General features: G+C 41.6%; 2 protein-coding genes, 1 non-coding gene and 1 pseudogene across 4 annotated transcripts in view; 1 reads left to right on the top strand and 3 right to left on the bottom strand.

Moving 5' to 3' along the window:
* Immp2l (inner mitochondrial membrane peptidase subunit 2) overlaps window positions 1-18,992 on the bottom strand; it is a 911,968-nt gene extending 892,976 nt beyond the window's left edge. Inside the window, exon 1 of one of the 2 annotated variants that reach the window (XM_032907674.1) lies at window positions 18,699-18,992. The gene's annotated coding sequence lies outside the window, so the exon portion shown is untranslated. The remainder of the gene's footprint in view (window positions 1-18,698) is intronic. The other variant, XM_032907673.1, reaches the window with a different exon arrangement.
* Window positions 18,993-116,468: 97,476 nt separating this feature from the next.
* Window positions 116,469-116,587, top strand: LOC116906304. Its single transcript, XR_004388593.1, has one exon. It is a non-coding gene; the product is annotated as a 5S ribosomal RNA (ribosomal RNA).
* A 14,416-nt stretch (window positions 116,588-131,003) lies between these two features.
* Window positions 131,004-131,533, bottom strand: LOC116906066 (annotated as a pseudogene).
* A 46,101-nt stretch (window positions 131,534-177,634) lies between these two features.
* Window positions 177,635-565,496, bottom strand: Dock4 (dedicator of cytokinesis 4). Its single transcript, XM_032907671.1, has 52 exons — window positions 565,176-565,496; window positions 389,252-389,335; window positions 386,716-386,756; window positions 384,542-384,597; window positions 379,275-379,371; window positions 374,319-374,467; window positions 369,562-369,646; window positions 360,836-360,987; window positions 343,982-344,063; window positions 343,203-343,263; window positions 338,962-339,094; window positions 335,263-335,351; window positions 320,479-320,604; window positions 311,677-311,801; window positions 310,172-310,334; window positions 304,356-304,462; window positions 293,975-294,131; window positions 289,778-289,875; window positions 289,600-289,683; window positions 289,339-289,439; window positions 287,730-287,811; window positions 286,207-286,377; window positions 282,291-282,483; window positions 274,848-274,975; window positions 272,750-272,884; window positions 264,875-264,973; window positions 255,715-255,809; window positions 247,026-247,101; window positions 245,382-245,482; window positions 244,962-245,020; window positions 237,270-237,418; window positions 235,510-235,595; window positions 230,452-230,547; window positions 229,609-229,669; window positions 225,662-225,755; window positions 218,091-218,239; window positions 214,975-215,061; window positions 213,157-213,261; window positions 208,468-208,609; window positions 207,076-207,242; window positions 204,292-204,378; window positions 196,051-196,227; window positions 195,241-195,324; window positions 192,538-192,657; window positions 192,094-192,215; window positions 191,643-191,763; window positions 190,436-190,517; window positions 190,164-190,273; window positions 188,199-188,271; window positions 186,310-186,423; window positions 183,564-183,625; window positions 177,635-180,334 (listed from the first exon to the last, which is right to left on the bottom strand). The coding sequence occupies exons 1-52, from the start codon at window positions 565,210-565,212 to the stop codon at window positions 179,870-179,872; spliced, it is 5,919 nt and encodes a 1,972-aa protein (XP_032763562.1). The 5' UTR covers window positions 565,213-565,496; the 3' UTR covers window positions 177,635-179,869.
* Window positions 565,497-576,716: the final 11,220 nt, after the last annotated feature.

Below are 576,716 nucleotides of genomic sequence, written 5' to 3'. Positions count from 1 at the left end.
TTGTTGTTGAATTACAGAAATGTTTTTGTATTGTTTTGGGCAGGGTCTCGCTCTCACCCTGCTTGGCTGGGAAATCACTGTGTAAACCAGATTGACTTTGGATTTTTATATGTTCTGCATACTGATCTTATCAGATAAATAAGCCTGAGTTCTTTTATAATTTTTTTCTAGACCCTAATTTTCTCAGAGGTGGCTATAATATGCAGTACAGATATGAATTGAATGTCTCTCTCTTTTTTTTTTAGGTTTTGAAAAATACTACGCTGTGGTTCTGAGCTTGCCTCTCAAGGACAATGATGTTGAAAGCATGGTCACCGAGTGTGTGGGATAGCTGCGTGTCTGTGCAAGCATGGGAGCCTGAAATCAGATTCCACGAAGAAGGAAGTTGATGCAGTTAGTAACCACCACTGGGGGTCAGAGGCAGGGGCATACCAGCTTTGTGTCAGTCCTGGCAAAAAGGAGAACCACCAGCTCAGAAAACATGTGTTTAAAAAAAAAAAAAAAAAAAAAAGACAGAGGAAGACACATGAAGTCAACCTCTGTCCTCCACAAGCACGCACATTAGAAAGCACTCTCGCACCATACAAACCCACATTATTTTAAACAAAGGGTCACAAGATATGGTGCTATTCAGGAAAACTGCAACCTTTATAAGGTAGGACCCACCTGAAGGCAGTAAGTCACTGTAGGCATGCTTTCATTGGGGATCTGGGTCCCTCAACCACATTTTGCTCTGCAGGCTGGTTGATTGGCCAATCTGTTAGCTGGTTAGAAAGATCCTATTATGTAGCTGTGATTGTCCTGGAACTTTCTATGTAGGCCAGACTAGCCTTAAACTCATAGATCCAACTACCTCTGCCTCTGCCTCTGTCTCTCTGCCTCTCTCTCTGCCTTTCTGCCTCTCTGCCTCTCTGCCTCTCTCCCTCTCTGCCTCTCTGTCTCTCTGCCCCTCTGCCCCTCTGCCCCTCTGCCCCTCTGCCCCTCTGCCCCTCTGCCCCTCTGCCCCTGCCTCTCTTTCTCTCTGCCTCTGCCAGGTAAGTGCCCTTCTCTACCATGTTCCCATTTCCATGGCATTCTGCCTCATCATAGTCCAAAAGGAATCAGTCAGAACTACAAAACTCTAACTCTGAGTCCTGCTTTTCATCATTTTAGTGTTTCCCAAGTACTCTGCTAGTGAAGAAACACTGAGACAGAGATAAATTTGAGAATAGCCCAAATGAGACGCACAGTGGAAAAGTGGTATTTCATCCCATCCCTCTTCTCTAGGTACCATGTTCTTGGTACCACCGGTATTTGCCGTGTTCTTAAAATCCCCTTAAGAATCCTGGATATAGGGGTTGGGGATTTAGCTCAGTGGTAGAGCATTTGCCTAGCAAGCGCAAGGCCCTGGGTTGGTCCCCAGCTCCGAAAAAAAAAAAAAGAATCCTGGATATAGTGGCACATGCCTTTAATTCTAGCACTCAGGGCAGAGGCAGATGGATCTCTGAGTTCAAGGCCAATCTATCTACAGAACAAGTTTCAGGACAGTAAGTGCTGCACAGAGAAAGTCTGTCTTGAAAAACCAAAAGAAAAAAGAAAAGAAAGAAAGAGAAGTATCTTAGGCATTGACAAGAAAGTGCTTCTTATATTCTTCTATAAAATAGTAACCTGGTATCCATTGTGTACATAATCTTTTTGACTTAATATCTTAAATACTATTCTGTTTTGGTATATTAACAGGCTTCATTTACTACATATGCCACTATACCTGCTATAATTTATGACCAACTTTATTAAAGATAGAGACCTGTTTCCAATTGATACCAAGGCTAACAGGACAGGAAAGATGGCTCAGAAGTTAAGCACACTGGCTGCGCTTGCAGAGGACCCAGATTTGGTTCCCAGCACCCACATGGTAGCTCACAACCGTCTTCAAGTTGCAAGTCTAGCTCCAAAGGATTTGCTGTCCTCATCTGGCTGCACTAGCACTGCATGATGTAGTGCATAGAAATGTGTGTGTGTGTGTGTGTGTGTGTGTGTCTGTGTGTGTGTGTGTATGCAAAACACCCATACATATAAAAATACTTAAAAAGAATATCCTTAAATATATATTATTTCACATAAGTAGATTTTTAGGATATAGTCTAGAACAAAAACCAAGTACTCTGTGTATTTTGTTAACTCTTTCAACATAGATTCCCAGGCCCCATTAGCAACGATGGCATAGCCTACATCCCTATACCCTTGATAAAATACTGCTGTGTCTGTATAAATTCGCTGTCAAAAAGTAGTCTTACTGACACTGTATTTTCAAATCCTCTTATTATGAGCTGTTCGTATTTGCCACGCCTTGTGCCATTTCCTACATCATCATTGGGCCTTTCTCCTAATGACCGGTTACTCTCATACGGTTATGAAATACACACAGACACACACCCGTTTTTCAATTCAGCATCTTTACACAGTTAAGCTGCAATTTCCTTCTCAGGTCTCTGACCACCCATCACTTTCTAACTCAATCACCATAATGAAAATAATCGCTCTGCTCATAATTTAGTTTCCTGAATAGTACACCTTTCGTCACCCACTCTGTGTCCCACCGGATGATCCGCACTTTTCAGATCAATCTTCCTAATGTAACCATTGGCCCCATGGGTTTCTAGTCAAAAATTCTCCCTAAGTCCTTCAATTACCCCTTCCCTAGGGCTTATAATCTCCAAAGGCTACATTATTTATCAAGAACTGGGGCTAACACTTCCATTTTCTTTATTTCTCAAAACTTCTGCCACACACTGAAAGCTTACTCATAGATCTTAACACTGAGGAAGAAAGGCACTCCCCTGGGTCTTTGTTCCAACAACGTGATTTTGGATGTTCTTTGTGTTTTCAAAAGTTAACTCAAGTGTGCTGTCTTCCCCATCACTCAAGATCCTCTTTTATTCAATACCACCTAGTGAGGCCACACTATTTTAAAAAGCTATAATAATATTAAGTAAATGTGATGGGTTTTATGCTACAGGAGCATATAGCAAGGAAAACTGAGAGTATTGATCAAGTACTGATCAAGTTCTGATCAAGATTTTTGAAAACGAAACAAAGACCAAAGTAAGAAGATTGCGTTGCCTTTAAGTCTGGCTCAAGTGGACAGTGTAGATACTGAAGTGAAAAGAGAAAAGGCCAGAGGTGACGAAAGGGAGGAGAGAGAGGTCATGTAGCCAGGCTGGGTTTTATGTAAGTGAAGGACAACTGGAAGCAATAGAACCATTTCAAGCAAGCGAGGGAGCTGGTCAGAAGGAACCTCACAAGAATCCCTGACCACAGTCTTGAGTTTAAAACACATACAAATGTCCAGTTTTACTCAAATACCAAATCTACTCTTGCCTATCCAGTGGATCATTTTAAACCACTAAAGGTTTAGGGTAGAAAGACTAGAAAGGTAGAAAGGTAGAAGTAAGTAATGGGGTTACTTCTTTGTCTGAAGGCATGAAATAATTGTTTCCATTCAACTTTTTTTTCTTTTTTACTTTTATTCATTTTATGTGGAGTGTTTTAGCTGCCTGTATGTCTAGTTACCACCACACGCAGTGCTCATAGAGGCCAGAAAATGACACTGGGTACCATGGACTAGAGTTATAGATGGCTATGACCAACGTGTGGATACAGAGATTTGAGCTCAGGTCCTCTGGAAGAACAGCTAGTCTTCTAACTTCTTAACTGCCAAGTCACTTCTCAAGCCCTCCATTCAACCTTCAACAGCCTTTATCAACTTAAAAGATAAGACTATTAACAATACAAAACCATAGCTGACTCTGATAAAAGTCAAGATGAGCCAGAGGCAGAAGCAGAAGGGTCTGTAGGAATCTGAGGTCAGCCTGGTTTGCACAGGAAGTACTTGACCAGCCAGGGCTACCCAGTCTTTAAAATAATAATAATAATAATAATAATAATAATAATAATAATAATAATAATAATAATCTATAAGTCTTCAACTGGTACCATTCACTCAACAATTTTACTTCGACTTCCCCATTTTGTATAAAAGTCAAATTCCCTTTATACATCTGTTAGTCCTGGTATTAAACATTCTTGAAAATTTCTTAAAATATTAGCATCACTGATTTTCTTCAAATTTAGCCAGGGAACCCAGCTCCTAGAAGAGAATATTATTTCTTTCAGCTCTTAGCTCCTTTTTCTATGGTGACTTTCTCAGCTGCTACAAAGAAAATTTTTATCAAATAAATGTGTCCAAAATGTGAAAATTTGTTCATCTATGTGCTTCCCTAGACACTCATCAAATCCTCTTTTCCCCATTCTCAGCATGACAGCAGGTAACACCTCTATGAATTGTCTGCAGTCTTTCCTATTTGCTGGTGACAATTTCTTTTTGGATCGCCAATGTCTACCATACGGGTTAGTGATTGAATATTCTGATATCTTTTGCATAGGATGTTCCATTGTTTTATCTTTGAACCTAGGATGTATTTTGAAAGTAATGGGGGGAAAAAAACCTTCAAATTACTAGACATCCACAAGCTGACATTCAATATAATGAAAATGCCAATGGGGCTGACAAGAGATGGTATTTACACACTTATCTGAAACGGTTGTGCATTTTCAGACTGTAAAGCATAAAGTTTTGTCTAACTTAATACATTTTTGTCACTGACCAGTCTGTGGATTTTAAAGCAGGGGAACATTTTGATTGAAACTATTACTGTGTTTACTGTATTTCTTGCCTGGGGAATTCAACTACACAAGGTTATTTTTATTACCTTCCCCAGAATCTCTCTACCTGCCTCGACTTTGCCCTGGAGATTTCAACTACACAGAGACTGGTCATAAGGACTTTAGAACCCAGCCTTTTCCTTCCAGAAACAGAAAATGATGTGTCTTTGAGTCCATACAGAATACAGCAACATAATTCATGTTCTTGAAAAGAAAGCAAACATCTCAAGCTGACAAGTAGGTAATAAATAGGATTAGCAGCACAGCACACAGGCAAAACCTCCCAAAGCCTCTCACAGGAAGACTCAAGCAGGCTCAAGCAGGGAGACACACCCAGGAATGAATGCATCCTTATTTCTCTCAGATATTGCTAAAGAGCTGTCTTTTCTGCTTTTTAAAATCAGTTATCTATGAAACTAAAGATTTGAATTTATGTTATGTATATGATCGTTTTGTCTACGTATATGCCTGCACACCAGAAATGGGAACCAGATCCCATGGGGCTACAGATAGAGATGATTGAGAGCCACCATGCGGGTGCTGGGAATGAACCTAGGACCTCTGGAAGACCAGCAAATGCTCCTAACCACTGAGCCACCTCTCCAGCCCTAATTCTTCATATTTCAACTTAAACACCACACAAAGAGTTCCAGAGGTTCGTTAACATAACCTCTGATGTGTGTGTTGGCTCCATGTTCCCAAAGGGAAAGTGAAGCTGAGACAGACACAGTCCCTTGATCATGTATGTACCGATGCTGGCGGAGAGCCTGAGGGTGTTTTATGACCCAGTCTACATTCTGCATCTTCAAATGATGATGGTGATAAAGCAACAACAAAAATATATTTAATGCCCATTTTTAGTTTTATTATAAAAATTTTATTTAAAGAATGTTTACAGTGTTAACATCACACAGTCACTTATATTGAGATCTCAAATATCTACTGTATTGTGGAGATCACAGGACAGGAGCAGCAGTCATATTAAGAGCAAAAGATATGGGCCAGAAAGATGATTCGGTGAGGAAAGGCACTTTCTGGAACCAGATGACCTCAGTTTGGACTGTAGGAGCTACACAGTAAAAGGGGAAAGTGGATTCCTGTAAACTGTCCTTTGACGCGAGTACTGTTTACATACAAAGTGTGAGAGAATAGCAAAACCTGGTAAAATAAGAATGCAAAACCTCTGAGGGACCCAACAATCAGTTAATACACAATGAGGTTCCCTCCTCCAACAGGAGCAAAAGAGGTTTTATATAAACTTTGGCCAGGGGGCTGGAGAGATGGCTCGGTGGTTGAGAGCACTGACTGCTCTTCCAGAGGTCCTGAGTTCAATTCCCAGGAACCACATGGTGGCTCACAACCATCTGTAATGAGATCCGATGCCCTCTTCTGGTGTGTCTGAAGACAGTGACAGTGTGCTCACATATATAAAGAAAATAAATAAATCTTTAAAATAAATAAAAAATAAACTTCAGCCAGTTACAATTTAAGTGGTTAAGATAGGTAATGCATATGTACACATAGGTGCACACACTTACTTGTGTACAAACAAAATGAATGCTTAAAAAGATTTAAATTGTAAGGTGCTTCGAATCTCCCTTAATGACAATACTAACTTATTTAACAAAACTAAATAATCATTCATTATTTGAATTTGACAGTAATAAAGTCCTTATTAAAGCAACCATTAAATATGTTCCTTAAAAAAATCAATATATTCTATAAATCAATATATCCTATCTGTTGCACAGAACAAGCTAAAAGGTAAAGAGAACAGGCTGACCACTGTGGGAGTCCAACTCTTCTGGAAAATGAAGACTCTCAAAGGAACAGAAGTTCCCAAGACTGAGTGGGAGAGAAGAAATGAAGAGACGGAACATGGGCATTTTAGAGCACATGGTACAATCATGAGAAATGGCGCATTTGTATAAACCCACATAATACACCCCACCGAGAGACTTCCTTAGGCAATGAAGCCTGGGTGAAACTAAAGTATCAAATTAGGTTCCTAACGGCCCGGCCGGCACACAGTCCTCTGGTGGGGCTCACTGACAGTGCAGGAGGCTGGGCATATGGAAGGGAAGGAAAATACAGGAAAACTGTGCACCTCCTGTTAATTCGTCTGTGAACCTTAGCCATCCACCCTAACCTACAGGGGAACTCCTTTGCATACGCCCAGTGCTCCCTGCCATGTCTACTGTGGCCTCTCTAGCCTGCCTATCCTCCAAAGACAGGGAGGAAGCTGGGTACTGAGATGTCAAAGACAGTCAGTTATGGCAAAGGACAAAAAGGATTCCTAGAGTAGGAAAGCAGGAAAATCTGTCAGAGTAAGGCAAAGAAAGAAAAGATATTTGTGTCAAAATGTCACTACAAAGACCCACTTCAGAAAAAAATGTGGGAGGAAATTACAAAGATTACGTTTCTATGATTTATCACATAGAAGAAAGTTGAACACTTTTCTCTTCTGGGTATTCTTAGTTGAAGAAGTCAATGTTAGCACAGGATTTCTGAGATTCTCAAACTCACACAGGTCTGACACTTGAGAGTACGTGGGTTTGCTGAGGAGGCCGGACTAATAGGTCTAAACCTCTGAGTGGTTTGAGGAGTAAAAGGCTCCACTGTCAAATCAGGGACCTCTGAAAGACAGACATGATGATGAATCTGGCAGAAGCCACCGCCACCATCTGAGCAAAATACTCCCCACTCTATCTGAAATGTCAGTGGAGTCTCGGAGAGCAGCGGTCTACACATGTTCACTGAGTATTGCTTGAGCATAAATAAAGTCCAAAGCATTGGATTAAACATGCTGGAGGAACACACTAGAAGAGAGTAAGACACTGCCCCTTCCTTATGGAGTTTCCGGTCTCTGAGGCTGAGATAATGGCTTGGGTGGTAGGATGTTTGCCTAGCATGTTCAAGGCCTGAATCCCCGGCACCACATGAGCCCAACAATAGAGAACTGGTGGCAGGAGGATTAAAAGCAGACTCAAGGCCACCTAAGCTACATAACACCTTGTCTTTGCAATTGGTTTCTGAGAAGTCTCCAAATAAATACAATATAAGAAAAAGAAAGAAAATGCCAAAAAAGAGGCAAAAAAAAAAATACCAAGAGTTTTCAGAGAGACAAACACTATAGGATAAAATTTAAGATAAAACTTTGGTGACTACTAGGTCCTGGCTACCACCAATGTTGTTAGTTCTGGTTTTCTCCAATTCAATATATCACTTTTAGAATAAGAGATAAGAAACCCTTTATTAAAACCTTTTATTCTAACTTATCATTGAGGGGAAGGATCTCTTATAAAAATAATATATAAGATAAGGATAGAATATAGGAGGAGGAGGAGCAGGGGAGGAATAAGAGCAAGAAGAGGGAGAAGAAGGGGAAGGGGAGGAAGTCTAAACAAAGGAGTTGTAAACGTAATATGACACAAACCAAAATAATTTCACTTCCATTCAACCCACAATTTATTGGTCAAAGGCAAAAGTATCACTTATGCCACACTCACATGCTGTTTCAGTGATTTACAAAGGACTCTCACATACATTCTTACTTCAGTGCAATCCTATGCCAGGTTGGGGCTGTTCAAAGTCTCATACAGTCAAACCCCACAAGATGATATTCCGACAAGCCTTGCCTCATTCCCATATGTAGTTTCTCTTTCATGTGGAAGCACAGCTGGTCTATGAGGCCAACAGAATATCTAAAAATGATGAATCAGTCATAAAAACCACTCCCCTTTCCATGGTACTATATTGGTTCTGTAGGAAGATGGATCCCATGGTATGACGACAGCCCCATGGCATTTGCCAACATTAACTTGCCAGCCATATGTGCAGGTTGTCTTGGAAATGACGTAGGCTCAGCCATGCTCCAATAATTTTAGCTCCAGCTGTCATCTGAGAGCAATACCATGAGACAATGAGAGAGACTTAGAGCAACTATGACAAAAATATGACTACTCTTTCCAGCCATTAAGTTTCTGATAATTTCCTCCCTACTTGCAAGCTTTAATAGGGTCAGACAGTGCCATGCAGGCTGCTAGTAGAGAAAATTTATCAATGGCCTTTTCCAACAATGAACACTATGAACTACAGTGCCAACTACCAGCAAGACGTGCCCACTGGTGTAACCGTGGCACAACTGCAAAGGGAGTAAACCAACCATTCTCGCACTAGCTTTAAAACCCAGTCTACAAGTGAGATTACATGCCTGATCCTATAAACCTGGTCAAAAACCCAAGGCTGGGGAGGGAAACTCATTATAGTTGCTTAGTGAAGTTGGCATGACACCAAACTACATTCTAAAAACTTACAGCTCTACCATAAACAAATGCTTCTCTCACCCGGGTGCTACCCTCATCCTTAACTAGAGAAGCATCTCTTTTCCAGTATAAATGTGGTTAAAATTAGTAAATCAAGATATAAATGTGAAGAAGGGACCTACGCGGAAGAAAAGGGGATAGGAGTGAGGGCCAGACAAGGGCGGTGGAAGGCAACAGAATATACTATACACACGTATAAAATTGACAAAGGTCAAAGTCTAAGAAAAAATAATAGTTTAGTGTGGTGAATGCTCAGTATGGAACAGGCAAATGAAAAGGGCAAATTCACCATTAATGCCTACTTGAAAGCCAGCAGTGCTGGCTAGATTTATATCAACTCTACACAGACTACAGTCATCTGAGAGGAGGAAACCTCAATTAAGAAAATGACTCTATAAAATAGGGCTGCGGGCCAGCCAGTGGGCTACTTGTGAGCCAGCACTTCCTTAGTGACTGATGAGGGAAGGCCCAGCCCATGGTGAGTGGTGCCTTCTCTAGGCTGGTGGTTCTATAAGAAAGCAGGCTGAGAAACTCATATGCACCATCCCTCCAGAGCCTCTGCACCAGCTCCTGCCTCCAGAGCCTCTGCACCAGCTCCTGCCTCCAGAGCCTCTGCACCAGCTCCTGCCTCCAGAGCCTCTGCACCAGCTCCTGCCTCCAGAGCCTCTGCATCAGCTCCTGCCTCCAGGTTCTTGCCATGTTTTATTTTTTGTCTTGATTTCCTTCAATGATGAACAGTGCTGTGGAAGGGTAAGCCAAATAAACCTTTTCATCCCCAAGTTTCTTTCCTTGTGATGTTTCATCATAGCAATAAGACTTAGTAAGCGCTTATTAAAGCAGTCTTCTTAAAATGGTCTCAATGAGCAAATTATGAAGTTCAAATAACACAAGACAGAAAATTCTGATTACCACGGTTCAGTTGTTAGAATGTGTATATTAAAAATTGTTAACAAAGCTCATTTTAGTAAATAAATAATATTGCATCTAAAAATGAAAAAGAAAACTAAAGCATCTCAATTTTACATATGCCATGGCTCAGGAAACCCAACCTCCTATCATGGAGGAACAAGCAGAGAAGAAGCAGGTGGAGGAAGAGAAGAGGAGGAGAAGGGGAGGAAGAGAAAAACATGAGAAAGGGAGGAGTAGAAAGACAGAGGGTGGAGGAGGAAATGGGGGGAATAAGAGGAAAAAGAAAGAAAGAAAAAGAAGAAGGAGGAGAAAGAAGAGGAGGAGGAGGAACAACAAAGAGAAGAATCAGGTGTTCTCTGAAAACCAGGGAAGGAGTAGGCAAACATACTCAAGTTAGTTGCCATTCAGAAAAAAAAAACAAAAACATGATGTCCAGGATGCATACAATTGAACTTTCACATTATCCTTTTTCTGGACTCCTTCCCCTCACCATAAACACTGACTCTTTCTCTTAAAAATTGAAAAAAAAAAATGGTTCTCATTCTTGAGAACACATAAGAGCCCATGCAGAACTCTCAGTGCAGCCAGCCAGCATCTTTACATGATGGAGGTTTCTTCCTTTGGTTGGATACCCTGAGGAGGGACTGCTGGGTTCACCCTGGTTCTATTTTTAATTTATTTAGAACATCATGCTGTTTCAAGAATCACTGTACATGTTCCCTCTTTCCCATCATGGCCAATGCTGCCTCTTAGCTACGCAGCCATCCTAATGTAAGTGAACACATGGACACAACCTAAGCACTTGCTGACATGGAAATGTATAAAGAAAGTGCGATACAATATACAGTGAGATATTATATTATTCAGTGTGTTTCAGAAGGGAGGGACAGAGTGTGGTAGTGAGCAGAATACATCTATACCCCAGCAATCATGAAGCTGAGGCAAAAGGGTCATGAGTTTATGCTGAGGCTACATGGCAAGACCCTATCTCCAGAGAGAGAGAGAGAGAGAGAGAGAGAGAGCGCAAACCTTCCTGTCATTTGCCATAATATGGTAGAATCTGGGTTAAATAAAATAAGCCAGAAATAGAAAAAAGTGGTCCATAATACATGATCTCATTTACATGTGTAATCTTATAAAAACACAGAAAAAGAACAATGTTAACAGAGGAGCAGGATATAAAGGGGGAGATGTAGGTCAGAGAATAAAAAGTAGCAGATAACTAATATAAACAAATCTAGACATCCATTGTTCACCTGAGGACTGAAGTTTAGAACTGTATTCCTCTGGGAAAGGTTTTTGCTCAGTGGGTAAGTTTTAAGAGGTCTCTTGACCTCCTGGTCCACTCCTCTTTAGCATCCTTGCCTCTTTATTGGCTTGACCCTTAGTTTCAATACTGCCTACTGCTTATTATACTCAACTACTTTTCCTTCTATAACTATTTATGTCCTCTGAACACTTTTATCTTTTCCTATGCATTCAATATCACTTTCCATATGGCAGGAACTCAAAAAGCCTCCTCTGGCCTCCTCTGTCTGTGATATTCCAGGACCCTATGTATAAGTTACCTTCTAATCACCTTCAGCAGTGATGTGCTCATATGTCCTTTAACCAATGCATTCTAAAAGTGCATCTCCTCATTCACTGCAGGCAGACCTCTATGAGTTCAAGGCCAACCTCATTTACATAGTGAGCTCCAGAACAGCCAGAACTAATAGTGAGGCTCCTTCAAAAAAAAAAAAAGTATGTGCGTGTTGGGAAGTGGGGCAGGGAGATCCCAATAAAACCACTCATAAAAGAGGCTAGTAAAAACATCTCTCTTTCTGTGACTCTCACTCACCACCACCCCCCAAAAAGGATTCTCATTAAGGTATGTCCTTGGACTGAGCAAAAGACTGTCTCCTTCCCTATCAGCTCACCTCTGTTGAGGTTCTCCATATCCTTTCTCAGCACTCCTCCCCACCCTCGCTCCCCCAACATCAAATCCCATGGGAAGCTCCTCCTACTGGAGCTGCATATCCTGGCTATGAATTAGCATGGATGTAAGCAAGGAGAGGAATCTCGCTTCTTTCGGTCAAGACCTGGAAGAAAAATGAAGCCACTAGTAATACCATCCATTTCCTGGCAGTCGCTATGCTACCTTCCAATCACTGAATCTCACAGCATCTGTGAGAAATTATCCCATACAGATGAGGAACTGTACCCCAGGTCACACAGCCCACTCTCAAATCTAAAAGGACAGGCCTCCAACATTTGTCAATGCCCCTCAATGTCAACGTGGAAGAGGTGTTTTAAGTCATGCTGGATGGATTATCAGAATATAATCTTCTCCAAAATACTACTGTGTGTGTCAGTTAGACCAGCTTTTAAAATGTGAGTCACAACCCCAGAGTTACATTAAAACAAAAAATAAAAAACAACAACAACAACAACAACAACAACAACAACAACAAATCTGGGAAGGGCATAACATCAAGGGACAGGACAGCTCATACAAACACCAAAACAAAGACAAAACAAACAAACAAACAAAAAAACCTTAGCAGCAGTATAAAGGTTTCTGAGTGTCCAATGACCAAAAGTTAATTCAAAATATGATGCAAAACAAATAGAAGGTGTTTCTTGCAGAGCTCACTAATCTGGTGTCAGGAGACTTCATTTTGCACTGGACGTGGGGTCACACCATGCAACACAGAGTGCTACCTAAAACACCAGAACTCACCTTGGAGACTGCTAGAAGTTACAAGCCACAGTGTTTGTCCTGTACATGCAAAGTTTTCTGCTCTTATAGAAAACTTTTTAATTTTTGGATTTTGGTTTTTGAGAGAGGTTTCCTCTTCGTAGCTCTGGCCCTCATAGCCCTGGCCTTCCTGGAACTTGGCTCTGCAAACCAGGTGCACTCAGAGAGAGCTCTGCCTCCTGAGTGCTAGAATTAAAGGTGTGTGCCACCACTGCTAGGCCATAATAGTATAGTTCAGGAAAACAAAAACTTTAATATTTTCCCATCATCATCCCTCATAACTACCAACCAGTGGCTCCATCATTATACTATGTTAAACAGCAAATTTTTTGTTTTGTTTTTCAAGACAGGGATTCTCTGTGTAGCCCTGGTTGTCCTGTAACTTGCTATGTAGACCAGTCTGGCCTCAAGATCTGCCTGCCTTTGCCTTCTGAGTGCTGGAATTAAAGGCGTGCACTACCATGCCCAGCTCTAGAATGGTTGCTTTTAAAAATTGTTGTTTGAATCTTTAGTCATCAGGGAAATGCAAGCCAAAACAACACTGAGATTCCATCTCACACCAGTTAGAATGGCTAAGATCAAAAACTCCGGCAACAGCAGATGCTGGCGAGGATATGGAGAAAGAGGAACACTCCTCTATTGTTGGTGGGATTGCAGACTGGTACAACCATTCTGGAAATCAGTCTGGAGGTTCCTCAGAAAATTGGACATTGAACTGCCTGAGGATCCAGCTATACCTCTCTTGGGCATATACACAAAAGATGCCCCAACATATAAAAAAGACACGTGCTCCACTATGTTCATCGCAGCCTTATTTATAATAACCAGAAGCTGGAAAGAACCCAGATGCCCTTCAACAGAGGAATGGATACAGAAAATGTGGTACATCTACACAATGGAATACTACTCAGCTATCAAAAACAATGACTTTCTGAAATTCATAGGTAAATGGTTGGAACTGGAAAATATCATCCTTTGTGAGGTAACCCAATCACAGAAAAACACACATGGTATGCACTCATTGATAAGTGGATAGTAGCCCAAATGCTTGAATTACCCTAGATGCATAGAACACATGAAACTTAAGAAGGATGACCAAAATGCAGATGCTTCACTCCTTCTTTAAAAGGGGAACAAGAATACCCTTGGCAGGGAATAGGGAGGCAAAGATTAAAACAGAGGCAGAAGGAACACCCTGCCCCACATGTGGCCCATACATATACAGTCACCAAACTAGATAAGATGGATGAAGCAAAGAAGTGCAGGCTGACAGGAAACGGATGTTTATCTTTCCTGAGAGACACAGCCAGAATATGGCAAATACATAGGCAAATGCCAGAACGGGACCCCCATTGTAGGAATCAGAGAAAGGACTGAAAGAGCTGAAGGGGCTTGAGACCCCATATGAACAACAATGCCAACCAACCAGAGCTTCCAGGGACTAAGCCACTACCCATGGACTGACCCTGGGCTCCAAATTCATAGGTAGCAATGAATAGCCGAGTAGGGGCACCAGTGGAAGGGGAAGCCCTTGGCCCTGCCAAGGCTGGACCTCTAGTGAAGGAGAATGTTGGGGGGAGGGCGATAATGGGGGGGGAGGATTGGGAGGGGAACACCCATATAGAAAGGGGGGAGGGGTTAGGGGGATGTTGGTCTGGAAACTAGGAAAGGGAATAACATTTGAAATGTAAATAAGGGGGCTGGGGATTTAGCTCAGTGGTAGAGCGCTTACCTTGGAAGCGCAAGGCCCTGGGTTCGGTCCCCAGCTCCAAAAAAAAAAAAAAAAAAAAAAAAAATGTAAATAAGAAATACCCAATTTAATAAAGATGGAGGAAAAAAATTGTTGTTTGAGTTCCTGGCATGAATTACTCCAAAGTACATAAAACAAAATTCTGGCTTGGAGTTGGAATAGAATTTCCAACAATTTCTGAGATGTTCCTAAGCATATTCCTGCCATTTTTTTTACTACATATTTATATGAAGCAGCATTTTTGGCACTGATGATTATAAAATCAGAATATGGATCCACTATGGGAAGTGCTGAAGACACTAGTGCTTCCAGTCTCCAGGGAAGACTTAATTCTGTATGCAAATAAATGAGAACATCTATTTCATTACCATGCAAATTCTCTTCTGTAATAAATGGTGAAGGCATTCATATACCAAACAACTATTTTTAAATGAATTACCTTATGATTTATTATAAGTACATGTTTGATTTACATACCTACTTTACACACCCTATATGCCAAGGTTTTTTTTTTTTAATGTGTTAGACAAAAGGGAATAAATGGGGAAACTTAATCTCTAAGCACCCACATCATCTCTAACAGTATATGATGGGTTTAAAAAGCTTTGGTACTTTCAACTGGAAAACCAAATGCTACTTGTTATTCTTTTTCTGTAAATTAAGCTGTTAACACGTAAGCAGACTTAAAAGTGGACTTTTTTAACTTGGAGGCAGATTTTCTGAGTTTGAGGCCAGCCTAGTGTACAGAGCAAGTTGGGGGGGAGGGGGGAAAGTTCCAAGACAGGGCTATACAGAAAAACTTGTCTCAAAGAAAGAAAGAAGGAAGGGAGGGAGAAAGGAAGGAAGGAAGAAAAAAATGTACTTTTAAGAACATAGTAAGTTCCTTTTTTAAGTTAAAAAAAAAGTCAAATTTAGACCAGGTAGCTTAGAACTCAAAATTAGCCTGTCTCTGCCTCCGCTGTGCTTGGGATTACAGGAATTAACCAGGACATTCAGCTCAATGGGTTCTAAAGTGAGGTTTTTCTTCCTTTAAAAATGTTTTTCTTCTACAAAAACTTAGTGTAAAAACTCACCAAGAATAGGAAGTACTTCCCCTTATTAACTTGTAAAAACAGTGACACTGGAAGACACCGGTGGGGAAATGTGCTTCCGTGACCAGGTGCTGTCATTTGAATAAAACATCACACTGGGCCGGGTATACCGGAGCTCATAACAGAAATGCCACAGACTGCAGCAGCACAGCTCATATGCCTCTATCTACTGACAAAGTGTACTCCTTAGCAAAGCGAAACCAGATGTCTGCTGTGAAGTCAAGTGTCTGTGCACTTGTCTTTCTCAGCTCCAAATGAAGTATTACATACGCTAAATACACAGCTTAGCTATATATCAGACCCACGACTTAGCAAAATCATGACAGTTTGGACATGAGGCATCAGCATTTTTATTATAATGCTTCTAAACCGAAGATGTTTCTGAAAAAGAAATCCTAACCTCAAGCACTCAGCTAAATGTGGTAGCCTGTCTGTCTCACTTTGTGAGTGGTGTCAGATAGAAACCTTTTCTCTTGTTTTTCAAGCTGACAGGACACTCTTTAGACAGACCTGTGTGGAATGTTCTGATATAGGAAAATCAAGCCACACCAGGTGTGAATCCTTGTTTCAGAAATTCTGGGGTCAAATATAGCAAGGCTATTCGATGTGAAAATACATAAATCAGGGAGACTTAGTGCTTATGGGAAAATGGGTCCTAGGCTGCTTGGAACTTTCCATAAGGAAGATCTGCAAATGATGGCTGGAGCTGGAGAGAGGTGGCTTAGCAGTTAAGAGCACTGGCTGTTCTTCCTGAGGAAGAGCTGGGTTCAGTTCCCAGCTAACAACTGTCTGGAATTCCAGTTCCAGGAGATCCAAAACCCACATAAAGACATGCAGGCAAAACATCAATGCACACAAAATAAAATACAGTTTAAAAGGAAATAAAGAAAATAATGGGCAATCAGATAGGGAAACAGGACAGCGAGTCCACAAAGGCACTGCTTGGTCCAGTCTTCTCTTTTCCTTGTTCTATTTAGATAGCATCAAATCAAACAGCATGAATACTGTACTTGGTCTCAAGGGTCAGAGCTAATAAAATTAAAAACTAGGATTCAAAGCTGCAACTAAGAGTGCAGAAACAATGGCACACCTCTATCATCCCAGCACTTAGGAGGCTGAAGCAGGAAGATTTCCAATTCAAGACCCTCCTCTGTTACATAGTCTGATAGGCAAGGCTGAGCTGAGGCTCTGTGGTACTGCAGTTGCTGAGGGCCTGGGTTTATCCTCCAGCACCTCAGAAACACAATAGACTATAAAGGGGATGACATCTGATACATGAGGATTTTAGGAGAAGCTAGAAAAGGAACAAGGTTACAATTTTACCAAGTAATGTAACATATATATATATATATATATATATATATATATATATATATATATACATGTGTATGTTACATTGTATAAGTCTCATACAGATAAGCAAATACCTCAGCTGTATGCCTAATTAAAATGGAGCTGTGGATCTCATGTCTTAAAGGTAAATATCAAAATTTTACAAATTTGTGAGGTGCACGTTCTTACTTTCACACTCTTGTAAGTGCTAATCCTAAGTAACTTTGTTTTGATCTTAGCCTATTCTCATGTCAGTAGAGAAATGGGGTTTTAAACATACAGAACCCCATGGTAGGTCAGCTTCAGGATTTACTCCACCCTTAGCCGCCTTCCTGTTTTCTCAAATTAAGCATTCTTACAGAACTCAAAAACTTTCTCTCGTCTAGTTACTGTGCCCAAACTATGTATCTATTGCATTGGAAAATGACTACAACGCTATACATTATGGAAAACTGCTTGGTCTGGTCTTCTTTTTTAGGTCCTCGATGTTCTATTTAGATAGCAAACCAAACAGCATGAATACTGTACTTGGTCCCAAGTGGCAGAGCTAGATGCCCAAGTTCATGTCTGACTCTACCAGAGAAGTGGAATGATAGCACTGCCCTCACACAGCACTACTGATCTTCAAGCCACGAAAACAGCAGCAGATGGAAATTCTCCAGCACTTACATCTAATTACTCAAAACTTCCACAGAAACCTGTGAAAAACCCATTCCCAAAGCGGGCCATCTCCAATAGTCTCATTCTCCACATACTGTTTTGTTTGTTTTGTTTATGGGATTTTTTTTTTTGTATGTGTTTCTTCTTTTGTTTTTTGAGACAGGCCCTCATTTGTAGTCCTGGCTGGCCTAGAACTCCCTACATAGACCAGGCTGGCCTTGAAGTAACAGAGACCCACCCGTCCCTGTAGGGACTGAAGGCAGGAGCCATCACCACCAGATCTCCGGATCCCATTTTTTCCAGTATTCATTCAGCACACGATGAGAGGACATCAGAGACAGCGTCCCTCATTAGTAAACAACCATGTCTTAGTTTTTCATAATATGCGAACATCCACCTCTTAACAAGGAAGTCGGGTACATAAGTGGCATGTGCCAGGATGGGCACGGAGGGTAAGTGCAGCTTTCCCGTGGAAGTAAGCAAGCATGTGGTTTACTCTTCTTGCCTATAGCTAACTTGGATTGTAACTAAAAGTTAGCGGTGATAAATGTAAAGCCGGAGGGTTTCCAACCCGAAAGGAGCCGTGTTTCCTATCACCAGACACTGACTAGGAGAAAGGCAAGTCTCAGGGAAGAACCAATGAAAAGAGATGATACTTGAAATCACAGCCAACTTCCCGGGACTTCAACTTTTCAGAGAAGCACCTCAATGCTTGAGATAGGACCTCCCCCAATTGCTCTGTAATTCTGAAAGATCTAAAAAGAACTGAAAGTATGTGAAATTGCCTGTATGTGGCCCCATGTGCTTTTTGCCCACTGTTGGCAGATTTTAAAATGTCAAGATCCCTGGAGGGATACCTGCCAAGCAAAGCCAAGATTACGTAGAGCCCTACTGTTCAGAATTACTGAATGCTACCTAGGTAGACAAGGAACCAGAGAGGAACCATAGCATCAATGTGACAGGTTAAAGAGGTTCTGAAATGAATTTTCTGTCAGGTGACTAAAAAGCTGTTATACTTCCAGTCGACTCTTTGGACTTCTGAAACCTGAAGAAAGACTTGAGCTTGGGACAAGTGACCTTTGAAGGTGGGTATCCAGTTCCTGATAAAAAGTGGAATTTGGACCCAAGTTGCCTAGGGCAGTTTCCCCACTGGCTCCTGGCTCCTTCCGCCCCTGAGCGATACTTACTTACCCTTTCTCCCGCTCTTCCTCGGTGAGAAGGGGTAAGTGGTAATATTGTACCCTCGCCCAATTTGGCCAAAATCCTAAAAGTAAAAATGACAGAGACAGGTCCTTTAAAATCCCGTGGCTCCAGCCTGAGCAACTCCCAACAGCTGCCCACCACTCCAGGAGCAGCGTTCCCTCCCGGCCGCTCTGTGGGTATCCCTAGGCGGGGAGAAGAGGTCGGCTACTCGCCCGATCGGGGTTCGGGTTCCCTAACAGGAGGACGAACTGAGAGGACAGCCGCGCGGCCTCGCCGGAACACGCGCACGCACGCATGCTCGCTACCGTCGCGCAGATAGCGGCCGAGCGGCTCCCCACCTCCCAGCAACGCCCACTTGACTGAGGACAAGCCAGAGATAAGAAACCCTGCCCGGTACACAGAGGGTCTGCCTAAGCCCACCCGTGGGCCATGCCGCCCGGACCCGCCGCCCCATTCCCCGCGCACCCGCTGCGAAGTTCAACCCAGGGGAAGTCCCCGCGGCAAGCCCCGCCCTCCGCGGCGGCATGCCGCGCCCTCTTCGCCGCTCGCCCCGCCCTCCACCGCCACTCCCCCATACCCGACCCACAGCTTGGCCGCAGCGGGAGACTCCGCCTCCTACGGAAGTCCCGCCCCCGAAATGCGGCTCAAGGTCGATCTGCGGCCAGAAATAGGATCACATCTGATCAGGGGGCGATACTGAGCCGCCTGGCAGTTACAAGTTTTAAAAGCTTTAGGTCTAACTAAGCCTTAGGTCGAATCCCGGCATGGCTAAGAGGGCAAGGAAAAGCAGCAAGTCACCGGAAACTATCAGGAACCTACACGGGACCTCTCCTTGTATTGTTCTGTGGCTTTGTTTTGTTTTGTTTGCACACAGGAAACTTCCATTTTGCTCCCTCTAGCAAGCCCAAAGAAGAAAGCAGAACAGTTTTTTTGCTTCAGAGAAACTAGGGTTGGATTTTTTATACTTAAGCTTTTGCCCTTTAATTGTACAAAATCTTAACTGTGTTATTACAACCTAGAAAAACAGTGTAACTAATGGAAAACTAAAGAGACAACAAAAATCAATTCGCTTTTTCTACCCCTCCCCAATTGTATCTTTATCTTTTCTTGCTTTATCCTTCTAGATAATGCGGAACTATCTTTCTCAAGTTTAAGTAGTGTATAATGTTCTGACACTCAGCATTCAAAATTAATTCTAGAGATGCAAGAATGTAAGAGACTTAAATGGTCCAAGCCGTGATTGCACGTGTCTTTAGTCATTCCAGCACTGCTAAGGCAGAGGCAGATGGATCTCTAAGTTTGAAGTCAGCCACCCAGCCTGATCTACAGAGCTAGTTCCAGGATAGCCAGGGCTACATAGAGAAACTCTGTCTCAAAAAAAGGGGAAGGTGGCAGAAGTTGGGAAGGGGAGACTAACAGCTGATAGTTGTGAAAGTCTGCCAAAGAAAACAAGATTGCTATAATGTATAGGATGTAGGTACAGTTATTCTTATCAGTAGCTGAAATAGTTACTGTAAGGTAAGTTTGATGGGGCCAGTGCTTCATGACTTAATTCCAAGAGCATATCTTTGAGGCCACTTCTGATGACAGAGACTGTTTACAAATTGGATTGGGTCCTAATAGTGCAGAGACTTCAAGCTGTCCAGTGAAGAACTGACAGTATGGGGTAGAATGAACATAGATAAACATCAAAGACGGGATGAGAGTAGTATTGTGCAGGAAGGTAAATAAACTTACAGAAAGAGTTGCTAAGGGGACCTGACATTGTACTAAGATTTACCAAAGATATTTAAGAAGCCAAAGTAACCCAAAAAGCTTTTACCCCTTTTCACCCCAAACTGTTAGGCATTCTAGAAGTGGCAAAACTCTGAAGTGAGAGCAAAAGGGACTTAAGAACAGTGATTCTATTCTATTTGATACTATACTTATGACATAGTATATATACTTTAAACCCACAGATGCCTAACAACAACCAGTGAGCTTTGGGTGATAACAATGTGACAACTAAGTTCATCAATTGTAACCTGTACTCTATTAAAATATTCTCCTGACATAAATGTAGCTTTGGAGCCTTACAGCTTTGGTCTACTACCCTAGGCCTACATACGAAAGTTTCTAGCATCCATACAACCTATTCTAGGCCTAGAATGTTTTCAGCTTCTGAGATTTACTTCAGAATAAGCTCACCATTTCTAGTTCTTTCTGAGCTCTGGCTGGCCGATTCAACTCAGCTCTTCTGGCTAAACTATTCTCAATGCAAAATGACTCAATCTGGTTTCTCTTTGTTTCTCCTGAATGAATTACTCTACTTGGCCTCGTACTAACTTGGCAATCTGTTCTAACCTTCTGGTTCCTTCTCATTCTCTGGCTCCTTCTGTTTTGTGTCTAGCTTGTTCGCTCTCTGTGACCTGTCTCTGTACAACTGTCCAACTAAAACTGCCTTCTTCCTCTTTGCCCTGCTCTCTTACATAGCTTCCCTTTCCTCTCTTTTCTCATGAGAATTTGGCATATCCTGTTGTGTCAAATCTTTCTCTGATTTGTCACTTTGTTTCCCACTCAACTAAACATGGGTGCTTCTTTCTACAAACTAACTGTACCTTCGTTATTCGGAATTAAAAGTATATACTAAGAGTATATCTCTGTTGCAGCCAGAAGGACTAACGTGTGTGCTAAGGGCTGAAAACAACTAGAAATAGGATTTTTCAGTAAATAGCACAATCTTGGGATTCACAATGTAATAAAGTCTCCTGCCATAGTACTCTGTCTCAGGATATTAATAGGCAGGTTATATATGGACAGAGGAGTATGTAAGTGTCCTGGAATATATGGGTATCCTGAGATATGTGGAAATTCTGTCCATTCTGTTCAATTTTGCTCGCCACCTAAAACTGCTCTTTAAAAGTAAAATTATATTATTAAAAAGAAGTTAAAATAAAGGGTCTGAATGCTGTTTGTTCTTCAAGGTCATATGAAGCTCAAATATTTGGCATCAATGGCATCAGAGGACCCGTATCATATATTCCTAACTTAGATACACATTAACATTATGGTTACAAATAATATTAATATCCAAAGTTAACTTGAAGTAATTAGGCTTACAAATTCTATGGATCATTTCCTAGCCCACAAATAAAAGTAGGGTAAAAGTAGTTTCATCTGCTCATGTATAGTGGGTAACCACAAAGCTAGAAGAATGAGGATCTGAGCTCAGGAAATGCGGAAATAGAGATGGCTCCTGAGACTCACAGTTTGTAAATGTAAATGTTGCTTTTATTTCCTCAGATGAAGGGATGGAATGAGAGCCACTCCCAAGCTTTATGGCTTGGGCTAAGGCCTGAGTGTTTCTAACTATCCCTAGTCCTAGACCTGGAAGCTTCTAGCTGCCATGCAATCTAATCTTCTGCAAGTCTGGACCTCGAAGGCCTCAGCTTCGAGCATCCATCTGCTAATCTAGGCCTAGAATGTTTCAGCCTCCAAGACTTACTGCTAAGTAAACTCACTCTTTCTAGCTCTTCCTGAACTCTTGCTGGCTGGTTCTGGCTAGCCCCTCTCCAATCTGACTGATTCAAATTGGCAACTCTTGGCTTCTGACTGGATTGTACTGCTCTGAAAGACTGCATGTGAACTCCACGAACTGAACTACTCTGAACTCAACTGCTCTCCTCTGAACTGACCTCAATTGCACCCAAATGAACTCCACTGCACTAAACTGGACTGACCTAAACCAAGCTGAACTTAACTCTCTCCCCTGCAGCTCTTAAGTAACCTCTCTTTTCTGTTTGTTCTTGTGAGAGCTGGACATATCCTACCTGTGACTCATTCTGTCAAATCTTTCTGTTTCGTCACTTTGTCTCAATGAGAGATCATTGTTTGGGATTAATGGTATGTACTAAAGATGTAACTCTATTTCAGACAGAGGGATTACAGGTATGTGGCATGTCTGAATTCCAGCTGGATCATATCTGTGGATTTGAGTCCTTGCCAGAGAAGCCATGGTGCTGGATTAAAATCCCTCCACCATTGTCTGTGTGCCAGGAGGTGTTAGGGCTAGAGTTCACCTCATGCTGTGTCCTGCTGGTCTTAGTAGGTCAGAACAGAGAATGAAGTTAATACCTACATGGTACAGCAGAGAAGACCTGATTAAACTCAAAAAGGCTCAAGGATGGATTTTTAAAAATACGAGAGAGAGAGAGAGAGAGAGAGAGAGAGAGAGAGAGAGAGAGAGAGAGAATATGAATATCAACCTGTAGGATTAAGTGCATCACAAAGAGAGAATTTTAAAATCTGAAAAGTTGAGTGGGGAGCATGGTGGTGCACACTTTTAATCCCAGTATTCAGGAGGCAGAGGCAGGCAGATCTCTGTGAGTTCAAGGTTACCTGGTCTACAGAGAGAGTTCTGGGACAGCCAGGACTACAAAGAGAAACACAGTCTGGGGTTGAGTGGAGAGCTGAAAAGTTCCTTCCAAGATGAACTCAAGGAGGAAAGTTGAGATCAAATCATTGAAATAATTTTTTTCCCAGAGAGAACTGCCCCCAAATGCGTTGGGTAAGAAGCTTTATCGAAGACAAGACAAATATCATTAACTAATGAAAATTCACTTTGTGCACATGAAGAACGAAAAGTCAGAACTAAGTGAAACAAGGAGAAAACCCTTCTGCATGGCAGACACTGCAATAGGAATAACCAGAGAGGGGTTAAAAACAATTAATGCTATAATCAAATCTGAGACACATAAGTTTTTAAACATAATGGCAGAGCCTGGAAATGACAGTCAACTTCTATGGGCTTTGAAGGGCTAGGTTTATGTCTGTCTGCCTCGAGAATGCAAATAGTACACAAGGTTATAAACAAATCAAAGCGGAACAGAAGGCAGCACATTCCTAGAACTGGAGTTAGATTTCTGAGATCCCTGATCCATGATCAAACACCCTAGGACAAGGAATAATTAATTACCCACAGCTTAGGAGAAGCGCATATTACCTTGAACTGGATACAGTTTTTAAAAAAACCACATTAGACACTATTTCCCATTCATCAGCTTTCCTGTTTGTGTATGAAACATCAGTACTCCAATGTGGAATAGCCGGTGGAAAAGGTCACTAATAAAAATGAGGTTGCTCCGGAGCAGAGATGCTCAGCCTCTCTAATACTGTGGCCCTTTGAAACAGCCTCTCGGGTAACCTCCAACCATAAAATTATTCCTGTTGCTACTGTTGTGAATTGTAATGTAAATATCTGTGTTACCCAATGGTCTTAGGCCAGCCCTGTGAAAGGGTCATTTAACTCCCACAAAGGGATTGCTACCCACAGCTTAAGAACTACTGTACTAGAGGATGAAGAAAGGAAAGCAGCAGCTAAAAACGTTGAAAACAATTGGGTAGGATTACTTACAATTGTGTGTTAATTACTCTTATTTCTTCAATCAAGCACCTAGCAAAAGCTTGGTTTTTAGGGAGTGTTCATTTTCACTCACAGTGATAGGGACTAATTCACCAAGAAGGACGGGACATACAGAAGCAGGGGCATGAAGCAAATGGTCACATTGTGTCCCTAGCCTACGGAATGACACCAGCTATGTTCAAGGTGGTTCTTTTCAGTTAAGCCACTCTGGAAACAACATTGTAAACACACCCCAAAGTATGTCTTTCTAGTGACACTATAATCCTATCAAATCGACAACAGATTAAAGATTTGGAATTTATGACTTGTTGGGGTTCAGAAGTTGCCCCACAAACCACACAAACATCAGTCTCTGTCAGTTTACTGAGCATTCACCTCAGGACTGATTGACCAGGGCTGCAAAACTGATTGCATCAAGGAGTAGGAAATCCTTCAGAATTTTTAAGCCTGAGATCCACAAATATCTCTGCCAAGTTATTCTACCAGTCAGAATTTAGGGATAGAGGACTTCCTCAGGAACATGTCTTTGTTGTACACTTGTCCTTGTTGTACACTTGTCCTGTTCCTACTGTTTGGGATATTCAGTTGAGACTGGGGATTTGCCTTGTCTAACATTCATGTCTTAACTTGCCAACCAAGATGCCAGTTATCCACGTGTAAGACACTTTCTGTCAAGTAAGCTGTCAGTTCCCAGGGAGGTCTTGGGAACTTAAAACTTTACCTACTCAAAATGGAAAACCCCTACTCAAAATGGAAATCTTATTACAAATACTTTTTTATATTGGTACGGGTGTCTCTCATGTGTCGGGAGTCCAGGGCAACTTATAAAGGCTAAACCTACAAAAGGTCATTCGTAGTTGCAGCAAGTGCTGCTGGTCAGTTGCTTTGGGTCCAAGCTTATTGTGGCTAACTATACAAAGCAGGTTTTTTTAAAGCAGTATTTCTTTATTTTATGGATAGGAATACACTGTAGCTCTTAGACACATTAGATGAGGGCATTGAATCCCATTACGGGTGGCTGTGAGCCACCATGCTCGTTGCTGAGATTTGAACTCAGGACCTCTGAAAGAGCAGTCAGTGCTCTTAACCACTGAGCCACCCCTCCAGCCCTATACAAAGCAGTTCATTCTAAATGACCTCTATTGTGATTGGTTTCCAAGATCACAAAAGCCCAGAACATAACAGAATATGCAATCAACTGGGGCATGAGAAAACTCCCTTGTAACAGCATATGAGAACATCTCCTTGTAACATTAGAAACAACATAAAATGGCTGGCTAGACAGGCAGCAGTTCTCCAGGCCTCAGCATGAATGATAACAATATGGCAGAGACCATCAAAGGACATAGAAGAAAATGAACACAGAGTATGCTGCAAAACAATATCAAAGGAAAGTAACACCCGCCCTCTCCACGGCTTATATCTGCTTTACTGCTAAGGGGTAGATATGTTTAAATCAGTTTTCTTTGTACCCATATCTGTAGTATATGAACTATTTGAGGAATATGGAAGCAAGAAGAGCAATCGCATTGAACGGTATAATCACTAAATATTCATCATAGACCACTTCCATGATATGATACCTGAGGACTTGGATTACCTCCCCTTGTCTGTTGTCCATAAGATTCTTCACCAACAAAAGCTGCTTAGGTTGCTAGGAAGAAGCTTCCATGAAACTCAGGGCATGATCAATGAGATTGCTAATGAGATATCCTATGTTAATTTTTGGAAAGAACTTGACACCAACATCCAGTTTGCTGTGAATAAAGACCACATATCTTGCTGAACTTAAGCTCTAATCTCCTAATCACTCAAGCTAGCATTAGTAATCTATCCCAAAATGAAGAAAGAATGATAGAAAAACAAGAACATCTCATTTGTGGTCCAGTCTAGCAGAGAAGAAGTCAATTCTATCTTGTGGAGGATTCTGTAAAGGGCTTTGAAGTCATTTGCCTCACAAAATCCACAGATTCATATTGCATGCAGGCTTTTTCTGAGTTTGATATGAAAGGTTCTACACTGTTGCCAAAGAAGGAGTGACGTGTGGTAACACTGAGAAAGCCATGGAAGGCCATGAAGCAACAGCTCGGCCTCTGCTCAACTTGATGAAAGATAAGGCCCTTCAATTAGGAACAAGACTGGAATGTCTGTGAGGTGTCCCTGTGACTGTGGCCCGCCAACATGGATTGTCTAGCCACATGGGCAGAACACGAACACAAAATATTACAAACAGGCCAGGACCTCTCTGCAGATTTATTCCAGCCAGAGACAGCATTTGAAATTAATTTGACACACACTCACTGACCAGAGACATGCTTCTACAAATTAAGAAAAAGGGAAATGAGATAACAGCCTTGCATTGTGCTGGAGTTTTGTTTAAAATAGCAATGATTCAGCCACAATGTCTTCTGCCACACACAATATCTGCTGCAAATGGGGATAGGACAGAAGGAACGATTCACCTTAAACACTGATCCTGAAACACAACTGAAATAAGAATCAGGAGACACTGAAGACACAGCAAAAGACACGAATAACCATGAAGAGATGATGAGCCACTAAACACACACACACACACTCTCTCTCTCTCTCTCTCTCACACACACACACACACACACACACACACACACACACACACACACACCACACAAACAACAAAGAGAACTACAGCAGGAAAGAATGAGTTGTGAATTACGCGCTCAGCTTGGCCCTCTGTGGAGAGCAGGTGTGAAATTTTTAAGTCATCTCTTTTCAGGGAGACTTGTTTTGGATTTTTACCAACTGAGCCTCCTTCACCCTGCGTTATAAAACATTGGGATTCAGAAGACAAGGCAGTTTTGTAGTTGAAAATGTTTAATATATACCAAACATGTAAACTTGTACTATTTGACTGACTATATATAAAGCCTTTTGAATTCTAAAAAATTTTGAAAAACTAAACCCCCAGAACACAATAAATTTGTATATGTATATATATGCATAGATATATGTACACATGCATATGCAATCCCATCTATACACATTGGCCATTGGTAAACAAATAGTGTAAAATATAGAATAACTATTTTCAAACATTTTAGTCTCAAAAATCATTATATATATATGTGTGTGTGTGTTATATTATTATAATATATCCTATGTTAATTTTTAACATAGGAACATAGGATTAATATATTATATATACATATATACACATATATGTAAAATATATGTACATACAATATGTAATACACTCTGATAGCCCACCTCTTTATTGACCTCTTCTTATACTTGCTAGGACTTGTTTTGTTTAATGTCTCACAAAGTTTAACTGCAGCCACTTATAAAACCCTAAGTTTGCAACTGACCATCATAGACTGGTAGACCAAGCAGCAGCTATTCAATTGAACGCTGATCATCTCTGACTTTTACAATCTGTTTCTTGCCAATAGATCGGTGATGAGTGTCCCTTCACCTTTCATAGCTGACGGTTAGGGATGCCCAAGTTATAGGGACCCACAGCCAGTAGGCACAAGTACTACAAGTTCATGATGTGATATGATATGATTATATGATATGATCCATGACATGCTTTGAAGATGACATTTTGCAATCTTTCTCCCTCCTTTTCTGAGATGTTCCCTAAGCCTTAAGTGTGTGATGTATGTTTGCTTAGTCCTCAACTGCTGTTTATTCTTTGCTTCTTGTATAGCCATGAGTCTCTATATTCACCTTCATTCACTGCAAGGAGAGGCCTCCTGGCTTAAAGCCTTCATCTTTGAATATAAACATAGATATTCAGAAGTTGATTTGATGGTTTATCAGTTTAACTAAGCAGTCTAAGGTTACTGTATAGGGCCCAAAATCTCTTCAGTTGCAATTTTGTGCTAGATTTACAGCATTAGATATTGTTGTTGTTGTTGTTATTGTTGCTGTTGTTGTATGATATTGTTATTGTAGAATGTCCCTGAATCCAACAGGGAACAAATTGGTTGCCCGGTAATAGCCATGCCTTTCTGTCAGATTACATTGTAGCCAGTAGGGAGGAATTTTCCTGCTCAGTTTCCAGACTTCTCTGATATCTTGGGAAGACATCTATATCACACACACACACACACACACACACACACACACACACACACACACACATATATATATATATATATATATATATATATATATATATATATTGTGAGGGAGGGTAAAGGAATCAGTGGTCTTATCTCTTCTTACTCCTAGCTACTCAGACCTCTATCGAGGAGAAATTTTTCCAAATACCATTTTGCATTTCATTTTTTAATTGTCTTGCATTCACACACAAGAGTTTGCTAACATCTGAGGTTATAGTCCGTAATCAAGTCCAAGGTACAACATGAACTTCCAGGCTAATGTCAAATCACAGTTCTAAAAGTTTCTCAGAGTTTTGATTGTAACAGTTCTGAGGAAACTGTTATGCTGGTATGAACTAGTAAGAAAACACTTAAGAGTTTTCTAATATTTTTAAGATTTGGGAATTTCTAATATGAATTATACCATTTGAAAAAAAGAAGTATTGGTATGTAGATAGTAAACTAATTTTAGATATGACCAGTGGTGTGCATTTCCATAAATAATATAACAGTGAATTTAAAAATAAAATCAGAAATTAGAGCTTTGTTTGTTACACAAATTTATGTTTCTAATGTTACTCTGGGAAAAATAGATCAGTAAGATTTAATATTAGTATAAATAACATCTTGTAAGTCAACCATTCAGATTTCTTTTTAAAGCTAGTTTCAAATGATAGAAGCCAGGGCTGGGAAAAAGAATGTCTCATTTCAAGTCTGACACAAGGTGCAAGGGATAACATGTGTCACAAACAAGGACTCTGTTCACAAGAACAAGTAAGTGTAAAGAACACAGAAACTTAACATCCTTTGGCCAAAGGTATAATTTAAACATCAATTTAAAAAAAGTAAATGGCTGGGTGTTGGTGGTGCATACCTCTAGTCCCGGGGGCAGAGGCAGACAGATCTCTGTGAGCTTGAGCTCTGCCTGGTCTACAGAGTGAGTTCCAGACAGCCAGGGCAGGGCTGTTGCACAGAGGAGAGGGCCAGATATCAAAAAAAAAAAAAAAAAAAAAAAAAAAAAAAAAAAAGGTTATTTGAAGCCAAATATAGAAAAACTCATTTCTCTTTTCTTTTGGTTTGTTTGTTTGTTTGTTTGTTGTGAGACAGCATTTCTCTGGGTAGGCCTGGCTGTCCCAGAACTCACTCCGCAGCAGGCTGGCCTTGAACTCACAGAGATCTGCCTGCCTTTGCTTCCCAAGTGCTGGGTTTAAAGGCGTGCACCACCACCTCTTGGCTCTAAAATTCATTTCTTAATGATGCTCCAAAGAAGAAAGGCAGAAATGGATGGAGGGGAAGAAAGAGGGTGACAAGGGTGAGAAGGAGGGAAAGAGGAAGCGGCACTGAACCCACACATAATACAAGCTTTGGTTTCAGCAAAAGAGCTACGACTTATACTGGCTTGCCTTTCTGCATTAACCTGAATGTCTGGAAACCAAATAGTTGTTCAGGAAAAGTTGTTCTTATAACGAATATGAAAGAAATAATACAACTGGGATGCTGTCATTCACCAATCCTGTATGTAAAGTGAAAACAATTTAGGAAAACATCATGCAAGTGTAAAACTATTAGGTGAATGGTTGATGGGGGTGGGGGTTATAATTGCAATCAAACTGTCACAGTCTAAGAGCTGAGTCAGGTGGGTTTCCAGGCATTGTCTTTCCTGACCTAACGCTATATGAAGTATCCCGAACACCTGTAAAGTATTCTTGCCAAAACGAAAGGGAAAAGAAAGCAGAATCTAATTAAGACATAGCTGACTGCCCACACCGGGCTTCCAGGAGACAACGAAGGTAGAGAACTAAGTGGAATAGCATTTCACAAGGAAAGTGAAGCCAGCTACAACACTGTGCACTACCAGAGGAGCGAGCTCCTCAGAGGCAGTGGGAGTTCCTAAGGTGAACCTGACTCATACATCACGACTTACAAAGACGTGGGCAGCAACCACGGATATTTGGCTACGATAGCACTAGACAGTACCCCAGAATCATTGCCATTCCATTATTTTTAGAGAGAAATTCTGAACTATGTTTAGGTTGAAGGACATATTCTCTTGTATTTACTTAAAATGCTTCAAGTGGGAGGAAAAGGAATGAGAAGAAAAGGGAATGAGTATATGGCATGGATGTGACAATGCAAAATTATGATGAGGGAGTTCTTTGCCCTTCTCCCTATATTTTGTATGTTTGGAAAAAAATGTCTGGTTTAGCCCACATTTCCTAGAAAATAGTGCCTGAGACAGGAGTAAAGACAGCTAAAAGTTTATTGCAGGGAGAGTGGGCTAATCTTAGGCAACAACAATGTTGGGGGTAGAAATAAGAAGAGAGACACAACGTATCCTGCCTTCTTTCCTCGGCTCACTTGTCGATATTTGCTTCATAAAGGCAACCATATGAAGAAAAATACCGGGAGCCACACAGTGGGAAGAGAGAGTCTCCCAGAGTGAGTGAAATTTATTAATTCTTGCCTCATCATGTTTTAGTGTACTTTCTTAGTTTTTGATATTATATATAATTATACCATGTCCTCCTTCCCTCCAAGCCCTCCTATGTATGCCCACTTGCTCCCTTTCAAATTCATGGTCTCCTTTTCTTTAATTGGCCAGAGGAAGGGGTTGTGATGGTGGTGATGGTGGTAGTGGTGGTGGTGGTGGTGGCAGCGGTGTGTGTGTGCATCCTGTTCAGACCATCTACTCTTACATGTACCATTTGGTAGTGAATAACCTGTCAGTATGTTCTTCACTTAAGATTATTTCTCTCACTCTCAGTTCTTCTTTGGTGTGTATCATATTTTACTCAATCAGTGACTTACAGACTTAGTGAAGATATCTATTCATTTATTCTTTTAATCTTCTTTGACTAGAATAATCACTCTGTTTGATCATGATCCCTCTAGGATAATTTATTTACAATATCTTTATTTGTATAATATCACATACAATAAATATACATACTTAGCAGATCAATTTAAAAGTATAAATCATAGACATGGGATAAAGCTCAGGTATGTTGTTTGCCTATCACGCATAAAGTTCTAGGTTTGAGGCTCAGCACTGCATATGTGGGCATGGTGTCTCGTGTCTGTAATTCAGCACTTAGGAACTGGAGGTAGGAGGATCAAAAGTTTTAAGGTGAGTTACAGTCAACAAAAGATTGACTCAAAATTTAAAAATTAAGAAAAAAGAGGAGGGGTTGGGATTTAGCTCAGTGGTAGAGCGCTTGCCTAGCGAGCGAAGGCCCTGGGTTGGTCCCCAGCTCCGGAAAAAAAACCAAAAAAAAAAAAAAAAAAAAAGAAAAAAAGAGGGAGAAAGAAAATGATTAAGTTCATTCAGGCTACAATAATTTATAGTTAATAAAGATCACAGCCCACAAATGACTACAGAAACTAATTGCAAAAGAATCACTTGTCTGTGGTACTTTGCACATCTCCACATAGGCTCTGTGTGCAATGCATGGCCACTGACAAGCATTTGTAGGAAGGCCTTTGATCTTCCTAGATCAGGAGATCATGAGAGTGTTAGAAAGAACAGTTTCAAGGCCATTTCTTATTCACCTTCCTCTATGTCAAGGCAGTGATCAGAAAGATCCCCATCACCTCCTGTGTTTCCCTTCAGACTTTTCAAGGAACAACTGCAGGTAAAGACACTGAGATGTAGCATGCCATTGACTCCTTAGCAACAAAGTATCCTGCTGACCTGGTAGCAAGCATCTGGCCCTTTGGTTTCAGTATCACCTTGTGGGAAGGACACCAGAACTGACACCCTTGGCTGCTACAGCTTTGGCTACAGGACAAAATAATGTATGTGCTGGATCTCAGACCTGGCAGCTCATTATCCTTTATGGGCTCATCCATCAGCCTTGTCTTACCTTAGAAATTCTAGGCAGGAAGTTCTGGCTTTGTTTCATCCTATGTTATCTTCACTTTGTTGTGCCCTATGCACAGCCTGCAGTATAGATAGTCAGTATACAGTACACAAACTCCTCAAAAGATATGAAAGACTTACATTCACAGTTTAGAAATACAAATTCTATAGATTAACTTTAGATGACAATCCAGAAAGACCCTTTTCCACTGTCTTTCCTTCAAAATGATGATAGATTCTCAAACCTGGTCAAAGCTAGACATAGTGTTACAGGCCTACAAGCTCAGGGCTTATGGGGTCAGAGGGTTTAGATATGGTATTACAGGCCTACAAGCTCAGGGCTTATGGGGTCAGAGGGTTAGGGCAGGAAGACCACATGATCCCAATCAGATTGGGCTACAATGGCAAGACTCTACCCATTTCTACAAAATAAATCAGGCCAGGATTCGAGACTCAAACTTGGGTGAGAAAGGGAAAGGCAAGATGTTATGAGGTTGTGGGGATGTGCTCAGTGTACAAAATATATTTGTATGAAAATTTCCTTATGTAACACAATGCTATGTACAAGGAATATACAAACTGAAGATTAATAATAAAATATAAAAACAGTCAGAACTCCTAAAAGAGAAAGACCAACCAAAAGTTCTTTCGTTTGGGCAATGAGGGAGGTAGGAGATTGGAGGAAGAAAAGTCCAAAAGCCACACACATACATATATATTCTACACCAGGCTACCATAGCCCCAACACAAGGAATTTTAGCAAGGTGCCTTATTTATACTCATGATTAGACATTATCCACACTGACTTCCAAACATTTGGAAACTGCTAGAATAAGACTCATCAAAGAGCAAGCATTATGGCTATACTATCACTCAGGGAATGACCTCCTCCTCCTCCTCCTCCTCCTCCTCCTCCTCCTCCTCCTCCTCCTCCTCCTCCTCCTCCTCCTCCTGTTCTACCTTTTGATGCATGGCATGATTAATGTTATTGCATAACTTTGCCTTTCATAGTTGGTCTATTGAGACAGGAATTCTTTAGTGTTTCATAGCATTATATAATACAGTAGCAAAGAGCATAGAGATAGCTCAGCAGTTAAAAGTACTGACTGCTTATCCAGAGGTCCTGAGTTCAATTCCCAGCAAGAACATGGTGGCTCACAACCATCTGTAATGGGATCCAATGCCCTTTAGTGGTGTTTCTGAAGACAGTGACGGTGTACTCACATTCATAAAGCAAATAAATAAATCTTTAGAAAAAAAAAAAGATAGTAAAGAGCAAACCATGAATGGAAGCAACTTGTGCCACCACAGTGCTTCTAAGATTGAAGTAATGCCAGAGGTGGAGGGAGGGAGGAGAGTGAGGAAAACAACTGTTTCACACCATTTTGTTGCAGCAATATTAGGTTGAAGTTCAGATCTCAGATCTCTGCTGAGCCTCCTGTTGGGAGCAATGCCTTTAAAACCCTCCATTATTGATGTTAATATTATAGTTAGAGTTAAGTATGGCTGGGTTCATGGAAAATCCCCAGCCAGCTGCAGAAGGCTAATACAAATCTGGTGGTCAGGATGCCTAATGATATGACAAACTTGTGACCTTTCCAAGAAATACAAATATGGTGGTCAGGTTGCCTAATGATATGACAAACTTGTGACCTTTCTGACACTCTGTTGACATCAGCCAATTGCCTGTCCACAGGAGCAGTGTCCTTGGCCTGCGTAAATGTTTCCCATTTCCCCTTCCCTCTGTTACCCCTGCTATGGTATAAATTCAGCCTTGGGAAAAAATAAATTTTGTTGCCTTGATCAGACTCTTGCCTTGGCATCCTTCTTCATGTCTCTTGTCCCCCATTCTGTTCTAGGTACCCTCTGGACCCTCGTTGACTGTTCTGCAGGACAGGACAGCCTCCTTGATATCAGGGGAAAGAGGTAAAGTGACACCCTGGAGGCCACCTTGTCTTGATCTACACTTTCTCATTGTGTCTCATTGATGCCCACCCAGTAGGCATAGAGGACCAAGAACCTAGTGAGTCCTGCCAACCTAGGTGAACAGAGCTGACTAGACTTTAGTGGGTTGTCTACAGTGGCTAAACTTGTCAACTTGACACAGTTGGGAAGCGAAAACCTAGACTGAGAACTTGTCTCCATCAGTTTGATCCGTCAGCATGTCTTAGGGGCATGGTCTAGATCTATGAATTCTGCAGAAGGGTGTGGCTCACTGTAGACGATGCCACCTCTGTAAACGTGGTCCTGAGTTATATAAAAAGGCAAGGTGAGCAAACCGTGGAGAGCAAGCCAGTAAGCACGATCCTCTTTGTCTCTACTGCCTTGGATCTTGCCTTGATTTCCTTCAGTGGTAGATTGTAACCCAGGACATAAAATGAACCCTTTCATCTCTGAGTTGCTTTCAGTCACGGTGACTATCACATCAACAGAGAAATAACCTGGGACAATATCTTTGTTGATGTTTGGTGGGGATGGAGACTCAGCTCCTGCTGGGCTCCACTGACCCTGGCCACATTAAGAAGAGAGTGAATAAGAATGGCCCCATCAGGCTCATCTATTTCGATGCTCAGTCACCAGGGAGTGGCTCTACTTGAAAGGATTAGAAAGATTATTGTGCTCTTGTGGAGGAAGTGTGTTACTGGGGGCGGGCTTTGACGTTTCAAAAGCCAGAGTCTCTTTCCTGGCCTATGGATCAGGATCTAGCTCTCAGCTCCATTACCTTCCTGCATGCCAACTTGTATCCCACAAAGATGATAATAGAATAACCCTCCGAAACTGTAAGCAAGACCCTACTTAAATGCTTTCTTTCATAAGAGTCGCTTTGGTCATGGCGTCTCTCCACAGCAAGAGAACAGTGACTAAGACAGGAATTGAAGAACACGGTGGGGATTAGTACTTTGACCCAGCAAGAACTAAATTAGCTACTCCCTGGTGAGTCAAGACTACTCTGTGGGGGAATCAGAGTGTCTCCCACCATCCATGTTGAAACTGGGAGAGTTACAGGTCATTGAAAAGCACATTGCCAAATGCATTTAGCATTGTATAATTATATTTACAGAATAAAACTTCTGAAATAATTAGTACAACCCTAGGCATCAAAAAATTATTCACCACTTACTATTATTATAGTCTCTCGTCATTGCTTAAAAACAAGTAACTGTCATTTAAAAAGAAAATGACTTGAGAATTTCTATACTTTTTTACCTTAAATCTAAACATAACTTTCAGACATTTAAACACACTTTAAAAATGTGAAAGATAGAGATAATTTATCTAATAATCCCTTATCAACAGAGCCTTAAAACAACTGTTAGTAAAGATAAATATTGTCAACCTGACAGGATTTAGAGTCATCTAGGAAACACACCTCTGGACATTGGTTAATTGAGGTGAGGATACCTACCCTGACTCTGGGTCTGGAGATAAACATAAGGAATGAGTTGAGCACCCAAATCCATCTGTCTCAATTTCCTGACTGGGACAGAAAGATTGCAAGAGCTGGAAAATGGGGAGGAGAGCTGTGAAATGCTGAAGCACATGTGGTCGAACCAATGTAATCTTATCCCCGGCTCGTTTACAAATAAATGAGACAGGTTATCAGATTATGGTTATTTTATTTGGCTTTGACAATTACTGGGAGGGAGGGGTAAACCCCTAATCTACTTTTCTAACTGCTGGCCTGGCTACCTCCCCAGCTGTGTTCCCCAAGTACTTACTAGCTATTTCGCCTGGCCATTTGCTCATGGTACCTCTCCTCTCATGGCACCTTCTCCTCTCCTCTCATTCTTCCTCTCCTCATATGATCTCTGTGTTACTTTTTGGTATGTACTTAAAATGGCATTGGTGGATCAGGTAGTTATTCCTATGTTTAATACTTTGAGTGTCTGTTATATTATTTTACATTGGTTCATGTTGGCCCAATTCCTCTACATCCTTCCTACATCAAGTTCTTATTTTTCTTTTAAAAATACTAATAGCCCTCCTGTTGGATATAAAGTGTTATCTGTTGTCGTTTGGATTTACATTTTTCTAATAATGGGTAAGGTTGGTCACCTTTCATTTGCTTATTATTAGCCCTGGTATATCACTTACATTGATCTTTTGTACATACAAGCTCAGAAAAAATATTTTTCTTTAGAATTTAGCAAACATCCGGTCATACAAAATGTCATTAATTACATAATTCACTCTTAAATACAATTTTTGGCAGATGAATGAGAAATTCCCCATTTCCCATTTGATCTTATGTATATTAATTAATGGGCTTCTTTGACAAATCTGACAAAGAAGAATCTAAAAAAAAGTTAATGATATTTTTCTGGATTACTCTTTTTGTTAGAGAGTCTGATATAATGGAATCTAAGTTCTATTTCAGGACCTGGGTGGACACATGACACTCCGACGTGTCTCAAAGATTAGAACAGTCCATACTATTGTCTCCTTCCTTAAGTGTCATTGCAGCTGGGTTTTATCGTGCTCCTGGCTAACAAACTACCCTTTGGGAAAGCTGGCTTGCCTGAAGGCATGCTAAGGAGATGAGAAGAACATTTATTCCCTTAATGATATTAAATGACATTATGCACTTACACATCCCAGAAATCCCTCACTCCATGAAGTCCTTTACAGATCTTTGCCCACTTTCCTGAGTTTTAATCAAAAATGTGTAAGATTTCCTTTTTCTTCTTCCTTCCTTTCTTTCTTCCTTCCTTCTTTTCTTTCTTTCTTTCTTTCTTTCTTTCTTTCTTTCTTTCTTTCTTTCCTTCTTTCTTTCCTTCTTTCTTTCTTTCTTGACGAAAAGCCTGAGATGCTCTTCCTTGCACTCTGGAGTTCCTTCCCACTCCTCTGAGGCTGCCCCACTTTCTATAGCTGCCTGCTGACTAACTCTAAAAGATAAGTCCTTCTCTCCCTCAGGTACCTCCTCCCAGAAACTGCTGAGGTTTTCAGCTTGCCTCCCAGTCAATTTTCTCTCAAGCGCTAATGAACTCTTCATGTCAGTTTCCTCTCAAGTGCTTATGACCTTTTCTTAGAACTTCCATCAGAGTCCCCTGTAACTTTAATTTTTTACAAACCTCGTTTTTAATGACGGTTCTTAAATGCTCTAACCTCCCTTTTAGCCCACCACCCACCAGAGGTAGGGGCAACTCCCACCTGTCTCGACTGGAAATCGACAGTTCAGTTCACAGGTGGGCAGTGGCAGCTTGATCCACGGATACACCAGCAGTCCAGTTCAGTAGAGTCAGGATAGCAAATATGAATCGGCAACAGTGGCGCTACTTAGCAGAGACAGCTAGGCCTCGGCCTCAGTTCCAGGCAGCAGGAAGGACTCAGATAGACACCAGGTTCTTGGCTGTGCCTCTTTCAGAGAAGCGAAGATCAGCTAAACCTGAGCTGCACAAGTGTTGCACAGCTGGCTCTGTAAGCAAGCCTAGCTCAGCTCCTGGGACTGTCTGTTGAGTCACTTTATATTCTCCTCAAGCATCACAAGTTCTCCAAGAGTCTTGCCTCAGCATGTGCATCTGTCTCAGCTGTCACCACTCTGCCAATCGGAAACTGCAGACACCACCAGAAGGTTTTTAGTGCAGTGTTCTCTGTGGAGTTCTAACAAATGCAGCTCAGCTATTCAATGTAAGGCAGACTAACACATGCATGCTGTTAGCAAAGGATCCTTCATCACGTGTCCTTTCACATGCTTGCTTTACCAGAACATCCTTTCACCTGTGTCCACTCCAGCTAAATATTCCTTCACAAGTTTGCCCCAGCAAAAAGCATCCACCCAACTTTCCAAAGAAACCAGAAGTTTTCCACTACAGTTTCTTTTTAATATTTCTTTCTTTCTTTCTTTTTTTTTTTTTTTTTTTTTTTTTGAGGGGGGGGGGTTGGGTGCCTTCTTGACCCCTGCCTCAAGACAGAGTTTCTCTGTGTAGCCCTGGCTGTTCAGGAACTCACTCTGTAGATCAGGCCTACTTCAAAGTCAGAGATTTTCACAAAAGTGCTGTGCAACTCTGTGTTTGTGTCTACAGGGTCAGCATATGCTGAGTTGCTGAGCTCAGAAAAGCCCAGTTTCTTCCTCTGCAAATCTAAGGTAGTGATTGCATCTGCTATGAAATCTACTGACAGGGATGGAGAGATGGCTCAGTGGTTAAGAGGTCCAAAGTTCAATTTCCAGCAGCCACATGGTGGCTCACAACCATCTGTAAGGGAATCTGGTGTGTCTGAACTGCAGTGTAGCCATGTACATAAAATAAATAAATAAATCTTAAGAAAAAGAAATCTAGCGATAGTATCTGCCTTATAGTTTTTGTAGAAATCAATTAAATGTTTTTATATACTTTTAGCAAAGCCTGGGATATAGTAAATCTTTAGCAACTTAAAGACACCATTATTATGATACTTGTTGTTCAGTGACAATGAAGACACATATAGCAGAATCACTCCAGCACAGTCCAGCTTATATCTGTCAAGCCCCAGCTAAAGAACAGACTTGTAATATTTGGGAAAAATAAATATTTGTCTTGAACCACTGAGTTTTGGAGTGGTTTGTTCTATAGCAGCAGTAGCTAGTCAATAGATCAAGGGTCCTCTCAGTTCTAACATTCTTTAATTCCACAATGTATAGTGAACCTGTTGCTTCTCTTGTTTGGAAGCAAGAATACATGCTCTTCATGACCATGAAATAGAGAGCAAAACATATCCATTCTCATCACTGCTGCTTGTCTGAGAGCTCATTTACCATAGAGATGCTGCCCTAGGAAACCAAGCATGATTATTGATCATCATTCTCATTACTTTAATAGTTCTTTTACAGTTCACAGGCTGTTTCAGAAAGATAGATACTGCCCTGCTTATTACCCGAAGAAAGAAAACAATATAGACTACATGGAGAGTGCACAATGAGTTTTCAATTAACTTAAAAAGAACAGCTTTGTGTTTTCTAAGTCACCGAGACATGTATTCTTAAGAATTTAAATATTAATCCCTAATGCTTTGTTCCAGGCAATGATAATGGTAAAGAAAAAACTTCATGGAATTATAGTTGTCTCATTTATTTCTTCAAGAGTCTAGGAGCCTTCGGTCTATTGAAAATCTCCTTTCATTTTGGTTGCTCATACCTTAGCATTGTCTTGGTGTATCATATCCTATTTACTTTGCAGTTTCTTTGTGGGGGAAAAGGGTACTAGGGTGGGAACCCAGAGCCAATCACATGCTAAGCTAGTGCTTTATGGTGAGAAAAATGCCCAGTCAACTCTGATTCTTTTATTTATTTACTTTCTTAGGGTGTGTGTGTGTGTGTGTGTGTGTGTGTGTGTGTGTGTGTGTGTGTGATGATGCCACGTGTATGTGGGGACCCATGAACGAAAGAAGCTGGAGCTGGAACTACAGGTAATTGTAAATTGCCTGATGTGGATGCTGACAACCAGATTTGGATTCCCTACAAGACCAGCAGCTGAGCCATCTCTCCATTTCCTACTTAGACTTTTTGAATCTAAGTTATGTAGGAGTAAAATTTAAATATCTCCTGTTTATCTAGGACTGATGATCCATTATTATTTAGCTTTAGTTTATGTTTTTTTTAATCTCAAAGATTATCTCCTCTATAGAAATAGAACAATAAAAAAGTCTAAACCTCAAATTACTGAATTTTATTTTATGAAGATTCGTAATCAACATATTCTAAATTATTAAATTAGCTATGGGTTTTATTATTAGTTTCTGGTGGTTTGAATGAAAATAGCCTCCACAGGTCCAGAGGGAGTGGCACTATTAGGAGATGTAACCTTATTGGAAGACATAAGTCACTGTGGAGACAGGCTTTGAGGTCACATATGCTCAGGATAGGCCTAGTGGGGCCTACTCTTCTGCTGCCTACAGATCAAGATGAAGAACTCTCAGGGCTAGAGAGATGTCTCAGAGGTTGAGAGAACCGATTACTCTTCCAAAGGTCCTACTTTGACTCCCAGCAACCACATGGTGGCTCACAACCATCTATAATGGGATCTGATGCCCTCTTCTGGTGTGTCTGAAGACAGCTACAGTGTGCTCATGTACATAAAATAAATAAATACTGCTTAAAAAAAAAAAGTGAGGAACTGACAGCTCCTTCCCTAGCACCATCTGTGCATATGCTCCACCATGTTTCTTGCCATGAAGATATGAACTAAACCTCTGAAACTGTAAGCCACCCCCAGTTAAATGTTTTCCTTTGTAAGAATTGTCATAGTCGTGGTGTCTCTTCACACGAAGAATAGAATTGAGTAATTGACTATTATCTAAGGTCACGTAATTCAATTTTACTTCCTCTTTTTCTATATCGTCTTTTAAGCTTAATAGAACAGCAACTTATTAAGATTATAAAGGGGGTTGGGGATTTAGCTCAGTGGTAGAGCGCTTGCCTAGGAAGCGCAAGGCCCTGGGTTCGGCCCCCAGCTCCGAAAAAAAGAAAAAAAAAAAAAGATTATAAAGTACTCATATAGCTCTTATTATTCATAACTTTAGGCTTCCTCATAATTCACATCTTGGCATGCTGGTACATTCCGTTAATTCCATCACTTTGGAGGCAAGAACAGGAGGATCTCTGTAAGTTCAAGGCCAACCTGGTCAACATAGTGAGTTCTAGGACAGCCAGAGCTACACCGCGAGACACTATTTCAAAAAAAATTTTAAAGATAGAATAAATAATTGATCTACAAGTTAAATTTAATCCTAGAGACAACATAATAAACCAACAAGGGTAAAATACACAGCCTAATACTTATTATATAATATACCAATATGCTAATTATGCTAGTTAGAATAAGATACAAGTAGTTGTGACACAAAACACCTAGGGAACGTGCCCTGTATCAGTACAAACACAGTACTTGAGATGTATGATGCCATGCTCTTTTTATTTGTTGGGGTAAACTGGTGGGACCAGAGCTACACATGTATCTAACTAAGTGAAGCTGATGGGAGTGCAGGATCCTAATAGGAAACTAAAAGGACTCTAGTATATTTAAGAAAAAACCAACTAAGAAGTCTAAAGCATTGATTTGGACAATCATAAACTGTTTTTTAACCCTTTTTTAATAGTTTTTATTCTTTGAAAGTTTCATATATTTATTTAACATGTGTTTATATCTGTCTACCACTACCTTCCTCATTCCTAGTCCCTCTAGTGGTTGCACCAAACTTTATGTCCTTTTAAAAAATATTATTAATAAACTCTAAGACCAACCATAGAGGCATGAATAGCCTATCAGCACCAGTTATCCTTAAAGGAGAACAACTCTTCATCCTTCTGCAGACATCGACTGCCAGTAGTCTCTTCATTGACATCTTGTCCTTCGTCTCACCTGGAATTTTGACTGGATTGATCTTGGGCAGGTTTTGTGGATATAACCACAGCTACTGTAGGCCAAATGCAGGACATGGTATGGTTTCCATATGAAGTGCCACGCACAAGTGCCTGCGTTAACTTGGTGGTTCTCCACATGGCCGTGCTAGTTTGATATTGATGGAGGTGAGGTCTGGCTGGAAGAAATAAACCACTGGGGTTATGCCTTTGAAGGTTATACTATACAGCTGTAGTCACCCCTTTCTTATGTTCTTCCTCCTCCTCTTGCTCCTCTCCTGTCTGCTTCTGAAGTCATGAGGTTTTGCTCTACCACAGGCCGTCAATCAATGTAACCAAGGACCACAAACCGCAATACCTGAAACCATGACTTAAATCCTTTCTTCTTGTTTGTACCAATAATATTTTTATTATAATTTGGAGGTGGGGGATGAACACAGAACCAATTACCCCCCCCCAAAGTATTTTTGAGCTGAAGGAATTTGAGGGGAAAAACAGAGGAGAAATGTATCCCTACTTTCCTCCAACCTATCTACGTCAACACACTTAGAAAAGAGGTTCAGTTGGCACATTACGTAAGACACTCACGTGAAAGTGTTCTCCCTATATCTGAAGGAAAGAAACCAAAGACACAGTGTCAAGAAGTCTGAACAATGCCAAGTCTTGATATGCTTTCCTTTCTCTCCTGTCAGTAGACCCATCTACCTCCTTCCATTGCTCTGTGTCTATCTGCATCGTGATCAAATCTAGCTTAAAATCCCACAAATTTAACTTGCATCTTTGGAGTCTTCATTTTCTCCTGAAGGTTCTCATGTCACCTAAAACAGACACTGGGGTTTGTTATTGTTGTTGTTTGGTTTGGTTTGGTTTGGTTTTGGGTTTTTTTGTTTTTGTTTTGTTTTGTTTTGTTTTTTGAGAGTAACCGAGTCTGTACTTGCAGTGAGCTTAACTGAGGGTTCTAAGGTCCTCCTGGACAATCAACAACCACCAATACAACCCTAACATAATGGTTTCCATTTTTTTTTTTTTTTTGTCTCATGTCCAAGAAGAAATAGACAACATGGAAAAGAAATAAGCAGAGTGAACACAGATTTGTTGAGGAAAAGTAAGAAAACAACTTCCTAGAATAAAACATCTCTAGGGGAGGAAGACCACCATGATATCCTGACCAGGTTGGCTTTTGTGGATCTCGTGGAGGGAACTGAACAGAGGCTGAGGTAGTGTTTATTGGAGTTAGTTGATATTTTTTGTTACCTCTTCTACTTTATCATTCTCACTCATATGAGGAAATGGAGAAATAATAATCACTCTCATTCATATTACAATAGAATATTGTAATATTCCTCCAAATATGAGTGTTTATGATCAATTGATCGATGTATGCAAAGACTAGCAAACTCAGCTTTGTCTTCCCAGACGGTTAGAGCCTGAGACAGCTGCCTGTAGAGACTTCCTACTAAGATGATCTAACCCCTCCCATGCTGCTCTTAAAAAACACACCGTGGGGCCGGTTGGTTGTAAAGCTCACAGAGTACCACCTGGACTCTGCTTCACTGTGCATTATCTCTATCTGTCCTTTTTCATTCCTCCCGCCAAGCCATGAGGGTCGCATAGGCTACTTGGCAAGCTCATGATTGTAAAAGTAGGGGATTTTCTTTGTCCCTTCTCGATCTGAATAATGACACAGAGACCTTTATGTTTATGTAAAGCTTCAGGCACTATTCTAAGAAGACAGTGCTGTCCTGGACCACTTCCCAGCCACATGGCCTGTTACCTGACACTTTACTCTCCCCTGGCACCTCCTTCATTTGTATCCTGACACTCCTCTGGTCCCCCACCTGAGAAACTCTCCCTCCCTCTGGCCTGGCCTCGGAAGTCCTGCCTTTTCCTCTTCTGCCAGGCTATAGGCTATTCATCCCTTTATTTTAACCAGTCAGAAGGTGATGGAGTGTTGGACCTTTCTACTAAGGTTGTAGTCTGTCATGTTCAGACAGCTTTCCTGAGCTTGGTACAAAAGGACCAACTCCCTTTTCTTAGCATGGCCTCCTCTTCTCTAGGGAGCCCAACCTCCACATCTTCTACCTGAGGAATGTCACATAGTCCTTGGCACAATTACAGGTTCAACTTCCTCTCCAGAGAAGAACATACTCAGCAAACATCTGGGATTCCTGAAATGCCTTTCTATGCCAATGAGGCATTGCTAAGTACTTTAAGCTCCAGCCAATGACTTACATTCAACCTGAAAACTCCTTTCCACTCAGCAAGGTTCATACACAGTCCTTGCTCACCCCAAAAAAAGTGTATGCACACAAGCTGTTTCTCTGCATATCTAAAAGAGCTGTAACACTAAAATCCTCAGAGAATGCCTTCTCCCCCCACCCCCCACCAGCATTCACTGCTGAACTAAGATCCTGCTGCCCCAGCTGTTCTGGGCTCCACTTCATCCTTCCAGCCCATTGTACAGCGGTACCTGGACACTCTGAGGGGCAAGCAGAGCTGGAACTACAGTGGAACACAACGTTTTACCAAATGCCCAGACAGGAGATGCTTTATAATAATGACATACCAAAGTCCGGACTGCAACTGATCTCTGGGTGCAGAAATCAGCATTTGAATACAGAGCACAGAAGTATCCCCCAACATGTGATCCACATTGTGTCCTATCCTTATCTGCTCTGTCAGTATTATTGATAAGGCGTAGAAAACTGGGAGCTAACACCAAGATGTTGCAAGGTGTGTGTGTGTGTGTGTGTGTGTGTGTGTGTGTGTGTGTGTGTGTGTGTGTGTGTGTGTGTGTGTATTTTTACCACTGGGTCAAACTTACAATCTCAAGAGTAGCAGAATAATGAGACACTGACTAAAAGTAGTGGGGACTTTTTATAGTCAAGTTCAAGCTTGAGGCACATAGCAAGTGATTTCAAAAGTAGGATTTTTTTACAGTTAGTAATTTAGTCAGCTATCAACCAATTCTTATAACATACTATGACATAATTGAAACAATTTAAGACATGTAAATCACAAAGTTATAGAGGAAAAAACCCTCAGAGACAAAATAAAAAAACAAAAAACAAAAACAAGCAAACAAAAAGAAGTTGACCTTTAGCTTGGGACAGGAGTAGAGAAAAACATCATAGGGAACAATTTGTTTAATTAGGAAAAGGAAGAAAAAAATGGAGTCAGCCAACCCTTAATACCATGTGTGTGCTTTCTGCTCACTGCGCTGTTACTGTTTTCCTTTACTATGCAGCCCTGGTTGCACTGGTCCTCACTATGCAGTTCAACTGGCCTAGAATTCCTGAGATTTTTGCTTTAGTATCAGGAGACATAGTACTGACGTTATTAATCTTGTTAATCTGTCTTTTGTTATAAGAGCTTCAGCTGTGAACCTAATGTTCATCCCACAGATTTGAGGAGAAAAATTACTGACCTAAATCATCATGGCCAAATTAATTAAGGCAAGCAATTAATTAGAGCAAGATTTTCCTTTTCTTTGTACATGGGCTGCCTGTCCCTAAAGGCAGGGTTTAAGAGATCAGCATTGGACATGGGTGATATAACGTTTTCATAGCTCAGGAGTAGGGGGTTTCAAAATGGGGGGTTTGGTAGGCAAATAGGTAGGGTTACAGAGGTTGGTCATAAGACATGGTTGCTAGGTAGTCATAAGAACACCTGGTATTAATAACCTTTGGAAAAAAAAGCCAAAACCACTGTTTCCTAAAGCAGCCAGTCCAGAACCATTTGTAATTAAGGCTACAGGTAGGACATAGATTATTCCTTAAGAAACAGATTTAGTCATAAACAGGAATTAATCTAGTTTGTCTTTACTATAAGATAACTTTCAAGCCTAAGATAAAGGTAGGCTGGTTTATTGCTAGTGTATATAAGGGGAAAAATGTATTTTACATGTAATGGCCAAAAAGTAGAAACAACTCCTGTGTATATCAACACAAAGGAATAAACAAAATGTGGTGCGTGTGTGTGTGTCTAGTGAGAACGTTATTAATGAGAGTGGACATGTAGTACCAGGAAGCATTCCTGAACCTCGAAAGATCAACCAGGAGCCCATCTGATACAATCACAAAAGGCTCTTTATTCACAGGCTCCAACTTGGGGCCTATCTCACCGCCAACCCACAGGACAGTTCCAGTGGAAAAAGGCCCTGAACGCTCATTGGAACAAGGTTTCATAGAAAATGGCAAGCAAGGGGTGAGTGTTTCTAGCTTGGCAAGCATCAAACTGGGGGTGGGGTTGGGGGTGGGGCTACTGTGTCCTTTAACATAACTGACTGGTGCTGGGAGCCAAACCATAAACTTAACTTCTGTTCTCCTCCTGAGTGCTGATTGTTAGGCAGGGGCGGGCTTGTAACTTGGGGGCACAGATCTGTTGGGGGATTGACCTAGAGACTGGTGCTAGATGCTAGATTTGTTGGGGTAACCTGGAAACTGGAGCTAGGTACCACCCTGTTAGTTTACTTGAATTCAGACTTAGGTCAGGTTCTCCAAGATGGTTGAATTAGGGAAAAGCTGAAAGAAGCTGAGGAGGAGGGCAACCTTATAGGAAGACCAGCAGCCTCAATTAACCCGAACCCCTGAGATCTCTCAGACACTGAGAGGCAGCACACAGCAGCTGAGACGAGGCCCCCACCACATAAACAGAGGACGGCCATGTCTGGACTCAGTCAGAGAAGATGCATCTAACCCTAGAGAGACTTGGGGCCCCAAGGAGAGGGGAGGTCTTGGTGGAAGGGGTAATTGAGTACAGGGTAAGGAGGTGTGGGATTTGGAACAATCAGGGGTCAGACATGAAGAGGGATAAAGTCTGGACTGTAAAAAAAAAAAAAAAATTAAAGAATAAAACGACAATAACAACAACAGCAACAGCAACAACAACCACCCTTGAAGTTCTTCTGGGTGTGGTGGCACATGCCTTTAATTCCAGAACTGGGGAAACAGAGGCAGGTGGTCTCTGAGTTCCAGGCTGGCCAAGACTACATAGTGAGATTGTGTCTCCAAAAAAAAAAAAAAAAAAAAAAAGTCAAAACAGGTTTTAGCTTGGGATAGGGTGATATCTTGGTACTTACGAATACTTGCTCGGACAGAGGACCTACATTCCTGACCTACATTTATATATATAAAATAAATAAATTAGAAAAAAGTCATAGAATTCTGACATACGCTACCAAATGAAAGAACCTTTGAAAACAGCATGCTAGACAGAATAAGGCAGAAAAAGCGTTACCATTCTGTGTTTCCACTTATACATGATACTCCAAAGCACTAAGTTCATAGAGACCAACAACAAAAAGGCTTCAAGGGGAGTTACTGCTAGACGCAGTGTTTTTGTTTTGGTAATAAAAAGTTCTAAAAGTGGACAAAAGAATATTGTATAACTATACAATTATGTTGGTTGTCTCTAAGTTTCACAACTATACAACTTAAAATGGCAAGTTTTTGCCATGTATATTTTACTACAATTTTTAAAAATCTCATTAGTTGGGAGTCAAATAGAATGTGAGTTTTTTTTCCCCAGATATAGATACTTCAAATTGGCTTTCATTATAAAATTCTCTCGCCCAGCAGCCGGCACTCGGAGGCAGAGGCAGATGGATCTCTGTGAGTTCGAAGTCAGCCTAGTCTACAGATCTAGTTCCAGGACAGCCAGGACTACAGAGAGAAACACTATCTGGAAAAAAACAAAATATACTTATTTTGTCATTAAATAAATGACAAAGTTCTCTCATCAGATCAATTAATTAATTAAACTTTTGAAAGTTTCCCTACTGAATTCAAATGCAGGCATAGCAGAAAATTCAAAACAATACTGCAACTTTCCCCAAACCCTTCATTTACTTTTTCCTAAAGTGAAATAAAAAGAAAGTGGTTTATTTTTTCTATGGTTTTATCTTTTATTGGGAAGAAGTTGTTAATAGGTGTGCGGGAGGTGGGGGTAGGTGTTGGGGGGGTGAGGTAATTTTTCCCTCATTATAAATAAATTCATGTTTTATCTTTGAACAAAGTTAAATGGACTTTTTTTTTTTAAACTATGGGACTTTTCATAGTCTTTAATATGCTAATGTACATACTGAATCTCCACGACAGGATTTAGTAAGCGACATTCCTACGCTTATTTGATCAGGAATTCTTTGTTCTTTTGGAGCCCAATTAATTAACATCTGCCTTTGTACTGTGCCCACAGAAGTTGTGTTGCAGACCTACAAGCTAGGTAGGGGATTCTCTTTATAGAGGCTAAGCATACTATGCAAGCAGTAATTAAGGCTTATTTTATCACAAACTGTTCTAAACTATGCACATGACTTCTAAAACATTTTTACATTTTAAAATAATGTAAATTAAGCAAATAAGGACAAAAGAAGCAATTTCAAAAGTATTTTTTTTACTTTCCATTTGCAGTTCTTTATCTTCTTAGATAACACTTAATATTCTGTAACAAAACGCTTATTAGTGGGGATCATGCAGCAAAATGCGATGTTGACATAATGTTGAAACATCCCTTTGTAGATCCTGAGAGATCCACCTGCCTCTGCCTTCTGAGATCCCAGAAATTAAAGGCCTGTGCCACCATTGACTGGATCAATTGAATTCAATCAATATTTTTTTTTTTTGAGGCTGATTCTTTTTCGCCTCGTATTAGTCAGGGTTCTCTAGAGTCACAGAACTTATGGAATGATTGTGTGTGTGTGTGTGTGTGTGTGTGTGTGTGTGTGTGTGTGTGCATCTATATGGAATTTATTGAAATGCCTTACAGGCTGTAGTCCAGCTAATCCAACAGTGGCCAGCTGTGAATGGAAAAAATCTAAATCTAGTAGTTGCTCTGTCCCATGAGGTTGGGCGTCTCTTCTATATTAGCTAGAATCCTAAAGGAGTGACTCCACTGGATGTGCTGGCAAAGTGAGTAAAATCGGGCAAAACCCAAATGAACCCTTCCTTCTTCCATTGTCCTTATATAGTCCTCCAGCAGGAGGTATGGCCCAGATTAAAGGCATCCTGCAAGATCCTGGTCAAAGGCAAGTTGTCTTCCTGCCTCCCAGGTGCGCCCTCCATTTGTGAATTGTAGTTCACTCCAGATATAGTCAAGTTGATCAAGTTGATAACTGAGGTTAAACATCACACACACACACACACACACACACACACGTTTAGAGAGAGAGTCTTATTGTGGGTGACCCAAACTTCAGGGTTCAACTTACTCTCCTCCCTTAGACTGCCTTCAGGCTGAGACTGCAGTGTCATTTCACTAGTCCTACATTTGAAGCTGTGTGTGTGTGTGTGTGTGTGTGTGTGTGTGTGTGTGTCTGTGTGTGTCTGTGTGTTTAATGTGTATGAGCATTTTGCCTGTATGGAATGCATATCTGTGTACCACATGTGTGCCTGGTACCTGTAGAAGACAGAAGAAGGTGTCATAACTTCTAGAACTGTAGATACAGATGATTTTGAGGGAATACATGAGTGCTGGGAATTGAATTTGGGCCAGGCCTTCTGGACTAGAAGCCAGTGCTCTTAACCATTAAGCCATGTTCCCAACCATATTGTATAATTCTAAATACATCTCATTTCCCCCAATATTGGACCTTCAACAATATATTTCTGTATTTTTTACACATTCTCTTTTAGTATCCCTTCTTCAGAATTATATACAAGAATGCAGATTAAAGCTAAAGATATACCAGCTTAGTGTCCAGCTCATAATTTCAATATTGGCATTAGTTTTGTTTTCATTAGCAGTACAATACTCATAAGTATAAATTACCAAGAATAAAATGCATTATACTATTTGAATATCCTATATACATACATATGGATATATTTCAGGCAGCCTTCTCTCTCTCTCTTTTTTTTTTTTTTAATTTGAAAATTCAAAATTATGCCTCCTGGGTACTTATTGGAAGTGGTAACATAGAGTTAAGCTTCTTGGTGTTAAACAGGACTGCCACACACATTTTCAGACTGACCAGAGAGGCTGAGACAGAAAAGCACAGAGGAGGAATACACAGAGGTGTAGTTGATGAGAACAGGGGATCAGACCTATTCCACCAGGTTAGTTAGTGATAGGCATCTTGGTTCTGATCCAAAAACAAGTCATTATCGGAAAATGCCAGAAGTTAGTTTTACCCCTGCTCTGATTTCTTGTTATCTGTCTTCTCCTTTTACTCAACACAAATAAGGCTCACTGTCTAGAAGTTACCAAAACAGAGAAGCCCCTGGGCACTTCATGGATGGGTTTAGTGGGGCAGCCAGATCATCTCCCGTATTGTAATGCAGTTTTTCTTTAAGTCCTCAGTGGCAAACCGAGCACCCATTTTCCAGAACCTGCCTTTCCTTCTGTTTTTCTCTCATCTAAAATCCTACAGTTAAAATGTTTTGTAAACTTATGCTCCCATAAGTGGCCATACTTGCCCAGTCTTATCTAAAGTCTGCTGTCTATTAAATTCATTTTTCAAGATTTTGAGCCAAGGGACACAATACTAGCTTCAGGTAGCTGTGGCCCTTGATTTGCCCAGCACCTTAGCTGTGCAAAACATATGTATCCAAGTCTAGGACGCTCCACCATGGCCAAGGACTCTCTTTTCTCCCATTTCATAATTCTGTAGTACAAAGTATAGAATACATGAGGGACATAAAAGTAAATGAGACTAGAAAAAAATAGATTGAGGTCAGCTCATTAGTACTAACAAGTTTAGACTTTATTCTCTAAGTAATTGGGAACCGAGGAAAGTTGTTGAGCAGAGGGCATGAACTGTGTTTCAGAACAATTACTCTGGTGGATCCGTAGGGAATAGATGGGCTAGAATGAAGCAGGGAGGCTAATTAGAATGTCTTAATTGTCTAGTGAGAAATGACAGATACTTGATTGAACAAAAAAAGAGGCCATAAATAGGAAATGCATTTCAAAACAGGAAAAGGTAACTGTGCTTGGTGAGTAGATCGATTCGTGAAGCATTTGGATGCCTAAAGGAGGATTTCTGCTGAATGGGCCTGAACCTTGGATGCACAGGGCTCAAATCCATTTAAAAAGCTTAGCGTTATCAGTGGCAACATTTGTATGTGCTCTTGGTTTTTCTTCTTACTGGTGAGTAACCTCAGAGCCTACTGTAGGTACAATTGCCCAGAATTGGGCCACAGGGCAGTCTTTTGTTGCAGTAGAGACCAATAAAGAGGGCAAGGGACATGTCTCTGAGACAGTTGAGCATAGGAGAACATTTAGGACCCTGAGAATCTACTTGTATTGGGTTATACACAGCTCCCTTTTATAATAATGCAGAGGAACACATTTTCCTGCAGGTATGATGCACGCCTTATCAAATAATGTACCTAGCAACTCCCTGAAACATCTGCCTGCTCCACATACTGTACTCCCAACTCTTAGAAATTGTGTCATTTTTCCACCCCTGGTAACAATAAAATGTAGACAGTTTCTATTCAAGTATATCCCCAATGTATCTGGGTATGAAGAATACGAAGGGTGATCGGGCCTAAACTGGTTTTAGGCGTAGTAGGGCAAAAGTGTATCCTCAAGTAAACTTTTACCTATATGATGATGCAGAACTGGGTATGCATATGATTAAAATCAAATGCATTATGGGAAAGGATATGCACAGTAGAAAATGATTATATGGGATAATCTACCCATTAAAATAGAAAACTTCCCATGCTAGACTTCCAACTCCCCTTTCTCTTCAGCCCCAAACAAGGAAGCCCCAAACAATTTGGAAACCCTTGAGTATTCCCACTCCTGTGGCTCACTGACAACCTTAACAGTGTGTCTCTCTCTGATTTGTACTATCACTTTCTCCAAATAAAGTTACCTTGCTACCTTTGCAAATCTGTGTGAGTCCTTACACTCAGTTCTTTGGATTTAGCAAATAAGAACCTAGAGTCATCCAGCCCAGACTCTGATAACTACTACTACTTCCACTATCTTAGACTCACCATGGCCCACAACTAGGGAAGCTATCCAAATTGTCCTTCTGGAAAACAATTATTATCAAGAAATACATAGAACTTGCCATTCAGTGGATAATTAATAAGAGCTTGCCACCATAATGACTGCAATGGATTGAATGGTGTTCTTGCATGGTCTCCTGTCTGCTAAATAAGGAAGAAGTGAAGTAAACAAATTACTTGTTAACTATTGAGAGGAGCTCAGATGGATTTCATATAATCAACTTCTTTATTAATGCTAGCCACTCAGAGCTGGGGAAAGCGGAATGCAAGATCCAAGGGCAACTCACAAATTAAAGGAAGTTTTATATTTAAATAGAGCTGTAAGTGAAGAGTCTTTGAGCTTAGGGAGAGGTCTCTAAATTTAGAAGGGAAGCTTCTCTGAGCAATATTAGGGGAGTGAGTAGATAAGATATAGGGCCTTAAAGTACAAAGCTAATCCTATTGTCCCACCACAGCATGTGGTTGCTCCATGCTCCAAAAATTAAGCAGCTTAGGGAAAGTACTATGTAAGCTACAAGGTGTGGCTGATTCCTTCTAGAGGAGCAGCCTCTGATCTAAAATTAGATATCCAGAATCTTAGAAACAGGGTCCAGACTGGGGCCATGACTCAATGAGTTAAGTGCTTATGAAAGATAGAGTTTTAAATTAGCTCAAAACTCAGCAACAGGATCTGACTCAGGAAGACAGATTGTTAAAAATGCAGGAGAACTGGTTCAGAGACACTGACCCTCCCGCTTATCACTGGACTGAGTAAATGAGTGATGGGTTTTGTTCTGCCCGTGTGATGTTTGTTCAAGTCCCCTTTGTGCCCTCCAGCCATTGTGTCCTGCAGAAAGTATTCCAGGAAACCGGCCCCACAAGCCTAACCAGATGTGTTTCAGATGCAGACGCCTCATCAACTCTGACAAACATTTACCATAAAGGACAATCGAGATCTGTTTCGTGAGAATGAGAGCTTGACCTTTCCCCTCATTTAAACCCCAGAGTCTTAAGAACAATTCTGTGACTTTGAGAGTTTCCCCTTGTGACATTTTTGGTATTTCCTTTTGACATCCCCCTATCTCCTGGAGCTTGTCACTTCTTCCTTTAAAAAGCCCTTCCCCCAGCCACTCGGGGTCGACACCTCTGTCTCCTGCGTGGGATAGGTGTCGGCCCGGAGATCTCCGTAATAGATCTCCATAATAGATCTCTGTAATAAACCTCACCTTTGCTTATTACATCCAAAATGGTCTCTCTGTGTCTGGGGTCTGTGACTTCCCGAGACTTGAGTAAGGGTCTCTCTTCGGGGATCTTTCACTTACTGCATAGGAATGGGGACTTGAGTTTGAATTTCCGACACACAGGTAAAAGCTGGCACAGTGAAACACATTTATAACCAAAGCATTGTAGGGAAGGAAGGCAGAGACAGAATGACCCTAGGGATTTGCTAGAGAGCAAATTCAGATAAAATTATGAGCTTCAAGTTCAAGTTTGTTTTCTAAAAAAAACAAAAATAAAAACATAGGTTGAGAATAATGAAAAGAAGGCATCCACCATTGACCTCTGGCCTCACATGTGCATGCACACACAGGCAAATGCTCCTACATACTTGTGCATACCCTCTAACCCCAGACACCCCCCCCCCAATAAAACTGTGTCCATCAGTACCTTGGTGGAAAAACTGAGGTCAACAACAAATTGGAAATATTTAAGGGAGATGAAAAAAATGTCTCTGACACATGTATTTCTAACTGCATTTTGATGGACAATGTGCTGTGGTAAAAACATATTTGCTGACATCCTAAAAACAAACAAATTTCCATCTGCATGGGTGTGCATTTTTTGTTATTTTTTGTGCTGGTAGTTTAACCTCGAGCCCTGTGCATGCTACACACACTCTACCTTAGAGTTATACTCTCTAGCCTTACTAATGCTTTTGGCAAGGAACATTTGATAGCCATATAGTTTTAGCTTGTTTCATTGGTAAGTAGTGTCCCTTTTGAAATGGAGCAAATGGATCGAGTTCATGTAGAAAGGGAAACAGTCTGTGATGATAAATAAGAATTAGGATTGTTATCAGAGTTATTAAGGGTGGGCCCTGTCATCTTCAACAAGCTGGGTTCTTAATTCTTAATTAATTATCACCATTCTTAATAAGCCAATTAAACGAACCAGCTATACTGAAGAGCAAATGTATTCAATGTGACCAGAGTGGACTAAAAGAGGGAACAAAGAGTTCTAGCAACCCTTCCAACTCCATGTTCAGTGTCCTAACCTGAGTAATGTGAAAAAGAAGCTGAAGGACATGAATACTTAAGCAGTGAACAGTTAACATAGCTGAATGCTTTCCACCTGTATTGTCTACCTCCAGTCTCTCCTGCATGGTGGACTGTGCCTTGTGAAAACCCTTCCTGACTGAGAGGCAAGGTCTCCCTCCCCTGGCTAGTACCAAGCACCAGCTTTTGTCCTTATCTCAGCATGAGATTCTTAAGGGGAATTCTAATTCTTGAGGTGTCTTGTTTTGACAATCCAGATAGTCAGAGTGAAGGACCCAAGCATGTCTTTTGTCTTCCTAATCCCTTCCAGACATACAGGCTACATGATGAGGTCATACTGCATCTTACAAGGGTCAAACATGAACAAACCCAGAACTAGTTAAAATGATAAGGTTATATTTTATTGTTATAAACTTTGCAATTAGAAAAATGACCCAGCATGAACTTAACCCCATTTCATTTTAAAGAGAAAGTAGAGAAACCAGAAAGCTGGGGGACTGAAGCATGAAATAGAATTGGATTGGGTCAATAGATCAGTGGTAGGGTGCTTGCCTAACACACAGAAGATGGGAGGGATGGGGCAGAAGTAGAGACACAAAGAAGAAGGAAGGAAAGAGAAAAAGTAGAAGTAGAGAATAGGTTTGTGGGATTGATTCAGAGTTCACAAGAAACCCATCTGAGCTTGCTACCTGGCTCTAGTCAGAATTATCCTAATCTTCCGCAGAGACTGGGCTATTTGGGCTCTATTCTCAGGTGTTAGCAGAAACAAACAGGATATTACTTTAACAGTGGTTCACTCTCAAGACAGTAAGAGACTGACTAAAGTCTTCACTGGGATGAGAAAGAGGATGGAGGAGAAGGAAGAGGGACAATCGCCATCTGGTGTCTCTATAGACCAAGCCTGAAGTCTGATTGAAGTCAATTCACCAGGGTTGGCAGTGGGAACATTCTTTACCCTGTGACCCATGTCACTGACTCATCATTTCTTTTACTTGCACCCCTCACCCCACTTTGCTGATGTGACAGGAGAAAGAAATTAACATATGAAGAAAAGCAGCTGGCAGAAGGAGACTGGAGACCTCTGCCACCAGAGGTGCATGCCCTCGACCCCCCCCCCCCACCTCTCCCACACAATAGCTTTTGAGAGTCAGTTTTATCCCAGTTCTTTAACTCATTAGCATTCTTGGGAATGTCTTTCTTTTATTTAATAAACTACCTGTATTTCTATCACAATCCCTATGTCCCTGGTCCCATTCTTGATTCTTCTCATATCCAAGAGGAAGTTACAGAGCTACACAGAGGGGCAAAATAGACTCTGAAGAGATAGGCATTCTAGGTTTTCCTCCAATGTCTCTTTCCATTTGATTACGCATTTGTCTGGTCACATTTCTATATATATTTTCAACAAGCCAGGACATTAAACCAGTTTTCCCTGGGCCTTTATGTCTTCATGTGTTAAGGCTGTTGTATACATCTATTATGCTTCTATCTTGCTAACCTGTCACTCCTTATGGGGGTTGTCAGCTACAGTCCTCTTAATGGGTGAGCAAAACTATTACACCTTCCCATGGTATTGACCCCATGGGTTCGATGTGTTGACTATGAGACATGGGATTGGAGATGCCAAGCAAAAAAGAGGATAAAGAATTTAGAACTGAGAAATGGGAAGAGGAATAAAGACATTGAAGGGAGTGAAAACAGATTTCATCAATAACTAGAAACAGGGTACAATTATAGGTTTAGTTAACACATTTGTTTCCTTTACAAAACCCCAGTTCTATGCCCATGTGGAAACAAAAGAAGAAAAGTTAACATCATTGAGGGCTGGTGATTTTAGTCTATGAGGGCCAATGAATACCCAGAGACCAAGTTTGAAAAGAGTCATTAGCAGCACTTTGATTTCCCATTTGCCTCAGTAGCAAATTTAGTAACACTTTCTAAACTGCACTGTGGATTACTGTCTATTAGTGCTTTGTTTTTAATAAGAAAGCCATAAGCACTAAGTACAGTGTAGTTGTTTTCTTGGTGCTTCTAATATGATTTGTTCATATTGGTCTCATATTTGTCCCACTACGTTGTCATTAGCATTTGGTCTCCCCCTCCAAATTGTGAGCCTCTTAGTGGAATTTTCATATAACCTCCTAGCATGACCGTCAGCAGTTAATACATTTATATAATAGCTATCTGATGAATTACATCAACAGTAGTGGTTAAGAGCACATGCTCTACTGCTAGGCTGCCTTGGAGAAATCCCAGTTTTACTTTTTATGAGTTTTGTGACCATAAGCAAATTGGTGAATTCGTCTGTGACTGTGACTCTGTTCCATTATCATAATGTAGAATAATAAGTCTCTTGTCTTAGTCAAGCCAGGATAATATTATATGGTTGGCTATGACAACAAACATATTTCTCGTCGCTCTGGAGACTGGAAAATCTAAGGTAAAGACGGCAGCGGAGTCAGTGTTATTCAATTTATGCTAATCAGCCCCCTTCTTACCACATCTTTACCTGCAGGGATTTAGTCCTTCTGGTACCTTCTGTCATAAAGGCACTAATCTCACTCATGTGGGCTCCACCCTCATTACACACCCACATTCTAGTTATCCCAGTATGCAGGAGGCAGAAGCAGGCGTATCTTCACCAGTTCAAGGTCTGCTTGGTCATAGTGAGTTCCAGGACAGCCAGAACTAAAAAGAAACTGTGTCTCAAAAAAAAAAAAATTGTTTATAGGCAAAGAAATCTTATAAGAGCAAGAGCTTTGCCCACTGAGTTCTCCTCCCGCCCATGCTTTACACAGACCTATACACCATAGAGACTAGTAACAGTTTATTAAAGGGGTAAAGCGATGTGTGATCAATTTTACCTGTGTAAAATCCAGCTGAAGTCTTTCTCATGCTCCTACCAATGAAATTTCTGGTTCAGAGTTAAAGAAAGCTAAAGTGTAGTAACAATAGATTTTCAGGCCAACCTGGGAAAGAATGGCTGACTCCCTGGCATTCCTGGGGTTAAATACTGAGCATAATCTAAAGCCTCTGCTCGGGTCTCTGTTTCTACACTGTCCGAGGGAGCAATTCCAGTTGCACACTTTCTGTTCTGACTTTGATTTCCTATACTACCTGGTCTCCAGGGCAATTACAATACAAGAATAACTAATAGCGATATCTCTCTAGAGAAAGATGGACCCACTCACTGGAATAAGGTTAAAGGTGATTTCAGATTAATTTTTCTAGCGTGCGGTGTGTAGAGCTGAGGACTCAGTGTTGTAGACTTGACTGCTTTGGAATCCATCTCCTCATTGGGATGCAAGGATTTATGGAGCTTCGTAGCATTAAGTTTCAAACTAGGGCTGGAAAGATGGCCCAGTGCTTAAAAATGAGCACTGCTCTCACAGAGGAACTGAGTTTGATTCCTGGCATGCTCCTGCAGACACCTCAAAACTTCCTGCAACTCTACTTAACCCGATGGGCCTATAACACTTTCTGGATCCCTTGGGCACATGCGCCTACACATATGCACATAATGAAGATAAATCTTCTGAAAAAGCTTCAAAACCTCTCTGTGTTCAGCATAAACAACAGCATGTCCATGCTTTTGTTCCACGATCCTTCCAGGCATTTGCCCAGAAAGGACAGAATCCCAGGAGATGTATGTAAACATTTTAGTCATTTCTAAGTTGCTATCTTCGATGACAGTTTGTGGTGCTGCAGTCAGAAAGGATAGGATCACTTTTCTATTTCGTTAAGGTCACCAAGGACAGACACGATCAGGACATACTGTATTTGTCAGCAATGGTGAGGTGGCAATGACAAATCTGCCCTAGACTCAGCTCATTTTACTGAAGAATGTGTGTCCCCTTCTGACATTTATCAAAAGAAATTCAATTTCATAAAAAGAAGGATGTCAAATAATAGTCCATTGCTTACACTCATTCTGCTACCGTTAAAAGGGCCGATGAAGGGAAAACAGAGGAAAAGGAAGATGGAAGAGATTGTTATTCCAGCAGGAAACAAGGTGTATGGTCAGAATAATATAAAGAGACTTGAATACATTCATGATTAAATCACCTGGTTTTTGAGAGTCGCTTGAGTGGTCTGTCCTTTGGAATACACGTTTCCATGGTCTTCCGATGCAAGGAGTGACAGAGTGAGCTTTCTGTTGTCATTTGGCTGTACTTTTACTGTATCACAGAGGGAAGTTAATGGAACCTGGCCAAACCCCAAAGCACCAGGAACAATGACATGTACCCTGCGGGCCAGCAATCAATACATCTTATAGCGATGATGAGATTTTTTCTCTGGCAGAAAAGGGCATTCTGGATCAGAAAGAGTAAGCAAAGAAAACCAAAGTCATAAAAGAAGCATTAGAAGAACAGAAATCAGATAAAAGCAGAGAGGGACTTCTTAAAAGGGCTAAGGAAGAAGCTGACAAAGTGCTGTGGCAAGTGATGGTGTTTGACCAGACTGCATAAAAACATGGGATTAAGGAACATATTAACTCTCTCTCAGGGAGAGGGTTTCTGCAGGACATAAGCAATTAGGCTGCTATCTAGGAAAGATAGGAAACCTGATTAATATATCCAGAAAGAATGTCGGGAAGATAGGTTGAACACTAGGAGGTGAGACACCAACTGCTATGTAAATTGACTTTTCCCAGAATGCTGGATAGTTTCAATCAAGAGCTGAAATATGCTTTAATTTTTCTCACATGAAGTTCTCCAACATCCTCCGTTGAGGAAAGCTGGAAAAGTTACCCAACCTATAGCATGAAACGTGTTCTGCTTCTTTGTGGAAAGTCTTCAAGTATCCAGAGTGTGACTGATCGGCAGCTTGTGAGACTGAAATCAGAGTCCAGGAATTACCAACTCTAGTATTGGCATTTGACGTTACTCAATCCTATAGTCTACAATTCAAAGCCAGCTCATTCAAAAGTAGGCAGAATCTGCTAAAAGGCAGATTATTTTTTATGTAATAGACCACCACTCTCACCACCACCACCAAATTAGCTTAAAAAAATATCCAAAGCATTTCCCCACAAGGACTTACTGCGCTGAATTCAAAGACAAGAAGTCGGGAATCCAACAAAAGCCTCATCATTAAATTCAACGCCCAAACTTCTGCTTACACTGAGCTTTTCAACTTCAGGGTCCTGAAAAGTCATGCAGACTGTTCAGACCTTTGTGGTATCCAGGTCGCGATCTTGGACTTGCTTCAAGTTGGGCTCAAAAAACTGTGTAGTGGTTTTATTCTCGGATGGTGAGATGAAGAGCATCTTTCATTCACCAAGTAAACGAAACATTCCCATTCACAGGTGGGATCTTCCTGCCTCTTGAGAGATGCTAAGAATTGCTCTTATCAGCTGTCTGGATGGCATTTTTGAGTCATCTTCGCAAGAATCAGTCAAGGTTGGAAAATTTGCATTAGGCTGGCTGGAAACATTTGCATAAATTCTTTTGAGTACAGTATCTGGAATAAATAATAAGAGAGAAGGAAACGAAATAGACCGATATCCAAGTTGAGCCTTACATTCCATTAACTCTCACGAGCGCTTAACTCCACTGCTAAGCCTCAAAGCAGTTGTAGACACAGTGTAGACCAATGGGCTTGTGGGCAGGCCGTTAACATTTTCTTTATAAGCAATATCAGCCTCCAGCCTACAGGTCACACTTGGCTGGCCCTGATTTACAACATCTACCCCATTCTTTTCTTTTTATCCATACCATTCCAGAGCCTCAGCAAAGCTGGGCTGAGGGCCAGCATCTGAAGACTGCAGGGAACTCCAGAATCAGACAGAAGTCTATGCTAAGTGTCCCAGTGGTAGTCTTGCCTCGAACAGTCCGTTCCCCACTCAGTGGCTTGAGTGAGCTTTCTCAGTTAGAGATTTGATCAAGACATTCTCCCGATTAAAATGTTTCACTAAATCCTAAAAGCCCAGCCTCTGTAGCTTGCAACAACGGGTGCATCTATGCTTGACCCAGTTTTCCTCATCTTTTTTTATTTTTAAGTTTGTACAAAGTAATGGGTTTCGTGTGACAATTCAACTACACATTTGACCTACTTTGGTCTTATTTGTCCAATCAGCACCCCACCACCCCTAATCCTCCTTTTCCCTGTGACGCCACACACTACCCCCCTTTTTAAAGATTTTTAGATATGAGAGAAAATATATGACTTTTTCCCCCTGTAATGACATGACTTCATTGCACTTCTCAGGGAACTTCCATACTGACTTCCGCAGTGGTAAGCTAATTAACACTCCCACGGGTGCTGTATCCCCCAGCCCCATCTCTTACCATCATGTCTCACAGTGTATGACCCAACCACAGGGAGGACTTGAAATTTCCAAATGCTCATCCCCTCACCTTTCAATCCATCTGCTTGCTGCTCTGTGCCTGAAATACTCCTTAGCATCCATGTCCTTGCTAGCAAACAAGGGGCGAAGTTGGGTGCTTTGTGTGACTTCATTTCCCACAGCAAGACTTCAAGGCACTTCCTGAATATTTGCTTTCTCCCTGTTATCCATATTGCTTAAGGTAAATAGAAAATTCTTAAAAGTTGAAACTGCATTTTTTGTAAAGCATATTGCACGGCAAGTTGAAAATAAACAATCCATGTTGCAATAAATATTACTTGGGATTTCTACCCCTACCTTTGACAGCTTAATTTCCAAATAAAAGACACAACCCTTTATATTTACTGTAATCCTTACAGCACTAGAGCTGTGCAGATATCAGCTCTTTTTGCTATTTTTGCCTGCTTCCCTGTCAATAACCCTGAGATATCACTTGCCACATTCCCCCTGGGCTGCTCCTCCTCCAACATGCCAGCATTCATGGCTGTGTGCTCACGATCCACCTAACCCCTAGTGCCTAACCTCTAGTGCCTTTTTCTTTCTTCCTCTTTTCTCTCCTCTTGGTCTCTTCCTTAGACCCCAGCCTGGAAACCAAAGTCCCACCTACCTCTCTTCTGCTCAACTACAGGCTGTAGGCATCTTTATTCAACCAATAGTTTTCAGTTACGTACAAGTTTTATACAACGAAAGTTGATATATGGTGAGAATTCACTCATATTGCGGCAACTATAACTTGGAATACAGACTTTAGCACTGCAATACACAGAAACAAAACAAAACTCAACAAATCCATGTGTGGTGGTTGTTAAGTGAATCAATTAGACAATGAATTAATGAATCAAAATGACCTTTAGTCCCTTCCACTATATCTTATAATTGCCCCTTAACTAGAGACTTTTTTTTCTTTTTTTTTCTTTTTCCTTTTCTTTTCTTTCTTTCTTTGTTTCTTTTCTTTCTTTTTTTTTTTGCTCTTTTTTCTTTTCTCTTTTCCCCTCCTTCCTCCCTCCCCATCCTTTTTAAAAATATAATTTAAGGGTAAGAAGCATGGCCTCAGTGGTTAAGAGCACTCGCTGCTCTCACAGAGAACAGGGTTCAGTTCCCAGAACCCACATGGCAGCTCACAACCACAGTCACTCTAGTTCCCGGGACTCTGATACTATCTTCTGTTGACAACTAAGCATATACAGGGTATACACATACACATGCAGAGAAAAAAACAGTCATACACATAAAAATAAAAAATAAATATTTAAAAAACCAAATATATACATACTGTACTTCTTCACTGTTTGACGGCTTTATGCATTTATATAATGAATTTTAGTTGTTTTTGTCTCCATAACCTTCTCTTATTCTCTTTCTCTTCAGAAAGAACTCTTCTTTTCAATAAGTATTCCCTCTACTTTCTTGTCTTCTTTTTGTGTGTGGTCCACTGAGGTTAATTAGAGTTTCTTGCCTGAGCAGAGTAGGGGGTAATTTACTGGAGCAAGGGCAACTTATTGGTGGCTATCCCACTGAAGAAAATCATACCTTTCCACCTAAGGATTGTTAATTGACAATAGCTCGCCAGGAAGGGGAGTGGTAGTCATGGGCTTCTCTGAGTCTGTGATGCAAAGTTGACAGGGAGCGGGGTGTTTGGGGTTTTTCTGTTTGTGACAGGATCTCTCTACATAGCTTACATGCATCCATACACATCACACACAGATAGATAAAAAAATGAAATAAAAAAATCTTACCAAGAACCAGGTTCAAGCTGGTCATGGTGGAACCCGCCCTTAATTCCAGAACTCAGGAAGTAAAGAGGATTCTCATTTCAAGACTAGCCTATACTAGTTAGTGAGACCTATCTAAAAATAATATCAATTATCAAGATCACATAATTTAGTTAAAACTTTAGCAAATGAGAAATATTTAGTAGTATTGGAATTTAGACTCTTTGGCTGTCGATTTTTAAGTTTAAGTTATGAGGAAGCCTATTGATATTCCATGAAATATTGTCTCTAAAGGGATGCATGGCATAATAAAGAACACATTTAGATACAATAAGGTTCTGAATGAGGCAATTATTTTATTTCATTTCAAATTATTCATTTTTATTTTATGTTCATTGGTGTTCTGTCTGTATGTGTGTCAGTATCAAGGTGTCAGAACTCCTGGAGTTCAGACAACGGTGAGCTGTAGGTATCTGTTGGGAATTGAATCTGGGTCTTCTGGAAAAGCATCCAGTGCTCTTAACTGCTAAGCAATCTCTTCAGCCCCAATCATTTTAAAAATAAAATAAAACTTTGAGCTGGTATGAAATTGATTTAATTGACAGGTATTTATTATCTAGACAGTATAATACTACCCCAAGATACAGAAATGCTGATTTCAGATTTTTTTTTATTGAGAAATTTTATGTATATGAGTGTTTTGCTCACATGAATGTATGTGCACTGTGTGCATTGAAATCGATGGAGCTGGAATTACACACGTGGGTACTTGGAACTAAACCCAGGTCCTCCACAAGAACGAGTGCCTGCCCTTAACCCCTGAGGCTCCCTCTGGCCTCTCTGATTACTAATCTTCATCCTCCATCAGATTCTCAAGCTCTCGCTTTTTTCTGAGGCTCTTTGGGTCTGTAATGAATAGGCTCACTTCTGCCTCTTTGAGAAGTGACTGTGAATGACGTGGCAGCTGAGGAAAGCTGTATTGTGTATACTTACCAGTTCTGGTACACTGCAAAATGCCGATGAGTGACAGGGCACAATTATGCACACTGCCATTTTCCCTGGGAAATGCAAGTTAGTTTGGCTAAAAGTTATGATGAATATGGTGTTTATACTATATTTAGGTAGCATAGTTTCAGATAAATACAGCTGTGTCTTTCTTTTTTTTCCTCTTTCTTTCTTTCTTTCTTTCTTTTTTTTTTTAGGAAAATTGGAAATAATTTTGGTCTCCAAATCCCTTTGTGCTCTTCAAGGTTACTAAGCCCTAAAACACTAAAACTACCATTGAGATTTCCCAGAGGGCTCATGTAGAGTTACAAAGAGTTTGTCTTTCGTTTTGTGAAAAGAAAGGTCCTAGAAATGAGTCTGTTGGATATGCTATTTTTGTTTGCCAAGATGGAGAGACAGAGTTGTCAAATCAGAAAAGATGCCATCTCATCTTCTCTAGGCGGGATGTGTTTGAGAAACTGGAATCTCTCTGCACAAAGTCCTCCCTTGCCCATGACTTGCTCCTAGTGAGCTAGTACAGCTCTGCTCTGGCTGATTCCAGACAATAGCAGCTTGACCTCAGTTGGGAGTTCAATCATTTTGTATCATTTATTGAGATATAATTTATATGCCATGCTGTGAAAACTTAGCCATTTAAGGCATACGATTCATGGGTCTTTTTTCTTAATTAAAAATTAGCATCAATTATTCTATTTGTATGAGTGCTCGCCTGCATATATGTATGTGTACCAATTGCATGCTAAGCATATGTGGTGGTCGGAAGAAAGAATTGGCTCTCCTGGGACTGGAGTGGGTGCTAGGAAGCAAACCTCTGCTAGAACAAGTGTTCCATTGAGCTGTCTTGCTGGCCCCCAAGTACATATAATAGAAAATCCACACTGCTAGTCAGCTGTCATTGCTACTGATTTGGGAACACATTATCTGAAAATGAAATCCTGTATCCATTAGCCATCATTCAGGCTAGATTTGCCAACCTTGAACATTTCCTATAAATGGGATGTTGTCATCTGTTATCTTTAGTTTCTGACTTCTCTTCCTAAGCATATACCGTTTTGTGATTCCTTGTTGTACTATATATCAGCACTTCATTATTTCTTATTGACAATTATTACTTGGTTGTATGCATTCATTTCTCTATCAGCTATAAACATTTATTTTTGTTTTCACTCTTTTTTAGCTATTATGGATACTGTGTGATACAAATTTATTTACAAGCTTCTATGAGGATTTTTATTTCTCTTAGGTATATCTCCAGAAATAAAATTGCAGTGTTATATGGTAAACTTCTGCTTGGCGTTTTCATGGCGACTACATTTAATGGCAGATTATTTACCAAAGTGGCTGCACTGTTTTGCATTTTTATCATCAGAGTGTGATTCTTTCAATTGCTCCCTGCTTTAGCATAAACTGTCCTAATTAATGATGTCAAATATTTTTCAGTGTGTCTATTGACTGTGCATATTTTTAGATAACCTTCTATCAAACTTGTCGACAACTGTGTAACTGAGTTATATGTCATCGTTATCATTGAATTGTAAGATTTTGTATATTCTAATACAAGTGTCTAGTCAAATAGAGAAATTACAAATATTTTTCCTACTCTGTATTTTATTGTGTGTTTTTTTGTCACATCAGCATACTATGTCAGAAACACAGATGAACACTTCATGTCTTTCTACAAGGTTAGAATTTATTGAAAATGAACTCACAAGGAATAGTGGTTTTGTTGTCAGAATTTCTTTACCAAGTAATTCTACTTTCCTTGATCATCCCAGCCAATGTAAACGTAGTTTTTTTCCCAACCATACTTACTATTACTAATACTCAAATCACACAGTACACATCAAAAGTCCACCTGTCTAAACATGTATATGTGTAGGCCGTAGAATGGCTGCCAAGGGTTTCGGAGGTCCAGCTATGATGAAGATGTTCCAGAGACTTGAAAGACAGAAACGTCAGGGATTAAAACAGTCTCTGGGGAAAGAAGACAGTAAGCGCAAGTCGGAAGTTGGCTGGAAACCTGCAGCTACTGCTGTAGAGTTAGGCTGCAGAGACAAGAGTCGAACTGGAGGAGCAAGGTGTGGTGGAGGCCAGAGCAGCAAATGAACAGCAGGCAGACTCATAGTAGATCCGGATGGACAGACAGGCAGATGCATGGTTGGCAAATGAAATAGGTTGTGTCAACAGCAGGCACCGAGCTGAGCTGAAGGTCCTGACCTAGTTAGAAAATCTTAGCTTCTCAATTCCTTGATATACAAACCAAGTGGTCAGATGACAAGTTGGTGGGGCTCACCATCATAGTGGTAACTGTCCTCCTCCTTATGTGGTCCAGATGAGAGAGATTCCTCTTTCCTCAGTCTGGTGTATCTGGTAAGTTCTGCAGCCATATTTTCCTAATTTGATTTTAATACATTCAATTTACTTTGATAAGTTTATAGAGTGGCCAACTTTCTACTTTTAGAGCTAAGTCATTTATCAATCTGCCCTTTATTTATCAGGAGGCCCTTCATTTGTCTCCCCAAATAGAGTCATCCTCCATCTTCAAAATAGAGTCTTTCAGAGCAAAGCATAGACAGAAAGACAACTGTTTTATACAATATGGAGTACTTACAGTGAGGGCAAAGCCTGATATCTATCAACCATGTGTCTGTCTATCTAATTATCTATCTCTCCATCTATCTCTCTACCTCTCTATCATCTATGTGTCATCTATCCATCTTTCTTATTTATTTATTTATTTATTTATTTATTCATTCATTTATTTATTTATCAGCGGGATCTCCTGGCTCAGGCTGGCCTCAAACTGGATAAGGAGCCAATGCTCCTTTTCAATCTCAGAGCCTCCTCCCTCCACTTTCCCAATGCTGGCACTGCAGACAAACAGCACCAGGCTTTTTGTTTTGTTTTATTTCATTTTTTAAAAACAAATACAACATTTTTCCTTCCCTTCTTTCCTCCCTCTTCCTCTCCCAGTCTGTCTCCCTCTCCCTCCCCCTCCTCTCTCTTTTGACAGGGTTTCTCTGTGTAATAGCCTTGGCTGTCCTGGAACTCAGTCTGTAGACCAAGCTGGCCTCAAACTCACAGAGATCTGCCTGCCTCTGCCTCCTGAGTGTTGGAATTAAAGATGTGAGCCACCATGTTCAGCCTCATTTTCTAAAAAAACAAACAAACAAAAAAAACCCCTTTAATCCTTTCTATTCTGGATTCTAAAGCCAGAGCCACATGGCCAAAGCTGCCAAGTTCTGCTGCTTGCTGGAGCTGGAACATGGCCCCCTTGTTCTACTACATTTTCACCAGCTTTCTGTTTTCCAACGCCTTCACTGATGAAGGTTGGCTGTCCTGGAACTTGCTCTGTAGATTGACCTTGAACTGAGCCGTCTTAATGGCTCTGTCTCCTGAATGTTGGGGTCAAAGGGATGTACCACCACACCTGGACTTAAGCTCTTCTTCACCTAGAACTTGCTCTGTCCCAGGCTGGCCTTGAACTCAAGTCGCCTTCAGATTTGCTTGACTTTGTCTCCTGGGATTAAAGGTATGCTTGGGCCAGAGTTTTCATGGCCACTATTCCTCAAGATCTGGATCAAAAGCCTGTGTCCTCCATTTCTGGATTGTAGTTCATTCCAGATTATAAGTCCAAGTAAAAGCAATAACCAGATAATAAAAATGCCTGATTTAATGATTCCTTCTTCAATGGCAAATGCATAAACAATAAGCTTAGCTGGGTAGGATCTTGCCCCAAAGTCATTACTCCCTGGCTTTTATCTCTTCAAATACAGGATTTAGCTCCATTGTACTTCCTGGTGCCCTTTTATTACAACTTAAACCATACACTTTGCATTTTTAATTTCTATACTTGCTGCTTTTCATTAAAACCCTCTTCATAAGGGTGAACTTTAGTAACCACACAACAGAATTTATACAAGGCTCTTTTAAGATTTCTTTTGTTGAAGCAATTAATCTAAATCTCTCCACCTTAGCCTCAGGCAGACTCTTTGAATCATGGCAAAAAGCAACCACGTTCTTCGCCAAAACATCACAGAAGCAGTCTCTAGGACCATATACTGAAGTTCTTCTCCACTGAATCCTCTTAGGCCAGGAGTACACAATTCAAATCACCCACCAATGCCCTCCATATTCCTACTAGGACGGCCCATTAAGCCCCACTTAAAGCACCCCACTGCTTTCCAAAGTACCAAAATCCACATTCCTCCAAACAAAAGCATGGTCAGGCCTGTCACAGCAATGCTCCGGTCCCTGGTTCTAACTTCTGTCATAGTTAGGGTTTTATTGCTGCGACACCATGACCAAGACAACTCTTCTAAAGGACAACATTTAATTGGGGCTAACTTACAGGTTCAGAGGTCCAGACCATTATCATCAAGGCAGGAAGCATGACGATGTCTAGGCAGGCATGGTGCAGGAGGAGCTGAGAGTTCTACATCTTGATCTGAAGGCAGCTAGGGAAAAACTGATTCTTCCTCCTTGGGCAGAGCTTTAAAGTCCACTCCCACAATGACATACTTCCTCCAACAAGGCCACACCTCCTAATAACACCACTCCCTATGGGTCAAGCATATTTTAAACCACCACATTATTATTATCATTTGTGTGTGTGTGTGTGTGTGTGTGTGTGTGTGTGTGTGTGTGTGTGGTGGGAGGAGAGGGTCAGAAGGTAATTACCTGGAGCTGTACTCACAGACAGTTGGGAGCTACCTGATGGGGGTGGTCCTGGGAAGCAAACTTCATCTGGTCCTTTGCAAGGGCAGTATGTGCTCTTCTTAACTACTGAGACATCTCCCCAGCCCCTTGCTTTCATTTTCTTGATAGAGTCTTATGAAACACATTATGACAAAGAGTAGATTATCTTAATGTTTTGTTACTTGTGTTTTGAGCATCATATCCAAGGCCTAACTCAATCTCACAAAGACTTCTTATATTTTTTATGAGGTTTGTTAACTTTTGTATTTCATTTCATTCTTTCATTTATTTTTTTACTAGTTTTTTAAAAATATGGTCTGAGGAAGGAGTCCAACTTTATTCTTTTACATGTAGTTCTATAGTTGTTATATTTGATAATAATGCTTTTTATCAAGTATGACCATGCCCTTGTAAGACTTTAAATTTCATTCAACTAATGCTTATAAAATCCTATTGGGTAAACTGGCCTGCTACCTGGCTTATAGGATTTCTGGACCTCCAAATTAGTGTAGAAGGTTATTTCCTAAAAGCTCAAGAGTTTTTGAATATTTAGGGGACCTAGAAAAGAAAAATATTACCTATATTTTTGGGAATTTGGAGGTGATAATGGTAATAAACTCCTTTTTTGCCTGTCTATGCTTGGGATAACAAATTACTGACTTCAAAGACCCATTTTAGTATAAGAAGGCTTCCAGCAATTCAGATTTCACATATATTACATGGAAAATGAATATTCTTGCTGCACCTTTGTAAATAATCATGTTAAATCTGCTAATACTAATTCTATTCGATGATCATGAATAATCTTGATTATATAAAAGGGAAAGACTTAAGAATTACAGAGAAAATGTGTTTAAATGGACAGTTACACACTGCTTATAGATCTCTGTCTGCATTACAGGATTCCAGTGTTTTAACATTTCACAACTACAAGGACAGTTAGACATGCACATCCTGTTTCATCTGATTAATTTCAATTTAGTTTCCTTCTTACTTATGCAAAAGAAACATTTTTGCATTCTATTAAAAATTCCATTCCTAGGGTGAGAAGATGGCTCAGAAGTTAATAGTGCTTGCTGTTCTTGCAGGGAATTCAGCTTTTAGCACTTATGTGGGTCAGTTTATAACTGCCTGTAACTCTAGTTCCAAGCATCTGATGCTGTCTTCTGGCCTCTATGGGCATACACACTTATAAGTGGAATGAACACACACACACACACACACACACACACACACACACACACACACACACACAAAGAACAAAAACAAATCCCTTAAAAAATAAGTTCATTCCTTTATACAAATCTTACATTTTGAATTTTCTTCTAAATATAAAGTATGCTGAAAACTAAACTTGTTTTTCCTTTTTCCTGTCTAAAGAAAAGTCATGATTTCTCCCTCCACTAAACATTATCTTTTAACAATGGATACGAAATCAGATAAGAAAGGACTTGAAAATGCACAGGTTTTAGATGTGCTTCATTTGACAATTTAAAACTCCAAAACAAAGAGGTTGACTTGTCTAAAGTGGCAGGTGCAAGAAATAAAACTAAACTAAACTAAACTAAAATAATATTACAACAAGACAGAACTTAAATGTCCAGAAGTATCAACTGAAGGCTTCATCATTGCTGGGTGCAGATCTCTACATTTAAAAAACACACAAACAAGAGTGACTTTTTCTTGTCTGTCCAGCACAAGCCAGAAGGCAGACACAACCCTGCTTGGCTTAAGAACTCATTAACTCTGCACTTTTTCTTTTAGAAATTCAATGGTCGAGTTGCGATTTGTGATGAGGAAGCTTCAGAAAGTTTATTTACAGAATTTCTATAGCAGAAAGCATTATAATATCCTGAATTTACCAAATGTACAGGATTTTTAAAAGAAGATAGCATATATAAATGATTCATTAAAAAATACAACAAAGTATATTTATACATACTTATAAAAGCACACATACCTATCTATATAATCACTCTACATAGTACAAAGTTGTGCGTGTGCATGTAGGTTTATGTAGAGAGGTAAGGATGTAGAAGTCTTCTACTTCAGACTTTTATCCTTCATTTTAATGCTAATTTTGTAACATACATGCTCATAAGATTAATCTAATATTTCTAACATCTAACATCTTTCAGCAATTGTATTAGATCACCATATTATATGGATGAACTTTTGTTTTCAATGTACAAAGGCAGCTGTTAATAGACAGGAAATGTACAACTATAGGAATGGTTCTGATGCAAAACAGTATCTCATTTTGACCTACACAGAATGGGGTGTTTTTTAATTCATTAACTTCTGAAAATATTTTCTATGAATTTTCTATGGAGGGATGGTTCAGTGGTTAAGAACACTGGCAGGCTTACAGGATTCCAGAATTTGATTTATAACTTACACCTGGCAGCTAGCAACTGTCTGTAACTCCAGTTTCAGAGGACCTGATAGCCTCTTCTGGCTTCTGTGGGTATTGCATATATATATATGGTACAGACAAACATACAGGGCAAAACACCCATACATAAGATAAAATAAAAATTTTTTAAAGATTTTTTTATGGGATGGACAATATTCAAACAAGAATCTAACACACACACACACACACACACACACACACACACACACACGGAATGCCAATTATGTGATTTGTCTAACTAGATAGCTAAGGGATGCCTTTGAATAAATACCAATGAGTCTGTGGATGTATAGTGATAAATTATTTTCTCTTCTGTTTTAACCTTTATTTAATGCCATTGCAATATACCAATAGAATACTATCTAAAAAGGAATCAAGAAAACAATCTCATATACAACGGTTATAAAATACAGTAATTGTGAATAAATATAAAGAAAGAAGTGAAAGACCCCTGAGATTAATATTATAAAACCTTGAGGAAAGACATTGAAGACACAGAAATATTTTCTGAGACAGAATCTTAGGTTTGTATCGTCCAGTTGGCCTCAGGATTCTGGGCTCAGGTCATACTCCTGTCTTAGCCTTCCACTAATCAATTCATCTTTCTTTAGAAGTGACTAGAGACCTTCTGATTAAATATCTGTTCAACAGCTACTGGATAGTGAATTAATGCTAAACATATTAGTGCACAGTATATAAACAATAGCTTATGTCATATGTCTTAGGTCACAGTACTAACGCTGTGAAGAGACCATGGCCAAGGCAACTCTCATAAAAGGAAGCATTAATTGGGGGCTTGCTTACAGTTTCAGAGTTCAGTCCATTATCATTCTGTGAGTGAGCATGGCTACAGGAATGGCAGAAAAAGTGCTCAAAAACTAGATGAGAACTCCAATCTAATGCACAGGCAGAGAGCCTGGTGTGGATTTTTTGAAACCTCAAAACCTACCCTCCAGTGACAGACTTCAACAAAGCCACACTTGGTAATCCTTCTAATCCTGCCAAACAGTTCACTCCCTGAGGACTGAGCACTCAAATACAGGAGACTGAGGGACAATTCTTATTCAAACCACCACAAATTTTAAGCGAATATAACTCAAATAGAATTAATAATTCAAATGCAACTTGTGTAGTTTATCCATTAATATATTTGTCATGGAGTTCACTCATTTCAAATGACATACACCTCCATTTTTAAAACAGAATAATTTGAAGCAGAGCTTTCGGTAGATGAACAAGGTAATGTTTTTAGAATTTAGACCTCAATCTACACTACTCCTGGCTTAGTACACTAAAATTATTTCTGTCAGTCAGGCTTCCAAGCTGCCCAGTGAGGTAGGTAATGACTACCCTGGTCTAATGAGGGTTAATCTATAGCACCAAGAAAATGACTGACTTTAGCTTATTCAGGGAGTCCAAGGCAGTGTGCAGACTCATATCTTAGAGGACATTCCCACGAAACTTTAGGACTTAAAACCTATACTCTGGAGACTTTTTTGTATTCAAAAATAATCCTACAAAAACAGAGTATGTAAATACATTTACAAACCCACCTTAGCCTGTCTAGGCCGCTATGGCTAAACTACCATAAGCTGCAATGGAAAAAGATGTGCATTCCCATCTATTCTCCTGATCCCTGGGTGTCAGATGGTGACTTCTGTGGCCTCTACTCTTATAGCAATAAGAGAAAGGGAATTATTTTTAAATTCCTTTAAGATTAAAAAAATTATGTGTGTGTGGGGGTGTAGGGTATGTGCATGTGTTGGGTATATGTGGAACACAGAGGCCTCAGCCCTGGAGCTGGAGGTCCCCAGTGTTGGCTCAGGGAACAGAACTTGGGTCTTTGGCAAGCTGAGCCATCTCTCCATCCCGGGGTCTGTTTTATGAGAGTGTGAGTCTCATTTCTGTGGGGTTCCACCCTCATGACCTACCTACACAAAGTCCCACTGCTAACACCCTCACATTTGGAGTTGGGATTCCAACATAAACATTTTGAAGCAGACCCAAAGCCTAACATAACAAAATCTCTCATTGAAATTATGCACATAGACTAGATAACATAACGATTGCTGACAGTTTCAAATTTATTTGCTGTTTAAGATATATAATTTCCAATAGTTTTCTATTAACCCTAAAGCTAAAGCGTGTGGAAGTGGTGTACTATGGATCAAAACAAAACCAAACCAAAAAGTGAAACCAAACAAAATGCAGAGGCTGTTCAAACCTCCCACAGCAGGGGTGGTCCGCTTTGTTTTGTGTGGTCTAACCGCTTAGGGTTAGGCCCTGCACGTAAACTCAACCTGTGGCTCTAAGTCAGAGACAGAACATTGGAACAGGTCCCTAAAGACTATTGGAGATTTTATCTCCCTGGATGTCCAACAAATATTTATCTGCCTAGAGAATCACTGGTTCCGGTACCTTTGAGGCTATAATGCTAATAGATAACCCTTTCTAAACGAATAATTCCTGAGAACTTATTTTCCCATTTACTGGGATGATCACAACATCTAAATAGTTAAATGCTACCTCTGCTGACATCCTACTTGTCTGCTCCCCTCCCTTGTAGAGAAACTGATTTCTGAATAATTTCCCTTGTACGTGCATTTTAAAGGTGTGTAATTAACCGGTAACGGGTTGTTAGGGAGCCGATGAGGTGTGAACCAGCCTCTAATTTGTTTTCTTTATTTACAACTCGCCTTGCACTTGAAGATGACAGGGAGGTGTTTTTCATTCCCTGCTTCCTTCGCCAGATTAAAAAGTGATTCGTGAAGCCATTTTTAATCCCTCAAATTCCATTAAAAAGGAATATCCAGGGGAGTCTTAATCAAGACATAACAGGCTCTAAAGTTTGATCCCACACCAGCACTCCTACTGTGGCCCCATTTCAACTGTTTGCTCAGTGTTTGACCACAATTAATTGAACTCAGCCCCAACACTGACCTACAACTTCTGAAATAACCTCCTTGCTGGTACCAGCTTTGTTATGAGTGTTTGCAGCTAATATACTTTATGGCTTTAGAATATATCATACAACCCAAAGGCATAATTTATATAAAAATTATTATGATTGTATTGCCAGTAAAATTGTGTGCCTTGCCTTCTTTTTAATAAATTTATAAAAAAAGTCAGTTTGAGAAAAATTAAAACAGTCATAATTGAATGAGAATTGCTAACACTGACCCCCCTGCTCCCCAAAACCCCAAAACCAACAATGCCAGAATTCTGAACCTGTAGCTGAAGCATACATGGCTAAATGTAGATTCCATATAAAACCAGGAGGGGAATTTGGGAACCAGGGAGCGTATTGAGTTATTGAATGAATTTGAAATGACAAATGAAAATAGAAATTATCCCTGCATTTAAAAAAAACCTATCACTACAAGTTAAGCTACAGAATACATAAAAAGTGCTGTGTATAGAACATCCCACAATCCTACGATACACTAAGCTACCATGCATCAGTATTAGTCGCATTCGATGTCTAACTTATCAAAGCCCCACATCAATGCATCTATCTCCAACAATGTAGGAACTGGGATTTTTATTTTTTAGGTGTCTGTGGGCTTTGCCTGAGTATATATGCATATGTACCAGGTGTGACTGGTACTCTCAGGAATCAAAAGAGGGCATTAGATGCCCTGGAACTGAAGCTACAGGTGGTTGTGAGCTTCCAAAGAACTTCTGGAAATTGAACCCGGTCCTCAGAGAGAGCAGTGAGTCCTCATAACTGCACAGCCATCTCTCCTCCCCAAGGATACTATTTTGGATGTGGATACATTTTTCTCTATGAATATTTTGTGGGACACTATTTCTGGGAACATAAACAAACATTTACTCAGCCCAGATAGGGAACCAATGAGTCCAAAGTAATGATACTATCAAAGTCTATCTTGGTGAACCCATAGGTTTATTGAGATTATTTATAGGATTATGGGTAAGGTATTATCCACAGGAGCAGAAATGTCTCAGGAAGCTGAATCACTAAGAGTTCTTGCCAGCATGGGTAATGGCTCATAAAATCTGCTATCCTGAACCTCACTGTATGATTTGCAGGCAACTCAATAGGTTTGAGCATTTTTGAGGCAACTGGTTGGGCTTCCCTTGGTCTGGGCCTCCTCTAGGCAGCTCAGCTTCTGTGAGAATATCTCTTAGCAGTCCTTATTGCTTGCTTATATAAGCTTGGGGAGGGAGAAGCCTAGTACATTTGGTCAGTTTTAGGGAGTTCCTGAAACTTTTGAGTTGCTTACTTTCCGAGTCTTAAGAGTCTCTCTTTAATACATCCAGAGTCTTAAGGAGCTTCCTTGAAAAACTGAATGCCTCATCTACATTTAGAACATCTTGAGTCTTAATGAGATTCCTCAGAGATGGAATATTTTATCTCAAAGGAAATTGCTACCCAACAGAGCATCAGAGCTAGAAATTGTGGTCATTTTTGTTTGATAATAATACCAGTGCTTATTGAGTTCTTTACACAAGCCATGAATTGTTTTAGGTGCTTTATTTTGTTAACTTGGGGAATTTCCACAGTGAGTTTTTGAATAGTATTATTGGGCTTCTTATTTTATAGACAAAGCCAGTAATGCTTAGCTTCACAGTTAAAACCAACTTACTCAAAGTTACCCTTTGCTGGGGAAGCTAAAAGCAAAATTGCCTGCTAGCTATGAAACCTCTGGACCAGCAAGGAGGAAAAGAGAAGAGATTTATTATTGAATAACTGCTAAACCAGAATGTGACCCACTGTAAACAACCTACCAAGCATTGCAAAGACATAAAGAAATTTCATCCTTTTATAAAAGCCAAGCTAATACAGCACATTATGTGCATGTTTTCAAGATAAACAATGCTAGTCTTCAAGTGAAAGGACTTAATAGTAATACGTGTCCCATGTAGGGTTCATCCTAAATGCATATGGTAATACAGTGTTAGCTTACTAGCTCTATTCAAGGATGCAAAGCTTCTCATCTTTATAAAAGGTAGTTCTGGATCTCAGTGCAAGATGCTGACCAAAGCTGTGTCCATACCTTTCCACAGAAACTTCAAGATAGAGTTCCTGTTTCAGGGAGATGGCTCTCAGGCACCTAGAGGTGCATTTTGTGGGCCTTGAAGCCCACAAAAGTTTATCTAGTTTCTGAAAGGGTTTATATACACTTCAAAGAAAGGAGAAACTACTTATCAGAAAAGCTTTCTAAGGAAAAGCCTAGAGAGAACTTTCTTATTTTAAAAGAGAAGATTAGATAAAATGGCCTTCTTATTTTTATTCTAATTTATGTCTTTTTTAAAAAATTGGTTTTCTGAATTGAACAGTGGGATCAAATACTAACCAGGTGCTTTACCACTAGACACCTGAGCTTTTTCCTTGGTTTTGTTAATTTTGTTAAGATAAAACATACCAACTAATGCTTCAAGGAAATAAAGAAACTCTTTATTTTCAGCCAAATGTGGGTGGTCTAAGAGATTTCAACCCTTGGGACACCAATTTAAGGTACTCTGAATTATTACTGAAGTCTCACTATGCAAGTCACTATGTGGACTTTCATAGTTACAGAACATGCTATTTTCATGTAACTGTGTGAGTGTGTATGTGCCTGTGTGTGTCTATGTGTGTATGTGTTACAGAACATGTTACAGGAAAATCATGACTTACTGGGTTTAACAAGTACCCTGGTGGGGTGGAACAGGGAAATCCCTTCTATAGGTTTCAGAGATTATAGGTTTCACAGCACTCTTAGCTGTGGAGTTGATGGAGACTGGAGCTGCCATTACAGAATTGTATCTAAAATCATTAGGATGTTAACTGAGATATATAGACTGGTAGTAAATGATTACTGACATGCACTGAAGATTAGGACTAGAGAGGAGACACAGAGGTTAAGAGCATTTGTTGCTCTTCCAGGGAACTTGAGTTCCCAAATCAGGTGACTCACACTTGCCTGTCACTCCAGCCCAGCTCCAGGGGAGTCAGTGCGCATACATCTGGTACACACACACACACACACACACACACACGCTCACTCACTCTCACAAACACACACACACACACACACACCATTTTAAAAGTTATGGAAACAATAACATAAAAAATTATTTGGAATGGTGAATCTGACCATTTTGACTAACACATGCACAATTTTAATATATCTAATGGTCCTTGAACTAGGTGTTTAGAATCTAAATCGACAACTGAGAACAATGCAAACATTTGTGACCCTTTAATACAGATGATTCTTTTCAATAAAAATGCAAATAAATTCTATCTGATAGAATAAAACTTGATTTTTACCTTTTAGAAAGATGGTTCTAAAATATTAGATAGTATTTGCTTATTTAATATTAACTGCTGTACATCTATTAAGTTTTTTCCACCATTTCTGGTAACATTTATGCTGTTCATTTTTCTTTCAACTTGTTTTAATGTCTTATTTGTACCTTAATAATTAATGAATGTATTAGAGGGATTAATTCACCCATTTCATTTTATATTTGCCAAACGTCACAAATAGACCTTTTAGCCAGTATCTAGGCACTGTAACTGGACTTTTTACCAGCACCCTAGTTTCCAAATAACAACCCAGAGACATAGTTACTTATTTTAAAATGCCTAGGTCATAGTCCTGGCTTGTTTCCTGACTAGCTTGTAACTTATATTACCCACTTTTTCTATTGTATGTGTGCCACATGACTAGCTATCTCTCCTGAGTTTCTTAGGTCCATCACCTCAGAGTCAGGGACCAACCTTCCTGCCTCTCTCTAACTCCCAGAATTCCAATCTCTCTGCCTGATGTCCCAGCTAATTGGCTATTCAACTCGCTCTTGACAGGTGAATGGTTTTACACAGTGCACAAGAGATTATCCCTACAAAGCACCTATAGTGGCCGACTTCTACACCTAAGAGAAAAGCCACGCCCCTTTGAGAGACAATTAGTATGCGGTCCAATTGTTTTGTTATTGCTTATGTTTTCGCTTCAGGGAGTCTTGTGGGAAACAAGCTAAATCTACCAAGTAAGTCACCCTGACATTCTTCTTAGGCTTCATGAGTACTTTTCTCACTATCATGCTGAAGACTCTGCTGCGGGCAATCAGCCTCCACTATTTTCCTTGACATGTGACCATGAACTCAAACTGAGCATGCTCAAGAATGAATCTACTGCTATGTGAGAGTTACAAGTCTTCCTTGAAATGGATATTTATAAAAGTCCCTACTAAAAGCTTCTTCCTTTTTTTGCTTGAAACTCTATTTTAAGAACTATGTGTTTTCTTTAGTTGCTCAAAATAATAAACCTCTCCTCACTCATCCCCTGGTTTTGTACTCATCAAGAGGTGAAGTCATTGCATTAAGTCACATGACGTTTTTGGAAACCCTAGTTTAGGAAGTGTGCTGTAAACTATAACATCAACTATTCAGGCAAGGGCTCTCCTGCTTTGACAATAATACAAAAGCATGCCTGTGAGAATGTTTCCGTTCTCCTCCTGTATCTAGTTGTCACATGAAATAATTATTTAGTCCTTCAAACTAAATAATCCAAACATCTGATTCAATGAATTTTTCTTAAACTCATTTTAAACTTAGGGAAACTTCAAATTTAACAAGGTTTAAAGAGGAGAAATAAAAATGAAATACCAAACTATACTTAAAAAGTCATAAAGTAACACAGAGAAAGGGTTTTAGATTTGCATGAATCCTAGCCAAATTTTTAGGCAACTTTGAAAAAATATTACTTTATCTCAGTCACAGCCCCTACTCCTTCTTCTTACTCTGGGGTGAGAACTGGGTTGCTCTCCACTGATTGTGTGACCTTCTCTCCACCTACCTCATTCTGCTATTCTAACTTCTAACTGTATTTTGCGGGTCACACTGCATTTCAAGACAAAATTGGAAAGAATACAGATAGCCCAGACCTACTCCAACACTTCTAATCCATTGATATTTGAAAGCAAAGTAGTCCCCATTTGTTGGTTAATGTAGCCTGGTAAATTCTGTTCTTTTCTAGAAAACATTTGGATGTTTGGCTGTTATAAAATATTGTAACACTTCACTTGGATCACAATAATGTTCAGAAATGGAAGGGACAAAGTAAGATAAAATATGTAATTATTTTAGTTTCTGAGGGGACTAAAAGCAGGGAGTCAGTGACCAGGGACAATGGAAACTCTCGAATCTTATATCCTTTTTATTTTTTTTGATGACACAAATTGACAATCCTTCTTGTCCTATCAGAAAAGAAGGTATTGGTCTTCCACCTACATCTTTAAAGTCATTAGCAGTTGCAACCCTGTAAACACATTCCACTTCCTAATCTCCCCACCGTGTGACTGGCATATGACCTTCCACCAATGGTTCTCGATTGGTAAAGGTAAATTTAAGGGAAAATCTGTCCCATTGCATATGGCCCATAGCTTGAAGTCAGTAATACAGACTAACCTAAGACATGGTTACATAACTTGTCATAATTACAATAATGACCACAAAATACATGGCTAATCAAATGATCTGTCTTCCTCTTCCTCAACAACTCTGAGTCCACAGAAGCAATGAGCCAACTATCCCTAATCCAGCCCTCCCTCTCCAGGTCCTCTGTGCTACACCACTGTGTGAATACTACTGCTTTCTCAAACTCCTTCTCTTCCAAATAAAATGTGCTTGTATATCCATCTATAAATTCTTTTATTAACCAAGAACATGGATCGAAGGGCCTGAACTCCTCAATAGACTTCCCTTGGGATACCTTTGAATTACTTTTATATAGATACTGACCTTATTATAAACAACACAGTTATTTCTTATGGCTCACAGAAAGTTTTGCCCTTCCACTGAGGCCTTATGTGGCAGAAGGGACAAGGGATCCTCTTGGGCATCTTTTATAAAGGTAGTAAACGTCATTCTTCAGGGTTTGTCCTCAGGAGCTCATCTTTCAGAGTCCCTGTCTCCTGATTCAATCACCTTGAAGGCAATGGGGCTGAGGACGAGGGGGCAAACATTAAATTCACAGCAATTGTCAGCTACTTTTGATGAACAATGAACATTGTAGGACTAACATAGAAAAAAACAATGAGCAAATATTTTAAAATATTCGATTAGTTAGCAGTGCTTAACTTTAGCAGCAAAGTTTTAACTTTGAAAGCAGAGATTGGAAGGTTGAATACTTTATTAATTAAATACTGATCTGAAATCACAGGTTGGGGATGTAGGTCACTGGTGGAGCGCTTGCCTAAGGTATGCATAATACTGAGTTTGATCCCCAGCCTCCCCACCCCCAAAAAACAATTTAATATAACCACTCAGCTTAAAGCCCTCCCTTCACGTCGTTTCTTGGCATGCTCTGTGTGTGAAGACATTTTTAATTGAATTAGCCTATCTTTAGAGTTTCATTTTTAACCCATTGGCGATTATTTGAGATGACACATCAGGAGGAGAGCAACAGACCAAGCAATAGAAATGACATCACCCCACTGACCTACTCCCTATCTCCTCCTAGGAAAGACTGAAATTGGCTAAGCACAGCTGTGTGTGACGGCACACACTTTTTTTTTTCTCTCAGTATAACATTTTTATTGATTCCCTGGGGATTTCACAGAATTCACCCCGATCACACTCACTTCCCAGACCTTCCATGTCCACCTCCACTCTTGTGACCTCCCCCCCAAAAAAAGTAAAAATAAAATAAGAATTAAAAAAAAACATCCAATTTGTATTATCTATATACTCATTGGAGCATGGTCAAACTCTAAGCGGGCTGACCCTTAAATGGAACTGAGTCTTTCCCCTCCAGTGCTTCTGTCAGAAGCCATGAATTGTGGAGAATTGCACCTCAGCATCCTGATCACTTTTTAAGGGTGGTTTCCTGACTAGGCTACTACCTTTGGGGGGGTGGGGAGGTAGGAGTTGTCATAGAAACCTTCCATGTCCCTCATTCTCAACTGTGAATCTGGAGTCATTGTTATTACACAGTCAGTTATTACACTGTTTCACAGTCAGTAAGAGCAGGGATCACAGACACCCACTGTGTTTCTGGCAACAGTACAGATCAGAAACACCAACTCCCCCGCCCCCACCCACTCCTTCACCCCTGCCCTACATCCGCTTCCCTCACCCCTGGCTTCAGTAGGACCACAAACCCAGACAAAGCTCTTGAAGGTACGCCGGACCATGGACACTAACACGGGTTCAGGCTGCAGCACAGACCAAGGACATTCACAGAGCCCTCAGTGGCACAGGGCCATGGATATCCAACAGATCTTGGGAGCAGTAGGACCACAGACCGACACATGGCTGTTGGTGGCATGGTGGATCCAGATATCACCATGGCCTCAAGTGGCAGTAAGGCCCACTGACATCAACATGGCTTCAGGGGGCAGAAGAGACTGTGGGCATTCCTGTGGCTTCAGTGGTGACACAAGACATCAACGCAGACAAGGCTGGGATAGGAACACGGACCAAGATATGGGTGACATGCACTTTTAATCCCAACATTCTGGAGACCGAGGAAGGCGAAACTTGAGTTTGAGTTCAGCCTGGTCATCAGAGCTAGCTAGTCCCAGAACTGCCTGGGCTATACAGGGAACTTTTGTCTCTGGCTGTGGCCTGGACACACCCAAATGTAAGTTTCTTAAGCAACGAAGTGCTTAAGTTGTTCTTCAGGAATAGCCTTGAGGATCCACTGACGGAGTGTTTGAAACTGGATCTTCAAGAATGACTGTGTGTCATGGATAGACCCAGGGCTCCAGCTGCATGTGTAGCAGAGGATGGCCTTGTTGGGCACCAATGGGAGAAGTCCTTGGTCCTGCCAAGGCTGGACCTTCCAGTGTAGGGGAATATCAGGGCGGGGAGGCAGAGGGGTGGGTGTTTGGGGGGGAGGAACACCCTCATAGAAGAAGGGGGTGGGGGGATAGGATGGGGGGTTATGGGCAGGAAACCTGGAAAGGGGATAACATTTGAAATGTAAATAAAAAATATCCAATTAAAAAAAAAATAAGCGTGTGCAAAAGCAGACAGTTTGCCCTACCAACCTTTTATTTAGCAAGCTCAAACTCCTCCCTGACATGTTGTCATTTCCGTCTGTACCCCAAAGAAACAAACACCACTCATGAAAAGGCAGGATGTGATTAATTCTATGTCTGCAAATAACCCTACCCCTTCCACTTCCCCACGCATAGGCACATCCTGCCTTCTCCCTTACATTTCCCTGGTGCCAGAGACTGTCTCAAGCTTTTATTCCATCCTGTCTTCCTGATGGCTGGCCTATTAAAAAGAGCATGCCCTTCTTGTAAAAACGCAGTGAGTGCCGTTGAACCGGCGATGGTGTGCATTGGATAGTTAAGTTCTGGCTCAGCATCAGCATGCAAGAGACTAGGGAAAGGCTGCAGGCTAGACCTTCCCAATGCACACCTCTGCAGAAGAATAGCAACAAATAATCCCTACCATTATTTCAGCACCATTTCTGTGGCATCTTGACTGTGAATTAAGGAAATTAATTTTTTTCCTCTCTAAGGAAATCTATAGCCAATGGGGGTATTCATATATCTAGGTTTGCTTGACAAATAGGCATTAGAGTTTTATTTTCTTCCTTCCCTCATCTCCAACCCCATCTCTAGTCTGAAGATTGCTAAACATGCACCTCACTACTGCAGCTCCAACCTGTCTCTTACTAAGTGGTAAGAGTGTTTTAAAAGGCTTCGAGAGGTGGCCTCATTCCTAGCTTTGAAAACAATCTTATTTTCAAAAGATGGTCTTGTTTTAAGCAATTTGGAATCTCTTTGGACACAAGAAAATCCATTAGTTAATTAACAAAATTACCCCCATTGATTTCATGAAGCTACAAGGCTTAGTTTCCACTGCCATGTTAGTCCTTAGGCACATAGAACCGTTACAATGTTCATTTTGCTCATTAATTTTCCAGAGGAACAAAGGATAGAATCCCACTGTACTGCCCATCTGCCCCATTCCCAAAGAGAAATACCTTATGTTGTGCATGACTCTGTGTGTGTATGTGTGTGTGTGTGTGTGTGTGTGTGTGTGTGTGTGTGTGTGTATGTTGGTGGTGATTATTAAAACTCATGTCTCTTCAATATAATGCATTTTACTGGGAAAGGAATCCCACTTTTAAGAGTCTTTAGCGCTGCAAAGGTGTCTCACTTAGTATAATGGTCAGCACACAAGCATGAAAACCTGAGAACTCATTCGAAAAGATGGGAAGTTGGGTGTGTTAATGTGCACTTGTGATCTCAGTGCTGTGGAGACAAAGAAAGTAAGATCGCTGGGCTTGTAGGCGCGACAGCCCGAGCTGCAGACCAGCAGAAATCCTGTGTCGAAATCAAGTTGACTAGTTCTTGAGGAACACTCAAGGAAGTTGTCCTTGTTTTCAACATGTATGAACATATGCATGCATTTCAAAGCCATACAGTCACACATACAGCCAAACACGTGTGCTTAAAACCAAATAAACATGCACAGAGGCACGCAGATACACAGCGACTCACTCTCTCTCTCTCTCTCTCTCTCTCTCTCTCTCTCTCTTGTTCGCTCTCTCTCTCTCTCTGTCTGTCACACACCCACACACACACCCACACCACCACACACACACACACTAAAGAATCTGTGCGTGTTAGTGATTTTCTCACTGTACTTTTAATGCCATTTAATTTATTTCTTCCAACAAAGTTTTCTTTTCTGATTTTACTCTTTCAGTAAAACTTTTATATCCTTGTGGCTCTCTGATATGGTCCTTACATGTATTCTTAAAAACTCTGTCCTGGGTCTGTGAGGAATTTTCAAAGACTGGACCACCAGGATAACAATCGTGTGGCCTAAGGCACAGCAAAGGACAAGAACCCATCTCAGCTCAGCACATGGAGTGCTGTGGTAGATATGCTGAGAGCATTTATGGTGTGTTTAAAGTCTGAAAAATATTTTATCAAACCAGCCACCTGCTTTCCCCCAAATGCCAGAGAAGAAAGAAAGAGGAAAGATGAAGGCATTAGAAATATGACGGTGTGCTGGGCTCTTGTCATTTATCTCAGGCAGCTGAATACCAACTTCAATTCATCTTCTCCCAGGAAGGAGTGTTTGTAAATTGCATCAAAATGACTCTGGACTATCAGGAAGTCTGGTTTCCCTGGACTGCCGGCAGCAGCTAGCACAGCTCTCATTTGTAATGTCATGTTGCTTTCTTATCATTTAATATGTCAGCCAAAGGGGGAATGACGAGAAACCTGGGCTGTCAGCAAGATGTGATCACATCTCCCGTCCAATGAAGGATTCTGTAAAGGAAGATGATTAATTAGGAGTAAGGGGCGTGCCTTTGTCACCAAGAGCTCTTCCTAGGGTTTGGTCAGCTTCTGCTCTGTGCTGATTTTTGCTTTTGTGGATTTTTTTTATATTTCTTGGGGCTCTTTTGTTTTGTTTTAGTTTTTGTTTCTTCTTTTGTTTTGAGAGAGAAAGAACATGAAGTTGGGACTGGGTCAGGAGGTGAGGAGGATCTAGAAAGAGTCAGAGGATGAGATAGAAGTTTCAAAATATGTCCTATGAAAAAATTTGATCAAAAATTTCTCTTAGGGTTTCTTCAAGTTAATAAACACCCTACCATCCCAGTTATATATACAGGTTCAGGTTTTAAGCTTTATTTTATGTGTATGAGTGAGTGCTATGCCTGCAGGTATGTCTGTGTACCACATGCATACCCCTGACTCCCATGAAAGCCAGGAGACGGGGTTGGATTTCCTAGAACAGAAGTTATGGATGGTTGTGAAGTACCATGTAGGTGCTGGAAATCAAGCTTGGGTCCTCTGCAAGAGCAGCCAGTGCTCTTCACCACTGAGCCATCTCTCCATTTTCGAGTTTAAAATGTTTAAATAAATAAGTTCAGGACATAGTTCAGTGGTAGAATGCTTGCCTAACATGTGTGTGAGATTTTAGATTTGATTCTCCAATGTATTTGTGTATGCGAGTGGACATGTGTGTGTGTGTGTGTGTGTGTGTATGTGTGTGTCTGTGACAGAGAGAGACAGAGAGAGAGAGAGACAGAGACAGAGACACAGAGAGAGAGTTATTTATTTTTTAGACAATTGCCCATTGCTGGCTTATTTTTTCTTCTTTCTTTTTCTCTTTTGGAATGATCAAAGATGTCTTTATAGTGTTTTCCATGACTTCATTTTAAATATACAGAATAAGAAATGGTATACTCATTTGTGAGACACCAACCAGAGTTTCCTTATAGTGTCTCAATATTTAAAGATCAATTTCCCCAGAGGGTGTGCTGCTGAAATGCATCATACAATGGCCTTTTTGAGGGTAGGAAAAGAAGGCATATTAAATTGTTCCATGATAGACATGTAAGACTGCATATATATATATATATATATATATATATATATATCTTATATACATTGGGTGATGTGAGCTTTGAGTCGGTTCTCTACTGAGACCCCTTGATTGAGATTCATGCCTCCATGGTGACTGATGTAAAAGCAAGAGGAGTTTTATTATTCCAGCACTTTGGGGTCACCCTCTTCAAGAGGAAGAAGATCCTGAGCAGACTCTAACAGGGAGTTATATACCTTTGATAAGGGTATATATTCAAACAATTGGGGCAAAATTTGAACAATGGTAACCAGGCAGGGTACTATGTACTACTGGTGGAGGGAGGCAACCTTCAAACTGACTCAGTGTACTGTTTGGTACTTTCCAAGGGAGAGTCTTTCCTGGAAGGAGAGGTTCTTGTACGTGGAGGTGTGTGGTGGAATTTTTCCACTGGCCTTAGATTTACCCCAACTCTGGCTCTTTCAGTGACTTAGAAAAAAACCATCGTTTGTGACAAACCTGAAAAGCCTGACATATTTAACTTCACAAGGTTCTGTGTGGCTGCAGTTCTCCAGTTGGACCATGTGGCCCCGTGAACGTATCAGAAGGCCAGTTTTTGTTAAGTTTGCAGCAAAACATCATATCCACCCGAAAGAATACAATGTGGATTGAACTGAGGGTGGAGACCTTACCTTAACAAATAAAGCACAAGTATGTCAGTGTAAAATACAGACTAAACTGCTTTCAGGAAGAATGATTTAAAAATCAGTACAGGTTGGAAACGGGGCTCTTCCTTCCTGGTTAGAGCCCTTCCGATGTAAAGCAGGAGTCTACCGTGTTAACTTCTGCAGATAAAAACTCTCTGCTTATTTAGTTTTCTCCTCTGAGTCCAAGCGCTGCTGGATTCATTTTGTTTCTTAAGACAGAATGTCACCTTGTAGCCTTGGCTGTCCTAGATCTTGTTATGCAGATCCGGCTGGCCTTGAACTCACAGAGATCCTCCTGCTCCTGTCTCCTGAGAGTTGAGTTCAAAGTCATCCACCACTACACACAGACATTTGCATCATCTTTTTAAATAGGCTTTTCCGGGACCCTAGATCAGAGGTTAGTGACATTTCCAATAATACATGGGGAACTCTTGGGGCTAGAAATGTAGAATTCATTCAAGAAACCACTCACAGGTAACCAGACCATCCTATCTGAGTTCAGCCAAAGCCTGCTTGTACGAAGCCAATAGACTGCGCTTTTGAGAAGGGTGTGGCTTTTTTTCTCCTAAGACCATCTGCCCCATCAAGTTACTCCATTAAAAAAAAGGGGGGAGGGATCTCAGCTAATGTTCCCATGAACAGTACTTCAGAAGCAAAGGGAAGTTTTGTGTCAGGCTGCAGTCATATGATTACAGGTTTAGGTTTAGTGGGACTAAAGAGGTGGAATTAAGGGGCTCCAGGAAGGAAGAGTAGGTGCCACTTTCAATTAATTAAGTAGGCTGGGTGTCATGACAGAGTTGAGCAACTGTGAGGTGTACTCACAGCCGAAAAAGAAACTTTTAGGTAGGGAGTTGAGGGGATCTGTGATAACACATGTGTTTAGAATGACACCACTGTTTTCCGGACTAGCCACCTAGCTCAACAAGAGAGCCAGGGATAGCTAGGAACAGCTCCCCTGTCAAGCGCTTCGTCTGAGAAGCGTGAAGCTGACCCTCATCCCTTCCACTTCCAGAAACGTTCTGTCACTTGGGAGAAGTGTTTACTGCTTTCAGTAAGAATCTCTCCACAAAGAAGAAAAGTCCTTTTTTAAAATAAAAAAAAAAAAGAATCCTTCCCAGGCAAGAAGATTTTATTGTGCCTTTATTTCTATACTTTAAACTTAAAAAACCTTTTTTTTTTCTCTTTAGGAGGGGATTGTGCTTTAAACATACCATCATACTATTGAACGTACAATTTGCTTTCTCCCCCAAATCCCTTCTTTGCTGCCACAATAAACAAGACTGAAGATAAGCACTATTCTGTCTTTCAAGCCTGACATTTCTATAGTAGCTAAATTTTAGATTAAGGGGGAAAAAAAAAAGTCCTGTACCAATATATTTCAGCTAACAGAACTTTCAGAGATAGTTTATCAGATTGGCCCAAATCCCTGGAAGGGTTAATGTTTCCTCAGGGAACCAAGCTCCCCAGCCCCAGTAGCTGCCTGGAGAGGGTAGCTTTAGGGAAGGCACCATTGTGGTGGATGACAGGTATCTGTGGAAGGACGCTGGAGAGACCCTCAAAAGGTGTAGGTCTCCCTTTCCTTTGTGCTGGCTGTGGAATGCCAAGAAGGCCGAACGAGTTTAAATGTGACAAGCTTTTGCATTTGTCTCTGGAGACATTGCTCACACAATGTCTGTGTGAAGCGAGCTGGCTAATCTGGGCTGCAAAGTCACAATAACCAGTTTGTGTGCTTGCATTGGAGTTCGCTGTCAGCTTTGCAGCAGATGTGCAGCCTAAGGTGCTTGCCAGTGAGACTGAGACTAATTCAATCCCCAGAATGCATGAATTGTCCTGTGACCTCGTACATGCAACACATCCCCATACACATGTTAAAAAATAAAATATTAAGATGAATAAAAACTTAAATATAAAGAATTTTTAAGCCCTCTCAGACAGAGACTGGCAGATATAATCTACACCATAAAGTAAAAAACAAGCCAGATTCTCAAAATTCTTGCATGTCCAACTTTACATACATTTTAAATAACACATTTAAATAACACATTTTGAGCAGTTTAAAGAAAACCACACTATTTTAAACCAAGTAATGTTCTGTCATTGATTTAGTCTGTAAGGTAATCTGTGCCCATGCAACACTATATCCTGGGATACCTGACTTCAATCTTGAAAGTCTACATAATCATCAGAAAAATAAAACCTCATGATAAAATACCAGCATCAGACAAATTAAATGTTTTGAAATGTAATTGTGATGCTGAGTGAAAAAAATGAGTATTGGGAGAAATTGGAAAGGGTGTAGAGTTTTTCAGGAGACCTAAGTAAACACTTTTGCTATTGTACGTTCTCTTGTTGATTTTTTTTTTTTTTTACATGATCAGTTCCTTTCAAGGAATCTTCAAGCTAAAATTCAGAATGACTAGCCATTCCCACATAAAGATAGAAACTGTGAACCGTGTGGAGTGGGTATGGGGGCGGACATAGGGGAATGAGTGTAATTAAAATACATTGTGTATGTATGTGAAAGTCTCAAAAAATAATAAACATATGTAAAAAACAGAACAAATATCATGATAGTCGGTCCAATTGAGAGAGCTTTGCATATTAAAGCTTAATTCTACACTGGTCTGTGAGGGCTTTTCTATAGACGGTTAACAGAGAGGAAGAGCTGTTCTGAAGGTGACAGCACCATCCTCCCGGAGGGTGTGGGTCCAGGAGGAGGAGAACAAAGGGGCAGCCCACCAGCAGGGCGGACTGAGTTCCAGCTTCCACGGGGAGCAGCTCTGCCTCTACCGGGATGCTGCTTCCTTCCACAGATCCAGAAACAATGGATCTGGTCAAGTATAGCCTGCAGCCTCTGAAACTCTGGATCCTGGTGATGAAAAGTCAACCCAGCCTCCAGCCTCTGCTGACTGCATCTTTTGCTGTCTGCGGACATCCGAACAGATTATCTAATTGAATCCTGTGTGGATGTGCTGTCATCTCAACCCGTTATCCTAGCTGGTGAAGAGCACCAGACATGGAGATATCAGGGCTCCTTCTCAAGGTCTGTTCCGATAACCTATACCGAGAATGGGCTGAGATCCTAGTTGAAAATCCGTGTTCTAATCCCTCAACTGTTCGCTATTCTGATGCAGAAGCTTGAGGTTCTGGGATTTACTTCTAAAAACCATGAATAGGAGCCAAATGTGATGATATTTGCACCACTCTGGGCCTGCTCCTCCCCTTGGGGTATCTAAGCATGTTGTATGCTGGGCTGGACTGGAGGGAGAGAAGCTCAGCTGGGGTGGGTGGGTTAACAGGATCTTGTTTAGTGGAAGGCAGGAGAAACAGCCTTCTCTGGAGACAGTTTTCAGTGAAATAGCTCTCTGTATTGGGGGGAGCAAGGGCTATATAAACCTTAGGGAGGGTTTTAAAGGTGAGTATACATTATTGGTTGAGGCTGAGGACCTGAGAATGTGTCATTTGCATGAAGAGGGATTCGGGTGCTTGCTGGGCATGTCCTTATAAGGAGAGAGGAAGTTTAACCTGGCCACCAGGCCATGTGACTACCTGAAGGGTGGCAGAAGTGGTGTTTGCGGGGCTATGTGCACCGCACCAGGACATGCCAGCCCGGAGCAGGTAGGAAGCAGTCCTACTCCTGCTGGTATCCCGACAAGATTTTCAGGGTTTGGATTCATCTCAACCTCACTCTTGTTCTGTACAGGCTCCCCCAGTCACACGGCTTTTGGGCCCCACAATATGTGTATCAAATGTCACGATAAACCTCATTCTTTTGCCCACTAACTGAAAACAATTCATAAAAAGGCACGCCCCTCCCCCGTGCACGCAAAGCGCTTTGGTGATTCTGGTGTCCAAGAATGTCTAAGAATCATTTGTGAGTGTTCATTTTTAACATAAATTTTATCCCTGCTTTTAAGTAGAAATAAAATGGCCCATGAATCCACTCTTGGCATAAAAATGGAAATGTGCGATAGGCGATTCAAGCAAAGCAGAAAGAAGTAAAAGCTAACCGCCTCGCCACACACCCCATTACCAGCACACACCTGTGCACACGGGCGCATAAAACCTCCCAGACTCGGAATGGCTGCTATTAAGTTCCTTGTTGTCTCTCAAAGCCTGTCATCATTTATACACCTATACTTGTTCTTTTCACAGGAAACACATAATACTATGTTTACCCCTATGCTCTTCCTTTTAAATAAAAATATAGCTCAAGATCTCTCTAGTTGGAAAATATAAAGTTCATTCTTTTATACTGGTGCGCAGAAAGTCATTAAAGGTAAAACACTGTGGTCTGTTTACTACCCTCAGTTGTTTACTGTCATAAACAGTATTGCCAAGGATAATCTTGTGTGGATAATCAGGGCTGTGCCTCCTTTCAAAGTCTAAGCCAGGTATTACAATTATCCGGGTGGAGAGATCTACATTTTCTGCCAGAGTTCTCTCTTTAAGCTTATTTCTACAACAATGAAAGGAGAAATTTGTATCAAGAACAGTTCGAAGGGTTATGAACCTCGAGCCTCAGATGAAGAGAAGAAATAAAATGGAATAAAGTAAACAAAGCAAAGCAGAACAGCCAAGCTGTGGTAGCGCACAGCTTTGATCCCAGCACTCAGGAGGCAGAGGCAGGCAAGTATCTGTGAGTTCAAGGCCAGCCTGGTCTACAAATTGGAGTTCTAGGACAGCCAGGGCTACACATAGAGAAATCCTGTCTGGAAAAAACAACACACAACAAACAAAAAACAAAGCGGAACCCATTTAGTACAATTCTGGGAAAGTAGAAAAGAAGAGATCCCAAACCCAGAATGTCTCAGTGAGGAGGACACTGGAGGAGATGTGAACGGTAGACTGACTAGTTCACACTTACCACAGTTTCCTGGTGCAGAGTTAGCTCATGGACTCGTTTACTAACTGTTGCTAGGTACTGGGTCAGATGTAAGGTCTAAGGAAGGCATAGCTCTACCCCCACTGAGCTTTCTGACCACGGACCTACAGGAATAAAATAATCAATTTCTTTAAAAAGGTCAAAAATAGGAAAATTATATTCCTGAAAAACTCTAAGGTGTTTTCAAGAAAACACACATACAACAGAAGGACAGATACTAAATCGCTAAGGAATTGAGAAGCACTAGGGTTAGACGCCAATGTGAGACTACGTGATTTAATTCTGATCTCTGCGACAAACTAGGTTGCATAGAATTTGGATATAACTTGTGAGGCCTAACTGACAAGCTCTCTTTCTTGTTCATTTTAAAGGAAAGAAACCAATGCTCGGTCAAATTACATCTATTAAAAAAGTACAAAGTGGGAGTCATGGAAACAGAGGAGATGGGATTTCACAGAAGACGATGCTGGACACTGGGATATAGGGATACAGGGCCACATCCTGAGATATTTGTCCTGTGAGCAGTCTGGAGAAGCCCACAGTTTTGAATGGGAATATATGCATTGCACATTTAAAGTCGAAGGGCATCCTCTGAGTCCCATGGCCTTGCTGCACAGTAGGGGGACCACAGAGAGCCTCTAACACTGTCTGCTCCAGATAGCCGGAAGAGATAATATTTTGAGTCTTCTCAGAACAAACAAATGATAATATTTAACACGAAACGTGTCTCCATTACCTTTATTTGATCATTACACAATGTATACATGTATTGCAATATCAAATTGTGCCCCATAAATATGTATTCTTTTGTGTTAATTTAGTTTTTAAAAAGTTCTTCTGGAGGCCTGGGGGTATAACTCAGTGGGTAGTGTGCCTGCTTTGCATATGCAGGGCCCTGGAGTCAATCGGCACCACATTCCCGCTTCCCCCACACCTTGCGAAGTTCATTATAGACTGTGAAATCCTGGTGGGCCACATCAACTGTGGTTGTAGACTGGAGATGGAGGACTCTCTAGCGGTGGAAGCGACAGGTCCCAGCCATTGATTTACAAAGAACAGCAGAGGGGGAAAGTGATGCTGTTATCAGAATTACTATCTGGGACAATTAGGGAATGGATATTTTCAGACTTTGTTTCAAATATTCTTCACCACCACATCAATAAATGATCTGGGGGTGGGGCAGTCCTGAGGAATCTAGGACATTACATAAACAAAGCACACACTGTACCACTAAGCTGCGTCCCCAGCTGTCCCCTAACACATTATTTTACACACACACACACACACACACACACAGAGAGAGAGAGAGAGAGAGAGAGAGAGAGAGAGAGACCCAAAGAGAGAGAGAGGGAGGGGAGGGAAAGTCAGAGAAAGACAGTGAGGAGGCAAAGGGAGAAAGAATATGAATCATAACATTCTCTTGACTCTTGACTATTTTGAAAAAAATATAATGTAATATAAGTGTAATGAACATCTTTCCGTGTGCAATTTAAAACTAAAATGCAATGGCTCGGAATTAAAATATAACATAAATAAAAGGAAAGAATTTAAGTTGAATATGGAGGTACATGCCCAGAACTCTGATAGAGTCATGGGAGTCAAAAACTTAGAGTCAACTTTAAATTCAAGGTTAGTACATAAATAAATAGAAAAAAATAAAGAAAAAACATCTCTATCCAACATGAATGTTCCAGTATGGCTACATAATGAAGCGATCAAATGTTTCTGCTTAAATGAAAGTCTCTTCTAGTATCTTAATGACAAATGTAGTCAGCACACTGCCAGAAGGTAATAATGAAAGAATAAAAAATGCAGCTAAGAAGTCAGAAGTTTAAAAAAGCCCTAAATACCTCAAATTCCAGACCCTGCCCTCTACCTGTACTAGCTGACCATAAAGTTAGATTAAAATCTTAGAGAATAATCTTGAGAAGCAGTAAGCTTCTCCCAGGAACTGATGGACCATAAAGTAAACAATCTTGAGAAACAGGAAGCTCCTCCTTGTGATTTTTCACTGGTATTCTCGACATTTTCCAATGACGCCCTCCCTGCCCGCTGGGTTTGAGGTTTCTTCTTTTAAATTCCCCTTGTCTTAGTTACTGGTGGTCGAACTCCACTGCCCCTGCATGGGATATGAGTCTTGACCCCAGTGCACTGGTTCCCATCAATAAACCTCATGTTTATTACAGCAAGATGGTCTCACGTGAGTTCTTGGGGGGTCGCATCATCCCAAGACTTGAGTGAGGGTCTCCCCGCTCTGGGGGTCTTTCAATGCCACATTTTGGAAGAGAAAAAATTACCATTATTTGGTTCTGTGTGTATGTGTGCACATGCACAAATATATCACAGTGCTTGTGCAGAGGTCAGAGTACCTTTACAGGATTCAGCAGACTTCTTCCTCCACCTGGGCCACAATGAGCAAACAGGTCATTGTGCTTGGTGGCAAGCATCTTTCCCTGCGGTGCCATCTGGTTGACTCTTAGCTTGACCTTTCAATGAAGAATCAGAAGTTTGGAAGACAGATTAGAGAAGATACTCACACAACAAAGGAGAGTACAGATAGGACATAGAAAAGGGAGAGACAGCCAGAGTGACCTTAGTTTTGGGTTGTGGCAGACTCTGGAGCTGGTGTGGGAGGCTGGAGTGGTGGACTTCGCCTGTCCTGCAGACCACTCTGAAACCTTAGCAAAGACCATGGACATTAATAATCCCGGAGCAACATCTAGCTTCCCTTGGACTCAGTCACATTAATCGTGATGAACAACCTTGCCTTCCCATACACGTTGACTAGTTCACCTTTAGACTGGCCCTGTTCAAGTTATCTCAAACTTGAAGACAATGTCAAAAACTTAGTGAGATTTTACAGAGCTGCATTGGAGAGAAGTTTAAGGTAATAAGTAGATATAAATATAGCCTTTCATAAAAATATGCTTCCTCTCATGTAATGCTGGGATTGAATCAAATACATCATTTTTTTCACAGATGTTTTCTTTTTTAAGTTGCAAAAATGTATTACCTAATAATATTTAGCAGTCAGAGGTTTGCTAATCATTGCTGAAATGATACATTTAAGTAATATTCTCCAGATAAAAGTCTCCCCTCCTCTAGTCTCTCGCTCTCTATTTTAATTTAGTCCAAAGTGTCCCATTAGGTTTTCAAAGTCATATCTACCAACTCTTCAATTGTCCATTTGGCTAAAGATCCAGCTCCCAGGAGAGCCCAAGCTACTTCCACACGTTTAGAATCTCATAAATATCTGAGATGCAGTTGATGGTTGCTAGGCTGCAGCTGAATTCCCTTTCATCCTATCCCATTATAGTTTAGGCATGTTTGGTGGTTGGCTTTTTCGCCCCCTTCTTTGTAATCCCAGGGGAAACACTTTTGATAATTGAACTGTGCTGTTTAACAGTACCTGTTCTAAGACTTTATGGTATTTCGTGCCAGTTTTTTTCATATCTTCAAACAAAAGCATGAGTAGGGCCAGCCATACCATTTAAAATGATGTTAAAAAGGATGAAAATGAATAGGGCCTGAAAGCTGCTGTCATTGGTCTCAATGTGACTCAACTTTAAGACACTCAGAGAGGAGAGGGCGCCACAGTAAAGCAACTGAGCTGGTAGGCATCTGTGGCAGGTATAAGAGTCAATACAGAAACATTGTAGTACTGTGGTCTTCAGCCTAAGAAGATCCCAAAATCTCCATCTTACCACACTAACAACTGTTTGTGTTATCTAGAACATGGATCTGAAAGCTATAGATTTTAGGTGAACAACAGACTACAACCCAGAGGCCATGTCCAACCAGTCCTGTTCTGTAAATAAGTTTTACTGGGTCAGAGTTGGGCTCATCATTCTATATTATTATAAATTATACAATATTTATTAAAAATGTTTTCACCCTATATTGAGTTGAGAGGTTGCAACAGAGATTGTGAACCAAGCCAAAATTCTCCCTGGCCTTTTATAGTAAATATTTGCTCAGTCTTGTTCTAGCTTATTATGTTGAAAAGCCTCAGTTAGTCTCAGAAGAAAAGAATAATTCCCTCTGAATTTATGTCTGTCCTACCTACACATGGAGAAGGACGTTACACATTTGTCAGTCCTGCTTTATCTGCTTCTCAGAATTAAGAGCAGCAAGACAGGAAAGAGTAAGACTGAAGATTCAGTGTGATAAGCTACCTAAACACTCTTCACAAATTTTGGGAGTATCATAGCTCTGAAGAGCTGGTACCAAGGATGAAGGAAATGATGTCAGAGAAAAGAGATGGATTAGGACTGGCAAGACAGGGTTGGGGATTTGGCTCAGTGGAAGAGCGCTTGCCTAGTAAGCGCAAGGCCCTGGGTTCGGTCCCCAGCTCCGGGAAAAAAAAAAAAAGGACTGGCAAGACAGCCTAGTGGGTAAGGTTACTTCCTGCACAAACCTGATGATCTTAGTCTCTTAGACCCAAAGTGTAAGGAAAGAGCTGACTCCCAAAGGCTGCCCTCTGACCTTGAACAAATGTGTATTGTGTCAGGAACATATGGGTACACACACACACACACACACACACACACACACACACACACACACACCCTAAATAAATAATAAATTAATGAGGCAGAAAGATGGCTCAGTATTGCTCTTGCTGAGGACCTAAGGAGTTTGGTTCTTAGTACCGATGGCTGCCAACTATAACTCCAGCTACCGGGGCATCTGATGCCTCTGGTCTTCATGGCTACTCCCCCTGCCCCCAACTCATGCACATACCTATTGCCTTAGTTATTGTTCTATTGCTGTGAAGAGACATCCTGACCAAAGTAACTCTTAGAAAGCATTTAGCTGGGGATTGGGGGACTAACATCGTTTCAGAGAGTCAGTCAGTCCATTATCATCATGGAAGAAAGAGACAGGCATGGCACTGGAGCAGTAGCTGTGAGCTTTACATTTTGATCCACTGGCAGCAGGTGAGAAAAGAGACTTTGGGCCTGGCATAGGCTTTGAAACCTCAAAATTCATTCCCAGTGACACAACTCCTCCAACAAGGCCACACCCACTCCAGCAAGGCCACACCTCCTAATCCTTCCAAACCAGTAGTTTTCAATCTTCCTCATGCTTCGACCTCTTAATACAGCTCCTTATGTTGTGGTGAACTCCAACCATAAAATTATTTTCATTGCTACTTCATACTGTAATTCTATTACTATCATGAATCGTGATATAAATATTTGTGTTTTCCGATGGTCTTAGGAGACCCTTGTGAAAATGCAGAGTACCGCTGTTGCAAAAAGTTCACCAAATGGGGACTAGATATTCAAATATATGAGATTACTGGGGGGGGGGGGATTCTATTTCAAACCTCCACACCTACCCTACACACACACACACACACACACACACACACACACACTTAAAAATAATAGAATATGTTTTTAAAAGTAATACATTTATAATTTTTAAAGGAATGAAATATAATGAGGGATGATTTAAAAAGCCTTTTGAATCAAAGACAAATTCAATAAATTTCTTTTCCTACCTGTTAATAGGTTTCTAGACATTGAAAATATAGAAAGTTCTGAAGGATGCTTCTTTATGAATTTGTTAACATTCAGGAGGCAAGGCATTGTTGGGAAGAAGTCACCTCCCTAGAGGAAGAACTATTGCCTGCATCTTCCCCTCACTCACCTACGCCTCTCTCGTCATGAAAGACCCCCATCCTTCTGGGAATAATGGCACTCTTCTAGATGCAGATCCTAGACCATTTTTATCTAGTAGTCAGCAGTAACGTCTTTCAAGTGAGATTAAATGCTGCACTTGAAAATAGATGAAGAGAATATTTTCCCTATCCCCTGGCTGCTAAGAGCATATTTCTGTACCTTACAGACTTAGAATAGACTCTTTAAAAAAGGGCGAGCTCGGGGTTGGGGATTTAGCTCAGTGGTAGAGCGCTTGCCTAGGAAGCGCAAGGCCCTGGGTTCGGTCCCCAGCTCCGGAAAAAAAAAAAAAAAAAAAAAAAAAAAAAAAAAAAAGGCGAGCTCAAGGTGTCTCAAAATTTTGAGAATATGGCATTAGAGATACCTGTTGCTTAAAATGTCCAAATCTGAAATTAGGAGAAGATACAAATGGTGCCCTGGTGATCAAATGAACAAAATAAGGTCTGCTAGTATTAGACTGGTTCCCAAGATGCCTTGAGGAAAAAGCCAGTCAAGTAAGTTTGGTTTCTTTCGTGGACACACAGATGAGGGAGAAGCAATAGCCGCAATACATCCAGACTTCAGGACACTTCCGATTGCACTCCTCATGATATTCTTTTTTTCAACAGCCTAGTTACACACAGCTTGGATCACGGTGCTGTCAAGTGGCTGAAGGGTTGCCATCAAGAGTAGCTATCAGTGACTTCTTGTCACCCTTTGGATATTTATCAAATGGTGTCAGTCCAGAAGGACTGGTTTTGGGCTGGAGTTATCCATAGGGTGATGGACGTGAGAGCAAGTTCAATGAATTTGCTGATAACACCAATCGGAGCAGCTGCGTACGCCTGGCAGGACGGGAATAGCTTTCAATGACCTTGATTAAGTTGGGCTGGTAGCGTGAGACACTCTTAGAGCCAGGATGCCAGGCCAAGACACAGTGGGCAGATTTTCTAAGAAGGAAGACTTACGGTATAGTGCAGTCAAATGTGGTGGTGTTTTATTTTCAACACTTTCTGAAGCACTGTAATTAATTAACAGCCCTCCACGATGCCAAGTGGTTTGAAGCTCCTTTATTATACTAGTTTATAAATTTGCAAAATGGAGACTCAAAGACCTGTCTCACAATGCTTTAAAGTTCAAATAACCTTGGAAAGTATTTAATAGATGTGTCGAGTGTTACTACCCTCCCTCCTTGCGGTTTGCCTGTCCTTGTGGGACCAGCAACCAAGAAAGAAAAGTCCGGATAACCATGCAGAAATGCAAAAGGGAAGAAAAACAAACAAAAATCCCATAAAAAGCAAACATATTGGCCTTAAGCCTTAAAATACCCTCTGATGTGTCACATATTAGCTCTTAATTAACATGTTAGCCATCAATTAGGATACTGCTGAAAGGAAGCTTCCAAATTATACTAGCAGCTATAGAATTTTAAGAAATCCACCTTAGAAGTTATAGAAGGCGAAAAACCACTTTTGCCTTCGTTTGTTGCCTCTGCAGAGGATGAGCCCCCTGTGGTGGACGCTCAGCAGCTGCCTATTTCATTTGCCTTGTGAGTTTTCAGAAGGAATGAATTTTAAGTTCAGCACAGAATAGCAAAGCAGGGGCAAGTGTTCTGGACCCCTTTGATGGTTAGCCATTCCTCTGGGAGCTAGATAAGAGTAACCAACTGGGCAGGCGCAATACCTGGAACATAGACTGGCCCTGAAGTCCCCCTCTGAGTCTAGACAGAGCAAGTCAGGGTAGATAGGTCCTAAATTGGATCCTATTTGTACTAGAAGCCAACGGATGCTGATACTTGAGGCAATGGGCTGTCGGGCTGAGTGATGAGAAATCCAGTTGTTATCTTCACTTAATCTCTTTCAGAAGCACATGACAATATGTCCTTATAGGCAGACGCTCTGGTGGACGAGGATCAGGTGGGATCGTTTCTTCTCCAAATTTCTTAAATACAACTGAAGTAAACAAGGACCCACAGCTGTGCACTCCTTTTCTGTCCTTCACACTCAGCCCAGTGCTTTGCTTTTGTCATTTTGAGAGAGTTCTCACTGGCCTGGAACTCACTGTTTAGGCCAGGCTGGTCTTGAACTCACAGAGATCTACCTGTCTCTGTCTCTGTCCCCAAAGGCTTACTCTATTGTGTCTGGCCATAGCTCATTGTTTTTTACTTCATCCAAGTAGGTGACTTGGATAGGGGGCTTACCAGGCATGCATGAGGCCTTGAGTTTGATCCTCAGCATCACCCAAACAGAAGAAAACAAGACAGGAAAGAAACAGACTAAACACACACACACGTACACACACACACACACACACACACACACACACACACACACACACACACACACACACAGAGAGAGAGAGAGGGGGAGAGAGAGAGAGAGAAAACACATAATCTTCAGAATAGACTAAGAGAGTCTATGAAAGCTCAAGATAAATTATATAAATTTTCTACTCAAAATGCTATTTTTTTCCCATCTTGTCCAAATCAAAATCCTCACTTTGCCCTGAATCGCAAGGCCTTATGTGCTCTAGTCCTGGGAGCTTCTCTGACTCCATCCACCTATGCTCTGCTTTCCTCTGACCTCCAACACTTACCCTCGGAGCCCTTCCCTCCTGACAGTCAGGTCATAGTAAGTCTCTCCACAAGTGTCTCTGTAAGCACTCTGCATGGAACTGCACAAACCCACCTCACCTCATCACTGCATCCCAAGGAAGGCGACTGCGTTGAGTTGGGTCTTAGCACATGACACTGTCTGACTAGGATAGCTTTATTTGTTTGCTGTCTGTTCCTTTCCACTAGCATACACATTGAAAAGTAAGGACCGTTTCGGTGGAATTAGCTCTTGTATTTGCTGCTTTATCCCTCAGTGACTTGCACAAAAGAACTTAAAACAATTTTTTTTTTTAAGATAATGGGAGTTCAGCAGAAAGGTAGATTTGGGAATTTGCCAGAAGCAGGGTAGCTTTGTTTATTTTAGGTTTTGAGATAGGGTTGGAAGTGTATCCCAAGCTGGTCTTAAATCCATTATATAATAGCCAAGGAACCTTGAACTTCTTATCTCCTTACCCCCAAGCCCTCAACCTCAGGCTAGGAATACAGGCCAGGCCTGCACAACAATGCCTAATGTATTCAGTACTGCATTTCCAGCACAGGCCTTCCTGCATGTTAGGCAACCTCTCTATCAACTGAGTCACCTCCTCATCCTTCAAAAAGGTGCTTGTGCCAGTGCTCGCCATCGCATGTGCTAAAAGCTGCAGCCTTTTTTCAGTAGATTGAGCTGAAAGTCAAATTATTTGAAGTATGGTCTTAAAAAACCAACCTACAGAGTGCTTGAGAGATTGAACAGTTAAGAACCCTGTCTGCTCTTCCAGAGGACCCAGGGCACCCACATGGAGGCTCACAGCTGTCTATAATTGAGGAAATCTGATGCCTTCCTTCGGCCTCCACAGCAACAGGCATGTACATGATACAAGAGACATACATACATGAGAATAGTCCAGCGGGGAAAAGTACCGGTAATTGGGAATTATTGGTGAAAAGTCTTGATCTTCTCGCTGGACCTGGGAGTCTGATGTGTTTTAAGCACATGATCTATACATGCCCATCTTCTTCTCCATGAGGTTTTGTGTTGGCTGTTATTTCTAGAATGTAACGATGGCTGCAGACTAATGATTTATTAGTCTAGAGGAACATAACCAGGAGCAAATGTATGCATGGAGATTTCGTTTATGACGGATTGTCATGGTTATAGAGGTGGGGCAAATGCTGCAGTATACATTACAGACCAGGGGCTCAGAGAAGAGGTCTAGTCTATGTTCCTAGCATCTTCAACTGATGAAATGAGGCTCTGCCACATCATGTAGAGTAGACAAGCTACCCAAAGTTCACTAATTTAAATCTCCCACAAAATGCACCTTTACAGAAATATCAAGAATACTGTTTGACCAAATGTCTGGCCGCTAAGGCTCAGAGATGTTGACAGATACAATTTGCAGTCACATGAAGGGTACTCCAAATATGTGTGTGTGTGTGTGTGTGTGTGTGTGTGTGTGTGTGTGTATGTGGGTGTGTGTGATTTATATATTACCTGTAATATCCATTATTTATGGGTAATTACTTAATTACATTATGGATATGAATATTTACATAATTCCAAATTTGGAATATATACTTACAAATACATACTTACAAATATATGGGTGTTCACACAATTACATTATCTATGTAGCTTGTATTGACCAATTCTGAGATTATAAACTCTTTGTGGACTTTACTATGGAACTTGAGATTTTGTCCACTGCTTGTAGTTTCCTATATTCCTCTAAGTTCAGAAAAGCCATGTACAGCATTGACGTTCTGTGCTCTTCCCAACCAAAGCCCATAATCTATTAGACCAACTCTATCAAAAATGTTGTGTTAGCTAAAGAGATGACTCAGGTTAAAAGTACTTGCCAAGATCCTGAATTTGGTTCAGAGCACCCACATGGTAGCCCCACGTTCCTATATCTGTAACCCCAGATCCAGGGGATCCAATACCCTCTCTTGTCTTCCAATAGCACTAGGCACACAGAACATATACACACATTCAGGGAAAACACACATATATACATAAAACAAAATAAATACATACTAAAGAAAGAAAGAAAAACGAAGTGTTGATATTACAAGACCTTCTATAATCAGGCTAGTTTTTAAAAGCATGCAAATAATTAAATACAAATTATTTTACTTATCTAACCGAGAAATTTAGCAATGTTTCTCAAATATAACAAAGGCATTTAATGGTGAAAGTAATTTTGACTATTCTTCATCATGTCCCTTTGGCCTTATTATGCAGAAAACAAGTCACCCATTTGTCACTCACCACTTTAACTGCAATCCTGTATCTCAGGGTTCCTAGAATAAATGAAGAGATAAAATGTGGTAATTAAAATATATATATATATATTTGGAGGAACCTTCATGTGACAGCAAATTTTATCTGTCAAAATCTCTGAGCCATAGTAGCCAGACATTTGGTCAAACAGTATTCTTGATATTTCTGTAAAGGTGCATTTTGTGGGAGATTTAAATTAGTGAACTTTGGGTAGCTTGTCTACTCTACATGATGTGTCAGAGCCTCATTTCATCAGTTGAAGATGTTAGGAACATAGACTAGACCTCTTCTCTGAGTCCCTGGTCTGTCAAAGCATTTGTCCCACCTCTGTAATCATAACAATTCATTTCATAAAGTAAATCTCCAGGTATACACTCGCTCCTGGTTATGTTCCTCTAGACTGATAAATCACTGCAGCCATTTTTATATTCTATGTTTATTCCCACAGGAAGAAGCACACAATACATATGAGATGTGTGTTTGTATGTATGTGTCTGATGGGCAGAAATTGATGTTTGTGGTGTGTGTACTGGTGAACATTTGCCTTTCTATGTTATCAAAGGCACTGCTCTTGAGTATTAAGTTCTAATGCTCTAGCTCATATCTAAAACATGCTGTATTGTGGGATAAGGTGTATCATCATTTAATGTGTTGTCATAGATTTAGAAGTCCACGAAGGCCTGTCAATAATGACGAAAAGAAATAGTACCCATTTGAGTATACCTCGTGCCATGGCATACATTTTCCCAGAACTTGGGTTCATGTTCAACAAATCATCTTTTATCAAGGAAAAAACTGAATAACCTTTTAATAGATTTGATACTGAACATTCTCTTTCTAGCATAGCTTTAGAAAGAATTATCCCACAGGAAGAAGCACTCAATACATATGAGATGTGTGTTTGTATGCATGTATCTGATGGGCAGAAATTGATGTTTGTGGTATGTGTACTGATGAACATTTGCCTTTCTATATTAATGAGATTAAGAAAATACCAGCAAGGACAACAGCTAGCCCATCAGATTAACACTAGCAGCTCTAATTTTACATCTCTATTTTTTTTTCTCAGATGCCTGATGTATTGTAATTCACATACGAACTGAGGTCATCCTGCCCTTTTGGATTAAAATAAAGTTGGAATCCATCCCTGTCATCTGTCCTGTGGGAAGCATAATGATTTCCCTGATATTTTCACAGAGTTTGGAGAGCTCATGTTTCTGTAGACATATGTGTTCAGAGTTTCTCCTCCTAGTGTCCTCCTGATTCATGTCATTAGATCCTCTGTAATCATCAGGGTTTCCTCAAGAAAGAAAACCAAATGTTTGGATGACAGAATGGTAATTGTGGAGGCTGAGTAGCTCCCTGCTATACCACAGCGTGCTGTAGTATTAGACACATTGTTAAGAATTGCTTAGGTTGAGTCTGATGGTCTCAGGAACACAGGTCCTGATGCAGCACCATCTGAGGAAAAAGGTCAGAGAGCCCAGATTGCTGCCTTTCTGTTGCCTGTCAGCCAATAAACTGAGCCAGCCTCCACGGAGCCTGAGTGGTCCAGTTCACTCATTTAAATAATGTTAACCTCTTCCAGAAACACTCTCAGAAATACACCCAGAATGCCTGCTTTCTCTGCTAATCTGGGTGTCCCTCAGTCCAGTGAAAGTGTCATCTAAAATGGACCATCACATCTCAGATCATCCCTCCTGTACTTTGCTGTACACTGTTCCAGATGTTGACTACTATCTCTCTTCTTGAGAAAATAATACCTGTAAGGAGTTGGGGCATTAATTGGTTTTTAATTGAAGACCAAGAAAAGTACAAATCTAAATCATAGCAAATGGACAATTTATAATCGTGTGTATAAGTCTCTCTCTCTCTCTCTCTCTCTCTCTCTCTCTCTCTCTCTCTCTGCCCCACCTCCCCCTTTGTGTGTGTGTGTGTGTGTGTGTGTGTGTGTGTGTGTGTATGTGTTTGTGTCTGTATGCCTGTGTATATGTGTGTCTGTGTGTATGTCTGTGTGTCTGCATCTGGCTCTAGTCACTTGTCATGGTTTTGCTTCCTTTTGTATACTCCATCTGTACCTTTCCTCCCCCCAACCTTCTCCACCTCATTGCCACATCTCTGTTTTTTCTCTTTGGGAGCAGTTTGGTCTTATTGCAGATAACACCCTCAGGGCCTCATCCTCACTCTGAAAGGGATCCTTCACAGCTTGTCTAAGTCAGTGGCAATACTGCCAGCTGTTAAAATAGATTCTTCATCTGCTATCTGAAAAGGTGACATTGGAGATTCTGTTTCCTACTTGCTCTGTGCTTCTGTCACCCTCTTCTTAAAGCAGGTCTCCATGGACCAAACAATGGAAGGACTTCCCATAGTGCTTTGTATTTTCATCCGTTTCTGGACTCTATAAGTATTCCCTTCTAAAGAGTAATGTCTTCTTTAATATCTTGCCGTGAAATTCTTATCCCTTCAAGGAGATCACTGTGTAAACTTTGTAGAATAAGAAGCAATTAAAATGTCTATGTAGATTTATAGATAGACTTTTATTTCCAAAAATATTACTGCTTCTGTGGTGAAAAGTTCTCTGCATGTGTTATGTAAAATATTCTATGTCTAGGAAACTAGAAAGCAGAGTCTGTACCACATTAGAAAATGGCAGAGACGTTGAAGTATAGATTAAAGATGTTTGAATGTGGACACCTCTCAGTAGGCAAGGACTATTGGGATACCCTCAGCCATAACCACTAAGAATTGTTTGTGTGTACATCCAAAAACCTTAGCTTAATAAGTATCTCAAAATAACTCCTCTTCTTTGGAGCAAAACATACATCTTAGGAAAGGATTTGGTAGAACATTTTACCCAGATGGAGCTACTGGTTTTCAGACATTTCATTTCCTTTGTTTTAAGCAGGGAGACATTCCCTTTAAGAGTTTATTGCACACCACTGTTAAAGTGTACATTGGTTTAATTCATTAGCCTTCCTCACCACTCTCTGAGGTAGCCATCCTTGTCTTTATTTCATTTATGAGGCTATTGAGGCTTAGAGAAGCTGATTCACTCATCCATGATCAAAAGCTGTTGGCGAACTCAAGTTTGTCAGATAGGACCCTGGCAAGGACTCTTTGGCACATTAAAACACAGCAGCTGTGAGAGCTTCATGAAGGAGGTGTTTCTTTGTTAAGATATGAGGAAGAGTAAGTAACATGAGCCAAGGGGCAGAGAAGCACACATGGGGTAGGAACAGTGAAATCATATCCCCCAGAGACCTCAGGGACAAAGGGAAGGACACTTACTATATCAGGGAGAGGCCTGCAGTCATGAGAAGAACCATATGCTACAGATGCTGGAGTTTTAGGTAGAGGAGAGAAGACACTGCCAATCTATTGCCCAAGGGACCAGAGAATGACAGACTAAATTGTTTGAGCAATTTGTCATTATTATCTGATTTCATACAAATACCTCCCATTGACACAACCTAAAGGCAACAAACAAAATAAACCTGGCTGACAGTCCATAAATATGAGTCTCCTTGAGCAAAATGGAATGAGGGTCTAGAGAAGACATCAGGACTGTTCAGGATTCCAGGTTTCTCTGCAGAACCTGAGTCCTTGACCACCACATCATGCCTTGCAAGTCAATTGCCGCTTCCCAGAAGATGGGCTCTTCTGTATAAATATGATAGACTGGAGGGAGTAGGAGGGCAGTAGTTAGCAAAGTCACACATTGGGAACGATGTAGCTGACACAGAGTATAAGCCCCCTGCCCTATAGGTTGACTAGCATAAGCTTCCCAACAACTGGCATAGCCTTCTGTGTTGTAATGTAGCATTAAAGTATACAGCCCCGAAGCAAAGGGGCTTTTCTTAGATTGTGTGTTTAGAATGGTAGTATCTGAGTAATGACAGCTGATAAGACAAGTGTCGGCAACCCAGCAACCCATTATTTGTTTTGGATAAAACAGAGACACTAGGAGATTACAGTATGAGTGGAGTCTGGCATCATGAACGGTCTTTTAATGATCTAGCTTATGAGAAGTGATTAATAACTCCTGAAGACACTTAGATATTACCTGATGGGCTCCATGGAGATACTCCCTCAGTTGGAAAGACTGCTGATACAATTGAGATTTCATTTACATACTAATTTATTTGTTTGTTTGTTTTGAGATACAATTTTTCTTTGACCTAGAACCTACCAGAAGGCTAGACTGACTGGCCAATGAGCCTCAGGGATCTGTCAATACTATAAGTTTGAGGAGAAAGACTATCAACCCAAATTATCATGGCCAAATTAATTAAAGCAAGCAATTAATTAAAGTAAGCTTTTCTATTTTTGTATATGGGCTGCTTCCCATGGCAGGGTTCAAGAAGTCAGAATAGAATGTGAGAAAGATAAGGTTTTTATAGCTCAGGGATTGGTTTGTATTTTGGGATTTTGTTTGTTTGTTTATTTGTTTTAATTTGCTTTGGTTTTTTTTAATGGGGAATTGACTGGCAAATGGGGGTGGTGGTGGTTACAGAAGCAGAACTTAAGCATAATAAGTTGATCATAACAACCTTTTGAAACAAAGACATTGTGATGGTTTGAATATACTTGGCCTAGGGAGTGGCACTCCTATGAGTTTTGACCTTGTTGGAGTAGATATGGCCTTGTTGGAGGAAATGCATCACTCTAACTGGTATGAGACCCTCCTCCTTACCACATGGGAGCCAGTCTTCTCCTACCGGCCTTTAGATGAAGATAAAGAACTCTCAGCTCCTCCTGAACCATGCCTGTCTGGACACTGTCATGCTCCTACCTTGATGATAATAAACTGAACCTCTGAACCTCTAAGCCAGTTCCAATTAAATGTTGTCTTACATGAGTTGGCTTAGTCACGGTGTCTGTTCACAGCAGTAAGACCCTAACGAAGACAGACAGGTGGTCAAAAGGTAGTCATAACAACAGATAGTCATAATAACATGTTGAAACAAAGGCATAGTTGCTGTTTTCTAGGACAGGTAGTATAGAACCATTTATAGTTAATGTTACAGGTGTAGCGTAGCCTAATCCTTGAGAAACAGATTTAGTCATAAACATGAAGGAAAATGAGCCTAGTTTGTCATTATTATAAGATGGATCTCAGGCCCAAGTTGGATGCAAGGTGGTTCAACAGGATCCACCTGCCTCTTTTTATAATGTGAGTTCTGGGGACCACCTCAGGTGATTATACTTATGTGGCAAGTATTTTATAACTGAGCCATCTCCCAAGCTTTACTTGAAAAGTCTTTAAAAGAAGAAAACTACTAACTCCAGAAAAACAGGCCAAGATGTGGTAGTTTGTAATGTTTGTAATCCCAGCACTCAGATGGCTGAGGTAGGATAGTTCTGAGAGTTCAAGGGTTATATTGTGGATCCAGCCTGAGCTATAGAGAACCTGTCCCTCAAATTCCCAAGCAAACAAAGCAAAAACCAGAAACAGAGCATCATGAAAGGGATGTAAAATGTCTGATATTGATTTTGGAAAAGGAGAAAGGATCATCAGCTAGTATCTAGAAGGTGAGGCCATTCCACAATAGATTCCTCAGGGGGAAAAAATTATTCCTTCAGTTTTAACCCAGTAACACACATGTTAGGTTTGTGATCTACAAAGCTGTAGACTAGATCTTGGTGCTATAAACAGTTCAAGTTGTGGCAATCTGTTGTGGTATCAACAATAAAAGAGGGAAAAAAGAAAACCAGTACAATGGTTGTCATCTCTTTGCCTCAAGGTAATGGTATTTTCACCTATAAATTTCTGGATCTAATTACTGATATTAAAATACTTAACAGGCCTCAAATATCTGTTACTAAGTCTTAGACCTCTTGAAGTTCTAGGGAGAAGCTTTTTTTTTTTAAACTGCTTATGGCTACTTGAGAGTATGTTGATGCCTCATATTGCTGTTTTGTTCTGCTTTTTGCAGTAATGTGACAGGGCAGGCTGATACAGGGGTTCTTTCAGCTTGTATTCTTACTAAAGCCATTTCTGGCTTCAATAGAATTTGATCCCCTTTATGGAGAATTCTATGGAACTTTATTCAATATCTTCTAGGAACGTGAGGTCAAGATGCCCCAGCTAACTTAGCTTCTGTTAAACTGCCTGCTTGTGTAAATCTCCCCCTCCAGCTAGTTGCTTATCTTACCTTGTCAAAATTGCTTGCTGTGTAAAGTGCTCCATGCAGCTGCTGAGAGAGATGCCAGGATGTGGTATCTTCCTTTAAAAACCAAAATCCTGTGCTCTAGATACTCGGTGTTACATACAGGTCCCACATATTTGAGTATAGTCCCAGCTGACTGGAATAGATTTCTAGTTGGCTATTAACTGTATCTGAGTGGTCATCTCTGCTAGGCTCCCTGTAATAGTGATTAAACAGTAGCCCTTAGTGCCTGGTCCCAGAACAAGTAGACTAACTTCCAGTCGATTACAAAGCAAAAAACCCAAACACATTATTCCCACCTCCAAATAATATTTGGTCAATCACGGAGATGCCACTCTTTAGCCAACTCCAAAACCTTGACTTGTCTTCTTAAAGGCAAAATCTCAAGTTCATGCTGGGGGTCCAGCTCCAGGATTGACCAGGTCTTGCAGAAGAGATAAGGAGTCGGCAAGGGAGGACTGACTCAGGCAAGGTGGTTGTGATGGTGAGTGATCTTGCAGCCTGACTGATTGTCAGTCAGAGTGATTCTTTATATGAAACTCAGTAGGTAAGAATAGATTCATGTTATTCCAAAACATAGATCATATCATCTTTGTTTCTGGACATGTATATTAACTTCCTCTTGGTCATAAGTTAAATTTTCACTGATAAACAGTAACAGACAGAGCTCTCTTTTACAATCACTTTCCCTCATCAACCCCACAACCCAAGAATCTAGAGGCATATTTTGCCAAAGCATGACAGCCCTTTCTCAGGCTGATAGGTCTTGCAGTTTCAAGACATTAGACAGAAAGAAAATCTCCAAGCCAGTCTGGGCAGACTATCTTGTTCCAAGCAGTATGTTATCAACTTTTAATAGTCAGAGTGTTAATTATCACTAGGCCCAAGAAAAATCTTTCTAAGAAGAGGAGGTCCTTTAAAACGTCCTTCTTCTATCATTTGTTTACACCATTCTTTGTTTATTAGTATAAGCCCATATGTAGGGTAGAGACGACTCCAGTCAGCCTAACTTTGTTGCTGTATCTTTTCTTCAAGGGACAATATCATATACAGCCCCCAATCTCATATCTCATATGCCACATAATTGCTTGAGATATAGTAAGAAGAGACTTTTAATCTGATCTGCTGCCAACTTCTCTAGCTTGCCAAATCTTGTTTATCTTTTTAAGTTTACTTTGTTCTGAAGTACAGGGAGATATATATATATATATATATATATATATATATATATTATATATATATTCCAAGACTATCTTGAGTCAGAGCCTCATAAGGAGATCTGTGGTGTTTTTATGTCACAACCTTCAGAGCATAAGGAAGACCTTCAAGCAGGACCAGATAAAGATACACTCCTAAAAGGGGGAGGGGTAGTATGCTCAGGACTTTCTTGGGGGAAACTTAGAAGCAGTACTCCTGGGAGAAGTCACAAATGATTCAAAAGAAAATTCTATCAATCCACTATCACAAGTTGTACAAATATTAAAAGTCTCCCAGCATGCAGTAGCGGAGATCAAGACCAAAACTGGAAGACCACACGGAGGTGTTTGCATCACTGGGCTCAGCTTAGCTGGATCTTTGTCAAGCAGCTCTGCCGGCCTTATGACTTTTGCTGATTCCATTACATATGGCTGTGCCAAGTCCACACTGTTACTGAAATTGCTTTGTATCCAAGGATGACCTTGAACTTGTGTTCCTTCTGCCTCCACTTCCTGAGTGATGATTAGAGGCATTCACCACCCTCCAATTTGGGCAGCGCTAGAGACTGAACCTAGGACTTCTTGCATGCTAAGGAAGCATGCTAGCAAATGAATTACTTCCCAAGTCACTTTCCTCCCTCTTTTGATTTGGGGTTTCATTCTGTAGTCCAGGATGACTTTGATCGCACTATGACCCTTCTGTCTCAGTGTCCTGAGCGCTGAGATTATAAGCATAAGCCATCATTTCCAGCTTCAGTATAAATGATTGTTCTCACTGCAAACTTTAAGATGCATGATGATTATAGATTAATTAGAGTTCACCAATAAGTTATAAAATGTTGCTTAAACACCAAATACAGCTTCATGTAGCAACAGGTACTATGTAACCTGAGTTGATTATTCAAGCCGAAGCCACCTGTACCTGAAGACTACAAATAGTTATCATGAAGGGAATGTGGGAAGACATAAGTCGTCCAGGTATTTAAGTAAATTCTCCCTTTTATTGTATGTATGTAAAGCAGTCCTCAGACCCTTGAGGCTGTTGAAGAGTAATAGCCACAGAAGGGCATTTTTGGTGCTGTGACAACTGCAGAATCTTCAAAGCACAATTTACTCCACTGAAGAAAGCTCATTTCCAGACCCTTCCCTGTTTTGCAAGTACTGCCACCGAAGGACGATGGGAATCTGGCTCGGAATTAAGCTGCCTTTGTTATTTTGCTTCAGAAATGATTTCCGAGTTTGAAGTTTCATGATTTTAGATGAAAAGAATTTCTGAGTTAGTTAAGGGGTGACCATGTGAGAATGCCTATTCCCAATCTTACAGAGCACTCACATGCTGGGTGGCTGATTAGACAAAGGCCACAGGAAGGGGACCAGAGAGCCAGCTGCTGTGGGTGGGAGATTTGGGTTTTACCGTGGTTGACACCTATTTATTTCTTATTTGTAGGCACTTTCCCCAGGGAGGGAAGGGAAGTGTGTCATCCTGCTAGAGGAACAGAGCAAGAAAACCTTAGGTGACTGCTAATTTTCTCCAAAGGTTGGGAGATTTATATGTCATTCTTCTTTTTTGAAAATTGTGTACCCCTAGCAAGGAAACAGAAGACTGGAAGCTAATGCTGAAGGGAAGGGTTTTAGCTCTACCTCCTAAGAATAGCATTTGTTATTATCTACCCAGACAGACAGGCAGGTCAGCCCCTGTTAATTTTCTCACACTCTTGTCATAGAGACTTTTTAATTTAATTCAATGTTGAATGCCACAAAACCTTGACATTTTAAGACTCTAGTTATGACCAGAACTGTATTTCTTTTAAATTTAGGGATGGCAATTAAGCTACAAGCCTCAGGGTGCTCCAGGTGGGTGGAGAAGGCACCTCTGTGCTCCGTTCTTCCAGGACAGCTCCAGGGAGGTGACTCCTGGTTGGTGGGTGTTGGTTCAGGCCTTCATGCTCCCCTCTACCTTCTGCTCTATCTCCTTTACACATTAGCTTTCCAAGAGTTCTGTTGTCACTTCCTCACACAACCAAGTCCCCTCTATATGACTTCCTCTCCTTAGAGCACAGTAAACTACCTCCCAGATGGTCCCAGCAGAGATGCTGCTTTCTAAATCTTTTGCCAAGAAACATGTGCCTAAGATAACCCCAGAGCAAGAAGCTGGGATGACCTTGCTTGGTTGACTGCTGTAAGCTTGGTTCCAGTTGTCTAGACCATCTCATCGTTACCCCCAATGCCACAGAGTCAGGGAGCACACAAAGAAAGACTATTGTAAAAGCAAACAATAATCTGCCTCACAGGGTTAGATATTTCTTATGCATTAGACAAACATAGGGTGGTGGTAACAAGAGTGGATTGCAGAGGTCAATGATCCTGATTCTAATGGGGCTCAGTGGCCTATGATCTTCCTCCATTTTCTTCCCCATTCATCTCCCCTCTTTCCCACCATCTCTCTTTCTATTTTCAGTGCCAGGGCCTTATATGAGATCTGCACTACTGAGCCCACGAGTGTATATTTTAGCAGATCCCAGAATAAATGCGATCTTACTGATTTACCGACCTCAGATTGAGACACTGCAAGAGAGAAATGGCAATAAGCATTTCTAAGCAAAATAACTGTTAAGCTCGTCTGGCAGACTATTAATAATCATCAGTATAGAGCTTGATAGTGTAGTACTGGCTGAACATGTGCAACATCTTGTGTGAAATCCCTAATTGCACACACACACACATACACACACACTATTTAAAGAATTATTTTATTGTTTTAGATGTGTGGATGCTTTGCCTGCATGTATATGTGCGCAGCACATATGTGATTGGTGACCACTGGGGGCAGAAGAGGACATTAGATCTCCTGGACCTGGAGTTAGCAGAGTTATGTATGGGCTGCCCCGAAGGTGCTAGGAATTGAACTTGGGTCCTTTGGAAAAACAGCTAGAGCTCTTAACCACTGAGCCACCTCTCCAGCCAAAATATCACTATAACCCAGTGGATATTATTGCTGATGAACACATATATGTCTACTGTTAGTAAATAAATATTATTAGCAAACCTCAGGAAGACTGCCTAAATATGGTCATCAGAACCATGTTCAAATGCACTTATAATTCCTTACAAAGGCCAGGCAGGGGTGTTCTGGGGTCCCTCCTCTGGCTTTAGACTTTCTCTCTAAGCTGGGATCCAGTATCCCTCGTTTAGTAGACATGTCTCACTAGATACAATATAGAAAATAAGACAATCAGGATAGAAGGGAATGAAATGAGGCATAGGACATCCTTAGCTTATTGCTGACCCTGGACTGACCTCCTAGCATGTAATAACCAGGGCATGGGCAGATGAAGACAGATGATCTTTTTACCCCTTCAACATCAGATCTTTGCATGACTGTGTCCTGTTCCATACTTGGGTCTCTGTTTAAATTATTGATACCAAGAGAGAAAGTATGTGAAGTGATGATGTCTTCCCGGTCTTCCTCAAAGAGCAAGAGCTCTGTGAATCAAGATGCTATTGCCTGGTGTCTACTTTTGGGAACACTTCTTTATTTAAATTAGTAGTTTACTAGGATCAAGAGATGAAATGTGTGTGTGTGTGTGTGTGTGTGTGTGTGTGTGTGTGTGTGTGTGTGTTGCTGAGGATGAGATCTAGGTGTTTGTATATGCTAAAAACATAATGTACCACTAAGCTACATTTCAAACCAGTATTGTAAGGTGAAAACGCATCATGTTTGTATCCTCGTTTGCTTCTCTGATCTAAGATAATACATTGACCAAAACCAACTTAGAGGAGGAAGGGGTTTTAACTCCCAGGACACAATCCTTTCTTGAGGGAAGTCAGGGTAGGAGCTCAATGCAGGAATAGAGACAAAGACCACGGATGAATGTTTTCTTATACAGCCCAAGTGCCTAGGGATGGCACTACCCACAGTGGGCTAGAACCTTTCACATCAATCAGCAATCCAGAAAATGCTACCACAGACTTGGTCACAGGGCACTCTGATGGAGGAGTTCCTCAAATGAGGGTTCCTTTTCTTAGGTGATTCTAAATTGAATGCAGTTGAAAAAAATAATCATCATTGTGGGGTGTGTGTGTGTGTGTGTGTGTGTGTGTGTGTGTGTGTGTGTTGTTGTTGTTGTTGTTGTTGTTGTATATTGTTAATTGAATCCAGGCTTCATAAATGCTAGGCAAACACTTTCCCACTGAGTTACAGCTTCAGCCCTACATTTGAAGGGCGAGTTGTTGGGAGCGATGCCCTTGAAGCCCTCCATTGTTGATGTTATTATTATGGTTAGAATTAAGTATGACTGGGTTCATGGAAAATCCCCAGCCAGCTGCAGAAGACTAATAAATCTGGTGGTCAAGAAAAATAATAATATGATAAAGACATCCTGCTGACTAATAGATATGACAAACCTGTGACCTTTCTGACAACCTGTCAACATCAGCCTACTCCCTGACCACAGGAATATTGTGTCCTTGGCCTGCATAAATGTTTCTTACTTCTCCCCTCCCTCTGTTACCCATGCTATGGTATAAATTCAGCCTTGGGAAAAATAAAGTTGTCGCCTTGATTAGACTCTTGTCTTGGCGTCCTTCTTCGTGTCTCTTGTCCCCCATTCTCTTCTAGGTACACCCTGGACCCTTTGCTTACAGCATGTGTTTTTGAGATTTCTAAGTAAGACATTTGTCCTTGTAGATATTTTTTAACTTCTGTATACCTCTAAATTAATTATAATGAAATATATCAAAATGTGATTGCTTTTACCAAATAGTTTGTTGAAATCAGAGTCAATGTGACCAGGACAAACTAAAAGCCACTGTATAACAAAATAATCTTTCCCATTGATAGCTTGCTAATTCGAAGTATGACTTTGAAAACAAAATGTGGTTGTTAAGGTTAGCCAGAAATACTGGAAACTGTACCTATAGAATAATTAGTAGAAGTGGAATTCAGATGTTATCTCTTATTCTTTTAACTCCAATTTCCTCCTTTCACTATTATCCTAGTCAGTGAACTGGTTAGCTCCTGGCTCCAAATCTTTACTGGTCCAGTAATGAAAAAGTAGCCTTTTTTATAGACAGTGAGCACACACACACACACACACACACACACACACACACACACACACACACACACAGAGAGAGAGAGAGAGAGAGAGAGAGAGAGAGAGAGAGAGAGAGAGAGAGAGAGAGAGAGAGAGAGAGAGAGAGAGAGAGAGGAGGGGGAGACAGACAGACAGACCCAGACAGACCCAGACAGAGACAAACACAGACACAGAGAAGACACAGACACACAGAGAGAAACAGTGACACAGAGACAGAGATAGAGGGACAGAGAGAAAGAGTCTATATTCTCCATATGAATTTTGTCTGCAAGAGAAAACAAAGGGGGGCACTGAAAAGCAAGAGGCCTCCTTGATTGGTTCCCCACTGATTCAAGATGTTCTGTGCATATTAAGACAGCAAATCTACTGAGCCTCATGCCAAGTGGAGGAACACAGAGAGGCATAAACTGATCCTTGTAATAAGGCAGTGGGAAGGTGGGACAATCTTTTGAACAGGAGGAGTGTCACAGAAACAAAGAATGACATCTAAACTGGCACCTCAAAGTCTGGGTGCAAGAGATATTGAGGAAGAGATGGGGGAGAGAGGACAAGGTTGTGTTAAGAGGATTTGAGATTGTCACTTGAAAGCATCTCATTTGAACAGGTTACTATATTAGGCCACCAAGAAACAAGTACCAAAAAGGTTTCCTGCTCCCTCATTTTCCTAAAAACAAAATATACCTTTCCAAAAGCAGAGATCTCTCCCCTGTCTTTTTTGGCAGGATGTATGAAAGTTTGTCACCAAAGACAGCTTCAAGCCCTTATGTACACAGAAAGTGTACCCAAGGAACAACTATAGCAAAGTCCTGACCAGCTGTCTTTCCACAAGTTGCCACCCCTAAAGATGTGAAATTCTTTTCTTTCTCTTATCAGTTTTCTAAAACTGCGCTGTCCTCTGTTGAGATTCAGCATAAGCCTGGATCTAAAGCGTCTCCTTTCAGAGTTACATAGCCTGAGCATTTCCTTCTGTATGTGGGGATCAACACATGACCATATACCTGTGCTTGTTTCTCTTCTATTAATCTGTCTTTGTCATAGGGATCTTTCCTAGATATACATATGAAGAATAAAGATAAAATCATTTTCCCTTCCCAGAAGTACCAAAGTCCCAGAGGCAAGAAAGAACATGTTGCTGACAGTGGAGTACAAATAGTGTAGATAGAGAATAAGGTACAAGGGAAAACAGGGTTGAGGATCAACCTGGACAGAAAGCGCCTGTCAGATAACAGACCCAGGTGCCAGACGCACTCTGAGACAGCACATCAGAATATAGTCCATATCAGCAGACAGAAACCAAAACAGTGTGAAGTCAAAAGAGCAGCCACTGCTGGAAAATTCCACAGAGGAAACTTTTACTCTTACCTGAAAATACTATACAGACAAATTAAAATTCTCTCCAAGTGGAATATTTTAAGTGCTCATTAATGAATAGAGAGAAATGTAACCATAAGTCCTAGTACCTGGTTGTCAGCTGTCACTGGATCTTCTGGTTTTCATATTCTCTGGCGAGAAGTCTGGTGACATTCTGATGGGTCTGCCTTTATATGTTACTTGACCTTTTTCCCTTACTGCTTTTAATATTCTTTCTTTGTTTTGTGCATTTGGTGTTTTGACTGTTATGTGACAGGAGGAATTTCTGGTCCAATCTATTTGGAGTTCTGTAGGCTTCTTGTATGCTTATGGGCATCTCTTTCTTTAGGTTAGGGAAGTTTTCTATAATTTTGTTGAAGATATTTACTGGTCCTTTAAGTTGGGAGTCTTCACTCTCTTCTATACCTATTGTCCTTAGGTTTGATCTTCTCATTGTGTCCTGGATTTCCTGGATGTTTTGGGTTAGGAGCATTTTGCGTTTTACATTTTCTTTGACGGTTGTGTCAATATTTTCTATGGTATCTTCTGTCCCTGAGATTCTCTCTTCTATCTCTTGTATTCTGTTGGTGATGCTTGGATCTATGACTCGTAATCTCCTAGGTTTTCTATCTCCAGGGTTATCTCCCTTTGTGCTTTCTTTATTCTTTCTATTTCCATTTTTAGATTCTGGATGGTTTTGTTCAACTCCTTCACCTGTTTGGTTGTGTTTTCCTGCAATTCTTAAAGAGATTTTTGTGTTTCCTCTTTAAGGGCTTCTATTTGTTTACCTGTGTTGTCCTGTATTTCTTTAAGGGAATTACTTATATCCTTCTTAAAGTCCTCTGTCATCATCATGAGATATGATGTTAAACCTGAATATTGCTTTTCCGGTGTGTTTGGATATCCAGTATTTGCTTTGGTGGGAGAACTGGGTTCTGAAGATGCCAAATAGCCTTGGTTGCTTAGGTTCCCGTGCTTGCCTCTGGCCATCTGCTTATCTCTGGTGTCTGGCTGTCTCTGACAGTGGCTTGACCCTTCTGTAAACCTGTGTGTCAGCACTCCTGGAGACTGACTTTCTCCCAGTGGGATCTGGGTACAGAGAGCTGTGGGACCGATTCATCTCTCGGAACAGGCACAAACCAGAAGGATCTGGTCCTAGATTGTTCCTGCATTCCTGTGTCCTGAGTGCTCCCGGCGGGTCCCTCCGAGCAGAAGTGGTCTCACCTCTGCTCTCAGGTGTGTCAGTGCTCCTGGAGACTGGCTTTCAGCTCCAGGGACAGGCGGAAACCAGAAGGATCCTGTCCCTGACTGCTCCTAGGTTCCTGTGTCCAGAGGGCTCTAGGAGGGTTCCTCTTGGGCCAGGAATGTGAGTAGAAGTGGTGGTCTCCCCTGTGCTCTCAGGATTGTCTGCACTTCTGAGAGTCCTGCTCCCTCCCCCATGGGATTTGGGTACAGAGAGCTGTGGGATCAGGTCAGCTCCAGGCACAGGTGGAAACCGGATGCATATTTATATTATATTATGAAATAAATTAACTGAAAGCTAAGACTTCTAAATATCATAAGGAAATATTTATGATGCCTACAATATTTGCAGCCATGTAAAGATCCACTAATCATGGGGGAAATCAGGCAAACTGAAGTTGATGGCTATTCTCAACACAATCAGTTGAAATCTTCAAAGTATCAAAGTTAAACTCAAAGGATTTGGTCACACTGAAGTGCTATCACCATTGGCTCTGGTGTGTGACCATTGATTATATTCCCAATTGGAAAAGAGATGCTATAAAGGACACTGTTGAGATAATTAAGGAAACTGGTATAGACTATAGATTAGATAACAGATTTGTATCAGTGATGAACTTCTCGCTGTGCTTGTAGAAGAGATGTCCTTGGTAAGAGGAAATAACACCGAAACATTTAGTGATAAGGAAACACGATGAAACACTCTCAGAAAACAAAGCTGTTCAGCAAGATGAGGAAAGAATGAAAAGATAAGGCAAATACTCATCTTCATACACACACATGCACACCCACAATGACCAATTAAGTACGACCACCAAGGCAATGAGGGTGCTGTAGTATGGGATTCACAGCAGTCCTCTCTTCCCCACTTTGCCAAATTTCCTGACAGTAGTTATATTTGTTATTTATTTTGATGTTTTAAATTATTGTTCTTAGACATTTCTTTGCACAGAAGCATAATCTAAATGAGCTACCCATTAATGTTTACTTGGGCTCCATTTCAGCAACACAGGGGAGTAGATGGTACCAATGTACATAAACAATCCCAACACCTCAACCTCTCTTTTCAGTGCAAATCAACCAGGCAAAAACTTGCTACCTGAAGCCATGAGAACATAGACAAGAATGTCCTGCTTGATGTCCTGACAGAATGGCTCAAACTATAAATTGACAACATAGGAATGAAGTAGATTGCCTACGGCCATACCACCCTGAACGCGCCCGATCTCGTCTGATCTCGGAAGCTAAGCAGGGTCGGGCCTGGTTAGTACTTGGATGGGAGACCGCCTGGGAACACCGGGTGCTGTAGGCTCAGTGGTAGAGCGCTTGCCTAGCAAGCACAAGGCCCTGGGTTCGGTCCCCAGCTCCTAAAAAAAAAAAGAAAAGAAAAGAAAAAAAATGTCAAAAGAGAAAAGGAATGAAGTAGATTGCATTCGTCTGGCTTATCTGTGTAGCTGTTTACCTTTAGAAACCCATTTTTAAATATATTTGTTATTATTGGGTGTATGTGGGTATGATATGTATGTGGCTCCAGGTATATGTATGCTACAATGTATGTGTGAAGGTCCCAGGATACCTTTCAGGAGTTAGTATTTTCCTTTTACCTCAGGATCTGGGGACTGCACTCTGATTGAACCTGCTAAGTGTTTATTCACTGAGCCATCTCACCAGCTCTGGAAAACCTATTTTGAGATGGTTTTGTTTTTCTTGGGAAGGTTTTGTTCAGGTAACCAGAGCTGCTGAGAGTTCAAGAGTACCATGGCCATGTCACACCCAGAAGTCAGCAGTTCCACAAGACGCTATCACCAGGCTCCTATATTACTTCTAATCCATCTTCCGAGATGTTCCTTGAGCATTGAAGGGGGTGACATATTCAAAGGTCACTTATTTTCAGCACTCTGACCAGTTATGGGTCTGTACAAGCACTAAGAATATCAAGGACACTCCACAGATAGAGTAGTAGCTTCCCGAGACCTCATCAAGCCTGATATAAATTCCCTGTTGTGTGACAGGCCTCAAATGCAATCATAGAGCAGATGGTGACTCCCGAACAGTGCTGCCACTACTGCACTAGTGGGCTCACCATGCTGAATGAAGCTGCTGGTGACAATTGTCCTTTGTCATCTTGCATAGCATGTCCTGGCACTATGAAAGCTAGCCAATAGGAAGGAAGCTTCCAGCCCAGTCCAAGTTTGATTTCTCTATATTTCTTTCAACCAAACTATATAGTATCTTCAGCAATAAGGTCTTAACATGCAGTTCTGGTGGGCAGCCAGGAATGACACTTTCCCATCTTGTCTCAGGGGCCTTGGGGGCCTCCTTGAACACCAATTCACAGGAACATAGCTGATCTCAGGCACTGGGATTTTCATTTAATAACCTTATGGCTTCTGCGGGCAGCTTTATTGCCTATGCAGGGTATTATTGTCTAAAGTATTTCTTTTTAATTTTTAAAGTTTTCGTACATGTATGTATTGCATGGTGAGCATTGGGCTGGCTAGTTTCTCTTGGCTGTTATCTTGACATAAGCTAGAGCCATTTGTGAAGAGGGAGCCTCAGTTGAGACAATGCTTTCATAAATTGGCCTGCAAGCAAGTCTACAGTGAGTTTCCTTAATTAGTGATCGATGTGGGAGGTCCCAGGCTACCCCTAGGATGGTGGTCCTAGGTGCAATAAGAAAGAAGGCTAAACAAGCCAGGAGGAGGGAGCCAGTAAGCAGCCCTCTTGTGTGGCCTCTGCATCAGCTCCTACCTCCAGATTCCTGCTTTGAGCTCCTTCCCTGACTTCTCTGGAAGATGGACTAGAAGAAATAAGCTGAAATAAACCCTTTCCTCACAAGTTTCTTCTGGCCAAGGTGTTTATTGCAGCAGTAGGAAACTCACTAAGACAAGCATATTCCTCCTCATGTCTCCTTAACTACCCTGTTTCTCCCCACCACCACTCCCACCCCGAAATGACTCAACCTATAAATTGGCCACAGAGGAACTAAGCAGATAAAGGTCATCCGACTTAGCTAGCTGACTGGCCAATTTATCTTTAGAAAGCCTATTTTGAAGTTGGCTTTTAAAAACCCCTCATTCCGGTGTGAATAATAAAAGCAAGTGGACGTTTTTCTAGATAACCCAAACGGAAATTTGTTGAGGGCTCCCATCTGAAAGCAAAATTAGGGACACATGTGGACAATAAATCAAAGATCATTTATAGTTGAAACACACGTTAGCTGAGGGTGTGGCCTTTTGGCAGAGAGCTTAGCTACCAAGCATGGACTTATGGGTTTGGTCCCAGCACTGAAATGAATTACTTACAGGTAATTACCACAACGTTAAAACATACCTCCCATGCTTGTTAGTTATGAGGCTGAGGTAAGAAGATTGCTTGGAGACTAGGGTTTGAAGGCGAGTTTTTGTTTCTCAAAACTAATCGTTCACTACTTAACAATTCTAAAAATTAGGCATGGTTTCTCTGCTGTATGCCCTGAGAGTAGTGGGCAGTGAGGTCTTTCTAGGAAACATGCTCACTTTTTTAAAAAGACGGATACATTGTGAGGTAAAGCAGTACCTCCTCCTTAGAATATTTGTAATATATGTGTACTTCCTGGTGTATTATCTTCTAACATCACATCATATTTTCATAAGCAAACATAGTTTGTAAGGAAGCCTTAAATCACTAATACGAATTGAAGAACACTTGCCATGAATAAGAGATTCCGCATAAATAGATACAGATGAAAACCAAGCTCTCTCGACAGCTGCTCTCCTCATTCTTTATTAAAAAGAGATGCTGTCGAGTTCCCGAAAGGTGCCCAAGACCTACAACTAACTAAAATATCGATCTTGGTTTAATCAGAAGGATTCAAAAGGAACAGGGAAAAGAAGTGGGTTTTTTTTTTTCCCCATGTGATTCAATATGTCCTTAATGTAGTTTCCATGGCATTACCTAAAGATATCAGGATATTAAACCTGGCTGAGTCACAGCCTTACCCCTTCCCACACAATGAATGTGTACCTCTCATAAATCTATGCTGAGAATTTGCCTCTTCGTGAGGTTTGGCCTGGGGATAGGAACGAAAAATGAAATATCTTCCTCTGCTAAATGCTAACCTAGGTTGCATCTTTGGGGGACTCCCAACTGTCCTGTTTTACAATATTTCTGCAAGCTATTTTTCACAGGGTGGATTTGTTGATCCACTGGCCTATATATCTGCACAGTATTGGGCTTCTGCTCCTTGAAGTCAGATGCATTGATTCCCCTCTGGAATATTTCTTTAACTCAACCTGGCTCTCAGGCTGTAGCCTGAGAGTCATCATAGACTGTGGCATCTAGAGGGAGATGGATACTTGTGCCAAGGACAATATTCCTGCAAAAAATCCATTGGTCTTGAGTATGAGAGCAGGCTTAGCTCATCCCTCCCATCTCTGGCTAATGTTTCAAGCCGGCCATCAGCTACTTACTACAGGATAAAGATGGAGGTCCCAGGCAGGAATAGGAACAGTGCAAGCGCTTTCTGGGTTTGCGCTGAGGCCTTGTCTTTGGATCAGTGACCTCATAGACATTACTTGGCCAAAGTTGCCCTCTAAGGTTATGGGTGAAAATCACCCAGGGACCCTGAAAATTCCCAGAAGCACCTCATCCTCAAAAATGTTTGTTCCTTACTTGCTTCAAGGTGCCAGTGTCTCTCTGTTTCCTAGGATGGCTTTGAACTCATGAGTTCAAGTGATCCCTTCCTGCGACCCCTTTAAAGAATTTTCACCTAAGTTCTATGCCCAACCGCATCAGTATGCCTCATGTTGTTATGGGGTTTAGTCAGAGTGAAGAATCAAGAAATAGTAGGGAGTGTCCCACTGCAGCTTTATGGGCAGTGCTAGAGATCTGGATATAATATTTATTAATTGCCATTATCAACTGCCAAAACCATTCTGGTGGCTTGGGAACACCACCCTTCCTGTCAGAATGTTGTATAGTCAGCCCCTGCTGCTGGACCATAATGCAGTCATTCATAAGCTAATGCATGAAAGAAGATCACTTAAAATTTTCCTTACAGATTTTTAGCAGGCTTAACAGAGCAAGTGTTTGTTGATCATCTTGATCTCTCCAGCTCATATCTACAGGACTGGGAAGGAGTGTCTGGTTCCTGTCTTCTCTGTGTCCCTGAGGACTTAAAGCTGACATTGTTGTTTCTACATGTAAAATGTAGGATATGATCCATGTGTGTGCCTGCTTTCGAATTTTGCCCTGTATGATAATTTCTCATTTTCAACTGCCTTAGCTATGTAGAGCTAAAGCTCTTACCAAAACAGTACTCATGTAGAGGCTAGACAGAGCATTGGATTCAAATGGATTTCAAAACGTCATTATAATGTAAAACTTGCATCAGTTATTCGGAGCTAAACTTAAAAATATCTTTGCATCCTCTGTAAGAGGGCAATTAATTCACAGGAAAAGTCACCCCATCTTCTTTAAAGCGAGCAGAGGCATTGTGCTGTCATTTGTAATTCTGGCAGAATCAGCACATATCCTCTCTTCCCACAGGTTAGAGCTCTATGTGCTGACTCTGAGTGACAAGACAAATGTCATTGCAACCACCATCACACCACGCAGATGACTCCTGGCTCTAAAGCTGGCCTTTTCCCTTGTTGGGGTATTGAAAAGCTTAATGAATGTTTGCAAAAACTCTTGGAGGATCTTATATGGAAATCACTATGAAATTACAAAAGATTACTGTGAATGAAAGCGGGAGAAAAGGTGGAATGCAGTTGGTAAACCTTATGATTTACTTTAAATATCAGGCTTTCACAGTGTGGAGGGGAAAAAGGAGTTTCCTTAAGGAGAATGATCCATAAGTTAAGGCATTATTAAGTTTCATGGTTCAGTTTAACTTTCTTTAAGTTCATACTAATGGTACCAACTTGGCCAAGTGCACTAAAGTCATTTGTTACAGAAATTAAAATCTATTATTTGATACCTGTTTCTAAAAGGAGTCTTAGTGTATAGGCAGCCCTGCTTTTCTGTGAGGTTCAGCCAGAACACATCCAAGCCGTAGGATCATAATTGAATTTCCTTGAAATCTTTCTCTCTCTACAGAGCTTTTCGGTGCCTTGGTGGAGACAGATATTTCCTTTGTTAGATGACTGCTCGGGAAACTTCAGCAATACAGGTTATGTTTTGCATTTTATTAGTTTTTATGTTTTTCTGAAGCAGAACCCTGAGCTGAGCTTATTCATCGGAAAGCGTAATTTCATAACCATGTAATTTGTCATCATATTTCTCCCGAGTACATCTTCTGGGACAATGTTAAATTTATTCATCTCATTTCAGGGATAATGGATCCAAGTTATTATTCTAAGTAATTCATTGAAGCCATTGCTTGTGAATTCTGACTACAGTTTACCTTAGCATTTATTATGGGGTTCAAGGCTTCAATGCCCAGGAGTTGAATAGTTCAACTCCGAACTGACCTTGTTGCTGTAGTGGAAATCTCTTGTGTACTGTGTGGAAGCATCACCTGCCAGTAAAGAGCTCATGGCCAATGAGCTGCATGGCAGGCTTAGAAGGCTAGACATCCGGAAGAGAGATAGGAACTCTGGGAGTTAGTTAGGAGAATGGGGGAGACTTGCCCTGGACTCTGAGGAGTCAGAGGCATGAAACTGAGGAGAGGTAACTAGCCTTGTGACAGATTTAGAATAGTTTAAATGGGTTATATAAGGTATGAGCTAGTCAGGGATCAAGCCAAAGTTTATGGCCTACATGTTTATTCATGAATAAACCTCCAAGTTGTTATTTTGGAACTGGGGTATGAGTGGAAAATCACCAGGTTACATCCCACTTCTCTTACAGGCCTAACCTGTAGGGGTCTGAGTCTTGATCAAAGTCACAAGCCCTTGCCCATGTAATAGGGCCACAATCTGTGGTGGGGGATAGCTAAGTTGGTACAGAGGTTACTGACATCCCTTAGCCAGGAAAGGTTGTTCATTCCAGACTACCCCTGTATGGTGTAGGGCTTGTGGCCAGATGCAAGATAAGGTGTTGGCTGGAGGGGACCAAGGACATAATGTTTTTCAATAACATGGGTAAAATCCTTGTGCTGACCTTGTTTGGAGTATAGTTTCAGCAAGATCAAGAGAGCCCTAGTCATCCAACTAGGTCAGGATGATTAGACTGGAATCCAGAGAATCTGGTAGAAGGAAAGACAAAAGCATGAGAAAGAGCATGTGAGAAGCCAAGTCAAGACCTTAGGATGAGAGCAAATGGTATCACGGATCTTCAGTGCTTATCTGATTTGGTCTAATCCCTCTTTATAACACTTGAGTGGCTTAAATATCATCACTAGTATTAAGTCTCAAAATGCTGAACTTGGAGCATTATGGCACACATCATGGTAGAGGAACCATGTCATCTTCCAGGACGTTTCCAGTCAGGACCACCTTGACTATTTCTTAGTCATTCATTTGTTTAATGAAACATTTTGACTCTACGAGACACTCTCCTTTGGGAAATGTTCTCTCTATTGCAATAACCACAATAAAAACCATCTGATAAACTGCTTAATGCATTCTGTCTTCCACAAGTCCAAACTCCTCAACATTTCACAAAGGCTCTGCATATTCCAACTGCCAGGGCCTCACTTTGATTCCCACCCCAGCAAAGGCTGCATTCCAGTCTCAGGATCTGCCTACAATTTACCACAGATACCAAGGGGCAGAAAGAGGTGATATCTTTCTCCACAAACCAAAACTTCAACATATATAGCCAACATTGCTATAATAGAGGGTTAACAAGACAAAGCATACAAAATGTATTTAGTGAAAGTTTTGACCCATGAGAGCCTTTAGGAATGAAGACCTAGAGGTCCAGAGAAAACTGTTTTCATAATGAAGTTTGGCGAAGAATGGGCAGCTGTGTAGAAATGTGGTCTAACAAAAATATATGATCTAGAGCTGGCAGATGTCTGAGTACCTGAGTTCAAATCCTTAGCCCCCCTGTGAAAGATGGCCATGAAGGTCTGTAATCCTAGTACCGGGGAATGAGGAAGCAGATACTTGGCGTGCATTGGCTGGCCAGCCTAGCCAGGTAGTGAGATCTAGGTTCAGTGAGTGATGTGGTATTAGAAAATTAGTGTGGAGGGGAGGTGAGATGGTTCAATAAGTCAAGGCACTTGCTGTAGGCCTAACAACTTGAGTTTGATTCCCAAAGCCCACGGGTAGAATAGAACTAACTTTCAAAAGTTGTTCTCTGACCTCTATATGGGAGCCACAGCACAGCCTTTCTACCACTAACAAAGAAACAATAACTAGGGGAAATTATGTGGGACATTATTGAAGAAGATACCAGACATGACCTACAAACACATGCACTCACATATAAAACATGTAAAAACACCCCCCCACACACACACACTCTCATGTGTACACATGCATGTATTTTTGCCCTCTCTAGGGAGCTCTGGGTCAAATGGAGAGAGCAAGGAAAGACAGACCTCTCTCAGTTTTATGGCTTATTTTACAGAAAGGAGTTCTAGCTTCTATCACCTACCTGAAAGAAGCTAAATTCTAGTTTCATAACATACTTTAGGCGAGTACTGTGTGTTACATATATAAATCATGGGCACATTTTTTTTTTATTATGAAGGGTCATGTGCTATACTATATGCATGTTCTACACTTGTATAGGCCTGCCAACATCACAAAGACACAGTGGATAATTCCTTTAGTAATTTGAAAAAATAAATAGCCCCCATAGGCTCATAGGGAGTGGTATATTTGAAAGGATTAGGACATGTAGCCTTGTTGGAGTAGTTGTGGCTTTTCTAGAGAAAGTGTGTCACTGAGGGAGAGCTTTCAAATGCTCAAGCCATGCCCAGTCAGTACCTTGCTGTTGCCTTCTAATGCAGATGCAGATCTCTTGTTTCTACCATGATGATAATGGGCAAAACCACTAAACTTGTAAGCCTGTAAGCCAGCCCGAATAAATGTCTTCCTTTATGAGAATTGCTGTGGTCATGGTGTCTTCTTCACAAGCAATAGAAACCGTAACCAAGACAATGACTCGCAGTGCCACAGATGGTAGCCGTTACACCACTAAGGTGGCAGGAATGCCACCTTCCATTCTGTTAAGTCTCATCTGTTGGCACATCGTTGGCCAATGGTGTTAGTGGGTCAAGACTATGAAGTTTTTCCCGAGTCTTTGTGTTATATCTAAAGGTTTCCATTTTACATAAAACTTTGATAGCGAATACACTATTCTTTTCTATACTAATCTATCTTATGCTGTAGGAGAATTCCAGTTGGACCATTGAAATGGGTGAAGGAGAATATATGATTCTCCCCCAACTGTGTTTTATAACCTCCTCCCACCCCCCATGTACTTACCTTAACACAGGGAAGCCATGCTAGACTCTGAGCAACATGATGCTTGGTGGACAAGTAATTAGCAAATATTAGGTGAAAAGAAACTCTAGCTTGATTACTGGTGATAGAGTTAGAGTGGACATCTACAGGAGATATCCTGCTTCCACGAAAATGAGCATTACTGCTATTCCAGTTTGATTGATAGCACTCACCCTTTACAGATTGGAAGCCCTAATTGAATGTCAAAGGGACTAAATTGTGAAGAGTGAATTTTTTCTTAATTAAAGGGATCGAGCAATTGATTTAAGTGGTCTGGTAATTGTTGACAATGACCGAGAGGAGCCCTCTGAATTCTTACACCCTGTTTACTCTTCTTGTTCCTGACAGGGCTCTGGAATGAGAAGACACCTAGCTTTATTCTTGCCCTCTGTTATTGACCATTCTCCTTCCTGATCTTACTTTACACTTTAGTTCTTTTCCAGCTCTCAGTCTTCACCACACGCAATACTTTTTTTTATACTTCTGACATTATGTATGCAACACTAATGTCTCATATGCATTATATTTTATTTCATTAATGCATATAAAACACAAATTTTATTTTAATATGCTTATGTTGGGATTGATTGAGCCCATGTGGAAATAAAAGAAAAAAATAAACCAGCCTCTCCAGAAATAAAATAGGCCTTTAATCAGCACAATGAAGGAGAGTGGTCTCTTTGAGAGAATGGAGACTGTGTGAACATGGTACAGAGAACTTGGGAGGGCAGAAGAAGGCTGGGGTGGAGGATCCCATCTGCAGGTCTTCCTCCAGCAGTCTCAAAGTGATAGATAGCAACCTCTGTTGGATTGTTGCCATCAGAAGCTTCCTGGATCCTAACAGTCCACACCACAGGCCTTATCAGTCAAGTCAACTTTCCTGTCTGAGGCTCTTAGGTCATTAACCCTTTAACTACCTAAAACAATATTCAATATCTGTCCTGATTCAAAGTTCATCTAAAAAATAAAGATGTTACTGACCTCTATACTGCTAGGAAAGCAACTTTACCTGTGCAAAGCTTGGTCTCTGACTGCCTCGAACAATCCCTCCTCTTTGTAAGATCACAAATCTGGCCCTTTAAGGAACTGGTCACTCTAAAAGGCCAAATCTCACAGCCTAAAGAAATCAAGCCATATCCCCCCCCCCCCCATTTTCTTATAGCTCTTTCCTTGGGAGAGAGACTTAAAAAGCTGTTCTGTGCTACAGTTTTATTTACAGATCCTAATTTATGATATTACCTGCTACCTGGCTCCTCCATTCTCCTTGCCACTAGACTATCTCAGACTAAATCACATGGTGTATTATTTACTGTTCTACTGCTCTGAAGAGGCACCACAACCAAGGTAACTTATGAAAGAAAGCATTTAGAGCTTTCTTACAGTTTCAAAGGGTGACTCCATGACTGTCATGGTGGGGAGCATGACAGCAAGCAGGCAGACATGACGCTAGAGCATAGCTGAGAGCTACCTCCTGATCTGTAGGCAGAAAGGATGGGGAAGGGAGGGGGAAGGGGAGGGAGAGTGTGAGTGAGCCTGGCACGGGTTTAAAGCCTCAAAGCTTACCCCCAGTGACACACTTCCTGCAACAAGGTCACATCTCCTTTGTAATCCTCTCAAACAGTTCCACTCCCTGATGACTAAACATTCAAATATATGAGACTATGAGGGCCATTTTTAAGGCCAAACCACCACCCCAAGGAAGCCTTTCTTTTCTTTTAAGGTCTTGCGTCATTTTTACAATGTAGTTTCCTTTCTAATTTCCTCCCACTTCCCTCTCACCTCAAGGCACTTTTTTCTGGTAAAGCTAATTTCTGAAGGCTGTTTAAGTCTCTGCTCCTTTCCTGAACCAATCTGACTCATCTTCTATCTAACATCCTCTTGATGACCACCTTTTCGAGAGTTTAGAGGCTCTATTTGATTGAAGGAGGCCTCTAATAAGTACCAGCGTGAACACTAAGAATCATTACTGACTGGGACTGCACCTCGTGTTACCCTTTTTAAAATTATTTATTTTTTGAGACAGATTTTCCATTGTAGCCTGGTGCTCATTGTGCAGATCACGGTGGCTTTGAACTGTCAGCGATTTTCCTGCCTCTGTCTCTTAAGTGCTTGGATTACAGGCATATGTGGCACCATGCTGGGCCTCTTTGGTGTTGTTTTGGCCTACATTCCTCTAGGCTGACTGGTTGTTGGTCACTGTCAAACAGGAGTCCACAATTTTTCACTTACCTGCAACAAGTGACTTTGATCAACATTTTAAAACAACTTTTCACCCTTTCTAGTCACCCACAAGCTCTGCTCAAGGATCTTCCCTCACGTGACCCTAAATGTCACATGACTGGGATCTGGCCCTGACAGTGAGCAGTCAGTCACCTGACTTTAAGTATGCTCCATCTCCATTAATCTTCACAACAACCTTGAGAAACAGTTACCACACTCCCTGTAGATCTCAGATGTTAGACCAAGTGGAGACTCAATAGCCCGGTTGCTCACCCCTACTCAGCAGGGCCTCTGGAAGCCTGCTGGAATGTTCTCCGGAGTTTGCATCATGACTCAGTTCTCGGGGCAGCTTTGCTTCAAAAATCCTATTTGCTGCACACCTTGTTTAAAAAAACTCACATTGGCTGTGCCAAGGCTTCATCTTCAGTGTTGGCTCATGAGGGCCATTTCACTGGAGATGGCAGATAGATTTCATCTGCATGCCAATGCCAAACAGTAAGCAAAAGCCGCATGGTGCTCAGCCCTGGAGGATGCTCTGGGACTTGGCAGGAGAAGGTGATTAATTAGAAATGGCTCCCCTGGGCCCTAGAGCGGGAAGTCTTTGCCTCGCCTGAAGCGAGCTTTCTGGAACCACTCATGTGTTCTGCCATTTTCCAGCTAGCATAGGCATGCCCTGGATTTCCTCTCTTTATTCAGGGCTTTGGTTTGGGTTTTGTTTTTGTTTGTGCGTGTGTGTGTGTAAGGGGGCATTATTTTTTGAATACAATTGTGTGAAGATGCTGAAAACATGATTTTCCTTCTTTATGAAATCCAGAATTACTATATATCTGAAGTGAAATCAGAAAAAACGAAAGCAAGGATGGGCTATATGAAATAAATTATTAGCTTTTATAATTCATTAAAAAACAAGTATAATAGCATTTCATCAACTTTTGTGCTTATACTTGCTAATTTTAAAATTGTTTGCCTCTTACTAAACAGCTCCTATTGGCTACACAATCCATTTTCAGTTTCACTGATATAACTCCCAAGTTTGAAGACTCATTGAAGGATTAAAAACAAAAAGTGAAAATAACAGCAACAACAAAAACCAACTTGGGTTGTTTGTCTTAAGAATCTCATTGTTGAGCTTGTTGGTTAGAATTCAGTAAGAGTGATTTTTAAATGTACCTGTGGCTTTTAAATTTTTCTCACTGAACTTCTTTCTTTAGAGAGAATTTAGCAGGATCCAGTAATAGTTTAACACATAAACTGCTATGAGAAGGCCATGCCTTCTAATGTTGGAAGTTCTCCCTGAAAGAAAAATTTAAAAAGATAAGTACTAGATATATTTTCTTCAAAAAGTGAAAACACGTACACAGTAATATTATAATTAAAATTCTTCACAGCAGTTTTTTTTTCCTCCAGCCCCAATCTTAAACATAATTTAAGAGAAGAAAGTTCTGTGACTTTTTACATCCACAGGAGCAACACAGACCTAGAATATTCTATGCTTAACATTTGCATACTGACTCTTGGTTTGAAAAAAAAGTAGATTCTGGCAATCCAATTTATCTGGTCCAAATTACAGACAGTGCTTTGAGAGTTTTGCCCTGCTCAAGTATCCCAACTACAAGCACATGAAGAGAGAGAGCACAAGTCATGGCGGCCTCAAGAGAATCGTCATTTTAATTGCATTGATCTTACTTCATGAGGTTAAATACAATTGTTCCCCAAGTAATATATCATTTTTATTGAGGTTAATGTTGAGTCAAGATGTAATTTCAGCAGCTTCTTAAAGGTGTTTGATCTGTTTCCCCAGCCACAGGCTGATACTTATTGTTCACTTGAAATTCCAAACCAGTGTCTTACTCTACTCATTAGAGTTGAATATACTTTAAATACTGATTCAAGATGCAAGTATGTGCTATTTAAGTAAAGAAACTTCAGAAGGCTTCTATCTCTCAACATGGCAAACTTGATGATGAGTGATTGATGACCTCACACTCTCTGGTACTGTTCTCATTGCGAGTTGAACTCTTTCTCCTGGAATGTGGGCAGCTTTTGAAAGTTTTGACACTAGAGCTCAACAGAAGTGACATAAAGTAGCCTATGCCTTTGACCCATAATGTGTTCTGCCTACCTACGAGATGTGCAGGGACAATGATAGAACAAAGATGGAGGCAATGGCCAACCAATGACTGGCCTAGATTTGCCCAGCCCTTTTGATGATACTCTGTGATATTTGCAGACAGAAACTGAGCATAACAGTCCTTTGAGAGGCTCCACCCAACAAGTGGAGAAAGACGCAGAGACTCACAGCTAATTAGATGGAGCTTAGGGAGTCTTGTTGAAGTGTTGGGGGAAGGATTGAGGGACCTGAGGACGATAGAGATTCCACAGTAAGACCAAGAGACTCAATTAACCTGGACCCTTGGTGGCTCCCAGAGACTGTACCACCAACCAAAGAGACTACAGATTGGACCCAGGCCCCTTGTGTATATGTAGCAGAGGTGCAGCTTGGTCTTCATATAAATCCCCCAACAAATGGAACAGGGCTGACCCTGAATCTATTGCCTGCTTATGGGTCCATTCCCTAACTGGGCCACCTTGTATGGCTTCAATGGGAGAGGATGCTCCTAGTCCTGTAGTGACTCAATGAGCAGATGTATGTGTGTGTGTGTGTGGGGGGGCTTTTGTAGGTTCTTTGTAGGCTCTTTTGTAGGTGCCCTGCTGTTGCCCACAGGGGAGGACCATAAATGCCTATTACAATGCCAGGCAACTGGTAGTCTGAAATCTGGCCACAGAGTCCTTGACTGTTTTCTCATTAAGGTAGAATGTGCATGGAATGTTTGCATCTTCCCACCCCAGATACTTCAGATGTCCAAACCTAATCTCCAGTGTAGGTTGATGTCAATACACAGGTGAGGGATGGCACCAGTTAGGTTAACTCCATGATTGGACAGTAAAAAAACAAATAAGGCAGGAACAAAGCTTTTGTAAGGCAGGAGAGAAGGAGAGGGAAGGAGAATCAAGATGGAGAAGGAGAAAGATGACCCAGATCTGGGTGGTCTTGAATTGCCAAGGTAATTGGGATGGATTTCTGTAGGCAAATTTATCTAGGTGGGCAGTTTATATCCTTATCAATTGGTTGTAATTGGTTGGGTGAATGTATTGTAGATTGAGAATTTCACATATGAATTGATCGTTGGGTTACAGTTTGTTGAGTCCTGATTTTAACGAGTTTTTGGGAGTTTATACCATAACAATTAGAAAAATGAACAGAGTCCACAGTAAGAGAGCCAAGAGATAGGCGGTCTTTGTATGAAACTGTCCTGGCAGCCACCCGCCTAAATCAGAGAGTACTTGGGGGCAGTGTGGAGCTGCTGAGATAAATTAGTACTAGTTCCAATGGCCCTAGTTCCAATGGAACTAGTGAGGGTGTTATCGCAAGGGTATGCGCAGGGGAACCTTTCCACCCTTTTTTATTTTTACCAAAACCATCCAGTGTGATGGCATTCGGAGTGATGCCCTGAAGGTGATTGCTGCCCTTATATAAAAAAGAGCAGAGAGCACAACTCCCTGAACATAGAGATTATATGACCACACCACGGTGAAGAGCAGGAACCTACAAGCCAAGAGAAGAAGCCTCAGGTGGCACCTACTCCCTGGAACCTGAATATCATGGGCTCTCACCTTTAGAGCTGTGAAAAGCAAAGACTGCTGGTATAGCCGTTCGCTCTGTAGTTTCATAGACGAGCCTGAAGAAGTCACGTAGTAACAGTTTCCACTTAAGTTTCAAACTAAGCCCCCATACACACACACACACACACACACACACACACACAACACACACACACACACACACACACACACACACACACACACACACACCCTCAAGGTTACAAGGTAGGGCAGGCTCTGTACGGGCAGAGTCAGAGACTCCTTAGCTGTCTTTGACATCTGTGCTCTCTGTTGTCTGACTTGGGTGAAGCCCTTGCTGTCCCCACCATCCTCAGTAGCCAGACCCTTCTCCTAAGAACAGATCTCTCCTGAGCTGAAAGGTATGTTGCCTTTGCTCTCTGCTTTGTTCTCCATGGCTGTCGATACCATGTGCCTGCCCTACAGCTTCCGGTTCTACCTCAGCTACTGCAGGGAGACCAAGTTGGAAAGATGGGATGGGGGAAGTGTCTGGAAATAAACAGGACTCTCCAGACAGGAGGCACAAGGGGCTGGTTCATGAGCCATAAATCTGCATGCGGTCCTGCCTCATTGCATATGCATCTTGTCCATGTGCATAGTATCTGGGCTCTGCTTCACTGATCTGAAAGAAAGAGATTCAGGGGAGCCTAGTTACTCTTCCTGACATACAGGGAGACTCATTTGGCATTGAAGTTCTTTATCATGCCTGGAGAAGCCTGGTCTATCAGCTTCTGAACCAGGACAAAGCAGGGGTGGGTGTGGGGGGAGTTGGGGGTGGAGGTGTTGGAAACTTCACAGCCAGAGAGGTGAGATGTCTGTGGGCACATCATCTGGGTCTCTTTCCATTTTGGTCAGATGTTTCCATTCTCCCCCTCAGCCATGTGAGAGAGCTGGGGACAGGAGACGCCATGATAGAAAGAGTGCTTCATCTAGTAGTTCTAAGGTAGGCAGAGGAGGTTGTGCTACATGGTCATCAGTCTTCTAGCCTAGCATTGTTGATGCTCCCAGAAGGTCATGGATATGGGTACCTGCTCTCAGCTGCCACTGGGAAGCAAGGCAGAAATGATAGGGAAGTACATATATATATTTTTAAAAGGTTTATCAACATAAGAAATAAAGCTGATAAAAAAAAATGTCCTTCACTGATGTCACTTGTGTAGAGAGATTGGAAAGAATGCTACTGCCCCATTGTAAATGAAAATAAATCCAATGTTGGTCAAGAAGAAAATAGGTAAACTTGGTATTTTCTTCAATGGAATTCTATTATAAATCAGAAAGTACTTAAGTGAACATGTTATCATATATCAAATCAATATCAAAGACAAGAGACTGAGCAAATGAACAAGCTGTAGCTACAAGATGTTATCTTTAAACTTTTTAAACTGAATGTAATGCTATATCTTATTTGCAGACATACTCATATGTTGTAAAAAAAAATAACAAGGATATGACAAGTGCAAACTTCAGTTTGGTTGTGACATTCGGAAGGTTACGTGCCAGGGAGAGGAACTAGGGTCTGAAAATCTGATAGTCAGTGTGTATGATTTATTGTTTTATGCCATACATTTTTCTGTGGAAACATTATTTGAGGCAACATTCTGCCTTGGTTATTTAAAAATAATCTGACCTCTACCAATTGCATACTTAGAACCTTTTCCTCTAGGCTGTCATAGCAGCGCAAACATGGATGGACATATCGTGGTTCTGAAACAAAGCTAAGGGAGTGAGTACCAGGACTCCTGCCTATGTGTTCTGTTTCCGCCTGTGAAAGCAAAGGACAAATGGTTTTCATTTATTCATCAAACACTTGGAGAGTGTTTACTAAGACAGCTACCATGATAAATAAGACATGATCGTGACTTTAGGCACCAGACTGATGGGTATCATGCTTGTATCGACAATGATTGCACACCTGTGACAAATGCTCATGGAGGCTTATACAAGGCTCTTGGGGAACAGAGAATCAGGTAAACCAGCCACAAAGAGAGGAAAGAGCATCTGGAAGACTGGGAGAGAGGTCTTTGCAATAAGTAAGAGAAAAACAGAAGAGGGTGAGGAGTGTGTGGAGTCATGGTCCTGAAAGAAAAAAGCAGCATTTAAGAGTTCTTGGAGACTGGTGTGTGTGTGTGTGTGTGTGTGTGTGTGTGTGTGTGTGTAGACTCCGAGACTATAGACTGTTAAAAATAAAGATCTCAGGTGCAGGTCTCAAATGTAATCACCAGGATACCATGCAGAGAGCTTTAGAAGGGCCAGCAACACACTTCTATCAGGAATGAGCAGATTATCAATTTCTGAGCATTTTCCAAGATCCCTAAAAAGTGTATATGGTCTATAGGTATAGCAGAAGAGATCTCTATAGGCTTCCAGTTCTCCTTAGTCACCCAGATCTGGTGAGAACCTGCTTCTGCCCTGAGTGAGTATTTCAGTGGGTTTACAGCGTCCCTGGTCACACTTTGGTTTGTCATTAAATCCTATGACTCCAGATCTAAAAACCCTCTTCAGCACTCCCAATTAAAACATCCTATGCAGGGAGAAGGTGAGATATTTTTCTCCAGTCACTTCTTTCTCAGTCACTAGATACCATGTTGGATCCTCGCAAGGGTACAAAGACGGTAGTTGAAGTGAAGTTTTACTTGAATGATGCAGGCATGGTATGAAGCTTGGATCCTTCCACAACACAGCAGGAGTCCAAAGCCGGACAGATGTCATTGCATACTCTTCTAAGATCCCACTCTAAGGCCCGAAGTCCACTTTTCTCTCACCACACATAGTGCCTTTGAGTTGCTTGTTCACTTTTCCCTTTAGAGGAAGTGACAGCCTGAATTTTCTACTGTGTTCTACTGCACATTTCACCGTCCTCTTGGAGCTCTTTTAGGATGAGCCCAAGTGATCTGTCTTCAGTACTAATTTGAATCCACTGGAAGCAAATACCTTGAACCACTAACAATGGAAGCACAGGGTGGAATCCCTTTGCTGCCCCTCATGCAGGTTAAGACACAACCTCTTATCTTTAGACATGAACCATTCTGGGTCGTCTCCACATTCTCTGGATTCCAGGAAATGTTTGCCAAGCTCTTTGAAATCCCTTGAGCTTCTCTTATTCTGCCTGTAGTGAGAAGTACCCTACACCAGTGTGCTGGTGGTAAACTCATCTGCGAAATATCAGCACAGCACAGCATAACACAACACAACACAGCACAACACAGCATGGCACGGCATCCATGGCACGGCATGGCACATCATAGTGCAACACAGCACAGTACACCCGGAGCCCTCCCTAGGCTGCTTCTATTTTATTCTTCTCTTCTTTATCCTCTAGGGAGATGGTGGGTTAATGCTGACAAAACTAGTTTCCCATTTTTCTCAATATGACTTACATGAGTAGTCTGGAGCAACTTGTCAAACTATAGCCCTCAGGTCAAATCTTGCCAGTCACCTATTTGGGCAAATAAAATTGTATTTGAATGTGGAAAAGACTGTGTCTCCTTTGATGCTACAGTGGCTAGTTGCAACAGAGACTGTATGGCCTGTATGCCTAAAATATTTATCATCTGGCTTTTCTATAGAGAAAGTTGCCTGACCCCTGTTTCAGAAATGTCCACTATGGTAGCAACAAACAGTGTGTATGTGAATTTATACTTACATTAAATTAAAGAGGTAGTTTTTGCCAGGTGAGGTGGTTGAAGGACATAAAAGAGGAAGACAAGACTGCTCCTAGGTATGGTGGAGGGGAAGGCTTATTGTAGATATGAGGGAGGGCACAGCCAGAGGCAGGGACATCTGGGAGAGTCCAGAGTGTGCATGACCCTGAGCTGGGCCATGTGAGGAGAAGGAAGAGGGGAGGTGGGGGAGCCAGGAGACCAGGAGATCAGGAGGGTAAAGGGGTGTGGGGTGTTAGGGGGGACTGTGGTCAGTAGCCTAACTGGATGGATTCTGTAGGGAAGAGCTGCAGGGGACAGGCAGCCCAGCCCCTGGCTGGAGTGTTCAGGGTTGGGGGTGGGGGTATGTAACCGGTAGAGATTGACTAAGGAATCCTGGGAGAACCTGGTGCTACTTCCACTTTGACCTGTTAAATATGCACTTCAGTCAGCCCATTGCAAGGGTTTCAGAACTAGCAGAGGTCGCACCTGGAGCGACAGGGGCAGAGGGAAAGGCAGGATAATGGAATATATGAGTTCAACAGGCTGATCAGATGGAATGCTTAATGCTTTCGTAGAGACCCAGTTCTCAGCACTCTTGTCAGAGGACTCAATACCATCTGTAACTCTAGCTCCAGTGGACCTGAGAGCCTCTTCTGGACTCTGCCATCTCCTGCACACACCCAAACACAGATCCACACACACACATGCATAGTTGAAAATAAGAGCTACACAGTAAGATAACTTTCTCAAACCCAAATAAAGTACAAACGTAGTTCCTGAGTTCCATTAACATCGTGAGTGTTCGGTAATCATGTTTGCCTAGAGTTTCCACACTGAGAAGCAGGTGTATTTCCATCACTGCAGAAGATTCTGTTGCACAGGGCTGATGTATGACATCACTTCAGTTAGTAGTGACATGTGGTCCTCTAGTATTGTTGTTGGCCCTTTCGACCTCAACCTGAGCTAAGACTGAAAATACCCTACTAGTTTAACACATTTACTATTACATGTAATTCTCACTTAATCCTCTTAAAGGCCTATGAAATCGCCATGTATCTGTAGATAATGAAAAGGAGGCTTCAGAAAGGTTAAGATGGAGGCTATCTCGAGATAACACTTTCATTTTAAGAAGCTAGCTTTATGGTAGGACATGAGACTGAAGGGAAGATATGGGCTAGCATATTAATGCAATAATCTGGGTGATAGAGTCATTTCCGATCACTGGCCTAGCATAGACCTCGAGCTGTGCAGCTTAGGACAACGGTATATGATCTCACAGTTCCTGCAGAGCCATTCCTCTGGTGAAGACTCTGGGAAGACTCTGCCCTTGTTTCTTCCAGCTGTGTGCAGTTGTCAGAGCCCCTTGGCTTACAGCAACAGTCGCTTCATCTGATCTTCTCTCTGTGTCTCTAGCAAATTCCTCTCTGCTAAAGATAGGGATACAATGCAGCCCATTTGACCTGACTTACATCTGCAAAGAGCCTACTTCCAAGTAGGATCACACAAGTATCTAGAGTTAGGACCTCAACATACCATCATGCGGGCGGGGCTCAACTCAACCCAAGTTGTGAAAACTAATAAAGGTGCCAATGGGACTGGGGAAGGAAATGTCAAGAGTAAATGTGATTGCTCTTTCATAATTCTCATGAAGCTCGAGAAGCCTGAGAGAACTTGCATGTTTGTGTCTATCATGGCCAAGAAGAGAGAAGCAAACAACAACCAAAAAACAAAAGAAAGAAGCCCCAGGGGGAGAGAAATGGTGGTTTATGTGTTTACCTAAGCTGGGTTATGTGTTGCCTAAGCTGGGTTTGGTGATGGGGATTCAGATGTGGGGGTGAAACAGGTCAACAGATATAAACTGTGACACTAAGAGCTGCAGATGAATGGTATAAAAGGAGCTATCCATGAGAGGAACTAAGACTGTGAACCCCAGGGAGTAAGAAGAATGCCTACGGAATGCTGGAGAGATGGCTCAGTGGTTAAGAGCTCCGACTGCTCTTCCAGAGGTCCTGAGTTCAATCCCCAGGAACCACGTGGTGGCTCAGAACCATCTGTAATGGAATCTGGTGTGTCTGAAGACAGCTACAGTGTACTCATATACATAAAATAAATCTTAAAAAAAAAAAAAAAGAAGAATGCCTAGAGGAGAGACGTGGGGGCAGGGGTGGGGATGGGTTCCAGGACAAAAGTATTTTTGGGTTACAGTTTTGGGTTATATCATACACTTATATTATTCCAGTTGACAGATGGACTAAGCGCCCCCGGCAATGGGCAAGGAGACACCTTGCTGGCAGTGTTCTTATAACAGCCGGGGCAGAGCAGATGGTAGTCCTTTCTTCATCCTCGCTTGATGCCTGGGTTGGTGGCCAAAGCTGTCTTATGCCTCGGTCTCTTGAAAATCAAAATGAAATCAATTCCAAGCAGTGCAGCCTGGAGGAGGAAGACTCTCAGAGACCTGTGAACTGCCGTGCCACCCCAGACCTGCCCTAAGTGCATAGCACAGGCAGGCCATAGGAAACACCAGCTTGCCGCCATGCTGGACACGGATGGACAATATCACCCAGAGGCCCACCAGCCGTGTGGCCAGCCTACAGTATGGGGTGGTCAGATGGGAGAGAAGAGAAGTAGAGCAGCTCGAGCATTATGAAGAGAGATGGAAATGGAGACTTGACAGTGGAGAGCTGCCGGTTGTGAGTGGCCAGCCCTGTCATCTGGGGCCCTGGTGCAGCCCTAGCTTGTGCTGCTGCTGAGGAACATGTCTGGGTCCCTGACTACACATAGTGGCAGGGGTCAGTGTCATCGTCCATGCCCCATATTACCACTAGAGAAAATGGGGATGAACTGTTTGGGGCAACCAGTGGAGACCATGCGGATGTGAGGGGCTGTGCATAATAGGCCCCATCCTCACTGGATATAGCACTCTGGAGAGCTGGCCCCTAGTTCTCACCAGCAGCAGCACTTGGGAGAGTGGGCCCTACCACTCAGGGTGTGGGTGAGTCTGACTTGAGGATGTGAATGTGGGAGCGCTGACCATATCACTCACCATTGTGGCATGGCATAGGCACAGAGGCAATGCCCTCCGCATTCCCCAACTCACCACCTTCAGCAGTTGAGAAAGCTGCCCACAGGGTCATGAGCTCAGGAGAGTTGGCCCTGCTCCTTGCCTGGACAGCACAGCAAAGGTGACCCTGCTGGCAGGGGCATAGGTAAGCCAACCCAAAGGTCGAGGTCACACAGGTGGTGTGGGTGAGGCCAGTATACCTTGCCCTCTTGGCTTCTGGCCACCTGCAGCAGTCTGGAAAGCTGGCCCCGGGGTCACAGGAGTGGGAGAGCTGACTCTGCACCTTGCCAGCTGTAGCCCTTGGGAGAGTGGGCCCTGCACCTTGTGTGAGCCGTGCTTTAGAGCAAGCCCTGGCGAGCCAGCCCTGAAGGTGTGAGTGAGGGAAAGCTGGTCTTGTCACTTCTCTGCAGTGAGATGGACTAAGGGTCATGGGAAATGCCCTCCACTCCCTTGCCCATTGCCACTTGAGGCAGTCAGGAGAGGTGATCCCGGGCTCACCTAGGCAGCACAGTAAAACTGGTCCTGGCGGAGTGGGTACAGGTGAGCAGGCCCTCATGTCTGCAGTGAGGTGGCATGGGTGTGAGAGTGATGTCCTTTTCTTCCCCACCTCGACAACTGCAGTAGCTGGTGTTTGTGGGGTTTTTTTGGGGGGGGGGTTTACAAGGGCGAAGGAAAAATATGAGGGGGATGGGTACATGATGTGAGACTCACAAAAAGTCAATAAAAAGGCTGGTTTTGTTGTTGTTGTTGTTATTGTTGTTGTTCTTAAAGAGAAGAAAAAAAACCCATGGATTAAAAATGTTGAAAACGTGGAAATTCAAGCAAAGCTGGAAAGATCTTAAGGTCAATGTAGACTAGCGTACATGCAGGGGACAGCTCATGAGGACCCAGTGTGTAAAATAAATGTGACTGTCTTCCGCCAAGAAACTTGTCTGTGGAGGAAGCAGGCTGGAAGAGCTGACAGAAGAGCAAAGGGAAATGTTTTCTTCTCTCTTTGGTGCTGCTTAAATGGGGGTGTCTGTGCTTATATAGATGCTGAGGAGATCGTCAGTAGAGCTGGGATGATAATGGAACAAACCGGGATTAATGGTGTAGTAAACTCTGAAAAGAAATGAGGGGTTCAGAGTCCCAATTTTGATGGGAGGAGAGATACAGTTTTTTCCCCAGTGATTAAATAGTGAATGAACGGTGGGAATTCTAGGAGGATGGAGCAGACATTTAGTGACATTCTTATTTGCTGCTCTTTAATTTCTTGTCATATATAATGGAAGGTCATCAATAACAATGGATTGAAAGAGTTCCAAGAAATACTCTTTTATGTGAGTGGTAGATTCTTTGATACTATGTTCTTTGAGATTAACATTTTTTATTATCAACCATGAAAAGCACAAAAGACTATATAAATCATTTTGACATGATCCTGAAATTCATTACCCAAGTTGTTTTTCTCTGTCCTTCCTGTTTATTATTATTATTATTATTATTATTATTATTATTATTATTATTACTTATATTAGATATGGGGATCTCAGTTGAGGGAGGTTCAGATGGCAGTGGTCACTTAAGGTTCCTAAAAGGCCTGGACCTTGGCGTGGAGTCTTATTCTTCATTACTGTTTCTCACAAATGATTTCACATCAGATAACTTAATGATCTGTCCCCACTAGAGAATTTTAGAAAAATGGACTCTGTCTTGTTCCAAATCTTTATCACCAAGTGAGATGGAGACATTAAAAGTTACAAGTTTGGGAATATAAAAGATGATACAATTATGACATAAAAATATACTGTGGTTAAAAAAAAAAGTAGTCCCAATAAACACAAGAAATGTTAAAAGGAGAGAATCTGCAGTCCCTCATCCATTGCCAGCAAAGCGTATGCTCCCACGGTTTAGGAAGAGACAGAAGGAGATTATCTGTGGTACTTGATACAAACATTTATTGTAAAACTACTCAATACAAAAGAGCAAGGTGTTGGTGCAGGCAGCCAGTGGAATAGAACTGGCCATGGAAATGAATCCATTCAAATACGGAACTGTGATGTCCCAGTCTCCTCTCACCCCTGGGGATAGGGTCTGAAGACCCTAAGAGCATCACCGTACCCCTTTCATCACCAAAATGCAAGATAATAATGACCCTTTGTGCATCATATTTTCTCCTACTTATGATAAAGTTGAATTTGTAAATTAGTATATCAACAATGATAATTAATTATATGGTCAGATGTGGTGGCACAGGCTTGTAACTCAGCACTCAGGAGGCTGATGCAGGAAGATGGCCATGACTTCAGGAACAGTTTGGGCTATGTAGCAAGTACTGGACATATTCAGGGCCACATGTGACCCTGTTGCAAACAAAAGAAAACTATTAACAAGCTGGAATGGTTATAATCTGCTATGACAGAAGATGTACGGCTGTTTTCTCTGGCAGCAGAACAGAGTGATGTAGCACTCATCTCTCCTCTTGGTGTACTAATGTAATGTCCGTGTGCTGAAAGGAAGGGAGGTGACTGGAGTGAGCCTGTGACAGCATTTGACTACTTTGTAAGGGCTACTTGAATACCAGCACCACAACACCGCGGTGTGGCTCCTGATTGAGTATTTGGCCAATTATCTAGGGTAGGTATCCTAGACCAAGGGAAGTGTCACTTTCTGAGTAGGTGGATTAGGACAGGACACTACTTAGAATCACGCGTAATGTAAAATTGTTTCTTCTGGATGCTTTTCATGTAATATTTTTCACAGCAGTTGACTGGGTAAATGCAGCTCTGTAGAACAAGGCTGTGGGTCAGCAGAACTGTTGCCTCTACCTGAACTGGCACTGCACAGGAACAATGTAGAGTGTCATGAATGGAGTCTTCAGGGGTTCAGGGGTGGGGGAATTGCTCAGTTGGGAAAGTGTGAAGACTCAAGTTTGGATCTCAAGGAGCCATACAAATGGCAGGAGGACATGACAGTCACTTGTAATCCCAACACACAGAGGTGGGAGCAGAGGAAAGTGACAAACTGACTGCTAGACTAGCTGAGTGGAAGAGCTCAGGTTCAAATGAGAGATCCTGTCCCAATGAGTGGGGTTGAGAGTAATCAGGGAAGATGGTAACTTCTGGTTTCCTTGGCATGTGCACACGTGTGCACACACACAGAGACGAACACACATGTTTGCATACATACCATACACATGCACAAAACAAAAATAAAAGATGAAAAGAAGAAAAGAGTGTTCAGTGAATGAAGCAGATGGCTATCAAATAGAACATGAAATTATTTCTTATCTCCTCCATACACAAAAATCCAAATGAATCAAATATTATACCATGAAGAGGGAATAAATTGTTTTGAACACTATAGAGGAAAGGGGAATTCCCTCAAGATAAAGGAAGATTTCCTTAAACAAACAAAATAAAATAAATCCCCCCGTGAACTACTATGAAAAAGTCTTATAGATTTGACCACACTAAAATGAAAACCATATTTACCAAAAAGCATCCTAAAGAGACTGGAAAACACAAGTTACAAACTACAAAAAATATGTAATACATTAACATGACAAGTTAATATGTAAAATATGTAAATTAATCTCATAATCAATAAGAAAAAGGATTCTCAGCTCAATAGGAAAAGGCTTAGAGGCATCTCACAGGGAAGATATAAGAACAACCAATAACCAAACAAAATGACGCTTAGCCTCATTAGTAATGAAACAAAAACAAATTAATATCACAGTAAGGTACCATTTTATTCCCATTAGATTGAAAAAACCAATTAGTTTTACAATATTAAGCACAGTGAGAATGTGGAACTACAGGCTTCTTAGCCATTGCTGGCGAAAGCACATAGCGGCAAAACGACAGCGGAAAACAAACCGATATTTTTCAGTAAAGTCGAACACCTGCAGGCTGCGTGACTCTTTAGTACGAATCTCAGGAATTTTTAGACTTGCATGCAAAGAGGCAGGTGCAAGAATCTTCCTGACAAATTTTAAGGGCACACCACTAGAGACAACACAAGATACATGCTGTCAAAGATGTGAATAAATGATGCCCCGGCAAGGAACAAACTATAGCAATATTTGGGGTCGTGGATCAATATTTAAAACAATGTGGAATGAAAAAGATAACCTTGAGAAGATGATAAGAAGCATGATCCCGTTTATACAGATTTTGAATACAATAATACATGTCATACGTACGTCACATATATGTTAGGCCGTGATGAAAACAAAGCTGCAAATAGCAGAGAGAGTTAGTGCTGTCAGCAAGTGACACACAACTGGAAACAAGAGTATTAGAAATGTTCTGTTTCCCCGAAGAGGACAGCGACTCCACAGGAAGACCACAGAGTCAAATCACCTGGACCCTCGGGAGCTCCCAGACACTGAACCACCAATCAAAGAGCGTACTCAGGCTGGACTTAGGCCAGCTTGGTCTCATGCAGGTCCCCTAACAACTGGAGCAGGAGCTGCCCCTACCCTGATGTCCGCCTATGGATCCCGTTTTCCTAACTGGGCTATCTTGTCTGGCCTCAAAGGAAGAGAATGTGCCTAGCCTAACAAAGACTTGATGTGCCAGGGTGGGTGGATCGCCAGTGGGAGTTTCCACCCTCTGAGAGGAGATGGGGAAGGGGGATGTGAAGAGGGGTAATGTGTGTGTGTGTGTGGGGAACTGGGAGGAGTGAGACAGGGGCTTCAATCAGGATGTAAAATGAATGAATGAATGAATGAATGAATGAATGAATGAATAGGAAAAATAAACATACCAGAAAAGAAAAAGAAGGAGGAGGAGGAAGAGGAAGAAGAAGAGGAGGAGAGGAGGAGGAAGAGGAGGAAGAGGAGGAGATGACTGGTTAGTTGTTGTAATTGTTGTAACTGGTTAATAGTATGTAATTGTTTATTTTGATTATTGTTTAACTGTATAAGTACATGCCATAGACAGTTCAGTAGCTGTGTTTCAGATCTTAAAATTGAAGTAAATAAAAAGTATCCTTGTTGTACTGACTGTTTTTTTCTTTTGTTTTTTTTTTTGTTTTTTGTTTTTTGTTTTTTTGTTTTTTGTTTTGTTTTGTTTTTTGTGTCAACTTGACACAAACTGGAGTTATCACAGAGAAAGGACCCTCCCTGGAGGAAATGCCCCCATGAGATCCAGCTGTAAGGCATTTTCTCAATTAGTGATCAAGGGTGGGAGAGCCCATTGTGGGTGGTGCCATCCTGGGCTGGTAGTTCTGGGTTCTATAAGAAAGCAAGCTGAGCAAGCCAGGGGAAGCAAGCCAGTAAAGAGCATTCCTCCATGGCTTTGACTTTTTTTGTTAGCTCCTGCCTCCAGGTTGCTACCCTGTGTGCATTCCAGTCCTGAATTCCATTGGTGATGAACAGCAATGTGGAACTGTAAACTGAATAAACCCTTTCCTCCCCAACTTGCTTCTTGGTCATGATGGTTTGTGCAGGAATAGAAACCCTGACTAAGACAAATTGGTACCAGCATTGTGAGGCATTCCTGGGACGACCTGACCATGTTTTGGGGAGGACTATGGAAGGACTTTGGAACTTTGGGCTAGAGGAGCCATTGGGTGTTAAGAACTCTGTGGGATGCTCTGTAGAAGCTTGGAAGATAATGGTGAGAACAGTGCAGAAGATGGAGGTCTGGCTTGTGAAATTTCACAGGGAAGATTAAAGAGTCTTGTCAGGGCCATTGCTGTTTTGATTGTGAAGATTCTGTGACTTTGGTTAGATGAGCTGTGATTAACAAGATACCAGAGCTACTAAAGCAAAAGCTTTGCATCACTGGGACGACTTATGCTGGTCAGCTGCAGCTAAGAAGTTAACAGTGATTAAGAAGAGAAGTGTTTCCTGAGAGCACAGAGAAGCTGTGTGCCAGAGGCAGCCATGGTTGTACCTCATGTTGACAGCCAGACTTGGTAATGTATGAGAGTCACCCAGGTGGTGCTGGTTTTGAAACAGGAAGGGGTGGCAGCTGATGCTTGGCACTGTGAGGGACCAGGGAAGGCCATTGGTGAAGGTGCAGGCTCAGTGGCAGTTGAAGACCCAGGACTGAAGGGGTCACGCAGAGAAGTTGAGGCTTAGCACCATGAAGAGAGCCTATGAGGGGCTCTTTGTGAGCGCACAGTCCAGCTGCAGCAGTGTTTTGGAGACGCCAGTACCATGTGATGACCGCCAAGAACAGCAGCAGTGGAATACAGGAGGCTGGAGCCTAGAAGACAAGTGCGCTACAGAGGGCAGAGCTGGAGAAGTGACCCGAGCCCTTGGAAGAGCCCAGAAGATCGTGAATGGATCCTAGACATCGAACGGTTAGAGTTCAGTTTTGCTTTTTATTGTGACTGTGCCTTGTTATTTTTCCTCTCTTGAAGTAACAAAGTATTTTAGCGGAGCCCAAAGTTAAAAGACTTTGAATTGTAAAACCACTTTAAAACTCAAAGGAGATTGTATATTTTTAAAGGGACCGAAATTTTAATATGTAAGAATTTGTAAACTATGGGAATTTTAAAGTTATTTAGATCTTTGGGGAATAAGAAAGTAAGGGTTGAGGCTTAAGAGTAATGTGTTTGTGTGTCAAGTTGACAAGGGGTCCATGTTCTGGCTGGTTTTGTGTGTCAACTTAAAACAAGCTGGAGTTAATCACAGAGAAAGGGCCCTCCCTGGAGGAAATACCTCCATGAGACCCAGCTATAAGGCATTTTCTCAATTAGTGATCAAGGGTGGGAGGGCCCACTGTGGGTGGTGCCATCCTGGGCTGGTAGTTCTGGGTTCTATAGGAAAGCAAGCTGAGCAAGTCAGGGGAAGCAGTACTCCTCCATGGCTTCTGCATCAGTTCTTGCCTCCAGGTTCCTACCCTCTGTGAGTTCCAGTCCTGACTTCCACTGGTGATGAGCAGTAATGTGGAAGTGTAAGCTGAATAACCTTTCCTTCCCAGCTTGCTTCTTGGTCATGGTGCTTTGTGCAGGAAAGAAATCCTGACAAGGACACTTATACATACAGGATATAGCCCATAATTTTAAAAAGTCAGAATTTGTGTTATTTGTCTTTTGAGTGGCTGGATTATTAGTTAGCCATAATCTCTTCAAGTTTCACTTATTTTGTAATATATGACAGAAGTTCCTTCCTTCCTATAGCTGAGCAATATTTCACCATATATACATACAATGGCACATGATTCTATTTATATGAAGTAACTGAAGTAAACTTAACAGAAAATAGAGCAGCTGGAAAGGGGTGTTGCAGAGAATTTCAGCCATCCGAGATGAAGAATTTCTAGGTATGTGTGAAACAGCATTGTGCTTATTGCTTTTTTTAAAATATTGAAAAAACCAGTTTATTATAACTTATTTTATTTAACAATTCAGGAAGTTCGAGGCCATTAGCAGTGCCAGTGCAATTTCAAGTCCATTTTGGAATTCAGGAATCTGGGTGGAGCTGTTAGTGTAGCGGACCTTGTAGGTAAAATGCATGCACATGTGAAGGGGTCTCTCTGAAATTGACCTCATTGGTTTCATTGTCAGCAAGCTGACCTGGGCCACTCAACATTTATTATAACTGATGATATTGCATGTTCTCTGTAAATTTATGACCATCAGAAGATATTAGTTTGACATACGTGGGCATCAGGGCCTTCACAGCCACTGTAGGTTTTCTCTCTGGCTATTATGTTCTTGTAAAGTTCTACTTGCTCCCAGAGGAACTTTAGTAGTTTCCCCCATGGGTTCTGGGGCACAGGAAGGAATTACTTCTGTCGAGTCATAGCTGCTTTCTGTGCATTGTGCTTTTTGTTAAGGCTAAGTATAGCATTACACACTGTACATGTTGAAGTTTTCTGAGAGGGTAGATTTCCTGTTGTTTTAGCATAATAAAAACAGAGTCAATAAAATCAGTTTTTGAAGAAAGAGTAAGAGAGGCCAGTGAATGCCTCCATAGGTAAAGGCACTTGCTGCCCAGGTTAGATCAGTCTCTGGGTCCCTTGTTGTGGAAGAAGACACATCCCTGAAAGCTGTCCTTTGACCTCTTCATGTATGTCTGGCATGTGTACCCACTTGTGTATCCACATGCTAAATAGATGCGATTTGAACAATAGCTTTAGATGGAAAATGGTTAGGGTCTGGTAAGTAAGTCTAGACCAGATCACTGCAAATGGTACTCTTTCTCTAGTATGCTGTTGTACCTGGGGGTGAGCACATTGTGGCAGAGAATGGCGTCTGGAGTGAGTCCTCCTGTAGGATGTTAAAAGAAGTGTTTAGTCTGAGGTACAATCAGGTAAGGCTCCTTAAACAGGGAAGAGCTGTCTCTAGAATGGGAGGGCTAAGCCAGCAGGAATGCCACACCTACTCCAACAAGGCCACACCTCCTAATGGTGCCTATGGGGGCCAGATACATTCAAACTACCACCTACCTGTACCAGAATGAAAACAAGGGAATTTATCTTATCATTTTACCCAGCTATTTCACAAAATTAAGGGCTAAAAGCAGAGTCAATACTGAGAAAAGGATCAGCCACCTGCAACTGCTTTCCACCTCTTCGTTTCTGAACCTTTTTGTACCTGTGGCCCCATGATCCTATGTCCCTCGTGTGTATGTGTACGCGAACATGAGGATGCTGGAGAACCTCAGGTATCTTCCTAAATGGCTCTTCATCTTTTTGTTTGTTTTTTAATTATTCATTGATTGGGGTGAGGGCACTGTGCGCACTTGTCACAGTGAGCATGTGGAAGTCAGAGAATGTTTTTTTTTTTTTAAATATTCTTTTTTTTTTTTTTTAAGATTTATTTATTTTATGTACAGCATTCTGCCTGCATATGTGACTGCAGGCCAGAAGAGGGCACCAGATCTCATTACAGATGGTTGTGAGCCACCATGTGGTTGCTGGGAATTGAACTCATGACCTCTGGAAGAGCAGTCAGCGCTCTTAACCACTGAGCCATCTCTCCAGCCCCAGAGAATGGGTTTAAAGAGTCCGTTCTCTTCTTCTGTCGTACAGATACCAACTCAGATACGGCATTAATGTTAGCTGAAAATTTGTTTCTTTCCTTTCTAAATCTCAGTAGTTTTGTTTTGTTTGGTTCCTTATGTGAACTGAAAATTATTTTACTCCCTTGTTATTGTAAAAGATAATATTTTAAAGAACTCTGCAGACATTGAAAAATATATGTTGCAGGGTTGGGGATTTAGCTCAGTGGTAGAGCGCTTACCTAGCAAGCACAAGGCCCTGGGTTCGGTCCTCAGCTCCTGGGGGTGGAGCCTGGGGAGGGGGAATACACATTGTAGGGGTAGCTATAGTTGAGTGGGTCAGCAATCGCAGGCACCTCTTGCTAGAGTTTCTTGGGACTCCTGGCTTCTGTCTCCCACTACAATTGCTTTTGTCTACACTATGCACCTGCCTTACCTTTGTAGGTTGGTCTGGTTTCTGGGAGTCTTGGTGAGGGTTACTATTGCTGCGAGAAAGCACCACGACCGAAAGCAAGTTGGGGAGGAGAGGGTTTGTTTGGCTTATGATTCCACATCACTGTTCATCCCTGAAAACAGTCAGGACAAGAACTCAAACAGAGCAGAGACCTAGAGGCAGAAGAAGGTGCAGAGGTCATAAAGGCGGTGCTTCCCCTGGCTTGCTCAGCCTACTTTCTTAATAGGACCCAGGGCCACCGGCCCAGCGATGGCACCACCCACAGGGCTGGACCCTTCCACATCAATCACTAATTCAAATGGCCCTCAGGATTGCCTACAACCTTATCTTTTTTTTTTTTTTTTGAAGAAAGAATCTATTTTTAATAAATGCAAACAAACAAATAAATACGAGAAACATGAATACAGGTGGTTCATGGCACCTTAACTTTCATAGTCTGGCCACTTTCCTTTCAAAGTATTTGCTCAAACAAACAGACAGACCAGTGAAGAAATAGAGGCCTTTCTTTGCATAGTTCTTCTCTTCATGGATCAATTTCCTGAGTTATCAGCAGTAAAGAGTATGCATGGGTTTGCAGTAAGAACTGCTATTTCTTAGATTAAAAGTCTATATAGTTTTTAAAAACTTTGTTTTTTCAAATATTTATTTTATTTTTTCTGTTCATTCATGTGTTTGGTTGAGTTTGTGTGTGTGTGTGTGTGTGTGTGTGTGTGTGTGTGTGTGTGTGTGTGTGTATCTGTGCACACATGTGCGTGCATGTATTGTATGTACATGCCCATTAAGGCGAGAAGAGGACATTGTTCATCCTGGAACTGGAGTTACAGGCAGTTGTAAGCTACTTGATGTGGATTCTGGAAACCAAACTTGGATCTCTGTAAAATCAGTAAGCGATCTTAACAAGTGAGCCATCTCTCTAGCCTGATTTCCTTTGCTTTACAGGAATGTCTAGAATATTTGCCTAGAAATACAAAGGAGTGAAAGAATAAAAAATGCAGCTAAGAAGTCAGAAGTTTAAAAAAGCCCCAAATACCTCAAATTCCAGACCCTGCCCTCTACCTGTAAGTAAAAGGTCACATTTCTTGAGCCTGCTCTCCCAGGAACTAGACAAAAGGACTTAAGATAAGGCCTTTAGAGAACAATCTTGAGAAACAGGAGGCTCCTCCCAGGAACTGGTGGATCACAAAGTTTAACAATCTTGAGGAACAGGAAGCTCCTCCTTGTGATTTTTCATTAGTATTCTCGACACTTTCCAATGATACCATCCCTGCCCCCTCAGGTTGTGGTTTCTCTCTTTAAATACCCTTTCTCCCAGCCTTTGGGGGTCGAACTCCACTGCCCCTGCGTGGGACATGAGTCTCAACCCCAGTGCATTGGTTCCCATCAATAAACCTCATGTTTATTACACCAAGGACAGTCTCATGTGAGTTCTTGGGGGGTCGCATCATCTCGAGACTTGAGTGAGGGTCTCCCCGCTGCAGGGGTCCCTCATTTGGGGGCTTGTCTGGGATGAGCAACCACTCTCGTTTCCAAAGACCCACCTGGCGGTGAGATAGCATCCGCGTCTCTGTCTGTGTCCCTGTGTCCTGCGCCGGCCAAACTCTGGGTCTTTATCTGCCACTCTGGGTCTGTATTTGCTACTCTGGGCCTGCACCTGCTCGTGAGTTCTGGAGTTCTGGCTCCGCAGTCACTCCCGTCTCGGGCTGAGAAAGGAGGCTCGTGTCCCAGGAGAGACGTGAGTGTGAGCGGTAGACGTGCCAGGGGCTCACCGATTGTGCTGCCCTAGGAGATGTCCTGAAAGACCTCTGGAGAGGACCTTTCCCTCAGGAGGAGACCCAAGCGCCCAATGACCGAGCCGAGGCCACTCGGATGCAATCAGCAAGAGGGTTTATTGGAAAACACAGGTACCTGCAGGCACACAGTCTCTTCGGAGGACTTGCACGCCCAACAGCTCCAGCATGGGGCTTTTATAGGGTTTGGGGAAGCAGAAGCGGGCGTACAGAAGCAGATGCATAGTTACGGGGATTGGTGGATTCAAACGAGGCACATAGACATGTTCACATATGATTGGCTATTTCACATGATGAGGTAATAAGGTATAGCTACACACATTGGCAGGTTTGGGGCGTCCTGAATGTCGGGGGCTGGGGGCTTATCTCTTCCTGCCAGGTGGCCTGTGAGTCAGATCCAGTACTCCTGGTCTGTTCTGCATTCCTTTCCTTTTATGGTCAGTTAGTTTTACCGGTGACTCGGCCCTAGGTATCTGGGCATGCCTGGGCTCATTCAAGCCTGTTGCAGCTCTGAGTTAAGACTCATGGGGGGGGGGTCTTTCATTCCCCCATTTTCTTTTAGACTTGAGTAAAATCTTTTACTCAAATCGAATTCTAAGGAATCTCTTCCTGTTGTCTTACCCTCTGGTATTGTTGGGTGAGAACAAGCGTCTGAATGACTGAGAGTCTGTCCTTTATGAACTGCATCAATCTGTTTAGAATGCAGGCGCCAAAAAGGAGGATTAGGAGAAGAATAATTAGGGGTCCCATCAAGGTGGACAGCAGGGTAGCAAACTAAGGGGATCAGTTAAACCACCCCTCGAACCACCCTTGTTGGGAATCAGACAACTTTTGTCTCTGGGCTAAGCATTCTTGGAGCTTATCTATATTATCTCTTACTATTCCTGTCTGATCTGCATAGAAACAACATTCTTCTTTCAGTGTAGCACACAGACTCCTTCTTTAAGGAATATCAGGTCTAATCTTCTCCTATTTTAAAGGACTACCTCTGAGAGGGAGGTTAGGTATTCTTGGAGGTCAGCTAAAAAGTCTTTTTCACTCTTTTTATATCTGAGTCAATGGCAGTTCTGAATTCTCTATAAGCCTTGCATTGCAGGGCAACAGCAGATGTCCTTGTGCTGTCCTTGCAGCACCTAGATAGCCTTAAATAATTCTCAACTCTCTTTTGTGTCTTACTAAGTTTTTAGCATCAGGATTCCAATCTAGACACTATCTGAACTTACATACAAAGGTCATGACTGTCTTTTAGAACTTTTAAACTTATATAGGTTAGGCACAGTCCCAAGAAGTGTTAGGAGTATTAACATATGTAATGTTATATCATTTGTAATAGAAATCAAGCCTATCCCCTCACCTATCCCAATGGAACCCAGGGCAAACATGAAATTCTTGTTTCTAAAGCACACTCCTCAAGTGAGCATTATAGCAACCTCCCAGTCACTTATCTGATGTGCAAGTCTAGGGAGCTTTTTGAAGATCTTAGTGTCCCTCTAGGTCCCAGCTCTCAGCCCCAACAGCTAGTACGCTGCTGGTGAGGGCTGAGATTTGATGGCTGTCAGGGTGGTCAGCAGCACCAGGTATGGTCCTTTCCAGTGAGGCTCGAGTGTCTGGGCTCAGTGTATCTGCAGTCTCCGACCTGGAACTGATGAGATGCCTCAGGGGTCCCCGGGGCATGGGCTGCTGCCAGCTGGGAGCAGATTTCTTTCTGTATCACCTGTAGGTCTTTTAGCCTGGCATATAAATCATTATTACTAGTACAGTAACATCATCTAGTACAGTCAGAGGAGCTGAGGCCCCATATAATATCTCAAAGGGGGTAAGGTTGAATCTGGAATGGGTATTTCTTGCTCTGAAGAGAGTAAGAGGGAAGGAGTGCCACCCAGTCTGCACCAGTCTCCTTGGTAAATTTGGTCAGAGTCTCTTTTAGAGTTTTATTTATTTACTCTACCTGTCCTGAACTTTGAGGTCTGTAGATACAATGTAATTTCCAATCAACCTCTAAATACTTGGCCACACCCTGGCTTACCTTGGCAATGAAAGTAGGGCCATTGTCTGACCAGATTACCTTGGGCACTCCAGACCTGGGGAAGACTTCTTCCAGTATCTTCTTGATGACTACCGAGGCTGTCTCTTGCTTGGTGAGGAAAGCTTCTATCTATTCCTGGAAAGGTATCTACAAGCACTAGGAGATACTTGTGATCATATTTTTCTGGTTTTATCTCAGTAAAGTTCACTTCTACTTTTCACTAAACTCTCTAGGTCTCTTTGCCTTGTTTGCTTGCTAAGCATTCACTTACTGACATACCTTATATTTTTTACTGCCTCTCTGGCTAAAATCTTAAAGTCTATTACATACACCTTAACTACTTGGACAAACTTCTTATCTCCTAAATGAGTCCATTTCTGTATTTGGCAAAGTGAGTCTTTTCTTTGTTCTCTGGGGAGTATAGCTTTCCCCTCAAGTGTGCCATTGTCCTTTATCTTTTAAGCAATTTGGGCCTTTTCTAAGTGAGGCCATCCCTTAGTCCGATCCTAGTTCTCAGTGGCTGTCTCTTGCAGGCCTGCAACCAGGATAGGCTCCTGCATAGCCATTTTTCGAGCCACTTGATCTGCTTCGTTTTTGCCCCATGCCACTGAATCTCTTCCCTCCTGATATCCTGAGCAATGAATAGTACTCATAGTTGTTGGCTTCACCAGGGCATCCAAGGGATGGTAAAGGCATCTGTGGCGCTGATGTGCTGGGGGGTAGAGGTTTGTCCATCCCAGATGACATTTGTGCTACAACCTTATCTTAAGGAGGCATTTTCTCAGTTTCTCATTTCTTAACCGACTAGCCAGCACATTGGGTAATATGTAGGATGCCACCTTCCTTGGTCAGTAACCAAGCCTTAATACAACAAAATGACTTATTTTCAGTTCTGAATGAATCTACATTAAAAAGTTGGCTTTTTGCCTTTTTGTATAGAATGAAATCATTGGACACAATGAAAGATCAGCTGTGTCTTCAGTATGGCCAAATGCACGTAGGCTGTCCTTCCAGATTCTCATGACATCAGCCACCACTGGCGAGCCATTGATCGCATCTGCACAGTTGTTTTGCTTTTTCAGCTGCTGCAATGACAAGATTGGCCAACAGTGTACTTATAAGTCGCATCTTATTTACTCATCATGCTATAGATAAACAGTGAGGGCCTAGAAAATGTTAACTCAGCTGACACAGTCTTTGCTCAGCTCCTTAGGAGGTACAGCTCTGTGTACACAAAGTACACTGACTCGTAATTGAAAATGGAAGCCCATGAGGTGGCCGCTAGGCCTTCACCCCATTGGAAATACTAAAACAAGAAAAAGCCAGGCAGGTGACCCACATCTTAAATCCCATCCCTTAAGAGGCACAACCAGGCAGATCTCTGAGTTCAATGCCACTGCGGTCTACACAGCGAGTTCCAAGTCACCCAGAATTATGAGGTCTCTCTCCCTCTCTCTCTTTCTCAGTTAAAATTTGAATAAGTTAAAATATAGATGATAGACATAACTGTGGGGCACAGGAGATTTTTGTAATTCTTTGCTTTTATGTGTAATTTTTAATGTGATAAAATAAGTGACATTTTCCTAGGCACATTAAGCACATACTATTATATATGCATTAATTGTATCAATATGTTCTATACTGATATTAGCCAAGTTAAGTGGCACATTCACATTGCTATGCAGCCACCACTACTGTCTGTCCTCAGGGCTTTGTCATCTCAAATGCTGTTCTCCATCAATAACCACACAGTTACAACTATTTTTGTATCACCATTGTTAGAAATACCTGATAATTTTCTTCTTCTTTTTATTGCCGTGAAAAAGGGGGAGGGGGTAGTTTGGGGACACTTTCAGAATGGCAGCATCTCCAAGAATATCACAAAACACTAAGGTAATAAAAACTTTAAAGCTAAACTAAACTAAACGCATGCCCCCTCAGCATTTGTAAAGACTCCTCCTGAGGGCTCTGTCTGCTCACAGAATTGAAGCCAGGGGAATGTTTGCACAGATGCTTGCCTTCCTCATGGGTCACGTTTCCCACACAGTTTAACTGTCATTAAAGTTTTGCTTTTACTGTTGTGGTTAATGCAGAAGCATGCTCACAGCACTGTGAGTTTTGAGTGTGTTGTGAGCTCAGTGTTACAGAGAGGAGAGCTCTGGAGCTGGGCTGCCAGGACCAAATCCTGAGGGATCATTTAAGCACTTGACTTGTTCACACCCTACTTACTTCCTTTGTAAAACAGGACAGATATGGTTTGAAAATAATCGCCCTCAAAAGTCTATGCATTATAGCCTTGCCCTAGGGTGTGAGGACTGGGGAAGAGTGTGGGTGAAGATGGTAGAAAATCCTATGATCACTGGGGATGCACTATGAAGGGGAATCCAGTCTCATATTCCCCGAGTCAGTCTCCCTTTGCTTCTGGATTGTGATCAAAGTGCTTCCTGTTGTCTGAGTTCATTCTGTGATGGAGGACTGAAGAAATGAGGTGACCTGATGGCCTGAAAGATCCAGCACTGTGTGCCAAAGTAACCCCTTTCTATTTGTAAGTTAATTGCCTTGGTAATTTGTGATAAAAAGCTAAATCAGGAGTCATAGCAAATCTTAACTGGTGGCCATACTGAGAAGACTAAGTGGCCAAAAGTTTTATCCTGGTACTTGTCACAGAGTAACTGTCAAATAGATTTAAATTAATTACAATTATGAAGAATAAAAAGGTTGAACTGCTATAGGCATTTCTCATTGCAGGCTCTTAGTGCGGCAACCTGAAGCTTGTGGAATTTAAGTTTGTGGCTTGACGAGGTTCTAGTTTGTGTCTCAGATTTCTAAGGTCACTGTTAGTAAGTTGATATTATGATTTTTAAAATTGAGTAATGTCAGATCCATGGGAATTATACTTCTAATCATTCTCACTGTAAGAAATAAAGAAAGAAAAAAGAGAAAGGAAGAAAAATGAAAAGAGCCTAAAGATTCAATATTCAGTTCTTGGGTTACAATATTAATGTGTGATTACTTAACCAAGAACTTACTGAAGCATTTTAAATTTGCTCCTACATAGTGACAAAAAAAGTTTTAAACCAACAAGAATTGTTTAAGATGTTACATCTTTGAAGCCTTTTCTTCGGTAAACTTTGATGCTTTACTTAAACATCTGCCTCTTCTCAGGCAAGCCTTCCCTGGGAATATCTAGACCATCCCAATAGGGTTCAAAGTGGTCCCAAAGCTGAGAAATTGGCTTCATGAGAAAATATAATCTTAAGAGCTCCCAGGTCTAAGTTGATTTCACATGACAAAGCCAATTACAGGCCTAGCTGCTCTCTGCTTCTGAGAGCTGGTTTAAACTAACATAATTTCATATCATCTTTCTTCAGAACTAAACCCTTTGCTTCTTACGTAAGTAAAAGGCTTTCTTGACTTCAAAGGGAATTCTGACTACCTTAGAAATGGGTGCAGGTTTCTAAACGTTTCCCCCTTGTATCATCTCCCTTTCTATATTCTTCTTAATTCCTTCATATCTAAAAATTCTGGATAGGTATAAAAAAATAACTTCAATTCTAGAACCGGTTCACCTCTTCTCTTTGCCTCTCTGCTTAATTGACATTTAAGTAAAGTTGACCCACATGCTTCTGGGAAACCTCACATTGTCATGTGCAATTATGTTACAATGTATTGATATGCATTAAAAACAAAACACCCAGAGATGTGTTACACAATAATCTCTAGCCCATAGCATTGCCAGGATCAACACATATACTCTGGTCTTCCTCTACTTTTAAAGGCATATATGGGTTACGTGGAAAGGTAGAGAAGCTAAGTCAATGAGTTTCAGCAATTATATGGTGTCTTTAAAAAGGGACCTGTAGCCTGCTGGTGCTTCTAACCTGTTCCAAATGAAACACCTCCTCCTGTTCCAAATGATCAGCCTCCTCTACTCTTCCAAACAGTGAGCAGGAACCAGGCTTGTCTCCTGGCAAGTCAAAACTAATTTCATTCAGTGGATGCAGGCAAACAGATATTTAAGAAGAAGATCCCTCAGGTAAAGGTCAGGAGGATGCCCCAAACCAAATTTGGTCTCAGCCAGCAAATTTGAACTCCAGGCTCATTTGTTTTCACCAGTCTTTTGTTATACTGAAAATACACATGTCCTACTCAGGTTCTGCTTGCCCAGAGATACCTGACCCTATCTCCTGTCTTGGTGTGGGTTTCTATTGATGCAATAAAACCCCAGGACCAAAAGCAACCTAGGGCAGAAAGGATATGTTTCATCTTGCACTTCCAGGTAATTGTCCAGGGAAGTGAGGGCTAGAACCTAGAGGCAGGAACAGGAGCAGAGGCCATGGAGAAACTTTCCTGGCTTTCTTCTGGCTTGCTCAGTTTGTTTTCTTAAACACACTGGATCACTTAACCAGAGGTCACATTACCCATAATGGGCTGACCCTTGCTATACCAGTCATTAATCAAAAAACAAAACAACAACAATAAAAAAACCAACCAACCGAACAAACAAACAAAAGCCCCCAATACTCATTTTATAGAGGCAGGAAGTCAGGACAGGAACTGTCTGATGATGCTAGTTTGTGCCAAGTTGACATAAACCAGGCAGGACAACTGACCCCTTGTCAACTTGAAACACAAACACATCACTATTAAGCCACAACCCTTCCTTTCTTATTCCTCTCCAAGATCTCACATTTAAAACATACAGAAATGTAAAAGTCCCACGGTCCTTACAAATTCAAACACATTAAAATTTAAGTTATGGTTTCTATTGCTGAAACAAAACATCATGACCAAAAAGCAAGTTGGGGAGGAAAGCGTTTATTCAGCTTACACTTCTGCATTGCTGTGCATAAGGAAGTCAGGACAGGAACTGAAGCAGGGCAGGAACCTGGAGGCAGGAGCTGATTCAGAGGTTATGGAGGAGTGCTGCTTATTGTCTTGCTCCCCAATGGCTTGTTCAGCCTGCTTTCTTAATGGTAATCCTAGGGATGGCACCATCCACAATGGGTCAGACCCACCCCTTCTGATCACTAATTAAGAAAAAGCCTTGCAGCTCGATCTTATGGAGGCATTTTCCTAATTGTAGCTCTTTCCTTTCTGATGTGTGAAGCTAACATAGGGACCTACTGGGAGCTATGGCCTTGTTGGAGGAAGTGCATCACTAGGGTGCACTTGGAGGACTCAAGCTGAAGCCTGGCCTAGCGTTCCTGCTGCCTGAACTCTCAGCTACGTCTCCAGCACCATATCTGCCTATGTCTCACCGTGCTTCTCACCATGATGATTATGTACTAAATCTCTGAACTGTAAATCAGCCTCAATTGAATGTTTCCTTTATAAGAGTTGCCATGCTCATGGAGTCTCTTCACATCAATAGAAACCCCAAGATACCAACCAAACAATAAACCAGCCATAAAACAAAACCAAAAACTTGCCGTATTCTAGGTCATGTCTGCCTCTATGGTTGAGATGTATCCCATGCCTTTCTTAGCTGTCAGTCACCAGTTTGTTCTAGGGAAAATAATGCTAGGTTCAGTTATTTTGAGTTGTAGTTTCAAAATTCATTGAGATTATGGAATCAGAACCAGGATTTTGGAAGCAGTAGCTAAAATAGACTTAATAATGATGATCAATTAGGACCAGGTGGACTTTCTAACAGCTGATTTCTACCTGATAATATATGTAGAGGCTTTATTTAGATTAATAGAGCCATCAGGCTGAGCCCACATCTGTTGTCTTTCCTCTTTCTGGGAGAAAGATTCATATGAGATTCCAGCACCCCCACTTTGGCAGCTCTCCTGCAGTTGGTCCTGCAGAGAATATATACCCTGTCAGGACAGCCAATGGTGGGGCCCCATTGATAGCGTGCTGTAGCTCATGACCCCGAAACATTTTTCAAAACCAGTTTGTGAGGACCTAATAATTTTGTTCTTCCTTGAGGAATTCTGAGGTCAAAAATGCTTCCTTAGCTGCAATGGTTGACAGCTATTACTATATTACCTATTACTATATTACTATACTACTGTTGCATGAAAATGGCAGTGATACAAGTCAACACAAGTAGAGTAGTGGAGCTGCTATACCTGACTCAGGTCCCTCTGGGATTAGCGGGTAAGCTATCAGGAGTGTAGGCACAATTGGCTCACAGCTATGTCACTGTATTTTTGATTCTTAACCAAACAAAGCCTCCTCATGTGGGTTACATGACAACCTCCCTCATTTTCTACCAACAGCTGCCAACCAGCCATTGTTCTTTGCAGGGTAAAGAGACCTACCCCCTCATCCAAAGTAAAGCCATTGGGAAGAAACCATCCACTCTATGCGTTATGTGGGATTAACTGGAGCTTCTCCAGTCCAGCTTTTCCCTCCCTTTCCATCCTTCAGCCCTCACAGCCTGTTCCAGATGCCTCAGTAAATAAACTGCACATAAACCTCTTTCTCAAAATGATTTTCTGCACCCGAGAGCTGTGATAGTCAGTCCTGTCACAATTGCTTAACTACAATCAAATATGGGGACCTAACCCTGACTGATTTTTGTGTCTCAATGTTGGCTTTACATTTCCATGGGTAAGAGATGCAAATGGCTTTATTATGTCCTTCATGATGGTAGAGTATGGACTACATCTAGTCTGCAGTTGTCATTCTAGGGACCTATATTTATCCTATCATATATTCTCGAAACACTTATGTAGTCAGTCAAGGATTTCATGTACTAATTGACCATGGGATACAACCTATCCACATATTGCTGGAAACTTCCAGTCACCTGAAAGCAGAGAGAAGCAGAATCTAGCACATGTGATATATGAAGAGGGGAGGGAAGATGAATAATACTCCTGTGCTGGCCAGTCTAATGTCACCTTGGCACAAGCTAGAGTTACCTAAACAGAGGGAGCCCCAATTGAGGAAATGCCTCCATGAGATCCAGCTGCAAGACACTTTCTTAGTTAGTGATTGATGGGGAATGGCCCAGCGCGTTGTGGTGACATCCATAGGCTGATGGTCCTGGGTTCTATAAGAAAGCAGGTTAAGCAAGCCATGGGGATCTAGCCAGTTACCAGCACCCTTTGATTGTCTTTGCATCAGCTCCTACCTCTAGCTTTCTGCCCTGTTTGAGTTCCTGTCCTGACTTCCTTTGATGATGAACAGTGATGTGGAAGTGTAAATAAAATAAACACTTTCTCCCCAACTTGCTTTTTGGTCATGGTGTTTTGTTGCAGCAATAGAAATCCTAACTAAGGCAGCCCTCATCCATGTTATCCACAATGGAGGCTTTCCAAGAGGACAATGTGAGGGGAGTCTCTCTGATCACCATGCCAGAATAGCAATGATTCGTGGTAGGAAAGAAGATAGTTTGGTTCAGCACAACCCAGTAGCTGGTGTTGGTTCAAACTCTGTGAGTCTGACCCTGAGCTCTTTATTGTAGGCATCTGTAAGGACAGCCCATGCTAATTAACTCAATCCCATGTGTACTATAAAGCTCACAGTGTGACTACCTCGAAACTTTTTGACCTCTTTTTTATAAAAATAGATTCTATAGATTGACCAGCAAATGATAAGGGTCTCAGGGAGTGTCTGCCTTGACCACACAGCACAAAGGTCACAGTGCTGTTAACCATGTCCTCTCCCAGGCTTCTGGGTAGAAACAGGTTATGCATCCCTCCCTTTGAAGGGATAACTCTGTGTCTTTAAGATTTCTTCTCCTCATGTTTATCTGTGAGCACAAGGACCTCCTACAACAATGAAAACTAGATGCCGAGTAATATAAACTCAAAAATATCGGCTGCACATAAAGTACATAAAATTTAATAGTATTTCAGGTAAAATCTGAATTACTATTAGGATTAGGTGACAAAGATTCTATGTCAAGTCAAATCTTCATATCTGATTTGCTGTCACTCTTAAACATGTATGGTCTGTATGGTGGAAGATATGAATTAGGTTAATCTGAGTTTGATGGGAGGACTAATCTTGAGAGGTATTTTTTTTATCCATAAATGTACACACACACATGCACACACACACACACACACACACACACACACACGAAAATAGTCTGTTATATAAATATAAGACTATGACAAGTGTCTGCTTTGATTTATTCCATCTTGCCTACAATTGCTTATGTTTTTTGCAGCACATAGACTATCAGGAAGTCTTTGCGAGCAGGATTTAATTGTACTGACAAAATTAACTCTGCTTCTCTAATTGAAAGTGCACATGTGTGGCTTAGACTAGGGGTCATTCTGAACCATGTAGATACTGTGGGCTGAATCCGACAGTAGCCTTCTTTGTACACACAGGATGAGGTTTTATGGTGAGTAGTTGACACATGTAACGCTCACCTCTGGCCCTAAGGTCACTTCTGTAGTAAGGAGGAAAAGACTGTAATTCAGGGCCCAGAAATTGTCAGACATTGTGCATGACCACATGCCATTCTCCTGTGTCTAGTCACATGGCCATGTCTAGCTAAAACAAGAGGCTAGTCTTTGCAATGAAATCCAAAAAATCCCATGAAAGAATGAAAGAATGGAGGCCAATAGTTTTCTAAGTCACTGTTAGCTGATATGGGATACATCACTTTTCCACTGTTTTTAAGCCATCATTTCAGTAATATACAAGTGATGTTTGTTGAGCAAGGAATCTCCATTCCTTACATATAAGACAAGCATCAAACATTCAAGAGTATAAGAATTACCAGGGCTTATCATCTTGATTTTTGTATTTCCTGAGTCTGTGCCAGAATAAATGACTTAACTTTGTTCATTAAGTTGATTGGGATGAAAGTGATGGGAATAGTGTATAATTTAAAATGATTGCTTTGTGTGTGAATGGGTATGTGTAGAACCACTAAGGGTAAATTCATTGCCTTTTAGATAATTTTGATTATTAAAATATCCTTCAGGTTGTGGGTAAGGACATTTACAATCCCAGCACTTGGGAGCTAAGTGTAAATGTCACTATATTTCCTCTGATGGAGGGCGGAGATGAGAGCCATACCCAAGCTTTATAAATGCATGGTTTGGGCTGATTCCAGAGCATTTCTATCTAACTCCCCCTAGGCCTAGGCCTGGAGGTTTCTAGCTTCTGTACAATCTAATCTTCTGCAAGTCTGGACCTTGAAGGTCTCAGCTTCCAGCCTCCCTCTGCTAATCAAAACCCTGAATGATTCAGCTTCTAAGACTTCCTGCTGAATAAAGTCACTCTTTCTAGCTCTTTCTGAACTCTTGCTGGCTGGCTCAACTCAGCTGTCCTGGCTCAAACTCTTCTCCAAGCTGACTGATTCCAGTAGGCTTCTGACTGAATTGTTCTTGGAAAATCTGCCTTTGAACTCCACAGACTTAACTGAGCTCAGCTGCATTCAACTGGACTGCACGGAACTCAACTGAACTAAACTCAACTCTCGGCACTGCTCTTAAGAGGCCTCTTTCCTGTCTATTCCTCTGAGAGTTGAGCACATCCAATCTTTGACTCATTCTATCAAATCTTTCTCTGATTCATCACTTTTCTGCCCCTCAATTAGATGTCATTATTTGGGATTAAAGGTGTGTCCAGCCAGATCATAGATATAGGTCTTTGAGTATGATCTTTTGCCAGAGTAAAATTCCTCTACACCCTAGGGGAGTAAGATCAGATCTGAATAGATCAAAGTCTACCAGGGATGCACAGTCAAACTGAATAGTAAGCTGAGAAGTAGATAGAAAGTCACGAAGAGGAGACTGTTATAGTCTGACACCCTCTGCCCCCAGAATTACTGTAGCCATTTTGTTCCATGCCTACCAGGTATTTCAGATTGCTATTGTAACATGCCTGCCAGTCATTAACACAGAGAAGTGACTTGGCTCTGAGCAATGGCATGCTAACTATATATCCTGTTTTGTTTGGAATGTTCTGAGTGTTCTGTATGAGATTTGCTAATTTTAAAAAATTCCACAAGGCTTTACATAATCAAAGGCCATCCAATCAAAGGCCAAACTGTTAATGTCTAAAATCACTCATGTCAGAGCTGACCACTGGGTAATACTTCCTGCACCTGCTAATTGTGTTTTTTTTTTCCATTATAAGCTGACCAAAAAATATATCTATTGTCATAGTTCAGATAATTCTGAGCTATCTTCCTGGTCTGACCAGTATTAGTGTGTGCTTAACTGAGATCAGTGTTCATACAGTGTGTGTGTGTGTGTGTGTGTGTGTGTGTGTGTGTGTGTGTGTGTATTCTTGAACCCCAACAGAGACATGAAGACAGAGGGCATTTTCTAGCTAAATAAGAGGAGTCTTGCAGAAGACAAGTCAAGTGATCAGTCACTGTGCCTTCAATGTACCTTGGATGTGGAAGCCTGGGGAAACATGGCTTCTGGCCTTCAGTGGGTAACATGGGCTATCTCCCCCTCCTCTTCCTCCTCCCCCTCCTCTTCCTCCTCCTCTACTTTCTCCTTCTTGCCCTCCTGCTCCTCCTCATGATTCTTTTATATACTTAAGCTTCTGCATCTTTGTCTCAGACCAAGTCTTCCATGTAAGTGGTAGGTGTTCAAACTGGTCTTCATTGTGTTTCTGTCCGGACTCACTGAGAAAACCTGCTGCGAGCTTACTTTTGGTCCCAGCTGGGATGCTGGCACTCTGCTTTCCTTGAAAAGATTTCACAGATTCAGCTGGACCAGGAACCTGACAGCCATTTGAGTCTCCATTGGTCCCCTTGGCTTCCTGTCCCCACTTGTGGATCCTGCCAGTGAAGGCGCAGTGACATCACCGAAGTAGAACGTCTGTGGGTAGAAAGGTTTATTGGGAATCAAACTCCTGGGACTGTTGGTTGGAGGAGGGTGAAAAGCAAACAGCAAAAACTCAGGAAAAGCCTTGCCAGTTTTAAGAGCACAGGCAGTGGTGGGGTTGTGGTGGAATGTACAAGCCAGAATACTCTAAAAGGTAAGCGTAGTGGGAAGTGAGGCATAAGACAGAACAGTGTGGGCACTTCCATCTACTACAGGCTTGATGAGTTCATCAGAATCGAGATGCTTTTGTCAAAGGTAACAGGCTGTCATTTACAACCTTCTCATCCTGAGCTTGAAACATAGAGAAACCAGATGTTAGCATAGAGATACCTGTAAGATTTGAATTTCTGCGGTTCCTCATGCAGATGACAGACACTCTTACAGTTCTCTTACAGTTACCAATGGTTCCACGGCAGGATTAACTTGATGGGAGGTTCCAGTTCTACTCATCTAGTCTCATTATGAGAAAACTGTCACTTCTTAGCCACAAATCCTTTGATGCCTTAATGATAATTCTAGTTACTTGGACTTTGAGATGTGTCCTTTTAACAGGACCACGGAATCCTTGAGGGCTAGTGGGTTCTCTTTCTTACATTTTTAAAAATGAACTCTGCAAGGGTATTTATGAATGTATAATAGGCTTGTGATAATATTTGAAGGAAAGGATAATGAGTCTCAGAAACCGGGAAACCCTTAGGTCAGAGTAACAACAATGCTTCCTTTTCATAGCATTGTCTTGTGAGCAGCTTGGAGGAGTGTGGTCTGGCTGTAATTGACAAGGAAAATGGGAGGCTAGTTCCTCCCTCTGTAGTCTTATTAATTAGCACTAGGACTGATAGTTGTCTGTCCTTTTTTTTTTTTTGCTTCTTACCATGGGTGTCCAGGACCTGCTGCACACCAAGCAGGAAAACAGAGCAGAGTGGAGTTCCCAGTCTTCCCTTGGGATATCTAGATCCAGATGTACACAGGGCAGGACAGGATGAATTGAAGTCCAGAACGGGTGGGTCAGTAGGATCCTGGTCCAGGGGTGAATGCCAGAGGAGGAGGAGGTCTCCTTGGAAGACTTCAGTGTTGCAGCTCTTTTAGAAGACAGTTCTCTTAGACAATGGTCAATGAAACAGCATGTGCTCTTTATCCCGGAAGAACAAGGACTATATAAACCTTCGAAGGTGGGACCTAAACCTTCTTAGGGTGAACCCCTCATTGGCTTAAGGTTCTGGGGATACTTTATTTGCCTGGAGAGGGTTTCCAGGAAGTTGAACCTATGATTTTGCCAAGGATTACGTGACATTCTTCAGGAGGTTGGGCTCCCCACATAGGGTAGAGAAGAGGAAGCCCTGTGGGGAAAGAGAGTCTTCCACTTTTCGTCGAGCTCAGGGGAGCTTCCTGGACATGGTAGACTTTGACCTTAAGTAGTAGGTTTTCCCAACAGATAGTCGTGAGTTACATGGGGAAAAATGTCTTAGCACTGAAACTACCTCCAAATGTGACATCAAGGACCTGGGCACCACTCACGGGAGAAGTATAAATGAATCCCATTTATTAATGTAAAAACGAAGCCTCTGAGGCGTCTGCGGCTACGTCTGCTCCTCAGCACAGGTCTGATGTGCCCCGTGCCCTGCCTTCATCCCACAGGGCTGGCTCGCCAGCTGTTTCTTAGATCACTACATTGGATGGTATCCTCAAGGGTTTAAGACTAAGTAAGCTTCTCTAGTCTGCCTGCCTGCCTTCCTCCTTCCTTCCTTCCTTCCTCCTTCCTTCCTTCCTTCCTTCCTTCCTTCCTCCTTCCTTCCTTCCTTCCTTCCTTCCTTCCTTCCTTCCTTCCTTCCTTCCTTCCTCCTTCCTTCCTTCCTTCCTTCCTTCCTTTCTAGATCTAGAAAAGATACATTTTCATCTTCTCCTAGCAGTTTTTAATGGGACAGCAATAGTTTTTCCCTTGTTATAAATGAAGTGCTGGTTAGTCTGTGGAAAGTGATGGAGTGTGTAGAAAGAACAAAATAGATGTGGAAAAAGTATGGGCCGCTATCTAAAGCCAAGGAATACACAACGAGATAAATAACAGAGAGGCAATGGAGGAGGAAAGGCATCTGAGGTTGTCTCTCTGTGGCTTGAATTAGTGACTGTTGTTCTCTGGTGATAGAAATATTATAATATTTCATTATTTTCTATTGTACAAGAGTTTGGAGCTCTATGCAAGTGCTTTGCAAACCAAGGTTGCTAGGGTGAAGTCTACTGAGGAGTCAGAAGGAAGCCTGCTATAGTACGCTTGGGGTTGCAGAAAGCTCCTGGCAGTGGGTGCAGAGAGCAAGCCAGGAGACTGTTCCGAGCCTTTTTCTTTTTCTGATTTTTCTCTACATTCTAACTTTACAGAGCAGGATAAATATGACAATAGGGTATTTTATTGATGAAAAGTATATTTTTTTTCAAATGATAATAATAGAGCTAAAATGTTATTGCCAAGTGGAAGGCATGAAAGGCTGCCCTGGGAGCTGACAGGAGAGCAAAGATCGTGGTTACTTGCTGGGCTGGGCTTTGATTTCTGACTTTCACCTCCTTCAAGCTCAGCGTTCACTTCCATGGCATAGCCAAGTGGTGCTCATCTGGAATTGTTCTCACATGATACTGACCAACAACCCATCCTTGTCCTCGATCCTCCTTTCCAACGCTTACTCCTTCTTCATCCCTCTGGTCTTAACTAAGTCTTCAGCCCTTACCCATTCTTCCAACTTTCGGACTGTCAGTCTTTAACCAAGATGATGACTGCCTTCATCTGCCTCCATGGCTACTGAACGATGCTGGAAAAGGTCATACCACTGTACTAATTGGAGCCATTACAAATTCATAGTCTTCAATCTCTCTGCGTTGTTTAGGAAGTCTGGGGCTTAGGAATTATGAGTCTGGGGCTTAGGAATTATGAGCTCTGATAGATTTGACACAGGCCTCACAGCTCTCCTAAGACCTTTCCTAAGTCACTCTCATCTCTCGCAGGAAACAATTCTCCTCCTAACAGGAGTGGCTTGTTCAAGCTTACTCCATATCCCTAAGAGACGTTTGTCTCTGCTCCATACTAAGTCCTCCAGAGGAAGAAGCACATCCGTCTTCCTTTTTAAGAACAATTTTGACTCCATCCCCTGAACCTGTTCTCATCTCCAGGAGCCTTCTCACCTCCTTCACAAGCCAACTCGTGTCTCTCAGACACATCTTATTACTCCAGAATTTGCACGTCATCCTCTGAATTCTCATTCCCAGGCCTCTGCTTGCACAGGCAGTGGAACAGGGTGTCTCCTCCCTGTTTTGTCATTTCTGATTGTTCTTCAAGTCTTTGATAAAAAGTTAGCACCTCCATGATGCCATTTCTGGCCCACATCACCCCATTATACCTCACTTTAGGTTCAGTGTTTGTCTCAACATTACCATCGCATCCTCTGTAAGATTTTTCAATTCTTATCATTTATTCACCTACTTAGTCTTTATATCTTTATACAAATTAATTTAGGAAAACTGAAACATCAGAGAGAAAGCCAACCTGTAATTCATATACTCTGATTTAATTGATACTATCTTTTGATACATTGTATTATATATGTCTAAGACTATATATAATTTTAATGATGTGTTTATATGTGCTATTTTATAAATAGTTATAAACATTTTACTTACCTTTTATTTAATTTATTTTAAATAACTTATTTAAAATTTTAGTTTTAAGTAAGTTAATTAATTTTAATTAGTATATGTATGTAGGATGATGTCATCCAGGTGAGGCAGGTACAAGATAGAATGAGGCCTGTCATTGGTTGAGAAGGAAGGATGGGCGGGAGTAAAGTTTGAGGAAAAGGAGGAGACTGGAACGGAAGGAGACTGGAGACTGCAGGAGAAGCTGCAGAAAGAACATGGAGGCTGATGTTAAGATTCCACTCTGTGTACTTACAGGTTGTTATGATTATTCTTAAGGGATGGATGTGCACAGGGCTCTATATGTTTAGGTGGGCAATTAAATCTTATCAATTGGATCAGAGGTTATCGTGTTGTATGTTCTTTCTTGTGGAGAATTTCGGAGTGTGTGTGGCAGCAGACACACTGGGCCTCCATGGAGTTGGGATGTGTGTTTCTGGCAAGATGTCTAGCAGATATCTTGGGGCACTGCGGTGCCGGATCTAGAGGGGGTAAAAGAAAGCCATTTAATATAACCATAGAACAACATATGCATAAATATGAAAAATTATAAATAAAAGATGTCACGGTGTCCCATATTTACAAATATACAAGTACATAACAATTTTAATAACTATTGATTGTCACAATGTATGAACATCTTATTAGAACTATTCCTGACTGGTAAATCAGTTAGGATGTTTCAACTTCTATTACAATCAGTTTTGCCATGATTATGCATAAATATCTGTGCCCACTTTTTAATAAAGATCCTTTCTTAGAATAAATTCTTAGCCATGCAATTGCTGGGTTGAGGAGAATGCTGGATAGTGCTTGGTAGATATTTTGCCCAAGGCTTCCCTGCACTGATGCTTTCAGTCTTTGAGAGAACAGATTGGGGAATTTGCTGCTTTCGCTTGAGCCCTCAGTGTAATATACTTTAGTGGACTGTGTTTCTCTGTTCGGCATTGCTCACTGGGCACCCATTTTGCTGAGGCAGCCAGTGGCATTTAGAGGTCATGTAGAAAGCCAAAGGTCATTTCAGCTAGCGCCCAGCCCCCACTTCTCAAGCTACCATTTCCTTTGGCACTATATGCTCCTCATACTTGAGGCACCTGACTTGAACAATATTTTTTGAATGACATGTAGTGCCTTTAAAGTGATAACCTTAAAGAATGTTGGGATTTTCTTTAAGAGCCAATGATAGGAATACTGGAGAAAAGGAAACTGGCGTCTAGCAGACATTATCAACTCACCAGGGTTGCTTGAGTGTTTTTGACTTGAATTCTGCAGCAATCAAGCACTCAAGGCTCAAAGTTCAAGATGAACTCCAGGCTTTCAGCCTAAAAAGTCTAAAATCACAGTTGAACAAGGAAGGGTGGAGAGGCATAAAAATGAATTAAAGGTTACTAAATGATGGGAAGTTACCAAGAGTCAGAAACTGCATCCCACGGTACAGGGTAGGCCACAGTTATAAAGAATCATTTCTGTGAAAGTACTTTTCTTTTTTAAAAAAAAATATTTCCTTCAGCTTTTGAGATGATGGTAAATTACATCATTCCACTTGCCTTTCCTTCTCTAATTCTTCCCAAATACCCATCCTTGTCCTCTTTCAAATTCATGGACCCCCGTTTTCATCAATTACGTATTATATATTAATGATAACATATGTAAGGACAAGCTGTCCCATCTGTATCAGGTCACAAGTATGGACCTTTCAGGACTATTTGATACTGGATAACTGGCTGGTATACTCTTCATTCCGTAGTTGCCTGTAGGTCTTTGTGCAGGGTGGAGGCCTGGCCTCTCTACCATGTTCACTGTCTTCCTCTTATCATGATTAGACAACCATGTTGATAAAGTTTACTGATGTGGATGTAGCTTCTGACACTCTTAGAAAACACGATTTCTCAGCAAATTCCCTGGTCCTCTGGTCCTTCCAGTCTTCCTGCTCTCTTTTTCACAAAGATCCCTGAGCTTTAGGTGTGGGAGGCACGACGCCTCATGCCCAATACTGCAGGCCTAGTCAGCTACCCAGGGCTTGTGAAGTCATAGACCTGGGAGGAGAATCTACAAATTGCACTTCACTAGACCAGCGTACTTTCTAACTGCATCTAAATAATCATTCTTTTGCTCACAGATAAGTGTAGCTCTCGCCTCTCATCAAAGAAACTCCTCTTTGCAACAGAGACCATTATGGAAAACGACAGCTGTAAAATGCTTTCCTCTTTAGAGAAAGTATTTGAAAGCTGTGCTCCCAATGTCGACCTTATATCACCAATAGTAACAAGTGGGAGCCTTGCTCTCACCTATACTAGGCTTCATTGTTAGATTTCTACCTGCTTGTTCCCAACCTTTGAGATTTCCTGAGGCCTACAATGGAAAGGCCTAGAGGAAGTGGCAAGTAGGTCTCATTTGCACCAGTAAAGATGGCAGGATGTATCTTACCAGGAGTTGAAAAGCAGAGGGCATCAGAGCAACCGAGAAAGAGAATAAAGAGAGTGTCTCCCAGTTAAGGATCATCATGAATTGAAGACAATAGATTTGTCCAAATTACAGTCTTATTTTTCTCATTTCAGGAAAAAAAAAATGTGTTAACAGCTCCTGATGGGAAAGACTGATGTGCTCAATCATGAACCACTTTCCCCACAGCTGGAAGCACTCCCTTTCTGCTTCTGCTCTCTTGTCCTGCCACAAGCCTCTCCTACTTCCCTCCCTGTGTGCTTAGCCTCCCCAACCCAACCCCTTCCTTTTCACTGGACCCTGAGAGACAGTATGGCCCAATAGCTCTTTTTCTGACCACTTATCTCTATACCACAGTCTTCTCTTGTAAACATCAGTCCAGATGTCCTGATTACAGAGATTCTCAGTACCCCAGTGAGAGGGAAGGGAAGCAGGAAGATCTGGCCACCTCATCACTTATGCAAACACCCCAGTAGATTATGGAATTGTCCCCAGGAGTGGCTGTTGCCAGCATCTGCCAAATCCACCCCTCTTATTCCTCAAAAGGGATTTCCTGCTTCTAGAAAACACGTTGACTTGTCTGTCCCTTGGCCTTTTTGTCTTTGCATTCCTGTTACAAATTTAAGAGATGTAATAGAAGAAATGCCAGGGTGAGATTATATGCTCAAAGAACATGAAGCTTGATCCATGTTGGCAAACTGTTTCAAAATGATTATCCTGTTTTAGTGCCAAGAGCACCATCAAACACTGCGGCTTTCACTGTGTTCTATCTACAATTCTCCGCTGTCAGCTTACACATTCAGCTACTGTAATAAGCAACAAATGTGTAAATGTTAGTTGTCAATGTGCTTGGGTTTGGAATCAACTGACAGTTGGGCTTATCTGCCAGAGGTTTTCTTGATCGGTTTACTTGAAGTAGGAAAGACGTCCTCACCCCTCCAAGTGTGGGCCACGCCTTCCTGTGGCAGATCAGACTGAGAAAGCAAGCCTTTTGCCTGTTGGCTTCCACACTGTGCTGGCATGGTTCTCTGCTTTGGGGGCATCTTGCTGCTCTTGCTGCCGCAGCCATCATCCTCCACTGATTCTAGAATTCAGCTTCTTTGGTCTTCAGGTGTGAATGGAGGAAGGGTGGTTCTCCAGAGATCTTCTATAGCCTAGGCTGGGACTCTGAGGTATTGGCCTGGTGTCTTGAGCAGCTACCAGTAGCTTTTCCAAGGCAAAGGCAGCCACTGCTGGGGTACCTAGGCTGTATCCCGCATGTCAACCTATTAAGTCTCCTTTTAATATATATTCTTTTATTTGTTCTGTTCCTCTGGAGAAACCTAATACCAAATGCTACTTCATCGGTATTTTATTTTTCTCTGAGTGTAGTAATTATTTCTCTGCATATGTTTATGAGCCATCATTTTTAAACTATCCACTTATTTACCTATTGACGTCCCCTAGGACCCTCTGCGTCCTGGTTATTTTCAGATCAGCTTGGGTACATGCTTTATAAATAAAGACATTGACATGATCAAATTGAGGCAGGATAGAGGACATAGAAATTTATGGGGATACAGGAAGGGAGAGGGGCACTCACTCTGGAGTGCAGGTGAAGAATTCAAGCACAATTGCTCTAAAGGTTCTCACGATAGTCAATCTGCTTACACGGATAGGTAGCCTATGGTATAATAACGAAGACCCAGGTTTCGGGCCTGAACACAGATTGGGGAGAATTTTATCCCTGAGAATTCCAATCAGGACTGTTAACTTTATTTACAGTAAGGATAGCCTAGTTTCCTTTCACTCTGTGATCTACGCTTTAACCTCACTGTGAGCCTGCCCGGTGCCCTCAGGAGCCAGCCTGTCTTCTCATTTAGGTTTCTCGGCAACCGTTTGATAATAATAGCTTCAAACTTAGCCACAATCCTGTATAGGATGGTTGTAGAGATAATCAAATGTGCTCTTGGGTGTAACCTTCTTTCTCTGCACCTCTCTCATTACCCCTCAGTCCCTATTTCCTTTCTCCCTTTCCTCTGTGTATGCTTGCCCCTACGTGCCCACGAGGAGTCCAGAGACAGAGTGTGACTATCTTCCTTTATCAGACTAAACTTCCATGGTTTTTGAGATGAGGTCTCTCACTGAAATGGAAGCTTGCCTTTTTTTTTTTTTTTTTTTTTTTTTTTTTACTGGATTGACTGGCTAGCGATCTCTGGGGATCCACCTGTCCTTGCACCTACCCCATGGCACCCACCCAGTGCTTAGGGTATGGGCACATGCTGTCACATTCGGCATTTTAAAATGTGTGCTAAGGATCTGACCCTTCATGCGTGCACGCTTTGCAGCGAGTGCATTACCTCCTAAGCCATCGTCGTAGCTTCGAGAGATCTTTAAATCAAAGCAAAATGCTTAAAAATGTGTATGATTTGTCTTGCCTGCATATGCATAAGAATACTGCGTTCATGCCCAGTGCCAAAGAAGGTGGAAGAGGGTGCTGGATCCCCTGTGCTGTAATTGCAGAAGTCACCATGTGGATGCTAGATGCTGAACCCTAGTCTCTACAAGGGTAGCTTGAAGTGCTCCTAACTGCTGAGTTGTTCAACCCCCAAAGGTCTCCAATTAACAAATCCTAATGCTGCTTGGTAGTGGGTCACTGTGAAACTCTTCTTTTGCTTAGAGGCCACCTATTCCAGTGGCTTTAGCTGAGGTCCTTAAACCATCAGGGGAATTTCTCAGGCTGCTGTGGGTCCCAGTGAAGCTGGGGGTTGAACCTCATGCTGGGTGAGCCCACTGACCTAAGTGACCCCAGCCCTGTCAATTATCTTTCTTTTTAACAAGGAGAAAGGGAAAGTTAATTTTGAAAACCTTTTTTTTTTTATTTATGTGAATGTTAGTCTATATGTACATGTGCACGGAGGACAGAACGAGTGCAGGGTCGCTCGCTGGTGTGCTGTGATCTCATTGCCGATAGAATAACAGGGCTCTTAATGATGAAGCAGTCTCCAGCCTCCTGCACATCTCTCTCTTCCAGGCCTGTATCTTGTCAGTTACCATGCGCTTAGTACATTTTTTTTCTTCTCTTGGAAGCAAATGACCTGGCACTGTCACAGTCTGAAACATGCCAAGACCTGTGCATGCTGTCATCAGAGTGAGGAAATCCACATTCTTGACACAAACAGAATTCACAAACGTACAACCTCTGCAGAGGCACTGTAGAACTTCCTATAACACACCTTTCGTTGGCTGCTTGGTGCTGCCTGTGAAAAGAAGGACAGCCCATTTGCTAAACCATCACAAAGCACTCCCTGAGATTAAAATTGGCGGCGTATACTTTGAATCACAGGCTCCAACACAGGTTCCATTTGGAAGGAGAAATCCCCCGACTGGCCTCTCCTCTTACCTGCCATATGCATTCTCCCCAGTAACACGTGGTTGTAAATTCTGTCTGTGCTTCTCAGAAAGGTTGAGATCCATATTTGTTATATACGGGAAGAGAAAGTAAGTAGAGTTGTAAACCAGGATGTGGGATATGACAGTTATATCATTAAAACCTTGCAGTTTCCTAAAACATTAATCATGCACGTAAGTCATTCTGTAAAGCGAGTAAGATAAACAGGAGTCCCTCACATCCCCACCCCAGCAACTTGCACTCTCCAGAGGTAATTCTTTTCTTTTGTCTAGTTTTTAAAATTGTGTGTGTGTGTGTGCACACACACATGAGTGCAGGTGTCTGCAGAGGCCAGATGTATCAATGCCCCTGGAGCTGGAGTTACAGGTGGTTGTAAGCCACCTGTTGTGAGTGATAGAAACTTCTACAGGTGCAGTGTACATTCTAATGCTAAGTCATCTCTAGAGCAGCAATTATTTTCCATCAAGTTTCTTCCTTCCTTCCTTCCTTCCTCTTCCTTCCTTCCTTCCACCTTCCCTCCCTCCCTCCCTCCCTCCCTATTTCCCTTCCTCCCTCCTTCCCTTCCTTTCCTTGAAGAACATGACTACCTCTCTGATTGGGTATCACAGGGAAGTGCTCCATCAAATACCACCTAACCACTTTAGGTGTTCACTCCCAGCCCAGTGAAACCGAGAGAGAAAAATCATAAGGTAGAAAAGGCAATGAGAAAGCTATTTTATCACAGAGTCCCTGGGTTGGAGGCTAGCTTAGAGGGGAAAGGACTTTTATGGAGAGGAAAGGGAGATACAGGAAGATCCATGCAGGGCTAGCGTCTCTTTTGCTAGGGTCTGGATCAGGGCTACGCATCTCTACCACCAGCAGCATTTTAATTAAAGAAAGGACAAAGGCCAGCAGACCTTCTGGGTTTCCTGGATCCAAAGATCTAGCCATGGACATGTTGACTATTTAAGAGGGACTTCTCTTTAGAACCTGGGATGCTGGACACAGGAGAGGTGGGGTTAAAAGATCAGGGGAGACTGACTCTGTCAAAGACATGAACACCCTGCCCCCAAAGCTGCACTGTTCCAAAGTCTGGTGGGCTATGGTGCAGCGTCTGAGGATAGTCGAGTAGACTCAGTATGAACAGACGATCCCAGGGCCTTCCCAGAAATCTCTCCTGGGGAATAAAATACCTCCTCGAAATGTCACCCTAAGTTTTAAGGCTATTACTTCTCATGTTCCCTGTCACTTCCTTATATCAGGCCATCAATTTCCTCAGCACAGATTCTGCAAAAGACTTAATTGATTTATTAACATTTTTCAAAGTTTAGGAAATAACAGCAACATTTTCTCCCCACATATTAAGTTAGCAGGGAAAAGGAATCCCTAGAAGCAGTATATCATGTGAATATTTAATCTTAAAAAAAAAAAAGATATAAGATCTATTGATGGAGGGAGGATGGGCTCACAAGCTGAGGAAACTGTTGGTAGCCAGTGGCCGCTGATGATATAGAATAGTCAAGTGACTTCGAGAACAGTGAAACCTTTCTCTTCTTGGGGTACCAGGGTTCTTGCCTTAGGGGAGATACTAATGGACACCATGACCAAATGCACTCACAATTTATTTAACAGTTCATCATCAAAGCAGCGAGGGCAGAAACCTGGAGGCAGGAGCTGATGCAGAGACCATGGAAAAGTGCTCCTTATTGGCTTTTCAGCCTGCTTTCTTGGAGAACCCAGGATCATCAGCCACAGGGTAGCACCACCACAATGGGTTGGGCCTTCCTCAACTGACCATTAAGTAAGAAAGTGCTCTACAGTCACAATGTATGGAGGCATTTCTTCAACCGAGGTTCCAGCGTAGCTATGGAAAACTCGATAACCATCAAAACCATCAAGAGGCCGTGGCTTTCAGGTTTTTGTCTCAAAGATTCAAAGAATACAATTCACAGACTATAGAAAGTGAGTTTTAGGAAGAAGCTTAGTATTGACACATAGCTGGAAGCATAAGACAGTGAGAGAGAGGGGAGGAGAAAGGAAGAGAAAGAAAGTGAGCATGGAGATCCTAGATGGGTGAGGCATCCCAGAAAATAGGGTGCTATTGAGATGCCAGTCTTCAACCTTTAAAAATGAGTTCTATGATGTAACTGGGATGAGAGATAGAAGGGAGATGAACAGGCCCAGTTGACCAACCTAGTGTCCAGGTGCCTCCTCTTAGCCCCAGTCACTAGTACACATAGCTTTAGGCTGAGGTGCTCCTTTAGGAGAGAACAAAGGACAGGAACTAGAAGTTTCTTTTGTCATCTCTGACCTCAGCCAGCACATTCTGGAGTTTCTGTCTCACCTGACCAGTTTCTGTCTCCTGTTCTCACCAATGTGTTTGAAGAGTTGAATTACCACAGTAGGATTACATTAGGACAGTGGTACTAAAAGGGACATGTCACTTTGGGGGACTAATTTATCAACATTCAAATATAGGACACCAGAATAGGTCACCCTAAAATATAACTTTTGGAGAACATGATATCTTGGTTGGCATATGGCTTATTTTGAATTATTTTGAAAAACAGCAAATATTGAAAGAAGATCTGAAAACAGTAAAATTACCTTTTTGTAAGAGAAATTTATAATCTCTTAGGCAGCAGTTCTTAACCTGTGGGTTATGATGTCTTTGGGGGTTGAACCACTCTTTCACAGAGGTCACCTAAGACCATCAGAAAAGACAGATATTTAAACTATGATTCATAACAGTAGCAAAATTACTAATACATGAGGAACTAACTGTATTAAAGGTCACAGCATTAGGAAGGTTGAGAATCAACGCACTAAAGAAAATTCCCAGTTGTAAGCATGTCTCCTTGTCTGTTTCAGGAAGGACTCTTACCATTCCCAAAGTTGTATTTTAGGGTGACATATTTGGCGTCCTATGTTTGACACCTTTGTTATACTGAGTTGTAAGCATGTTTCCATGTCTATTCCAGGAAACAGCATACGTCACCGAGTTATGTTTATTCCCTAGACCCTTGTTCTTGCTTAGTGTGGTTTCTTGGTCATCAGCCATCACTGGCTTTCCTATCTATTCCTTATTTTTGCTATCTTCAGTTGAAGCTACTTAAGCTTGAAGTCCAAACCACTTTCTCTGAGGTGCTCATTTATGGTAGTAGTCTTCAGTTTGTTGCTCGCTGAACTATCTTTTCTTGTGACAGTTCCTGTTGTATGAGAAAGTTTTCCCCAAAGCTTGTTATGACTAAATAATCTTTAAAAAAGGACTTGCTCCTCAATATAGAAAACACTAAAGGGATGACGCTCCTTAGGTTCCAAAGTAAAAACTCCAAACTCAGGAAGTTTCTGAAACTTACCAGATGCACAAGGTCCCTCCTTCCCTAAGGTTATGTAAACAATAAGGTCTTCTGAGGAAGCACACAATAGCCAAGTTGTCAGGCTGCCTGTAAGTCCTGCAGTGAAGTCTAGGTTTATAACTTTCATAAGCTATATCTGACCCATGCTGGGTAGTCTTCGTTAGTGCAGCGGTCTTTGTGTTATTTCTGCTCCTCTAACCCCTCACTCATATTCCTGTAATTAACCCCACAAACTCATAGGTTCACCAGGTTAGATTTTGGTGGTCTCTTATTAGTTCCCTATCAGGAGTAGACATTTGTTCATGACTCTGATGAATAGTATCATTTAATGGTCCCTGTTCAGAACATCAAACATCGTGTTCTTGTCTCTTACACAAAAAATTACATGTAAAATCCAGGATTCCTTTGCCTTTGCAGTTTCAGTCAGAAAGCCATTTTGTGTGTGTGTGTTTGTATGTGAGATTTACAAGGAAATAGTGCAAAACATGGGACATGCTCTGTATAATAGTCTCAGTGATGTTATACATACATAACATATATACAAATATGTATATAAGGGTGTATTTCAAGGCCTGTGATTTTAAGACTATGTTGAACATATCAATCCTATAGCTTATGCCCAATGAACATGACTTCATATTCTTCAGCTCACTGGCATTAGTCTACTCTCGCAGGTAGTTCTTGTCCAGCAACATAATTATTATTAATAAAAGAAACATTCACACAAACCTATAAACTCTTCAAAAAAAAGGGTGACAGTTGAAAGTTTAAGAGTCTTTGAGACTTTTTGCTCATGAAGGAGCATGGTAGTTTCATTGGGAAGTTCTATAGGCCACAGACCATACTAATTTTTGTTTCCACACTTGTTGCCTTTCTGCAAGGCTTGTTCCTAACATTGTTTGAGTTTTTGAGATAGGATCTTGTGTAAGTAACCCCAGGCTGGCCTGGAACTTACTAAGTAGCCCAGGCTGGCATCAAACTCTCAGCAATCAAACAGTTTAAGATGTCAACTGCTAAATTCTCTTCCGATTTACAGAACTCAGCACACCTGCTCACCCTTGTAATTCCCCCATCGCTTTGTCTTTTCGGTTCAGTTCGCCAACTAACAAAACAAATGTTGGGATTACCTTGCAGAAAAGTAACACTTCTGTCTAAAAAGTACTGTGGGAGCCAATCCCAGGACGAGGTCCTCTGAAGTCTTCCAGAGAAGGCAGAGGGTCACGTCACACAGAAATAAAGCTCATTGCAATTCTGTTCAGGTTTGAATTCCAAGTGACTGGGGTCTCGTCTTCCCATATCATGGTTTTCAAGGAAAGGGATGGTCAGAAGTGATTTCTGAATAGATATTCAGATATCCTTTCCCCAGTGGGGGCTGTGAGAACTCTGACTGGGAACATGCTAAACTAGCAAGGCACATTGGAGCTGGTGAGGGCAGACAGCCTGGTACATGCAGATGCCAGGGTTAGCATGCACTCTGGTCCTCATCTCAGAATCCTAGTCACACTTTCATAATGGAGACCAGAGCAAAGGACAGAACAGAGCATCTCCATTGTAGCAACAGTGTGCCCACATGGACTCTTCTCAGCTCTTCCTGGCCTATTCCTTGGTTCTTCTTTACTCTGTACATCCTTGATGTTAGAAAACACTGACTATTCTCAATGGCTCACCAGGAGTGGACACCAGGACTAAGTTCAAACCTGAGTGGAAGAGGACACCCTTAGGATGTGGTTCTCCCCATGTCCCATCTTCTTCACCTCCGGAGTTCACTGTGGTCCTGCACTTTTCAAGATGCAGCTCTGAGTGGTTAACACCTTTTTTAGACACTAGCCTTTGAGTATTCCCAATTCTTCCTATGGCATGGGCCCTTCAGGCTGGGAACCACACCCACTTTACTCTAGCAACAAACTCCCAGTTTTGACATTAACCAGCCCTGAAACAGGTTAAGTGTGATCTTTATTTAATCAAGGCCTTAAGCAAAGCTTCAAAATGTAAATGAAACTGTGTTCTTGCTCCTTTGAGAACTGTCAGGACGAGGCCCTTGTCTTTGTGGCAGTGAGCAGTAAACTTGGTTCTGCATCAGGCCGGGAAGCAAGCACTCAACAGTGTACAATGGGCCTCGAGTACAGGCATGGTGTGAGCTGTCCTCTGTGAAATCCTGCTTACCATCTTAGCATATGTATACGTGGGTGTGCATGATTAAAATGAGATGCATTAAGTGAAGGGAAGGCTAAATAACTTAATGTGTCAATCAAAATAGAACCCTCTCACCACACCCCTATTCTATAAGTTCATAAAAGGTAGCCTCAAACAATAACCAGGGCCCTTGAGTACCCTCACTTACATGCCTTGCTATCATGGCTTTGCTTTAAATAGAGTTTAAATAAAGTTAAAGTCCTTGATACTTTTGCAAATTTGTGTGCTGTGTTAACCCTTTAAGTAAGAGGTCAAGAATGTGAGGACATCCAGCCTAGACCCCAACCATTGGTTAAACAAACAAACAAACAAACCAAAACCAAAATAACCCTTTCTTTAAGGTTTCCTTATAGAATTAGGACCATGTTTCAGTATTCATACATTTTGATATAAACCACCCTGTAATGTGTAAAAATCAAATAAGACCGTAAAACTTGCTACTCTCATTGTGTCTTCTGTATAACAACCAACAGCAAACCAGACAAACCAGTTTAGGTAGGAATCTGAGCTCGTTGTGTTGTAATTATGCACCGAGTAGAGATACTTGCTGGCTTCATTACAATGAAAACGTTCACAACAGAGTTGTAGTTAATGGGTTTTGGTGTTTAATAGGACAGCAGTTTGTCACTGATTCACACAAATGTAAACCTGTCTCATGAAATTAAAGGACAGACTTTAGTTAAGAGACATTTTTTTCGGCCAATGGATTTTTTTCAGTGATTATGAAATATATGTCCTATATTTGTAAAATGGCGGGACAAAGAGCCGGCATGCAGACAGAACATGTCGCAGCTGGCAAGGGCAGCATTCAACCACCACCTTATCCACCCGACAGCTATCTGTTTTGTGTTGAGCTTTCTTTTTTTTTTTTTTTTTTCATTTTCTACTTTAATTAATTAATTAAATTAATTAATTTTATGTGAGTACACTGTTGCTCTCTTCAGACACACCAGAAGAGGGCATCAGATCCCAAATTACAGATGGTTGTGAACCACCCTGTGGATGCTGGGAGAGCAATCAGTACTCTTAACTGCTGAGTCATCTCTCTAGTCACTGTGTAGAGCTTTCTAATGCAGACGGACTTTGATGGCTTGATTTGCTAAATTGGCTCTGGTTAAACTACTTAGTGATCAGCTGCCCAGGTAAATGTTATCATCTCCACAGGATGGTAACTTATACCATTAACTTGCCAACCTTTGTTCTCTGTGGTATAAATGACCTGTGTTCAGAGTCCAACAGCAACAGAAACAGGATCGATCAGCAAAGACGTTTACAGATCTCATGATTATACGACCCAGAGATTTGTGCAGCCGCTGTTCGAAGCAAAGCCACACTGATGATGGGAATCAAGGCAGAAACATTAAGATTAATCTGATAACTTTATTCAATATTTACCATTCAGCAGCAATCAACATGAACATCTGAGCTAACAGAATCTCTCAAAATGTTCTGCTAGATAGCTGCTTGAGAAATACACTTACATGATAAAGTCAACTATTCACTGCCGAAAAAAGAAAAAAAGAAAGAAAAAAAGAAAAGGCTTCAAGAGCAAATAACACTGATTTATTGTGTGCCCAAGCACTAGTCAAGGAATCTACTAAATTACACAGGAAACGGAAATCAAAGAGGTTTTGTTATCTTATGCATATCATCTTACTTAAGGGAAAGATTTTACTTCTTTAAAGCAAAAGAAACATGGAGCTTCCTACATACATGTATAAGTGTATGTATGTATATATATATATATTTTTTCTTTTTAGGATGTGATTACAAACACAAAGTGTTATTATCAAATGCAAACGCTAGTTCGAGAAATTTCTAACTGCAAAACCTGCAAGATACAAAGCTAAAATTCATAGGTTCCTTTCCTCAATTATGAATACTTTCACTAAACATAAATATTTTTTACATATATTAATCTTTTGACATTCAAAATTGTAAAGTCAATATGGCAGAATTATTGTTAAAAGCACATATGTACAAATAGTTTCCATACATAAAGTATTTGGCATAATTATAACAATCATACTGCATCCACAACTGTTTGCTTTTTACTTTTTTTTTTTACACATAATGGTATCTCTTATTAAAATTAACCAGTTATGTACAAAAATACTTGAACATTTATTATAGAAAACCTCTATAACCAGCCTCAACAGCATATACCTGCTGAATGGTTTCATTAAGAGAATATAAAAATGTGGTCACTGCCTTCCAGGTAAGCTAGCAACAAAAAAACCAAACACGACTAAACTAAAATGAGCTTCCCAACAAAAGAGGGAAAATATTTAACAGCATGGTTTAAAATACAGTTCATAGCTATTGTCAATTGAGTGTTATAAACAGTCAGTAAAAGGAAAAGACAGAGATAAAAAATACATTACTACATACAAGGTGCTTTTTCCACACTCCTACAGCTGGCGCATCAGCACGTCTAGTCTATCTCCATTTAAGATGCTATGTTGCTGTATCCATGCTAGAATGGTCCACAATCCTCCTCCCCCAGAAAAAGGACCACAGGACGAGCAGAGGTGCTCAGCTCTCTTGGTAAGAAGGGAGAGTTTGAGGAATTACTTTATGCAGGATTCAAAGTTAATGCCCTCACCTTTCCAAAGTCCTTTTACCATTCAATCATGTTAATATATTTTCACTAAGGTTTTGTCTTCCTTCACGATATTGATTTAATACTGTCCTGTATCGATTCCTGAATCCTTGTTAATGGGACACAGTAATTTGTGCCTTTTTAAACCTTGCACACCTACTCTTCATCAGCGACGCGTTTTGTATAGGAAATCATCAAGTAAGGAAGCACAAAATTCAAGTAAACACTTCTCCTGGGGTCTTTTGCTTAATCTAGCTGATTGGAACTCCGAAAGCAAATTGCACCTTGAAAAGTAATACAGTAGATGGCATGGTGTCAGGGCACTTAAAGATTTAGCAACCGATTCACAAAGCAGAGTTAAGGATGTAGACAGCTGTCAGACTTCAAAGAAGTATTTTGCTTAAAGAAAGAAAAAAAAAAAAAAAAGCAACTTCCAGTCCCGATCCTTGTAACCCTTAAGTATCTAGTCCAACCAACAGCCTGCTTTAACCTTTAATTCTGAGGATGTGTGCTCAACCTTCTGCTCAAGGGGAGAGCCAAAGTGGTCACCTTCTTTACTGAAGTCTTAAGAAAGGGCCATTGTGTTAGCATGTGCACAGACGGGATCAGCTTTCTCAGAGTATCAAGTATTCAGAAAAAAAGGTATACAACATCATCACGCATCCTATTGCTTGACAATATTGTATTGGCTTTAAGATTAAACTACGTAAAAAAAGTGAACATAAAAAGGTACAAAAGGAGTCTTTTTCACAATTTACCACTTTCAAATGAGAAACATTTTAATGAGACTCAGCCATACTTCATGTAACATCTGGCGTTTTAGATCAGTAACTTTTAATATTGTGCAACATTATTAATAAGCAAATTTAATTCCATTCATTTAAAGAAAGGTCTGAGTAAGATATTTAAAGTGCCTACACTAAATAAATGTCTTCTCATCAGACTTAACTTGTAAACGGCAAAGGATTCATCGCAGGTACATAGAAAAGTGACTTAGAGCTGAGACACCTTGCGGGGCAGGGGCCTGGGCCTCGGGCCAGGCTCAGTCCTACGGGTTCCATTCTCCAGGTGGCTGGACCGCGCTGCCAAGGGCTTGGGGGGCAGAGCAGGTGGCTCAGAGGTGACAGGGATGGAGAGGCTGTGAGGTAGCGGGACAGGGCGTCGCAGAGTCCGCTCGTAGACACTGTAGGGGGGCGGGGTTTTGCTTTCCTTGCGTACAGGTTCCTCCGACCCGCTGAAGCTGGGCACTGGCATGGGCACGGGCACGGGCACGGGCGCGGGCACAGGCACAGGCGACTGTTCGTTGGCTTGGTTTTCAAAGCCCGAGGTTTCTGAAGTGCTACACCGGCTAAGCGAGGAGATCCCACTGCTGTAGCTGCCGGACAAGACTGGGGAGTTGGAGCTCAGTCCTGGGGAGTTGTACTCCACTGGAGATGGGGTGAAGGACTGTACAGAGCTCTGCTTGCACCAGAGGTAGGGTCATGAGAGAAAAGAGACAGGGGTTAGAAATGCTTCACCACACACGTACTTGACTGACTGGTTCTCTATGAACACAACCTTGGATTTATGGGAAAATCTGTCAACACCTCTAGCCTCCAGGAAGGAGGGAAAATATATCATCTACAGCACCCAGCCTGTGGTAGTTTACGTTAGTCCAAGCTAAAACAGACATCTGATTCAAATGTAAGCGTTGCCATCCGCAGTACTGAAAATACACCTCCAGATGCTTCTCTGCCAGACCCCCAACCCCATTTACTGAGTTCACCTCACTACCTACTAGACTAAAAGAGGCTAGGGGACTCGGAGGCTATCATCAGTCCTGTCTTAACTAGAGCTTTGGGGGTGTGGCTTGGCCATGGCTCATGATTGCTAGATAGGATGCAGGGAGGCTCGAGGAAGCCAGTAGGACAACTTCTCACTGGAGGAGAATCCTCACACCCCAGTCTTCTGGGAGCTACTGACACCGGAGCAAAAGCAGCAAAGTGACAGACAGCATTTGGATTTTTGCCTGAGATGTGAGCCATTTCATCTGTTGGCGTTTTTCAAAGGCCCAATTTAGTTGCTAATTTTTGAAAATAGGAAAATTTCCTCATAAAGCCCAGATTTGTGGCATTTCATAAGGTCCTAGACACTGCAGCAAGAGCCCACAACTCCTTACGGAGGTGATCTGAAGACAGCAGGGTGGTCTCCTTCAGATGCGGCATGAATACTTGAGCATAATACAGGCTCCCTCCTCTACACGGTGCTTCAGCCAGCATCCTTCACCGAGTGTCAGCTATCTGGCCCTGCCAGAGTCTGATCCTTACTGCTTCCTAGTCCATGTCATAAGGAGAAGCCATGAGTAGACTGCCTATGGACACAGTCTTTGGGTATATTCAAACCCTATTAGAATGGTAAAATTTTAAAAAAATAGAAAAACAAGAACCTCAAATTTGTTTAGCCAGTGCTTTCTAAATTTACCTGATGACAGACCTTTTCCCTATCTCCTATCACCTAAGGTCTTTAATGGTTTACAGTGTGCACTTTGGTATTCTAGGCTAACTTACCTTGCTGTTTGCCCTGCAGCACGTGTGTGTGTGTGTGTGTGTGTGTGTGTGTGTGTGTGTGTGTGTGTGTGTGTGTGCAGGGACTGTGGAAGCCAGAGGTTAGCCTTGGGTGTCATCCCTCAGAAGCTACCCACCTTGTTTCTCCCTGGCTTGGAGCTGGCTGTCCAGTGAGCACTGAGGAACCTCCTTTCCCTATTCCCTGTATTGGGATGGGCAGTACACACCACCACATCTGGATGGGTAAGCATCTGCTTTTTTACATGAGTTCAGGGCGGCCGGACTTAAGGCCTGTGCTTTCAAGGCAAGCACTTTACTGACCGAGCTACTTCTCCAGCCCTTAACCTCTCATTTAAAAAGATACAATGCTGGTAGCACAAATCCTTTCATTTAACAGGAGTGTACAATTAAGCATGATGGATTATGAGATCCAGATTCTCTGACATCTTTTTCAGAAAAGAGATCTCAAATTCAATAAGACAGGTAAGTTCAGCCTTCTGTAAAGAGTCGATTCTAATGCATTGGGGGGTTTAGGCACACCCCAAATTCTATCAGATAAGACGCTGAAGTGCATTCCAAGTATAGGGAAGCTTGAAACTTGGGAGTATTGTGCCCTCTAAAGTAACCTGAGAGTTATAGCACAAGGAGTGATCTCATATTTCTCTCTCTCTCTCTCTCTCTCTCTCTCTCTCTCTCTCTCTCTCTGTGTGTGTGTGTGTGTGTGTGTGTGTGTGTCCTTCAAGCCCTATTAATAAAGCTATGTTATATCACAAGACTGCCTCTGGGCCAGTATGAATGCCTGCAGGTCTCTTCCAGGCCAGTACAGAGCAGCTTGCTAACAGAGCTATGTAATAGGCACTTGAGCATGTTCCAGTAAGGCCGTCTTTACTCTTTAAGAGTTTAATCTCTCCAATACTACTGCCTTATTCCTACTCTGCATAATGGGATTGGAGAACACAGGCGATAACTCCATCACAGTGTGTGGGAGTGAGTGCTTTTGAGGGTTTATAGACACAAAGATGTGGAAGCACCGTGCTGCTTGCCTTCCTTACATCAGGATGATGACAAGCAGTGGCTTCCAGAGCAAACACTGTCACGTGGACTTCACGGTAACAGCTGCACTGCGGAGTAGTGACAGCAAAACTAGAAAATCATTTGCCCTTCTAGCAAAATTTTACATCAGGAGTTTTGGCAATGAAAACCAAGCCACACTTTTTTTGAGGTGCCCCCCTCCCCGTGGTGTTTCTGTTTCCATCAGTGACAATCATGAGCAGGACAGATATAGTGGGTCATAACCTGTCTTGAAGTGTTTGTGGAGACCAATTTGTCCTTTCCTCTCAGCTAGCACTGTCTTATCTACATGAAGGACACAGGGTGTGGAAACCTAAGTGAAGCTGGTCCAAGTCTATCCTTTTACCACTCACTCCAACTTCCTGTTTGCTCCAGGGGCTGTGTTTCTCGGCACCACCCTTCCCCAGAGTGCTGAAAAGCCTTGTAGCCAGTCCGACTGAATGTGGATGGAGTTAAACCTTATTCTTTATCTGCATGAGGTATTTGTATGTTTAGAGGTTTAACTAGCCTGCATTTACATGCCAGGTCACACATCTGGCTAGCTTGTCCGCCATCCTGTCCTCTATAATCCAGGATGGCTTTATAATGTGGGGTGTCTTTAATATGAAATATTAGGAGGGAAAGTTGGGTTTGGCCTTGCCAAAATGGAAGAGGTTGATGATAAAGCCCAAAACCTTCCAGAAGAGCATTTAGTAGAGTTTGATTACTGGTGTTTTCAATCCAAGTACACACACGTGTGTTTAATGTGCTCTAAATGTGTTGACTATAGTTTGTCATGTTCTCACTGCCATTATTTGGAGAATTAAACTGCTCCTCCTCCTAATAATAACTATAAACAGCAAAACAAACATTGAAAACAAAAAAAACCCCACAACCCACAACCCACAACGAGGTCCAAATTCTTGGTTAAAGCTCTCCAAGGGAAAAGCAGCAGGGCTGTTTTCTGCACCCCCTCCCACTTCTGGGTATGTTCTTTGTCTTGTCTGTGGGAATGAAAGCACCTTTTGATGTACTTAGGACAAAGTTTCAAAAAAGGATCAATCTTTGGACCCAGTCTAATGACAGGCCTGTACCTTCAATGGAGACCGTCCAGCAGGTGAGGGGGACACGGATGTTGTGTGTCTTGCTGGCGAAGCTGTAGATGGAGAAAGAACATTTTAATTAAGAAAAACCAGAGAGCTGCACATGCCCTCTATGTGTGCAAACCCAGGCTGATGTGTTAGTATATAAGGATCTCCTCAGCCGGGGAAGAGGAAAATGGAGAGGAGAAACTACATAATGGCTGTTTAGAAGAGATTCCTCATAGAAGATGGTGTCACCAAGACATGGGCCAATTAGTGAAACGTCATTGGTACACACATGATGCTTTTGAGTAGAATGGTATGGCCCCAAGCTGCTCCATTGGCCTTTCCTTTCCTTTCCTTTCCTTTCCTTTCCTTTCCTTTCCTTTCCTTTCCTTTCCTTCCTTTTTGTGCTGACAAGGCTTCATGTAGTCTTGGGCTCTGTACGGATCTGCGGATGACAATGAATTCCTCCGTCTCCTGACTACCTTCTGAGTGCTCAGGTTGAATGTCTGTGCTGCCCTCCTTGGTTATCATATCCTTTCTATACCCCCAAGACCGTAAGCCTTTCATCCCTCAACTGCTTTATCTCATAAAATGCTCCTGGTGTAAAGTGCCTCCTGTCTTTGGCGTGAACACTGATGGGAAGACCAAGGCCACCCAGGCAGCCTAGAACAGGCCCATAGAGATGTTCAGTAAGTTCCCTTTTACCGCACCTCCCAACATTCCTAGTGCAGACAGAAAGCTCGTCTGTGTCAGTACAAAGAGGGATCAGCTTCCTATTTCTTCTCCAATGCCTGTCTGGAGTCTTTCCCTCAGTCCCCTGGGTGGGGACCTTCAGATATCACCATCATGGCAAGAGTGCTTCTCTGGGGTTTTCAGGTCTGATACCAGGGACCCAGCATGTGTGGCATGTGCTCTTTGTGTGCTTACAGATGAGATCTTGTTCCTAGAGTGTAACCGCATAGCATACAAACAGCTTGTGACCCAGTCGATAGGACGAGGGCAAGCCACACTTCCCATTTCCACACTGAGTGATTTTGGCGAGCGTGAGCTATGTTCCTCTGTGATTACCTGCCACTCTTCCAGCCATCACACTGAGGCTTAGAACTCATAAAAACCTACAGAGAGGCTGAAAGGAAGAAAGACAGACAGTTGCACAGCCCCACCACACTGACACAGATGATGACATCGGGACAGACCATGAAAGCAACCAGTACAGAAGGGACAGCAGCCCTACCAATCTACTTGGAAGGAGGAGGGTTGTCCGGCTGTGCTGAGCCCTAAGAGACCACAGAGGGTGGCCCATTATCACACTGCAGGGTCATTTATACAGGTCAGCTCCTGCCCTATTCCCACATGTTATGAGTGCTGATGAGGAAGGAAATCTCGTATGTACAGAGAAGTCAGTTCCAATGAGGATGCACATCTATTACTACAGGTCAAGGCCTCCTGTTGTACTTGACTCAGTCTTAGACACGGCCCAGGCTTCGAACCTAGTGCTCATTCTCAGAGCTATTTTGGAAATGTACTTTCTACAAGCCTAAAATAGGGCCACCAGCATCCTTTTTGTGTCAGACGCCCAGGCAGCATTGATAATATCTATTCCTTAGTCAGACCTATCAGTCTTATTTTCCTTTCGAAATACCTTTCAAATTCCCATAATTAGGGGCACACCCAAGCTTTTAAATGTGTATCACCAATGAAATGCAAACGATTTGGCTGCTGAGTCCTCATTTCCATAATCAGACTGATGTACTAATGCAGATGATCAATGAGTTAAGTTTATCCCTCTTCTGTCTTAAACTTCTTATGTAGCTGCAGGAACTATTCAAAGGATGAGAGGCTACAATGTAGCCAGTGAAACCGGATGTTCAGTCTAGGGAAATCTGCCAGGGAAACAGCACTGCGTTTTCTTTGGTTCATAGGTCAGCTGTACCTGGAAAACTCCAGCAGACATGGGAAAGTGCTGACAAGATCTGGTTACTGGAAAAGGCAGTCAGTTAAAGCAGGAGGCTTCTCTTAAAACTGCCCCACATGCAAGTCACCAAGCAAGTACTCTATTCAGAGGGAAACAGGCCTTTCCCCAACAGAAACTCATCAAAGAGCCAGCTCTGCCTTTGCCTGTGTTTCCCTCGGGACCCGGGGCCAGGCTGGAAGTTTCCCAACCGTTTCAGCACTCAGATGTTAGGGAGCAGAAGAATCCCACAAATGGCCTGGTAAAATGCTGGTTCCAGCCTCATTTCAGGAACATAATCCACCAGCTCAGAAGACCTGAGGTTGTGCTTCGTTACAAGAGATGCAGGTCCATGCTTCAGCCCTTTGAGCAACACCAGTGTTGGGAGACAGAGCTCTCAGAGAAGCAGATAACTCAGGGTACCAGAGGCACCTCAAAGCCACTGAGCATTGGCTCTTATTTGAGTCAGCTGAAACACTGATGTCATGGTGGAAGGTTCTAGAAATCCACGGACTTAGCAGAGATCAGTGCAAGCGAAGGGGAGAGGCCAGAGCGAGGGGCCCACCAAGCAAGAAGGGTTAAGCACGGAGCCAGGAAGAAGATGGCATGCTCAGTCTTCTGAGGGGCTGTCTGACTGTTTGACAGAAGTGAAGGGAGAGGAGGAGAGAACTAGAGGCAAACTATGTTGCTAGCAAGTTTTTACCTTGGAAACCAGATGCCTACCTTTCTCTGAGAAATTCAAGGCAAACTGAAATATACTTATTTTATGAAAGCGATTATTCAAATGCTTCGAATACCCACCAGTCTGTGTGGGCCTTGGAGGGACAGGGGGAGAGATATGTTTCCCACTGTCCGACATGTTCTTGGCTTCTTTCCCACTGTCCAGGCTCCAACTGCTAGGGGTGGGATTCACAGCTGGAAGGGAATAACACAGCTAAAAAACACAAGATCCAGCTTTGCCTTTCAAATGCTTGAGATCTGAGGAGAACGTCAGAATTATCTAGAATGAATGCAAAAATCAACTGGACCTCAAAGGGATCACAAAACCTTAAGCTATAAACAAGTAAGCAACTTCCCCAGTACTAAACCTCTCTCTAATTGGTTGCCTAACAGAGTTGACATTTAATTGAGTAACAGCGGGTCTCTTTATTTCCCTCAAGCTGTCAAACAGGAGTACCAATCTCTATGCCAGGGAGTAGCAACCTGCTGAGAATTCCAAATGGGTTTAGATGCTGAAAAATAGATCGAAAATATAGTCATCAGCCAATTTATAGAAATCTCTGGACAAGTGGCATCTAAAGGAGGTAGAGAGGCAAACGGCACTCTCATATTTCGACCGTGTGGCAGAAATACCAAAGCCAGGGACAAGGGTGCCACACAATCTCGAGCTCACTGACCAGTCCTTTCCAGAAAGGCCGAGTCCCAAATGGAGGGATTACACTAAATAAGTCCTGAGGAAACACAACTTGGACTGCTAATAGCGTCATTATTATTTCGAGATCCATCTGCTCCATGCATCAAGATGTAGGACTATGGGCAGCCCTACTAGGAAGCAGGGCAGGACACACTAGGTTATGAAATCTACAACGAGGGAACCAGAGTCCCGCTTGCTTCCTGTGCACATACTGCCATCCGATGGACATAGTGGGAATTGCCACGTTTTATTCCTCCAAATGACTGCTTTGATTTAATGGGGTGGAATTATTTTAAACATTTATTTTCCCCTCTGTTTCTTTTATATTTGCTGGGTGGTTTTCTTTAGTAAAGTTGGTAAAAAAAAAAACAGATCAATACAGAGAACAACAGCACAGCCCTAGTTTGTCTTGGTAAAGATCAAAGCTCGACTTACAACATTAAAGCTAATTCCACGCTTTAAAATAATTTTGGCTAGGTCCTCGCTAATTTTCATCTCCCTTTGGGAAGTTTTAATGTTAATGTATCAGTGTACCAAAATGGTAATACAGCCTAGTTCTTAATGGGGGCAATTAAAGTGCACTTTACTGGGACATTTCATTAGTGAGCCTTGATTCATTAGCCTGCGAGACTGCTATTTTTGAGGCCTGACCCTGAGAGGCAAACGGGTGACTTTGCAAGTCCCTGGTCCCCACACCCGCAGCGGAGGAAGTGACATTTAATCTGCTCTTCCTGGTGTGAGTGTTGCTAATTGGCTTCTTACCGCTATGCATGCGTTCCGTGTGTGCGTTATTTGTGTGTGCACGACCTTGAGGCAGGCGGCACTCCACTAGGCAGCGGATCGCCATGCTTACCGGGTATTTAATGGTACAAGAGCCCACCTGAGTAACCACGACAGCTGGCTGAACACGCACTTTGTGAAGGAGACAACGGACGGGGACTGTGGAATCAATCTGAGGAGGAGCTACTTCCACGGAGTAAACGAGTGGCTTAATTGGCAACGTTGCTTCAGGAAGGGCAGGCTTTGCCTGAGCTCGATGAGCAACAGGACACAAAGGGGCTCCTCATTGGCTCAGATCGTAATAGTTTATGGAGGATGATGGGTCGGGGTAAACTATCTTTCAACTAATTGCCAAAAGATCACACTCATCCTGCTCATTAACGGTCTAGAGCCCTACCTGCTACACGACACACAGGACACTGGAGGAAATGAGACCACGACAGACCCTGACACATTCGAGGACCTACAGGGGTCGAATGATCTCATCGGTACCCACCTTTCTCAGGTGCAGAAAGGTTGGGGTCACTGCGAGGCAAGGCCCCATCTCCAATATGATTAAACAGCATCCTCTGGAAAGGGAGAAGAGTTGGTTTTTATGATATAATATGTTGAGATATGATGCCTTTTGGAAAATGAGATGGTTATCTCCTTATGAAACTCTTTGCTCAAAACATTTCCTATATGGTATGATGGGCCTAGGAACAGATAATTAACTATATTTAAGGGGAAAGGGGGGATAGAGTCCTAAGTTTTCTGAGAGAAACAATAAAAAATGGTGTTTCGCCTTAAATGTAAATGGTAAATAATTACTCATAATGAACATAGGGAAAACTAATAGTACGTAATAGCTAGATATGGCATTCTTTACAAGTGTATACTGCTAGACTGGCAGTATGACATAAGGATGAGAGGAGAAATATTAATTTAAAAATCTATTATATAGATAAACTTTATCATGGTTTAAATCCTATAAGAGGCAAAAAATGAGCTAATGAATATTCTATAAATTTTAACCTACGAAAACACCAAGCCCTACGTAACTTATGAAAAGAAAAAGTGGAAACCTACAGCATTATACATTATTGTAATTTTGGTAATATGTATATATACTGCTTCAAATTTTACCCAAGGCAGATCACTTGGGACTAATCAAGGAAGCCTTTCAGAGTTTCCCATGCTGGCACATGATCTCTTAGAGCAGATGAAACAAACTGAAATCCCCTTGCAATGCCAGTGACAACGGGAAATAAAATTGGTTAGCTGGTTCAGCCAAACGCACTCAGAAATCATTTCTGCAAGACATCAGTGCTGCGCAGAGGAGGTATCCTGGGCCTTTCGGGAAGATCACACAATCAGCAAAGATAAACCAATCAAGCCAAATCCCACTCGCTCTCATCCAATTCCAGACGCAGCTACAGACTTCTGCCAGGATGGTGTAGAAAAACAGAGAAATTAGCTGGAGCAGAAACAAGTAGTTTTCTCTGCTCTTAAAATTAGTCCCAAATAAACTGTGAAAACTCAGGGATACAACACGAATCTTCAACTTCATACCCGCCCTCCAGTGCACATACATTATCCCTGGATTGAGCCCATGGCCCTGTGCTCACTCAGGATTTTTTAAGTGAGGGTTGAGTGACAGGCAGAACCACATTCCCTAGCTCCTATGACATCTCCAGGACACAGCCCCTCTCCCAGTGACTCATGGAAGATCAGTGGCAAAGGTGAACAGATGGCCCCTACATTCCTGTGGAAAGGAGTCAGCCGTAGCTATTCACAATAGCTATGTGCAAACGGGAAGTTCTGGGCAGAAGCAGGAATGTTCTGTTACATTAAGTTGTTCTTCTCTCCCCAGACTTCTGTTCCATACACATGCAAACACACACACAGATGGTTCATTCGCGGGGCTTTTCCTTGAAATGGTGTAGCAGCAATGAAATAGGTTGAGATCAAGGACCAGGCCATCCATGTCAGTTTCACTGTCAGGGTTGTAACCCCGATATCCCTCTGGAACAGTGGTTCTTAACCTGTGGGTCCTGGCCCTATTGTGGGTCGCATCTGATATCCTGCTCAACCCGTGGGTACCATCAGATATCATGCATATCAGATATTTACATTACGATTCATAAAATTAGCAAAATTACAGTTATGAAGGATTCATAACAGTAGCGAAATTACAGTTGGGGAAATAGCAACGAAACAACTTTATGGTCGGGGGTCACCACAGCATGAGGAACTGTATTCAAGGCTCATGGCATTAGGAAGGCTGAGAACCACTGCTCTAGAATGATGAGTCAGATGGTATTCCAAACAGTGGGCAGAGACTGGAGGGGGACTGACTGAGTCTTCTTCCAACTGGCCTTGGCACTGGTTGCTTTTGGCAGGTACCTTGCGACTCTGAAGAGATTCACACACAATCCCACACTCTCCCATTCTCTAGCTTCTGCTTCACCCACAGGAATACCTGGGAAGGCTCCACAGGCGTTGGGTAAATGGCACTGCACGGTCTATCTCTCGGGGACAGGCAAGAGTTTTCTCTGGAATGTTTGTGTTTGTCAGACAACAGAGGTGAAGCTGGAAGAGAAGCAGAAATTATCAGTGAGCAAGCCAGTGGGGCCTTAGAGAAAACCAGAGCGTTGAGGCAGCTGACCACGGGACGGGCCACGGAAGCCACAGTTCTTAGGGCCTGGAAAATTCTCAGGGCACCAGTCAGGACATCCCCAACTCTGCACTAACCTCTGGCGCTCGACGGAGCAGAACTCGTCACATTAGGTGAAGCAGAGTGAGTGGAACTCAGGCTTGAGGTAGATGGGCTGGGCTGCAAACACAAGGAGCTACCGTCATACATGGTTAGAAGCGTCAGTTCACAGTGACATTTGAAACAAGACACCAACATTCATATTTGTTTTTCAAATTAGCAAAAAGAAAAACAAAACCCCCAAAGGCCATGTAGAAACAGAGCAATCTTGTTGACTCAGACCAACAGTGAAGCTTGCCTGGATTCATCAGGCCTGAATTTCCACTACGGCTGAAGGAACACACACATATGAGTCTCTGCTCTAGTCCCTGACCTTGAACCTTTCAGCAGCTCTCCTTCCCTGTGGTATAAAGAGAAATACTTCTAATCTTGAGGGCATAAATAGAGAAGTGCTTCTAGTTTTACATTTATTGATTGATTGGGCATGCGCGACTCTCCCCTGTGTGAGCGCATGTGTGCGTGGCGTGCACGTGGAGGTCAGAGGGCAGCCTGCAGAGGACTTAGTTCTCTCCTGTTGCTGTGTGTGTCATCGTGCTTGGTGGCAAGTGCTTACCCACTTAGCCATCTAGCTGGCCCAGAGAGATGAGTGTTTCTAAAAGGTACACAATCTGCCTTCTCCTTAGCTTCAAAACTCTGTTCAAAGGGAGCCACATAGTGGCTGTTTCCAAAGACAGTTCTAGGAAACCCAGGTTTATTTTGCTATCATAAAATAAAAATGCTTTAAGACTCCCATGCGCTCTAAAACTATGCCTTTTCTTCCATCTTTTTATTACAGAAAATTTTCTTATATAAGTATGCAAATTTTATCCTGGGGCCTCAAGCCACAAGGGAACTCATAAGGAATTACAGGAGAACACTAGGAGGCAGCTAGTGTATGTTGACATGCTCCAAGAATCCAGGACCCAGGGAGCCAAGAGCTACCAAGGTCAATCTGAAAGCTAGGCAGCTTGCCTGGGCTTTTTTATTGGTCGCTTATATTTTCTTAAAGTGATAGGCATTTTGGAGAGAAACGTCTTTGTGGATTCCAAAGGCCAAGAAAGCAACACTGAGAGCTTTTAAAAGGTTGGTCCTTAGGTCAAGGTCTTGCTTGAAGGTCTGTTCAAGAGCCCAGCAGAATGAACAGACACTCTCATGATGCAGACAGAAACGGAATAAACATAAGCAGACAAAAAGCTAATGAAGTACCTGCATGTTAAAGACTTCATCAGAGCTTTCTGATTGCCCTGTAATATTGCTTACTTCAGCAGAGGCCTGGGAGGACAGCGAGGACGAGGAGTACCGGTTGACAGCTGGGTAACTTAATGGGCTGTTTCAGGGGAGAAAAAAAAAAGGCTGTTAACTCAGTCTTGGAACTGTATTTTATCACAGGCTGGCAATGGCATGAAACCGAAGGGAATAAGACGCATCCTGTTTTGTTTTCTCCTGTTTGCCTCAATATAATGGAATGTTTGAGTTTGTTTATTTCTCATGCTGTCACTATTTTACCAGGGGCAGATGTCTGCAGCTGCCTCCGTGGCTTAATTATTTCATTAAGAAATAGAGAATTTGACAAATTGTACCATAAAGAACGAGAGACCCATTCCAGATCATCTTGCGGGGGCTGGCAAATTGTAAGGTAATTCAGAATATGACTTACCTGCGTCTAGGGATTACCCTGGTACCATCTGGACTCATGGAAGCAGGGGCTGAGTTTCTACACACACGGGGGCTTCCGTTAGGAAAATGGACAGGGCTGGCCTGGATACAGGCAGGGAACTCCTGAAGAGGAGGAAAAGAACACCATTGATTAGAGCAGCTGATCGATGAGGTGCTTCGACCTACTACACATCCGCCCTCAACACCATGGCGTCTACCTAGGGACCAATTATAGTGCCAGTGTCATCAAGCCTTCGGATGTGAACATTTGTTTCCATAAAGGCTGGAAAACAGCAGGAACGCCACCGTAATATTAGAAGCTCCCTGGCAAGTGCTGCAGTGTGGCCGAGGAGCCAAAAGATGTCACTATTGGATACTTCATCCACAGACCCAGGGACACAGTGGCTGTGGTTGGACTGCCCTGCCCCGGCCCTTCAGCACGCACCTGTATCCCGAAGCTCGATTTCATCACAAAGAACTGGTCCACCAGCTTTTTGTGAAGGGGCCTCATGTCTTGAGGTACGAACTTCTCATGCACGGCCAGCCCGAATTCCAGAATCTGTGCCTTGATAACAACAGAAGGAAAAGACTGCTTTAGTGACTACGTCTCACGGAGGCTTGCCTGTGGACCACCATCGCTGACCTGCTACACTGATGAGTGGGGACAACAGTCGCTTTATATGGGGGTCACAGGATCAAATAAATCTTACACGGGGATTTGAATTTGGGTCTGTCTGGACTCCCCAAACTTGACTTTCCTACTTTACCTTCCCCAAGTATCTCAGCATCTTTAATGATAACCCTCTTTGGTGGCTATGGGTCCCTGCTCCCCACCCCCATCCCCTTCCCAAGGTGAGGCAGGGAATGGGGCAAAAGCTGTTTCCTGTTTGGAAGGTCAAGCAAATCTTTTTCAGGATGACACCCTCTCTCCTGCAACGGCCTCCCAAATCTCGAGCTTCACAGTATTTTTTAGGGGAGAAAGGAAAGAAAAAAAAAGAGCAGGAACTCTGTAGCAGTTGCTGTGCTTTGTGTTTTTCTTTAAAACAATTATTCTTGCTCACTTCCTATAGTATGCAAGGGGTCCTGTCTCAAAGCAAAGGAAGGGAAGGGAAACATTAGACTTTGCTCTGCTCAGCTATCGATAGCGTGTGGTTTCTTGGGTTTGCGTGACAGCTATCTTCTGCGTCTCAGTAAACTGAGGCGAGACTGCAGCATCTTCTCCTCTGGACGCCTACCCCTGTCAGCATCTTTCCAGAGAGAAAAGCCCCCTGAAATGAACAGGAAGGGAGCAGTGCAGTGTATCTCACACACAAAGGGAAAGACGGCCTGTGAGATGAAGAGATGGGAGGGACCCAGGAGTTGTGACTAACTATAGCAACTGCTGGCCTTCTTCATTTTAAACAGCTGTTGGGTCACCTCTGATTTGCTCAGGGTAATTTAACTTGGGTCATCAGGGAATAGACTCCAGCGTGGAGATTAGGAAGCTCATTGCAAGGAGCGTGGCCTGTGGGTCGAGCAGAAGCAGGGCTCTACAGAGAGAGAGAGGTGATATATAGCAAGCTGGCCAACACTATCAAGGCTAGCACCTTTTTGGAACTTTATTATGCTTTCAAGGTTGTTCTGTATTGGACCCAAATGGTCAGGATTTATACTTTCCCCCAGTCTTAGAAGTGGGCCACTGAGAAGATGTGATGATGGGCCAAGTGGCTCTCTACAATTGAGGCAACTCCTGTAGGACTGGGCAGCTAGATATATCTACTGAAGGCATCTATGTCAACCAGACAGAGGTCCAGGAAGTCTGGTGGCCTTTCCAGTCTAACTCCTAATGGTCCCACAGAAATGGTATGTCATGCCCAAGGTTACATGACAGGCATTTGTTTCAACCGTAACACACACATTTCCTGGGCCATAGACAGCTCTTCCCATAGGGTCCCATGAACAATTCTAGGTATGACATAGTAAAGTCTTTCTAATTTTATTTCCTTGAAAAGTATCTTAACCCTGAGCTGCTGTTTATTCTGGGAAAGAACTTACTCAGGCCAACCCACAAAAGGCATACTCGGAAGGAGACCGCTTGTGAGAGGTGACTGATGCTCAAAGAGTCGTTATGAAATCAACCAAGGTTAAGGTCTTTATGCAATCCTGCATCTGTGTCCTACCCATAATCACACCGGGAACTTATCTAACTCTATTTTTCTTGTAGGTCAAAGTTCTTTTCCCCCACTAGTCCATTTGCCCTTGTTATATAGCCCTGTTTCTCACCCTGTGCCATTATTTTGTAGACAGTATCTACAGATTATAAATGGACTAAAACTCATCATTGCCCCATTCATTACCTTCCAGTCTAAAAAACCGTGCTTTCTGTTTAATTTCATATTATCAAGTCGGAAGAGATGCTTCTGCCCCAGTCTGTCATATATACTCTGCTTTTCATGAGAACAAAATTATTTCCTGTTTAACCCAGATTGCCAACTGCTTCTTCTATATCAAAGGTCTGCAAACCCTTTTCAGGCAACCATCAACAGAGGCATGGCCAGCAATGGAACTCTTAGGATTCTTGTTCTCAATCTTTTTTTTTTTTTTTTTTTTTTTTTTTTTTTTTTTTTTTTTTTTCCCGGAGCTGGGGACCCAGACCCAGGGCCTTGCTTCCCTAGGCAAGCGCTCTACCACTGAATTAAATCCCCACCCCTTGTTCTCAGTTCTTGATGGCACCAAATAAAAATAAACTGCTTCTTTGAAGTAGAAAGTGAGGAGTGTACCTAGTTTGTCCACATAATACACCCTCTAGGCTTTATCTGCAAAACAAAATACTGCCACAGAGAAAATTCTACTGATGTCTACTCTTTACTATGATACTTATGTAACAATCATATTTATTGAGTGACAGGTCAGCAACAGGTCTACAGAGCAAGTCTTAGGGAGGGACATTCAAAGAAACTATGTGAATTGCTACTTCTAGGGAACAATTTGCTAGGTTTGCTCTTGGGTTCAAGTGGGAAGCAATTAGCCAGTTGGGCTACATGACAGGTGAATCTGACAGTTTGACTCCCACTTCAGTTAGGCTGTTCATGCAAACAACACCTGTAAGTGGGTATTTGGTGAGGATGCATAGTTAGGCACGATAAGATGGTTGTTTCCACTGTCCTACCTGCTCAAGCATCAGCTCTCTTAACCGTGCAATCTTCTCCCCGTCTTCAGGATGACTTAAAATATAGTCTTTGACAAAGAACGCCTAGGAAGAGAAAGGACAGTCAGACTACCCTGGGAGAGTTACCATGAAGTGTCAGACTATTCTGGGAGAGTTGCCATGGAAGTCTCAAACTACCCTGGGAGAGTACCATGGAAGTGAACGGCACACTTATTACTATTTATTTTTAAGGCTTGGCATATTTAGAGAAATGGCATGATTATGAAACATGTTTAGGGACAGATGGAGTGATTCCTAACTCTGGGCAGCTGGTCACAGGCAACATTCGGAAAGTCAGAGCATCTCTTATAAAATAAAGAGCAAGCCCAGTCAATAAACTATAGACATTATATTCTAAAATAAATTGTCTTAAGATTGAATGTTTCTAAAATTGTCTTCTGGCATATTATAAAAAAACAGATGAAAAGACTTAAGGGTCACCAACCAACCAACCAACCAACCAACCAACCCACACAAGACCACTCCCACAAACTTCTTTGACCAGTCAAATTACTTCAGGTAAATGTTTGTTAAGTAGTCCTGATCTCCTGACCCCAACACAAACACACTCAAAGTATCTCACCATGAAGACGAAATATATGGGCTGCACCAATGGCTGGCTACACATTTGTCCTGCTTTATAAATGACTGCATTTGGGCCTACTGCACCCATCTGTCACTGATAATGGGCCCACATTTGCACAAGAAGACTCATAATACCCAAAGGCACCTCCACGGACAAGATCCTGCCCAGTAATCCTTGGTCCTCACCTCTTGGTACCTGGAAACCCCACCATTCACTGCTGCATCTATGACTCCATTGAGGCACATGGTCAAGGGGTTGATATTCTGCATCTGCCTGGTCTGACACTGGCTGATCAGGGTCTTCAGCTGCTGGTTCTTATTTTCTAATACTTCAATGGCATTTTCCAGAGGACTCATTTCTACCTGAAAAGCAAATTAGTATATATATCTACTGACTTTCATGGCATTCAAAACCAAAGATGCAGAGAGGGGGGGGGTGCAGGGGAACAAGACAGACAAAGCAGATTATCCACCTTCTGAATCATCTATGGTTCTTTTTTTTAATGTTTTATTTATTATATATGAGTACACTGTAGCTGTCTTCAGACACACTGGAAGAGGACATTAGATCCTATTACAGAGGGTTGTGAGCCACCATGTGGTTGCTGGGAATTGAACTCAGGACCTCTGGAAGAGCAGTTAGTGCTCTTAACTGGCTGAGCCATCTCTCCAGCCCTCATCTATAGTTCTTAGTAGTTCTCATCAGTATCTCTTCTAGCAGATAACTGTATCATCAGTGGAGTGTGGCTTGGGTAATAAGGAACTGTCTATTCTATAACAAAGCAACATGGGAGATTCAGAGATACATTAGCAGATCTTCTGGTGTCAAAGAGCTTTCAGCCTCATTGGAGAGAGGGGACATATGCCCATACAGACCCCATATGCATTTATAATAGCACCATATGGTGGCACAGGATGGCACACAGTTGGGAGTTACAGAAAACAAGATAATCACATACATTCCAGGATCTATTTCTTGGTGCAGAGCCAAACAGAATCACAATGACTTGCTGGGTTGGTACAGGGGACCTAATCGTGTCTATGATCCAAGTGTTTTCTCCAGTATATGGCATTGTACTGTTAATGCCACTGACATTCTCTCTGAAGAGAAGGTCTGCCAAACTCTTAGAGATGAAGCAATTTGTGCTTACGGGAAGCACACTTAAGCACTTGTTCTTTCAGTCAGAGAATCAAATTAGAATAAAAGCCCACTCAGGCCATCTTAAAGTAACACTGAAAAATCATAGAGTAACTCAAGTGCATGAAAATTAAGAATAAATATTAATCAAGGATAATATAAAGGGAGGGGAAGCCAGAACACGTGACAAAATAATTTCAGTATGCATAATCAGCAAAGAACCCATTTGCAGAATGTATAAGACTTTGAAACCAGTTTTCAAACAAAATGGCAAACAACACAAGGAAAACTGGGCAGAAGACTGAAATGGCAATTAAATAAGCAGTAAATACCTGCAAAGGTACTGAGCCTTATATGTGAGGAAACACGAACAATAGTACCATACAATAAATACTGTAAAACACCCCCCACCGTGGCAAAAATAAATATGGTGACAGATAGCAAGTGAGAGTGTTCCTGTGAGCACCAGAGCCCCCTGTCTGCTGTTGGGAGCTCGAACAGCCTCGTTGGCTTTGGGAAACAGTGGCAGTATCTATCACCTACGTGCCTATGCAAACTATATACGATATCTATAGCTTTATCTATCTCATGGTCCAAAACTCCTATTCGTAAGTGTATATCTGAAAAAACACAAGCACACCAGAGCTGCACATGTATGTACACACACAGCTAGGACCATGAACAAAAGTGTTTGTAACTGTTCCCTTAAACCATCATTTATCAACAAGAGAATAAATAATATATTGTAGTCTGTTTAAAAAGTGGAATAATGTGTAGTAATGGGATGCTTTCTTGTCATACTTAGTAAATTGGAAAAAATGCCCCAGTCTTAGCAGAGTGCACACAGTGGAGCGAAACTAAGGGACTGGTTTAGAAAAGCGCAAACAGATGGAAGCTAATCTAGGAAATGCACACCACAAACATCAGGCGACCTGGAGAGAAAAGGCAGGGAACCACCCCTGTAATCTGGAGGGTACGTAAGAAGCCGCTGCGATGCTCTAGCAGTGATGGATACTTCAAACCATTTGTGATATTCAACCTTGGTTTTATATGTGCACAGCCAAAGCATAAAGGAGGGTCCGAGTGTAAATCACTGTAAGTTAATTAGTGTCTTCAGAACACAGGACAGATGCTGGCTCCAGGGCAGAGGCTTCCACCCTTCCGAATTCTGTGACCCTTTAATGCAGCTCCTAGCGATGTGGTGATCTCCCACCATGAGGTGGTGACCATCATTGCTACCTCACAACTGCAATTTTGCTACTGTTATGAGCCATCATGTAAATGCATGTGTTTTCTGATGGTCTTAGTCAACTCCCACAGGGTCGTGACCCAAAAGTTGAGAATTGCCACTTAGGGGCTGCAGGTGGGGAAGAGCCGTGTTTGAAAGGAGGAAGTTCACAGGAGGAAGGACTTGGAGAGATCAATTACTCAACAGCTACAAACAATCAGCCCTGCTTCTCTGCACTCAAAGGGGATTACAAAATTTTTTATGAGTTGTTTGTACTATAATAAAATAAAAAAAAATCCATCTTCACTTTTACAAACTCAAATAGTAGTAATTCAATAATTTTGTGAACATCCCATAAGATACAAAAAACGTGTGTGGAATACATGAGCTTCAGAGAGGATTTCCAATATGTATTTGAGACAAAGTATAAATAATTCACAATGTTGGTGAAAACTGAACACCGGGAAGGAATGGACTATCCACAAAAGAATGAGTAAATAAAAATCAGGCAGCAAACCTTCACCAGCATTCAGTAGAAACAAGAAATGATATCTACGCTGCCACTTCTCCTTGTCAGGTGAGAAAGCAAAGAGGAGGACACTAAGCTGCTGCCTGGGGCCCACCCACTCCTCTTCCTGGAGAAGTGCCTTTGGGGAGGTGAAAAGAAAACTGGGGGCCAGGTCACTTGTCCCAGCTGACCAATTCTTCATGTAAATGCATTAAGAGTAAGTGCCCGGAGGAAGACATAATCTACGGAGCCCCGCAGTAGGAACTCAGTAGCAGGACTTCTTAAGGAGGTAAGACAGTGTCCCTGAGAGGTTTCCAGGTCTGCAGTGTCTTTTACTGTACACTTAAAACCGGGGAGCCCTGTGAACCCCATTTATAGCTTCCGTGTGTGGTTCTAAGTTGTTACCATTGCTGTGAGACAGAAAGATGGCAGAGGGTGCTTTGGTCTCAGAAATTCCTCTTGGCCAGAGCACCTGGACCACATTAAACTATTAATAAAGCTTGACACTAGGAAGGATCATGGAGTCATGTCTGACTGGCGCAAAAGGAACGTCTTTGTAGGTAAGTCAGGAGGGTACAAGAGGCTACTGAACAGGAGCCCAAGGCAGTCATGAAGCAATTGAAAATAAATACTAAAATTAAGAGGAATAATTTAATAACCATAGCTGCTATGGAGTAACACAAAACAAACACTTAAATCCAGGCTCTGGTAATAATAATAAAACCCAAACCAAACAAATTCCAAGCAGCCTCCCGTTAGACCCTCGGGGTGCCAGGACGAACTCATTTGAAAAGAACATTTCAGTTCCTTTCCTATATATCATGGTAATAAGGCATTTGATATTTTATAGAAATATTGCAATGAATAAGTAAAGACAAATGATAAAAAATCAAATGCATTCATTCATTTATCGTGTGTGTGTGTGTGTGTGTGTGTGTGTGTGTCTGCATGCATACATGCATGGCATGCTGTGCACATGGAGATCAGAGAACAACTTGAGAGAGTTGGTTCTTTCCGTCTAGCATGTGGGCCCTCGGGACTGAACTCGGGTTTTCAGGCTTAGTGGCAAGCACCTTTACCTACTGAACTACCTTACAGGTCCTCAAATATCAGTATCTCAATCCCTAAAAGATCAATAGGTCTGGGCAGTGACAACCAATAGCCGATTGTCAATTATTCTCGCTAACATCACAAGAGGAGGGGGGAGCAGAAGAAAGTAAGAGGGAGGCATAAAAAAACCTGTGAAGTAGTCTTGCACCAGCAAAACCTTCCTATGCCTTGAGGCTTAACTCTCAACTTACAGGAAATATAGGCCACAGAGAAATATGTTATATGACCCCACTTGGATCAAGACTTAAGAAAACATTTCAGGGCAAACCACTGTGGTTTTTCAACAACAACAACAAAAAAATATTTCAAAAAAAAATGCAAGGGGGAAAATCCAGACTAAAAGCCTCCAGGCGACACTGCAAAGAACTGAAATGAACGGCTAGAATCGAAGGAAGCAAAAAGGAAACCAGGCTCTTGGTGAGGCCTAAGGGGAGCACTAGAAATTTTACAGTCACCACATTGTTGTGATTCCTTTATAGATAATAATGATCTGGTTGCTTATAAATACACACAATGAGGCAGTTATGGATGACACTGTATGATACCACATTTATTACAAAATGATCTGGTGTGATAAGTGGTGAGAAGTGCAAACTGGGTTCCTTTTCGAGAAAGCTGCTACATGACAAGTTAGGATTGCCATACATTTCCTCTATTTGTTTTGTGTGATACAAAACTAAGTTGCAAAGGGTAACTGGCTCCCACGTCCTGGGTGTATGAAGCAGGAGGAGGCTTCCTACACTACAGGCTAAACCAGGAGGCTAGGGCAGCAGTGAAGCACTAGATGGCGCTGTTGGCAGGGCTGGAAGAGACTCCCAAGATTCTGAGTAGGGAAATACATATGTATATTTTCTATTGAGTTTGTTTGACAATTTTATACATATATAATGTGTATTTTGATGACTACAAACAGAAGCCTTTCTAATCTCCCTCACACCCCTATCATTCCATGCTGCTTTTGAGTACCCTGCCCACATTTTTTTCTTTTTTTGTTGGTTTTGTTGTTATTGTTGTTGTTGTTATTATTATTATTATTATTATTATTATTATTATTATTATTTTGAGACCCTCTGAGTTTAACCGGGATCATCTGTGTGACCATGGGTTTGGAGTCATCCACTGGGGCCTAGTGCGCTCCTCAGTGGGCACTCAAATGAAGAATGACTATCCCTTCCCAAGAATCCATTACTAGTTCAGCAGGGAGGGGTAGGGCTCCATAAACCCATTCCTGATCTATGGCAGAATGTTGAGAGACCCAGTCTTGTGTAGGTTTATTACAGGAAGCCACAGTTCGCAAGTACATTGGCTGTGCCAGGACCCGCAGACAGCATTCCGCAGCCCTTCTCCCCATCTCACATTCCCCTGCAGTGGTCCTTGAGCCTTAGAGGGGTTAGGGTTAGGGCTGAGAGTCCAGGTGCTACTTAGAGCCAGCGCCTTGCATGGCCCTGGGTCTCTGCATTCAGCAGTTTATTGCAGTCAGACTTCTCTGACTATGGCTAGAAGTAGCACTTATACATGGATATAACCTTAGACATCTAGAAGGCAGCCTGGCAATATGACAGTTTAGCTAAACAGGAATAAGTTCGGCTCTAAGGCCTAAAACCTCCTCAGGCATGACTGTGCTGGACATGAATTCCTCCTTGTGGATGGGGCATCAAATCCACCCTGAGATTCCATCTCAGCAGAATCAGAACGGCTATCATAAGGAACAAACAGTGGTTAGGATGTGTGGAAAGAGGAAGCCTTATTCACCCTTATTCACTGCTGGGGTGCGTAAACTGGTGCAGCCACTGTGGAAATCAGTGTGGCGGTTCCTCAAAAAACCTAGAGACAGAGGTGCCATATGACCCACTACTGACCAAACGCCCAATGGATGCTACATCTTACTCCAGAGAAACTTGCTCAACCATGCTCACTGATGCTCTGTCTGTAATAGCTAAGAAGTGGGATCAGCCTTGCTGGCCATCCACCGAGCAGTGGGTAATGAAAATGTGTCCACATACACAGTGCATGGACTTCACCTGTAGAGAAATGCACCATTGGGAAGTCTGCAGGCGAAGGGATGGAACTAGGGAAAGATTACACCGAAGCTCATTGAGATAAACACTGCATGCTCTCGCACACGTGCAGTCTAGCCTTCAGACCTTCAGATCTGTGTGATTAACCTGGAGTACCTGCAGAATCGATGATGTAAGAAAAGAGCTATGGGGTGGGGAAATGGCCTAAGGGAGTAGGGAAAGCAACACAAAGATATGGCTATACAGGTGGGGGATTGTGAGAGTGGAAAGTTTCAGCGGGGATGGGCGTGGGTGACAGAAGATGAGAGTGGGAAGACAGCACTAAGATGTATGGGAAAGCTGTGCAGCCATTCATAGACCTGCACTACTTCTTAAGCCAATGTAAAACAGAAGTGAAGGAAGAGCTCAAAGGATCCTATCCAAAATCTTTGGATACTGCTGCTGCCCCAGGCTGAGAGTCGCTCAACAAACCCCTAGTGTCAGGTATGAGACAACTCCTGTTGGTCAAAAAGGTTCTGCAGACCTGCGAGACAATAACAGGTTTTCGCCATTCTTCTAGGTTGCCCATCAGAACTAGCTGATCAGATCCTACTGCTAAAGACACCACACACCCTGCAAGGCGAAGAGAAGTCCAAGTTAGACCTAAGCTGCCTGCTTCCTCCCTGTTGGTTACTGTTCCTTGTGCTCTACACGCCCTGGGGAGAAGGTGTCAATGGGCTTCCTTGACCATGAATTCTCTGATCAAGTGAACTTTGAAGCCATTCCATTCACCTGCAGATTCTAGCATCACGGATAAGAAATTTCAATTCTTTTTTTCTATATTTATTGAGCACCTACTACATTCTTGAAGTCACTATACACCAAAAACCAAGAACCAAGCCAGCAAGCCAACAACTCTAACAGATCATGGATCGGTCCAGGTAGCAGGGACAAGAGAACCACACGGAGGCTGCTAAGAGTGGGCTGCACTCAGGGAATGCAGTAGCCCAGCTTGACTTGTTCTGTTAGAACATAAGATTACATATTCCAAGAAAGCAGGCAGCTGATGTTTGAAAGGCTGTGTTTAGTATTTCTCCCTTTATCATTATCAGCACGCTATTTTTCATGAGTGGTGTGTGTGTGTGTGTGTGTGTGTGTGTGTGTGTGTGTGTGTGTGTGTGTGTGGTTTCCTGGGTGAGGACCATTGGTGAATCTTTATAGGATTTAACGTTCTGGGCTGTATGGATCTGAAAAGACTCTCTGAATCATTAATGTGGTGTGGGTGACTAAGAACGCTGCTGTGGGTTGAGCTTTTGCCATTCTGTAGGAAGCATAATAATAAGACTTCTCTGAGCACGGTGTTTGGCAGCCTCCCCCTCATCCATGAAAGGTATGCTATACCAGCAACCAGCATTGGGGGACCCATGACTTAGATTGCACACAGATATAACTGGACTAACATAATTTCACTAATTGGTTTAGCTTCCTTAGGGAGCCACATTAATATTTTGGCATTGTAAAATGAAAAACGCATTAACCCTTAGCTATGAACATGATAATCTTGTCTTAGGAGAAGCCATTCTGGAGAGCTACTTTTCTTATCAACAAAGTAAGCTGCTGCTTAACTAAAGTATTGCTTGCATCATAGATTGACAATTGATGCATTTCATTTCAAACAGAGTCCAATGGCCAGACTCAGAGCCATATGGATGTGCAAAAGGAGAAGGAAAAGATAGATCCTGGGAGGCTGGGATACTATGGCTGTCATCTGAAATGCAGTAGAGACAGACACCAGGGTGTAGCACCAGCCTTGGTACAGTCAGCTACTCCATCCCATTTCTCTTCATTTGGAATGGAGGCTGTGGAGGTGCCTGGCAACCAGAGAATCCTGAGAGCTGAGTTTATCAGATTCTATAATGGCCTCTTCTCCTGAAACTCCATCCAGGCCGGCTCGGCTTCTCTCACTGTTCCTCTCACCACAGACCAAAACAGCCCAGGTTCCACAGGGACAGATTTTACATAAGCCTTATAGGAAAGGGCCTCATTTTGCCACTGAGAAAAAGAAGGCTCAAAGAGCGACAGAGCTGGGTTTGGAATACCCATGTCATAACTCTGGCACGATGACTGCACAAGAAAGCAGGCTGCCTTCTTGGCCCATGGTAAGCAACGAAGACCACAGACCCAGCACAGTTAGGAGAGGTGGCATGCTGGTTGTCACTCCAGAACTCCAATATGCTGTTTTTACATGCTGTAACCATAATTGCTTTAAAGAATTTTTCTGGTTGGTTCAAGCAGGACATTAACACTTACCTTCATTCAATACCTTAGATAATGCGGTAAGAACCCAGGAAGTGAAAGAGTACAAGCAAGTAGAGGTGGGCTCGGTGACCCGGAGCTCAGTGAGCCCCGGCATGGATGACTGTTGGAAAGGTGCTACACTCCTTACCACTTCACGCTTTTCCACTTCGAACCAGCGGGAGATGCCAGGCAAGCTCTGCACCAAGTACAGCGATGTTCTTTCCACCCAGAGACTCTGCAAAACAACACAGAGTCAGTTTCTACGCTGTCCTTCTCTCTAGGCCCTGAGTGGTGATGAGTCTGAGCAGGTGTTGCTTATTTCCTGTAGCCTTTCTTTGGCCCTCCTGGAACACTCGAGAAACAATCCAGTTAGTAATTCTGCACACTGCCTAACCCTTTCATCTGTGCAGAGCAAATGAGCACTGGCTTCAGAAAGCAAGGGCCAGACACAGCAGCAAGCTTCTCCATGGTGTCCCCAAAATGTGACTTTAACCCCTTCACTCTCTGAGATTAAGCCTAGAAGGGGCAACTGTATGAGCTACAAGATAAGATTAGAGTAACAGTAACCTAAAGGGAGAGAGGACTTTAGAAACACAAGGCTTGAACCTTCTATTTTGAGGTGAATCTTTAAGTTTTAGAAGGACTCTTGACCCCCTCAAAGCCACATTCTAATTACCAGAAGGGCTGGCACTGACCCCCACACCCAGGGCCTCATTTCCTCTCCATCGTCCTATGTACAGAGCCACACTTGTGGTGATGAGCTAAACTGCTGTAACTCAGGGGCATCTGTGTGCTTTGCGTCGTACTCCATCTGACCAGGAACCAGCTCCTTCAGGACACACATGAAACACATGCCTCTGCTCATGGCCAGACTTTTCCTTTATTAACCCATTTCGGAATTTGTATTTCACCACTGTTATGCTAACAGTGTGCTAACAGTAGCAGCAACTTGACAAGATTCCTGCAATCGTGCCATTTATTCCAACTACAGAGGGGTTAAAGAGAAGGTGACCAGGGAAGAGCTGTGGAGATGACTGCAGAAGAATCCATGTGGTACGAGCTCGAGAGGTTCTGATGATGCCAGGGAGGCAGGCTGACAAGAGCTCAGAAGGGTGAAAGAGATGCTCACGGTGTGCATCGGATGCAGGTACTCATGACACCGTGGGGGACCAGTAGACAAGTCAGATGGATTTTACAGGGTGAAGAGTTCACCGGGAGGAGAGTGGGGGCCGCTGTCAGGCAGGAGGCTGCCTACACAGACTTGGAGCTGCTTGTGAGAGGGTATGGCAACCAATAGAGAGAGGGCGGGTGCTGCTCCAGCCAACATGGGGGATGGGTAGGCGAACCAAGAAGTGGAGAGGGGATGATGGGGCACAGTTTGGAGTCAGATTCTAGGGAAGGGGAGCCTAATTTAACCTTACCCACCCTGGTTAGGTAGCTGTATCATTAACTTGTTGGCCAGGAAGAAATACGGTACAGTAGAAAAAGCAATAGGAAGGGCACTGGAAGACATGGGTTCCAGCACTAAGGCTGGAACTAAGGTCATGGGCATGTGAGACTGAGCACGTCAACTGCATGGCTCTCGTGCATCCAGGTCTGAGGACTGGGAGCCTGCAAGTAGAAAGGACTATCTCATAACCAATCAGAGCTTTAGTTGGCCTGGCAAGAGGAAACAAGAATTAGAAATATGCAGAAAGGACTAGAAAATGATTGTGGATCTTTTCAGTAATATCTCAGTGTTGTTTCACAATGGTTTCTTTAGTGTGCAATCCACAGGCAGGAGAAATGCCCAGAGAAGAGGCCAGAGGGACAGGCTGCTGGTACAGCTGTCTAGTCTCTCTCTGATGTACGTGTGTGTGTGTGTTATATATATATATATATATATATATATATATATATATATATATATATATATATATATCATTAGAGCAGTTTGTGATTAGATTTCTGAAGAGAGCCACAGTAAATGCACATCAAATCTACCACAAAGGCCCATTTTTAAAATTCAGTCCTCTTGGAACTCTGCAAAACTACCCCTCTGCTCCTTGTCTGCAGTAACCCCTGGCAGCACTGGGAAACCACTGGGCAAGCATGGGTGGGTCAGCATTACATAAGACTGATAGTGTAGGAGACTCATGGCTTGAGTATTTGTTCTAAGAGCAACACTCCCAGGGGGAATAAGCTCATTTTGCAATTTTGTTCAGGTTTGAATGCCAAGTGACTGGGGTTTAGTCTTCCCATATCATGGTTTTCAAGGAAAGGGATGGTCAGAAGTGATTTCTGAATAGATATTCAGATATCCTTTCCCCAGTGGGGGCTGTGAGAACTGTCTGACTGGGAACATGCTAAACTAGCAAGGCACATTGGAGCTGGTGAGGGCAGACAGCCTGGTACATGCAGATGCCAGGGTTAGCATGCACTCTGGTCCCCATCTCAGAATCCTAATCACACTTTCATAATGGAGACCAGAGCAAAGGACAGAACAGAGCATCTCCACTGTAGCAACAGTGTGCCCACATGGCCTCTTTTCAGCTCTCCCTGGCCTATTCCTTGGTTTCTCTTTACTCTGTACATCCTTGATGTTAGAAAACACTGACTATTCTCACAATGGCTCACCAGGAGTGGACACCAGGACTGAGTTCAAACCTGAGTTTAAGGGTTGGTCTAAGCACCACTGGTACTGGATCTGCCACAGGGAAATTGATTTCAGGAACTCCTTGCAGATCTACTCAGACTTTCTGAACTGGGGGACCAAAGATCTTCTTGCTTAGAAAATGTTCCCCATCACTTAGAAATACTGCAGAGTTGGGAAGCTACTAGGATAAAAGAATTCTAGAACCTTTGTTCCAGTCACATGGCATTATTCTCAGTTACTATTTACTAAGGTAGAAAGCATTTGAGGAGGCAGCATGTGTCAGAAACTGTAGGGTACCTTGAACTCGTTCTCCTTGTCTTTTGTGCCTTTGTGGAACGGTCTGTCATAGCGGAACTTCCAGATGTGATTCACTTTATAGAAGCTTTTGATGTTGTCTGGAACCCCTTCTCTCTGCAATACCTCCTGGCTCTCTGGAATGGGAGTCACAGCATATATCTGTAAATCTGAGATTAAAGAGTCAAGGAGGGAACCTGGCTTGTCAAATGGCAAGGCAGTCTGGTGGTTCAATTCCAGCTGAAGTCATTTACAAATTGCCCAGAAGCTATGAATAACACATGTCTAAGCATGCCTTCAATTTCAGGCCTTGACCTAGTCCTAGGGGTTTGATTCTGACAGGACATATGCCTGGGTTTCTGTAACCTGTGAATTTACAGCTTGCATTAGTGGGATGGGTTGGGACAGCTGGGCTTGGGTTTTCAGAATCAGAATGATCTACCTCTTGTACATGAGACACTTTCATTTGTCTCTTCATGGCTCCTAAAATTCATTTAGAATAATATGGGGCCAAAAGCAGGCACCAGAACACTGACAAGGAGCTGTACCTGCCAAGTGTTGCTGTGACCTCAGTCTTCTAAAGTGTGGTACCCATTCTCCAAAGCCAGGTATGGAGAAGCCGAGTGGTTAGTTGTACTTCCCACTTTAAATACTATTTTCTTTATATAGTTACTTCCTCCCCAGAGAAATAGAGCAAATAGTTTCAATTTAATTTCTCTTACATTTAGGCTCTGCTTTGAAAATATATCCATAATAGCCGCTGGGAGTTTACCTGTTTTTCTTTAAAACCACTGGTTTCAGATAGATTTAGGAAGAACTGATGGGTGAACTACCTTTGTGTCTAAAGCCTACAGGTTTCCATTTTAATTGTTTGTTTTGTGTTGAGATGTGTTTCCATGTGAATTGTATGCTGTGAGTCAGTCCAGAATGTCATAGCTGAGACTCCCTCCCAGAATACTGGAAACACCTCTTTTTCTTCCTTCCCTTACTCCATAATTAAAGTAGGGGGGTGGGGATGGAGGATGTGCCATCATGAACGCAATGCTACCACTTCCTTGAACTGAAGCAGTTTCCGTAAGAAGTCAGAGAAAACGTGTCCTATAGGAAATCCAGTAAGAGAGAGCTTCAGAAGTGTCGATTTGCAGGAGTGGCAATCAAAAGGGAGAAAGTTCCTTACCAGATGTTTATGGCATTTCCTTCCAACTGACTCTGTGATAACAGTTGTAACAGTTACATTCTGTTCAGAAGGCACCAAGCTAAAACCAGGACAGCCAGGTCTAGGAAGTCTAAGAGAGGGGCCACTGAAAAGGGAGCAGTGGCTGTAACACTTCCCAGGACAATGTCCTGCAGCTAACAGCAGGTACCACCCAACCGGGGACCATCAGGAATGGATACACTGAGCTTCCGCCTGGAAGATGGTCTCATCAGGCTGGTTGGCGTGCTGCATGGCGATGGCATGGGGGAACTCGTTCAGCATTCGCTGTTGGAAAGCCTCCAGTCTTTCGTAGTCATGCCCTCGACATACAAACTCCTTATTCTGGGGGTGCAACCAAAAAAAGAAGTTAGGATTATATGACAAAGAGAATAAAAACCCATGACTGTGGTGATAACTGACCATCGGCCCCATGTAATGACACTGTCACAATGATAAAATAAGCACATGAATTAAACATGCTGGGCGAAGGGCAAAGGCCTCATTTGTTTGTTATTGATTCCCACCAGACCCAATAGTATGCTCTGAATCCCAGATTCAGTTGCACAGGGACTGATGGTGAGCATCAAGGACAAGATCCAAGCAGAGTCTTAAAACGTTGATGGACAGGTGTTGGAGATGACTTTTCTAAGATGCATGTCATACTCACACACATGAATTTCCAATTTCTAAGGACACAAAGATTTGCAGTAACTAAAAATCCACCTTGCTGTATTTTATTCTAAAAGGCTCTGAGAGCAGCTTTATACTCCCACTGAGAGAGGACAGGCAGACGGCCATCCATCTCTAGTCTAGCCTTCAGAAGGATAGAAGGGCCAAAGGCACAGAATCCTCCATACCATACCGAGCTTAGCTCAGCTTGCTGGGGCTGGAAATCCTCTTAGTGGGTTTGAAAGCCTTGCTAATTGTTGGCTTGTTTTGTTTTGCTATATTATACTATATTCTATTGACTTATTCTAGAGGTCAAGACTCTCTCATTCAGGTAAGAATGCTGAAGGTTAGGGCCAGAAAATTGGCTCTGTGGGTAAAAGTGCTTGCCAAGCCTTACGACTTGAGTTCAGTATCTGAGACACGGATGATGGAAAGAGAGAACTGACTTCTGCAGATTGTTCTCTGATCTCCATACATGCAGCATGGCACCCCTCATCCCAGCACATAAATAGAATAAAATATTTTTAAAAATGCCAAGAGTGGGGCTGGAGAGATGGTTCAGTGGTTGGTTAAGAGCACCGACTGCTCTTCCAGAGGTCCTGAGTTCAATTTCCAGCAACCACATGGTGGCTCACAACCATCTGTAATGGGGTCTGATGCCCTTTTTAGGTGTACCTAAAGAGAGGGACAGCATACTTACATACATAGAATAAATAAATCTTAAAAGGGGAAAGAATGCCAAGAACTATTTGAGCTAGAACAGAATGCTGCAAACGTTTTCAAAATGTATCCCAATAGCTGGTTAGCTATGAGCAAGAGTCCTTGGTAGCTAAACGACCATAACTTACAACTGTTGAGCCCAGTTAACAGCTGAGACTGCACAGTAACGAGAACTGTTCACCCACCCACAGCTCTATCACCAACTCCTGGCTTTCCTCGTCTCCATCTCCTGTGAGCTGAGATTACAGGTATGCATCAATCATGCCTGGTTTAAGCAGTGCTGAGGATCGAACCAAGGACTTCCTGTCAGCTGGGAAAATCTTTTACCAAGTAAAGCTATATCTTGGGCACCTGGCCTCAGTGAGTTCTTGAGCTTGTGGCAGGGGTGTCTACTTCTTTTGTTTTTGTTGCTGGGTAACAATCCATTGTGTAGATAAATTACATTTGGCCTGTCCATCCATCACCTGATGATCCTCCAGTTTTTTTTCTACTTTTTGGATGATATAAACAGTATTGCTATGAACATTTAGATATGGACGGTCATATAAGTGCTTGCAGAGTTCTGTTTTAATGATGTAGATGTAGACCTGCCCAGTTATGAGGGTGAACACTTTCCATTTATGGGAAAAATAACTACTTAGATTATATAATTGTTTCAATGTACTAGAATTTTTAAATGCATCCCGATTAATCAAATAACAAATGCCCATGTGGACATATTAAATCTTGGTATTTGTTTTAAATTCGGTGTTAAAAAAAAAAGACAAGGAGAGGCACTCCTTGTGATTCTGAAGCCTGCAGTGTTCCTTAGAAACCAAGAGAGGGCAACCCTTCTCTTTCATCTTGAAATAAATGACAATTGCATAGAAAGAGGCTATTTTCCAAGACCAATGGTAGACACATCAATTTATTAAAATTCTTTATTAAACAAAATTTGGTCTGTTTGGTCAATGTGGTTTTGGTGTTTGCTAAACTTCTTTTATAATTTGTGCTTCTAAGCTTCTTCTGATTTTAATAAATATATTACCTTTAAAGATTGATTCTTAAAGAAATGTTATGTGTATATGTGTGTATCTGTGAATGTATGCCACATGTTATATTGGTGCCCGCAGAGATCAGAAGAGGGTGTTGGAGCCAGTGCTAAGGGCAGTTATGACCTGCTTCACATGGGTGCTGGGAACCCAACTAAGGTCCTTCTAGAAGAGCAGCAAGTGCTGTTAAGCTGAGCCATCCTTCTAGTCCTATAGACCCCTTCACTTACAGTGATTACGCACAGTAGATAGGGGGATGCCTCACTGTATGCTTGTAACTAAACTCAGATTTTAGTCAGGGCATGACTGCCTAGTGTGCCTTCAGCACATTACTGTCATGGGCCTCTTCCTCATAAATAATAAAAAAGGGTATCAGATGACCAGTTTGGTACAGAGCTAAACACATCAATACTGATATTTATCAATGTATGACATAATTTATAAAATACTATTACAGTCAACCTAAATATTATTCAATATTATTTCCTTCAACCTAAACACTATTTTGTTTTCTTCTTACAGTTTAAAGAAACCAGAAGCTTTTTGGGTTCCTAAAACTTTTATGTTCTCCAAACCTTCAGTTCACAATGGACTAGCCAATTCTTGACATGATATGGAAGGAAATGTCATTTTTCATACTGTAAAACTTTGTATCAAGCGAAGAGACTCACCTACATCAAAGTCACACTTTGCCCTGTTGGAGTTTCTAGTCTCATGTAGCTCACTGCTCTAGAAGAACACCACTCCACTGAGAGCCAGGCCCCAGGCCCCTGTGCTCTTCTAGGGATGCTGACTACCGGCCAGGACTGGGTGTAGTCTTAAATTTAGCAAATCCTCTGCATTTGTCATTATTGTTTTCATCTAAAAGTGATCTTTCATCTTCAGACAGGCCTACCTGCCAATGCTGGGTACAATGCAGATTTTATATAATGTCCATGTGTCACTCAAGTACACGGTCACTTCAATCGATAAAAGACAATGACAACTTGCTGAGTTCCTTTCCCTGATGGTGTGATAAAGTACCCTGACAAAGGCTATTTGACAAGCATCAGGGCGGGAGGGTTTACTTGAGCTCATAGTTCTAGGGCACAGTCCCTCATGGTGGGGAAGTGAAGGTGTCAGCAGCTAGTCCCAGGCAGTCAGGAATTAGAGAGAGATGAATGTTCCAGCTAAGGTAGTTTCCTCTTTTGTATGCAGGGCATTCCTGAGGGTAATCCATTTGACATGATCGCTCACAGGAACGCCTGGATGCTTGCCTCCCAGCTGGGTCCAGATCCTGTCAAGTTAACGATCAGTGCTAACCGCCATACTAGAGCCATCATTTAAGTGTGATCTAAATATTTACTTACGTCTTTGGATATTTTGAGGTCCATTCGGACTGTCTCTCAACTTATCAAAAAGGCACATAAGCTAAAGATTAAGCAATAAATGACATCTTTCTCTTCTCCCATGTCTGAGTAGACTCACCTTGCCTTTTCTCATTTATGTTTACAGTTATGGCAAGATTTAGCACAATGCAAATATTTTTATATTGAGATTTAAAGTTGTAATGACTCAATTTGCTCTGTGTGTATGTGTGTGTGTGGGGAGACAGACAGACAGACAGACGGGGTCTCAAGTACTGGGATTATAGGTACTATGATACTATGTATGAGTGGCCTTTTTTTTTTTTTTTTTTTTTAAATCAAGACAGGTCTTACTCTGAAGGTCAGGCTGGTCTGAAATTCACTACTGGCCAAAGTAAAGTTGTGACAATTCTCCTGTCTCAGCTTCCCACGTGCTGATATTACATGACTGAGGTGCCACGCTTGGCTCATAAATAGACTCATAAATAAGTGGATTTTATCAGGAAGCAGAGCACTTCTCCACACCCTTGGTGAGTAAAGGAACTCTCTTAACCAGCATTTTAATATGCGGAGGGTGTTTCAGATGGCTGGGTCCAATAACACTCACACATATAAAATCCTGTGTGGCAGTGTAAACGAGAGGGGCGATACTAAGTATTTTATACTACCTCACAATGTCTTGAAACTACCCTTTGGCAGAAACAGTTTATAGAAGCAATAAATCAGATGTCTCTGCCGAGTGATATTTATGTTTTTATAAAGTCATCAAAAAGGACAACACTTTGTCCATGGCTCTGGAGTTGGATTTTGACTTGATGTGTTAATTCCTACAGTCTGGAACTGCAAGCCCTGTATTGCTCTGCTCCACACTCTCGGATGCTAACTATGGACACTGCACACTGAATACAACAGTGAACACCACCGAAGGGAAGACATAGCCACTGAAGACTTCATAACATAAATGCAGGAACGGGTAAACTCTTTGGCTTTAAGAAACTGTTCAAGACAAAATATGCCATCTCCTTCTCGTTACTTGTGATACAATGTTACTAATATCTTAGTTTTCTTGACTGCAGGATCTGAGCTGGAAGGATTAAAGCAAATCAAGTAGTGTATAACTTACTCTTAAGAAAAATGGAAACTTCTTCCCATAAAATCCAACTCTGAAGAATTCAGGTTCCAGACGCTGCTGGTCCATGATTTTGTCATACAAAGAGGCTTCCATCATCTGGGAAAGCATAGGGGAATGTCTATGAATTCCATCCCACATGTCAGCCATACTGATACAAGAATGTACATAGGTGAAACATTTTAATTCATTCAGAACAGGACTTGATTCCTTTTTAATGCTTTCAGGAGAGAGGACCAGCAAGCCAAATTGTAAATACATACTGAGTACTTCAACCTTTGTAGACTACCTTGTTTCCCTGGTACTTTTCAACTTGCCGGGACTCAGGCTAGAGTTTACTGACCCTTGAAAGGATCAAGGGTTTTACTATGTGTTCCTATCAGAGGAGATGATTTTACAGGTCTATTAAGGAAATGTTTAAACTTCATCATAGATAATAGACAAGTCCCAGTTAACACAGATAGTTAGAAGCCAAGCCTTTCTGGAGAATTCTTATGCTAGGTGTACTTGCTTTCCCCCCCACACATAGTAATTCAGGACATGTAGAACATTCAACTTTATACTGGCGGGATGGGGGTAAATCACCAACCAGAGCCAAGGGAGGTGTGCAGCACAAAGTGCTGTCTGTGCTAAAAGCTTTTAAGTATGTCTTTGACAATGTTCAAACTAGGTAGCAAACAAAGCTTATGGCTTCCCTTTTGTGGTATTGTTATCCCTGGGGTTTCCAGGAAAGACTAATATTGTACTTGATGGCTTCCTCCTCCCCCAGTAACAGCACCCCAAAGAGCAGTTGATATGAAGTGTAATGTGTTGGGTTTATAAAAATCTTAGTGACTATGGCACCCAAGGGCTCTCACTGGTAAACACTGTAACCTCGCTTCTGTTGCAGGGACAGGATGCCAAGAGAAGTTAAATAGCAATGTTTATATATATATATATATATATATATATATATATATATATATATATAGCATCAGCATGATGAACTGGAGTTAAGCTTTTTCTCCTTGAGTTTTCAAGCTAGGAGAAATATCATTGGCCTGCTGACACGAAACACTTGGGCAAAAGTATAATGTCAGTTGCCAGCAGGGGAATAAGGTATTTGTGGTGGGGACTGTGCAAGCTGTTGAAGGTTTATGCTGTTATGTATCCAATGCCAGCCTCAAGAGTGGAGGAGAATATCATTATCATTTAAATATGAAGAACAGAGAAACATAGTGGCACCTCTACATTCATCACGATAAATGCTTGTAACTCCCAAGAATAAGGATTTGTATGAATCTAAAAGCAAGGAGATACAAAAGCATAACTCAGGCAAAGAGAATATTAAGAGCCTTGAGTACCTGGTACTTGGTTTAATTAGAACATTTCTGAAGGTGCACAGATAGGTTACGCAGGATTTGTCCCGGATTTATTTTTACACAAGCCAGCTAACCATTTTCTACTAGTTTGCTTTGTAGATCATAGATACTAAGAGCTGTATACTCTCAGGAAGTTTTTGTGTAACTGGGAAGCTCTTCAGTGCAGAGATTTTCCACAATAAACTTAAACTCTTGGATCAGACTGAGCACTTTGGTGCATTAGAAACGGATCGAGGGTTCTCCCTTTGTATATTAATCAAAAGAACACACACAGATCGAGCTGTTGTTTCTCTGTATAAATGGCTAAGCATGCTGCTGGGAAAATACGTATCTTAGAGAAAGTTTCTGGAAGCTGTATCAAGAGAGTCACAGTGCTGATTTCCTACATCCCTGCTGGGAAGTTAGTCACACAGGGGTACCACACTGATTCACAGATACCCAAGTACTTTACCCTCATCTTGCTCAGGTTCCTGTAGTCATAGTAACTCTCATATTGCTCTGCAATCTTCCGGCACAGGATAATGCCATTCTCCCAACACTGCGGACAGACAGTAGCATGAAAGTTAGCATTCATCATACTTATGCAACTTTATCCAAAAGTTAGGATGTGGACATTTGGGATCATAAAGCCTTACGTTCTCAGTCTTTACAACAATCTAAAGTAATAACGATGCCATTTTAAGCATGAAAAAACCATTCTATTAACATGTAACTCATTAAAAATATTCAGAAAGTTGGTTATGTCAGCTCCTCGGAACATTCACTAACACATACTGCAAAACCAATATTTTCTTGTGTTCTGCCACACTTGGAAACAACTATAGTTTCATGATGACCACATACATGGATACAAACAGACTCTTGGTGCTCAGGAGGGAATTATCATTGGTCTCTAAGGCCCAGTAAGTCAAGCCTGGTCTCCTCCCTTGGTTTAACATGCTTACATGAGCATGAGGACCATTAGAGTCTTGTTGGATCAGTATGTTACTTTCAAAAGAAATGTTTAAATTTTGTCATCTAGCATATTATCAACTGAGCTATTTCTTCAAAAGCCCAGATAGTCAGTATTTGCAACTTTAGGGCCACTTAACCTCTGTCAGGTATTAAATTCATCTGTTATTACATGAAGTCAGCATAGTCATAACTGAGAATTAGAATAATGAATTCTAATAAGAATCTATGGGCACATAGGCAAGTGTCAAATAGTTTTCACACGCCTCATAGTATTAATAATCTTTTAATCTCTTCCAACCATTTAACAAGCAAAAGCTATTTGTAGCTTATAGGCTGTAGGACTGTCGGTGGTGTTTTACCAACCCTGACCTATAGCACCCATTCCTAGGGATGGGTGAATATATGAGACTCTGAAATAGCTTATTGCTGAATCTACCCTGGAGATCAATGTGGTGACCGATGTCGTAGCCAGATCACCCAGAGAGACCCACAGCTAGAAAATATGCAGAGAGTAAGAGATCTTGCAATACTCAGTCCTAAATAGATGTCTCCATGACATAACTCCCCTCAAGGCTAAGGGAACCCTGCAGAAGAGAAGGCAGAAAAAGTGAGAGAGCTAGAGGGGATGGAGGACACCAAGGGCACAAGGCCTTCTAATCATAACAGGAGAGACACAGTATGAGCGCATAGAGACTGAGGCAGCATGAACAGGACTTGCATGGGTCTGTACCAGACAGGGTCCTAGAGGTGGAAGAAATAACTATAAGCCTAATTCAGAAGCTATCTCCAGTTGATAGCCACTTGTAAATGAAACTTTAGTTTTCCATAGGGGAGTCTCACTGAGGAAACAAACTACTCTTAAGGGTAGGTCACATGCTCAGAAGTAGATGACAACAGAAAACAAACTCAATGACATCTTTGGAAGTTCCTTGTATCATGTTATCAAAGCTTTTACTTTTTATTTTCTTTTCCTCCTCTATTTTTTCTCTTACTCTTCCTCCCCCCTCCTCTGTCCTCCTCACCTTTTAGGCTGCAAGTCCTTTGTGTATTGACATCTAGTTTTGTGTATTTTATGGGATTCCTGAAGGTGCGAATAAATGAGTCTCTATGTCTATATATGTCTTGTGCCTTTTCTTGGGCTCTGTTTCTTATTTTTATCTGTTTTGACCTATTTTCATGTGTTTGTTTAGCATATGAATTATATTATAATTCCTTAGAAGCCTGTTTTTTTTCTAATGAAAGACAGACGGGAGGTGGATCTGGATGCTTGGGGATGTGGGGAGGAACCAAGAGTAGAGGGAAGGGAAACCATAATCAGGTTATGTATGTACACACACACACACACACACACACACACACACACACAGAGACATTTTAAAAAAGTAAAAAAATAGCTATACAGGTGGGAACAAAGACATTATGCTGGTATTAGTGTAAAGGCCTATCATTGTAGTTAGATGAATAGTAGGGCAAGATATGAGATAAGTAATTTACTTGCACCAAAATGTTAGGTACACCTGTGTTCTATAGATAAATGACAGCCACTTGCTGTATTTAACTCTCTCCTTAACCTTTGTGATTGGGACAATGTATGTAAAGTAACCAACGGTTTAAATCAAATAAACACTGGTGTTCAGATTCCTGGTCATTTAAAAGGGAGCTCACAGCCCTTGAAGGAGAGCAGGAAAGAGAGTTGGGTGACACACTAAGTTGCAGTAAGTGGGTGACATTACTTCATCATCCTGAGTATTTTAGCTACACCAAGGACTATGGCTTCTTTAACACATCCAGTTTCTTTCATTTCACCTTAAAAATAAAAGCAGAACTAGAAAGAATGCATTCCAATTTGGGGAGCAGGGGAAGGAAGATAGTTTTTCAGAGAACAATGGCAGAGTGCTATGGTCTGAGTCTTGTGTTTCCCCAAAATTTGTATGTCCAAATCCTAACTCCTCAGGTGTATGGACACAGGACCCCTGACAGATGGTAAGGTCATAAAAGACTCAGTGCCCTTTAAAAATAGGCTTCCCAGAGTCAACTACTTTTCCATCATGAGAGCACACGGAGAAGAAACCATCCATGAGGAAGTAGGGCTTTTCCACACTAAATCATTTGAGGTCTTGACTTAGCCTTCTCAGCCTCCTAAGGAGTGACAAATAAGTAAATACATTTCAGTTGTTTATAATCCATTCAGTGGTGTGTGTGTGTGTGTGTGTGTGTGTGTGTGTGTGTGTGCACATGAGCATGCACATATGTGTGGGAGTCAGAGGACACCATGCAGGAGTCCTGTTTTCTACCATGAGTCATGGGCACTAGTCTCAGGTCATCAGGCTTATTAGCAGGTGCCCTTACCAAGTGAGCTCCTAGTCTACATAATCTGGTGTAGTAGCTATCGTGGACTAAGACAATGTCAGTAGCTCAAGATTAGTCAAAGGTGAGAAAGAACTTGGGCCTCAGTAAAACAACAGACTCCCCAGACCCATGACAGAGCTACTTAATCTATATCTAGGAGCTGCATTTAGACACCTGAACAAGCTCTGGGTGCTTCTAATACACTCTACAGAGTAAAGACCTGCTGGAGAGGAAAGGAAAGTGAAGCCCAGGGGTGAGACTTACTTTGCCTCGGTCAAAGTTCTGGATGATGGTGAGGTGCAGGTGCTCCTTGCGCTGCCACTCAGTCTGCATGGGGTAGGTCAGGAACTCCCTGAGGGGCCGATCAGACCACTCCAGCAGCTCGTCATACAACAGGAGGGTGTAGGCAGCCTCTGCACATCAAGGAAGAGGACAGGAAGTCGGTCAGGACTCAAAACCATTTCCTTGCAATTACTAGTTCCCCAAACTCAATACTTATTTCTGAACTTAATATCAGGAACACAAGGAATGAGATTGTTAATGGTGACTTCTCAGTGACAGAATCATTAGAGAACTGGATGGAATCTTTGTGCTTCTATTATTTTCTGTATCTCTCTTCTGTTTTTAGTTGTCCTTGCATCAGCATTCACATGCTTGGGGCATAATTAACCTGTTCAAGAAAGTCAAGTTAGGAAACCCAATCACAAAAAGCACACATGGTATGTATGCACTCACTGATAAGCGGATATTAGCCCAAAAGTTTGGAATACCCAAGATACAATTCTCAAACATGAAGTTCAAGAAGAAGGAAAACCAAAGTGTGGATGCTTCAGACCTTCTTAGAAGGCGGAACTAAAATACTCGTAGGAGAAAATATGGAGACAAAGTATGGAACAGAGACTGAAGGAAAGGCCATCCAGAGACTGCCCTACCTGGGGGAATCCATCCCATATACAGTCACCAAACCCAGACAATATTGCAGATACCAAGAAGTGCATGGTTACAGGAGCCTGATATAGTTGTACCCTGAGAGGCTCTGCCAGAGCATGACAAATACAGAAGCAGATGCTCGTAGCCAACCATTGGATTGAGCATGGGGTCCCCAATGGAGGAGTTAGAGAAAGGACTGAAGGAGCTGCAGGGGTTTGCAACCCCATAAGAAGAACAACAATATTAGTCAACCAGACCCCCCAGAGTTCCCAGGGACAAAACCACCATCCTAAGACTACACAGGGATAGACATATGGCTCCAGCCACATATGTAGCAGAGGATGACCTTGTTGGGCATCGATGGGAGGAGAGGCCTTTGACGCCCCAGTGTAGGGGAATGTCAGGGCAGGGAGGTGGGAGGGGGTGGATGGGTAGGTGAGGGAGCACCTTCATAGAAGCAGGGGAAGGGGGTATGGGATAGCTGGTTTCTAGAGGGGAAACCGGGAAAGGGGATAACATTTAAAATGTAAATAAAAAAATATCCAATAAAAGAAAAAAATTTAAAAAAAGTCTTGTTATATAGCCAGTTTAAAGATATAGGACAGACATGACGTCATTTACAGGGACAATCCATAAGTATGTCTCTTAGAAACCAGGAGACTTTCCAATGAAAGCGAGCTAGCTAACTATTTAACTGACTGACTGACTGACTGACTGGCTGACTGGTTGTGCTGGTCAGTTTTATGTCAGCTTAATTCTAGCTCCACTTATTTTGGAAGAGGAAACCCCAACTCAGAAAATGCTCCCATTAGACTGGCATGTGGGGAAGTCTTTGTGGTTATTTTCTTGATTGATAATTTAATACCAGAGGGCCCAATTCACTGTGGGCAGCGCTACCCCTGGGTGGTGGTCGGGTTAGTATAAATAAGCAGACTGAGCAAGCCACAGGAACAAGTCAGTGAGCCACATCTCTCCATGGCTTCCGCTTCAGTTTCAGCCTACTTCAGTTTCTGCCCCAGCTTCCGTTGATGATGGACTATCACATAAGAGAGAAATTCTTTCTTCATCAACTTCCTTTTGCTCATTACAGCAAGAGAAACTAAGGAATTTATTTTTCTTTCCTTGAATGATAAAGGGCTGGGAATTTGAATATGGAGCACAGGAGGGTGATTCAAAATGTAGCCAGGATTTAGAAAGGGGCAAAAAAGGACCCAGTCATTTGTGAATTTAAGAAGCCTCGGTAGCTGCACAGCTTCCAGCCTTCAGAATTGAACCCCATGAGCTCCAACCTCAGCTTCTGAAACATGGAGTGAGATGTATTGTGGTCCAGAAAGATCCAGGTGTGAAAACTGTCCTCAGGGTACTTGCCTGGGTATCTGTTGGCCACCTTCTTGTGGGGATTAAATATGGGCAGTTTTCACTAAGGGTGAAAATGGGTGGAAACGGAAATAGTTAAAACATAGAGGCTGCCATCCGGAGTCTGCAGTGCAGGAGGCTGAGTGCGCACATTTTGGGGACTGTGCTGTACTTGGAAGAACTGTCTAGCCAACTGTGTTTCCATCTCAGACCAGGTGGGAATATACCAACTGCTCGTACGGTCTGTTCCTTCAAGCCGGAACAATCCTACCGTTCCACTTCCCACGTGTGGGGTCCCTTCCCTTGTTTCTCCTATCCCTTGTTCCCCTCCCAGCACTGCAGCGCTTGAAAGTTCCTCAGAGAATAACTGAGCTAGTCTCAGGATTAAGAGAACAGAGGTGGGGTTGAGGATTTAGCTCAGTGGTAGAGCACTTGCCTAGCAAGCTCAAGGCCCTGGGTTCGGTCCTCAGCTCCGAAAACAAAAACAAAAACAAAACAAACAAAACAAAACAAAGCAAAAAACAACAACAACAACAACAACAAAAAAAAAAAACAGAGGTGTGTGTGCTCATGAAAGGACGCAAAGGGCCCCGGCCTGTCAGTTCATAGAAAGAGAGAAGGAAGAAAGGAGGATTAGTGTTTAATAGGAAAGTGTTTCAGTTGGCCACGCTGAGAAAAGTTCTAGGGTCAATGGTGATGGCATAAACTGCACACTTATCAATGATTATGATAGAAAAGGACACATGACATAATTCCCAAAATAAGATAAAACATTTCTAACTTCTCTACTACTTTCCCAGGCACGATCGTCCTTAGAAGGGCAGGGATGGGTGCGTCTGAGAAAGCCGAGATGCCGGCAGGTGGCCAGCGGAAGTGAGAAATGACTGCTGGTGTCAGAGAGAAGTGGCAGGACAAATCACAGCTGCTTGCAGTCTGACTTCCCGGGAAGGTGCCGATACACAGCTGAGGGATGCGTGCACGCGGAGGGCACTGTGGGCTGTGCTGAGGAAGGAAAAGCATGCACACCTTGCAGGTGTCGCACCCACACAATACCCTACAAAGCTGGCTTTCAATAACTTTTTTTTTTTCAGTAAGTGTTTCAGCGTGCTGTTCCAGGCTCGCCTTTCCGCTCTTTGGGAGCTGATACGGACGGAAGAGGGGTGGATTCCAAGGGACAAAGAGTTGAAAATCCTAAACAAAGTACCACGGCACGGCTGACTCCAGGCCATTCCATTATTTCAACAAGCATACAGAGAGGAAAGCAATATACAAAGAGAAATCGCACAGAAGAATGGAGATGAACTGGGAACACAAGGCAACCGCACAGAAGGCTGCAGGGAGGTTAAATCATTTAAACAGAAGGGAAGGCTCTCCCTGCAGTCTCACTGTCTTCAAGGACACATACAAAAATGAGGACAGAAGAGAGAAAAAACTGTGAGGATCGATGAGATGACTCGGAGGTAAAGATGCTTGAGGGGCAGACCTGTTGACCTGGGTTTGATTCCTGCAACCTCGGAAAGGTGGAGGAGAGAGTTGATTTCTAGAATGTTCTGGTGACCTCCATACCTGCATAGCGTGCTTGCTCATATAAATACACCATGCACAGGCGCAATAAACAAATAAAGTAAGAGGCTATATGGGAGAAGCACACATTAATTGTGATTTGGGGAATATGGAACTTTGAGTAAATAAAGAAAAAGCACCGTTCTCTGATATCTCAGACAAATCTGGACTTTCTGGAAAAACCGAAACACAACTGTGCAGATGTGGACTACCTGCCGTCAGCTTCTTAATTCTTATTTTTATCAATTTTAAAAGTAAAACAGTCTACTGCACTGCATTGTTCCCTCATGATTCAGGCATCATCAGCACTGAAGGGAAATCCTTGTACCAGGTGTTAAAATTTAATTGATGAGTACATTCGGTAGGGATGTATTTATTTAGGTCTCATATTCCTAGGCTCTCTTGTAGGAGCTGAGAAGGCTAAGAAGGAGAAACAAAGAACTCACCCTTAACTGGGAATTACTTGTCTGTCTCCACACATGCACAAAATCATATGTGTATGTGTATGCATGTATGTTTGTTATATAATAATATATAAAATATAACTAATAAAAACCAACATGATAAGTGCTTTAAAATAGAGAATATGGGGTAGGAAAGATGGCTGGCTTGGTGGTTAAGCTTGTGCTCTTCCAAAGCTGCTCCCTAATTAGGTTCCAACACAGATATAAGGCAGTTCACAATTGCCTGTGACTCCAGCTTCAGAGAATCCAATACCTCTTCTGGCTTCCTCAAACACTCAAACCCCCCCCCCACACACACACACTCTTTTTTGAAAAGAGAGAGCAAAATCATTTCAGCCATGGGTAAGGGATGGTAGGTATGGAGTTGGTAAGGGAGCATGAAGGAAAAGAATCCCAGAACAGGAACTACCTCAAGGAGAAAGAATCCATAGACCTCAGGATTCACGTTGAGGGAGGTTAAAGCGTCCCAGATAGCATGCAGGTCTCCAGACTATAAATAAATGCTGCAGAGATAGTGGGACCAGCTAGAGGCCTTGGAGGCATGTTAAAATTCTGGAAACACTACTGAAAGGATTTCTTCACTCACTTAGAGACTTGTGTAAAGGCCACACACAGTTAAAGAATTCCCTGAAAGAACAGTGGGGCAAAGCTCTCAACTTGTCATTCTCAAACTTGCGGAAAGGATTCTGCTTAAGGTGGAGCAAGCACCTTCCACTCTACTCTCCCAAGGAAGGACGGAAGGAAGGAAGGAAGGAAGGAAGGAAGGAAGGAAGGAAGGAAGGAAGGAAGGAGGGAGGGAGGAAGGAAGGAAGGAAGGAAGGAAGGAAGGAAGGAAGGAAGGAAGGAAGGAAGGAAGGAAGGAAGGAAGGATGGAAGGAAGGAAGGAAGGAAGGAAGGAAGGAAGGATGGAAGGAAGGATGGAAGGAAGGATGGAAGGAAGGATGGAAGGAAGGATGGAAGGAAGGAAGGATGGAAGGAAGGATGGAAGGAAGGAGGGAAGGAAGGAAGGAAGGACGGAAGGAAGGAAGGAAGGATGGAAGGGAGGAGGAAAGCACTTCAACAGAATACATGAGGTGCTTAGAAGATCTTGAAAAGTAATTAGTAATAAACAGAGCAACTAGGAAAAGCCACCTCTGAAGATGATCACAGTGTGTTTGGTTTTTTAATTTTATTTTCTTCTTTTTATATCTCCTTTCTCAGACTGTCTGCAAATGGGATCAGACAAACACAGCTCTCTGAAGACCTTTTCTCCTACAGAGCTGGGGAAGGGCCTCCAGTGACACAGAACTCTTACACTCTCTGGCTTCCTCCTCATCTTCCAACCTCAGCTTCACGGCCAGAACACTAAGAACTGGAACTGGTACGGGGAGTCAAAGAGAAGAAGAAGCTCGAGAAAGACCTGTTTATTTTGTACGTGGTTTTGGGGGGATCTCCGAGGGGTGTGTCTGTAGAGCAGGCCATCGCTGACATAAGTAACACAACAGTGCAGACCATAACCAAAGACTGGAGACCCATGTTGGGTGGTGCACATGCAGACAACTGGAGTGGAGTGCCGAGGCCTTAAAAATCAGACATTAGAATCACAATCTCTAGATGGTGGCACAGGGCCTGAGGTTTAAACCTAATTGGACTGATTGCCAAAATTAAAAATAACAATTTTGACAGAATGCTGAATCTCGTAACATAATGTTCAAAAGGTCCAGGATGTAATCTAAAATAACTTGGCATTCAAGAAACCACAGAACTAAATAACTCTCCAAGGGAAAAAGCAATTAACAGATGCCAGCCACAAGCTGACTCACAGTTTGGAATCTTAGACTATGAAGCAGCTATTGAAACAATGCTACACGTAGTGAATGTGAAGGCTCCTGGACAACTGAAAAGATGAGTTCTTTGTATAGAAACTGAAGCTACGAGAAGAAAACAACACGAAATTTTTAGAATGGAATAGTAACAGAATAAACCTTTCACTGGAAAGACCCAGTTCAAGCCAGCTGAGTGAAGACGATGGAAAGCATCAGGGGACGTGACATAAAGCAAAGCTAACTAACTGCCCTAAACCGTGGACAGAAGTAAAGTTGGGGGAGAAATGACAGAGTCCCAGGACATAGGGGACAATGACCAGAGGCCAAATACTCATTCCATGGCAGTCCTGAAAGAAAGGATTGGTATATAAAATATATTTTGATAAGATAATTCCTAAAACCTTTTCAGATTTGATTAAGGGAATAGATTTCTAGATCCGAAGAGTTAGGCAAAACCAAACATATTAATTTTTAAGAAAACCACGTCTACGTATGTCATCATTAAACCACTGGAGGACCAAATACAAACTCTCAAAAGCAACCAGAAAACATCATACAATCAGTCATTAAAAGAGTATATACTCCTCACCACAAGAAATGAGCCAGGAGACATTCACCTAGAATTCCTACATGTCCTTCCTGCAAACATGTCCTTCAGGGAGGAAGGTATGGTATGGTTGGGTTCAGGAATGTCCATCAAAGGCCCATGTATTAAAGCTTGGTCCTGGGTTTGAGAGACAGCTCAGGAGTTAAGAGTACTTGTTCTTCCAATAGACCTGACTCCCATTTCCAGCACTGAAGTCAGGTAGATCACAACTACTTGTAATTCTAACTTCCAGGGATCTAACACCCTCTTCATTCTTTGGAGGGTTCCTGCATGCGTATGGCTTTCACTTACACATACACATATGCATAAAAAAAATCTTAAGAGAAGCAGCTTGGTCCTTACATCAGCGTTATGGAGAGATGGCTGGAAACTGGAAGAGGTGGAGCTTGGTGGGATGGTTTATGTTATCAGTGTCATGCATGAAGTGATTATGAGACTCCTTTTTTTCTTCCTCTTGTGTCATAGCCACACCACGAACAGCTATGCTTGGCCATGTACCCTCCCTGCCATTATAAGCTACTTTGCTACAAGTCCAGAAGCAACAGAGCCAACTGACAATGGACCCAAACCTACAAATCCCTCAACCAAGACAAACCTTTCTTCTTCCTGAGTTGATTAACATAGATGCTATGTTTCAATAGCAGAAAGCTGACTAACATAAAGGGCACTAAAGATATCCTTACACGGAGAGGACTTCACAATCTGATCTCTTAAAAGCAGCACAATGCTTCAGGCTAAATAAAAATGCAGGGTCACCGAGAACTTCACGGATGGAGAGTCATCAAAGCCGGTATCTTAGTAAACGTAGTAAATACTCTTTTTACAAACCCTTTAAAATCGGTGGGACCATGAAAAGTAAAGATGAATGGCAGTACTTGAAGGACTTTCCAGTGAGGATAGATACTGCCGAGGGCAATTTTAGAAAAAGCATGCAAAGATAGAGGAGAAAATATACCCCTAAGAAGCATACATATAATTAAAATGCATTTCGGTTTTAGAAGAGAAGAACCCGAGTCGTCATCCCTGATTGTGAAAGGAGGAGGAGCTACCATAGCCAACGCATCAGTAGCCAGCTCACCCCCCACTCCCCCGTCTGAGCCCCATTAGTACCTGTGAAGTTCTGCGCCTTGAGATGCAGATCGTAGAGTTTGTGGATGTAGCGGATGTACATCTCCTCCTTGTTCAGCTCCGTCTTATAGAAGTTCTGTGAAAAAGAGCACAGACCCGGGTGTGTCCTCAGCATCCAGCATTACCCATGTGTCCTTTTACCTTGTTAACTTCCACGCCTTCGAAGTCAAGGGAACAGATGCATTTTTCCTCCTCAGTATGTATCAGTTTGAATAATATAATGAGACTAAGTGACAGATTTTCAACCTGACACTGTGTTAAACATCTGGCAACCGGTGCACAAGCTGGACACTCTTGGGTCATCATCAACGATTCAAATTTCTTCTTTTGTTCTCTTTTATGTTTATTTTCTTTTTCTTCTAAGACAGGGTTTTGTATGTAGCCCATACTGGCCTTGAACTCACAGCCTGATCCCGCTGCCTCAGGTTCCCCGAGCTGGAATTACCACTGTGCCCAGTTGTTTTCTTGTTAGTTTCCATTATTGTTCTCAGTGTAGCTGTCAACTGGGCAATAGTAACTAAAGTATTAAAAATATGTAACAAATTATCTATAATCCAATTGGCAGCAAGTACATTTTCTTTAATTTTACGTATACCTTTATTCTAAAGAAAGAACTCTCTAGGACATAAAGGAAGAATGTGTAAAAAAGTTATGGAGGTTTTCTTGCAAGGTGTGTCTGCACATGCCTTTAGTTCCAGTAGAAGGCAGGGGTAGGCAAATCTCTGAGTCTAAAGCCAGCCTGGTCTATAAAATGAGCCCTGGTCAGCCAGGGCTAAACAGAGAGACCCTGCTTCAAAAACAAATAAACAAACAAACCAAAAATCATTTTTCTTTCCTATGGGTTTCTGTTTTGTTTTGTCTGTCTTTTGAGACACAGTCTTAGTATGCAGTCCTGGCTGGCGGGCTTGGAATTCACTATATACACCAGGCTGGCCTCAAACTCCCACAGATCCCCCTGCTTCTGCCTCCCTTGTGCTAGGAGTAAAGCATGTCTGGCAGCTGTACTAAGTTTTAATGTTTCTTGCTTATGTTTAAAACATAAAACAGAGAATTTTATGTCAGCTTATTATTATGGAATGTGCTTACTGAAAATATTAAATAACTTTTTTTTTACAAATCTGAATTTTACTAAAATTCTCTACAATATTTTACCAAGCTTTATAAAAATCCAGTGATTACTACCTGGATATATCAGCAGCAGGTACATTATGAAATGCCTGCTTCAGACACATGGGCTGATGACTTATTGTTGTTGGGTCTGATGCTACTTAGGATATAAAGGATACTGGCTAGTGCTGGGGGGCAGGAAAAACTATGTACTTGAAAGAGTGATGGGTTTCTGAAATAGAAAATGCTAGGAATCCTATAGGTTTCTATAGCTGATGAGCCAGTCTGGAACCTAATGATCATGGTCTGCCCATTATCTGACTGGTGTTCATTCTTGAACCCAAGGACCCTTTCACTGACGGTGGGCACTGACGTTGACTTGAATGCATTATTATTTCTAACCCATAGCACCAGCTTTCTCCTTGCCTTTCATTTCCTGTAGATCCTGGCAGTCTTTAAAAAGCCAAGTAAACAATGCTACTCAAACCCTCCCTCATTATCACCAAAATCATTTTAATTAGCAAGAATTGTACCATAAACACAATCTAACAGCCCCACAGCAGGTCTTACATTATTAAAGGATGATTTGTTCTAATAGCTTTCTATTAAGAAGCTGCATTCTTTCAGAACAAAAATAAGCGATCACTCTGTAAATGAATATTCCTCCTTAAGGAAAAAAAAAACAAAAAAAAAAAACAAACCCAAAACCAAAACCCAACATCTCCCCAGCTGGCAGATGACAATCTCTCACATATGTCTGCTAAAAACTGTAACACAGAGAACAAAACAGTAATTATAATTCCTCCTGTTAGTCATGTCAAATAGTGTGCACTGTCACCAACTGCGAATTAAGCTCAGACTGCACACCAGCAGTCAGAGGCCCCCTGCACAGGATTTGCTGCTGACCTCACAGGAAGGTGGTGACAGGAACCATATTGCCACTAGCAAACATGCAAAACTTTCCATTTGGAGTAGGAGCTGAAGAGACTGGTTTCAAAGTGATAAAGTTGGGATTTTTAATAAGGATCCTTGGGCTGGTTTGCAAGCGGAGCAGCTTTCAAAATGCTCACCACCTTCTCGGCTCTTTGTCATACTCCAAAGCTACTGGTGTCAGCCTCAAGCAATTACAACAGGGTCACTGATTTATGAGGTTTCCTTCTTATTCCTCGTAGAAGGCAAGAAGGAACAGGGGGCAAAGGAGGAATTCTTTTACCAAGAGTCTTCGGCTGGACTATGAGGAGATGAGACGAGGGGCTGAAGTAATGTGTTCATCTCCAAAGAGAAGGTACTTGGGAAAGAAGGTGGAGACGACAGGGTTCTTTAGGAAACAGGCAAACGTTTTGCTTTGAGATTGTTTATGAGTCTTTGTGCCTGGGCTGAGGATTCAAACTGAAGCGTACAGAGCACACGGCATACAATCGAGGATGTGGAAAGGGCTGAGGTTCCTGATTGAGATGCAAGATAGACCAAAAACATTGAGAAGATGGAAGGCTGGACAGAGGGAAGGAGGGAAGGACTGTGCCAAACAGAGAAAGGACTGCTAGAGGAGAGGTAATGGCTAGCACAGCGGGTGGGCTGGTGGTCAGCTCACTGTTGCTTCTAAGCAAGAAAATTATGTAAGTACATCGGTGCGAATAAGATGCACCCTCACGGGGCGCGCTTAGGTCTCACTATTTTTAGGGGCTGGTAATCAAGGTAGAGGTGTAACAATTCATTAAAAATGAGAAGAAGTGGGTGTGGTAAGGAAAGACAGTGTCATGAGCTCAGAAGTTGAAAAGCAGTACAGCGAAAAATTAGGGCAACGGAAAAACAGTTGCGTGAAAGTTCAGACATTTGCAAAGGGACAGAGGGGAGCAAGCAAAGGAAAACACTGATGGGCTGAATGCAGGGCAGAACCAAAGTTCAAGGTGCAGGCACAGTTCAGCTGCGAAGGTTTCAATATAGGGCAAGAATGCAAACGACAGTACAAGTGTTTACAACAGACAAGGGAGTTTCGTGTATTCTCAGAAATACAAGAAAAAGAAGCCGGGACATTCACAGGTTCAGAACTGGAAGAGGTCATTCTTCAATTCCAAATGAGATGAAGGAAAGTTAGCAAAAGCATTAATTCACCACATAGCAAAATAAAAAAGAATTAATGTCCAGTGTGGGATTATTCTTTTGTGATGAAATTCCATTCTATATAATAAAAAGGGGGTGATACATTTTATAAATTTTGGTTGGTCCAGAGTAATTGTGATTTAGACTGCTGTCCACACATCTATATTTATGCACATCTAAGTCTTTGCAATAGTCCTATTATGAATTCAATCTGCAGAGAATAGTGAGTGAAATATTGAGCAGAAAAAATTCACAAGTCAGAAAATAAGAGTTCGGTAACTGTTATTAAAATATGAAGTAATGAAATAATTGTGAGAAAGACTAAGAAGATAGGCAGAGAGGGACAGTCAACAGAGAGGGGCCTCAATTCAGACATTGTGCTTCTCGTAGAATAGCATCTAGACTGAGTGGGGTAAGAAATTCAACAGGGGAAGACAGCAGCCCTCAGCCCTGTGATGCCACTGAGGTCTGCTCGCTGCCACCAGCCCAGCACACGGCAGGAGCACTCTGCAGTGTCCTGAGCTGAAGATTTTCTGGGCTTCATTCAACCTATGGCTTATTATCTTTCTTTTAAGAACATTTTATTATTATTATTATTTTACATTTTTGTAGGAAATAACCTGGAAAAAGGCACACTAAGGAGATTAGAACCAAACAAAAGTTAGTGCTTCGGTGACGAGCAGCGGGTTAGGAGGAAGCGGGAAACGCAGTCAGGTACTAACCAGCAGGCTCACTGTACAGCCGATCTTCTTGCCATCCACTTCTCCTATCTTCATGCAGTCCCTAGGAACAGAAAGCAAGGGTCACACTGGGGATGTCCTTTCGTGGGGAAAACATAGCTGTTCTTTGGTGTCTGGTGTGGGGGTGGGTGAGGTGTCCGCAGAGATCAGAGATGACTGCGGGTTCATGGAAAGGGGACTGGGCTGACGATCTCTGATGGGACTGGAGGCAGAGACTGACTCCCAGCTGCAGTAGGAGTTTGCATGGCAAGCAGGATGCTTCTCAATGGACAGGGACTCAGGGAGCAGGGGAGAGAGGGTCCTACCCCTCTCTCATCAGAGGTGCAAGATGGGGGGGGACAATGGACAGAGAAGAGTCTTGTTCTTAAAATAAAAGAGAACCACCACGCATAGAATTGGGACAGCCTGCTCTAAAGGCAAGTGAACGAAAATGAAAACAAATTGTCTTCCTTTAAAGGTGCAGCACACTGGCACCTAGATCTTCACTCTAAAGTATTTGGACCACCAGCAATTTTTGAGTGGGTGAGTCTAAATACCCAGGGGTTTTTCTTTTCTTTCCCTTCTTTCTGTTTTTGAGAACTGTCAAGGACTCTGAGAACTCTTTCAACTGGAGACTTTGAAAGAATTATCAGAAACAGAAAATAAACAAACAAGGAAGCAAACACTAAAGCCAGATGCAAAACTCTGAAGAAGTCGGTCTGAAGTCCAGGTGCCGATTAGCATTCTTTGAATGACTAACTTCAGTGGAATGCTAATTACAGTTCAGCTATTTGAGCTTTTAACTGGACCGGAGTTCCCTATCTGGAGTCTTGGGAGGCAGCTCACCTGTAGTCTAACAACCTCTCCATCAGCCGAGTGACAGTGGCAATTAATGAAACGCCACTTTCCCTCCATGTTTCCCGCTCAATTTTCTTTAGTAGACTGGAAAAGAAAGAACCCAGGGCATTTTCAACATTTATTTTTATCAGTCGCCATGACAACCATTTTACTTTCATCAGTACCTTAAATGCCTTAGCAACCACTGCAACATCTCACAAGTAGGACAATTTGCAAACAATGTCTTACCTAGGGTAGGGACCAAATAGTGGAATTCTAATCCAGGAAGCATTGACAAAGCAAATCGATTTTCAGATTATCCAAGTCACAAAATAATGAACTCATGCACATAATCATGCTTTCAAACACACACAAGCACCTCACAGCTCAAAGACATTTTCCCCCTAGCTCTCCTGTTAGGCTGACGGAGACTGGGTGCCTTGCCACATTAAATAACAGCGTGGAAAAGAAACACAGGAGTCCCTCCAAGTTTACTTCCAAGTAAAGAGCTTGCTTTAGTCCCATAAACATGTTTTCCTACCTCTCACTGGAACGCATCTTCACCCAAGAGATTTTGCTGCAATGCCACTGCTACGGGAAAATCCTTGTACAGACGGAATGACGTTTGCGTTCTCCCCTTCACTTAACATTTGCCCACTCAATACATATTGTACTATCTGTGAGCTCACTCAACGCTTTCATTCACTCTGTCATTAATCAGACGATTTTCTAAGTGGTTGTTACAGCAGATTGATGACGAGTGCCCGGGGCCACATCTCTCCTCCTACATTTCTCCTAATCCTAAACACCTTGGAGCACAGGCACTATGTCAACAGAAAACATTAACAGTCATCACGATGAGAACCCGATTTGCTTTCATTCCCTCTGCAAATTAACACTGTACTTGGGAAAGGCTTCCTGACTGAACTTCCCCCAAAGATACAGGAACATAAGTGTGGTGGTACCGGCTTACTTCCTTAGCCCTCTTACTTCAGTGATTATCCTTTCTGTTCAAAATCTTTTTTCTTTTGCATCTTGATTAAAAAGGGAGGGAGGAAACAATGTGTATATGTGTGTGTGTGTGTGTGTGTGTGTGTGTGTGTGTGTGTGTGTGTGTGTGTGTGTGTGTGTGTGTATGTATATGTGTGTGTGTGTATGTATGTGTGTGTGTGTGTGTGTGTGTATGTGTGTATATGTGTGTGTGTGTGTGTGTGTGTATATGTGTGTGTGTGTGTGTGTATATGTGTGTATATATATGTGTGTGTGTATGCATGTGTGTGTATGTGTGTGTGTGTGTGTGATAAATATAATGTAAACATGTCAAATCTGTACTTAAGTGAAAAAGAAACAGTAAAAAGAAAACTGCCTTGGCAAAGGTTTACTTTGTCTGTGTATATTTTTTTTCCAATTTCTTTCCATTTTCACCACTTTTTCTTGCTATTGCCATCCCAGTACCCAGTGTTCTGTCTGTTCTCCATGTCTGTTGTCTGTCACATCGTATGTTTTCCTGACTGATTTTAAGCGCTCATCTAGATTGAACGTGGGTTGGTCAGAGAGAGATGACTTATGGGAGGTATGGGGCTTGCCCTGACTGATCCTCTAGGAACAGCCATCTTACTTTGTCTAAATGTGTTTTAACTTAAAACCCGTGAACAGCGCCTGTTTAGAGTATGAGTGGCAAACTGTTACTGAACCAAGTTCTCACATCCTGCCAAATCATGCAGGATGTGACAGAAATTTCTCCAAGTGACAGCCCACACCCCACATACGCAGAGGCTAAAACCAAGTAACTCAAGTTAAGTAATAATTCTAAAAATAGACAGAGGCTTCATTTATGACTTTCATTAATTCACAGCTTCCTGATGTAGTCAAAAATCAGAGCTGCATCGTCCTCTCAAGAAAGGCACAGCTGTGCATACCCTGCTCTCCTCGGCGACTCCAGACCAAATGTTAGAACCAAGTCTAGACCCATGCACATCTGCATCCTTGGCCAGGTTTACTCATTCCTTTGGGGATTCTCCCACTTTACACTTCACCTGATACAACCTGAGGTAGCTATCAGCTCAAAGAAATAGTCTTTCGAGATATCTTGGGTGAAACTGATGTTTTCTCCTTGTCTCTAGTGCTGGAATGGAGTATTCAGAAACCTCATCTCATCAAGTCAGAGACAGTTGCTCACAAGTTTTATCTGGATTTTCCAATGGTATTCTTCCATCAGATGGACAGCAGGACAGACACTACAGTCTAGCTCAGTGGCCTTGCTTACCATGATGGAAATGGGGCTGGACAGTGGTGGTTTAATTTTCAATCTGTCTTTCTGTATCATGCCAGGATAATGCTGAGAACACAGTCTGGCATTCGCACTCTCCCTCAACAACCCAAGCAGCAGATTTGGATACTTGAGACGTGGTGTTATAGAACTAGTCTCCCGAATCCAAGCAGCAATGAAACAGGCGATCCTTGGTTAAGGACGCTGGAATAATTTGGAGTTGTGGAGGATTGGCCAGAGTGAAGGGAGAACTGAGATGGATGTCACTTCCTTTATGAAGCTAATTAGGTGCCTCAGGGCAGTGGACAGCTCTGCTGTGTCTCCCCAGGCTAGAAGCTCTGTGGCATCCCAGCTCAACCCAAGCCTGCCTGGAAAGTCAGCACAAAAGCCAGATCACAAGTTAGGAGGACCCAGTAGTGCAGTGCACAGCTCTGATGCCCGACTCTGGGTATCTCAGTGTGGTCTATCAGCCACAGTTCCTGTGTTTTCAAAAATGGGACATCCCGTTGATGTAAAAAGCAGAGATAACGTGCACAAATGAAGATATCATTGGGAGTTGGTAAGAGTGAGAGGGATTCTTGGCAAGCACACTACACAGAAACTGAAAGTCTTAGTCTAAGGGCTGACTTGCCAAGTACAACACTTACAAGCAATGAGTGTCCCAGGCTTCCATCTTCTCTACTGATTTTATGAGGTTTTAGACATGAGTTTCAGAGTAAATGAGACTCCGCACTATAACAGCGTGCCTTCCTAATTCCTAACATGTTCGACAACTCACTCTGATTACACTAACTCCTGACTGTCAGCCACACACCCCAAACAAAAGGACCTTTTTGCTTCCTTGAAATCCACTTAAATTTTCACTTACTTTTCTGAGACCAGGTAGTAATGCTACTTAACTGTCACTTTAAATCTGCTTTATTCCTGATATGCTGACTATAAAAGCATTAAAGAAAAATATTTAATATTTTAAAATTTTATTTTATTGTTGTGATTTATTTATGTATCATTTATTTATTTATTTAACTAGTAATATGTTAAAAATCAACAAAAGAATAAAAACTTCCATTGAATGAATTGGGTCCCTCAAAATAAAATAATCTTAGAGGCTTATTATCTTAATTATTACTTTGATTCTAAAGTCAAAGTACATCTTATATTCCACAGTCATATTTATATAAAAAGCGATCCAGATTTCAAATTATGAGCCCCTTACTAAAGTGGATAAGAGGCATTAAAGAAACAGAGCATGCATTTATTAATCTTATGAATTAATTATAAATAATTAATCACAAATCTCAAGGGGTTCATTCCACTGAATGCTTTTGTGTTTTGGCTCTTTGTTCTAACCAAGGACTAGAAATTGAAATGAAAGCATTTTTCAAAGGCAATTTATTATGTTGGATGAGGTTTTAATCTGAATTCCTGCTGTACTCCAGCTGTCCTGAAAGACAGACACTTTGTACATAAGAATGAACAAGGGCTTGCGAATTATTAGCAAAAGTTTTGGCTGAATTACAGTATCAAAGGAAAGTGGTACTCGGGGTTCACAATATAATTTATCACTCAATGCTACCACAAGAAATCTCTAAAGCCTTTCTTTTTCCTTCCTATATAGTTTTCCTGAAAGCTTCAAGAACGATTAGCTATGTCTCTTTATTTTAATCTCAGATTAGGACAGGTTGCCTATGTTACAAACAGAGCTCACTCTGAACAGAGCAAGCTGAAGACTCCCCAACCTATCAGTCAAACCTTTCAGTTTTAAGACAGCACTCTTAAAACCTATGCATCCATATTTCCACAGTTGCTAATTAATGAACTTAAAATGAACTTGAACCTTGCACTTGGTTTTCAGTACCACTTAGGTGATGGTTGGGCATTAATACAAACACAGGTGTATTTTCAAAGAGAGAAATGTGTTAGCTCTGCACTCTTGAAAGAAATTAGAACATTTCCCAAGCTTAGTATGCTAATTTTCTCGGTTAAAAAAATACCTTATAAACATAGTAGGTCCAATCTTACTAGGTAAGATCTATAAGATCATAAAGAAAACACATGCCAGGTGGGACATCCCGAAGCGCTGAGACATCATCATGTCTCAACTCCGGCTGTGCTGACAGTTAGTCGATACTTGACACAAGCAATGCCTCCTGCGACCGTGATCATATTCAAACAGCAGGGACAATCTAAAAGTCCCTTCATAAAACTCCTTTCTTTTTCCTTTATTCTCCTTGCAAATCCCAAACACCAAACTTACTAGAAATGACTTGCTTTGGTGCCATTCTAATAAGAAGCACTTGGGAAGCATTTAACAGTCCCGAGCAAAAACGTGGACCGTGTGTAAGGATTGAAGCCACTGCTGAGTGTCAGGCACAAAGTAAGTTAATTTTCAAACAGCAAATCAGCCAGAGTCATACTTTGGAAAACACCATATACGAATGTTATAATCACACACTTTTCTTCCTCTCCCACTCATGACTCTCTTTAAAATCACTATAACAATGGACTTATTTTCCCTTGAAATTACCAAGCATGGAAATGAGTGAGCTCTGTTACGGAACATAGGCAACCTGTCCTAATCTGAGATTTAAAAAAAGGAGACATAGCTAATCATCAACATAATAAGATCCACTTGCTAGAGTTAAGCAATTATCCTTTATTTCACACTCCACAAAGACAAAGCTCTCCTGTGAGACCCAAGCTGTCTCTGCAGCTCTCATTTACCATGGTGCAGAATGGCTCAGGACTGACACCAGATGTCCTGGATAGAACCAACCGGAGAGAAACATGCTACTCACATACTGTTGAAGAGCTCACGGTATGTTTCATCACCTTTGCCCTCTGACATCAGGCTATCCAATTTGTCAATTAGCTTGGCCTCCACCTGAAACACACCCAAAAATTACTCTCCTTCCTCTCACATCACATGTAAGATTTTTTTTTTTTTTTAGGCAAATTGGTATGCGTTTCTTTATGCCAGGGGAAAGCTGTGGAATACTTTGTCAAAGTGACATTGTCAGCCATGGTTAATAGCAAGCCTCCCTTTGGAATTCCAGGGGACTAATTTAGATGCAGTCAACATGACTTCATACTCCTGGCTGGCTAGCTTTTTCTGCTGCCAAGGACAGCATCTATCTATCTGGGATCCCAGCATAAATGCTAGCAGCCTGATTTAAACGTTCCGGTTCTTTTTTTAGGGACCATACAAACTGGCAAGTCCCATTTCTTTCTCCTTTACATCACTATATCTGAGAACATCAGTGAAGTAGCATGCCCAAACACATTAACTCCAATCTCAAATGTGCTTTAATCTGTTTCCTTTCCTAAAACAGTTCGAGGTGGCACTAAATCTTTGCTGAAGTTGAGAATTCATCCTACCCGTGTACAGATGGTAGACCCACAGAAATATTCGAAGTCAGCAGTAAGCAGCAGGACAGTGAAAGGACATATTTCCTGAAAACTGTAGTCAAAACATTTATATTTTCAAGGATGTAAATTCTTTATAACTTGAATATCAGGAAGGGAATTTTTTTTTCCCTGTCTCTAAACGAGGCAAGAGAAAATGACAACCTTTAGCCAGCGTTAAAGCAATTTGGGCTTGAGATGAATATTCGACTTTGTCAAAGGACAGAGCCCAGTTATTTCTTTAAAGCAAATGTCAATCAAGAGATAAAGATAAGATGGAAGGAAAGTGGGCTCCCCCACCAAGCACAGTTTGTTCATGGCTTTCCCCTCAGCCATTAGCTTTCTTAAAAATAATGCAAGTGAAATGCCCACACTTTTGGCAATAGGAAAGGTCTATGCATGCAATCAAATTGCTTGTACAGATGACAAGCACTTTTCTGAGGTTTGAAGACGGCCTCATGTGGAGAGGTGTGAAGGAGGGCCACTTCCTGTGGGTAAGCAGGTTTGGGAAGTCACTATGTGAGCGCATGTTTTTCCTCCTTCCCCCAACAGACATGGACCAGCAAGAGTGGCTGATTCTTTACAGATCTGATTTTGCAATAAGGGTGTCTGTCTTCCTCAAACTGGAGCACACTATTAGGACCTAAGTCAGTAAGAAACGATAGATTCATCCCCTTGGAATTTCCTTTGTGAGATTTTTCCACTGCTTTCCCTTTCAAATTAATTTTCATTGCTCCAAGCTAAGAGCAATAAAACAAACTGTGAATCAAATGCTCAGTGCTAAGTCATTCACCAAACACAATGTGCAGACCACTGAGAACGCAATGGCTTAAAGAGTCATTAGCCTTCCAGTTCCTCTGAGTCCCGTCCAGCTGGGAGCAAACAGCCCTCTGTAAATTCTTAAATACAGACCTGGAATGTTAAAGAAAAAAACATTTTTTTTTTTTAAGCTGAAAGGAATAAAATGGGCTTCCTGGGTTTCCCTGGAGGCTCAGGGCAAGAAGACAGAGGGATGTATCCAAGTCTGTAGGACAGGGAGAGCAGGTCCAACTGGTTCTGGGTCCACTGCACCTGGAGTTGAGTGGGGAAGTCATGGGGACAGCAGATGGGGAAGTGACGCTCCCTGTCAGTCCCGAGGAGCAATGCTGCCTACCTGCTTAAAGTTGCCACTTCTCCTTTGCTCCCAATCCATCATATCGTGAAAAATAGGAATCATGACGTTCCGGAGATCTGGCTGGGGTATCAAGGTCACTTCCAGAAAGGGCCCAATCAGGGCCGGGATGAAATGAAGTTTGTGTTCTCCTAAATTAAGCAAAATATTCAAGTTTCAGTATATTATGCCTCCATAAGATTTCAAAAAGATTACTATTATAAAATTTAGTTAGAACTAGTATCATAAAATATTCAACCACAGTTATCTCCCCAGGTAAGAAAAGAACCCATAGCAGACAATTAAAATGGCAGAAATAGAAATATTACATAACTGTACATTCTTGTAAAAAAATTGGATGCAGTTAATATAAAAGATGCTGGAGAGATGGTTCAGAAGTTCATATCACCCAGAAGCCACACGGTGGCTCATAACCTCCTGTATCAGCAGTCCCAACGGATCTGATGCCTTCTTCTGGCCTTTGTGGGCATGAGGTACATAGAAATACAATAGGCAACACCCCTCCTCACAAAATATATGGAAAAAATACTAAGCTAAAAGATATCCCTAAGGTAATCACAGCTGTTATATCTGGGTGGTAAAACTGCAAATTATTTTTGTGTCAGAAAAACTGGCTTCTGTTTGTATTTTAACAAAAAAAAATACATAACACACAGCCTAAACAAAAGTCTAAATGCAACGTCCTCAAAGTCTTCAACTGTTTTCAAGAAGAATTAAAACATAACAATATTGAACTCCAACTGGAATGTAAGCAAATGCTAAGAGATATGGTAGCCAGGATTCAGAGTAACAGAGGGCAGGCAGCAGTGGGGACACAGGTGACTTTAAATATGGAGACCTAGAGTCAGTTAGTCTATGTCAAATATCACAGAGAAGGTTCTATGTTAATAGGGAGAAAACTACATGTCCCATTCTTTCTTAATATCATGGCTAAAAGCCTATGACACCAAAGAACCAATATGGAAGCCCAAGGATAAGCTCAGAGGTTGGGCTGAGGGCAGCTGGCTTCATGGAAGACAGCAATGTCCTCCTTAGGTACAATCATGCAAACGTTTTCTGATTTGTTCTATTGCAAGGTTCTTATTCATCCATAAGCTCAGACCATCAGCACGCCCATCATTATGACACTCTCCTTATTTATCCCAGTAGCATGGAAAGAATACTACTACTGGTAGCTGAACATTTCAGTCTATGTTAATGTAAGCTTTACTGTTCCCATGATACTCCCATGAGAGAACAGCGGTGTTCAATATCTTCCCTTTGTACCCTGTGATCCATACAGACTATGAAACCCTTTAAGTCTCTCCTTTCCTGGGTAAAGGAAAAGTAAAAACAAGAGCTGTGAGCTTTCAACTCTTTACATGATTATAAACAAAAAGAGGGCAGAAAATTGAAATGAGTACGTCTTTTCAGACCATGTTTTGGCAGGTGACAAATTATGAATTTTGTTGAGAGCCTGGAAATTTGGGCAGTCTTCTAGTATAGATTTTATCTTTGTTTCATTAATTCAGTTATTAATCTATTTTATTCGTGGGCTCAATACATCGGTATGCCTTGTATAATTTGAACAATCTATAACGTGCAAACAACAAACACTGAGGTTACTGCAGAGATGTGCATCAAGAATCGAGAACCATTGGTGATGGTACAGCTCATTTGGCAGGGAAACTGAGGAAAGCAGTTTAGACAGGTTACTTCACTTGACTGGGGCATAAGAAGCAGTTGCCCCAACATATGAACAGAAGCTACTCCTGGAAACAGCATGGGCAGGATGTCACATCTGAAAGTATAGTAGAGGTCAGGGGGAAATTGGCAGTGGTGGCCTGGGTTATGTACCATGTTGGATGGAAAGGCAGTGGGACTCTTCAGCTGTGTGTGGGAGTCCTTACTACCATTCTGTTTTGCAGATACACAACTTTGGGGGGACAAGGGAAAGATGTGCTATACTGGGGAAACTGATGATAGTTTATAATAGACTTTGGCCTCAAAGCATCAGCCAATGATAATAGGCACAAGAGGCCAAATTTGAGGAACATTCTAGATGTAAAGTACTAGTGAGAGTAAATTCTGCTACTAGATAAAGCTGAAGAAGGAGCAGGAACAAGTTTAGATGGAGGAGGATAATGACTTTGGCTTGAAGCTCCTTTGAGACAGTCTCATGTGCATACTCTACCTACTCCCAAAAATCAGATTAGGGCTCAGGAACCTTGCAGAGTTGTCAGTGATAAATGGGGCTTGGTATCATCAAGTGAATAAAATAGCTTTGGAAACACACACACACACACACACACACACACACACACACACACACACACTAGAAGGCACCAGCTAAAGAGATGGTAGACATATGGACTAATAGAGAAGAGAAGGCTTTTGCAATTAGGGAGGGACAAGAGTACCAAATTTGGTGACTCACTAGTAATGTCAGCCACCACCTGCAAGCACTTGCTCTGTGGCAGGTGAGCTCTGACTGCTTTCTATGCATAATTCCACTAATTTCCCATGACAACTCTAGGCAGTGGGAATTACTTCCATAAGCAGAGAGGAAAGAAAGGTCATGGGCTCTTAAACAACTTGCTTAACTAACCAGTTAACTAGTAGTAAGTAATCACGTAGCCAGTGATTAGGGTGGCTAGTATCTGGACCTATCCAGCTGTAGTCTGAAATAACACTCCTAAGACTAAAACCAACACAGGCCTTTGGGTTTGGCAGAAGAGTAATAAGAAGGTAAGTCCAGTCACGTATCAAAGGGTAGAGAGACAAAGCTGAGGAAGCAAGTATGGCCAATGTATCCTTTTGAAGTTAAAGTTGCTAGAGGGTGAGGCAAAATCAGAGAAAAGACTCACTAGGGAGGGCCATACAGAGACTGTCCCACCTGGGGATCCATCCCATATACAGTCACCAAGCCCAGACACTATTGCTGATGCTAGCAGGAGCCTGATATAGATGTCTCCTGAGAGGCTCTGCCAGAGCCTGACAAATACAGAGGTGGATGCTTGCAGTCAAACATTGGACTGAGAATGGGGACCCCAATGAAGTAGCTATGGAAAGTACTGAAGGAGCTGAAGAGGTTTTGCAACCTCATAGGAAGAACAGTATCAGCCAACAAGACCTCCCTCACCCCACTGAGTTCCCAGAGACTAAACCACCAACCAAAGAGTGACCCATGGATCCAGCCACATATGCAGCAGACGATGGCCTTGTCAGACATCAATGGGAGGAGAGGCCCTTGGTCCTATGAGGGTTCATTCCCAGTGTAGGGGAATGCCAGGGTGGGGAGGTAGGAGGGAATGAGGTGGTTGGGTGGAGGAGCATCCTAATAGAAGCAGGGGGAGGGGGTATGGGATAGGGGGTTTCTGGAGGGGAAACTTGGGAGGGGGATAACATTTGAAATGTAAATAAAGAAAATGTCCAATAAAAGAAAAGAAAAAAAACCCCACAGTCTTAGATCTGGAAAATAACAAAACAAAACAAACAAAAAACCTATCTTTTAGAATAAGCTCTTTGTCTGTCATCCTACAACCTCCTATTCTGGCCTCAGGAACAAGCATGGATAATCATGTCTGAATACTAGCTTCATGTCTGGGACCAAGATAAGCCATAAAAGTCTTTTCTAGAACAGTCTTTAAGGAACAAATATGTTTCAAGTCTTCAGAAAGCATTTTCCTATTGAATAGAGACCAAGGTTAGCACAGAGCAATGTACAGCTAAGAAATGGTGAGCCTGGGTGTTCTCTCTAAAAGTCATGCTGGAAGCCAGGTCTATCAACAGGCCTCTTAGCCTGTCTCTGTCTTTGTCTATCCCTCTCCCTCCACCCCCTCTCTGTCTCTGTCTCTCTCTCTCTCTCCCTCTCCTTCCACCCCCTCTCTGTCTCTGTCTCTCTCCCTCCCTCCCTCTCTCCCTGACAGGATTTCTCTGTGTAGCCCTGGTTGTCCTGTAACTTGCTCTGTAGACCAGGCTGGCCTCAAATTCACAGTGAACTACCCGCCTCTGCCTCCCAAGTTCTGGGATTAAAAAGCATATGCCACCACCATCCAGCTAACCATGTATTTCTTAATACAAGATTAATTTGGGAGTTCTGGGCTTTACTTTGTCAAATGCAACCTGTATGTATCTGATGCACCAGCTAGAGTGTTCCCTCGAAGGCCTCACGAACAGTATCTTGCCTGTCCACTAGAGACCAGAATCAAAACAGGCTAAGACAAGGAGGCAGCAGCATCTTGAATTCTGTCAGGATTTCCATATACCTGAATAGTCCTCTACACAGAGGCCACTAGTTTGAAGTACTCTCTTTCTTGGAGAAACCTAGAGGGCTTCATATCAAGAACGTTTCTAACCATGGTAATAATGTGTTTGAAACTTCTCCAATAGCCTCAGCTGCGGCTAGGTGTCCTTCCCCCTTTGTGTGTCTGGAATGCCCTATAGGACAGAGGTCCTCATGATCTCTACCATCAACAAAGAATCCTGGGCATTCATCAGGTCCTTTCTTTGGGAACAGGAGTCCCACAGGGGACTCACGTGGTCAGGGAGTTACCAGTTCATCATAATTGGCTTTGCCTTGTCTTAATTTCAGTGTGAATTAAAGTGCTTAACCAGGGGCTGGAGAGATGGCGCAGTAGTTAGGAGACCAGATCCTACAGAAGATGTATGCTCAGTTCCCAGCTCACATGGTGGCTCACAAGCATCCGTAACTCCAGTTCCTGGGTGGCTAATGCCGTCTTCTGAACTCAGGCACCAGGTACATGTGGTCTACATACATAAGTGCAGGCAAAATATTCATATACAAAATGAAACAAATAAATATAAAACCAAAAATGATAAATGCTTTAAAAGGGGCTTTTAGAGAATAGAAACCCAGTCCTGGATACAATCCTTAGGCTCTGTCCATATAGAAAGTCCCTTTTAATATCAGTCATAATACAGCCCATCACGTGTCATTGAGATTTCATCAATGGTAACTTTACCATCTTTATTATCATTATCAAATCAATTAATTGACATGGATGTTCACATGTGGAGGTCAAAGGTCAGCTCTCAAGTGTCTGTTCCCACCTTTTACCATTTAAATTCCAGGTCATTGTGCTCAGGCTCTCGGCCTTGATGGCAGATGCCTTTACCCACTGAGCCATCTCCCTAGGTATCTTATCCATACCCATAATGCATTTGGAAAGAACTGGTAACTTCTCATGTATTTCTATCTGTATTTCTGACCCAGATAATCCTTTGTCTTCCCAAAAGACTGCTTTGTTTTCCTTAATGCAGCAAGAATATCTCAGGAGAAACTTCCTCATTAATGTAAATTTGTATATTCTCCTCCAAAAATGAATCCTCTATGATGGAAATGCAGGCCCTATTATCCCTTTTCCCCCTCTACCCTTCTGACACCCACATTTCAGGCAGGTAGCTGGCAGTTAGTTTGCTATTCCTTCTCTCGGTTATTTTCGTCAAGGTAGAAAACAGAACCTGGATGCAGCCCTCTTTCTGTCATTTGTACAAGTCTACATTCACTGTTTATTCCAGCTGCCCTGGCAAGGGAGAAAATGGAAGAAACAGAGGTGTCTCCAGGGTGTGCGTGTGTCTAGGCTGGGGATCCCTGAGGTTATACGTGTGATGCCTGATCAAGATCTTGTCCCAGGACCTGGCTATGGGGCCAGCTACTCAAAGCCATCGCACAAAAGCTGCCTTACAGTCTGAGTAATTCTCATAAGCCCTGTGCTACCTCCACATTGTTACAGACAGCAAATCTCTGAACAGCTTCTGAGTATGTGGGCAAAGGGGAGTGGCCCAGGGAGGGCTACAACACAAACTCAAGTCACTCTGCCTTTATGGCTTCCTCATGGAGAGTTGGTAGAAAAAGGCTGAGACACTGGAGTCAACTTTGACTTTTTGGTTGCCCTGACATCACTGCACATCCCTAGTTATGAGAAATTAGAACCGTGGTGCTCTAGCGATGGGGAGATGAAAACAGGACAAAAGCTATGTAACAAGTGTGCCAGTTCCTCAAAAAAATTAAAATACACTTAGGATGAGATCCTTCTGAGCTTCTGCCCATGAGAAAGAAAGCGGGACCTGGAGAGTCTCCTGGATGCCACCTTCATAACAGCGTAACCCTTAACAGTCCAGGGTGGGAGCATCCAGACATCCACGGCAGAGGCGGGGAGAAGCAGAGCCCCGACAGTGGAGAATCACAGACCCTCGGAGGGAGGGAAGCTCTGAGGCCTCCATGTGCCGAGCACGAAACTCAGGCCATTGTTCTAAAAGAAGCAAGTCCCCGGCAGGAGGACAGGGCTGGACTATCTCCCATGCATGAAGGAGCAAGTGTAAAAGACTCAGATAGAAGGTGAGCACCTAGCTGGAGGGTGATGGGAATCTTCATTTAATGGTCATGCTTTTTATTAGCCTAGAAAGAGGTAGGTTTTCTTTTCTTTTCTTTTTTTTGGTTCTTTTTTTTTCGGAGCTGGGGACCGAACCCAGGGCCTTGCGCTTCCTAGGCAAGCGCTCTAACCACTGAGCTAAATCCCCAACCCCGAGTTAGGTTTTCTTAATGGAGTTTTCAAACAAAATTTGTTCTTGCTGCCCACCTCCACTTCCTTCACCCTCTTCCTTCCCGTGTGCCCTCCCCTCCCTAGAGCCTCCTTTCCTACAGTAACTCAGTTTCCAATACAGGAGTTCTGGAGATGATGGTGGTCAGATCGACTGGCAATATGAACATAGTATTATTCAAACATGGAGGAATAGTTAAGATTGAAAACTTGATGAGACTCTCCAGGGTAGACATTTCATTCTGTGTTTTAGCAAAATCTAGAGACAGTCACAGGACCTAATTTTTCAGATGTGAACTCCTTTTACTTTTTTGGGATCACCAGCCAGTATTTATGAATAACAAAGCTCCCCAAATTGCTGTGCATATTTGAGGGACCTATAAATTGTGGACAAAAATCATTCTGTAACAAGAAAACAAATCTTCCTATTTCTAAGTTGTAATTCAATGAGTACCCCCCCCAACCCCTTGAATACGGTGCAAGGGATTCAAATGTAGTAACAGTTAATGATGTTTAAAAAGTGTAAAATTAATATGCCAAATTAAATGTTATGAATCTCTAGAAGGAGATATAATGCCAATGAAATTTAGAACAGTTTATTTGCCAAATATTATTCTTTCTGTGCAGGCAGATCTGTGCCATCCATTTGCTGGGCTAATATGCTTTCTGCACTGTGGCAGATTAACACAATTGGATCTAACTGTCTCTTAGCAACTGCAAACGCTTTTAAAGGTCTTTGGTGATATTCTTTACGATGCAGATCAATGGCTTGAAAGGTGTGCTAGAAGGATGATGCTTAAGGCAATCTTTCACCAAGTTTAATCCAAATTTACAATGATTCGTGGCTTCCTCTCAGGGTTGTAAAGTTTTGTGGTGTTATAGTCTCAAATTCTGGAAGGTTAGTTTATTGCTAGAGAAGGTTCAAGGGATGGAACACTGTTAGACAATGTTCAAAGGATACGAGATCTCAGAACTTATCGTTGATAAGGAAAGAAGCTCAGCACCACTGGAGAGATCTTTTGTGTGTGACAGAGACAAATGCTGCCACTCATGAAGAGCTCTTCGTATGTACAGAAAGGTCAGGAGATGAGCTGGGTCATGGGGGGTTGGGTTTTCACTTCTCATCACTTACCTAGGTTTTGCCACATGCTGAAAATTTCACAACCCATGGTGACCCGCATATCACCATACCTGAAACAGAAAAAAAAAAAAAATCAAAACTGACGTAATTTCCAGAACAAAGTACTTGTGTTCTGTAGGATACAGCGTGTCATTCTGAATTAAAGGCAAGAGATTCGAAGTATAGATAGCTGGTGAACATGTCTCAGTGACCTTAAATAAAATAGCCCCATAAACTCATAACTTTCATTTCTATAATAATGTTGAACCCTGAAAACACCACAAGAAAATGTATCAATAAGCTCAAAAATACTGAAAATTTCCTGAAAACCCCAGGCTCACAATTGCTTCCCTACTTGTCACTTCCATCTGCGAGCATTGTGATTTGTGAATGGCTGGAACTAAGAGTGCACCTCCATGGTCCGGTACTTACTTTTCTAGCACCTTTTTCTTTTTGGAAGGTGTGAACATCTCCAGCTGCAGACACAACTGGTTTATAAAAATGACAGCGAGGTAAAAGTAGGAATCCCAGATCTAAAAACGAGAAGGAGATAGTTTAAATCGTATTGTGCCAGAGAAACATCACACGGGTCGACGCAATAGCTGGCATTGGCTTCATAAGCAGTGAAGAGAAGAGAGTGGGGTTGGGGTAGATGAGGTAGCAGCTATGGCTATAAATGCATGGGGTGACACACACTCGAACTCTTCTGCAACAAAATGAAAGAAATACAGAAGCATGGGCTCTCTGGCACAGCTAAAGAACGATGCTTTCTTTTGGTGACCTTACTCTGAGCCTCTCAGGCAGCCTGAGGTATTCCATGCCTGTGTGGATTAAATTTTGGAGCTACTTTTGATGGACAACTTAAGAAAGATATACACCTGTATCTCGGGAAGTGCTAATTGCTTTAAATTCTCATTGTGTCTTAAAACTCCCCATCCAGACAATTTTTTTGGAGGTCATAAATTTTCTTATGCCAAAGAGAGAACAAGAAAGACATCAGAATAAAATGCCCAGAAATAAACAGCAGAATCCACGTAGGACATATGGACTAAAACTATGTCTCCACTGACGCCATGTCAAAGGACAGCTAAGTAACTAGAAGAAACGGAACAAGAACTGTCTGCGTGTGTATAGAGTTCTCACAAACAAGACAGGGACGGGATGGAATCCCCAAACTAAAACGACTCTACTGGAAATGTGTCTTAAAGGCGTTAAGTGTTGGATTCCCCTGGCGGGAGTTAAAGGCCACCCAACATGGATACCCAACATGGGGATCGAACTTGTTTAAGAGCAGCAAGCACCCTTCACTGTTGTAATCGCTCCAGCCACTCCGCTAATGATATTCGTTCAAGGGAATCTTGGCAAATGGCCATTTTAATTCTGCAAGGATGGACATTTAAAGGGCAATTTACACAGAGGAGGTAGTGGAAGAAAATAAATGTCAAAAAACAGAGGGCTGGGCAAGTAGCAGGTAGATGAAGGGGCTCGCTAAGTTATGATGACATATGACCCTGGGCCACGATTACACTATACTGAATTTTCAGTCATTTCTACTATTATTTAGGTGTTTTAGGTTTTTGTTTGTTTGTTTGTTTAACTGAACTCAGGGTTAAGTTCATGCATGCCAGGCAATAGTACTTAAAATTTTTATTGCATTTATGTTTTCTTTATTTTTTGGTTGTCAAACCTTACTAAAATGTTTAATGTTAAACATGCTATTTAAAAAAAAACAAAAAACAAAAAACAAACGTACCACAAACATTATTGAGGAAGGAAGGCACAGCAGGCACTTTGTCTATACACTGTTATACACTGTCGCTTGCTTTCTGACTTTTTAAAAAGATAAAGTCGTCTAGAATAGATGAGCACGCAGGAAGACCGCCAGTCATATTACTGATGGACTGAGAATCCTGCCTGAAAGAATTGGGCTAAGGCTTCATAGTTTTCGACATTCCACTCCAAAAACTCAAAGCCAGGGAAGTGTTCATTTCTTCCAGGGACTAAAGTGGCGTGCCTCTCTAAAACACAGCACAGATCTTTCAGCCCAAGCCAGACAGTCATGGATCAGATACTGACCTTATAATCAAAGTTTTCATTTAAGAAGTTCTTACGGAGAGCATCGGAGAGGTACAGAACGGTTGTAATGATAACACTAGAGATTTAAAAACACACACACAATTAGAGCTGAAATTGCACATTAGCGAAAATTAGCAGATAAGAATAAAAAGGAAACAAACTAAAACAGAGGAAAAAATCCATTAGAGAACCAGTTTCTTCATAAAATGATACATAGGAAGATTTGTAAATTCAAATAATTCATACATATATATATACTCATATATTAATATTTTGCAACCATTTAAAATTAATTTCCAAACCAGGCAAGCTTACTTAATGTGAACATAACTGTATTTGATGATCATGAATGACAGAGAGCCTACAGATGCAATGCATAGATAACATGACAGACAGTATTGTGCCTTTATAGCCACTGTCACTGTTCTCCACGGAAGGTGTTAGATGGCACAGAAGGACCATGGAAGGCAGAGTCACAGCAGTGTAAAAGTAACTTTTATTTGTCAGAGATAATTGTCATCTCAGACACTTACTGCTGAATAAGATCACTCTTTCTAGTTCTTTATGAACTCTGGCTGGTTCAACTCAGCTTTCTAACCCAAACTCCTGTCCAAGATCACTGATTTATCACTGACTTCTCTTAGCTTCTGACTGAATGGCTCTGCCTGGCCTCATATTAACTTTGGCAATGTGTTCTAATCTTCTGGCTTCTGTCTTCACTTGTGTCTAGCCTGTTCTCTCTGCAAACTGTCTCTGTAAAACTGTCCTGGTAAAACTGCACCCCCACCACACATAGCCTCTCTTTCCTGTCCACATGAAAGTTGAGCATATCCTCCTATCTTTGACTCATTCTGTCAAATCTCTCTCTTTGTCACTTTGTCTGCCACTCAATTAGACATCACATTCAAATATGGCTGCTTCTTTCAAAAAGCTAACTTTACCTTCAATGTTAGGGATTAAAGGTGTGTGTACTAAGGGCAAGTCTGTATTCCAGCCAGAGGGATTACAGGTATGCAGCATGTCTGCTTTCCAGTCAGAGCACATAGACATAGAAGGTCTTTTTGGATGTGGTTCCTTCCCAGAGCAGCCATGTTGCTGGATTAAAATTCCTCTCTATACAGGAGGCCAGACTAACACTAAAGAGACCATTTCTTTAAGTATCTATAACCCCATAAAACAGAGGGGCACAGCCACTTCAAGAAAGAGACATCTCACTAGGGCAGAAGAACATGGGGATGGCTCTCTTCTTGGCTAAGCATGGTACTCCAAATACAGATATATGTGTGTGTGTGTGTGTGTGTGTGTGTGTGTGTGTGTGTGTGTGTGTATATATATATGTGTGTGTGTGTGTGTGTGTGTGTGTGTGTGTGTGTGTGTGTATGTTGAGTCCAAGCCCCTGTGACGAGCTGGAAAGCAGCACAGGAAAGCACGTGGTATATATTCTTGCCTAGATCTGAACAGAGTACTGTAGTTTGTTCAAAACCTATTCATTTTGATAGCTAGGAGAGCATACATTCAAATTTGAAGATCTCTGTAATTGATTAACTTAATGGTGAGACAAACCAGTACTTTAACCGTTCGTTATAAAGTAAGCATCAGGGTACAAATGGTTGGCTTCTATAATTGTTTTGGTCTTTTCTTAGGTAAAGATGTAATGCTGTATTAGGTTTGATGAGGTCTCACCACTCATCATGAAAGTGAGACTTGAAGAAATAAAAGGGAAGAGTAAAATAAAATACCCTACCAATTTGACTCCTTGAAAAAATACAGAGTAGCAGAATACTTCTTATTATTATTAATTAGAGTACCGTTGCGAGTCTCTGAAGGCTATAACAGCTCATTACTGTATTCACTTGCTGGAACATTTACCATGCATCTTTCTTGCCATACAGGGAAACATTAACAAAAAATGATAGGTTATCTCTTAAACCTTTGTAAGAATTCCCAAATAAGTTCAAATGTGGATAAATAATTGTTTTCATACTCAGTGAAGGTATCTAATATGGCATATGGCTCTGTTTAGTGTGTTTAATATGACAGAGAGAGGACCCCAAAGCAGGGTCATCTTCTCAAGGCTAGAAAGCCCTTAGAAAGGCCACTTCACATGCTTTCCTGTGTGCTTTCCAGCTCGTCACAGAGGCTCGGACTCATCACTGAGCCATGGCGCCTCAGCACAAAGGTCCCCACACCAGCCAAAGGAATTCATATTTCATTGGTCCATTGTGCAGAATACTGTGGAGCTGAAGAAATGCCTTCACTTGTTCACTGTTATTTAAAGCTGTGTGGCTACTCTGGCTTCATTCTTCTTTTTAGTTCTGACCATGGAAATATTTCTGATCTCAAATGCTCCAAAACCCAATAGCCGAGAAAAGTTTGCAATTTGCTACCAAAATGGCCAGATTATTGACTCTGCCACAGACAATGTGGGCATGAGGATTGCTGCGACAATGACGATCTCCATGGGCACAGATCGAGGAACAGAACTGGGCGCAGGGAATAAAATGTACTGCTTTGGGTGTTCCAGCTGCCCCTCATTCTGTGATCAAGAATTAACTTCAATCAACAGTATTCCCTAGTTTCTTGCTTCCTCACTCCAGAGGAAACCTATCTTCTGGAATTTGTTTTCTCAGAACTGCCTGCAACTAGGACCTGCTCAAGTATAAGCCCATGTCTAGCAACTGCATGCAGACCATGAGAAATCCTACAGACACTATGCTGTAGAGAAATTAACTATCAGCAATGTTAGTCTCTTTTCCTTTTTCCTTTTTTCTTTTTTTCTTTCTTAAAGGCAGGATATCACTGAGTACTCCTGGCTGGTCTAGAACTCACCATGTAGACTAGCATTGACGTCATAGACATCTGAATACCTCTGCCTCCCAAATGCTGGAATCAAAGGTATGCATCACCATGCCCAGCTAATGTTGATGCTTATATGTTAAAAAACTAACAAAACAAACCTGGAATATAACTTCCTTCTAACATGGAGTGTTACTTGGGGACAGCATAAACCAACAGTAAGATGCTTAGGGCAGATGTAAATCATGAACAGTCATTGGGGAATTAAAATTAATTGGTCTAAGACAGCAGTTCTGAAATTCCAGAGTGCATGAAGGACAGGCAAACACCAGCCCACATCACCACCTATATATGGCCTGGTAGGTATGTACTATGGTTGATAAGTGACTTTGGTTCACATAACAGTCCTCTCTTGCCTCAAGGATTGGTGTTACACACAGAAGAGAGAATGTGAGTAGTTCAGTGATGTATAGGAAATTTGGTCCTGCCTTGTCACTGTGCTTGAACTCATGCTGTGTAATAACTGTAGATCAGACTGAAATTAGTTCAGTAGAGTTGATACAAGTAGAGGAGTCACAACATATCAAGAGACCAGAACAAGGAGTGCCTTGCCTTCACCAATGCAGCAGAGTGGGAGAGGCAAAAGAAGCAAGAAGCGCTCTCTCTCTCTCTCTCTCTCTCTCTCTCTCTCTCTCTCTCTCTTATACTCTTACTTCCTTCATAACAAGAGGAACATTATTTCACAATCATGTTTCAGAGGTCAAAGAACGAATCCCATGCTGATAGAACAAACTAGCCCGACCTAGGAGATGTGCTCTGACACAAGAAGCTCTCTTGACCTCTCCCCTCAAGGAGCTACAGCAGCAATATCGAGGTTGTGTTTCTACTTTAACCTTCTTGGCCCAAACCTTAAGAAACTATTTCCTTCAAGTACTTAGTTTCCTTACCAACAGTTCACAACTCACCGAGATAAGCAGTGTGCAACTAGATCTGCACAAACATCTGCAGTGATCATTTAAGTCTGTCACACCAACTAACATATATAGTTTTGGTTAAAAAAATGGTACCTTAGTCTTCTCTCTCACCAACTATACTTTAAGGATAACCACACTAAATAAAAGCAGGGCAATACAACTTGTTCCAGTGGATGCTCGGCAGACTCTAAACTTTCCAGGCGTTGCTTAACTTTGCCATCCTTCCTGTGACTGTGGACAAGTCATAGGACTTGCACTGCTGCCAGTGCTCCACGTGGATTCGGTCAGCACTGTTCTAAGTGTGATCAGCTTCCTTCATCTTAGGGAAGTCTTCATATAACAGTGTGCATTGAATTCAATGGTACACTTCCATAGTGGAATTGTTGGGTGTAAGGTTGTTGTAGACACTGAGGGGTCAGGAACTGTTACACTCAGCAATAATGCATCCGCATCCACTTTCTAACCCATGCACACTGGTTCTTTAATTAGCTCTTTTCCTTAAACATCAACACTTAAGTATGTACTGTGAACATTCCTATTAAGTCTACATACCCACGAGGCTACTCCACATTTTAAAACCAGTCCTCATCCTACCAACTCCTTTCAGAGATAGGAATATTTTTTTGATTCCTGTTTATAGCAAAAGCATTCCAAAGATCCGCCGGTAATTACTGTTTTCATTCCTTCACCAGGACCTCCCTGGGCTTGGGCTTTTATCTCCCAAACTGCAGGGAAACAGCACTTGTCAAGGTCACCGGTACTGACAGCAGTGCGAGCTCCCATAGTTAATTGCTGATCCACAGTTCTAGATTCTCTTCCTTGAAGTATTTTCTTCCTAGGGTGTCAGGCCCCTGGCTGTCATCTTGCTTCAGTGGCTTCTCTGCATTGGCTCACTGCCTGACTTCTGAATTATGGCATGCTCCAGCCTCAGTCCTGAGGCGTTTTTGTGTTTTCAGTGTATAAATCTCTTCCTAAGAGCTCTCATTCCATTCCCTGGCTTCAGATTTCTGCCATGGTTTCCCTGCCATTTGGTCCAACCACTACTTCTTTCCCACCTCCACTGGGATATCTAAGAGCACCTTGCTTGTTTGTTTCCTACAGGGTTTTGCCGTGTCTCTCAGGCTGCCCAGGAACTCACTATGTAGCATGGCTTCATCTTGCACTTGAAGCTATTTTTCTATTTCAGCATCCTGAGTATACTAGAAGGACAAGCACCACATCTGAACGCTAACATCACCTTAAAGTCACCTTTGTCACAGACTTCCCCTCTCCTCTTACTCCATGAGTACCTCCTCTCTCTGCATTCTCCACTTAACTGCCTGGTACCACAACTGGTCCTTTTGCTCAGGCCCCACACCTAAGGACCATCATCACTCGTATCTCCTCTCTTCCACTCACATCCAGTCATCCATAGGCCTCATCATCCTCATCTTTAAACTCAACCTTCATTGCTCCCCACCTGTCCAAGCCACACCTCTCATTTGGATGGCTGCAGCAAACTTCCGACTCATTCTTCCCCATTTCTCTTTTGTCTCTCTATTCACCAATAGTTGGGCCCCGTGTTGCTCTTCTAATTAACAAGTTCCTTGGTTCTCCTTGACAGTCCTTCTGATCACAGGGACTTCTGTGTACGTTTCCTCTACTGATAGGAATAATTTTTCTTTGTAGTTTGCCCATTATCATCTACATTAGTTTCATACTTTCATAAAAGTCCCTTTTTAGCAACAAAAGTAAGTCCCTTCAAAATTATTCCTATATACATACCTGAGTTCTTTATATTTTTATCATGGGAAAAGAGTGCTATAATATAAATGGGTTAGTGAATGGGTTCTACAGATCTTGGTTTAAATAAGTTAGTTATTTGTGCTCCCTCACAGAATGAACTAGCGAGTCAGACATACAGACAAACACACACACACTCTCTCTCTCTCTCTCTCTCTCTCTCTCACACACACACACACACACACACACACACACACACACACACACACACACACACACACGGAGAAACAGAGACAGACAGAGATATAGACACAGAGAGAATATCTGTATCTTTCATCTAAAATTTAAGTTGGTTATTATATGTTGTGTCTGAAGCCAAAATACACACAAGACAAACAAAACAAGGACCTGAAATTTCCAGTGAAGATCCCAGCTTTCCCCAACAGATATAAGTGTGATGTAAGATTTATCTCCCAGAAACAATGCATAAAGCTTTGGCTTTATTTTTACACTTTATTTCACAATGTGTATGGGAAGGGGGTGGAGAGAAACTTCTCTCAATGTGTCCTGTATTTTTGGTACTTAGTTTTCAGCATCCTTCTGTTCTTTCTTTCTTGGATTGAGGAGTAGTTATCCTCTCCAGAAACATCTACCAGGGACCTACAATGAACACAGAGTAGCTGTGCAAAACAGAGGGGAAATTTCCTGACCTAGAGGAAATAAGGCCTGGTATATCTGCCATATTTCAAACTGTACATATGAGTGCAGACAAAACAAAACAAGACCAAAAAGCCCGTACAAGAAACCTGGCACCCAGACCCAGCTTTTGGGGAATGCTGTGAGAGGAGAAGAATGATGAGACAGAGACAGCATAGCTAAGGGAGCAGTTACAGGTATTTGAGTCACATGATAAAGACAACAGTAAAGGACGGACATATAAAGTCTTAGTATTGAGGGACAGGTTATTTGGTTGTGTTCAAGGGACAGGCAATTGTGACTTCTCAGCAAGGGCTAATGAAGGCAGGATCATGGGTTAAAATGACTCTTTGAGAGGCCTTGATCAAGTGTCTGTCTAAGAAATGTAAGGTAACGGAAGAGAAAGCAGGTTGGTGAGCTTTGAAGACACAGGCACGCTTATAACCCAATGTAACAATTTAGTGAAGTGCAACACTTACAATGTGCATACTTTCAAATATTTTAAATAACTCGAACATCTTTCAGAGACCATCTTTCCTTCTTCCCTTCCTTCCATCCCTCCTTCCCTGCAGAGTTTGGCTGTGTAGCCCAGGTTGACCACAAATTCATAATCTTTTCGCCTTTGGCTTCCTGAGTGCTAGGATGATGGGTTTGTACCATCATGTCCGGCTCAGAAACACACTTTTCTATCGATATTATTTAGGTGAAGATTAAGTAAAAATAATCTATGGTATTTTGATGGACTGGTTTCTATTTATAAACCAAGGCACATCACATATGGTTTCCTAATTTGAATAGGAAGTGGCTATGGCGAGCGAGAGGAACACAGCGTAGAGGATGAGACAGAAGGGAGCGGAAGCAGTCTGTTCCAACTCGAGTCTGGTCCATTAGTGAGGCTGGGCATGTAGCTGTCAGCCATTGCCATGGAAAAGCAGGTCCACGCTGCTAGCAGTACTAGCCTGGTGACAATATGACATCGCTGTGCTTAGCAGGGCCTTGGGCTTACCATGGGAGAAATCTCATTTTAAATAATAAATTTTATATTAAATATTACATATATCTCATCTCTAACCAAAATTGTTCTTACATGGTTAACACTGTCCATGAAAATCTTGGACACTGTGTTTACAGAAAAGTAGAATATGTACTTCTTAGTCTGACAGCCAATAATGTGGCCATGAGAGCTTTATGTAGGGGTCTTGATGTGGGAAGGACAGAGACAGTATTTATTATCAAAAGCCATATCAAAAGTCATACTGTTGTCATGGTTTCCAGCAAGCTCGAGCGCAGAGCCTAGGTACCTGAGAAAGAAAACGTTAAGTCTGCCCCTGAAACTTAATTGAAGCCAAATTTCTCTGCACATGGGGCAAGCAGAATGACTAAAGTGAGGTGCTCTGTGATTCTGCAGCTGTGGCTGCTGATGGCCTGTACTCCTTCTTGTTTGGCTCCCCAGGTCACCTCATCTACTTTTCCAGGTATCTTGAATCTTTGCTAATTTAGGGCAAAGATACCAGCAGCAGCTCCACCTTAAACCTGAAGCATACAGACACCCAGGGAAGCAGACACTCGATTCTTTCACAGACATCAGAATACATATGCTGAATTCTAAAGAGAGTGATTTCACTAGTCTCAATTAGTCTTCCAAGTGGAGAAGCCGCTGTGTGCTTATGTAAAATATAATATGCCACACGACACTATTTGTTACTTCACAAGGTTTTAACACATCATTTTAACACCTCTAAGTCTAAAACTGCACCCCAAAGCAGAAGCCACATTAAGCATGTCTCATCGAAAGTGAATCCTGCATTCCTGAAGCACTCACCGTCATCATATCTGCATGCCTGGGAGGACAGATGGTGACCCTGGCCTAGGGTGTATGTACAGATCTTACCTTCACCCTAAGCATGTGGGTGTTGGTATTTGGAGAGTGGCAGATGGCAAAAGGAGGTTAATGGAATGAGTTAAATAATAATTTTTAAACTGGTGACCAAGACCCTTCATTCTGGGCCTTTGGAGACCAGAAGCTATAGGAACAAAATTATGCCAGTTACTCTGACTGTCCCCAAATCTCCTGTCTTGGCTCTTGTCCTTCTCAAGTGCTTAGGGTTACAGGTGTGAGCAACCACATTGTTAATGATTTTGTTTTGTTTGTTTGTTTGAGATAGTGTTTCTCTGTGTAGCCCTGAATGTCCTGGAACTTGCTGTGCTGACCAAGCTGGCCTTGAACTTACAGATTTCCTTCTGCCTCAGCCTCCCAAAGTGCTGGGATTAAAGGTGTGTACCAACATGCCCAGCTATATTGTTTGATTCTTAAAAGTCATTAATATAGTCATATTAAATAACAATTGAAGACAGGAATATTGTTTTTAAAAAGACAGAAATGGTTAATTTGGTAAAGAAAAAGAACCCAAGGACCTGGAGGTTTCAGCTCGTGATACAACCACAGAGAACATTCTTTTCCCTCGCAGGCTGGGGTGCCATTATCTACTGAGAAGTCTTACTTGTTAGCAACCAGGCGCATGACTGTCCAGTCCTTGGGAAACATCTCTGGGCGTATCAATATTCGGAACACGGTAAAAATCTGCAGCAAGAAATCCTTGGATAAAGAAGAAAGAGATAGTTTTATAGATTGATCGTAACTGTCAACATGCAGACAGAGAGCACTGCTGTTGCCATTCTGAAAGCACCTGCAGAGAAGGGAGTGTGACTGCAGACAGCTAGCAGAGGGAGCTTGCAGCCTTGCAATTCCTACATGACTGTCCAGCCTAGGTGCCCCCATCCTTCCCACTCTTAGGAACAGGGGACATCATTTTTCATGCATCCTCACAGCGCTACAAATGTAGGTCCTGGAGACAATATGGAAAACTTGTTTTCCAGAAAACAAGCAGACAACCTTTTCCCTTTCTTCCTGTACAGTGTGCTAAATGTTAGAACTTCTCAACCCAGGAGCATAATAAATTGTTTCAGGTCAGCTAAATGATTGTTGAAATTTGGAAGGTTATTTTCATTGAAGGATCTTACACAAAAAGCGGTGTTTCTTAGAGGGTATTGCTGAGGTACTGAAACAAGAGGATGGGTGTTGGTTTAAGCCTTCCTTCTTTCATGCATCACCCAAACATCCAAGGATACTGTGTGCTGAGACGGACCAGTCACTCGTGCTGACCGGCTACAATCGCAGCACCACACTCCCTGCAGCACAACAGACCAGAGGGCAGCAACGTTTAATATCTGACAGCCTAGAGAGGTCCCGCTTCTCTTATATTTTTCTTTTTGCTCTCTTTTATTTATTTTAACTTAAAAGGATTTGTTTCGGGCTGGAGAAATGGCTTGGTAATTAATCACTGCCGTTGAAGTGAATTTGAGCTCAGTTCCCAGCACCCGCATTGTGTAGCTCATAGTTGCCTATAACACCAACTCCAGGGGATCTGGTAGCCTCCTCTGGCAACACACACACACACACACACACACACACACACACACACACACACACACAATTTCACATGAAATTGACAGAATTTCACGTTTTTATCATGTATATGCTGTTTGCAGTACATAGACATTTTGGAATAGCTAAGTCCAGTTAATTAGCAAATGCTTTGCCTTATATAGTTACAATTTTGGTGAGAACATTTATACTTTTGACAAGAAGTTGTTGTCAGACATTGAAATACCAATTTCCAGACATGTAATTAGCACTTCTTTAAGCATTATAAGAAATAGGACCCAAAACACTATACAGCACATGGTACTTAAAGAAAGGAAAGGAGGGACTAGACCACTCGTCATAAAGGAACTGGAGCTTTCTTCTAAAAAGGCTGGCTAGCTCAACCAAGTCTAGCTTAAATTTATCAACTAGCAAACTCGAAAGCTTTATTTTGTGTAACTTTAAGTGATTCTAGGAAAATAAATTTCTCTAACAATCTGATAGAAGTCAAAAGTGTGGTATTCAGAAATAAAAAGCAGCTCAAAACACAAAATACATTTTATATTTACAAATCTAACAACACATCATGTTAAACATGCCAGCTGCCTGAATAAAAGATTACGACTGTCACTCTTATCAACAGAAGACTTTTAAAAACTGAGAACCATGTGGTAGCTTTTTCCTGTGTGTGTGTGTGTGTGTGTGTGTGTGATTTCTTTTTTATATATTCTAACAGCTTCAATCAAGTCCACAAATATTTTGACAAGAATTTATTTCAGCTTCTTTGACATCAACACATATGCTGAGATATAGCATGTAACATGTAGAAACATTCCCACTAGGCTACCTGTCCTTGAATGGGTAAGCAGAGCCTGTGCATGTCTGTAGAGTCACTAGAAACACACATTTTCCCTGAGGTATTTTACTGCAGGTCAGATCATTTGGAGAGCTAGGAATGTGGCAGAGAGCTTAGTGGCAGAGTGAAGACTGAACTGACACGAGGCTCAGTGTTAATACTGGGTACTTCATTCCAGCCCTGTTTTTACACAGCATTACTATGCCATTAGCATAGAAAAATTGTATTGTGTTTTTTTTGAAGTTTCTAAATATTATTCTAATGGTTTTCCAGCTAATTCTTCTGGGTTCCTGAGACACAAATGTATCTTATCCTTGAAAAGATGAGTTTGCATTTACCTTTCAAAGCTTTCCTACTTTATAAAGTAAACAAGGAAAGGTCCATGTTCAAACAGAAAGGAAGGCTTGCTATGATTTGAAAAGTTCTCTTCGTTTGTTCACTTGTGAACATTGGGTTCTTTACTGTATGCCCAGGACTGTTAGGTTCCGGTGTCCCTGGTCAGCTACGACACATCAGTTAATGAAGTAGAAGGATTTAAGAAGTCCTTGTGACTGTCCTAACCAGACGCTTAAGTGCAATACTTTCTTGTGGCAATGCTTTGTAAAAATAACTCTATATTTTAAGAAACTGGAGCTTTTGCTGGTCTCACAAAAAAGATTAATAATATACCCTGAGGTCACTTAAGACTTAAGACTGCTATCCTATTGTGTACTTGGAGTGTTTAATGTATCTTTAAGAGAAAGGTATAACAATAACCTTACTTGCCTTGGATTTACAGTAATCTACTTTTACAATTTAAGCTAATAATACATAGCTATAATCTCAAATTACATGCTCTCTTATGCTCTTGACACATGAGCAATGCATGCATGTATATATGTTTTGATCATGTGATGAAGACAGCAAATAGAGTGAAAGAGATGTTACAAAATAAATAACCACCATAAATGTTGAATGCGACATATGGATATTTCTTGATAGTGTTTTGTTTGTGATAAGGTCAGTTGGAGTCAGTTGGGAGTCGGTGATGTAATCTCTTATAAAACTGTTAAATATGTCTGGAAAGTATCCCTCATTCCTTTCCCCTATGTAATGCTTTTTGTGCTGTTTAATAAAAGAGAGGGAGAGCAAAGCCCTTTGCTAGGGACAGACACTCCAACACAGACACAGACATAGCGACAGACTTATAAGATACCTACTTCAGGGAGGCACAGACACCAGACTCATACAACTGACAGACTAGGACAGTAAGAATACACACAGACAGCAAAGGAGAGACTTTAAATCATTTGATCTTGGTCAAATGACAAAAGGAGATGTGCTCTACAGATTTCTGACTTAATGTGACACTGATTCCTAACTGGTGAATGACTCTTAAGTTTATTATTATGGTGTTCAAACTGATAATACTTTCTCACTGTTCATAATAACTCATGGTGCAGTGGTATAAATAGATGGATGTTAACCAACACCCATGTGCATGAATGCATGCTCTATAAGCTAAGAGAACATGGAGGGTCTGGTTTGTCATACCAAGGGAACACCTAGCAAAACCAGGTATCAGGACTGTAAGGGATGGGGCAAAATATGTGTATAAAACGGAAATAGAATAAGTTAAAGATACATAAATTAGGATAAAGAATACATAATAAAAACTAAGTAATCAGGGAGGTTTTGTTTTATTAAGAGAAACAATAATCTCCTTCCTTTTCCATGGTAAGGAGTTTGGAATTTACTCTAATGGAAGCCTTGACTGGCTCTATGCACAATGTAGAGAGTTAAATTTGTGTTGACTTTTTCTATGTTTTATACAGAATGCTTTGCGTTTAAAGGTGATAGCCAATTAAGATGGCATAAAATAGAAACCGGCCTAAAAGCCAAACAAGAAAAGGAATCCTGAGAATATGAACACAGAGATACCCTGCCAAGCGTCACAGGGCAGGTAGATGATTGAGAACAAGGGACAGAGCAGAGGCAGCTAAGAACACATTTCTACCACTTAGAATATCGGCAATCAGATGTTACTTTACAAATTTGCTACAGCTTTTAAAGGTATAACAGCCCTGATACAGAGTTTGAATTCAATGAAGGGTATTAGTAACATTTATCACATTAAAATTTGCACTCTCAAGATGGAATCTTGAAGTGTGTCATACAAAATACTTGCCACGAATTCTTCAGTCTTTGAGAGTGGTAGGATTAATGTAGTGTAGTCAATATATGTAAATTAAGAAGTCAAAATAATCTTGTCGAGAAGATGGCTTGCTAATGCAGGCAGAAATTGGGTAAGAAGACTCATTTACTAAGCATAGATTTACTTTCCAGACTCTGTACATATGACACAATGACACGGTTTCGATCCAAGTGGCCAACAGACACTGAGAATACAAAATCCCGTGAACAGCATATTAGACAGGACGGTGCTGAGGTCTGTTGCTATGTATTGTAATTCTAAAGTAGCCCTAGTTGCCTCGGGGGCAAGAGAATCCTCCTGTACATCAAGTGATGCTAGGTGACCTTGCTCCTTAATTTAAAACTATTGGTTAAATAAAGATGCTGACAGCCTATAGTTGGGCAGAAGAGAGGTAGGTGGGGCTTTGGTTCCAGGGCTTGGTATCTAAGGGAGGACCATGAGGGGAAGAAGAAGGTGGAGAGAGCAGAAGACATCATGGGGTAGGGAAGTCATGAAAACATGGCCACGAGGCTTTGACAAGTGGAGTTTAGATCTATCCGATAGAACGTAGCAAGTTATAACTCAGGGCTATTGATAGGGAAGTAGAAACTAATAGCATAGAGGGTAGATATCTAAACAGCTCTAGTGCTAATTAAGGTTTATTATGAATATAAAAATTTTGTGTCTTTTAACTTGGAACTGAATGATCTAATCAGGTGGGGTAGAAATCCTTGAATGATATTAAATATTTATAACAACAGGATGAACTATCTCCTGTGAAGACTTCCTCATAGAGTAGACATTTCAGATAGAAAGAAACCCACAGCCAGAAACCCGCAAACTATGCAGAGGAATCACAGATGATACTCGAGGTTTGCTAGGAATGAGCAATTCAAATTATGGAGTGTGATTTGAAATGGGTAGAGGGAAAGGCTTGAAGGAAGACAGAGCACAGAGACACAGCAATAAAGATACCGGACTTGCTACGGGGTTTACACTCGGATTAAGGGCAGTTGTGGCCGTAGGGTCACCTCTAATCTCAATACTTAGAGGAACGTACTTTGGAAAGAGGACCATGAGAACAATACCAGCCGGCGATATATAGCAAGTTCAGGCCAAGCTAAGGAAAGTGACAAGTTCTAAGGCAGCTTTGGCTATATGACAGGATTCTGCCACAAGACACAAAAGAGACTGGATAGAGGTTATATCTGATCTGCTCTGGAAGCTAGCATGTAGGCAATGGAAAGTTCCAAAATATGGATAATCTTATGCCTACACCAACATCCCGTGGCTTTGTATGAAAGGACATAATCAACCAAGAGGAGTTTCAGTGCTTATGTGAAATGCCAAGGATAGGACCAAACTCTAACCCCCAGTACAACGTGGGTGTATAATAAAACACTCCCAACTACAGAAAGAAAGAAAAACTTAATCACTACCCAGCGACTACTTTTGTTCATTTTTTTTTAAATGTAATACTGTACTCAAAAGAAAAAATCAAACAATATAGGCTTTGGCCTTTAGGGTTTTGCTCCCTCCCACACACCGTGCTCTGACACTGTGACTCACGCCACTCACACACAAGTACCTGAGAACCAGGAAGAAATGGCATCCGATCAAAAAGCTGGAAGCCACCTTAACAATAACCCTCCAGGCACCCAGCTTCCTGAGGGGCAAATGGAGCTAAAGCACTATTAATCTCAGCTGTTCCTTGAGAACTGCACACTTCTGAAATTCGGTTTGATTTGGAGAACTCTTTGAGAAAAGCTAAAAGTAAACCTTCCTCTGAACTGGCGTGAAGAGATGGTGTAGAAGGAACACCCAGAATAAAGAACAGCAAAACTACCCATCTGAAACTCAAGCACATAAGCTGTCATTCTCAATTCAAATTCACATGTCCTAAGACGCAGCACTATGACATCCAGACCGATGAACCAAGAGAAACATCTTTCTCCATTAACCAGTCTCCGCATTCTGCTATAGCAACAGAAGATGGATTGAGTCAGGAAGCTGACTTCTGTAAATGAATTAATATTCATCACTTACGCGAATTGTGCTCGCTTCATATTTAAGTCTACACACAGTGTTTATTGTTAGAGGTTTTCATGTCCTTATTGTGGTATCAAAAATCTAAAAGGGCTCTAAAATGCTTTAGTCTCCTAAGCCATTTGGCACCAGAAATCTTACCTGAATTATTTATCTGGAGAAAATGTTGCATTCTACTGCAGATCTTACTGGAGGGCTACAGGATAACATACAGTATTATCCACATCAGCTTTCTGAAGCTATAAAATTCTGACTTTCAAATGACATCTGATACTAAGGGATTTAGATAAGGGATCATGGATCAATGTTATAACCTTTGGAAAATATTGCAAGATAGTTTTGAGGGGCTTAACTAAGGCTGCTTCAGCTTGGCACAAAATTGAGCATTGGTCAGATAAATGGTGATACCTGGATGCTTAATATGCAGATTACGATCAGATAATTAGCATTTGATAAATGGCCTCTAATTTGCATTTTCTCCAGTTGCCTCTATTTTAGGCGAGTTTCTCATTCTTTTCTCATCTGCCAACTTCTCAGGACATCCTGTGGGCTAGTACCTCGCTATTTTGTCTTTAGCATCTATCTCTACCAGTTCTAATTATTAAACATCTCCCTGCCTACCTCATCTATAAATGTTCTTCTGACGTCACTCTCTCTATAGCCTCTTGCCTTATTCTTGAACTTTGCAAAGATCTCACCCGTTACACTCTTTGGTCATTCTTCAATCCATGACACTGGCTTCCACTGCATCCATACAGTGGAGTTGCTCATCTGGCCCCCAGCATCAGTGGGCCTTTTCATGATTCACTATTTCTTGGTTCTTAATACTTTTGACTCTGGGCAGACCCGTCTAACTCTACACTCTTCCTAGTGCTCACAGTTACTTCTGGACTATCAGTTACTGACAGGGCTCATAGCTCTCAGGTCTACACCTGCAGCTCCGCCCTCTTTCTTGAACGTTAGACACTGTCTACCAAACATCCCATTTCAATATCCCTTAAGTGACTAAACTCAGGCTAAAATCTGATTTATTTTGCTCCCAAACCTACACATTTACTACTTCTTTATCTCCATTCAGTGAAATGATACCAACAACCACCCACTGGTTAGAAACCCTGGAAAGAGTAACAATCCCCCCACCCCACCTCCCACCACCACTTTTTAACTTAAAAAAAAATTGTCAGATTCCTTTGAACTGGAGTTAATATTGTGTGCGTATCAGTTGTGTGCTATCCTATGTAACTGTTGGGAATTGAACTCACATCCTTCGGAAAAGCTGTAGGTGCCTTTAACAACCCAGCTATTTCCCTAGTCCCCACCTTTTAAAAAAGGTCGTTAAAATTTTTTTTTGATGAGTCATCAAGTCCTGTCAATTTAAATTCCCAAATTTACTAGGACTCTGCTTCAATAATTACCTTTATTTCAGGCTGTCCCAGTATGGTTTCTATAAGGGCTATTTTAGTTTACATGTTGTAGTTTATCATTGAGGGAAATGAAAACAAGAACTCAAGGTAGGAAAAATTAATTGTTGTAGGAGGGCCCAGCCCACAGTTGAGCAGTGCTATCCCTAAGCAGATGGACCTGGGCCATGTGGGAAAGACAACTAAAAAATGCGTCACAGACAGTGCCCACTGGCCAATGTGATCTAGCCACTTCCTCATCTGAGGCTACCTCTTCCTAGGTAACTCTGGGATGTATGGAGTTGACAGTTGAAACTAACTCTGACACGAGTCACAGTAGCTTAGATTACTACATCAAAGTCTTTCCATGGTTCTCTCTCCTATTTGGACCTTGGTTAATACATTTTCAGTTGTTCAGTTGTGCCACCAGACAAATGTGACCACATCTCTCCCTTCTTTTCTTTCTTTTGCTGTATTTCGACTTTGTTGCTTAATTTACATTGTAACCTTTACAAAATCTACTTGGCTCATAATTAAGAATTGTTCATTTATGTGTCATTTGTATTTGACTTTTTAAAAATCATTATACTCTCATACCATACATCCCTTCTGCAGTTTCCCTCACCCCCATCTCATTCCCCACCCTCACCTCCTCTCTCCCCGATCCACTTCTCCTCTGTTTCCCTTCAGAAAAGGGCAGGCCTCCTAGGGCTGTCAACCAATCATGGCATAACAAGATATATTAAGACTGCTATAAACCTTCATATCAAGGCTGAATGAGGCAACCCAGTAGGATCTCTCCCCTCTTAAAACTATTCATGCTTTTCAAATAATGCCGATATCTACTCACAGACTTTTATGGTTTATGAAGCTGTTTCTCATGGCTTTATGTTCTATCACACAGTGAACCTATATTGCTTAAATACCTTGGGATGTGACCTCAGAGTAATGAACCAACCAAAGCTTTAAATATCAAGGAATTTTTAAAAAATAATTTTGAAAGATTTATTTATTTATTTTATGTACATGAGTACACTGTAGCTGTCCTCAGACACACCAGAAGAGGAAATTGGACACCATTATAGATGATTGTGAGCTACCATGGGATCCTGGAATTGAACTCAGGACCTCCAGAAGAGCAGTCAGTGCTCTTAACCACTGACCCGCCTTTCCATCAAGCTAAGTGGCTGGAGGCTAAGAAAGTCAAAAAAACAAATAAATGTTAAAAATAGACACTAATGAGGTATATGCTATTTCAGGGCACTAAAATAATATTTCCTTGCTATTTCAGGGCACTAAAATAATATTTCCTTAATTTGTTCATTCATTCATTCATTCATTCATTCACTTCATTCATTCACATTATATAGTCCTGGGGCAATGAACCTAGTCCCATCTGAATGGTGGACAAGAGCTCTTCCACTAAGCTCTATCTGCGGCCTGAGCAGCAGGTTAATTATGAGTAGTTCCACAGCTACTCTCAGCCAAGAGCTCCCTTGGAAAGTTTTCTGGTTCTAGTTTACATACTTTGATGAGATGTGATTAAAATCTGATGCCTTTCTCCAAAATAACAGCTAATAGCTTTGTTTAAGTAAAAGAATTCTCAAGAGTCAATAGAGAAAAGAAAATTGGTTAAGACAATTGAGGAAAAAAACAAACCAGAACTTAATGGGAAGAGGTAAAGCAATTGCCAAGAACCGTTCAGAACAGCAGTGCAGGACAAGAGAAAGTAAAGGAGAAAAAACATGTAAGCATCACTTACCCTCAGCTCCTCTTTAGTATTGAAACTATTCAGAAGTTGCTGATAATGTCTATCTGTCATTTGTCGTAATAGGGAAAGGAGACAGGCAACAAATTCCCCCTAAGGAAAAAAAAGCCATTATTTTAAAGGAGGGACATAAGAAAACATCGATAACTTAATACGAACTGCCCTCACAGGGAACACTTCATGAAGTTTCTATGATCCCAAATTTACCCTGGGTTGCTTCTTAATCTCTGCGAATTTCATATTCCTTTCCTGAATTTACAAGATCCCTTCAGCTCACCAGCACATTGGTCTTTTGACTCAGCAGGTAAAAGGAACCATGCAATGCATAATGTTGGCTTCAGTCTCCTTTTAGAAAATGGTGATAAGTTCATAGCTACTCTTTGTGCTCGAGCTCTATGTACCTGACTCCTATGAAGTCCAATGCTTAAAAATGAAAACGGAAAGTACACACATCATCCTTAGATTTTAAGAGTAATAAAATTGCTATAATTTGCCTTTTCTAATGCACTTTTAGCTTGAAACTATCATTTTTAATGCAAACGTATTTGTTCAACAAAGAACTTACCTTCTTTTAAACGGAGAAATGATATAAAGCAATGGAAACACAACAGGAGAAGCAGCTGCTGGCTAACTGAATGCACGTAAAAGTCCACTTTAATTGGGAAAAGACTACAGTATCACATTAAAACTGGAGACTAAAAGACCAAGAGGTAGATTTTGCATCTCAGGCAGTTGGGTTAGCTCAGTCAAATGCTTTCTGACAGTTTCTACAAGAATTCCCAAAATACAACTAAATGGTTATGTCTGAGAAATCTGAGATTCATATTGGTTCTTCACATGCTGGCAGTCACTTGTGACACAAAGACATTTCAAACAGTTGCCCCGTACATTAAGGTAAACATTCACTCATCATATAATTAATATTTCATATGGGTTCATATTTAATAATCATATAACTAAACAATTCATATGGGTTATGATGTGGTTTGAATTTGAACACCCCTTCCTCCAGGCTTCTGTACTTGTACCAGGGCTCTGGAACTTTTAGAAACAGGTCACTAAAGGCAAGCCTTTGTAGACTCTGACCTACAAAGAGCTGGAACCCTGGTTCCAGTTCTGCTCTCTGTTTCCTATTTCAGCATGGTGTGGACAACCACCAATGCAAGCTCCCACTGTTGTGGACCCTTGTGACCCCTTCCCCATTATGACAACCTGTGTGCCTCTGAAATCCTGAACTTGAACCCATTTTTCCTCTTATAACTTGTTTGTTAAGTATCCTGTGGCAGTGATATATAATAACGAATAGTAACGAATGCAGACAAGTAGAATTATCTCCCAGGTTCAACACACTAGCCTGTCACAGAGCAAAAGAAATCCGTAAAGGTCACATGGGAGATAGAAAATATAAAGAAAAGGTTATTGATGTTTTAGTGCAAACGTGATTTTGATATCACAAGCTTCAGAGAACTTTAGGTGACATTGCAGCCATTTTTACCTAAGCCAGAGAGAAGAGCACTTTCCTTGTTGCCTAGCACAGTGACCTCAGGGATCTGTTGTTTAAAAATCCAAACAACAACAACGACAACAACATGGTGATAGGTACAAACACAGCCTTCATTTGCATGAGAGGTTTGCTGTGATTGGCAAATAGCTGTCTCGGGCTAGATGAGCAGACTGTTTAGTCCATCTTATGAGGTGGACAGAAAACAGCTTCTCATTCTGCCTCCTCTGGTATTACAATATTAGGTCAAATAAAAGGTATATCCTGTCTACTCTCACCTCCTTTTAGTTGAGCATGTGTAACTATTTACACGAAGAAAGAAACCGCAGGTCGTAGAGTGTTAGTGAAGCAGAGACGGAGCACCAGGCAGTACTCTGAGCTCCAGAAACAGCAAAACAGCTGGCTGCCTGAGAGCGGAAGAAGAGGCAGAATGGAGGGGCAGCTGGCAACACAGAGCCGCAAAAGCTGCAGAATGGCCTGCTACAGTGACAGCTGAGAGGAGGGAGAGCCTCATGCCCTGAAGCTTTTGCGCAGCCGCAGAAGCCTCCCGGGCAGCGGCCTCCACAGCAGCTGCCCCTGCCTACCAGCAAAGGGCTGGCCAAAGCTGCGTCTTGAGCAATGATAGCTATGGCAGTGGCTATAGCTGTAAGAGACCACCAAAGCAGTCACAAATGCAGCCAAGGGAGGCACAAGCAAGAGTAGTGGAAGTAGAGAAAAGGAAAGAGTGGACAGCTGAGGCTGACAGAGAACAGAAGGCTACGGAGAGCCAAGGAAGAGAAACTATAATCTCTGGTTAGTAAAATAAGTTCCAGAGAGTTGTCAAGTCTTTACAGCAGAGGGTCATACGTTAAGCCCGGAAGCTACAACTCTGGATACAGTCAAGGGTTGAGAAATCCTGACATCCTAGTCATGCATAAGAGACACATAGGACTAAGAGTGCTGCTACGCGGGACCTGCATGAGAATCATAGCTTGAGGGTGCCCCTGCTACTGTTTCCGATTGTTGCTGCCCCTTTTCCATCAAATGCTGAGGATAAAATGCTGCCAAGGACCAGCATTTGTAGAGCTTCTCCCTGGATGACCATGGTTCTTATTTAGATAGCACAGAACGATCTCAACCAGCTGGATAATAACAGGGGAGGGAGAGGAAACACTAACTGAGTTTTGAGTGGTGGACATGTTCATTACCTTATTTATTTTAATGTTTCCTAAGTAAATATAATATATCAAGGTATATATTTTTAAAAAAAACATAAAAATTATTCTATTGTTTTGTATATCAATAAAAACTTTTAAAAAGGTGTTGCCAATACTATGATTTATGTTGACATTATGTGTAAGTTAATATACTTTGTGTTGACAAGTTCTTTGCTTATTAGAGTCTTGTTAGGTGGACACTGTCAAACAGAAGGTAATAATCTGGTTTCACAGCTAGTAAAAGGCAAAGCTTGGATGTGAAGGTCACCTTTGTTCTATTAGACTATGCTCTATGGCTCTCTTTCCTACTTTGAGACTGACTTCATGTAGGAAACATGTCTGAATTGAAGTGGCATGGTTCAAACTTATATATAAATACATAAGAACCTATCTATTGTTAATACTGCTAGATGTATCAGGTCTTGTCTTAAAACACAAATTAGTTGGTAGAGTTTCAATCAATTTTCCGTCATGAACCCAATAGTTATATTGTATGTTAATTATTCTAACTCATTTATCACATTATTAACATACTTAAATACTTGTTTCAATATATCCTATAAATTCTAAAATACTTTTAAGTTTGAAAATTACATATCCTAGATCATAATTTTAGTAACAAGAAAAAAACACCAACAGCAAATAGACCTTCAATAGCTTGTTATAATCCATGTACATAGATGAACTCTTTGAATCTAACTTATTAACTATGTCTGTTGTGTCTGGGCTAGACCCACTACAAATAACTTATCATTATGACATATAATCTCTGGTACATTTATGATATACTGTCAATCTCAACACTTTAATAATCTACTTTCATTTGCTCATATAATCTAATTTCTAACTTCAAGTTCTTATCCAGAATATTAGATGTCTGATATTTTACTTTTATCTTTTTATACTGAAATGTGAATTTTTTTACTTTTAAGATACTTTAATAATGTTCATATGAATTCTCCTAATTTATGAAAGGAGCATAATAAAAAAGCATTGGTCGAGATTTGTTTACTTGGCAAACTGACTTTAAAATTCAATAGCCTTCAGTGGCTTGTATCCATTTTATGTACACAATACACTGCTTATCAGTAAATGCCAAAAATATTTTATATCTACATCAAAAGCCTTCAGGGAGCTTCTCTTAAGCATATGCCTGTCTGCACCCCTTCACACCCTGGTGTTTCCTAGACTATACTACTCTTTCCTTTCTCTAATCACAAAGCAGTACCTAAGGAGTTTAGACAGGCAATGCCAGAGGATCTTAGACAGTGCCAAGGCTGAGCCAGGTCACCCACTACCATGCTACTTAACACAGTCGTGTGCAAAGAAACATTTATATACTGTAGAGACCTCGGGCAGATCTCTCTCTGTCATGCATGCAATGCCATGGTGTGCATGTTGAAACCAGAGGAAAAATTCTGTGAGATGGTTTTCTTCTTTCACAATTTGGGTTCTGCAGATCAAACTTGGGTTTGGGGTTGAATAATTTAGGTCCACTCAGAGTAACACAGACAGAGACTTTCATGCTTAGGTGCCAAGGAGACTTGGGGAACTGGCCTTCCACTCTATGTCCACATAACTGTCATCTGCTTTCATTCTCCCTAGCTGAGTGGCATCACATAAGGACAGCTAAAACAAAAGGCTCACCTATGACCCAGGACCACAGCATACAGAAACATTTGGATTTCAAGTGAAAATCATTCATTATACCAAGAATCAAGATTTCGAATAGAATGAACAAGACTAATGACAAATGTCAGCATCAAGACCAGAAAGGGACTGAAAGGATGTGACTCATATACGTCAAGACAATGTGGTTCATGGGTCTGGACGTTAATTATACAATTGTAATACTCTGAGGAAAAATAGGCTGCATTGTTATGCCTAGATAAAAGGGTTCTTAAACATGAAATGATGATTCACAAGGGAAAAATTAATAATCTGAAGTTCATTAAAGATGAAAAAAATTTTGCTTTTGCAAACACCATGAAGGGGACGGAGAACAAGCTACAGTGGGAGAAACTACCAAAACAATGCTCACAATGTAGCAGTGAGAGAATCATTCAGCTAGAAAATGGGACAAGACATGAAGAGACGTTTCTTTTAGGAACAATATGGATGGCAAGAATGTAGGTGAAAATCCTTGCAGGGTAAGGTCAGTCGTTGGGGAAACAGAAAGTAAAGCCTGAGTGAGAGGAGGCCGTATAGCCGTCAGAATCCTCCCAACCCTGACACTCATACAGACGCAAAGGAAAAGGCGACAGCAGCACATGCTGAGGAATCAGATCATGCAGGCTGTGCACACTCGGAATGTTTAAATGCCACTGCCACTGGGGAAGGGGGTCTGGCCGTTTCTTAAAAACTGACCATGTAGCTACCTTATGATTCAGCAACCAAACCCCTTGAATTTCTTGCAGAAAAAAAAAAAGTGGAGAAACATGTCCACGTAAAACCTCAATGTAAATGATGTTTATACTAACTTTCCTAACACTACATAAACCCTGGAAATAACCCTACAGACCTTCATAGGGGAATTATTAAAGATATTGTGGTATATCTATACCATGGAATAATACTCACTAATGAAAAGGGAAACCGAGTATATATATATATTGACCTGCACGAATCTTCAGAAAACTCTGCTCAATTTTTTGTTAAAGTCAATGGTAAACGTCCCATGCGCTGAGATTCTATACACATAACATCCACAAATGTCAGAACGACGTAAGTAGAGAGGAGAGTGGTGGTTGCCTGGAACTAAGGAGGTGGAACAGATGAAGGAAAGTAGATTTAGCACTAAAGCAGCCCATGAGAAATGACTGCGGTGATGAGAACCTCGCGTATCTGGATCATATCAACATCCACGTTCTGCTCTGGAATTCTGCGAGCAGCTATCATTTACGGAACTGGGTAAAAGAAGAATGAAATGTTTTTATATTGCTTCTTATATATGTATGTGATTTTATAGTAACACAAAATAAAAAGTCTAACTTAAAAAAAGTTTAAAAAAAGATAATTAAAACAAAACAAAACAAACAAACAAACAAAAAAACCAATCACTTAAGCCTTCAAACCTGTAACAGTGGCACCCACCCAACACCCATCAGACAACAGCAAGCCCATGGTGGGGGGTGTGTGCCAATTTTCACATCAGGCTCCTTAGACCATGAGAAGCTATAATTCAAGCTTCTTTATTCTAAGTAAGACAGTTCAGCTAGTACATACATTGGGGTTTTATTTTATTCTTTTATTTCATGTGTACGAGTGTTTTGCCTGCATCATGTGTGTGTGCACTCATGTGTGCCTGGAGTCCACAGAGGCTAGGAGAGCGCACTAGATCCTCTGGAACTTGAGTTACTGGTGGTGGCTGTGAGCTGCCATGTGGGTGTATAGAGCTTGAGTCCTCTGGAGGAATAGCCAGTGAGTGCTCTTAACCACGGAGCCATCTTACTAGCACTGGCGACTTCTCCCTTCCCCTTCCCTCCTGTATATATGTATATATACATACCACATACTATAGATATAGATTTTAAATATATATTTAAATAAAACATGTAAACTTCCTAGTTTGTTAAGATACTTTAACTTTACTTGTAGTGGTGATTTGGATGAAAAATGTCTCCCATAGGCTCATGGAGTCGAATGCTTGGTCCCCAGCTGTTGGCCTTGTTTGGGGAAGCTATGAGACTTTTAGGAGGCGGAGCCTGAGTGGAGGAGGTATATCACTGAGAGTAGGCTTTGACAGAGTTTATAGCCTCACCTCACGTCTAGTTATTTTCTTTCATACAGGGAAACACAGAAGCCATAATATTTACACCAAAAGGCCTGTAATGTTAAAAAGGATGCCCTGATTTAACATTATGAGACAAAGACCCTCCGAAGATTCCACTGAGTTTGTTTTCTGTTGGTCTTCTGTACCTGGGCATGGGCCTACTCTTAAGAACACTGTTTCCCTCCTGAGACAGACTCCCTTGAAGAAAATGAATTTTTCATTTGCAAGTGTCTATCAGTTGAAGATCGCTTCTGCCTTAGGGATTGGGGCACGTGTCTATTTGTCCTTTTAGCCCTAAGATCCCATCGTGCAGACCATGCAGGCCCCGTGCCCGCTGCCTCAGTCTCTGTGAGCTCTTATGCGTCAGCTCTGCTGTGTCTAGAAGACCTGGCTTCCTTGGTGTCCTCCATGCCCTCTGGCTCTCACCCTCTTTCTGCCTCGCTTCCACAACGTTCCCTAAGGATCCCAGACTTCCTAGTTTTTAAATAGAAATGAAAATGATTTATATCTGGAGCTGAACATTCCCAAGCACCACGGTACGATTAGTGAGGCTGACAACAAGTGCCTAATTAACACTTGTGCACATAATTTACATGTGAATTACAGTATCTACCGCTACAGCTATAAACAATAGCTATGGCTTAAAAGAATATTGTTTAATATATAAACACTTAAATGTCAAACCTCGTGTGATTTTTTTAAACAGAAATTCTTCTGTATATGGACAACTCAATGGTAAAGTATTTTTCTACCACACATGCAGCCCTGGATTTGAGCCTTAACACTGCCATAAATAAAAACAGCATGTGTTTAATACATAGATCATATACAGATGCATATGTGCCAAATATCAGACTTCATGTCTTAATACTTTGCCTGGATCATGCTATGCTAGCATCCTAAGACAGTTGAGCTCAAAAGTCCCTTAGACTTTACCAAGGTAAATTCTTCTCATTTAACACAACCAAACTGAAGACTAAAAAAGCTAAGGTCCTAATGGGTGGAGGAGAAAAGGCCAGAATTAGCACACAGGGTCTCTGATTCCAGTTGCTGTCCCCCTATTCTTTGTTCTTTAGAGAATTTGGGGAATTAAAAGTTACCAAGTTGACTGAGGATATAAAATCATAGATTAATTTAGATTTAGAAGAGTAAGAATATGAAAGTTGTCTTTCTGAAATTCAGACTTGCTTACAATGGCATCCTAACCTATAGGTTTCCTATCTCACTTTGTGTATAGTGAACACAACCTCCTGTGTTCTAGCAATGCTCACAGTTCATCCCGGGGACCAGATTTCCCATAGTCATATTACAACCCACCACCAAAGGGAATGGAGCTTTGAGGAGCACCACCAGGCCCTGCATATATGCACATGCCACATGCCACGTGCTCATGATCTTACAGTGACATCCTGGAACTGCAGCCTCATGGCGGAGCTGGATGCTTGAGGCCGACTGGTGATCTCCAGTATGGTCCTGAGCAGGATATCCAGTAAGCTGGCCACGATCACGTCTATTTCCTCCAGCACAGACTTTTCCTTAGGAGAGAAAAATCGGGAACAAACAGTGTGCTCAGGAGGCTGCCTCTACATGCACCAAATCTCTTTGTAAGGACAATGGGAGTCCCCAAATCCAGAGTCAAAGACTCGGGGAATTAAGACAATAAGAGAGGTAAACCTCAATGGGAAAAAAAATGGCCTTGCAGAGAAACATGACTTCAGAGGGTCAACGGCTTGCCCTAAAGCACACAATCTGGCTGTGCAGTGTACGACTAAGATATAAACAAAAAAGGTGCAGTGTAAAACCACCAATTCTGAAGCCGGCCCTATTCCTAAGGGACTCATGGCCTTGAGCAAGGCAGGGAGCCTCTCTGGGCTGTGGTCTTCTCTTACAGAATGATTTCCTTAGGTCCTAAACGTGCTTACATGGAGGCTTCTCAGCACAGCAGGCACACAGATCATTTTCCAAGACTGGTTTGTATGCAAATGACTCTTCCCGTAGAAGTGGCTTTTTAGAAAAGCTTACATGTAAACCTAAGAAACTGGAGAGCAGTCTAGGTGAGTCTCCTTGGTCACAGAGAGCCCTGGTTAGTAGCCACGAGAAGGATTGGCTTTCCTGAAGCGCTTAAAAGCATCCACACTTCAGGACTCCAGAGAGAATCTCTCTGCACTGCCTGCTGCAAAGAATAATGGGTTCTTAACATAATTACATGGGGGAAACGTCTGTGCAACTTTATATGCTGCACAGAAGTTTATATATTATCTAAATATGTACATATACACATATATGCATACATATATATATTACATACACACATATGTAATGATAAATTTCATAACATTCATGAGAAAACTCCCAAAGTTTCCCCAGTGACCTGCTTTCAGCTCTAAATTCCTTACGAGCTGAGCCCTGGCTTAGCTAAAACCTGACGGCAATTTTGAAACTGAAGTAGAGAAGAACAGAGAACGCATCTCTCCTACAGCTATTTGCTTTTTGTCACTGGTGGACTCGACTGTGGGGTGGGGGAACAGTGACGTGCGCTCCACCAAGGATGCTCATCACACTTCAGACGCAGAACTCAGGGGTTCTCTGAATACCACCCTTTCCATACCAGCAGGGCACTCTCTCCATCCCCTCCCCTGGCATCATTCATTCCTGCCCCTGCTCTTCAGAAGCCAATCATAAACAATCATAAACGCAGAAAGAATGGGGAGTGCAGCACCAAGTCATGTAGGACTGGGGAAGCCGGAGGCTCGGCACTCACTCACAAACTTCTCTGTAACCTGCTGTAGATGAGCCCAAAGTTTCATTAACAGCCACAGACTGACAGGAAGAGAAGAGGACTTCCTTCCTATTCAGACTTCATATCAGACTCCTGCGCTGCTGAACGTCAATCCCAGACATTGTTCCCTTGATATGGAAACATGCCACTTTTCTCACTTTGTGCTGTGCTCTTAACACACAGTAATTATACTGTGTCAAGAGTCAAGCAAAACAGGAAGCCTCAAAGCCATGACAAAAAGACTACTGTTGAGGTTGTGCGATAGCTGTACCGCGGGGCACCTCTCGTCTCCTGGGGGCTGTCCTTTGCTTCCATAATTTCCACAGGACTAGACCCAAGGGCCACGGCCAAGTTCTAAGCACCATCATGTGGCTTTTCCCAGAACAGGCCCAAACCGCCATACCCTGCAAGCAGCAATTTCTTTTTGCCACAAAGTGTTTCATCAAGATTAAAGACACATGTGGGAAGCTTTGAGATTTCTAATTTTTCTTTCTTGGTATTCAGATCTTCCTTGAAACATAACTTTAGGAAGCTAGGTTATTCAAGGTTACACGAATCCTGTGGTTTTTTTTTTTTTAATGAATTATTTATTTAAAAATTTTTTTTTCTTAATTCCTTCTGAGGAAACCCAAGTCGTGTGACTCCACTGGGGACCTTTACGATTTTATTTGCAGCAGCCATTTGATGAGAACCACACACTAGGGCCTGCGTGTACTTACTGAGCTATTTTTCTTGATGAGACAGAATACGTTGCTAAGGATACGTGCACACATGATCAAGTCCTTCTGTTCTTGCAAGTGAATGTGGAGGTGATGCAGTACGACAGGCAGGAGAATGTACCTTGAGTCTGAGAGAGAGAGAGAGAGAGAGAGAGAGAGAGAGAGAGAGAGAGCGCACGCCATTAGTGTCACAGCTGCTGAGCCCACCTGGAGCACGTGGAATTACAGGGGTCCTAGCTCTATGAGTTGTATAGTAAAGATGAAGCAATTTCCCCCAATGCATCAGTCCTACGGGCAAGAGGCCTCTCTTAGCAACAGCTAGTTTCTTTCCTATCTTCCCCCCCACCCTGAGGGTGTTTTACCTCCACTGTCAAATCAAAGGCTGTAAATCAATTTGTAAACCAAATGCCTCTCTTGCTGTTTTCTGTGTTCTCTCTAAGGTAGACCAGCTATGATGTCTACTATGGTAGATGGGCACGTAGCTTTCTTATCTCCTGCCTTGCTTCTTGGTTTCTGGAGAGTTACAGCACAGTTTCTGATTAATGTTATAATTATGCTCTCACTCTACTATGTGCCACACGACTATAGTTCTTGCATTGCTTTGTTTTTCTCTCTTAGCTGTCAGAGTTATTGAGGAATCATTGGTATTCACGGCATTTGTATATGCAATCCTAAGTACCTTGGTTTGGCCCTTTCAACCTGTACAGCAGTGGTTCTCAATCTGTGCCTTGCAACCCCTTTGCATGACCCTTTCACAGGGGTTGCCTAAGACCATTGGAAAACACAAATATTTACATTATGATTCATAACAGTAGCAAAATTATAGGTATGAAGTAGTTATGACAATAATTTTATGGTTGGGGTCACCACAACATGGAGAACTATATTAGAGGGTAACAGCATAGGGTAGGTTGGAAACTACTGCCGTAAAATATCCTTTACTTAGAGGAAGTTATCCTGATTTGCTTCTATCTGAGAATTTAAATTCACACAGTATGTTGTGTTTTGAATAGGAATGGCTCCCATAGACCATGTGTTTGAATTTGTAGCTATAGGGAGTGACACTATTAGGAAGTGGCCTTGTGGAGGCCAGCTTTGAGGTCATGTATGCTCAAGCTATTCCAAGTATGACACACAGTACCCTTCTGCTGCCTGCAGATCAAGATGTAGAGCTCTCAGCTCCTCCAGTACCACGTCTGCCTGGATGCTGCTATGGTCCCACCATGATGATAATGGACTGAACCTCTGAACCAGTAAGCCAGCCCCAATTAAATGTTTTCCAGTATAAGAGTTGCCTTGATTGTGATGTCTCTTCACAGCAATACAACCTTAATTAAGACAGTACGACTCTCTTGATATTACCTTACATATTTTTCCATGTTTATGTCCCATTTTCCTGCTAACTTCCATACTTTATATCCTATACTTCCTATTTAATTTCTTACTCATTCTAATAGTTCATTCCTTTGCTTCAGGTCCAGTGTCACAGGCTATGAAATTTCTGCAGTATCGCGTCTTCCAGGCCTTGCACCTCACTGAGACAGCACACTTAATTTGGGGGCTTGGGAGATACTCTTTGCATCACCTTTTTCTTTAAAATTATTTATTTCTGTGTTTTCATTATGGCCTTTACCCTTCACACTGGAAATTTTCACTGGTACCTGGTGGTTTTTCACGAACCATTCATCTTTATAAACAATGATCAAGGAGAGAAAACAAATAAACCAACTCATGCAACCCAGGGGTTGGGCTCAGAGACTCATTTCTCGATGCTTGCCTCTGAAGCACCAGAACAAGGATGACCCTGTGGTCAAACCTGTAAACTAGCTCACTGCAGGCCTTCTATAAGTAGTACACCTCTACAGACACCTTACTTATTTACGAAGCAATTACTTGACAGAAAGAACTATGGAGACGAACCTGGGAGCTGGAGAACAACAGGAAGGAACAATTGACTAAGAGTCTGCAAGGCTGTGTGGGAAGGCCTTTGACCCGAGTCTTCCCTCAGGACAAGCCTGAGAAAGGAAGCTGAACAGGTAGGGAGGGGTTGAGGTGCAGACAAACTGGCCAGAGCAAAGGGGACAGCATGCTAGTGCTTCTGAGGTCATGAGTATGTTTCCTTTATGTTCCTTCCTTCCTTTCTTCTTTCTCTCCCTCCCTCCTTTCTGTTCTTCTTTTTCTTTTGTTGTTATTTAACCCACTCCTACCATCTCATTGTACTCCTGGATAACTGTTTCTTATATTATATTTTTAGAGTTGACAACCAATAAGAAATCTCGGTTAAAATAACACAACAAAACAACCCCTATGTATACCCTGGACACATTTCAACATATGAACAGCAGGTCTAGCCAGCAAGTGTTATTGGGCACCCATCAAGTTTTGTTCTTGAAATTGCCAAATTAACCTAGAAATCTAATCAAATATCCTTCCTAATTTTATGCTATTAATTCCTCAAACATGCTTTTAAAATAGCATTACATTCTTCCTCTCATTTAAAAATTTTTCTTTTTAAAAAAGATTTACTTTTTATTTACACATGCCTGTATGCTTGCGTGAGAGTCTGCCATGAGTATGCTGGTATCCTTAGAGGCTAGAACAGGGCATCAGGCCCCCTGGAACTGTTGTTACTGGGAGGTGAGCCTTCTGGCTTCAGTGCTGGGAGCTGAACTCTAGGAACTAGGACTTCCCTAGAAAATCACTAAGCACTGTAACTGCTGAGTGATTGTCCCTGCCCCTTTCCTATTTTCTACTATAGTTCTGTATCACCCTATAGAATTACAGGTAGGGACTGGAGAGTAACTAAAAAGAAATCCCTTCTGATCACTTTGTACAGAATTCCCACCATCCACTCTTTGGTCCTCTGTTTGTAGGTGAAAGTAGGTAGTCCTGCCAGCTTGGAAGTCCTGAGCTGAGACCTGACAGCATCTCACTTAGAGTGGAGAACATCGCCAACACAGGGAGCACGGCAGTTGTTTCTCAGTGTCTAATCTTTCTGGGGTCTAAACAAATGTAGCTAGACTACTGGACAGGCAGCTAGAGGCAGCTCATTTTTTTCTTTCTGCCCCAGACTGCTGGACTCAGAAGGCCTAAGATAGGGGAGTGTCTCATCTCAGAATAGGCATTCAGGTCTTCACACTTAGCTTCTCTCATCTGCATTTTGTCTTACATGTGGTTCAATCACAAGCAAATACAAACATAACCCGTTCTCAGCAAGAAAACAGGTAAGTGATGGTTACAGATTCCTGCTACACAAATCAGCCAGTATTCAGCGCCAGGGACAAAGCCCTGACCAATGCTCACAACCCCTGCAGAAGCTGATTTACTACGTCCTTAGCATTCTTTAAATCACCACTCCTGATTCCCAGCCTCCACACTTCCTCCCAGGCTTCTCTAGACTTTGCCCAAACTGCTTGCTCTAAAATGCAAGCCTCCTCTCCCCTGTTTCTCTGGAGAATATTTCCAATAGGATTCTAGTACAACATTCACTTATAGAACGGTCTAGGTCTCTTGATGGGCTTATACAACTAAGGTCAAATTCTCCAAAATTAAAATTTTATTTTTTTAACATGTGGGCTAATTGTGGACCTCCTTCTTTCTAATAATACTAGCCCCCCGGAAAACCGTTTAGCTTTGTCATTTTCTTCCATGGACCAAGTTTCTGCTCATAAGAATTAAGATCCATAATAGATTGCAAAGAGCAACTGCCTACTCTGTGCTGGGAGATGTGGGGTTGTCATTAAGAAAAACTCAAGAATTAGTCCTTTGGCTTTATCTGAACATTGTAGCTTTGAACAGGCCCATCCCCGCTCATCCGACCGCCATCTTTGGGTTATACCTGTCTAGAAAGAATAGCCTGTGGCCTCTTCCTGGTCAAGTCATACACTCCGGCCCTTCTGGGCTTCATTTGTTTGAAACAGGATTCCAGGATATCTGTTTTTTTCACCTTCTTACGTGCTTTTGAATCTGTTTCTCCTGCCCATGTGTGGGAAGGAGAATTCATTGTTTCCTGAGTTGTTTCCCAGATCCCAACTTCCTGGACCCTGGGAATTATATTACAGCAAAGGACCTCTGCAGATGCAATGAGGGAGATTTATCTGGCCCCATTGTAAACATAAGGGTCTTTATGAATGAAAGAGATAGAAGGATTCAAATGTGTTGTTGGAGGGGTGGAGAAAGGGGTGGGGATTAAGGATGCTGTACTCCTGCCTTTGAAAAGGAAGGGAGGAAACCATGAGCTAATGGCCTCTAAAGCTATAAAATATTAAGAAGGTGGCCAGTTCTGTAGGCCTTTAAGACAGGAGAACAGGTCTGGAAGCGCCCTGAATTTTGTGCAGTGAAGTCACCATGAAGTTCTGCTCCACAGATAAGAGTTTGCATCATTTATTTAAAGCAACCGAGGAGTGGTTCCCATTACAGGAGCAATGATAAACTACTGTATTACCACTATCTTCAAAACGCCAACCTCATTTCATCTTGTTTCAATTATCTCAGGCTTAGGCTTATGTTTATAATAAAATTAAAATGTTATCATATCCCTTGTCATTTGGATATAGTTTTCTTTGAAGGGTTGGAACAAATTCAGTTCCTTTCTTTTCTCTGTTCAAGATTTACATTTTGTTTTGTTTGACAAGGCAAATGTCCTTTACTTGCTACGTTGAGCAGGCTGACCCTGGGACCATTTGTAGTTACAGTTTTATACTGTTCCTCTTCTAATCACGGTCTAATTATTTTACTTCACTTGTCAGCTCAGGCATTCACATTCCACATTTGGTTTTCCTTCCACTATCTCTCCATTCATGAGGACACTGTGGACCTACCTGCTTGTCACTTGAGTTCACAGTGAGTGGGTTTGAATGCCATGATCACTTGCAACTCTCTCTAGGTTTCCCTAACACTACTGGGGAGTACCATGGGATGTAACAAGGCCTTGTTTTCTATCTTGGAAGACTCCCAGGGACACGTCCTGTTTTTCTCTATGAAGACAGGCTTCTTCCGGATATGCTGCACCCTATCACACATATGACAGGCTTTGTTTTCGTCAGTGATGAGTCAGTGACTGTGAGGCTAAGCAGCACTTGTGATGTTCGAGAAGCAGTTTTAACTATGTTGACTGAGGGTGGCTTCTGCGTCTCCACAATCATCCTCCAACGGGAGTGGCCCCCGTAGAAAGAGCACATGGGGTTCCTACCACTTCCACCTACCCCATGCCATACGGCACTGTCAGCTTCCTAATCCTGACTCTGAGCTTCTGTCCTTCAGGGCCCTGGCACAGACCCTGCAGAAGATCTCCAGAGTGAGCTTTGCAGAGGTTCTCACCAGCTCATGCAGAGACCTGATTAACTTCTGCACTGTGTCGATTTCTTGAAAAGTTCTCTGATCTTGCTTTTCAAACTATTTTGCTCCCTGAGGGTCAGGAATGCAAAGGGTCTGTGGAATGAATAAAATCCTCTCAAATAATTTCTTTAGCATTGAAAACTTATTTTGGTGACCTTAGCTGACCTTTTAGAGTAGGACTTTAACAATGAAGAATCATCTACTTAGTGTGGGGGAAATATGGCAGAAATCACAATTCCTGTGAGACAGGAGCCAACCTTCCTTAGCTAGGGGAAATCAGAGTTGGTGCCTGAGTTAAACTAGGGACTTGGTTCGCCCCATCCTTTCTACACCTCTGTCCTCAACCCTAGATAAGTCCCTGACCACTGAAACATAACAGGTTTGAAGCTACCTGAAAAAAATAACTTTCTTCTAGGTCAGTGATTCTCAACCTTCTTAATGCCATGACCCCTTCAGACAGTTCCTCACCAACGTGACCCCAACCATAAAATTATACTCATTGCTGCTTCCCAACTGTAACTTTGCTATGATTATTAATCATAATATACATATCTGTTTTCTGATAGTCCGAGGTGACCCCACCACCACTGCTTTAGAGTGATCTGATTTTTTTAATCAGAAGAAATCAAGAGATTGAACTTTCTTTGACATTGATTTCAGCAAAAGGAAAAAACGACCTGGCTGTCCTGGAACTCACTCTGTAGACTAGGCTGACTTTGAGTTCAGAGACTTGCCTGCCTCTGCCACTCAGGGGCTGGGACTGAAGGCCTGTGTCACCATGCCCAGCTAAGAAAATAAGAAAGTGATGAATTCCTTAATAAGAAACTTAAAGTAAATACTTTGATTTACTCACATGCTCTATTTTTATCTGTATGCGTAAGATATTTATGATAAAATCATGTACTTTTTTCCAGTATGTTAGTTACTATATACTCACAAATAACATTCAAATGGAAAAAAAACTTCTGATAGAATCTATCTTAAAAACTTTTTAGTTGGTGAATCAGATGGAAAATTCTTCAAGTAAATTTTAGAATGAGGTGAGTATTTCATTATTTTCTTCAGGGAAATAAAATAAACATTTGGTAGCTCATTGCTTGATTTTGGCATAACATAAACAGAATACAAAGAACTTCCATACAGTTTCAGAAGGCAAACTGTGGTGGTTTGGATGAGAATAACCTCTACAAGCTCACATATGTGAATGTTTAATTCCTGGTTGGTGGATGTTTAGGAAGGATTAGGAGACATGGCCTTGTTGAAAGACGTGTGTCATTGAGGATGACCTTTGGAGTTTCAAAAGGCCACACCAGGCCCAGTCTCTCTCCACTCATTGAATCTAAAATATACACTTTCAGTCACAGTTATGCCTTCTTGCTGCCCCCGATGCTTCCCGCTGTGATAACCACAGACTCTGAGACCCTCGGAAACTATAAGCAAGTCCCAATTACATGCACCTCTTAAAAAAATTAAGGTGCCCTCATTGTGGTATCTTTTTACATATAGACCAGTGACTAAGTTACAAACTGATGGGAACCATTTAAAAAAACCAGACAAACAAGGATCATATCACATATATACACATACGTACATACACATACGTGTGTGTGTGTGTGTGTGTGTGTGTGTGTGTGTGTGTGTGTGTATCAGAAGGAAAAGGTTGCTTTCCTCTTGATCCTATAATGAGAAGGTCTACAGCAATGTGGGCAGGAGACCCATGCCCACACCATTAACAATTGTGATTCAATCAATAATTTGTTCAGTGCCCTCCCAGGTTCCCTTCCATCTTTTACCATTGGGTCTCAGTATGTGCATTTTACTGAGGCTGGTCCTAAACTTCTGGATTTAATGGATCCACCAGTGTCAGCCTCCTATGTAGCTAGGACTCTGTACAAATGTGAGCCACTATGGTTGGCCTATTCAGTCTAGAAATCATATTTTGGTAGCCACACTTTTATATCTAACTGATAGCTACATTTCCCATAGAAATTATAATCATTTGGGAAAGTATGTTTGATTTTTATGTGCTTCTTTGACTATTGGCCACAAGCCATGAAGAAGGGCTTTCTAGACACAGCATTTTCCCCTAGAGCGTCACCACTGTACCTGGGTTGGTGTAGAGCTGGCTCTCCACCGTTTTGCCAATGCACTGAAGCTTGATCGCCTGCAGGGAATCGTCCACATGCATGATGGTCGGCAGGCTGCCCAGGGTGTCCTGTACCAAGTTGGCCACTTCCCGGACATCAAAGAGCTTCAATAGTTCTGAATACACAGCTGGGAAGGAGCTCAGGAACACAGCCTTAAAAGAAAGAAGAAATACAAATGAATTACTGAGCCCATGGAAAACAAGATGTAAAATGTCACCAAGTTTTTATGCGTCCTGAGGGCGGACTCTTTGGGCAGGCTGGACAAACAGCCTTTCTACAGGGCTACAACCACAGCCCTGAATATTTTCAAATATAGTTTATTGTGATTTCTTTCTCTTTCTAAATGAAAGCTTCATGATTGTCCTTCAAAAAAAGTAACCATGCATTTGCTTGACTATTCTTAAAATGAGTAACGTGGTATTCCCGCCTAAAGACTATATTTATGTAAACTTTGGTGTACTCGACAAAGAACTGAATCACATAAATGGAATAAAATAAATAAAAGCAAAAAAATCAACAAATCTATCTTTCTGCACACAAAAAGTTAAATTATCTTCCTCAGGTATTCCTTAACACATTCCTGGGTTCTTTATTATACTTCTTTTCTTGAAAAAAGTATCTTGGTGTCCCTGAAATGTAAGGTACCTTTAGAATATGACCACTAAAATGCATAAAGCAAGAAATACTTTATGAGGAGGGCAGAAAGCCAGGTGCCCTGGGACAAGCTAAGAGTTATTATTGAAAATAAAAATAAAGGTACAATTTGGTTTTGACCTTCCCATGCCCTGAGACGAATAGAGAAAAATAATTACATGGAACTTGCAGCAAGGTCTTGGCCTTTACCCTTTTTGCCCTTCAACTTCTTTTCCAGGAAATTCTGGGGCAGGAGTCAGTACATGAAATGGGAAATGGCAACACAGCTGAGCTGGTTCTGTATCCTGCCCGCCTGGGAGGGCTACCCAGGAAAGCATTACTGACAGTTGGGCTTCGGCTAAGAGGAAGAAAGGAATCTTCCTACCAGGCCTAAGATGAGCTGACCCACTGGGTAGCAATGCCTTGCCCCACTGATGACAGACCCACTGGGAAGCCCTTGCCCCACTGATGAGCAGACCCATTGGGTAGCAATCCCTCAGCCCACTTGGTAGAGTACTAAGAAGGTCCCTTTGCTTCCAGGAATCAGGTTCTGTGCTGGGTTGTAACTCACATGGGAAAGACTCCTACAAAGTCAAGCCAGCAACCTAAGTTTCTGCTTTTAACACGGTTTAGAAACTTAGGCCAGTGTGATCCTTGGCTCTGGGTATGGTAGATGCAATTCTAAGATGACTGACTGACCATGACCTTTGTCCCTGGTACCTTTGCCATTATATTATGTTACATTGCCAAAGGGGTTTTGTAGAAAAAAATGAAAGATGATACTTAGCTGATTCGTAAATATGGAGACTATAAGGTGGGTCTAATCTAAACACAAAACACTAGTCTTTCAGGTTGGTTTTATTTTTTCTTTTCATTTAATTTCACGAGTCTTAGAGAGACACAGACAAAACATAGCATATGGCTGCTGGATTTGAGGCAACCATATGTAAAAAATATTCAGAGTGGCCACGAGACGACAGACAACCTCCAAGCCCCCAGCCTCTACAGACAGCCTGCAGGGAGAGGCCTTTGACCCCACAATTTCTACCAATAGCCTGAAAGGTTCTGTTCTTATTCAGAGGCTTCAGGTAAGAAATCAAGGTTCTGATTTAGATTCTGGGAAACTCTTAGGAAAGAACTCAACTAAGCCTGAGTAGACGCTTGATTTACAAAACTGCAACTCAATAAATAAAGCTATTTAAGGTCATCAAGCTAAGGTATGTTAGCATCAGTAGAAAACCAACAAGCTGCATTAACCGAATTTTTGCCCTCCTACTTTTTTTAAGAGCAGTGTAGGATCAATCCTCAGAGAACCTGGAAGGAAGGAATGTATCATTAACCCTATGACCAAAATTTTGGCAGGCAATGCTCTTTTTTTTTTTTTTTTTTAATTAAAGCAAACCAATATCTCATAATCTTACATTAACTCTGGCTTTGCATAAAACTAAACTGACCACATAAACATATATAAATAAACTGTATAGAGTGACGAATGACTTTAGTGGTGTTATTAGCATATTCAGGAAATTTATATACTTAAAAAAGTAACAAAGTTGTTTCTAAAGGTTGACTGTGGAACAGTACTCTGAAAACCAAGAATAATGAAAGCCAGAATGATAATAGAAGCATCAAGGCTGCTATACCCTGCAGGATCAGAGCAATTGAAGGTACCTTAGAGAATTCTGGGACTCACAGGTGATATGGTGAAGGTACAGAACTATTTCTATAGTTTTAGAAGAGGAAGAAAAATGTCTTGGATTTCTAAGAAGTGATGTAAAACAGGGGTAGGAGTAGGGAGGAAGTGTGGGATGTAGAACAGTCAGAGGGTGGACCGGGAGGGTAATAAAATCTGGAGTGGATAGATAGATAGATAGATAGATAGATAGATAGATAGATAGATAGATAGATAGATAGTTACTCTTAAGGACAGAAAGCGATTTTTCATGTGCAAAGTAGGCAGATGTGGTCTCTGTGATTAACAACAGTTAATAGAGATGTTTCATGGTGAAACCTTAATCACGAAGTAGTAAATTCTGAGACCTCTAAGGAATATGTGGTGAGCCTACTGGATTATCCGTCTCAACTGCAGCAAGTCAGCTCTGGCAAGGTGAAAGCTTGAGGCCTCTGGCAAGCTCCCTGGTTAACTACACAGTGTAAACTGGCATTTAAAAGAGCCTGTCGTATGCTGGCCTGGGTGGAAGATAAGTCCATGTCTGTAAGGAAGAGAATAACAAGACTGTGTAAACAGTCAGGAAAAGCACAGTGCTGTAACTAGAGGACTGTGGAGCTCTGGTGCTGGAACACTATATGGTAGGCCTGTCACATGCCTCAATGACTCCAGATGACATCAACACTCTTAAGACCCAGTTTGCTTTAATCTTCATATTAAAGCTCCAGTTCTCAAAGATTTTACATTTCCAGAGGGTGGTGGGAGGCCGCTTCTGTATCTGACAGCTTTTAACCAAACCATCAAAATTAAAAATATACAAGAAGGATTAAGAAAAGATAGAGAAACATACTAAGAATTGTCTCTGGGAAGGTATAAAAGGCAATGCTATTTTGAATGTAGATGGATCAAAAACTTAAAAAAAAAAAAAGCTAAAAGTAAATTTAAAAAAAAGAAAAAGAAAAAGAAAGTCAGAGCCAGGCATGCTAGTTCATATCTGCCATCCCAGCCGTGAGAGGTAGTGGCAGGACTAGGTTAAATGATACCCTGTCTCAAAATAGAATGGCCAACAACATATTGGTGCAGGTATGTATTCCAAGCACACATGCATAGACAGACAAACTCATGTGAATGGACTCCCAGTAATAGAATCTAGCAGCATTGACTCAGCATAACCTTAGATCAGTTCCGGGAAATGGAAATCAATAAAATAAGACAATGTGAATTTAGCAGAGTCCAAGAGAATGATTCTCAAGTTGAAAAAAGCAATGAGGCTGGGGAAAGAACCAGGATCTCCATCTCCAAGATAAGGGTTACAATGTCTAGCCATGCGAACGTGTTCTAGGAAACACAAACATGCCTGACGCAAACGGCCTTTTGTCTAGCACGTGATCTGGGGAATGGAGTTGCCTACATTAGGCCAGTACATAGAGCCCAGGGATCTTCAAAGTCTAATCGTGACGACGGTCAAGTTCCAGGGAAGAGGCAGCGAGGCTACTCAATCAAGCTGGCGTGTAAACCAAAACAAACCGCAGTCAGGGCTTTCTTCTATTCAGCAGAGATGGGCACGCGTTACCTGTGACTGAGATAACGCTCCAGTCCCTTTGCTCTCTTGTGAGAGGAAGAAGCGGACGGACATGAGGAGCTCCTGGATGCAGCAGCGGAATTCCTCTTCATTCTGCCCTCCAGTGGCCAGGGAAAACAGCCTTCGGGATTGAACTATATACTTAAAAATGTATTCTTGTGCCTTGAAACAAGAGTGTTAGAAAGTTAGCTTCAAAGGGACTTGGAGAGTATTTATGTAACAATGACATAGCATAAAAAAATATTACGGAACGGTGTTAGACTTTTAAATAATTCATCCCAAAACTGAGGCAGCCTGAGATGTTTGAGTGATATATACTTAAAGGGGAAAAGCCATTCTTCTTTGATGCCAAAGAAGCAAACCATGTTAAAAATTCTTTATAATTCTGAAGTTGGAAACACTGAATATTTTTGATCTTCAAATACTTTTCGTTTTAATTTGGCTGAGGAAGAAATGAATATTTTCAAAAGTGATTTGCCACTTAGCATTTTACTTCCAAGCAGACCAAGTGAATAAAATGATAATGAAAGAAAGTGCCTGTTTTATAATCTTCATGTATGTGTTATCTATTTACCTGCTGGTACCACATAGGATAGTCTTTATATGAATCAGGAGACTGTTAGGGCTAGGAAATCCCTTGACAAACTTATATATGTATATTTATTTCTGTGGCAGTACAGGAGATGAACCCAGGGCCTCATGCTTGCTAGGCAAACGCATACTACTGAACTATATCCCTTGCCCCAAATCTTCATTCTTTCTTCTCTCTCTCTCTCTCTCTCTCTCTCTCTCTCTCTCTCTCTCTCTTTTTTTTCTTCTTCCGGAGCTGGGGACCAACCCAGGGCCTTGCACTTGCTCCACTGAGCTAATCCCCAACCCCCAAATCTTCATTCTTTACTTAAGAGGATTACACAAGAGCATTGAGAGTTGGAGTCCATCCTGGGTTACATAATGAGACCCTCTCTCAGACAGAGATAGGGAGATGGAAGGGGTTGGAAAGGATTTGGGAGTTGGGAAAACTATTCTTCAACATGTTCTGAAGACCATATTACTATCACTGTGGCTCAATATATTGGGTCCAGAGATATGGGAGTTACTAAACCATGAAACCTAATAAAGCCTGAGGTTCCTTCATTGTGATCCCTGTTAGTGACCCTATTATCACTTAAAACGTAAGCTAAAGTGTTCTCAATAGGGTGTGAAATAGTCAGAAATTGTCAAGTTTAAGTAACTGTTCATTCCAGTCTCTTCTCATGCTCCCACCTCTCCTGCCCATCCTGGACATCATCTCTGCAGGATTTAATTCTAAGCAGGTTCCTGTGGACAGGCCTGGCAAAGTCCCTTTCAAGTTTCATCAGCCCTGGAGCAGTCATAAACTGATTAAGATTCTTGAATTGGAATGTCAGTAATGTATCACCACCGATTACTGTCTGTGCAGAAGAACCAATTAGTCTCCAATCATCACGTAATAGCTTTGTGAGACTCTCATCTGTTTTCAACGGGCGTGTTATTACCTTCAACACTTCCTGGATATGCTCCTGGCGCTCTGCTTCCGTTATCCTGTCCACGTACCACTTGAGCACTTTGATGAGATCTCTAAAACACAGGAAGCAATGCGCAGATTGCAGAATGGCTAATTCTCAATTAAATGGCAATGAACTCAACAGACACGCCTATCAGGAAGACTGGCCTTTCTCTGTAACGTCTCACACCCTCCTGTCAGGCCAGCATCACTACTTGCCTTGAAACAAGATAAAAACATACTGCTGCCCACTGAGATTGCCCTCAGTCTCTAGGTATCCTGCTGACCCTAGAATTAGGGCTGTCATGAGCAATCTTGGACAACTGTTCGCCAGCATCCTTTCCTTCCCAATCTTGTGAAGACTGCAAGGTATTTGCTATTTAGCTGTAGGTAAAAGATGGGGGAGGCATGAAGACAAACTGTTCCATTCCAAGCCACATTCCTGCATTTATCAGGCCAACTTTCTCACCATGAGAAGACCAAGGCTTACCATCAAAGAGTGCTCTTGAAAAGCTTTTCCAGAGGAGAAAGTTGCTTTCTTGTTGCTGGTTTATTTTTATTTTATTTTATTTTATTTTATTTTATTTTATTTTATTTTTATTACAGATTTATGAAACAAAACAAAAGCTAAACAACAACCCACAAGTTTTAGTATTACAATCTCACTGACATAAATGCTGGCTCATTTCTAGTTCAAGTAGTAGTTTCTCTTTTTTTAAAGATGGAAAGAAAAAGACCAGGAGAAAGACAGAAAGAGAGAAAGAGAGAAAGAGAGAAAGAAAGGAAGAAAGGAAGAAAGGAAGAAAACGGAAGGAAGGAAGGAAGGAAGGAAGGAAGGAAGGAAGGAAGGAAGGAAGGAAGGAAGATCGTGTTTAGAGTTTAGTGTCAGCTTGCTGGTCTTCATTTAGATAATCCAATTCCACGGCTTAGGGACGAAGTCTTCCCATAAGAACACAATGTATAGAGCCTGACATGCAGCTGCCTTGGGGCGATTATTAGTGTGGCTTTCTGGAGCCCAGCAGAGCTGAAGTAGGACATTACTCATTGTCCTTTGCACTTCTATAACCTGCACTGTTAGAAAAGAGGCAGCTACTATTAACAGTAGACTTCAATGGGTAATCAATGGGTAAGTGGCTTGAGGCCAGGCACTAGATCTGTGTGTCAGAGCACGGAACAAGGCACCTGGTGATAAGTAGGGCCTCTGTCAATACTAATGAGTGAATAAGTGACTTGCGACAGGGATGAAGGCAAGGGCTGCTTTCTATTCATAGTCATATAAGGAATGCAGTAAAAACAGGACTCCTGACAGCAAAAAACGACAAGGACCTGACATCTTAGACCAGAGCACACCAGGAGAAAGGGGGGTGAGAAGAAAGGTACCAGGCTCCAGGATCAGACTTCAGGAAGCTCCTTCCACCTCTTTCCTTTTAATCAAAATAAGATATCACCACTGAGCAGGGGTGTGTGCAGAGGAGAGGCAGGGTTTGGTGACTGAGCTTCACATCTGCCTGTGTTCCCTTACAACAGTGTCTTCCTATGCAGCTGCTTAAGTTATAGCACAAGTGTGATTCCTAAGGTAATTACAAGATAAAGGGCCTTACCTGTACGCAAGTGCCCCAGCAAAGTGACTCTCAATGTAAGTGTCCATGACAGGCTTAAAATGATGGAACTTGCTATCTTGTAGCAAATTTATTATGTGGACCTAAGGAGAAAATTGAGTGTTATAGACACCAGTGCCAATTTTTTCTTTCTCTGTTCAAAATAAGTAAATAAACTCTTTCCTCAAGTGACCATTTCTGAAACCAGTCAGGATCAGGAGAGGCACACTTATCTGTAATATTATTAAGAAAATGTAAACTTACCAAAGAATCAAACACTTTAGACCCATATTTTTGGGAATTTTCATCTAATATTCCGAACAAGGTATCCAGTGTGTCTTGGAGAAACTATGGGTTAAAGAAGTAAAGGCAAGTGAGTGAGACCCAGAATGCCCTCCTCCCACAGTCGAGAGTTTCCAAGCGGTAACGAAACTGTGTATACCTTTACTATCTCTGAGCCATCGATTTCTTTTAACTTAGAGAGACAGCCTGTGATCTTGTCTGGGTGGGTTCTCCATTTCAAAAGATCAAGCATATCACCTTTTCAAACAGAAAAGGAAGATTAATTGCTTTTCATAGAGAACAGCCCCTCTCATGAACGGTGCTCTACTGGTAAAAGCTGATTTCCTACATGAGTGCTTACCCCATCCCCTTACCAGGCCTAGCCTCTCAGCTTTAGGATGGCACTTACTTAAAAGTAGTTTAATTATCTCCTCTACTCCCCCAGAGTTCCTGCTCATTGCTTAGTTCTCCAACTAGATGGTGTTGTCCAGGAAGGCTCTCCATCCCTTCCACATGCTCCTACCTCACAGAAGCACTTGTCTTTTGCCTAAAGCTTTCTATGCCCAAAGTTGACTGTAAAATCCAAAGACAGTAGAGATGAACATGACCCAGTTGTATCCCCAGTATTAAGAACAGTATAAGGAGCCAACAGATATCTGCTGTAACCTTTTCTGCCACCTTCTAGTAAGACTGGAGTTTCTGGAGAGGTAGGAACGTGCTTGATTCATGCTTAGACACTTGAACACAAACAGTCTATCAACAGACTCTACCTGGCAACAAAGGCGTTCTTGATTGTTTAAGGTAACACAAATCGTAGGAACACACATTGTCAATGCACTTTCCACCCAATGTACCAACAGACCATCTAGTGAATCTTTGGAGGGAAGAGTGCCTGTTTCTGGCTTCCCAGCACAACTGATGAACATGCACATAGCCCTGCCTCTTCCAGTTTCTTCCGGAAACTGACGGGTGGATTCAGATTTCAACAGGCCTTTCGAGAACTAGAAGAAACAAACTTAGCCCCCATCTTTCTTAGGCAGAATTTATATAGCCTCAGGGAGGGGATATCATAACCAAAGCTTTCTTAGTCTCCAAAGGATCAGGGGATGATAGCATCTGGAGGTCAATAAAGACAGTAAGAACTGCCGAGATGGGGAAGGCATGGGGCAGAGGAACCTGTCAGCTTTAAAGTAGAGGCAACCAAAGGAGGTCAGAGCACTGAGCAGTGTGAAGAGTGTGGAGAGGACAGAGCATTCCTGAGGTCGCAGTGGGGAAGCGGGTACAGGCATTCCCACCTTTCCTGGAAGCCGGCTGATCAATCTCATTCGGGCCTGTTCATACTTCAGTAACTTAAAGAGCGGACTGGCTATGTCTGTCTATGTGATCTTCATTGTAGAAATCAATATCTTCTAAAGAAAGAGCTGTGCCCTCTCTTTAGGTATCAGACTATTGGAATAAGGGCCCGAAAGAAATAGGAATTTCCCTGGAAGTGTATCCTGGGAGAAAGCAAAGTCTTGCAGGCTGGTGCCACCCAGAGGAGAATCTTGTCTCTCAGGAAGAGATTCCACATGGTTCTGACAGCTTCACATCACCTTGCAAGACAGACTGAAGCGGAGGCAAGGATGATGGAAAGGACCACACGTTGACTTAATTACTCATTAAGTATACCCTATGTTCACTACCTAAACCCAAACCTCTAGACAGGACCCTGAAGACAGACTTGGGAGCTCACTAGAACTTTTATCTGTTCCCAGTCTCAATGCAGCTGCATTAGTTAAGTTTCCTCGTCGCTATTAATTTGTCTGGACTATGAAGAGCAGGTGGTCGAGCCTAATTTGTTAGGGCTATCAGGGCCCAGGCTCTAACTTTAGCAGCTGTAATCATGTACATACTACATTAAGAGTCAAGGCAAAATTGTCATCTCCTCAGTCTGCTCCAGTCATCTGAAGATATGTTGTATGGAAATCAGGAGCAATGTTCGACCACTGAAATTAATTTTCTACATCTTATTAAATAGCATTTATGAAGTATACTCTTTGCATCTGACCTACCAAGGATAAACAAGGATTAATTTACTCCTTACTAATTTGTGTGTGTGTGTGTGTGTGTGTGTGTGTGTGTTGTATTTGAGACAGGGTCTCACATAGTCTAGGCTAGCTGCTCATTATTTAGGAGGGATAACCATGAAGTCTTGGTCTTCCTGCTCTAGCCTCCCAAGTGCTAGCATTAGGGGCATGTACCACCAGACACAGCCTCCCATTCTATAAAGAAATTTAAAGAGTCTACTTGACTGAACCATTGGAAATACCTACAGAGTGATCTGGCTGGATTTGGAGAACTAGCCATGAAGAATGTTGGATTCTCTACAGCAAGAAGAGGTACACACAGCAGGAACCCTGAGTGCAGATTTGCTCTAAGAAACTATTCCTTGAAACCAGATCATTTGCAGACTGTCCAATGGTCAATTTAATTTTGATTTGGAACTATTATTTAATTCTAATTTGCTTTTAGATGGAGATGTACACCTGTATGCACATTTCAGAAAGACAGATTGACTCCCCACTTGAACCTTGCTATCTCTTGAAACACATTGGCTTTTTTTCTTGGCTCATTCTGAGTTGACGTACATTGACAAGGTTAATCAAAGTCAACATAGTTATGAGGCAGGGATCAGTATCCTCAGTGAGTCAGGAGCCCCACAAAGTACTGATTCTATTTTCATATAATCGGGCATTTAATATTTTTCTCTTGGTTTTATAGGGAAGCAGCTTTGAGTCTTTAGGACTTGGATTCTTCTATCTTGTGTTTACAATTATAAGAACATAAGCCTTAGAACTGTAAAAAAAAAAATACAGGCAATTTTGTCATTGAGATTACCTAGGTGGCAGGCAGGATAACAACCCTCAGATATGTGTGTCCCTTAATTCCTAGAAATGGTTGGTTTACCTTAAATTGACAAAGAAAATTTATAATATGCTTAAATTTCTGATAATAAGGGTATAAAAGTGGCTTTTCCAAGAAAATGTGATCAGAAGGAAACCTTAGGGAATTGTAGAGGGTCAGAGTTAGAGAAACTGAAGATGTTGCACTGCTGGCTCCTAAAGAAGAAGGTGGAGGTCATGATCCAAGTGATGCAGATGGCCTCTGGAAACTAGGAAAGATAAGGGAAGACTCTCCTCTACAACCTCCAGGCGAGAAGGGTGTTAGCACCACTAACATGAAAAAGACTTCACATCTCCGACTGCAAATCCACAGAGGAGCCAGAAAGTTTGCGGTGATTGTTATAGCAACAATATCCAAAAAAATCTAATCCTGAACCATTCCAGTTAGGTCATTCAATTAATAGTAAGAGCTACACAGACACACAGACACCTTACATAGGATGAATATAAATTTGTCCAGGGAGCCAACTGACTTGATTATGTTCGTAACTTCTACAGCAAACCCAAGGTTTGGTAAATGCTGTATTTATAGTTACTGAGTTATGTCAGTAGAGTTCAAATTCAAGTTAAACCATTAAATACTGGATACTAATAAAGTCTAGAAAAGCTTAGCACAACTTTGTGTTTTATGTGAATACAGCAGATGTGCTACTGAGAGGGAATTAAAAGAGTCAACACCATAGTGTTGTTTTGCTGCCTTTTTGACACTATATTCTGAGACAATTACCTCTTTACACAAACTGTTCCATAATACCAAAAAAGAAAAAATAAAAGCTTAGATATAGGAGCTGTGTGAAATACAAAGCCTTGTAATGAAATGATCCCTCTCAACATATTGCATCTAATTTATTAATACGGCAGTATTCAGGGTGTTAGCCAGAAGCTGTATATGCCAACCATTAAAAATTCAAAAATGTTTAATTTACTCCTTTTATTACAGATGTAGTTTTTATAACAGTTTGCTTGCTTTATTAATCATAACTCACTAAACAATTAGTGACCTAAGAAGTGATGGTATGGCAGAAAAGCAATATCCATCTAATTAAACAAGCAAACCAAAAAGCTAGGATTTTATCCTAAATCCTGCCACTAGCACTACTTATGGTACTATAAAATATGAGACTTCAGGTGGTGGCACTTTTCATCTTTTCTTGAGTTTACGCGCAGCTGGTTTTTAATAGTTTATTTGAAGAGTTAGCTGACATTTGGCTTTCAACACTGGGCTAATTCTTGAGTCATTAAATTGCTTGAATGGCGTCACTACTGTGTTCTTTTAATTAGAAATCCTAAACAAAAGAATCCAGATCCTTTCCAGTGCAAGGTTCTTAAATAGCTTAATCCTTGCTGACTATGCTTACCAAAATACATACAGTTCCCACGTGCCCTCAAGTCGGAGGGCTTGTATCGTACATTACCATTCTGAGTGAGTTTTGTGGAACACAGAAATGATGTTATCCAAAAGGATTCCTTTGTGGCCTTCATGGTTTGATTATTGTTCCCAAGGAAGATGACCTTGGAAAACGGGAACTTGAGGTAGCGGGTAGTATCCTGAAGGTTTGTGTTTTCTTCACACTGTGAAAAAAATATTAGGAATAGGAGGCGAGACCTCAGAAAAATTATTAAGCATAATTTTCCTTTTTAGCATTTATGAACTAGAAACATTCTGAACAGCATTCTAAACAGAATTTGGCTTTTAAGGAAAATCCTCCAAAAATATATAAAAGAATTAAATATGAAATTTGGACTCCAATCTACTAAGTTGAGTTGAGCTCTGTCACTCCCAGTATGAATGATCCTATCATAATATTGAACCACTCAGGATTTCTGTTGTCCTCCCTTTAAACTTCATTGTCTTGTTAGGAGACTTAGACTATATATAGGCTTTATCATGGTCTGGGAAACACTGCAAATTCCAGAGAAATCACATTTGAAGATGATCAGAAGACTTTTTTTCAAAAGGAACTGACAGTTCTCAAACATGACATCTGAGAGCTGTTGAACTATTATCACTTTGAAAACCACTAGTTAAGGAAATAGTATTTTAGGTAATGTAACTGTCCATGGTGTGATGCAAAACTCTATTTCAAAGAAAAATGTTAGCTCTGTTCCCTTAGATCCAATCCTCCAGTCTCATCCCCAGAACACCTGTCACAGTCTTCCCTGCTACTCTGCTCCTATCTCCTGTGGATCCCCCAGATCTTCCTCTTTTAACCCCTTCCTCCCACTTGTTGCTTTGTCCTAGCCCCCATCTCCAGCAGGCATCCACAGGCCACGACTTCCTTAAGACCAGATAGGCTATTTGCAGATCTTCTCCTCTGTTACCCCAGAGTCTCATCCACAGCTCTGCAATAGCTGTGGTAGCCTTCCCTGATGCCTGTCCCCATCTCTTCTAGATTCCACAGATCTTCCCCTTTTAACCTCCCTCCTCTAGCTGGTTGATTTGTCCCAGCCCCTAACCCCAGCAGATACCCCTGCTAACACAAGGGTCACAACAAGTAGGGTGACTAGGGATCCATACCTTCACTTCCGTTCCTCTAGATCCAATTCCCCAAGTTTCATTCCAAGCTCTGTAGTAAAAATCCTGCATAGGTTTCCCTTTTCTTTGTGACTCGATTTTTAAAAGATGACAAGGATCTTCCCCCCAAACCTTCTTTCCCCCAACTCACCCATTATCCCAGCCTTCAGCACCAGCAGGTACACCCTGAAACCACACCAGGTGACCCCACCAGGAAAATGGGTCCTCAGAAAGTTTCCTACCAAGAATCACATTCTACTAAAGTCCAGGGAGGAAACAGAAACCAAGGAACAAAGCACTCACCCAATAGAGACAAACCTTATACAATTATCCAGACATATAATCACTCCAATCTCAAATGCCTAGATGTCAGCATAAAAACACAATCAATATCAGCCAGGGCAGTAAGTCTCCACTGAACCCAGAAACCCTAATACAGCAAGCAATGACTATTCCAAGATACCCAAAGGCCAAGAAAAAGACCTAAAAATAGCCTGTATAAAGATAGTAGAGATACTTAAGTTTTTGGGAATTAGAACAGGAACTACAGAGGAGAGTTTCTATAGAATATAGAAATTGAAGACAGAATCTCAGGTAAAGATATGATAGAAGAAATAGATACGTTGGTAAAAGAAAATGTTAACTCTTAACAATTTCCTCACACAAAACATGCAGGAAATCTGGGACACTATGAAAAGACTGAATCTAAGAATAATAAGAATAAAAGAGGGAGAAGAAACTCAGCTCAAAGGCCAAGAAAATATTTTCAGCAAAATCAAAGAATATTTTTCTAACCTAAAAAGAAAAAGATACCTATAAAGGTACAAAAAACATCCAGAATACCAAATAGATTGAACCAGAAAAGAAAGTCTCCTTGGCACATAATAATCAAAACACTAAAGTACAGAACAAAGAAAGACTATTTAAAGCTGCAACAGACAAAGGCAAAGTAACATAAAGAGAAGAACTGTTAGAATCACACCTGACTTCTCAATGCAGACTCTAAGAGCCAGAAGGGCCAGCACAGATGTGCTGCCAACAGATGCCACAGATGCCACAGATGCCAGCCCAGACTACTATTCCCAGCAAAATTTTCAATTACATAGATGGAGAAAATAAGATAACCCATGATAAAACCAAACTTATGTAATATTTATCTACAAATCTAGCCATATAGGTTAACTATAATCTCCTTATAAAACACAAGGAATGAATAAATAATCCTAGGCCAGTAAACTAAAGAGAGGATGGGGTACGCAGCACACACACATATATACACACCATCACTACCAACAAAATAACAGGAATCAATCAATCACTGGTCACTGATATGTCTCAATATCAATAGTCTAAATTTCTCAATAAAAAGACACAGACTAACAGAATGGGTGCAGAAACAGGATCCATCCTTTTGCTTCATTCAAGAAACACATCTCAACATCAAAAATAGACATTCCCTTAGGGTTGTTCCAAGCAAATTAACCTAACAATCAAACGGGTGTAGCCATTTTAATATCTAACAAAATATGCTTCAAACTAATAATAGGGGAAAAACATTACATATTCAAAGGAAAAAAAATCCACTGAGATGACATTTCAGTCTTAACATCTATGTTCCAAATACAAGGACACCCAAGTATGTAAAAGAAGCACAACTATAACTTAAAACACATATTGACCCTCACACAGAGATAGTGGGAGACTCCAATACGTCATACTCATCAATAGAAAGGTCGTCTATATATAACTAAATAGAGAAATGACAGAGCTAGCATACATTATAAAACAAATGAGACAGATAGATAGTTACAGAACATTTCACCCAAACACAAAAGAATATACCTTCCTTTTTGAACTTTTTCCAAAATTGACGATATAGTTGGACACTAAGCAAGTCTTAGCAGGTAAAAACAAAAATTGAAATGCTTCAGTGCATATGAGTAAAAATGAATATATATCACAACCAAACTTATGGAATAGAATGAAAACAGTTCTAAAAGGCAAGGTCACAAGCACTAAGTACCTACAGAAGAAAAAAAAAACTGTAGAGATTGCTTGGCAGTGGTAGTGTATACCTTTACTCTCAGCACTTGGAAGGCAGAGGCAAGTTGATCTCTGTGAGTTCAAGACCATCCTGGTCTACAGAATGGATTCAAGGATAGGCAAGGCTACATAGTGAAACCCTGTCTAAATCTCATATTAGCAATTTAACAGCACCCTCTGGAAACTCTAGAATAAAAAGACATCACACTCAAGAGGAGAGATGGCAAGAAATAATCAAACTCGGGGATGAAATCAATAAAACAGAAACAAAGAGAACAACAATAACAACAGTACAAAAAAAATCAACAAAACAATGCAGACACAGGAAGATCACTTTCTGGTGGCAAAGGGACAAACATGAAAGCACATGATGGGGATGAGGTTGTCATCACAGCAATGCAGTGAACTCATTGACACACATGATAACTACAATGCCCTCTTACCAGTGATAACCCATGTCTGCATTTTAAGAAACACATGCATTGGATAATAGGCTAAACAGTGTAGAAGGGTAGCAGTGAGACTGCTCTACAATGTGCTGCCTTCCGAAGGAGGCGTGGCTCCATGTCTTCGTGTCAGTGTTGTCTAACAACGGACTGGTTTAGTTAAACACAACCCTTAGGAGGTAGAAAGCCTGCAGTGATCGTGAATTTGGACCAGACTGACCAGTCCAAATATTGTTCGACAATTGATATGTTACTTAATTTCTAGTCTACACTTTAATGTAGAAAGAAGAAAGTTTCCAGAGGAAGTAGGAAGAAAAAAGACAGTGAACAAAATCCAAATACATTCTATACATGTATGAGATGGTTAAAGAATAAATAATAAAAAATCTAGTGACTGGAAAAAATTTTAATCACAAGAGTAGACTTAAAATAACTATATCACCTATTACTATTTGTCTAACAAATCCTTATAGCAAAACATCTAAATGGATACATGCTAAGAGGCTAGCAGATGGTGAGATAGCATTATGATATTTTTCTTTGATTTGCATATTATTTTTGTAGAGACAATGGTGATCTTAAATTAAAATATTGTGAAAATACTTTAAAATATACAGAACTGGCACAACTTAGCTTAAATGGGGTATAGAATTCAAACTTGTCTAGGAAGCTCAGAATGTAAAAGCATTTACTATAGAAGCCAGAACATGTGAACTCAGCTCCCCCCAAATACATATGAGAGCTGAAAGGGTACTGTGTACTTGGAATTGCGTCACTCCTATAGTGAGGTAAGGGGTGAAACAGGAGAATCCCTAGAAGCTCACAGACCAGGTAGTCTGGAGTATGCAATGCAGTGACAGTAACAAGAGAGAGCAAGTCTCCAGCAAGGCAAAGGGAGAGCCCTGATATACAAGGTTGTTTTCTGACACTCATATGTATACCATGACATGTGTGCACCCTCATGTGCAAACATCACACACACACACACACACATCTTCACATCCTACTATTCCAGAGAAGCCAAGTTGTGTTCCCAGTACCCATATCAGGTGTCTCATATCTGCCTGTAGCTCCAGTTCCAGAGGATCGGATATCCTCTTCTTGCTACTGAAGGTGTTAGCACGCACACACACACATACACACACACACACACACACACACACCTTCACACATACACACACACACATACACACACACAGACACATACAAACACACACAGACACATACACACACATACACACACATACACACACATACACACACACACACTTAAATTTTTTAATTGATATGAACTACACTCTACATTTGTTCAAATATTTCTAATGCCAGTGTTTTGGCAACAGATAATAGTTAAACTGCAGAATCCCTCTGGGACTTGAGGCCAATTTGTGAGATAAAAAAAAAAAAACAAAAAAAAAAACTATTTTTAAAAATAAGTTCTTAGGAAAGACCTCTCTATACTAAGTTGAGAAAGAGTCAGAATATCACAGGATGTTCTTGCCAGGAATTGCTCTGAAACACAAGTGCTAGTATCAATATAATAAACAGCTTACCATTCTCTCCTTCTGTCAAATGTCCGAATGGTTTCTTTTGTTTCTCAAGATATATCAATAGACCAAAGACTCCAGAAAATATGCATAGTTTAAAAATTATAAAGTAAATATTCAAATATTTTCCTTATAAAACTGTTTAGGCAAGAGAATGTTCTAGACTCTTGCATATCTGCTTCCCCCACTTGTTCCTCGTCAGGACATCATGTCATGAATCCAAACTCAATCCATTCTTTAAGTGTACCTGGGCTACAGACCTAAGAACATGTCATCGCCAGCCTGACACATCTATGTACATCTATGTAATTTTCTAAGTGATGAACACAAATCCCAGCCATGATACCCACACTTCAGCTACTCCCAGGCCTCTTCCTGAGCAAATTCTTGCAGTACAGAACCATCTTTTAATATAGCTCTCTTCTCTCAACTAATTGGCCCTTGGGTTATTCTGTCAGCATCTTGGGATTCCTGTTCAACTCCACTATTGTTACAATGCTGACCACAGACATATGGTTCTGGACAGATGGCTGTGCTCTGGCTCTACAGGGTGCCATGAATAGTCTACTTGTGGGCCAGCCATAATGGCCAGGGTTGTTCCACCAACCCTGCTTGGCTTCACCTGCTCACCAGCCCTAAAGGGCACTAAAACCTTCGCATCTAAAGTATGAGACACAGTGTTTCAGTAGCTTCCTATAACTAAACTGTGTCATCCTCATGTATAAAATATAACCATCAGCAGAAACAACACTGTGAGCACAAAAGGTATTTTAAGACATTCTTTTAAGAACAGGAGAGAGATAGAAAGATAGATAGCATATTTTACCCAACATCTAAGTAAATCAAAACAAGTAACTCTTGCTAATAATTTAATAAAATACAAAGAAATTCTTATCACATACTTTTTGCTGTTCAAGGCTTTCACATACATAATTAATACATAATACACATTTGAACATCAATATAGGTGACTTAGGCAACAGTTAAAGTATTTATCGAGCACTTCTCCACACTTCTTGCATATACTTTCTTTCATAACAATGCTATGATGTAGAATATTGTGGCCGCAGTACTTACATGATTCGCCTAATGTTGCAGTATTACTTAGTGTCAGCATCAAGGTAGTAACAAGGCTTGTTTTCATAACTATGCAACACTGCCTTCCCCCCACTATTCTTTTAACCCAGTTTTAAATTTTATGGAAAGAAAAGTGAGCTTCACGTTGCATTCTCGATAAATACAGACTGTCAAGGTAGAATGAAAGAAAAAATGACTCTCTCCAAAAGCTTAATGTATGGCAGACAAAATGACACAGGGCTCCAAGAGGAGTGTGCAACTAAATGATCTCATGAGACTTAAGACTTTGGGCCTCACAGTGAAATTGCTAGTCTATGTCTTGAAACATGGGGAAACAAACAAAAATAAAGATTGTGGGACCTGGCCATTAGGCAGGACAAGTAGACAAGGGCAGAGGGAGCATGGCACACGAGTCAGAAGAAAGGACTTTCATTTGATGGTGGGAACTCTAGGAGAGAAACGGAACTTGGTGGTAGACATAAATAGAAAAATTGTTCTATAAGGTAGGTTGTAAGATAGGGGCATAGGACAGCAAGGATTTTTAGCCCTAAAGGCTACACACTCTCCTACTAGTAAATGCAGAGTTCAGAGTTCACTCACCAGAGAGTGAGAAGCTCTCTTCTAGAATAAATGAAATATACAGACATTGCTCAGGCAGGTATGAGAAAGGCCCACCCTGAGAGAGAGAGTTGCATAACCAGAGTCTGAACAGGAGAGAACAGGCAGGAAGCACCAGTCACCACTTTTGAAAAGACTGAGAGTAGGAGAGAGACTATAAAGTGTGGTTAGCACTGCTGGTTACTGACCTGGAAATAGCAAGTACGACAGGGTCAGAGCTTAGAGTTTCTATGGCTACAAATATGAGCAGTGCATTGTAGTCATGGGGGTGGCTCGTCCGTAAGAAAAAGTTTAGTTGTACCCTAAACTATGACATAGGAAAGTGTAGATTCTTTGCATTCTGGGAACAGCCATATACCTACTGTGAGCTTTGGCAGAAGTAGTGTCTTACTCGTCAAACTCAGTCTAAGAATGAAGCAAGACAGTGTGGACGTAAGAACGAGAGCACACTGCCCTTATTAGGGAACGTGTACTGTCGTGGGACATACAAACAGCAAATGTGCTACCTGTGTTCTGATGGATACCTGAGGGTAGATCAGCCCAGAGCGAACACGAGCTGATCATGAGACTGGAGCAAAACAGAGTCCTTCCATTTGTTGGCAGGGACTCTAGGTGAGAAACAGGATTTGATGGTAGAGATAAACGGAAAGCATCTTTTAGAAGGTGGGCTGTACATAGGAACACAAGACATACAGAATTTTTAGCCCAAAAGGCAACATATTCTCCCACTAGTCAATGCAGAGTTCAGAGGAACTGAATGCAAGAATACAAGGAAAACCTCACTCAACTGCTCCTTTAGATTCCTGAGTCCGCTACTGGATTGGGGGGAACAAAAGCACGTTGCTAGCACACACAGTAAAAGACAAATTGCTTTAATAGCCTGCAATCAACACAGGTCATCTTAAAATGCATTAACGCATGACATAATAGAGATGAGAGTTAGCATTTGACCACATCTGGTTCTGAAGTCAGATCTTATAAGGAAGATGGGCTCCTCTGTATGCTTACAGCAGTACTCGAAGTAGTATGGGTGGCCTCTATCTTTGAGACTACACCTCTTGCTTACAGTCATTGGAAATGAATTCGTGTGGCAGTTGTAAATACATTGCTATGTCCTGGGCTACCTGCTGACCATGGCCGAAAACCACAGTATGTAAACTTTGTGTTGGGGCGAGCCACGTGTATAACTTATTCAGAGAAAATCATGCCAGGGAAATCCCAGCATGCTAGTCAAATAAAGGGTCTACAGCTTACGACTATAGAGAACTGAACTGAAACTAGAGAAAGTAAGAGAGTCAACTTGAAATTTTATCATAGCAGCTAATAAAAGCCAGACTTAAATAAGTTTTAATGACAAAATATCTTCTTGTCGGGACATTCCCAACAGAAACAGTCACTGCTAATATCATTACTACATACCTATTAAATTCATAATATTTGCCCATACTTCATTTCAGTATTAAAATTACAACCAGGAAAGGGTTCTGGAGGCCTCATGACCACTGCAGCCATGTGTTTTAGTCAGCTGTCAAAGCTTAAAGACCACTGAGTACCAGTTCTCTTGGGGGTAGGGAAGGAGGGCTTTATAGAAAGGGGAGTATTTAAGCTCAATCATAAGCAGAAGAGGGTTACCGAGCAGGCAAGAGGGGGCAGAAACAATGCAGATGAGAACAGGGCCAGTGAGAGGCATGTCAGTGAGTCACCAGTGGACAACTAAACACCGAGGGGGGTCTGGGGTCTGAAATGGAGCCAGCAATAGCCACATGCCATTAGTGGAAAATTTATTGTGAAACTCAAAAACAAAAACAAAAACAAACATAAAAAAACAAACCAACCCCAACAACAACAGCAAAAACCTTTCCGTTAACAATATTTTATCAATTAGATAGGTTTACTATTAATGTGCCACTGCTAATATAAATGGTTATAATGTAAGGGGACTTGGGTGAAGAACATATGGATATAGTACAGCTCTTCTGGGAGTCTAAAACAACTGCTAAAAAAGACAAGTATATGCATCGTAGTATGCTTGGACCATGGGGTTTTTCAACATGAACGGCCCGGAGATCTTAAAAAAGAACTCAGCAGCTAGGCAGAGTTGAACGCAACTGCAATGATCTGCTACTTGAGAGGCTGAGGCCAGAAGTCTGCATTCAGGGGCCAACCTGAGGCAACTTAGCAAGACCCTTTCCTAAGGTACCAGGAAAAGGCTCCTGGTGTAGCTCACTGGTATGGTGCCCTCACCACTCCCCCACTCCCCAGGGCCTGTAGCCTTTGGCTACTCAGGAGCAATGTGGTAGAAGCTCATGTGAAAGGTGAATGGCAGTGTCTTGAACCACTGACCGGACTGAACAGTGGGGACAGTGGGCAACGCCCTGCTTCTATATGAGATGGGAACAGAAGAGGAAACTGTGCCTATTAAAGAAAGAAGGAAAGGCTGAAGCATGTTTCATTCTGAATGGATGGCGCTAGACCTGGAGACAGCTATGCAGGGGAGGAGAGAGCACATGAAGAAGTCCTGGGAGCAGGAAGAAGAATTAGCTTTGAAAAGAAGGCATCTTGCCTCATCCCTGAGACAGGAGGCAGGAAGAAAGAGGGGTGCAGATAGGGGTTCAGGTCAGGTGGCAGGAAGGAGCTTCTGTTTTCTCCAGTAGGCTGAAAGGAATCCTGGAGCCAGGCGACAGTAGGCCCTCACCAGCGAGAGGAGTATTTTGGAGAAAACTGCATACAGGCTTAACTAGTACATTTTATTCTGTATTTCATTCTATGAGTATTCTCAATATCTGTGAAGTTCCGGCTTTCTGAATTTTTATGTCGATGCCTGCACCAGCAGACTTTGTTCCACCTTTTTTTTTTTCTTTTAGAGAATTGTGACTTAGAAGCAAAAGTCGTTATAACAAAGCACAGATAAAAATTTTAAAAAGTAATGTTTAATTTAATAAATGTTCCTCTGAGGATACATAAGGATTCATAAAATGGTACACATCAGTGCTACTTACAGAACTATTTCTAAGGTATGTTTAATCCCATCAACAACCATAAAAAGGATTTTGAGAATAACACCCCAACCCGATTTATGCAAATAAATTAAGATGAAAAGTAAGACATTTAAAAAGCATGATTTAGGGGTAAGGAGCTCAGTGGTTCAGAACTTGCTTTACATGTGTCTAACTTGTAAGGAATATATTTTATCTCCAATATCAGAATATATGCAAATATTACATATACATATATGTATGTGTTTATGTGTATGTATGTATAGAGTGTGTCTATGCAAAATGTGACATAGAAGACAGACAATTAGAAATAATACTTACAGAAAGACAATTTTTTAAACACTATGTGGCCACGGTGACCTTGAATTTAGAGATACGCCCGCATCTGCCTTCTGAGTGCTGGGATTAAAGGAGTACACCACCATGCCTGGGTGCCACCCTTATTTGGAAGGGTGCCAATTTTACTTATTTTCCCTTTTTCTAAAGCTAGAAGACATGCAGGGAGTGACTGAGCCCTGCTTTGACTGCCCATCATCAACAGGAATCACTGGTACCTTATGCACGATGAGCTCGTGTGTGCCGTCTGGGAGAGTCCTTCCATCCTCTTGCATCAAGGGTACGAAAGAGAACCCGAACAACTTCTTCTCTCCTTTCTCCTTTGCTGTAAAGGAGGGTAGCGACTTGCTTATTGAAAGTACACAACTGACATCTTAACACAAGAAGCACAGCATCAAAAACTATAGCCCCGTGCCCCGCACATGCCCGGCCCTTTTGTCATAGACACCTTTCTGAACACTATACTCACGCTTCCTAAAGTGTAGGTTCCATTCTCTGCCCAGCTGTTTTCACAGAACTCGATGCCTGAAATTATGTTCTAGACATTGTCTGGACTGCTTTTTGTCCCCATCTCTTCCCCAGCCCCTCAGTACTAACCTCCACGAGGGGCAGGATTCTCACCTGTCAGTTTGTTTGTTTTCAAACAGTGTCTGGGACGTAGTAGCATCTCGCCAAATGTTTAAAGGAGGAAAGAATGGATGTGAGGAGCAAAGCTTTGTCTATAGGCCTCTGAAAGGGAGCTTTCAAGCTCTGCCTCAGTGTGTGTGGGGTCGGGGGGACTTCAAATTGTAAGCTGCCATTTACTGTGGGCTGACTAGTGCTCTACAAGTCGAAGGTGAGGTGGAGACTTTTCAGACGCCAGACATTAATTAAGGTCAACTTTGATGCAGAGAATTCTGGGCGTCATTTGTAGGAATGGAAATGGAGATCAAGGATGTTAAGCAGCCGGCTCTAGAACTTTCCAGCCATCATGGTCCTCCTAGCAAGCTGCTTTTCTCCCCAAACAGAGCAAGTGTTTAAGGCTTTCAGTGCAAGTTCATTCTCCCCTGGTATGGGCATATGTGAGTGAGTAGTCACTGAGGCTCCAGGCAGGAGCCTGTGATAGCGGAAGTGTGGTTCTTTCCATCATAAGTGTGGCAGTGGATCATCATCCCTGATGAGAACAGCTCAGCTTTGGGGCCCAGTGAGACCTGAGCTGAGAAGTTAGACGTCCAGAGAATCTTGACCATCACTCAAGGGCTTTAGCTGTGCGCTCTTCGCTAACAAATTCCCCCACCACTTGATGGAGGGGGCCTGGGGATCCTACTAAGAGGACATCTGGGATGTGTGAGCTCACTAAACGTACTTCAAAGGAAGAAGACTTCTTTTCCAATTGATTAATACCCAGTCTAGGGAGAAGGTAGAAAGAGACTGACATTTCTACAGTGATCAAAGTTACAGCAGAAGTGTCCAGAACGAGGTGTTCTACACAACAGTGCAGAAACTCTTGATCCAGGAGACTTGTTCAGAAATAATTCTTGAATTTTATTCAGCTGTCTTTCAGTTGGTAATATTCAATTAAAATCAAAGAGAATCGAGATTCTAGAGCAAGTACAATTAATAAAGACAAGAAACAAAGCCAACAGGCTTTGCAAATGTGTCACAAAATAAGACATTAATGTTGAAGACCACGGCCACGGTCCTAGGCTATCAGTGAGTTGACCGACTTTTGCAGACATCTGCACAGTACGATAGCCCTTTGCTATCTAAATACCTTAAGTTCACACACTGTTCCTCCTAGGTACTTCTCCATTCCCCTAACCACATTTCTCATTTTTCCAGCCCTACCCCGTGGAAACCACTGAGCATTTTATTGGCTCCCTGGTTTTGCCTATTTTAAACAGCAGAAGTTACACCGCACGAGGCCTCTTCAGATTGCTTTGTTCACTGTGGTATTCACTTAAGGTTCTTTCATGTACTCACACAGATTGATGGCCCATTTATTTTTACCTTTGAAGCCAAAATATGATTATATAATATTCCTCCTTCCCGTCCTCACCCATTGACCCTCCCCCAGACTTGGTATTGGAAAACCATCATGGGGCTCTCCCCTCGGAGAGACTGTTTCTCCTGCTCTCAGCATTCCTTAGTTGTCTATAATTCTTCATCTAGGGTTGGGGCCCCATGAGATTTCCTTCTCCCATGTTAGCATATCTATTAGTGTGATAAAGACATTTAGCACTGAGAGCTCCAAAGTCTCTCAGTCTCTGCACACTGTCCACTTGGGGATTTCTTTGCTAAGCACAAGCCACTGTGAAGAGAAGCGTCAGAAACTGGTTAAACAATACTCAGCCGAGTCCCAGCCTTGTGTGGCTGCTTTGGATCACTGGTAGAGAGGTTCTGTGGGTGGGTAAAGCCACGAAGGACTGGAGATGGGCTAGAAGCAAGGGGTGAAAGGGGCTACCGGGAGGAACTAGGAAGGCCTATTTCTTTTAAACTAGGATCACATTGGACCTATAGATTCAGTTAGGACATCTTGACAAGACTGAGTTGTTCTACCGTCAGACATGATTCCATTGCAGAAGTGTTTGTCTCTATTCATTGTGTTTTCCTTCCTTCTCTCCTCACTCTTAAACTCACCACAAATCCACCCAAGCTGACTTTCAGGTCCCGTGATTTCTAGGATCTTAAATCAGATATTAATTCTTCATCTTACGTATCACTAGCAGCTGACATATAATCTGACCAGTTCTTTCACGGAAACTCTGCTTTTCTTTAGCCTACTGGATTCCTTGATTGCCCTTCAACCTTCTGGCGAGCCCTTAACGTCTTTGGGCAGCTTTCATTTCCCCAGCTGTAAATGTGCCCTAGGCCTTCATTCCTGGACTCACTACTCAGGCATTTCACACAGTCTCTTGACTTTAAAATTATCGAAATGGATGTTGTGCTGGAGATCGACCACGCTGGATCACACCCGCTGGAAACAGGTATCTATGCCTAAGTCAACATTCCATAAAGTCATGCCAGTGCTTAAAGGTTGGAACAATAATAGCATGGAAATCATCAAGTGTCAGCGATCAGAGCTAGCCCTGCTCCTAGTCCTGATTATTAAATATTCACAGAGACCACTAACCCACTTGCAAGTTTTCAACTCAGACTTTGGGATGTGTAGTGGGTGTCAAATATCTAAGATGAAAGTTTGGTTTCTGCCGTCCACTCCCAAACCAATGGTCCCTGTTGTCTTCCCACTTGGCTAAATGAACATTTCATTCTTAGGATCAAACACTGGGGTCATCCTTGATGTTTCCCCTTCTTCTACATCTAATCCATGAGCGATCTATAGAAACAAATCAAAGTGCCATCATCACCTTACCCTCTTTTTTATTTCACGAGCTGCAAAGACACTCCCCCACCCCCTCCCCCGAGCAGTCTTCCTATTCCCAACTGACCCATCTGTGGTCTGTTATCTACACAGCAGCTTCCCTCAAAATCGGCTCTCATCCTTAAACAAAATCCACAGGCCTCACCAGGACACAAACGCCAATATAAGGCCTGGCCCCCTTGCTACAGCTCCAGTCTCTAAATATTCTTTGAAAATTCCAAACACGTCTCAACCCCAAGTCCTCTTTATCTGATCTTCTTGCCTGGGGTTTTCTTTCCTGGGATAGATCATGGCTCTGCCTGCTATTCAATTCTTTTAGTTTCTTCTTCTTGTCACATATCCTCATCAGAGCTCCCGTTCCTGGCTGCTCTATGTAAAACAGCAGCATAGTATCATTGCTTTCCAGCCCTCCCCATGTTTGTGGCTGTATTTACTCTTCACTTTCTGTACACAGCAGCCAGTATGCAGTGAGCATGTTCCAAGACTCCTAGTGGCTGTCTGAACTACAGAGAGTATTAAACCCTATAAATTGATCCCGTTTCCCTATACACATGGATCCCTGGCAATCTTCATAAATTAGCACAGATAGTAAGAACAGAGACACAGATAATATCAACTTCCACATGTGATTTTCTTTTCCTTACTAAGTTGAGAATTTCCACCTTTCTTTTCGCATAGAAGTAACCTGTTGCTTCTTTTTGACATATATGAGAACTAGTATCACTGTCCTTGCACTTGGGGCCCATCAGTGAGTACAGTAAAGGTCAACTGAACACAGGCACTGTGACATCTCAGTAGCTGCTGGGACACAGGGAGGATATATGGGCAAAGAAACAATTCTTAAGTCGCACAGAGTGGGGCTACGTAGATGTCCCAAGCTATTAAAATAGGATATAACCTAAAACTTTGGAATAGTTTATTTGGAATTTTCTAATTAGCATTTGATCAGAAGACACTGAAAGTGCAGGAGACGTGCGAGAAGGGGTGACCCCAGTCTTATGCATTTACTGTTCATCGGTCTGCCCTCCCTCTCCAAGGAAATGCTCTATAAGAGAAGAAACTTTGCTGTGCTCTGGGATGTGGGTCTAGCACCCAGTAAAGTGGTTGGCACACAGTAGGTGTTCAATTTTATGATTAAATAAGTCATGTTTTATGAACGAGTAATATTACACAGGAATATTTGAAGCTTCATGTGATAAAATGATTAAACTAGGCGCTTACATTTGGTGGGGTTACGGGGATTATTGGTTCTTTTTCCTGTGGCTAGTTCTTCTGAATTAAAACAGCAGCAGCAGCAAAACAAAACTGTGAACGATGTTTTAGGTACGAGGCTGAGAGTGTGGAAGCCAAACAGACTGTACTGAGACACACCCTTTGCTCTGCTCTCTGCTGTGCACTGCAGCGCTTTCTGAATGCTCCTTTCCCTTTCTTATGTTCACTTTCTCCTTCCTCTCCCTCTACCTTTTTCTTATTTTTGGAACTAAAGTCAATGACAGCTCCAAGTAAGAGGAAAGCCTGGCAGATAGAACAGCACAGCAGTGTCACCCCAAGTCCACAAGTACCCCTCATGTCATTTCCCCAGGACTCCCTTGGGGAATTTAGAAAGTAAGAATTGCACCCCATCTCCCTGTAATATTTTTGTTTTGTTTTGGTTTATCGAGACAGGGTCTCTCTGTGGACCTCTGGCTGTTCTAGAACTAGCTCTGTAGATCAGGCTAGCCCACTCATGGATACCTTCCCGCCTCTGCCTCCTGAGTGCTGGTGTTAAAGGCATGCACTGCCACTACCACCTGGCTCTCTTGCAGATTTAAACACCCCCATAAATCCAATTTAAAGACACTACCTGGCCAATTCTGAATAAAAAATATGCCATATCTCTGATGACAGGCACAGTCCCTCCACCTGAAGTTCTGGTAAAGTGCTTACTGCACCTCTGATAATGTGATACTTCTCTGTCTCTTGCTTGCTATTCTTCTCCTAAAGCAAGAGTCTCTAGAAGCTTCCCAGTCATTCCTCTGGTGAGTGCCTGCGTGTCAGAGGCACAGAAGTGTCAGGAGTCTAGAGCTGGAGGAGGCAGAAAACTCGCTTGAAAAGGTAGTGAAGAGAGCAAACGGATTGAAATAAAACTGAAGATAGGACTAGTAATGCCCACAAGGACAACTTTATTTCCGTCTTGAGCTGCTTAAATCTGTAAAATGAGATAATTATTTTATCTCATTTAAGCATCATCTAGACCTGCGCAGTGATGCAGACACACCAAAATCTGCACAAACTCAAGCTCCACCGATGTTTTCCTAGTAGCTTCCCATGCCCAGAAAATGCCAAGGGGGCTTCCCAGAGCTGAGTCAGCTTCCTGGCAATACCAGAAGATCAGGATCGCCCAAGCCCACCAGACAAGCGTAGTTTTTCTAATGCTGTGTCTCCCCCTTCTGTTCACATATTCTAGGTTGTGAGCGATGAGCCACCGAGTTATAGAGAATCCCTGGGCTTCCGGTGTTTTCTTTCATGACTTTCTGTTGCTTTCAAAGCTCCTCCTGGAGTCAGTCCCCTCACTTCAGGGTTCCCACTGCTTGCCTTCTTCCCTCCTTTGTCACGTTTTCTATAGATCTGCCCACAGTAAGTACAGGGCCCACCCCAAACCCGCAAAGCTGCTGGGTCCACGCCCACACTTACTGGAACAATGCCGGAACTCAAAGCGGATGTGGGAGCCCCTGAATTTATCCACAGGAATAGGAAGTTTCAGCAGCTCCGACCACCTGGGACTGTTGTTATGATAAAGCACAAAGGAGTGGTACTCACTAGCCAGTGGCTCTCCAGAGCCAAAGGAGATAAAATCCTAATAAAGAGACACACAAGTTAGAGTCAGCTTCATTTAGGCTCCTCCACGACAGGCAGAGCACTCGCTGCCACTGCCTGCACGCAAACATCATTCCAAGGGACATTACCTCTTTTCTGTGTTGTTTCTATATTTGCTTTACCTAGGGAGGAGACCAGTTCGATTCTGAACCTCCACGGCCTACTACGCCAAGTGTGGGGTGGGCTGTAAGAATTCAACTCCTGGAAACCACATTCCCAGCCCACCCAGGAGGCTCTTTAATGGTCCAGGGGTAACTGAGAAGGCCCTGTACAACCTTTAGAACTGTGGTTCTCAACATGTGGGTCCCAGGGCCCCTTCACAGGGGTTGGTTAAGACCATCAGAAAACACAGATAATTATATTACGATCTAACAATGAAACTAATTTTATGGTTGGGAGGGGGTCACCATGATATGAGGAATTGTATTAAAGAGTCACAGCGTTAGGAAGGTTGAGAATCAGTGCTTTAGAAGAACAGGCAAACATACTGTGAAACAGTTGTGTTCAGAGGAAACACTTCTTCCAGAAGAGGGTCTGTTATTGCTTCCCCATGTGACAAGTAATACCAATGTCTACTTTGGCTTAAAAAAAAATTATAAAACTAAACATGGTAAGCTTTTTGTTGTTGTTGTTGCTTGTTTGTTTTTTGAGACAGGGTTTCTGTGTGTAGCCTTGGCTGTCCTGGAGCTCATGCTGTATTCCAAGCTGGCCTCGTACTCAGAGATCTGCCTGTCTCTGTCTCCCAAGTGCTGGGATTAAAGGCCTGAGCCAGCAAGGCCAATAGTTTTTGTTTGTTTGTTTGTTGTTTTATTTTTTGTTTTTGTTGTTGTTTTGTCTTTTCCCCAATTGCAAGAACAAAAAGTTAGAAAAAATTAAATGATATTAAAATACTGTATTTAAGGAATGAGTGCTGAAATAAAATTATTATTATACATAGTCAGCAACATGTAAACACCGTTTGGCTTTCTAATTTCTTTTCTGTAAAGGATCTTAATGAGCTTTTTAGTTGATATATATATATATATATATGTGTGTGTGTGTGTGTGTGTGTGTGCGCGCGCGCTCTGTTTACATACACGTACGCCTATATGATAGGAGAGCATCAGATGGTTGTGAGCCACCATGTGGGTGCTGGGAATTGAACTCAGGACCTCTGAGTGCTTTTAACCATCTCTCTGGCCCCTTAATGAACTTGTAAAAAAGAAAATAAAAGGCCTATATAGAGTTAGAAAAACACTGCAACTGAGAAATTAAATGGTCCCAGGCAGAGATGAAGCCAAGGCAATGGTTGTAATACCAGGGGCTATCCAGAATGAACATACCTTTAAGGGCTGACCATTACTGTCTACTATGAACATTGTGACTTCCACATTTCTGGCCACACTCTTGCCGCCTTTCTCAAACTCTCCCCTTTCTACGGTGATATATAAATCATTCCTCATTTCACCTGTTGAAGAATGAAAGCAAGGGCATGTTACATATATTAGGACATGCAATACTCTGCCAAGAGAAACTTTAGTTTATAAAAACACGTGGTTATTGTTACATTATACATATAAAACTCTCAAGGCATTCACACTTAAAAAATGGTCTCTACCCTCACTGCCCGTAAACACTGGAGGAGGACACGGGTGGGGCTCTGTGACTCTGGTGCTGCCCTGCATGCAGCAATGGGCACTCAGGAGACAAACGAGGTGGCTGAGGAAGCTGTCTCACCTTTTCCCAATATTTCCTTCATTTCATTTATGAGGTGTGACTAAAAATGACAGCCTAGCGGTGATAGCTCTCAGAAACCTGTATTATCATTTTATAGTCACATAGCTCCTTAGCGGGAAGGACATAAACGGAATGCAGTGGCAGGCAAAGAGAACAGTTACAACAGAAATCTTTTCCAAGACTCGTGGACAGAATGACCTCACTGCTGGAAGTGTCCAGATTATTGATTTGTGAACAGATGGGGAATAACTCAGCCACACAAACTCAGCGTATTACTTCACACCATGCATAATATACCACCCTGTAAAACAAACGAGAAAGAGCCTAGATTCAAACCTTGTCAAGATACACAAAAATCACCTGTATTTTTACCTTAGTGGTTTTTACAACTTTGGCTTTTTTTAATAATATTACCCCAGGAAACAAAAACTGAAGCCAAATAGAAAACTTAGAAGAAAAGGACTGGGAGTAAGTCAGTAGGCAAATCGCCAGTACTGGAGAGTGGTGGGCAGGACCGGCACCTCGGCTTATCTAACAGAACTTTCAAACATTGGACAAATCAAAGTAATATTATTTTTAATTAAAACAAACAAACAAATTTTCTATAAGGAAGCAAATCACCCGAAGGAAAAATAATCACACACACACATATATCTGCAGCTGGGAGTTTTGTAAAATTTCCTGGGTAAAGCTGCCCAGTTCTCCAATACCAGGGAGTAAGCAAAACGTCCAGTTTCCTTCTTCCACAAAGACAATTGCCTATGGTGGTCCCCATGCTGACAAGGACACAGACAGGCATAAAACAGAGGAACTGTGTAAGGTCTAAGAAGCATGAAACCTTAACTTCCCTTTAAAAGAGTACATAAAGCCCACATTAGTGGAACAGTTGATTGAGAGGTCTCGTGAATTCCACAATTCTCACACAGCTCATAAAAGTCAACTTCAGAAAACAACGAACTTACACATACTGGAGAAAACTAACATATTTCAACACATTTAAATCTCTATATAGTCAGGTGTGGTGGCACATAACTTTAATCAGAGCACTTGGATCCATAGAAGCAAGTGGATCTCTATGAGTTTAAGACTGGCCTGGTTCTACATAGCAAGTTCTAAGCCAGCTAAGGCTATGTAGTAGGATTATGTTGTTAACCCTTCTCACAAAATTAGATTTTTTTTCAAAGTTTTAATTGCTTCCACACACTTCAATTTCTAGATAGGGGATCAAAAATTTCACAAGTTTGCTAGCTCTCTCATAACTGGTCTCACTACAATGAAGATGGTTCCAGGGACCCTCATACACCAAACTCCACAAATGTTCAACTTCCTTACACAAACTAGTATAGTTACTTGTGTAGAACTGACATACAAATTCTAGCATGCTTGAAAATCATGTCACTTCTACCCAATGCCATGTTAATACAGCGCTGCATTGTTTAGAGAACAATAAATAGAAAGAAAAAAGTTTGTCCATATTGAATGTTTTTGATTCTAAGATCACTGAATCTGACGAATTGTTAGTTGTGGATACAAAGGGTCACATATACATATATACATTTATATGTGTAAATATATAAAGTGATATCATAAAAGTATATATATGCATATACTTATACACATATATACATAAAGTATATATATTCTTTACATATATACATAAAAATATATATATTCTTTATATATCATCACTCCTTTAATGATATTTAGTTAAGAAATTCCATCACAAAGTCAGCAACAAATGAGTCAATCTTTTTTTTGTCTGAATAAAAAACTCGACACAAAGTCCAGTGTGGACTCGCATATTTGTTCAGTGAGCCTTGTGCAAGGCTATTTTTGACAACAATTTTTCCACTAACAGATCTATCAAATAAGATAATATTTAAACCAAGGCACTTCAAAGATTTTAACTAACAATTGTCTTGCTTCATGGCGTAAGTAACACAGCTCAGAGCCCATTAACCACATGCTGACTGGCAGGAGATCCAGCCACAGGGCTCTTTACTTTGAGGATTTCTCGCAGGGAGTGATCAATCTTTCCAATACACAAAAGAATTCACTATCCTGAAAAAAATATCCAGACTCAAGTGTGTTTTGTCTCCTCTAGTGGAAATCCAAACACTCCATCTTCAGCAAGGCAAGACTGATGGGGGAAGTTTGAATGGTTTGTTCCGTATTTGTAGGGTAGAGTCAAACTGTATTGGAGGAGCTGCCAGCAGGTAATGGCTGCTGAGAGAGGAAGGGTTGGTTACTCTTCTTGGTGAAACATGGGCTCCTAAGAAGCTGCTCATGCCCCAGTGGACGACTCCACTCCCATGTGCATATGGGCAGCATGAACTGGATTCAGGAGTTTATCAATCAAAAAATAAAAATTAAAACAGAACATGAAGTCAGAAGGGGAACAGGGTAGGGAGCAAGAGAAAAGTAGTAGTGGGTAGATATGCTCAATATACATTATATAAATGTTTTAACACTCTGAAAGAACAAATATCACTATTTTGAAAAAGGGAAAACTTTATACACATGCTTTAGTATTCTGCTCCTAAACTGTTACCATTCCTGTGACGCCCTCCTCCCATCTTTTGCAAATCCTTTAGATTAAATAAGCTTCTCCTGCAAGGCTAACACATGATGAGAAGACAGTTTTTTCTTGTGGCATTCTACATATGCCTCTCTCCAGGAATTTTGCAGCTTGCTATGTTCCAATACCACAAGGTGCCACATTTTGCCAAAATATACAGAAGGAGAAAGTTGAAACAAGTGCTAATTAAAATCAATGTACTTGATGACTCTGGAGAAAACTAATGAGCCCGACTGGTGTTAGAAAAGCATTTTGGGTAATTAAGAGACAAACTGTAAAGTATGAAATGGAGTCACAGTGCCAGTGTGAAGCAGCTATTTCTGTGACAATGTTTATTGAGACCTCAAACCTCTCAGATTCATTGCTCTCTCTTTAGCAGGCCCACTGGCTAGGAAGCCTGTACACACTGGCTAGTATGATTTCCTAATATACTGTAGGCAAGAGAAAGGTAAGGGCACATTAGTGGGAACAAAGCACTTTGGCGGACGCAGTCAATAGGATGATGGATCATCTGAAGAAAACGAGCAAGGTCTCGGTCAGAGGGTTCACTCCTGGATCCTCAGCGCTGTCCTGTGATTGCTCTGGACACAGGCATAAAACGCACACGAGCTGTATCATGTGACCACTGGACAGAGCCATGGCAGGGCTGGCCCAGCTCCTTCTGTGATCATTTAAAGTTTATGGAATTAGAGAAAAACTGTCCCTCTGCTGAGAAGAAAAAATATGCAAACTACCTAGGATCTTCTACATATACTTAGAAAACTGGTGGTGGTCACAGGTCAGCACATTGAACACCCTTCATTGGAAAGCCCAAACTCTTCTGAGTACCAACACGACATTCAGAGCCAACGATATCAGCATTCAGAGTGTGATTGTAGGGATGCTCAACCTATACATTTCATATACTGGGTTTTCTGTTTTGTTTTTTTTTTTGTTTTTTTGTTTTTGTTTTTGTTTTTGTTTTTGTTTTTTGAGACAGGGTTTTAGCATATAGCCTTGACTGGCCTGTAATTTACTATTTAGACCAGGCTGACCTCAGACTCACAGAGATCTACCTGCCTCTGTCTCCTCCCAAGGGCTGGTATTACAGGTGCATGCCACCACTCCTGACCCTACGATACAAATTCTAACACACCTTCTAGAGTCTCAAACACTTCTGGCCTTCACAGTATTAGACAGAGCCATTCCACTATAGTAGTAGTTCCAGCAACATGAACAGGTCATTTTACTGAATGGCTGCTACGAGCTGGGTTCATCACGAAGCACTTGGATGTCTAGCTAGATCTTGTCTTGCATTTATAGGAAGGCACTATCCATTCCATTTGATGGATGAAACTGAAGTGTAGAGATTAAGATGTGTGTGTAAGGCACTATTAGGAACTCTCAATAAAGAATCCAGCTGTTGTCACCACAGGAGACTTGAGTAAGGAATTGGTCAGACCAGCCTTGAAATATTAATGTCAATTCTAAGGACCATCCTTGGGTCTGGTCTGACCAGGAAGGAAATCCTACATCTCTCTCTCTCTAGTCACTGACATCTTCTGACTGAAAGTATACCGTCTCTCCATGTGACCCTAGTCACATCTAGATTCATGTCTAACCTAAGTGATGGCTCTATTGTGATCCAGAATCTCTGAGACTCCAACCAAAGCATAGTGGACTTTAGTTAAATTTAGAAAATATTTTTGCAAGCTTAGGCAGGCTCTGAATTTGTGATCTTCCTTCCTCAGGACTCAAGTAGGATTAGAGGCATGAGGGATCTTGACCAAGAATGATATATTTTTAAGTAAGATTAAATTATATCATACTAATTTCTATTCATCTAATCTATTTTCTCCAAAATGAGGATTACTGCAGGATTAATTCCATCTGCTGCATGTGCTTCTTTTCCAGTAAGTAGCAAGGCATAATACCTATATTTAAAAGAAGGAAATTCCTTTTAACAAAACACTATGGAAACATATTTATTATATTATTATCCCAGACCTATAAATCACCAAGTTATTTGCAAAATAAATTTAAAGAAATCTTGAATTCAATATCAAAATTAGTCTCTAGATCTCAGTCCCTGTGTCTTTCTAACACCCTATTCTGGAAGTAACACTTAATTTCTCTTTAGGGTTAGAAGCCTGAAAGATTTACAGAAAGTCCCAGAAAGTATTAATGATGGGTTCTCTAACAAAACGTGACAGTTTAACCAATCACTCAGTGGGAGCTCGTCTCCAGGGAACAGGGCATAAGCCAGGAAGATGAAGTAGAGGGGACATGATGAAGACAATGACAGATTCACCTAGCATATAAACCTAGAGTAGGAATGAGTGCTTAACGGGTGTGCAGGGGGGAACAGCCAGCCTTGTATAACCTACCAGACACATCAGAGAGCCGTTCCAAGATGTCTGGTGGAACCCAGACCTTCCTCATACTTCGGATGGCCTGGGTCTGGTTTGCATGGGATCTGTTAAGACATTTAGGGCCAGGCTGTCCAACAGAGTAACTGCTTCCATGTGGCTACTAAGCTATTGAACTGTGACTTGGCTATAGAGAGATATGCTGTGACTGTCCAACACTCAGCAGCTTTCAAAGACTGAGACTGGAAAACAGTGTGAATAACTCATTAGAGAGTTTTCATATGGATTACCTACCAAGGTACTATTTTGGGATGCACTGAGTTAAGCGATACGCTGCTAAAATTAATTTTACCACTTATTTCTTTTGAGCTCACCCTACATTTTTGTGGAGAGCGGTAATTTAAATATTTTGCTGTCATAGCGATCTTTCACTTGCTAGGTTAGAGTTACACCAAGGTATTTTATATTATTTGTGGCTATTGTAAAAGGTGTTGCTTCCCTGATTTCTTTCTTGGTCTACTTCTCATTTGTATAAAGGAGAGCAACTGATTTCCTTAACTTAATTTTGTACCAGCCACTTTGCTGAAGGCATTTATCAGCTATAGGAGTTCTCTGGTAAACTTTTGGGGATTACTTATGTGTACTATCATATCGTCTGCAAATAGCAATACTTTGACTTCTTTCTTTCCAACTTGTATCCCCTTGATCTCCTTTAGTTGTCTAGTTGCTCTGGTTAGAACTGTCAAATACTATATCAGATAGACAGGGAAAGAATGGACAGCCTTGTCTTATCCCTGATTTCAGTGGAACAGCATTAAGTTGTTCTCCATTTACTATGATGTTAGTCCTGATTTCTCTAATACTTTTAACATGAAAAGGTGTTGGATTGCTGGACCTACGCCTCTCTGCACATACATAGCAGATGTCAGCTTGGTCTTCATGTGGGTCCTGAACAACTGGAGCAGGGGCTGTCCCAAAAGCTGTTACCTGTACCTGGGATATGTTCTCCCAGCTGGGCTGCCTTGTCTAGCCTCAGTGGGAGAGGACGCGTCTAGCCTCACAGAGACTTTAAGTGCCAGGGTAGGAGGATATGGCGGGGGCGGGAGGGGGGGAGTTGTTCCCTCTTGCTCAGAGGAGAAGGGAAGCAGAGAGTGTGTGACCAGGAAGGAGGGCAGTGGGCAGGCTGTAAAGTGAATAAGAAAAAATAAAATTTAAAAAAGGTAAAATATTTAGCTGTCCTCCAAAGAGACTATAGTGTAAAATTCCCCTTAGAGATAGTATTTGGTTTGTATATCACAAGGGTAAGGCACCTTAGAAAAGGGCTTTTTGTAGCTGGAAATCAGTATACTAAAATAATAGTAACAGCAACACCAATAAATGAATAGTTGAAACAATAGGCACTCGATGTCTGACCGACAGGCTAGAAAGCACAAAGGCAGACCCCTCATCTTTCACCTTAATACCAGGCGATGAGTGAAATCTCTGTACAACTGCAAGGACTAGGGAAGGAATTCTGTTTCCAGGCCGTCCAGTTTCAAAAAGGGGCACCGATGATATGCTATGGACCTGGAAAGAGCTCTGCGTCCGTTTCTGTCTCATTTTGCAGACAGAGTGTGTCTGCGTTAATGAACCCGATCCTCTTGGTGTGAGGTGTGCCTCACCTGTTCTGACCCCGTCAGAATACTGGACACAAATAAACCTTGAAGGACAGCCTAGAAAATGAAGTGAGAGGAGGGGTCGTGCCAGCCGACTGTGCACAGGCACTGTGACCAGAAACGTTATTCATAAATACTTCCTCACTGGAATATTCAACCCAAGTTTTCGCTAAGCCACTAAGCCACTGGTTAGTTTGAAAGCAACAAAGGACAGTACAGCAAAGACTGTGCTTGTCCCTGTAAAAGTTCCAGTGAGTCTGTGCTCTGATGGTTAAGTGCCTACAGACATTGCCCTTCCTTTTGGTGGGAATAGTAAGAAGCCAAGGAAGACAAAAGAAAAAGCAAAGAATGAAATGGGTTTTAAAGAGTCTTCTTGCAGTCTCATGGCAAGCAGGTATGCCTTTGTCTGGAAAGACTGTTTCCTTGGGGAGGAGAAACCATACATTACAGAGGTCTGCCAGGAAGAGACAGAAGCAGCCTCGCTCCCCAGCTCCTCCCACCGTCAAAGCCAGACAAAAGCTACATGAACACAGAACCACCCAGACAACACTTCAGCCAGAGAAGTCCCCTTTTATATTTTTCCATTCCTCAAGGATACAGCCCAGGGACTGAGATGAGGAATTCTCCCAGCAAGCACCTGGCCACATTTGGCTCTAAATATGTTTTTTTTTTTTAATATTAGATTTGCACATCAATTTGCTTCCCAGTGGGATGAATGTTTTTCTTTTTTGTTAAGGAGGAAATACCAGTTATTTATAGCAACTAGGGGAAATAATGAATGGTTGCAAGAGTCACTGGATAGCATGTCACCACGTAAACAGATCTATAAACAGTCATTTTCCACAACAGTCCTGCAAGACGCTAAAGATGACTGGGCCAGGTCATTCCTCAAAACCTTCCAAGCTTTTCTCCCAGCCTTCCCTGCACAAATGAATTTCAATCAAGAGATCAGCAAATGGGACAGTGGGTGATACAGAACATCGGGGGTCTTTTCTAAGCAGTTCTACCACTAGGTCTCATAGCTGGCCTTGGGTTTGTCCCTCGGAGTATCAGCAAGTACGTATTATTAGCATTAAAGAGAGCAATAACTTGGGGGAAGGGCTGGAATAATTAGCTCTGAAGACCTAGTTATGAATAATAAAGAAAAAATAAAGTAAAATGACCTTGCTCATTATATAATATATTCTTAGGGCCATACTAAAAGAAAAGAGTTTATCTTTAAAGAGGTACTGAAAATGCCTGTTTCATGAAGAAACCAAATATTACATCTTTATTGTTACATCCTCTGCTCACCCCCTCCTCTCTTACATTCTCATCACCACCCCCTTTACTACTCAGATGTGTGTCCTCTTCAACACCTCTCCGTTGAGCATGATTTTTTTAAACATAAATTTTGATATTGCGATCATCTATCTATCTATCTATCTATCTATCTATCTATCTATCTATCTATCTATCTATCTATCTCATTTTGTTTGGTGCGTATATTGTTCTCCATGTTCAGAAACAAAAAACAAATGAACAGTAGACCAAAGAGGATATCACCTAACATGACCTAGACTTCTCCATCAAGAGATCATGTATGTTTTGGATGGGATCTCAGGTTTGGCTGTTGTTATAGTCATGAGAGAAATGCGGCCATGGCCACCAGAGTTACTTCCCTTCAGATAACAGTTTTTTCATTTGCTCCTTACCACTTACCTCGATTAGTTTTCCCACAGGCCCCCGGGGAACACTTCCAAACTGACCATCTGACAATTTCCTCAAAGGTCAAAAGCAGAGAATGTATACATCCTTCACCATTGTGGGGCACACCAAGTCACCTACCAGGCATTATAATGTCAGAAAAACCCAGCTTCCGAGTTATGGATACTCCGTGAGAGAACACCGAGGAGTATTCTCTTCTGATCTGTTCAATGTCTCCGTGTAACAGCTGGAGGGAAACTGCTAATCCTAAAACAGAGGAGAGAGTCACACGTTACCATAAGTGACCTGAGTTATGTCAGAAGTGATTGCTCTCCCAGAAGCTCTGGCTTATGGCTTCAGGTCTTACTAGCCACACAGAATGGATAGAAAGGATTTGTGAGGAACACTCTTCCAACATTAATACTGGAGTTTCCCAATTTCTAGGAACTAGAGAATCACTGGCAGGAAGTTAAGAGCAGGAAGCAGGCTTCTATCTATGGTGTCCTGTCCTCCATCCAGCCTGGCTGTCAGAACGGACCTCTCTAGCAACACTTACTCTCCAGAGAGACAATGGGGATTGAAATTAAATTAGAGCTTTCCCTTTTCTCAACCCTACAAGGCGTAAATATGATCTACCAAATAGTACAAGCCTGAAAACAAACCTTAAGATATAGGCATTCAAGAGTTTTTAAAAATAATGATTTTTCTTGTATTTAAAGCAACAAAAGTGATTGTAATAAAATCAAGGCTACATTCTTAATTTGATATAACAGAGACTCAAAGTGGCATTATTTCCTGAGAATTTATGAAGACACGGGACACTCTGACAAACAAAAAGGAATCCAGTCAGTTTAAAATTATCTGTTTTTCTTCTTTATCCCAATTACAGCGACATTATCACAGCAGGGCATGCCAGAGACAACGTTTATTTCATATGTAATTTTCTTGATTCTAAGGCAGGAGCTACAAAAAGGAAACTAATGTGAAAATGCTAGTCTATCACTTCAAAGACACAGCATCCCCTTCAATTCCCTCCTCCTTTCAACATTTTAAAACAAGACAGACAGAAGCTTCTCCCTGTATCCACAAGAGAAAATGAAACCTCTCAAAGTGACTTACATTTTTTTTCTTTTTCAAAAGTGACTCTTTTTAAAAAAAAACAAAACAAAAAAAACCCCCCAAAAAACCATGTACTCAATCTAAAGAGAATTAGGATAAGGGTGAAGAAGACAATAGAGCCATTCACAGATAACCTTTAACCTTTAATCTACAACATTATTTGTCACTACTGTTTTCTGAACAACTCAGTCCTTAATTTACAGTACTACAATGCTCTCTTAAAAAAGACGATACACAAATGACTTCAATCACACTGGGGAAAAAATGCAAACCTTATGCACAACACAGGCACATAAGGGGTTTCCTTTTACTCTCCCTAAATAGTATGAGGAAGCACAGAATAGTGAGAGGTGTCTTGTGGACTTGTTTTAAAATGGGCAAGAACCAGGAGAACTTGAAAGGAAGCCCCGCCCTCAGGCTTGTCTAATAGAATGTGTGCCTCAGAGAAGCGCTGTGAGAGTCAAGTCTAGCAGGTTTCAATACTTTGTACCTGTTCTCCATTTCTCTGGAACTCTCCCTTCCTTACCCCACTCCCCACCCCCGACCCAGCTCCCTTGGAGCAGAAGAGGAGGGTCAGCCCTTCCACAGTCATGAGGACTGAAGTTGAGAAGGGGCCAGCCGTCAGGACTAGTAGATGGACAGCAACTCTCAGAGCAACTTCAGGACCCTTCATGGGAAAATCTGATTCCTTTCAAAACCCTGAGGCCACTGAACCAAGACCAAGCAGAATGGCTGATCCATGTGACTTAGCAGCTCTTCTTCCTGACTCTGGGGTCCCACTGCCCCATTTCCCATTAGCATCCTTTAGCCTTCAACTCCCACACCATCTCCATTAGCATCACCAGAAGCCAGGGTTTGTAGAAGACCCATGTGTGTGAGCCACACACAGTCTCATAAAACAATTCTTCCTGTTGGGGAGGGCACTGCTCAAAAGACCCAGAATTCTCAGAGACTAAGATGGATTTGACGCAGTTCTTGAGATTCTCTTATATTTTCCAAATGACAATCATTTTACCAGGACTTCTGTGGAAGGGCCTGATCTGGGACCTTTGCAGCACCATGTGGCAAATAAAAAGAAAGAAAGGGAAAATATCAACAAGAATGAGAAATACAAAGATGGTATTTTCAGTACAGGAGGGGGAACGCGCAGGACTGACTAAAATTCCCGTTTGCCCAATGGGTGCTGCATTGATTTAGCCTTCAGTCTCTTCCCCTTTCACACTTCCTCCCTCAATCTTTTTTTTTTTTTAAACAAACAAAAACTTAAGGAAGATACGAAAAGGAGAAAGTTCCCTGTTAGAAAGAAAAGGATGATGGGAGAGCAATAATGCACAGACACACATCCATGTCTAGAAAGCAAGTGACATGGAGAGGGAGGGCAAAAGGCCTAAGGGCACCAAGAAGGCAGCCAGCAGGGGGCAGCCAGTGAGTCAGTGCCAGAAGGGAACAGCAAAGGGATGGGGAAAACAGAAAACGGGTGGGAAAGGGAAGATTACAATGCTGGATGCACTCTAGAAATTAGAAAAATATAGAAAAAGGTCCTAACTGTGGGTAATTTCACTATCCTAGTGACGAAAATTGGTGGCAGTGGGGGCAGTAATTGCCATTTGCAGTTGACCCATGTTCTCCAGAATGAAGAATTCACAATCAAGAAGTGGAAACGTCAACTGACTCAAAGGACTGGCTACAAGACACATGATCTGCCAAAACAGCTGGGCTTTCTCCCACAAACCGCAACTCTTAACTACAGAACAGCGAAGCTACGAGAGCAACAAAGTGGGTTCTATTCCAAGTTACTTAAGCTTCCTGACAGCCATATATAAAAAAAGGGCTCCTTTTATCCAGGCTTGGTGATCGAAATCTTCAATTCTAGCACTGAGGAAGTGAAGGCAGGAGGATGATGAGGAAGGAACTCAAGGCTGTTCTCAGCTACGAAGCAAGTGTATAATTTCATCAAACAAACCAAAACAACACAACACATGGTACCAGCAGCTGGCCCATAAGGAGCAGCTCCACAGAAACATGATATTCGTTTCTTTAAAAAAAAAAAAAAAATAGATGAGTACACTGTAGCTGTCTTCAGACACACCAGAAGAGGGCATCGGATCCCATTGCAGATGGTTGTGAGCCACTATGTGGTGGCTGGGAATTGAACTTGGAAGAGCACTTGTGCTCTTAACCACTGAGTCATATCTCCAGCCCACATCATAACATTTCTATTTATTTTATCATCATAGAAATTGTTGATCATATTTTTATTGTGGTCCTTAGTTATCGTGACCTTACAACCACAGGCTGAATAAATGAGCCATCAGAACACTACCAACACAATGGGTAAAAATTACTCGTCACTACAAAGGAAAGTCTTAACAAATATTTACACACTGATGTCAAAAGAAGTTAACCACAAGGGGAGAATGATGACTGGCTGAGGGTAAATGGAGCTGGGAGAAGGAGGGACAAGCGAAGACTTCTTTAAAGGATAAAAAATTTCATTTAGATCCTCTTAAAGGTTCTCACCCCAAAAATACAAGTATGTGAGATGACATATACATCAAGTATTTACATTAAATCAGCCATTTTGTCACTAATGAAACAAATGACACACAGCTGTGAATACCCAGCAGTGCAGAACGGAGAGCTCATGGTAAACATTTGCTAAACATACGTGTTATTCAGTGTGCTGTTTAAAAAAGAACACGAGAAGGTTGCAGGATGCTGTCTCACTGGAGTTCTCCGTGTTCAGGTTCCCATCTCCAAAATATAAACATAATGACATCAACTTTGCAAAATTCTTCAGGTAAAGCCTGGCAGGAATCACTCACGACGCCAGCAGGGGCGGCTGCAGGTGATGTAGAACTGCTTATTGGATACTGAACTGTAGTTTGTTCCCCCCTTATGCCCCCCCACCCCCAGCCACAAATCCCAACAAACTAGGTGCCATTTTAGGGAAACTAAGTAACAAAAGTTTCCCAACTACCATACACCCCTTTTACCCAGGCTCGGTGGTCCATAACTCACAATCCTTACACTCAGGAGGTAGAGGCAGGAGGATGAGGACCTCAAGGCCATTCTCAGCTACATAAGTAAGTTCAAAGCTTGTCTTGGGTACATGAGACCATGTCTTGGGTGGGAAGGATGTAACAAACAGAAATCAAATAAAGTAAAACAAAACTTTCGGAAGTAATACAATAAAAAAGAAAGGAGGAAAACATTCACTACACCTGGCTTTTTATTAATATACAGAGCCCAGGGTTTTCTGTGTACATAGGTCAGTCCTGTGTGGAGGGTTCAAAGGCAAAGCTGTCTATCACCATCACAGCTCTAACCTGGAAGGTGGGAAAGACCTAAGTGGGAGAAACTAGAGATATGAAGGTGGAAACATCCTTAATCACACAGGGCTTTGGGTGCAATCATCCAGATATAAACCAGAGCAGGGAACCAGCGGCAAACTTCAGCTCCTGAGATGCTCAGCCTGCAGGTGCATCAGGGCATCCTCTGCCTTTCTGTGGTCCTGACACAGATTTTTCTTTGCTTCATTTTCCCCCCTTCATTTCTAATGAACCAAATCGCGCATGGCTGTGAATGTAACAATGTGAAACTGCAAAACCATGACTTTGAAGACTCGGAGTTGGGCTTTCTTATGTTACCTATTGTCCCAGTATTCTGGAAACAATATATTCTATTTCTACTTTTAAACAAAATTAACACAAATGACTGACTTAAAGCCTGTATTTAACGAATTGTAGGAGGGGGACAAGATGGCCTAACTCTAAAGAGGACATCTTTTGACCCGTGCTGTTTACTGACGCTTGGGTGTATGTAAAGCCATGTTCCCATGTTCCCTGCACACACTTCCCATGTGTCTTTGCTCCTAGACTCTTCTTCTTCTTTTTCTATGGTCATTCCCATTTCTTTCTGTGGGCATGAGTGGTAGGTTTTCTATGACTTTATTTGAAATTAGAATTATTTTGAAATTGGAATCATTCTCACATGGAAGGTATCGTGTGACGAGTGTAGAATGCAGAGCTGGCCTTCTTCCTTGGGCAATTCTGCGACACTATGATGTTCAGACCTTTACAACTGCTAAGACTACACTGGAGGGCAGAGAGTAAGGAGTAGTTTCCTCCTGGGTTTTAGCTTGGGCTTTTGTGCTCTGCGGTTCCATAACTTATCAAGATACAACTTGAATTGTATGTTCTCTCTTAAGGATTCCTTTCATCTGAGCACTTCCAGTGCCTCAGTCCTTAACATTCAGAGTAACATTCAAAGAGAGTGCGTGAGCTGAACGGACCCCCAAAATGGCACTTTCCTTTTACTCGCAGCACCTCTGTAAGCCCTATTAGACACTCACTGGCCTTTCCGTTCACTTCTCTCCATCTCCTAAGTGTTTATGCAGACTTTTCCATTTCTTTTTCCCTTTGTGCAGAATTCTGATGGAATTAGGCTTTAATATCAGCATAGCGATTCATTTTTTTCCCCCAGCTGTGCTCATTCCCTTACTAAGAATTAAAAAAGAATTTTCATTCTATCCAGCACTGTCACAGAATCTAAGCACCAAGATGATACAGTTTTTCTATTTGTTTTTTAAAATGTGTTAGGCCAGTGTGTAACAAACTCAATCAGTATTTTTTTTATGCATTCGTTTTAAAATCTTATTTTACATTATGACTATCCTGTCCTGAATTCCAGCTTAGCCTTTTCTTGTCAGTTTCTTGTCTAGACTCCTAGGATGCCATCTTCATTGGCTGAACCTGCTTCCTCTGATTGGCAGCTCAGTATTTTCACTGTTATCTTGAGTGTTGTTTCCCTGCACAGAAATCCTACTCATTTGAATGCACACTGGCTACATATTTACACAGTCTTTAGACTACTCAGCTGGGATTAGTTTTATCTTTACACACAAAATTTAAACTTTATAAGAACGGATTCTTCTCAACTATTACCTTAACATAAATCCAGACCAAGGGCGTAAAGGTCAACGTATCAAAGAAGAACCATTCTACACATTGCCTGGGGAAGTCAGAGAACAGCTTTCTAAGGTTCAGGAGAAATCGCTTCTAGGTACTATGTATTTGGTCCTAAGCCTCATCTCACATTTTTGGGTCCACTCAACTTAAGCACTCTCTGCCTCCTCTCACAGTCCCCATCTTCTCAGATCAATTATTTAAATTTTATTTAGATTTGAGCCTATATTTAGATATAGTAGCAAGATTTCTCTTTCTTCAAACTCTGTTTCTGCGTTTCTTACCACATTTGCACCTTCCGCCCTAACCCCATACTGGATTAATCCCAGGGCCTTGAATACAGCAGGTAAGTGCGGTCACTGACCACAATGCAGTCTTTGAACACTTATTCATATTTGTAGCAGAAGAACGGGTTACACACTTGACTATACCAAGATTTGAAAAAAACAATTTATTTAAAAATTATTGAAATCTATTTTTTTCTAGCAACACAGTAGTCTATCAAGAAAATATAATAGAATGTCTTCAGTGGGCAACTGAATTGGAATTGTAAATCAATAAATCAAATATATAATACAAAATATTCTAATGATGTAGTGTTCAAGGGACATCAACTTTACCATGCTTTGTTAAAAAAAAAAAACCTACCCCTTCATCTAAAATTTCATTAATAAATCCAATTAAAGTGTAAACAGAATCACAATATTGATGAAAATGTTGACTTATGACATATAAGCCACTTATTACACCTAATCTTGTACTTTATAACCCTTCCTTTTCAAACAAAGTCTCGCCATGTAGTTCTGGCTAGCCTGAAACTTTCTATGTAGACCAGGCTGGCCTCAAACTCACAGAGTTCCATCTGCCTCTGCCTCCTGACTGCTGGGTTGAAGGAGTGTGCCAGCACGCCCAGCTGTACTATTGGTTTTTATTTTCTATTCTGAGTTTCTACAAAAGTTTGGAAGAAAGATTACAAGATGTTAAAAATGTACGTTCTATAAATAAGGACGCTACAAATACCTGAGCTAAGAATAGATGTGCTAATCATGCAACAAGATTTTCACACACGAGTTAAAGGGCATATTACAAGCCCGAGATAGTTACAAATGGATCTGCAAACTGAACTGCTGGGACAGGAAAGGAAGTATACAGTTGGTCTATGTATAACAATCCTCATTTCTTTTATTTTCTTAAAGAGGGGTTTCATAAATTTTGATCGCTAAACTCTAATGGTCTGAAACTCTTTTTCATAAAAGTCAGCATTTAAAGATATGAATATGCTGAGAAAAGTCTCCAAACTGTTTCATTTGCCCTTTTTTTCCAAAATAAGTAAGTCCAACAGTGAGGCTAGAATTAGGCTTTCTATATGAACTCAGCCATGATATTAAAACATTCATACCTATTTTAAAATATTCCTAGCAAAACAAAGATCCAGTAGTAGCATAGAAAAGAACAGGCAGGCTACTCATCATGCGTAATTTTAATAATATAGGTAAGAAATAATGAGGGATTAAACTTAATATCACAAATTGTTTTAGAAGATCAGAACCAATCTCAGCAGGTTGCCCTGGGCACAGGGACTGGAAGCAAACACACAAAGCAGTCCCTGGCAACTCCCCTTCTCTTCTCACGAATTAGCATAACAATGCCCAAACCTCATCTCTTAAGCACTTCTGATTTCCTCTAGGTTATATTTACTTTTCTTTCAAATTGAATACCCAATCCCTTTTATATTTTGGTAACTTGTGCAAAAAATTCAAAGAACTCATACGTTCTCCCGGAACTATAACTATCGCATTTCTAAGGCATTATGCTAAGGCTGTATTCTAAAGCACAGAGAGGCTCTCACATTGTTAGAGAAAAATGAGAAGGCACTTAAGAGTCCTGTTTAATAAGGACTTGGAAAGCACCTTAAGAGCCTTGTCCACAAAGCCAGGGTAAATTATAAAACTCTCTTAGGGTTTGACAAACACTTCCAATTTCCTGCTGTTTTATCTGGCACTAGGAGACCATGAACCAAGCTTCCACTATGTATCTTATAACTGACAATATAAATTTTCTAATTTTTATTTTATCATTCATAAAAAATGAATTCTTATCAAGTAGTCACTAGTCATTAAGCATAGGACATCTTAAAATGTAACATTAAGACTTAAGTAGACTATGTATGTAGTAGGTAGTTCAAATTACTGAAGATCCACTCTAGGAAAAAATAATGCTCATCTACCCAACTTCCTGCTTAGCCCTTCTTGTGTGTTTGACTGGAATTTCCTTCTTTTTAATTGTAATTGTTAGAGAACAAACCAGACAAATCACAAAGACAGTGATGAAAAAGAGTATGGCTATAGAAGCTAGTTATAAGAAGGTAACATCTGACATTTAAAAAGAGAAGATAGAAAGGTGAAAAATGGAGAACGAATTTTCTGTTTAGTCGACACTACTACCTTATGCAAAGGCAGCAAAGAAAAGGATCCTGGTGGCTCCTGATCTCTGCCTCTATGAGGCCGTGTTCTACTAGGAATATTTTGAAGTGTATGAAAATTCAAATGAAGATCTTAATTTCAGGTCAACTATTTTGGCACATGGTGGAGAGTAGGAGATCTTTGGCGGCCTATTTCATAGGAGTACTAATGCCAGTCAATGAGAGCACCTTCCTCTCAATATCCCACCAGCTCCACATCCTGTTGCCACTATACTGGGTACAGGACTTTCAGTGGCCAGAAGATGATGATGGATCCCTTAGAACTTGCTCAAAGCAAGGGAGAATTTTCAGGGGGAAATCCAGCTACCGAGCCATAAAATCTATATTAGATCCTGTGAGGTGTTTGCTCTGGCAAGTCACAGGAGACCAATCTACTGAAATATTGCCAACAACGTGGGTTATACGATGTTGAATATCCTTAAATATTGTCATTTTGGGCAGCCACAAATTTATGACATTAATTTTGACACTACACAAATATGGGCAGAACTGGAGAACACAGAAATTCTGATATGCCAGAGCCAACAACATGGTAGATGAATGTCCCAGTAAGAGTGAACACAAGTAGGCAAAGACAAAGCTCCCTTGTACCTTCATTTATCTATGCTGCTGAAGGAGAGGCACCATCCACATTTAAGACAGGTCTTGATGAGTCAAATAATCAGATTAAGAGAACTCCCCACAGGAGTGCCTAAGCAGCTTGCCTTTTGGTTGGTTCTAAATCCAGTAAAGTTGACTGTTAAAGTTAATCATCATCATGTCTCCTGGAATGTTGGCCCTTCCTGCCGGGCTCTCCAAACATGCAGAAGGACTGAAAAGCATAAGCAGGGTCTGGTGATTGTGACTGCTGGCTCAAAGATCCCCTAGTTTTCAACTGGGGAAATGCTTTCATGTTTTTATTGCAAGGAAGTGGTTAGCCAATGGCTAAAAATTATAGAGAAAATAGGACAGGACCAACACATAAATCGATGCATGTCAAATGAAGAAACAATAGAGGCATCCAAAATTACTTACTTTCACAGTCTTACCCAAAGTAAATTTATCGGCTAAAGACAAGAGCTGGACATAAATCTATGCTAACCAGAGGATGACATGATCAAAGCACTTCAACATTTTCTTTTGACTGTTATTTTCCATTTTAAAATTCCATTCTTGATTCTGATTCAGGATAGCAACACTATACACACAAACACACATACACATACACACACACACACAGGTTTATGTCAATGTTTTGGTTTGTGTGTTTAGTGGTTTTATGTATATGTTCATCCTTATAAATATTGTTACCTATTTTTGTTTTAAATCTACTGGCTCAGAGCTATTTCACGCGCGCGTGCGTGTGTGTGTGTGTGTGTGTGTGTGTGTGTGTGTGTGTGTGTGTGTTGCATAGTGATGGTAATCAGTATATGCTATCCTAAAAGAAAGAATTTTAGAGGACTATTTTGAAAGACATAATGTGGAAGAAGGCCATTCTAATCTTCCCAGGTTTTCTTCCATGAAACAGGTCAAAAATTATGTTTGTTCATAACCAAGGAGAGCATACATATCTTTGAATGGGAAGTTCTTCCAAGGACAACTTGATAAAAGAGATTTTGTAACCCCCCACCCCCACCCCCAGCAACCAGTTGATTGCCATGAGATGAGGAACTCTGCCATGTTTTTCCATGACCGTCCATATTCCATTAACCTGCTGGAAAACACTATGCTTGCTCAGCACTTCTCATGCAGGTTTCTACATCTGAACACTCGAAATGAGTTTGAAATATTTTCTCTTGTTAATCTTTCTTTAGTTACTGAAGGATCAGTCAAGAAGTTAAGATGGTTAAAAATATTGCTAAATTTCCTACACTGCAGTAGTACACATGACTGTTCAGCTCCTCAAAATTTTGTGTAACTTACATATAGCAGATCTGAGTGGTCCTATAAAAGTTAGAGAAATATAACTTTTGTATAGAAGTATAACGACTACACAAAATAATGTTAAAACTCTAATCACTACCTCCAATAGATTATAATTTAAAGTCAGAGTTTTTTTATCAATACTGTACATATCCTTTAAAATATCATAGAGTACAATTTAATGTTATATTTGAAAACTGTTAATGTGTATGAGTGATCTTTTGCCCACATGTATGTATATGTACCACATGCATGCCTGGTGCCCACTCAGGCCAGAAGAGGGCACTAGACCCTTTGGAATTGAATTTCAGGCTTGGTGAGCTGCCATGATTGTACCAGGAAGTGAACCTGGGACAACAGTGAGATATCTTCACCCCCGAACCATCTCACAGCCTCTTTAGTATTCCATTTTGAAATGAAGGGAAACCGAAAAAAAAAGGGAACCTGACAGAATATGGCCACTACACATGACAAAGTCTGGGGCTTCGTGTATTACAGAGAACTCTGGGAACACTGGCAAACATTTAACAGGTTCTATATATCAGAAATACTATTATACCAATGCTGAGTCCTGATTTAGATATTGCATACTGGATATCACAGTTAGAGGTAGAAAAATAGAGTCAGCTATTTTTCCCAAGCTATGTTCCCAAGGAGTTAACAAAAAAAGTAATACCAATGTGCATGTATGATTCAGTGTGCATATCTATATGTGTGTATATGTGCACAGACATACATAAGTACAAACACACACACACAAGTCAGAAGCAAAGAGGCCAATGTTTAGAATTTCAGCCACCCAGTACTATTGAATCATGTGACTGTGTGCACATGCCCACATACTGTCGTTTGGAGAGCACAGATAAAGTGAAGGTAATAAAATATTACCCTATGGGAAAGGAGTAAGTCTTTGTATGACTCGCCGCTTTGTAATCGAACAGAATTAACTGACTATGAAATAAAGTTCAAAAGGACCAAACAGAGAGGACAGTTTCAAAAATAAACAAAAAAGTAACATGCTATCTTTTTAGCCGATAGGTGGTGCCATAAAGTACTACTTTAATCTTAGTGCTCTGAGAAAGCAATTTAGAAACTCACTATTCAACAGCCGGGGGCACCGATAAAAATCCTCGGGTACTCTAGGTACTATATCGCTTGCATGATGGTGAATCAAAGGACCACACTGGTGTGCAGACATGCGACTGTCAACAGAAAAGCGCAATCTAACACTGCACCAGTCTCTCTGCAGCAGCAACCAAGGAATACTATGACAGCTGTCATAGAGACATACTGCCCTCCCTGAAAGGTAGGTTCCTTATGTAGCAATTCCTGAGAAATCTCACAGGGGATACAATGTAGTTGCAGGGGTAGAATTGTGCAGGCTTCTCTCACAACGGCAAAAAACAAAGATTGAAGAAATTGATCTGATTAACAAATGACTTTTTATAAGCCATATGTACAAAATACACATAAATACACAAATGATAGGAAAGCACTGTAAATTTTCTGTTACTACATACTGAAGTGCACTCAGCGACTTTTATAAGTGTGTGTGTGCATGTGTGAGTGTGTGTACATATGTATGTACCTACACACACATATACAGATGTGCAGAACATGCAGGACACAGGACGACTTGAAAGAGTTGCTTCTTTTCTTCTACCACGTGAGCTCTGAGAATCCGAGTGATATTATCAGGCTTGGCAGCAAGTCCTTTACTCACTGAGCTATCTTACCAGCCCTGCCAGTGACTTTTATAGACTTAAGTTGTTGGTAAAACAAATTTGCCTAAGTGAATAACATGGGCTCAGTCTAATTCTACATTCCTGGACTTCAGCTGTCATCTACCAGAACTGACATTTATAATAATCATTCTTGTTCAGAAAACTCAAATCTGAGTTATTTTTAATGAACATTTTTAGAATTTCAAATATTTTCAAATATTTGGTCCTCATATTAATACATTTAAAGATTCTCATCTAACATAACTATTAAGATTTCAAGTTACTTAATCTAATTATAGTTATATTAATTCAATTTTTTAAACCATTAAATGTTTAAATCGATTACTCACTATTTTCTCCCAGTTTCTAAAGTCAAAAGATAAGGTGGCTAATCTTCCTTTCCAGTGACTTAGTCTAGAGGGAAATGCCAGTTACCTAGATGAACCCATTGACCTAACACAAAGACAAGATGACAGCAAGGCTGAGAAGTGCACCAGGGAAGCAGAAAGGCCTTCAATTAGCTGCTAGAGTCGTCTCAAGAGCAAGTTTAAAGTTACTTTTTCCTTCCTCTCTTTTTCACCCCTAGTATCAATGGCCAAAGAATAGATGAGAGTGGTAACAGAGGAAAAATAGCCCTTTCATAGAATTAACTGACTCAACACTTTCTGATACTCTATTATTATTATTGTTATCATTATTGTTATCATCATCATCATCACCATTATTCACCAGTCCAGCTTATCTCTCTGGACCCTCATATCCACTCTTTACCCTTCCAACTTGCCCCACAGATAACACACACACACACACACACACACACACACACACACACACACACACACACACACACCACCACCAACAACAACAATAAAAAATAAAGCATAGAAAACATCTCTTGGGTGGGGGAAAGGGGATAACATTTGAAATGTAAATTAAAAAAAATCTCTTTGTTGATGCTACAGTGTGTCCCAGTGTGTCATGCTGTATATCCTTCTGTCCATGCCTCTTTACTTGCCAACATCATTGCAATGAATCATTGGGTCTTTATCAGGACTCCTCTCGGTTACTCTGCTGTGGCCTCATGTAAGTCACTAGAGCGTCTCCTATTCAGTACTGAAGTAGAATGGACCAAAAGGGCCTCGCTGAACTTGTAATTCCCTCTCCTCAGGGAGGCAACATAGATCAAGGTAACAAGAATGAAGACTCACCAAGACTGAAGGGAAGTACTTTGCTGGAAAGTGTGAAGGTCTTTGTTTTAAAAGGATCACTGTGAGCTTTTACTCTGTGAAAGTACTGTGCAGTGCTGAGACTTGGAAATTGCATGCCTCGGTTTGAAAGAGCTGGAAGGGCTCAGGCAGTGATCAGAGGAAGTCCACGTCAGATACATGGTGGTTGTGTAAGACCCGAATGGGACTCAGACTTGAAGGAGATGCGTAGGAGGGGGGATGTCCCAAGGACAGAAGGAGAAACCAGGTACAACCAGCATGTGCCGAGCAGCCAAGGAACTCACATATCCCAGTAGACAACACAATTAGATGGCTCTCACCACAGGGATAAGGCCTTTATACAAGGTACCATGTTACAGCAGAGCCTTTCAATTTCCACACAGGTAGTAGCAACTATGGTTTGGGTTTTTGCTGTGATTGTCCTTTGGTTTGTTTGTGTACAATACAATGGTTATCCATAGAAAAGGGAAGGCTCAAACTAAGGTGGTTTGTGTCTCATTTTCTGGTAGAGTTTCACTTAAGGATCCAGGAACATGAAGTGATCGGGTAGGTCAGTAATGGTGATAAAAGACATAAAGTATGTGAATCCTTGCCCCAGTGTGCAGCCCCTCCTTATGGAATTAACAGATGTAGTTACAACGACAAAAATTAAGGGTAATCAGAAAGCGATGTTAGTCAACAAATCTGCAGAGGAAAGTTGGAAGAAACAAAATGTGGGAGAGGTTGGGTTATTTCTCAAAGACCCAATACATCAGTAAGACAATGGTATTATTATAAAGAAAAATTAACAAAAAGGCTAACCTTTTCAAGGAGTTAAATAAGAATCTATGATTTAAAGAAATGGACCCAGGCAACTTGTGAGGAAAATGTAATGTATAGTGGACAGTGACTTCAAAGGGACCAACTACAAGATACGATATATTCTATGACTTACATAATTTACGGTGGCATTTGATTATTGCAGTCTCTGAATAAGCGCACATACATCTTCTCTATGAATGCATCCCTACATTCTGCATCGCTCTCCTCTGCAGTCCGATTCCTTATGTGAACTCTACGTTTGCTATCCAGTATATAACTACACTGTCGTCCACAGCCGTAGAATGATGCATGTCTTTACTGCATTTTAACATCAGGTTTCCACTTACCACTGGAAAACCAGAGAGTGCTTATAATTTATTTTGGCTTACAGCAAAAACCTGAAGGGCTCAAGATATGGTAGTGCAGAACAAATCCAGATCCTCTGCCATTTCAAATGAGAGTGGAAAGAACTTTTTTTTTATAGAGAGACTTACATTTTTGCAAGCCTATCACCATTTAGGGAAGTGCTAAAAAAAAAAAAAAACAAAAAAAAAAAAAACCCCTTACTGAGTGTTTTTACAGGGCAAAGAACAAGAACAAAAAACAAACAAAAACACCCAGTGGGGTGGCCATTGCCATCTAACACAAGTGAGTGGAGGGTCGAATGTGGAAAGTGTGGGAATGAACCGAGCCGGCACACCCACCTGCATTGGAGCCAGTCAAATTGTAGCGTGCATTCAGCTTTTTGATGATGTTCTCGTGGATCTGGTACCACTCACTCTCTGTATTACACCTGGGAAAACACAACCATTCCGTTAGACTCGAACACACGAGTTCAAGCCCCAGGTATGACCACACACTTCTCTCGGCTACAGCTATGAGAATACTGTTCTCCTTGCAGCCCCCAGTGTCTGGCCATGAGCTTTACTTAGTGCAGACAGGAACGCTCAACTTGGCAGTGGTTAACAATCTACCTTAATCCACCAAGACTAAGAATGCAATGCCAGAGATTCAAACGTTCACTATTACATGAGTTATGGTCGTGGGGGGGGCAAGTTGATCATTTTCTCTGCGCCTTGCTCTCTTCATCTGTTAAACCTGCACAACTAACATATTACATATGGAATAAACACGGGCTTATATAACATTTGGCATATAGGAAATGCTCAATAAATAAATAAATGAGTAAGTGTTCTTACTAGAAAATTTCTGCCCTCTGTATCATGACTAGATCTGGCTAAAGTCAAACCATTTAAGCAAACTGGATTGACGCTAGCACAGCTTATACTAGTGAAAGGCTGCCAAGATTTATCAGGGGGCAATGCAAAATGCTTTCAGATTTTCCAAGTCTCGGAGAAATGGTATTACTCCATTCTTTTTCTCTCCTGATCTGCCTCTACCTCTGCTGTTTGCTGTTTGGCACTGCTGAGGACTGAACCTAGGGCCTTACATATCCTAGGGAAGTGTTTTATCACCTCGCTATATAGCTCCAGCCTTTGCTTTTAGTTCTTGTTACTTACTAGTCTATGGTACCTTTGCACGGTATAGTTGGCCTGGACTATCAGGGTTGTTAAGGACGGAATATAGGATGTTTGTTATCTGAGTACCACTGAATACTTTGAACATAGTAAAGCCTAAAGACTATCAGTTCCATAGATGGTGGAAAAATGGGTGAATGGACAGATGGTGGACGGGTGACTCACTGACAGTAACTATTAATGTTCTAGTAACTAGTAACATTAGGAGTAACCCCTGTTGGCTCATAGACATTTGTGTCTGCTGGTCTGCTTTACTGCTATGACTACTCTAATGAGGTAGCAGAGAACCTCTCTATCTAGATGTGTTTGTAAACTTGTTATGGTCTTTTATGAGCTACAAATGCTTCTTCCTGAGGGCCCTGTATATCAAGACTCCATATATTATCAACCCAACCCAAATGTCCCATAGCACCGATCCTCCTCTTAGTGAGCAAGTTCTGAGACATATAATTCACCATTATTAGCTTATGTATGTACATATTATTATGGGTCTTCCAAAATAAATATTATGGGCGGGAGGGGAAATTGTTGTCAGGACAGTTAACAGTGTGATACCAAATTGAGCTTTGACTCTCAGAGGGCTGTAAAATCTATATGGAAAACCATCCTCTAGCTATGAGAGGTCAAATTCCATTTAGTACATTCCAATTTCCTTCTTTCTGCCCAGTGGGGAAGAAGGAAGATAACTGGTTTGAGTGCTGATAGACTCTAGAATGCATGTTTTGACCTAAAACAACCTCCAAGTAAAATCAACGCTCCTGAATCAGGTAACTAAAATATCCAGCATCAGACATGGAATCAGGTAATTAAGATATCGAGCATCAGGCATGGCATTTGTTAATTCTTTCTTTTTTCTTTTTCTCTTGTCCTAGATGGAGGTAAGGATTCAGTCACTAAAGAAGTAGGATTTCTTCAGAGGGTATTCCAAATGAATTCCAACTATCACTTCAAAAGTTTTACTTCTTATTACTGCCAGAGGTGGCCTTCACTGACTGGTATTTTTCTCTTGGAATGGTTTCACAATTTGCTGAGTCAACAGTAGAAAGAATAACGAATAACATAATTTCCTTTTAAAGATACAACAGACAAAGAAAAACCTACAGAAAGCAGCACAATTTATGTTTAAATTGGACTTTTCAGAGCTGGTTGCATAATCAGGGGTGGTTCCCATCACTGTAAGGCCCTCAGTCTTGTCTGCCCTTAGTGAGAGAAATATAAACCTGTCACCCTACCTGGAAAGACTATGCTAAGGAATGATGAGAGTATGTTTGTGAAGAATTTTGGTGCTCTTTAGGAATGGCATGTCCTATCATGCTCGCACTACTAGATAGTGGTGCGAAATAACACCCATAAAAATAGAAGAGGATAAGCAGAGAGCTCAGGTTCTAGAGTAAGACATATTTTGATCCCCTTCTTTAGTACCTGGGTGACACAGGTAGTCATTTAACTCAGTCTCCTGTGCGAACAGACCCAAGAAACGCCTGCTTCCTGGGTGTGCTGTGAGGTGAAGTGACACAGCACACGTGAAGTTCTGAATTCTTTGCACACAGCATACAACCCAAGGACAGAGGGCTGAGAGTCACTGTGATCTCAACCAAGTCATATTCTAGGACTATGAGTCGTATTTAGGAAAATATTACAGTAGATTTCATCAAAACCATTAATTATGAGGGCTGTCAAGAGAAAAAAAAAAGCAGTATCAAGTTCTATTACCCACTAGTTTTAAGATGTTTTCAAGCTTAAAAGGAAGGTCATAGGTTTAACCTTCTTAGAAAGGATAAAAACATCTCTGGTCCCAAACCAGAGGCTACAGACAACCTAATCTGTTCATGAACTAATTAGTGAATGTGCTACAGAGGCCTCACTGGGCAGAAAGTAGATCGATCCATGAACCCCTGCAGCTGTGGTCACAAAGCAATTTTGTGACCAAACATTGGCAAAGAGTTGGCTGTACTATCCCCACCTTAAAAAAAAACCCACAGAAACAAGAAACACCCACTGATATATGCTCTAAGTAGGAATGCAAGTTGGCCCACGGCGTTAGCCCACAATGTGGTCTATGAACCCAAAAGTTGATGCTTGAATGGATCATGGCATCGTCCATAAGATCTTCTCTACCAAGCCTGGGGGAGGTGTCACATCGTCATCTTAGAAACCATTTAACTTAACACTAGGACTATATCACATGATCTTCTCAGGGGTATTCTCAGTTCAGCTGTGTCCAGCCCCGATACAACATTACCTTCTATTGACCCAGGATCTTGGTATGTGACCTTATTTCAAAAGAGGGTCTTCATAGAGGAAGTCAAGTTATAACGAGGTCATTGGAGCAAGCCTCAATCCGATATTATTATGTCCTAACAAAGCATAATAGACACAAAGGCTAACATGTACCCAGGGAAAGGGTCACGTGAGGACAAAGGCAAAGGTCAAAGTAATAAATGTATTGATGGGTATGTATGCCAGCAGCCGGGCATAGAACAATCTTCCTACAGTCTCTGTTCCTGAAGGAATTAAACTTACCATACTGTGACCTCAGACTTCAGCCCTCCAGAACTAACTGGAAAACAATAAACTCTGCTGTATAAGCCAAGCTACTTATATATGTCATTAAAGCAGTTCTGGTCAGTTAACCCGGTAACCTGTGCTTCCTTCTCTTAGTTTTCAAAATAAGAGAACAAACTCATTGTGTAAAAGTAAGGACACACTGCTGTGTTGTCTATGACGTGGAGGAGATATCACTGTGTGCAGATGATCATCCTGAATTAATAAACTGCATCCACTAGACCCTGGTTCCCGTCCACCCAGGCAGGATTCTCAGGCACCCTTTGACCATGACAACCCCACCTCAGGCATGTTTCTTACATGTACACTTTCAGGACAAGGTCATCCTTCGTCTCTCCTGTGAGAAGGTCTGCAATGCTAAGAACTGCACAGCCAAACGGTCGCCGATATTGAACACTGCAGGCGTTCTTTTTTTCTCCTGCTGCCATTCGTCCTGTCCAGTTAATAAGCAAACATGACCCATGAAGAGGTGAGCAGATGCATCTTAGATACAGACACAGGTACAAGACAGGCCTTACGAAACAAGGGGCTAGGAAGGAAATGCCGTTAGGGCAACAGAGTACTTCTCTTCTTGATTAATCACCTAACTGTCCAACCCTGCATGAGTGGCGTAAACTCAGTATGAACAGAACATGAGAAGCAGAACATGAAGATTGGAGCAGATCTTATTTATGGGAAGCATCTTCTTATTCTGGTGCATCATGAGAGCCATCCCAGAAGGTACAAAACATTAAGGACAGTCATGGTGCCCATTTCGTTTTCTGCCTTAATAATTGCCTAGTATATATATATGTGTGTGTGTGTGTGTGTGTGTGTGTGTGTGTGTGTGTGTGTGTGTGTGTGTGTGTGTGTGTATAATTTGAACTTTGGTCGGATATCTTGGGACATGACTGCAACCCCAGTACTTGGAGTGCTTGGACAAGCTTCCAAGGTTATACCATCTTTGGCTGCCTAGCAAGATCCTATCTCAAAATCAAAACACAAGGTTCTCATCTGGAAGGAATCAGTTGAAGATCCCGAATATAACAAGTACAAGTGATCAGATGCACACATTTCTGCCTTGGGACAGCTGCTCACAACTCAGTCCCGCTCTGATAGTTCTGGGGTCGTTCTGACAGTTACAAATTTTAGTTCATTTAAACTTTTCAAGGATGTGTTTTCTTTTCTTTCTTTGTTCCTTTAAAGATATTATATATTTAAATATAAAGATATTAAATATATATTAAAGATATATATTTTTCTTTAAAATGTGTGTGTGTGTGTGTGTGTGTGTGTGTGTGTGTGTGTGTGTGTGTTTTGCTTGCATATCTACCTGTGTACTATAAGGTTGCACTGCTCCCAGAGACACCAGAACATGCAGAACAGGGCACTGGATGTCTCACAACTGGATTTATAAAACGGTTGTGAGTTACTAGGAATAAAGTGCTCTTAACCACTGAATCATCAGTCCAGTATTCTTGTTGAGCATTTTAATACATTCTATGGGAACAGTGCTTCATGTTTTTCTTCTCTCTCTCTCTCTCTCTCTCTCTCTCTCTCTCTCTCTCTGTATGTGTGTATGTATGTGTCTCTCTCTCTGTCTCTCTCTGTCTCTGTGTGTATGTGTGTCTGTCTCTCTGTCTCTCTGTCTCTGTCTCTCTGTCTCTCTGTCTCTCTGTCTCTCAGTCTGAGGCAGGGTATCTGTGTTTACATAAACCTGGTTTTCTGGGAACTCACTGTGTAGAGCAGGCTGGCCTTGAACTTGGGAATCCCCCTGTCTCTGCCTCTGAAGTGGTGGAACTAAACGTGTGTGCCACCAGCAGCTGGTCAGTACATTGGTATTTAACTTGTTGGTATTTAACTATCAATTATTATTTCTGTAGACAAACAGAGAGCATGCTGGAGCTGAAATACTATGAAGGAAGATAGAAGGAAATCGGTAAATTTGTCTGTAGATCCCTGAGAGATCCCTATTTTATTTTCCATGTGAGCAGCAATCTACAGTATATAAACATACACCTGGTACTCCCCTAGTCTAATGATAAATAGGGAAAAAAAGGGCAATATCCAGTTTGGTGTTTATCAGTGGTCTTTCCTTACCATCCACCTTCCTACAGCATACGCACTCTAGAAAACGAAGGTAATGCTGTGGGGCTGGGGACAGAGAAGCTCTGCTCTCGCTGGAGGAGACCCTGCACTGAGCTTTGTGACTCTCAGACTTGCTCCAGTTCTCCTCCCCCTCTAGTCCTTGACCCCACAGTTTGAGATTCTCTGTCCTAGCTCTATGGGCAAACACAGCGTTGGACACTAAGGCTTTGATTCAATCACAAAACCAGAAAGATTGGATGCTAGCCTTGCTGTTCCCAACTGTATGGCTGATGATAAGAATTCAGTTTTGGTTGGTTTCCAGAAAAATCCTCTATATAGGAAGGAACATAAAATATGGACCAACCACCTAAACCCCAAAAAGGAGGCATGGAGGATGGTGGAACCTAGCAATGGGATGGGCAGTAGTTCACAAACGAACTTCTCCCTTTGCTTCTTTCCAAATCAAAGACCTGCCTATAAATTCCCAGAAGCAAGGCGTTGCTTTTGCCTTTGGCAGCCAGTGAGGGTCACTATGCCCTTTTCCCAGTAAAGCAGGTACAAGGGACATTCTATAAAAAGCAAGAAGCATCTGTCCTTGACAGATAATAATCTCTTTAATTTCCCTGCATCAAGAACACTGCCAGATAAGTCTTAACCTTTCTTAAGTGTTTTACTTTAGTTTCGATTCTGATCAATTTCTAACTATGGAACCATTAACTATTGTTTTGCAAGGATCTATTTGACCAGAAGGGGGAGTAGGGATGGGTAGGTAATTTCTACTTCGGCACTTATTTTAATGTTATAGTCATAAAAATCTTGGAAGATTAAAAAAAAAAAAAAAAGACAATTACTAACAAAATACTCTGTATTTGAAAGGATGCCCCAGGAACTTACAGTACCAACATGGATGGCGTCATCGGTAATGATTTTGTAGTGAAGACCAAAAATCCCAAGGGCACATGCTTTGATGATTGTTATCCTACCACTCCAAACTGACAGATATGGTCTAGAATGTTCTCAAAGTGCTGCTTCTTCCCTCAATGAGTTAGAAGATCATACACAAACTTGACCAATATTTACACAAACATGTTATCTAAAACACATTTTATATTAATAACTGGCTATAAATTAAAATTCAAAAAACAACCCTACAAAAGATAAAACAAACCCCTATTTTATCATATTCGAGACGAGTCTCAAAGGCAGACAGCAGCATAATACCTCTCCTGTTGTTTTAAGAGTCTAATTACTTTCTCGCACACTCATCTGTTTAATGAAAAGCTGAAGACCCACACAAACACACGAGCTAGTGCAGGTCAGCAAGAACAATACCTAAGAGGTGAAGCAGGAAGATCAGGAGTCAGAGGTCAGCTTGGACTCCATAGTGAGTTTTAGATGGATGTGATCTAAAACTGAGGACTTGTTTCAAAACAAAACATCCCCAAAGCAAACAAAGTAAATTAAAAAAAAGTTTACTTCAAGAAAATCAATTTCCCTGTCCTTCAAATACAAAAACAGCATAAAAATAGTTTCAGAACACATTTTTGGTGAGGAGAAAAAAAATACAGAAAATCTATGTGTGAGTGAAAATACGCCTATTGTTTCCCTCCAAACAGCATTGCTTTGCAGCATTTGGTTACAATACATACAATACATACAAACTACTACACCTCAAAGACCAGGATGATCTTGCAGGCCACTCTGGCAAGCTGTGGCTCTGCTGCAAACGCATTGTCATGCAAGTGGCATAGCAACTTCAGTGACATGGGGACAGATTCTTAGTATCAGCCCTTTGGCACTAATAGAAAAGCTGCAATGTCTACACCACTCACTTTCATGAGCTGCTGTGCTGGGGAATGCCCACTTTGAGAAGGATTTCATATATAAAGATGAAGGAGAGCATTCCTTCTCTACCAAAATGATGCTCTGCAAGACGTGAATAAACGCTGCATTATCTAAATGTTTTCACGATCAGATCAAATCTGAGAAAGCGGGAGTTGACAGTTAAAAAGGCATAGTCATTTTTCCCTGTAGGGTTTCTCAGATCCTTGAATAACGTGATGGTATTACATGAACTGAAAAACATACCGTACCTACTGTCTCAGAGCCCCCTTCCTTATGCAATATTCCATAATAATGCTCTGTAGAACTTTGTGGTAAAGGCAATGCTAGTTGCTACACAGATTTCATAAGCTTGGGGGAAACTTAGCTCCAAAAAATAGACTTTATGTTATAAGAGACTGGGATTGGAAGAAAAATACAACAAGTTTGAATCAATAAAGCACAACACGGTATTTAGCAATTTATATTGGAAAAGATAACAATTCTATTCCTTCTCTTGATCAAGGGTTCTGGAGAATAATTATATATCTCTTAGTTTCTTGGATTCAAATTTGATTCCAGACAAAAATCTATATCGAACCACACAGAGATCCCCTGGGTATTATTCCCAACAGTTACAAGTCCGAACTTACCAATTCGGATAATGTGCACGGTAATATAGATGTCCTTCCTGAGTTCACTGCTACCCAAGTCCTACCAAGAAACAAAGCCTGGTTATTTTAGAGTTCCTATGCTGTGTAGCAAAGCTCAAGAGCTCTCTTCATTCTCTCAGAAACAAGGACAAAGATACACATGGACATAGAATATACATAGCAATGGGATGCTTGGGGCGGAAGGACCATGTTCAAACCCAGGTCGAAATAAATCACTGCTGCTGATTAGTCTGTATAAAAGGAACACTTGGGAAAAAAGACCATTGCTGATCAAATCTCTCACTCACTTTTAAACACTTAAGAAGCATGGATTAGATAGCTAGCGCCATGCTAGGCCCAGTTAGCACTATACTGGTGAAAGAGTCTCCCAGGGCCACCAGTACTCTAACAGGTGTGCTAACCAGAATGAAAGACACAGTAAAGGCTCTTACTCTCTTACTTTTCTTTCCCTGTCCCTTCTCCCTCTCTCCCTCTTCTCCTCCCTCTCTCCACATGTTCCTGGACCCACCCCCTTATCCTCCCCCCACCCCTTTATCCTCAACTCTCCTTCCTATGCCCTAAATAAACTCTATTCCATACTAAAACAAACAAAACAAAACAAAAAGACAAAGGAAACAAGGCAACTGTGATTGTTGTTAATCAGAATTCCAACCACTATTGCAATCTGTGAGTTAAATTTGAGTCATTTAGGCAGAGTCATGAGTTTCTCTGTCAATAACTTAATTCTCCCAAGCAATAAACACAGGAGACCCACTTACCACAAAGAGAGAACAGTGTCTTTCGGGCTTATCCGGGGCTTTGGGAAGCCCATTCCTATTCAGTCTCAAGAAAAATCTCTCACTGTAAGAGAAAGACAGTTAAACAGTTAGAAAATGGTTTCCTAGTTAGCCTTTACTACTTGTTCAGAATCGGGAAGCTCAGCTCTACAGAGCACTGAATACAAGAAGCACGGGCTTCATTTCTTGTAGAACTGGCAAAGCAGTATCTGCATAAGCAAGAAAACAACCTTTCCAGCAATAGGCTGGTTCCTCCTCAATAGTATCACTGCTATTACTCCACACAGTAGAAACCAACACATGATATGAGATACCAACGCAATATGGGATTGCAGAGCCCAATCTTTCCTGTGCTTACATCTAAGATATTTTAATGATTTATATCATTGCTTAACATAATGACAGAAAATGGCTTTGTAGCTCTTGGTCTTCTGGGCTTATTCTTTAAAATACAAGTTTCAATGGATGAAATTTAAATTTACTTGGGTCTACACATAAACAGAAGATCTCAAACTCTTCACTGAGCCTGTATTTGGTAATACAGCGTCACTCAGGTTTATCGCAAACACAAATGACTCACTCTGTCAATCAGCCAGTAATTTAAGGCCATAAATATTAGCGGATACCATCCAGATTCAAGGTAATTTATGAAACATTTACATTCAAAAATTACAATGTCTACCCAAGAAATATCAATGCATCCACTATCTCCAGCTTTAAATCCTCTGCAGAATTTCAATATCTGGTGGAAAAATCAAATAACTGGCAGCCCCAGGCAAAGAACACAAAACCAATATCCACTGAATGTGAAACAATCACATGATGTGGTCTTGGCTACTGCAGGATTAGTCTAGGAGAGAGGCAGAGAAATGTGGTACTTGGCATTAGCACGAGGCTCATAACTGACCACATCTGCATATTAAATTCATCATCAACTCCTTGCCTTAAACAATAGTTCTAATATTCAAATACTACAACAGGGAGACTGAGAATCATAAACAGATCTTTATGGGAGGGTTTGGGTTTCAAACTCTAAAGGCCTTACAACACCTTTTCTTCTCTTTTGAGATATAAATCTATTTGGATGCAAAGCAGATTCAGCTGCCTGCTAACCTCATCGTTTTCCCGTACTATGTCTATTCTTGACCTCTCCTATGAGAGGGCAACCAACACACATTTCTACTGGGCCATTTCCATTCCTCTTAGCCAAGCTTCTTCCATAGGGCAGGGGACTGATGCAGTGTGAATGCTGCAAGGTTTCAACTGAAATGACAGTTCCCAAGTGAGTCTGGAATCAGGGGAAGAACAAATAAAACTAAGCATGCAACATGACCTCAGTCTTCTCCAAAGCTCAACTACGATACTTTTCTTTCAAAAAGACTATAAGCACTCTTCACGGTGAAAGAAAATTCGTTATTATTTCAAACTTAGGATATGGTCAAAGGAAGTACATGCAGATTTATCTCACAACAAAGGAATTATAGTTCAAATGTCACACTACTGGCCAATACTTTTGAGAAATCATCATTTAACTGTACTCTGCTAAGATCTTCATTTGACCTCACTCATTTGACAGGCATCATGCCCCTAGGAAGTGTGTACTATTAAAATACCTATTTAGCTGGTGGGCAAACTAAAGTAAAAGTTTTTTCCAGGATCAAAAACGAGTGACTAAGAACCATATCTTATGTGTTTGTGGAAAATCTTCACTCCTCATCAGAACACTATAGTTAAATTATTGTTCTGTTCTACACAAATATCGAACAAAGCATTCCTTAGTATGAGGGGAAATAGATAGGTGTGGTGCTGAGTACTTGTGAAGCTGAGGCCAGAGGAATGCCATGAGTTTGAGGATAGCCTGGGCTACATAACAAGTCCTGTCTTAAAAATCCACAAAGAAAAAGGCACAGTCATCTGTGTATCTGGTATATTCATGTGGCACTAATGTCAAACAGGACCCAGAGGTTTCAAACTGACTTTCACCCCTGCCTTTTCTGTGCCACCTGGAACCAAGGAAACATAATCTTGGTTTGTTTAGCAGGCTAAAAAGGAGTCCTTAGTTGAAATCCCTGACAAGTTTGTTTGTCTTTCTAATGAAAATATGATTAGGAACATGAATTCCACTAAAATTCTATTAAACAAAGACAAAACTCCCCAAAGATTTAAGAATGTAATTTTATTTAGTCAAAACTGCTAAGGTTTAATAAATCTTAAGGTTTAAATGATGATGTCACTTAGTTTTTCATGGGTCCATCACTAATTATTAATTACTTACCACTTATAATACCTTAGCACACAGCACAAGTGGTACAAGTGCCCTCCCCTGGTCTGTGTCATGGATAGTGTGCCTCTGTCATAATGCAAATGGCCTTCTCTGTGAAGTTCCTCTTCATCTTCACTGAACAACTTGAGAAAACATCACACTATCTTACGATTTATCTACTGAAACTCAATAAACCTAAGGCACAAAAATCATTTTACATGTTAAAACCTCAACTTTTAATGCTATTTTAAAAATATTCAGTGTCTGTAAGTTTCATCAGTGTTTGAATAAAAACATGTTAGAAAGAACTCTGCTTCAGAAAGAGATCCTTTTTGCTCTGTCACTACTTAATCTCACCGGTCTAGACGGAATCCTGATTATGCAAGTATTATACTATATCATATCCTGTTCCAGAAAGAACATCAATACATACTAAGCCAGCAACATATCTAAGGCTTAAGCATGCCTTAGAGGGGAGATAAAAATAGGTTCAAAATGGATGCTATGAAGCAGTAAGTCACTTGCAATTTATTAAAAACCAGACAGAAAATCTCTGTGTCCAATAAAAGACATTCTATTCATTTATGACATGGAGCTGTTTTACAAAATGAGTTTCCTTTCAGCTTTAGTGATACAGACACTACTTACTTGGCAAATAGTTTTAGAAAAAAAAAATGGCCTTCGGTAATGCAATTCAGAGTCTTTGAACGATAATTCCCTACTCTCACATTTAGAGATTATCATAACATATGTTTTCTGAGCCAGGATAAAAAACCAAACAAGCCAAAGCCAGTTCGTTCTAGCACATCTGACAGTCTCATTTAAAGGTTAGTAGCCACACACAAATGGATTTCTGCCATGCTGTCTCAGGCAAGTAGTTTGTAAACTCGTAAGCTTCTTATTAGAGGACGATCATGCGTCATTAAGGAACCTCCATTCCTTACTGTCTCACAAGTTTGTGTGCCTGACTTATTATACTACAAGCAGCTAGCATGTAGGTTTATAATATTAACATATACACCTTCAGCTTCTACCAATGACTTAGCAGTCCTTGATTAGACTAACAACCCTTGATTGATTTGTGTGTGTGTGTGTGTGTGTGTGTGTGTGTGTGTGTGTTTAAAAAAAACAGTGTTTCTCTGTGTAATAGCCCTGCTGTCCTAAAACTTGCTTTGTAGACCAGGCTGGCCTCAAACTCACAGAGATCTGCCTGCCTCTGCCTCCAGAATGTTGGGATTAATAGCATCCACCACTATGCCTGGCAAGCTAAGCAACCTTCTAAGGCAAAACAAACCTCAAAACAAAGAAAATTACATCTGGAATCTTGAATCCCTTCCCAACATTTCCCTAAAAGGCTTGAAAAGTAAATTTACAGTACGAATTACATACAGAACTTCCCAGTTCCAGTGATGGGACTTCATGACCAGTTGTCAAGAGTCACCTCATTAGTGCATGATAGCTCTGAATTCTAGAGCACTTCACTTACTCCTGTCCTCAGGCACATTTTAAATCTTTATTACCCTAAATGGGATAAATAAAATGTAGTATGATACAGTATTTAAAGCGTAAACATAATTCAAAAGAAGACAATAAGAGAATCTACAGTGACATGATGTTTTCTAATGCTTAAAAGATTAAACAAAAGTATATGTCAGGAACACTGGGAAATAAGGTTTGATATATTACAAGCTGAGAAAAAAAATCATTATTTGACTTAATTATGTGCTGCTGTGTTCTCCTCGAGGAAGAACTTCACTACTGGGGAAATTTAGAATCACCTGAATTCTATATGTAGGCCATTATAAATTATGACTATGAATTCTACTGACTAATGCTTCCTTGGAAATAAAGAACAAATCATAGTTATTTATTATTCATAACCTACCTTCTAACAAGGATGTGAAAAAAACCCAAGACAATGAAATAGGAATATAAATAAACATCCATGGCGGGGTGCCTGAAGAGAAGTAATGAAGGAAACCATGTACTTTGGCCGGACTCTATCATGTTGGCTTTACAGAGATCTCATTTAATTCCCACAATTGCCCTACAGGATAGGAAGCATTGCCATCCCTGTCTGATACATGAGAGAGCTGGGGCCTGAGATATGGGACAAGCCACCCAAAGGTGCACAGATGGTCAAGGATGGAGCAATCTTACCATCTAGAATGTGACTGAGAGTCTTGGCTCACACCCACAGTGGCACCCCGTCTTTGAAAACAATAATTCAGGAATCGACAGAGAAGAGCGAAAATGTGTTACAAGGAATAAATGTTTTAAAGACTATCAATAAAATGTAAAAATACTTGAAAATAAATAAAGCTAAAAAAATTTAAGCCAGAACATAACTCATGTTCTATTCAGGTGAGCTACTAAATTCTGAGGTCCCAAGTGAAACCTCTACAAACGGAAAGGGCATCTCAATGGTACACTTCAAGAGAGATGTCCTTACATTGACACGATATGCCACAGGAAGCACATTAAGGGATGGAAGTAACTATGAAACGTCTTCCTTTCTCTGCAGGGTGTTCCTGTCTTCCACTCTTTTCTTCAACTACTCTGAATCAGGATCCTTTTGGTTACAAAGGCTGTAGGTCCAGGAGGCCACCAGGCCAAATCTGAGAATGTCCTTTGAGAAACAGCATTAAGTGGCCCTCCCAGTAGATTATTCCTATATAGAATGCTCCATTCAAAGAACAAGGAACTAAACATTCTAATGACCAATGCCAGGAATTTTGATATTTTTATATGACATATATCCTTATATTTCAAAGAGATTTATACTTTATAAGGCAATTTAATATTTTCCAACATAGATTCATATTATCAATCTAAGTCACCTCTCACATAATAATTAAATTGATCCGAGGATTTCATGCATATGAAAGTTATACAACATGAATTTTATCCAAAATCAGGGAGTGATTAATATCTCAGTTTGAACCAAATGGTGCAAAAGATCATGAGTTAATTGATCTATAAAAAATTACAAAGAACACTTTTTAAGAAGTTTGGATAGTTTAACCACTTGAAACGTATTTACAGCCTGAAAGTTAGCAACAATAAAGTGGAGTAAACATTTAAAGGACCATGATTTTATAAGCTGATCGGGAAGATAAAGGAAAACAATGGCCTCGTCTTTTCTAGTCATTCAAACCAATCCTAGAAAAACTAAACCAAACATCAACATAGCATCTTTGAAGAATCCTTATGTCTTAAGTTTAGCTATGTTGTGTCAGGAACAGTTAATGTTTGTCCTCTAGGACAGAGGTGTGAGGCACCAGAAGCTGAGAATAAAAGTGGTGGGAACACTGACATGGGCAATGGCAGAGCCCCAGTCGTGCTGGCATTAGTGCCAAAGGTCAACAGCGCGGGCATCAATGTCAGAACTCAACAGAAGGGCATTAAAGCCTCTCTCTAGAATGCAACGAAATGCAAGTGTCAGGAAGTCTCGATGGCTTTTCCTCTTTATCTTAAATGCTTTTGATAACAGTGCAAAATGGTTCCCAAAATGTTTTCTAAGACATTAGACTATGCTACACCAAAATACTCCAACCTGGCAGAAGGTTTGTTGTAATAAAGACAGTTAAGAAGCAGGAACACAGAAAGCTCTGTTCTTCCTCACTCTGCCTAAAAGCAGACCCTGACAAAAGGTGCTCCACACACTTGTCTACCCAGGAGAACAGTATTCACCAATGAAGACCATAGTAGGTCTTTATGGGCCTAGAGTCAGGGGCAGATGTGCCACATCAAGTAGCTTTATTAACTACCTCTTGCCATTTATTTGCCTTCCTACAAATTGTTGCCCCTTAGAGACTAAATACCTTCCTTTGTTTAGTCTCCTCTCTTAAAATGCACTGTTTGTGAAGATGCTGCATAAACTGGAATTCAATACAGCCTTCAAGAATTACTCATTTCCTGGCTATTCCCATGCATAGATTAAATTATCATCACATAACCATCACCATCATCATCATCTCCTCCTCCTCTTCTTTTTCCTCTCTTCCTCCTCCTACTTTCCTTCCTCCTCCTCCTTCATCACCATCACCATTGTCATCATCATCCTTTGGGAGACATTATGCTGCCCTGCTGTCCTAGAACTGTGCAGCCCAAGTTATCCTCACATTCCTGATTCTCCTGTTTCTTTCTGCCTCCAAATGAATTAAAGGTATGTGCCAACCGATCCATCTTCTTCTTCTCTCCTTAGTTCATCTTCTGTTACAAAGATCTGTAACAAATGGCTGAGAAAAAAAGTACCTCACTCAAGCCTAATACCATGCAGAGTGCTATAACTGTATCCCTTATTTCATTGGCGAACACTGGAAATGGAAAAGCTTAAACAGCATCATAATGAGCTGAAGTGATGCTAGTGCCAACTCAGGTCACTGTGGAAAGTGGGCAGGAGGTGTGGAAGCAGCCCTAAGGTGCCTTCTGGACCTTGGTTGGGATCTGGTTCTCATGAGTAGATGAAGGTCGGGGAGACACTGTATCCCAAGAGAAAGACTTCCCAGTAGAAAGAGAAGAGACCCATTAACCTTATCTGAAAGTCCCTCATCTGCTTAGTCACTACTTTCTCCTGCAATGTCCAATTCATAACAAGGAGATCCTGACTTATTAGGGTGGTGGTTGGCTGAAAACATTTCTCCATGATTAAGGTCTAGTTATAGTAAGGAGCACTAAGCTCAGGTCTTAACCAATTCTAATTTTTATGTTTTTACAGCTGTCTTAAGTGGCACCAAACAGGCAACAAAGCTATCTCATGGACAAAGACTTTCCCCCTTTCTTTCTCAACCACAAGACCAACACTAAGGACAGGGCATTTCTTTGAAAGTCTTACTAGCTAAGACCATTAGCGTACTAATTTTAAAACTAAAGTAGAATTACAATCATGTGATCCTTTGAGTAAAAAGAAATGGAAACAGGAAGTCCATGGAGACAGACTCCAAAGCACAGTTGCTTACCTAAGAAAAAGAAAGCAACAGACTCCTTTGTTAATATCCAAGGCTAGATTCTGTATAAATATCTGCCTTGAAGAGACTAACCAAACCATCTGATAGCTTTGTCACATAAGGGATTCAGCTAAATGTCACATGAGAAGATACATTTTTAAAGTATAGCTAAGATCACTACAAATTTTGACTATCAGAATTGGTCAATTTGACCTTTTAGCACAATCCGAAACTACCTTATGCTATTTTCTTTGGATAATAAGAAAAATGAAAGAAAACTCTCTAAAACAACAAGTTTTAATGATAAGAGAAATGCAACTCTCTTAAAGGGATAAATAATCACTAAAAATTCATAGCACCTTCGCAATCACCACAATAAACAAAGTCATAAATGATGATGGTGGTGGTGATTCTGGCTGTCTGACACACAGCAATGACTCTAATTTTAAAATCCCCAAATTTCCCTCTTGGGGAAATTCCTAGAAAGATAAATGCTATATAATTAAATGACTCAGGAAATATATATCAAAGATACTTTGAAAAGGATTCAACATCATAACAACCCCAGAATTGTCAAATGGGATTTTGTGAGATTTAAAAGTTCTGTGGAACAAGAAGTCATCACCGGACTAAAGAGATGACCTATACAATAGGAGAAAAGAAAGTCTTTGTCAACCATACATCTACAGGGGACAGATATCTAGAGTACATGAAGAACTGTATACCACAAACCCCCAAATTAGTCAACAACAGATGGGCTATCAGACTGAACAGAGAGTTTCTCAAATGTAATTTTCTTCAACACCTTTAGCCATTGTCAAAATGTATACTAAAATTGCTTTAATATTCTATCTCATACCAGTCAGAAAAGCCTACCAAGAAAGAAATGAAAAAATGTTAGCAAGGATGAAGGGGAAGAGGAACCCAGATACACTGATGTGGGAATGTAAATTGGTAGTCACTGTGGAAATCAGTATAAAGGCTTTCAAAAACTCAAAAGTGTAACGGCCATGACCTAGCTAGTTTTACCACTACCAGACTTTAAGTTAGAGAAAATTGCACATCCATGTTGATTTCTGCACTACTCACGAGAGGAAAGACACAGAACCAGCCTACATATGACCAAACAGATGAACTGGTAGATCGCTATGCTAAAAAAGTAATAGAGACTCCGAGACAAATACCATTTGCAGAATTGAAATGTAAGTGGGGATAGAAATGTGTCCAAGTGTGTGCACATCTCTCTCTATGTAAGTCAGGAAACGAAAATCTAGAAACTAAGAGAAGAAGAATTTGCCTGCAAAGATAGAGCAGAGGGTACTACTTGAGAAGAAACCAGGAGCCAGCAAGAAATAGAGAGGAGATGGGGAGATAAGGAAGGCATTGTGGCAGGGAAGATGAATTTTAAAGCGTCTAATCGCACCTGTATAGAAATGCTATCACTAGGCCTATTTTGAATTCTGACTAAGAATTAATGGAGTTGGAGAGGGGGAAGCACATGCTTTAGTCTTTTCCCAGAGAATATGTTAGAAGATTAATAGGAAAACAAGCTTCTTCTGAGCAGAGGACGCAAAGGTAGACATGGCTAGGAGGAGGGTCAACAAGAACAGGGTCACGAAGCATGGTGATTTGCATGGGGGGGGGGAAGAGCGTCTTAGGCTGATTCTTCTTGAAATTCACAGAATGTGATCACTGCAAACACCATATCCTTGACATTCTTCGAGGGAGAAACGAGTCTGGTCTATACATGGTAGCCACTCTGACTTTGTGAAATACTGTCTCTTCACTAGGAAACCACTTTTAATAAATGTTAGATACAAGTAAACCAAAGCTCTTTATAAGTATTTTCAGGAGAAGTATGCATTTAAAAACAAGTGAAAAAATAAAGGTTAGGAAGCTGTAAATGAAAACAGAATGATTAAATAAAAAAAAAAAATCCATGTAATTCAAGCCCTTAGTGTCAATAAATAAATCTTTCATATATTTTTATCTCCACAGGATGTTCTGAGGTTTTTTTCTTTGTTGGTTAGGTTCTTTTTGTTTGTTTGTTTGTGAATATTAAATCCAGTGGTGACACTTGGCTATAATCCCAGTACAGGCAGAGCAGGAAGATCACTAGGAGTTCAAGGCCAGCCTGGTCTACATAGCAAGCTCCAGGCTAACTAGGACTACATAGTGTGAGACAACTCAAAAAATAAACAAACCAACAAAACGCATACTGACTGCCATAGCCTTACATGTAATACTGTATAAAGGCGTGGCCTAGAAACGATCCGTAATTTTCTCTACATTTTGAACCTAAGCAGAACAGTAGGTTTGGAGGATGTGGTTTTCTTTACGCCTTCTCTAGATGAGCATTCGGCCTTAGGCGGAGATTATTCTGGCTGACTGAGTGCACGAGTGAGCAGGCTTCAATAATTGCACAGTAGTGGTGTGAGTAGACACACCCCTCTTAACTTAAAATCCGAAACTTTCAAATGCTTAGGGGGTAACACCAGGCATTTTTGCGATGATTTTTATGTACTTTTTTTTTTTTCAACATGACAGTGTTTGCAAATGATGGCTCCCTAGAGACAGGTCTGAGAGTGCAACTCTGATGAGCACAGTGTAACAGGAAACAACTCTTACGGATGCACTCACCACTCTGGTTCTCTCTTACTGAGCAGCACATTCCCACCCCAGTCCAGGAGGGCAAGGATGAGAGCAAAGATGGAGGGACTAATGGTATTATCTTTTAATGCTTTGTCTCAATGGGAAAGCAAAACTTAAAAGCTTTTTTAACTGCATCACTGCACGCACACATGTATACACACACACACACACACACACACACACACACACACACACACACACACACACACACACACCTGCTATGTATCAAGTACTCTGCAAGTTGCTGAGACCATAAAGACGATGAGCAGGTAGAGGCACAGCACGATCATTCCTTTTATTAGCGCAAATTCTTCCCGCTAAATAAATGGCAATCGAATCACCAAGGAAGTCCTTGTGAAGTGCTTGCCATGTATGACAGCGGCCTATCCCATACGGACTCCAGAAGACGAAATTATTCTGAATTCCCTACAGGAAGCAACCTGGATGCTCATGAGGAAGACAGAGATGACCATGTTACTAGTGAGAGGAGGCTCACTCACCTGCTCCTGATGTAAAAGGCAGGATCAGGGAGAAGGGGGCTTTCTGCTCACCTTTTAAAATACTCCACTACTTAAGAGAGCCAAGCTGTCTGCATAAGTGCAAAGCAAAAGAGAAGCCTACCCAAGTTCATGTCTCTGTGAGCTTCTGGTTTTCTGCAACTCTAGTTTTTCTAGTCATTTACTTAATTTAAATAATTGGCATTATATTCTTATCATTAAATGCTAAAAAAAAAAAAACCAAAGAGTAGTTCTGTGATACACAGTGTGTTCTAGATTTGAATGAAGCCTTTCCTTGCTCAATTCTTTATATTTGTACCCCCCTCCTGCCCCATCTCAGCTCCAGCAGCTTCCTTAAAATCACTACCATTTAAGGCAACCAGTATTCGTTGGCCATTTTTTTTTCCATGTGTAACACAAGAGTGAACACATAAGGGATAAACCACAGATGCAATTAACTCGGAGTGACAACAATCCCAATCCCCATACAACCTGCTGGAACCATCAAATGATGGAGAAGAGGGAGGCGGGAGGCAGTTGTGCATGTGAACAAGAGGCCCCAGGGAAGGTCTCTATGGGTCACTGCTGGACAGACACCCACAGTGAATCTGTGCCAACATGTCTAGACACAGCAGGAAATGCTCTGGGCCTGATAGAACGGTTGTCGCTGCCACAATTCAAGAAGGACCTCTGAATGCCTCCACTACCTATTTTAACTCTGTGCACTGTGCCCCTTGCTAGTCTGGCTGGGCCGTTTCCTTACACTGCTTTTCTTTGCTTTGGAAAGCTTACAATCTGTAGCGAGTGTTGTAATATGGATTTACAAAAACAGACCTAGGCCTACAATCTGTCAAAGTGAAAACACTAAAAATTCCTAAATGATGTAAAAATGTAGATGGTGAACTTGTATGATCAGGGCATGGTAAGCTTTAGGTCATGCATCAAACAAGATATCTAGCACAGACATGGGGGATTAAAACCTGTAAAAGGCTCTATTAATCTTACTATACAGTACTATACACAGGCAAAATTAGTATCACTTTCTCCCAAGCTCTTATATATGTCTACCTCTGAACAGGGTTATAGGAAGCCATGAAAGTAATTGTGTAAGGCTCTCCTCATCTGGACACAGGACTCCCAACTTCCTTATTCCTGTTCCCACTGTGGTGTTTCAGGATATAATCCCCCTTCAGGCTTCTGATCGCCCTCTTCTTGAGCACGCCTGGATAACGTAATATGCACTTCATATTACCTTTTGCTAGTGGGTCTCTCTAAACTTTAAGTAACTGCAATATCACAACTAAAACATCACCAATTTCTTAGAATGTGTGATTTCTACGAGAAGGCAAAGGGAGTCACCAGGTACGTCTAGCTAAGGTAATGCATACTTTCCCTTGGGGTTGAAAATCATCCTCCTCATAGCCAGGATCCACCCAACAATAAACTACTGGGTACTGAGCAGCATCCTATGCGTTTAACATTCAAGTAACCCCACCAGGAAAGCACTGTTATCGTCATAAGTCCTACTCGTTAACAGTGTAAGAGATGTGCCGTTACATGCCCAGGCTGATGGAGCCAAGTCAGGATTTCTACCTAGATTTGCTAACCTCAGTGTGGCCACCAAGCCACACTGAAAGGGTGTATAAGACACAGGAGATGTGTGTCTTTCCCAGACAGAGAGAAAGTCATAGCCACTTTACCGTTATGTAAGGATCTGGATTTTTAAAACGCCTGCACTTTACCTACTGTATTCAGTACTTTCTCTCTCTTAAATGACAGAATTGGACTGAATAAAGTGTAATTGTAGGCAAAAGAAAGCTATGGAAATGAAACCTTTCAAGAAAAATGAGTTTAACTGCAAATCTAACTTCAGAAAAGTATGTGGAAAAAGGAATCAACAGAAAGTAAACTTCATCTATGCAATTTCCTGCTGCTAATTTCTCACTTAAAAGTCCATGCCAGTGGCTGACACGTACGAGCAGCCTTGTGGTAGTTAAGGACCAACTGGTGGTATTCAGGCCAAACTCTCTGCTGTGTCAAAAATAAAGAAATGAATTAGTCCCAAGATGAAATTACAATGTTAATTAATAAGGACTTAGAATATGTCAGTAAAGAAAATAATGAAAGTCACACAAAAACCACTAAGCCGTGGCTCACAGTCAAACATACAACAGAGTCTCTCACTGAAGTTGACTATTTCAGCTAGACTAGCCGGCCAGAGTGAAGGTCACGGGACAGGGTTATTCACACGTTTTGATGTAGTTGAAGCACAAGGGAAGATAAGCACTGACGCACAGTTGCACAGCCCCTGTAAAGCACCATGCTATGTTTCCTTGTATCCCACAGGGTGCCAGAGCCATTTCTTAAGTGCCAGCCGCATATACTGCCAGTTCCTTTTCTCTGGATAATTACAACTCGTAGGCCCATCCTAAGGCTCAAACAGTTCACAACCACACCCTCAGCTCTTCCTTTCTCACAGCTAATCTCCCATTTGCAAACTCAAGTCTGTTTCCTGATGCTCCTCTCCTAAGAGGCCTGGGGCCATCAGTGATTTCCCTTCTCCTTCAGTGTGGCCTCTTCCTCATTACTAGATCCTTCCTGTCCAATCTTCAAAGCTCAAGTTTCTACCATTCTAGATCTTAAAAGGATGAGCCCTATATAGGCCCCCTTAACATTTAATAGTAAACATAAAATGAGTGGGGGAAGAACAGAGCACGTTATGAATATTACGGATAAGGGATACTGAGTAGGGATGGGAAATACTGATTCCTACACAGCCTACCCTGTACCAGCTTCAGTGACTTTGGGCAAGGTCTGTAGGCTGCACCATCTACAAATGAAGGAATATTAGTAGTATGTACCTCTTAGGGTAGTTGAAAGAGCTGAGTCAGGAAATATTTTTAAAGGAACTTAGAATAGTGTTTGACATGGAAAAGGTAAGATACCTTCCTGCCTTCCCCAGCTACTCTGTATAGAGTGAGGAAACCAAACTTCCAGCCAGATAAATGCTCTCTAAAAATGTTTTGCTTATGTGAAAACAATGTGGCAAACTCATTTTTTGAACAAATAATTATCTTTCATAGAAAGAAGCTATGTGAAGGTTGTATCGGACTTCAATGAGTGGTCTGTAATTTTCAATGATCACTAGACTCTATGGGCTGGCGTGCTATTCTATCCAAGTAGCCAAGGAGAGCAAACATGAATGAGGCAGGCATATGCTAACCAGATGCTGTCAGAACATGTCTGCCTTCTTTCTGAGCTTTACAGTAAGGAGGGTCCCTACCATGATCAGAGTCCCAATCTCCTGGGCCATCTTCAGACAGGTTTGACAATTGTTTAAAAAAGAAAAAAAAAAACAAAACAGGTTTTATAAACAAAGCTGTCAAATGATGACTTAAGGACTTAGAAACTCAAAAACATCTGCCTTGGTTGGTACTCAGGGGATGTTACACACTTCACATTTTTGGCAGATGAACTAGGAAGGTTATACCACATGGTGGCTCCCTTCATACTGGATACCTGTGAGGTCAGACTCTAAGCTGTTCATCCTTGGAAGAGATGAGCAGTTGACACTACCTCATATACCTTCAAGTCCTCTGGGAGAAGCTGCTGAGATTGGTCAGCAGTAAGAACACTTGCTGTACAAACCTGGTAACCCAAGTATGACCCCTTGGAAGGTATGTAAACATGGAAGGGGACAGATAATTTCACAAAGCTGTCCTCGGACTTTGCACATGTGTGCCATGACATGTGAACAACCCCCCATATATCATGCAGAAACATATACAATAATGTCATAGTCTTTGGCGTGACTGAGGGCTCAGCAGGAAACTCACTGCTAGGCTCAAAATCCTGACTCTCTTCCAGGTACCCACATGGTACAAGACAAAGTGAAAGTAAGCATTAACTCCACAAGCTGTTTTCTGACCTCCACATGTGCCACGAATAAACAAAAGGAAAATGTTTTAAATGAATCCTCTCAAAGCATTTGATTTCAGAAACCAATTTCTGTAGACTCAATTACTTCTGGAGTCTCATGCTGGTTTTGGTATCAGTATTATCGATGATAATAAATGATGACATTAAAATGCCTGGTGACAGAAACTTCTTGTGCTGATTGTTTTTGTCAAGTTGACCCAAACTGGAGTCACCAGGGAAGAGGACAGCTCAGTTAAGGAACTGTCTCCATCAGCACGGCCTGTGGGAGTCTAGAGGGCATTTTCTTAATTGCTAGCTGATGTAGGAGAGCCCAGCCTGCTACTGACAGTGCCATCCCTAGGTTGGTGGGCCTGGGCCCTTTGAAAAAGGAGCAGAACAAGCTTGAGGAGAGCAAGCCAGTAGCCACGGGTCTCTACTTAATATCCATCCGCCAAGTACCTCTTGCACCCTTGCTTTGGTTTCCTTTGATAATGGACTGTAACCCAAAAGCCAGATGAGCCCTTTCTAGCCCAAGCTGCTTTTGGTGATGCTGTTTATCAGAGCAACAGAAACAAAACCAGGATCCTCATAAGGTCCAAAAAGCACAGTTTACATTTGCATGGGCGATTTTCCTATTTTCACTCAGAGAATAGGAATCAAACACAAGGAGTGCTGAACATGGACTCTTAAATGGAATGTTTTAGAAAATTTGAAAATGTTTTCAGCAAGAGAAACTCTGAACGATGCTAATGTTAAACCAGTGCTATTTCAATGATGTTAACATTATACATTATTAAGTACATCTTTATAGGATGGTAAATATGATAAAAATATAATGGTATTATATTGACTATGTGCATTGTTAATCACATTGATAATTTTATCAGTTATCATTCTATTAATCCTAATATAAAAATCACTGTTTTGTGAACTCAATTGCAACATGTGTGAAAAATATGGAAATTTATTTTTCAGAATTTCAGATTGATAGAAATAAGCAGAAGAGATACTGCTTAGTAAAAACATAAATGATAGTATATCATCCATTCAAAGTTTTCAGGATTGTGCAAAACTATAGGTACACCAAAAACATTTCAATAGAACAAGCCAGTGTCAAGCCAGGTGTGGTGGCACAGGGCTTTTTCATGGCACTTAGGAGGCAGAAGCATGCAAATCTCTTGAGAGTTGAATGGCAGCCTGTCCTCTACACGGAGAGTTCTAGGACAGCCGAGGCAACACAGTGAGACCTTGTCTCCAAAACAAAAAATAATGAACAAGGAAAAGCAGGTGTTATCGCTAAGAATCATTCACAGATGTCAAGTACAGAGCGATAATGGGTCAGTATTTTAAGTCTTTTTCTCCTCTTGGAGAATTGATTTGTGATGGGAAATGTTCTTCAAGGACACCAATTCATCTCCTCCAACTGTGTTTCCGGTTGATTCTGAAAACATAATACCATTGTTACTTCCACACTTTCTATATCCTAGCCTTACTTCACAAAAATACCACCATCTGCATTTCCTAGGCGTAGTCCACTAAGAAGAAATAAGTCACACTTGTCAGTATATAAAACTAATTCATAAGTTACCCATCGTGTGTTATTGTTACAAGTGCATTAAAATAAAGTTCGCATACTTCATAGGAAAAGAGGGAAATACTCGTAGATTATGACATTTATGAATCAGTACGTGTGGCTGGGAGTTGCTTAAGAGTCTATTTATTTTATTAAGTACTCTAAAAAGCACTGTACAAATGGATCATTATGCGTGACTCGAGTAATTCCATCCTAATTCACAATTTAAATGTGAGACTCTCTTTTAAAACATAAAGTACTTTATGTTTCTATTCAAAATAAATATAGTTCTCTTCGAGTCTCAGGAAGAGCTCAAACACTTGGCTGGGTACACAAAGCATCCACTCTAAGTCTTTTCCTAGCCATTAAAAGTCTGGGCTCGTGATGACACTCAGCACTAGGGAGTCACTCAGCAGGCACGAGGCCTGGGACTTGACTCCTAACACCCCAGAAAACCTAACCTTATAATGAAAAACTTGCCACAGAGAACCAAGACGGGTAAGAGTCAGAGCACTGATGGGAAGTTTGTGCTAGCACAGCTCGGCTGCTTCAAAGGGAGTGTCTGCAAACATCTTCCTCCACACCATTGATCGAGACACAGAAAGATCAATGCTATTTATTATTTGCTGAAAAGCTGAAAGACAATACATGCTGATTTCCATAAGTAAGCATTATATATACTCTGGAGAAATTTTATCTTCTTGGCATTATCACCACAAAGCAACTGAAACAAAAGCAAGCTTGGTACCGAGGCCATCTTTCATTTAAGTTCACGTAGGATTCTATAGATCTTTTGATTTCCCAGGAATCCTCAAATCGATCCAACCTTAATGGAAATATCTAGAGGGTAGGTAAATGAGAAACTCAGAGTTTTATACAATGAACTGAGGCTGGTAGATTAAAAAGTGCATCTGAAAGTATCTAATCTGCAAATCCACCATACTTACAACAAGGAACTCAAGTCCTGTGTCCACATGCCATTACCTGATTGGGCGATTCTCTTTACTGTCGAAGAGCGAGAAGATGACCTCCAGCTCCTCTCCCAGGTTGGAGCACATGAGGCTCTTCATCTGGACAAAGAGATGGTGACTGCTGGCCTGCACAGGAGTGTCCTTCTTCCGATGTCGATGTTCCATCTGATGATACCCACCCCACAGGAAAAACACGTCAGCGCGGACTGAAGAAAATTATGGCACAATGGAGTGCTGCGGACTGCCTATAGTACAATCTCTGTTCAAACTAGACTCAGTATCTAATCTAAATTTCAAAGTTTCTTCTAGCTTCATCAAGGCTATGGCTTTAAGATTTCCTTTAAATTTTTAATGATAAGGAGATATAAACTCATGGGATAGATTCAGGAAGGCGGAAGTTCAAAGGTTTTCTGTGATCTTAAACAACTTGCATGATGAGACCAAACCAGAGAACAGACAAGAGAGCTGGCCTGATAGGACTGCTTGTAATCTGAACAGCTTGGGAGGCGAAGCAGGAAGAATTCAAATTTAAGACCAACCTGTCTACAGAGTTCAAGGCCAGACTGGTCAGCTTGTTAAGACTTTCTGTTCTCCTTCTTTCCTTCCTTCCTTCCTCCCTCCCTCCCTCCCTCCCTCTGTCTCCCACCCTCCTGTCCGTGTGTGTGTGTGTGTGTGTGTGTGTGTGTGTGTGTGTGTGTGTGTGTGTGTGTGTGTTTGAGATGTTGGTCAGTGGGAGAGCACTTTATCATAGCATATGCAAGACTTTTAGGTTTAATACTCAGAACACAAAACAAAAAAGCAACAATATAACCTGCCCCCCCTCCCACTGCCCCAAATAACCAAACAAAAAACCCTTCCGATTCCAGTTCCAGATCATTTAATAATGAGAGATAACATTTCTATAAATTCTCACAGAATTTCTTCTTAAAATTTCTTTTGAAAATTATACTAACTCACAAACCTTCGGTAGTTTGGGAAAGAGGCACTGACAAGTCCTACACCACTAAAGCAAGGTAAAGTTTCTAACTCGCTATGAAGCTCTGGAGAGATGGTCAAGGAGCCCATGAGGAAGCCAGTTAGGAGGAAACTCCACTGCATCCTTTCTCATCTTGTCCTCACTGCGCTCAGCTGCTGTCAAACTTAAATGGAGGCCAGAATTGAAAAGGAAGGCAGTTGCAGGAAGGAAAGAAATTACTGACGGGGCTATAGGTGGGAGACCATGAAGGCAAGTACCCAGTCAACAAATACCCATTGGGTATCTACTACAGGCCAAGCACTGGGAAAGCAACAGTGCACAAACATAAGCAGTCCATGCTTTGTGGAGATGGGACCCACTAGAGGGATAAAATGCCAGGAAAACTGGTGTGTGCATACACAAAGATACACCCATCCATTCACAGATGCTCACATAAACAGACAGACAGACAGACAGACAGACAGACAGACACACACACACACACACACACACACACACAGAGACAGAGAGAGATAGAGACAGACACAACCACACACCTACACACCAAGAGTATGGGAAATCTATATTGTAAAAAGAGCCCAAAAGAATGTTTTGATTTGATTTGAGCCTGGGAAGTCTGAATGCTCCTTGGAAGACTGTTCCGTAGTAAAGCACTACAGAAGAAGCAAGAATTACGGCGTCTTTAGGACAGAACTTCTGGGTTTGACTAGTGAGGATGCAGGCTGTTTTCCCTTCTAATCCTTTGGAGGTTGGTAGGTAAATACTTTCAGAAAAAGAAAAACATGACCATGACAACGTAAAAATTCATACAAATCTCTATTTAGCATGCACATATTGGCCCAGCTTCCAATCTATTCAGCTACTGGATTTCTCACTGATGAAGAATAACAGGGCAGGGAAATACCTGGAAAGCCTGGGCATCATCAGGAGAGATGGTAAAGTAAGAGGTGGCATGGTCACTATCCTATCACGGACAGCCTACTGTTACCCTCTGTGAACCTCCTGACTAAGAAAGGAATACTTTTAGCATCATGGATTTGAACTCCAGAGTTCAGGCTATGGCTAAAAATGATGGTTGGGACTATGAATGGTTGTTGGGGTGAAGGCACATAACCACATCTCTATATCAGCTACCTCCTAAGGCTTGTAAGTAGAATTTAATAATTACCAAATGATTATCCAACTTTCAAGGTAAGTGGGATTTTTTTTTATAATTTACAGTTGTAGATGCAATTACATGACATCATCAGAAAGGTTATATGCATCCTTTATTCTGAACTATCTAAAAGCAAAAAAAGATCACAAACAACCCACTAAACAGACCTCTAATTGGCCCCTACTCATCAGGACACACATGGGACGCCTCTCTGTAAAAGCGAATATATATTTTTTTTCTCCATCTTTTTTTTTTTTTTTAAAGAAAAGCTTCTGTGAGGCTTGCTCTACTTTGTGCTTTCAAAATTCTTTCACTGTGGTAAAAGACACATCACATACTCATAAAGCTAATCTCTTTAGTTCAAAAGGAAGAATTTCTTTCCCCCTTAGAATTGCTAACTTACTTGCTGAGTTACTTAAAAGCCTCTACAAAGACATAGTCAAAAGTGTAGCACAGCACAAGTTACTCCAAAGAAATGATGGGTACCAAAGGCCAGAGCAGGGGCCCCAGACTCAAAGGCCTCCTGTAAAGAACTGACCTCAAGGAGTGTCTGCTCTTGGCCTTGCAGAGTACAAAGTTTCTAGCACCAATTGTGGCATGCAATAGGAACTGACAGGGGAAAAAAATCAGCTTCCTTACTCATGCAAATAATGTGATATCTCGAGAGCGGTGGTTCTCAACCTTGACTGCACTTTAGAGTCACCAAGAGAGCTTTTAAAAAATGCTCACACCAGGTCCTGTCCCAGAACAATTAAGTGGGAATTTCTAGGGGAGTAGGAAAAGGGTCTCAAGAGCTGTAGTTTTAAAGGCTCCCCAGGTGGCTCTAATAGGCAATGAGGGTTGACAGTCATTGATGGAGATCATATGCGGAGAGATACAAATCACAGAAGACTGAAAAAAATGTATTATTGCATCTGACAAGTCATCAGTATGTCCTGGAATCTACCTTGTGTGCTAGGAATGAGACTGGGTGGTTCTGGGCTATGTGCCTATGACACAGACCCTTCTGTGTAGCACTCTAGTGCTTAAGTCTTCCATCCACCCACTCTTCTTCCAGATCTGCGATAGATTGGATTTAAATAGGTTATGATTATGTGCTTATGTCTTGGCAGTTCACTACTTTTGAGGACTGCTAAAAGTATCTCTACGAAAAGAGCATCACAGTAATACCATTAAAAAGGTATGCTAATATTTCATGAGCTATAACTTATAGTCACAACACAGACAACAATCCTTCTTGACATAATGTATGGCTACAGCTATACCTGACAGCTGCGTTACACATACTTACAGCTTGTATTTTAACTATACCGTTTACTAAGAGAAAAAGCAGATTCACTTCAAAGATTTCTTCAACTCATTGCTTTTCCTCATGTGCTACATAAACTACTAGATAAATGGACTATACCAGGCTTCTCAATTTTGGTGAAGAGAGTTGTGGGGGGCTTTGGGTTTGTATAGTAACCCCTAAGTGAACTTTCTCTACTACCATCCCTTGTTATAGCAACCAAATTCTGTCCTCAGCCAATGGCAAATATACATTTTGGGTGGTGGTAGTAAACTTCTTTAAGAATCATCCAGCAATGGCCATGAGAATGAATGGAAATCTGCAACTGACATGGGAGAGAGGCATCTCCAGGAAGAGACTGAGACCTTGGATGGGGAGATGCCCAAGACTCAATGGGGGTATCCTTAACTGTGACTTACAGCATTGAGGATACAGAGCCTGGAGAGCTGCCTTCTGTGGCCAGGCAGAAATCCCAGGGGAGAGATAGGGACACTAACCCACCCACAAATTTTTGACCCAAAACTTATCTTGCCTACAAGAAATGCAGGGACTGGGAATGGAGCAAAGACTGAGGGAATGACCAAGCAATAACCAGCCCAACTTGAGATCCATCCCAAGGACAAGCACCAACCCCTGACACTTTTAATGATATTCTGTTATGCTTGCTGGAAGGAGTCTAGCATGGTTATCCTCTGAGAGGTTCTTCTCACCAGCTGACATGGACAGATGCATACACCCTCAGCCAAACAGTGGATGGAGCTTGGGGACGCTAATGGAAGAATAGGAGGAATGATTGGCCCCTAAGGGCCCCTAAGAATAGGAATGCCACAGGAAGATTAACATGAATCAACTAACCTGGACCCTTGGGGCTTTTAGAGACTGAACCACCAACCAAAGAACATATACATAGGCTGGACCTAGGCCTCCCTGCACATATGTTGCAAGTGTACAGCTTGGTCTTTATGTGAGTGTCGAACAACTGGAGCAGGGACTATTCCAAAAGTTGTTGCCTGTTCATGGAATATGTTCTTCTAACTGGGCTGCCTTGTTTGGCCTCAGTGAGAGGGGAAGTACCTATCCTTTCAGAGACTTAAAATGTCAGGGTGGGGAGATACTCAGGAGAGCCCCACCCATTCAGAGGAGAAGGGGAGGAGGGGATGAAAGAAGGATTGTGGGAGTGGGTGACCAGGAAGGGCAATAAGCAGGATGTAAAGTAAGTAAGGAGGAAGAAGAGGAAGAGGAGGAGAGGAAGAGAAGAAATAGGAGAGAAAGAGAAGGAGAAAGAGAGGAAGAATGAGGAGGAGGAGAAGAAGGAGAATGAGAAGGAGAAGGAGGAGGAGGAGGAGGAGGAGGAGAAGGAGGAGAAGGAGAAGGAGGAGGAGGAGGAGGAGGAGGGAGGAGAGGAGGAGAAGGAGGAGGAGGAGGAGGAGGAGGGAGGAGAAGGAGAAGGAGGAGGAGGAGGAGAAGGAGAAGGAGGAGGAGGAGAAGGAGGAGGAGAAGGAGGAGAAGGAGGAGAAGGAGGAGGAGGAGGAGGAGGAGAAGGAGGAGAAGGAGGAGAAGGAGAAGGAGGAGAAGGAGAAGAAGAAGAACCACTGTTTTCTATTTGGCAACCACAGCTATAGACCACTAAGAATTGCAAACAAGAAAATAGAATGTTACACACATAAAAATGTCCCTAAAAAGATACTCTGCCAGTAGAGATTCTGGCCAATTAGCTTTTCTTTATAGCAGCGCTAGGACTGCCTTTGGCAATCCAACCTTTTGTAGGTAAATGTGAGTTGGCAAGGTAAGGTTTAGCATGTTCCAGCTTTGATGGATATAATTGAGTAAGAATGATCTGTGATCAGGGATTACCAAAACGCAAAACCAGGACTTTCTTCCCCAGGGTACAAAAATCAGTTTGGGAACTTCTGAAAAGATAAATCATTCTTTCTGGGAATATTTACGTTCACTCCACAGTCCTTGACTTAAAATGATAATATACTGTGAAATAAAGGCATGGAATTGGTGATGGAGCCTCCCAACTTCTCTCCCTGGTAAAAATCAAAGAAGGCAGATGCTGACAGGTTGCATAGAGGAAAATGAACAGAGTGGCAGGCAGCCTCATGAAGACAGGACACAATAAGAAGAAAAATAGCTAGCTGCCTTCCAAAAAAAAAAAGTGTCCTTCTGACCTTCTGATATTCATAAACATTGCTTCTTTTCCTTGGGCTTAAAAACAGGAACATGCAATTGTTATTGAGGAGACATTACATTTTCGTAGACAAAAATTACAATGTTTTATTTCCTCATCTATAAAAAGATGACTTTGGACCAGAATCTGAACTATAACATGCCAAGTCACCCACTTATTGTCTTTCCCAGAAGTGGCAGACGTTGCCAATGAATCAGGGCCTATGCGAGATGCCAGCCTCTCATACCCATTGAGTTCAGGCCTCTACCACCAATAAAAGGTAAAGTTAAAAGAGGTTAAACCCATTTGACACCCTATCTACAATGTCAAAGGGAAAGGCAGAGGCAGAGTTACATGTAGAAAACCAAACTAGGGAAAAGAAACTATATTGATGAAGGGCATTGTTAATTGGTCATCAAACATTTCATATCTTTAGCTAAATCTGCAGGTGCACCTACGTTCTGCCAAAGACAAAGAGAGACAAGGGTTCTGTACAGCCTCCAAGGAGGCTTGTTAAAGTAGCTCGGTCAACTGCAATGATCCTTTGTCCTTGCAACTTCAAAGAGGACAGACATCAGGGCTACAACTTCTGCAGCTATATTGTACTATATTGCGATGTCCTTGCCTTTCAACGGCAAGTACTACGTAGCAGAAATGCAAGGGTGTATTTTGTGCACATAATTTAGCCACTAACCAATTTAGAACTTCCTGCTCCTAGATCACCAGAAAATGAAATCTCTATCATGTCTAGGCTGTTATTATTCATTTCACTCAAAGCACCTAAACCTAATGCCCAGCTTTAGCACAGATGGTATCAATTATTTTTGCCATGTTGGCTCTCTAATGAAGAGGGACTAAAGTTGAAAGGGAATGGAACCTGGCACATGCTGAGGTGTTGTTCAAGTGTCTTTCAAGGAAAGGCAATCATCATCAACCTGAGAAGAAGTGCTTCGCCACTCAGTAGGAGAAGGAACTGCATCTCGAGGAGATTAGATAGTAAGTGCCCACGTACTGAGTGGATAGTGGCTGGACGTGCAGTTTGGAGCTACAACCCAGGGTTTACTCATAATATAAAATGACCTCAAAATCACGGACTTGCTGCTTACTAGAGAAAGCACTAGGACTTGCCGAGCATAACAGAGGGAAGAAAAGGCAGTGCGATGTCAAGTTCTAACACAGAGAGGTTTTGAGAAGAGAGACTACAGTCATCAATAGGTAAAATTATTAGTAAAGATGCGGCACTGGAGGATGTGACGGATGAAAAAGGTAAGAAGGCATGACTAACAAATAAAGTGCATAGACTGTATTTGCTCCATGCTAGGATTATACAGTCATGTGCCACCCTGCCTGATTAATACGGGGCAGGGGATAGAACCCAGGGTTTCTGTGCATGCTAGGCAAGTACTCTACCCATTCAGTTATACCCCTACAACTACTTTTAATGGCTTCCTTAAGACATACCAGATATTCTGTTTAAGTGCAGATGCAAGAAAGGCTCACAGCATGAAATACTGAATGCCAGAAACTTCTGTGTACAGTAAAGGAACCCTCTTAAAAAAAGCAGAAGGCATCCCAATTCACAGGACAAAATACAGACATCCTGAATACCTGAGGATATCAAGGAAGAAAGTGAAGGTACTATAACTAAGACTGACTTCATGGTCACATATGATTCATCTCACATATCCTGACCAAGGTTAACTGATGGATTTTTAGATATGCATGCACAATCATCAGTTAAGAACACCTTATTATTCTCATAAAATTACAATGGAAAAACTACTTCAAAAGCACCAAGGCCTTCAAAATCAAGTCTCCTATTTCTGAAGGGCCTTCATTTTAGGAACATTATAGCATGATATAATCAACATTGAGATCACGGTTAAGCAGAAGGCAAAAGCCTTTGAAAGCCCTTTCTAACCCAGAACGTCTTCTCTAATCTGAGATTAGAGAAAGTTTACTTACTGTGTTGGTTTGAATGAAAATTGTCATATAGACTCATATATATATATCACTTATTATAGTAAGTGCAGCCTTCTCAGGAAGGTGTGTTAGTTAGGAAGGGCTTTAAGGTTTCAGAAGCTCAAGTCAGGCCCCGTGGCTCACTGTGTCTTCCTGTTGCCTTTGGATCCAGATGTAGAACTCTCAGCTACCTCTCCAACACCATGTCTGCCTATATGCTGCCATACATTCCACCATGAACGTAAAAGACTAAACCTCTGAACTATAAGCCAGTCCCAATCAAATGTTTTCCTGTTAAGGGTTGTCATGGTCATAGTGTCTCTTCATAGCAACAACAACAACAACAACAACAAACAAACAAAAAACCTTCCAAGGCAATTACTGTTAAGAAATTCCATACAAGCATTTAGAAGCACCAGCTAAATTCAAAGGCAGACTGGACTATGTTGGAAGAACTAAGCCAAAAGGTAGAATACTAAATAATTGGGAAAAAGTGGTGTGATGGGTGATCTTGTGATGGGCAATGTGTTCAAATATTTTATGGTTATCGATGGTCTTCAACACTTAGAAATGGGTGGGGGACCAAAGATAGATGTAAAAACAGCAGTAGAAAGCTGTTCATAGAGACATTTTTTGAAATCTATATACATGATGATAATGTAGGAGGAGGGGGGAGCATGTTGGTGAACACCTTTTTTGGTTTTTCAAGACAGGATTTCTCTGTGTAACAGCCCTGGCTGTCCTAAACTTGCTTCGTAGACCAGTCTGGCGTCAAACTCAAACAGATTCACCTTCCTCTGCCTCCCGAGCACTGGGATCCAAAATATGAACCACCGTGTCCAGCAGCCAACATTTTATTATGCAGAAACACACAGGTAACGAAGGGTAACTTGTAAGCCTTTCACTGGACAAAGTCAAGAGAATAAGGATTTGTGAAAGAACTTAAAAGTCTGGTCATACTTTCCTGGAGCCTGTTAGGTTGAGGACTGGGTGGAGAAGTACAGTGTTCTGAGACAGAAAAAGAACCTTGGTACTTTGGGGCATGGTCACCTCAGCTTGAAAGTCTCCTTACTCTCTTCAATTTAAACCAGGAACATCCAGTTCTTAAAACATTTAGTATGCGGAATACCATGGAAACCACAAAATTAGCAGTAAGGCAGTAAGCAAGTGTTCTATGCACCTACCAGTCGGTACAGCTCAGTGATGCTGATGTCCTCTGGGTCTACCATTGCGTACTCCTTCCTAGGCACCAGGTCGAGTCCCAGTTGTCTAGAAAACAAATTTCAAACATTTGGGAGAAAAGTCACATTTATGAATGTTTTCACTAGTGTCTGAAACTGGGATCAAATCTCAACAGCCACCCTTCTTTTTCCTCGTCTGTGTCTACCACGACTTGTTTCTGCAGTTGGAGAAGACACAGAACAAGGTTGGGCAAAACTGGGAAAAAAGATGACAGAGGAAAATCATGACAGGGTGTTCTGCTATCAATGGAACAATCCTGCCATTGGATACTGCACAGTGGGGAGTCTACAACAACCCACAAACCAGCAACAGAGAAGCCCTTCTAATTGGGAGCGCTCTGAAAACTAGCCATCATTTGGTTCTAGAAAAAAAGGAAGCTACAAGGCTTTAGGGTTTGATCTAGGCTAACCTTAACTAAAATGACCCACGGAAAGTGCTGAGAACTAACGTAAGTTTCTCCTTCACAGTAGCATCTGGGGTAAGACATTATTAGAAACAGCAAGAACAGAGTTCAGGCAGCACAACATAGGCCTGTCCATAGTGGTAAAATGGTTTCGGGTCAAGGGCTGCTGTGGCCAATACATCATTTACTGTGTTGAGGCTGATAGTCTACCAACTGCATGGGCTATGTGAATGTTGCTCAGTTTAGTATGTCTTACCATGGACAGCCGAACGCGAGTGTAAACCCTTTTCCCCACCAGTTTCCCCCCTAGTAATATGGATGACATATGCCTCTCTGGGTCAACCACTGTGTGACACCGGTACCAATGCCACATGAGTTCCTTTATCTACTTTAAGCATTGGTGGTCACCTCAAAAGCGTCCCCACTGCCTTTGTAATGTTCCCTGGCTACTATACTACTTTCTCTGTCACACCGGCTCTCATGTTTAGCTCACTGAGGACAGGTTACTCCGAGACCCTCTTGTAGCATCACTTTCTTTACAGCATTGCCTTCTAGGAAGCCTTCCAGCACTGCATTTCCAATGACAGAACCACAGCTTTCTTAGGTTTTATACTTAAGGTAGCAGAGAATCCTGAACTTCCATGCTTGCCTCAAAATCTCACTGAGGCCTCATCATTAAAATCACTAATTCAGTACCTACTTCAAGCCAAGCACTACCCAGCCACCCCTGAAAAACACTAGCTTTTAAATAACGGAAGACTGAGAGTAAACACCAACTTCTTTCCTTACTTTCTTAAACAGTGTTCAGAAATGCAAAGAAACTGCACGTTGACTCTTTTAGTTGAATATTCAGATAACAATAGGTACAACTGTTTATGACCAAAACGACAGGGTCAGTTCCTGGTCTCCATCCCCCTCTCTGGAGACATTGAACTAGAAGTAAGGAATCATGTGATGCCAAGTTTGCCTTGCCGATGAACTATTACCTAGCATAGGATATGGAACATACAATCTTAGCACCCACCCAGCCAAAGTTTCTAAAAGAAGGTGCCCAAGCCTCATTCTCTCGTGGGAGAGGTGAGGTAGAGGGTATTCATGTGACCATCTTCTCCTGATGATGGATATCTGGCAAGCCCTGATGTGGCCATCTGACATCTGTGGAAGCAACCCCAGCTGGGCAGCAGTAGGAAAGGCCAGTATAAAAGGTTCAACTCAAACAGGACTTACCTGCCTACCTACTGTCGCTGACATTCCTTCTCTGTGATGCTGAACCTGAGGATTGAGATCTACTCTTATAACATGAGAAAGAAAAGATCTGTGAAGGGCCAAGGACCTCCAGCACTACAAAAGTGAGTCAAGATGAACTCCAGCTGTGAGCTTTCAGGCCCTTCCTGAACTTCTTCTGAAAGAAACAATATTCAAAATTTCTGTTCTCTGAATGGTCTGAGACAACAGTTGCTGCTAGCTTCTTGAAGTCATAACTGTGTGAAAAGCATCTCATCTGTTGCTATTTATTGCTGTTGGCTAATAGGTACAGTCCAACGGTGAACAAGCCACTGTTTGAGATTTCTTAGTTCACAGACTAGAATCAGAATTGTGCTTTAATAAGAATATGAAAAGGGCTTAGAGAAAAGAGACGTAGCAAGACTACAGGGGAGCCAGGAGCCGGGCAGAAAGGGACACATTTTATATTAACCCAGCCACTAAAATACTCTGTGACATCAGAAAGAAGGATGAAGCCCTAAAGGCTAAGAAGCGCTTCCATGTACTCTCAACAGGAATTCAGGGGCCATCATGGACTCAATGGGTGACAGAAGTCTGTATCATCACTTTAATTCTGCCTGGGGATTTCAGGAGAGAAGGATTTTTTCCTGATTCTGTTAGAGAACAAGATGGATCACCTCCTACTTCATCGAAGCTCCCCAACCCCAGAGGACGCCTCTCCTCCATTCTTCAGTAGTCTGATATGCAATTTGACACAGAACACATTCTCAATTTATGTTCGATAAGAGATTTATGTGCTGATAGATCATTTTCCAGGACAATATGACCTTGTTTAACAGAAAGGAATTATCTTAATTTGCTTTCCACTAAGTACTCTTTAATAAGGGAATGGATTTATCCTTAAAAAATATGGCAAATCTATAATTTCTATGCTGTAAATTATTCTTAAGTAAATTGTCAATGAAATTTAAAGAAAATAGAAAAAGAGCTTGGGAAAATTCCTGAGCTTACGAATGGTTTAAATTGTGCTGTTCATTTTTATACATCAATTTTTTTCTTTTTACCAACTTAACTTATCCACAGAACTGCACAGAACATAAGCTAGAATTCATGTAAGTCAAAAAACAGCCTCAATATAGCCCTGATTTACAATTTTCTTCTACATCACTCTTCTTCTGTTTTCCTTCTTCAAACTGAAAAGGGTTGTTTTGTTCTTGTTATCTGTTTCTTTGTTTTTTAAGTCTATCCCATGTTTCCTAGTGGTTTTTGATAATCTAATTTGATCCAACATCCCTATTAACACACTAGTCCTCATTTAAATGAGGACTGCCATAGAGATCAACTATAACTAGGTAAAAAGTCAAAAGATTTTAATAATAAGACCAACTGGTCTGGGTGCGATCTCACATATCTTTTATCCCAGCATTTGGGAGGCAGAGGCAAGAGGATCTCTGGGTTTAAGGCCAGCGAGGTCTACAGAGTGTAACCAAGACAAACCAGGCTAAAAAGAGAAGAAACTCTCTCATGGAGGAAAAACAAAAACAAAAGAAAGAACTGAAAAATAAACCAACCACACAAAACAATAAGGAGCACATGAAGTCAGGCTCTGACAGCATTTAGAGCTGTCCCTCTCAAGACTACTGCATGAGCAAAGGAGAAACCCAACCAAAGGCTGCAAATCCAACCCAGCAAGAGGCCCAGTGTGTTCGCCATCTAACAGTCCTGGAGCTGAAAGGGTTCTTGTCACTCATATGATAGAGAATCCGCATGGGTGCGATAAGCCCAGGGAGTAAATGCATTTGCCTCTAACCCTGATGCCCTGACTTCAAGATCCAGGACATACATGGTGGAAGGTGAAAACCAACTCCCTTAGGTTGACCTCTAATCAACATGCACACGCGCGCGCACACGCACACACACACACACACACACACACACACACACACACACACACACACTGAAAAGAAAACATTATAGAGCCCCTAGTTCAATGTTCCTCCTGCCAATACATGCCTGTTTTCTTGTTTTTATTTCTCACAGGAATGACTCTTCTAGGCATATTTAAGTTGAGTATTTTATTTTCTATAAAAAGCTGAGTGGCATACCATATTCAATATGATATCACAAATACTCTGGGTAAGAGGAGGGTTAAAATCTGGGAGTGGGTCTGTGTAGTCACTTAACATATTTTTGGGCAAAAATTAAGTGTGGCTTCTGAGAAAGCTACTTCCTATATTCAGAAGAAGTAACTTTCTACTTCCAGATTGGTTTCTCTGCATCCAGAAAGAGGTAAGTTACTCATGGTTTCCTTGCTGGTATTTTCTCGTTTTATGTCCCATATTACTTCTCATTCTCCACGCCCTCTCGACATCCTGCACTGAGATCCACTAAAGGTCAACTAGCAAACGGGAACTTGATAAAATAAAAAGGGAAGGGTGTGGCGAGCATGGCCAAAGCTGGCTTAGTCTACTGTGCCATTCCTATATTAATATCCATACTTAATACGGCATCAGTTTGGGTTGGAGTTTCCAGTAATTAGACTTAATACTGAAGTGCTCGGCTGATGTTTTAAATAAGTCCCCCACATTTTTATTTAAGCGTAGATCTCAGTCAGTGGCAGCCTTTACTTAAGCCCTCCTAAGCAGCTCTTCAAAGTGGCCATTATGCCTGCACAGGATGTCTCACAGCTGCGCACTTGTGAGACGTTTAGCAGAGACTGGTAAGATCGCTGTTTCCCTCTGGATTACACTATGATATAGAGGAGTTATGCAATAAAGGCAATTACACATATCAAACCTAATGACTACAGAAGAAGAGAAAACATTTTAGTCAGAAAACATCTAATCAATAACCTCTATGATTATTATATTTCTTGTGACTACCTATATACTGTTATACTACTGGGTATTAGAAAGAAATAAAAAAAAATCACGGCAGTGCTCACACCAGACCCATGGATGTGGCTTTTTGGCTCCACTCTTGATGGAGTCCTCCCAGTGGACTAAGCACATCCTGGCTTAAGTGGTGTCAATTCTATGCTCCTCCCAGCACCCTGTCATTGTCAGTACTCACTCATTTCCCCAATCCAGCCGGGCGGTAATATGGCGCTTCACATCCTTCATCCTGTCGTGGGTGAGGTGGCCGACTAGCACCTGCCGCCGCAGATCGAGGATTTCATTCATGATGTGCCACAGGCGATGGAAGAGATCCCCTTCATTTCTCTAAGGATACAGAGGCACAGAGATTTGGCAGTCGGTCCTCTTGCTGGAATGGAAGGTAACTATAGGACAGTGGGGGACCAAGTATGTGCCATGGTGTAAAGAGTTTCTCCACCGCTGCAGATGTCCACTCCCTTGGCCTCAGAGGGAATTGCAGCTCTGTGTATCTTTACCCATGTCCTGCTCTCCCGCCCAAGCCAAGACGACGCCTTGACTGCCCAACACAGACAGACGCTCCATTCCTTACTCTCACTGTGCTACACCTAGGTTTGACCTAGTCTCTGCTTTAGGAAACAGGTAAGCTTTCCTCTCCCAGGTCTCCCTCCTAAGCTCCACTACACTTTAAGGTGTGGCCTGACTTCTACTTGTCCAACTGTTTTCCCTGACGACTCGTGCTCCTTCTTTTGTCTGAGACGTGGTAGCATGCAAGTAAAACGAATGCCGTGGAAATATTGGCGCCCACTTAGTTCTTCAACGTTGGTCCTAATTCTTCATTAAGTTGAATTTGAACACAAGGGGAGCTTTCAGACTCAAACATTGATCACTGTTTACTGCAATTATCTGATCAGTACTCAGACTCATTAAAAAACAGGTGCTCTTTAATTTAATCAAGGAGACCATATAGCTTCTGTTGCGGTAAATATAAATAAAGAATCTCTACCATCCGCACTATTGCTGGCACCGGTGGGCTGCATGGTGTCTGGAGGGTATTTCCATTTCAGTCAGCAAAGCATCTCACCTGCTAAGCTCCCAATCTCCATCCCACACTGCAGCAGGTTACTCTCTGAGCACAGAAGCAGCAGCCCTCTTGCAACTCTCTTGCTGCGGACTCTGTTCCCAGCAACCACCCCCTGTGGTTATAGTCACAACTTCCCAGTAGCCCTTTAAAATCAAAACTCAATAAGCTTGTCATTTAGCAATCAGATTTATATCTTAAATTCTTCATCCACAAAACGTCCACATAATGATAAATTCACAACCAATTGATTATGATATAAACTGCCCACCTAGATAAGATAAATTGTCCTATAAAAATCCATCCCTTAAGAAATATACCTGTGGCCATTTAATGCCACACGGCTCTGGGCTGTCCTTCTCTGCTTCCATTTTGGTTCTTCTTCCCTCTTTTTCTTTTCCTCCCTCCTGCCTTACAAAAACTCTGTCCCCACCTTACTTCTTCACTGCCCAAGCACAGACCTTATCTTATCTTGTGCCAGCCCTCACCTGCATAAAAACAACAATCTACAAGCGTCAATACATCCTTGTCAAAGCTATTAATCAATGCCCATGGTTTCAGAAAAGGAAGATGGTTTCAGGTGAAACACTGGTTTCAATTCTAGACCTAGCGCCCGAGGATGAATTCGGTCTGTGAAACTGGACGGCAGTGTTTTTCCACAAAGATATTTTATGAGGTTGTGACCACATAACAACACTGATGATTGTCACTTGACTTCCACCTTTGTCATTTCTAGTGTAAAACACTAACAATTCGTTACTTTCTCTGTGTCTTCTTATCTATAAAGAGCACCAGAGTATCTACCACAGGGAGTCACAGGAATTAGTATGCAGACAGTAAAGAAAAATGGCCATGCTCCTAATACTATTGTGATTCAGAATGGCTCACAAGTTCTCAAAAAGAGAAAAAAAAAAAAAAAAAAAGAAAAACAACAAGCAAGTTTACCAACGCTGAAAAATATACATTTTACCACAGAGATACTAGGTAATTATCTATCCCAAATCTTTCTTAGCTATAAAATATACCTCTCCTTTTTACAGAAATTATTAATAGTCAGTAGTTCTCAAACTTCCAAATGCTGCAGTCATTTAATATATATTACTTATGTTGTGGAGAGCCCCCCAAATAAAATTATTTTGTTGCTATTTCATAACTGTGATTCTGCTACTGTTATGAATCATAATGTAAATATTTGATATCGAGGATATCTGATATGTGGCCCCCAAGGGATTGAGAGCCACAGGTTGAGAACTGGGTCTATATAAATAGTGATGTCAATTTACAGACAATATTATCTACCAAAAGTTCTCTAGAGATAAAAGATATAAAAGATTATCAAGTTCTATGTGATATATATATATGCATATACACACACACACACACACACACACACACACACACACACGATGTAGTGATCGTTTTCTGCTGTGTTGATAGTTGAGGTATTAAGGGACCACTGGGTACTGCACAGCCTTGATAAATATGGTAGAAGCTCAAGAAGCTTTCTTGAGGAAGCCACTTCTGGAGCCTCGGAGGCATAGATAATCTCCTTCTCCTCTCAGCTCCTTACCCACTCTATTGAGCCTGCTTTCTGTCACTGTCTTCTATTGCTGCCTGCTCTTTTCTCGTGTTCTACACTGCCTTACAAGTCATTACAAGGGCTCTGCAACACAATATTCTTGTAATTAACTGCTCAGTGTCTGCTCCCATCCACAGCAGCTGTGCCTGAGCTCCCAGAGGTGGAAGAGAATGAACACATCGGCTCATAGGTGTTACTTCTCACACACCTCCAGAAGCGAGTTCCGTTTAGGTCATAGAAATGAACACACAGAAAACCAAGAAACATTTGAGGATGTCTGAAAATTCCACAGAGTAAAAATAAATTCTATAAGAGAGTTATGAAAAGTCAGAGCTTGTGCAGAAAAGGAGAGAGATCGCACCCTCACCATTCCGGGGATGAAGGCTTGCGCGTGCTTGATCAGGTTGTCTGGTAGGGTGAACTTGATTTTATCCATCACCACTTTTGACAAGGGCATGCTAACTTGAGAAGGAAGCAAAATCCTTCAAAGGAACAAAAGCTAGCCAGTCAGCCTCTCCTCAAGGAAGAAACTCTTAAAGTGGAAAGGATCCTCCAGCACACAATGGGCCCAATGTGCTCTTCTCCTTTAAGAAAAGGAGCTGGGCACTGTGGACCCTGCCTTTAATAAGAGCTCCAGGAGGGCGAAGCAGGATGAAGGCCATGAGCCATGCCAGGCAGCTTCACAGTGGACACTTACCAAACACACAGGGAAGCAAACAAAGTGAAGTCAATGAAAAACACAAATATATGATTCCGGTCATACAATATGCTTATATTGCAAAAAAAAAACTGAATTTGAAAAAAATGGATGGCTATGAAACATACTAAAAATATTTTAAAACTGCATTCAGTTTAGCACTAAATGAAACAATACTAAACAAGTGGATTAAAACACTACCTAGAAATTCCCACAGTTCACTGTACATGTAGCCAAAAGTGAACGTGGCGGAGGTTTGATTTGGTTTAAAATGAAAACAGAACAAACAAATTTTGGTGGTAGCAGACCTAGATTTGGAGTCTGGCTTCACTCCTTCATGTGGAATGCAGGATAGATTCATCTTTGGTGAGAGTCAAGAAGATAAGTCTTCCCCAGGGAAGAGAGATGAACATTACAGCTCATGGTCTACATCAAGACTCTTGTACCTCTCCTCAACTCTTTTCCTGCTTACATTGCCAAATGTTATTAAGGGGAATTTTAAAGCTTGATCTATAAACCCTTACCAACACTATTTAAAAGAGCAAACTAGTATTTCTCAAGCAGTCCCTATCCTTTTATATGCTAAATATCTACATACACTACTTCATATACCGTTTACAACCTACAGGACTCATCGCTCTCATCAAATACCTTTCAGTGAAAAGGCTGGTGCTTGGCTGGAGAGTGTCCCCAGATACACAAAGGCATGATGGAGCAAAGCATTTTGTAAGCAGGAAAAGAGAAACCAGAAAACCCAACACAATCACATCACCCTTGTGCCAACATTAATCTATCTCTGGCCTGAATTTCATATTTGCTCCTCTAATAACTATTATTCCGGTACCAGAGACAATGTTAGTTAATCAATCCTTTTCCCATTACTCAGGACAGTAGTGAAAGATATTTGTCGATTTCGCTATGCACAGATCTTCAAACCAACCAAGGATGTCCCCAGCATGTACAATCATAACCTCAATAGCAAGTAGAGATAACTAAACAAGACAAAATCAAATTGGGTGTACGCTAGCAGTCTTATCAAAGGAAAAACTATGATATCCTTGCTCAGCTACAATAGGACATGGATGTGTGCACATGCACAATAATGTTACAGTTGTTATAGTAAGTAAATTAGTACACAAATATCTCCAACCCATTTTTTTTTCACAAAATTGCCTTTCTTTCTTTAGAATATTTAGAATATATTCCCTGACACTAGCTATTAATTTACTTATAGAACTAAGATGCGCTGAAATACACCACTATGAAAACTGTATTGAGAATGATTTTTGTTGTTGTTGTTGTTTTGGTTTGGTTTGGTTTTTGGTTTTTCAAGACAGGTTTTCTTGTTGCCCTGGCTGTCCTGGAACTAACTCTATAGACCAGGCTGGCTCTATAGACCAGGCTGGCCTCAAACTCACATAGATCCACCTGCCTCTGCCTCCGGAGTGATGGAATTAAAGGTATGCACCACCACCATCCAGTAGCTTCATCTTTGAAATTAAAAATGTTCAGGAAACCTAAAACTAGCTCCCCATATGTAATCATATTTTGTTATATGTCAGAAATCTCATCTTTTATAGGCTTGTGGTACTGAAATGCAATGCGCAAAACCCATGCTCCATGGGACCAAAGAGATTATAATATAAAGCAGTCATGACTTTGTAAGAACTACACCCCTGACTTTACAAGCCCAGTGAATCACAGCAAGCTCTCGTATATTAGCTGATGGTTACTCATGGTCACATATTTCTTAAGATAATTATCTAAACAAAAATCATGCTTTTTAAAAGCTACTTACGACATAGAGTTGTTTCCACATGCTTCCCCAGTCTCTTAATGTTGATGTCATCTCTGTGATAACAGAATCTTCAGTGGGAATAACCATCTCAAATTGTCTGAGAAATTTAAGAAGACAAAAACATATGTAAATATGAGAGGCAACAATTCCTTTCACAACTCAAGAAGATAGACTAGGAAAGAGAGCCACTTGTGATACGTGAGCCATTCCACCATACTGGGATAAGAGACTTGTATGAGGAATGCTATAGGTGAGGGCAGTACAGTGCCCAAGGGACCAGTCATGTAATCTAGGTCAAGACTGAATGGGGAGAAAGAGCATCGGCATTCTATTCCTGTGACAGCTTGACCAGTGGGATATCTTATAGTCTCTCCAAACTCGACAGCTTCAATCTGTCACACAAGATCACTAGTCTACACCGAGTATGAGAAGACTTGTGCCATCCAAGCACTAAGACCAGAGTAATGGGAGTAAAAGATGCTATTCAACAGTCTGGATGCAGGGAATGTGAATTTGTAAATAACCCATAACTAGAACATTCGCTAAGCATCCCTTTGAACTCACTGACCCCTGAATTGTATTATTTGGAACAAGCCAATGAAAAATAATGCGCATTTTTAAAAACTGTTATCATACAGCACAGCCAAGGTTTCAGAGTCACAGACATTAGAATACACATTGTAGAATGTTCCTCTTTGTGCTTAAGATAACAGACTCTTCTCATTTCTTCTTTTAAGGTCATATACAAGGATTATCAGTCAGGTATACATGGCTGCCCTGAAGAGAAGCACCATCAGAAGATAAATGGGAGGAGCTTGAGTTTGCCCTTTGCTCGTGCTGTTAACATAGAAGGATCTCCCTTTTTCATCTCTAGTTTGTTCTGTCAAGTCCTTTCTGGAATTGTGCAGGTTCAATAGGTCACATGGTCATTATCATTACTGCCTCTCAGAAATCGCAATTTCAAAGGAGACTGTTTCCTTTATTTCAATTTATGTTTCCGAAGACCAGCATCTCATATGTAAAAGGAAACGACTTATTAAACTCCAAGAAAGCTTTCTTCTTAGCGCAAGGCTAACTGCTCTGCAGGTCCTTTAGGATTCCATGTCCAAGTGTGTACTGTGCTTTGGGGAAAATTCTCATAACATAAATGCAGAAATTAAAACCTCCCCTTGATTCTCTCCCTAATAGAGCTCCATCTCCTGATAGTTCAGGTTTGCAAGAACCGACATGTGAATATTTATTTCCCTTCCTTCTAAGGCATAGTGAAGCTGAAACTGTAAAAGTGGGATTTAAAACTGGAAAGAAAGCAAACAGTATTATAAGCCCTGCAGAGGAAACAGTATTGTTCAAAGAGCCTACACCTGACACTTCCCAAAGGCAGAATATTTATACTGCTTTGGAAACAGCTGTTTTCATTTAAATGATGAATATTGGGATTTGGAGATTATAAAATAATATTAAACGAGGCCAAAGAGGGAAAAAGAAATCGCGAGGAATCCTAGCTGCTGTACTCGACATTTCAAAAGTGAAGACTCAGTTGGGTGGTGGTGGCACGCACCTTTAATCACAGCACTAGGAGGGTAGAGGCAGGGGGATCTCTGAGTTCGAAGATAGCCTGATCTCAGAGCTGCTTCCAGGATAGCCTGGGCTACACAGAGAAGTACTGTCTCACTGAGTTCGAAGATAGCCTGATCTCAGAGCTGGTTCCAGGATAGCCTGGACTACACAGAGAAATACTGTCTCAAAAAACCAAAAGTAAAGAAAAGAAAGTGTGGGATCATGTGGCCCATATATATACAGCCACCCAATTAGATAAGATGGATGAAGCAAAGAAGTGCAGAAGTGTAGATCGCTCCTGAGAGACACAGCCAGAATACAGCAAATACAGAGGCGAATGTCAGCAGCAAACCACTGAACTGAGAATAGGACCCCCGTTGAAGGAATCAGAGAAAGAACTGGAAGAGCTTGAAGGGGCTCGAGACCTCATATGTACAACAATGCCAAGCAACCAGAGCTTCCAGGGACTAAGCCACTACCTAAAGACTATACATGGACTGACCCTGGACTCTGACCTCATAGGTAGCAATGAATATCCTAGTAAGAGCACCAGTGGAAGAGGAAGCCCTGGGTCCTGCTAAGACTGAACCCCCAGTGAACTAGACAGTTGGGGGGAGGGCGGCAATAGGGGGAGGGTGGGGAGGGGAACACCCATAAGGAAGGGGAGGGGGGAGGAGGATGTTTGCCCGGAAACCGGGAAAGGGAATAACACTCGAAATGTATATAAGAAATATTCAAGTTAATAATAAAAAAAAAAAAAAAAAAAAGAAAGTGTGGGATCAGCAAGGCTTACACAATACAGAGGCGGCTTCCCTAATTCACGGACTCCCATTTAATTTAAAGATCCTCGCCATGACTCTACTTAGCTCTGAAGACCCAGGAAAGAACCACGGACAATTCAATATGTGAAGAGTTCACTTGGGGTTGCCCAAACAAAATATAAAATTTTAAAGACAAGTCACCATTTAGGCAGGGCAGCTCTGCTGTATTAATTTCATAAACACTTAAATTAGTGTAGAAATAATCTATCTTAGGTAAGCAGGTTGAAGCTATATATTGTTCAGTTATTCTAGGATGAAGTTTACATCAGTTTCATCCTAGCAGCCAATCCATCACGGTAAAATAAATTAGGTGATATTAACATCCCAAAGAGCTTTCTCTCAGAAGAACAGTAAGTTGGCATTCTGTGTCCTTAAACATAGTTAGGACAAAGCTTTTCTCCCACAGTCCTGGAACTATGGACCTACTGCGCAGTTCATAGACAACTGCAGAAATTCCTTTTTAGAAGAGAATCCATTCACCCTGAGGTCCCACCACTGCATAATCCCCATGATGCATTGTAATGCTATAGAACCTGTAAGTCTTCTGCTTAAATCAAATTCTGGGATACATTTATCCACCACATTTACAGTTTCTTGGGACTCATGAACTGGGGCAGATATAAATGAGTACACCAGGAAAAGCAACAACAGCATATACATATATATATGGCGAAGATTTGACTCAACAAGTAAGAGCTCTGCTTACAATTACATGAGATACAGGTATAGCCAGCGATCACATGGTGGCTCACAGCCATCCATAACTTCAAGTTCAGAGCATCAGACGCCCAGTTCAGGCACCTGAGGCACCAGGAAGACAAATGGTGCACAGACATACATGGAGACAAACGCTCAAACATATAAGATAAACTTTAAAAACTGAAGAAAAGAAAGAGAAAAAAAGAAAAATTTACTTATTTTAAAACTATGTCCTATGCCCTCTGGCATTGCCTTGGTTAACTGTCAGCAAAGTACAGCCCAGAATCACCTAAGAGTCTCAAGGAGGGACTGCCAAGGTCAGGGCAGCCTACAAATATGTCTGGGTGTTGGGCGTGGGGGGGTATTGTCTTAATTGATGTTCCCTCAGTCTGGGCCCTAGACAGTACTGAACAAAGAGAAAGCTAAGCATCAGGCCTGTTTCACTAAGCTGCTCCCTGCTTTCCGCTGCCAATCTAATGCCATTAGCTGCCGAATGTTCTTGAGGCAAGGGTCCCACTTGTCCACGTGGATGGAGTTCTCTTGGAACTCTGAGCTACAGGAACCTCTTTTCCCCTTCCACTGCTCTTGTCATGGAATTTTATCACAGCAAAAGAAATGAAACTAAGAAACTACTAGAGCCTTAGAGCATCCTGATCACAAGGTAGGATGGAGGATGGGTGGCCATGGCAAAAGAGACAGGGGAGCCAGACTGACTTCAAGGAAAGGCCGCAGGGACTTGTTCAGATGATACCTTAAAGGGTGGCTTGGACCAAGACAATGTGTCCATGGTACAATGCCAATGACCTGTTGATGCTAATTCACCGAATGCTTTACAGAAGATGAATGTAAAACCATCCACGTGACTCACATCTCTGCAAACATTTTGGTGAAATTTAAAATTTAAATATATTATTTACTGTGCTTTTGAAGTTCAAATAAAAAGTTGCTATTTATTGCTATTTGCATAAATATGTAATTTCTATCGCAGAGCCTGAATATTCTGGCCATAAAGTGAAAATTACACTATAATTCACAGCTGATTCCTTGTGACATTGGCACCAGATACATGTGTCAAAATCTACCCCAGAACAAATTATTTACTTATACTAAGTATGCAGCACCATGTCCTACTGTGATATTTCGTAGGACCTCATTCGACTGACATTATTCTAACTGCTGTTTCCAGTCGGTTGTGAAGCACGCTGTAACATATTTTAAAATACTTAAGAAGTCCTCAGTGATCAACGAGATCCATCCAATAAAACATATCAGTCAGGAATGTCAGATGGTCTAATTCTGTGAAACTAGTTATTTAAATATCATGCTGAAGAAGCACACAAACATTTAATGCATAGATTTTAATCGAGTTTATGACTTGTGTCAGACTAGGTTTTTGACAGGATATGATCCATAGGTCAAAAAGAATAATAATGTGTGAAGTTACACAAGGACATGGTGTTGTACTCCCTTCAGAGAATAGCTGGGCTTTTCCTGTTTTTATGTTTTTAAAACAGAGTCTTATGGCCCTGGCTGGCCTGGAACTCACTGTGTACACCTGGTGAGCCTTGGACTCTCCTAAGTGCTGGGATTAAATATGAACTAACCAGCTTTCTTTTTATTTGTTATTGTGTGTGCATGGTGTGTGTAAGTCATAACAAGTGCTGTGACACACACACACAGGGGTCAAGGGACAGCTTTGCGTAGTGAGTTGTCTTCTAACTTTGTGTAGCTTCGCCAGATCAAGCTCAGGTTGTCGTGTTTGCCCAGGAAGCACTCTACCTACCCAGCACCATGCTGGCCACAGGTTTCCCTTCTCTACAACCAGTGGTAAATTAAGGAAGTCCTTGGGCATTGAGGCTACATGACTCACCGTGTTAGGGGCTCTGCTGGGCATGAGTCTGTAAACAGCCAGAAACAAAGAAGAACCAATTTCTCTGCTTAAAATTAAACAAGTTTCACAACTGATGCACAATGAAAAACCATAGGACCCCGAGCTTGCGCCTGGGGCCCAGCACTCAGAAATGATTTCCTTAATTGTCTCTGTTTGCTGCCTTAGCATCTCCTTATCAAACAACGAGGACCATGCTTTGCTCTTCTGTAGTTGATTTTGTAATACAATTTCTAAGCCTTTCAAGTCCCAGAGAGCAGCTGTGGCAAAACCTTCCACCTATGAATACAATTCATCCTTACCCTTTGTTCTTTACACAGGCGTTTTTCAAGTGAACATAGCTGGAAGGAAATATACCCTGGAAGAGAAAACATGAAGGTTATGGTGTAGCTATCTCTTAAGGCCAGTTGTTTGTAAGCAGGATGCATCACACAGTTACAACCATGTCAGTTATCAGGAATAGCAAGCCTTCAGCACACTCTATGGGCTAAATGAAATGCAATGTGGCATAAATCATCATTTTATAACACTAGTTACAACCGTTACACATTTAGAGATTTTCTAAATATAATTGAAAAAAAATCAAATCTCACTCTGTAAATACATTCCAGTTGTTTATCTTTGCAAGAGTCTTGCAGTGTAGCCTTGTCTAACCTGAAATTTATTTTCTAGGCCAGGTTGGCCTTAAACTTGCGGCTGTCACACAGCTATCCTTTCTCAAAGCTGACTTATGGCTTTGGGCCATACCTTGGTCATCTTAATACATATGTTTTTAATAAATCAGAAAACAAAAAAGAATTCAATAATTCTACATAACAACTGTGGTTTATAAAAGAGGGTAAAACAACACCTATGATGTTATTTGGCTATATTTTTTGAGACATGATCTCACACTAGAGGCCAACCAGCAAGAAACTCCCTAAGCTGACCAGATTGTCTTTGAACTCTGTAATCCTTTTCCCTCAGCCTCCCAGGTGCAAGGACTACAAACATGTAACATCAGACCAGGCTGAACGATATGTTACAGTGAATAATTTTAGCTTACAATCGAGCTCTGAAAAAACATGGGTTCGATTCCTGGGATTAAAAATGAAAAAACTGGGACTGGAGTGATGGCTCAGTGTTTAAAGATGCTTACAGCCAAGACCTGTCTCAATTCTATACATTCTACAATAATAAATAGGAAGAAAATGCTTTATAACTTTTTTCATAAAATTTATAGTTATTTCAATATAACAGAATTAACAATAAAGCAACACTAGTAGAGAAAAGTTAAAATAAAAATCTACGGGATGAGATGAAATTGAAAGAGAAATGATAATTAATTTTTCAGAAATATGTGCTAGATGAATAATTAAATATCAAAACTATATTTGCATGTGCCTGAAGATGTCCAAAAATAAAAAAACTTTAGATGAAGACTAAAGTATGAAAAAAATTAAACTTATATACTCATTTGTCCCTTAGGCATTCCTTGAGACTGATCTAAACTAATAAAATGAAGTAATTAAACACAGCGGATATTCTAGCACAAGCTACATTTAAGCAAAGAGACAGGCAAAGGAATTTAGATTGTATTTTGGAAATCAGAGATTTAAAATAAAAAGAATGGTATGCTGGAATTATTAGAGGAGCCTGCAAGATGGGCATTTGTTGTCCAGCCCGGCAAGCTAAGTTTGATCCGTAGGAACAGCATGTTAGATGGAGAGAACCACCTATGTACCATGCTATGTGGATCTGTTGCTCTCATACGTCCATGTGAACACACACACACACACACACACACACACACACACACACACACACACACACATACACCCCGATAAAAATTTTAAAAAGTAACGATACAGTAGAATATGGAAACATACTCAAAAGCTACAGATGATTAGAATAAAACTATAGTAAAAATTACAGTAAAAAGTCAAAACCAATCCAGATGAAAGATAAAATGAAAGTTACATTGCTCCCTAAGGGTTTCTCTAAGTATAGCAATGACTCTTAGGATCTTCCTTGAATGGCAAGAAATATGAACGCTTACAAGTATGCCTGGCTCAGCCCCATTACCCAAGGAACCCTTAACACGACACTAAAACAAACTTGTGTATCCACGCCAGCATCTTACAAACAATAATACAGGAAATTGAAAGATTAAATATCACTACTACATATTTCTTTTGGGATATATTTCTCCTGCCTGAATTTTAATTTACCTCACTGGGAAACTAATACTTCAAAAAAAAATGTGTTTATATCTAATAAGCTTAAGGACTTCCCAGTATAATTTTCAGAGGCTTTAAGGAATTATGATTTCAGTATCTTACCTTAACTTTAATCCCAGTTCAAAGGATTTCCCAAATTATGAAAATATGTATTACCATATTTGGAGCCTAATTAAGAGCTCAACTATAATTTCAATTGTACAGCAATTTTTGTTTTAGAGAATCCTCTCATTACAGTTAGAAATAAGAGTTTTTACCTTGATATTGGGGTTTTTTAAGGCAAATCCTCTGTACCAGCCTGTGGAGAAATAATAATTGATTACATTTTAATACATAAAGCAAGATGATATTAAAGATAACAAATTTTAACAAATGGTATTTTCTTTGGTGTTGGAATTTTAATCTTCCTATGACTATTCTACTCATAAATACAGTGATTCTAGGATTAGGCTAGGCATCAGATCAATTGACCCCAAGTTTAATCATTTTCTTTATATTCTTTTTTATTAAAAATGGACCAGAAATTTGTATAAATGGGAATAAGGGATTGGATCAAAAGCATTGGGCTTAAATAAAGAAACCCACTGAAATTTACTAGCTAATTTTTATTTTGTTTTATTTTACAATGGATTTTACAAGGCCTAAGATGGCTTTGAACTTAGAGTCTTCCTTCCTCGGCCTCCCAAGTGCTGAATTAGTTATGTGCCAGCAAGCCCAGCTTATTCTTTCATCTGGAGACACTTTACCTCCCTGTGCCTCATTTCTCCCCATTTTATTAAGGGCCACACTATGTCTATGGGATGTCTACGCAGATATAATGCCACTTTAAATTCTGCCTCATGAAAAGCACAGGTTTGATTGCCAAGGAACAGTGCTTGGCCAGCACTGATGTAGCAGATGTGTGTATACATAAACTCACCACCTGTGACAATGCCTGGCCAACAATGATGTAGCAGATGTGTGTATACACAAGCCCGCCACCTGCATCAGTGCCTGGCCAGCATTGATGTACAGATGTGTGTATACAGGAGCCCACCACCTGCATCAGTGCCTGGCCAGCATTGATGTACAGATGTGTGTATACAGGAGCCCACCACCTGCATCAGTGCCTGGCCAGCATTGATGTACAGATGTGTGTATACAGGAGCCCACCACCTGCATCTGTGCCTGGCCAGCACTGTTGTACAGCTGTGTGTCTACACAGGCTCTGCACCTGCCACTAGATCAGCCTCACGTCTTAAGAGCTGCTATGCAAATGGGCTTGTCCACTCTTTATCACCATACTATTTGATCAACATAGTTTGCCACAGTGTCTATGATGCTTAAACTCTGTATGAGCCCAAAATAGTATTATAGTGCCACTTTTGAGGGAGAATTCTCTTTTGTAACAATTTAAACAAATGTGTGTATACTTTTTCGTAAGTGCAGAAGCCATTTTCTTATTGATAGGAAATTATTTTGGGCTGTAGAAGTATTCTATTTTTGACTAATTAAATTTTTGAAAGCAAATGTTTGAGTTGTCTATTATACTTGTTTGTAGATGTGGGAAAATATATATATATATATATTTTTTTTTCCCACATCTAACCATCTAACCAGCAGCTCTAGTAAGGAAGACTGGGCTGGAAGTGAGAATCTCTGTATTTCAGGGTTTATTAGCTTTTCTTAAAAACAGATCTAAGACATGTATTGATTTGTAATAATTATTCTAATAGAATTGAAAGTGTCCTGATAATTTAAAAAATGTCAGACAGATCTCTGTATAATTATATCGTGCAGAAAAAGTTTAGATTACTATATTCCATTAAATATCACCCTGTTTCTATGCACCAATTTAAGGACAATTTTATATTTATATACAAAGGAGAAACAGACTGATTGCATTCAGTAATGACACAAGAATCCTTATTATATTTTGGGATTTTTCAATTACAGTGAACAGAATAAATACCCACATGTCATCAACATTTAAAGCCAGATTCCAGCTAAATGTAGTAGTTTCATTTGTTCAAACACAATTTAATGCCTGATGAAACATTGTAAGATAGAACATTATCCTATAATAAATCCCTAGAGTAAAGAAGCCTTCTAAAAGGAAGTGGGTATTTTTTTTTAATATACTCATGACATTTTAGTCATTTTGTTAAAAAGAGATGTAGACAATTCATCTGGGATCCTTTCAAGCACTGAGATTTCAAGTTAGATCTTACAAGAATGGAAGAATCTAAGAATAGATAAGGCATTTTTAATGAGTTACCTGTTACATAAATTAATAAAAATCACACAGGATTGTACAATGAAGTCTGCCAATGTTTCAAATTCACTGGATAAATTTTATTCTAAACTTGGAGAACACAGACTTCAACAAAGCCAGAATGGATCTGACCAGCCCACCTCGGTTTCTTACTACTCAACCTCAGGGCCACTGTCCTTTGAGCTTCAACCTGAGGCACACTAGTTATGAGCTTGCACTCCAGTGTTTGATCTCCAGGGTTTCAGCAAAACCTTCAAAGCTGGAGTTAATCATGAATCCCTACCAACAGTGCTTTCTGCATCTCCATGTAAGGACTAGAAGATGATATATTAGGAAAAAATATAACCAACCTAAGAAAATATTAGTTTTCCTATAATCACATCAAATATGTAAGGAACAGGTTCTGACAAAAAATAGTTTGCTGTGAATAGTAGAAAGGTTTCCGACATGAACAGACAGAGTTTTGAAGGGTCATGAAGAGTCCATGGGATAAGAATCTCTTCCTACGACTTTCAAGCCATAACTGGGAGGTCACTGACCATCGCACTTCTCCAGGATCTGAACAGTATCTCCAATTTCCAATGACAGGCCATATGGGACGGTGCCTCGAAAACTGGCAATAACTGTAAGAAAGGAGAGAGAGCGTAAGGAGGCAATCTTGTCAGTTAGAGCAGCTACGCTGCTTACAAATAAACATTATAGCACAGCGAAATGAGTGTACACCTGGTGTCATGTCACTCTTTGGTGTTTTAAAAGAAACATCATTAAAAGCTTATTTACTTTACCAACCTCTTGGTCAAATAAGCACTGTGAAGATACATAGAAAATATACAGAATACACCACAAGTAGTATATAAAACACCAAATCTATTGCTGGTAATCTGTAAAGGCAGCGATATCACTTGTACAGGTCCTTGAGGGACCGTGTGCTATAAGTCCTACTGCATTCACTTCCTCCCTCCAGGTGCCCAGCGTGAGTAACAGATGTTACTCATAAATGACATTGACATCTCATACTCAGCACCAAGCTGGGGTTGACTAGAGTCTATCCTGTTGTGTTCTTTCCCTGAGAGTGTAAACTTCTAAAGAAAAGGGATGCTGTCTATTTGCTCACTCTCATCCCTACAGCAAGGCCACGTTTTTACTGCAGTTGTTCTTGCAGTAAAATCAGTGGTGACATTTTATTTCCCAATGACTGAGCCATCCTGAGAGCTAAACACTCGGCCAGAATTCCCACATTCCTTAGCGCCTCAATACTTGCAATTGAGGGCACCATTAATTATAGATTAGTGCTGTAGACAAACTGGTTTCAGAAACACTGTGCAGAGTAAGGCAGACTAGGGTGTACCACCAAGTGGAAGACAGGCACCTAGATTAGTCATTCCAGGCTACCCCACGAGTGAGAGTAAGAACGAAGCTCAGAGAGCTGAGACATGTAGAAATAAAGAAAATAAATCAAAACACCCAGAGAAAAGGTTACCACCCACAAAAGAAAAAAAAAAAAAAAGACCATGTAAACCGAAGCCAAATTGTAACTTGTGTCAGGTTAAAGGGATTTTTAAAAGGTGAAATTTAAATTTTATTTATAATTTTGTTGCAGGAAATAATGTATAGATATAACCTAAATCACCAAGCAAGTTTCTGCTATTTGGGGAAATATATTTGAAAAGACTGAGCAAACACAGGCATCTGTCAAAAAAAAAAGAAAAAAAGTACCAATAAGGTAAAGGGCTTTTGGAGATGTCTCAAGCCCTTTTATGATCTCAAAACAAAATTAACAGTAGAAATCAAAATACAGGACAGAAAAGCACAACCCAAAGTAGCACAAGATAGATGAAAATCACAACGCAGGACAAATTTAGAATACTTTATGACTAAGGACAAACACTAGCTTATTATGTCATTTTCTAACTATAACAGTAAATACCAGAAGACCTCATAGTAATGTTCAAGAAAACATTTGCTTGAGAATCCAGAGTTCACGAACCTTGAAAGATAAGTTCATATAACTTTCAGATACTTTTAAGAGATGATCACTGAACAGACCTAAATTCATTCTTATTTAGAACTCTCCAAAACAAATCCGCACTCAGATCAGCCTTCTCTCCTTGCTGGGTAACCATATACCTCATGACAGCCTTCCTTGACTCAACTGTACCCTCTCGCCCCACATTGCATGCGTGAAGGAACCAGAGTCGATTCGTCTCATCATTTATGTCCCCAAGGTTTTGGATGACGCATGTGGGAAAATCGATAAGAATATGGTGACTGTCTCTGGGTTCAAATAGCCTGAGGTTTAGCAAGTGACCACTGAGGGGATGAATGGAATGATGACCATTCTGTAAAATGTTTTGGTCTGAAACTGTAGTGTTTGTTCCATTGCTTAGAATACGATTCTAGCAGTGCTCAATTTTCCAGAATCAACCTCTGTTACCTGTGAAAAGGCATTTTCTCAAAGAAGCTATTTAAACTGGTTTTCTGGGTTCATAGTCACTTTTTATCTAATCTACAGGAATCACCGCTCCCCACTCCCGCCCCATCACAGTCCCCTGGAAACTACCAGGTACTATGAATTTAAATCTTAGCTCGACTGGTTTTCTCCCTTGTTGGAATCACATGGAGTCAATTCCTTCATCCAAGCTCTTGGAGCCCACTGACTCCAATGTCATGAGTGTCCTGGCACATGAATGGAGTGTGAACAGTCCATGGACCCGATGACAGGAGGATGAATGAACCATCAGGAGACATTTCTAATGAACGCACTTCAGGGACACCTGCCACAGCAGCTGACCAGTAAGCAGTCAAGAGTAGACCACAGAGAAGAAAAGCACTTTCAGGAGGCTAGCTCAGGGCAGCGCTCTTGCCTCTGCACTCTGAAAGGGCAAGCCGTTTTCAGTTTCTGAATACGCATTGCCGAGCCCCGATCAGTGTTTTCCACCGAGCTTCCAATTATGCAAGAGAATGAATGCAGAAAGAACAAACCACAGGCAAAACAAGAGATGATTTAAAAACATGACTGCTTCACCTTTGTCATCGGCAGCATGGACTACATTACAAACTAAGGACAATTAGCTCACTGAAGCAAAGCTCCAAAGGAAACACAGGCATTCATTAGTGAAGGTTCTGTTTGCATTTCCGTGAGATACTCTTAGAGCAGACATTTAAATTTTTTGCTTTGGAAACAAACTTTCAACTAATCTGTGTGAACATTCTACCGGTGTTCTTCCAAGGAGCAAATCCAGAGCTGAAAATGAACTCGGTCACCAGTTACTATTACACAGTAGCTATGTCTTTATGCAGAATTATGCTCATTACACACTTGTAAGGGGCAGCTTTTTCCCCGGTCTACTGAGCCTCATGACACATGGGCTGGCCCCTTGATTTCTTTCATTTGTTCATCTCCCTATGAACTTAACGGCTGCAGAACAATTCACAAAGAGCTTTAGGAGCTGCGGATTCACAGGCGCAGTAAGGCTGAGCACCGAGAACACAGTGGAAAGTCAACGTATGAATCGCGTTCACCTCCCACATTTACAATGTCTGAATCTTAAAAACCCCTAAGCTTTCCTTTAGACTAGGATAACAAAATAAAGTAATTAATATTTGAAATAAGAAATACATATAATTTCATTTATATTCATGTCCTTAAAACATATATGCAAGTGCCAAAACCCTAAATATGGAACATTGCTGTGGCAATAGAAATGTCCCAACTGTGGGCATATTGTCACAAACACTGTTTTTTTCCTTTACGTGGTGATATTAGTTCAATATACACTGGCACTTTACTAAGATCTAAATAACTGCAAGAAATATTCTCAGATACAACCACTAATTATCTTCTAAGTCAGAGGCAAAGAGAAGTTAAATCATGCTTTGTGATAGAAGTCATTTCTTAGGCTCAAGAATACCATTTCTTTATGTAAAGAACAAAAAAAAAAAAGAAATATTTTCAGGCTTTTAAGATGGATGCAGAGAAATCCAATTCCAGCTTTCTAGGACTTTTTGAAACTGGAACTCAAACCAGATTACTCAGAAGTTTTCTGTCAGACACATAGCTGCAAATCGCAGATGATAACATGATGTTCACAATGACTCCGCTTGCCACGATTCACCTCGAGAAACACAAAGGCTAGCTGATCCTCGCCGATTGCAAGCTGACAATCTCAAATGACTAGAATATGGGGCAGGAATAAAAAGAATGGAACTGCTTTGTCCCCGGTGACACAAAGAAGGGGTCTCCTGTCTCCAAGAGAATTTTGGCTTCATCTTCCTGGTAAAAAGATCTGCAGCTCATCACCAAGTCATGGTCCGAAAGGTCACATGAGCTGACTACTTACAACACAGACTACGGCACCACTAGTCTAAGGCTCTGAGACTTCACGGAATTCAATTTACTACCAAAATGCAACTTGAGATCTTTTTTTTTCCTTTTTTGTGTGTTTGTTTGTTTCTCAACAAAACAGACATCTGCCCTCAAAATTAAATACCCAACCTTAAGTGAGATAGCTGTGAAATCTTCAGTGCCAGTCAGAGGTGGTAGGAGGCTGGCACTGGCTGTGAGAGCATCTACAGATGCTCTCGTGCTCCTCAGACCACACTTCGCTCTGGCCTTTTCTCTCACTGAGCATCTGGCTGGGTCTTGTTTTATCATGAATATATCTACATGAAAGTTTCTTATTTTATATGGGGATCATGAGCTGACAGCAGAAAGGGGAGAAAGAGTAGAATGCTTGAGGAACTTAGAAAGGAGCTGGGGCAGTGGGCAGAACAAACGGTGAGGAGGATGAGGAGGACTTGAATTCTTCGTGGATACTCTACGTAATGGTGAACTGTTAAGGAAGAGGTATCGCCCACTCCGCACATTCGTGAATTCCCTGGAGAAAACCTGTCGTGGACCTCCGATGACAGTCTCATCAAATGTGCTCCTGTTTCCCTAAGTTTCTGGGGCAGGACGTGCTGGTGGGTAGAATAGGAGTGTGTAGAATGGACCTGCGTATTGACACCTCTCCTACAGAAGGGCAGGGTGGAGCTGTCCTCCTCTTTATTCTATTCCCCTGTGTCCCATCTAGGATGAAATGAGAAGCTCAGGCGTCCTGGTTAGCCTCAACTGTCAACATGACACTGCCCAGAGTCATCTGACAGGAACTGCCTACAGCAGACTGGCATATCTGTGGGGGGTTATCTTGATTATTAACTGATCAAGGAAGGCCCAGGTGAGTGACACAATCCTATGCAAGTGGTTCTGGGGTGTGTGAGAAAACTAGATATGAACCTGAGAGCAAGCCATCATTTCTTGCCTCTGGGATCCTGTTTTGAGTTAGTGCCCTGACTTCCCTCAGGGATGGATTGTGACCTGGAAATGTAAGATGAAATAAAACCCTGTTTCCCCTCAGTTGCTTTTGTTCAGTGTTTTATCACGGTAACAGAATGAAACTAAAACAGATGTCATTATTGACTTGAAGGGATTTGCAACTGGCTATTAGTTCGACAGCATGACCATGGGAGCAGATGGGTCAAAAAAGGTGTGGGCGGAGGGGGAGACGAAGGGGGAGGAAGAGGGAGTATCACAGGAAATGAAGAAAGAGATGGAGTGTTAGGTTTTGCACACTTTTGATGCTTCACATTAATACAGGAACAATGAATAAATGCTGCGCTCTAACTTCCACCCTCAGGCATGCCCCAAGTCTGCAGCTGCCTTCTTTCTGCCAATGGGATTCACTGGGACCTACACACCTTGTAGGGAGTCCTGAGAGATACAGACACACCTATACTACCAAACAGGATCCCCCCTTCTTATGTCCCAGTATCCAAGATCAACATCTGGGATGTTTCTGACCACTCTATTCTAAGTGCGGTGACATTGAAACAATAGAAACGGACTGAGTAATATTCATTTCTGGCACTTCATAAGGATCATATCCTGATCTTCGCATCAAATCCTAAAACTATCCTGTTAGGAGGCTAACAAACAGTGCATCCTGTTTGTGTCACTGGCCTCAGAACACAAGGCAATGGGAAGTTTGGCTTTGGGTAGTGTGGTGAGCATGAGAAAGACCCTTCTGGCGACGCATGACATTCTCTCATTGCTACAGGTACAGAAGCACAAGGTAACTGGCTGCCAGCCCCCGCTAGGACGGCCTCAGGTGAAGGCAGGTGCTTCCCTCAGGTGGTTTCCATGCCACAGCGGCTGCTATCATCCAATGACATCCAGATCTTTGTACCATAACTTATCAAAATTCAGACGGGACATTCAGATCAGGTGGTAGACCATCACTGGGCTTACACTGCAGTTCATCCCTCCCTGCAAAGGCTGCTTACTTCATTTCCATTCCTTTTCCACAGGGTGAACCCCAAGAATCCCTCCTGATCAATATCCAGAACCTTCATCTTAAGGTTTCATCCTGCTCTGGGAAAAAGAACCAGAACGAGTCAGAAAGGTACTGAAGTAACAGTTATCAGGAGGGAATGACTAAAATGTATTTGATGACAGTGGAACTTTGGTAGGAAATGAACTTGCTGTGTTCCCCACAGGGTTACAGAGCATTTGCCATGGCGTTCATGCTACCATTGCAAGGGCACACTCCTAAGAGGCTCAGGAACCAGTGAGGGTCACGACAGAAACTTTAATTAAAGCTACCAGTTGGTGCTTTTAGAAACAACTCAAAATGACAAAAAAGGGTTATGGTTTGGGACCACTGCCAGTCGCACAGGATATCTTAGAAGAGATTTTAAACAATTATCTCAAAAGCATTCTAGCACACTGGAAAGGAGCAAGACTTTAAACAGAGAGGAGGGGACCTGGGAACTTAACTCCACTGACCATGGGGATCTAAGTCGCATCATTGTTCCTTCCTCTTAGCCAGCATCAGAAAGATGCCCTGCAAGTCCAGCCAGTGTATGAGAACTCAACTTGGGAGCCTGGAAGTAAGTGCTGTGATTTTTTTTTTCCACTAGAATTGTTGACTACAAATTTGGAAGCTGGATCTGAATCCAAAAACCAAAATAAGGCTTCTACTTAACAGAGACAAGCGAAAAACTCTCTTTTATTATTTTAGCCTCTTAGAAATCACTCTTACCAGCACCAGTGGAAGGGGAAGCCCTGGGTCCTGCTAAGACTGAACCCCAGTGAACTAGATTGTTGGGGGAGGGCGGCAAGGGGGGGGATGGGAGGGGAATACCCAAAGAAGGGGGGGGGGGGATGTTTGCCTGGAAACCGGAAAGGAATAACACTAAATGTATATAAGAAATACTCAAGTTAAAAAAAAAAAAAAAAAAAAAAGAAATCACTCTTACCAAGTTATGTTCACAGGTCAATTTAAGCAACTTGATAGATAAAACAGAGTTATGGATAATTTTTCTGATTAAAAAAAACCCATAAGGATTTTGCTTTAGAAAATAATAAATTAAGAGACATTTTCCTGACTCGAAGGCAGAGATATGTGTCCAAGTGTCGGACTTCCCATATTCATTCAGTGGCAATAGTGTATTATTTGTCCAGTGGACAACAAAGCCTTCAGGACAAAACCACATGGAAGTGACAGAAAACAATAATTGCTTTCCACATTGCTTGTGTGAATTTTTACTAGGTAAATAAGATATGATTTTCCCACTAAGTTTATTAAATCCAATATCAAGTACTTGGCAAATACACTTGAAACACAAACAGACAGCAAACAGCTCTGTTTTCTCAAGGTTAGAGGGTGAATATTTAAATATTATTACATTGAAGAAGTCTTTGAAATTCAGAATTGATCAGATTCCTTGGCCTCGATGTACGCTGTTCATTTGTTTTCCCTACAATCAAGAAGAGGAATGGGACCTGTTCTATGCGCTTGTGTCCTCTTCCTCTAGTTCCTGCCTCCAAGCCCCAGATGTTCAACGTAACAATACCTCTACAGTGCAGAACACCAGCTTTAAGGGTACAAGTGAAAAAGGCAGAGCTCCCACTGCCCCTCAGCACCCCTCCCCAAGAACTTCTCGTGGGATTTTAGGGGGCTTACCTCAAGTCAAAGCAGGTTCTCAGCTTTGATATTGAAGAGAATGTCAGGACTGGACATTTTACAAAGCAGAGCTGGTGATATTGTAAAGATATTTTAATAAATGCTTTAACCTGAGCTCCAGGAGGAAAAGAAACACTTAGAAGAAAGTACATACCCTCAAGTATGGGTACCGGCTCCTTAAGGGAAGGGTACAGCTAGGGTTTAGTTTTATTTACAATAACCATGTATAGAATGCTGGTGGTGTTTGAAATAACTGCCTTAGCACCAGGTGGTTCTAGAGGGACATCAGACAGGGTTACAACTGATAAAGTAACAGTGTGGTCCACAGGGACATAGGAGGGAAGCTTTCTTTACCATCCATAGCTGTGTTTAAACCTTTCAGGAACTGTCTCTGGGAAAGGAAAGCATTGCTGTTTTAATGTGTTTGTATATGAAAGCGATGTTAATTCTTCTACATTAGAGATCTTACAGCAAATGCATCGACTGTGGTGGGATTCTTCCTTCAAGAATGTGAGAGGCTTTAATTAAATTGGGGATCTTTTCCCTCTCAAGTTCATATCATCCCACATCTTTTGATCCTGCCTCAGGAGCACTGAAGGCGCTGCCTGAACGAACCACACAACTGCATCCCTACCCTGCTCACAGACTTTGCTAAGCAAAAGCACAGAGCACAGTCCTTGCTCCCCTTCATGTACCCCAGCGTAATATACAGACTATCTCACCTAGAGCAGCCATTATCCTCACACAACTGGGCATACACTGCTCTGGTTTGCCCCATAGGCAGTCCCCTCCCCCTCCCCTAGTTGGAATTGTGACTCCATTCCCAGTGCTTACTTCTGCAGAGGACGGCATGCATATGACATTACATAGTACATAAACCACATTAACGTTCCATCTGAAGGCATAGAACCCTGAGTTCCCAGTATTAATCCTCATCCTGGGCTGAAGGGCATCCACACAGCATCCTAAAGAAGAAATGGAAGAGCAATGTCCCATACTCTCAACACCTATGCCTTGTGTCTGTGTGCTTTTTCTAACCCATCCCTCTGCACCTCTCAGCAGTCACATAGCTCTACACAAGTGTTTTTTCTTTCCACACTTGGGATTAAGGCTTCCAAATCAACCAGGGTATCCTCCTGAAGGAAAATTCCCTCCCCTTTCCCTGATCCTCCTACACACAACATCCCACTCTCCCTTGCACCCCTCCAGCACTTACTACATACTACAATCTAAGTTTTAGGCTCTTTCATGCTCCCAACACCTAGCCCAATGCCTGATACCCAGTAGGTCTTCAATAAATGTCACCTAGAGAAAGAACAGAATTGCTCAGTCTTGTCCTTTGCTCGTGTTCCCAAATCCCCGTGCATGGTGTTAGGCTTGAGAAACAATGGGAAGATGACACTCTGCACCTGAATGTCAAGTCTGTAAGTCATGACGAAGAAGTTTCCTCCAGCATTTGTGCTCTACAAATGGCAGCTCAGGAGCATGCTGCTCTTCTGCTGCTTGGATATTTGCCATTTAATCATTTAATTTGGCCCTTCCCTTGCTCATTTAAATTATTGTTAAGAAACTGGTCAGTCATTTCTCATATTGGTAGGAGTCTTGTAATCCCCAAACTCAATGTGTTTTCAGGGCTGAAAGTAATATTTTATCAAGGACTGCACATAGAAAAGAGCAACAACAGTCGTGCAGTAAAAACCTTCCAGGTAAATGGGAGGCGGGATCCAACCCATCAAATAGCACCTTCACGTGTGGTTTCTCTCTCCCTATTAAAAAGAGCCTTTCTACGCCACGGTTCCCACCAGTGCTGCGATCTGTTAGATTTGATTACTGGTATTAACAAACTAATCACCACTTTATAGTTTCCCCTTGCATAGACCAGGTATCCTATGGAGAAGCACTAAGAGAATATGCAAATACACCCCTTCTCATCAAATTTCATAGGCTGTAGTGATCGCTCTTGCTTACAACCATAGCCATTTCTAATTCTGATTTTCCCTGCACAGGGTTATTCAGACATAGCTGGACTGTTTTACTTGGAAGCAAAAATGGCAATGGATTCTTTCTAAAGTAAAGAGGAATAGAGTGAGTTTAGTCCTTATTGTTCTTTTTTAGATAAAAAGCAAAAATTAACAATACTACCATAGACATTCTTCAGATGGCCTATTCAACATGTATATAATTTCATTTGCATTAGAAAATGAAAAGAATCAAATTTGTTAACTTAATAACTTAAAAACACTTTGCCCAAGGCTGAGAAAATGGATCATTTGGTAAAATACTTGCCCCAAAGTATCAGGAACTGAATTCAATCCTTAGGAGACACATAAAATAGCCAAGTACCATGGTGTGCACATCTAATCCCAGTGCTAGGGATGCAAGACAAGTAGATCCTTGGGACTTCCTAGCCAGCCCTCCTAGCCTAATCAGTGAACTTCAGGTCAAAAACAAGATGGAGAGTTCCTAAGGAACAATGGTAGGGGTTGACCTCCGAACTCCACATGCCCAAACTGGAATATAAGTCCACAAACATGCATATACAAACATGCATCTATGATTCACAAACAGACAAATGTTTGAATCTGGTTATCACTGTGCAACATGAATTTATTAGAGACTACTTTCTTAAACACACAATCTGTGGATGTCTGTTTGGCAAAAAGACAGCCATTAAAAAAAAAAGAAAGAAAGAAAAAAAAAAACTTGGATGGGTCTTGTCATCGACCACAACCATCCTCGGCTTAAGTCAAACCTTCCTATCTTTGCCATAATTGATGATTTATGATGTAATCTTATTAAAGATAAATTTCCTGACAATAATAAGGACCTAATAGTCTTAATCATTTTTGTACAGTAATGCTTACCTTCAGCAAAGACCTTAATTAAGCCTTTATGATGTTTACAGCAAAAGCTTTAAACTGCTGCATACTATATTGGGACCATTAAAAATCCTTGATATTGGCTACAGCTACCGTGAGTCCCACCTTAGAAGTGATCAATGCTTTAGAGTTTTTATGCAGTTTCTTATCTAAAGGCAGTGGCTCTCAACACGCTCACTGAACATTAGAGCGTACTTAGCTATGAGTAGTTGAAGGGTATGAAAAAGTAGAAGAGTGGAGATAGCTGTAGCAGGAGAGTTCCCACGTGGAATATGTCCTGCAAGAGAAGAAGGAATGGGACAGGCTTGCACTAACTTCTCCTCAGCACTTTGCTCGTCATCCATGTCAGGGGCCAGCAAAGGCTGACACACCTCAGCTTTGACATCTGTACTGCTCAGAGACACCCAACACAGATCGTTTTTAAGTGTGCCTTATGCTTTTCTGTCATTTCCATTTCTCCCAAAGGAACACTGTTGTCCTGGGAGCACTGATCTCTTCCCACTGGATGACAGCCTCAATGGACAGGATCTGCATAGCAGTCACCCGACAAAGGGGGCTAAGGGATGGAACTGTCAGGTCTTTGGGGATCTGAGGCAAGCCGGGGCTCCTCTGTGAACTTGTATGGTTTCAAGTCTAGAGAGGTCACACTGCACATGTCATACTTGAAACCTGGGACTTACCTGACTTACATTACCATGGAGATTAATGGAATTCTGTTATTTCTGTGTAATAAGTTCTCTATGAAGCCTTTCAGCTTCCTCTCAATCATTACTTTTAAAACAAAAAGTCATTAAATAAGGAAAGGCTGCTTGTTTGTCCTGAAAACCTTAATGACAAGTTGAGGCAAAACTCATGAAAATGTAAGGGCTAAAATCAGGGAGCCAGAATAAAAGTGAACATTACAAACTCAGCGTTTATCAGTTATAAATGACCTGTTAGGGCGTTCCTCAGGGTTTTTAGAGAACACCAAGTTTCCCTGGGTTCCTGTTCTCTGCTCTTCCCTCTTCCCCAACCTTATAAACCAGTGAAGCAATGGCTTCATGCCGCCTTCTCTCTTGTGCCTGTCAGCTAACTACCACAATCTGGAGTGCCAGTTTTCTAAAGAGCTAGTTCACTTCACAGCGACTTATTAAAGACTACCCCTATGCCCAAATAACCCCCTCCCACTGGCATCAAAATTAACACCTATAAATATTTATCCTTTGTCCTCTTTTATGAAGCAAATTAGAGAAGTTTGAAAATATAAACAGACAATAGGGCCGGTGTTAGGGCTGAAAACAGTGGCTTGTTTCACAATATGTTAATTAGGAATAATCCATCTACTGCAGTTCTTTGGTTCAGAAGACAATTTGCATTTGTTTTTATTTTTCTGACCATCAATTGAGGTAACTTCCTCTATCCGTGAACTAAATTTGACAGTGTGAAAACCCTTGGGGTTTTATGCACAAAAGGAGAATTTTTCTATATTCTAATTAGTGAGGGGAAGTATCCAAATAGGGTTTTTTGAAAGTTAAACAATTTCAAGTTTTAGAATATAAATTTCTAAAAATATATCCAATGCAAAAAATTTAAAATGAAGGTGGTCGTACACTTCTCCAGTGTGGGGATTTATAGGCATTTCCCTTTACAGAATAGCAAGCTTAAACTTTTAAACATGGCTAAAGGTAAGCTATCACAATACATAAAGTATGACTTGCCTGGAAGACACTTCTACAGCTAATGACTACAGCTAAAAGTATGGAGGGCCTCCATCCAGCATCAGTCAGTGTTAGTTAAGCCATAGGAAACACTAACAGCTTAATAACAAAAGCCATAGCTTCACTATTGATAATACAGGTTAATATAGCAAATCCTAAAAATTAAAACTTATTTTTCTTTCTATATATAATGAATATATTAGGTATTTTTAAATATAAATGAAAGAATTTATGCACTGGGTAGAAGCTTTCAAAAGAAAGTGCTTTAAAATTCTAAAATTAGCATTTCCTTGCAAAACACAAATAAAGCAATAAATACCCTTGCCCTTAATCTACAATTAAATGAAGTATTAATAAAGGATGACGGTGCATCTTTTAAAGGCAATTCATTATTGTGTGTGTGCATATATATGTGTGCACATAGCAATGGCGTGCATATGGAAGTCAGAGATAACTATTGGAAGTAGTTCCTTCCCGTCTACCCCAGTTCCAGGAATTCAATACACATCAAGATTTTGCAATAAGAACTTTGACCTGCTCATCTATCTCCAAGACCCCAAGTTCCTTCTTCCACATTTTGAAATTAATCAAGTTTTAAGTTCTTTCTAATACACTGAATAATGTGTTCATTTAAAATCTTTTTCATGAATCTAGAACAGCAAATTTGCTTACTAAAAATTATAGCTTTAGTATGTGTTGGACTGGAGAGATGGCTCAGAAGTTAAGAGCACTGTCTGTTCTTCCAGAGGACCCAGGTTCAATTCCCTGCACCCACATGGTAGCTTTGGAGGATCCAATACTCTCACACAGACATATATGTAGGGAAAATACAAATTCACATAAAATGAAAATAAATAAATTAAAAATATTGCATGTGTTCTGCATTCTCCTTAAACCACGGACAACAGAAAGACCATTCAGCTTATTCACCTAAGTGATGAACCAGAATTGTGTCACCTTATGCAGGAAAATCCTATTTCAAATGCGAGATGCAGAGATAAAAATACCAAACAGGAGAGGGAAAGACTTGTTTGTGGAGGGATGGCTGAGGTGCCTATCTAACATAGCACCTATCTAGGTTCTCCCAGCATTCCTCAGTCCCTGCCTGTTAGAGGGTATAGCTGACACACCCTGCCCTGTAACCTTAACTTCTCCAGCCCGGTGGCTGCTGGGCTGCCCTTCCCCCAGCTGCCCTTCCCAATATAATCTAGCCATTTTGGCTATGCAGGTCCCTTTTTTTATCCTTTTAGTCTTTTATCCTCCTGGACTTTTTGTCTCCTGGTTTTTCAGCCTCCCCTCCCCTCTCACCTCACAAGGCCTGGCTCAGGGTTCTGCTCACTCTGGGCTCTCCCAGATGTCTCTGCTTCTGGACATGCTCTCTCTCACATCTACAATAAACTTTCTCCTCCGTCACACCTAGGAGCACACATGCCCTCCTTTTTTTATTTCTTTCATTCTTCATTCAATAATTCAATATCTGAAGCTCTTTAACCTATTTCTAGAAGTAGTTAAGTTTTGTCGGTAGTCTCCTGCCACACACCAACTCCAGTTCTGACAAATACAGGATGCAAACAGGACAGACTAAGAGCTCATCACAAAACATGAATTAGACGCTAATATGTTTTCTGTCTCTGCCATGAGATTGAACTTTCTCTATTTCCTGAAACCAGGCTAGAAATAGACTGTCAGTTTCCAAAGACTGTGTCCTGTAGCATGTCCGCTCCTCAGTGTATCTCAGGGTGGAATTCCTGAGATGAACAAGGTCAGGCCCATTCTACTCCTCAGCGGCTGAGTCCTTTGTTCTTTCAGTGAGGCATCAGGATGTCCTCAGCAGGAACCCCTGGTGCGTCCATCTACTCTGCCACCTCACAGGGGACAACCCTCCAAAACACAAGCTCTCAACTTTACATTTGCCTTTGGAAAATGGACAAATATTAATCATTTCTTGAAGACGAATCCAGCTTAAATGTGCATCCCTTGAATCCATCAATCCAAAAGGTGTAAGAAGGACACCAGGCCAGAGTGGATTTTGCTTTCTGTGTTGAAGGGTAACCGATACCCCACGGGCCAAAAGGCATCTAAATCTGTGGTTGCTTCAGGGCACACCAGCATGGCTTTCTGTCCGGAACCCTGGCATAAGACATAATCTGACCCTACGTATCATTTGTAATGTCTCAAAATAACGCCCTAAACGTCCTCTCTACTTCCTCAAGCATTTGCACTTTATTCAAAGTGGGAAAGGTGTAAGAATGTCATCTCCAGAGATGAGCTTCCCGGGGCTTTAGGATATCTGCAAAGCATACTTTATTGTCCCTTTACAGTCTCACTGCCCTCTCCATTCCACATGTCCAGGATAAAGTTCAACATCAGGAAGTAAGAGGGTAGACTGCTAGTCCACATCTGCTTCTGCCACTGGGTAGCCCATCTATATTTTTATCTTTTCTGTTTTTCACTCACAGTGACTTCCTGGGCCTCCACTTGCACATCTGCATTGTTTTGGGAGCCAGCAAAGCACAGGAGACTGTCCTTGTTTTTACTTCCCAAGCAGGCTCGCTCACTAGCCAGCAGATAGCCATAAAGGTGGAGGCTTTCATTAGGAAGGCCTTATTTTGTAACATCCTAAGACTGTCTACTGACAGAAGAATTAGAAGCTGAAGAAGAGATTGACTGTAGGCAACTGATCTCAAAAGACACAGAATACTTTCTCCATGCTAGGTGAAAAGCTCCTCCAGTGTAGACAGGAAGAAAGAAGAGAAAGGGTGGGAAGGAGGGAAGGGAGAGAAGGAAAGGAAGGTAATGAGGTAAGACAAAGAAAGAGGCATGCCATACAGCTGCATGAAAAGAGGGGGAGGCCTGCTTCACATCCTGCTGGTCAAGGTCTAGCAAGAGAGGAACAAAGGTTTAGGGTCTAGAAATCTCAAACCAATGAAGTGTGGGTTCTGGTTTGCCATACTCCGGAAGGTGCTGAAAGGACCTTTGTCCCAAGGTGGAATGGAAGGAGTAGGTGGACATGCTCTGTATGTTGAGTCTCCACCCCACAGACATTCTCTTCTTGAGACTGAGTAGCAGGGAGCTCTAAACACATAACCATGATCCACACCAGTCCTGGCAGGATGGAGACTGTAGTTGGATTCTAGAGTGTTAAGAACCCTAGCTACAGCTTAGTGGAAGGTCAAATGAGAAAGAGAAATGTCCTTAGCCTTAACCATATCCACATAAAAGAACAAACAGTGGCAAAAGCTGATGCTCAAAGCCAGTGCGTTTTTCTCTTACAAATTCTTTTGGTCCATAAATCAACCCTCTGGATTTAAACATTAAGAAGGAACAAACTGCTACCAATGTATATCAGGACTTCTAACACACAAACCAGCTGAGCTCTGGTTTGTCCAGGCTTCTGTTAGTCAGTTCTATTTAACACACTTGAAGAGAGTAGCAGAGGCATAAATTAGTGCATGTATTTGTGTGTGTGTGTGTGTGTGTGTGTGTGTGTGTCTGTCTGTCTGTCTGTCTGTCTGTCTGTCTGTGTATAATATAAGATACCTCTTCTCAAATGGCCTATTCCTGTGTGAAGAAATGGGATAGGTATAAAATAAAAATATGCAAAAATCAATCCTTGTTTATCCTTTGACTAATCTGAAAAACAATGCAGTGAGTACATATGCTCCACACAGCTCTCACTGAGCAAAATAAACACTCCCTGGGCCTCATGTGGTGCACAGAAGTCTACAGTCTTCGTACAGACAGGTTGGTTCACTTTTCCTGTTATTTTAAGTACAAACTTAGACACCGGACATCATCCACAGGGAAGCACCTAGTATTTCCAATTTCCTAGTTCTTTTTTTTTTCTCGAAAATTCCCAGCCATTCCCATTTGTCAAACAGGACGATACAGAGTTGTCTTCAGAGCCTTTCTGCTCGCTTCTCCCACTCAAGTACATCCCTGATCTCCACCACCAACAGGTGGCGCCACACTGTGAGAGGCAGGATCATACTTCAGGCATACTAAATGCTATTTTTAAAAGAAATCACGTATTTGCTCCTAACGAATGTTCAATTATAATCCGAGGAAGACCACAAGGCTTCAGCTAGGACACACTTTACTTGGTACTATTTGTATCATGATGGTGTTACAAGCTCTCACAAATGAGTTCACCTTTTTCTTTTTACATACATCTCCTCTCTTTCCTGGTCCCCCAGGTGAGATGATGGAAGAATATATTTAACACATTACAATTAATTGCTGAATATATAGATATTAAACATCTACCACAGACTCTTATACTAAGTACTACTGTATATAGTACTAAACGATGTTGTATGTATATTCTCAGTCAGAAGCACCCACAAGCATACTACAACTGTGTTCACTGTGATACTGCACTGCAAATAATCTATATTTGACAGATAAGGAAGTCTGGACCTAGACAAAGTATTTTACCTAGGTAACAAAGCTAGAAAGTTGCCTACTGGAAGGTTCAAACCCAGCTTAGCTGGTAGATGTTCCAGCTGTAATAACTACTTCTTGACAGGTGAATAAGTACCAGAGAGGAGAGGAAGAACATAGAACTGACTTTGACATAGATGAGTTCAAATCCCACCCCTGTATGTTATAAACCATGTTCGCTGTTTACCTCCTACGCCTTGGTTTACTCAATCCTGAGACTGATGCCAGAGCAGTTGTGCATCTTAGAGACCAACATGAAGATAGACGGAGTGCCATGGAGGTTATAGAAGATGTTCAGTAGAGTGACTATTACACCTAAGGCAACAAGCATGATCTGTCATCAGCCTAGTAAACAGAAGAGAGCTCTCCAACACCCAACACAAATGCTAATTACTCTGATGGACAACCACACATTGTATACTTGTATTAAATTATCATGCGGAACCCCATAAATATGTAGCTACTATGCATTAATTAAAAAGAAAAGAGAAACATTTCCCTGATGAAATGTTTATTCCATCAATTTCCATCCTGTCATTGATTGGTGCAATTTGCTGCTCAGCACTTGAGACCCCAGGTCTGCAAGTAATTTGAGTACAAGCTCTTTCACAGAATAGCACCATGGCAAGACTCGAACAGTTGCTCCATCCACCTGAGGGAAGCCCATGTGAGCTGCAGCATGGAAGATATAGCATATACCCAGGGATCGGTTAAGGTAGAACGTTTCAGTGCGGGCTTGTCTTCCCGAGTGTTGTGTCTACTTCCATTCCAGTTGCAGAAAGTGACTAAGGAGACCAGGCTGGTGACAGGGCCAGGTTGCACTCTGCCTCACAAAAGCGCACCACCTACTTCGGCAGCAAAGCCTCTGGAAGGCAACCCGAGCTTAGATGACATCATGTGTCTGGGTAGAGAGCAAAGGTCTGAGGTTATTACTGTCTCCTATGCTTCAAGTCAGTAATAACAAACGGTTGTTTACTTGCACTTTGTCCTTGGAACCAATCACAGCAATGCAAATGACAGAAAGGTAAGCATTCTGAACTCCATTGCCTCAGTGCTGGCATTATGTAACGTATGTGGAATTTCTAAAACTTGAAACTATAAAAGAAAATAATCCTCATCTGTCCAAATCATGCTACAACAGCTGACTGCATCAGGACACATCTCAGAGGAAAAATCAAAAGTTCAAAATCAGATTTACTCTTTAACCTGCACCGTACCTTTCAAGTCATAAGAACTTTAATATTTCATGCTGTAAGGCACTACCCAGGAGACTAAATGATAGTATAGGAAAGTGTCTCCTTCCCTTGATGAGTCACACATGCAGGAGCAAGAGGAGTCCCCCGTAAGCTGCTTTGCCCAGGCTCTCAGGGGAAGACGTGGCTTAGTGTACCTGTGAGCTCTGTTCTTTGATGATTGCTTTTAGAGAAAGGCTCCTCAGGTCTGATCTGTAGAAAACATGATCTAAGATGCAATGCTTCCAATTTTCCACTAATATGACTTCATGAGAGAATCGATGTGCTTTAAAAAGTTAATAATTCAATAATTTATATGTCACAGGAGACTTTGCTTTTCAGTCCTGGCTTTAAATATCATCTGACTGCGGATAGTCCTGAATTGGTACTTCTGGATGAGATTCTCCCGCTCTCCAGGTTAGTGTATTTAGCACACTTGGCTTTTCATTTTAAACTGTTACTGAAGTGAACGTCCAAAGCCTCTCCTCTATCTTAACCAACCCGAAGTCTACTCTGCTGTCAGCTTTCCCTCCCAGCAAATGTGCGAGGCACCCTTCTGCCTCCTCAGCCACAAGCAGTTGTTCTTGCTTCCTATCTCCCCTATCAGCTAACCAACCTCCTCTTCTCTGCCTGTCAGTGAGATCTAGATTCTGGTAACTTCTCCCTACACAGACCCCACAGCCACCCACAAGTCAATCCACCAGCACTATAAGCGGAATTTATTTGAACTATGCTTTTTCTACCCTGGAAACCACAATTCTAATTTCCCACACTGCAGCTAGAATGACACTTTTAAACTGGTCCAAATCACATAATTCTCTCCCCATGACCACCTCCCACTGCACACTGAGAAACATTGGGTACGTTCATCTTTGGAGGTCTCATGAATAAACACTGATACATGTCTTAGCTTGACATAATATATAATTAGCAATGTGATACAGACTTTTCTGGATGGAATGCCTTACCTTTTCATTAGAAGTCACAAAACTTCGAAGGAAAGGGCAGATCTGTTCTCATTACTATGCTACTGAGTTCACTTATAAATAGCCAAATTCCCGAGTGGAGAAACTTGGCTCGCATAACACAGCTGGTCACTTCGAAAGCTCTAATCAACAGAGATGTTGAGGAGAAACCTGAAGTCTTTAGTGATGACGATGATCATGATCGGACAGATGTCTTCCAAATGCTGACGGAGCCAAATCCTCTCCACACTCAGCACCCACCATATGCTGGCACTGTGCTGGGTGCTGGGGTCTAGTGACGGATGTGTTGACAAGCTGCCATGTCAACCTCATCTTCAAGTTCATCACACTTGTATGGAACATACTTTTAACCTCTGTACACAGGAAGTCGCTGTGAGCCCAGTCTCCTTGAATGAAGACAAGGAATAACCTTGCGCTTCTGGTCTCCATGTGGCTGCAGCTACACAATGTACCGCGTGAATGGTTTTGACAGAGATCTAAGAGATGTGCAAGCTTTCAATCTTCCTTGAAGGTGCTCAGTCATCAGATTGGCCAAGGATAGACTAGGCTACTCTTTCCACATGATAACCCCTTTTGGAGCTTCCCTAGTGATGGCTCCCACCTCAGCCAGATTCCTTCCCACTTCAGCCTACAGCACGATCTGTCTCAAATTGAGCCAACTGTAAATCCCTAAAATAAACCTGTCAGTAATTTCTCATGATTGGTAAGGGAGAGTCCTTGGCCTCTGTGGCTTGGCCCAGCTGCCTGCCTCATCTCTCAGCCTCGTTTCCTTTCCCTAGGACACACTGGATCCTTGTAGTTCTCTTACTCATAAGGCTGGTTTTTAACCCCTGGTTGCCTTGTGCGTCCTATGGAGAACAGCCTTCAGGCCTATTCACTGCCTCATTTATTCCAGAGTCAATGAACAGAAATTATTACCACCCAAGATGCCTACTCTACCCACTTTTACACAATGAGTTATCTTCTCAACTCAAAAGCACAGTTAAGTGCATAGTTACCTAATTATATCACTTCTACATGTTAGAAATACTAGCTTCTTCGCCAATCTATAAGCCCTCAGAACTCCGTCTATTTTCCTGCACACTTAAGAGACATGAAGAGCCCAAAGAACAAGGGCCTCGTAAGTGCTTGAATGCTCATTCCCTGGAACAGAGTTCAATGGACAACGCCTGCCCCCTAACGTGATCTAACCTACTCCTGTTTTGGTGAGGCCTGTGGGCCAGTCTGTTTAGGATTTTTCGAAACAGGTTCTTTTTTTTTTTTTTTAATTTATTCTTTTTTTATTATTATTATTAAACTTGGTATTTCTTATATACATTTCGAAAGTGTTATTCCCTTTCCGTTCCGGCAAACATCCCCTCCCCCTTCCCCCTTCCTTATGGGTGTTCCCTCCCAACCCTCCCCCCCTTGCTTCCCTCTCCCCAACAGTCTAGTTCACTGGGGGTTCAGTCTGGGCAGGACCCAGGGCTTCCCCTTCCACTGGTGCTCTTACTAGGATATTCATTGCTACCTCTGAGGTCAGAGTCCAGGGTCAGTCCATGTATAGTCTTTAGGTAGTGGCTTAGTCCCTGGAAGCTCTGGTTGGTTGGCATTGTTGTACATATGGGGTCTCGAGCTCCTTCAAGCTCTTCCAGTTCTTTCTCTGATTCCTTCAACGGGGGTCCTGTTCTCAGTTCAGTGGTTTCCTGCTGGCATACGCCTCTGTATTTGCTGTGTATTCTGGCTGTGTCTCTCAGGAGCGATATGCATTCACAGTTTGATCATCCGTCTTGAGCGAAACAGGTTCTAATTATATAGCTCAGGCTACCCTTAACTCACAATCTTCTAGCCTTATCTTCTTTAATGTTGGAGTCAAGGCATGCAACCACCATTATAAGCTCAAGAATGCTTTTAATAGTTGTGAATGATTTTATAAAAATCAAAGTTAAGAGATTTGTGCTATGTGAAAATTACATTAAATTCAGATTTCCCTGCCCATAATGATGTTTTTGTTTTAATGATTTTAATTTGTTTTGCTTTTGAATATTTTCTTCCTATTGAAAATAGATTTTTTTTCCTCACATATTATCCTGATTATGGTTTTCAGTCCCTCTTCTCTTCCCAGTTCCTCCCCCATATCCACTACTGTATATACCCACCCCCTTTGGGTCTCACATTAGAAACCAAACAGGCTTCTAAGAGATAAAATAAGATAAGATAAAACAAAAACTAATACATTAGAATAGGGTAAAAGAAACAGAAGGAAAAATACCCAAGAAAAGGCACAAATAACAGAGAGACCCACTCATCTACACACTCCGGAACCACATAAAAACACTGAGCTGGAAGTCATAATACATATGTAAAAGACTTATATGTAGGGTAAAAGTGAGAGGAAATATATATATATATATATTTATAAATAAAAATTTAAAACACAATGAAATTAAGGAAGGAAGGAAGGAAGGGAGGAGGGGAGGAAGGGAGGAGGGGAGGAAGGAAAAGCCCTGCCACGAGACCTCCAAAGATGCCATTGAATTCATTTTCTTTTGGCCACCAACGGCTGGGTTTATAAACTTGATGACATGACCACTCCATGGTACAGATTATTGCTGTAGAGATGAAGACATAAGAGAGAGAGCGGCCAGAGGCATCTGGAAGAGGTCAAAGGACAGAGAAAGGGAAAGAACTGAGGATGGCAGCCGGCTGGACCTGGGTATGTGAACAGCAAGGGAGAGCACGCACAGCAGGAAGGAGGCGAGCATAGCAGGGATAGGAGGAGAATGAGTAACATGGGCTGAAAAGTTTAGGGTAGGGGAGGAGGTGACAAGGACAGGGTGCTAGCATAGACTCTGAAATGTGTGACAGGTACTGGTGTTACTGAGGAAACCTTAGAGCCAGTATGAGCTTTGATATACTAATAGGCACCACAGACAGCAATTTGTCCCTTCTGCCACTGATAAGGAAAATGCCTCCTTTGGGTAGAGAGGAAGTAGTTTCAGGAATTTCCTAAGAAATGCTGGTCTTTATCTAATCACCGGAAATCCTCCTAGAGTCCAGGTTGATGACATATCTAGATATTTGGAATGCCTTTTGGAGTTTGGGGAATTAGAGTTTCCTTTGGATCTGACAAAGAACATACAGTCCGCCTTTAAGAGCTGTTTCCCCCTTGAGACTCCCCTGTAGAAAGCTAAATTTTCCTTTTGCAAATGGTTATCAATTGGAGATTGTTTCTGGGTTAGGAATGGAGGCATGTGTCCATGCTTCAGCAGTTGGAGCCCATCTAGTGCAGATCAGTGCAGGCCCTGTGCATGCTGCCTCAGTCTCGCTGAGTTCATCTGTGCAGCAGCGATCTTGCTGATTGCAGGGCCTTGCAGTTTTGTGTGTTTGTGTCCGGCATCCCTCTGACTCTTACACCTTTTTATGACTCCTCTTTCTTGGGTTTCTCTGAGCCCCGAGGGGATTTTTTTCATTCATTTATATGCTGGCAGGGCCTGCAGGGTACTAGACTAGCTAAGCAGCTACACTGTGTGTTTCCCAAACCTTTGCTATGGATCCATTTATAGAAAGAACTTCCCAGCCTGCTCTGCAACTTAGTTCACCTGACTACTACTATCCTACCCATTTAGCACTCCTCTATGAGATGCCACAGAACGTCAAATTAAGGAGTCAGGAGTGCGGAGTCTGCTGGACATGTAAATGCTGCTGTGATAATCTGCAGGTAGGCCAGCGGCAGACACAATTGGCTTGGATGAACCCATTTGCTATTTACTGGCACGTAAAAAATAATACTATAATTCAACATCAGAAACGGGAAAATTTATGCCACTGCTAAAGAATTCCAACAGCTCAAACATCTCCCCAGAAAAGGGGAATTCATGTAAAGAAAGGCTCAACGGCCCTTGCTTTTCTATAGCCTGATTCCAATTAAAGAAATCAATATATAATGTATACCAATTGCAGGTTACAAAAATGAAGTTGGCTCACTTGAATAGCTGTATGGTCAAAGAAGATGACAGAATGGATTTAAAGTGAGGAAAACATCTGCATGTTGAGAACTTCAGCTGAACCAAAGAGCTTCCAATCTAGGGTACTATGGACACATCGGGCTCATGAATGGCCAAAAAGGAAGAGGAGGAGAAAGAGGAAGGGGAGAAGGAAGAGGAAGAGGAGGAGAAAGAGGAAGGGGAGAAGGAAGAGGAAGAGGAGAAGGACAAAGAGGAGGAGGACGTTTTCCTCTCCAGTCTCTTTAAGTACCCATTCTTCCGTGCCTGAGTCCCAAGCACTGGTGCCAAGAAGAGAGTACATCAGTCTTTCTCTGAATTCGCCCAACAGCTACAGTGCTGACTGTGAACGGCAGGGCTGGAGGTGACTGCAGAGCAGCGTGGAAGTGAGGGAAAAGGTATAGTGGGAGGGGAAGGACAGAGCGTCATTGACTAAGACTACATCAGTCTCGAAGCTGAGACAACAGGGCTACAGGAGAGGCAGGAAAGAAGCAGGGAGGCGTTTAGAAAGACACCAGGAACTAAGTACACAGGGCCAGGAAGTGCAAGAGCTCCAGTGGGAAGAGAAGGCAGTGTAGCTAGTGAACTGACTTTCAAAACCATTAACTTGAAGAAGGCTTCTATAAAGGGATGAGGTCAAAGTTCAAGTCTTTTGAGGACTGAGGGCCAAACAGGTAACTGCCAACAGCAGAGAGTCCCAATACCTTCCTAAACCTTTACGAGAACATTCCAATTTCAAGAGAAAAAGTACTTCACTCGCAGGGTAGAGGCCAGAGTTGGCATCGAAAATAGACATTTCCTAAGGTGTTATCGGACAATAACAATCCAACCAATTACTGTGGTGATAACCTCCAGCTCTGAGCTCAGATTACACGGCTCTGTCTGGGGAAAATGGAACAGTGGTTTTTCTAGCCAATGCTGGTTGGTCCCTAGCACCCTGAAGAACAATGACCACTCCGTTGTTAGTGTTTAAATCTGAAATGCCCTGCAGGGGCTCTTGTGGGTGCATGTTCCCTGATGTAGCTACTATGAGAGCCCATGAGCTTTTACCAGATGGGTCTAAGTGATGGAAAGCTCGTCACAGGGGTTGGGCCTTTGAAAGTTATACCTGGGGCCCTGACTCCTATAGAAGTCTTTACTTCCTGGTCAACCATTGGGTGAACAGCCTACAGATTATACCACATGAATGATTCTGCCTTCTTGGGTGGGCTGGTCTGTCTCTGTCACTATGACAAACTGAAACCCTCTTAAAAAATGAGCCATAAAAAGAAGAGGAGAGGAGAGACCAACTCCCTTCTTTTGTGTGTGTCAGGGTAGTCAAATAAATAACCAAACTCTCATAGCAGGATATCAGAAGTGATGGCTGGCACAGGCTCTAACTGCCTCACCAGGCAATCTATTTCTCTCTCCAGTGGAAGACACACCATTGACAATGGATCCTATGACAGCTCAATTATGTTCACATGGCTGTAATTTATTTCAAGCTCTATTTGTCCCTATTCATTTCAACATAATAATGCTGAGGGTAGTATTCTCCTACTGACTCCCTGCAATGTACTTCAGACCTTAAGCAGGCCTGGTCCTCCAATCCTCGGGTGGACGCAAGTTTCTTACATATCCCTCTTCTGTCTCTTAGCACCAGGCTCCTTCCAACTGTCCTTGAGAATCATTCACTGAGTTAGCATCACAGAATTCTGAAAAGTGACTGCTCTGTCTTTGGCTATGTGTCTTGTCCCTGCTGTCTCCTGAATCCAAAGTGTAATGGTCGGTTTTTACTGTCAAATTACCTGGATTTGGAATCCTATAGGAACACATCTCTAGGTGTGTCTGTGACGGTGCTTCCCAAATGGTTTAACTGAGCAAGAAAGACCCACCCTTACTGTGGGAAGGAATCATGATCCCATTGGTTGGAGTCCTAGACTGAATCGAACGGGGAGAAGTGGAGAGGAAGGTAAGCACTAGCATTCATCTCTCAGCTACCTCAATCTCTAACCAGTGCATTTCCCAACAGAGTGCTCGACGTCTTCTTAAACAGTGAGCCAAAATAAACTGTACTTAAAGTACTCATCAGATATCTCCCCCAGCAAGGAGAAAAGTAACTAATGCGCCCAACACACCTGACAAGGTCAACATCGTCCACATGCATGCCAACAGCTTCGATGCCACTCTAGTCCATCTAATCCACTTGACCATAAGAGGAAGGAGCACTGGCCCCCAATAGCTGGGTACAGATAGAAGCTACTAGAGCTAAAAAAAAATCTTTAACGTTTCAAACTATATAACATAGAATCACTTCTTTTACATACAGGTCCTGGATAGGAGCTGCTTTGTAAAAATAAAAACTGTGAACAGTTTTGAGAGATTAAAAATAAGTGGAGAAAAATAACTCATAAAATGTCAGTGAGCCCGGGACCAACAAACAACTGGTGTTTGCAACATTGTGCTAAGTCGAACCCACACTGGATAAGAACTGCTATTAACCATTGAATTTCTGTGCTAATTTGAATGACAAACCTTGTCACCTGGGCTAGATAATCCGAAATGTCAGCCAGGAGTCCTCTTGCACCGATGGGAAAATGCATTAGTTCCAACAGACAGCTGTGTTAATGGAGATGACTGCACTCACTGGGTGGTTTGCTTGTGTTGACAGAGGCGATTTTAATGTGAACCAGTCTGATCTCACTTAATCCTTAGAACAGAAGAGTAAACTACTGATGCCTCCCAGAGAGAAAGCATAGCTGAGATGAAACGGTATCATGATGTATTGTTTTTAAACACTTGTGACAATTAAAGAGCGATAATAGTTCAGGGAAGATTGGGATATCTAAGTCATTACAAATATAACTTTCTGGTTCAAAAGGACGTAAATTCTCATATGCAAAGTAGTTAAGAGGCATTTCATCTGCAGAAAACTCCCTACTTGTGCTCAGAACCGGCACATCCTATAATCCTAGCTACAAGAAGGCAGGGCAGGAGGACTGCAAGTTCAAAGCCTCTCTGGTATGGAGTGAGTTCCAGGCCAATCCAGGCCATAACGTAGGGAACAACTATCTTAAACTAACGATTTTTTTAAGGGCTAACGGTGAAAGTGAGTGATGAAGAGCTTGTGTAGCATGCAGAGGCCTTGAGTTCCATCCCCTGCCCAAACCAACAGCAACAACAAAGAGCATAATATAGAAAACCGTGCCACTGCCATGCCCATCTCTGACACAAACGCTGGCATTGGCTGTACTACGGACGTGTTGTGGATACCACTTGTTATTGATTGGCTAGAGTTTGGGAGAAGCACCCTCTGCATTTTCTACCCTTTCCAGCTGGACAAATGAGCAAAGTCTAAATAGATTATTCCTTGAAACCTCAGCCAGACTGAGGAGGGAAGATATTCTACCCTCTAAGGCTTTGAGCTCTCAGACACAGGACAAACTAGACATACCCTGGCAGCACTGGCTGGGGGTGAAAAGAGCTCTGAGGGGACAGTGAACCCCGACTCAACAGCTGTACCAGCAAAGAGTCAGCTTTGTAAATTTCCACCTAATCAACACTTTAAAACTAATTTGAATTCTGCTGTATGCCATTTGTGAAGTATTAAACACACTGCATGGCAAACACTCAGAGATGCATTGTGGGTAGGGGATGAACTCTAACTCCTTTTTCTTTTAAGGTGCTGTTTTTTTTGTTGTTGTTGTTTTGTTTTGTTTTGTTGTGTTGTGTTGTGTTTTAATTCGGGGCCAATGCAAGCTAGTCTAGTGTTCTACTACTGAATTTCAGTCCCAGCCCTTCTAATGCCTTCTATGCCAGATGTCTCCCGTCTCTACTCTCCCGTGGCTTGCATTTTCTTTGGTAAGTGCATGACCATCTACCTTTCTGCATTTCATCTTACCATTACTGAGAGGAAGAGGAATAGCAGGAACACTTTAATACCACTAGGAGCAGGATGAAACCATGGCCATCACCAATCAATAGCTAGGTCAAAGGATTGAGACCTCAGCAACCATGGAAAAGCAAACAGGAAGGACACTAGATCTGAGTGTGCCGAAGCGGGCGATGATCCCTCAGCAGTGATGGCGGCCTTCAGCACAGTCCGCTGCTGATTCAGCTGGGCCATTCTTCTCTTCATCATCAGACTTCCTTTCTAGCATGCTAAGCCTCGGGGCGGGGCAGCACTTGTTCGTTTATCTAAGATGAAAGACCACTGTGATTTTGCCGTTCCTGAGGAAATTTAATTCTGCTGGTTCTCTTACTGCTTACAATGCTTTCTTTACCTTCTGTTCCTTCGTCCCTTTCCTCCTTCTTCTCCCTCCCTTTACTTACCTTCCCACCCTTCCTAATGAAAATTTTTATGATATTGATACGGATAAGTCAAGTTAGCCTATAAGTGTACGAGAAATGAAAGCAAACCCAGCCTGACTAATCTCTTTGGCTATGCCAGGCTCCCTGGCCTTCACGTGGCAAGAGCCGCTTCCCTCCAGCTCATACGTATCGCACGCCACTTCTGAACTGACTTCCTCTCAGAGAGAATTCGCTGTATGCATTTCATCACTTCCAACCTCTTCAAATTAATCTCATCGATGTCGGATGACTGATGGCTCCACACTAGAACATTCTTAAAACTATGAGATTAATGCCCAAGAAATACAGATTTATGAGAGAAATGCTGACAAACCAGAAATAAAGTCAGGTGAACATGTCATTAAAACATATTCTGACAAAATACCCAGAGATAGGCACGGTGCATTACAAAGTCAAATTACCCAAATCAAAGATATTGCTTCCTGCGAGTTAAATTAAAAAGCACGTCTACCAAAAAAAGAAGCCAGTAGGTTTACAGGACGAGGCTGGCCATTATCTCCATAGGAACAAGCCTGGAGAACAGAAAAGTACAAATGCCCAAGCCCCTGAAGTCTGAGACACAAAATTCACCAGAATTTTTAACCTTCACAGAAGATTCCTAAGTAGGTCAGAGCAAAGCTCGGAACGATCTGACAGCAAGAGAATGTGATGTGTGACTGTGTACGTGAGCTCCGGAGGACAGAGTCAGTTGTTTCTTCTTGTGACCAAACATTTGCTGCATTGTAATTATGAAATGCTTAAGAAGAGGGTGTACAAAAATATCCATTCAGACGCACAGCCTAAAAGAAGTGTTATGCCATCCTAGAGTGGAGAAGAGACCGCCATGGAGTTGGAAGGGGAGAGAATGGCTAGACCCTCTAAATAGAATAAGGAATTATTTATGTAAATACGCTGATTAAGTTTAAAACAGCCAGTCTCTCCTAATCCCACCCTTGGCTTCCCCATCTGGGGCTACCTGCTTCCCTTTGCCTAGGGGTATTTTGGAGCCTTGCTATTCCCTGGGAAACACCGAAGAAGACTGGTATTTCTTGGAAATCCTCTCTTCACTACTCTGGGCCGCAGTCAGACTCTTGTGCATTATGAGGATTATATTTATCATATGAATCAGAAGGATGCTGCTGAGGGAGGGAGCTAAGTGTTATTTATTCACAGCCAAGCTACTAAGACTACCCCATTCCCTGTTTTGCTGTACTATTTTCCCCAGTGCCTCCCCGAGCTAAAAGGGGGGAGAGAAAAGTGAAAGCAAATGTGTTACTTTTTATACACAGTTTCAAATGAACATTTAGAATGTTGATTGAATGATTTTCCCCAAATGCACCTACTTTCAATGAGGAAAAACTGTTCTAACAGTGAAGAGGGTGGTGGTGGTGGGAGGGGGACAACAGGCAAAAGCCCTGGTGTTCTAGATGGAGGGGCGGAAGGTCTCCTTCCCATCCCCTACAAGTGGCCGTCGCTGTGATCACTCTGGCATCAATCACTAGAATCATCTATTATTTTACAAGTAGCTCCAAGAAAACAACTCCATGGGACGTATTTTTTTTTTAATTTCTTCTATTTTTATAATACATGTATTTGTAGAGAAATCATCATAAAGCAAATAACCCCAAAAGAAATAACAACATATATGCAGACAGATATAACAGAATGCGAAGTTGAGCCAAACGTCTTTATTCCAAACACATACTAGAATGGTCCTTTCTGTTATTAGTGCTGCTGGAGACTCAAAGAAGAGAAAACAGGATGAATCGTAAAATTTCAAATTGATACAAAGATTTTTTTTTTTTAGTAATTTAACCCCATTGCTGAAACCAACAAAAAGAAGGAAAAGAAAGAAAAGAAAAGAAAAGAAAAAAAGAAAAAGAAAACAAAACACCATTTTAGAGAGGGTAATGATAAATGCTCATAATCCTGGTGACGCACACTGCACTGTGTTAATGAATTCAGCAATGCCCTTCAACTGACTTCTTATTCTCACCCCACCCCTGGCTCATTCTGAAGTTCTTTCTGATGGTTTGCCACCTCCACTTAAACCTCAAAGCTTATCCTTCTCACTGTTCTCCTGCCCTATCTGTGAAACAGAACTGATCTTTCCTGATAGTCAGGGTACAGCCGCTTGTCCTGTTTTTGCCAGGAAGTTATAAAAACTGCTCTGCTAAAGAAAAGGATGAAGAGAGCATGCTAGGTTTCCAACTATTTCCAAGAAAAGGCCTAAGTAATACAATTCTTGGAAGTCTGAGCCATCACATCCCTGAGGAATAATAATATACTTCATCCTTAAAGACAAAGAGACAGACAGACAGACAGACAGACACCAACCTAACAGATCTAGAAAGCTGATGGAAATATTATCCCTTCAGCCTTCAACACTGAAGGCCTTTGTGTGAAATACCATGTGCAGTCTCGGATAACAAAGTGTTAAACAACAAAGTATTTGCTTATCAATGCCACAAGACAGGAGTTGTCTACTCCCAATCTCTGCTACTGCATTTCTAGGCTTCTTCTCAAATCTCTGTCGCAATTTAAAGGGCTTAATATTTTCACTTGCATGCACATATTCATGATTGGGGAAAGAGTGAGAGAATAAAGAAAGAATATAAAAAGATCAATAGTTTGACCCACTGAAATAATTTTGTAAGTATCAGCATTATAACAGTAGAATCAAACAATTATTGAATCTATTTTCTAAAATGACTAATAAAAATAATCTCAACTAGAAGCTGAAATCTGGTGAGAATATTGCTCATTTGGTAAAAGGACACAAAGACTCAAGTCTGAACCATCAAACCCATGTAAAAGGGGCAGGCAGAGGTATCACTCATATGTAACCAGTACTGCGGAGGCAGACAGGTAGACCCATGGAGGTGCTTGGCGAGAAAGCCTAGCCTACTGGTGCATTCCAGGTCAAGAGAGGTTCTGCCCCAAAGAAATAGATAACACATGAAGATGGACACTCAAGACTGTCCTCTGTCCTTTGCTGTTATGTTCACATAGGCACCACAGACACATCAACACCACACACACACACACACACACACACACACACACACACACACACACACACACATATACAGACACAGACACACACACACACACACACACACACACACACACACACACACACACACACACACACACACCCCTATACTATATTTTAAGGGATCTGGACAAGGAAACAAACCTGTACATTGTCTTTAAAATGAACAGGTTGAGGAAAGGATTAAAATCCCAGCATGGCTTGGATCCAGCACATGGACTCTGTTGAGCACACTGTGATGAGGAAAGGGTAACGATTAAACCTGAAATTGTCTCATGTAAACTGGGGAATAGAGAAAAGCTGACTTGGAATTTCCAGGGGGCAGGGAGAACCTCTGAGACCCACTGGCAGAGTTTACCATGGTGTTTTACCTGATACAAGACAGCAAACTGAGTCAAGTTATTGCTGGCAACATGCAGTGAACAGGGAAGAATATACATTTTTTGAGAAGAAAAGGCAGATCAAAGCAAGATAACCATAACTGAACTAAGGCAGAGAGGGATAATTTCTATGACGCAGATATGTCCATGTGAAATTTGCTAAATCTTAGATGTACTAGTCTGGTTAAACATCTAGGACTCCCATGAGTAACTGCACTCAAAGCTCAAAGCTTGCTGAGTTCCAAGTTCTCTCTCTCTCTCTCTCTCTCTCTCTCTCTCTCTCTCTCTCTCTCTCATTAGAAAAAGAGAGGGGTCCTGAAGCTCACAGGCAGCCTGCAAATTGAAGGTGAGGATTTGGAAACAAATTATCCCCAAAGAAATTGGAAAGAGTAGAAGTTAACTCAAGGGCAACTATGGAAAGTGGTCCACCCCGCACAGAAATGATGAACAGAAGATAACTGTGAAAATATACTAAAATACAACAAAAGTGGGGATCCACAATAGAAAGACAAATATGGAGCCATGAGTGAAAGAAATATTATCCCGGAAACAGAAGATGGCTTCCAGACTCTAGCAGACGTCCTTAAAGTGCATGGAACATCTGTAGTTTACTAGCCAACATTGAAATGAGGGGAATAGAACAAAATGACCAAAGGGAGAGAAGACTGTTAAAATCAGGAAGCACCAAAAGGAAAATGCACGCCATCCATGAGTGGATATCTGGAAAGAGCAGGTGAGAGGACACAAAAACTTAGCTGAGATGACAGACAGCCTTACTGAGTGCTTCAAAAGGGACACATCCAAGTCATTACCAAATGTCAAGACTCTTGGTATTCTTGAACTAACATACAGAAGTGTCTGCTCGTGGGTATGAGTGCACATACACAGGCACAAGGCAGGGAATGAAGAGAATCAGTCACATTTCTAATGGTTATTTTCTAAATAAAGGAGGAATTGATGCTACAAATCAAAACAGCACACTGTGGGCAATAGAGAAAACAGACACAATTAAAAAGAAATAAAGCCATGGTTTGATTAAGACATGAAGAATGGAAAGGTCTTTGTCCTTCCAGCATAAAAAAACAAAGGCATCTGCTAGATGGAGAATGATTTACAGATGAGTTTAGGCTGACTAGAGAAAGCTAGACGATGATGTTCAACATCACAAGACAGTGGGCCCAGCCATGTCTGCAGAACAGGAAGCAAATGACCCACGAATACTAAATCGAGCTGTATAACTCTCTGAGTGCAAAAGCAAAAGGCAAGCATTTGTAAGTGTTTAACAATGCAGGGAAGGGAAAATTCCCCTGGGGGGGGAAAAACAAACCTAAAAGAGCACTTGACATAAACTCTGGATAAACAAGGGATAAGTCAGAATAAAGAATAACCCCAACATTGAAAAACCAAGGCAAAAGATCCACGGTGAGCACAGGAACCAATAAATACAGAGCTAAGACTGAACAACTGAATGGCTATGACGGCATGCAAAGCATGATCTTTGGGGACTCTGGGGGTGAAAAAACCTGATACAAGTAAGCTACAAGGAGAGAGAACAAGTATGTGAGTCTTCTTGTCTCATTACCAGGAGATACTGTACTATACAGTATCAAATATATGCATTGACATTGAGTGTGCCTGAAAGTTTTACACTGAGATATATACATACATACATACACACATATATGTATATACACATACAAATCATAAACAGTTGAATGTTGTTGAAAAATGTATGCATTATCACATAATTCGTGCCCAATCAAGAGCTAAAATGGAGCTGCCGTAATTTCAGAAAGATGCCCGTTGCCCTTTCTGATCAATCTTCCTCCCATCAGCCTGAGGCAGGTACATGGCTATCACCACAGACAAACTTGTCTGTTCTTGAACACCATGTGAGTGGACTCTACGGCACGCACAGCCACCTTTTACTATCTGTAATAAAATTGTCCTGGGAAAATAAGCTGTCACATCAGAGGATGCTCAAGTTTCCCATGAAAGAGGCGCAATATTTACGCTTAACCTTTGCACAATCTCGTACACCTTTACACACCCCTGGATTGTTTATAAGGCCTCCCACAGCATAAGTGTCATGCGGTGATATGCTGCCCATACTACAACGGCAAGAACGCAAAGCCTCTACCTGCTCCCTGTATAAGAAATCTCTTCGCTGGCATTTTCTGTGTTTGCTTGAATCCATAGGGATGGAAGATAAAGACACAAAAGTCCATTTGTCTCCCTTTAGTCAATCTAATGGTGTGAAATCTGTCGGTATAGTCATAGTCTCTTCCCTATTGTTAAATATAATTCCACTTTGCATATTTATATAAATTGCTCTTAAGCATTTATGGTTCAGTGTAAATCTGACGTAAACATTTTTTAAAACTTATTATTGATTGTGAATTCCACACCATGCTCCCCAATCCCATTCTACCTCCCTGTCCCTTCGAATCTATTCTCCACCTTTGTAACCTCTCCCCACAAGGGAAAACAAATAAAAACACGAAAAAAACCAACAAACAAATAAACAAAAAACATCTTGCATGGGGGCTGTAGTGTATCACAGTATATCACACAGTATACCCTTTTGTCCGCACATCTTTAGTTGCAAATTGCAATGAAACGCTCATCTGTTTGAGGCCTCTGGCTTCTGCTGTACTATCAATACTGGATCCTCACTAGGAGTCCTCTTGGATATCCTCTGGTTGCCCTGGGTCATGGAGATCCTCCAGCTTAGGATCTGCAGGACCTTCCTTCCCCTTTATACCATCCAGCAGTTCATAGATGGGGTTCATGTTGGGGTCGGTGAACTCAGAGCGATGGATCTGGGCCTAGGTAGAAGCTGAGTTGGTCAGCCTGCCAGCCTTCCTGTGCTGGGACCACCAGGGCCAGCACTCCAGCTCTGAGACTCAGGTGTAAATCTGAAGAAAACACTTTTTATAGTCATTTTGTTTGGCTTTTAGAGATCTTGCTATGTAGACCAGGCTGGCCTTAAACCCACAATCCTTCTGTCTTAGATAGGCAAGCCACTCGACCTGCCATGACATTTAAACATCTTGCACAAACCTTGTGTGTACATACGGCCTCTATTTTAGGTAAAGGTGAGCAAAACACTGGATCATCAGACAAGAAATGAGTCCATAGAGTACCGGATGTTCTACATTGTCATGTGAGGCATGTATTCTTAGCATGTTTTATTTCAGACTTTACAATGTGCATCGTGGTAATATTACAGTGGTTCCAACCATCTCAGAACTCCTTAACTATTTCTTCTCAAGACACAATTTCGGGAACTAATGACCTCATGGGCCAGAGAGAAGGCATCCTAGTTAAGTGCTTGCTTAGAATGCATTAGGCTCTTGGTTCAATCTCCAGTGTAAGAAGTAAAGAAAAAGGAAAATAAGAAAAGAGAAGGAAACGTGGGAAAATGGTTTGATAATGAGTCTTGTTCCAAAGTCTCTCTGCTTCCCGTTTATTAAGTCCAATGCCTCTAATGTTCTCAGGGCTTCCCATTATTTGTGCCTATTACCTTATCCACATACCTTCCTCCTATCTCTGTGTATAAAGGGTCTGACATTCTCCAAATAATAACATTTTATTTAAAGTAGGTAAGATTTGGAGGTGATTTGTATCTTCTTTATATTTTCCGGTCTTCCTATAACTTAATAAAATAAACATATTTTACATTTTAGAAAAATTTATGAACCCATATATTGTTTGGTGGGCATGAGAAATGATGATAAATTATGCATTCATAAAAATTTGACGGTAATTTAAAGGGCATTTGAAAAATTAATTAGGCATATTGATAAGCCATTTCTATTTTGGGAACATTTGACTCCTCAAATACTCTGTAGGAAGGAACAGTGGAAGAGGCAGGGAGATGGCAAACACTATTGTTCTCTTGCCACATAATTGCATCAGGAACAAAAGGTGATTTACCAAAGTAGATTTAAAGGAGGTAGGGGCAAGCTTGGGGTTGTCATGTTGTCATTGCTATGCCACCTGTATCTGAGGAGTTACAACTGTGATCAAGACAAGCTACCCTGTAGGTCAGTAGGTCTCAAGGGGTGTGACCCTTTCACAGGGGTCTCCTAAGACCATTGGGAAACACAGATATTTACATTTCAATTCATAACAGAAGCAAAATTACAGTTATGAAGTAGCAACAAAAATAATTTTATGGCCGAGGTCATTACAGTATTAAAGGGTCACAGCATTAGGAAGGGTCACAGCCATTGCTCTAGGCTGACACATTCGAGAGCAACACCACCAGGTCAAGGCACGCAGGTCATCACGCAGACAGAATATGTACTCCAAATGCATTCCAAGCCTGAGTATGGGTGTTGTCCAGAAACCACATCCAACTCTCACTATCTCAATGGAATGAGACTGACAGTGAAGGAAATTCAGTCATAATTCCTACAGATAAGGCTGAATTACTTACTTACTGTGCTCCTTAGAATACTGCATTTTTAAAAAGAGAATTTAACTTAGGCATCTTAGAAAGTCCCAAATGTAGGAATAGATGGATATTCACCCGTTTCTCCTCATTAAACAATTGTCTACTTGAGCTCTTCTGGTTTTTACACATTGTACCTATTTTTTTCTCTTCGGTTTTTTGGTTTTTTTTTTTTTTTTTTTTTTTTTTTCGAGCTGGGTACCGAACCCAGGGCCTTGTGCTTCCTAGGCAAGCTCTACCACTGAGCTAAATCCCCAACCCCTCATTGTACCTATTTTTAAAGAGACACTATAGAAATGAATGCCAGAGAAGTCTGACTTTTCTATGGGATTTCATAGCTCCCAAACTGATATCCCCTTTGTCCTGGAACTCCTTACCTAAGCTTAGACTGGATCCACGTACACCTGTTTGGCCTCACTGTATTCTTAAAGTGTTACAGTTATTGCTAATATTAATAAGAAGTTTTCTATAAATAAAACATAATTTCACCTTTTACTTTAAAAAAGCTACTTATTATAGGTCTTTATTTCACATACTAAAAACAAACTCAAGTTAAATTAGTTACTAATCTATTTGATATACCATAGTCTCTAGGTCTACAGACAGAGCGCTGAGGTAGACTACTTGCCTGGTATGTACAAAACCCTGAATGAGATTCCCCTGCACCAGACACACACATACACATGTGTACACACACACACACACACACACACACACACACACACACACACGTACACACGTACACACACACACACTCACTAGTTTTCAGGTATCCCAAATACTTATACCAGTCCTCTGTAATCATACTTGACAGTGGTTAGCATTTGAGTGTGTGGTCCCTAAAAATTATGTAAATTCCATTCCAATTATGATATATTGTGGTTGTCATTAATAAAATGTAAGGAATTTGAGATAACGGCTAATGATTTAATCTTGCATGTTTTCATTTTCAGAACAATAAAAACATAGTTTTAATACATGCTCCCCCAGTTTTAGGTAAATCAAATTGTTTGAACAAAATACTATAATGGCAATAATAGCCACAAAAGATGATTACTGCCAAACTCTTCAAAATGAGTCTCAAGTGACAGGCATTAAATTTTCAGTTTCACATTTACCAAGTTTTATGCACTAGTTATGATTGAGTGATCAAAATACTGTAAATTATATGCAACATAGTATCTGCATGTCTGTTTTCTTTAGAAAGCCAAATAATAATAATTAGCTCACCAAGTGTGGTGGCGCACACCTTTAATCCCAGCACTAGGGTGGCAAAGGCAAGCGAGTCTCTGTGAATTCAAGGTCAGCTTGGTCTACAAATCGAGTACCACCACAGCCAGGGCTACACAGGGAAAACCTGTCTCAAAAAAAAAAAACTAAACTAAACTAAACGAAAAGAATTAATTCAAAAAAGGTCACTTTATTCCACATGGAGCGAATTTTTAAAAAGATTATAGAATATTTTACATGATCAAGATGTATCAAGTAAAAGGAGGTCCTAAGAGAATGTAATAATACTTCCTTAAAATATTAACTTACTGTCACACTTACACATTAAATACATCCACATACATACTATAGCACATCCATATGTCTGTAAAGAGACAAAATCCACGCAGGGTCTATCCTTGTCATCTCTGGGCCACTATTTTTCTCTTTACATATTTTGTCCTATTAAAATAGATTTTTTTCACATAATATATCCTGATTAACATTTCCCCTCTCCCCACCCCCAGTTCCTCTGCATCTTCTAGATCCACTCCTTTTCTGTCTCTCATTTGAAAATAAACTGGCTTCTAAGATATAATAATAAAATATAATGAGATAAAATAAAAACTAACATATCAGAATAGGACAGAAACAAAAACTAACAAAGGAAATGAGTCCAGAAAACATATTGGTCTGTGTGTGGGGTTGGGGTGGGGTGGAGAGAAGACAGGAAAAAAAAACCATGCCCCATGACTGATTCAGAATCTATTTCCAATCACTGATCTCCAATCAACAACTGACGAAAGTATAGTTTTCTCCAATGGAGTCTCTCTGGAGAAACAAACTCCGTTTACAGGTAGGCTGTATGCCTAGATGACAACAGAACACAAGATCAAAGGCATCTTTGGAGGCCCTTGCCCCATAATGATGTGTCATGGTATTACTTTTCACATTTTCAACAATATGTAAGTAGAACTTTTGATTAAACAATAATCTGCTTGGGCTGAGATGCAGCCTCTACTTGAAAGCATCCATTGAAACATCTTACAGACTGTTTTACCTGGGTTAAACAGAGAAACATTGGTGGGTTCCACAGATGGCGTTCCATCCAGAATCGCCTGTGGCCGTCTATTGTGGTAGGAAAGTCACAGGATGCCCACCTAGGATACTTTTAGCTGTCAGAATAGACAGACTATAGAATTATAAATTATAAAAATATAAATTATAAATTATAAAACTTCAGACATATTTTTCTTCTGACCTCAAGGATAGATACTATGGAGAAAACACAGGAGGCCATCATAGACTCATATGTTAATGGGCACATTCTTCAATGCTAAGCCCATTTTAAGTAACAAAACAGATTGTAATTCAATTTGTCAATTTAAGGCAGGTTCTTTGGTAAATTGCCCATTCCATAGATTAAAGAACCATTGCAAGAATGATAATAGGTAATTATCCCAACTCACACAGCTATCATATCACATGAGACCATAAAGCCAGGACATAAAACTTACATCTTCTGATGGTAAAACTAATTCTGCTTCTAACCTCTTACCCACCCCCATTTTTTTTTGCCACTGCACCATGGGGTGAAGCAGGAAGGAAAAGGCTTTTTAGTTAGACCTTTCAGTTTCTGTTAGACTGTTAACTTCCAGTTTAGCAGACACTTCCCATTTCTGAGTTTCCTTTCCTCATCTATGAAACGACCAGGCCTATAAGGCCTGACCACCTTCCCAGCCACAAATGATGGTCTAAAAACAGCAAAGAATCCTGACCTAGACTCCAGGGTATCGGATCTCTTTGGCGGCACACGGCCTGCCTTTAGCTCGCCTTATTTATTTAGCCTGCCTTTAGCTTCACTCATTGTTCTGAGAATTGGATTCTCCAAGGCAATGCTAACGGCTCCACCTCTGCGACAGAATGATGATGACATCATGGTTTGGGCATATTAAGACATGACTTCAGTGACCCTTGCCCCACTTCAGGGTCAGGCAGTGGTCTATGTGGTCCATAGAACCCTTAACTCAGAAATGGAGGTTATTTGCTACCAGAACATGCCTTGCTGGTTTGAACAGGAAGACCATATCCAAAATATGAACAAGAGAAGCCACCAAATAACAACTAAAAGTCACAGAAAACACAATAAAAGCAAAACAAACAAGTAAGCAAGCAATAAAAATAAATAAATAAATAAAAACAATAAAAAACAAAAAAACCTTCACAGTTCTATGGGGGGAAAAAAACCTAGAAAGTAGTAGGTGCTGAAGAGAAATTCTGTAAATCCATGTGGCAAAGAGTAAGTGACAGCCTCAAGGGGAATGGAATTAATGGTGTGCACAGTATGTACAGAACTCCTTCTGCTCTCCGCATGACCAATCAGCACTGGATGAGACTGTCCGGCCCCCTCGACTCATCTGAAGGTTTGCAGAGCCTATTAGGCAGAGGGGGAATCCATCCAATCATGCTCCCTGACGTACTGCATTTACTTCTTCAGATATGGCAGGCATATTTTCCCTTTCAGACTTGCCTCTGTGGAAAACAGTCCATCTATAGACATATGATGGCTTATCCCCTTAAGTAAAGCTCTCAGGGTCCCCAGTGGCCGAAAGGGGAACCCCCACATCCACGGGGCACTAGAGAGAGAAGGGACTTTTGAGGCAAATGTTATTCTGTCCTAAGGAATGAATCTTAACAGAAAACTCAAAGGGATCAAATTGCTTAACTTCCTCTTAGTAGGAAGTTACAGACCTTTAAAAGAATTCAACTATTCATCTGTTAAGACATCCTTTGGCATGCAATACAAAGTAGAAATGCAAATGCACAGAAAACAATGTGGGGGGAGATCAACTAATGTAAAGTGATTCAGAACTAATATAGAATAACATAACGCCAGCCCTTGGGAATCTGAGAGACATCCTGATTCATAGAGAAACTTGGCCAGGAATCAACAGTTGAAGTTGTTCTCTAGCCTCTACACGCACATGTGCATGGACATATACATACATGGGTCATATACATCCTCCGAACACACATCTGCAAACATGAACATACACACAAATAAATTAAAAAATTAAATATAATCATATTGATGGTGATATTTTATGCAGATGAGACTATACAATTAAAAGCTGATAAAAAATAAAGAGCTGAAATATATGCTATTAATAAGAAATGCATATCATATATTAAAAAAAAAACAAGTGAATTCAACATGGTAACACCAACCAAAAGAAAGCTGGAATAGCTTTATTAATTTTAGACAACTAATCATCAATATAGGCAAAGATCATTGCCCAATAATAAACAATTAATCAAGAAGACCTAGCCATCCTAAGTATTTTTTTTATCAAATGACAGCACTAAACTGTATCCGATTATAGCTATATTGAATATGTGTGCTGCTGAAGAGTGACTCTAGAAATCCAGAGACCTAAATCTAAAGAGTAATGGGCCTTTGAGTGTGGATCACTGGTAGAACACAGTTTTTATCAGGAGTAAGGCTACATTCGAATCTTCGCACGCGCACCACAGAAAAGACTCTTGACTTAGTTACTTTTCTCTCACTGTGATAAAGCAAAGAAAACTTAGGGAAGGAGTTTATTTATTCAAGAGAGTAAGTCCATCATGGTGCAGGGGCCTGGGAGAAAATGGCAGGCATGGTGGCAGGAGCAGGAAGCTGAGAGCTCCTACCACAAATGGAAGCACAAGGGAGGGGTACCTCGAAGTGGTGCAAGGCTTTTTGTGTTAGAGCCAGCTCGATGAAACCACTTCCTCCAGCAAGGCTGGACCACCCAGACCTCCCGAAACAGCAACACTGACTGGGAAACAAGTGTTCTAAAGCCAGAGACTATAGGTGATACTTCTCATTCAGACAGAATCGCAGACTCATTACTAACTGTATGACAATGCTGTACAGTAAAGCCTGCACAAGGCTTCATTTCTTAGCTCACACTCTAGGAACAGCCGACTAGCTACCAAGTATAAAGAGGATCTGCTTCAACACCTAGCCTGTTGGTCGGTACAAGGCAGGCACTAAAACTCTTGTTTCTCTTTTTCCGTGTCTGTTGACAGATACTCTCTGAAACAAGGAATTCAGCATCACAAATAACATGGAGCATTTCCGCCAGGATTTCAAGATGACTTTACCAGAAGACTTTAAAGCACTGGTCTCTTTGGACCAGTCTTGGTTTACCTTTAATTTTGGCATGTCTTCCTGTAGGTTGTAGTGAAACTTAAAGTTACTGCACCCGCTCTCTTGATTTTTAACGAACTGTACGCAACATAAATAATCCAAAGAACGATATTTGTTCACCTGCCCATCAACCTTTGCGGTGCCCTGGCTAGCCCACTTACATGAACATTATACTCATCACGAAATGTTTTGATGATTTGATTTCAATTAGCTGTCTGCTGTCACCCGATGATTTAAGTCGAAAGAGTAAAAACGGTCATTGATACAAATCTCAGTAGCAGTCCTAATAACATATCCTCCATTTTTATATGTGTATAGGCCATTTGCCTGCATCTATGTCTGTGTACCAAGTGCAGGCATGGACCCTGTGAAGGCCAGGTAAGAGATTACCCAGGATTGGGGGTTAAGGTTGTTTGTGAGTAACCAAGTGGGGGCTGGGAATTGAACTTGGGTCCTCCAGAAGAAGAGTCAATTCTCTTAACCACTGAGCTACCTCCCTAGCCCCTCCGCCCCCCCACACCCTCCCTCCCCCCTCAGTCACATTATGTTAGAAGTCAGGCAAGTCAGCAGAAAGAAACAGCTCTAGCTTCTGAACAGAATCCTCACCCTTTGGCATTAAGAAACCTGCTGATTTTAGCTTTGTTATTTTTATTTACCTAAAAGCATACATTACGCTTTACATACTATGAAGATGTCTGGTAACGCTGCCAAAACATTCATCTATTTGCTGCCTTGCTCAGTCACACATTTGAAAGCCAGAATCTTTTAACTATCACATTAAATAGACAAATCAATGAATTATAAAAATAGTATATGATCTGGCTATATAGCCTATCAGGCAGAGTCCTAAAAGTGAGTGCAACCATAAAAAAACAAAACAACAACAACAGCACAACTGGGTAAGGCTCCCCTGACTACCACATCAGCCCATAGTCTGATGTGCAATACAGGGATTCACTCACACAGAGTAGGGCGTCACTAAAGAAATAGCCCACTGCGAGCACCTAGAGCAACCATGGAAGGCAGGCTAGGGGCAAGAAGGTGTGAAAGGCCTTCATGGTTCTTCACACACATCAGTCATCCTTTGTAGAGACAGAATGACCGATGACACCACATTACAGATTCTTTTCAAGTGACTTCTCTCATGGATAAGAAGAAAAGCAAGGCAGATTGAAAGATTTAGGTGACACCTTTGGTGCTAATTTTTGCAATGAGATCTCTAAAAATGATTGCAGTCATTTCAGAGACGCCATTAATAGGTCAAAAAGAGATCAGAGAAAAGAATGACAATTTCTAATAATAAAAAATTTAATTTGCTCTTGGCTGCAAATATATTTTTTTAATAAAAGCCCAGGAACACGAGAAAAAGAATCTTTGTAGCTACTGATACAATACAATTTTATAATTCAAGATGATTTTATATGACTATAAAAAATATTCTAGCATTTTCTAAGAACACTAGAGAAAATAATCTTAAATCTTCCCAAGACTACTCTATTTCCTAATTTAATTAAAACCTTTATAATTATAAAGATTGAAACAAACAGCGAGACAGCTACCTGTTTTTACAGATCTGCATTTCTAGCTATTTATGTATTGAGATATACATAGCTAGGTATACACATATATGCATGTCAACATATGCTTGCACACAGGCATACACAAACATATACATCACACACACAACACAGACACAAATATACACACATGCATAGGTACACATATGCTACCTATTCACATCCTAAATGTCTTCTTACAAACGCCACATAAATACGAGTAACATTATATTTGGTAAAATTCCGGGCTTTCATTCAACATTCCTTTCTATTTTCTCTTCTTCGGGGCAAATAATGCATTACAGATGTCTGGTGCTGGGTTTTGTGGAGACTCACAGACTTGGGCTAACTCAGGAAGGGGTGGCGAGATCTGTGCTGAGTCAGACTGCTTCCCGAACACCCATTTGCAGCCACCTGGATCTCTTCCTTGGTAATGCCTTAGACACAGCCCTAAAGAATAATACAGAAATCTCTGGTGCTTGCTCCTCCCCCACAGAAAAACTAGGAGCAGATGGACTTGTGCAGCCCACCCCTACCAGCACCCTCCTTTGATGTGCCCCGCATCTCCTCACATCCGTAATATAACTATCACACTCTCAGGTCTCCCTGTAGACAGTCTCTTATTCCTTCTACAAACTAAGGCTCAAGAAAATTTGTATAATTCACATCAAATGCAGTTAATCTGTTTTGAAATTAACTGACAGAGAACACCCAGATCATTTCAGTTTTTAGTTATGCTTCTAATTTATCAAACTCACAAAAAAAAATTTTTTTTAAAAAGTGGGAAGCCAGTTAGGTGCTGTACTTCCGTCTACTCAGTATTCACTCTACTCAGTATTTATTCATTTTAATTATTATTACCTCAAAGCACTCAGATACACCGTGGCTCAATTCTCTTAGAGCCTGGAGCTAATAAAAGCACTTACTCTTTCCGCCTAGGCATCACTCAGGAAAGGTTATGGCAGGTCATAAAGCTTACTAATTATAGTACAATATTTGGCCACACGTAAGACCCCAGGGTGCTGTTTATATCCTGCGCTTTGAAGTTCAAGAGGAGGACAAGAAACGTACCACAGCCCTCAGTGCAGCAGACCACGCCACAACACTAAGACACAGGCAAGCAAAGGGTGTCCTTGACCACCACATTTCACGGTTTACTGGAGATGCGCATCTTTACCAAGACTTTTTTTATTTAAAAAAAAAAAAGTCATGGCACTCACCCTCTTGTTTCTACCGAGGTTTAGACATATAACTCTGCTCCTTCTCAGAAAGAAGTGTTAGCAGCTCTTCACAACCCCAGGAAGGTATCATCCAGTTTAATTATAAAATGTCACAAAGTCTAGTGATATAGTAATTCATCAAACAATAAAGAACTCCTTCCAAATACCTGTCAGTGTTCAGCATAAATAAAAACGAGGCTTTGCTGTGGAAGTGACTTGTAGCAGTGCTTGTTCTTCCTCCCAGTGGCATGGATGGTGGATCACAACAGCCAACCCAACTTCAGCTCCCGGAGCAGAGTCTTCATCAACGTCACCAGCCTCAGGCAGTGAGCCCAGCAATGGGGGGTAGGCCCACCTCAAGTCCACAGGACATAACAGAGAAGCACGGGCTGTCATAGGCAGGTGAAAATCACCTCCATGAAGCCTGAGTTGCTGGGGAGAAACTCTGACAAGGACAGGTGGTCCCCAGCTTCTCCAGCTCCCCGGTGTGACAGCTCAGAGCATGTCCTACCTAGCCAGCACTTGTCTGAGGAAAGCTGAGGCTAAACCATGTATTTGTTTGTTTATTTGGAACGATGAGGCAGAGAAAACACACATTCCACTGAAGAACTGGCTCAAAAAAAATCAGCAACTTGCTCAGCACTGGGCTTGGAACGACGAAGCCATGTTTTCTTGGATAAAAGTTACATAATGCTGTTTTCCAGTGTCCAAATAAAGAGATCCATCATCATATACCTCGGTGAATTTTCACGGATCATTACCACAACTGATTCCAATTTCTAGAGAAAATAACCTCCCTCACTCATATATCCCAATATTAAAATCCTGACCACCAAGCCAAAAAAATCAATCCAAAATCGTGACTGTTAACCAACTTCGACTTAGAATCAGAAGTCCTGAGGTTTCTTTTCTAAGTGGAGCTCTAGAGTAGAAACTGCTAACCCCCAAAATCCTGCAACATAATGAAATACAATTATGGAGTTTTCAGTTCTGTTAGGGAAAAATAACAGTTTTTCATTAACAAAATTTATTAACCTCTAGTCTCAAATCCTTGTAATTCTTGAAAGGTCATTCAGTAACTTTCATTAACTTATTTTTCCTTCATTTAGAAGCTTTCTTCCAGAAAACCACATTAATTTATGAACAATAATACCATATATCAGGCTTTATTTATAAAAACCTTGTACCCATTCCAAAAATAATTCACTTAAGGTACATAAGCTACATTTTAACAGTTTTAATTCTAAAAACCAATAACAAGTAAAGGAACATGAAGAAAAGCATGCATTCACATATGCAAACAGGTGAGGTCAAGCTGGGCCTGGTAAACCAAATCACTCCATGCTCTCACATTGCAAACAGTGGGGCAGAGCTAAGTGTTTGCTAACGAAAGGAACTGAGGGAAATGTGGGCCCTGACAAGCATTTCATGGCCCACAGAGAGAGGCAAAGAGCTCATAGGGGAGAAGAAGATGACATTTAATGCCCAGATCAGAGCATAGCTTTACCTCCTCCTGAGAATCAAACACCCTCTCAGCCACTCTTAGAAAACAGAAGGCACAGGTTGAGGCAGGTGAGATCAAGTGAGAGGCTGTTCTTCCACTGGCCTTCCTGAAAAGCAGCTGCTCTCCTGTCTACATAACCAGCCTCTCCCAAAAATGATACTGGGCAGGCAGGGAAGGGGTCGGGATTCAATCTACTTATTAGTTTTGAGGGGGAATCAAACTCACAGCCTGCTGTAACCACTAAGATCTATACCATCAGTCTCTATAGATGTATATTAAGGAACAATTTTACAATCACTGGTAGAATTACATCTATAGAATAAGTCACAGAGGTCTAAGACTCCATAAAAAGAACAATATACTTAAGTATTTTAAATATCTAACGTATATAAATAAATATATTTCAGGTATACAAAATTTCCTCACAGGCTGGAAAGACGGCTCAGAGTTAAAGTCATTTGCCACCAGGTCTAATGAGCCAGTTCCACTCCCAAGATCCACACTGAGCAAGGGGAGAACTGACTTGTATGGAGGCTGTGCTCTGACCTCTACATGCCCAGCAAGGCAAACTCATGCACACACACAAACACACATAAATAAATGTAAAAACGTTTTTTAATATTCTTTCATTCTCTCCCTACCTCCTTCCCCCCTCTCTCATGGTTTACTATATAAATTCCCAGAGCATTTCTTTCATTACATGCTATGCCGATGTGAAGGACTTAGGGAAGGGAAGAGTCACCCCCAGAACAGTTCACACTCAATGTCTCACTTTAGTATATTGTGAAAACCCACAGTGTACTTGGGTGTGGCTGAGTGGATTTCCAAATAAGGTCATCTCAGTTAAATAACTCATTTACAAAACACAGTGGGGGCTTTAAAAGATCCCTAGCAGGAAAAGTGGACTAAGGATAACACCACTAATGAAAACATATGCAAACAAAGATCTGTTAATCTGATACTTGGATGTTTGTACTTTAATCAACCATATTTTATTGGTAAAAGTGGAACACTTAAACAGATATAAAGAGAGACAACATATAAATTATACAGAAAAGCTCAAAATGATCAAGAAAGTCTGTTTCAAATAACCATTATCACTGATGAATAATCCAGTTCTAGCCATATCATGTGGTTCTAATATGTTGGATACAAACAATAATAAAAATGAAACCAAACATAAAGTCTTTGGAAAAGTAGCTTTAAAAGACTTAGGCTAAGGTTAAAATTATAAACATATTTAGCTAGCATTGCTTATTATGGTGTGAAAAGGAGTTTTATATCACTAATAAAAGGTTTTGTATCACTAATAAAAAGTTTTATATCACTAATAAAACGAGTTGTTGCAGAAGCAGGGCTTTGATTTGGGTTCTTTGTTGTTGTTATTTTGTTTGTCCTTTGGTCTTTTGAGATAGGGTTTCTCTGTGTAGCCCTGGTGGACCTGGAAGTCACTATGTAGACCAGGCTGCCTGACCTCCGCCTGCCTCTGCCTTCCAGTGACTTTATTGCAGTCCACCTTCTTTGACAATACAGATAGTGAATAAAATGCACACAGTGGGAACGTATACTCCTATTTTCTGCCAATAGAATTTCAATGCTGTAAGCTGCAGGAGGTTTAGGGATTGTATAAAGGAGATGTTTGGGAAATACATAGAAACTCCCACAGAGCGCATTGTCACAAGGACGTTAGTTCTGCTTGTTTTCTCTCTAAGACTCTATACCTTTTCTCTGTCTGGGCAAATGTGGCTGATGATGCAGAGGTCTCGGTAAGAACAGCCTCGTAAACCATTATAACAACTGTTATTAAGGAACAGCAAATATCACTCCCTTTACTCCAAGAAGGACTTAAAAGCACTACAAAGCAATGGCAGAAGGCAATATGCCTAAATTATCTTTTAGTGTGAATGACTTTTGCATAATTCACATTCAATTTAATTTGTGACCTTTCATCTAAATCACCTTGTTTGATGAAAATCCCTGCAGTCTTTTCCGTCCTTCTCAATGCTCACTCTCCTGCGTTCAGCTTCCATAGACTAAATTTGTCACCTGCTCCCTGTTTTATTAACTCTGCCATGAATACATTAACTATTGAGTCCCTGAAGCAAAGGTCACATGTAGCTAATTCTCAGTGCCCCATTGAAACCAACGCCTTAAACGTGGGTTTGTCCATTGTATTGCACAGGTCAGGGTCATATGATGAACCAGAAGACAATGGAGTAAGCCAGAAAGCAGATGGAAGAGAAGGGGGAAAAACAAGCCGAAAAAAATCTGGTGGGTTGGTTTAATGGGAGTCTACTGAAAATAAAATAATAAAAATAAAATAAAATATAGTAAATGAAAGCCTACTTCCGCTTCCCATATCTCCACCAAGACACTGCCCTGAAACCTGGTCTTTAGAAAACTGAAAACTGAGGGCAGAAAGATACAGTTCACAGGGATCTCCTACCAGGTCTCAGGTCAACACTAGAGAAGAAACCGGTAAGTGAGCAGCTCACCTCCACTCAAAGGACAGACAAGGCTTTCTACTATGACCTGGCTTAATTTTCAGAATACTTCAAGAGGCCCATTGTGCTTAACCACCCAAGACATCTAAAGGCAAATGAGACCACAACACAACAACCCTGTCAGAGCACATTAATATGTTCATATTTCCAAAACGCCATCACAGAATTTAGAAGTCTATCTTTTGCATCTATTGAAGGTGTGATGATTTCCTTACGTTTCTTCATTTTTCACTGAAATAGCAAGTTATGAACAATTATCTCAGCAATTTATAACATAATAATTTATGAAGGTTCCAGACAAAGAGCCCTTATTATCCAAACTTGTATACTTAAACAATTCTCTAATTAACCAATTCAATAATCTTTTTAGTAATGTATGAATTGATTTATGACTTCAGATAAACATATCAAAAGAAAGAAACAGAATAAACACTCTGAATATTGATAAACATTTACAGGAAGGTTTGTCAATGGTTTTGTCTATAAATTTGAGAAATCTTCCTTTCCAACAGCATGCACTAACCACTCTCATTATACACATATAAACACAATTATTTTTCTCAAAATGCATACCTACTGAATTAGTTCATTTTGTTTTGCTATGACTGACAGACAAAAGTGCCTTAAAGAAAGGCATTTTTATTAGAGGCATTCAGTTCATCATGGTGGAGAGGCATGGCAGAAGGGCTCCATCTGAAGTGGAAGGGACGTGATGTGAAGACCACTCATATCAGGATGGACTAGGGAAAAGGGAAAGCAGGCCCAGCATCGGTGATCGCAGGGCCACAATTTTCAACCCACTCCTCCTACTTCTGCCAGCTAGGCGCCACCTCCCAAAGGCTCTATGACCTCCCAGAACAGCACCACCCTCCCGGAAACGAGCATTCAAAATTGTGAGTCTGCAAAGGACATTCCAGATTCAAATCCTGATAACAATTCTGAAGACGCGATGTGTCAAAGGGCAGTAAAAAGATTTTAAAGTTAATTCAGGAGACGAATTGAGAAGCCTTTAGTATCTTGGGGAGAATTAAGGTGATATCCAAAATGGCACCTAGAAGAGCTACCGTGTTCAATGAAGGAACACCACAAGCTTGACAGGCTACATGAGGGACTTTACAGGAAGGGAAAGGCCATTCCACAAAGGGCTGCTGACTCCTTCAGAGAGCAACTATCCCCATCTGGTGCCTTAAAGAGAAAAAGAATAGAGGTACAATCATTCCAGATTTTAAAGCCTTTTAAAAGGCAAAGGCAAAAAACTAGCAAGAAAAGGATGGCAGAAAGTTCGCATTTTAGAAAAAATGGAAAAAAAATAGAAAAAATAGAAAAAAAAATAGAAAAAAGGCAGTAGGACAAGAAGACACCACCCCACCTCCATTAGGATGGCTGTTACCCAAAGGCAAAAAATTCAAGTTAGGATGGGGAAAGTCAACTACTACTGGGATCCTAAAACCCACCACAGAAAAGAGCATGGCAGCACCTTGACATTTTAAACAATACCACCACCGTGTAGTCCAGCAGCACCACTTAGGAACAGAAAGCAGGGCCTCAAAGATGTCAGTGTACACCCATGTGCATTGCACCCAGGTGCACAGCATTATGCAAAGAAACTATACTGTGGAAGCAATGGGGGTTGTCTATCAGCAAATGAATGGATAAGCAAAATGTCTTCCATACAATGGAGGCTTTAGTCAGACTCAGAAGGAAAAGTTCTGACATCTACAACATGCATGAACCATCAAATTTATGGAAACAAGCCCTTCACCCTGTATGACTCTACTTACACAAGGGAGATGGAGTAGTCAAACTCTAAAGGCAGAAGGTCAAAAGATGTCTGTCTGGGCTGGCATCATGGAAGCAGGAAGTAATTTAACTGGGAAAGAGTGTTAGTTTTGCAAGAGAAGAAACCCTGGTTGGTGTGAATATCTGAATTTAACACCACTTCAAAATGGTTGATGTCATTCATATTGCAAGTTAATTTGCAAAACACCAAACAAACAAAGGAAATGTTGGGGGTGGAGGGTAACTGCTAATCCCTACTGTCCTAATTTATCCCTTTTCACATTTGTGGATTTGCAGGATGTGTGTGTGTGTGTGTGTGTGTGTGTGTGTGTGTGTGTGTGTGTGTGTGTGTGTGTACATGTGACAAGTCTGCTTTTCATTTATTATATTCCATTTCATATGATGTATATTTCTTAATATAAAGTGGAATTGGTGGAGTTCAAACACCATTATCCTTCTCCACAAAGTGACTTTGCACAAGGATACATGATCAAGCACACAAATCTGCACTTGCAGTAATGGACACTTTGGTTAAGCTCGAGGCTCAACAGAAGGCTGGAAATGCAAATATTCTGAAGAACTGCTACCTCCTGCCTCAGAGGCTTCCCTAGCTCTGAAGGAAGTCCCAGGTGGGCACATCAACAGCCAGTCCTCATGAATTCAATGCACTGATATACACAGTGGGCATGAGAAGAGCCACACTGGAAATGTATACAAGGCACCAACTTCCATTCACAAGTACTAAGACAAGCCCAGGAACAAGCAATCAGGAAAGCATTCCTGCTGTTGGCTACAGAAGCCTTTCATCTAACACAGAATAAAGGTTCGCGCACACAGCAATTGCTTTACTGGCTGTCTTTAAAAAAAAAAAAAAAAAATCAATTGTTTTCTTTGAAATGAATTATAATTGTAACTGATTCATATCACATTCTGGAAACTTGTTAATGTTCCACACAAGCAAAAAAGGTGTACCTGATTATTTTAAATGTCAACAGGTTTCTTCTCTGGAGAAGCTCCCAGAGTGTTTGTTATGTTAATCCACACTGGGAATCTCCCAGAGGGGAGCAACGTGATGATGGCAGTGCTCTTGGAGAGGTTTATGAATAATACACTCCAGCCAGGTCAGCATTATGTCATTCTTTAAAACAGATGTTACCTTATTTGATAATCAACAGACACAAGGAGAAGGGACAATGATACACCATACACACGAGGAGGACCTTGTGATGGAGCAGAAACACCAAGGCATTTTTTTTCACCCATCCATCCCTCCCACTGTCCCATTCAGCCACCTACCATTCACCCACTCACCCATCCACCCAGCCTTCCATCCATCCTCCCAGCAATACAGTGGATTAGTGGACACTTCTCCAGTACATTTCTAACCCCCGATACTATGTCCTCATAATAACACTTATAAACAAACCAGGTTTTCTTTTACCAAGTGTGAGTTTTTGCAAACTATCAGTTTTACATGAGTTTTACATGAGAAAGAAGAGCTTAACATCTCTCCTTCCCTTTTAGTCTCACTTTTTTTTAAATAAAAGTAGGTTTTAAAGGAAAGGATTATAATCCAAATCATGGGGGAAAAAGCGCCCTGAATTTTTATCCATTTGAAGGGACGGTTTCATCTTAAGTTATAAAATGATGCTAATTTTTAAAATTTTTATAACTCAGGGGGAAGACACTTGTCAATGTTAGCACATTCAGCTGATGTCTTCCCCAGTATCTCTTAGGGAACATACAACAATGAGTGGCCAATAGGATGTGTTCATATTGATCCTGATACATTTCCAGCATCAAAATGGTAGTATGATAAAAGAGCTCAGATGAGAGATTACTAAACAGATCTGTCTGTCAATGCATGCATAATAGAAGTATAGTCTGATCCCCCCCCCTATCTCAATGGCAAAGTTTTTCATTTCCTGTACTTCGGCAATGAGCATGCACCTACCTACACACAGCATGCCTACATGTATGCACCTACCTACACACAGCATGCCTACACATATGCACCTACCTACACACAGCATGCCTACACGTATGCACCTACCTACACATACCATGCCTACACATATGCACCTACCTACACATACCATGCCACACATATGTACCTACCTACACATAGCATGCCTACACGTATGCACCTACCTACACATACCATGCCTACACATAGCACCCCACTCCCAAAAGATAGAGGAGTCAACCTTAGACACAAAGTATGCAGAATGCTATAGTAGAAAAGAGAGCTATAGAATCTTCCAGTCTGAACAACCAAACAGGAGAAGACTGATTCAAGGGGAACCTCAAGACAAAGAGCTGGGGGAACCCGGAAGGCAGGGCAATACTTTCTATACAAAACCTTCTTTACAGTCTATGTGACACATAGAGTATCACAGGAAAATGGAGGGCATTTACTGAGGACATGCAGAGATTTCTCAGTGCTCATCATGCTCCTTGCGTCGTTGCCATACCTTCTTAGATAGAACAATAAAAAGAGATCCTGGCCTTTGTGTTTGTTTGTTTGTTTTATTATTTGCCAAGGCAGGCCTTGGAAGATAGCAAGACCATGAGTTTCCTAGACATCGGCCATAGGACATGTGAGTACGGCAGACTTTGTTCTTTTCCTTTAGTCAGAAGCCGAGTCTGTCTGTGGCCTCCCCTTATCCTGTCAATCCTTCCCAGGCTTCCTTTGCAGGTGTTGTGCAGCCTGGCACACTCTGATTTGACCTCGTAGAACCTGGACATCTATTTTGCCAACAGCGGTGATGGCAGGGATGTGGAGAAAACCATGGTGGGAACTGCACAGCTCACAGGAGAGGCTGTGTGGTTCTAGGACTGGCAACAGCAGCAGCAGCAGCTCTCTCCTCAGACTAATCCTGTGGGGGTGGTTCTAGGAAATGTTCATGGAAATCTGGCCTACAGCATATTTCTGCAACCTATCAAAGCGTCTATAAACCAGCTAATATCACACACTAAATGCTACTTAAGCCAGCAAGGGTGGGATCTATCCTCAGAGCCAGAGAGCCCTGGCAGACACAGGACTCTAGACAAGAAAGCTGCTAAAGATCCTGACCAGTGGAGCAAACATTCCCTATCCTAGCTCCTCCCCTCTGCCTACACTGGAATAATAAAAGAGTACACCACTCTCTGTTTAGGGCTGCTCTAATAATAGTAAAGGAAAAAAAATGTACCATAGGTTTTCGACTTGGCCACAGTAACAAGTAGAAATAACTGGTTTTATCTGGCTAGACTAGAGACTATATGAAGAACATTACTAGATCTAAAGTGTATAATATAAAAAAAAAAATCAGTAAAATACAAATGATGAAGTCTAAACCCCCAGAACATGAGAACGTGACACCTAAGGGTAGAGACTTTACACACATGGTTACCTTAAAAGGAGGACCCACGTTAAACCCAACTGATGTCTTTATACAAAGGATAAACTTGGAGTCACAAGAGAGACGAAAAATGAGCCCACTAAGGGGGTCCCACATTAAATTCCACTGGGTCCTTACACAGTGAGTAAATTTGGAGGCACAAAGGGACACAAGTAGTATGTATACAAAGATAGCAGGCTCAGGGAACACAGAGAAAATACTGCCATCTGTAAATGCATTAGAAAAGTGGTGGTGCACATCTTTGATCCCAGCACTCACAAGGCAGAGGCAGGCAGATCTCTGTGAGTTTGAGGTCAGCCTGGCTAAAATAGTTCCAGGACAGCCAGAGCTGCATAGTGTATTTCTCTAGTCTTCTGCTCTGTGATAACTCCTACAGCAGCCTGTGCACCCTGGCATAGCAGCACAGAGGGCGTTCTTTGGATCTCCCAGATTTCACTCCGCCATCACCAGCAGGAGTACTTAGATAACTGGTAAGTGAACGTTGAAGTCATCTTTGTGCCCTTACCTTACCTTCCTGGCCACACTGCAGAGACTGACACTTCAAGTCATGATTCATGTCATGCGTCTCACTTCGGGATATCTGTGTGTGTGTCATTCTTCTGCCCGGAATCTCTTTCCTGTGCTGTGATAGTTAATCTTGATTATCAACTTGCCGGGATTTAGTTTGACTACATAAAAAGGTAAAAATGAGCCAAGCCCTGTTATTCATCTCTGTCTGCTTCCTGGCTATCCGTGTGATGTGACCAGCTGCCTCAAGCACATATTGCCATGCCTTCTTCCAGGGTTGTTTCAGTAAGGCATTTTATCAAACCGATATGAAATAAACAGGTGCATACTCCGTGTGCTTGGCTTTCTCACCCTAGAAACTGTGAAAGTGTCTCTCTACAAGAGACTAGGCTCATTTTCCCTCAGTGCTATTCAAACTGATGACAACAATTTTCATTATTATTTCTTAATGCACAAAAGTGTTTTGGGTTTTGTTGGTCTGCTTTTTGTTGTTGGTAGTGGCAGGTTTGTTTGTTTGGTCTGTTGGTTGATTGTTTGTTTGAAGATCTAAGACTCAAACCCAGAGCTCTGAGTATGGCAGGAAAGTGAACTATAGGGTGTTCCATCCCCAGTACCCATAATCACTCTCAATACTACTTGCCTAGTAAAACATGAACTGTATGAGTCAGGACAACTGGTCATCACTGAACTGTCAAAGTACAGCAGAGTGTCTGGTTCAATGAGCATCCAACAAATAAGTCATGAAGAAAGCTGGCCCTGGAAGTCTGTGCTACTAAATGGTTCTCCACTGATTAGAGGGCTGCCCTACAGAACTTCAACCACAGGCTCCTGCCCAAAGGCTCTAACTTAATTGGCCTAGTATGACAGCACTTAAGCATAGAGCTGGATTTAATCTCAGTAGACTAGATGACTGGCAAAGTTCATTTCAACACTAGTTCATCTGTCCCAGTAGGCGATGTCCAGGTCGAGTGTTAGACCCTACCTAAAAAATACCGTGAAGAAAGACACTTGGCCTCCATATTCACAGAAACACATGTGCAAGTACAATAGCAGACACACACACATATGTGTATGGTTCTGTCCCTGTGGAGAACCCCCTGACTCACCTCTTCCTAGGTGTCAAGCTAGCTTTCTCCATGCAGTGGATTCACACCTGACATCATAACCCTTCTTGTACTTCTTTTACAATAATATCACCCAATGAACATCATGACAATTGAAGATCAGCCACATTTACTTGGTGAAAAAAAAAAATAAGTTGCTACTCTGAGATACAAACTGAAGCCTATCATGATACCCACCCCTAACATCCTAATATGGAAGGACTACTCAGGAGCCCTCAAGCCAATTCTTTCTAGGTTGTTGGCAGAGCAATAGAAGGCACCCTGGGAAGGTGACAGGACTGTGGCAGTGAGTCTGCCATAGAGGTGTCCCCTGAGGTGTAACATAGGCTAAGTCTTGATAGATTACAAAACATATTGAGAGAGAAAAGGAAGTCTCCTATATTCTCCCTGGGCACCGAGAGGATGAAAAGATGCACTGTATAAATGACAGGGCAACATATGAGGGCTGCCGCCTACTTCAAAACAGCGTGACTTGGAGGAAACAGGCAGAAACGAACTTGCTGCCAGCTCTTTCAGAACTGATAGCTTTGACTTGCATCCAGTTCCTCTGAGCGGGGAAAACCTCCTCAGGGTAGGGTAGATGTACAATGCATGCCTTGAAAGGCTACCACTTAAATCCCCAGGGAACTCCGTAGTGCTTACCATATCACTGCCTTGGAAAATGACGGCAAACACCTATGAGTATAAAGCCAGACCGTTTGTTGTCATTAGCGATTCACGGTGAGCGAGCGCTACCAAACAACTTAAACCGGAGTGCAAGTGCCCCAGGTGGAGGGAGGCTCACTGTCCCCTGCATCCTGGGTACTTTCACGGTGCTCTGCATCCTGTCAGGATGAAGTCCCAAGATCCTTCCTGTGTCACCCAGAAAGAAACAGCTATGCTTGCTTTCTTCATCAACAAGTGATTCACTAGGGGATTGTTGCTTTGATGAGGTAGCACAAAAGTAAGCAGCTGAAACAATGTAACACAACAGAAAAGAGGACTATTAATGAATAATATCACTAGGGTGATTAATGAACTTCTCTTCTCTGACTTCTCCCCACATGTGCCTCCTACCGAGCGGTGAAGTGCCTGACATTTAAAACACTCTGCAGTACCTTCAGTAGCTGTGACTAGCTGTGCTGAGCACCGCGTCATTTGACATTAGCACTACCAGACAATGAGTGAAGAAAGTTCTCATCCGATGAATGATGCTCATGTTTATTCTGAGAATGAGTTGGCCTTGGCTATGTAAGCTGAATGCGTTATAAAATCTCCACCTGTGGTCCATTTCTCCTTTAAGCTCAGGCAACTATAATTAACCATGCAAGTTTTGCTTCAAGGGATACTCAGCCTAACGAGAGAAGTCATATAGTGCCGTAATTAAAAGGCAAGACCTTACAGTAAGAATGATTTCATTGACTGTCAATTCTAACTCTGACTGGATGATTTAGGAAAAAATGGTTTTCATGGTTCCTTGTGTGCGAAATGGAGAAAATGCCAGCTATCTATCTCACAGGGTTGCTGTGAGGACTGAATGGAGCCATACCCACACAGCATAGAATTGTTTTGTAGGTGGTACCCCTTGCTGCTGCTGTTGTCAACAGTGGCTGTGCAGGCAGAAGCGGATGTATGCTGACTCCCGAGCATAGACTAAGAGAAGCTGGTTCAGTTCTGCGTAACAGAGAAAGGATACGCACCTGGAAATGTTTAAAGGCGTGGAAAGGAATAGAAAAGGATGGAAACAAAGGACAACACAGCTAAGCTGGGGTTAACAAGGGAGGAAACAAAGGTGCCTTTCTCTGGAAAGAGTTTCTATGTGTCTGGTTAGCTATTTGATTGTTTTCTTTGTGTGTGGTCTACTGTTTGAAACAAAGTCTCACTGTGTATTCCTGGATGTCCAGGGGCTTGCTATGTAGACAAGGTTTACCTTAATCTCAGAGATCTGCCTGCCTTACCTCCTAAGTGCTGGGATCAAATGTGTGTGCCACCATGCTAGGGTTTGACAGGAATTTTGATCTTCGCTGCAGTAATAGCCATCAACTGAAGGATCTAGAGCAGCTGAGCAGGAACGAGTTCATTTTAGTGGCAGTGTGGAAGGTGCACTGGATGAGGGAAGAAAAGATTCTACAAGGAACAACAACAGAGCAACCGGGAAACACAGACAATCACCCAGTGAAAATAATCGGAGGAAGTGAACTAGAGCACTCTAGACACCAGAACACAGGAAGAACAAATACGTGTGGTGACATCAGTATCTCAGAAGTGATGACATCAGTGACTGACAGTTGTTACAGGAAGTGGTGCACTTCTGAGGGAAAAGACTGAGTCAGTTTCGGTCACACTGACCTTTAGAAGGGAGTAAAGGTGGCACTCCTCAGACAAAGATTGGAATACTATCTGAAACCACTGGCTGCCATAACAGAGTTTTATTAAAATAAACAACCAAAAATAAAAACATCAAAATGGTAAGCCCTAGTTCACACCAGGAAATGAACAAAAAGAAAAAAACCCTAAACAGTGTCAGAACGAAAAGTCAATGATTTGAGCTCTGTTAGCCTACCTCATATTCCTTCTAGCTACAAGACCCTGGAGATTTATGAATTCATTCGTTGACAATTTAACAAGTAACGAGTGCCTCATAAAAGACTGGGCTAAAGGTGCCATTCAAATGCCCAAAACTCTGCATCCATTCAACTACATCATCTTCTCGGAAACCAAGAAAAACCTGCAGGCACAGCTTATGGGAATAGCTAGCACAGAAAGGTTCACCATACAGCATTCCTTATAACCAGGTGGCAGGAGGGAAAACCAATGTGTTCTAGATAATATTTCTTGTTTTGAAAATAAGAGCGCTGGTTGCAGTATCATTTTGACTTAACCACAGTCCATGACAGAACTTTACTCCACATGCATCTAGCACTCCTATCCATCCCCAGTCCAGACAAAGATTGTGACAGCTATCACACAGCATTGTTCTACTATTCCCAACAATTATTTCATCCTCTCTCTGTCTGTCTTTCCCCTGGCTAGCAGTCAGGAACTTCTTCCTCGTGTACTTGCACTAAAAAACATTCAAAAAACACCTGGTAAATGATGACTGAAGAGAAGCAAAAATGAGTGAGGGAGAAGGGAAAGAAAAGAGAGGGAGAGAAATAAGAAAAAGGAAGAAAAGAAGTAGAGAAAAGAGGATTCATCTAGTACAGTTAAGATCAACAATATGAACATTTGACTTACTATAAATCTATACAATTGTCTTATGACTCTTGTCCTCTCTAGCTGAAATGATGCTACTCCAATAAGAGGTGTATGACACCTCGCATAGTCCTCAGTCTTTTCCAAGGGATTACCAAATAATCCTCTTCGATATCTTCTAAATAATCAATTTATTTTTTCCTATTATTCTTAGATTCTTGCTTGCATGTCACTGCCTTAGAAGAAAAAGGTACAAGGCCGGTAGATTTGGACAGATGTGCTGGAGGGGCTGCTAGTTACATCTGTCTCCTGTCAAAATGCACAGTCTCATCTCATGGGCTAGGGCAATTAAATCTCAGAGAGCACCTTTTCTACGTGTCTCTCTTGTCTCTCTTATGCATCTCTGTCTCTCTGTGTCTCTCCTCTCATGTGACTCAGAGCTGGCCTTAAACACACTATATAGCTGAGAAAGATCTTAAACTTCTGATCCTCCGAGTACAATTTTACAGGAATTTCTTGACTGTCATAGGTTGAATATGTAAATATAAATATATTTGTAAATATAAATATATATTCATATATTTCTGTTATATATAGGTTGAATATGTAAATATAAATATATATATATTCATATATATAAATATATTCAGTATGATAAACTGGCTTTACTATAATCCAATATGAAAATTAATGCTTGAATCATTACTGGCTCCAAAACCATAAAGACATATTCTGCTTCCTTTCCCAGAATGTCAGTAAAATAGTTTCAACTTCCTTTCTCAGAGTTTAAAAAAGAAAGTAGTTCCATGGGACTACAAAGAGCTGACATCTTGTGAAATTCTCCTATGGGGTTGGGGGAAACCTACGTAATGAAAACATATAGCAATGTGGCATGTGAGTCAACATCTACTTTACCTCATGGACTCTTTACAACACACAGGGCATTATGCCAGGCCCTTGGAATCCATGACTGCCCTCTCACTGGATAAAGGGTCATATGTGTTGTCTAATTCAGAAATGTTCTAGGCTTTGAAAAGTAATTTAAGTTAAATATCATATGTTTCTAACTTTCTCAGGTCTACCTGGGGCAGTATCTAGCCATGATTTTTGTTTTTAAAGCAATGCATGCATGTATGGAAAAAATATGTTATACATCGACTTGGGGATAACAAATAAATAAGGTACAATTCTTACACAAAGCAGCTATACATAAAAACTCTTATGCATTCTCTGTGTTCATCTTTAAGCCTGCTGTCTATCAATCAGCTTTAAACCCACCATCTCCTGTGATGCTCACCCAACAGCCTGCAAACCCTATTTTCAGCTTGGCCAACTGCGGTTCTCAATGTGGCCTTAAGAAGTGTGGGGCAGTGGAGGAGAAGGGAGCCTTTCCAGTAGCCTGTCTGTGACTTCATTATCCCCAACCACACAGGTAATGCTTGTTAGCAGCAAGCACTACCTCCAGCCGCACTGGAGTCATCTAACTGGCTAGTTTCCCCATCTCCTAACACCACCTAACTGTAGCCTAAGCTGCCATTCTAAAATCTAGGCACTACGATGCAAGCCCGTCCCTCCTCAACAGTCTGGATCCCAGCTTCCCAGGGACCTTCTACACTCAGCTACAGCAGCCTCACAGGAGTAGCTCCTGGCGCTCAGACGTCTGCTCCAGTTCTCCAGTTCCAAGAACTGTTTACATTCTAACACACCCTGCTCGCACACTTCCACCATCCTTAATGTTGTAGAGAATCCGTCTAAGCCTGCGTGATTCCTAAGTATCGCTCTTCTATCCAGGTAACCATTATCTATATTAAGGTACACTACACAAATAAGTGGGAGAGACTTGGCTCCACTTAACACACTAAATGCAATATGGTATGCTAAAGGCGAGCACGGAGATTACAAGGTAAGATCATATTGACAGAAGCAGAAAGAGTATGGAAGACTCAGAGGCTGAAGCATCTCCTTACATGGTAAGGAGGGACTGACCTGGAAGAAAATGGGAGAAAGACAAGCTGTTAGAAAACAGACACACTGCGGATTGACTAAGAATGGAGGGACTGGCCTTGCCAGTAAAGGAATTTCTGCAGGGGAGGGGAAGCCGGGCTGGAAGATTCTAGCAAGCTGGTGAGGCTTACGATGGCAAAGCCCTGGGAGTCGTGTGGAAGACTGTGGGTGAAGAACAGCCAGGGCCTGGAATGGGCGTCAGGTCTGAAGCTTAAGACTAATACAACGTTTCCTCTCTGATACCTGGGATAGCCAAGGGTGCAGTTCAGATACAATTCACTAAATAGCACATAATTAAATTCAAAGTAGTTCCCAGTCTTTGGGTCACACTTGTGGACAGACTGATGGTACTTTAATTCACATCAAAAAATGATCAACATCTGAATTAAAGGTTTATCCTAATAGAAAACTTCTATTAGGATATAACCCAGATATAACCACCCACCCCACACACCCACAGAAGTAGCCATAGTGCAAACATACATGAGACTAGATTCTGTCCTTATTTGAACAAACAACACAGTTCCCCGGGGAAATGGCTAGAACAGGATAAGCTTGCCTTCCTCGAGGCCTGCCAGAGCACTGCTGTAACCAGCGCTTCTCGGCTACACTGCCATGGACAGTTAGTGTTTAAGGACCTAAAGCAATTGTCTTTTACTTGTGTCCTGACATCATTATTTCCTCTACTCTCCTCCTAAACTAGACCATAAAATACGACTCTGACAGAGGGAAAAGTCTGTCACTTCTATACTCTCCCTTGCACTGAATAAAAAGCCCTTTTAAAGAGCCTTAGGAATCCACCTAAGAAACCCTGTAATTGATTCCTCACACAACTGCAGCACTTAGTAAGAACTGTTCTTGGTAATTATTGGTGAACTGTGAAGTCTTACTCTTAAACCAGTGGAAACAGGTATACTGTTTTGTTTACAGCAGATATGCAATAAATATCTGCTTATCTGACTGAGAAAGAAAACGGAGGGTCTTTAAAACATTGTGGAATAATATTTATTATCTCTGGATCTGGACACTCAGAGTTATTTAAAACAAATTAGATTTGGCAAAAGGGTTAAATGCTTTTTAATTCTATTTTCATATTAAATGGCCGATTTATGAACAGCTGTAAAGAGTTCCGGACACTGTGGCACACTTCCACAGAGTTGGTGATCAAAGGCATCTGGCTTTTTTTTTCTTTCTTCTTCTTTTTCTTTTTTTTTCTTTGTTTTTATTGTTTATGGAATTCCACTTGGTATTTTCAAAACATGTTTTGCAATATTTGGATATCCTCCAGTGGCTTACTTAATTCACATGTCCCCAGACACTCATCTGATTTGAAAGTCTGGTTATTTTTTCTTTTATGGTTTTCACATGAGTTCTAAATTCTCTGTAAAGTATGTTCAGGGTTTTACCTAACAAAATGAAATTAAAGAAAAAAAATTTCATGATAACTCAAAATTGACCTTAGAACGTTTCAACTGGAGCCTCCAGTTCTGAGCATAAGCGATGTAGAAGAGAACCACGCATTGCACAGGCGAGGCTGGCCAGGAAGTAATGTTACAGCCAAGTAAGAGGTATCTAGCTGGATGAGGATGCTGTGTCGATGCTTCTCACAACAGGAAACAAGCACGGGGCACTTCGGAGATTCTTTGCATCAGGAAAGATGTGAAGAATGAATGGCAAATTATGTGGTAAATAGGGTTGGGTTACGTGACTTTCATTCACAAAGAAGCTAAAACTGAAAACAAGGGAGGTAACAATCAAAAGAACAGAGAAAGAGTGGTTGAATGCTCATGAATAAATATGAAGTTCAAATACCTGAAGCAGCAAACTTTTCTGAGAAAAGTAGATTTTAGGATCAAACCTTCCCCTCCCTTATCTGAATGACCCCATAGTAAACTACCGAAACATAAAAAAAACAAAAAAACAAAAAAACCAATGTGCTACAAAAGTTAGTCAATATTATATCAACAGTAATAACAAACTTGCATTCGTTCTCATTAGGAAGAAAAATAATCTAATAGCAATTACATGATTTGATAGGAAGAACTATATGGAAGGAAAGTGAAAGGTATTTTTTCTTTTATACCTTTTATAATATAATATTTTAAATATTTATGGAAATTAGAATGTTTAAAATATATATTGCTTATAAAACAGAATTATTAATTCTTCCCAAGTGTTCTTTTTCTTTCTTTCATTCTTTTTAAAATTTTACTGGTTATTTTATTTATTTACACTTCATTCTCCAATGTTCTTAAGACTGATGGAATAGGTATTCAGAAAGGGTCTTTCAGTCATAAGTCACTCATAAGCACTCCATAATGAGTCACAGCACCTTATCATTTATGCATATGGGTGTGTGTTAACATGCAGTTATTTATCTGGAGTATTAGAGCAACAGTCAATGCTGAATGCTGGCACCATAAAGCTTTGAATAATACTTATAATTTTTGCTTAATACTCTCAATTATTTCATAAAAGCTATTCATTTGAACACCTTTGGGGTAAAAGAGAGTTAATGAGCAAATTTAAAGTATGAGAGTATGTTTATTTGAATGAAACACTGCAGAAGAAACAGCTATAAGAAGTCCCCACATATACACATGCGCGCGGGCGCACACACACACACACACACACACACACACACACACACATTAATACAAAGCAAATAAGACACCATAGAATTGTTGGGAATTAGCAAATGAAAGGTGATTGGGAAGAAAATGCCATAACAGAGCCACAAGCTTCCTCCCCAAAGACTCTACAGAGAAGCAGTGTGTTCACACTGTTACAACCCTACCGGATGCCCACCATCAGCTAGCTAGAGGGAAGCAGAGGCAGGGGAATGTCAAGTATCAATGCAAAGAGAGTTTGTTCATGCACTCAACCATGCACCTGCATACTGAGCCTGGGGGTCACTCTCAACGTAGATTATTACTACCAATGAGCTGTGAAAACTTCTTTTTTTTTTTTTTTCTTTGAAAACTTCTAAAATGACATAGGTAGGCAGGGTGAGGCAAAACAAAATAAGTTCCAGTACTTGAAAAGTATAGCTGAATTCCTAGGTATCTTTAATAACTATTGAATATGAGTTAACTTTAAAGAGTCTAAAGAAAACTGTGTAGACAATGTATTAACTTGGCTAGAAGTACAATTAAAAACAAACAAATAAAAACCAACCACTGAGCAAAATAACAATAAAAACCTAATCTAATTAAAAATGGGCAAATAACCAGAGGAGACATTTTGCAACAGAGGATGCACAAATGATCAAAGTCTATGCAAAAATCACTCCGCTAATCACTGATCGTCCAGGAAGTGAACATCCAACCCACACTGGGATACTGTCTCACCACAGGTAGAACGGCTCTGCTATATAAGACCAGCACCAGGCATGGCGGTCGGTGCATGCTGTTGGTCACAGTTCTAGGGAGCCTAAGGGAGAAGAGAACTATGTGTTTATACTGTCTCAAAACAAAATAAAAAAAATATATAATAAAGCCAATTAATGTTGCAAAGGATGCTAAGTAAAGGGGGCTCTCTTACACTATTTAGTGCAACCTCTGAGTATCTATGCAAAGGGAGGAAATCAGCCTGTCAAAGAGACATCTCATCTATATGTTTACTACTGCACTACTCATAATTGGCACCAACCTAGATGTATACCAATGAAGTGAATGATAAAAAAAAAATGTGTACTTGCGCACTTTCTCTCTGTGTCTCATACACACACACACATACACACACACACACACACACACACACACGCACACGCATACGCACACGCATACGCACACGCATACGCACACGCACACAAATGCACTAGAATGGTACATAAAAATAAAGCTTTATCCACGCTGTATCCTCATCTGTATCAGTAAGGCTCTGGCAGAGCCTCTCAGGAGACATCCATATCAGGCTCCTGTCAACAAGCACTTCTTAGCATCAGCAATAGTATCCGGGTTTGGTGTCTACACATGGGATGGATCCCCAGGTGGGGCAGTCTCCAGGTGGCCTTTCCTTCAGTCTCTGCTCCGATCTTTGTCCCTGTATTTCCTTTAGACAGGAGCAATTCTGGGATAAAATTTTGAGATGGGTGGGTGGCCTCATCCCCCAACCCGGCGCATTGCCTAACCTCTGGATGTGGTCTCTACAGGTTCTCACTCCCCTTTGTTGAACTTTTCAGCTAATCTTATCCCCGTTGGGTCCTGGAAGCCTCTTGCTTTCCTGGCATCTGGAAATTGCTAGTGGAAGTAACATGAACTTCAAGTCCCTAAAAGAAAGAAATTGAAGAAGACCTCAGAAGGCTGAAAGGTCTCCCATGCTCATGGATTGGCAGGATTAATATAGTAAAAATGGCCACCTTGCCGAAAGCAATCTACAGATTCAATGTAATCCCCATCAAATTCCCACTCAAATCTTCATAAGAGTTAGAAAGAGCAATTTGGAAATTCATTTGGAATAACAAAAAAACTCAGGATAGCCAAAACTATTCTCAACAATAAAAGAACTTCTGGGAGAATCACCATCCCTGACCTCAAGCAGTATTACAGAACAATACTGATAAAAACTGTATGGTATTGGTACAGAGACAGGCAGGTAGATTAATGGAATAGAATTGAAGACCCAGAAATGAACCCACACACCTATGGTCACTTGATCTTTGACAAAGGAGCTAAAACCATCCAGTGGAAAAAGGGGATTTTCAACAAATGGTGCTGTTTCAACTGGCAGTCAGCATGGAGAAGAATGCAAATTGATCCATTCTTATCATCCTGTACAAAGCTCAAGTCCAAGTGGATCGAGGACCTCTACTTAAAACCAGATACATTGAAACTAATAGAAGAGAAAGTGGGGAAGAGCCTTGAACACATGGGCACTGGGAAAAATTTCCTAAACAGAACACCAATGTCGATCAAGAATCGGCAAATGGGATTTCATAAAATTGCAAAGCTTCTGTAAGGCAAAGGACTCTGTCATTAGAACAAAACAGCAACTAACAGATTGGGAAAAGATCTTTACCAATCCTACATCTGATAGAAGGCTAATATCCAATCTATATAAAGAACTCAAGAAGTTAGACTCCAGAAAACCAAATAATCCTATGAAAAAAATGGTGTACAGAGCTAAATAAACTGGGGAGTCAGAAGCACAATTATTGCCAGGGGTTTCAGCCCAGCCTAGGCTACAGATATTGTCTCAAAATATAATAAAATAAAAACTTATAAATTATCTGTGTAAAGTATGTTATTCACACAGAAAGCAAAACAAAACAAAACCTACATGAACTAAACATCCAGTACAATGGCCATTATAAATTGTGCACTGAGCTTAGCAAGGTAGAATGTGAAGGTATAAAGCAGCTAGTCAGGAGGCTAACGAAGGACACTCAGAATCTAAAGCCAGATTGATCTGCAAAATGGAAATCATATATGCACCTATCATATCTCTTATGGCTACTGTGGGAAAGAAAACTAAAAAGAAACTTAGTATCCAAGAACAGAACAGAGAGAAAGAGCATTCAGGTCAACAGAAACTATAAATCCTTCTTTCTTATTTCCAAGATTCCTTGTCTTCACTTTTAATTTAACCAACCTGAAGGGTCTCCTGTTAGACCAGTCCTTAAATTCATATCATTCTTGATTTAAATAAGTGTCTATGAGGAAAACAGGTGTTTGGACTAATTTTAAAAACATTATTTGTTTAAAAAAAAAAAAAAAAGGATCAGTACTCTAACTTACCATTAGGGAAACACAAATGAATATACTTCCTGTAAAGTAAGTAAAATCAACAGAAACACATGATATCCAACTAAATACAGAGGTCAAGTGAAACCACCAGTAAGTATGTTACCAATATTACATGGGACTTAGACTAAGAAACTGTTTCTTGCCTGAAATTAATGTGTAACTAGTATCAGACTTTCCTTTGCTAAATCTAGCAATTCTACCTAACAGAGCCAAACTCAACATCATGAAAAATGTTTTTCTATAAATAAATTGTTGAGCTTGTATTTCATCTAGATTGTTTTCTTGTATTGATAGGGAAATGTCATAGCTATGCCAATTTTCGTTTAGACAACATTTCAGAAATTCTTCTTCCCTGACACATAATTTAGTCATGTCTCAATTTCCTGTGCCTGATGAAGTTGCTCAAGAGGAGATCACATGCAGTTATGTACTTGTGGCAACTCGCAGGAACAGCATTTCCCATTTGGCCGCAGGCACGGACCTTATGGTAGGCTTTTGTGTTCGTGTCTGGTAGAAACGGATGACACAGCTCCTCTGTTCCGGAGAATCGTTGCACAACTGCTATACACTAATCTGGCAAGGAATCAGATCATGTCATTTTTCTCAGCCTCTACAATCACAGTCACCATCACTAGGATACAATGAGCTGGCACTTGAGTGATGAAGGCAAAGTACTTTGCTGGTACAAAGATATATTCATGTCATTAAAAATCGGCAGGGTGTAAGTATCAGAGTAAATGTAAGTATCAGCTCCAGTTGCTCAACATCATAAAGAAAGCGTTAACACGTGGATGACAGCAGATGTTCATCCTTAGTATGTCCATCAAGAAGCCCACAGGCAACAGGCCATCAATGACTGAGGAGAAAAGGGGTAGCAAAGACACTGGGACAAAAACAAGTGGGAAGCCACCAAAGAGCTGAAACAGGAAGAAGGAACAGGGGAAGACAAGTCATGTGGACAACTGAAGGAAGTAGGGAGGCTGAAGAACTACACAGGAGGGAGTCGGGCTGCATCACAATAACTCAGTCTCCAGGAGACAAGTACTGCTCAGAGTTAATCATAATGCACAATCAGAAAAACAAGTCATGCAAATATTCTGACCACTATAGAATCCTCTGAAGCTTCGGATTTTTCTTTCATTTGTCCTGTCTTCTCTCCCTCTCCTTCCTTCTTTCTTTTTTCCCCCCTCAATTCGGGGTCTTGCTACTGCATACTGCAGGTTGGCCCGGAATGCTCTACATTCTAGGCTTCAAATTGAGAGACCTGCCTGCCTCTGCCTCCTAAATGCTAAGTGAGCCTCGTGCCTGATCTACTTCAGATGTTTTATGGATGTCAGCAAGAATAAACTATTATTAACAGTTCCAGTCCCCAACACAATATTCCAAACACAGCTAATATTTAATAAATACTGCAGACTTGTTTTCTTTAGGGGACTGAAAAGAAATTTGGCAATTAAATATGGGGCTCAATAATGAAAAAAAAATCTATTCAAAGATCATAGTCCACAATGTCAAGACTTAAGAGTTGGGGATGACAGAGCAATGGGACAATGCAAACTAACAAACATCACTCACATGCACCATGTCTGCGATAAGTGACATTCCTGCTAATGGAAGCATGCTGAGTGATGTCTCAACGGCTAACAAAAACCTGGGAACACACACAAATAATAGGGGTGCCAGTGGGTAAAATACCAGCCACTGCTATGGTCCATTTGAGGGTCTGAATGCCTGATGAGGTAGGTAGAGATAGAGTAAGTATCCAGAGAGCCTGGGCAAGAAAGAAGGAGTGGTGGGGTTTCTGTGGTTCAATTAGACTTTTCATCCCCTAAGGCTTGGGGGAGAAAATAGGATTGGATAGCCCTAGACAGGATGGGATTTCCCATCAAATCAAGCAACATAATTGTTGCCTATCTCAAAATTATTTTTCCTTCCTGCATGTAATGCAGGGAAGGCATTATTAAATTAAAACCTTGACTAATGGAGATGAGGAGGCACTTATGGGCAGTGATGACCTCACTTTCTCCTCTCACATTACATTACATTACATTGCATCTTGTCTTATAGATTGCTAACTGAAAAAGGAGAAGGGAGAGAAAAACACTAACTACCACAGCACTTGACAAGACATGTCATTTCCAAAGCAACTGCATGAATTCGGTATTCTTTTAGTTCAGCCGAAAAATATGTCGTTTTTCTAAACATGGTGAAATCTGGTCTATGTAATTTAGTTAGAAATACATGTTGAATTAATATTACTGATTGTGGAACATATTAAAATAAAAAAGCACTTTATTGTTTTTGATTTATTGTTGAGATGGTCAAGTTAAAGAACACCAGGCCTGTGTTAAGACAGATTAAGCATACATGAAATTATACTTACCGTTAGTCATCTCCAAAATAAATGTTCTCATTTTATGATGTATTTTTTTCAGTGGGTTCATAGCACTAATCTTATTAACAGACCCTTGCTCCATAATCTACACTGAGGTAAATTTCAATGCCACTTAAGTGGAGTGATTATATATTAGGAATTATAGCATTTCTATTTACATGGCATTCCTATAGCTGAAAACTATTTCCTTTTATATGTGAAGCCAGCACCATCCCTTGGGCTTTCCACATCTATCATCCTGTTTGTTTTATTTGCAAGCACCCGGAGAAGGGACTATTTCCTGCTGACAATTCTATGAGTTGCTTCTGAATGGAAAGTTAAGAATCTGAAATCTAGAATTTATAGTAAATTACATAAGTTGGTTATTGTGACAGAATGAATAAACCGCCAGAGTTTTGCCTTTACACATTAATTCCTTACATCCCAGAGTCAAGTCCCTGGCAATATAACTTTTCTGTATTTTTCTGAAACAGAGAAAAATGCAGAAAAAGGCTAGCAAGAATCTAAAATAGACAAGAGAAGAGCATCACTCTACCGGAGAAAACCCAAAGTCATACATGGATCTTATATCTCCTCATCTGAATAGGAATCTTCACCCCACCCACTTAGGAATCAAGCAAGAAGAAAGAAGGAGTGGTTGTGGGGGAATCAGAATAACACAGAAACCTTGTTAGGTGACCACATTATTGACTCTGATAACTAGAGTATTGTTTGGTAAATATTTTCTCCTGACCCACCTTCATGGAAGCATCCTTCCCTGCCCCACTGATGTAAGGCTTAGTACTGACTTACTCTGACCAAAAGAATAGAATTAGACAGGACCCAAATTGAGATTTAGAATGTGCTTGTACCTCTGTCAATACCAGTACAAAAGCTTCCCTAGTCTGCTGTCTTTTCCTATTGGGTTACAGAGTAAATATCCGACAAGGGAACTGAAACCCAATCCAGTATGAGGACACAAAACCAGATTAGTGTGCAACTGTCGCACAGCTAAATGCAGCTTAGCAGGGACTCTGCAGTGGCCGAGTGAGGCTGAAGCCGAACTACTTTCAGCTCCTTCATTATGGGTTCACTTGTTACATAGCAATAGCTAACTAATAAACATGAAGGAAAGGGAGAAGAGGTATTGATTGATACTGCCTCTGACTAAAAGCGTTACAATTTTAGCAAAATTCCTATTAGAAGCTATTAAAACATCAACATGTGACACTTGAAGGATGCAAGTTTCGAATGAACACTAGAGTCATTTAGAAGAAAAGCACCCCCAAACCACCGCTTAAAGCGTATGGTGCATGGCCCTTATGAGCTCTATCTCAAGACAAAGAGGCAAGCACTCTCCTTAACTAAAGTTGGCTTAGCCTTACAGGACAATTGCACCAGACCAGGAGTTAGCACGCTTTCTTCGAAGGTTTCCCACTGCTGACTGACAAGAAGAAACTGTCACGTGGGGCTGTGGGCTGAGAAAATGTTTACAACTCCCCACAGAGAAGGCAGTTCTTTCAGGAAATGCCAAGTCCTGCATAAAGGAAATGAAAGAAAAATCCTCGTTTCCTTGTGACTGCACAGAGTGAGGTCACAGGCATTAAAAGTCCGTGCCACACCATAGGACTGTACTCATATCCTATGTAGCAGACCTTGTGCTGGCTGTTGTACCACAGTCAAGCAGCCAGCCACCCTGACAGGTGTTCCCACCATGTGCACCTCAGAGAATGGAGACAGTATCCTTCGAGGAATATGAGGGAGCAGGATGCACAGCTTCAAAGCTATGGTGACAACCAAACATGACGAACACTCATAGAGGTCTGCATCCTGAAGTTACATTCTCATCTTTCTTCCTCAAGATGAGGGAGAGACTTAACATGCTGATGTTTGGTTAAAAAAGTACAGGTTCGTCCTCCCTCAAAACACTTCCTTGCAGTAGATCTTCAGGGGTTACAGAAAACCATTTCAAATAGCATTCTGAAGTCAGTAGATGTAATGTACGTAGCTAAGCAAATGTTGATGGAACTGCATTAAAAAGACTAGAGGTCAAAGTGGCTGAACATACAGTAATTGGAACAAAAAGAGCAATGACAGCGATGGATGGAATATATCCAGTATATGAAAATGTGTGAGTTTCTGATAATCTTTATGGGAGATCTTTAATTACCCCTTACTGGACAATGCTAGGACACTGACTTTTTACTCTCAAAGTTATAAATCTGAAGAAAGAAGCCAGCAGCTTCCTGTCTCGCCTGCACAAACTGTACTCTACTACAGTCAGGCAGCTTCTTTGTTATAGAATTCTTACAAATAACTGTAGGAAAAGAAGACAACGCAGTCATCTAATTTCTGAGAGAAATAGCATACCATTTTATGACCATCAGTGGTTGTAAAATCAAGTAGGGAAAGAAACGTATGAAGACTTTTGTCTGTTTTAACAGATCAGGCTGAAAACTGTTGTTGTTGGTACCATCTGTCAATCAATGAATGAGGAAAAACAAGAAAATGGTCATCAATACAGGGAGGACAAAGGACACAGGGCCATACACTTCAAAAGAGGAAGGCCACAGTCACTAGATCTAATACCCAACTCCTAAGAAACACGGGGCATAGAAAAAAAGTATAATAACAAGTACAGCCTAGTCATTCCTACACCAGGGTCTGTATCATCAGCAAATCAGTGGTATGGGGGAGGGAGCCCAGAACACTGGAAAGATTGGCCGTAACACAGCAAGAGTTAAGGGCTCTGAATTACCAGTAGAAAGTATACAATTAGGCTGGATCTTTAATAAGGAGGGAAAGGCTGCAGAAACATGTCCCAGAAAAAAAGCAAGAGCATTTAAATGGACTGACAGCTATAGGATATTAATTCTTGGAATCGTTCACAATGCTTGGGGTGATGATGGCGTGGTAATTAGGTTTAAAAGATAACTCTCAGATCCGTTTATTGAGTTAATGACCTGGCATCTAGAATTTGACCAACAAAGACTCCACTAAAAGAAAACTAGCCATGAATGGAGTTGAGTAACGCAACTGAAAACGGTGAGGATTAATTCCTGAATGCCATAAACTTTATGCTATTTCTGTGAACATTTATGAACAACTTTCACAGTAAAGTACAGAAATCCAGAAAATCTACCCCACAGCAGTCAAAGCTCCTACATGTCTACTCGAGTTTGCTTTTCAGGTTACGGTGATAAAAAGCATCACCAAGAACAACTCAGGAAGGAAAGGCTTTCTTTGATCTTACAACTCAAAGGTAACAAGGATCGCTAAGAGAAGCCAGGGCAGGAATGAAAGGCGGAAACCTGGGGGTAGGAACTGAAGCAGAGCTTACAGAGAAGACTGCTTACTAGCTCACCCTCCATGGTGTGCTCAGCCATCTTTCTCAGGACCACCTACCCAGAAGTGGCAGGGAAAACGGTGGGCGGGGCTCTCCCATGTCAATCAGTAATCAAGAAAATCCTCTCCAGATTTTCAAACAGGCTAGTATAATGGAAGCAATTCCTCAACTTAGGCTCCCTTTTCCCACTTGACCATAGTTTCTGTTAAATTGACAAAAAGTAACCAGCATATGCGTCTAAGGCCGTCTAGCATTGCTTCCTTGTCCGCCTTTCTCTCCTTGTTCCCATTCTCGTTATATTACAGTGTTGTATACAGACATAGGCTCGGAAGAGACTGTTATCTATCACAGACCCAATAAGACCTACAATTTGAAGCTATTGGAACTGACAGCATCAAAATTAACTTCTTTAATGAATACTAAGAGTCTACCTTTTCCTTACTCATGAAACCGAAGGCTGTGCATAAGACACAAGTCCTTCCTACCGTAACACTGTTTGCTAAAAACCTGACCAACACTAGGCTCCAGTGACAGAAATAAGGACGTAGTAACAGACGACTCTCCAAACCAGCTCTGGCACACGAAGTGTAAATAAAATCAAGCTTCAAAGTCGCATTTAATTGATCCTGACAGGGTTTGTGCTGAGCTGAGGTCATCTTGCCCAAGTACACCAAACATGACCTCTGAAGCACACGCAGCAAGATTCAAGCAACAAGACACTGGGCTTTGCCACAGTGCACCCCATCATTAGTACCAGGGAGAGGAAAGCCAAAGAAGACAGGGAGGACTGAAACATTGAACTAGCAATGACAAACACCACCAAGGGAGGAAAGAAGGAAGAGATGGCAGGCAGGGATAGAACAGAATATGGATGAAGACATTAGTTAACTGCACTGTAGTCTGTAGATATGTCAGAAACCCAATGAAAACCCTCCAGATTCTGGCCCTGCCTTCTTTGTGCAGACACGGAAACTCGCCACAATGGGGCTGTGGTCAGCTATTTCATTTGTAATGCTTTAAGATGTCAGTTTGGATGGTGTTTAAACTGATGGGCGAGAAGTTAGTATTGGAATGACACTTTTAATACATGGTATTCTTTAACCACAGACATTCAGGAAAGATTAGCAGAAGCAGACAATTCTAGGTAATACAAAAATGACTGTATGATAGATACAAAATGACTAAACATTTTAAAATGTAATTTTTTGGTTCTGAAATATCCATTTATGATCTTTTAAAAGGTTAGAGGCTTGTAGAATAAAATATGTATCCGTTGAATATTTAATGCAGCCTCTCAAGGTCTTTCTTCTGAAAAACACACAGGATGCTTATTTGCATACATAATACATACACAAATGAAAATTACCACGTTCTTAGTGAAAACTCAGCAAACATATGTCATATTAGTCTGCTTTCTGGATACCATAATGGAATACCTTAGGCTAGATGCTAAATAAAGTATTTCGTTTACCTCATACTTCTGCAGGTTCAAGGGCTAAGCACTGGCCTTGCCTAGCATCTGGTAGCAAATTTGTGCCAGATGACAGTACACCAATGGAAGTGAGTAAGAGGGATAGATCACAGGGCCAGGGTCTGAGATTCAACTACAACTGACTCAATCCTATCCAGAGGCCCATGCCGCCAGACCTAACAATATCTTACATATCCCACTATCATCGCTGAACCTCACCATACTAAAAACCGGTCTTCCCACATAGTTACTTCAGGGTAAGTATTCATTACATCTAAACCTAGGTGTGATGGCACATGTCTGTAATCTCAATACTCTGGAGATGGAGGTAGAAGGATTGCTGTAAGATCAAGGCCAGTCTGGGCTAAAACAGTTGAGTTCCATGCTAGCCCGGGCTACAAAACAAGACAGAGTAAGTGAACAGACTGAACCACAGGATGTATGTCTCACAAAAAAAACTACAGTGTCATGATTGAAGCAGCTGCTACCATTTTTCTTCACTTATTATATATAAAAAGAGAATAAAATTTTAATATGAGTCTGTATAGATTTTTGAGTTCTCTGCAAATTTTCTCCTATCCACAGGATGGTCTGACTGCAGGTGGGACAGCCTCTGGCTAACACCAAATATTCTGGGATGGGATAGCCTGAGACTACTTCTTCACTCTACCAGTGTTGTCCTGGGACCTTAAGGGTGAGGTGGGTGTAGACATGCACATGCCAAGGCGAGGACGTGAGGATCGAGAACGCTCTTTATGTGCCGGTCCTCACCTTTCCATCTTGGTTTAGGTCAAGGTCCAGGGTCTCATCACTGGGTAAGTCACACCAAATGGGTCAAAAGCTTCTGGTTGTGACGAAATTACAGATGTGTGTACACTAGTGCATGGATGGGATCTGGACATGTCATCCAGCTGTGTCACAAGCGTTTTTACCCGCTAGGCCATCTGCTTAACCTGTGAGGAAGGTACTTCAAGCTCTGTGTGTGTCAGTTTCCTTGACTCTAAAATGAGAGTATGATTAATACCCCACCACACAGAGCACTGAAAGAAAGGTAAGTGGTGTCTCCTCAGAGTGCATACACCTAGTAAATGCTCAGTAAGTGTTCCATGATGGTAGTGTGAAAGACATACTAGATTCCAAAGTCTTGATTCCAAAAAAAATAGAAAAATATACAAAATACACCTAATAATGTTGGAATGAAAAAGTAAACATCAGAATTAGTTTTATCTGTTCGTGTTTACTTAGCTTAAGAAGTAAAAAGAATTATGTGAAAATATGGTTTTACTTTTCTTTTTTTTTTTTTTTTTTTTTTTTTCTTTTTTTTTTTTTTCGGAGCTGGGGACCGAACCTAGGGCCTTGCACTTGCTAGGCAAGTGCTCTACCACTGAGCTAAATCCCCAACCCCAGTTTTACTTTTCTTAGGTAAGGTAGCTCTAGAAGGTTAGTCCTCGCAGCCAGAGCACTGCCACCTTGCCTCCTCTCAGAGCTGTCAATTGGTTTTCATGAAAGGAACAACTTTGCTATTCTGGATCAATACAGTAAATTGCATCATGTATTCTGCTTTGATCTGCAGACAGAAAGTTCTCATTGGCCAATTTTCTCTCTCTCTCTCTCTCTCTCTCTCTCTCTCTCTCTCTCTCTCTCTCTTCTTCCCCCCTCTCATGTGTGTGCACGCACATACCAACAATATGTACTCAGTTTTTCAATTTTTTGTAAACATTTTAGTTACGATATTTTCAAGAATATGAAGTTTAATATCTATGCTGTTAAATTATATTTATAGCTCTATTCCAGGGTATTTCTGAGATTTATCCATGTACTAAAACATGGGTTGTTGTAAGAGGCTTTGCCCAAATCCTTTTCTTTGAAAACTAGTGTCAGAGATCTCAGATCAAGGCACATGAACTCAACCCAAAGGCCGAGGGTATTGAGAGCCTTCTAAATAGTCTGACTTAGTCTTTCTAGGATGTCTTAATTTCAGTGTCAAAGTGGAGGCAATGAATCTATCATGTAACTAAATGCATAATGATCGTGATAAATGTTGTAAAAGAAATGACAGGGTGGTATTACAGGTTCTACAAGATAAAAATAAAATATAAATTATCATATAAGAATTTGAACTCTGCCAATTTAGTTGCTTTTAATTATATTTTAAGATGTTGAGAGGGAAAAAAATCATATGATTTAAGTGTAGGCATAAAGCTAGATAGTAGAGAGCTTGCCAGGCATGCGTAAGGTCACAGGCTGTGAGTCCAGCAATATGGACAGGAAAATACAAACTGTGGTGCAGTTTACACAGCCTGCAGATACAGAAATATAGGTTATTTACATATTGTGCACTATGCTAATTCTCTTATATAAACATGTTTTAATAAGGGAGAACCTAAATAAAATTTTCAACTCTAAAAACCTCAAAATATTTATTCTCATCTAGTCCTTAAATAATCCATCTATCTGAATATATTAGTCATCTTTTAAAATAGAGGCAGAGAAGAGCCTCTCTGGTCTCTTTCAAGTTGAAAACAGTTCTGTAAACGCCATCAAAGGCAAATTGGTTTGGCTTTGAAATGACAGTTAAATATACACACTCATTTGGAAAGATTAAACAGATTATTTTCCAGGGGGAAAGGGTGAATAATATATTTCTATTTCAGAAACTATATCCTGAGTCAGCCATAAACACGGTGCCTGGAACAGAGCATTCATCGACATGCTGTGAGTAACAGCTACACTGTCAGAACTGTCCCGACTCCAACCTAGGACTCCCCGGACTACCAGGCACATACTCACTAACACCCTTATATCCAAGAACCCAGTGTTCTGCCATTTGCAGGCTCAGAAAACCTTACTTAGGTAGAGCTCTCAATGATAAGGAAAGGCTGTTGGATTTGGACTTTAAATAAAAGGGAGGGTATTATGGTGGTACACACTTATTCACACCTATCAGCCAGCATTCAAGTGGCCAAGGCAGAAGGCTCAAAGAGTCAGTCTGATCTGCACGATGAGACTTTTATACCAAAAAAAAAAAAAGGGGGGGGGGATAGGAAAAGATAAGAAAAACAAAACTAAAACCCACCAGGGAATTTTCACTGACACCCCGATTAGTAATTCTTATGGCTTCACAGATTTAATATTGAACCCTAAGTTCCAGCCAACTAATTTGTAGACAAAATTAGGATTCAACTATCATTAAGATCCCAATACAACTTTGATTTCATTTTACTTCTACTAGATAAGGTAGCGCTAGACCATTAGGCCTTAAAACCAGAGCTCCAACACACACACACACACACACACACACACACACACACACACACACTCACACACTATTTTATCATCAAGCACTAAAAGGATTTTTGTGGTTTGGAGAAATAGGTCATGGAGGCCTTCTGTACTCTGGGACCTGTCTGAATTCCAAAAACAGGTACATTGCACCTATATTCCTGAAATGAAAGTCTCCCTCCTAGAATAAATGTTCTTGCTACATGGGCACTGCCAAGAGAAACTGAATCACTGATGAATGGTTTCAACTTCCCACACATTCAGATCTCCATGCTGAAGCACATGCAAGACTCAATCTGGAAAAAAAAAAAAAAAAAAAAACCAAAACCCTCAAGACACCCAGCCATTCCACACCAGAGAAAGAACAAAGGGTAGAGTCATCCATTGCTTAGGTCTGTTCACTTGGAGAGGCAAATCCTAATCCATCAGAGCGACTGCTCCTGAGATTTGAAATTAATGCTGAGCCACAGTATTCTGTTTATTGTGAAAGCATCCAACACATGAAGCATATTCCATAATCATCCTATCTATTCCTGAACATTGGAAGCCAAAGGACTCAACCTTAATACTCACCTTCATCTGGCCATGTTAGCATGTCACCCTCCTTTCTGTATGGGATGCTCTCACTGTCTCACAAGATACCCCAATAGACATAGCAGTGATCTCTTTAAAATACTAAAAAGAGATTTAAATACCAGCGTTCGTGGGTACAGGACCACATTCAGCCTTATGCCCGACATCATTCACCCTTACAACAAAAGCGATTGCCCTAACTTTGTTTAATACTTGAAGTTGCAAGGACTATCAGGAACCACTTCTTGGTCTGGTGCCACACCCCAAATATTTATGTCCTACCAACTGTCCATCTCCCATTAAGGTACAGTTGCCATACTTGTCATCTGCCAAGAAATAAATCAATTCCTACCAGAGAGTAAGTCTAATTTAAAGGTGTCCACATTAAGTTTTTTAATGCCCTCAACAACCCCGTGGGATACTTTTAAGCAATATTTTATAGCATATAAAAGTGTTAGTGATGATTACATGCCCATAAAACAGCTTCCCGCAGAGACGGCCTGTGTGTCACATCTGATGTTAAGCACTGAAGAACTCTAGCCAACAAAGGGATAGGCTATGCCTAACTGGGAAGAGCAGGTTTCTGGGATTGTCCTTGGAACTTCGTGTCCTTGGACTTTGGGCCTGAAACATCAGGTCTCTTCAGAGCAGTGTCTAAAAGAACTCAAGTGAAAACCAGTTTCACCAAAGGCTATTACCATGTGAACCAGCTAAAGATGACCTTGCCTCAAAGGGGGTGAGGATTTGCATTAAACACCTCTTCCTTTTCTCTTTAACATGCCCAACAGGCAGCGGTCTCTCAGAAAGCCATAATCACAATTCGAGTTTTGAAATTACACTGAACTCCTTCCCCAGGAAGGCGGAATGAAAAGCGCAGGCAGCAGGCCCTGGGCCCCAGTAAATTACACCTCCACACACCTCAGGGTGTCAGGGAGGCGGCATCCTTTGGCTCTCGGTGGGCATCCCAGAAAATCAGGGACAGAATACTGAAACCTCCACACTCCTGGAAACTAGGTGTTCTGGGAACGCCAAGTGCCCTTTATCAACACAGGATTTGCCTTCTTTTGTCTGACATTCGGGCATCGCTGCCGTGGAAGATTCGGGAGCATGTGGAGATAACTACATCAGGAGACAGAGCAGAAAGTAAGGCGAGCAAGGCAGAGATGTGTTGCTGCATTCTTAAAAAGGCAGGCAGCCGTGCTGCTGTGTGAAAGAACAGAAGTAGGCACAGGATTACTCAGACATTGTGTTCTGGTGTCCTGGTGTCCTGGTGTCCTGGTCTCCTGGTCACAAGTAAACCTTAAGTGGTGTCTATTACATATGTCTTCTCCCACTGCCCCTCTACCTCTCATTCCCCACAAATCACAGTCCTGTTAATATTGCAATTAATTCTCTGTGGACAATTAACTTTTTAAAAGTGTCATTTAAGCTGGCCTACAAATCATCATTAATAAACTCCTCGTGAAAATGATCTCGTCTCTAATAGCGTCAACTAGACTGACCATCATCCAATGTGTAAAGGGGAGATCGTCTTTTCTTGCTGTCAGCACGCTGATGGCCTACGATTGCTTCACACACAAAGCAGGGAGACAAATTTCAATAGGAATGTTTTCAAACGCTCCTGTGGTAGAATTGGCAGCCAGCAAAGACGCTGCATCTTTTAAATGAGAAAGGAGCTACAGCAAAACTACCTTTCAGTAAGGACACTGCTAGAGTAATATTTCACCCCAAAACAAGTGCCTACCCACCAAAAAAATGGAGCCATTTCCCTCTCAGTCCTTAAGGAAGAGAATGTGTTATCTTGATCTAAAATAAATAGGACTCAATGTAAAATATTATTTTAAAACTTATACTAAATTGATCTACCAGGTCATCAGATTCTTTCTCTTAAATGTGCTTTTATGGCATATAAAAGAAAAGATACTAAAATGATTATGTGTTAAATTTAAAAAAAAAAAAAAAGTAAGTGCAGTTCTGAGCTTAGGAACTCATGCTAAGCTTGAACAGTCTAAAGCTAACACTTCTTACCACAGTAAGCAGAAAACCATAGAGCAGTAGCCGAGATACATTGGCATACAGCAGTGTTGAAATATCTACCAACAGCTTCTTTCATCCATTTACCTATGGTCTTTACCATAGGAACGATGTATCACTCAGTTAATCTCCCCCTAAATCAAACAAGCCCTACTTCAATACTTTGTAGCATCAGTCATCAAAAAGAAAATGACGTAGTGATAATCACATTACAGGCCAGCTCCAGGGAGTTTCATTTCTGATACAGAAGCCTTTCAGGATAGAACAAAAGTTCAGAATATGAGAAACAGAATTGGATTTTGGCAAGTCTCCTCCTTCTCAATCAATAGTTTTATCAAATGGAGATCTTCCTTAGGCTAAAACAGTTTCCAACAACTAATACCTCAGGAATCTCTAGGAGGTATCAGTACTAAAACCTGGGGAAGGATGTTTTTAGCTCAGCTATTGCTAACTTGAAAGACAGAATCATAATAACTGTCCAATAAAATAGGATGCATACCCAAGGGAAGAAGGGGTTTCATCCTGTGGGAGAGAAAATGACCAGCTCAGCAACAGAAAGATGTCAGGAGCTGAAAATTGACCAAGGTGTAAGCGTTCATTTCGACGACATGCCAGGGGCCTTTACAGAGCCAGCAGAGCCGTGAGCAGCCTTGGAAAGTGTTCTGTTGTGTGCAATTAGTCTCTTCAGTAACTGAGATTCTTTATTTTATAGTGTGGGAGCATACTAGGGTTAACAGCAGGCAATCCAACAGAGCTAAGCCCCTAACCTGGAAATCACTGAGGATAAACTACTATTATTACCTAAAAGAGAAAGAGGAGACACGTGACGGTTCTCGGTTCCAACAAGAAATATTTAGATTTAGACTGAAATAAAAGGAGAAATGTTAAGCAGGATACACTGGGGTTTTGAACCTGAAACCTTTAATCAAAAGACAGACTATATAGCTACATGGCCCTTAATATTTCCTGACATCCTCTGACTCTGAGTGCTTCGGACGGAGGATGCAGCAAACACTGACGAGTAAATTGATTCTTCTTCCCCGGCCCATACTGCTAACTTCAAATACTGTCACTGAGTTCCACCCAGTGAGAGGAGGAGACAAAATAAAAGCAAGAATATTGGAAAAGCAAACCATGAAACAACATTTCCCCAAATCCCCTTAAGAAAGCTGAATTTAGGTATGCTTGATAAATAAGGGGAAAAGGTGGGTGTAATAAGGTCTCTCTGAAGTAAATTCTTCAAATATATACAACTGTGTTTAGAATATTTTATGTCATTGCTATGGTAATTTGAATATGCTTGGCCCAGGGAGTGGCACTAATAGGAGGTGTGGCCTTGTTGGAGAAAGTGTATCACTCTAGGGTTGGGCTAGCCATATGGTCCTCCTAGCCATATGGGAGATAGTCTGTTCCTGGCTTCCTTGGGATGAAGACGTAGAACTCACAGCTCCTTCTCCAGGGCCTGCCTGGACACTGCTGTGCTTCCTGCTATGAAGAGGAAGGACTGAAACTCTGAACCTGTAAGCCAGCCCCAATTAAATGTTGTCCCTTATAAGAGTTGACTTGATCATGGTGTCTTTTCACAGAAACCTAAGACACTATCCCACCTCGCATCTTGTACTAATTTTACTGTGCTGTGTGACCCTGAAGTCACAGTCAAGTTTCACTCACCTTTGCATAAGGATACAAAGTATTACTTTATACACTGCTGGTCCTGGATAAATACCTAACACATTTAAATTCTACCTACTAGCCAAGACAATGTTAAATGTCAATGAGACACTGCAAAATAAATGACATTTGGTGTCAGCCAGACCCAAAGAAAAAATATTACAGATTAGCAAAGATTCAAGTGAGGCTATAAGATAAGTTACAGTCCAAGAGAGTATAAGAGGGGTGACTGAGCACTGTGGCAATGTGCGGGGGTTGGGGGTGGCGGGTGGCAAGAACAGCAAGGAGGACGAACAGGACCTTCTACAGAAAGCAGGACTCCAATGTGGAACAAACGCAATGTTCAGAGCTCATGAGGATGGAACACAAGTGCTGGTTACCACCAAAGCACCAGGTTGTCCCAGGGAAAGAGAAGCTGAGAAAGCAGAGCGTAAACAGCCAACTGCTGTCAGATAAAGGAGTCCTGAACATCCTAGGTTAGGAAAAGGATGCCTTTCCTCAGGGAAGGTCTGAACACTGAAAGCCTTAAAAGCGGTGGTTGTCAACCTTCCTAACGGTGTGACCCTACAATACAGTTCCTTGTGTTGCAGTGACCCCCAACCATAAAATTATTTTGTTGCCCCTTCATAACTGAAATTTTGCTACCGTTATGAATTGTAATGAAAATATCTGATAGGCGACTCCCAAGGGAGTGGAAACCCACAGGTGGAGAACCAATCCTTTAAAGGCTTCCATGTAAAAGGATGAGAAGAGCCTGTGCTGTTCCACGGCTGCTGATACTCCCTACATATGGTCAAGAGGTTTTTCAATGACATGTATTGCAACATGCTTACTTGTGAGACCTTTAGCTATTCTGTCAACAATGTTCACAATGACCACGTAAGTATAGATACTGATACAGATAGATACAGATACAGATACAGATACAGATACAGATACAGATACAGATACAGATACAGATACAGATACAGATACAGATAGATACGGATACGGATAGGGATACGGATAGGGATACAGATAGATACAGATACAGATACAGATACAGATACAGATACAGATACAGATACAGATACAGATACAGATACAGATACAGATATAGATACAGATACAGATAGATACGGATACGGATACGGATATGGATAGGGACAGGGATATGGATACAGATATGGATACGGATAGGGATACAGATAGATACAGATACAGATGCAGATACAGATACAGATGCAGATGCAGATGCAGATGCAGATACAGTGAGAGAGCCAGAGAGAGAGAGAGAGAGAGAGAGAGAGAGAGAGAGAGAGAGAGAGAGAGAAGAACAGCTCATTACACCTTCCCCTTAGCCGGCTAGAGATGTAGGAGTGGGTGCCATAGGGAGAAGGGCAGAGATTTGGCCTAGGAAGCTGAAACTGCTTGGTGGCATTCGAGGAATGCTGTTGTGTATTTCAGCATCAAAAAACTGTTGTACAAGCAGGACTCTGACATGTAACATATAAGGTAGTCATGCAGGAAACACGTTGCTTTGCTCATGCCTGACATCTCGAGGCTCTGTACTTCATGATTATTGCAGCGTGTGAAAGAGGCAAGCACCGAAGGAAGAATCATAAGCACAAGGAGAGCAAAGATGGTCTCTACTCTCTGCTCCAAGTCGACAAACAGAAACCATTTGCTGCTATTAGAAATTATGCGTCTGCAATATACATATATATATATACACATATATATATATGTGATTGTATAAAATGTCCTCTAGTGTGTTTTTGTTTCACACATTTCATATATATATGTACATATATATATATATATGCTTGAATTCTAAATAATCTAAGAAGCACTTTCATAACACTAAAAAAGAGAAAAACATTAGAGGAATTCACATTCTTAAAGCACGGCACCTTTGTGTAGAGCCTAGAAAAACAAATCAATGCGTGCATAGAAGCACCAGCAGGGAGAAGCCCTGATCAGCTCAGGGCTCCACATCTAAGCGGGACAGCCATTTACTGGCCCTTCTTCAATAATGACTCCTTATTCTCTCTAAAAGGAGAAAATGGTTTATTATGTGCCTTTACACAGTTGATAATTATGCATTTATTTGTTTGCTCAATGAACGTCTGTCCCGAACACTTCATTGTAGAGTCCCATAAGGTCAGGGAAGGTAATGTTGTGTCTCCCACTTAGTAGCTCTCATTGCATACAGTAGGAATTCACTAAGTTGGTAAATTGATTGACTGAGATAATGAATACATTGAGTTTACTTTTACATTCCCAGATCTTTTTACATACATACATCATTCGAAGGGAAATTTCCTTTCAGCTAAGCAAATAAAAAGAGAAAAAAACTAAAAAGGGGGAAAAATGACAACACTCACTATCAAAACAAAATAAGCAATATAAAAAAGCCTAAGGTTGAGCAGAAACTCTATAATATGCATATATAAGGAGAAACAGATACAGTATGATAACCAGCAAATGGACATGACAGGAGAAACAGTTAGCCACTCTCACACTTCTAAATGCATTTCTTCATATCTGAACCCAGCCACATACTACTAATCTCATAACTGTAGGGAAACCGACTGCTTTTATGGTTTTAAATTTAAGAATTTAAATGTATGGGAAAATGATGAGGTTTTTGTTTCTGTGGAATGATTGCTTAAGTTAAATCCTGATACATATTTTCAAAACAAGGGTTTATAAATAGTATTTGAATCTCTTAATTCCAAAAGTTATAATAATTTTATAATCATATTCTTTATTTTTAGACTAAAATATTTTAACAAAACTAAATGCTGGCAACAAGAATGAGCTGTGTTTCAAACTTGCATATGCCAACACTCAGAACTCTTCCTAATTACACACAAGGCATATTTAGCCTGAAGCATTTTATATTCTTGCTATAGCTACCATTCAGGTAAGAGAAACCATGAGAAACAACAGTAGATATTAGATTACATCAAGGGAAGTTAATCTGAAGACTGCTCTTTTGTGATGCTGGTACTCCCTTGAGATTCAGTTGAGAACAGATATGCATTCGGTGGTGAAATAACACCGTCAGTAGTCTGTCCACTCCCTTTGGGAAGAAGACAGGACAGCTATGAAAAAGCGATTCATTTGCCATCAGAGAAAAGTTGCTGGGGAAGCTTCCAGTTTCTTCCTTCCAGTTTCTTCCTCCCTACCAAATCAGCCTGGAGAACTACAACATAACATTCAATGAAGGGCCTTGTGGCCCACCCCCACACCTAGAAGAGAGCTTTTTCTAGTTTCCCAGAAACCACTCATAGTTATGCACTTAACTTGGCTGCCACTCACCATCCAGGATTGTGTAAATCAAAACTGTCTGTTGACCTCTACCTCCTCCACTAGAATCAAAGCTCAGAGAACTCAAGAATATTGCTCCCACATTTCAGGTCAAATGCGTGCTACACGTTCTAAGGGCCACCAAAGGGGAAGATGAGGTCAGAAACCAATACGAACAATAAATCATGGAGGCAGCAAGATGGCCGAGAGCGTCCCTGCAAGCCTGACCACCTGAGTATAATTCCTAGAGTCCACACAGTAGAAGAGATAACTGACTCCCACGAGTTGTTCACTGACCTCCTCATAGGCACTGTGGCATGAGTACACCCCACGTGAAAAGATAACATTTTTTAATATAAATAAATGAATTTTAACACTGTTTTAATTCTTGTTTTTACTTGATTGGGTATTTTTCCTGTATTATGTCTATGTACCACATGCATGCTCGGTACCCATAAAAGCCACAGAGGGTGATAGTTCCCGAGGCTGGAGTTAAATAGTTGTAAGTTGCTGTGAAGGTGCTGGGAATCAACCCTGGATCTTCTAAAAGAAAAGCTAGTGCTCTTAATTTAGCCATTTCTCCAGCTCCTAAATAGATAAAAATTATGTGGTGGTTTGATATGCTTGGCCCAGGGAGTGGCACTATGTGGAGGTGTGGCCTTGGTGGAGTAGGTGTGTCACTGTGGGTGTGGGCTTTAATACTCTATCCTAGCTGTCTGGAAGTCAGTATTCTGCTAGCAGCCTCCATGGGAAGATACAGCACTCTCAGCTCCTCCTGCACCAGGCCTGGCTAAAAGCTGCCCCTTTGATGATAATGAACTGAACTCTGAACCTGTAAGCCAGCCCCAATTAAATCTTGTCACTGTAAGAGTTGTCTTAGGGGCTGGAGAGATGGCTCAGTGGTTAAGAGCACTGACTACTCTTCCAGAGGTCCCGAGTTCAAATCCCAACAACTGCATGGTGGCTCACAACCATCTGTAATGAGATCTGATGCCCTCTTCTGCTGTGTGTGAAGACAATACAATATATATTGTAATCATGTAAGCATGAGGACATGAATTTAAATCCCCAGAACTTAAAAACACACATATGGTAGCATGCATATATAATCCAAGGCTGGAGAGAAGGGGAGAGGTTCACTGACCAGCCAGGAGAAGGGGACAGGTTCACTGGCCAGCCAGGAGAAGGGGACAGATTCACTGACCAGCCAGTAGAAGGGGACGGGTTCACTGACCAGCCAGTCTTGATGAATCAGTGAGGCCCAGGTTCAGTGAGAGAGTATCTCAAAAAATAAGATGGAGAGCAATCACGAAGGCCAACCAATATCTACCTCCAGACTCCATACATATATAGAATATACACATGTGTGTGTACACACACTAGCAGATATTTAGAATCAGCACACACAGTATCATGTGAACTAAAAGAAGCTCTCAGAACAAATCCCTCCATAAGGATCATATGCTACACTCTGACATTTGAATTCAGATATCAATTACCAAGTACACAGACAACATTGAGAAGTTTCAAGGCACCGGGCAACCAACTATTGTCAGAAGCTTCTAGGAACTGGATTTCAGAGGATGAAAGAAGACAGAGTAGAAAGAAGTTCTCTTTGAGCATCACTTTGATTTTTTTTTTAAGTTGAAACAGAACCCCATGTACAGCAGAGCAGCCATGAACTCCTACTCTTTCTACCTCCTCCCTCTCCCTGTCCATCCCTCTTCCTCCATCCCTCTTCCTTCTCCTCTCTCTCCTCCTCTTCCTCCTCCTTCTCAAGGCTAGGATCACAGGCATGTGCCCCTGAACTCACTTTATGAGCACCACTTCTAAAAAATGGGAATTATTATGGTGAACAATGCACACACACACACACACACACACACACACACACACACACCAGTCATCTATTCAGAATTAACAAGCAATTTTATCACAGGCAGACACATCGCTGACATAAATTCTACTGCATTATACCAGGGTAAAATCATGGTGATTTACTATATATTTCACAGGCTAGTAACGGAATAAATAAATAATATATATCATTCAAAATGTCTTCTGAATCGAGGCAACAGTGACCCAGACTGTGCCACAGCTCCAGTCCCGGAGAGTGAGACATACGCCATAAAAAGCAAAGCGTGATTTTACACATGATGGCTTAGCTTCTATGTCAAAAGATAAATGGAACCAATAACAGGGCTTATTACAGAGGCTACTAACAGACCTAAAAAAAAAAAAAAAAAAGCGTGACCCAGTGCCAACTTCCCAAAGCAATTCTCTCGGCTTAATTTTATATTTATTGTTTTATGACTTTTCACATGATGAAATCCCTCAGAATGAGACCTTTTGGTATTTTTCAACTCCAGAACATTACTTGTTCCAACCATAACTACTTTACCTCTTTCAAGCACTCATCTTCCTCTTGTCCTCAAATATACGCTGCCCCTTATTCCAGAACTTTGGCTTCCTGTACTTGATGACCAACCGTCCTTACTACTTTCATGGCCTCAGACCTCTTTAAGTCATCCTTCAACGACAGCGCCCTGAGGCTTTCCTGAGGGTCACGAGTACTTTCTGTCTACAGATCCCTGTTCTGCTACTGGTTCCTCTGTGGCTCTCTGGTCAGTCTGTGCTGCTTGTGTATCTGGTGAGCCAGTGACTGAGAAACGGATAAACAGTTGACGAGGGGACAAGAAGACCCTGTAATGCTGAAAGCCCTAAGACAGACAGCACAAAATCATTAACAAGTAAGAGTCTACAGGAGAAGGCCAGCATTCAAGTGCTAGCTCCTCCCTGCTCCTAACACACACACACACACACACACACACACACACACACACACACACACACACACACACACACACACACACACACACACACACACACACACACACACACACACACTGTCTAGCCCAGTGGTCATGGGGAAGATAATGTGACAGAAAGAAGGCTTAGGTCTCCTCAAAATGTACATGGTGAGTTGCATGCCTGAGTAAGGCACTGTGATTCCTGGTGAGATGTTTTGTCAACTTGACACAAACTGCACTTATCTACAAAGAGAAACCTCAATTGAGAAAATGTCTCCATCCTATTGCCTTAAGGCAAATCTAAAGGGCATTTTCTTGATTAATGATTGATGAGGGATAATCCAGCCTACTGTAATTGTGCCACTCACTGGCAGGTAGCCCTGGGCTGTAAGAAAGAAGGCAGAGCAAGCCACGTGGAGCAAGCCATTAAGCAGTATTCCTCCATGGCCTCTCCTGCTTCAAGGTTCTACCTTGAGTTCCTGCCCTGATGCCCCTTCATGACAGTCTACAACTATGAGCTAACATAGGATTTCCTCTCCAAGTGGCTTTTGGTCATGGTCCTTATCACAATAGAATCAACTAAGATGGTTATATAGTACATTTGTAGGAGAATAGAGTCTTCATAAATAGGAACTCATAGAATGTAAGAAGGAACTACCTACCAACCAAGATGCTGGCCCTCATCAGACTCTCGACATTTGTCAGTGCCTTTGTTGGGTTCCAGAAAGACTTGCTGCTTAGAGCAACATGAATGAACTATAACATATCATAAGGTATAACAGTTAATCCATGCCCAAACACCTAGAAAGATGTCTTTAAACACACTAAACATTCTCAGTGTCAGAGATTAATATTTATGAAAGGAGTCACCATTTAAAACTCACAACTCACACTAATGAAAATTATAAGTTATTAATGAAATATGAAGTTTAAAAATATTTTAGGATTTCCCACAAACCCAGAAATGCCCATGTTTGTCTCCAGCTACATTGCCTTAATACTGTATATAATCCACTTAAAAGACCTACAAAGTCATATTGGCCAGGTGGCTACATGGTAAAGGCTCGCATTACCAAGCCTGATCACCTGAGTTTGGTCCCAAGGACTGACCCTCACAAGCTGTCATCTGATGTCCACCTCCATGCAGGCAGACACACACACACACACACACACACACACACACACACACACACACACACCACCCCACCCCACACAAATAAAATAAATAACTTATATTAAATGTTTTTACATCTGAAAAGTTAACTCAAAATACATGAAAGTCTCATTTTTAGTTTTATGAACTCTATTTTCTGCTATAAGTAACAGGAAAAGAGTGTGCTGTGTTTAGTTTTGTTCTGAATTCTTAAATCATAATCCCTAAACATGGAGATAAAATGGAAAATCAGAACAAGACTGGGGGGAAAAAAAGTCAAGGTTCGGACTGAGTGGAAAGGGAACAGGAACTGGAGCTCATAGGAGAAATCCTAACCACACAGGCAGAGTCCCCTCCCCCCTTCTGGCTGGGCCCCAGTCTCCTAAGAGCCAGAGGAAAACCACAGTCTGGTTTCCTGGGCGGGCAGAAGCCCTATTCACTCAGAGGAACCAGAACTCCAGTGTATTTTATCTGTCCATTAAAAAGTTCAGACTGGAGGTAGTGTGGCCTGATGATACACACAGAAAATTTCAGTTACATGTCACACATGGGGCATCAAAGGAAGGCATCTGTCTACCTGTCACGTGGATACGCATGGACAGAAAGCTGGGGACGAGTGGTCTGGACTCCCATCCAGAGAAGCTGCAGCACGCTGTAAGCTCTGTGTGGTTTTATAGAGCTGCACAGAAAAGCAGGGTTACTGTATACAGCTGAACAAGGAGGCAGGGTTATTACAGTCAGAGAAAGGAGAAGGCAGAGTTTGTGAGAAAGCAAGGAGACAGGTTTAGTGAATCTCCACGGGTGCAGTCTCTTCAGGGGAACAGTCTGTATAAGAAGGGGGAGCTAAGAAGGACATTTTCTGCAAAAGTTGTTGACACACGTGGTCCCCTGAGTAAGGTTCACCATCCCTCGGAGCCTCACAGGGTAGGGCGTTGGGGTGGCTGACACAGGGGCTTTGCTATTCCTTCATGGATCTGAGGTTTTGGGGTGTTCTTGACGTGGTTTGCCCATGTCCACAGCACACATTTCTTCAGGACCCCGCCCACTCAGAGCTTCCTCCAGTCCCTATAGTCACAAAATTGCAAGTGTTTATGAAGAGCATTCTTTTTTTTTTTTTTTGGTTCTTTTTTTCGGAGCTGGGGACCGAACCCAGGGCCTTGCGCTTCCTAGGTAAGCGCTCTACCCCTGAGCTAAATCCCCAGCCCCATGAAGAGCATTCTTGAACCATTTTTTATTCCTTTCGTGAGGCCTAAGACCCTATCTGTACATCAGCATAAAACAGAGGATTAATCTATGTAAGGCCACCTCACCCTCAGGAGAAATTCATCTAGAAATGACTCCCTGCGACTCTACCTTACTCCCCACTCTTCTCCCTGCTGAGACGTGTGTCACAAGCTCTGCAAAGACATTCATTCCCGTTTTGCCTACAACAGTGGTAATCAGCGAACAGGGTGAGGTAAGTTAATGCTTCCACAGACTCACCGCAGGACTTTGCACAGCAGACATTCTACTGCTACTATGTGTTCTGGCGGCCCATGATGGCATTACCACTGCCTTACTTTTAAGTGCACTGTTGAAAGAGAATGCCTCTTTCAGTAGCCATGCGCTCTGCATTAGCAAAGTTATCATTAGAGTAGGCACCTCTACAGTGAGGGGGTGGAAAAATAAATAAAAATCAGGAACAAAACAAAAACAAAAACCAATCAACTTCAAACTTTTTTTTTTAAGATTTATTTATTTTTTGTATACAATTACACTGTAGCTGTCTTCAGACACACCAGATCCCATTTCAGATGGTTGTGAGCCACCATGTGGTTGCTGGGATTTGAACTCAGGACCTCTGGAAGAGCAGTCAGTGCTCTTAACCGCTGAGCCATCTCTCCAGGCCCAACTTCAAACTTTTACAGCTTCTCTGAATCCAGCGGTACAACTTACAACTTAGCTCTCTGCATGGTAAGTCTCAAAGTCGAAAATTAATTGGCTGCCACCCCTCCACCACCCCCACCCCAGTCCCACCAATCATTCCCCTGTGGCATAACTTCGCTACACAAGTATACAGCATTTCATATGAGAAGGGAAATACCCAGATGACCTGCTGAGTTTTACATTTGTGGTAAACAATATAGAAAAAAAAATGAAAAATAAGTGAGTCAGAGTTTTCAAAACGTTCTGATCTAGGTAGGCAGAATAGATTATACAAAATAGGGTAGAATTCACCCAGTGCTCACTGGTGAAATTCTTAGAAGCAATGAGATCAGGAACACTGGGGGATGCTGGGTACAGTGATAACCGCTCTGACAAAAAAGAACTCTAGATGCATCACTTTAGATTATCCCCAAAGGATGATGTTGTGAATCTTTTGAAAAATACAGAAATATTATCCATTATCAGAAACATGCCAGTGACTATAGTGAGAGATTACATCAGCTAGCACATGTCTTAAGTCACTATCCCCTCGGGAGGAGATCTGAGATGTGTTAAAATTAATTAATTTGTTATAAATACTAAGTACATGTCCTCAGTAATTAGCTTCTATTTCATTTCAGCCGTACCCTAAATAAAATTAAGAAAAGTAATCACGACCCCAGAGGAATACATATGGAAAATTAATATAAAAAAGCAATAAAAGCTCAACATTCTTTCAAAACAAAAACAGAAAGAATATGAAAGAACACTGAGGAATGGGACCTCTATCTGTGATTTTTAACAATATCTCAATCATCTAAATCATTTTTTCAGTTAAAGCAAATGTAATAATCATGAGAGCCAAAATCAAAATGCAAGCACTATAGGTATTGACTGTGTTTCAAATTGGACTGGAAGCTTCCTTGAAGGTGAGGCCAGGAGCCACCAAACTCTGAAGGAAACCTCTGACAAGGAGTGCTCTGTTCACCTGAAGCATGAGAACAGACATGAGACTACGGCACGTTCCCATGTGGATTGCAGCTAAAGAGAGTATAACATTCAACCAGGGCGATGCGAGGTGCAGTGCAATCAAAATAGTCTATGTCCAGGTTGCAGTGAACACAGGTCCTTCTGCCACACTACGCTTAAATGCCCCTTTCTCTCTGGAAGGTTTCTAATAAAAAGCTGTTTGTCAAAAAGTTAAGACCCTGGAATCTTGCTTCAACAACTGATGTTCTCAACTGCTACAAGGAAAACTTTCAACATGATCTTCACTTAGAAACCTCACCAAGGCTGAGACATTTAACCAGACTTTGGGAGATGAATCATGTGCACTCGTGGCATGCAGAGAGAGACAGGTAAGCCAGGTATTCTTTATAACACACAGCAAAGATTCATGACACAACAGGGACCATTTGCAGGGGACTGTGAGTGACAGAGCAACTGGGTATCTATGCAATAGTGGGTCATGGGATTCAGAATGTGAGTTACAAAAGTCTTAACCTAGTCAATGTCAGCTTCATATCTCCAAGGAACATTCAATTCTGAGCAGCGTGTCTTCATAATGAGGTCTCTGATGTCTCCTCCCCAGAGAGCAGAAGGAATTGGTTAGTGACACCCAGGCTTTGCTTAGCATTTGCCAACTGAATGCAAAAAAGAATAAAAAGAAAAAGAAAAGAAAAAAGAAAAAAATACTGTGCAGATTTTAAGGCAAGCACATGAAGTTCTGCTCTGACTTTCTTTCATTTTGAGTTTATAACTATGAGAGAAGATGTAGATACACACACACATACACACACACATATGCAAAAGCATGCACACACACAGAAGCACACATGTGTACACACACATATACCCACACACACACATACCCACATGGGCATGTGCACATGCACACACACATGGGTAAAGTGAGCATTACTTAAGTCTGAAGGAAAAGAAAGTAACTTACTCTTCTGGCAAGGCTTTCTTTAATAAATTAGTCCGCAGTGTTTGGCCTAATCCATAAAGTAATTTTAAGTACCATTTTGCCCATAGATCATCCCAATAAAAGTCTAATAACTACACTAAATTTTTAAGGAACTGATTTAATTAAAATCAGATTCCACAGATAGTTAGTGATTATTTATTGTAGAGCATTACACTAGTACCTAACAGGCCCACTGGAGCCGCATCCTGCCTTCAAATACCTAGTCTAATACAGCATGGGAAAAGGGGGATGCTTAAAAAAGTACAAAACGGACACTGTTTGGGACCTGGCTGTACCAATCCTCCCAGTGTATCCTTGACTATGACTATCTTGAGACATAACCTCTCAAACGATTGGTACTGGTCCAGCCTATTTTCCTTCTACGAAAACAGACACCAAGATGCATGTGCATGGGGAAACCCCCATGAGCAAACAAGATGGGGAGCTGCTGTCTTCAAATCAAAGCCAGGAAAAAGCAAGCTTGTTCCTACTGAACTCCAGTCTTCAAAACACCAAGAGAATACCTTTCTGTAGTTTAAGCCTCCCAGTCCAGGCTAATTTGTCACAGCGGCATTGCTAAAGTGCTACTACCACTCTGTAAAGAGCACCAAGTGACATGTTCCAGGGTGGAGGTAATTATGTGAATGTCAATAGTCACAGAAAAGGCAATGATAAATCAATATATTTACCAAATAAAGTAGGGGCCCGGTGCCAGGTAGGTGACTTAGAGCAAAGTGGAGAAAATTTTGCTACAGGTTTCAGAGGCTTTCTGGTGAGCAATAAATGGCTGTGTGTGCGCACGTGCGTGTGTGGTCAGTATGTATTCTCGTGTGAATGTATGCTTGGGGAGACTAGATATGTCAGGTGTCTCCCTCAGTGATGCTCCCCGACTTTTACCAAGGTGGGATCTCGCACTGAACCTGACGCTCACCAACAGTTTAGCTAGGGTGGTGGTCACTTCTATAATCCTAGCCCCGCTATCATGATAAGAGGTGGAGAAGGGACAGTTGTCCAAAAGCTCACGGGACAGTTAACCCAGAGTACTCAGAGATCTCAGAACAGAAACAACAGAGATGGCAGAAAGAACAAGAGTAATCCTGCCTCAATGCTGAAGGAGAAGCTCAACTCCAGAAAGTCATCCTCGAAACTACACACAAGTGTCTAGGCTCACACACTTGCAATTTAAAAGGGGAAGGGAGAGGAGGAAGAGGAGGAGGAGGAGGAGGAGGAGGAGGAGGAGGAGGAGGAGGAGGAGGAGGAAAAACAAGATTGCCCAAAATAACATGCCTCTCAATCTGCAATATTCCAACTCCTTGCAATCATAAACTTCTGAAACTTTCTGAACTCAGTAACTTCAACTCTGTTGTGGTTTTTCAGCAAACTTCAATTCACATAACAATTCATACTGAAAACAGAAAATAGTGGTTTATTTAACTAGAAGAATCAAGAGAGATGACACCCTGGGTCCTGGAGAATGGGTGGAATTCTTACCAATAAAGATGAGGAAAAACACTGGGAGTGGGGGGATGGGAGTAAGCATTCCAAGCATCCAAGCATGAGCCAAGATGCTGTGCAGTGATGGCTAAGGCGTTTAGAAAACTACTAGAGCAAGAAGGCAGGACACTGTTAAAGCCAGCTTGTCAAGAGCGTCAGATGTCAGTGTGAGGACTCAGTACAGAATTCAGTGGATATATAGACAGAAGAATATCAATTGTCCACCTTTTACACAAGAGTGACTATTCCTGAATATATATCAGCACTCTGTATAGGGGAAATGAAGTCACTAAACTCTGATTTTCTTAAAATACACACATAGGGGATTTATAATCTGTTACTATTAACATAATATAAAAACCTTTCTGAGGTTACATGTTCTGAAAGGTAAGAGCTCAACCTGAAAGAACTTAGAAAAAATAAATGTCAATTTCAAAAGGGGATAGACATCAACTCTAGCTCTAAATTCACACTCACTACATAACATCAGATGTCATTAGCAAGACCAGTGGCACGAGCCTTCTAGGCACCGAATGACTGCTATAAATAAATCTAAAAAATCTGAAATCGAACCGCTCTAAAAATCCTCAATATTAGCCAGTTACACTCCACACTGCAAGCCAAGGGGACATTCATTCTGCCTCTCGATTGAAATCTCCACCCCAATTAATAAACAAGATAATATAACATTTCATACCAGTAATTACATCATTTATTATTAGACCATTGAGGACACTGTTAGAAAACCCTCCTGGCAACTAGACATTTATTTACACTACTTTAACTTGAAGACTTCAGTGAAACTTAGATAATTAAAAGGGTATTTAAAACTTGGTTCATTAAAAGAACATTGTCCTAACACAATACGTTTCCACAGACGTCAAAATAAGTGAAAACCCCAATCTAGGATTTGACCTTTAATTACATCTTTTGTGTTTATCAAAGACAAATGTCAGAACACCCACATGATTGCATCTCTGGGCCTCGGGAAAATGAACAACTGCTAAACACCATGAAAACAGAGGCTGTAATCTGCCTCCTCGGTGATCTAATCTGATAGAACGTAGAGAATTTTAATTTGCAGTAAATTCATCCAGACCCCCTTTTCCTGAGTATTGTTAGAAAGCAGGAATAGGAAAGGAGTAAATACTTGCATTATTTGGTTCAGTTGCATTTGCTGAGGAAAGAGAGCAATATCTACACAGAAAAGGAGAGAGAACTGTCCTTTGCAAAACAAATTTCTAAGGACGGATGGAAGAGGAGATGGCCGTGGCCTCTTCTATGGGTCTCTGTGGCAGCAATTTCCTTCCTGCAGGAGTAGGATACTGACTTCCTGGACAAGGTGATATCCTGGAGGCCAAGCTTCCTCAAGGTAGCAGAAGCGCTATGTAGACTCAACATGGGTGCTGCGGCTATGGCCCCCAGGCCCTTCCCAAGGTAAACAGCCCTCTGCAACAAGAACCATCTCCAACAGGATGAAAGTTTGGCTGACTGTGCTTCTTCCCAACGGTAAAGACGCCAGAGGAGGCAGCATGAGAGTCAGGATGAATACAGGCTGACTCAATTCCTCTGTGGGCTCCAAATGAGACACAGAGAAGGAAGAAAATACATAAGAAGCTTAAAGTGTAAAGCACAAAACTGTTCCTTTGAAGGCAGTGCTATATAAAGCCAGGAAATACACCTCTCCCATAAATGCAACTAGCTTTCATGACAGTGAGTCCTGGGCCACCTACTCTCCCAAGGTAAACCATTGAACTAAAAATATGGATGTATTGATTTTCTAAGAATATTGAAAAGCAAGGGCCCCAGGTTTTAGAAGAGGTTGCAGAGAGAGGAGCCACTGGACCAAAGTTATATATTTGTAAGTGGCTTTGGCTACATTTCCAAACACAACACTATTCTTGCTATTAAGCTACACGAAAATGATCCAGAAACAAAAGCACTGTGTTCAAAGGCAGGGGCCTTAGTGGGGACCCTCCCAGGGAAGTCACAAGGTTGCTCAGCAAGAATAGGAGCCTGCTTTCATTTTAAGTTAACAGTGTGACAGATAACTTTCCAATAAAGGTGAAAATTTCCACACTCTGGACAAACCTTAATACTTGCAGAATTCAATTATGAGTCAAGTAAAAATTCAAGGAAATAAACACGCACACAAGCTTGTGTATAACCAATGACCTTCATTACTCAGTGGACAGTTTTACATGACATATTTACAGATGTGCTATGCACTCATCCATTTTGGAGCCATTGTCCTCAAAGACATGCTGGGATATTCCAAGAGATAAAACCAAATAGGATGAAGCACGCAGACGCGTTATCCTTGCAGGCGGACCACCACACTGTCCAGGGAGAAGAAGCCACATGATGAACAGGAATCTCAGGCCATGCCCATCAGCTGGTTAACATAAAGGCCAAATGTGTCAAGTAGCTTACATGAGGCTAGGAGGAGACTCGTTAGGCAAATTCTCTATCAAGGCAATGGAGGCCTTGTTTTTAGAGAAGATACCGTTGCTTAGGGTGACTTCCTGTCCGCAGTTCTTTCAGATCCAAGACTCTTCATGTCCATTGACGCTGTACTAAGGATTCTGTTTTAGACACATCTTGCCTCAGATCCCAGACTGGTGATCAACTAGAAGGGTGGGCAAGAGATATACTCAAGGAAGAGCTGGGAGCACAGAGGCAATGCAGCTCACCTTTCCAGCATGGAAATACATTACCACATCTAGCTGTCAACACACACACACACACACACACACACACACACACACACACACACTACCTCTACAAGAGCAAGTTCTTACACGCTCCTTTTTTTCAATTCTACCAATGTATATTTTTAGCATTCCCAGGAGTGGCTTCTGCAGCTCATTACCTACTGTATTCTAAGGCAACTTTTCAGGGGTTTCACTTTTTCCTCTCCAGAAAAGTTATATTCTCTGCCAGTTCAGACAGTGAGTCGTATGGCCCTGACCTCACATTTAACATGTCTTCAAGGACATGCTGAGTTGACACTTCCGGAGAGAAGACTTAGTGCCTAGGAGAAAGATTCCTGAAGGTAGGATTCTTAGAAAGCCATGTAGACACTGAGTCTTAAAAGGTTACATCACACAGTTAATAAAAATGGACATGTAAATAAAAAGCAACAGGAAATTATGGCAAAGGCCATGTTGAAAGGAGCCATTATTAGAGAATGTTCGGGGCAAAGTCGGGTGTTGGCCGGTTCTAGCAATTTCAAAGCCAAAAAGATGGATCTCTTTCTAATGCTACAGGGCTAAGGAGAAAATCTGCCCTCTTAGCTTTCAATCCACTGTAGCCCATTGGTGACTCAGTCCTGGAATCCCAATCTACTCACAGGTCTCATGGAATGAGAAGATTAAAAAAAAAAAAAATGGCCCAAACACCAAGCCACTCTCTAGGACTAAAAACAACCCCCAGCACGTAAGAATATGAACCAAGGTCCTGTCTAAGAACTGAACAAAAGGAAGGGGGCTCAGTTCTGGAAACCCCACAACAGCAGGTTCATATTAGCCTTGTGAATAGTCAAGGAGCAATTACAATTGTCCCATGCATATATGTTCGCTGTTTATTTGTTATCTTGAGACACGTTCTCACTGTACTTGCAAGGCTGTCCTGGGATTCACTCTATAGCCCAGGCTCGCCTTGACTTATTATAGTCCTCCTAAAAGTTAGGATGATAAGCATTAGCCACCATGCCCCCAGACGAAATAGTAATCATTAAAGATAGTACAGAAAATGCAAAAGTCACCTTGGAAAATCAGTTTCTCTAAATCTTACTTTAGAGTCAGTAAGATTAACTTCTTTTTGGATGCTTTTATACAGAAGTAAAAGTAAAAGTCATATAAAAATTCAGCCTAAAATAAAGCATCATTTTCTCTGGCACCTACCCTGTTCCAAGCCACATCGCTTACATAAACTCATTTCCTTTCAAACCACCCTGCTTTCTGATGCTGTAGGGCTAAGGATGAACAAAATGGTCACCGTACTTTCTGGAGCTGCCTGAAACCTGCGGAGGCTGTCACAGCCACACCTACTGATGCAGACACACATGCTACCTAGATCTAAAGGTTGGTGTTTGACTATACATCATTAAAATGTCAAAAAGTCTCATTGGAAACACGCCAAGGCACTGCTGTCCTGATAGGCCGGCAGGGGCAGATACAATTAGTTTCAAAATTCTTATTTTTACAAAATTTTATCATCAGCAATAAACGTTGTCAGTTCTTTTCACTGAAGTTTCAGGCTCACGCTGCGCTTCTGCAAACCCCTGTCTTCCAAACATGTAAGTCTGAATTGTAATAAGTGTGGCCTTCAATTACCACATAAGAGGAAGCGCCAATGAATAAAGAACAAAAGAACAAAAAAGAGAGAATCACTTTTCCCCACTCAAACATGTTTTTAAGTGTTTTGTGGTGAAAGAACCAGCACTCTTGGGCTGAAGAGACGGCTCAGTGGTTAAGAGCACTGACTGCTCTTCCAGAGGTCCTGAGTTCAAATCCCAGCAACCACATGGTGGCTCACAACCATCTGTAATGGGATCTGATGCCCTCTTCTGGTGTGTCTGAGTACAGAGCTACAGTGTACTTACATTTAATAAATAAATCTTAACAAAAACAAAAAGAACCAGCACTCTTCAGTTTGCAATGCATGTTACTACACTCTTACAACACAGAATCAGAAAACTCTGAACCCAGGGTTGAAACTTTTTCTGCCGCATCAAGGACATTCTTAAGTCAAACTATTTTTATGCCTGCAAATACACAGATATGAAAAAACACAGAGCCTGAGTTGTTGTTCTATTCGGGGAGGTGCTTCCTGTGCCGATGAATCCAAGGCTGTTGCCCACTTTCTCTTCAGTTAGATTTAGTGTCTCTGGTTTTATGTTGAGGTCTCTGATCCACTTAGACTTGAGTTTTGTGCAGGGTGATGAATATGGCTCTATTTGCATTCTTCTACAGGCAGACTTCCAGTCAGACCAGCACCAATTGTTGAAGATGCTTTCTTTTTTTCCCATTGTATAATTTTTTTTTTTTTTTTTTTTTTTTTTTTTTTTTTTTTTTTTTTTTTTTTTTTTTTTTTTTTTTTTTTTTTTTTTTTTTTTTTTTTTTTTTTTTTTTTTTTTTTTTTTTTTTTTTTTTTTTTTTTTTTTTTTTTTTCCTCTTTGTCAAAAAATCAAGTATCCGTGGTGTGTGGATTTATTTCTGGGTCTTCAATTCGATTCCATTCACCAACTTGTCTGTTTTTATGCCAATGCCATGAAGGTTTTATTACTAATGTTCTGTAGTTCAGCTTGAAAGCAGGGATGGATGGAGATTTCTCCAGAAGTTCTTTTATTATACAGGATTACCTTAGTTATCCTGGGTTTTTCTTATTTTTCCATGTGAAATTGAGACTTGCTCTTCCCATGTCTGTTAGGGATGGTGTTGGAGTTTTGACGCATTGAATCTGTAGGTTGCATTTTGGTAAGATGGCCATTTTCACTATGGATTACCTACTGATCCATGAGCATGGGAGGTCTTTCCATCTTATGATATTTCGGTCAATTTCATTCTTCAGAGACTTGAAGTTCTTGTCCTACAGGTCTTTCACTTGCTTGGTTAGAGTCACACAAAGATATTTTATATTACCTGTGGCTATTGTGAAGGGTGTTGTTTCCCTAATTCCTTTCTCAGCTCATTTATTGCTTGTATAAAGAAGGACTGCTGACTTTTTTTTTAAGTTGATTTTATATCCAGCTATTTTGCTGAAAGTATTTATCAGCTGTAACAGCTCAGGAACAATAATTATTAAAAGGGACTTCATGAAACTGAAAAGCTTCTGTAAGGCAAAGAACACTGTCAATAAGACAAAACTGAAGCCCACAAAATGGGAAAAGATCTTCACTAACCCAGGGGGCTAATATCCAAAATTATAAAAACTCAAAAAATTAAATACTAACCACCTAAATAACCCAATTAAAAAATGGGTACAGAGCAAAACAGAGAACTCTCAGGAGAGGAATCTCTAATGGCTAAGAAAATCATAAAGAAACCTTCAATGTTAGTCATCAGGAAAATGCAAATTAAAATGACCCCAAGATTGCATCTTATACCCACCAGAATGGCTAAGGTCAAAAACTCAAGTGACAGCACATGCTGGTAAGGATAAGAAGTATGAATAATACTTCTCCATTACTGGTAGGAAAGCAAACTTGTACAACCACTTTAGAGATCAATCTAGTGATTTCTGGGAAACTGGGAATAGTTCTACCCCAAGACCCAGTTATACGACTCCTGGGAGTATACCCAAAAGATGCTTCACTCCACCACAAGGACACTTGCTCAACTTTGTTCATAGTAGCTTTATTTGTAACAGCCAGAAACTGGAAACAACCCAGATACCCCTCAACTGAAGAATGGAAAAGAAAATGTGGTTCTTTTACACAATAAAACACTACTCAGCTATTAAAACCAAGGACATCTAGAAATTTGCAGGCAAATAGATAGAACTAGAAAATATCATCCCAAACCCAGAAAGACACACGTAGTATGTACCCACTTATAAGTGGATATTAGCCATAATTTACAAAATAACCATGTGACAATCCACAGATGCAAAGAAGCTAAGCAACAAGGAGGGCCAAAAAGAGGATGCTTGAATCTCACTCAGAAGAAGAAATAAAACAGATATCAGAAATAGACGGAGAGAGGGAATTGGGTGGGAAAGGAGGTGGAGTTGGGGATAGGTGTGGGGAATCAGGTCTGGGGAGAGTGAGGGGGGAAAGAGGCCTGGGAGATAAAGGAAAATCAGTGGGCATCTATCTCTGTGACAACCCAGAGACCTGGGAGGATACAGAGTAACCCTAGCTGAGACTCCTAGCAGCAGGGGATGTGGAGCCTGAAATACACACCTCCTGTAGCCAGGGAGGGAGGGAGACACCGACCTAGCACAAAACCTTTGGCCCAAAATGTGTCCTGCCCACAAGATGTGCAGGCATAAAGATGGAGCTGAGATTGAGGGACTGGGCAACCAATGACTGGCCAAATTTGAGACCGACCCCATGCGAGAGATCCAACCCAACAATATTAATGAAACTCTTCTATGCTTGCAGACAGGAGCCTAGCACAACAGTCATCTGAGAGGATCAGGTGAAGCTCAGGGAGTCTTGTGGAAGAACTGGGAAAAAAGAATTGAGAGATCTAGAAAGGTCGAGGAAACCATGAGAAGACCTACAGACTATCCTGGGCCATGGGGGTTCACAGAGACCGAGCCACCAACGAAATAGCATGCATGGACTGGACATAGGCCCCGTACACATATGTAGCGGATGTACAGTTTGGTCTTTGTGTTGGTCCCCAACAACTGAAGTAGAGGCTATCTCTGACCCAGACTATGTTGCCAGCCTTTTGATCCCTTTGCCCTAGCTGAGCTAACCTGTCTGGCACCCATGGGACAAGAAGAGTGTAGTCCTCATGAGACTTGGTGTGCCAAGGAGGATTGGGGCTGGACAGAGAATCCCTTCTCTGAAGAGAAGGGGAGGAGGAAATGGGAGAAGGAAAGTGGGAGGGTATGACTGGGAGGAGAGGAGGGAATCTATGATGGGGATGTAAATTAGCTAATGAAAAACAAAACAAAAAAAAGCGAACAATCAAAAAACCACAATGACTATATTTGGTATCATAGTTGCAAAAGATAAAAACACCAGAAGTTATACATATCAGGCTTTTCACAACGTACATAATACCTTAAGACTATCATGAAGATATTTTCTTTTCTGTAGACCTATCCGCAGACCACTACAAAGCCTTCTCAGAGACTTCTAGACTCTGAGAGTCCCAATATATTCATGACCATTAAATTTTACTTCTAAGCCATATCCTGTCTACAGTCCATTTACTCTACAGTTTCTATGGGGGAAAAAATGCTACCAGATTCACAAACAAAAGCTAAGGGTTAGATTTTTAACCCTCACTCCCCCAGGAAAGATCTTTTCAGTCTTCCCTTTTGACAGGGAAGACCAGCCACACATTCTGTTAGCATTGCCCCTAACAAGTCTGCCTGACTTTCATGCTTGGCTTCCCCATGCAATCACTCATGCCCCACTGTCTGTTGCAGGGAACCTGGTTCTCCCAATGCACCACTGTGACTGCAATTCCCTCTGCCAGGATGCACCTGAACATGCTGACTCTCTGCTTACAGCAGAGGCTGCACAGAACAACAACCTACTCCCAAGCTCCTTCTCCCTGACAGTTTATTATATCTGAATGGAGGTTCCGAGACAGACTCTCCCAGAATTCCCCAGGCAACACTCAGCTGAGACAAAAGGAGTCTACCTAATGGGCACCCGCCCTCAGCAAAGCCTTCTGGAAGACTCCAGAAGCCCAGGAACGTTCCTTTCTTCGAAACCTGCTCCCCATGGCTCTCACTTCTTCGGCACCTCGCCTTAGTTCTGCTGTATGCTGTTGCTCTTTTCCCCCAAGTAGCTGCAAAGTCCTTGAATACCAGCTCGACTTTCCCTTCACCCTATATTTGCTAAGTACAGCGGTACTTACTACTAAGTGCCTAGGAACACAGATTCAACACAAGCCTTTCATTTTTCAGTTGTGGCAGAGTGTCTCATTAATGTTAACATTGTAAGATTTAGTTGCAATATGATATGTATGTGAGTGCCTACATGTGTGTATGCCTAGTGCTCGCAGAGGTCAAAAAGAGGGTATCAGATGTCCTGACACTGGACTTACAGGTTGTTTTAGACCACAGGCCTTCTGCAGGAGCAACAAGTGCTCTTAACCACTGAGCGCATCTATCTCCCTGGCTTACATGTTAACATTTTAAAATATGCAACTCAGTGACTCTAAGTACATCTGTTGGAGAAACCTCATACCAGTTAGCAGACAACCAACCCCCTGTCTACCTCTGTGCATTTAACTATTGTGGGTGCTTCATATATGTGCGTGACCTATGTCTGGTTTGTGATCACTGTTTTCAGGGCTCATCCAAGTTGCAATATGTATCATTACACCATCCCATTTCTGCATACATAGATAGGTCTAGAAATGAAGCCAAGCGCTGTGTAGCCTCGTACATCTGCTAGCCAACAGCTTAAGCTACATACACAAATGGAGTGCTTAATTCTATTCCCACCTACAATTAAAGCCTCGATATTCTACTGAATAGAAACATCTTATTCATCTATTTATCTATTTTAAAACAGATTATTATTTTGTTCAAAATGTCCATCTTATAACTATAACCAGTCTTTGTAACCAAAGAAAAGCACCAACCTACTTCCCAAAGAAAATATGCCACATGACACATTCGAGATGAGAAAGCTTAGCCACACAAATGACTGCGAACATCACACTGTAGCTAACATCGAGAATGAAGCCAGGCTTCAGTTCAGTCTGTAATGGCTCAGGCAATGATAAGCCTACTCCTTGGACCAATTAAATAATTCCCATTTATATTTTTAAGACGCCAAAGAGAACAAACAAAATCAAAACAGTTTATTGTGCAGTCAGTTTTCTATAATGCTTGCTTTAAAAACACAAATTTGTTCCAATGGAATTGACACAAAAGGAAGTGATTTGTGCATAACACAAATTTCATGTTTAATTAGCATGGCTTCCTCGGGGTGGGCGAATGCTAAAACTGCACACTCAGTTGAATCAAGCCTTGGAGACACTCACAAAACACACCTGCACAGACTTTAAAGCACTGACTAGCATCTCTGTGCACTGCCCGTACTGCAAGCCACAGTAATACATGGCTTTAAAAGCTCTCCTCAGGGTAACTACATATTTACTGTTATATCTATATGTACTTCTTGGCCATTTTATATGTGTAAAATCATACCATTATTTTTACTAGGTTCCTGGGTTTTTGTTTGTATTGTATTGCTAAGTTCTTGAACGCAAGTCTCAATCTCCATTTTCTTCCGAGGCACTGCATTCTTGTACAGCCTAGTGAGTTTACGAAATGCAGAAGCCACGTTTCAGCAAAACTGACTTGGTACTTGTTTTAAAATAGAAGTTGAAGCTGAAGCCCACACTTTAAGCTGCAGATCTGTGTTAGGTTGGGTCTGTCTTAGGCATCCAAAGACAACACTGTTCTTTTTAAGCCTCTCACCCCTCAACTCCCGTTAAAACGTTTCTTCGTTGCTATTGCATGAAGTGCTTACCAAGGCCTTCCCACTGTCCACAAAGTCTCTGATCTGCTCAAAGATCCACCAATTTATATCACAACAGAACCACTGTAACCAGACAGAGGAATCGCTTCTCTAAAAACCCCTAGAGCTTACTTAGGTCATATTCAGTTTCCTCTTCTGTGCATTTTAGAGAATTTATAGGAAGCATTAAGTAATTTATTGTCATGCTTAGTTGGACCACTTCGAATGATAGCCAAAGAGGGTCAGGATGATTAATGTAAGGAGGAGAGGTTTGAGATTCATTTAGGAAGATGATACACACTGTGCCCAGACTAAAACTCATACTTCCTAAGCAACACACTGACAAATATCCAAAGGTAAAATTGCCCCTAAGGCTTCTCTACTTACTGAAGAGCCCCCTTCGTATTGTTCCCCCAAGGTCATGCATAATTCCAAGACCATCTCCCTTTGAACTCCTAAAATATCCACCCAGGCACAACAGCAACCCATGAATAAGCAGCCGTATTCACCATGGCAAGAAGTGGAGAAAGGAAAAGCAACTGTCATCTCGGTCCTCTAGCCACCACCCTGCCACCATGTCCCAAATTCTCCATCTCTTCTACACAGAGCACCAGCTCAGGATACACAAATACCCAAAACACTAACACAATTTTCACAGCTCTCCCTAGAAATCTGAATATTTGGTTGCCTACAAATAGGTGTTAGCCTCTTCCTGTTTCCTACTGAAACTATATCAATGTGAAAAGGGGGAGAGGGGACCAGAGTTACTCACTTCAGCTTCATTTCCAATTACTATTGGTGGTGAAATCACCCTTAGACAATACGCAAATGATTATGTGATTCTACAAAGGAACTAAATAAAGCAGGAGAGACGTGACATTTTGGAGGGAAAAAATAGAAGCCAACAAGCTGTAAGAAATAGAAGACACAGAAAAAAAATATGAATAGAGGGAAGAGATAGGAGAGAAAAGGATAATTAGATTAACTAAGATTAACTATAGATTTTTGGGTGGGCTAGAGACTTGCATTCACTTGAACCAAGCCCCTGTTGCCACTGTCTCAAGAAACTAGGACACTCTCAGGCTTCCTAGTACTAGTAGTGCCCAAAGGCCTCCGATGCACTAAAGATTGTCTAAGAACCTGGGATTTATCAGACCATAGGACACAGCGACCCAGTCACTCAATCCAAGCAACTGTATCCTGGATGCACTTTGGAAATATCTCTTCATAATGAATCAGAAAAGAGTCAAAAGCAAGTCTCAGTCTGAAAGTTAGCTCGCATGAATTCTCAATCCAGACAGATCCTTCTGTGACCTTGAGTAAGTCCCTTATATTACTGAGCATCCATTTCCTTATCTATAAAAGGACCATCTTGATAATACAAATTTCATGGAGCCCTTACCAGGTTATCAAAGGCCAGCTTACTGCTGACACACAAATTATTAGTTAAGCACTTTCAGTAGCCTATCTAGACCTTGCTGTAAAGCCTGAGGTACAAATATCACAATAACTGTACAAGTGAAAGCAGAAGTTATAATAAATAAAATTTGACTGTACAGATTGTGTAAGAGATCATGTGTCCTCTGTTGGAGTATAGGGGAAAAACTATTAGGTAGTGATATTTTAAATTTAGGTGTAATATCACAAAAGAGAACCTAGACCTCAAATTTCATAAAATATTAGTGAGGCTTAAACTCTGCCAGCATTAGTAATATAGACGAAAGAAAAAGAGTCTCTTTACTGTTTACATGCTCAAGAGAAGATACCAGTGTCTTGACACTGACTAATCACATTAGAACTTTCTACACATGTAGAAAGAACATATTCTGTGATCACATATAGATTAAATAACCCTGACATGTGCACTAATTATAGAAACTCCTAACACAGACAGTCCAAACTTCTCCAAAAGCACATGTGTAAATATACGAGTGTGGTCCTATGTGTGGCAGTTGTTAGCAGGAGTAGAAAGTTTACTTAATTGGGTTAGATAATCACCATAGATGTTCTAATACACTAGATCTGCTGAATGAGCTCTTGAAAGCCAGATTTCATTTCTAATTTCTTGGCTAATTTTAGAATAGTTCAATATTTGGAGATATTTTTAGACATTAAACGTCTGAAATACACAGTTATCAAAATTAGATCTCACCAGCCATTTGGCTTATGGGGCTAACAAGGATGATTTTGTTTTATTCTATCTTATTCTGCTCCATTCTGCAATAACATAGAATTCAGCTAGTATCAGGTATCCAGGAAATTCAATTAGGCATGAAGTCATTCATTAACTAAAAGTATTAGCCAGCAGCTCTCACATATTGAGCGTGTATTATATGTCAAAGATACCACAATGTGTTTTTATGTGCTAATTCTCACAACAAAACTGTGGAATTAAACAAACACCCTTCGGCACATCTGGAGAAACTAGACCCGAGCACAGTCAGCCTGAAGCCATCTCATGCCCTTTATAATTTAAAAAGCATTTACTCATTATATGTTAACATCTACATGCATAGAGTCTCAGGTCCAAGCTACCTTCTTCCTTCTAAGAACAGCAGACAATTCCCCTAGATTATGATATTACCAGATATAATTTCACTGAGCTGTTTGGTTGGCCTCAGATTCCCAGTGCTTCTCAAGGAGATCTACATTTGTTCTCTCTGAACAAACACAGCTTCCCACAAACCCACAGGAGCAAAGTGACTTGTTTTCTGTCCCTGTAGGCCAGTGAAGTTAGTGACCTCTTGGTCTTAAATTTGCAGATCCCTTCCTTCCAGACTTCCCACCTCTACCACTTACCCCCTCACCCAGAGACTTCTCATCCACTCTACCATGAAAGAAATACACAGAATACCTTTGTCGTTTAAAAGTAAGAGTTCAGGTGCATAGAGACCAGCGAGGAAAATAACTGAGAGGACCACTCAGAGACACAGGCAAACACAGGTGCTCCAGAGGCTTTGAGTCCCTTCTCTTTGGCTTCCTTCCATTTCTTGCTGTCAATCATATCTGGAGCTGCAGTGGTCTGAATGAAAATAGCCCCCTAGGCTCATAGAGAATATGGCTAGTAGGAGGTGTGGCCTTGTTAAAGGAAGTATGTCCTGGGGGTGGGCTTTGAGGTTTCAGATGTCCAAGCCAGGTCCAGTATCTAGCTTTCTTCCTCTTACCTACCAATCTAAATATAGAACTCTCAGCTACCTCTTTGGCACCATGTTGGCCTTCATACAGTCATGATTCCCACCATGACAATAATGAACTTAACCTCAGAACTGTAAACCAATCCTAATTAAATTTTTCCTTATAAGAATTGCTATAGTCATAGTGTCTCTTCACAGCAACAGAAGCCCTAACTAAGACAGGAGTCCACTAGTGCAATAAATCTGCTTAAACCAAGAGACTCTGTTCAGCTTTCTCTACTGCAAAGTTCCAGTTGCTCTCTATTTACCATAAAAATGATGGTCCCTTCTTTTTGAATATTAAAACAAAGCTCTAAAAAGTTCCCCACTACTATACTTGGATCAACTTCTGTATCTCCCCCTGGTTATATATGACCTACATTTATTCCTGAGAATAAAGGTGGCAGAAACAATATTAACTTACATTTCCCACATTTAATTTTCCCTTTGAATTCTACTTTATCTGAAATTAGCATCATACTCAATTCTCACCTGCCAATGTCAAAAGATCCTATGCTGTATTTCTAATCTTAATTTTAAAAGACCACTGTGTTGTTCAACTGCAGTATAATCTGGGCCTTTTATAAACATATAGCTTTAGCAGCATGGGATAAATTGATAATGTAAAAGAGATCTCCAGAATGTTGTCGGCTCACAAATCCAGAAGTCAGACCCTCAGAGGAGCCCTTTCCCCTCCCCAGCCTCTGCAAAGCCAAATCCCCTCCCTGTTCCTGTCAATCCAGCTCCTCAGGTGCAGTGATTTCAAGACTCTTAAGATCAATATTTACTTGGATTTATTTTATTAGATGAGACAGTCTCATCTAACCCAGGCTGGCCTGTAGTTCCTATGTAGCCAGGCTAATCTTGAACTCCCAATCCCCTGCCTCTACTTTCCAAGTGCTGGGATTACAGAGGTATGCGACCATATTCAACTTTATTCTTGTCCCTTTCTCTTCTTTACAGTGTGTGTGTGTGTGCGCTCGTGTGTGTGTGTGTGTGTGTGTGTGTGTGTGTGCGTGTGTGTGTGCGTGTGTGTGTGTGTGAGAGAGAGAGGGGGGGTCTACTTCATTAAAGGCTAAACTTCTGTTTACTTTTATCTATTTTAGTGTTATAAAATTTGAGATGCTTTTATTGGTAGCCTCTTTTCAAGTTAGAAAGCTCTATTTCTCTGATTAGGAAGTAAAGAACAAGGTAACTTAATGCTCCCATATTCAGATATGAGGTTTACAGCACTTGTCACAAAGAGTAATGGGGAGGAAGGACTGACAGAGTCTCTGAGCTCAAAAATCAAAGCAAGAGTAAGTTAGCTAATCCCTACTCCCATCAGCCACTTCTGCAATTCAAAGCACAGTGTCTAGGGTTTGGGGTTCCGTTCAGGAAACCTCTTCCTACCACATGAAAAGAAAATAATTTTCTAAATGATTCCATGCCACATGTCAACTAGTTGCTCTGTAAGTCTTCACTACCCATCTATGGAATACCTATAGTGAATATTATAGAGCGAATCTTATATTCTAGACTCTATATGGCCCCATCTCCTCTACTACACCATTCAGTTAGAAATTAAAACAGAAAAACAAATATAAGTAAGAAAAGCTTTAAAAAAAAAAAAAAACTAAGTTTGAACTAAATCTTCACAGAGGGACCCTAGATAAAATAATGTCTAGAGGTAGGATAAGAGCTACCTATCTTACATGGCTCCCCCACTACTCTGCCCTGCTACTAACTATAATCTGAAGGTCATTGTGACAGCAAAATACTGTTTTCCTAATTATAGGGAGATTATGTTAAGTGACGTCATAAACCAACACTCAGTAACACTTTAGGAAGAAGATGGGAGCACAAGTCAGTCCCAGGTGTTATTCCTCAGAAACTGCTGTATTTCTTGAAACAAAGCCTTGGGTGACTGGGACCTGTCACCAAGTAGGCTGGGAAGGCTAACAGTGAACCCAAGGAGCCTTCTGTTTCTAACTACCCAGCAGGGGGATTACTAGTAAACACCCCCATGGCTGACTTTTCCATGGGAGCTGAAGATTGAAGTCAGGTCCTCAGGCTTACAAACTGAACTCCCCCCCTTCCCTATAACTTATTATTACATATAGGAATAAATATAATATGAAAAATATTTAGCATGGATTCACTATAAATCTTATTTTTAATCTCAATTTTGAGAAGATCGCTACGTGATCTTTTATTACTCCCTCACCATGAGAATGATTTTAAAAGGGAACAATTGGTAACATGTCTTTTTTAATTTAAAAGAAAAAAAAAAGGTATGCCTATTACAGGAACATATTTACCAATACATTTTATATATAATTTGGTTGCTGTTTTCTCTACAACCTTCCCAACTGTAATTTTCTACATGTTTTATACATAGGCTGTCCATGAATTAGTGTGCTGAGAAGTGAGACAAAACATATAATAGACCTAAATGAGACATTCATATCAAAAGTGAAAATGCATTTCTAAACATTGAAGGTCTTTTCCAGAGGAAGACCCGCATTCATGAGGTCTCTCTCGCAAACAGCTCCAAATCACTGAGTTAACACAGGTCTCACTGAAAACAACCAGCAGGAAAGTGCACAGCTTCTCCAAATGTGAAATTACAAACAATGCGGGATTATATCCTTTAACAGCAATATCTCTCCAGGGAAGGGACATGTCAGTTCACTTCAGGGAACTGAAATATCGACTACTTCCTATGATATCTTCATGCTTTAAATTATAGTCGATGGAGAAAATCATATGCTTTAGAGACAGTTCTCTCCCCACCAGGATGATCCAAAACTAGCTCTACCGTGTCATTTACGATAATTATCCTGCCTCTCAAAAATCCAACCGGCTATTTAAAAAATACCAATGTAGTCAGTCTTGCTTTCTGAAACACAAGGTCATTTTGTTTGAGTGGTTATTGCCAAAGGCTTCTAGATTCAGCTTTGTTGTTCTTCCTTGCAGGGTGGCCCCCAGGGCATACAGCAAAGATATCTGAGGTACCCCATGCAGAGCTATGGGCATCAAAGCTGAACCACATGGGTAACCGCATCCCACGACAGTCTGTACACTAAGGAACGACTGAACCGAAGGACTGTCTAGGTGAGAATTCTAGTTCCTCAGATATGTGTGGCCTCCATGAAGTTAACCACCGCTCTGAGCTTTGGTTGCTATTCTCTAAAACAGTGGGCACTACAAGAGTAGTCAAGCAGATCCCCGTGAAGCTTCCATGGTAGGCAAAGAAGTTCATCCGCACTGAGCATGGAACTGTACTCAGGATGCTCCCAATAAGCATGTGCCTCACCACCGTTCTTACAGAACTGTCAATGGAAGGACGTATGAGGTATGTCCAATGAACAGCAAAGTGTACTTAAAATTATAATTGTGATTTTCAAGGTAGGCAATCTCTAAGTTCTACCCATAGCCCAGGATATGTTATTTATATTACTTAGTCTCACAGAAGTCCAAATTTAAGCATTATCCTCTCTATATTAGAGACTAAACAGAACCCGGAGAGATAACCAGAGCTATGATGGCTAGCTTCTACTCACTGCCAATTTCCTACCTCACCCTGCGGTGCCTCCTTAATGTCTGATATTCTCTCACTAGATATCGGCTAATTACTATACAAGAGGCAGCAGAGACATCTTGGTGGTTAAGGTGTCTTGAAGAGGAGACGCGTCTAGTCAGAGCAGCTCACCCACAACTGCCTAGAACTCCAGCTCCAGGGAGAGCCCAAGATTCCAGCCTCCATGGCCACTCCCACTCATGTGTGCGCACGCACACACACACACACACACCACACACACACCACACACACCACACCCACACACGCCACACACACCACACACACACTCACACGACACACACACACACCACACACACACACACCACACACACACACCCACACACACACACACACACACACACACACACACACACACACACACACACACACACACACACACACACACCACACACACACCCACACACACACACCACACTCACAAATTAAATCTCTAAGAAATAAATACCAAACAATAACAATAAAATAAACTCAGCCTTACCTCACCAAACAGTACGAACGCAGTGTTTGTATAGAAAGCACAAGCTATTACAGCTCATTTATTTAAAGCATTATTGTTAGCCAAACAGCACAGCATACATAGCATTAAAAAACTCCCTTGCTACCTCATGGCAATGGAGTAGTCCAGCACTGCCCTTCCTTGATCCTAGAAGAGTCTGAACGCCGCACCCAGGTGGACCCTCTCAGTGGTACCAATACTGGTACCTTAACCACTCATCTCTCTCATACATTGCTAGTAAAAGAGTGAAATGGAAAAATCATGGCAGGAAATAGTTTAGCAGTTTCTTATAACACTGAATGTGCACTTTTGACCTAGAAAGATAGTTTCTAGGCATTTCTCTCAGAGAATTAAAATGTATATGCAACAAAAAACCTGCATACAAAGGTTTGTAACACTTTTATTTGTAACAACTCCAAACTACAAACAACCTGAATTTCTTGAGTAAGGAAAAGGTTAACCAATTCTGCTCTACTCATAGTATTTTCTATGCTATAGTATAGAAAACCCAGCATGCAAAGGATTGAATTATCATCAATGCCTTGAATTCAAGGCATTATAGTTACTGGGGGTTCGGGGCTCATCTCCAAAAGTTATATGTAGTATAATCCATTTCATAACAGTCATAAGATGACAAAATTACAGAAATGGAGAATGGGCCAATATTCATTAGGAATCGGGAACCAACAGAGAGGTAGGGCAGCCTCAAAGCAGTAGTACGAAGGAGGTCTTCTGTGGTATGTGTAACAATTCTATATTTTCACTGTGATGCTTACAGGAATCTATGTGCAGGATGTAGCATTCATACACATGGACACAAACAGAACAAGTAGTCTGCTTTAACAGTAATGCACCAATGCTGATGTCCTGCTTTGATATTCTACTACAATTACAAGATCTCCCCGCCAGGAGAGCTGGCCAAAGGACACATGAGACTCCTGACAGCTAAGGAATCTCCTATTCCTGTAATTATGCCAAAAGAAAGGAAGCCTGGGAGGGAGGACAGAGGGTAAAAGGGGAGAGGGTTCCCATGCTACGCCTTAGCTCTATAAGGAGAAAACTACAAACTACAGGAACAAGTTCTTCCTTTGATGAGACTGGGATTTCCACTAGTTTATTCAAGCTACAAACAGCGGATAACCCATGTTCCAGACCTCAAAAATGGGCAAAAGCAAATGCACTCACATACCCCTACTCTCGGGCTTTCAGGAAAGCCGTTCTCCAGCATCAAGTCCTTGGACTCTTTATCCAACATAACAGGACTATGAACATATCCACACTTCAAAGCTCTTAATTCTCCCCGGAAAGGTCAGGAGAGGCTCTATCCTCCAAGGGAAATTTGAGTGGAGTTTGAAGGCTGAGTAAGAGGTCACCTGGCACAAGTAGGAAGTGCGAGACAGCCAGGAAACCAGAGGAATGGACAGCGCCCCAGCTCAGACTGCCCTACAGGACAGTGGAGACAATATAACGTATCTAAGGGTGGTGACCCTGGGAAAGAAGAAAGGTCCCGAAGGGCTCTATACTCGCTGTGGGAGATGAGCCTTAAAGCTGAAGCAAAGCATGCCTGTGCTCCCTCCACAAATGACAGAACGTCTTAGCATCTCTTTCTATTTGCAGATACCTTCATCATTTCTCTTCCTCAAAGGAGTGTATTTTAGTTGGTAATAGAAACATAAATGGTTCTAACACGCACGAACGATATAGCATGATGCTTTGTTTTCCTGCCTAAGCAGAGCTCGTAGACTCTTTGGAAAAGTAGAACTAATGAAGTGATGAATTATGTCACTACCCTAAGTAATACAGAAATGCTAGAACAATCTCATTAAGCATATTCCCTAATCATATCTGTTTTTTGATTCAATCTGCCCTTTCTCCAAACTAATCTGTAATCACCAAATAAACTTGGGCCATGTTTTTTAATTCGGTGAGTATGGAAAACAGTTAAATGTTCAGGGTGTGTGTAAAAAATGTGTGTCCTACCAAAAGGAACCAATAATTCTTGATTTAAATTTAACAGCCTATTCACAGTGGCAATAAAATATTAACGGCACTGTGAAGCTGAATTTACTCAGGCAGTAACTCACAGTATCTGAAGTACAGTCTTTATTGTATGTTGAGTCATTACATCAGTAAAAGTTACCAAAAAATAAATCTATTTGACTTCCAGTATTTTATACAATAAATTGAGCCATTTCTCCCAGTGTCGAGTTAGCTTTGAAATACATGGGCTTATAATGGTGAAAACCTACACAGTATCACGGAAACGGTAAGCCATCTGCTGTAAATATGTCTTAGAACTAACAAATGCGATCCTGTCCCTTCTTGGGTTTGAGATGTCTTCTGTGTTTTGAGATAATCTAAAGCTCCCAGCGTGAGATGGATGCTGCATGCTGGACAAGATCAATTCCCTTTCAGCGTTCAAGGTTATTTTGAAATGTGCTTTAGCCCATGACTGATCAGTTTGAGTTGCACAAACAGAACACCCAAGTATATGGAACCGAGTGACCCCCTGAATACCATGGTAGGGCAAAAGAAACCAGTACATTAGAGGAGTCGGGAGTGTCAATTCGACAGACGCGGGTCATTCTCCAGTTGAGCGGCTTAGTTACCCATGGCTTTCTTAGACAAAGAAGAACTAATCTATTATAAGTTGTGTGCATCCTGAGCACAGCAACTGTGTTTGATTCCTCCTTAGCATCTTCAACCCCTGGTGCAGTGATTCTTAATGAAGGGGTTTTTCTTTTTGACTGGATGACTAAATGGCACAATGAATGCATACATGCAAGATACAACACGAGAAACTGCGAATACATTATTAGTGCCATTCATGCACTTATATTTATTGCAACATTCATTAGGTGCCTGAAATGAGCTAAGTACAGTGCCAACTGATTGTAAAGCCAAAACGTAAAAATAACGAGAGGCAACGTGCCATAATCCCTGCTCTTAAACATGTAACAGGGCAGCTGTAAATCCACAAGACACAAGAGAAAGGGGAGGAAAAAGAACAAAGAAAAGCTCTAACAACCTTCAGGGTTTCAACTCATCTAGTGGCGTAGGGGTGAGAGGATATAAATCCCACCCCTGGAAAGAGACCAGTGTCCCTATGGGGACAGCATCCAGGATCTGGAGGTAAAAGGACAAGGCAGACAAAAGACCCTTCATATGATCATTATCAGCATGGGCCTAAGACACTGTCAGCATCTCATTTTGGAAAGATTTATTAATATCTCTGTTGAGGGCTAAGATAAAAGGGAGTGGGAGGTGGGGAGGGTGGCAGTTCTCAGACCATCAGCAAAGTGGTAGACTGCCAGCCACAGCAGCATGTGACTTTGATGGGATCGCTTAAATCCATGTAAACTGTCTCCCTATTTGGGAACTGTAGGTCATTTTCTCCACGGTCGCTTAGTAACTACAGAGAATCCTGAAGAGGCTTCTGCTGCAGAGTTTCAAAGGCACAGATCAGCTTGAACTCAGGCCCAATACAATTACAGAAGCACAGACTATCATCCCCAAAGGCTTTCTAGGTATCATGAACAAAAGAATGGAACTTAACTGGGAAAAGCCTGGGAGATAAACAGGACATTTGGCCATCTGGGCCTGTGGCAGCCCTCACAAAGGATGTAATGTTAAAAATAGAGTCAGCAAACACTCACACAGAGATAGTATCTGGGGACAGCACAAAGCCTGATGACATCCCTGCCCTGGAAACACCTTACAGGAAGGCACTGACGAGAGCAGATGTGTAGACTGCACATAGCAAGGCAGGGACACTAGGCATCGACTAGAGAGATAAGGCCTTCATTCTAGCATATTTACCTCGATTCAGTGCCCATGTTGATAAACTAGGAGAGCAGGACCCAGGCAGAGAGATCACTAAAGAACCATCAGGAGCTTCACTAGCCTGAGGGCCACTAACACACACTTTATTCCCCTTGAATACCTGGCCCACGGTTCAGCTCACCAACCCTCCCTGCAGGATTCACTAAGTGAGGTCCATATACCTGCCTTTCTTCTGTGGGGAGTTACTAACTTGACTCCTGAATTGTACTTGATAGAAGCAAGAAATTAGACATTCAGTACTCAGACCCCTTAGAATGTAGAAGTCCAAATTCCAGGATCATGATGGACCACTGAACTCTGCATTGCAGTCTTCCTGAGATATGCAGACTCCTTGCAGTCTGAATCCAGGTATTTTTTGATAAGGTATTTCTGGGGGGCTGACAGACTACATTGGTGGTGGCCTTGTACATGCCTGGGAGCCACATAAGCTGGGGAGCTTTCTCATAAGCTGAGGCCTTCCTTTTTATTCTTTTCAGGAAAATGAGAACCAAAATAGAGCACAGAAATGGAGGAAGCTGTCTCTCTCTGTTTCCATCCCACGAATGCGAACATAATGACCCTCCAAACAGATCCACAAACGAAGAGCAACACAAGTCCCGCTCAACCCAACACAAACACTCTCATATTTTATAGCTCCTTGGAGTTTTGATTTTTTTTTTAAGCTCCTTGTTTAAATGATAAAGAATAGAGTATCAGGGGGCTGCTTGGGGGCCAAGGAGATGGCTCGATGTGAAAAACAACAACAAAAACAAAACAAACACACACAAAAAAACACTTGCCACACAAGCAAGAGAAATACAGATCAGATCCCCAAAACCTGCACAGATGCCAAGTGGGCCTGGTGGCTGGTTGATAATTCTAGCAACAAGTGGTCCTCAAAACAACCAAGCTGGCAAGATAAAATCTATTGGTAAACACTAGGCTCAACCAAGAGACCTCAATGAGTAAGGTAGAAAACAATCAAAAAAATGGCAACACTAACCTCTACATACATGCTCACACATGCATGTGTGACATATACATGACTGCACCTGCAGTCACATACATACTTACACATATATACTCATATATATAAACGCTCACACAGCATACATAGGTACATATATAAAAAAAAGAAAAATAAATAAAAGGGCTGCTTGGTCATAGAGTTACAAAAAGTAAGAGGTGGGAGAAGCCTGTATGAATGCTAGGAAGTTGTTAATCAGTGCTATTCAACCTGTGAGCCACCTATTATTAATGCTTCTTAAAATGGCTCATGGGCACAATGACCTATGGGAGAATGAAATGGGAGCAGAATTGAACAGAGTAGAACGGACCAGAGAGGAACAGAAAGGGGACACCACAGTGACCTCACCTTGTCAGGACTATCGTTTGGTGAATTTGTTCCATGGCGAGAGGCCAGGACGGTGTCAAAACGACACGTTTAAGAGGCAAATGGACCTTTATTACGGTGAATTCTTCAATACCTGCCGCTGCTTTAGAATCATTTCGGTTGTAATTAGACTAAGTTCTAGGGGCTTTGAAATTTACAGTTAAGTGAAGAAGGTCAGGGAGGAGGAAATACATAGAATATGAATATACACATCTCAGTGGATTTCTGTGGTTTGGATATGTATTTGCTTGTTTGAAGTTTTATGTCTGTTTGTGTTGAGGGACAGGGTCTCTCTATAGTCCTGCCTGCTCTCAAACTCACCAGGTTATTCTCAAAACTGTGGCACTTGTCCTGCTTCTGCCTCCCAAGTGTTGAGATTACAGTAATAAGTCACCAGGCCTAGCCACCCTACATCTTTTAAAATAATCTTCTCCATAAACATTAGAATGCCACAGGATAATTTAGCCCTGTGAACAAGGTATATAAGCTGTATTTTACTAACATTTTTAATCATCTTAATAGCTGTAAGAGATAAAGAATCTTAAAAAAAAAACAGAAAGAAGTAATTTCTAAATGATACTAAGTAATCAAAGAGTTTCAATATTCTCATGTGTGTTATCCTACTCGACAAGAAAATGCTCTGTCTCAATAAAACACGCTTCATTTCCCAGAACAGAAGTAGCATCGTGATTAAATTGGTATTCATCCCTGATTGCTACAAAAATAACCTCAATCTTAAAACACATGTACACAACAAATAAATAAAAACATTCTTTGATTAATCGATGAAGTCTTCTGTGTGTAATTTATTCTTTCTAAACCTCTGATCAGTTCAATTTTGCCTTAATTAAGAAATAATTTGTTCTAATTAAGATACAACTATTCCAACTGGGGCTCTTTAAATTAATTGTTTCACAGCACTAAGTTAAAAGTGGACTGAACTTTTCAAAAGTAAATGATTTCAAGTTTATTAACAAAAAAGTAACTGAATTGTGAGTTACTTAAAAGTAGAAACATGGGAGGGAAATGCTATTATAGCATATTTAACCTTGCCTCTTTCTCACCCTGTTATCAGCAGTAGCATATCTACCCATCTATAAAAATGAGTATCCCTACTATACAGTAGGGATATTTTTATATTTTCCTGCCATAGTGTTATACATATGGTAGGTACTTTGAGATTGCACAAGACATACTCAAGTTATTCAAGTGTCCAATTATAGTCTAATCTATTAAATATTATTCCCTAAAGCAAATTCTTGTTACTATGTAACCCTTCTCCTTTAATCAACAGGAAGTCATCGATCAATATTTTAGTATCCCAGCACTCCACTCTCACTAGGCTGCAGTGGTTGAACAGCTTGCAGAAAATTCTGGAAACAACGAAAGAACACCAGGCCCAGAGACTCGACCCTATAAACCTACCAAAAAAACAAAAGCCATGCCCAGTAGCTATTACTATAAATGTGCAAAGGTCAAAACAGTATTTTAACCACTAGGAAAATGTGGGGTTCTTTTCCCTTTCTTTCCCACCATATCTAAAGGCCAACAGTGTAGAAAATAGCAATAAACAGGCATCCTTGTTAATTCCCTCCCACATTCTTCCTTGTTCCGGGTCGCCCACCTCAAATTAAGACTCAAAGTTCTCAGCCTCAAGAAGGCTGAGCGCTCAGCAGCACCACAAACGATCAGAGTTTTCTCTTGTGGCACAGATTGCAGCACGCATCCAAAAGGGACGTCTGTGGGCTACTTTCCAAAGATGCTGGTGTAAGTCCAACATCTCCAGAGCTGTTTTTACCCTCGCTGTGTTTGGGAGCTCCAGTCAATAGCTTGCAAAACTTCAGAGCTCTGAAGGAATTCAGACAAAATAGAATGAAACTTGTTTTCCTAGAAAAAATATATTTTTAACAGAAAGAAACAGAAAATATGAAGGGCTAGTGAGGCAGAAAACCCCATTATCAGCTGGTCCTGTTTTCCCTCTGGGGTCCCAGAGACCACAGCTGTGATTTGAAGCTGGCTTATCAACCAGCTCACCTAAAACCATGCTGCAATTCCCAATAACACAGAGCAGTGAAGTTAGAGAGTACAAAGCAATTGTTATTAACTCAATCCACACACTCAGAAAAAAGTCAAGCAGGTTGCAAACTGCCACAGTCTACTCATTCACACTCCCCTGTGGTGAGCCTTTTGCAGCAACTGCCCTATAGCTAAGTAAGAAGAATCCTAGAGCTTATGAAAGACTTGACAAGAGTTCAAGGTCAAGTGTTCTAAGTATCTAAATGGTCTAAGGAAAACAGTCGCCTAAAATGGCACTTACTCTACGAGAACGGGCAAGGTTTGGATTTGTTTGTTTGTGTTTGTTTGTTTTAAAGGCGGTCACATTTAAAGGAAGATGGGAAGGGTGGGTAGCATTTTAAAAGGCAGAGGAGGACAAACAACTTGAATAAGGAAATGAGCACAAGAGCTGACATGGCTCAGAAGGTTAGTATGCTCGTCAGCACTGTCCGGGGCTTGTATTTATGATGCCCGTCCTAGGATTCAATCATGGTATAGGGGAGAGAAGTCAGCAAGAAGACAAGCTGGGTGAAAAAGTAGGGTGCCCCTAAGACCAAGCCTCCTAATCTGGATTTCACCTGAGACAAGAGGAAATATTATCAATTGTGTTTTGAAAAAAAAAAAAAAAAACAGGTGGAAAAGAGTGAATAAAGGGAGAGAGAAGACAACTAGAATCACCGGTCACCCAGAGATGTTGCTAAGTACATAACTGCCAAGAATTTTAAAACTGTGTCATCACTTAAGTGGTATGCTGTGCTATATTCAAGAACAAATATTAAGATCTGGGAGACTCCTAAATATTAAAAACCCTTTGGTCAAATCCCTTCCACAACAGGAAACGTTAAGCAAGCAATTCTGTGTCAAGTCCTGGACAGGGGAGTGCACTTTCTCAGCAGCTTGAGAAGTTGGGAAGCATCTCTCCGGGTTAAATCGCTCTTATCGCCTGGGCTTTGGTTTCCAAATCTGGATGGACACCAAATATTTTGCAACTATGCTAACACATCTTCTTTGGGTTTTACCAATACTGTAAAATCAGAGGGGTCAGGGGGGCTCATAATTGATTATATACTATATTGGCAACCATTTTTCATAGAGGCAAATCAAATAAGGATGCATTTTACAACTACTCGGTGGTGTCTTTGAAGCAATAAAATAGAAATATAATACTTCACACAAGCTTGGCCAATTCCCTCTGCAGTACTAGTCTGTTGGCTAGTTTGACAAGGGTTCTCAAAGGGAGGGGTACGAGAAGACGGAGGCAGACCCCACCAGCCCAGCAGCAGTCTCCCTTTTACAAGTTGTTGTGTGCCCTGAACCAGGTAAAGTTTCTTTGCATTTTCGGCTCTGAAAATGAGGCTAACAGCACCTGCCTCCTGTCTATCACATGGGACATATACACGTAGTCCTTTGTACAATATTTGACATGCAATCAATATCCCCAGGGGTACTGGACCTGTAGCAGTGGCAACCCACAGATGAAATAACTCAGCCTTCATAATCATCGTTTACATGCCATCATTTCTGACCCTTTTGCCCATTTCTGGATCACGTTGATTTGTCAGCATATCCACTGTGTATAGAAATAAATACGCTGTTGCCTATGTGTTTTGGCATGAATCTAGAACAGAAGGGAAGTTGTTTCCCTTACTTTTGAATACTCTCAAACATGAATTATAGTCTCATAGGTAGAAATAAGGTAAGATAACAAAACCAAAATGAGGGGCTGGAGAGATGGCTCAGAGATTAAGAGCACTGACTGCTCTTCCAGAGGTCCTGAGTTCAATTCCCAGCAGCCACATGATGGCTCACAACCATCTGTAATGGGATCTGATGCCCTCTTCTGGTGTGTCTGAAGACAGCAATAGTGTACTCATATACATAAAATAAATAAATATTTAAAAGAAAATGAACACAAAACCAAAAATAAACTAACGAAACTGAGTAATCAAGGGGCTGAAGAGACGGATCAATCATTAGGAGGATTGCTGTGTAATTATGAAGACTAGAGTTCGGATCATAGCACCCATATAACAAGCCAGGAATACCACAAATACCCGTAACTTCAACTCCAAAGGATACAGTGCTGCCTTCTAACCTCCAGACTCACAGGCATGTCACACACACACACACACACACACACACACACACACACACACACACACAATCAATCAATCAATTTTAAGACAGTATTTACAGAAAAAGGGAAATTAATATTCATATATCATATGCAGAGACTAAGTATGAATACTAGGATTGTAAAATATTACCCAGGAAAGAGACAAGAGTTTTTCCTAATGCCAACTAGATGGGAAAAGTCCCTCACATGTCCAGGGTCTAGAAGAAACCACTCACAGGCTCTATGCAAGTTCAGCTCTATAGATGCCCATTCCTATGCTGTACACAGAGCGTTTGAAGCTCTCAAAACGTATATGTTGAAGTCCTTTCCCCAAGATCAATGACATTTGAGATGAAGCCATGATGGTAGACAAGTAGGCTGAGAATGGGACAGGAGAGTGGGACCCTAATGACGGGATTAGTGCCTTAGAGTGATCTCCCCCCCACACACACATACAAGCACTAATAAAACCCTTAGGAACCCTCAATGAACATGTAGCTATCTACAAGCCTGTCAGCAAGCCCTCAGAAACCAAATCTGCAGGTCCCTTAAACTCTGATTAATAGCTTCTTAGTGAAAAACAAATGTTTGTTGTTTAAAGTACCCAGTCTTGTTATTACAACCTTGAGCAACTGAGATAGTTACTGGTGTCAAGAGTCAGGAAGCAGGAAGCTCCTACAACCACCGACTTATGCACAATGAGAAGCAGTCTGTGGACACCAAGGAGACACTGCTAATTGGGATAGGCACTGGCTGCCAAAACCTACCAAAAAGCTACCCTATGCCTACTAAGCAGAAAATATAAAAAATGCCCCCAAGCAGTTGATTTGATCATAAACACCAATCCCTAAAGCAAAGAAGCCACGAGAAAAACAAGGTTCTAGAGCAGTAACTACCGATCACAACAGCAGCTCAATGGTGTACTCTTGAGCACTGTGTCAAAAGTAAAATTTTTACAATGTAAAGAACATCTTGTGAACGACTCAGAGTATAGAAAAGGAGTAATGTCTAAGTCCATCCTTTGAAACTGTGTGGCTAGAACGAGGGACGAGTGTAAGGAGACCACTGCTGCCCAGCATATATGAAGCCCCTGATTTCAGAGCAAAGGACTAAAGGAAAAGGTGAGGAAAGAATTGCATTTTATCTCAACCAAAATGAGAGAGAGGATAGGAAGTGTAGCAAATTAACAGATTCAGTGGCAGCCTGATACTTTTGCAGCCAGCTGTCACAGAACAGTGCTGTAAAGATTAACAGAGATAATGAGACATTTTCTGGGAAAAAAAACCATGTATGTGTTTATGTGTATATTGCTGTGTACGTACATATATATAATATGTATGTATATTCATGTACACATATTATATATAATGTATGTTTTTATATGTGTGTCTATACATTTATATAAATATGAATGAAAAGACCAAAATTAGAGTCCTGAGGAGATGACACAGATGATAAGTGATGCGATGCTGATAAGAGAACAGCAGGACCCAAGGGACTGTGAGAACCTACAAGCCCTTGCTAGGCTTTGGTTTACAAAAGAGATAAAGTGCGTATCTGTGGAAAACTAGTTGCCAAACCAGCTCAATTCTACTGCTGTGGGATAAGGGAAACAGAGGCTTCCTGAGGTTGCAAAGCCAGAGCACCAGCCAAGTCAAAATGGGAAATCCTTCCAAACCCATAACCTCTACTCCTCCCTCCTAAGTCTGTAACCTATGCCAAGAACGAACACGATCACAGCTGGAATTCTTCCTAGAAAAACTAAGGCCCGATCTGCCTGGTACTAGCAAAAGACAAAAGTAAAACCCTCATGCTTTATACTTTCCCCTAGAACAGGAAATCGAAGGAGAGCCCCCGCCCCATCTGGAGCACATAACCTTTACCCCATAGCTGCAAGGACCAGACCACACCTGGATCCAACGCAGGACGGCTGGGCCCTGAGTTAGTTCCAGTTTAATTTGTCGAGGTAGCTCTGTACTGCTCCCACCATGACTGTTCTACTCCATGTTCCTACCAACAAAACGCAAGACTCCTCTTTTCTCCACGGCCTCATTGGTGCTTCTTAGTCTGTTCGTCATTATCACACGGATTATTCTTACTGGATGAGGTGGTGTCTCACAATGTGGTTTACATTGCATTTTCCCGATAATTACTGACATTCCAGAACTTTCTGTATGCTCCATTTGTGTTCTCTTCTTGGTTAACTGTCTACATAAACCTATCACCTATTCTCCTTGAACTTGCTTTGCTACTGAATTCCTTGGGTTCCTTCGAAGGTTTCAGCCTTGGGCACTCACCAGACACAGGGTCTGCAAATCTTTTCTCTGCAGGATGTCACACTGCTCTGTTGCTTCCTCTGCGGTGCAAAAGCTTTGCAGTTTGATAAAATCCCATTTGCTTATTTTCACTTTTCAGTTCTGTGCTTTGAGGATCTTAGAAAAGAAAAAAAAAAAAAATCCTTGCTGCGCCTGTGTCCAGACCTCTTTCCCCATATGGATCCTCTTTTTGAGATTCAGCCTTGGAAGCTAAGCTGTTGAGCTGTTGATGTCAATTCTTAAGATTAATATTCTTGGATTTTTCTGGCCACCCCATTGTTTCGTGGAAATAGAACACATTTGGTATTTTAGATTGTGTAGAATTCTCAAAAGACACAGGGAAATGAAGTTGTGAGGTTTTACTCAGACCTCTATTCCCCCCAATTTCCTAAAAAGAAATAAGCACTAAGGAAAAAAGTTATATTACCTGATGCATTTAAAAAAAAAAAAACACAGAGATGAACACTGATGAGATTTTTTTGTTCCTATTTTGTTCTTTTGCTTTGCTTTTCTGCCTCTCTATGGCAGCACCTCACAGATCTCTGAGAAACAAAGGCAGCTTTGGAAGAATTCCTTTTAAGCCTTGTTGGCAACCTTCCAAAGCTCAGAGCCACAGGAGGCTAACGGAGGAGATGTGTTTTCACAAGCAGCATTAAAACCTGACCTTGAACAAGCGCGGCGTCCACCTGTATACCTGATTAGCACAGGCTGGACAGCAAGCTGAAGAGATTTAATTTCTTTCTAAATGTTCTGTTTTTCTTTAAGTCTCTATGTATCTACCCAACTCTGAATAGCACAGACATAGACACCATGCCCATGGTGTTTTCCACCCTCCCTTCGGCAGAAGCATCTTGTACCATCAACCCCCTAGAGCTCAAGCAGACCCAGACCAGAAGCTGTATGCACAAGGCTCAATTCTCTGAACTTTGTAAATTAAACTCCAGTGAAAAAACCTTCAGTCTTACCACAATACTTTACCATAAGTAACCAAAGTGTGGGAGCTCATAGGTGCCACTAGATATTATCAGACTGTTGAAAAGGTCGCCATCTGTGGTGGCTAGCTTCTTTTGTCAACCCGGCTGGGATATGGCATCCCATTGTTCAAATCCTGTGCTGCTCTGAAAGCATTTTACAAAAGGAGTTAGCATAGACAAAAGCACTCATTCTGTATCAAAGCTCACCCTTAGTGACAAGGATCAGTAAGGCAAGATCCCACTCCTTAATTGTTTCATAACTTCCCCCAATAGGACCACCAACTAGGGACCAAGTATTCAAATACATGCACCTACACAGGGCATTTCTCTTCCAAACCACGCAAACTCCCATCTCCACTATGGACAACCAAGACATCTACAGAAGCAACACTATAGAGAGCCAGAGAAACCAGTATGTGAGCCAAATGGGAGAGGGTAGAAGCAGCTAGACCTATGGCTCATGACGGCTCTAACTCACACAGCTCTACGGGGTACTATTACTCAGTGATCCAGGCTGGTGAAAGATGTGACAAGGAAATGGTGAACAACTCTGGCAAGGTCACAAAGCTAGAAAGTAGGAAAAGGATGATACACCTTTGCCTAATGTCCTTTTATTGAAGAAATTGAACACACTAATGTTGATTTGACATATTTAAATAAACTTTAACTTAAAAGTGGTCATGGGAAACTTAGAGGGGAGAAAAGGATATGACACAGAAAATTAAAGGCATGGATGGTGAAAGCAGTAGCCATGTAAAAGACACAGTAATGGAAACCAACCCCAATTATAGGGCAAAACTCCTGGTTGCAGCTGGCTTGAAGTACTCGTTTTGACTTAGTAAATGAAGGTACAGGAAGGAGTAGATACGGTGATTGAGTGATCTAAATCCGTCTCTGAGGTACTAAGATAAGCTTTAGACAAACAGAAAAGGAACTAGAGCAGAACAAGAGGCACGTGTAACTAAGGTGCTGAGGTATGCATCTGGTGATCTCCTTTTCCGGTCTGCAAGATGGTCCAAAGAAGCCCTTGCTATCTGAAAGGACAACCTGGTAATTCCCAGACACTGGCTCCGGCTCCAGGTACTGCCTGGCTATCACAGATACTGACCTTCCTTGATGCTGGGATCTGACCTGTAACGCTTTGATTTCTGGTTCCAAGGTGACCAACAAGGGCAGTGGTTCTTCCAAAGTGTGACTCTTTAACAGACTTCCTCATGTTTTGGTGACTAAAACTCACAAGATTATTTTAGTTACTACTGTAATGTTGCTACTGTTGTGCATCATAATGTAAATAGCTGATATGCAGGATATCTGATAGGCAACCCCCCAAGGGACCGAGACCCACAGATTGAGAATCACTAGACTAGGGGCTGGAGAGATGGCTCAGTGGTTAAGAGTACTGACTACTCTTCCAGAGGTCCTGAGTTCAAATCCCAGCAACCACATGGTGGCTCACAACCATCTGTCATGAGATCTGATGCCCTCTTCTGGTGTGTCTGAAGGCAGCTACAGTGTACTCATATATAATAAATAAATAAAATGTTTAAAAAAAAATACTAGACTAGAGGTTTAAGACAATGACTAGAGAACGTTAGTTGTTTTCAGAAGGTCTGTAATAAAGCACTGTAAAGGCTGTCAGCAAGATGCTTTACTTACGTCTTTGGGCCTTCAGCCTTGAAGGAACATGAGATGGATTCAGTATCCTGAGTGTGTTCGTTAACGTTTTGGTTTTGGTTTTTTGTTTGTTTGTTTGTTTGTTTGTTTTGCTGTGGTCAAAGCAATCTAAGGAAGAAAGAGTTTATTTTGGCTTATGGTTCTAGAGGGAAAGTCCAGAGTGATAAAGAAGAGAGGGGATAGAGGCAGAACGCTCCGAGAGCACAGCTCACCAGGAAGCAGAGAGAGAACAGGAATAGGATGAGGCTACAAGCTCTCAAGGCCTGCCCCCAGCGACCTACTTCCTCCAGGAAAGCTTCATCTCCTGAAGGTCCCATAACCTCCCTCAACAGTGCCAAGGACTGGGCTCTAAGGGTGGAAATACAAGAGTCAAAGATTAAGCAGGGGTGGCAAGAGTTCATCTGGCTTTTAGTTACACTGTGGACCCAATGCTTTCAGTAAAAGCCAATTATAAAAACCGCTCCCTTCTGCCTTTCAATCATGGAAGGTGGGCATCTTTCTGAGAAAAGCTAATCACTAATGCATTTCTATGCGTTCATATTATTTACCATTCTAAAATTAAACATTTTAGTCATTGAAAACGTATTTAAAATAATAAACCATACCCCAGCGAGCTTGTCATTCTGTTTTAAAGCTGAAATGTTGTATTATAGAAAACTCACCAAATCCTTTATGACTACGAAAGGAACCAGAATCCTGAATGTAGTGTAAACCTTAACATACATATAGACATGTTTACACCTCTACACCACAGGAACATTCAGCGCCCAACACTGCTCTGCATGCTTTTCTGCAACATGCTTTGTTTCCTCGACATTAATGCATTTGATATCTATTTCCACTATTGCACAGTACTCTGCTAGATCAGAATAGTATGGTGTACTATTGCTTGTAGGCTGCATTACCAAGAGGTCAGCAGAGCATGCACATACATGTATCTTCCTGTGGATGTGTGTAATGCTTTTTAATATGTGTACATAAAAAGGGAATGAGTAGAACAAAGTTACTGTGAAGAAACAATGTGCCAACATTGGGAGGAATGGCCTAAGTTATCGATACAAAGACTGATTATTTTCAACTTTTTGGCAACTTCAAAATTGGTTAAAATAAAATTTAGAAGGGGGTTGGAAGTGGATAAAAATCTCCCTTTGGAATACACATCATAATTCTCCACAGAACTGCAAAGTTTTGAGTTAACTCCCAGGTATAGATGCAACTTCCACAGTACTGGAAATAGCAAAGGTTGGCTTGGCGCTAAGGCCACCAGTCCCCAAATGTCACCACACTGACATGAGACGAAGCTGGTTAGAACACCTGTAGCCAAGCTTGCATATATTTCAAGTACGGTATCAGTAAAACTGAAGCAATTCTTTGAATGTTTATCAACCACAACAGGATGAAGTTATTTAAACTGGAAAAATAAATCAATGATTCATTAGCCTCCTAGACTCTCGAGCTATAGTACTTTGCCATCCACATGAGTGACTTTTGAAAGACTCAAACTGAAGCATTTTGAAGGGCATCTGACTAAAGGCTGAGGCACTCTCCTGCTGCCCCCCACCTCCAGCTATAAAGAAACCTCTTTGAACTCACACATTTTTCCTTTGCCCTTCTAATCCTTATAACCAGCTTGAGGCCCCTGGCCAGGAGAAATATGTGTTTATATGAAGTCCCCAGAAGGCCTAAGAAGAGTGACATGGGCCAAACCCACGCCCAGCCTTGTCCTCTAGGAAGCCTGCCAGGGCTAACCTCATCCGAACTACATCACTCATCGCCTCCTCCCCCTTCAGACTCAAGCATTCCCTCCGCACTCAATCACTTAGCACTTGTGGATGTGTTCACTGGGATCATCTCTAAGTCCCTGTTATGTTTTCTCTTCACACAGAGACTGAGAACTTCTTAGTGTGCTGTGTCAATCCTTCAGCAAGAACAATCGACAGAATGTAACTCAAAGGAGATGAAACAGAAAGGAACATGAGACTTGATTCCTGGTCCTTTCCGTGACCACAGCCTACGGTGTACACACTCCTTTCAGAGGCTTTGTAGAGGCCGTTACCGATACATACTGTGTGTGTGCAAGCGTACTTGGTGGCTCTCCCAACAGAGGTAGGTAGACCACTATCAACAAAGGACCGTTAAAGTAACAGTAGTGAACCGACAGCCAGACAACGAACAGCTTCCGCAGACCTTGTATCTGAAGTGTGCCTTCTCTATCCAGCCTCTTCAGCGGTGGCCCACACTCAGGAACAGTTTGACATTTTAGCACCATATGGCTCAGCGAGGATCCAAAGGCCACACTGAAAACTGCCAGGCCATTTGGCATTTCCCGTACTTGCTCAGGCAGATGGCACTAGGCACCCAGTTCCCAGCTGCAGCCTGGGATAGGTCCAAGAGGACCGGCGTTTCTCCAGGATGCCAGGTCAGCAAGGAGTCAGGGCAGTGGCATCAAGGCTGTGTGGTTTGAAACCATGATGCCAAAGCTAATAATCTCGTACTCGCTCACGAGGATTTCTAGCCCAGCTGAGAAAATACACAGTGGATTTACAAACAACTGTCTTTCCCTTAGAGGCATCCATCCCTAGTACATTTCTCCACCACAATACCAAGCCCCTAAAGCACGATAGCTGCTCCTCTACGCGTAAGACTTGTGGAATTCCCAAGGAAATCTACCAAGCCTGCTAGCTCGGAGCCTGCAGACAAGTATGGACAGGGGGTCTCATCCGAAGTAGTCACACGGATTTCATCATTGGTCCTCTGCTTTTCCTTACGAGACTATAAAACACATCTTGGTTGTTAAAACTGGGTTTCTTCCCCTGGGAGCATTTCCCTGGGTGAGGAAGCAAAATCTCCACTGTGAAAAGGACTTAGGCCAAGGCTGCTCCAAGGCAGAGACTTGGAGAACTGTCAAGGGTCCAGGTACTACAGGGAAGAGATCGCAGACAAGCTTTGCAGAAAGGAAAGATGAATACAGCTGGGAGAAGGGCCTGGGATCAGGAGAGTTCAGACAGAGGCTGTCACCACTCAACACATCCCCGAGCAGCGTCTGGTGTTTTAACTGTCCATGTCTCATTACTCAGGATGCTAAAACCTCTTAACATATGAACATACACACACTAACACACTTCCCATACTGCACTTAGATTGGTTCAGTACACATAAAACCGAACGACGGGCAAGCATCTGTCATTCTGGGACTGGCCTCAGGGCTTACAACACTACCGTGTTGTATATTCAGAGATATTCCCGGTTTATAGTGCCAGAGAATGAGAAACCCAGAAGGGCAGACCATTCCTCTCTTAATGACAGTTAATCTGTATAAAAACCTAACTGGATCATTAAACAGGGCTTTTATATTTCCTTCAGGCTCACCTAAATTCATCATCAACATAGTAAGCCCTGTTCTGCAGACCCCTAGGCAGAAGCAGACTCAAGAGGAGGATTTTTGCATGGAAGTCTTATTTTTGTCTGACTTCTCAAGTCCAGGCCACAGCACTCAAGTCACGGAACTCAGCTACTTAGAAGACAAAATAAACAAACTGACTCAGGGCTGGAGAGATGACTCAGTACTTAAGAACACCTACTGCTCTTGCAGAGGCCTGAGTTCTCTGAGTTATTAAATAAATAATAGGAGAAGAATATCCCTTAAAAGTTCTAAATACATCAACTCACAAATGATAGATAGTGCAAATATATGTATTTAACAGAGCAGAATTCTTAACATGTAGCAAACTACACCCTCAGTGACAAAAGTATAAAGACAGTTGCTTCTTGTTTAATAATGTGTATATATATATATATATATATATATATATATATATATATATATGGTTGTGTCCCTAATTTAGATAACATGGTATTCAAGTTGAAGGTAATTAGAAGTACACACGGATAAGCAGTACATTTTAGTCAGGTTTGAGTTTTGGTTTTGGGAGGACAAAACATCATGTAGCCCAAGCTAGCCTCTAAGCTGCCACCACCTCCTAAGTATTGCTGTAATAAGCGTGCACCACAATGCTGGACATCAAGGCTCCAAGGCAGGTCCGGAGAGAGAGTTCCTCAGTAAAGGTGCTTGCTGCCAAGCCAGGAGACCTGCATTCCATCCCCAGAACACAGACAGTGAGAGAAGAGAACCAACTCGCAAAGGTTCTTCTCTGACTGCCACATGTACGCAGGCACGGCAAGTAAATGTAATTTCAAGAAGAAAAAAGACGACAATTCGCACAGTCTACTATTCACTAAAGAGACCTCTTCCGAGTGGCCCTTTAGAACTGCTCTGTTAGCCCACATTCCTCAGTCCCAGCAGCACAAGCCCTCCACCCCCATTCTGCTCAGATACTTTCTCTGTGTTTCCCCTTGCTTTAGGAGTCAACACTCCACTGAGAGGAGATACTCAGCCAAACATACTTCCACATCAAATGTTTCCCCTTTTACGCAGTACCTCCAAACACCCTCAAATACACCCTTCACAGGTATATCTACAGGCAGCCATAGTGATAGAAAGTCTAGTCATCCCACACTGAACATCCTGTCCACAACTCTACCAAGACAAGGATGCGATCCAGGAGACAAGCCCTGATTGCCAAAAACTCTGTGCTGAATTGAAGAGGTTGAAGACACGGGTAAAAATACCTTCCTTAACTACACAGGAGCAGTACCCACGACTGCAAAAGACACCTTTGGACAAACAGAAGCCTCCATCCAGAGAGGCTTGGAAGCCTCAATTTAATTACTTCTCCATCTTCTGCTTATCTGACCCAACTCTCTCCTTCCCTCCCCTTATCAGCCTAGGCTGCCCTCCCCTAGGGCCTCTCATTATCCCTGAGCACAAGCTCAGTTCACCTTCTGTAACACACTTCCAGATACTGGGTTCTCTGCTTTCTGTGCCTTGCTTTCACAACATGGAGCTTTCGAGTAAACTGTGGCTGAATCGACATTTTTCCCCTGGAAGTCTGTCTAAGACAGTGTTGTACTATTGCCGCAGAAAAGCCAAAGAGCTGTGAGATGTGAGAACTACAGACAGAAATAGCTGAGGCCGTTTCATTTCTGCAGGAGAAACCAGATTCCATCTCAAACTGATGTGCGGCCGGCCACACAGAAACACACCTCGGCTCACCAGAGTGCACGGGGAGGGCATGATACAGAGAGTGCCAGATAAACGGCTAAGAGCAGAACTAATACTGAGCAGATTAACAGATAGGGTCCTTAATAGTTTATTTTGCCCTCGAGACCTCCTTCAGCAATCTGCTGAGGTCTTCACTTTTTTTTTTTTTGTTTAAGCATGAGAGCTATAGCATCATAAAAGAAAAGAATCAAAATAAGGCCCAGTTATCAAGATATTAAGAAACATATGAAATAGTTATATTTGAGCTTCTCTGTTGACTTGCAGAACATACCAGGACCAGTAGAGGCATATTTCAAAAGCACTATGATTTCACACACTAAATGCTAGTGTGATTTGCTGTCATCATGCATTATTGAAGAAAGTTAAGTTACATTTCGGTGAGAGGTTAGCGAGAAATGAATAGGATTTTTTTTTTCCCCACTATCAGAATTTGAAGAGCTTGGCATGCCATCTGTGGGCTCTTGGATGAGTGTAATTGCCCTACCACAAACGTCTTCTTCCCAGAGAATAAAATGATTCAGCGCTCTTAAAGTACCATTTCTAGATTCACCATCATTACAAATCTAGAGTCAGATTCAATTTGGTGACAATGGACCACACATCTCCCATTTCCTCCATTGCAGCCCTCAAATCTGATTCTTTGGAACTGTTTTTTTTCTTTTTCTAATGGTTTCACATTATTATCAATACATAAATATTGTTTTAAAAGGGGAAATGTTTGAGGAAAATACCAAATGTCATACAAAAGTACAAAATACAAAATAGATTTGATACATTAATAGAATACTTCAGGTAATTTCTTTAGCCAATGTACTTCAATCACTTTAATCTTAGGCAAAAAGCACCAACAGTCAGCTCAGCAAACCACCCATTTTCCATATTCTGCACATATTTAACAAACGCTTATACAGTGTTGAGCGTCTAAAAACACTGCAAATATTAACCGAGTCCTTCAAGTCCGGCCTATGAAGTAGTAGCTAATGTCTGCACTTTGCAGATCTAAGGTGAGCAGAAGCTGACTAACTTAGTCAAGGTCACAGAACAGCTAAGTTGCATAGTTTGGGTCAACCCAGACAAGTTGGCTGACAGGATCCAGATTTTCAACTATGTTCTCTTGCTTTGTCTTTCTCTGTTCCATGTCTCTTTTTGGCATGTGGATTTATAGAAACTCTCCATGGAGATTTTTCAATGTCAATAAATAGGGCCTTATGATTCATTAGTGTCTGGATTAAAAGATGGTGCAGCTGCAGAAACATGCGAGGCTCTGGAAGAGCTTGTCTTTGTGGTAAATGTTTCTCAGCTCCTCACTTGACTACAGTACTATGTCTTTGCTCAAGCAAAGAGTGCGTCCGTTGGAATAAGTCAGCACTCAGGGGGGTGGGATACGAAACAATCCTGAATTCAGCAACTGAGCCTTTCAGAGTGCACGTGGCAACTTTTCTGATAAGACGCCAGCATGGGCCTGATAACTCCTCTGTGTATGAGAATATAGGATCTTCTTAAAGTCTCTACAGGAAAGAAAGAGACAACTGAGGAAAAGACTTAAACGAAAACAAGGAGCGGACATTATTAAAGCACGCAATATTCCCTCCTTCGCAGGAAATAAAAGAATCCTAGAGAGGTCAACAAGAATAACCGAGAGGTCAACGTTCTATCCTCGGGAACACATGCTCACATGAGTCGTGAGAAGGAAGCTCAGATGTTATTTCTTTCGTGGCTTCTTCCTAGACTCAATACAAATGGAAATGCAGACTTAAATTAAAGGCCTTACTGAAAATAACAAAATTACATATAAGCTGTGCTGGAATTTGAAACTAGACCTGATTCCATAGCTCGTGCTTCAAACCGTTTTTTATGCCTAGGGAATTTCTCCTCTTGAGTCCCTAACTATCCCGTAACCAAACCTTCTCCTCAAGATGCCCAGCTAAATGTAGCAGTAGACACACACTGTTTTACTAACCATGGCAGCTAAAGCAAGTGCCAGTACTGAAGGTGCTCAGACCTTCACTGTTTCTCCATCCCAAACCTGAAGCTGCTCTTAAACTCGGCTCCTCCTCCTGGGTCATCAACAGCCTTGTCTCATCTCGCCAGACCACCACACACAGTCCTGCACAAGGAACGAATTGTTTTTCCTTTATGACCTGAAGCAGAGCCCAGCAGCACATCCACAAAACTCTCATCCACTTGCTCAAGCCAATAGTCTAGGTCCCACCCAGAGATCTCTATCAAGTAACTTCCCAACATCCATCTGTCTCACCTCCTTTCTCCCTCTTCCTCCTCGTTGGTAAAATAATCCCATGCCCTCTGCTCCGACCTGCATCAAATATGCAGTGACCATCCTTAATCTTCCCAGGACTTTTGGGGCCCCAATGTGTGACCACTGACTCTTTTTAGGACTTCCAGGCATTTCTTAACCATGCCCTTAGAAATACTAGTGAGACCAAGTCCCCACAATTTAATTACAATTTAATTACAAGGCACTAGGTTGGCTCAAGCAAGACTAGGGATCTGAAATTCTCAGAAAGGTTTGCAGGTTGGGTCCTATCAGTTATGCGTGAGGGTTGGGATAAGCACTTCCTTACCTCCATGAGGCACACCAACACTCACAAGTGACTCAAAGGATAGTGGAGGAACATACTCCCTACAGGCTTTTATTACACCCTGGAGCCAGTTCCAAGGCAATGTGATGACATACGCATGTCTGTAGGAATTTACAACAGGCAAGATGTGTATCTGCAGTGAAAAAACTGGGGCTCAGAACTCTAAATCCCAGTTAGTGTTCCCACTGTTTACAAGGCAAGTAATGTGGTAGCAACATTACGGAATGACAGGTCTGTTAGAAATGAAGACAACAATACATTAAATACTTCCCCTGACCCTGAAAAGGAAGAGCCTGTGAATCTGGTAGCAATTACTTAAATAGCAGACGGGAAAGTGATTTGAAGCTATACATACACTCAGTCCCACTACTACCACGCAAGACAGGCAGCAACGGGAGGACCAGTGAGCCAATGGGAAAGTTGGGGCATGGCAAAGACACCACTGGGTCCAGAGCTCAGCAGCAGCATGCATCTGAGTCATGCTTTGTAGCAAAGCATCCTGTACACATCCATGCTAACACAGAGAGAGATTCTGGCAAACATGGGCTTTCATACTCCTGTGTCTCTAAATGTTATTCTGACACACAGCTCTGTTACCTTTTTCCTTTATTAAAACAAGTCTTTCAGCAACATGCAAAGTTTACCAAGAAATAGATATGTAGGGGGGAATCTTTTAACATGAAGAGTCTACCTCCTGCGAGAACCTGGTTATCAGAACTAATAACATTTTTAAGATGCCTATGTCTGACACAGGTTCAGTAGTGACGGGGAGGAATATCAGTCCCTCACAAATGCAGACCAGGCCATAGCCCCCTATGATGCCTATGGGCATCAAGTTATGAGTGATTTCAGAAGCAAAGCAGAACTGCAAGGACGATATTTGGCTGCTTTTACGACACAAAAAGAGCTAAGAAATAAAATCCATCATGGCTACAAATGAATAATGAATGCTGGGCTCTCAAGTGTTCTGTTTATAAAAGAATTTTTTACATAAAGCCACATGTTCATATTAATTTTAGAAAAAAATGGAGAAAAGGGGCTCTTGCATCGTCTATATAGACAATAAGGCCATTCTGCGACAGTGTCAACATTCAACTCTTACAAATACAAGCACAAATGTTTCATCACAACAGCCTCCCAAGGACTTCGATATTAACTCATGAACTCAGTTTTCTTACTAAAGATTTGCAATCAAATGGCACCCCCATGGAGGTACTAACTGGGTCCACATGGTCCACACCTCTCCTGTTGTGATGGGGACACATCACTGTCCAACAGACCGACAATGTTCTCAGAATTATCATCTGGCAGTACTGAGGTGCCGTTTCTCCAAATCAACCTAAAATACAGGGCACTTGCAAGCCAAATGTCCCGTCACATGTTTCCAGTCACAAGCTTAAATTCATTTACCATTCAAAGTGTGACCAGTCTGATGTCTGAGGGTACATTTATTGTTTATATACACCAAGCTAAAGCAAAGACACATCATCATCTTGAATAGTAAAAAAAGTTAGCGTCAGCATTTCTTAACTAAAATGCTGTGAGGGTTAGCATAGCCCATTATATACTGAGGGTGTTAATGTATTTTTATATTTAATCATTTCGAAAACATGTAGCAAACAGAACAAGCAACCACACAGCATCCAATGCTACTTTACACGGTAATTTAAAGACAGCAAAGCTCTGAGTGGCAGATGGGAAATAGTAAACTACAGCCTTCATACTTCAATATTATTGGAAAATAAATTATATTTGCCTTTTTTAGCCTGTACCACAATAAACGTTTAGGCTTATGCTTTCGTTGCCACCATGAACTAACTTTGATTAATTCTCTTCACAACAAAAGAAAACAGAGGAAAACAGAATAAATTAATCATAGAAGACCATTTAAAAATCATACTTAATTAAAAGAAAAAAAAAAAAAAGACCTAAAAAGGTGCAGTGCGGATTTTTAAAAGTCAGCACAACTTCTGCAAACAAGGACAAAACTAAATTTAGCTTGGCTTCTACCAGTTGCTAGGTGTTCATCGGCTTCATGTCAAACTTGTTACAAAGGGGAAAAAAATCTGAGTAATCAAAATGTCTTAAAATGTAATAAATACGACCTATCTGGGACTTAAACTATAAAAAACAAAAATCAACCAGTCTCCAGTCACTTATCAACTCGTGTAGTTGTCCGTATAAAATGTCACTAAGTCCATCTGTGAGAACATCTTCAGATTCTAGCTTGTAGGTTTCTCCATCTACTAAGCCATATTAGGAGTTAATCTGTAGACTTTGCTGAGAACCAAGTCATTATCTGTAATATTTCTCTAAATAGGAAAGCAGTTGCTGGTTCTAGATCGCAGTGTGTATATGAAGGACACATTGCCCTAGCCAAACAAAAAGATCCCCCTCCAATTCCTATGAAGCCTTCTCTCTCATTTAAGGAAACAAACAGCACCACAAGGCGTCCTACCAGGTATTCTGTGAGAGGCAGCCATGCCACAGAAGCTCAGCCTCTCAGCTTCAAACCTGGATTAATAAAAATACAGGCACTGGGACTGAGACTGTGAGCTTCCTGCAGGAGTTACTTAGGAACTCTAGGAAATGATCGGTATTTTGGGTCAAAAGACCTGTTAAGTTGCCATACCTAACAGAAGTGCAGATTTAAAGATACCAGTAGCAGCATTCAGGAGATCACAGCCTTCAGTTATGAGCGGCACATTCACACTTCTAAGGTGCTGTTCGAAAGAACAGGTTTCCGAAATACTCATTAGTAAGGAATTTTACAATGATCTGTATCTGGCAAAACACTCTAGTAAGGCTTCATTCCTAAGTATCAGACAGTTCCCTTAGCTTGAAATACAGATGGCCGTCAATTCATGAAGTATTATCCATACCCTATCAAGACATCAGTGTTCTTCTATCTAACGCATTAAACATTGAGATGCATTCCTCTAAAAGACAATGAATACAACAGAAACACTGACTCGGTGTGGGCAAGATTAGGAAGGGCAGCTAGCTCGCATAGCCACAGCACTAGGACTCCTTCTACTCAATGTATGTTCCACAATGCCAATGCCTCGCTATGGGCCCATTCCTGAGGGTAAGTCCCTTCACTGCAATACATGCAAGGACAGAGTAGTGGAGTCGCAGGGAGCTCTGTTGGATCTAACACAGTGCTGCACTATTCTTCACATTTAAAACATGCAGAGAAAAAGAGAGTCAACGACATGACACCAGGACATCAGCACGGCACCTGAAGTTTGATAAACACTCCCATACATAAGCCGAGTGTGCCTTTCCTGAAATACTTTGAAGCCAAAATGTTAAGAGATTTCAGTTTTCAGATTCCAGAGTGCTGACAAAGACCCTATACATCGGAAACCCAAAATTCTCCCAAATTTCTAAGTTCTCTACTATCTCTAATGGTTCTGATACACACGGCAGATACTATTATTTTAATTTATCCTGGATTCTTTTACTCAAGACAAAGGAAGTTGTCTACTGTCCTCTGCTCACGTTTTCAATTGTGTTAGCTGCTAACCACTGTGACAAGTGAGAACCCAAAAGACTGTTCAGTGTAACGGGGAAATTCAACCTTGATTGGAGTTGAATCTAATTGACTTAAATGTAGATATGCAGTTCCACATGCACACATAAGCTCCAAACTGGAATATCAGCCAAAAATTACCCAGGGTCCATAGACTAGGGCCTCTTCCTAAGCATCTCAGCTTGCTTCCTGAGCTTCACCTTCCTCACTGCCATATGAGGACGCTCAGAGCCAAACTCTCAGGGTGGTAGGGCAAGGCTCCTTTCTTCTAGGTCTAGCCCGGATGATATTGAACAGAAGAGTCCCCTTAGTCCTCTGCCATCTTCCTTCCTCCAAAGGAGTCGCATACTTTAAACTCAGCAGGCAATTGCAAGACAGAATCGACTGCACTCTACACAAATAGTTGAGTTTCTAAGAAGTAATGAAAACTTACGTCTGGACTTGTATTTTTGTTAAAAATTTATTTCAGTAAAATTTCATGTTTGTAAAAGCACTTCATGAAGTTAAGGCAGGAAGTTTGCTGTGGCTTTTGGGCTAGCCTGGGTAGCATAGGCTGGTTCTGGTTCTGGTTCCTTGTCTAGAAAGGAAAAAAATAAAATATTCTGGTACAAAGCACCACTACAATAGAGGCAACAAAAATCAGCCAAGGATGTTAAGTGCAACTTTACATGATGTCATTGCATCTTATATAAGGATGAACTACTCAGCAGGTGCTATCGCTCAATAAATGTTTGATTAATTAAAAAAAAATATCAAGGGCAGTCACTGACAACCTTAATTATATGCCTAGCTTTAGAGACTATCAAAAGAGAAGGGGCCTGAAAAGATGTGTCTACAGTTAAGAACCCTTGTTGTTCTTACAAAAGACCCAGGTTCAGTTCTCAGCACTCACATGGTAGTGGTTCAATACCACCCTTAGCTCCAGTTCCTGGAGACCCACCATCCACAGGCACCTCCACAGGCAACAGGCACATGTATGGTGGATGTCTAAGCATGCAGACAAAACACCACATATAAAAGAAAAATTTAAATCTATTTTTTAAAAACTATATGGACACACATAATTATTTAGCATAGCCAATGAAGTTCTATTTACAAAGAAAGAAAACAATTGACTTACATTCCATTATATTATATACACGTCAATGAAGACATATATGAAGAGAATGCATGCTTAACGTAAGAAAGCGTTAGCTTAATAGAGTATACGCGTCTGTGCAGCTTGGTTCTGATATCGCACATTAAAACTATATGTGGAATTTTTAAAAAGAATGCTACCTTCATTAATATAAACTAGCATGTTGCTCTAGCCCTCATATTCTTTCCTGGTTCCTAAGTGTTGATGCTTTGGTAAGGTTCACATGAGATGGGGAAGCTCAAACACTATTTACTGTGGTTAAGGTCCACCAACCTTTGCATCCTCCACCAGAGAGCTGCCTAAATGACAGCACATGGACTGCCATGTTCTCTGTGTATGCTTGCTCCCCAGAGGTAAGAACACATTGGGAGAGGTAAAGAGTGCTTTTCCACTCACCATACAAATACACCTAGTGATTGTAACAAATGAGTCTTACTCGGTGCCCAAGACTTCCAAAACATTCCTATATAAAAAACAATCATTTAATAATTCTGTTACTACCAAATATTGGAATTTTTAAAGCATCATCATAAATGTGCTCAGCAAAATCCGAAGGATTGTCCAATAAACATCTGTAGTGAACCTTGGTAAGAGATGGCAGAAAATTAAACTGGCTTTTTATAAATGGATGTTTCTCAATCTCCTGATAGTACTTAAAAATCATGTTTCCATAAATACTGCATTTCGTATCTGTTCTCACTTACTGTTGCTACAGTGCTAGTCTGCACTTGAGGGAGGAGCCCAGCTTCACCCAAGTTGCTAAACACCAGCTGAGAGAATCCACTGCTGACAGCAACATGTAGTCTGTTCTGTGTGGGTTGCTTCACTGATGTAACAGAAGCCAGAAACTTTGCTACAATTTATCCCTGTGAATGCAACCGAATCCCTTCAGTTACTGCCATACATACATACGCCCTTACAGAACAGGTTTTCTTCTCTTCACCCTACAAACCACCCACCTTCATTACCATCCCACCACCTGATGAGAGCAGTTCTTTCTTCCACCATAATCTCCCCTGGGTCTGTATTTCCTCCTTTTTACACCCCCTATCTCTCTGTTCAGTTACCTCCATGTGCCCATGTGAAGGCCATGAACGCTTCTTCCCATTCTCTGCGACACTCCCTCTAGCACCTAATCACAGCAGTCCCTCACTCAAAGGCCCAGGAGTCTCACCAAAATCCTCAGTCTGGCAACAAGTCACTCACCATTTCACTCCACTCCAAACTTCTGGGCTATTTCTTTCCTGCTTCACTAAACAAACTCTTTGGCAGCATAGAGAACCCTCAGTTCTACTTATTTAAAGCATGGCTTTGACCATCGTCCAACCATGTTGCATTTCTGACAATGACATCCTGCAACAGTCTGTCTTACCTGTACATTAAGATTTAACACATACCGACAACCCCCTGCATCTGTGGGTTCTACATGATGAATTCAATCAACCACAGAGAGAAACCAATGGGGAAAACTTAAGTGTGTGAACTAAACGTGTACAGAATTCTTAGATGGTCAATGCTCTATCTGTACACCATTTGGCACACATTTTAAGCATTCTAGGCATGTTTATATATAGTATAAAGAATATATACAGATGATAGGCGAATAACTACATATGAGATATTGGTACCATAGTTTTACATATGACTAAGTTCCTGAACCAATCCTCCTTAGAAGACAAAAGATGGAAACATATGGCCCTCCAACCCCTCAGGCTTCATTAGCCCAACAGCAAGCCCCTCGTCCCACTCCACACAAAATAAAACTTTTCCTCAACTTGGGGTACCCGTGCACTGCTTCCCTCTTTGGCCAGATTTCGAGTCCCTGCACAACAAGGACGATGCACTGCGCTTATTAGCACCCATGTGCCCATCTCAGTACGCTGCACTCAGAACACATGCTCCATAAATAAATATCCCACATGGTGACTCAGCTCATCTGCAAACGGAAGCTCCTATTATACCTCTCCCAAAGGGCTTTTGTGAATATCGAGTAAGATAATAAAATTTTTCCCTGCAAAACACTCCACAATTGAATTGGTAGGGTAATATAATTGGGAAAGCAAAAGTACAGTGACAGACTTTTGGAGAAGCAAACAGGAGGGCCTAAGAGCAAGCTCTAGGGGTATGAAAAACCAACAAAGGCCACAGAAGGTTCCACGGGATTATAATTTAAATTAGCCCTCCTGGGAAGGAGGGTTTCAGGCAAACATGGCTGGGGGTACGGGAGCATCTGCCACCTAGAAAACCCACTATGCCTGGTCTGGTCTCTCCCAGGAGCACCTTAATCTCTTTAGGAAGTCAGGAATCTTCGCCTGGAGGTCAGAGGTTCCAGAGAAATCCTGAGACTACGACTGGGTGGTCTCCTTCCCCAGACACCACCATTTCCTCAGCCACATGATAATGACTTCAGCGAGAAGGAAAGCAGAATGTTCCATCAGCAGAGAACAACAGTTAATTTGCTAAACCTTAGCCTTCCACACTCTCCTCTACTGTGCGATTTATATGCATTTGGTTGCAGCCTCTGCCAGAGATCCTGTCGCTGCTTTCCCCATCGCAGATCTCACCAATGCCCCCCCCCAACCCCCAAATCACAGGCTTAGCAAATATTTTCACCAGCATTAGGAACACTGGCCTTTGTGAAGCAAGATCTACGGCGAGGATCAGGAGCCGCCCTAGTGGCTCTTGGACTCTGGCAGAGACATTTAACCTGTGTTTTGGGGTTGAAAGAATTAATAACTCTAATGACTCTCAATATTTTAAGCACTGAGTTAGCTGCAAACCAGACGGGCAAGGACAAGGAGGCTGAGCGGCAAACATCCACCTGTCTCTTCCCCTCTCCTGACCGGCAGCCCTCAGACATGTCATTATACAGAGATTTCTAAAAGGCCTAAAACTGTGTTATTACTACAGACAGCAATACAGAGGAAGGACTTGAGGACTTAACAAACTTGCTATACTTGTTTTAAAATGGAATGGGGCAGAGTCCTACTGCCTAACCCAAGGCCAGAAATTCCGCGTGCTCTGTCATGGAACTTGAAAGAAACAAGCCAGCCAGGCCCAGAAACAGGAAGGAAGGAAGACTAAATGCATCTTTCATGTCTAGCATGGAAACCTAACAGAAGGCTGTGTTTCCTATAGCCGTTAGACTTGGAAGGACAACTGGAGGACATCTCCTTGATCCTGAGACCTGTCTATGTAGCATCGACCTGGGAAGCACAAAAACCCCTTACTACTCGGCACTGAAGTTTCAAGCCAAGTCCTTTGTAATTTTTTTTAGGTAGATACTCGGCCTTCTCTTTTCTTAATTTCTTTTCTCTTTCTTTCTATCTTAGCTTAACCCTAACCCCAACCCTCAGGCAGAAAATTCTTTTAGGGTTAAGAAATAATTTTTAATGCAGTTTCTACCAGTATCTAAAGCAAGTCAAGCTCATTTACGAAACACTTTATTTAGAAGAGGAAAGTGGGTTAAGTTCTCCTCCAGATAACAGTCTCCCGGGACCACTTCCACAGCATTAACAGCTGACTTAGGACATTTACATGTGGCACAAATCAAAAGAGGACCTTTATGCTTAAAAAACAGCCACAGGGAGCCTCTCAAGCAGCCACTTAGGGCCGGATCATGTCTCGTTCGATCCAGTTCGATCCTGTTCGATCCTGGAGGTCTCCAGTGAAAATAAGTGACAAAGACATTGTTGAGTGGGATGGGCCAGCCACCGCCCGGTGATCAGTTTACAGCCCAACCCAAGATGGCCTTGAATTTGCTCTGATGCCTCAGCCTTGCAAGTGCTGGATTTACCTGTGTATATTACCAGACTTTGAGAAAGAACGTGGTTTTCCCGACTGCTGTTACATGAAAATATACTCCCAGTTCCCTACACTCCACATTAGATGGCTTAGATGCTCACAGCAACAACGATAACAAAAGACAAGACTCAGCCAACTCTTCACTGTACAACGTAGAAAAGAGATTTGATCTCTGGACTCAGGTTTTGCCAAAGCATTAAAATTTAAAGTCTCGCTTCAAAAAAAAAGCCAAACCACAGCCACCAAGGATGTAAGGGAAACTATTCTGAACCCACAGCTGAGTTCCCTGTCCAGACAGCCTTCAACTCTCCAAGATCTTAAAATCTGAGGGTAAAAAGTGGTATGCTACTACTCTCCCGGTTACGGAAATGCTAAAGGAAAAAAGAAAGAAGGAGGGAAGGAAGAGAGGGAGGGATAGAGGCAGGAGGGAGGAGAGGGGTAAGAGGAGAAGGAGAGAGAGACTGAAGGTAGGTTGTTGGGGTTTTATCCCCCCTTGCTAGTTACAGACAAAAATTCTCATTAAGAACTAGTGTAGGATTTTTTTTTTTTTTGAAACATATAACAATTTTATTTCGCATGCTTTCAGGAAGAGTAAGTTATTCCAGGGAGTGTGAAAGCTCATTTATCTGGCATAGAGAGCACAGCGCTCTGGAGGAGTGGTTTCCTGAATAGCAAGCACTCAGCCTTTCTCTTGCCTGGAGTGGAAGTGTGGGCTCTGCCTGCCAGCACCCCTCCCCCACCAAGGCTTTCCGGATTCTTCAGGGTTCAGGAAGCCAGAGAGGTCAGGAACCCCAGACTCCAGCTTAAGAGAAAATATCCTAGCAGAATGGACCAATCTCAGGAACCACTGTCAGCATATAGAGGTAGTCATGGGAACCAACCGCAGACAGATTTCTTTCACTTCTTTGGGATATAAGCTTTAGGAAGCGGGCAGTTTCTTATCTTATTTTTTTTTTTAATCCAGAAGCCCCAAACGTGTAGGCTTAACACAAAGTCCATTTAACCCCCCAGGTTCTGAGCCTGCTGTCTCCGAACATCTGGTTTCACAAATCCATTATTTTCAAGGTAAATTTCTAACACTAGCAGCTAAAACGGATACTGATTGATACATTGGTCCAGGTTCACCTAAATTCACTTCAATTTGTCCAATGTTAAGGGAAACCCTCCCAAAATAAACTGCCCGCATATACTTTAATTTATGACTGGAGAAAGCAGCACAGTAAGGAAAATTTAACCTTTTCCTATTGATCTCAGTAACTTAGAGTACAGCATAGAATGGCCTCAAGCAGGACTGAGTTGGCCAAGGCTTCCTAACAGGTGTTTGCTATATCAGCAGCAGAGCGGCCTGGGCACCACCAGCCAGACTTCAATTTGCCCTCCCTTGTAACTGCTGCCTCCTCTACGGCCACATTCAGAAACAGGTGGGTTTGTTCCTAAACAAAAATAAACATTTATCAAAGAGGTACAAATTAAGACATGCCAAACTAGTTGTTGTGAATGACTAATCACTCCATGTTCTCTGTGTCACAGGGAACAGAGCTTCACTGGACACACACAGGCTTCTCTCTCTTTCTCCTTCCCTGGCTCAGCTCTCCCCCACCATCCTGGCTAGTGAGTGGGTCCCTTGCTTTCCCCTGAGTGTTACCTCCTTCAAGGGCTGTGAGTCCTGCTCTGGGAGATACCTGACTTATTTTCTCACTTCCCAAACAGAGATTCCTGAAGAATACAGTTTGGCTCTCCTTTTAATCACAACAAGTCAGCTGATACATGGATACCTCTGCGCTCTGTGCCCACTCCTAACACAATAAATGACGTCCTGAAAGGGGGCTTTCTTATATATTTATTATTTACTTAGCAAACACTTCCATGAAGCTTAAACATTCACAGAACTCAGATTAAGTAAGGCAGGTGTTTTCCTGAGTGCTTCACAAAATACTCATTAATTTAATAGGCATGATAAATCGATAGGCTGAATAAATTGATTACTCCATTCAAATCATATTACCTACAAATACACTTCACGCCCTTCAAATACACACTAATACATATATTAATAAGGTACATATTTTGTAGAGTTTTGAAAGCTAAATAAAACTTATCATAGTTGTTATTTGCAATTCTGTCTGGATCATTTATTCTACTGTAGGAGCTATGTTAAGTGACCATTATATCATTTACCCACTTAGACACACACACACACACACACACACACACACACACACACACTAAAATTTAACAATTATTCTTCTCTCCTAACAACCTTTGAACTTGCCAGAAAGCCTACCTAGTGCTCAATAGTTATGTTAGAAAAAAAAAACTTTTGATACATCCAATATCCTGGACATGGTGTCCAGTGCAATGCATGCTCGCTCCAAGGCCATCCTGACATGGATACAGAAGAGAACCCAAGGCTCTTAGTAACACTTAGTAATGTACACTGTGTGGTCTGTCCAAATTCCACTATGGAAATATCACTGAGTGAAAGATGTGTTCCTTCAACCTCTTGGGATACAGAAAGAACAATTTGTTAAGGTTAATCTATCCTTCAAAGTAGTAACATCAGTAGACACTGCGGAAGGTCAAAGGGAACTGGGTGAAATGGTTTATCCTCTCAGGTATGCTATCAGACACAAATGCAATAGTCCTCCACTATTAAAATATTCATCACAAAATTCTACATCTTGTAGCTGGACCAAAGTCTCAGGACCACAATTAAAGGATGTTACTCTTTAGGGAACAAAATATAATACACCAATTAACCAAGTCGTGCCTCCCCTTTCCAAGTTCTCACAATGAATTTTTCAACTGATGTTGACACCGAGAGAAGAATTAACATCCTCCATTTATTTGAAATGGAACAGAAAATCAGAAGCAGGTGGTCCAATGGCTCAGCTGGCAAAGCTTCTGTCCAGTAGTAGGATGGCCTGAATTCAGTCTTGGCTGGAGTCACCAATGGCTTCCAACGCACAGATGTAGAGCAGACAGTCCCACCTTGACAGAAAACACTTGCCAAGGCAAGAAGGGGTATGCTCGGTATGCAAAGGCTCACTCGGGCAGGCTCTGCATGCTATATCCCTTCCAGTTTCCCTTCAATGTTCTGTACCATTTCCTTAATTGCTAGTCTGAGGCCAATCTGAGTAAAATCGGGTATTTACTCCATCACTCCATGCTTTCAACTGTAGAGAGGAGGGAGAAGTACTATATACTAAAGGTTCTCTTAAGATTCTTGTAATCACTTTTATCTTATTGTTATAAACTTTCTCCAGGGGCTTTCCCTATGCCAGCAGACATTCTGCCAGCCCCTTCTCGATTTCCACACTCTAGATTACAATTGCTCTACAAAGTAAAAATGTATTGACTTAGATATATTACATACAGTAATGGTCACAATATACACATTTGAAAAACACGTCCCTTTTCTGGAATCACCGAATCAGTACATTTTATGTCAAAGAACACTGTGACTAGGAATATTTAAGATATTCTCTCTGACCAGGCAGTGGTAGCACATATCTTTATTCCTGAGGCAGAGGCAGGTAGATCTCTGTAAGTTCGAGGCCAGCCTGGTCTACAGACAAAACTCCAAGACAGCCAGAGCTACACAGAGAAACTCTCTTGAAAAACAAACAAACAAATATATACACATATATATTTATATATATTAAAAATCTATACTATACATACACTGTATAGACTAACGCTTGCTTGTAATTTAACTATTAAAAATTACATATCAACTGATTCTTAAACTGCCTTTATATCACTCACCATGTTGCAAACAATCTAAAAGTAAGGTTTGAAATGCTTTTTATGTTCAATAATTCTAAGAGTCTTTCACTTGAATTACACTGAATATGAATTAAATGTTCAGATCTTAAGTGCTCAATCACCCCCTCTGGCATTTGTGTTTTCAATGGACATAGTATGTGGTGCTACAGAATTATAAGTCCCCAAGTCACTGACTATTTGAGTGACCTGCTCTCATGGGCAAAGCTCCCTTGAGAATGGGGTTGCAGAGTCTGTGGAGAAGCCAAGGACAACAGTGAACACCAATACCGGCAGCAAAGGCCAAATTGAACATGAAACTCTGTCTGTCACTACACTATCCTCTACTCTCAGAAGCAAAACTCTGGAAAACAATAAAAAGTAGTCGGTGGAGGGAAAAAACTGATGATTTGAAAATTAAAACAGGAAGGAGAAAAAGACAAAGAAAAGGAACGTTCAAAAACTCCACAGACATCGTTGCACTAAAAACTATCAGTACTTGAAAACAGAGATCTTGCTTAGTTTAGTCACATAAGAGATCAAGCCATAATCACAATATATACTAAGAAAAAAAAAGCCACTTGGGCTGGTGACACAGCTGAGTAGATAAAGACACTTGCCACAGAACCTCCTGACCTGAATTCCATCCTGGAATGCAGGTGTTAGAAGGAGAGAATCAAGTCAAGAAAGGTGTCCTCTGACAGCCCTGCCAAGCTCACACTTGAGCCCACACACATTACACACACACACACACACACACACACACACCCCAACACACACACCAACACAAATAAATAAATATCCAAAGATATTTACACTTTACAAAGAAATTCCTAGAAAATAATTTTAGTTAGGATTCTAAAATGAAACTGAAATCCTCAGGCAACCTGAGAAAGTACACCAGTGAGCTAAGAAATTACAAAGCCAAAATGTTCCTCACAGGTGTTTATCAAAATGTTGACACATAAGAAGGCAATTATCAGCTGTCAGTGGTTCTCCAACACTGTGACCCTTTAATACAGTTCCTCATGTTGTGCTGGCCCCCCAGTCATAATATTATTTTGTTGCTACTTCACAGCTGTAATTCTGCTGTTGTTGGGAATCATAATATAAGGACCCGCGTTTTCCAATGGTCTTAGGTGACTCCTGCGAAAGGGTACCATTCAGAAATAGTACCCTACGTGCTTCACGAATGATGTACTTTTTGAGAATGATGATCCAATTGGACAATCTTCCTTAAAACCATTGTTGTATGTTCCGAACATGAATAGGCAGTGTAGAAAAAAAAAATCTCATTAGATTAGCAGAAGAGAAACAGAGTGTATCAGTGGGCTAGTGGTTAGCGCAGATATCTCCTTCCCAAAATGAAAGTTAAACTTGCACGCACAATGGGGCAGACCCACTTCCACCGAACATCGCAACCAACTTTCAAAGACAGAGTAAATACTGACAATTCTAAGGGTTAGAAAAACGTTACAGAGGGTCTGACTTACCCCGCTCCCCCCCGCCCCCCGCTTGAAAGCACAGATATTACAGAATCACACTTCAAGGGCTTGAAGTGTATTTTCATGCCACATTAGGAAGGCAGAGCGGCTCACTTCTGATATTAATTTTCCCCTTAAATTGAAAAATGATTAGCCTGTTTCTCCATAAAGAAATAACTAATGAATACAATTACAATCTGACTCGAAGAACAGACTGGCTACTGAAAAGAAAACATGGACATGAATAGAAATAAGAATTTTGATATTTTGTTTTGTTTCATGAAACCTGGTTTCTTTCTTTATCATCAACATGCCATTCCATCCATAGAAAAACTGCATGATGCCACCCAGATACAATTTAAGTTCAAAATACAGCAATTACCGAACCCACTGAAGCAACCAGAGCATCCCGGAGCAGTTGCTTGACCGAAACCTAGTCCGACTAGTCTCTTCTTCCCTACTTCTATCCTTTGGCCCTCTGTGGTGCTTTATTCACATATATACTGCAAACTTCTCCAAATTATTATAACTGAAAAAAAACAGTTATCAGGTATTTCTAAAGATTCTTCTAGATGACCTATTAGTTTTCCAAGGCTGAACTAATAAATTGCCGCAGGCTGGAAAGCAGCTTAAACAACAGAAATATATTTTCTTGTGGTAATAGAGGCTCTTTATTTTCAGTCCGAGAACCTAAATAAACTATACTCAGTTCAAGTATCTAATATACAAGTCTAAGGTCAAGCAAGGTATTTGGCAATGGTGCTTTCCTCGGGTCCTCTCCCCTTGATTTGCAGATGACAGCACCTCTTAGCCATCCTCAACTGGCTCTCTCCATACACTCCAACTCTGTACACAAGCTACATCCCTATACACACGCTTCATCTCTATTTGCACATTCCATATCTGTGCACACCCTCTGTATTGGTACACAGCCTCCATCCCTGCACACACACTCTGCGTCTGTACAAGACTCTGGATCTCTGTGTCCACTTTCCTCTACATATAAAACACAATGACTGGAGGGCACCCATAGTGACTTCCCTGTACTTACTTTTGGAATTCTCCAGGGCAATTGAAGAGAATAGCCCCATCTTGAAGGCTAATACCCCATGTGACCAAATAGAATAGCTGCAAAAACAGAAAATGCTTCCAGGAGAGAAAAGGCCAGAAGCTACAAAGTATCGGCCTCTCTTCTGGGTTTCTTACGATCTCCTTGTAAGAGGAAGTTCAACCTGACTTATCCTCTACAACTGCTTGAAAATGAGCCACCTGAAGCACTGAATTGCCAGGTAATCCGTATTTCCTTTGTCTGGAGAAAACTAGTCATCAGTTACTCACTGCTGGTGTTGGAAGTGGAGAGAAAGCAGTGCAATTGTTACTTCCCAAGATGGCACTGTTAGCTCACATGGAGTCAGTCACATTAGTAATTGCCTTCCACCAAAACAAAAAATTTTATTCATGGTCTATCATTTAAATGTTAAAACTATAATGCTAAGTAGTGCCTAATATGTGAATCAAAGAATGTATCCAACCCATCGATAAAATATAAAGACAGTAAGGATCTTAAAGAACATAGTAGGTTATCTATGGTTATAGGGTTACTAATAGATTGTGGTACTTTCTCTTTATATTTTTTATATTCCCAATTTTTCAGGCATAAATTATAAAAACTTATTCTCTGCTACACAGATGCCCAGATAAATATGAAAGCCAGTTGTAAAGAAGGACCTTGTAGGGTGACTAGAGCCAGGATGACACAGCCTCAGATCTGAGCAAATTAAGCCACGAGCTTCATTGTGTGAGCCTTCAGGACAACCAGACTAAACCCTAGTACATTTATAATGTCACTGACACCACAGAAATCCAGCACGCTAACAGATCAAAGGCCAACCAATGATCACCCACAAGCCAGGGTAATCCCTCTGACATTCTATACATTTGCCTGACTTGGATCCAATTTTACAGATGCTCGCTTAGAAAACCAGGAAGAAAGCCAAATGCTGCAAAAATGTGATCTCGCTCATGCATGGTGTGACAAAGAAATAACAAATTAGATCCCCCCACACACACACACCCTTCCCCAATTTATAATTACATTTCCGTGTTTCCACACAACTGTCTAAACTCAAGGGACAGAGAGAAATGTCACTTCTGGACAATAGGCTCTGTTGTACTAGATCATCCTCCATTGTCTCTGCCTGAAGACTTAGTGGACAGGCAGCTGTTTTAGGGGCAGCAGGCTCTCAAAGCCTGTGTCCCTAAGGAACCATTTCCTAAAGAGATTAATAACGGAGCCACCCAGAAGTGGCTGTGAAGTCTGCACAGCTCTTTTAAAGGCAGTCAGTAGCGAATTCTAAAGGGTCCCAGTGGGAGCTAGTCTGCTTTCACAAACACTTGCTAGTTGGACAATATTTAGGAAATCAGCTGCTTCCAAAGGCTAACACATATTCTAAACACACCGTCCAGGAAGGACTGCCAGAGACTCTGGCCACATCTGTGCCAGCTGAGGAAAAGTTGGCAAGTGCTTAAGGGGCTAATCTAGCAAACCTCACAGCCCGATGATTTCATTCCTCACTCCAAGAGGAAAAATGGTCTCTGTGAAAGGCTACCTAAGCATTGTTTTGCCCCGCAATGCAATGACCAAGCTGAATTAAGTCAAGAAGATAAAGGACATAACCTGGGAAGCCTGAAAACAGAGAGGTAGTGATAGGATTAGGTGTGGAAAGAGAGGAAAACCAGCACCTGGCCGGTGGCCCCCAGGATGCCCTACCATACAGGCACTCCTGCCTCCTTATTTCTCCCACATCCCTCATCAGTGACCTCCAGATACTCATGAGTACATTCCCTGGACTGCCAGCTAGGGTGTGAACAATGGCCAGGACCATACCATCTACTGAGTCTTTCCTTTGACTGGCTAAAAGCTGTGAACTTTTCTGTTCACTAGCCCATCAGACAAATAGTACCCAACATGAGATGACTGTAATCGCTAAAAAATAAAACTGTCCAATCAACCAGTGTGGGAAGGACTGCCCTGATCTTCAAAACACTCTTGCTTTTTCTGGTGTATACTCTGTGTTCCCAGGAACTTTTGTGTTTCAGATTTTCATCTAATTCAACATTCAAGGGTCAGTTCACTCTATCACAGGAAGCTTCGAGGGTACCATCATGAATAAAACAAAACAAAACAAAAAACCCCACAAGCTCACCAATTTAACTAGGCGGTCTGTCCAATGATCTAGCATACTTGTCTCGGTCTCCCTAGTGCCGGCATTACAAGCCTACACCACTGAACTATGTAGGTAATGGGGACTCAGGTTCTATTGTTTACATAGCAAACAACTAAGCTATCTGCCTATCCTAAATAATAATAATAATAATAATAACAATTATTATCATTATTGTTATAATTAAAAATTTGACCATGGTGAACTTAGGACAGACCATGGTGCTTTCCTCAACACCCTCATTTACTGGCACCACATATGTAGCCAGAGAACTGTAATACCACACAATTCCAGGACTCCTCCTTTCCATGTTGCAGTCCTTCCTCTTCATGAGGTGATAGACACTTTAACCAATGCATTCTAAAATGCTTCCCTCACATGTTTACCAAAAGAAACATGGCAACTATGTTTTCCTCGTACCTTTAAAGTGACATCTTAATGTTATTTTACATCTCAGAGTTAAAGAATGAAAATGATCAGCATTATCAGAATATCAAATAATAACTTTTGAAAATCAAACAGCAACATACTAACATTAACTGAATTAAATCAATGCACCACGCTAGTGCTATTTACCCATCATACCTGAAAAAAGTAAATCAAATTCTGAAAAGGTTATGAATGGCAGAAATAGCTTTTGATTTGCTTATGTTCCTTGTACTATTTCCACAGAAGTTTGCCATCATATAAACTATTGGTTGAAGGTTCTAGCATTATCCTATCACAGAACTCTGTAAAGTATATCCAACATGTGCATAGCTTATTGAAAACCGTTACATGCATGTAAGTAGCATATGACCACGGAAAACAAAAATATGTACACACCTTATGTTCTTGGGGGGTTGAAGAAATAACTCAGTGAAGTGCTTGCCTTGCAAACATGAGGACATTTTGAGGACTGAGTTCAATCCTCAGAAAAACCCGCATTAAAAACAAAAACAAAAAAAAAAAAGAAAACAAAAAACCAAACAACAGCAACAACAAAACAAAAACAAAAACAAAGAAACAAAAAATGGTGAAGTAGCATATAAAAGTAATCCCAGAACTAGGAAGGGAACTCATTGGCTGGTCACACTCCAGCCTTGCCTGCTTGGTGATTTCTAGATCAAGAAAGTATGCTATCTAAAGAAAGAAAGAGGGGTTGGAGAGATGGTTCAGAGGGTAAGAGCAGTGACTGCTCTTCCAGAGGTCCTGAGTTCAATTCCCAGCAAACACATAGTAGCTCACAACCATCTGTAATAGGATCTGATGCCCTCTTCTGGTATGTCTGAAGACAGCAATGGTGTACTCACATATATAAAATAAATAAATCTTTTTTAGAAAGAAAGAAAGAAAGAAAGAAAGAAAGAAAGAAAGAAAGCAAGCAAGCAAGCAAGCTCAGTGGTTAAAAGCACTTATTCTAGCAGAGATCCCAGGTTCAGGGAATCAAATGCCCTCTTCTGACTTCCTCTGGTACCAGGCACCACACACGGTATACAAGCTTACATGAACAAAATAGCCACATATATAAATAAAATAAATAAATCTTTACAAAGGAGTGTTATCTGAAGGACACCCAGACCGTCTTCTGACCTGCATATCTGTGCACAAGTGCATCTGAATATACACATGTGCATACACTTACTCGTATACATACACAAATGTGACTTTTCACAATTTCTTATAACTAGCAGGCTCATTAATTAGTTCTTTCTTTGGACTGACTTAAATCTATTATTAGTTAACAGGTAATAAACAATCATAAAACATACTTTACAAATGATTATGAACCGAAACAATGCCAGGGGTACACACCCGTCACCCTAATACTTAAACTGGTGCAGGAGGATGGTGAGTTTAAGGATAGCCTGAACTGCATAGCAAGAGTCTGCTTCAAAAAATAAATACGTAAAAGAATTTTGAAGACTAAAAATACCATCTCTTAATGAGACAAATGAAGTGCTTTCTCCAATTGAAATGCATACTAGTAGAGAGATATCTCTAATCTGAGCTTTCATTGATTCCTATTTGATCCCTCCTCTTCTCTAATCTGAGAAAATGTGTTCACACAAACAACCTCATGGAAATTAAAGTGGGCTATAATAATTTTCCTCAATAGTTTGAATTACTTCTGGGGCATATGCCAAATAAATCTCAGAGTGATCTATCACCGAAATTATTTTTAATGATCAACTGACAACTCAATTAGTCCTCTTTCAACTTTGGAAAATAAAGGATTGGATGTCACCTGAATTGTAAAAGTATTTGTTATGCTGTCATGACAGTCATTAATTTTCATCAACAAAAGCACCATGATTTCAATCTTTCTTCTGTTTGGAGCCCAGGTGTTTTTCTACCCCCAGAGTCTAAAATACATCTTAGAAAGATTAGAGATGAGGGAGAGAGCCTGACCTTTCTCTTGTGGAGAAGAAAAGGCCTACTGGGAAAGGACGACCATCGATCGGAAACAGAAGGCCAAAACCCACTAGTAGGCCTTCCCACTGCCCCCAGCACATTCCCATCAGACCCTGTCTGAGTCCAGGAAATCTGAAGATTTTAACTTGATCCTGTAATGTTCCCTGTGGTCAAACTCTAGTGCAAATAAAGGCCCGGGAGCTTTGTCTTCTCTCTTGCAGAAATGCCATTCTGCCAGCCTTCTCTCTCATTATAGCTTCCCCATTATTGAGAACAATATGAATATTTTTAATAGTTCAATTTCTTGGCATAGAAACACATATTGGAAAAAATCTTATACATACAAGGGCTTTACTTGGCTTCTTTGGAATCAAAACAGAAAATCCTGTATTTTGCACAAACCTGCCAATTACTTCATTTTAATTACAGTGATTTTTACCCCCTAGAGTCTACTAACCACCAAATCCTGCTCAGTAACAATATGGGAACTGACTCATTACAGTAAGCTGTCTCCTGAGTACTTAGCTCCTCTCTCTACCAAGTGTGTCCGCTCTGAGAACACTGTATTTGACGATGAAACTGCACATAGATAAAAACAAGTTTGTTGCTGGTGGGTGTGTTTGTTTTTTGAACAAAATCACAGCACAGATGTTGGTCATCAAATTGTGAGCAGCCTCCAAGAGCTTGGCTGCGGTCCTCCTCTGACCTAAATTGCTTTAGGTTACAGGGACAGTGGAGTAAGGTGCTAACAGGAGGGGACACAGTTCTCCTGCTAACCGAGTTCTAGTTCTATTCATCATGTTCCACATCCAAGCTCTTGGGGCTCCCAATCAGAGTCAGAATAAGTAGCTAGGGAAAGCAGGTGGGATGCATGCCATCTGTCCAGCTGTCAGTCAAGGTAAGAAACTAGGTAGAAACATGAGTACTGAGCAGTCAGGCGCCCTGAGCTCAGTCACAGCACCCCACACTAAACCCATGCTCGCTGAAGAGATCGGGCACGTTCAGGGTGGCATTGCCCCAGAAAGAACCTTCCTATAGCTCACATGTTCTTCTGTAATCCAGGGGTGAGAAGAACAGAACCTACCTCATAACGTTTGTTGATAAATGCGTTTGAAGCAGTTAGGCTGGGGCCTGGCAAAGAGATCTACTCACCCACAGGAGCTGTTCACACAGTATCTTTACATATTTGCCCACCAATTTCTTTGTTAAATCAATCCCTAAATGTCAAACTCAATAAGAAAGATGGATTTAATTTAAATACACCCTTCTGCATAAAAGGATTTTTCAAAGATTCACTAAGAGGCTATCCAGATCTTTATTGACTCAGCGGTATTGTCCACTGGAAAGAAAGGACATCTGCTCAGAAGAAATGCTGTTCTTTTTTTTTTCATGCTATATTGGTAGCCCAGGAGCGACAGGCCACCAGTCCACATCTGTTGTGTGTCTATGTGTGTCTGTGTATATGTGTGTGTCTGCGTGTATCTGTGTATATCTCTCTGTGTGTATATTTGTGTATGTGTATATTTGTGCAAGTGTGTGTGTGTATCTGTATGTGTCTGTGTGTATCTGTCTGTCTGTGTCTGTCTGTCTGTCTGTATCTGAACCCTAGAATCATTACGGCCACTGAAACGCTCTGAAAGAAAATGACCCCCACAGGCTCATTGGGGGTACCATTATCAGGAAGTGTGGTCTTGTTAGAGGAAATGGGTTTCATTCACTTCCTGCCGCCTGCCGATCCAAGCGCAGAACTCTCAGCTCGTTCTCCACCATTGTGTCAGCCCGCATGCCACCAAGAAAATAAAAAATAGAGACATTTTACCGTTGCCTCGGCCAGACCAATGTCCTTCATCCCACTCTTTCCCACTCTACTCAGAGTCACGGAAGAGCTAAAGCACAGGAAAACCGACACTTGATGGAGTCTGCCAAATCCCACTTGTACAGATCCCAATGGGCTAAACGAGCCACAAGGACTCCGAACACTGTCAACCACAATGGTGACCTGAGAGACACCACCACTCCAGACATGGGCAGCACTGACATGCAAGGCAACTCTTAACACGTGTCTGTCTTTTCTTATCAGACTCCTCAAAGGTTACTCTAAACAGCTTCTGACGGTTATGAGGCTGATTTAAAGTGCTGTGTACTTAATAAAATGGAGGAAACATTTCTATGAGAACCCCATAAGCATTGCTACCAGGTCGGAGTGGAGAGATATCATTTGTTGGGGAGTGTCCGTGAGGCATCCAGCACAAACAGGTTTTTTTAAGACCTAGATATATGAGGGCAAACACACCAGAAGCAAATTAAAAAATGCCTGGCATTCAAAGAATCCCTTCAAGGAGAACACGGCCACTTCAAAGGGAAGTTGCCCTAGAATCACCGCGCCATTTTTTGACACAGAAGGTCATCACAAAAATATTTTCTTCCACCCCTGCAGAAACCCAGTTTAATTGGAAATATGGAAATAGAGGTGGGAGTTCTGTCAAGATTTAGGAGAGGAGAGCTTTATTTCAAACCTCTTAAAATCAGGAGTTTACCCATGAAACAGGCATCTCAAAGGTGGGCTGAATGTTAAACGTGCACTCCTAGACTTTCTGAGTGAACACTTTTCCAATTAAAGCCTTGGTATACATTATGTGACTGCTGACATGTTGTTAGTAAACTGACAGGCTGCCAATCCAGTTTCTAAAGGAGGCAGCTTAGGAAGGTAGAGCTCGCAACATTGGTTTCCTGACTTCCAGCAATTCCAAAAGTCTGAATGAGAACACGCCTGGAAAACAAAATTCCAAAGGAGAAACTAAGGCACGAGAGCTCCCAAGTCAGCCACAGAGCAGGTGTCAGTATACGGACTGATAATAGCTTTTTCTTCAGAGAGCTCACCCAAAAAGAGAAAAAGCGCCTGCCCTGCACAAAGCTACAAACCCCAGTGAAGGCAGAAGGAACTACTGCAGGTTCCTTCAGGGAACTCTACACTCCCAAAGCATGCAAGGACTCAGAGACGAAAGAGCCCAGGAAAGCGGAGACAAAAAACCCAGTGGACACAAAACACCTTAGTGCCATTGGGAAGTGCTCTTAACCACTGAGCCATCTCTCCAGCCCAGGAAGCCACCTTCTAAGCCTCAGGGTCACGCACACCAAAATGCTGCTCCTGTCACCAGAAGGTATGTGTGAGCTGATCCCATGGAATCAAGGCACCCCATTAGGGAGTCCATGGTCTTTCCTTAGGAACTCAGCTCAGAGTGAAACGGGAAACTAATCTGACTGTCACTGGGTGTCACTCCTATGATGACAGCATGGGCTTCCTGTCTACATGCATGAGACATTGCAAACACGAGTCCCAATGCCAGCTTCTTTCTTTTGAGTAATTGGGGTCCGAACAGTTCCACCCAGCACTTTGTGCCTAAGCACTGCTCTCTCAAATTGGCAACAAGATTGGTTAAGTGGACCAGCTCCTGTGTACCCAAAGGGCCTGCTTGATTGACAATCCCTTGCTCCCTAGGACACATCCTCAAGTTGACAACACATTGGTCATCTTCCTTAAGTTAATAAAAGTGGCTCGAAATAGCCCACATTTCTAAGAGAAAATTATGTTTTCTTAGTTTAAAAAAAGAATACTGGCATAATGGTCTCCACCTGACTTTTGCATTGGCATAAGTAAAGAGATTTGATAAACTAAAAGATTACTAATTCCAAATACTGATTTTTTTTTTTACCCATTTAGTATACTGGCATCACTTTACATACTAATAAAATATTGGAAATAATTTGACATGAGTTAGAAAAAAAAGTACACTGGTGGGAGTATAAAATGTTAGATCTTCGGTAAGATGTGTAATCGTCTACAAAATTTTTAAGTATTTCATTTGACCCCCAAATTCCCTCATTAAAGACTATTGTCTTCCCGGATATTCGCTGTTGTATAATTATGGTATCAACGCAAAGGTCTTTGAGGAGGCATTGCTTAGAACAGCCTGATACTGGTAATCAGGTGGGGAAGTGTTTAAATGATGATGCATACCTATGGCGTGGTATGTAACTATTAAAAAGAAAGAATGATAGGAAGCACGATCACGGGGTTGAAATAGAAAAGTAGACACACTAATAACAACGCAGCATACAGAAAGATCAGAATACAGGAATACAGAAAACACCTTTCCTTGTATGTGTGCAGTTTCCTGACTGCCGTCTTCAGAAGCACATGAGCAAGAATCTGAGGCACTGACCAAGGGCCCACGGACCGCTTTGATGCCGTGTGCTGTCCAGTACAGCATTCAGTCGGGCTCGCCCTGGAGCCACGCCAGCTGTCTTCAAGCACCCATCTTTGCACTTGCCAGAGATGTACCAACATCTCAGCTTCTTGAACTGAAAAATGCTATCAATACTGCTATTATAGAGAGCTGTTACGATACATGCGAAAGATTTGGAACTGTGCCCAGCACACAGTAATCCTCACGTTTAAGCACTTTAGTTATTACCCTTTTATATAGTTTTCCAAGTAAATCAATTTTTACTTTTTTAAGAAAAAAAATGTATTTATACTAGACCTGTACAGAACAATTTCCCCCCAAAACACACTGTTTTACATAAACAAGTCCCAGAATGTGAAAGAGGTGGCCACACAGTAAGACCGGTTCGTAGACTACAGAGGGATGAAGGCTCCACCCAAAACTCTCAGCAGAGACCATTCACTGAGAACAGAGGAGGGGAAGGAAGACTCCAGTTACCTCCTCCCACACCATCTGAACTAACCTCAAACATGAATGACTCTGTGTAAGACAGGCGAAACTCAGACTCCACAGAGGTGTGAATCACTTTACTACGGAAACTAGTACAGTGCTGCAGAATTCCCCTCTCACACACTGGACACATTTACCTGAAATGTTGGCTTCATACACCACCAGCTCCTGAACTAGAGACACAGCTCAGCTGGTAGGGCACTTGCCTAACACATGGGAAGCCCCGGGCGCTGTCCCCAGCACTACACAAGCCTGGCATGGTGGCACACACCTATAATCCCAGCACTTGAGAGGCAGAGAGGAAGGTCACAGGCCTAAGGTGAACCCTGGGTATCTTATAGCAAGTTCAAGGCCATCCTGGGCCACATAAAACCTTGTGCCAAAAGAGAAGTGGGGTAAAGAGATGGCTCAGAAGTTAAGAATACGCATTATTTTTGCAAAGAGTCCGCGTTCTATCTGTTCTGTATCATCCAGCCATCTGTAACTCCATTTAGAAGGGATCAAATGCCTCTGACCTTACACACACACACACACACACACACACACACACACCCTACAATACAATAAATCGGGGGAGGGGGAACCAAACTCTACATTCAACAAGTATGATAGATGTGCAGATTTTATTCAACAGCAAGACACAGCATGAAAGACCTAGAACCCTTAAGCAATACATTGGGAGCACAATGGTGTACTCTGGAGTTGTGTAACAGGGTGGCCACAGGACTATATAATGTCCCTGTTCAAATGAGCAAAAGGAGCTGTGTGGCTCTAGCACAGCTGGCTGGACCCAGTGGAGCTCTGGCTGGCTTCCAGCTGCCACTTGCTCCCTTCGTGCAGAACACAAACCACATCACTGTCCACAAGGCCCGGCTAACAAACCCCTACACTATAGCCCAGTCACAAATACACAGGCCTCCTCACACAACCACAATCGTACCAATCAGAATGCAGCCTCTCTGCAGAGGGAAGGTCTCCTAAGAAAGCAAGGAGCCAGGCCAGGCCAGGCCAATCTGTCAAATCCACCAGCTGATTGCCAATAATGGGAGAAAGAGAGGGGAATAAGGGTAGGTGACAGTACCTGAGTGTTTCTTTAATGGAGTATCCTCCACTTGCGAAGAAGTAGTAGCTCTTGAGAAAGATGCTAGCAACATAACTTATCACCTAGAATTTTATAAAGCAGGATATCTATAAAACATGGAAACCAGACAGTGCAAAAGAAATTCAAACAGATAAACATGGGAAAGCACTTGAGCATCTCCTGACATCCTAAGGGCCATGGGACTTTGAATTTTGAACCCTGTTGGCCACACTTGCTACCTTGTCACGTGGCAGAAGCTGTCATAGGCTTATGGGACAGGTGGGGGTAGGGGGAGGCAGTTCTGACCAGTGAAGGCCAAACAGCATCCCTAGTCATGCGCAATGAGTGCCGGAAGTATTTCTGAGTAATTTCTGAGTAAATTAGACATCACTTTTTCCAAACTCCTTGTATGTTGGTGGGGCGGGTGTTCAGCCACATTGCAAATCACTATTTTAAACTGAAAGAAGATACTACAGCAGCCACACAGGGCAGCATGGTAATGACATTAAGGTGGATGGCAGTAAGCCACACAGACTTCCCGTATAAGTGTAGCTTTAGGCTGTCCTTTATCCAAAAAACCATCTCTCTCAATTCCTTCACCTCACCAACTCCCACAACAACTTCTTAACCGGACTGACTTATCCTCCCACCTTTTCCAGGACATGTGAGCCTGCCCAGACCCGAGGGCCCTTTCCTCTCTGCACACTTTTACCACAACCAACCTTCCTCTCCTGGGGCCATACCCAGTGACTTCCTCTCAGCCTTTCCTAGGCAGGTTAGCTCTGACTGGTGTCCACTATTCATCTCTGGGCCCACAGCACATGTGAGTATCTAATGCACAGAGCGACACATACTTGGCTGAACGAGCTATTGCGCTTTGCAGGGTCTGATAACTGGACACCTACAAGTGGAGACCTAACAGCTAGGACAGAGCCTGACACCCTCACATCATTGCACTTGCCTCAGTGCCAGTCCTCCTAAACACTCCTCTCTACATGTCCATTGTGTACCTCCTACAGGTACAGCTTTAAGTAACTGATTCCTAGGATAGTCCCCCTCATCCTCAGACCAATTTAAACTAATCTGAGGTTTAATGAAGCACATCTTTCACTCTTTATTCTTTTGCCTTTTAAAATAGAAACCACTACCTATTTATTATTCTTCTGGCTAGTTTCAAGCAACATGCATTGACTGTTCCTGCAGGCACCTAGCGGCCAGGTGCCTATTCCTGCCTGACTGTGAGCTTCTATTTCTATAGCCATATGTCCTGAATACAAACTCCCAGAAATATAAGCAGGTCTTCCAAGAGGCTAATGAAGCTTCCAGCCCTTTTAGTCTCCAGCAAGGGCACGCCATGTGACTGGTTGACCACCAGACCTTACAGAAGGATTCTAGAAAAGCTCACAGATGATCTAACAACCAATTACTCTAACTGTTGTGGACTCCCACCTTGAACTTGGGAGCCTCCATAATAATTCCTTGGGCTTGTAAAGCGCTTCATCATTTTCATAGCTTTATAAAGATGATCTCATTTGATCACGGCAAGTATGCTGTAGACAAAGTCAGCAAGATCTATTATTCCTCTTTGCCAAACAGAAAAGTAAAGCTTAGGACCCTTCCCTATATTTAGCAAAAAAAAAGAAAGAAACAAAGAAACAAAGAAGGAAAAAAAAGAAAGGGATGACACTAGAAACCAGTACCACTCAGAAAGTGCCCAGTACTCATTGTTCCCGCAATGTGGAGGCCTGCATTTGAAGTTTGGGCAATTATTCACAATTGCTCTCACCAGAAGGTAGAAACTGCCAAGCAGGATGACTTACTATTTCATGTGGATAGGCGTGGGTACACTGACGTGTTGCCCAGCCAGCTTCTTCCAGTACAGGATGTCAATAGGCAGGCCTAAATGAGATGTTATTATCAAACTGTCCCTCCCCTCAAGCTCAGGGACCTATGTGGAAGAGGAGGCAGGAAGACTGTAAGAGCCCGAAGTATAGATAACCCAAGGAAACAGTGTCCTCCGGATACAGGAGTGATGCACAGAGGAACTCAAGGAGACCATGGAGCACACACAAGTCCTGCTGGGGCTCAAGCACACAGAGACTCAGCATTAAGAGGGGACATAGACTTGGACTCCCATCCCTAAGCAGGATGCTATCTATCACTGGTACCTAATTGCAGAGAAGAGAGTCTTCTCTAATGTAGTCTCACTTGGAATATTAACCACTCTTCAGGACAGACCCCACGCCCAGCAGCAGGCAGCTGACACAAAACAAACTCAGTGGCATTTGTATAGACCTTTTATCTCATACAGCTTTGTTTAGACTTTTCTTTCTTTCTTTTTTTTTTTTTTGTGCATGTGTGTTATTGGTCTTTTGCTTATATATTATGGTTTCCTATTGTATGGTTTGGGGGTTGTGGTGGTAAGGGATGTTTCTTGGAGTGTTTGTTTTTAAGAGAGAAAAAGGAGGGGCATGGAGTTTGGTGGAGATGGAGATGGGGAGGATCTAGAAGGAGTTAAGAGAGGCAAAAAAAACATAATTAGAATATATTGTATGAAAAAAGTCTTTCAATAAAAGAAGCAAAGGTAAAGAAAGAAGGAGGGAGGGAGGGAGGGAGGGTGGGTCAAGTCCTCCTACGGAATAGCACTTCAGAGCAGGGCTGGGCTGTCTTGGCTGCCCCTTTTCCTTTGCACTCAGGCAGTCCATTCATTCTCTGTACCTAAGCCGCCATCACTGAAAAAGAAACAACTTACTCCGTCAACCTCAGAGAGGCTAAAAGGCTCACACAGGACAAGTGGGGAGGCCTTCCAAACTGTAAAACACCCCACAGAAGGGAGCGGTTTTATCGTTCTACGAGAAGGAAAAGTGATGGTGTAAGCATCAAGCCATATTTTGTCTAGCAGGCCTGACAACCTCACAAGGGAAGTCAGAATCCGCGTCACCCACAGTAGGCCATGTAGGACAAAGGTCACCTGAAGTAAAAGACTCAGTCTGACCACAGTGCTACAGCTGCTAGAGTCCTTTATAATGCGGCAGGTCCATCCCTAAATAATAAGGCAGGGTTTTTTCCCCACTTCCTGGAGCTCTGTTTTCAGTCAGCTCCCACCCACAGTAAACTGCAGTCCGAAACGACCTTTCCTAATAGGAATCCAGTCTTCAACAGATCACCTGACAAATAATGGACTATTTTAAGATGGGAAGGCACCTGCCATCCCTGGCTGTAGCACAGAGACTTCTCAGCTACACATTGAGGGCAGGTGGCTGAAGGCCCAGTCTCCCGGTAGCACATTCTGCTCTGAGTCTCAGCCCGTACTCCCTTCTAATGAGCCCTGCTGTGGTGCCAGGCTGGGACACCATTAGGTTCTCAATAGAGAGCAAGGGACCAAGGTTTAACTCAGCCCAAGGATCCGAGAACCACAGGCTTCCCAGCCAGCCTGACACTGCTCCATCCCAGTGCACTCGGACAATCTCGGAAGAGGAAGCGCCGCCGCAATACGCAGCATGCATTCTGCCCAGCACTTTGTTCCACGTTAGTGGACACTCCCATCTCCTGCACAACCACCAGCATAACACAACAAAACAAAGGAACATCAAAAATGTGACCAGAAGACACCATAACAGTCCTGGAGGCACTGGGCTTATGATCCAGTCACAACCACAATGTCACAACTCATTAAACCGGTGACCGTGGAGAGAGTAGGCAACACCTCTGTGCCTCCATTTCTCCTTGGTACTCGAGAATAGGAACAACACACGCTCCACGCAGTTTGTACGGGTATTGAATGAAAAGATGCACTCATAGGCTTGGTAAGACACAGAGCACGAGGTGAGGAAATGGTTACTATCATGAAGCAAGACACTGCCTATTGTAGGAAAAACTGTACTGTTCTACACCCACTACCCCTGCCGCAGTATATTGGGGTGGGGGTGGCAACATTTCAGTAACATAGTAGAAGAGGCTACTCATTTACTAAACTAAAGCTACCCAGCAAATATTCCATGACTTTCGAAAATAGATATTAAGGAAAAGAGGGGACTCCCCAAACAATGCTGTACACATATTTTTGTTTGTTTGTTTGTTTTGTTTCTTGATTTTAGAAAAGTACTTAATAATGACACCTGGAGAAAAACTGTTTTCAAAAGCCAAGCACTTGTCAATTGTATTTTTCTCTTAATTTCTGCTTAAAACATGAAACTGTCCAGATCAACTCTAAGTATGCCAAAATACTAAGAAGTTAAAACAAAAAACAAAAAACAAAAAAGCCTCAACACCAAAATAATTCCTGTTACCACCATGATTGCTTCTATCATTAGAAAACTACAATCCTCAGAAGATTCTAGTAAATTGCTTTGAACATTTTTTTTCTTCTGATTTAATCAGGGGAGAGTTGAAAACTCAGGGTTCCTTCATTCAGGGGTCCCCATACCCAAAAAGACTTCGTCTCCATCAATTACCCACATGCAAATCATTCCAAAGTCTCTGTGCAGCAGCCACATTTCCTCGGCTTCTCGGCTCTGCCCTCCCCGCGTTTTCATTTCCACGGCTATTGCTGTGGAATAAAAATGAAGGAATGTTCTCCTCCTGTGCGCCTGCCCCCTCCCATCTCCCAAGCTTTGTCTGATCTACTCCAGAGAAGCAGAGCCAGGAAGGAAATAGCCAGGGAAAGGAGACGGCAGAGAACGACTTTCCTCTCAGAAGCTACCGTTCATTTCTCAGGTGGAAGGGAGGAATGTCATACATGCCGCAATGACATTTCGCTTTGTGTCACCATGATTAATAGTCCTAATGTTTTCCAATTAAAGGAGTAAATGCAACCAGTCAGTGAAATCTGACCAACCTTGCACAGTGTGGCTGGCTGAGTGCTATAATTTGGATGTGGAATGAGATCTTCAGAGATTCTTTGTTTCTTGACAGCTAACTAATATATTTCATTCCTGGGCTCTTCTCCAATAATAAGAAAATCTTTCAGGGAAAGAACCTATATTATTTCCAAACCGACCCCATTAACCAGTATTTTTTTCAAACGTGTCTCAAAAACAGAATCTAAAGCTTATCTCTTGAGGAAATTGACTATACTGGTAATGCCTTATAAGGGGACAGGAAGACTTGGTAGAGAGAAATGGAGTCTATACAGTATATATCAATTTCTAAAATTCACTGGCCCAAACTCTTTAGGATTGCCCCAGAAGTCAAGCCAGCAAGGTTGGTGCAGCTGGAGCAACTCTCAGGTAGAAGACTGGCCCAAGAGTCTTCTCACCACCATGCCTCCCATGCCCGAAAACAAAAACACTCTGGATATAGACTATTCCAGACTATTCTGGCGCGTCGACGGCCTGCCGCTCGAATCTGAGGAGAACATAGAAATCACCTCATGCAACTCTCTCATTTTCTGGCTGAGGCCTAAGAAGATAAATGCTTTGCCTGAGTTCCACCATTATTATGAGAGAACCAAAATTAGAACCCCGGGCTCTTCCTTTCATAGGATAAACTCCCATTAACCTCTGCGAATGGGAAACACAGAGAATGAAGGGATCAATCACATGCATGTTTTCCAGACACAAACAGTTTAGTAAATCGTGGTGCCAACTATGGCACATGCTACGTGTTCTGGAAAACACAGGAATTCTATGAAAATGCACACACACACACCCCACCTCCTTAGGTCAGTTCATCGGGTTATTTAAAACACAGAATTTAGGGTTTTTATCTGTAATATTTCAATATTGTTTTTAAGTATCCTGACAAAGTCAGTGGTTTTCAAACTTCGATTTTCATAAGAAATGTCTTATTGTTTGGATAAACCCTTATATAGGATCTTAAAACATAAAACCCACAAAACATCGTTTGCTCCTAGAAAATCCACACTTGTATACTGACTTGGCAAAAAGCGAGCTGTTCAATTGGTGAACTTATTTGTGTTCTTGTTTTTAATTTGTTTGTTTGTTTGCATGCCATCTACTTCTGCATTTTGTTTTGGTTATTCGTAGAGTGAAAATACTCTTCTCATGATGGCTAGCCAATATTATCATATTTGGTAAGAGTTCTGCTTCTGTCTTTTAATAAAGAGGATAATTCTGGGGTATTCTTATGGGGGAGAGGGGTAGAAAGATTTTGTTACAAATTTAAATCATCAAAAGCTTAGGGACATATCCTCAATTTGCAACAAGCATTAAGATTGTCAAAAGATTTAGGATATGTCTGAAGACTGTGTTCAAGATGCAGTTACATGACAGCCAGAGCATGTGACGACCAGATGTCTTACAGCATTAAATGGAGCCTGGCTCTCAAAAGATTTTTATCAAGACGTCACTTGTAAATATTCTACTAAAAACTTAGACCTGCATATAGAGACTCAAAACTTTCAGTAACCAAAATGACAACTTGCACAACAAAGATTATGCTCAGAATAGAGGGTATAACAGTAAATGACATCCTGACCCAGTACTGTCTCTGAAGTTCAGTGGTTAGCACCATGTTTCTCTGTGAAGTTCCCCTGGTACCTTTGTTTCTAGTCTCTATTTTCTGTGTATGGTAATTTTGCATGCAGGACAAAGAGACTCACATTTTGGACTTTTGTGTACCTACTTCGGACACGTCTCTGAGTAGCACCTGTCTTCTTCTGAGGCAGCAACGCTCTTAGGTGTGGGGGCATGCTGGCCCAGCAGTCAGTCCTTTTCTGCTCAAAGCATGCTTTGCACACTCTCAGCAAGTTGGGAAGAGCCACAAGTCACCGCCACCCACTGAGCTTTAAAGATTTCACCCTCTTCATCCAAAGAACCAACCCATTCATCCATTTAACAGGCAGTCAACACGTTATGGTTTAGTTCTGTCTTCTCCCTGAAAAGATCAGAGGCAAACAACAGCCCACCATCTCTAGCTCCAGGGCCTCACTGGACTGTGGCTAAAGGTTAACCGTTCAAAGAGTAAACCGAGGCCCTGGCAGAAGCAGCTGCAGCACACAGACATGGGACAGAGGGGAGAAGTCCGTATAAGAAGCACCTGAAACACCCTTGGCAGTTCTACGAGCCAGGTAAAGACTTGGGAGAGACATGGTTGACCCAAGAAGGATTCTTGCAAACCCAGAGGTCTTGAGTCCTGGGGCAGTGCTGCCTTTGAGGTGCAGCAGCTGGGTCCCTAGGATGGAGAACAAGGGGACAGGGGGAAGAAATACTCAACAGGACACAGGACAGCACTACAGTCGTGTACCGACTTAGAAAGGACCCCATACACATGAAAGGACTTTGGACTCTAAAGCCTGACCGGGAAAGAAACACCAAGTCCCCACCGCAGTGAAGACCCACTTTAACAAGTCTGCTTTTTAAAAAGGTCAGGTGGTTCACATGCAAAGCACACACTAGACAGATATAAGTGTAGGAAGGAGACAAATTAGGAGGCTACAGCAGTAATTTAGCCCAAAGAGGTGCCTCTCCAGCATACCAGCTCCTTGGCCACACAGGATGAGGAGACTCCTTGGGTGGGCGTGGGAGGAGTAAGAAGTCCCAAGTCTGAGAAGAGCGAGGGCTGCCAACACAGAAGAAGCGGGAGCCTCAGAGCTCAGTGATTCTCAGCCTCATCCAGTCATGTGATCTTCCTTTCCTTCTTCCTCTGCTCCTTCCAGCTACCCTGGCTCACTGAAGACTTAGTCCTTACTACAGGGTCCATCCTGACTTGTTTGAGCATGCTTTGATTTCCTCAAGTCAGCTCCATCCACCCATCCCAGCAGAGGCCCCTCCAGCACTGTGTTCCACAGCACTACCCAGAACAGGACGATCTGACAAGCAAAGTCTAATGAGACGGTAAAGGGACAAGGTGGAGGCCGATTTCGAGTAATGCTGTTACCACCACCGGTGTCTTGGGGAAAAAAGTAGGATGGTTAACAACTTCTTCACACTGTACACAGAACACCAAAGCCTTAGGGCTGTGCCTCCAGATTCTAGCCCCAGGTCTTGTGAGCAAGAGAGGCCGCTGAGTTTTGACTCATCTGCTTTTTTAAATATCAGCCTTTCCCGGCTGCATCCCCTTGGGCAAATGACTTGCTTCAGGGCTGGGAAGCATACATGGTACCAACCGACAGGCCTAGCTGTTCCCAACTTCATCTTCAGTTTAGCTTGCCTTTCTTGGTTGTCTGTCTGTCTGTCTTACCTTCCTCTGCCTGCCCTTACCCACTTTTCTGCAATTTAAACGTATACTAGAGGTTTTATCTGCAGCTCGAAAATCTCTTGAAGGAAAACCAATACTAAATCCTGTTTTCTTCCTCTGCCTGAGTCAGAAAGAAACCACAAAAGAGACAAGCCATTGTCCAACACAGGTCAGGTGACAGGAATGGGGGGGAGGGGTGGAAGTCTCCCAGAAGGAAGAGGAAAAAGATGTCCGGCTATTTAAAGTACAGGTCCCACTCAGGTGTTTACACTGGACAATCATAGCAGCCGGTGACTCATGCCTTCTGCAGTATCTTCAAAGGAGAACTTCGACTCTCTTGCACAAGTTCGGAGTTCTTCAGGATATGAGACACCCCTTCCACAGGGCTGTTTCCTCAGGAACAAACATGAATAGCATCACCATCCCCAGTCCTGAGTTTCACTTTACAGTTTGGGGGATCTGCCTTAACTTTGTGCTGTCTTCTCTGTGTTCCTGTAATGCTGCCACAGAACGTGAAATAGAGATGCATATGAAGACCCACTTGGAAGAGAAGTTACATAAATGAAATACAGCTATGACTTAGTCTAGGTCCTTCGCTTGCCCAGGGATCTGGTGTTAAACCTCTGAAGACACCCATCGAGGAACGCCTGCTTTATTAGCAGTGGTATATGTCATAAGCGCCCATTTTTCTCTTTAGTAATGTGTCACCAAAATTTACCCTCATACTTGTCACTAAGGGGAAAAAAAATGCAACAGGCCAACCTATATAAGGTTACGCTAACTTCATTCCACATACTGAAGGATGACAAAATGGGAAAGGAAAAAAATCCTCCAAATATTGCTTCTCTCTTCAGGGTGCTGCAGGTTTTCAATGTGCACATGAAATGGTGCTGCCAACCCAGATTCTTTGTCGTGAAACTTTATCTGCCTTAAACGGCAGCCTAGATGGTTAAAAACCTGTTGCTACCATTAATAACTGTAGCATGAAAAATGAAACATTTGAAGACTTCTGTTGGTAGCTTTGAGGGGGACCCAAAGTGACAGAACTCCAGACTCTAACCAACTGTGCAAAACCAAAAATAAATACAAACGAGCACTATCCCGATAATCTAAGAGCAGAGTTATTAAGAGACGAGCACCTGCAAAGAGTCTGACTCCAGCTAAGTCCACGCTTCCTGGGGTACAGTCAGGGGAGTCAGGTTTCAGGCCCTGAAAAGGTCTGCATGGATTGCACTGAGGTCCAAAATGCTTCTTCTCTTCTCTTCGTCTCCCCTATGATGTCTAAGATTATCTAATGTTTGTCTTAGCCTGAGCAGCCATAACATAAAAGCACAGGCTCGGTGGCACTTAGGCTTTTAGCTCTAGAGGATGAAATGTCTCACTCAAGATCCTGCAAGGCTGGCTCATGGTGGGAACACTCTTCCTGGCTTATATGATGGCACTTCCTCCCTGTGTGCTCTAATGGTTTTCCTGAGTGTGCGGAGACCCAGAGAGTTCTCTTTCATCCCATTAAGACATCAGGCTTAGAGCCTCACCCTATGACTTCATTTTCTCTAGATCACTCACTTTCTCCAAATGCAGTCATACTAGGAGTTGGGGCTTTAACACACTGAATCTGGAGGGAACACAGTGGGTCTATCATACTCATGCATAAGCAATTATGTTCTATAAATGCTAAGTGAAACCTTCAAGTTATTGACTGTATGCTGAAAGGTTTCACTTGCATAAATTATCCAGGACGCACGGTCTCACAGGACAGTCACAGAACAAGGCAAAAGGGAGTAAGGCCACCAACATCAGACTTCTGAGCAAACACTTCAAGCAGAGGTTAGCATTTTTATCTCAGGTGAATTCATTTGAAGCCATTTTTCAAAAACGGGCTCTGGCTTTTTATTTCCCAAAGACTTCTGCCCTAAGGACCTCTGGAAGCAAAGCGTCACAGCAGCTACTGGGACATGAACAGGCCAGCAACATGACAAGCACTAACCAGACACAGCAAGGAAAGCCACTTTCAGAGTCTGGGACAGGATACTTCCTGGACATAACGTACAAGTGTCCTGACTCAGCTTCCTAAAGTCTAACCTCTAATCCTGAAAGGAAATCCTATTCATGGACGAGGAATTCATTTATTAAAGGGTTTGTATGATTGTTTTCTGATTATAAAAGAAATTCATGTTAATTTTGGAAGTTATTAAAAGTAGAAAGCTCCTTTATAGCTGTCATTTGTAGCTACTGGTTATAATAGCATTCCAATTGTTTTCTAAATATGTTCCTTTTTTTAAACTTACTATAGCCATTATGTAAATATATATAAAATATGAAAACACACACACACACACATACACACACACACCACATTTCCCTGCTGACTTCAGGGCAAAAAATATCCATATTTAGTATCCAGAACTACATTCTGTACACCACTAATGGAAGTACTAAATGTACAATTTTGTAGAAGTTTTCCCACGTTATTCCTAATGTTTCTCATACAGAGCTCTGTGGGAAACTTCGGCAATCTCCTCTTCATCTTCACCAAAGTGTTGTTTCAGGTTTTAGGTTTCTCTATTTCTTCAAGAGTCTGTCTGAACCCTGAGCCAAGGAGGCTCACAAACCTCTCCACTAACTCTGGCTGTCTCAGGAAAATGGAGAACAGACACCTCCGCCCCAGGTGGAGGATACCGCTCTATCCAAGCTATTTTTAGTTGCCAGGTCTTACGTGCAAGTCCATGCGCCCAAACCTGTCTGGTTTTTGTTGCCAATGACAGGTAGAATTCTTTCATTTGAAATAAATAAAGATGTGGAACCAAATCACTAAATCTCTGCCAGATTTCTGGTAGATGTTTTTAGGTCAATGTCCAATTGATAATCAAATAAAAATGAACAAAAAAAAAAACTGCTTGATTTACAAAAATGTTGCCCAGTTAGGGGGATACGATTATCGAATTCACACAGGTAAGAGTTCAACTGTCATATCCTGAAGAGGTTCTTGCCAATGACCCTCCCTGACACCTTTCCACTCCGCATATTCAGAGGAGACTGGGATGCTCGTAGGGAACAAATACACGTGCACTGGTGGCCTTCAGAAGCCTCGTGTAAATGTCATGCTCTCCTTTCTTCCTCGCCAGCTGAGAAAAGGCCATGTTTTAATTCACCCCTTTGTATCAGATACCTGTTTTCCGATTTAATGCCTTTCCCTCTTCAAGCTTAAGGATGCAAATGCGATCACTATCTAATGTAACCTGAGTCTTACACCTCTTCATAAGGGCAGTGCTAAAAATAAAAGCATGGTGCATCCCCTTCTCAGGTGTTTGCTCAAAAGCTGGCTGAAGGGCAAGAGCTTCAATCCAAGCTTCCCACCTTTAGAAGCCATCACGTCGCAGCACCACTGCTTGGGGTCAGTTCATCTCCTACCCCACCACTTCTTTCTCTATGACCAACAGAAACCAGAAAAAGGACATACGCTTCGTTACTATTTTATAAGTTAGCATTTTAAGGCCACCCTGAAATATAATCAATCACTCACTTTTCTCAGGAAGGCCACAGTTCAACTTCTCAAGGACAAAGCAGTTGTCCTTGGGTGGGCCTTCAGACTTCTTCCCTCTTCCCTCCCACCCACCTTCCTCTCCCAGTTCTTTCTGGAAGGGGTCAGATCTCAGAAATTAAAAAATAGGGTAGAAAGAGAATTACCACAGACAGAAAAGGATACCCTCCCAGTTGACTATGTCTATTCTACCTCAACGCTGGTGTGGGAGAAGCCCTGACTGGTCCTTCTGTAAAGCTCCCAGTCACTTGAGTCTCTGAATGCACACTGCTTAGTAAGAGAAAGCAAAACCAGCGTCACCACTTGCATGAGCACCCAGTTGTTCCTGCTGCCAGGCCTTTCTTTACTCTGCCATCATGGACTCTAAACCTCCGAAACCATAAGCCTATTAAACACTCTCTTTCAGAAGTTCCTTTGGTGTTTTTATCACAGCAATAGAAAAGTAACAAGACACATATTATACATAAGCACATTATGAAGGTACAAAATGATAGTGACAAATCACAATCAGCACAGGACAGCCTAACGGTTTTACCACAACATTACAACATACATTATCAAAATGTAGTAACACTTTCTAGTGATTTCCATTTCGTTAGTGGGTATCTACATTTCACCACGCACAAGAGCACAACACTTGTTCCCTAAGTAAAGTTAAATTATTTACATAGAAATAAGCTTGGGGAACTGGAGTCCCTTTATTCCTTTTCTAATACACAAATAAGTGAACTTAACTGGTTTAGTTTTTTCAGGAAAATAAGTATCTCTTATATGACCACTGGTTGCTCTAAAAAAAAAAAAATGATCAGAAGCATTAAAAAAAGTACAAGAAATGGCTTATTCTACTGTCCTATTTTGCAATGCTTTGCTGGGATAAACAGCATGACCCTAAGTAAACTGGAAGGAGGATTTATTTGGCTTATATTTCCATATCACTGTCCATCGTTGAGGGAAGTTGGAGCAGGGACCGAAGGAGAATCCTGGAGGGAGGAACTAAAGCAGAGGCCATGAAGGACCAATGGGTAATGGCATGCTCTCTCTGACTTACCTAGCTACTGTCCTTACACAACAACACTGCCCTCCTGCCTAGGGATGCAGTGCCCACAGGGGGTGGACCTGCATCAATTAACAGGGCAGAAAATGTTTCACAAAGGTGCTCATGGGTCAATGGAACAGAGGCATTTTCTCAATTGAGGTTCCTCATTCACAGGTGACTCTAGTTTGTGTCAGCTTAACAAACTAACCAGCACGCCTCTCCTCTCCCCAGCAGTATGCCTCAGTGGTGTCTCTACGCAGGGAGTGGAGAACAAAGGTGGGAAGAGTCCCACATTGAGATCGACCTGCAGAAAGGTACACAAAGGACCCTTAAAATAATACAGGCTGTTGTCATGGATCTTGGCTGCCTACCACACCGTGAAAGCAAGAGCCTATTGCTAAAGACACCACATTGACAGGACTTGGGGGAAAAAAAATCAAGCTCTTCTGACCTAAAAGCCTCCTCCCCGAAAGCGGGTTCTCACGGTACTAGAAAGTGCTAGGCAAACTGCAAAGAAAGCTGTGACAGCACCGGAGAGACATCCTCAGTGGTGCAATGGTGGCATCTGTGTCCCCGGAGCAACCAAGGGTTATCTAATTGAACCTAATGCTGGTTGGTTGGAAGGAACTCGGGCCTGATTACGACAAACCTGTGGCTAGAGATATGCCATACAGAAAAACCTATCACTACCACATTACTAAAGCAATAGCGTTCCCGACTGCATTATAAACACGCATGCATCCTCAGATCCAAAGCATGGTTCTCACACCTCACCAAAGACACTTCTCAAAGAGGATGGAACCTCGTAGGGAGATTCACGACCTGTGGAAGTGCAGAGTGAGTGACGGTGGGCACTTCAGCCTCACATATCTGTAACTCAACCCCTACAGCTAATGCTTAAGGACTACCAAGGAAGGGGATCAAAGAGCTCGTAGGAACCAGAGAATTGGGACAACTGCCATCTGATAATGTCTTCTGGACTCAAGAGACACTCCCACGAGCTCTTAACAATAAGGCTGCCTTTATAAGACCTGCAAACACCTTACCAAGTCTACATGCCAGTATATGAGAATTTCACAAGGCCACAGGGAGTCAATGCCTGCCGAGAGAATAAGAACCAACTGTTGTAAATTGTTTGTTTGTTCCTAAGGGGTCAATCCTAAGGATATGCAAGTAAGAGCAACACTAACTGGGCTCAATCAGTTACACACACACACACACAGGTCAAGAGGAGTTGGTTAGGAGGACTTGAGAGGAACTGGAAGAGGGAGAAGGGAAATAATCCTGACATCAGTCTTAGGCTTCCGTTTGAACATGGTAAGTGTACCCACACACATGCAAACACATACGTGCACCCCACACTCACACACAAAGACAGAAAAAGAAAAACTCCATGCCAACACCATGTAAACACTTGACAGAAACCTAACAAAGTCTGAGTTCTAATACAATCTGTCTCTTACATGTGGCATTGAGATAGTATTTTCCAAACTATGGGTTGGGAGCCATTAATAAGTCATTGAGTCAATTTAGTAATGAGCTTTAATGAAAAAGACTAGATAACATGGAATATGGGCAAATGTGGTCTCCCTGATGTGTGTGAAGTGGCTCTAAAGGGCGCTTGATATACACTACAGCAGGAAATTTATTATTTCTCTTAGGATGACCGTGCAAGCTAGGATAAACGCTACTGTTTCCTCATCCCTTAAGTGTAAATTGTTGCTCTGCTTCAAAGAGCAGGCTCTCGTAAACTAATTTCACAATTTTTTTCAAATTTGAAATGTTGTATTTGTAAGCTATTAAACACACATCTTTTCTATTGCCTTAGATGGTTTGTTTTTTTTTTTCCTGATACGTGTGCTCACAGCATAAAGTCAGCATGGGAAAAACTTAGACATACATTACCAAAGACGATTCTCAAAAGTGTTACAGTAATGAATACAGCTGGAAACAGGGAAAGTCTGAGTTTCCTGAAATTTTGTAATCTTTATGGTGCTACTATATCAGCTTCTTAAGGGAATTGGGACTAGAAGGGAAGGGTAGCATCTCTGTTACCATGGGGACCTGAGAAAGAATCATCACATAGGACAATGACCAAAAGAAAGAAACTATTTTTTTTTTTACTGGCTGTTGCCTCAGGAGGCTAGATCCAGAACATCAGCCCTAGGGTTGCCACAGCCTTCCTAATTACTCGTTTCTTCTCACTTGCAGCCTCACCAGCAATCCCAAACTATTTAGCTCTACACACTGCCTATCTACAATGCAGTAGCACAAATAGAAAACATTTCAACAAACAGCAGTGAAACTGACAAAAGCCAAGAGGAGAGGCAGACGCCTTCCTAACTCTCCCACACCAGCTACCATCAAAGAGCCCTTCCAAAGGGAAGGGGACTAAAGATGCTAAACAAGAAAGAGAAGGCGCCCCTCCCTCTGAATTTGAAGGCACTTCAACAGGAGTTTGATTCCTATTCCTATGTGTTCTAGAAACACTTCCAGAGAGATAGAGGAAAGAATATTTATAAGGTTCAGTAACATCAGGACTGTGATACTTAATTTTTAAAATGATATTCATGACCTTCAGAGCAGCTTGCATGGGGTTTGGGGATTTTTTTGTACGGCTCACTGGGGCTTTTATATTCTCTCTCTCTCTCTCTCTCTCTCTCTCTCTCTCTCTCTCTCTCTCTCTCTCTCTTTTTTGTTCTGTTTTTTTTTGTAGCTCATACTCTCTGGCTAAGCTTAACCAGGCTCACTCAGATAAAACATCCACCCAGGTGCAAGAAGGAAGACCCCGAGGCTCTGAACATCTACTGCCTCTCCTGAGGTCGCGGTGCAGAAATGGTGAAGAAAAAAAGCACACTCAGTACCTGTACCTTTCTTTCTTACTAATGCCTACCACGATATGAAGCACAAGAGCAGAGGAGGATACCCAGAGGGCACAGAGAGGTCTGATGGGCATTAATAAGTGAGCGTCACTGTCCATGGAGCTCCACCCAGAGAAACAGAATCAAAGAGATCAAGGAGGAGAGCAGCAAACACCTGGATTCTGGCAGCCTTCCACCGAGCATTCGCTAACTTCCGATTTTAGTTTCAAACCCTGTGGGACAGGTCCCAACAAAAGCATCCACCTCTAGCCAGCACTTGATACTTCTTGATGAAGTTTTGTAACAAAGGATACATTTAGTTGCAAGAACTCTGCAGAATTAGTACTGGTAAAGACCTTGGGTAAGCACTTACCCCAGAGACCCGGGCTCAGAAGGGTTAGATTACTCACTCCCGGGAACACAGTGGACAGCAGTGTGGAGATGAGAGCCAGAGTTAATTAGTTTTACCTAAGACAAATGTGCCATCATACGCTAGCTCTCATACTGGACCACCGAACCGAGTCCTCATCCTTGATCATTTTCCCCCCTTGGCAATACTGGGGATTGAGTCTACGGCCTCTTACTTACTAGGGAAGTGCTTCCACTAAGCCTATTTCCAGCCATTTATGTAAGTATGCATGCATGCAGCTATGTATGTATGTATGCATGTATGTATTTATACCAGGTCTTGCTAACTTGGTCATGCTAACCTATGGTTGACACTGGAGCCCAAGCAAGTCTTAAACTTGTACCTTTGCTTCCTCAGTCTCCTAAAGTAGCTGAGGTTATAAGGAGGTCTATGCCACCAAGTTCAGGTACTACTAATTTTTTTTTAAAGGAAAGGTTCTTTCTCCCTCAGCTCAGCACTAAAGCTTTACTAGTATACTTCCTGAGAATCACAGACGAAGTGTAGACTGTTTTATGTTCACTCATCAATTCATTATTAAAAATAATTTCCATGTGCCGGACTTGAATATATACTGACATACCTTATCAGTACAAAATTTAAATAATTTTACCCACGATATTACTTTATATATAATCCTAAGTTATACAGTCATTTCTATGAAAGTCCATACGTAAGAGGCATCATTACGAAAATACACACTATAAACTGAAACTTTGGGTATTGTAAGGTATATACTTACTGCAAAGAACACGGAGATTGACTTCTATACCTGCTATATGAGCCAAACATAACTTATATTCTCTGAAATAATAGGAAACCATAACTCAGATCTGAAATTTTTTTTAAAGACTTTGCAATCTAAGCAGCTCCGGATACTGCTCACCATGGTGAGAATTGAAAGTTCATGCGTAAGTATCCTAGCAAAATTTTCATCACACACCCGCCTAACAGATGGGTTCTCAAAAACAACCAAGCATTCCGCAAGCCAAATGCTCAAAACTTAGTAATAAACAGTGATTAACATTCTTGAGTATGTGATATTGCATAAATGAGAACCTCGGCAACAATTTGGGGCAGAAGCTCGCTTTGTGCTCTCACCTCTCATCTCACCTCCTACCTCCCTTTCCCAAACAGGCACACCCTCTCACCTCCCTACCCCACTCTGCATCCCAAGCCTCGGTGTCTGCAGCAAGCTCAAAACACTTGACTGATCATATCCGGTTGCCATTCCAGGAAATCCCAGAGTGGTTTTTAAGCCTCTGCCCACAGCTTGTAAAGAAAGGCGAGAGAGAGAAAAACTAATCGATATCAGCACCCAGCTGTGACCTGGCACATAAGGAAATCTAGAAAATAAATGTCATCCATAATCTGTATCATTTAACACTTGCAAGAAAACAACCCCTGGGATTGACTCTAAGCAGGACGGACAGTGTTGCCTGGGTGGATCTGAGGTTCCTGCACCAGGTGGCAAGACTGCCTAGGAAGCAATGCCCTCTGGTTCTTCATCCCTCAAACAAGGAAATGCCTTTCCCCTCGCAGGGGTTATCCGATCCCCAAAAAGGAGGAGAGAACGGAGAGAAAAACAACCTCTATCTACACCACTCTGGGAGAGCGAGCCCTTTGGCAAGGGCTCCCCTTAGACTTAGAAGCTGGAAACCCTTCTCAAAGGTGGGCACACGACAAACTATTGTCTTACTAACCAGTCACAGTCCAGGAAGGAAGCTCATGTAAAATATGACTTTGTTTAATCAGAGTCCCTTCAGTAGATAAAGTCCAATCCCTAGGCAAAGTAGGGGAGGTAAAATCTCCAGTGATTAGGATTCCTTTGAAAGGTTTTCCAGATTTTTTAAATTACAGGAGAATGAAGTCAGAACATAAATACGTCTCTGTATCATACAAATTACTAGGTCCGTCCACAATAAAAACAAGAATGCCAATCAGCAGGACGGGGCATTATAGGAAATGAAGATTGTCAGTAAAATCTATAATGCTTTCTTTCTGTTAGACCTTCTGGGAGGTTATAATTGCATTTGGCCAATTCGGGCTTGTCAGTGAGCCTGGCTTCTTAATAGTCTCAACCCTAAAAGGAGTGACTGTCAAAGGGGGGGGTGCTGGGGGGGATGGAGGGAACCCAGCTGAAATCAAACAACAAAAACGGGAACTGTAATCCTACCGAAAAGGGAGGAGGGAAGGGAAGGGGAGGGAAGGGAGCCTCCTGTATTCATCAGTCAACATTAATGTCCTTTGTTGTTCACCTTTGCACAGAACAGTGAATGCTATCCTGTTCTTTTTTTTCTCTCCCAAATCAGTGCCAGGGTAGTCCTCTCCTAAAGCTGCCTCCCAGAATTTAAGAACCAGGCTTTCTGACCCTCCCCTCCCTTGTCACTTTCCAGCCGGCCTCTATGACCCCCACTGCGCTCATCCCCTGGTAGAGAAGGTGGCCAGAAGTAAAAACGCTGCCCAAATCTAGGTTCCCCTCCAAGGACCAAAGAGCGCAGCAGCACAGATGTTGAAATTTACCACCCCCCTGCTCACAACACACACCCCAAACACCCGGGAGGCGAGGGAGGAAGGGGGCTGCGTCCCGACTCCGTCTGTCACAGGGGCTAGGGGTGCCACATTCTGCACTCTGGGAAAGCCGACCCCAACCGCAGGGACTTCGCGCCTCCCTACTGTTTGGGAGTATTCTAGCTGCGGGTTCCTAGTCTCCCTCATCACCCCGGGAAATCCTAGCAGCCCACTGCCAGCTCTCTGCCTCCGTGGGCCAGCAGGGGTAGAAGGGAGAGAAATCCTGTTGGCTTCCCCTTCTAACTTGACACGCAACACACCCCGCGGCCACTCCAAACTCTGCCAGCAGAGCCCGGAGCGGCTGTCCCGACGTTCCGGGATCGGGTTCGAGAAGCGCCGAGTGCGCAGTGAGGAGCGAAACCCTAGCGCGCGCCCCTCAGCCAGAGGCCGGTGCGGCCAAGCCTGGGACCCGCTGTGCAATGCCAAGACCTGGCATTTGCAGCCTGGCGCGGAGCGAGCTGCGTGGGGGCAAGGACCAGAGCGTGGTAAAAGTTCGCCCGCGAGCACTCACCCACGCCGTATTTCTCGTGCTCCGTAGGTATCCACATGGCTATAAAGGGCGCTGAGGGGCTCCGGGCTATGCAATCCCCGCGCCCCTCCAGTGGCTCACAACAATGCACGGCTCCCGAAGAGCAGCTGCGGCGCTGGAGCACAGCGGATCGCGCGGGCTGCGGCGCTGGGCAGGGGCTGCTCCCAGGGCTCCGGAGCGGACACTGACACTACACGGACGAGACGGAGCCGCCCGCTGCTCTGCCGGCCGCGGCTGCTCACAGCCCTGCGACGCGCTCTCGGGGACCCGGCGGCGCAGTCATTGTTCTGATTCACTGAACTAAGCGAACACGCCGGGGCACTCGCGGGCGCACCCCCGCCCGTCAGCGCCCATCCAGCGCTGCCTCCCCACTGCCTCGCGGCATGCCGGGAGTTGTAGTTCTTACTCTCCCGGCCCCGGAAGGGGGCGTGGCTGCAGCGGTTGGGGGCGGGGCAACTAGTTAGGCTCATCACATTCGATTGGTCCAAAATGTGACGGCACAGCCCAGGCGTGTAGAAACTCTCTCAGTGGGTCGGCATGCGACCCCAGGCGCGTTTTTATTGGTGTCTCCCCGCTTCGCCCCGCCTGCGGCCCGCCCCTTTCAACTGGTTCAGGTAATGGCTGCTCCAGAGGCCCAGGGGCTTGGTGTGGACCCCAGGGAAGACCGGGTCGGCGGGGTCCGCGGCGGAATCGGGCACACGGATCATGAAGGTGAGTGCACTGTCCCTTGGGTGCGTGTGATCTGTCTTTCTTTTTCTGTGCCCGGGGTGCAGCTGGCAGCCGCTCAGACCTTAGAAGCTGGTCAGCTAGGAGACCACCTTGGTGCCAGGCAAAAAGCCGCGGGCGGAACCCACAGAGATTGGGTGGGGCAGAGGGCGGTTGCCAAGCTGAAGCTGTTTTGGGTGGGAGGAGAAAATGTGAAGAACTGCCTTCCCGGCCTCTGAGAAAGCTCCTTTTGCTTTGTTCCGGTTTGGAATTATGTGCTTTGCACTTGCCCACGAGTGGGTGTGGGTCAGGTCTGGGTCGCACGTGTGTGATTGTAATGCTGTGATTAGGCGCTGTTTCCTGACTAGTATCCTCAGTTTGCTGGATTTGTTTTTGGAAAGGTGTTTTATGTAGTTTGGGGCGGGTTTCCAAGTTCGAGACTAGTCACGTCACTGCTCTCCCGTACTTGCGGGTTGCTCTTTGGAGTCCTCTCCAAAGGGAAAGGATGTGTGTATCTCAGGAATCATTTGACAATCTGGAGCCTGGGAAATCTTACATCCTAAGTCGTAAGAGAAAGAGGAAAAAGAGAATTAAATGCACTCCCGCCTTCACAGAATATTTAAAAGAGGGTTTTGAAACTCATCACAACTACTTTGTATCTACCTGACTTCGGTGTTTTCTTCAATTCCACTATAGAGATCAAAAATCAAATTTTCGTAGACTACCTTTCTTTTAGTCGAGCTCCACTCTCCACCCATTTTAAGTGTATAATTTAGCACAGCAAGTTCTCTTATGTAAATGGATAAGATTTGGGGGTTAATTTGTGTTCTCAGTCCTTGTTGATGTTTTTTCCTTTCACAGCTTTTAGTATGAAGTTTTTATCTCAGTAGCAGAGAAATGAAGTGCAATTTCTTCCCACTTCCCCTAAGTGAAATTCCTATCATCTAAGCAACCTATCAGTGGGTTTGCCATATATCCCATACTTCTATAACAGACTGTTAAGCTTTTCCAGATTACCAAAATTCCACAGAGCTACCATTTTAAGATATAAAGTTGGAAGCTTTGATAATTTTTTCTCATGGGTTAATTTATTTGAGAACTTATAAATACCTCCAAAGCATAATGAATTACCTTACAATTACAATTCATTATATTTGAAGCAGTTCATTCAGAGGTATTTAGATTTAAAAAAATATTAAGTCTCTCCACTACACAGTTCCACTTATAAAGACAAAAGTGATGTGAATTTTGACATATTCCTTTATAATATACATTGTATAACTCATTTTTAAATGAGGGATAATTAAAGGGATAATTTTCGTAAACTCAAAGATCTACAACTTTCTTCTCCCTCTTGTGTATCAAAGATATTTCTTTATCAACATTTTTTGTAACATTTTAGTGACTACACTCACGTTCCATAGAACAGATATTCCATACTCTAGCCAGTCCCCTCTTAATAAATGTATAAAGTCACTCTGATTTTCAATAGCATTACAGAGAGTGGATTTGTTTATGTGTGTGTGTGTATGTGTGTGTGTGTGTGTAATATATATGTATATAGATGGATAGATTGATCCAGTAAAGTATTACTTTGTCCAGTATTAAGCTTGTGTAAATTTTATGTAGATACCAGTTTTCTGTCTTAAAAGTACTCATCATGAATATTCCCCAATAATAACCAAGTGTCCTTTACCCAATATTTTCAAAAAGCGTGAGGAAATTATTAATCCAGGACCAGTGTTGAAATATAGAAAGACTGAATTAGGTGACTAATGAAAACTTAATTTTAGTCTCCAAATTATCTTCAACAAAAGCATTGAGCAGCAGAGAATTTTCAATGGTTGTCACAAAAAGCATCTCTTTCCTTACTTCAGAACTGCCCAGTATTATCATTGATTTAGGACAGTGACTGGGAGAGTGTCATGATTAGTCTTATGTCATTTTTAGTAGGTAAGTACGTAAATTTATCATTTAAAATTCTCCTTTAATAATGGATCATTCTTTGACTTTATCAGACGTCTTTTCAAACCCTGCAAAATGGGACATACATTTTAGGTGGGAATAATTGCATTAGGAGTATATTTCTTCTTAGGCAGTCATTTAAGTGATCCAGGATGTCTTTCTCTATAAAATCACACACCTCTTTACTATCCGGGAAACTGCTGCTTTTCAGAGGTTTCTTTTAATTCTAATTAAAATGTCAGTCTGTGTGTTTAATATCCTGAGACAAAAGGGCCCGAGGAGCCATTTAATAGAAATCCTAGCAGTTCTGTAAAATCTCTGCAGGAAGGAACATTAGGTGGAGTGCGGGCACATACAGCTCCCTCTCTGAGACCACTATGCTCCCCGAGGTTTTTTTAGTCCGTTCCTCCCCATGTCCCTACCTTGGTTGGTTCACAGCAAAATTGTCTTTTGAGAAAAGTCATAAAGTCTATTTGTTGGCAACACAGATAAAGAAAGAAATGGTACCAAGTGTGCAGCTATCTTCCTTGCACACTCTCCAGTGTACAAGAACTCTTGGTGTTAGGAGAGGGGCTTAGGACTGAACTAAGGGCGATGGATGTCTGCTGAGACTCATGTGGAGAGGAGGTCAAATGACCCGGTCAGGCCAAGACTTATCCCTGTCTGCTGCTCATTTAAACAGAAATTAGTGTCCCGTATTGTTTCCTAAAATTAAAAACAAAAAATAGGGTTTGGGTAGATGGCTAAGTGAAAGCACTTGCTATGCAAGCATGAGAGCTGGGGTTCAAATCCCCAGTCCCCACATCAAAGCCAAGCATGGCCCCTTGTACCTGAAACCCTAGCTTTGTGAGGGGGAAGCAGACAGACCCCAGCTGCTCTTTGCCCAGCCTATATAGTGAAAACAGTGAGTTTCAGCTTCAGTGAGAGTCGAGGCAAATAAGTCAGATCATGAAAGAGGAAAAAAACCTGATATCCTCCTCTGGCCTTCCCATCAGGTGTACAGGTGTGCACCACACCACACACACACACACACACACACACACACACACACACACACACACACACACACCACTCCACTCTATGTTGCTGTATATTCCAATGCGGGTTTAATAAGAAATTAATAGATCGTAATCTATAGTTCAGTAATTGACACTTACAGGAGGATTTTGTGGCTAGGGTGATTTCTTATGGTGATGTTTACCTGTATGGTAAGATTCTGGTGATCAACTTGCTTGTCTTCTCCAAATGAATAGTAGATGATGATGGTCGTGTTTGAACTTTTGGTGCTTGTCCTGCTGAGACCTTATGAATTTCATTTTTATGTCTGTGGAAGAAGTTGTGGAGAGTAGTAAGTGAAAACTCCTTGCTCTCGTATTCCGTATTCCAATGCATAGCATCAAGTCCAAGCTAGAAACCTAGGGAGCATCGCTGAGTCCCTTCTTGCCCAGCGGCCCTGCATTTGATCATTTACCAAGTCCTCCTTCTCTATTCCATAACAACGGAACCTGCCCTCTGTTCCCCTCTGTAGCCATTACTCTCATTCTGTTTCCAACCCTGGGCATCACTACTGATTACCTATCTCCGTCTCGCACCTCCTAGTCTGTGCTCCAGAAAGAAAACCAAGACCTTGTTGGACTTGTTTTGTCTGCCTGATCCTGGCACAGTGTTAATATTTAATAAATGTTTGACCTAAACAATATTCTAGCCTTCCCAGTCAGAAACCTTCCTCTTGACCTCTCTGACACTTAACTTTTAATCTATTGAAAACAAGTCTGTTTGGGGAGTCTGCGCTGGAAATCTTCACTCTAACCCTGCTGCATGCCTAAGTTAGGCCCAACTTCTCCAGGTAATATTTATTCTGCCTTTCAGCCTCATCTTCTTTCAGCCCTCTTCCATGTTCATATCTTCATCATCTGCTTCTTGTCAGACTATAGTGACTTGTTGCACTTACTAAAGCCAAGCCTTATTCACTTTATATCTATCAATTGTCAGAGCTCCACACAATAAGGGGTGGCAGTTTAAATGCTGAGAATATTTTTGAAGCTTACTCAACGTGTTTAGCATAGCTGACACTTTAAGCAGAAGAACCAAAGTAGAATTTTAAAAGAAAAATGAGGAAATGATTTGTTTGTAAAAGGTATGCATACTGACTAGAAATGCAGGTATCATCAGAATGCATTTTGTCAGAATCAATCACGGTGTTTGCATTTTATGTTGTTTTTCTGCCCTATTTAAAAATGATCTTCTAATATTATTTAGATAAGGATTAGGTTTTCAGAGAATACTTTGGGCCTAGCCTTTAAATCTGGATTCTGTGAGTGACCTGCCACGTGATCCTTGAGCTCCGCCTGCCATCCCTGCTTGACTGGTAGCCAATTTCCTACAGGCTGGCCTCCAGTCTCTCATGTTTGGCATGGCTGTGCCAAGGGATTAGACTCTTTGAGAAAAGCTGTATTTCTGTTTTGATTCTGGCCTTGAATAGCTATTTAACAGAGAGGTTTGCTGTACATTAGTCAAAATATATACAAACACCAGCCTTGCAAAATTCCCGATTACTTCATTGAGTTACATGTCTATGAAAGACCGGTATATATTTGTTCTATAAAATCACATCTTGGTTAATATCAGTTGTTCTCATTATGAAGATACACCCAGCCGAGCAACAGCATTCTCTGGCCTCTGCTACTGATCCAGGTAAGAGAATGCTCCCAGAACTGCTTATGCCTGCCATACCCTCCTGGAATGTGGGGGCTGTCACAGTATCTGTCAGAGCTCTATGCTCCCAACCTTCTATACTGTTTCCACCTACACAGCTCCATCCGTCCCTTTGCACCCAGCTTCCCATGCCGCACATCCTCAGAACTCTCCTATCTCCTGGGATGGCCTTGTGAGGGAGAGGCCTGAGGGTGTCATGGGAAAGAGGAAAGACAGAAACACGGTCGTTGTATATCTTGCTTCCACCAGGACCTTCTCTGAGCATCTTTTTTTTATCTTTCTGTAATACACTAAACCCAACATGTGCCTTCCTAGAGGAACCATTATAAAAGGGCTATTACAATAATGGAAGTGGTGACCATGGCTAACATTCTCGAAGTGTTAACTGTGTCATGTACTTACTGTTTCAAACCACTTACAGTATTTGTCTCATTGAATCCTTTTTATACATAAATGAGGAAAGTGATACAAAAGTGGTGTGTACAAGGTCCTATGGTACCTGAAAGAGGGCTTTTATCCAGTGCACAAGTGTAATAGTTTGACATGGTAACTGAATACTATTGGAGGACGTCTGAAGCCGACTTTCTTAAATACTGATATGTGCTAAAGTGAGTGTTGCTATAAGGGGTAGTGTGGTACAGTAAAAAGACTGAAATCAGGCCAACTTAGGATGGATGCTGGTTACTTACCATGCTCAGATCAACAGAGCTGTGATCTCCCTCTTTGCAATAGCAGCCTAACTGTCCTGCTGCAGTGCAGATAGAACCCTGTGGGGTGACATGTATAGTAGACTGGTCTTCAGGAAATGGTGGCTGTTGTCTCTTTTGTATATGATATAGGTCGTGGTCCTGATTGTCTTCCCCACCTCCAGGCCAAGTGCCTACTGCAGAATTTGGTGGACACTTAACAATGTCATAGAGAATTTATATGCTGCTCTCTTTGTGTTAACATAGTTATGTCATTCATATAAAACAGAAATGTCCTTCCCAACACACACTCAGGTTCCATCTAGAAAATAATGTCTATCAGAGTCACATAATGGACATCATGCCTCCAAATGCAGATCAGGGTACATAGGCTGAGACAGTGGATGCTACAGTCATCTGCATCAACTGGATGGATACAGGTTTTTATCAGCTGTTCCCGGCTAATGTTGTCCCAGAATTACGGTTCAGTGTTGTCACAGCATTTCCACTGCTGTGATAATAAACACCATGACCATGGGGAGGACAGGGTTTATTTTACCTTGTAGCCCATCCTCCAGGGAAATCAAGGCAAGAGCATGGAGGTGAGAACTGCCGGCGGAGGAAGGAGCCGACTGCCGCACCCTTCACGGCTTGCTCAGTTGGTTTCTTATGGTACCCAGGGCCCCCACGACGACCCCAGGACAGTTGGGCCCCTCGCATTGGTCACTGATTCAGAAAGTGCACCGCAGATCTCCCTGCAGGCTTCTTTGATGGAGGCAGTTTCTCAGTTGCGGTTCCCCTTTCGAAAGTGTCTCTTGCTTGTATCGTTGGCTTAAAACTTGCCAGTACCGCCATGGTTTATCTAATAAATACATCAGACTACAGAATTGGCATGTGACTCCCAGGTCCCTATAGGCTTGTCACCGTACTGACAAGTAAGCAAGCAAGTTCTACTGACCTGTCTCAGTGTGAGCAGGGTAGCATTTTTTCTGAAGGAATAATAATGTCATTGCTCCATCTTCTGCTTTTCTTTGCACCTGATTCCATCATTATACGATTAGTGCTATTTGTTTGCCAAGTGTCCAGCCGGGGCTAGGACAAGTACTAGAATACTTCAATACCACTTGGCATATAGTTAGGCTTTCTCCATATTTAGCACATCTTAAATAATAAATATGTGGAAGGAAATTATGGGATAATAGTTGAGACTGGATTCTCATGTTGAATATTCTACTTTGTAACAGAATAAACGTAAGAAAAACTTTTTAACTCTCTGAGCCTGAATTTCCTCAGGAATAAAAATTGGCGCTACTAGCATTGCTGCACTTAATGAAGTGGCGTGTGTGAGAGCCCTCCCAGACCCTTGCAAAAACAGAAATACAGGCTAAGAGGTGTTATCTGAAGAGGCAGAGGGGGCACAAGCCTTGGAATTGAACAATCTGTGTGACTTTGAGCAAATCAAGGGACTTGGTTTCCATTATTACAAGTATAGTAGGGACAGGAGAGGAATAGGGTGTCACATTTATAATTCAGACCCTGGGAAACAAAAACATCCCATCCTGTTCTACTCTTATGGTAGATAAAAAGCCCGCCATGTGCGAGTCCCAAAGACAAAGGAGTCATTGAACTGTATCTTGGGGGTTTCGGGGATGGGGTGGAGTGTTAAAACAAAGGACAAGATTTCTTTGAAAATGCTATCCTCTTGACAGGTAGAAAATGACTAGATTGGATCACTCCAGTAACAGGAGAAAAAGACCCACACCCCTTACTCTAATTTGGGCCTTCCTCTTTACATCTTTTGGAAAGACTCTCTAAAAGCTTTTGCCTGCAAAGTTTGTTCTCCTTGTTGTATTTCTGTAGACACTGAGATGAAGGAACCTCGTATCTGGTCTCACACTAGTGTCACTGCTGCTGCTACAGCACTCGGACTGTACCTTTGCTTACTAATTAGGTGTTCTTGTTGTGAGACAGAGTTCACTGTGGAACTCAGTGTGTAGGCTTGCCAGCCTGGAATGTAGATGCTGCCTCCCAGCACTGGGAGGTACCAGTCTGTCTTATATTGCTGATAACTGAACCCAGAGAGTCCTGCACACTAGGCAAGCACTCTTACACAGCCAGCTCCTGCATATAGCGTTGAAGCAAGTACAGACTAAAAGAAAACCGGAGTTCAGCAAAGCTCTACAAGGACAAGTCCCGTCCTGGTTGTGTAGAAAAGCCCATAAATCTAGGGACTGCCACATATTCCTTTTACCTTTAGCCTCAGAGACAGTTTCATGTTGTGATGGCATTTGGGCTTGTTTGAGTGGTGGCTGAGGACCAGCTTCTTGCTTCCTCCTGTGGAGTCTCTGTGTTCTGCTCTGCGTCCCCGTCTTAGCAGAGCAAATGGTCATTCTGTTTCCTTGTCGTTCCTGAAATAAGTGGACACATCTAAATCTATGATGTGTATTGACTTTGGAACTTACTGAGGTTTGTAAATGACTTTATTTGTATAAGGAAGGAAATTCCTAATCTCTAATGCTTTCTTAATTCTTAACGGAAAGATGGCCTTTCCCATCTCACCTCTAATGAATGCTTTTATCCGAACACGTAGAAATACTTGATTTTTTTCCCCCAGTAAGGACCTCAGAACTGTAATTGTAGTCGTTTATTTAGCACAATCTTCTGTTGTATAACAGACTGCTCTTCACCAGTAACAGCCAATTAGAAAAGAAAATATTTGATCGTAATTACCATCAGAAAGCAATTAATAGCAGGCTCTGTTGTTGGGCTGCAGCATTAATCCGGCTATCTTTTCTAAATCACATGTAACTAATTTCCTCAAAGAAGAAAGAGAACGAGAATGAAAGGAAGGTAAGAGCCTGGAACTCCTTGGAGTTTCTCACAGACCAATTTATGAATGGCTTTTGAGAGCTTTTCAAGTATGCAGCCATTGAGGAGAGGAATTATTACTAATAACTAACTGGGACGCTCACTGAGTTATTTTTCCAGCAGCAATAGAAAAAAATACATAGAAAATAGGGATTAATGAAGACATGGGCTGGGGGTCTCGATCCCACTTCTGCTTCTGACTGGTCTCAGTCATTTGTACCCCTGATCAACATATCATGGTTATCAATGAGAGCATAAGCTTGTATCGGGTTCTTTCAATTAAATCTTCCAGATAGCCCTGTTTTGAAAAAGGCATTGAGTTTACATTTCCTGGGTTCTATAGAAAGCACATATCAGAGTATTTCCTCAAGAATGAATTCCACATTTGACTTTCATTAATCAGTTGTGTCAGGTTAGAAAATTAGCTGAGAGCCTTTGCCAAGAGTTGACTTCTGAGTCCCTCGCTCCAAGACAACATAAATAGATCATTAGACTACTTCTGATCAGATTTAGGAAGAGCCCATCATGGATATAAGCGAATCATCAATTACACATTCAGGAATGCTTGTCTGTTTTAATACAGTTCTCTGTATAGAGCTGTGCTCAACTCCAGATACAAAGGGAAATGGTGATTTATAGCCAAGAAGATTAAGGGTGCTCAAAGTTGGAAGGTAGAAATTTCTGAGAGAATGCAGTAGAGGTAAAGAGAAATTCTTTCTTAAAGCTGACCAGGGTGATCAGGTACATCTCAGGGCTGGTGGAAGAATGGAGACTTCAATCAGCTATCAGAATGATAAGATACTGAGAACTTATGCAAATTGACCTAACTGGATTCCAGCTAAAACTGAACGATGAACGCTGGGAAGGACCAAGCTTCCTTAAGGAAAGATTGCAGAGGGGACAAGGGTCTTTGTTGGTAGCAAGGGCATATCAGCAGGTAAACAGGGCTTCAGGGACAAGAATCAAGTTATAGGCTTTGGGGAAGCAGGTTTAGGGGACCATGGATTCTGGGTGAAGTATCAAGTCAATTAAGTTCTATAGATTGGGTCAACAGATGAAGAATCCAGTTACTAGAAAAAGAATACAAGTAAAGATTTGATATCAAGAAACTGGCTGTATGCCAGCAGCTAGCATTCCAGACTCCATAAAGAGGAGGCCAAGTAGACTGAGTTGACACAGAGCCACTGTGTTAGAGAACATAGCCACAGTGACGGTAGGACGTGCTCATTAGTGATACTCGCAGGAGACTTAGCACCAGACAGAACATCACAAATGGTCATGTGGCTGCTGAACTCCTAACGCTGAGCTCTTTAATTCTGAGTGTCAGCAAATTGTAAGATAACTCTACAGAATAAAGTGATAGCACCCTTCTTTTTTACGATCCCTACAGTGTAAGGAATTGGGTGCTGTGGCCTAACATCCCTATTGCTATTATTTCCCTTATGAAATATTGACAACAGATTAGATCATGTCCATAACTACCCACGTTCGTGAGCTATTTTTTGGTACCAGCAGTTATCATTGTTCCCTTAAAGAGGGCACAGTCTTATTTTCTGTTTGCTTTGTTGGATGTTGTTTTTCCAGACCCAGTGTCTTTGCATACTAGACAGGCACTCTGTCTCTGAGCGCATTTGAGTACTCGAAAGGTAGAGTACACCAGACATGCACATTTACCTTGTTGTTGCTTCTTTGTTTCTTTGCTTTGGGGACAGGGTTTCTGCATGTAGCTCTAGGTGGCCTGGAATTCCCAACACAGACCAGGACAGTATTAAGCACACATAGGTATTTCCTCTACTTCCTGAGTGCTGGGATTAAAGACGTGGACCACCATGCCCAGCGAAGCTCACATTTTCTGAGAGATGAACTAAACCCCTTAGAGAGCAGACTGTGAAGAAATTCATCTTTTTTCCCGTTTTTTATTGTCAGTTACATGCTTTATAGGAAAAGGTGTGGAGAACAGAACAGGTCAGGGTTGTACACAAAAGGCTAGGTTCTACATATTCTATTTGTACCATTGTGGGGATGCCCTCTCTTCAGGCATGGCAGCCGCACTTGTCCGAAGCCTCTGAGCAGCTGCAGCCCTGGGAGCTCTTCGCACAGCCCCTGGGGCAGCAGGAGCAGCAGCTTTTCTTGCAGGAGGTGCATCTGCATTCTGCATTTGCAGGACCCAGCTCAGGAGCAGGAGCAGGGTCCATCTGTGGCCCAGGAGCAGTTAGGGGTCCATGGCGAGTGGAGGAGGCCGGTGGAGATCAAGGAGAGGTTGGTGTTAGAGTTCTAGGATCGTGATCAAGAAATTAATTTCTAAGCTGTCATGCTCTTAAGATGTATAGAAATTTAATTTTTTATTCATTGTGTAAGTGAATTAGCTAGAACCAACGTTAAATTAATGTTATTTATGCTTATAGGGACAGTATTCTTGATTCCATAGAATTATAAGACAAAAAGTATTTTTTACATATATAGAATTTCATGAGTGAACAATTGACAGATTTACAATTTAAGTAGCTTTCCTCCAGAATCTATTCTAATTTTATGGTTGTCCAGGAGGCAGATATTTTATTTAGTTTTCCAAACATTTAACTAC

This window comes from Rattus rattus, chromosome 7 (genome assembly GCF_011064425.1).
Source record: "Rattus rattus isolate New Zealand chromosome 7, Rrattus_CSIRO_v1, whole genome shotgun sequence".
Classification (NCBI taxonomy): Eukaryota; Metazoa; Chordata; class Mammalia; order Rodentia; family Muridae; genus Rattus; species Rattus rattus.
Note: the sequence above shows the minus strand (reverse complement) of the source record. Positions and strands in the feature narration are given on the sequence as shown.

Excerpts from the sequence above, each read along its gene's own strand:
- Dock4 (XM_032907671.1), bottom strand. The coding sequence starts at position 565,212 with ATGTGGATACCTACGGAGCACGAGAAATACGGCGTGG. Across the intron at positions 192,658-195,240 it reads GAGAGCTGATGCTTGAGCAG|GCACAGATTCTGGAATTCGG; the intron begins GTAGGACAGTGG and ends GTTGTTATCAAG. Across the intron at positions 188,272-190,163 it reads CGCCTGTGGAGCCTTCCCAG|AGGATGCTGTTTAATCATAT; the intron begins GTATTCCTGTGG and ends CTCCCTTTCCAG.